Consider the following 576716-nt stretch of genomic DNA (forward strand, 5'->3'; position numbering starts at 1 on the left):
TTCATCAAATTTGACCGAATGAATAGGACACCATCCATGTACTGACATTTCCCTAGCTACCCATGTGACTTGTTTTGCCTGATGACACCTGCAACCTAGAGTTTAACAAAACAACTGCGGAATGACTAAATAGCTGCGGAATTGCTAAATGGCTGCGGAATTGCCAGACAGCTGCGGAATGTGCAGAGAGAGATGTGAAATGGAGTGGTTTGAAACAGAGTGTAGTAATTACAACAAAAACCTCAGATCATATCAGGGGATCATATGACAAAAAGTCCATAGCAAAATTATTTTGATCCTTTGGAGTCCAAATCTTAATGTTTTTTTATTTTTTTTATTTTTTTTTAATTTTTTTTTATTGTGACATGAATTTCTTGTATGGGAGCAACAGCAGAGTATATCCATGCAGCACTCGCAGGTTTTGTAACAGCAAAATCAGCAGCACATGGTGAAGAGGCAGGCATACAAACAACCTTTCTCCTCATGGTGCTTCTGAACATGTTCATAGTAAGTCATTTCCTGAGCACTTGGTGGAGCATACATTTTCACCCCTAAATCACAATAAATGCAGAATGCAATAAAAAAAATTGACGCAAGTGGTGTATACTGATCCGGATTCTATTTTCTTGCTTCCCATAATCAAGATTAGTGAGTCAAAAGTTAGGCTACTAAATTTTGAAACAGGTATGTGGTTTCACTAAGTATTCGAATATGTTGATATGCAAAATTTCGTACTAAAAGAAACACTTACCTGTTTGAAAGTAAATCAAGATCTTGAGCAAATTGTAACTGAGGAACCCTATCTCTGTACCCTTTTATCAGTCATGCCAGTGTGTAATTAGGCTTTCGCATTGAGTGTTTGTTGTTCTGTTGATAGGAAAGGGACGCGTATTTTTTTTTTCTGGAAATCACAACAACCGTCAATTATCTCTAGAGTAGATTTTTAGGACGAGTAATCTGAAATGTGAGGGAATCCTTCATTTCCCTGAGTTCTTCAAACATGATTTTTTTTCCCAACATTTAACCGACAGCGTCTTCATGAGATTTAATGGCAGAGAGTCGTGTTCAATTGGAACACGTCTCTAAACAGGTTCGAATTGAATAAGATGGAAGGCGTGTAAAGGTGTATAATTGGTTTTAGATGCCAGCATATGATTGATCCCAATTAGAATTCCTTTCCTCAGACACGCGGAGTCGAATCACACATTTAAACTATCAGTTAATCAATTCAACTTCAGTTTTTTTTCACGCGGCAGCAAGAAAGAGGCTCCAAAGAACCGAAGATTTCTCCCATACCGCCACGAATTTTCCCAAACGGTTTCTGGGTTATCTAATTAACCCACCTGGCAAAACAACCCATGTTTTAATTTTTTTAAATTCGTCTCTGTTTGGGATAATCGAAGGTGTGAAGTTTGACGTTTTTTCTGTTGTTACGTTTTTTCCTGAGTTAACAATTTTTACTGCTCTGTCTTTCATGAATTTGCATTCGGCCTGTATGGAGTCACAGAAGGCTTCCCTGAATACCCACAGCTCAAAAGATAGGATTACGCTCAAGTATCACATCAACAACTTCTCTTGTCACAGTTTCATCCATCACAGTATTTCCCAGATGCGAAGTATTCACAATACAATTTCAGGCAGCGGGAATTTTTGCAATTGCACTGTCTTGATTTCTTTGGAGTTCCTTCCTTTGAATTAGTTAGTGGTCCTGAGAACGACCCTCTTGGAGATCCTTGCTTTATAGACTAACGCTGTTGCGGTGTACGCAGGGCTGTGTCCGGATGGATTTCCTTGAAGGGAGGTATATCCTCTAGGCGTTGTGCAGCATCATAGGTAGGAATTTCGATGTCCAAAAGGAAGATATTTTCACAGGGGAATCCACCTACAGTTTTGTTCCAGAGAAGGGCAACAAATCTTATGTATTTGTGAAGGGGATTGAGATTGTATCTATTCTTGACTTGATCAACATGACGTAGCCAATGCTTGCTGGACTGAATGTACCATACAATATTGACTCAAGCATCACATTGAAGACCATGATTAGATTGAATGTAGGAGGACAATCAGTTGAAGATTCAGATCTCAGTAGAACTTGGTATGATGATACACCATGGTGGAGACACTTAATACCCCTTTGAAGCATGACACTAGATTTTCCTAAAAAAAAAAAAAGTCCTTGCTTCAATCTAATTTTTTTTCATATATACAGTGCATTTTTTTTTTTTTTTATTTTTTTTTTTATTTTTTATTTTTTATTTTTTTTTATGTTGCATGTTTATTTCAGGCCAAAGCTTGATCAAGGAGGCAGTTTTTTTTTTTTTGAAGCCACAATGAAAACTAGGAATGGAGATAGCCATAGATTGTTTTTCTTTTTCTTTTCTGAAATTGTAAAATTTTATAAAAATGATTAATGATTTTCAATTTCAGGCAGCAAATACTTCAAGAAAAACATGCTAAAAACATGACTTTGACTGAGGTCCTAGGCTGGTTTTTCATCGATCTGAGCTGGGTGACTAGGATAGGATCCATGTCGGGACAATTCTGGAGATGCCCATGTGGTCGGTTTTTTCATTAGATGCCTATAACCTGCTAAACCTTGAAACAGCTGCGGGATTGTTAAACAGCTGCGGAATTGTCAGCTAGCTGCGGAATCAGACAATTTCTGCAGCTAAGTTGCAAAACCTTATTTGAACAGGATACAGTGTTTTGAAGACCACTACAAAGCATAACTAGACAATTTTGGACAAATTGAACCTATCAAAGCACTTGAGTTTCATTTTTTTATCATCATTTTTTTTATTGCATCAATTGAAATGTTTGAAGTTATTTTGTCTCCTATTTTTTTTTTTTTTTTAACAATTCTTTTTCTGATCCTCCAGATTACACAGAGTGCAGGAGGAGAGCATACTCAAGAATTATTATTTTGTCTTTTTTTACTTAACAATCCTTTTTCTGATCCTCTAGATCACACAAAGTGCAGGAGGAGAGCATACTCAAGGATTATTAATTTTTTTTTCAGATGTAAGAAATAAGGTCTCCTAATTACACTTCCCCGGCAACGGCGCCAAAATGTTTAGTCAATTTAACGTCTTAAATTGCTCTACATAAATTATCAATCCGGGTATCGTAAACTGATGAAGTGTGGTGCACTATATGTGCTTAGTTAACCTCTTTCTTACTTCGTTGTTTTGTAAAGTTATAATGTTCAACTCTTCCTAACCCTCTGCGTTCAACATATAGTACTATGTTAAGCACGATTAAGAAGTAGTCAGAAATAAGTCCAAAAAGTAATCAAGCTCTAAGGTGACAAGTAAGAAAAACCACTTTAAAGACCAGTTATAATGTTCACTCTTCCTAACTCCCTGCTTCAACATATAGTACTATGTTAAACACGATTAAGAAGTAGTTAGAAATAAGTCTAGAAAGTAATCAAACTTTAAACTTGCAAAGAAAGAGCTTGAAAGAAATAACTTGAAATGAAACTGAAAGAAAAGAACTTGAAATGACTTGAAAGTAAATGACCACATTCTAATGGCATTAGTCACTACTCATATTGCTGCAAATAAAAGAAATAAGAAAATCACTTCAAGGACTGATGATAATGGTTATCTCTTCCTAACTCCCTGCTTCTATCACATAGTACTGTGTAAAACACGATTAGGAAGTAGCTAAAGACAAATCCAAGAAATGATAAAAACTCTAAATGAAAAATTATAACACTACTATGCCTTTTCCATCATACTGCTTCCTACATACATGATTATGTGTAACAAGTGGAAAAAGAATTAGTGCTACAAGCCAAGACTACTTCAAAACAAGCTGCAATTCATTAGTATTCGGTTCTCTTAAAGATAAATAATTCATGATAAAGAGACCATAAATTAGTTAGCATACAACTTGTAAAACTAAACTAAAAGCTAATCTAGAAAACAGAGTAAAAAGGGCAGCACTATGAATAAGACAACTGCAACTACCATTAGATATTAAAGCAAATACAACACACACAATCCCGGGAAAAAAATAAAATGCAGTAATTCAAACTGTACAAGGCAGGGGCCCCCTTCTACCTATGAAATCAAAGCAAAATTAAACACACTTGCATAAATTAAAATTGCATGAATGAAAATCTAATCTACCTTACATTCTACAAAGCAATATTTACAAAATGAAATCTAATCTACTTACATCCTAATATGCTCCATGACATCTACTTCACATCTCCTTCCATGTTGAGAACATCAAAGATTTATTCAATTTCTTCAAAAGTACAAAGTACAAAAGCTTTCAAAAGCCATGGGACTAACAAGCTAAAAGGACTAAGAAAAGACTAAAGGAAAGACTAAAAAGAGACTAACTAATGAAGGAGAGAGACCTCCTATTTATACAAAAAGATGAGAGCCATCTCATTAATGATAATCCATGAATCTCTCCCTCTACCTCTAGAGTCCTAATCAAAATAGGAACTGATAAGACACATGTCTTTTAGAGTTACAATACAATTAGGAGATGTGACACATATCCTCATGATCCCATGATTCTTTCCAACCAAATTCGAATTTGGCCTTAGAGTGCCACATAAGGGTCTTCTAGAAGTCTCCTTTCAACCTACACATGTCAACAAACTCAACCCATTTGTTAGGTATAAGCATATGCACATTATTTTCTAATGTTTAACCACAAATTCACTTAAAAGGCTTAGAAATAATAAATATTGGAAAAACATAAAGGTAGCCCAATGATAATGAAAGTGGGATGAATGTGGTGACATAGCAGTGAAATGTAGGTGAAATGGAGGTGATATAATGGACATAATAGTGAAAGTGTAATGGAAATGAATGACATTTTCAAGACTCAACATTCGCCACCCCAAAAAATGTCTACAACACAGTTGATTTTTAAATCAGCAATATCTCCCTCATCCGGACTTCGACTGGGCCAACTTTTTTTTTTTTTCAAATTGAGTATTTTTTCGCAAAAAACCCAGATCTGTAATTAGGTTCTACAAATTTTGCACTAAAATGTATAGATCTGATCTGCAAACTCACCGCCCTAAAAATTTCCTGCAAAAATAAAAATAAAAATCTCCGCTTTGCCCAAGAAAGTGCTCTGATACCACTTGTTATAACACTGATACCACTTGTTATAGATCTGATATGAAAATATAAGATAATAGAAATATACCTAAAAAATAACAAGATCTGAATAGATAGAAATGCTTCTTTATTGATCAAACCCTTAAGGTAGGGCAACACCATACATTCACTCCTTAAGGAAGGAGAACACTCCGCAAGCCATATGCTTGTTCATACAATATTCCTTGACATCTCCCAATGGGGAGTCTCTAGCCTCTATATAGGCCTCATGCATATAATACCATGGGCCATTACCATGGTTCCCTCAATACCATCTATATAATACCATGGGCTTATTACATTATTGCTAACTACTTGTGGTCTCTTACATGATACAGGTTAACCACCTTATTTATTACTATGGCCCATCCCATTATTACATTATTCCCTTGGATACCTCCCTCTGTACCCCCTACCATCCCCCCTAGGTATACTACACTTTAGGGGTTTCTTTTGTTGCCAATGAATTCCCACTTTCCTCTTTTGATTTTGCCACATGTACATTTCTTTGGCTTGTTGGATTATTTTATGGACATTCCCAAGACATATGTCCCAACTTTCCACATTTGTAACACCTAGGTTGGTAGTCTCTACCTTTGCCTCTTCCTTTTGAGAAAGATCTTATTTCTCTGGAATCACCTCCTCTTGGTGGTTGACTAATTGAACTTCCTCTTTCCTCCCTTGAGGGTTGGAATCCTCCTCTACCACTCTATTTTCCTTTTCCTCTTGCAAGACTTCTTCCTCTACTCTTCTAACTCTATTTTCTGGTGATCTTCTCTTCTTCTTTCAAAGTAGTTTGATATGCATCCTCAACTGTACGAAGGGATAAGATAATAATATCATCTTAAATTTCATACCTAAAATTATTAATGTACCTAGCAACCTTTTCATCATCCACTTCAACATGATCAACTCTAATGTTTAGTTCATAAAACTATTCTATATATTCCCCTTCTCACATTGAATTTTATCTAAGTATCTGCAATTGCTTGAAAAGGTTTAACTAGTAATATTTAGGCATGGATTTACTTTGAATATTGTAACCATTATGTCCCAAATCTTGATCTCGGACTTGTATTTCATTTTTTTGTCTTCTTGCACTTCATCCCACCATCAAACAACATAACCTTTCAACCTTGTCATCACATAATTCGACACTTTTTTCTCTTTGTCAACATCTTCATAATCAAAATACTTATCCATAGAATTGATCCAATCCATCAATTCATTAACATTTAAATTAACTTCATATAAAAGCATCCCCATATTTGGTCTTGCACTCCTTGGTTATCATATTCAACATTTTCTCCTCTATTGATTCTTCACCTTCTTCACTAGAATATTCTTCTTCTACTTTAATGACATCTGCCATGTCAGTTCCTCTTTTTGGAGTAGTCTCCATTTCCTCTAATCCCATCTGAATACGTCTCATGTCTACTTCCAGGGATGAATTCACTACAAGCCTCCCTTGACTTGTGTCTCTAACTGCTTCTCTACGTATTTTTTTATCGATCAATTCTCTTCATACCTTCGTGAGAGATCTATTATCCCTCTTCTTCGAGTGAAAATCCTACTTGTGGGTGTGGTGGTGATGATTCAACCTAGAATTAATACACTTAATCACACTTGGTTCTAGTTTGAAACCTTAATTTTCTTTAGGAAGAATCTATTACACATATCCACATATTTTATTAGCTAACTAATGATCCATATACCTTACAATCAAATATACCTACTTACTTCATATACCTTTTCACTTGAATCAAAAGTCCAAATATTTAGTGATATCAGTCATCACTATGTTGGACATTTTGCAAGGCCCATATATATTTTGGCCCAAATATCTCTTTGGGCACAAACTTCAAAATATGGTTCTTGTTATGGCTTGTAGCGGGGTCCACCCCATATGACTTATGGTTCAAATATGAATTTTGATCTAGATCTATTTCTCCCTTATAAAACTATTGCTGGGCTCTCACCTAGATACCTTCCTATCTAGCTCATAAAATTGTATCTGAAAATTCTGGAATTTGGCTAAATTGAAATGTGCACACTTTGGGCGAGGCCTAGATAGGATCTAACCCATATACTTTTTAGTGCATCAATCCTAATATCCAAATATTCATTAAACTTTGTTGTGGGCCAGCTCCTTATGAGTTGAATTTTATTTATGATTTCAGTCTAGATATGGGTAAAAACTACACTGCCAATACTTGTGCAACGTAGATGATCCTTGTAGAAATTAGGTTGTAGAATCGAAACTACAAATGAAATTTAATAAAACACAAGATTCAAATGTACTCTACTGCTTTGCAGAATTCATTTCATGATTTAGAACACAAATCATAGTCATGCAAGAAGAAACATCACACATGCATAAAGATTTATCTAGGGGAAAACAACTAATCAAAACCCATTCCTATTTGTATTGCATTAATCAAAGAATAGAGATGAATACATGTGCTTGCTCAAGCCTAAGCACAACCTACAAGTGTATAGTCTATCTATCTACCTAACTGACTGACTTTGTCCAACACTTCACCAATTTTCAAGCCCTCCAAGCTCCTATTTACTTGCATTGTTCCTTGAGGTAATTAGCCCCTATTATTTAGGAAATTCCCTCAATTGAATTGCGCAATTTCTCTAGGATCATCCTCTAACTACATACACCACCTGTACACATTGGAATAGTCTACAACTAATAGTACACTACCTTAGAATCCCCATCTCAACTGGGTAACTTGAATTCTCTGCATGCAACAATTATTTTGGGTTGATTGATCAGTTAATTGGATAATCACTGAGTGTGACTGAAGTCACATTGCACAACTTGACCTTCTATTAGTTCCATTAACAATTAGAACTATTTTAACTGAAAATAACTCAATTTAACTGAAATAGATTGCTACAAACTAGCAATCAATAATACTGAAATGATCTCAATCTCCCCTAACTCAAATTAACTAAGTTAATTGAGTGACAAGTGCCAGGTCACCTCAGTTAACTAACTCCAAGATTTCTATTGATGTGGAAATTCAAATTTCTCTAGTTTGACCAAGGCAAGGTTAAACTGAGATTTTCTTGTTGCATTTTCAACAATCACTGGCCTAGATAACTTGATACATGATTGGTTATGATGATGGATTTCATTGATGGGTTATTTTTTGTTTCTATCATTTGATAGATATTTCTGGATTATTGTAGCCATATGTTTGGGCTAAAAAGTTAATCTTTAAGTTATAAATTTCAATATTGAACTTGTATTAGTTCTTTTGCAACCCTCAAATCTTCTTGCAATAAATAAATAAAACATTTTTTTCTACATTTAAACAACTCAAATTCCATTATATAGATATACACATGATGAGGTACATGCAGAGATATAAATTATATGATAGGGGAAGGATTACAAATCTGTGGGGCTATATACAATCTTCCTCTTTTCCCACATACACTCACTCTTTCACACTCAGAGAACTCTCGCCCCCTCTCTTTAACATTTAATTACATGGAAAATTCAATTACATAGATTTCACATGCAAATTAACAACCTGAATTTATTCTACTAAATTATCTAACATACTCTTAATTTGGATAAATTTATCCCTTTACATTATAGTTAAATGACACACATCTAATTTCCTAACAACATAGAAGGCTTCTAGATTACAAGTATGAAAATATTATAAATTAAAAAAGGAAGCCAAATTCTTTTCTTAAACGGGTTTAAACCTAAGAAGGTCAAAAATTATTTTGACTGGAAGATGCTTCTGCATCAAGGAACTTGAAAGCCACTCTAGCAAGCTCCCTTATTGCATGGAGATTTAAATCCTTGAATTGAGTGAGAGTCTAAACTAGGTCAAGTTAGGAGGAACCTAGGATGAAGTGATGATGTTACAAATAACACAAACATGTATTCAATATTTTTTCTGAACTTCCAAGTTTTATAATATGGATCTCTCTTCTCCACCCCAAAATTTTGAGTTAAACTTGTATTTGATTTTTAATCCATATTGTTTATAAGTTTGAATTGACAAATATGCTTCTTTTTATAATATGTTAATTTCATTTGAATAAATCTTTATGATTTTATATATCCTCAAAAGAAAGATAAAATTAATCTTGAGTTTGAGTGAGTGTAGGGTTTCAAATAATCCAAGTCTAAAGGATTCAAGCTATCAATCAATATTTGAAGACAAATAACCAATGATTGAGAGGTATTCTATTTTCCCACCATTATTCTTCATTTATAGTAATCTAATTTAAGAAAAAAAGAATTACTCTATCATATTCAGTCAACAAGAATACAACCTCATGCAAGGGATAAACCAATGGCCCTAACTATTTTTCCTATGGCATCTTAAAGATAAAAATGAGCCATATAACTCATATTCTTCTCCACATTTCAACCTCCAACAACACATATTCTTCTCAACATTTATTTAAAGTGGACATCAATCCCTATCAAGGTGAGAATGATGCTATGAATTTGAACCATTGGTTGTAACAATTTGAAGACTATTTAAAAGTCTAATTCAATTTGTGTAACATAAGAGAAGTGCATAGGATCTCATTTAATTGACTTATCTTTGAGGGCCACATCCAAATTTGTTGGAAGAGCTATATATAAATACTTAAAATTAAAGGGTGATCCATTAATAACTATGTGGGAGGTGTTTAAAGATATTTTCAAGTGCCCATTTTCACCCTATTGAGTATAGGTAGGGAGAGAGGATTTTTTGGCACTCATACTATAGAATAAAGGGAAAACTTTACAATATCACACTTCAGAATTATGAAAACAAACCATTCAATTGGAAACACTACTCCATTTTAAGGCCATGTTGTCAAAATTCCCATCCCCTATTAGAGTCACCTCTATTTTTTTATTCAAGTGTTCATGATGCAACACATGAAGCTTTTAAAGGAATTCTACTTTGTGTCATTTCAACATCAATATACATCCTCTCTTTCATCATTGTTATTTATGCAATAGGGAAATGTGGTCCATTAGCATTTCTTTAGTGTCATGTGTATGATTATTTCATTGCTATAGAGCATCTTTCTTAGCATTGAGTTAGAGTCATATTTATGACATGCATCCAATTATTAATCACTATTATTTAATTTTAGTTATCATTATTATAATAATAAATATCAATAAATAAATATTGCTAACTAATACTAGTAATCAACCCCCCGTGTGTAGCTCAGTTGGCGATGACCATGAAAATGAAGTGTTATGTACGATGGGGTTCAAGTTTCAAATCCCCCCATTTTACTTGTGTCTATGAAAGGGGCATATGTAGGGACCTAGGGGTTATAGTGGTAGTGGTCTGAATCAACATCATGTCATGCAAGTACAAACCGACCAAGTTTTGGATTCCTCTAGTAAAAAAAAATAATGGTAGTAATCAAAATAATTAATTAATTAACAATGTGAATTTGTGTTTACTAATTATATTTTAATAAAAAAATAAGAATGATTAATCATAATGAAATTTGTTATTATTAGTTCCCCCACACACACATAAATTGCACACCTAGTTTATACATTGATGTTCAAACAATGTCACATAATGATAAGTAAAATCCCATGTATAGAGACAATTATGAAATCTCAATATCAAAAGGGAAAATGCACATGTGGTTTTTTTTCTCCTTCTAAGTGATCTATTGTCACCTAATGGGAATATCAATCTTGCATGCAACAATCCATGAATAAATATATACAAGTATAACCAAATGAATATTAATCAAAGTTTATTGACAACAAGTTTATTGATATGGTGTCAGTTCCCTCCTCATACTCACTCTATAAGATCATAATAAAATAACATAGGTTAAATTAATTAAATAATTTTAATATTTATATGTAATATAGTGCACACAAATTAAAAATGGTCAATATTAGTTGACTCCTCTGAATGCTTCTCATCATTAATTTCGAAGAACGTACTAGAATATCAATTACATTAATTAAATTATTCTAAATAGTAATACATAAATAAAAATTCATGGAGGAGTTCTAAATCTCCTACCATTTGTTTTGGTGCCTTAAGATCCACCCTTCCCACTACCTTGTCACTTGCAATTTTCCATTCTATTTTAATTATTTGAATATTCCTTTCTATACCTCTTTACGCACTTCTATTGGTCTTCCATTCTTTGTTTTCTTTGTTTTTTTTATTAGAGAGATTTTTGAATATTTAACTAAATTTACTTAGCACCATAGGAAATGAAGAAAATTATAAAAGACAATGAAATAAAAAAGATAAAGGACCGTAAATGTGAGGGAAGAAAAGGAGGAGTAGTTTGAGTTCACCTAATGTGCATATCCTCCTCACAATATTTTACACTCTTTATTCTCCATATTTCACTTTCATTATGTGGTTGAGTACCTTTAATGAAGACACTGCATTGCATTTTTCTTACCGTCAGTACTAATGTATCATACTGTTTGTGATATAATTTATAGAACTTCTAATATGTAAATTATAATGGATATTGCATTGGAACAATGTCTGACAACATTATTGAAATCATTATTGTGAATGTTAATTTTTTTTAGATCTTATATTTTTTTCTTTACTATTTTTTATGGTTAAATAAATTAGATGAAATGTGAGAAAAATAGAATATAAAGTAGCGTACATTTATAATAGACACAATTTTTTCCCTCGCAAACCTTTATAGGAGAAAACCCAGCTAGAAGGTGAGGCTACTTTTCCCTCTTTTTCTCTAGTGGAAAAATGTAAGTAGAAAGAAAGAGGTACTATCTATGGAGTTACCTAAGACCTGTGGCCTTTGAGTCTACTACATAAGTTTAACTCCCTCTATGTTTCTTTTAACTTCCTACTCCTAGTTTCTCTTCTCAACTATATAATAAAACACAATAACATAGAATGGAACCCCTACTCCTCCTAGTAGTTGTAGTTCTAACTTTCTACAATTAATGGTTGCAAACAAATTCTTAATAATAATAAAAAATATGCAATAGAAGAAACACATAAACATAGATATTTTATCATGGAAAGCTAAAAACCAGGATAATCGAGGGTTAGCTCAATTTTTCGAGTCCACGTTGTTAAAGCACTTTTTCTATTGATAGGTCATTGGTTTGATTCTCTCAACACTCTCAGGGTTAGGTTTTGAGGTTGAGCCTATAGGAAGTGATCTCTTTGGGTGGATCTGCCTGGTACAAATATTCCGTGGACGTAGTGGTCCTTGATCTTCGATGTCCATGAACCACATCATATATCTATATATATATATATATATATATATATATATATATATATATATATATATATATATAGATATATCACACGACATCCACAAACTACCAACTCATTTACCCTAGATTAGAATACAATCATAGTTCCTTAATTGAAACTACAAAACCATGAGAAAAACCACCATGTGCCATAAAACCACTTTTAGCAAAACCATGTAAAGAAAAAAGCTAAAAATAGATGCAAAAATCACCTCCATTTTTTTGATGCTACCCGTAAAACCCGCATAGGGGGATTTCACCCCTCTGTAGTACCTAAAAACAATGGGGGTTTCCACCTCCCCTGTGACACCCTCTGTGCTACGCATCACACATTATATGACATGTGGGGATAATCATGCAAATAATATAAAACATACCCAACATTATCCCACTTGTTGTTTTCTTTTCATACAAGGGGTCACAAGCTCACATGATCAACAATATAGGGTAATAATTCCCAATTCTTCTCCACATCATGACAATTTCTTAACCCTCATAGATTTTGTTAATGAATCTGAAATATTCTTCAAAGTGTCCACTTTTTCCAACAACATTTTCGTGTCTTCAATCTTATCTCTCATGAAGTGACACTAAACATCAACATGATTTGTCTTCAAATGATAAGATAGATTGTTTAATAGGAATATTTCACTTTGATTGCCATAATCTACCCTAACACTTGTTGTACCAATCCAATAGCTAATAACAATCTCTATAACCATACTGATTTCTTGCTTGCATGAGTAGTTACCATGTATTAAACTTTCGTAGTTGAGAATGCCTCTACAGATTGTCTTTTTCTCACCCAATTGATAATTTGTTTCTCCAAATAGGTTAAACACACCCACTTGTAGATCTTATATGATACATATCTCCATCTCACAGTGCATCAACAAAGCCATGTATGTCCAACACTCCATCTAATCCTAGTCATTGTTGGTAGCAAAATCCATAGCTAGTAGTGCCACACAAATACTTGAAAACCCTCTTTATTTTTGTCCAATGCTCCTTCATTTCTCTTGACATGTACCTACTCAGTACTCTCATTGCATGTGAAATGTCTAGTCTAGTATGTACCACTACATACATCAGGCTTCCAATCACACTAGAATATGGAACACAAGACATGTGCTCTTCCTCTTCTTGTGTCTTGGGACACTGAATCTCTACATATAACTTTACACCTACAAGAATAGGCACCTTTACTAGTTTACATTCCTGCATATTAATCCTCTGTAATATTGTCTCTACATACTTCCCCTCACTTAACCAAGGTTTCCTATTTTCTTGATCCCTTTTAATTTCCATGCCTAAGATGAAATTTGCAGTAACAAGATCTTTCATGTCAAATTTAGGGGACAACTTATTTTTCACTTCTTGGATGATTTCCCTATCATTTCCAATTAGCAACACATCATCCACACATAAGGCCAAATAAATAATATAATAACCAACTAATATGAAATATACATAATGATCTACATTGCTCCTGGTGAAGCCAAGTCCTAATATATAAGTATCAAATTTTTGATACCACATCCTTGGTGATTTTTTTAACCCATATAGGGACTTTCAAAGCCTGCATACTATCTCTTTATATCATTTTAGAACAAATCCCTTTGGCTTCTTCATGTATATTTCTTCTTGTAGATCCCCATGTAGGAATGTTTTCTTCACATCCATCTATTATACTGCAGCATTAAAAGCAGAAACAACAGATAAAATAAATATATTAGAAGTTACGTAAGCGGTGAGAGAAAAAAAGTCACCAAATTCAATTCCCACTACATAGGAATAACCATTTACCACTAACTGAGCTTTGTATTTCTCCACTTTGCCTTTTCCATTCAACTTATTTATAAATACCCATTTTATTCCAATGGGATTTCTTCTAGCCAACAACTCTACTAGGTCCCAATCCTCATTGTTGTCCAAGGATGCCATTTCTTCAACCATGGTATTTTTCTAGATTTTTCCATCCTATGGATCCATTTCCTCCCCAACAATTCTAGGATCATCATCCATAACATAAAAATAAATATTTTAACATAAATCAAGTGGACTATATCTTTATGGCTTCCTTTTCTCCTAAATAAATCTCCTTAGTGCTAAAGTTTATGGTTCTCCTTCTTCTAAATGCTATTCTCCTGTAGAGTTTGATTCATCATACTTCAATTCAAACTCTATCTTTTCTGGTTCTTTCTCCCTTGGTAGGAATTCCAGTTTGACAAAATCTATGACTTCTCTAAATGCCACATCTTGCCTATACACGTCCTTCTTAATTTATGGGTTCCAAAACTTATGAATTTTCATACCATTTACATCCAATAAAGATATACATTTCAACTTTCTTATCCAACTTATATTATCCTTTGGAACCTGTACATAAGCATGACATCAAAATACCCTAAGATTATTAAGAAAAGGTTTCTTACTAGTCCATACCTCATGTGGAGTTTGTCATCTAATGTTGATGAGGGTGATCTATTTATTAGATAACATATAGTGTTTACTGCCTATGCCTAGAATTCCTATCCTAACTTAGCACCATTGAGCATGATCCTTTCTTTCTCCATCATCACCCCATTCATTCTTTTTGGAACTCCACTTTACTGAGGTGTGTATGGAGTATTCTTATACCTTGATATAACACACTTATAAAATTATTCAAATTCATTCACAATAAATTCTCCACTAGTATCTGTCCTCAACACCTTAATTTTATTTTACGCAAGAGCATTAAACTCTTTGAACTTTTCAAAGACTCTAATTTTCTTCTCGATGAAATAAATCCATGTAGTCCTTCAAAATTCATCTACAAATGAGATATAGTGCATATATTTGCCTAATGATAGAACTGACATGGGTCCAAACACATCACTATGCACCAAATGTAATATTCATTGTGACCTCATAGAACTAGAAGAGAATATTACTAGATTATGCTACCCATATAAACAATAATAAAGAAATCAAAATCCAGGGAGTAATTAAAGATACCTTCTACCATACCCTAATTGTGTAGTAATCAAAGGCCCTTCATTATGATATGTCCCAGTATCTTATGTCACAACATAATATTGTCTCCAAAATCTACAAGAGTCTTTTTTTCTTCTACTCCACTCTCAGTAATAATAAAACTATTACATCTATTACTAAAAATGCTTCCCAATAGCTTATATAGAGTTCCAATCCAAACTTCACTCATCAATACCATTGATCCTCAAACCATCGTGTAGGTATCCTTTTCAAACATTGTTTTTACACCCGCATCATTCATCTTGCTTATAGAAATCAAATTTCTACCTAATATTGGGATGTATAGAACACTAGGGAGTGTTCTAATCCTTCCACCCATGAAATTCAACTTGATTTTTCTCATCCTATGATTTTGGTTGTCAATTCATCTCCTAAGTATCACCTCTATGCAATATTTCATACTCGCAAAAACACTCCCTTTAAAGACTCATATGAAATGATGCACCTGATTCGACCAACCATGCCTCATGATCTACATGTGTACTTGAAGAATCCAAGTACAAATCCCCTCCTTCATCTAAGGAGGTATTTTCTTCTACAAAAGGAGCATCTTCAGATCCCTTCCCTTTCTTAACAATTTTGGTTCTAGAGTATTTCTTATAATTCCCTTCTTTTCCACATCTCCAACTTACCTTTATAAACTTTCCTGGAGATTTATATCTTCATCTAGATTTAGATCTACCACTCGAGCACTTATTTATATTTCTATTCTAAGATAATCCTCTTACAGACAAGGCATCTCCATTCTGTCTTTCCATGTTTTTCCATCTCATATCCTCTGATAACAAGGACGAGACTATTTCATCAAGCCTTAAAGTAGTTGCATTACTACTAATGGCAATAACCAAAATATTCCACAAGTTTGGTAGAGAATATAATAAATTGATGAACTTATCTTCATCTAAAATTTTAATATAAATAAATGTAGTTGACTTATCATGATATTGAAGGCATTCAAATGCTCTATCACTCATTCTCCATCCTTCATCCTAATTTTATACAACTTTTTATATAGGAACAATTTGTTCACTAGGGAATTAGACTGATACAAAACACCTAACTTTTCCCACAAATCCTTTGTTGTAGATTCTTCTAAAAAATTAGAAATATTGGATTTGAGAGATGCAATCTTATTGTTTTATTTTTCTTTCAATTCAACTTAGTTCGATATTCTATTGACCTTCTTGTTGGTGCAATATCCAGATCCATAACAATCCATTAATATGTGTCCACTAACAAATCTTCCATTTTAAGATTCCACAACTCAAAAATATTCCCATTAAAGTTATCAAAATCTATCTTTGAAATACTCATCATTTCCTTTTCACCACAATAATCACTTCCATATATCTCCCACTATAACAGGGTCTACCACAGGCTCAAGCCAAAACCCTTAGCCACAAATGCATCCCCTTGAAGCCAAAATTGCTCTGATACCAAATGTAAGTTTTAACCCTGTATAATTAATTGTTTCAAATTTATTCTTAGTAAAATAGAAAAACATCCAAAGGAAAACCCACACATAAGAATTGAGATTTTATCCCAGAAACTCAAAAACCAGGAAAAACGACAAGATTTTTCTATATATATATATATATATCCTTTTGTACAATGTTAGAATACAACATATATATCACGCATCTTAACTTGGATTATAATATAATCATAGTTGCTTAATAAAAACTACAAAACCATGGTCAAGACCACCATGTTCCAGAAAACAAGTTTTAGAAAAATCGTGTCCCCAAAATTGCCAAAAATAGACCCAAAATGCTACCCAACTTTTTGTTTTTCCAGGGGAGCTACCCCCAAGGCCCCATGCATGAGGGATTCCACTTCCCTAAAAACCCCTCGAATAGGTGGGGTTGTTTCTCCCCTGTTGGACATTGCACATTGTACAAAACTTAGGGATAGTTGTGAAAATAATATGACACATACCCAATAATGACCCAATATTTAACATAGCTTGATAGCCAACTAGGGGTATGGTTCAACTCCCTCAAGCATCAACTAGAGCTATGGGTTTTAACCATATAAAGTAAAAGTCCACATGTGGATATGTCCATATTCATGAGTAAGAAGGTCTAACATGGCATGCACTCGTACACTGGTGCTCAACATGGTATGTCAACTTGCAAGAGGAATAACTTTTGTATACAAACTTTGTTTGATGTGATTATTGCATTGCTAGAAATATCTTTGAGTCTTTATCAACTTGATAGGGTTTGGCACTAGAGCAAGGAATTTTTGAACCCAAAAAATTCCATTTGATGCCTCAAAATGGCTTTAGAAGGTTTTATACCCCAATTCTCCAAACTAGGACTTCTCATTAATAATGACCGTACAAGCTTATTCCTTAATTTTGTCCACTTTGAAAGCATGAGCTAGATTAAGAATAACATAATTACAAATTTAGATCATACCTCCCCATTTAAATAGGATTTTGGTCCCCAAAATATTTATTGAATGAGGTGATGAAACTTTTCCTCTACCTTCTCCCCAGAGTATCATTTTTCTCTTCCTAGAAGTTTTCCTTTCAACTCAATATACCAAAGGTCATGCTACTTTTTTCTTATAGTGTTGGACCTATTTAAAAAAATTGTGTCCTCTATTAACTCTACCTAGGCATTGACTCCTAAGTTCTTTATGGAAGGTAGTACCTACCTCTCCTCCTTATGAAATATTGAAGGCTCTTAGAGTTTGAGATTTTCCACATTTATTATTGAGTAAGTTCACATGTATGGGGATATCATGAGTTTGCAGACATTACCTTCCACCTTTCCAAATATCTTGAAAGGACCATAGTGAAGAGCCTTGATCTTGTTACAATGAACCTATAGTCTTTCCCTCGTCAATTGCAGCCATAATCTATCTCCTACTTTGAACAAATTCTCTTTTCTAAGTTGATCTTACTCAACCTTGTGTTTTTCCTATGAATTATTTAACATTTATTATACTTGCAAATGGATCTATATAATATTATCAATGAATTTTTCTTCTCTTAATGCATCTCCTTGGAGGTCCTTCCTCACTCCTTATTTCCCATATACAATATACAATGGTGTATATGGAAAATATCCAAAACAAGTTCCAAAAGGGGACTTACCAATAGAAATGTGCACTACCATGTTATAAGAGTGCTATATGTAAATGGGATTTTCATCCCAGCCCTTTAAATGACTTTAATTGTAATACCTTAGAAGTTGCACCAAAGTCCTATTAACTACTTATGTTTTCCCATATATATGTGGATGTAATGGTATTGACCTCTTCAACTTTGATTCCATATTCTCCCATAATGTAGTGAAAAATTCACCGAGAAATCTAGTGTCCTTGTCTAAAATTATGCTCATAGGTATCCAAAGTGCACCTCGGCCTGTTCAAATAATAAGTTTGTTTCTTCTTTCCCTTTGGTGATATTTTTATAGGGAATGAGAATACACATCTTACTAAACCCGCCAACTACCATAAACAAGTAGTGATGTACCTTGAACTTGGTTGTTGGTTAACCTCCTACATAGTCCATGGAAATTGCTTCCCAAGGACAATTAGATACAGGGAAGGGATGGTATATATCTTGCTTCCTATTTCTGGGCTTGCTAATACAATAAAGTATACATCATTAAGGTACCTTTCTACATCTAGAATTATGGGCCAATACACATACCTCTATAATTTAACAACTATCTTCCCAACAACCTTGGAGCTGCGAGCCTCTTTGATAAGCTACAAACACTCACCTTTAGGAACAAAAAGCTTATCTAGGGTATCGAGTAGCCAATTTTGGAGATGATAGTTAGGTTTTCTTTATCCATTTTCTAATCTCGACTTATAACTATTGAAACACCTCCTTGAAGTCATCATATTCTATGTATGCCTCTTTGTATGCATGATGGATGAAAGGCTCCATGTGCATTAGAGTTCCAAAAGCTATAATTTTTTATGTGGGTGGCCTTGAAAGCATGTTTTCCAACCTATTTGTGATTCCATTATTGTACTTGATGACTAACTGAGAATACTATAAGAATCCCATCCAATTGTACTATCTAGTTTATTATAGCTTACTCTAGGCTTGCATATATTGTAGTAGCTACTTATCTGTGTGGATGATGGTCTCCTTCCCCATCAAATAATGTTTCCACATTTTGAAACTTGTACTAGGACATAGATATCATTATTGCATGTAATAGTTTAGAATGATAACGTAGAGGCCTTGTTGGGAACAACCCATCTTGGCCTAGATTTTGCTGAAGACTCTGCATTTTGTGGAGCGGAGTGTGAAGTAAAGAATGCAACAGAGCACCAATTGGACCACACAGTAGATATACCACATGGTGTGGGGCCTTCGAGGTGGGTTGAAGCCCCTCCTTTTTGTAAAAAGCAAGTAATATTGTGGAATATCAATGGTTTTTGGACCATAGTAGCTTGTATTAGGGGAATCGATGGTGTTGGCATTATGAGACAAGTGTTGTCCTTGATCGCAAATCACACTAATGACAAATCCTAGTGCAGAAGGATAGCAGCAAGGAATTTTTGATCAGACTACAAGTATGAAGAGAATATATATATATATATATATATATATATATATATACGCAGGTTCACTATATACCAAGTAGGGTATACACGCAGGTTCACTATATACCAAGTCGCGTATACGCAGGTTTGCTATATACCAAGTAGGGTATACAAGTAGGTTCACTATATACCAAGTCACGTATACGTAGGTTCGCTATATACCAAGTAGGGTATACACGCAGTTTCATGCACGGAAAAGCGCGTACGTGTCGGAAAGCTTACTTTTGGTCCGTGGTAGTTAGTCCTCGGTATTTGAACCTATGGTTTCAGACCATGGTATCTTGACAAGTGTGTTGATCCAAAGTATTGGGCTCATGGTATTGATTTATTATGGTTTTGGACTGTGGTATTAAGCAAGGCCTAAGACTATAAAAGGAGAAGAAGATCATTAGGCAAGTGCATCCGAAAAGTCTTGAATATCTGATGAAGTATGAGATCCAGTATGCAGGTTATGGGTTGATGATACATTGCTTGATCTGAGCGAAGGAGGGATCTCACCGGTTGATGGAGAACAAGATCTAAGGAGAGATCGGGATCAAATGGTTTGAAATGAACTATCTTTATATGGATGATTATGATTATTCTAGATCTACATACTGACGCATGTAATGTTCTATAAATAAGTATTACTGATGTCTGATACAGCTGCAAAGTTAAAAGAAAATATTTTGAGATCTGTACGCGGGTTGACCTTGGAAAAAGCGCGTATGTACGCGGGTTTGATTCATCGTAGTAGCGTATACATTTTGAAGTTTGATGTTGAAGTTGCAGTTGGGTCTAATTGATTTTGCAGAGTTCTGTGTCTGCTCTGTGTTCTGGTGACTGTGTTGTTGACAGGGTTTCAGTGATTCAGAGATTGATGATGTTAGTAGTGATTGTTTTGAGCTTCAATGATAGTTATGGGTCCAGTATGAAAATTGGATGAAACGTGGCCTTTCAGATTATGTGTTGTGCTTCAGGAGTATCCAGTCTGAAAATTTATGAAATGTGGTACCTGGAGGAGAGAAGATTGTAGGTCGGCACCTACGTACTAGTATCTTAGCTAGTACAAGAGCAAAGGGGGTTGGAGCTCCCTTCCAGGAGAGTCTGGAGAACGAGAGAAGGTTGTAGCCTTCTGCAGGTTGTAGCCTGCGTGCTGGTAAAGGACTACACCAGTACATTGTAAAAGAAGTTTCTTAATAAAGGAAGATAGAAACGAATTGCAGCAGGTGGTTTTCACCCACATTGGGTTTCCACCTTATATCATGGTGTTCATGTGTGCTTCTTGTGTGTGATGATCTATTCTGTTTTTACTGCACCCGCTTACTGTTCATATGGTTAATGAAGTTCTGATACACTAACTAAAGATCAACATTTAATGGATTAACTGAATCATAAGTATTTTGGATATACGCTAGTTGCTTTAGACACAGTTGCGTATACACGTGGGTTCCCTTGAATGAAGTAGCGTATATGTATCTAAGTATAGAAATGAAAAAGTATTATTGATCTGATAATACTGATTCACCCCCCCCCCCTCTCAGTATTATTTCCAACAATTGGTATCAGAGCAGGTCCTTTGGTAGAAGCTTGATCGCTTGAAGGATATCCGTGGAACTATGGGAAAGAAGCTTAAGAAGAAAGCACCTAAGAAGAAGAAGACATCTCAGAAGAACTATGACAGTGGGAGAATCGATTGGGGATTAGGTATAAGAAGCTCTTTAGGTTCAGAATCATTTCAGAATGAAGATGAACTATCAGGTATGAATTTGCTATCCTCTGATGTTCCAGCTATTTATACATTTGGAAAAGATGAAAGTGATAGTGAAGCAACTGAATTTGCTTTTATGGGTGAGCAAGAAAAGTATCAAATAGAGGCAGTATTTAGAAGGCTTACAGACAAAATTAAAGATAAACAAGATCTATTGAACAAAAGGGAATGTGCTTTCAAAGAAGAAGTTACCAAACTAAAAGCTCAATCAGAGGAAGGAAACAAGGTAAGAAAGTTACTCAAGGACAAGGAAAATCAATGTCAAAAGTTGCAGGGTGAAGTGACAACATTAAGGGATGAAGTCAATGAAAGAAGCACAACCATCAAGAAACTCAGAGATAGATCCAGTTACTATGAAAGTCTTGAAGCCACGATCCGCTCACTAAAGGAAGATCTTGAAGAATCAAAGAAGCAGAATAAAGATCTACTCCAAGCTATTGAAAAACAGGTAAACGAAGATATCAGCTTAAAATCTCAACTGGAATTTACCTTTAGAATTCGTCAAATGCAGCAAGATTTGAATGAAGAACAAGAAAAGGAGATCCTCAAACTAAGGCATCAGTTGGAAGAAGGAAGGAAAGCTGAAGAAGACATGAAGAAGCAATGTCTAGAAAAGGAGGAACAACTTCAAGTTGAGGTAAATATCTTGAAAGGTAAATTAGAAGAAAAGGATAAACTGTTGAGATTTCAAGATAGTACTAAAGCCTTAGATGATATTCTTAGTAGTCAAAGGTCTCCTGCTATCAAGACTGGTCTTGGTTTTCATGAATCTGTTGAAGGTGAATCTAGTTCACAAGGTGAGGCAAGGAACTCTAAAGAGAAATCTAAAATGATCAACAAGGAGATGAAAGGTCAATCCCATCAACAATCAAGGAAAGAGACTCCTCAAAGAAAATCTTTTACTCCTCCCATGAATAATGTTGAATGTTATGTATGTCATAATCTTGGACATGTTGCAGCTAGATGTGGAAGAAGAAGGGTTCAAGACCATCATGTAGAAATATCATCACATTCAAGGTACTTTAATGGATATTGCTTTGCTTGCAATATGTTTGGTCACAAAGCTGCTGATTGCTATAGGAGGAATATGAAACATGTAAGATGTTATGCATGTAACAAAATTGGACATATAGCAAAGGAATGCAGGAACAAAGGACGGACATCACACCAAAAGGAGAAAACATCATCACACTTGAAGATATGGAAGAAGAAGGAAGTACAGTCAGAAAGATGTGGCACAACACAATGTACTCAGATACAACACAGCACAGACATAACAGACTCAGAGGGAGCTGAAAGTATAAAGCTTCAGTGTCTTGAATCTCATATGCAAGTTCCATAAAGGGAAGTCGCGTATATACGCGAGTTGGATACTGCACAGTCGCGTATATGTTTATCTGAAGAAATGCAGTAGGGACAGGTTCAGGAAAAGGATTTGTTATGTTTCAGTCCATTATTTTCTCTATTTTACAGACTGATGAGGATGTATGGAAATGTCTTGATACCTGTAAGATGTTTAGAAGGGTTTGATCCTAACTTGATGATGATGTCTTGATGCTTATTGTTGATATATGCAGATCTAACAGATGGCACAGGTTGAGGGGGAGCATATGCCTTTAATAATTCATTGTTGGCATTATGGTTAATAGTCCTTGGTGATGATGCCTATATGGCTAAATGATATAGCTTGCTATGATATGGTTATGAGTTGTCCATCTCATATGATTCTTGGAGTTACATAGTTGATGTTCAGATCAGATTTGTGGAGGATGCATATATGGTGATTACATGGTGATCTTCTTTACTTGGTGATGAGCCACTCATATGCTGTTGTCATCATATACATAAAGATCATACAATTATGATTGTTCTTGGCACATATATGGATGAGGATTGTTGGCTGGATACATGGATGATTATTCAAGTTGCATTATTGGAGACATGATGATGATGAGTTCCTACCTATATGATGATAGGTTGTTTCGTACATATGTTGATTGATGCAAATGTTCCCAAAATATGATATTTGGATCATGTAGATCTTGATGTTGATGAAATGGCTATGGTGGTTTCACACATGATATAATGTGAATGACTCTGAATTTTGTTCAAAGGGATGAATTGATGCAGACATACCTTGTTATACGTTGATGGCTTATACTCTACAAGACATTTACAGGTTGCTGATCTGGAATTGGTTGTACGCGAGTTTCACAAGGAGTATCTGCGTATATACGCTAGTTTCTGTGGATACAGTCGCGGATATGTTGGTTTGAATAAAATCAGTGGGCCAGACTCTAGGTAAGAAGAGTCTGATATGGGTCTGACAGAGACCATCTGGCACAGGTTCAGAGGGAGCAGATTAACTTCTAATAATGCATTGTTGGCATTACCTTAGAAGCTTTTGGTTCTAGTTCACAGCTGTTGTTGGTTTCAGGTGAAACAAAGGCAGAAGGATCACTTGGTTGCTGATCTGTATGGTGATCGACAGATGCTGGCGATATCAGTTATTGGTGACTTTCATAAAGTTTTACTCTAGATATTTCGGTCATATATCTCTTTTGTGATATCTCTTTCATGATGTCAAGGTCATGTAATGGCCTATATTGGTTTCCCCACTATGCCTGGGATGAAAATGTAATGCTCTTGCTTTATCATGTGTAAACTTTTGATGTATCCCCACTTGGTTGGGTGGATGAGTCAATTCTAGTATGTCCCCACGTGGTTGGGAAATGGATGTATGTATTGAGTCTTTTGGTGATAGGAAGGTCTCTTATGATGTATAAGTCATGGTTCTTCTTGAAGAAAATCTTTTTGCAGAACTTTCTTATAGTCAGGGGGAGCATGAACAGCTAACTTCAGCAGTACAGAGACTTGGCATGTACTCAGAGGGAGCATGGACAGATTGGTACACTTTGGCATATACAAAGGGGGAGCACATTTGGAGATTTCAGCAGGTACTCAGGGGGAGTATGGACAGCAGAATGTTTATCAAGGAAAGAGAATATGTTGGTCGACCCTTTGCCCTTGATGTCAAAGGGGGAGAGTGATTTGGTGTTGTTGCCATCAAGTCCAAAGGGGGAGATTGTTGGCATTATGATGCATGTGTTGTACTTGATGGCAACCCTCTCATAGAAGAACAACTCACTTACATATAACTAGATCAATCTACAGATGTGACTAAATGCATGGGATGCACGACAACTCAAAGGAATAAGAAGATCAAGTTCTAAGTGTGAGAAGTTAGCTTTGCCATCAAGTCCAAAGGGGGAGATTGTTGGCATTATGAGACAAGTGTTGTCCTTGATGGCAAATCACACTGATGACAAATCATAGTGCAGAAGGATAGCAACAAGGAATTGATGATCAGACTACAAGTATGAAGAGAAAATATATATACGCAGGTTCCCTATATACCAAGTAGGGTATACACGCAGGTTCACTATATACCAAGTCGCGTATACGCAGGTTCGATATATACCAAGTAGGGTATACAAGCAGGTTCACGATATACCAAGTCGCGTATACGTAGGTTCGCTATATACCAAGTAGGGTATACACGTAGTTTCATGCACGGAAAAGCGCGTACATGTCGAAAAGCTTACTTTTGGTCCGTGGTAGTTAGTCCTCGGTATTTGAACCTATGGTTTCGGACCATGGTATCTTGACAAGTGTGTTGATCCAAAGTATTGGGCTCATGGTATTGATTTATTATGGTTTTGGACTGTGGTATTGAGCAAGGCCTAAGACTATAAAAGGAGAAGAAGATCATTAGGCAAGTGCATCCGAAAAGTCTTGAATATCTGATGAAGTATGAGATCTAGTATGCAGGTTATGGGTTGATGATACATTGCTTGATCTAAGCTAAGGAGGGATCTCACCGGTTGATGGAGAACAAGATCTAAGGAGAGATCGGGATCAAATGGTTTGAAATGAACTATCTTTATATGGATGATTATGCTTATTCTAGATCTACATACTGACGCATGTAATGTTCTATAAATAAGTATGACTGATGTCTGATACAGCTACAAAGTTAAAAGAAAATATTTTGAGATCTGTATGTGGGTTAACCTTGGAAAAAGCGCGTATGTACGCGGGTTTGATTCATCATAGTAGCGTATACATTTTGAAGTTTGATGTTGAAGTTGCCGTTGGGTCTAATTGATTTTGCAGAGTTCTGTGTCTGCTCTGTGTTCTGGTGACTGTGTTGTTGACAGGGTTTCAGTGATTCAGAGATTGATGATGTTAGTAGTGATTGTTTTGAGCTTCAATGATAGTTATGGGTCCATTATGAAAATTGGATGAAACGTGGCCTTTCAGATTATGTGTTGTGCTTCAGGAGTATCCAGTCTGAAAATTTATGAAACGTGGTACCTGGAGGAGAGAAGATTGTAGGTCGGAACCTACGTACTAGTATCTTAGCTAGTACAAGAGCAAAGGGGGTTGGAGCTCCCTTCCAGGAGAGTCTGGAGAACGAGAGAAGGTTGTAGCCTTCTGCAGGTTGTAGCCTGTGTGCTGGTAAAGGACTGCACCAGTACATTGTAAAAGAAGTTTCTTAATAAAGGAAGATAGAAACGAATTGCAGCAGGTGGTTTTCACCCACATTGGGTTTCCACCTTATATCATGGTGTTCATGTGTGCTTCTTGTGTGTGATGATCTGTTCTATTTTTACTGCACCTGCTTACTGTTCATATGGTTAATGAAGTTCTGATACACTAACTAAAGATCAACATTTAATGGATTAACTGAATCATAAGTATTTTGGATATACGCTAGTTGCTTTAGACACAGTTGCGTATACACGCGAGTTTCCTTGAATGAAGTAGCGTATATGTATCTAAGTATAGAAATGAAAAAGTATTATTGATCTGATAATACTGATTCACCCCCCCCCCCCCTCTCAGTATTATTTCCAACAGATGGTATATGGACCATGGTATTTTGATAATATATCCCTCGATGTAATAGTATATAGGGATCAATAATAAAGGAGAGAATCATCTTTATGGTTGAATTATTGTGATCTAGTTGAGTGTGCATAGGCCCGAGTCTGCAGCTAAGTGCATAGAGGCCTATAGCTTAGTGCGCAAGTAAAGAACTATTTGTTGTACAAGATTCATTATTATAAGAAACTGTTCTTGTGGACATAGTACCACATTGGGATGAACCATAGTAAAATATGTGTCTTCATGTGTATCTTTGCTTATTATCTGTTGTAGCGCAACAATTTATTACAGTTGCATTTTATTACAGCACAGTGATGATTATGGATTTATATGATATGTTTATGTGAATAAATGAATGCAGCGAAGTGATTTATGAATATTAAGTGTAAGAAAATAGAATAATACCACATTGCATCATCCCTTAAGGTTGCATAAACCTGGTTCTGCAACTTCCCATATTCACTTCGATGAGACTGCGATATTGTTGTAGGTTGTTACCGAAAGGGCCAGTGATTAAGGGTGTTTTTGGTGAGTAGTTTAGATCAAACCTAGGTCAACCCAATCATAACCAAAAAGTGGTTCTGTTGTCGGGACCAGGATCTGTTTGAGGGATATATTTATGTGGCACCCGTCGAAGAAGGAGATTCAAGATTGGCTAGAATCGAAGGAATGATAATTTGCAGATAAAGAGAACAAAAACCCTCATATGAAATCTGAAGATTAGTTACAGAGATATATTTTCATAGATCAATACGAAATTTTCTTTACATCATTTCCTATTGAACTTTACGAGTGGTTACCAAGGTTGACAGAAAGAAAGACCTGTTTTAAAGGTGGCAAACCTAGGACATGGACTCCTAAATTGATACAACGATTCAAGATCATTGACAACGGGATTTTAAGGGATGTTAATTTCTAGATTGATAGCATCTTGGGAGGATTATTACTGAGTTTGCAGTAGACTAGACCATGTCCTACAATGAAGTAGAATGACGATTCTTCAAAGGACTACGAGGTAAGTATTTGAAATCTTTGAAACTTTGGATTAAGATGCTTCTATGTGAAAAATGAGTTTTATGGATGCAACCAGATTTCTATTTTACTTATGCTTGGAATAAAAAATAATAAATCTGAGCAAGAGGTTGGAACAACGGGAAGTGGAAACAAATATAGAATAGATACCAGAAAAAGAGCTCATGGACAAGACCCGAAGACCTTTGTAGAAACTAAGTATAGTCCTCTTTTGATCCAGGTGGATGTTGGTGGCCACCCACCTATTTGACTTGGAACCTCACCACTGTCTCTTTCAGTATTTCAGTTTCCTTAATTATATCACAATTGACTACTTTTGGTCGTTTTTTAGGTCCTCAACTTATGGATCCATTTTGAGGCCCTAAATGGCTTTTTTTTTTTGGGAAAATCAAGGCCAACATGGGTCTTAGACCCATGTTTTCCACTTTAAAGTTGTATCCGTCAGATAGATCTTTCTACTGAGGTATTGTCATCATCAAACAAAGCTCGTATGCCAAAGTTACGGTCCCGAGAAGTTGATGTACCAATTTAACCAAATTGGGCCCATAGTTTTGGCGCTTCACCTCCTAGGGTTAGATTTTTGGATGTTTAAGGTTTTCCATTGTTTCTCAATAATAAATAGGCCTTAGAGCCTAATTGTAACAAAGTTCAGAGGCATGTAGCCGCCACATATCTTATCAGAGTTAAGATACCATTGCCCGAGCTAGTTTATTTCCATTCTATATGTAAGCATATTTCAGTTCTTTGATATTAATGAAATGGTTTTATTTCTGCTACATCTCTGTGTTTATGTTTATATCTGTATTTTGTTACATTCTTGCATCAGTTCAGATCAGTGCTATTGGAGAAGTATGCTCTTTCTCTATTTTTATTTTCATGTTCCCAATGAGGTCAGGGTATAAAGAGTTAGGGCTCGAACTGGTTGAACCTTTGCAAGGCAAACCTCGCAAACCCCAACAACCTCCCATGGCGGAAGAAAAGAAAGATGAGGCAGTAGGAGATCCCTTCAAAATGTTGCTCAAAGAAGCCCTCTAGCAGCAGAGATGCAATGATGGAAAACTTTGCCCAAATCCTTCGGTAGATGCCCACATGCAACACATATTCATTCGGTAGCCACTCTAGAGGCACCACTCCCTTTAAGGTAGAAGTCAACTGTCGTATTCCCATATTTGAAGGCCAGATATAGGCAAACATAGTAGATAGATGGTTAAATATATTGGAAGGGTATTTTTCGGTTCATGATTTTTCCAATAGGGAAAAGATTACTTTTCAACTCCTCAAAGCTGCTCCCCATGTCAAGGACTGGTGGGAAACAAACTGTGAGTAGAAGGATGAGAGGTAACCCTCACTATTTTTAGCCTCACCCACTTGGAACTCTTTCCGAGACACCATCAAGGAGTAGTATTACCCCGTAAGGAGTTATGAAGATAAGTACATAAAGTGCACCACACTATAGCAGGGAAGGGACCAAGATGTGCCAGAGTTCAAAAATATTTTTCATACCCTTCGTATGAAGTTGGGTATCAAGGATTCTAAGCGAAATCTAGTACTAAAGTATCGCGGTTGTTTGCACAAATACATCCAGGATGAGATGGAGTTCCTGGACATCTCCTCGCTCAACACCGCCTACATATACACTATCAAGATTGAGCAGAAGTTTAAACAGAAGAAGCTATATTTTAGATTTGCAAATCCAAAGCAAGGGAAAGGTGCCCCCAAACCATAGAACAAAGGACAAAGCCAAGGCGGGGTGACCCGAGGCAACCCGTTGAAGTTGCAAGCAAATAACAACACCACGAAGTCAAAGAAGGACACATAAAAGTGGTGTAAGTTCCATAAGAGCCCTACTCATAACACAAGTGAGTGTCGGGCCAAGCAGTCGCTAGTGATCAAGCTAAAGACTTCAAAATCAAATGCATGTTCCAACTCTGCTTGAGAACCTAACAAGGGGAATGACAAAGGGAAGTAGATTATTGATGCAGAGCCCAATGCCACTATTGCCACCAATAAGATCGAGAAGAATGAGCCCGAAGATCCACTCACAGATGTGGGTGAAGGGTTCGCCGCTGCAATTCATTGTCGACGGTGGGAGCCAAAAGAACCTCATTTCGGAAAAGGTCATGAAGCAGATGGGCCTACCAAGTAAAGCACATTCGTAGCCATACACCATCGGGTGGCTTCACCAAGGATGAGATCTCTGCGTCAGCCAACATTGTTTCCTTCCCTACAACATAAAACCCTTCACGGATGAGGTATTGTGTGAGGTTGCTCCTCTTGAAGTTTGTGATGTATTATTAGGAAAACCATAGTTTTGGAAGCCACATGTTGTATATGACTCTAGACCTTGCTATGTTTTTATTTGTTTGGGTAATAAGTTATATAGGATACCTGAGGTAGCCCTGCATACCGCCATCTCTTTGATCTCTGCTAAGCAATGCAGTAAGGTCATCTCCTAGACTAGGAAATTTGTTTTCTTTTTTATTCGCTCTCAAAGTAAGGGGAAGATCATAGCCACAACCATGGCCCTCGAGAAGGGTTCCTCCATGCAACATAAGCATGTGGATAAGGTTGTGGAAGAATATAGGGGTACCCTTGCATTGTCAGATCAAGAATTCGATCGATCTGACTCTCAAAGCACCTCTACCCAACATGCCAATATATCGTCACTCCATTCTAGAAAAGGAGGAGATGAAGAAAAAAATCTACGAGTTTCTACAAAATGGGCACATCTGACTAAGTTCCTTGCCTTGTGGGAGCCCAATTGTACTTGTATAGAAGAAGGATGGGACCTAGAGGCTCTGCATGGATTATCGGGCACTAAACAAAATTATTGTCAGGAACAGGTATCCGATCCCATAGATTGGTGACCTTCTAGACCAACTCAAGGGGGTCAGGTATTTCAGCAAGGTCAATTTGAAGTCTAGCTATCACCAGGTTCTGATAGAGCCCACAGATGTATGAAAGACCACCTTCAAATCCAAGGAAGGCCTTTTTGAATGGTTGGTTGTGCCCTTCGAGTTGCAAATGGCCCTGGATATTTTATGAGGCTAATGGATAACATATTGTGGCCCTTCACCAACTTATTTGTGGTTGTTTATCTAGACGACATCCTCATCTTCAACAAGAGTTGGGAAGAACACTTACAACATATTCGACAGGTCCTTCAAACCCTTTGGTAGCACAAACTGTGTGCCAACTTGGAGAAATTCACCTTTGACATGAGCTAGGTCCAATATATGGGTTACATCATAGATGAGCATTGCATGCATGTGGATCCGACTAAGATCCAAGTCATTTGGGATTGGACAACCCCGACCACTCTAATAAATCTTCGCAACTTTTCGGGCCTTGAAAATTTTTATCAGAGTTCTCGTGTTGGGATTCTCCCATATCACTTGGCCTTTGAGTGAAATTACTAAGGGTGGAGTGAAAGAATTTTTTTCCTGGTCTGAGTCCCAACATAAGGCATTCGTTGAGTTGAAGCACCAGCTCTGCTATGCACTTGTACTCACACTGCCAAACCTGCAACAACCATTTGAAATTGAGATAGATGCCTTAGACTATGCTATTGGTGCAATCCTCACCTAGCACGAGCATCCAATGGCCTGTCATAGTGAGAAACTTCCTAATACAATTCGGATGTACCCCACCTATGATAAACATATGTATTCCATCGTGCGGGCTTGCTAACAATGGAAGCATTATATTCCGGGGAAGGAGATGGTCATCCACACCAATCACCGACCTCTTCAGTTTATACTAACATAAGGGAAGTTGCAGAACGATCGAAATTAGAATTAGTCTACATATCTACAACAATTTTGTTTGAACATTAAATACAAAAAGGGCAGCACCAATCATTTTGCAGATTGCCTCAGCTGGCCCCCAGTTGTAGCACTGACTATTGTTCTCAACTCTTGTGTCCACGAGACCTATGAATGGCCGCAACTATACAAAATTGATCTAGAGTTCGCCTCCACATACCAGATTCTAGTATATGGAAAGAAAGTTCATGATTTCCACCTCTAGCATGCATTATTATGTTACCTCGGCCACCTTTGTGTTCCTTCAAGAGAGCGTGCCAAGATGATTTGGGAAGCACATTATAGTCAGTTCGCAGGACACTTTGGCATGGAGAAAATTGTGGTTGTACTAAAAAAGTACTTTTATTGGCCAAAAATATGACTGGATGTTGGGAAATATATTAGATCCTGCACTGCCTGCGCCGTCGCCAAGTCAACCATCAAGAAGCAATGTCTGTACACTCCTCTACCTAATCCGAGCCAGCCATGGGAATTCATCTCCATGGAATATATGTTTATCCTCCCTTCTACCAAGCATGGTAATGGCTGTGTATTTGTGGTCGTGGATAAATTTTCTAAGATTGCTATATTGGCAGCCTACAAGAAGAGTATCACAACAGAGGACATTGCCAAACTCTTCTTTGAACAAGTGTGGGTACATTTTGGGATCCCGCAGACCATTATATTAGATCAGGATAACATGTTCTTAAGCACATTCAGGTAAAGCCTCTGGACACTATTGGACATGAATCTCACCAAGTTGACTGCCTTCCATCCCCAGATAGATGGCTAGATAGAGGTCATCAATATGATGATAGTGCACATACTCTGCATGTACAACTCCAAGCATCCACAAACTTGGGATGAGAGTCTTCCCTATATGTAGCATAGTTATAATAGAGCTATCCATAGCTCGACCAGTCGCAGTCCCTTTCAAGTGGGTCTAGGATTTCAACTATTGTGTCTGATTGATGTGGTCATGCCTCATACGACTACACAGAAAAAATCCACACATCTATTGTCCGAGGGTGATAAAGTGACCAAATTGATTGAACACATCCAACACATCTGTCATTAGGTTCATGAAACCTTGGAGAAATCAAATGCCAAGTACAATCAATGACATGATCAACATTGGGTGCCACACAAGTTTTAGGTGGATGACAAAGTTTGGTTGAATTTGCAGAAAGATCGCCTTACCGGAGTCCATCAAAAGCTCAAAACACTCCAATATGGTCCTTACACGATTACCAAGGCTATGAGAGACAATTATTTTGAGCTCAGCATTCCCCCATTCCTTGGATTGCACCCAATGTTCAATGTGGACTGCCTTCGACCATACTTCCCACCATTACTAGACACATCAAACATTGCATAACAACTCACACCAATAGAGTCAAACCTATACTACTCGGAACATGCCAAAACTGATCAGATTATTGACACACAGGTAAAGAACACTCGCCAACAGAAGATCCAACTATATCAGTTTGTCAAAGCTGGCCAATTCCTGCACCAGGAAAGTGGCTCACCATGGACTAAGTTTAGCAAAAGTTTCCCCATCTCATGGAGGCACTGATCCGGATTCAAGCAGGAACGCAAAAAATTACAGATATAACCATACATATAGAGATTCATCAGAAATAATACTTCGTTTCATTACTGTAAAATACTGAAATATGCTTATAAACAGAAATGGAAATAACTAGCTAAGGTGATGGTAGCTTATCTTTGAGAAGCGATGTGGCGGCTACATCCTTTGAACTATGTTATAATGAGGCTTGAAGGCCTATTTATTGTTGAGAAACAATGGAAAACCATAAACATCTAAAAACCTAACCCTAGAAGATGAAACACCAAACTGTGGGCCCCGTTTGGATAAATTGGTACATCAACTTCCCGGGGTCGTAACTTTGGCATACAATCTCCGTTTGATGCGCACAATATCTCATTAGAAATATCTATATGAGAACTAGAACTTTGGGAAGATCAACATCGGTCCATGGACCAATTTTGCTTCTATTTCCCCAAAAAAAATCGTTTAGGGCCTCAAAACGGCTTCGGAAGTTCAGGACCCAAAAAATTGCTAAAAATAGTAAACTGTGCTACAATTAAGGAAACTGAAATGTTGAAAGAAACAATGGTGGAGGTCCAAGTATACTTGGTGGGTGGCCACCAAAATCCACTTGGATCATTCCTCCCCCCTTAGGAAGCAATGGTTCCCATTGCGTTGAGTTCCTCCATGAGATGAGGAAACTTCTGCTGACCTTGGTCCTTGGTGAGCCACTTGCCCTGGTGAAGGAGTTGGCTTGCTTCAACAACTCGATACAGTTGGATATTCTACTGGCGAGTGTGCTTGATCTATGCATCCATGATCCAATTAGTTGTAGCTTGTTCCATGCAATCTGGATTTAACTTTATGGGTGTGAGTTGTTCTGCAATGTCATATGTGTCTATTAATGGTGGAAAGTATGGCCGAAGGCAGTACACATTGAACACTGGGTGCAAGAAGGAATGGGGGAATGCTGAGCTCAAATGCATTATCTCCCATAGCCTTGGTAATGGTGTAAGAACCATATTGGAGTGGTCAGAGTTTCTGATAGGCTTCGGTAAGGTGTTCCTTTTGCAAATGCAACCAAACTTTTTCACTCGCCTGAAACTTGTGTGGCACCCCATGTTGATCATGTTGCTGCTTGTACTTGGCATTTGATTTCTCCAGAATGTCATGGACCTGCTGGTGAATATGTTGGATGTGCTCAATGAATCTATTTGCCTTATCTATTTTGAACTAGACATGAGTCGAATCTGCGTGAGTAGCTGCAAATGGCATGGCCACATCGATGGGACATAGTGGCTAGAATCCTAAGCCCACCTGAAAAGGGTTGTGGCCAGTCGAGCTGTGGAGAGCCCAGTTGTAGTTGTGTTGAACATAGGGGAGGCTCTCATCCCATGTGCGTCGATGCTTTGAGTTGTACATGTGAAAAATGTGTACGATCATCCTATTGACAACCTTTGTTTGGCCATCAGTTTGAGGATGGAAGGCTGTAGACTTAGTGAGTTTGGTGTCCAGCATCGACCAGAGACTAGACCAAAATGTACTGAGGAACCTGCTGTCCCAATCTATGATGACAGACTTTGGGATCCCAAAGTGTATCCACACTCGTTCAAAGAAGAGTTTAGCAGTGGCTTCTACTATGATATTCTTCTTGCACGCCGCCATAATTGCCATCTTTGAGAACTTGTGGATGACCAAAAAAACACAGTCGTTTCCATGCTTAGTGGAAGGAAGGCCTGACATGTAATCTATGGAGATTGATTCCCAAGGTTGACTAGGGGTAGGCAATGTGGTATAGAGGCCTTGCTTCTTGATGGTCGGTTTGGCAATGGTGTAGTCAGTGCATGATCTGATGTACTTCCTGACATCCTGTCGAAGATTCGGCCAATATAAATACTTCTGCAGTATTGCCACCATTTTCTCGACCCTGAAATGCTCAGCATCCTGACTGTAGTGTGCTTCCCAAATCATATTGGGAGGCTTGCTTGAAGGAACACAAAGGTGACCCAGGTGGCATAATAGGGCATCCTAGAGGTGAAAATCTGGAACATGCTAACCCTCCAAGAGTGTTTGGTATGTGTGGCCGAATTCTGGGTCACTTTTGTAGAGAAGTGGCCAATAATAAGTCTCGTGCCCACAAGAGTTGAGCACAGTGGTTAACGCCATGTTCGGTGGTCGACTGAGGCAATCTGCAACATTATTGGTGCTACCCTTCTTATACTTGATATTCAAATGGAATTGTTGCAGGTATGTGGACCACTTCTGATGGCGATCATTCTGCAATTTCCCTTGGGTCTGTATGAACTGCAGGGGTTGGTGGTCTATGTGGATGAATGTTTCCTTCCCTAAAATGTAATGCTTCCATTGTTGGAAAGCCTACACAATGGAATACATCTCTTTGTCATAAGTGGGATACTTCTAAACTGTGTCGAAAAGTGTCTCGTTGTGATATGCCACTAGATGCCCATGTTGAGTAAGGACTGCCAGAATAGAATAGTTAGAGGCATCTGTCTCAACCTCAAAAGGTTGTTGCAAGTCTGGTATTGCGAGCATTGGTGCCAAGCAAAGGCGATCTTTCAACTTTGTGAATGCCTTCTATTGAGATTCAGACCAAAATAATTTTTCTTTCGCTCCTCCCTTGGTGACTTGACTCAAGGGCCAAGTGATATGAGAAAATCCCAGCACGAACCTGCGGTAGAAGTTGGTAAGACCTAGAAAGTTGCAGAGCTCTGTCAGAGTGGTTGGAGATGGCCAGTCCCGAATGACTTGGATCTTCGGTGTGTTATAGACACTTTTGGGCACTACAACCCCAAGCATGAAATGTCCATAAATCAAGGGCTCCTAAGTCCCTAAAAGTGTTGTTCTAATCCCTAAAGGAACAAGGTTAACTGATTACAACTTCTGCCAGAAGTTCTCCATGAAAAACTGCTCAGAACTCGTCAAAACAGGATCATTTCAGCTGCTCCATAGGCAAAGTGCGTTGCATCTCACCTAAACACACTGTGTGGGTGTGTTGCATTTCAAAAAGCCCTTCTATGGGGTGCGATGGGTGAGAAGTGACAAATGGCAGTGTCATTCCGTGAGGTGGAGAGGCATGGAAACTTCCAGAAACTTCTCCTGTGACACTTGCCTCTCTGAATTCGACCAAGGATGAGTAAGAGATCATTAATCTCCAAGTGGAAGCAAGAACTATCAGAGGGAAGACACTAATCAAATCACAAGCTAACTCATCTCCCTTACAGATATCTATATATGGATCCCTCATCCCAGAGATCCAGAGGCTGGAATTTTGCATATTGTAAGGAATTGCTGTTGGTTTCTTGAGACAACATCAGATTGTTGGGTGATCTAAGCTTTGTATGAGGTGAAGAGGGGCTTCCTTGCTGAGAGGAAGATGCTGGGTCAGAACAACTGGTTGTAACTCCCTTGTCTCTTTCTTGTTTTATCAATAAAAGCTATTCAAGTTTTCCTCCATACTCTTGTGTCATTTATGTTTGCTGCATTTGTATCGTCAATTTACATCTGATCCTAGATTGTTTATGATTATAGATCCATTTTCTTGTATAGTGCTATGCTACTGTGATCTTATAGGTACTCTGTGAAGCTGGGCGTGCAAGGGAACAAGTAGCGAAAGACTATCAAGAGAGAGAGGAATCGAACCAGGAGATTAGCGCAAGACAGAGGTTGGTCTTCTTTGTTCTTCTCTCATCTATACTCCATAAAGGAAAAATGAAAGTAGCTTTACTTTGTTTGTTTCTAAGGTAGCTATCACACCTTAGTGGGATAAGCAGTTCTGTGTAGAAACTTTTCCCTATAACAAAATGGCGACTCCGTTGGGGACGAATTAGTTTGTTTGTTTTTCTTCCTTATTATCTATTTTATAAACTTATAGACGGAGCCTGAAGTCGAGCCAGGTAGCTTTCGAACTGCATTTGCTATGCAAATGCAAAGTAGATAAATGCCGCTTCAGTCAATCTCTGGGATTTGCTTATAAATTAAACAACTGATTTACAAACTCTCTGATTTCCCTTTGTGATAGCTCTTAGATCCTCCTTAGATCTACCCATGATTGTGGCATTACTGATTACCATTTGCTCGGCCAAAACCCATGAACTGAACTGCAAACTGTGACCCGGAACCCAAGCAAAGTCTCGTCTCTGGCCCACCGCAGGTACTGTTCTATGAATCTGAAATTCAGCGCACTTCCCGAGTGTAGTAGGTGCCCTGCATTTCAAATTCCCTGTGTTACAGGTGCGCTGATCAGACTAGGCATTGTTCAGTTTTGGTTTTTGTAATTCATTCTTTCCAGTTCTATTCATGAATTTTGCTGTCTGTGATCAGTATATCTCTGTTTGAAACCCCTTTTCCTTGCTGTTATTCCGCCTCCTTTGTACAAAAGAATTGTAAATGTTTTTGTGTGTTTGTTGAGTCATTTTCAGTTCTCCTTTGCAAAAGTAACATAATCGTACTGTCGTCCTTCGATTTGAAAGTGTCACAAGTGTCGTTTTCAGGCATAGGAAAGAGTTTGATTGTTGTAGATAGTTGATTATCCTGTTACTAGTGTATTTGGTCTGAATTTGTAATTTTTCTAGTGCCGAAAGCAAGTATTCATTTCCAAATCATAAAGTGTTGTGATTGCCTCCATTTTTTATTTCGAAAAGAAACTTGTTGATAATTGTCCCTTGAAAAGTAATTCAGATTTGTGCATTAGCTTTCTTATCTCCATTCACATACGAAGAAAGCCGAAAACAAATACATGCATGTGCATTTGCATTTAGACTGTTTGATTGGTTTGATTTAGGAAAGTGCATTTAGAGTGTGCTCTTTGCTCTTTGTGAAAGAATGTTGTCTCTCTTTCCTTAGTAGCTAGGATTTTCATTGCACAAAGAAGATAAAAGACTGTTTATCATCTTAGATTGCATTTTAGGAATTACACATCTACATCTCGCGGTGAACCTGAAAGGAAAACTTCATAAACAAGATCAACTATAAAATAAATTCAATGAATCTAACAACGCTTTGGAACCTAACGCACAACATTTAGAAGTCTAGGCTAGAGACGTATTTCGGCGTCGTAAAGCCTAGTAACTGTTGTTCTCACTGATGGTTGGGTGATTCCTCCACTTTGAGACGATAAGTGCCAGTACGGACTTGTGCTCCCACGTACCGTCGAGTATATTTTGGGAGACCACAATAGGCTTAATCCTTTATCCATAGGAAGCCGTGTCTGCCGCCCTATCGATCACAATGCACTGAACACAGCATTAGGGAAGATTGACTGTCGTACCGTAAAAAGTATTTTGCAGTTTTGCGATTGGTTTGGTAATCCCTCTACATATATTTCCAAAGTAGTCCCTTTCGTTCCTTTTCAGACTCCTTAACGGAAAAGGTCCATCTGAGCACTTGTCACTTCAGGCTCATTAAAAATCGAAGGCGACTAGAGTCATCTTTTGTTTTTTCTCGACTCTTAAAAATTGAAAAAACAAGTTGTGTCAAAGCGTCTAAAATTTATTTTAAGCGGAATAATCATCACCTTTCCCTACGTTGATCTCAGGTTGAGAAAATGGAACCCACCAACCAAGGAATTCCCCTTGGAGGAAATCCTAGTCCTTTCTCCTCTTGGCGAGATGTTGGTACACCCCATATGGCCACATTGTCGCTTCTAGGATTGACAATCGGCTTGCCCGTATGGCTCTTCTCAACCTCTGTCGTTCAGAACACCGCAATTCCTGAACAATCGAGTCAGCAACTAGACGAATCCAGAGTTACCCACCAACCTTCTACTTCCTCCAATTCTTCCTCTCCTCCTCCTTCTTCGCTTGATGGGGTTGGTAAAGCCAAAAATCAAGTACCTGAGAAGAAGAAGGAAAAGAAGAAGAAAGAGAAGAAGAAGAAGGAGCCAAAAGTGAAAGGGGCAACCAAGCGTCGTCTAGCGAAAATCCCCACACTGCACTGACCAAGCCTAAATCACCATGTGTCATTTGCAAAGGAGACCACTATCATAGAGATTGTCCTTGCATCCCTCAGATCTTAAGGGACTGGTCTCCTCATTTGCACAACCCAGTGTTGTCAACCTCTGATGATCATGTTGAAAACACACCATCGACTAGTGAAAGTGAAGCCCCAGGACAAAGAGGAAAATATAGTTTTCCTTGTAAACTGTGCGAAGGCGATCATGCCGTCCACCGTTGTCCCTTCTTAGATGAGGCTAAAATAGTTTTGGACGATCGTCCGGTTTCACCGTTACGACTTCCTCCTGGATATAAAAACTCTTGCCGAGTCCGTTGCTAGTTGAAAATCCGGCTGATCCGCCCAGATGGTCGGCCGAAGCATCTATCATTGAAGAAAAAGCATCTGAACCCATACCAGATGAAAGTCAAAAGGTCGAGAAGGCAGTTGACCCGGTCTTGACTTCAAAGGTTCCATCTTCAGATGATACAATCACAGAAGAGAATAAGGATGACACCGTCCAAATTCTTTTCGTAAGCACAAAATCCGATGAACATGGGGGCAATTTACCCATTCCTTTACCGTAGGAGGGAAGTTCGTCAGAGTCGTACCCGATCGTCTATTTGGTCCCACCTCCAAGCAACCTAGTTGTCTCCTTCGACTGGAATCAACTAGGCAGACCCCGTTTACCAGCTAGTGTACCATTCCGAATTATTGCTCAAATATATAGAATGGTTATGGATGGTACCATCATAGATGAAGGGGCTTCTGTGAGTATCCTTTCCTCGACTGCTTGGAAAGCGCTTGGTTCGCCATCACTTTTGCCTGAGATGAGAAATCTAACAGGCTTTGATAAAGGAACCAGTCGACCGTTAGGGATCCTTCCTAATGTGCCCATAACACTGAGAGGGAAAACTGTTCACATGAATGTAATGGTAGTTCAAGGACCCCTGGATTATAATCTACTCCTTGGACGAGACTATATTTATTGCATGGGAGCAATTGTCTCATCACTCTTTATGTAATGTGTTTTCTGCACGAAGGAAGAGTGGTCAAGCTCGTAGACCAGCTTTCATTTCCTAGATCACGCATAACAAATAGTCATATACCATCCCTAAATGGTCTTTTCACACAAGGAATGTCTCATCAATCTCCAGTCCGTCCACCAGATGAGCGTGAGTGATTCGGGGGACATGATTGAAACCCAGGGCGCATGCACCCTGGTCTGCTTCGGCAGGAAAAATTCGGGTATAAGGTAGGTTTCCACGAGAGATATATGACTGGTCTGTACTCCCGTCCGTGATTGGAAGAGGGAGTTATTCTGGAATAAGATTCTCTTGTCAAAGTTATGTGAGTGGATTGTCTCACCTTTGTCTATTTCGGTAGACATTGCCGAAGAAGTGTTTTGTTTGCGCTGTGAATAGAACAATCTTTGGTAACCTGAAAGAGGTAGACCTTTCCTGATGAAACAAATGTTTTGTTGGTGATTTGAAAGGTGACCTTGAAACTCTGTTTTATACCTCTGGGCATGCAAACCTTTTGGCGTGCAAGCAAAGAGCGATCATTTATCTGTTTTTTGGATTGGTCGTTTCCTAACTTGCAGAAAGAAAGGATGTGGGGCAAAACTCTAAAAATTGCCGTTTTAAATGGGACATTCTTATTATACAACTGGATTAAACGAGCAATGTTATCGCAAGGTTCAAGCTCATTAAAAAATAAACCCGCATCGAGCAGTTTTAACGCATAGTTCAAGCTCGTTAAAAAATAAACATAAGCCATGAGCAAATGTTTCCCCCCGCGTTTAAGTTCATTAAAAAATCAACTATTTCCCGGTAAATAACCATCGTGAATGTAGTACTCCAGCCTTTAAAAGCCTTGGTCGTGTTCTCATCATCACCTCCACTCTGTATTGGCTGATCATTCTCCTCCATTTGATTTTTTACCCCTTTTGAGGAACAGCTGCGAAGAGTGATCTCACTAGCCATCCTTGTAACACTGCCATGATTGGAACATTCCAAACCTTACCTGGAATCAGCTGCTACCCAATCTTATCACTCGTTCCTCAAAATATGAGTCTCCTTTAAGCTCTTTTCAACTGAATCGTAAAATATGAAAAGATTGCCGAGCCATTGGCCTCTCCAGCTCGTTAAAGGGACTGGAAGTGCTATGCCTCCTCTATATTTTAATCTTTTTGGAACTGAGGGATTATTACATAAAAAGATCGAGCGCTTGTTTTGTTCGGCTCATTAAAAGTATTGAAGATTCATCCCTTCTGTATTGTTTTATAATTTTTCAGACTTAAGGGATTAGATGACGAAAAAGGAATTTTGGAGTTTCCTTTTCATTCCTTTTCAGACTCTCTAAAATTGAAAAGGACCGAGTTATCTTTGTCGTTAAACTCGTTAAAACTTAATAGCGACAAACTTGTCCATAGAAGACAAGAATGAGTTTCACTATCGCTAGGCTTGTTAAAACATAGCGATGGGTTTGCCTGAAGGGAAAATTATAGAAAAAGCATATGTTATCCTCCTCAAGCTTGACAAAAATAAAGAGGTACTGGTCAGCATTGACTGGGGAAAATTGGGAAGAAAAGTTGAAGAAACTTTGTTGGTAGCAAGTCGCTCTTGAACATGACACTTTCACTCCACATCCAGGTCGGTTTGGGTTGTTTCATTCACCGGTCACATCGCCATGGTCCCATCACACCATCCACATTTGGGGTAATGCTACCAATCCATCATGTCAGTGTCGCCGATATGTTCAAGAGAAGTCATTCAGAGAATTCACCCGTGTCTCACCCGCTACAATACATTCATACTCCATTCTTTCATGACCGCCACCCTGAACTATATGTCATCAAATCGTTTTCACCTCCATTAAAATCATTTGCTCCATTCTGTGCCATTGATGTGGGATTCATTAAGGCCCTCCTGTGACGGATCACTTCTTGTCGACATCAGCTCATTATCCAAGAAGTCGATCTAGGAACACCCCGTTCAGGACTTTGAAGCTTGCATGCCTCAATGGCAAGTTTCTCACTTTCGGTGACAGGTTTACGTCAATGGCCTTCGACCGAAAGATTTTGCGTGGTGTTCGACGCCAAGTCCTTTATTCACACAACATGAATTGTACTGCAGTACCTTGAGGGTCATTATCATTATCGGTGATTCCTCTCACGCCTATTAACAACTTACATCATTGGCTGGTAATCAGGCGATGTCTTTCCATGTTCGACTCCAGAACATCTCTCACATGGATAGACTTGTACTTAGAGTGAAGATCGAACGAGATTGAAGACCCCGGATCTAGTTTCATCCATCCGGGCTGCGATATATTCAGGGAAATAAAGACATCAAATGTACATCATTGCTGCATAGATAATCATCCAATCAAAGGGATGATGGCTCTACCAGAATCATCAGTCTACACTCAGACGATTGTCTGTCCTATGTACATGAAAATGAATTTATAAAGTTGAGCATGGGAATGCCCGCCTCAGCTAGATCATGAAAATATTATGAAGATAATGTATTGTATTGTATCTTATTACAGGTCTCCTCCCAGCTTGAAAGAACTTCGGATCCTCATAATAAAGCATTTCACCCGACATCAAAAGATTAATGACCTCATGCTTTAGGGGGCAACTGTTATAAACATTTTTGGGCACTACAACCCCAAGCATGAAATGTCCATAAATCAAGGGCTCCTAAGTCCCTAAAAGTGTTTTTCTAACCCCTAAAGGAACAATGTCAACTGATTATAACTTCTCCCAGAAGTTCTCCATGAAAAACTGCTCAGAACTGGTCAAAACAGGATCATTTCAGCTGCTCCATAGGCAAAGTGCGTTGCATCTCACCTAAACACACTGTGTGGGTGCGTTGCATTTCAAAAAGCCCTTCTATGGGGTGCGATGGGCGAGAAGTGACAAATGGCAGTGTCATTCCGCTGAGGTGGAGAGGCATGGAAACTTCCAGAAACTTTTCCTGTGACACTTGCCTCTCTGAATTCGACCAAGGATGAGTAAGAGATCATCAATCTCCAAGTGGAAGCAAGAACTATCAGAGGGAAGACACTAATCAAATCACAAGCTGAATCATCTCCCTTACAGATATCTATATATGGATCCCTCATCCCAGAGATCCAGAGGCTGGAATTTTGCATATTGTAAGGAATTGTTGTTGGTTTCTTGAGACAACATCAGATTGTTTGGTGATCTAAGCTTTGTATGAGGTGAAGAGGGGCTTCCTTGCTGAGAGGATGATGCTGGGTCAGAACAACTGGTTGTAGCTCCCTTGGCTCTTTCTTTTTTATCAATAAAAGCTATTCAAGTTTTCCTCCATACTCTTGTGTCATTTATGTTTGCTGCATTTGTATGGTCAATTTACATCTGATCCTAGATTGTTTATGATTATAGATCCATGTTCTTGTATAGTTCTATGCTACTGTGATCTTACAGGTACTCTGTGAAGCTGGGCGTGCAAGGGAACAAGTAGCGAAAGACTATCAAGAGAGAGAGGAATCGAACCAGGAGATTAGCGCAAGACAAAGGTTGGTCTTCTTTGTTCTTCTCTTGTCTATACTCCATAAAGGAAAAACGAAAGTAGCTTTACTTTGTTTGTTTCTAAGGTAGCTATCACACCTTAGTGGGACAAGCAGTTCTGTGTAGACACTTTTCCCTGTAACAGGGTGGATCCACATGCACCCCCCGTTCATCAATAATGTATCCTAGATACTGAACCTGGGTCATGCCAAAAGTGCATTTCTCCAAATTGGCACATAACTTGTGTTGCCGTAGTGTTTGGAGAACCTGTCAGATGTGGTCAAGGTGCTCTTCCCAACTCTGGCTGAAGATCAGGATGTCATCCAAGTATACCACTACAAATGAGTTGGTGAATGGCCACAAGATGTCATCCATTAGCCTCATGAAGGTTGCAGGAGCATTTGTCAATCCAAAAGGCATAACCAACCATTCGAAAAGGCCATCCTTGGCTTTGAAGGTAGTCTTCCACACATCGGAGGGTTCGATCGGTAACTGGTGATACCCTAACTTTAAATCAATCTTGTTGAAATATTTTTCCCTCTTCAGTTAGTCCAGGAGGTCATCAATCCATGGGATTAGATACCTATTACGGATAGTGATCTTGTTAAGTGCCCGATAGTCAATACAGAGTCTCCAAGTCCCGTCCTTCTTCTGTACTAACATGATTGGGCTCCCACAGGGTGATGAACTCAGGCGAATGTGACCTTTTTGTAGCAGCTCTTGAATCTACCTCTTGATTTCATCGTTCTCCAGAACTGAGCACCAATAGATTGGTCCATTGGGTAGCGGTGCACCTAGGGTCAGAGCGATGGAGTGCTTGACCTGATAATGCAGAGGAACCCCTGCAGAGGAGGTGAATATGTCCTCATACTCCTCCACAACCTTGTCCATTTGAAGTTGTCGTGCGGAGGGTCCCTATCTGGAGGTCATGGCCATCGTCTTCCTCTTTCCTTGAGGGTGTATCATCAGGAAAACAAATTTCTCGGTTTTGAAAATGAGCTTACTGCATTGTTTTGCAGTAACCAAAGAGATGGAAGTAGGCGGTTCTACCTCTAGTATTATGTACAACTTATTTCCCAAAGTAACAATAATAGCATGCATCCTTGATTCATACACAACATGTTGCTTCCACAAGTATGGTTGTCCTAATAATACACAAAAACATCAAGGGGAGAAATGTCACACAATACCTCATCCGTGAAGGGCTTGATGTTGTATCGAAAGGGACACTGCTGGCTCACGTGAAGATCCCATCCTTGGTGAAGCCACCCGATGGTGTATGGTTGTGGATGGGCTGTGGTCGGTAAGCCCAGTTGCTCCACGACCTCTACTGAAATGAGGTTCTGTTGGCTCCCGCTGTCGACAATGAACTGTAGCAGGGAGCCCTTTACCCACATTTGGGAGTGGAAGAGATGCTCCTCCTCCTCTAGATCTTCAGGTTCCTCCTTCTGGATCTTCATGGTAGCAACGGTGGCGTCGGGCTCAACATCAATAATCTGCTTCCCTTTGTCATTCCCCTTGTCAGGTTCTGACTCAGAGTCGGAACATGCATCTAATTCTGAAACCTTTAGCTCGGCCACCAATGACTGCTTGGCTTGACACTCACTTGTGTTGTGAGTGGAGCTCTTATGGAACTCACACCACTTTTCCGTGTCCTTTTTCGGCTTTGCGGCGCTATTCTTTGCTTGCAGCATTGGAGGGTTGTCTTGGGCCACCCTGCCTTAGCTTTGTCCTTCGTTTTGCGATTTGGGGGCACCTTTCCCTTGCTTCGGATTCATAGATCCAAAGTCTCTCTTCTTTTGTTTAAACTTTTGCTCGATCTTGACGGCATATCGGTATGTTGTGCCAAGCAAGGAGATGTTCAGGAATTCTATTTCTTCCTGGATGTACTTATGCAGGCAGCTGTGATATTTTAGTACCAAATGCTACTCCAAATCCTTGACACCTAACTTCGTGCAAAGGGTATGGAAAATATTGATAAACTCTGGCACGTCTTGGTCCCTTCCTTGCCATAGTGTGGTCCACTTTATGTATTGATCCTCATAGCTTTTGACAGGCTAGTACTACTCCTTGATGGCAGCTCGGAATGAATTCCAAGTGGGTGTAGCTGAAAACAGTGAGGCCGTACTTTTAGCCTTCATCTCGCAGTAGGTTTCCCACCAATCCTTGCCGTGGGGGGCGGCTTTGAGAAGAGCAAAAGTAATCTTTTCCTGGCTGGAAAAATCATGAACAAAAAAATACCCTTCTAGTATATTTAACTAATTATCTATGATGTCTACATCTATCTAACCCTCAAATATGGGAATGTAAAAGTTAACTTGTACCTTAAAGGGTGTGGTGCTTTCAGAGTAGCTGCTGGAAGTATATGTGTTGCCCTTGGGTAGCCGCTGAAGGATCTGGGAAAAGTTGTCCATCATCGTGTTCCTTTGTCGCTTGAGGGCCTCTTCGAGCAAGATTTTTATAAGATCTCCTACCCCCTCGTCTTTCTTTTCATTCACCATGGAAGGCCATTGGGATCTGTGAGGCTGGTCTTGCAAATATTTGACCAGTTCAAGACCTAACTCCTTATATCCCGACCTTGTTGGGAAGATGCAAAGAAAGATAGATAAAGAGCAGACTGCTCTGATACCAGTGATCTGGATTTAAGTAGGAACACAAAAAATTACAGATATAACCATACATATAGAGATTCAATAGAAATAATACTTTGTTTCATTACTATAAAATACTGAAATATGGTTACAAAAAAAAAATGGAAATAACTAGCTAGGGCGATGGTAACTTATCTCTGAGAAGACATGTGGAAGCTACATCCTCTGAACTGTGTTACAATGAGGCTTGAAGGCCTATTTATTATTGAGAAACAATAGGAAAACCTAAACATCTAAAAACCTAACCCTAGAATATGAAACGCCAAACTGTGGGCCATGTTTGGGTAAATTGGTACATCAACTTCCCGAGGTCGTAACTTTGGCATATGATCTCTGTTTGGCACACACAATATCTCGTTAGAAATATATATCCGAGAAATACAACTTTTGGAAGGTAATCATTCATTCATGGACCCATGTTTCTCCCAGTTTTCCCGAAAAACGTTGTTTAAGGCCTCAAAACGGCTCCAGAAGTTCAGGACCTAAAAAACTACTAAAAATAGTAAATTGTGCTACAATTAAGGAAACTGAAAAGTTGAAAGAAACAATGGTGGCGGTCCAAGTGGGGAACATTTCTTCCTAAGGGGGGAGGATTGATCCATGTGGATGTTGGTGGCCACCCAACTATTCCACTTGGACCCCCACCACTGTCTCTTTCAGTATTTCAGTTTCCTTAATTATAACACAATTTACTATTTTTGGAAGTTTTTCAGGTCTTGAACTTCCAGAGCCGTTTTAAGGTCCTAAATAACGTTTTTTTGGGAAAAATAGGGCTAACATGGAACTATGATCAATGTTGGCCACACGAAAGTTGTATCCATCAGATAGATATTTCTAACGAGGTATTATGAGCATCAAACAAAGATCGTATGCCAAAGTTACGACTCAGGGAAGTTAATGTACCAATTTACCCAAACGGGGCCGATAGTTTTGGCGCTTCATCTCATAGGGTTAGGTTTTTTGATGTTTAAGGTTTTCCATTGTTTCTTAATAATAAATAGGCCTTCGAGCCTCATTGTAACACAATTTAGGGGCATGTAGCTGCCACATCTCTTCTCAGAGATAAGCTATCATCGCCTGCGCTAGTTTATTTCCATTCTGTATGTAAGAATATTTCAGTTCTTTGATATTAATGAAATGAAGTTTTATTTCTGCTACATCTTCGTGTTGATGTTTATATCCATATTTTTTTGTGTTCCTGCATAATTCCAGATCATCTTTTGAGTGAGTCTGAAAGTGAAAGAGAAGATAGCCACCCTGATAACCCTCGAGTAACTCCACAATATTCACCTTCCAAGCTTGAGATCTCGCAGAAGCCAAAATATAATAATAACCAGGGTGTTTTTAGCTCTGCCCCTCCCCCATATCCACCTACTCTCGCTATCCCTGATCCCCCTCCACTTACTTCTCCCCCTCCCCCTCCCCCTCCCCCTCCATAAAGAAATATGGTTGATGATATTAAGATGCCTATTTTCAAAGGAACTGGATCACAAGATCTAAAGAAGTTTTGGTTTTTATGTGAAGCTGTATGGACGATGAAGCAAATCAATGATGAAAATGTAAAGAAGGCACAACTCATTAAATTGCTCCGAGATAGAGAATTGATATGGTATATGAAGTATTCAAATAATCAGATTAAAACATTTGCAAATATCAAAGCAATGATGATAAGAGAATTTAAGAAGCCAAAGTCTGAGTCGCAATGAATCACTGAGTTAAAATAAATTAAATAGAAACTTACTAAGTCTGTTTGGGAATTTGATCAGAGATTTAAGGAATTGTTAGATCAAGTGAGCTTCGAAATAGCTCCACAACAACATCAAGAATGGTTTATAGCTGTGTTGTTACCGCATATCAGATTACCATTGATGCAACAAAAGATAACAAGTCAAGTCGAAGCTCTGCAAATTGCGATGAAGTTGGAAGCTTCACCTATAGGAGATACTAATGTAGGTATGCAACAGATTTAGAGTCAGCTGGCGAACCTAACCCTACAGATACAAGATATCAAGAAAAGAAAAGAAGTCAGAGAAGAAGTATGGTGTACAAAGTGCAGATCAGAGGGCCATTTTAAAGAATAACATCCTACCTTTAAGGATTACATGGCTAGTGGAGAAAAAAATCCTTTAAAGGTAGGATCTAGCCTATGGTGCGAGATATGAAAGACTAGCGGCCAACATCACTCAAAAGATTGTTACCTATTACAAAAATATGTGCAGACTCCAAGGAACCTATATTGCAATTTCTATAAATAAGTAGGACATGATGAGAATAACTGTCGAGCTTATGAACTGATGATGGAGTGGAGTGCTAACACTTATAGAATGCAAGTAGAAGAACGTGAACATGAAGGCAGTGGACAACGTGGTGGTCGAGGAGGCTACCAAGGAAGAGGTCGAGGTGCTAGAGCTGGTCGAGGACATAGACAAATTATTTGATATAACTATGGCCAAGCAGGTCATTTTGCGAGATATTTTCCAAACCCTAATATGACATGTAAGTACTGCAAATATTTTGACCATGTAATTGAAGAATGTCATGTACTTATGAAAAAATGCAAGAAAAAGGAATTAGCAGCTGACAGAGAATACTCAAATGATGACTTCTGAAAGAAGGAATGATGAACCACGAATTAGTATTGTTACTAGGAGTGGAGCTGTGACCGAAAGTGATAAAGAAGATGAGAAGAGAGAATCTTAAAGTACATGGGTTAGAAAAAATGTTGAGAAAGCTATTTCTTTTATATTCAGAAGGAAAAATAAGTGTTTATGGAAGAAAAGTGAAACATTATGGATGATGGAGTTTCGACCTCCAGTGTGTAGCCAAAGACCAATCAGAAAAGTAACTGCGATGTAGCATTAGCTTCGACACAAAATCAAGTTTCAATTCAGAACTGAGCTCCGACACAAAACCTATCTTCGACATAGGATCGAGCTTCAACACAAGACTGAGATTCACCAAATCAAGGAGGTACTTTAAAGTCTTTTCTGCAAACTTGTATGAAATTATTAGGAGATCAAAATGCTGTAGAAGGACTTCAACAAATGATAGATTCTTGTGCATCAAAATAAAAACCGCAAGGTGAGATGCATGCAGTGAATAATTTGCATCGACAAAAGAGAACTGGAAGAGAAATGAGGCTTAGTGCACAGATAGGAGAATATGAGATGGATCAAGTTATTCTAGATCTAAGATCTGATGCTAATGTTTTGACAAAGAAGACATGGGAGTTAATGGGTAAGCCAAAGCTACAATGGTCACCTATTCAGTTAAGGATGGAAAATCAACAAAATATCTTCCCCTTAGGAAGACTACTAGGTGTAACAATGAATATTGAAGGAGTTCACACTACTGTTGACTTTGAAGTAATAGAAATCGTTGATGATAGTAACCCTTATCCTGCATTGCTTGGACTTGACTGGGCATTTGATAATATGGCTATAATTAATCTAAAGAAGAGACATATGATATTTGAAGGAAGAAATATGAGAGTAATTATTCCCTTGGATCCATCAGAAGGAGTAAGATACATAGAACCAGTCAAAGAAGAGTACCATGCAGCTGATATAGATAATATCTATCAAATGACAACAAAGGAACAACATTGGGTTAACCCTACTGCAGAAGGCAAGTTGAATTGGGAGCGTTATAGTTATTATGCATCACACTTAGAAGAAGAATTGGTGAATTGGTAGAATAGGCTACATGAAGTATCTACAAGGTGTTGTGCAAGAATTTCCAAATTAGTTCGTTGCATGACATCTGAGGTATGTAATCTTCCTTCTTATGATGGTTTATTTGATGTAAATACTTTTATTAATGATTATGAAGAATAGGTTCCATAGAATCAAAGGTTTTTAGTCTTGGATGTAGCCCTAAAAGATACCCCTGCTAGATGGTGGGATGCACACAAGAAGAATATAGAATCCTGGAAAGAATGTCGAAGATTGATGTGGATAAGGTTTGAACAAATAGATACAAAAATAGAGATAAAATATGACGGAGAGACTAATCCTAGGAAGCATATTCAACTATGCACTACAACGTGAAAGGATATTCCACAACACAAATGGTGCTTAGAAATAGACTTGGAGTTTCATTCATACATTAGAGACAATCCATAAGAAATGGTGCTTAGAAACAGAGATTCAGCATGGTATAATAAATTGGGTAGACATGGTTGATGGCTTCACATTAAAATTTAGCTTTGAGGATGATTTTCCATACATAGATTTAACTCTTCAGATAGTCAAGAAGAGGATCTTTGAGAATGTACTCCATTGAAATGACAACAACTTGATTGGGCTGCACAGATAGAAAATGCACTAGAATTATATAACCCTACTACAGAATAAGCATAAGATCCTCACAACATCAACATTACAGAATCAAAAGGATACCATGAAGTAAATGGATCTCAATTAGAGATACCATATATAATGAAGCCACTAAAGACTAAGAAGGTGAACATAGGATCAGAGAAGGAGCCCAAATTTGCAACAATAGGAGATTATTAGGATGAAGAGACAATCAGTAAGTTACAGAGTTACTTCATGAATATCAAGAAATGTTTCCTACCAAGTTTTCAGAGATGAAGGGTATACTAAGAGATCTAGGAGTTATGAAGATTCCCCTTAAGCCTGATGCAGAACTAGTCAAGCAAAGACCTTACAGATTGAACCCATATTATAAGGAGGAATTAAAGATAGAACTAGATAAGATGATAACAACAAGAATTATTGAACCAATAGAAGAATCAGAATGGGTGAGTCCTATGGTGGTGCAAGAAAATAAACGCAAGGAGAAATTAGGATTTGTGCTGATTTGAGAAAGTTGAATGATGCATGTTTACATGACCCATTCCCTACACCTTTAACAGATGAAGTGTTAGAGAATGTAGGAGGTCAAGACACTTATTAATTTATATATGGATTCTTAGATTATCATCAGATTAGAATTTCACATGAAGATTGACATAAGGCCACATTTGCTACAGAATGGGGCTCATATCAATACACAATGATGCCTTTTGGGTTGAAAAATTCCCTTGCTATATTTTCTAGGGTGGTGGTTGCAGCTTTTAAAGAATATATCCACCATTTTTTTGGAGGTACAATTTGATGATTGGACAATATTTGGGTTGTTAAGAAAACATATTGGAAGCTTAGGACTTATACTTGACACATGTAGACAATATAATCAGATCTCCTTGAATTTAAAGAAGTGCATATTTTGTGTACCTTTTGTTATACTGTTGGGACATATTGTTTGCAAGCAAGGATTAATGGTGGAACTTGCTAAGATTTCTATTATTGTGAACTTACCTCCACCTAAGACAGTAAGACAACTTTGCACTACATTGGGATGTAGAGGGTATTACAGGAAGTTTATTAAGGGGTATGCTCATATTACTGTTCCTATAGAGAAATTATTGAAGAAGGAAGTAACTTTTTTGTGGGATGAAGAATTTCAAAAGATCCTTGACACATTGAAAGAAAAATTGCTAGCTACACCTATATTAGTGTTCCGTGATTCGAATAAGGAATTCCATGTCCATGTGGATGCATTTTGTATAGCTTTGGGATTAGTATTGGCACAGCCTGGTGCAAGAGAAATTGAACACCCTATTGCTTATGCAAGAAGGAAGTTATCTAAAGAAGAAAATAATTACACCACTAAAAAAGCGAAGGATTGGCTATGGTGTATGCTTTATAGAAATTTAGAAATTATTTGTTGGGAGCACACTTTAAAATGTCCACAGATCATTCTACACTGAAGTATTTGGTTAATAAACTTGTCTTAGGAGGAAATATTTGTAGATGGCTACTATTATTTAAAGAATATGACTTTGAGAACATTGTTAAACTAGGAAGACTGAATGTAGGACTTGATCATTTATCAAGGTTGGAAACAAGGTAAGAACCAACCAACATAGAAATAATCTCCCTGTTGAGTTACGAAATGGGTATGTATTTACTCTTAATTCCATCACCTTTTTCCTCTTTTCATATATCTTTCATATCTTGATATGCTAATATTGATGGATTATGATAAGAAACGGATGAACTACTCTTAGTTAAGATTTAGCCACCATAACTAACTTTTACTCCTTTTTATGCAGAGAAACGATGAAAGGAACAATTGTTGTTCCCTAGCGACGGAACAACATAAACCAACAAAGGATGAATGGGGCACATCGGTTGCGGTTAGATTGGAGGATGAATCTAGAGGATCAATGCCAAATATGAAGGGTGTCTGAAGATAACATTCAATTGCGAATCCCTCAATATCGGGAGATCCTAAGGGATCGTAGTTATATTTTAAATCTTTTTGACTATAAAAGCAAAAGATTGTAGGAGGAAAGGGGATCAATATTTGTTATTTCAAATTGTAATTTTAATTTACAGACCCGTGCTGTTGGAGAACACTACCGTATTGTAATGATACCTGAGTTCAATGATTAATATATAATTGACGTTGTTGTTCATTCGTATTCTATGAAGTAGCTTAGCAGTATTCCTTGGTGGCTAAGGGCCCGACCTCTGGTGGATTAAACTGCTCCCTTGTGTTATATATTTTTGATTCTCACAAGTTTGATTGGTTTGATAGTTTTCCCATTTTCTGTGAGTTTATATTATTTTCTATTTACCGCTTTCCTATGTTGAAGTCAATACATTTTCTTTACATGTTTTACAACACTATCATTTGATTCTCCTTACACTTATTGTAGATTAAATTATTTACCCATTAAGACAATGAATCTTATTGATTTAATCAATGGTAAGAGTTTGGTTATCACTATTGAAGTCTCGATTGACATATTTTCCTTTTGGATTCCTTAGTTGATATTGAGTGTGATTTAGATTGAATTAGCTAAGAAGAGATTGGTTATTTCTACTATGCTCTTGGCTGATGCTATTGTTAATTGAATTTCTTGTGTGAGATTTGATTACGATTTTAGTAGAGGATTAAGTCTTGATGCTTAGATGCAATATTTCCTTTAGCAGTTGCAATTTGAGTTTTATAAATGCATTCGTTTACTCTTGTATCAAAGGTTTATACTTCATTTTAAGAAACATTACTCTTTGGATTCATAACATGCACATATTGTGTACACTCTTGGAATAAAAGGACTTGCCCGACTTGATGATTAATGTGGGGTAATTAGGAGTTTTAAAAGACACCTTTTATCAGCCAACACTCCCTGATGCACAATAATTTGCAATCAGAGTTGTAGATGACCATTTTGTAGATATCATTTAGTTTTTGACCACATGGATGGCTCCTTCAGAATATACTATGCAACAAAAAAAATAATTAGTGGTCAAGGCAGTTGATTTCTCATTGATAGCAGGATGGTTATATAAGATGTGACCAAATGATATACTGCATAGGTTTCTCTCTGAACATGAAAGATATATGATTCTAGCATAGTCTCATGAAGGCGCATCTGATGGACATTATGTAGGGAAAGCGACTGCGCAAAATATTTTGAGAGAAAGGTTGTGGTGGCCTACACTACATAAATATGAAAAGGAATACTGCCGAGCATGTGATGTATGTCAAAGAATAGGGAAGCCTTCAATAAGAGATGAGATGCCATTGGTACCACAAGTTACATTGTAGGATTTTGATAAATGGGCTATTGATTTTGTTGGACCTATCAACCCACCTAGAAAGAGGAATAAAACGAGGTACATAATTACTGCAACTAATTACTTGACAAGATGGGCCAAAGCATGACTAGTAAAGGATTCGAGTGCAAAGACTACTGTGAGGGTTATTTTTGAATACATATTTTTGAGATTTGGATGTACAAATATCTTGATGAGTGACCAAGGTTTGCATTTCCTGAATAAAACTATTGAAGCATTTCCCGAGGAATTCCAAGTCTATCATTAGAAGAGTACCCATTATCACCCTCAAGCCAATGGAATAGTCAAAGAATTTAATAATATTTTTGAGAATGCAGTGACTAAGGTATGAAATATGAAAAAAGATGACTAGGACCTTAGAATTCCAACAATTTTATGGGCTTATAGGACCAAATGTAAAAAGTCGACAGGTTGGACACCATTTAGGTTAGTTTACGGGAAAGAAACTGTGATGCCTATGGAATACATCATCCATAGCTTGAGGATTACAACTTTTACAAATATGGCAGACCTTGACATAAAGGAGGAAAGAATGTCGCTGTTGATTTCTTTAGAGGAAGATAGATTTATAGCAGGTTTCCATCAACAAGTAAAACAACCAAGAGAAAAGGCTTGGCATGATAGACATATTAAGCAGAAGAAGTTTTAGGTAGGAGACTTGGTTATCCTCTATGACAGTAAGTTTGTGAAATTTCCATGGAAATTCAAGATGCATTGGTTGGACCCCTACATTATCAAGCATATTACTGATGGAGGTGCAGTTCAATTAGCAAAGTTAAATAGAGAATTGATTTAGGGAAGAGTAAATGGTAGTAGGTTGAAGCTATACAAGGAAAAACCTACCCCTATAGCTTCTCTCTGAGGAAGAAAGGAGAAGATTCTTAGTGCCACCTGTAGTTGAAATTCAGCACTAGACTATAAACTATGCTACAAAGAGCTTTGACGTGAGGAAGTTACTTCACCACAATATGGATTATGTCGAAGTACCTAGGAGCTGCAATGCAAAATCATATGTTCATTAGACTATGGGATGTGTCAAAGTTCTCTAGAAAAATATGACCGTTAAAAGGGAAAGTTAACGTTAAAATACATGGAAAATTTCATTTATGAGGATAGACTGGAAATATATATGGATAGATATGAAATTAAAGAACACAAAGTGAATGCAATCTGGACAAAATCTGATCTAATGATGGGGTTCAAATTTCAGACTTGTTATAAAAATCTGCCTCCCACCCAGATTGAATAGTTTGTTGAATTAAGAATTTAAGTCTTGACAGTGCAAAGAAATCGTAGAGGTTTTAGCTGTCGTATGTCGTCTAAGAATTCTTAGGAAGAAATTGTGTGCACTTTTCATGAGCAAGGCTTATCTGGAATCATGGAAGCTGCTGGTATGACCAAAACATCAACTGAGATGCCAGCAGTAGCATCAACACAAAAAAAAATGAATATCTCCGAGGAAGAAACCAACTAAGGAAGGGAGAACCAAGAAGAAACATGATAAGAAACCTATCAAGCCTCAACCATAACCTGAGCAAGCCAAAGACAATAAAGAAGAAGTGGAGGAGGTGCAGATGGAAACAGGTGGTGAAGAATTTCCATCGCCTCTACCACCATACATTCCACTGAGGAAACCAAATTATAAACCAATGAAAGACTTGAAGGATGCAAAGTTCAACACCTTCACACCCCTACTGCCATAGAAAGTACCATTTACTAGGGAATTACCTAGAAAAATACCACAACTGAAGTTCGTGGATTATGACTTTAATGACAGGAATAAGTACCCTCAGTTCACATCATATTAGTATTTGAAACAGTTGCACTACCCAGACATTAGATTGACATGGATAGAACCAAAACATTGGGAAAATGGGTTGGCACAGTTGGGATTATTGAATATGTTAATGTTGGCATTTTGGCTCAGGTATGGCGCTATGATACAGGTGTTGTCCTTGATGGCAACTCTCTTTGATGACAGATCTCCGTTCAGTCTACAGAATGAAGAGAAATCTCATATACGCAGGTTAATTAAGTCCAAGTTGCGTATACACGCTGGTGATATGCATACTAAGTCGCGAATACACAGGAGAGCTATATAATAAGGCGCGTATACACGCAGATGCATGAACAGAAAAGTGCGTATATGTCGGGAAGTTTCCTTTTGGTCCATGGTAGTTAGTCCTCGGTACTTGTGCCCATGTCTTTGGACCAAAGTACCTCGACAGTCGTGTAGATCTCTAGTTTCGCAGTTGATGGTTTTGGATTTCTATGGTTTTGGCTCTTGGTATTGAGCAAGGCCTAAGGCTATATAAGGAGAAGAAGATCATTAGGCAAGATCATCTTTCGAAAAGGCTTGAATATCTGAAAAGGAAAGAGATCTGATATGCAGGTTCTGGGTTGCTTGATCTAAGCCAAGGAGAGATCACATCGGTTGATGGAAGACTAGATCTAAGGATAGATCGGGATCTAATGGTTTGAAATGCACTATCATGATATGGTTGATTATGCGTATTTCTAGATCTGCATACTGTCGCAATGTTATGTTCTGGGTCTAACTGATGTCTGGTACAGCTGCAAATTGAGAAAGTTTATTTTTAGATCTGTACGCAGGTTGGCTTCGGTAAAAGCGCGTGTATACGCGGGTTTTACTCATTGAAGTAGCGTATATCTTTTGAAGCTTGATTTTGGGTTTACAGTTGGGTCTGACTGTTATTGCAGAGTTCTGTAGTCTGCTCTGTGTTCTGGTAACTGGTGATTGACAGGGTTTAGTGGTTCAGTGATTCAAAGTTTGGTTGTTTTATGCTTCAATGATCTGTTGTGAAAGGTGAATGAATTGTGGCCTTCAGATTGTAATGTTGTGCTTCAGGAATATCCAGTCTGAAAATGTATGAAAGGTGGTACCTGAAGGAAAGAAGATTGTAGGTCAGCACCTACGTACTAGTATCTTGGCTAGTACAAGAGCAAAGGGGGTTGGAGCTCCCTTCCAAGGAAGTTTGGAGAACGAGAGAAGGTTGTAGCCTTCTGCAGGTTGTAGCCTGCGTACTGGTATAAGGCTGCACCAGTACAAAAGATTGTAAACTGAAGTTTCATATTAAAGAAAGATAGAGACAACTTGCAGCAGGTGGTTTTCACCCACATTGGGTTTCCACCTTATATCTTGGTGTTCATGTGTGTGGCTTTTGATCTGTTCTGTTATACTGCACCTGTTTACTGTTAATGTGGTGAATAATGTCCTGATGAACTTAAATGAAGAATAAGCTAACTAAATTATGAGTTTTCTTCTTATACGCTGTTTTATTTAGTCACAGTGGCGTGTACACGCTGGTTCACTTAACTGAAGTAGCGTATATGTTTCTGAGCATTGAAAAAGTTTGATTGATCTGATAATACTGATTCACCCCCCCTCTCAGTATTATTTCCAACAATTGGTATCAGAGCAGGTCCTTCAGAGAAGTTGATCGCTTGAAGGTAGATCATTCATCATGAGCAACTACGAGAAAGAAGCATCAATCAGGCCACCGATTTTTGATGGGACAAATTTCAATTATTGGAAGGTAAGAGTTACTGCATATCTTCAATCTCTTGGTACAGAAGTTTGGAACATTGTAGAAACAGGCTATGCTTTTCCTTCAGCTACTCCTACAGATCCAGCTGAGAAAAAGCAGTATGAAACAAATGCAAAAGCAGTCAGTACTCTATTAGGAAGTATATCCCAAACAGAATTCATGAAGGTCATGCACTTCAAATCAGCAAAAGAGATATGGGACAAAATGATCACTAGCTATGAAGGAGATGAACAGGTAAAGCAAGCTAAACTTCAAACTCTCAAGATTCAATATGAGACTCTCAAGATGTATAATGATGAAAGTGTGGCTAATTATTTTCTTCGGGTAGATGAGATTGTTAATTGTATGAAAAATTTGGGTGAAGAAATAAAAGAGACTATAGTAGTTCAAAAGATTCTAAGATCATTATCCCCCAAGTTTGAATCTAAAGTATCTGCAATAGAAGAAAAAGAAAATCTCCGTGTTCTCACTATGTCTCAGCTACATGGAATTCTAACTGCTTATGAAATGAGAAAGGGAGGTCCATCAGACAAAAGGGAAGCTGCTTTTAAGGCATCAGGAAAAGAAGATTACTATGAAGCAAGCCATGTTCCAGAAGAAGAGGAAGAAGAATCAAATTTTGTCAGAAATCTTCAAAGGGGTTCTGGAAGGTTCAGAGGTAAGCTACCTTTCAAATGCTTTGCTTGTGGAAGAGTAGGTCATTATGCTGCAAAATGTCCTTATAAGGATAAAGGAAAAGAACCTGCTAGATGGAACAAGAAACAAAGTGCAAATAAGAAAAGCTACTACACCCATGAAGATAGTGATGGCTTATCAAACAGTGATGAAGATGAACAAGGTAATAAATATAAGCTGTTAATGGCATTTGAAGATGATGATTATGAGGATGCTGTAGATGTGGATAATCTCTATAATGAAATTACTAGACTCAAGAGATGCATAGAAGAAAAGAATGTGATCATTGATACTTTGCAATTTCAAATTGATGAAAAGGAAAAACATCTTGAAAAACTAGAAGGTGAAATTGTTGGTCTCAGAAAAGAAATTGAGAAAACAAAAGCTATTAATCTTAAGTTTGTCAAAGGATCTGAAACTTTGGATGAGATTATCAATGTGCAGCGGTCTCCTCTAAACAAGACAGGTTTGGGCTATAATGGAGAAACCTCTCAAGCATCCACCTCAAAAAGTTATCTTGATGCAGCAAGAAGAAATGAGCAGAAGAACAATGAAGATAATCAGGTAAAGCAGGGACGAATTACAAACAGAAACTATCAGGGACAATCCTTCTTAAGGGTGAACAAAAGCTACAACCAACCACAGGTAAAATCTTCTCAGTTTGGCTCAAGAATAGATGAAAATAGAAATTACAATCAGTTGGCTGGTAGATTCAATAACCGCAGAAGCTTCTTCAATGGACAATGCTTTTCTTGCCATAACTTTGGTCACAAAGCAGCTCAATGTGTTGCATATAAAACAATCATGACTAGGGAAGCTCAAAAACAAAGAAGTATGACAGGGATTACAAAAAGGACCTATAACAACTTTTCGGTTCTTGAAAATGAAGTTGAATGTTCTATTTGCAATAATTTTGGTCATAAAGACTCTGAATGCAGGAGCAGGTTTCAGGAGAAAAAGGAACAAGCCACGAGCACCAAAACATGGAGAATAAAGGAACCTCAAACAGAAAGATGTGGGATAGCATTTTATGCAGAAGGACAGGAAAATCTATGGTACATTGACAGTGGATGTTCGAAACATATGACAGGTGATAAAGAAAAACTTGAATCTTATTCTACTTTAGAAAAGGGAAAGAAAGTTTCTTTTGGAAATGATACTCCTGCAACTATAAAAGGAAAAGGTATTGCTCCTTTGAAAGAAAAGGTCAAGGCTGGAAATGTTTTATATGTTGATGGATTGAAGCATAATCTACTAAGTGTCAGCCAGATGTGTGATAAAAAAACCGAGGTTATTTTTAGATCGAATGGATGTCTTGTTCGTGATCTTGATACAGGTAAAACAGTTCTCAAAGGCAAAAGAACTCCAAATAATCTGTACATATTTGAAGAAGGACAACAACAATGCTATCTTAGCAAGGATGAAGAGCACTGGTTATGGCATCGAAGGTTGGGACATCTAAGCTTCTCACAAATAAGGAAAGCATGCAAATATCAGGCAGTTCGCGATCTTCCAGATATCAAAATTCCAGACAACACCATATGCAAATCTTGTCAGTTTGGAAAGCAAACCAGAACTAACTTTCCAGAGAAGGAAGGATCAGCTAGCTTGCCTCTTGAGCTAGTCCATACAGATGTATGTGGTCCATTTAGGAAAAGGACACCTCGAGGAGAAGAATATCTGATATTATTCATTGATGATTTCTCAAGGTTTGTTTGGTTAGGGCTTATGAAGCACAAAGATGAAGCATTCGAAAAATTCAAATCCTTCAAAGCATTGGTTGAAAATGAATCAGGACACAAAATTAAGTGCCTCAGATCTGACAGAGGTGGGGAGTTCACCTCAAATGAATTTTTCGATTTCTGTGACGAACATGGGATAAGAAGAGAATTCTCTACAGCTAGAACTCCTCAGCAAAATGGGGTTGTGGAAAGAATGAACAGAACTATCCAACAAATGGCTCGTGCTATGCTCGATGAATCAGGTACTCCTGCAACCTTCTGGGGTGAAGCTGCACATGCTGCTGTTATTATTCTTAACAAAACAAATGTCCGAGTAAACAGCACTCAAACACCTCATGAGCTTTGGAGTGGTAAAACTCCTTCCGTGAAGCACTTCAAAATCTTTGGGAGCAAATGTTATATTAAGAATACTGATGAGCAACTTGGCAAACTTGAACCAAGAGCAGATGAGGGCATTCTTCTTGGTTATTCTCCACATAGCAAAGCATACAAGTGCTACAATAAAAGACTTGGCAGAATTGTTGACAGTATTGATATAGTGGTTGATGAGAAGGGATATATTCCTAGGCAAGTTCATCATGAAGACATTGAAGAAGATGAAGGTTACTCTCAAAGGCGAAATGATGAAGAAGAAGAACCTCAAGAAGAAGAAGAATCTCAAGAAGAACCAGAGGAGCAGACAAGAATAGAAGAGAAGACTCCATCCAGATATGTTCAAAAGAATCATCCAGAAACTCAGATTGTGGGGCAGAAAGAAGCAGGAGTACAAACAAGAAGGACACTTGCAGAAGCTTCAAGCTACTTGGCATTACTCTCCTCCACTGAACCACAAAATGTGAAAGAGGCATGCAAAGATGAATGTTGGGTCAAAGCAATGGATGAAGAACTTGAGCAAATCGAAAAGAACAACACTTGGGAATTAGTTCCTAGACCAAAAGATAAGAATGTAATAGGAACAAAATGGGTCTTCAAGAATAAATTAAATGAAAATGGAGAAGTAATTAGAAACAAGGCCAGACTTGTTTGTAAAGGGTATGCACAGCAAGAAGGAATAGATTTTGAAGAGACCTTTGCTCCTGTGGCAAGACTTGAGGCCATCCGAATGTTCCTTGCTCTCTCAAGCTTTCAAAACTTCAAGGTATTTCAAATGGACGTGAAATCAGCCTTCCTGAATGGAGACTTAGAAGAAGAAGTATATATTGAGCAGCCAGATGGCTTCATTCTTGGGAATGATCCAAACCTTGTATGCAGATTGAAAAAGGCACTCTATGGACTCAAACAAGCTCCAAGGGCTTGGTACTATCGGTTGGACAAATATCTTCACCAACAAGGCTTTTCAAAAGGATCAGCAGATAGCAATCTCTATATAAAAGTTGAAAATAACAAATTGCTAATTCTTGTTGTTTATGTAGATGATATTATTTTTGGCAGCAATGAAGAGACTATGAGTCAAAACTTTGCCTTGGTTATGCAGAAAGAATTCGAAATGTCACTTCTTGGAGAATTGACATATTTTCTTGGATTGCAAATCCAACAAAATGAAGGAGGTATCTTCTTGTCTCAAACCAAATACCTCAAGCAGATCTTGAAGAAGTATGGCATGGAAGAGTCAAAGCCAGTATGTACACCCATGGTTACAGGATGCAGCCTCAGTGCAAATGATGAATCAACAGCAGTTCACCAACCCACTTATAGATCCATGATTGGGAGTTTGCTTTATTTGACAGGTACTCGACCAGATATTACACATGCAGTAGGAATGGTTGGAAGATTTCAAGCCAACCCAAAGGAAACTCATCTTCAGGCAGTCAAAAGAATCTTCAAATATCTTCAAGGGACCCAAAACTATGGCTTATGGTATCCTAGAAATACAGATCTCACTCTTCATGCTTACACAGATGCAGATTGGGCTGGAAGTGTGGATGATAGGAAAAGCACAAGTGGTGGTGCTTTCTTCATGGGTTCCAGATTAGTATCTTGGTTCAGCAAGAAACAGAGTTCGATTGCCTTATCTACAGCTGAAGCAGAATATGTGGCTGCAGCATCTTGTTGCACACAACTTCTTTGGATGATGCAGACCTTGCAGGACTTTCAAATCACTTGCACTCCACCCGTCTCTATCTTATGTGATAATACAAGTGCAATCAGCATTTCAAAGAATCCAGTCATGCACTCAAAGACCAAGCACATACCAATCAAGTACCATTTTCTTCGGGAACAAGTGCTTGAGCAGAAGGTCAAGTTGGAGTATGTTCCTTCTAAGGAACAAGTTGCTGATATTCTCACAAAACCACTGCCCAGGGAAACTTTTGAATATCTCAGACAAAAGCTGCGAGTAGTTGATGCTTCATCCTGCTGTTGAAGTTTGTTTATTCTACAGAAAAGTTGGTATACGCAGGTTACGGAAGGGCTATCCGCGTATATACGCAGGTTACGGAAAAGGAAGTCGCGTGTATGTTGGACGCTTGTTGCAGAAAGTATATCCGCGTACATACGCAGTTTCATGCAGGAGAAAACGCGTATATGAAGTTCTGAACAGCAAGGGCAATCTCTGGAGTTCTGAACAGCAATGGGTATGTCAGAATTCTTCAGGCACAGTTTCAGGGGGTGCAGCAGGCACAGGTTCAGGGGGAGCAGCTTAAAAGTCTCATAAAGCATTGTTGGCATTCAGATGTTTTGGTTGTTGGGTTCAGGAGAAGGAGCTCAGAAAGAAATCCTGGTTGCTGATCTAAAAAGATGTTTCTCAGATGCTGCTGGTGACTTTCATAAGTCTTGGTCTAGATCTGTTGTCTCTATGTCATATCTCTTTTATGATGTCAAGGTCATGTAACGGCCTATGTTGGTTTCCCCACTATGCCTGGGATGAATGATGTAATATAATTGATTGTCTCTGATGTGTCCCCTCTTGGTAGGGAGTATGGATGTATGTATTGAGTCTTTTGGTGATAGGAAGGTCCCTTATGGTGTATAAGTCTTGGTTCTTGTTGAAGAACATCTTTTGCAGATCTTGCCTACAGTCAGGGGGAGCATGTTTTAGCACAGCCAAGCAGAGGTATCAGCATGTTCTCAGGGGGAGCACAGCCCTTTGCCCTTGATGACAAAGGGGGAGAATGATTCTAAGGATCTGAAGGTTGCCATCAAGTCCAAAGGGGGAGATTGTTGGCATTTTGGCTCAGGTATGGCGCTATGATACAGGTGTTGTCCTTGATGGCAACTCTCTTTGATGACAGATCTCCATTCAGTCTACAGAATGAAGAGAAATCTCATATACGCAGGTTAATTAAGTCCAAGTTGCGTATACACGCTGGTGATATGCATACTAAGTCGCGTATACGCAGGAGAGCTATATAATAAGGCGCGTATACACGCAAATGCATGAACATAAAAGTGCGTATATGTCGGGAAGTTTCCTTTTGGTCCATGGTAGTTAGTCCTCGGTACTTGTGCCCATGTCTTTGGACCAAAGTACCTCGACAGTCGTGTAGATCTCTAGTTTCGCAGTTGATGGTTTTGGATTTCTATGGTTTTGGCTCTTGGTATTGAGCAAGGCCTAAGGCTATATAAGGAGAAGAAGATCATTAGGCAAGATCATCTTTCGAAAAGGCTTGAATATCTGAAAAGGAAAGAGATCTGATATGCAGGTTCTGGGTTGCTTGATCTAAGCCAAGGAGAGATCACATCGGTTGATGGAAGACTAGATCTAAGGATAGATCGGGATCTAATGGTTTGAAATGCACTATCATGATATGGTTGATTATGCATATTTCTAGATCTGCATACTGTCGCAATGTTATGTTCTGGGTCTAACTGATGTCTGGTACAGCTGCAAATTGAGAAAGTTTATTTTTAGATCTGTACGCAGGTTGGCTTCGGTAAAAGCGCGTGTATACGCGGGTTTTACTCATTGAAGTAGCGTATATCTTTTGAAGCTTGATTTTGGGTTTACAGTTGGGTCTGACTGTTATTGCAGAGTTCTGTAGTCTGCTCTGTGTTCTGGTAACTGGTGATTGACAGGGTTTAGTGGTTCAGTGATTCAAAGTTTGGTTGTTTTATGCTTCAATGATCTGTTGTGAAAGGTGAATGAATTGTGGCCTTCAGATTGTAATGTTGTGCTTCAGGAATATCCAGTCTGAAAATGTATGAAAGGTGGTACCTGAAGGAAAGAAGATTGTAGGTCAGCACCTACGTACTAGTATCTTGGCTAGTACAAGAGCAAAGGGGGTTGGAGCTCCCTTCCAAGGAAGTTTGGAGAACGAGAGAAGGTTGTAGCCTTCTGCAGGTTGTAGCCTGCGTACTGGTATAAGGCTGCACCAGTACAAAAGATTGTAAACTGAAGTTTCATATTAAAGAAAGATAGAGACAACTTGCAGCAGGTGGTTTTCACCCACATTGGGTTTCCACCTTATATCTTGGTGTTCATGTGTGTGGCTTTTGATCTGTTCTGTTATACTGCACCTGTTTACTGTTAATGTGGTGAATAATGTCCTGATGAACTTAAATGAAGAATAAGCTAACTAAATTATGAGTTTTCTTCTTATACGCTGTTTTATTTAGTCACAGTGGCGTGTACACGCTGGTTCACTTAACTGAAGTAGCGTATATGTTTCTGAGCATTGAAAAAGTTTGATTGATCTGATAATACTGATTCACCCCCCCTCTCAGTATTATTTCCAACAGTTAAATGTGCCGCACTACAAAAAAAGTCTGAGGAACACGGCGTGTGTGCATTAGTTTCTCGTACGGGTGCTCTATGGGGGCTTATGGATGGGAAATAAGATCCTTATAGACCCAATGTTGATCTATAGGATCACAAGACTACAATACCAAGGGCAGAACCCCATAGAATAATTGTTAGAAAGGATCAAGATCATGCCATAGCGGACAATATGAAGAAGTGTGGGCTAGAAAAAGGAAAAAGAGGTTACGACATAAATTCCATCAGTGACCAGGTAGTTCACTTTGCATCACACATATTGGCTGGGAAGATCATGAGAAAATGATGGGCGAATGAAGTTCTTGCATTGATGGTTTCATTAGTCGTGCAATGCGCCAATGGGGTTCACTACAACTAGGTTGAATACCTATGCAAGGAATTTTTGGATGATTGTCGCAAAGTCTAGGAGAAATGTACAACAATCCATTATGCATGGTTACTTTTGATAACTGCAATGTTAGCATGGAGAGAGCTAGAGGATTCACAATCCCCCTCGATAGCATCAGATGTCTGTGAAGCCACGTGATATGCCTCACTATGGTTTACCACTCAACCGTCGTGAGAAATGGAGAAAAAGATGTTCTTCGTATTGTATCATATGGATTTTCATATGGTAGTGAACCAACACCCTTGCCCGTCATCGAGCCTATACGAACAATATATCGCCGTTGCAAAGTTCAAGGCAAATTTTGATAAAGTGTACATACAGGCACATAGGGATACAAAGAAGGAATGGAAAACCCTGCCATACTTAGTCACATAAGATGATTTGTTAGCACTAGTACAGAAGTGGCATGTAGAATGGATGACTGTGCTGGCAGTAGAAGTAAGAGACAATGTGATAGAAGAAGACGAGGACACTTTAGAGCATGGTGAAGCAAGTGTAAGAGATAAAGACAATGATGAGAAAGACTTAGAAGAAGAAGAGCTACATGATGAGGTTCACTGAGATCCCCTACAGGAGCAGAACATAGAATTAGAAAAGACAGAGGCAGACCTCGCTATCTAATGCAGGAGCATGTGACTTAGAGGGAAAAAAATCTTCAAACATATTCCAAAAATCCAAAAAATTTACAGGCAAGGGAGTGGAGTCCTTTAGCTAGCAAGGTTCATGCTTTTCTAGCTTAAGATAATGATAAAATTAAGAATAAAGATCAAGTTGTAATAAGTCACTTTATGATAAGCTGTAGTAGCTTTATTGCTTTAAATAACTTATGTAAAAGCCATGCTTTTGTACAAGATAAAGGCCGAGAAGGCTTATCTATTAATTATAAATAATAAACAGCAGGACTCTCAGAAGAGAGAGCCTAGAAGCATTATCATTTGAGAAGAAAAATCTCTCTCTATTCATCGGAATTAATGACTCCCTGTTAACTGGTACTTTATGCATGTATCAGTTCTGATCCTATTGTTTTCCACGTGTGTTAATGGAGATTCAATTGTTATTTTTCGATTAACTCTTAATATTAGACTTGTTGGGAGTTTTCCCTTCATATCGATGAGCGCAGGCTTCTTAATTGCATTGTTAAGTCTAACAGACAAAACTCTATTTTACACAGAGAAATCGTGATATTTCCTTTGGCAGAACATAGTTCCGGACCTGAAACTTTATTGGATTTGGTTAATACCTATATCAGGTCCCAACTGATATCGCAATATCGCAAGTGGACCGTGGAGAGGACCTTGGAACCGCCGAGTGCCGAAACCCCGATAGTCCAGACCCGAATCATTATAGAGTAGGGTAGAAAGGGTGTCGAGTTCGCAAAGTGTATCACGTCGCAAGTTTGGAGCGGGGGAAGCCAAGAATTTGGGACAACAGGATTGTTGATTGCGATCTCTGATATATACATATATATTATTGCATCGGAGGAAGGATGGAGGAAGGACCATAAAAGTGCCAATAGTGTATATTGCGTATACCACAATACTTTGAATATAAAAGAGCCGATAGTGTTAATTCTTCCGAATTAAAACAAGACTGTTTATAAGCCACGACAGTGTTATAAAGCGTCGATATTGTATTTTGTTCCTTTGGAACCAAAATCTCTGCTGATCGTGGATATTGCGTTATAAATGCATTTCCACTTGTTTAAAAGCAATGATAGTGTATTATTTTCATTCCTTTGGAATTACAGTCCTCGTAAAGGATAAGAGCTCCGTGTGAAAACTACCGCCGATAACAATTGTTGGAATGATCAGAGGAGAACCCATGAGGCTGTTAGTTAACAGTAAATGACTAATATTCCAATACAAACAAAGGGAGAAATTTGGCTTGATATTGATGAAATTGTAGCTATATTTGAGAGGTTGTCCATATCGCTTGCACGCAGGCCACCATTAGTGGTATCGAAGTCCCCTTTTGATACTGAATTGAATCTCAGAAGTAGGAGAAGAAAAGTTAATATGGATTTCAGAGTTGGATGAGGACCTAGATGTGGTGGAAGAGGATAGCCTGTTGCAAACGCTGAAGTAATGGAAGCTGTGCAACAGATGCAAGCTAGGTTAGATGCATTTACAACATGTAGAAATATAGATGATGGAGATGTTAGTGAACCTGAGATTGAAGCTGTAGAGGAGGAAGCTGTAGCAGTTACTCTTGAAATGAGATTCTTTCAGTCAGTGTTGAGATCTACGGCTAGACTAAAGATCGAGGTTCCAATATATGAAGGAGGACTGAATCCTGAAGAATTGATGGATTGGATTAATAGTATGGAGAAATTCTTCAATTATGAAGAAACAGAAGATGAAAAGAAAGTCAAGTTTGTTGTCACCAAGTTAAAAGGCCATGCAGCGCTTTGGTGGGATGGTGTGTAGGCAAAAAGGAAGATACTTGGCAAGCAACCATTCAAGAATTGGAGCAGGATGGTAGCAAAGCTAAGAGGTAAGTTTCTACCAAGTAATTATTAGCAAACTTTTTTTAGACAAATGCAAAATCGTAGGGAGAGATCTTTGGCAATGAAAGAATACATAGAGGAGTTCCACAAGGTAAGCATAAGAGTTGGAGAAGCCCAGGATATAGATGAGAAGGTGGCTAGATATATGAATGGTCTCAGGATGGACATTCAAGATGAGATAAGTCTACTGTCTCCTAAAATAGTAGAGGAAGCTTATCAGGTAGCACTGAAAGCTAAATAAAAACTCATGAGGAAGCAATCTGCTAGAGGGAGAGGTACTTTCTGAGGAAGGGGAAGTCAAGGTGGTAGAGGAAGACCTACATCACCTAAAGATGGAGCTAGCAGTAGCTCAACCCAACATGCACCCACAGGAGGTGATGCAAGAGGCAGAGGGAGTTTTTCTAGAGGAAGAGAAGGCAGAGGAAGAGGCAGAGAAATAAGATGTTACAAATGTAACAAATTGGGTCATAGAGCTTTTGAGTGCCTATAGAATACAGAAAAAAAATCAAAGGAATGCAATTGTTGTTCTAGTTGAGGGAGAAGCACCAGTAGTAGTAGTGACAGATGAAGAAAATATACCAGAGAGAGGAGAATCTCTGGTAATTAATAAAGTTTTTCTCAAGCCAGCAAAGGAGGTGGTTGAACCATCATAAAGAAAGACTTTATTCAGGATAGTGTGTAAAGTCCAAGGGAAATGTTGCCAGATGATCATTGATAGTGGCAACACTGATAATTTGGTCTCTACAGAAGTGGTGGGGAAATTGAATCTGAAGACAATGAAACATCCAACACCTTACAAGGTGTCATGGTTGCAAAAGGGACATCAACTGTTAGTAAATGAATAGTGTGAAGTGGAATTTTAGGTGGGCAAGTACAAAGATAAAATTGTTTGTGATGTGATGCCAATGGATGTGTGTCACATATTGCTTGGAAGACCTTGGCAATATGACAGAGGAGCCATGCATGATGGAAAAATAAACACCTACAAGTTTGGAAAGGATGGTGTAAATCATACGTTGCTACCTCTGAAAGAAGAATATGTACCAGGAAAGAAGACTGACCCAAAAACTTTGTTACTTGGAGGAAAGGAATACTTGAAACAAATTGAAGAGAATGAGGTAAATTTTGCTGTAATTTGCAAGCCCAAGATAATAATGGCTTCTACTAAAGTTTCTGATTTACCCATTGAAATTCAAGAAATGTTGGAGAAATATTGTGATATTATTGTTGATGATTTTCCTAATGAATTACCACCCATTAGAAGAATTAGCCATCATATAGATTTGATACCTAGAGCAAGTCTACCTAACAAAGAAGCTTACAGAGTGACTCCTATAGAAAATGAAGAATTTAGGAACAAGGTGAAAGAATTGCTTGACAAAGCACTGATTAGGGAGAGTTTGAGTCCTTGTGCAATACCAACAATGCTGAGTCCAAAGAAAGATGGAGGCTAGAGAATGTATACAGATTCAAGATCCATCAATAAAATCACAATCAGGTAAAAATTTCCATTACCTAGAATTGACGATTTAATGGATTGCTTGAGTGGAGCAAAGTATTTTTCAAAACTAGATCTTAAAAGTGGGTATCATCAGATAAGAATAAGAGATGGGGATGAGTGGAAAACTGCTTTTAAGATAGATTAGGGACTGTATGAGTGGAGAGTAATGCCTTTTGGGTTTTCAAATGCACCAAGTACATTTATGAGACTCATGAATGAAGTTTTTAAAGATTTCATTGGTAAATTTGTAATAGTATATTTCGACGATATATTAGTTTACAGCAGGTCTAAGGAAGAGCATATGAGGCATTTGAATTATGTCTTACAAAGGTTGCAGCAGGAGAAATTATTACTGAATTTGAAGAAGTGTTCATTCATGAAAGAGGAGCTAGTATACTTGGGTTTTTTTATTTCTGCTGAAGGGCTGAAAATGGATCCAGAGAAGATCAAGGAAATCATAGAATGGCCTTCACCCAAGAGTGTTTTTGAGGTAAGAAGTTTTCATGGACTTGTTAGTTTTATAGAAAATTCATCAAGAATTTTAGTAAGACCAATGCACCAATTATTGAGACCATAAATAAGGACAAACAACCATTTAGATGGACTGCTGAAGCAGAGAAGAATTTTCAGCTATTAAAGAAGAAAATCACTGAAAAGCCTATTTTGGTTTTGCCTGATTTTAACAAACCTTTTCAAGTAAAGTGTGATGCCAGCGGAGAAGTAATTGGAGGTGTTTTAAGTTACGAAGACCGACCAATAACTTATTTTAGTGAAAAGCTAAATGATTCCAAAAAGAAATACTCTTCTTATGATAAGGAGTTCTATGCAGTTGTGCAGTCATTGAAGAAATGGAGGCATTATCTAATGTCAAGGGAATTCATTCTTTATTCGGATAACCATGCATTAGAGTTTATAATGCAGCAGCGAAAGCTCAGCCAGACACATGCCAAATGGGTAGAGTATCTTCAAGGATTCCATTTTGTTTTGGAGCATATAAATGGGCAGTCAAACAAAGTTGCAGATGCCTTAAGTAGGAGGAATGTATTATTTCAAGAGAGTCAAATCCAAGTGTTGGGAATTGATTCTCTTAAAGAATTGTATGAGACTAATTTAGATTTTAAAGAGGCATTTAAGGCTTGTAAAAATCCCGTTTTGATGTATAGAAGTATATGGTTGGATTACTTCTTATAAGATGGACTATTGTTTAAGAAAAATCAGCTGTGCATACCAAACTATTGAATAAGGGAGAATTTAATCAAAGAAAAACATAGTGACTTGTAGGACATTTTGGCATAGAGAAGACTTTTGAATAGCTAAACAGATTTTATTTCAAGCAAAAAATGAAATATGAAGTGGAGAAGTATGTGAAAACTTGCAAAATGTGTCAATATGCAAAAGGAAGGAGCCAAAACACAGGTTTGTATATTCCATTACCAATTCCAAAAAGGCCTTGAGATATGGTAAGTATGGATTTTGTTTTGGGCTTACCAAAGGCTCAAAGAGGTAACGGTTCAATTTTTGTTGTAGTGGACATATTTTCAAAAATGGCACACTTTATTCCATGTTATAAAATTAGTGATGCTTCTCACATTGCTAATTTGTTTTTTAAGGAGGTTGTAAGATTGCATGGGTTGCCCAAAAGTATTTTCTCAAACAGGGATTCCAAATTTGTTGGACATTTCTAGAGAACACTGTGGAAGAAGTTGGGAACTAAATTAAGTTTTAGTTCTGCCTATCATCCACAAACTTATGGCCAGACTGAAGTCGTGAATAAGAGTTTAAGCAATCTTTTAAGGAGCCTTACTGCAGAAAATCCAAAGCAATCAGATCAAGTATTGGCACAAGTTTAATATGCATATAATGACTCACCTAATAGGAGCATGGGACAGAGTCCATTCCATATTGTTCATGGAATGCATCCAAGAGGAGTAGTTGAGTTAAGAAATTTGGCAAAAGAAGAGGTGAGAAGTGCAGAGGGTGAAGACTTTGCTTTAGAAATGCAGGCAATACATGAACAAGTGAAGCAACAACTGTAGGATAGCAACATCAAATACAAAACCAGAGTAGACATGAGAAGAAGAGAGGTGAACTTTGAAGTTGGGGATTTGGTTTTAGCACATCTCATAAAGGAGAGATTTCCAAAGATGGAGTATAATAGATTGAAGTTCAAGAAAATTGGACCATGCAAAGTATTGAGAAAATTATCTGGAAATGAATATGATATTGAGTTACCCCCGGATGTTGGGATATCACCAATTTTTAATGTTGCAGACCTTTACAATTATGAAAGTGGAACTACAAATGATACAACACAAGATTAAGAGATCCAAGAGATTGACTGGGTAAAACAGTTACCCACAACAAAGGAGTTGCAGCGAGAAAGAATTCTGGACAAGAAGGTGTTTAAGAAGAAAAGGGGATGAGAGTACTTCCAATATTTGGTGAAATGGAAGGGACAGCCGACCACTGAAGCTACTTGGGTTATAGAATATATGCTACAAAAACTGGGCAGTTTTGTAGATGAACTCATGGACAAGATCCCATGAAGAATTTTGTGCTCAGGAGTCTAATGCAGGAGCATGTGACTTAGAGGGAAAAAAATCTTCAAACATATTCCAAAATCCAAAAAATCTACAGGCAAGGGAGTGGGGTCCTTTAGCTAGCAAGGTTCATGCTTTTCTAGCTTAGGATAATGATTAAATTAAGAATAAAGATCAAGTTGTAATAAGTCGCTTTATGATAAGTTGTAGTAGCTTTATTGCTTTAAATCACTTATGTAATAGCCATGATTTTGTACAAGATAAAGGCCGAGAAGGCTTATCTATTAATTATAAATAAGAAATAGCGGGACTCTCAGAAGAGAGAGCCTGGAAGCATTATCATTTGAGAAGAAAAATCTCTCTCTGTTCATCGGAATTAATGACTCCCTGTTAACTGGTATTTTATGCATGTATCAGTTCTGATCCTGTTGTTTTCCACGTGTATTAATGGAGATTCAATTGTTTTTTTTCGATTAACTCTTAATATTAGTCTTGTTGGGAGTTTTCCCTTCATATCGGCGAGTGCAGGCTTCTTAATTGCATTGTTAAGTCCCGTAGGCAAAACTCTATTTTACACAGAGAAATTGTGATATTTCCTTAGGTGGAACATAGTTCCGGACCTGAAACTTTATTGGATTTCATTCATATCCATATTGGGTCTGAACCGATACCGTAATATCGCAAGTGGAGCATGGAGGGGTCCTTTGGAACCGCCGAGTGCCGAAACCCCGATAGTCTGGACCCGAATCATTATAGAGCATGGTAGAAATGGTGTCAGGTCTGCAAAGTGTATCGCCTTGCAAGTTCGGAGTGGGGGAAGCCAAGTCTTTGGGACAGCGGGATCACTGATTGTGATCTCCGATATATACATATATATTATCGCATTAGAGGAAGGATTGAGGAAGGACCATAAAAGCGTCGATAGTGTATATTGCGTATACCGCAATACTTTGAATATAAAAGCGCCGATAGTGTTAATTCTTTAAAATTAACAAAAGACTATTTATAAGCTGTGATAGTGATATAAAGCGCTGATATTGTATTTTGTTCCTTTGGAACAAAATCTCTGCCGATCGTGTATATTGCGTTATAAACACATTTCCACTTGTTTAAAAGCAACAATAGTGTATTATTGTCATTACTTTTGAATTACAGTCTCGGTAAAGGATAAGAGCTCTGTGTGAGAAATACCGCTGATAACAATTGTTGGAGTGATCAAAGGAGAAACCATGAGGCTGTCAGTTGACAGTAAATGACTGATACGCCAATACAATCAGAGGGAGAAATTTGGCTTGTTATTGATGAAATTGTAGCCAGATTTGAGAGACTGTCTATATCGCTTGCACCCAGGCCACCACTATTATAGAAAAAAGGACGACAGAGAGTGAAGCTGCCTCAAAGAGAAAGAAGAAGCAGAAGGTAGATAAAATGAAGGATATCATGGTCCTTACTGACGGAGACCTGGAGTAGATCGGAGATAGGATTCACGAGGCGAAAAATGAATCCTAGAATAGAGTAGAAGATCACTATGATGCACTTTTGACCAATGTCACAGGCCAGATCCCAGAATTGAAGATACCGGCGCAAAAAATTAGACAACCAATGCAGATAGAGGAAAGGGTTGGAGTAGAAAGGTATATAGAGCCTATTCTTGCAGTGAGGTTAGAACAGATACCTGCAGGAGCCATACAGTTTGACTCCACCGAACTACAACAGCAAGCTAAGGAATGGAAGCATGTCAATATGAAGATCGTAGCAGTACCATTGCCAAGACTACACAAGATGCACATGGATATAATTGAAGAGTTGAACATGTGCGAACAATACACTTCATAGCTAAATATTCAAGTAGAAAAAGAGCGAGTTGCGCTTTGGCAGAAGCTTGAGCGCATGATGCAAGAAAGGGATCAAGTAGCAAACTAACAACAAAAGATCAAGGAGGTGGTCAAAGCCACATGTAAAGAGATTCAAGACCTTGATGTCCATGAAGAAGAATCAATGGAGGACAAAGTCATGAAGCTCGAACTTGTAGTGAAAATATACAAGTACAAAATTACAGATGTGCAATTTAAGTATGAAATGTATATCAGTGAGTTACAAATGAAGTTACAGTTAACTACACCATAGGAAGTAAGATATTAGAGGGAGACTGACCTAAAGACTGCAATGGCCAACATCTCCATAGCAATGGAAGAGTGTGGAAATCTTGGATGAAGGTATACAAATTTGGACTTCACTATAGGAAGATCCAAATGTACAGAAATTGCAGGAGGAAATGTAGCAGAAGCAGCAATAGTTGGAAGAGATTCAAGCATCTGTGAAGACCTTACCAATCTCGCAAAAGCTCATGAAGATCGATGAGTTGAAGGCCCTCCAGAAGAAAATTGAGGAGCTGAAGAAAGAAGAACATATTTTGATAGAGAAGACTCAACCTTGGAAATATGAGGCCCTCCAGCTATCACAGGAAATAGATGATTATCTCCAACAACTTCGACAAAGGGAGATAATGTTGGTGCAAAACATTGTAGAACATGTGACAGAAGCACTATTGGAGGAAGTGTGTAGCGAGGAAAAGTAGATAATATAGACTTTGTAGCAGTTCAACCAAACCTACAACAACATCGCATAAAAAATTAGAGGCAAAGCAGTTGAGTGACTTGCGACGAGTCACATGTGAGTTTTGGGGGCTTGTTGGGCGTAGCCAAACTTGGCCTAGATTTTAGTGAAGACTTTTCATTTTTTGGAGTGGAGTGCGATGTAAAGAATGCAGCGGAGTGCGAAGTGAAACACGTAGTGGAGGAACAAAGCGCAAAGTGGATTGTGCAATAGATATACCATGCAGTGTCGGGGCTTCGAGGTAGGTTGAAGCCCCTCCTTTTTGTAAAAAGAAAGTAGTATTATAAAATCTCAATGGTTTTCAGACCATAGTAGCTTGTATTTGGGGAATTCATGGTATATGGACCATGGTATTTTGATGATATATCCCTCAATGTAATAGTATATATAAGGATCAATAATAAAGAAGAGAATCATATTTATGGTCTAGATCTATGTTTATGGTCAAATTATTGTGATTTGTAGTTTGGGGTGAAGGAAAGGCTCTACAGCTGAGTGTGCAGAGGCCTAAATCTATAGCTAAGTACACAGACGACCCGCAACTTAGTGTGTAGGTCAAGAACTGTTTGTCATACAAGATTCATTATTATAAGCAACATTTCTTGTTGACGTAGTCCCACTTTGGGATGAACCACGGTAAAATCTGTGTCTTCATGTGTATCTTTTCTTATTATCTATTGTAGCATAATAGTTTATTATGGTTACATTTTATTACAACACAGTGATGATTATGGGTTTATATGATATGTTTATGTGATTAAATGAATGCAGTGAAGTGATTTATGAATATTAAGTGTAAGAAAAAAAATAATACCAAATCACATCATCACTCAAGGATGCAAAAACCTGGTTCTCCAACCTCCCATATTCACTTTGGGTGAGACTGCGATCTACTTGCAGGTCATTGCCAAAAGGACCGATGATTAAAGGTTTTTTTGGTGCGCAGTATAGATGGGTCAGCCTAATCATAACCAACAAGCAATATTCTACAATGGCATATCCACTTGCATCCATCTTCGCCTTGAAGGGTTTTTGCAATTTTTCTACTCCAAGAATTGGTGCTTGACTAATTTTATTTTCATCTCATTAAAATCCTTTCATTAAGTCTCCCCCCATTTGAAATTGTTGTGATCATTGTTATGGCATGGAGTGGTGAAACTATTACTAAAAATGAAGCTATGAACATTCATAGGTATTATGTTTCCTCAAGAAAACTCCTAACTTCAGAATCATTTGTAAGAGTTATCCACTTCTTGATGGATTCCATATTCACGAGATATATTTTAGCCTCTCCTCCATCAATCCAATACCCCAAATATAAAAAATATTGCTAGGAAAACTCACATTTATTGAGGTTTTGTAGCATTCGGTGCTTCTTTAAAGTCTATATCACTTTCATCAAGTGCGAAATGTTCTCCTTCCAAATAGAATTATAAGAAAACATATCATCCAAATAAGCTATAACAAATGAATCTAGAAATGGAAGCATTACATCATTCAATAGTATCATAAATGTAACCAATTTATTTCATAATCCAAATTGCATGACCAACCATTCATATAAACTTATCTAGCTTGAAAGTGGTCTTCCAAGTGTCTATATATTTTACTTGAACCTGGTGGTATCCTAATTTTCAACCCAGCTTCATGAGGTATTTTGCATGGTACAACTGATCTAAAGATAATCAACCTTGGGCATAAGGTATTAGTTCTCGAGTGTAATATTGTTTAATTCTATGTATTTGATGAACATTTTCCATGTCCCATTCTTATTTGGTACAATTATGATGGGTGACCCATAAGGTGAGGTACTTGGTCAAATCACACCTGACTCCAATAGATGTTGCAAGTGCTTCTTCACTTCATTTTCTTCTAGAAAGAAAATCTAAACTACCCAATCTTTAGAAATGGAGGTTTGGTTATATTTCATGCTCCACTCCATCTTGGGTGGTATCCCTTTAGGCTCCAAGAAAAATCCTATCTTTTCTTGTAGGAAACCTTCTATTTTATTTTTTTGTTATTTTATTTTTTTGTTCTTTAGTACACACCTATGGGGATGCCTCATTCTTATTGACTCGTCATCAAGCTAGTTTTTCCATATGAAGATTGCACCCATAATATACACGTAAGGAATATCAAACACATCTCCACATACATCAACTAGTACTACATCCAATTCTACTCTATTAATATAATAAACACTCATATAGAAAAAATAATTATCCATCATTTTGTTACCTTGATATTTGCATCCTTATTTAGCTATCCCAATGTATATGGACTAGGATCATCATGTACCTCCAATCCAAGTTTGCTGATCATATTTGTTGCTATGATATGAACCTATGAACTTGAGTTGAACAGAGAATCTATCTTGGTCTTTTTGACTTGGATCTTAATATGGAAGAGTTTGTCCATCTCCTTCTCTTCCTTATGAAGGAGTATACTCAAAGTCACCTGGTTTTCCACTAATGTACAAACAATATTCTCATTAAAATTAGAGTTCCTTTTGGCTTGATTTCTTGAATCTACGGCTAGATGATTCTTTTTCTTTGTGTCCTTCTTATAGTTCTTCAAGTTCATATTTGGATGTAGTTTCCGACACTTTTCCTCAATGTGATGATCAATGTTTCAATGGTTATGATGGTTTCTAGGATCCTTACATTGATGTGTAGTTGTTATTGTCTTCTTGGAATTTCCTTTATGCATGTTGATGATGAAGGATTTCCCATTCTTGATGAGGTGGTATTGGTTAGCTCTCCACATCAAGATTGCAACCATCATATACATGTAAGGAATAACAAATACAACTCCACATACATAAAGTGGCACTACATCCAATTCCAATTCATTAATATAATTAAGACTTACAACAAATTTAATCTTGTATCATTTTGTTACCTTTATCTCTACATCCTTGTTTATGCATACTAACAGATATTTATTAAGATGATCATGAACCTCCAATCCAAGTTTGTTGACCATATCTGATGCTATGATATTAGCTTGTGAAGTTGAATTAGATAGAGCATCTATCTTGGTCTTCATCACTTGGATCTTAATGTGGAAGATTTTGGCCATGTCCTTCTCTTCCTAGAGATGAATAATACTTAGATTCACCTTCTTCTATATTGATGTAAATAAAATATTCTCATCCAAATTATATTTCATTTTGAATTGATTGTTTGAATATACGGCTAGAAGATTATTTTTCTTTCCATCCTTCTTGTGGTTCTTCATATTCATCTTTGGATGTAGTTTCCAACACTTTTTCTCAAAGTGAAAATGAATTTTGTAATGGTTATAATGGTTTCTAGGATACTTGTACTAATGTGTAGTGGTTGTTGTTTTTTTATCCTCCCCCTTTCCACTTCTTCTTCTCCTTCTTGAAATATTCTTGGTGTTGCTTTTGCTTCAAAACAATTGGTTGCCCTTTATTTTGGCCTATTATTTTTAGACACTATGCTTATATACATCCCTCATTCACTTTTCATGGCTTGGAAGGCATCAATTTCTTTGAAATACGAATATATAGGCCACTGAGATACTTGCGGATTACATCCAACTTCTTGGGAGAGATACCAATCATGATGACTATTTTTTTTTAACTCAATGATGTACTCCTATACACTTTTCCCTCACTCTTCCTGAAGTAGTGCCACTAGATGCATTGGTCCTCTACATACCTAATATAGTAAAATGGGGACTTGATGAGGGTTTTGACATCCTATCACCTAGTTATTGGTGGATCACCCTTTAGCCTAAGTGTTTTTGTATGGCTAGGTAAAAGCATGGCCCTCTAATTTCATTTTAGAAAATGTTTGCTATTAATATGTATGGGGAATGATAAAATAAACATCTAATTGTTTCAACCAATGATTCAATTTTAAAAAATTAATCTCACATTGGTATGGCTTTGTTTCCACTTTTACTTCCATATTGAATTATATTGTGAATGGTTTAATGACACTCAAACTTGATTACTCTTTCTCGGGCTCTTTTTGGGACTCTTCTTTTTGGTCTTCATGATCTCATAATTTCCCCTACAATTTGATCTCTATGTTAGAGCCTCCACCCTCTTTGAATGGTCCAAGATTTCCTACTAAAGAAACCATGAGGAAATTCATTTTCTGACTAATGTTTGCATCTTGTTATTTCAGGTTTGAAAATAACTCTTATGTTAGATCACAAGGGCTATTGTGAACATACTCATCGACCATGAATAAGGTTTTACAATTTTCTCCTTAAGATTATTTGTTGATCCCTGTAACTTCTCGCAAAACACCCAAAATAAACCTACTCTGATGCCACTATTATTTTTAAGCTACTATGGATATTCCACTGGAACAATTTGTCATAGAGGAATGGATAAAATTATTGAAATTCTTACTGTGAATGTTGATTCATTTTTAGACATCAGATTATTTTTTTACTAATTTTTATGCTTTAAACAAATTAGCTGAAAATTGAGAAACATATAACAAAAAACCACACACACTACATATAATAGACACAAATGTTTTCCTGGGAAACCCTTATTGGAGAAAATCAAACTAGAATGTTAGACCACTTTGCTCTTTTTTTCTCTGGTATTGAAAAATCTAAGCACAGAAGGAAGAGAAACTCTCTATGGAGTTACATGAAACCTATGGCTTGTGAGACTACTTGTTGATAAGCATTCACCGGTTAATCCTATTTGATGTATCAAACCCTATACTATTTCTATCTCCCACCTTTTTGTGATAATTAGCCAATTTCACATTTGTGGGTTTTTAAACACTTTATTATTCTTTCCCTCTCACATTACTCACAAGCTACAAAATACAACACAATTATTTTATTTTTTCATATATAGGTTGAAAATCCTTTTTTTCTTCAAGTCATCCCACCCTCACATCCTACATTATACAATTTTCACCCACACTTCTGTAGCTTGCAAGTTGTACCTTTATCCTATACTTAACCATTTTTCACCTCAATGTGGGTTGTGGGTGTTCATTAGGGAGCCTGATTATCTTCCTAATTTAAAGGTCTTGTTTTTAGCCCCATTGAGACCCTACTTCCTATTGTAGGGTATATGGGAGCTCCCCCTTGCTATTGTTTCCAGGCCTTGGGGTCTAAGGGAGGCAATGAAGAATCTTTGGAACCCCCCTTTGGCATGGGTTTAGGGGAAGAACCCTTGAAGAGATTTTTTTGGAAAATTTTCCTTGTAAAATACTGTAATTTCATTGTCAATCTGGACTTTTCATCATTATGTCATATATCTAATGATAGATTCTATGTTATGGTTTTTTCCCCTAGAAGGTAACCCTCTTTTAATGAGTGAATTATATTTCCACTATGTATTATTGAGGTAACATTGCAATTGAGAGAGAGGATATTATTTGAGATAGAAGAGGAGGTTGTAATAGATGTGTTGTAGGTTGTAATCCCTTAGTTTTTCTAGATAGAATAAAAGGAAAGATTGCATATTTATCCGTGAATGTAGCCCAAACTGGGTGAACCATGTATATTGGTATCTACTTTGTATTGTTTCATTCTATGTTTGATCTCTGTATTCATTTTGATTTTATTTATTTGCGATTTTATTCCTAACAAATGGTATTAGAACCAAATGTTTATTTAGGTGATAAAACTCACAAGAAAGGATGGCTCCTAGTTTAAGTGGGAGAAATGGTGAAAGAATGTTTTAGGGATAAGAAGTTTAATGGCCAAAAATATTAACTATGGAAGACTCAAATGGAATATTATCTATACTATAAAAATATTTTCTACCATTGGGAAGAATAGGAAATAAGGCAACAACTATAAAGGATGAAGAATGGGAGATTCTTAATAGAAAAACATTTGGAAAAATATAAATGTGCCTGGAAGCATCAATGAATTTCAAAATTTTAAAAGAAAAGAAAATGGAGGGTTTGAGGATGACATTGGCTAAAATGTAGAAAAAATCCTTAGCTTCCAATACAATTTTTCTTATGAAAACCTATCTAATATCACGATGTCAAAAGGCAAGCCCATTGCTAATCATTTAAATGAATTTAACATGGTCAATAGTAAATTAAGTTTTGTAAGATTATTTCTTGATGATGATGTTAGGGCTATTTTGATTTTGTGCTCATTGAAAAACAACTGGAAAGGCTTGGTCATGGTTTTGAGTAATTCTATATCTAGTTCAAACATTTTAAAGTTTGATAATGTTGTTGGTGTTATCCTTAACAAGGAAATGTGATGGAAAAGCGCAAGTGAAATGCCATGTAATGATTTGGTTGTAGATAATAGGGGAAGAAAAAGGGAGAGAGGAAAGATCCATGTGAAGTATGGAAACTCTAAAAAGGGTAGATCCAAATCTATATGGAGGATGTAATGCTGATATTTTGGGAACAGAAAACAAAAGAAGAAAGATTAATGGTCTCTAAAAGAAAAAGCGGAGATGGATAATATGAGAATAATAAGGAAGGAAATATAGGAGGTGATGTGTTACAATATGATATAATCCTCTCAATAATAACATTATTTATTCTTGGTTGATAAATTTAAGGGCTTCATTTTATGCCACACCCCATAGGAAATAGTTTCAAGATTATGTTCAAGGCGATTTTGGTTGGGTTTATTTGGGTGATGATGAACCATGTAAAATTGTGGGAAAGGGTAGTATGGATAAAATCACATAATGGAAACCAATTGTTATTTAAATAGGTAAGGCACGTTTATGATTTAAGAAGAAATCTAATTTCAATAGGGAAATTGGGAAGTGAAGGTTGTGCAATCACATTTACAAGAAATTCATAGAAGGTCACTAGAGGATCTTTGATAATAGCAAAAGGAGAGAAGGTAGGTACATTGTATTTATGTACTAGTAATGATGATCTTTCTATTGCTTTAGCTTATACAAGAATGGATACAACATTACGACATCATAGGCTTGATCATATGAGTGAGAAGGGGATGCAAATTCTCCACTCAAGGAAATTAGTTCCATATTTGAATAAGGTTGATTTGGACTTCTATGAGCATTGTGTTTATGGAAACAAAATTTCTTAGAGTTGGGAAGGAAAATAAGAGTGAAAAGTTAGAGGTTGTGCATATAGATTTATGGGGACTGGGTCATGTATCATCTGTTGGTGGATCTTATTATTATGCTACTTTTATTGATGATGCGACTATGAAAACTTGGATTTATTGCATTAGAAACAAATTTGATGTCTTTGATACTTTTAAGAAATGGAGAGATTTGGTTGAGAATGACATAGTTAATAAATTGAAGTGTCCCAAATTCGATAATGGATGTGAATATTGTAGTAAGGAGTTTTTTAGTTAATATTCATACCATGGATACATAGAGAGCAGATAGTTCCAAGAACACCTCAAGAAAATGGTGTGTGAGAAAGGATGAACATGAAAATCATGGAGCATACGAGGTGTATGAGATTTCATGTAGGATTACCATTTTTTTTGGAAGATGTTGTTGATATTGTTTTTTATTTAATAGATATAGGGCCTTCTAGTTCCTTGGATGGTGGCATTATAGAGGAGGCATGAATAGGATAAAAAGTAAACTACTCATTTATGAAGAATTTTGGTTGTGATGAATTTGTCCATATTGATACAAAAAATAGAAGAAAAGTTGAGGCAAAATCCAAAAAGTGAATTGTTATTAGATATGGAGTTAATGATTTTGGATATTATGTATGGGATAATGAAAATCACAAAATCATTAGAAGTAGAGATATAGAATTCAATCAAAGAAGGTCATGTACTAAGATCATTTGCAAAGAATAAAGAAGGAAAAGGAAAACATAGAATACACAATGCTTGATGAAATCACATAAAAAATAATTCCAAAGGTGTTGATAAAATCAAAATGTTCATAACAACAACAACAACAATATGTATCTCAAACTCCTACAAGTATTATTAAAATATCAACTAGATCAAGTGAAATCCCTGAACAATACTCTCCTTTATTGTCATTAGAGAAATTTTGAGGTCTAAAATGGGCCTCCTAAGGAATATTATAAAATAATAATGGAAATAATAAAATAAGCTTAGATTAAATCATCAAATTTTAGAAGGAAAAAAGAAAAAACTGCTTGTTCAATTTGTATTTTCAACTTATCTCCCTATGGGTTTACTCAAATTTCGAGAGGGATCACTCATTGGATGTGGAATTTAATTCTTGATCTAAGGAGTACCCATGTTGCATACTTTCGATGAACCCTACTACACGAAAAAAGAGAAATGCATGAAAAATGTGATTGCAATCACATTTTTCATGTATTTCTCAATTTTCATGTAGTAGGGTCCATCGAAAGTATGAAACATGGGTACCTATGGATGAGAAATTAATTTTTACATCCAACAAGTGCTCCCACTTGAAATTTGAGTAAAATCATAAGGAAATAAGTTGAAAATATGAGTTGAAAAAGTAGTTTTTTATTTTTTAATCTTTTTACTTTTTTACTCCAAAAATGGTAAATCATCCCCCATTGTTAGGTCCCTATACTACTAGTGTAGCCCCTTATTGTTATTATTGCAACCCCTTATTGTATTGTTATGCCCATGTAGTCACCATATTGTTATTATTGTTCCCCATAGAAGTCCACTATTGTTATTGTTGTTCCCTTACAATATTATTGTTATGTAGGCTCTGATTATATTATGACCCCTTAGAATCCTATATATAGGAAGGAGGTATTGCATTTGTATCATCCAAGAATTGTTCACTTGTGTAATGTAAAGGAGGTAGCCCCCTCAAAGAGGCTAATTTTGATATCATTGATATATTTCTTCTTTTATTTTGTGAGTTGGTTGCATAACATTTGGTATCAGAGCTTTAGATTGTAGGGTTTTGTTGCTACAAACATGTCATCATGGAATTTTCACTATAATTTTTTTCTATGAAGCTTCAAAAGCTAAACTTAAAACCCATTGGAGCCTAAATATTGCTACACCTTTATGAATTTTAGATCTTGGTTTGCTATATTTTTGGAGATATGATCCAAAGAAGTTATGGTTTTTGCAAGCTCTTGAATTCCATCTCAAACATGTGACCTTGGGAAAATTGTCATAAATTTCTCTGTGAGCATCGAATTCAAATTTCATGAAAATTTATAGAAATGGGACGGAATGTAGTTTGTTGGGTATAATTTTCAAAGCCTAATGTCAAAATAGTGACACATAGCACGTCATACAAGTTCGCTTTACTTAACTAGTCTATAATCAGGTTATCTTGGGAGATTGGGAATAACTCTTTTTTGGAGAATCCAATCTTGATCAGACTTGTGGGGTTGTAAATAAGACTCAAAGGGATATCATAGGATATGATTAAGACATTGGAGATCATAAATTATAGAGATACAATAAATTCAATATCAAGCTACTACAAAGCGAAAAAAAGGGTGTGTAGTTTTTAAAATTTGCATAAGTTTTATTTGAAAAGATAGTTTGAAGTGATTCAAATGGAATAGTGAAGCATAATTATCATTAATTAATGCCCCAAAGAAAGAAAATGGAAAAAACTAGTAAGAAACCCGCAAGCTCTACTATGACACATGAAGAAGGGGAAGAAATGCAACATGATATATCAAAATTGCGAGAACAAGTGCAACAAATTTCGCTTTTGAAAAAAGTAACAAAAAATGAATTGGAAGCCATGATGAATGTTAAGATAGATGGTATAAAAATGGAAATGGGAGTTTGAATGATGGTTTAAAAGCAAAAATGTAATCAATGATGAATGTAAAGATAAAGGGGTTGAAGGAAGGTTTGGCAAAATTTCTAGAAGAAAGGCATCCCAATGGTGACAAGGCAATCAATGAAAATCACGATCAAGACAAAAGATTTTAAAGACTCCAATGTGGGGTGTAAGAACAACCACATTCCAAATATAGATATGAGGAAGTTTTATGGCAAAGATCTAGTAACTTGGATACTACAGATGGAGCAATATTTTGATCTACATGATGTGCAACCCTCAAAAAAGGTACGTATTGCATCTTTATATTTATAACCCAATCAATTTATATGGTATAGATGGATTTGTTCTCATAAACCACTTATCACATGGTCAATTTTTATAGAGGAAATGATAGCACATTATGAAGATACAAAGAGCAACAAATTCTTTAACCAATTGATAAATTTCAAAAAAAAGGGTTCAATGGTGAAGCACATTAAAGGGTTCCAAAAATTGAATATTAGGGTAACCGATATTCCAAAAGAGCATAGGATTGATTTCTCCATAAGGACTTTAAAAGATAACATCCAACATGAGGCTCTCCTTTGAGAACCTGATTCATTGGGGAAGGCATTCAGGGTGGCAAGAAAAGCTGAAAGAAAAATCATGGCACAAGGAAGTCTACCACTCACAACTATAAAGATGGAAGTGTTGCTGGTCCTAGTATTCCACAACCTACAAGGCTTACACCACAACAATTGGAGGAAAAAATTACAAAATGGATTTGTTACAGTTGTGATAGCAAATAAACTAAAGGTCATAAGTGTGCTGAGAAGAAGTCATTTTACATAGGTTATGAAGAGGAGGAAGAAAAGGATTAAGAAATTTCAAAAGAAGAGGATATACACCAGGAACCAACCCTAGAGAAAGAAGAAATGAATCTGACCATATCTTGTAATGCATTGTAACTTTATGGATATCATCCACCAACCATCACATCATCCTTAAGAGAAAACTCTAAGGTTCAAGCAATGGAAGATCACATCGAGCATCAACAACAAGTTCAAACAACTCTTAAAGGATAACCTCACTTTGGTGCAGAATCGAATGAAACAACATGTAGATCAACATCGTAACGAAAGAAGTTTTGATGTAGGCGACTGGGTATTTTTACGGATACAACCATACAAAAAAATGTCCCTCAAGCAATCTAAGAAGGATAATAAATTATCACCAATGTAATATGGTCCTTACAAAGTGTTGCAAAATATTGGTACTATGGCATACAAGTTGTAGCTTCCTGCATCTTCCCGAGTGCACCCAGTTTTCCATGTTTCATGCTTAAAGAAGGTTATAGGTGACAAGTTCCCAATTCAAACAATATTTTTGGAACTTGGCAAGGAAGGAAAAATCATATTGGGACCTGAAGCAGTCAGAAAATCAAGAACCTGACAACTACGAAATCAATCGATTTCAGAGTATCTCATCAAGTGGAAGAACTTACCCGCTTAAGATTCCACATGGGAGGATGAGAATTTTATATAGAAGCATCTAGAAATACTCAAGCATTGAGGACACCAATTATTTTGGAGGATAGGGACATGTTAGGTCCCTATGTTACTACGGTAGCCCCTTATTATTATTAGTGCAACCCCCTTATTATATTGTTGTGCCCATGTAGTCCCCATATTTTTATTATTGTGCCCTATAGAAGCTCACTATTATTATTGTTGTGCCCTTACAATATTATTTTTATGTAGGCTCTAATTATATTGTGACCCCTTAGAATCCTATATGTATAAAGGAGGTCTTGTCATTTGTATCATCCAATAATTGTCCATTTGTGTAATGTAAAGGAGGTTCCCCCCTAGAAGAGTTATTTTTGAAGTCGTTGATCTATTTCTTCTTCTATTTTGTGAGCTGGTTGCATAACACCCATGGTTGACATCATCATATTGAATCCTATTGGTTCTTATAGAGTTGATTTTGGTTGTACATTTTTATTTTAAGGCCCATTTTTGGTGAGCCAGAAAGATATGAAGAAGCAATGCACATAGAAGCTAGAATGAAATGGGAGCAAGGCATGAAATGAGTGGTGGAATATTTGGTACATAACCAAAATCAGGACTTGATCCCATTGCCTATAGGTAAAAAGGCATTGTAAAATAAATGGTATTATAGGTTGAAGGAAGAAGATTTAGGTAAAAAGAAGTACAAGTATAGACTTGTTGGAAAGGGGTTTGCACATAAGAAAGGTATTTATTTTAATGCAATGTTTTCTCCCATTGTCAAAATGACTTCAATTAGGATGATTTTAAGTTTAGTGGCAGTAAAAGGCTTGCATCTTGAGAACTTAGAAGTAAAGACAAATTTTCTCCATGGGGACTTGGAGGAAGAGATTTTTATGCAACAACCATATGTTTATAAGGTAAAAGGTTAGGATAAATTTGTGTGAAAAATGAGGAAGAGGTTGTATGGTTTAAAGAAAGCTCAAACGCAATGGTTTTTGAAGTTTGATAGGTTTACAATGATATGGTAGATGTCAATATAACGATTGTGTTTATGATAAGAGACTAGATACTAATGTCTATATTATACTATTCTTATATGTAGATGAAATACTTGTTTGAGGGTCTAACATACAAGATATAAATGTGCTCAAAATAAAATTGGATAATTCATTTTATATGAAGGATTTGGAAGCCACAAAAAAATTCCTTGGTATGAAAAGAACAAGAGACAGGAAAAATTAAAATCAACATTGTTTCAGAGTTAGTACATAGAAAAGGTGTTGGAAATGTTTAAAATGAAAGATGCAAAATAATTTAGTACACCTTTTTCCAACCATTTCAAATTGACTAAGGAGATGTGTCCCAAAAAAGAGGAGGAGATAAAATACATGTCCAAGGTTTCATATTCATTAGTAGTTGGAAACTTGATGTATGCGATGATGTACGCAAGGCTAGATATTGCACATGCAATGGGAGTTATGAGTAGGTATATAAAAAATATAGGTAAATATCATTGGAAGGAAGTAAAGAGGATTCTTAGGTATTTGTGAGGTACTACTACTTAGGGATTATGTTTTGGAGTTTCAAACATTGTTCTACAAGAATATGTTGACTTAGATATGACACGGGATACAAATCACAGGAGGAGTACCATGGGGTATGTTTTTATTGTAGGTGAAAGAGAATAAGTTGGATTTTGAAATTGCAAAGGATTTTTGTACTTTCAATAATAGAAGTAGATTATGTTATTGCTACAAAGGCTAGTAAACAAATGATTTTATTATAGAGGTTCATGGAGGAATGAGGAAAGTAGGAGTTAATAGGTTGTATAATAATAGTGAGAATGTGATTAATCTTACAAAGGGACAAAAATTTCATTCTAAGAATAAACATAAGAAACTCAAGTACCATTTCATACCATCAATTTTGGAGGGACATTTGAAGCTAGAAAAGATACATACTAGCCAAAATCTTGTATACATGTTAACGAAGGAAATAGTTAAGGAAAAACTGAGTTTATGCTGAATTTGATTTGTTCTTCAAGCGTGATGATGAATATGAGAAAATAGACAAGTCCAAGGTTGAAGAATAGTCTAGTAGGTGCAGTAGAAATAGAGTTATTGTAATTAGTCTCCAAATGGGGGATTATTTATCTTTTAGTTTGATTATCTTCCTAATTTAGAGGTCTTATTTCTAGCTTATTTTTAATATTAGTTCCTAAATGGGGGGAATAGGGGGGAATGCCATCCTACTATTGTTTCCAAGTGGTACAAGGGAGAAGGAAACACTTCTTTGGAGCCCCTACTAGTCGGGGTTCAGGGGATGCACTGCCGAAGAGAAAATTTTGGAAAGATTGCCTTGTAAAATATTGTAATTTCATAGTTGATATGGACCATTTTTCATTAGTTCACAAATTTTATAGTAGATGTTATGTTAGCATTTTTTTTTTTCCTAAAAGGTAGCCCACCTTTAGGAGGGAATTGTGTTGCACCTATGCGTTATTGAGATAACATTGTAATTTAGAGAGAGGAGAATCTGAAAGTGAGAAGATGAGGTTGTAGCTGATGTGTTATGAGATTTAATCACTTCATTTTTTTGGATGGAATAAAAGGAAGGACTAGCTATTTCTTTATGGAAATAGATCAAATTGGGTGAACCTCATATATTTATATCTCAAACCTTTGTATTGTTTCATTTTATATTTTATTTCCACATTTATTTTAATTTTGTTGCTCTTTGATTTTATTTATAATAGTGGGAATACATTTCTTCACCTTCCTCCTACATGACTCTTTCCCACATATCAACACTTAACCATTTTTCACATCAACATGGGTTGACATCCTCCTATATCACTTTAGCTCCTCAAATCAATTCTTCATACATGAATTTGTACTTAGCCATTTATACTAATCTAGATTTGATCATTATATTACTTTTTCATTCATATTGATGCTTTTAAAGTGGAAGAAGTGTAGGAACTAGTTCACAGGACCATTTTACCAATGGGTCCTAGTTTGGCAATTTGGGGTCTGAAACATTTTGGAAGAAATTTGAGGCATCAAACATCATTTTGGGAGCTAAAAATTTTCCACTTAAGCGTGACACCTCTTATTGGGTGGTAGGAGGGGGAGGGATTCTCATTAATCCTGAAGGAATAATTGAATATAGGTATGCCTGGGGTTTGGGAAAATGACAAATAACTAAGTGGAGGCCTATGATTGTATCTTGGTCTTACCTTAGCTCAACAAAAAAGAATCAAGGAAATAAATATCCTGGGGGGATTCCCTCTTGGTCATAAAACACTTGAACTACAACTCTGCAACCCAGAATAACAAACTGAATCAGATTATCAAGAGAGCCCTTGGCATGCTTCCCCTCTTTGGGAATCTATTTTTTTTTCACATCCTAAGAGGCCTAAACAAGGATGAAAATATGCAAGCCAACGTGACCTACCAAATGAAATAAGGGTGCAACAACGCCAATGGAATAGACAGTTACTTTCCTATTCGCTAATTATTTTCATGAAAGTCTTAAAGTTGAAGATAATTATCTCTTTGTACTCCAAAAAATGGGCACAAATATAAAAAATCATGGATTTAAATGTCTTACTAAACTCTATTTCCCCTCCCCTTCCCTTGTGGGTTTTCATACTTTCTTACATGGTTCCCTCCTCCTATCTCCCCCTCCCCCACCTCATTCTCCACATCATCCCCTCTCCAACCCCTCTCTCCCGATCACCTCTCCCACCATCACAACTTCCCCTCCCTCACCCCTCCTCTCGATCACCTTACCCCCATTACATCCTTCCTCTCCATATGTTCCCCCTCTCCCCTCCCATTTGGCGTCATTTGAGCATATCTGTTCTTACACACTTGACCCATGGTTGCAAAACTCAGTAGGTCAAAACATTTGGTGCATTGGAGAGGATAAGTGTGGGAAATCTTCAATTCACTCCTCATATCCAAATTCATAGCAAGAACATTCAATCCGTCACTATGTGAAATCCCTTAGAGCGAGAGCTGCATTTACTCCATTTGGTTTGGAATAGATGGTTCACACGAGGGAAGGAGAATTTTCATAAGGCTAAAGTCATTTCATATATCAAGGCAATCATGGTGGAGCATTGAGATCCTAGAGGTAAGCCCACTGTCTTTCAATTACACATGAGGCTTCTTCTTAGCAAATTCTATAAATGGTGGCATAACGGTCTTAACTTCTACAATATGAAAGTGTCTGACTATGTCCTAAAGATCGTTGGAGAAATGAATCTTTGGTAGAGATGGGGTAGTCAGGGGATAATTATGGCTGTACAAGGTAGCCCCTTCACATAGTCTAGAGAGTGTCATATTATGGTGAGAGTGTTAATTACTGGTGAGGTTGTCTATTTCTATTTGGTTGAGTAGGGAGAGAAAATTGCTGGTGAGTGGGATTAGCTATGTTATTGTGTGTTCATTCTCAGTGTTACTGGGTTCTTTACTCTTGGTAAATTGAGTCACTGGGATAAATCCCAAAGAATATCTGTGAATCGTCGCTCTGAGTTAATTCCCACGATGAATCATATTCTCTCAGATGATTTAGACTCTGGCTTATGGGTCTGTCGATGCCCGTGCTTGGGTAGGTTGGTGGGTAATTCAGAAAGGAAGTGGGAGAAGTGCCCACCTACGGTCACTTTCTCCCCACTTGCCTGTGGGTCTTGTGTTCATGAGAACTCCACTCTACAGGCGATCTTGGCTTATCTATAGAGAAGTCTTCATTAGCAACGTGAGGAAGCGTATGAAATTCAAGAGAGGAAAATTGAGAAGAATGAAAAGCTCCATTAGCTATAAGATGAGATAAATGCTCTGCGTAATCAAATCGAGGATCTCCAAATTAAATTGGAAATGAAGAACTTTCATATTGCTGAAGAAAAAACTCGAATTGACCTCAACCGATCAGTTGCCTTGGATGACTAGCCTGTTTTTTATGTTTGTTTCTTGATGTTGAACTTTAAATGCATTTTCTACTATGGAAGTTCTGTAAGGTCTATCCTAATAGTCATGTAATAACTTAGTTGTTTTTTGTAATTTTGGAAGGAAATTGGGCTTGGACAACCAACCTACAAACAACGATGCCCATGGATGTCATTGTACATGAAATGTAAATCTCCCATCATTTTTTCCATAACGGGAGTGAATTAATACCAATATAGTACTCTCTACTGTTAAGAAATAAAAGAATGACACCTCTTATCACTATTTTACACACATATACCTTTCCAATGACACACAAATTTCCTCAGTTAGAGTCTATATGCAAAAGTTATGCCACCCAAATGTTGATCTTCCTATTTTTGACCACCATCATTCAAGTGGATGCCATGTTATCTCATATTATTCATAGAAAAGGGTCTAGCCTCGTGATCATGATGAATAAGAATATAGAAGAATCGACATTATAACTCTAGTTATGTGTCAAAGGAGTCAAACTTAACCACTAGTAGGCTATTAGGTTATGTTAACTAGGACACTAGGAGGAAAACAGATTAAATTCTATTCGAGTGCATTTTGTTCCATACATGAGAAGAGTTGTAGAGAGTGGATAGAGAGAGGGAGAGAAAAAATAGATAGATTTTGTGTATTGTAGAAACCCACGAGCCATAAAGTCTCACTTATTTGTACTTACATCTATAGAAAATCCTTGAAACCTTGTAACTGCTAATGAGAGAAAACTGATATACAAAAGACGCAAATTTCTCAACCAAAATTCTATGGAAAGAAAACAATGAATATAAACAAAATAACACATAGAACACAATAATTTATTTGGGAATCCAACTGGGAAAAATCCCTCTTGTTTGTATTAAATCAACTGAGAAATCTAATATATTACAAAGAATATGCTTCAATCCTGAAGCTTCTTGCAATACTAATTAACTTTCTTCAAGACTTGAATAACGCTTAGGAAAATATGTCATGCTAGGAGCTCCTATTTCCTAGTACAATTTTTCCCCTAAAAATAGGATTTTCCTCACATTTTCTTGCACAATCCAAAATATAAATTTATCTGCTTGATTCTCAATCCTCTCTCTCTCTTCTTGCTTCTCAAGCTTCACACCAAATATTGTGTACAATGAATAAATAGATATGTTCCTTCATCCAGTCTCAATAGGAAATTCAGATTGCATGACCTATTAGGGCTAAATTTAGTAGCTGCAACTAGTTAACTGAGAGTTAGTTGAGTTAACAAAAGTCAAACCACTCAAATAAACTCAAGACTATCTCTATTCTATAACTAGAGACTAGTTAACTAACAAATACTAGAGTTAACTCCAGTAGATAGCTAATTTTTAGCTATCAACTAGTAAACAACTCATTGAAAGCCATCTAACTCGAATTAACTGACATTAAACTAGTGATAGGCCACATCACACATGTTAACTGACAACTAAATCAAGTATTTATGAGACTAAGTTCGAATTAGCATCTTTGAATATGTCACAATTCAAAGAAGCCATTCCTTGCAACAATTTCAACACTCCCTCTTCATGAGGAAGGGCTTCTTGGAAGAATCTTGTCCACCTAGATTTGTCTTCACCTCTCCCAAGTTCTTTGTTGCTACAGTTGGTCCCTTTGAACTAGAAAGTTCCATGTACCCTGTGTAGTTGGGCGTTTTCTTCTTGATTCTAGGAGACTAAAATCTCTTCTGATATCCCTTAACCAAATCCTCTGCCCACTTGGCTCAAACTATCCTGATACTAGAAGTCTCTGAGTGATCCTCATCATCATCTTGTTGGTCATCCCAACTAATAACTAGGTTAGACTAAAATTGAGATATTGGATGAGGTTCCATCTTGAGAGCTCTATCCTGTTGTCGCTCAACCACCACATCTATACTCTGAGAAATCTTCTCCTTGCTCCTCAAGGCTACACATGCATCAAGCTCCAATTTGTAGAGGTTCTTGATCCTAATACCAATATGCTTGACTTGGCCTGAAGTAGAATGCTTGAGGTAGGCCTTCCCTTTACTGAAAACTACATGATACCCTTTATCTTCAATCCTCAATTTATTCATCAAAAAAAGTTTTCTAGCATCACTACTGCTCTCAAACAGATCAGTAACATTTTTCCACATATGGAATGGTGTATCCCTTCCATGCAAATTTGGAACAATGTGGTCTCTAACTCCTTCTAGGATCATCCTCCTAGCTTTGGAAATATCCTTCTTCCATTGAGTTAGCTGTTGTGCATCTAAAGAAATAGGTTTAGGAATATGTATATTGTTGTATTCCAAAACCCCATTATCATCTAACACAACCTCCATTCTATCCTTCCATGCACAAAAAATTGAAGTCCCTTCTAGTGCATGCTCTATCCTCAAGCCATAGGATGACATGATTCTTGCACATATATAATTCTTGCACCAACTAATATTCTCTCCAATGTGCTTTGAATCTAATAAGGGAACTTAGTTTTTATCTTGTTTTAAACTCTAATACCATGTAGAATATCCTTGAAACCTTGCAAGTGCTAATGAGAGAAAACTAATTTGCAAAATACACAAGATTTCTCTACCAAAATTCTACAGAAAGAAAACAATGAATAAAATCACAATCACACAAAACACAATCATTTATCTTGGGAAACCAACTAGGAAAAACCCCTCTTGTTTGCATTAAATCAACTGAGAAATATGATCTATTACAAAGAATCTACATCAAGCTTGAAGATTCCTACAATACTCATCAAATATCTACAAGAATTGTCCAACACTTAGGCAAGTAAGGCCTACTAGGACGTCCTATTTCCTTGCACAATTCCCAAGATAAATTTCTTTGCTTTATCCTCAAGCCTCTCTTACTCTAATTTCTTCTCAAGCTCCACACAAAATCCTTTGTACAATGAATAAATATATATATGCCTTCATCTAGTCTCAGTAGGAAATTAAAATTGCATGACCTACTAGGGCTACATTTAGTAGCTACAACTAGTTAAATCAGAGTTAGTTAAGTTAACAAAATTCAAACTACTCAAATAAAATTAAGACTATCTCTATTCTAGAACTAGAGATAAATTAACTGACAGACACTATAGTTAACTCCACTAGATAGCTAATTTTTACTTAACAATTAGTATACAACTCACTAAAAGTCATCTAACTCCAATTAACTAACAATAAACTAGTGATAGGCCACATCACGCATGTTACCAGACAACTAACTCAAGTACCTACGAGACTAAATTCGAATTAGCATCTTTGACGAAGGCATGAGTCAAAGAAGCCATTCCTAACTACAATTTCAACAACATCCAATTCCATTTAGAGAAAGAGGGACCGGAGCAATCTCACACTATAGCTAGATTTTCTCCTAAAAGGGTTTCCTAGGTCATATCTTGTGTTATTGTGGTCTGAGAGTGGTTAATAGATTTTTTCTCTATTTTTTACACGATTACAATTTAAATGCATACATAAATAACAATAATTAACAAATCTAGAAATCTAAGGAGAAATTAACCCTTATAGTGTAGATTTAAGATTTTCAAATATATATTTTTGTATATCTATTGTGAAAAACTATCCAGTGGAATATGATCCACGAAAAAATAATATTTGTATCATATAAGGTTTCTTTGAGTATATTATGGGGAGTTGTAGGGGATCCAAATAGGTTAAGACATAAGTCATAAAACCCTAGTCATGGTTGGCAAATCTATTAATGACCCTTAGGATCCTCGAATGGAGATTTTTGAATGGTTGGAAGCACAAGTCATAGATATAAAATCTAATGTGAGCGTCTACATGGAAACCTTGACCAATAATCTCAATATATTTAGAGAATATGGAGGTTCTAATGCACAGGTTAGATCAAATACGAGATCAAGGGATCCGAAAGAACCATAGAGAGGGTCTAAAAAATAACCCAAAAATGATCAAACTAGTTCATGTGCTATGGACCATTCACAATCCATGTTCAATATGGATGAAACGGTTGAAATCAAGCCATATGAAGGTGATATTGATGATTTAAAGTCAAATCACTTGTTACAATGGCTATAATTTTATTTAGTGTTCATTATATAAAGGAAGAACATAAAATTTTGTTTGTTTTTTCTGAAACTAGAAGGTTGTGCCTTGAACTGTTGGGAAATCCACATGAAAATCTTGAGTTTGGAGGGAGATACCCCAGTGAATAAGTGGGAGGATTTTAAAAATATCATAAAGTTGTAGTTCTACCCTATGGCATACATACAAAACATTAGATCTAATAACATTACTTCAAGCAAAGACAGGGGCAAATTGTATAGAAGTACATAATAGAATTTAGAAAGATGACCATAATGTTGCATATCTCCCCAAATAAATCTGACATGCTCCTCAAGCATGATGGGGGTTTACATAGCCATCTGCAAAAATAGGTCATGTTGTTAAAACCTAGAATGGTGGACAAGGCTTGTGAGAATATAGACTAGAAGAAAGTGAAATAAAGTGGGTCAAAGAAGAGGGAGCATTGGGAAGCTTGCAAGGAGGGGAAGAAGAGTGGAGAGGGGGAAATAGAAAAATAAATAACCACAACACACCAGCGTAAAGATCCCAACCAGAAGAATTGAAAGAAATATGCCAAGAAGAAATATATCATGGCCATTGATTCTAGCAACCAGGTGGAAAGAAATTCAAACAAGGACGAGAATATTTGTTGTACATCATTGCAAAAGAGGGTGAATATAAGTGGGCTTAAGCAACATGAATAGAACAAAATGACTAGACTCTTCCATATAAAGATACAATTCAAGAATTAAAAAGTTGATGGTTTATTTGACTTAGGATTGCAGGCGATTCACGTAGCGATAAATATGGTGAAGAAACTAGGACTATATACTCATGGCCATCCTAGTTCATATCCATTCGGATGGGTCAACAAGGATGAAAATATAAAGGTAACCAAATAATACAAAATCAAATTTTCTATTAGTGTTGATTTTATTGATGAAGTGGAGTTGGATGTAGTTCCACTTGATGTATGTGGAGTTGTAATTGGCATTCCCTATATGTACTTGAAAGATGTGATATTCATACAAATATCCAATCAATACTACCTCATCAAGGATGGAAAATCCTTCATCATCAACAAACAGAAGGGAAAGTCAAATATCTCACTAGTAAGTGCCAACTAGGCCAAAAAGTTGATCAATTTTAACAAGAAATATGTTTTGTTACTTTTAAAAGAAAACCAGTTTGTAGAAGATTCCATGAAAGCTATATCATTCCTGGAGGGGTGTACTAAGTAACACAAACAACAATTGGAAGAGTTTCTACAAGCATACAAGGGTGTGTTCCAGGAGCCTTAAGGGCTATGACCTAAGAGAGAAGTAGAGCACAAGATCCAACTATTGCAAAATATCCCATTGCCAAACATCAGGATGTATAAGCAACCCATAGAATGAGGTGAAGAATTAGTTGCAACAACTACTAGAACAATGTGTCATTAAATCAAGCACCTCACCATGGAGGTTGCCCATCATCATTGTGTAAACTAAGGACTAGACTTGGTGGATGTGCATTGATTATAGAGGGTTAAAAAAAATTACACTCAAGAACAAGTACCCCTTTGTAAGATAGATGATCCGCTAGATTAGCTACAACAATCCAAATACTTTACTAATATAGACTTAAAGTTAGGGTATCACTAGGTTCAAATCAGGGAAGAAGATACCTAGAATATTGCCTTCAAAGCCAGACAAGGTTTGTTTGAGTGGCTAGTCATATTGTTTATCATATTAATGCACCAAGTACATTTATGGGGTTAATGAATATATACTGCACACCTTTGTAGATTCATTTTTTATTGTTTATTTGGATTATATATTAATATAGAGTGAACGTGGGAGGAACACACCTCACATTTGATGCAGGTGCTAGAGACATTAAAAAATCAACAACTACAACAAAATATCAAGAAGTGTCAATTTGCACAATGATATTTGGTGTATTTAGGATATGTGATAGGTGCAGGAGATATGTAGATAGATGTTATTAATATGGAGGCCATCATGAAGTGGAAAATGCCTACTTGTATTTCCAAGGTTAGGAGTTTTGTTGGGGTCGAACAATACTTGCAAAATTTGATAGCCTCGTCTTCAGTAGTAGTAGCACCACACCATTCTATAACAAGTGGAAAGATTCTTTAGTGGGGAAAGGGTCATTATAGGGTCTTTGAGGGGTTAAATAAGAATATCATTCAAGCATCAGTTCTAGCATTACCAAAACTGTAGCATATGGGAGTGGTCTTGATGTAGGGAGGAAGGCTTATATGCTACCATTATGAAGTATTTCATGGGGTGGTTCTTCAGTACATGTTGAGGCCTCAAAACTCCCCTTAATTTTTAATAATAATTGAGGGGCCTTCTTACCAAATTTGTATTTCGATGCCTAGTCCTCTTAATTTACTATGTAAATATTTCACTATTTTGGTTCGTAGGATCAAATCTTTGATTTCCATTTTCTTTTGAATTTGTTTTTTTTTTTTTTTCTCAGTAAAACTATGCTAAGTAATTATATTATGTACAAAAGATCATTACAGGCAGTAAAACAGGTTTCCCATGGCCATCTGTGGCACTGTGGGTTGGCAGCTGGCTTTAGCAGAGAGATGTGTCCAAGCTGCCTCAAAACTTATCAAGATTTTCCTTTTAACATTAACCTTGCCCACGCAGGGGCTGTGACACAAGAAACCACCCTCGCAGGGGCGACCGTGGACATGTGCAATCGCCCAGAAAAGACTTACTAACTGAAACAAAGTCACAAAAAGACCTGCAGACGAACTAAAAGACCCATACAAAAACATTTGATTTATCCCAAACATAGAAAGCGACCGAGACAGAAGACCTTAGAACTGGACCTGGACAAAAAGATGGATGACGGAGCCAATGTCTGCTACTCCTCCGGTTCCTCCTCAATGATCGGGACCCAACCATATTCTTCCGGGAGTCCTGCCCGTTCTTCTCCTGCCTTGGACGTCGACGCCTCCTGCGTCTGAGGTTGGGCGGGTGCCTTCTCAGGTGCTCCCTTTGTCTTTTCCTCAGCCCTTCCCGATTGGTCATCGGAGGGCGCTTCTCTGCTGCTTGATCCGTCGTCATCCTCCTCTGTGTCCCTAACGAAGAGGACTGAAATGTGTGCACTGAGGTGTCCCAAGTTAAACACTGCGGTGCCAAACGCTGGAAGCGCTGGTGGTCCTTCAATTGGGTTGCCCGTATCCAAGAACTGTGATGCCTGCAGGTGGGGAGTTCCAGCCCGTCTATAACAGTAGCAGCAACAACAATGGTGGTGGGCATCCGCTGCTGGAGGGCGTGAGGAGCCCCCACGACCAGTTCCGCGTCTGCACGGCTGTCTTTCTCTTGGCCTAGCCATGTTGACAATGGAACTGGCTGAGTGAAACAGAGCTGCCAATGCAGGGCTTCTCTTCTCGGCACCTGAAGATAGTGCTTTGATGCCCCTTCCTTGAATAGCAGAGAATTCAGAGTCCTCAGCGTCTGCCAGAAGGCAGAGAATGTCCAGGCTCGACTGCGCAGCGTGCCTATCTTGCTGAGAATGGTGTGACCCCATACCTTCATCCAACTTAAATCCATTAACATTCCCTTGAACCTTGAGCGCCATGAATGCGCCCTGCCCTCACAACAATCCGCCTTTAATTTCATTAAGAGTTCTGAGCGGGGGCCTTCACATTTATGTCTTCGGCGGCATCCCTGGTGTCCTCCCGCTGGCTGGCTCGTGTCATCACCTGCTGGCCATGTGGCCTGGCACTCTCTCCTGTGCTAACACCCGCATCCAGGTATTCTTTTGAATTTGTTAGGTGATAAACTAATATGTAATTAAATTATAATTCACTAAGTAAATTATAAAATTTAGTTTTTTTAGTTTGTTAATTTCTCAATTTTGAGGCCACCATCATCTTCTACTTGTGAAAAGCTTTTGAGTGATATAATTTTTTTCTTAATTTACATTTGAGACACAATTATTGCCCGCAAAAGTTTTTGTATTATCACCCTATTTTAATAATGTTACAAATGATGTGTCACTTTCATCCCCATGGAAAATAATTAGGCTAAATGCATTGACATGTTAGTTGGACGAAATCCAATGCCCAATGGCTAGAATCCAACGACCATAATTTCAAAATTTTAGGCTTAGTTTCCTTGACATATTTTTCAAATATTTCAAGATATGATGGCTAAAATCCGGTGGACAAAATTCGGTGATGGAATATTTTAGTTTAATATTCATCATTTTTATTTTATTTTTATTATTATGTTGTTTGGTTTTAATATCATTTTAATCCATCGGGATCGAGATCTTGGGACTTCATCATTTACCCGCTAATGAATGTTTTGATTCAACATTGGGGTTCCGATATGATGAGGAATCTTCTAATCACTAACTATATATATATATATAATTATTATTTTTACTTTTACCTCATTGTCTCTTGAACCGATAAGAGGGAGGTTCACTTGTTATTTATTTATTAGATATCCCAGGTGTTTGAATTTGTGCTTTATTATTTAAGGGTATGCGTGCATGGTCAAAACATTTAACATAGGTTCTTCTCTCTATACCTAAACCATTATAATTTCCTAATACATTATAAACTTTCAAAAGTGTAATTCCATGGTACGTGTGAGATATTGATTTTAGAATTTAAGTCAATGGCTAAGATTAATCGATGGGATAGAGCAATGATGGTTAAGCATTAGTTTGAGTTATTAGAGAATGGTTGGGGAAAGTCATTCTTTCCAAATTATTGATGAAAATGAAAGAAAAAAAAAAAAACAAACTAGAAATTATGACAGTATAATATTTTTTTTTATTTTTATAAAATTTATTAGTGATATTTATTAATAATTTTAATTTTGATGTACAAGTATGGATTTCAATGTTATAAGCGTAGATTTCACAGGAAAATACGAAGGAATCAAAGTGTCAAATGAAGAAAAGAAATTAATTAAAATCAAGAGAAAATAAGGACATAATTAATAACACAATAATGAGATCTTTCACTTTTCTATAATAGACTTATCTTGATCAATAGATTGGCTATTTGCAGATTCAGTTTAGGAAATCGCTGAGAGATATTATGTTTTTGTTGATTCAATTTATTTTATAAATATAATTCTTCTTGTAAAAAGGGGAGTATTTTAATTTTTGGAGGAGTAACATGAAGTTGAACTATAGGCAAGAAAAGCTTCTACCATTATAATTTTTTTTTGTAACTATATTGTATTTTGGTTTTGAAATGAGTAATGAGAGCTTGTGCACTATTGTCAAGTTTGGGGGAATTGTTGACAAATCCAAGAGGTCTATCAATTGCAATTGGTTTTGATACTATTGTCATTATCAAGAGTAATGAAAGACTTGTTTTATTTTTCCCAAGTTTTTTTTAGATAAATATAATTTTATATGATGTATTTATATGATGTGCCTTGTTACTGATATATGCAAAGTTATATTTGTTTAAAACCATTGATAAATTATCATCATGATTGGTCTAAATTTGAAAAAATGAATTACTAAAAGTGAGTATGCATATGAGTGAATTCTTGGTACTTATTTACTAATATGTATTTTCTTTATTAGTTGTCTGATATGTGAACTATTTCTGTAGTTTAACAACTTGTAGCATTTTCATTTTCAATCCATATTAATCCTCCATATTGAGTGTGAGTATACACATTTATGCTTTTCTTACTATTTATTGAGTTAAGGAAGTTGTGCATTTTATTTAACAGTTACTAGGTTATATGAAATGTTTATATAATTTGGTAGCTCGCTCTAATCTCATAATCAATTTCTATTATTTTTCTTTCTCCTAACTGAGATACTATGAACTACTTATATATCTCAATTACGATAATTTAGGCTCAAAATAGAGATAGACTAATTCTTTCTTTTTTTGTATAAAGTAGATTAAACTGCATTTAAATTTAGGAGAGCTTCAATTAAAGTATCCTTTCAAGGATAAATACATTCAGTCGAAATTAGGCCCACAAACTAGTTGACCTCACCATACCAAATGAATAAAAGCCTAATTAGGGCCTTGATTGGGTGACAATCCCTTGTTACGGGTAGGACGTTTCTTCCGTTCAAAGCTATCCCACCTACAACAAGGAGCTCTATGCCTCAGTGCATGGTGTGAAAATGTGGAAACACCATCTAATAAGAAAGGAAACAATTGTCCACACAGGTCACCAACCACTATAGTACTTGTATGTCTAGAGTAAGCTATAATAGACCATGCATTACATGTGGATGGGGTTTCTACAATAGTTTCATTTAATGATAAACACAACAAAGTTAGCCGACATTTTTTGATGTCAACCACATCAAATATCACAACTTTGAGAAATTTTATGCACATGGATCCTTTCATCCATGATGCATACATAGATGCATATATAGAGGACGAATACTTCAAGGAGGTGTTTCGACAATTGCAAAGCGAGAGTCATGTGCATGATGGTGACATAATAGTTAACTACTATGTTAGATAAGTTATGCATTCTTAAAAGTAAATGATTGTAACTGATAAGAGAAGCTCCCACCTCCAAGGTTAGAGAGCACTTTGGTGTAAGGAATACAATGGCCAACTTGTAGAGATGCCCAAGATTTAAAAAGAGGTAAGTTCATAAGAGGATGCATGCTTTGTTGTAAAAACAAGCCTAGTAACACAAAATGTGGTCTATATCATCCCTTTCCTATACTCATTTGTTCTTGGGAAATCATTTCCATGGAATTTGTGGGAGGTTTACCAATAACTAGGAAGGGACATGATTACTCATTCATGGTAGTTAACATGTTCAACAAGATGTTTGTTCTAATAACCTCTAAATAGACCATTAGTGGGAAAGAAGAAGTTATCTTGTTCTTTGAACAAGTCTGGTGCAGTTTGGGATATCAAGGAGCATCATTTCAAACAAGGACACAATAATTATGAACGCATTTTGGACTACATTATGGGAGAATATAGGCACAAAGTTGAAGAGGTTTAAAACATCTAATACATAAACAATGGGAAAAGAAAGTAGTTAACATGACTTTGTCAACTACTATCTATCAAAAATGCACCAATAGTGGTACTCAATATAGTTATTGTCCCCTAATATTATTATTATTATCCAATTTTAAGGTCACAACCCTCCAAAGGCATACATACTCTACCCCTCTAGTTTTTGATCTTGTCAATTTTTAGGAGTAAACACATGCTCTTAACCATTATACCCACTTAAGCTATATAGAAAGTTTTTTAAGATGATGACCATATCATAAAAAGTTGTTACTATGATGGATGAGTGAGTATTCTAACTTTGATGAGAAAGAAGATAGTGGAAAATTAGACAGGTCAGCTTTGAGGCAGGCCTTTCAAGCATTTCAAAATTTAGGAGTGAAACATTTGTAATATCCCCAAGACCGAACCTCTGACTTTATCCGAATTTTCACATATTGGGCTTTGGTGCAAAGATATTAAGTTACTGTAGTCTTCGGCTCTCTCTGAATCCAGTGGCCACACGTTTAGGTAGAGCGTTCTTGCAATGCCGAGTGCAAGAAGCCAGTCATACTCATCCACATTAATAAAATGTGGGTTCTGCTGCTCAACATAAATTTTTATCATTTCATGGATGTAGTACAGCAGATTCATGTCAATAGCGAAAGCCAATGCTGGCTGTTGAAGCAATAATTGGTCGCTATTGACGAGCTGATCGATGAGAAAGAGAGGCACATGGAGAGCCTCACATACGTGCCCTACAATGCCTATGCGGTCCTGGTTCTTGAACAGACCAAGAACATAAATAAAAATCTGCACAAGCCCTCGAACAAGTCCTGTGTTCATTTCGACAAGCAACGGGATATCGCCAGCCATAATGTTGGTGGAATAGAAGGTCTGCACAATAACAGCTATATTTTTCAGATCGGTTGAAGAAAAAACTATGGGGTTTGCCATTTTAAAGTATTCAAGAACCAGAAGAACGTCCTGGGATTTTAAATGGCTGGATACGATGGAGAGAATGCTGAGGATTATTGAATGAAACCCTTCTTCGGCCACCTGCAAATTTCGAAGCAAAAACCCTAGAAATCGAACGCACTCTGAAGCGTCGTCGGGTTTTAACTGATAACGTACTTGGTCTTCACTCATGTCGAGCACGCGTATTGTTCTGAGAATTTCTCTGTGAAATAATTCGGACCCTTCAGTTTTTACATTGCGAGAGTAGGATCTGTACATTATTTCTCCTAAACATACGATTAAGTAATCGTCGGAGATGAAGTGTTGGCGATTTCTAGGGTTCATCTGGAGATTGAGGCGCAGATAATTGAGCCTCTTCCATGCCTTGGACCAATTCTCCTCGATCATTTTTCCCAGCTCTGCCTCCTCTTTGGGAAAAACTTTATGAACTTGAAAGAGAAAATTTCGAATCTCAGGCATAGAGAGCAACTGAGGATAGTCAGGAATGACTTCCCAACCCGTGTAATCGGTGCCCATAAAATCTTGAAAATATTGTCTCATTTCTGCTCTGAGAGCAATGTTGGGAGTTATATCGCCCACAGAAAAGGGCTGGCGAGTGTGAGGGATGGTTGAGTTTCGTGGATTTTTCTCCAGCCATGTCTCTGCAGTGTTTCGATCGTAGAGAAAAGTAGTTGGAGTTATATTCACTGGATCGAAAGCAGTACTCAGACTCACAGCACATTGATATTCCTCCTTGTCACACTCGACCTCTTTCATCTTACAATGCCTTATACTTCTACTGTAATAGATACTTCTGTATGAGGATCCCTAGTTTTTGCTTCTGTTCTACTCTTTTGTATCGACATCATATATAGATTGTATATATCCTCTTCAAACACAATTGGCACCCGTGGCCTTCGTGTCTCTTCACTTTAACCAATCTAGTGTTCAAGATGGGAGGTTTGATTAATTTAGTCTCCCAAGACAAGTTTAGTTTGAGTGATCAAGAAGTCTTATATCACATTAATGTTGAAAATTATAAAGATTAATAACATTAAGTTTGGATGTATGATAAATTATTAAATATTTAAATTAAAAATTGATATTTTCTAAATATTTAGGGTTTCGAAAAAATATAAAATTCAAATTCCGAAAATATAAAATATGATAATGTAAAGGGAGAAGATATTTCTTTTTTTTGGGTTATATTACAAGTTATTATAATGATAGATGTGGTATAAAAATGAGAAGGATAGATAAGTTAGTTAAATTGGAAAGAATATTTTAATGATAGATGTGGTATAAAAAGTGAGAAGGATAAATAAGTTAGTTAACTAGTAATGCAGGTAGTTTAGTTTGATAGATGTGGTATAAAAAGTGATAAGGATAGATACGTTAGTTAAATTGGAAAGAATATTATAATGATAGATGTGGTATAAAAAGTGATAAGGATAAATAAGTTAGTTAACTAGCTTTAGTTTTGATATTATGTTTTAGGATTAAGCAAAAGGTTGTTTGAATGCTTTTTTTTAGAGACTCATAACTTGATAATTGAAGTATGAGTTATTTTTGAAGATTTTAATATTGGGTGGTTTTCTAGTGAGTTAATAATAAAAGATCACTAGATAAATATGTGAAAATCATGGTATGAATATTGTAATTGCATCCATAAATTATGACAACAAATATGTGAGATGGTTATTTTTGAAGATTTTAATATTGGGTGGTTTTCTAGTGAGTTAATAATAAAAGATCACTAGATAAATATGTGAAAATCATGGTATGAATATTGTAATTGCATCCATAAATTATGACAACAAATATGTGAGATGGTTATCCACATGGCATTGTATTGTGCAAAGACTACAACAAGACCTTAAAGTTATAGATACAATTTTTTTTAATATAAATAAAATAAAAACTAAAAAATAATGGAAAGAATTAAGAAGGAGTTAATTAGTTTAGTTGAAAACTTTAACCATCAAAAAGGTTGGAAAAGGGATTAGAAGGAAAAACATAACAACTAGGTTAATGGATAGATGAGAGAGAAAAAGGATAAATGTATTAGAAAATTATTAAAAATTTTATTAAATTAATTTCTATAAAAGATTTTAATTTCAAAATAAATATGGAATAAAATTAAGTACATTGATAGTATGAATAGGGATGTGAGAATAAAGAAAAATAAGAGGAACTTGGAGGAAGGGGAACATGGAGAAAAGAAAGGGGCTAATGGTTTAGGTAGTGAATAAGGGGTTTATAAGAATGGCTCAATTTATAGTTAGCTTGATGATCGAAGTTATTTTGGTGCTTCTAAATTCAATTTGTTTCGCCAATAATGTGGGAAGTGTAGTGGGGGGTTGAGGCTAATATTTTTGTTTTGTTGAAACGAATAAGATGCTTAGTATCAAAAGAATGCTGAAAATTGACAAATTTTGAAGTACGATTGTGAGTAGTTTCAATAACACATTCTTTGAGACTCGATGCTTAGTATCAAAGAATGCTAAAAATGACAAATTTTGAAGTACGATTATGAGTAGTGTCAGCAACACATTCTTTTAGACTAGATTCTTAGTATCAAAAGAATGCTAAAAATGACAAATTTTAAAATATGATGATGAGTAGTGTCATCAACACATTCTTTGAGACAATCTTTAAATGAGTTCCCAATTTGACCAATGTAAGAACTATCATAAGAACAAGGAATTTGACACACACTTGATATCAATATATAGTCATGTGATTCTTTAGAGATATGGTATAATCTCTTTGATCTCTTATGTTTAATATTCTACTATTGCTTCGAGAACAAGATGGAAACTGGCTTGGGCTCTGTGTTGAGATTTTGGCGGGAACATATTTGAACCTACTACCTTCAATATAGCGTCTGCGAAGGGGGCCTTCCCCTCTCCCCCTCTGGATGTTGAAGCTGCCTTCCATTCTATGGTGACCTCCCTCCGAAGCGTCCTCGTCCTACATCATCCGCGTCGACCAAATTCATCAACAAGAACACAAAGGTCACAAAAGTCTCTTTACCGGATGGTGCTAGGTGGCCTTCTCTGGTGTATTCTGAAATAGCTCTTATTGGGTAATTTACTGGTTTGTGGCCTTCTCCCAAACATATGGAGACTTGGATAAAGAAAATCTAGGCTTCTATGATGACAAGTGAGATCGCTCTCTCTTCTGTTGGTAATGGACTTTTTATCTTTCTATTTGAAGTCCAAATGGATAAAGAGGTCTTCTTTCACAATGGACCATATTTCTTTGGTTCCAAAGGGATGTATCTTAATAAATGGACTCTAGATTTCAATCTCGAGGAGGACATTCTCACTGCCATTCATGTCTAGGTTAATCTCCCTCATCTTCCCATCTCCTGCTGGAGCGATGATTGCCTTAGGGCTATAGGTAATGGAGTTGGGAAATACTTAGACAAGGCTAAACCAAAAGGCTCTCAGTTTGCATCTACTAAAATTCGTGTGGAAGTAGACTTGGAGAAAGGGCTTCCGGTTGAAATCAATCTAAATTTGGGAGAATGGAAGCAAAGACCGGTATTCGACTACGAAAAAATACCATTCTAATGCAGGCACTATCATGACTATGGTCACTTTTCTAGAGATTTCACTAAAAGTGTAAGTGAAAAACGTCTAGAAGCTCAGGCAGTTTAGAAGGAGCAGTGGCAACAACCCAAGAAAGCTCCAAAAGGAAAAGGAGTGTCATTAAAAGCTTAGAACTTGCCAATGCCCAACACAGTTCCTTCCTCTTCGAACCCGTTCAAATTTCTAAGTGATGGGGAAATGGAAACAAAAGTGAATCCCCCAGAATATCGCGGTCGAGCCTCAAGAAAGAGAAGGAGAAGTAGCCAAAAATAGTCAGAAAGAGGTAGGAGGTGAAGTTTCCCCTCCATAGTCAACCCCTATCCTTGAATCTCCTCTGAGTAGTTTTCACAAAGGTCTAGATTAGGTGGTAACAAAAAACTTATCTCAAACTCTAACTTGGGCTGATGAGTGCAACAACTAGGAAACTGAATTCAACAAGAAAGCTGAAATACCAAACAAAAGGACTCAAAGAGAAAGGGAAGCATAAGTAAATAAAAATCCGGGGAATCAAACAGTGATTTTAGATTTGCTAACAAGGAAAAAATTGAACAAGGATGGTAAGGATGTGGTCGCTCTTCCCCCACACTTAAATAATGAAAGTTATATCCTGGAACATAAAGGGACTAGCAACCCCTGCAAAAGACCTAACAGTAAAGGACTTAATTAGACAAGAATCTCCTACAGTAGTATTTCTTCAGGAAACCAAGTTAGAAGAAGCAGAAACTTCGAAAGCAGTAAGAAAATTTTGGAGAGATAGTGTGAGGTCATCACAACCTTCAAGGGGAGCTTCAGGAGGATTATGAATATTTTGGTTGAATAACAAATTTACCCTGATAGAGGAAATTAAGACAAAATCGTGGATAATGGCTCTGTTGGAAGAAAAGGAGACAAGGAATATAATCCCCTTCATAAACATTTATGACCGAATTCTTCACAGCGACAAGGCATACTTTTGGGAATCTTTAGAGGGTTTAAAGGGAAGAAACCTGCATATTAATAGTGTAATGGTAGGGGACTTTAATACGGTCCTGAATGCTTAAAAAACAGAGGTTGATCTTTAGTCAGGGATTACTTCTGAGATAGAATGGAGGAAATATTGGTTTGTTGGCATCTACTCGTTACCAAAATAAAGTCTAGGAATTAAAATTGGTCGAATAGAAGGGTTAGTGATAATTTCATTACTGCTCGTTTAGATAGATTCTTGCTGCACAACAATTGGTTCCTTAATGGCCTAGAATGCTCCTTGTCTATAAAATCTCTTGGAGACTTAGATCACCACCCCATTATGATCTCCATGGAAAAGGTAGAAAACCTCAGGCCATTGCCATTTAAATTTAATGAATATTGGTGCCTAAATGAAAAAGTTAGGAATATGATAAAGCAACCTTGGACTCGAGAAATAAAAGGATCCCCCAACTTTGTTTGGGAATCCAAGCTAAAACATGTAAAGACTGATCTAAGGAAATGACTCAAAGAAAACTATCAGCCCTCAGGTGAAAAAGGAAAGAAAAAGTCCAAGAATTAGAAGAACACTATAATATGATGGAGAAAATTCACATTGAAGAGTCACATATTGAAAAGGAAAAAGACCTCTCCTCTCAGATTTTCAGTCTAAGTAGGCAGGAGGAAAATATGTGGAGGCTCAAGTCTCGTAGTCTATGGTTAAAAGTTGGAGACTCAAATACTTATTATTTCCACAAATAAGAAATGGCTCATGAGGACATGAATCGTATCAAGGAAATAAAGGTGGAAGGTGGGTGGATAATCAACACCTCATAAAAAATTAAACAAGAGACATTCAATCATTTCAATTCTCTCCTCAATTCGGTGTTCACCCGTTCGGTTGGGGCCTCTAAATTCCTTTAGGCCATTCCCCAGGTTGTCCCTCCGCTCTCTAATGTGTCTCTTTCTTATGTAGTTCTAGAAGAAGAAGTACACAATGCTATTTGGAATATGGAACCTGAGAAGGCTCCAGGACTAGATGGGTTTCTATCATCCTTTATCATTTATTCTGGAATGTTATTAAAAAATATCTAATTAGAATGCTGAACTACACCAGGGTTAAAAAGAAGTTGGGGGTAGCACCAATTCTACCTTTCTTGCTCTAATTCCAAAAGAAGTCAATCCTACCACCTTCTCCAGATTTCGTCCTATCTCTCTCTGCAACTCCTCCTATAAAATATTGATGAAAATCATTGCCAATAGGATTAAACCCTTACTTCCCTCCATAATTTCTGAGAACCAGGATGGGTTTATGCAACATCGAAATATTCTGGACAATATCTTCCTAGTACAAGAAGCTATCCACTAAAGCAATGAAGAGGGAGAAGCTGGAATGGTTATCAAACTAGACTTGGAAAATGCATTTGATCGCGTAAACCACTCATTCCTCTTCGTTTTCATGGGGAAATTAGGATTTAATACTGATTTTATCTCTTGGATAAAATCTTGTATTGGATATCCTTGGATTTATCCTCTTGTCAATGGGTGCCCTAGGCCCTTATTTGCTGCTTCAAGTGGGTTGCATCAAGGATGTCCCCTTTACCCCCTACTTTATATAATCATGGATGAATCTCTCAGTTGAAACCTTGAGGTTGGGCAGCTGGATGGATCCCTTCCAGGGCTCAGTATTGCAAGAAATGTTAGAGGAATCAATCACTACCAGATTAAAAATGATACCCTCCTAATTGGTGCAGCTTTCGTAGTGATTGCATCAAGGTTCCAAAAAAACTTAGATGGGTTCCTTCTTCACTCTGGGGATATGATAAAAAATTTGAAATGTCAGATAATTGGTTGGAATTGTCAAGGGGACTCGCTAAATGCAATTGGATGGTTCCTTCAAATTCTGTTGGATCTCCACTGCTCTTCATTTAACTATATTGTGGTTCCAATCTCCCTAAAAAAATCACCTGTGGAAGAATGGGGGAATGTTCTTCAAATAATTAGGAATAGATTGTCATCTTGAGGTGTTAGATGACTCAACTTGGTAGGGTGGGCTACTCTCATTAAATTAGTGCTTTCATTCCTTCTAGTTTAGCTGGGAGTGGGTCTCTTAATACCAGGCTACATCAATCAACAAATAAGAAAGATTATCAGGAAATTCTTATGGTAGGGAGGAAAGGGTAACGAGCATAAATTCCATCTGGTAAATTGGAATTTGGTCAAACAACCTAAGAAATTGTGAGAACTAAAAATAAAGGATCCTGAACTAATGAACCTGGTGTTGGGGGAAAAACTAGTCTGGAGGCTCCTTTCGGACTTTCATGAGTGGTGGAAAAAAACCTTTATTAGAAAATATTTCCATAAAAACCATATCACTAGACTAGAGGATGAATCCTGAGAAAATAAAGAATAAAAAATATGGTGATTATGCAAAGCCTCATCCCCTCTCATCTTGAATCACCTTGGTTGGTATCCTGGAAACGAGAAACACATTCAAATTGGAACTAACTATGTGAAAGGTATAGACCCAACTCTCTCTGGATGGCTAGTTGAGTATGGGATTTCTAATCTAGCGGACATCTCTTGCTGGGACAACCATAGAATCTAGAGTGGGTGGCACTCTTTGGAATTTCCTGATCATCTCCAATTTCAGTGGAATCTTCTTATCGAAAGCCTCTATGGGCTTGCTCATATAATCACGAGTAAACTGGACATACATGTTTGGTTGGGTGGGAAACCAAAAAAGTATTGTGTCAAGGATGACCCATGAGAAAATTCTGATAGTTTGAGAATTAAAAAAGAAGAAAATTAGTGGTCCATCCTGGTGTGTTTTGTGTGGCAAAGTAGAGGAATCAATTAAGCATTTGTTTTGTTCTTGCCCCTTCTTTGCTAGAAGTTTGGAACTATGGTCTTGCTCCAGTGGCCCTTGTGCCCCAAATTGTAGATGACTGTAGTGACATGTTTTTTCATTAGGGAAATAAATGCCTTTCTCTCCAAATCCTTTGCTATGGCGATGCTGGATCGCATTCCTTAAATACAGATGTTAGTCGATATGGTTGTGTCATAATCAAGCTCTATTTAAAAATCAACGTCAAATTTCGGAAATAGTTGCAATTAAAGGTGTGACGCTACTTTTTGAGGTCACCTCTTCTCAAGGATTCAATGACTCAGACATGAAGACTTGTCCAGTTCCAAAAAAAGTTGGCTCAAGCTCGCCTTATCCACCCTAAAATCCACCTGTTTAAGATCGAATGAAATCCCAAATTTCTGTATTAGATTGAAAGGCGATGATTTCATTGAATGCTAAAGGGAAGTTGGGAATGACCAATTGTACTTTGATGGTGCGTCAAAAGGTAACCTTGGGGAGGCTTGAGTGGGAGGGGTAATAATCAACCTCAAAGAAAAACAAAAGTAAAATATGCATGGGGACTCAGGGTCACATCTAACAAATAGGCGGAGGCTCTAGCAATCTAGCAAGGAGTTAAAATATGATTGGATATTGGTGTCAAAATTTTGAATATAGTGGGTGAATCTAAGCTAATCATTTAAAAATGTATTAGTCTTCTCGGGAATGTCACTTAGCTAAAAGAAGAAACTTCCTCAATCATAGTAAGAATAATATATCTATTAATTGTTTTTGATAAAGTTACAATGTTCCACGTGCTGCAAGCTAACAACTGGCTGACAGGCATTTAGGCTGAGGGTTATATTAGGACTTGTTAGAATATGCATAAATATTCACACTTCATTATGTCCCATCCCCTGATCAAAGGCTTCAAGATGATGTTGTATGTTGGGGGTATAGGTCATCAGAGCATTAAGGAAGTAGTTATGGAGGCCAACTCCCCTAGGCGTCTCTGCACGGAGGTAGTTAAGATGGATGACTCCCCGAGGCATGTTAATATCGTCTTGGATATAGGGTTGGTAGGTGGTGAATTAATTCACAGTTGTGATTCTATTGGATGGTAGGTCATGTGCGACGATAGGTGTGTGATGAGGCATCGAACTCTCGACAAAATCTGCAATATAATAGTTTCAATTGGGGATGATGGAAACATTTCTCTTCAATTCTAGTTTCATATGGTGGAAATATGGATGGCATAGGAATTGATAAGACCTTGCACTATTTCGCATTTATGAAATACATGCAAGGGAGGAATGTCGGGATGGCTAAGGTCGTTATGTACCTTAGGTGGCTCTAGTCAGTCAATCACAAGATATTTATAGTGAAGAAGTGTCTTGCTACAAAAATGTCATCATAAAGGAATGACAGTGGGAACCATATTGGTTAGGGTGACATCTACTATAACCTTTTTCAGTCATAAACATAAGAAATTTCAAGTACTACTATCTTGAATCTTTTTCTAGGCACACAAACTCCTCTTAACATGTGTACTAATTTTTCATTCCCTTTCACCTCATACCCATGGACTGATTAATTGTCCTTTTAATTTAGAAAAAAAATCTAACTCACACATAAATTGTCAATCTAGTTAGGATTTTTGCTTCAAGGCTATCACACAAAGTATATGCAGGAACAAATGGCAACTAGAACTAATAAAATTTCAAAACCAATTGTTAAAATGTCACTCTTAGCATTCAAAACACACTTTTTTTTACACTCATACTGTTGCTGAAACTTTTATAAAGAAAAAACATATGTTTTAGAAACAAATCACTCTATTACACAATCACTCTAATTCAAAAGAAACAAACTGCTAGAAACCATTAACACTCAAGTAATTGCTGAAACACCCATTCAATGAAGTAAACAAACCAAATAAACATCACATTAATGAAGGGAATGGTCTGTTACCTATGTTGTTACATAATAATAGAATTCCAAAATAGGGAAAATTTTAGGGGTTAAAATTTACAAGTGAGCTAATTTTCCATGCTTTTTCCAGAAAAAAGATTTGCCAATTTCAAATTTTTTTCCAAACTTATTCGCCCAAATTTTATAGTGCACTATTGTTTTACCTTAAAAATTGCCAAAACATTATATCAACTAATATAAAATCATTGGAAATCTAAATATTTCTATAAAAATATCACCAATTTTTTTACAAGTTGCATATTAGGGACTAGTAAGATTCGTCAAGGTTTTTAAACTTCAAAACAAACTTCCATCCTTAAAAATGTCCTTGTTCCAAACTACCTAATGCATGAAAAAGATAGTAACACTAACAATAATTAACATATGAATCATACTAAGAAGAAATAAACACACCACTACAATACCTCTCTAACTAGTGATCCATGCTCAGAAGGAGGGCCCTTCCTTCCTAGCAGGGGCTAGTAAATTACGTAACACATATGCTACTCAAAGGAAATGTATGAAGCCATGAATGGTAGAGATTTACAATAATCAAAATTTATAGTACAAGATTATAAAGTTGGTACTCCTTCCTCTGATCTCTTTTTATGCATGCCTCACGGGGAGAGAGCACAATCTTTTATAGTTCCAAAATGCATTCCTATTTTTGAAAGACAAGATCATTAAGAGAATCTCTGAATTCTCATGTGATTCAAATCAAGAATAGTCTTTTAACAATTAATCCTAGTTGAAATAAGGATGTAACAACTTATCTATTATTACAATGATTTGTCAATTGATAATCCAATTTGTTTCAATTGGGCCAGTTGCACTGTCCATAAATGTCTCCCTCGATGGTTAAGCTAGATATGGCTAGGTGTCTATCCAAATCAATATTCATTACTAAACATAGGAGGAAAATGAGTACAAAATGAGTTCATTTTGTATCAACAACATCAACAAAGTCTTCGATCCATTCTTTGTGAGGAAAAACTAGGAGATATAGTTCTGTAACAACACCTCAACAAGCCACACACCCTGTAATGACCCTTTGTTAATTTATTAATAAAATTGTCTAAAGCAATTAACTTCTAAGTCAAATTACAAGAAAAACTAGATAATGAGGACGACATAAAAAAAGGGAACATGACTTAGTTAATTATGGCTATCAGAGTGATAAGGTATGGATTTGAGAGTCAAAATTATAAGAAAGGGTAGGGAAAGCAAGTGCAAAAAGGTGGCAATTCTGCGTCCCAACATCCTCCCCCAACTTAAACATTTGCATGTCCTCATGCAGGCCTTTGTAGTAGGTTTTTAATAGGATGTGAATGGATATTTGAAAAATCAATATGTTATGAATAGAGCTTTGAAAAATAATAAGACCTTATTGTATCTTCAGTAGGATATTTATACCCTCGAGAAATAACTAACTCCATTTCCTACAATTTATCATTTACCTCATGTGGATGTTGATGCTTGTAGATAGGGAGCTAGATAAATGGGAATCTGAACCTAAGCCCATACCAACCATGCGTACTTATCTTGATGCATTATACATATTAATGTACCCTGGATAGTGCATCTACAATGTTTTGAAGATAGAAGGGGTCCCCGTTCCTCAATTCCTCCCCAGAGGCTTCCCATATTTCCTTACTTCCTTTTAACGCACTTTGTCTCAACCTTATGATACTCTTTAGGAAATGTTACAGAACCCTATTTGTGGCTGATCCAGGTGGATATTGGTGGCCACCTGCCAAGTCCACCTGGACCCCCACCATTGTCTTTCTCAGCATTTTCAGTTTCCTTAATTGTAGCATAACTTACTATTTTTAGCAGTTTTTCGGGTCCTGAACTTTCGGAGCCGTTTTGAGGCCCTAAACGACGTTTTTTGGGGAATCCGGGAGCAACATGGGTCCATGGAATGGATCGATGTTGCCCATTCCAACAATGATAGTGCTCGGATAGATCTTTCTAATGAGCTATTGTACGCGTCAAACAAAGATCATATGCCAAAGTTACGACCCCGGGAAGTTGATGTACCAATTTACCCCAAACGGGGCCCACAGTTTGGCGTTTCATCTCCTAGGGTTAGGTTTTCGAATGTTAAGGGTTTTCCATTATTTCTCAACAATAAATAGGCCTTCGAGCCTCATTGTAACACAATTCAGAGGCATGTAGCCATCACATCTCTTCTCAGAGATAAGCTACCATCGCCCTAGCTGGTTTATTTCCATTTCTGGTTGTAAGCATATTTCAGTATTTTCCATTAATGAAATGAAGTATTATTTCCGCTGCATCTTTGTGTATATGGTTATCTCTGTAATTTTTTGCGTTCCTGTTTAAATCCGGATCAGTGGTATCAGAGTGGTCTACTTTTTCTCTGATTTTCTTTGCATGTCTCCAACAAGGTGGGATATAAGGAGTTAGGGCTTGAACTGGTTGAACCTTTGCAAGACCAGCCTCGCAAATCCCGATGGCCTCCCATGGCAGACGAGAAGAAAGACGAGGGGGCAGGAGATCCCATCAAAATCTTGCTCGAAGAAGCCCTCGAGCGACAACGGAACGCGATGATGGACAGCTTTGCCCAGATCCTTCAGCGGCTACCCAGAAGCAACGCATCGGCTTCCAGCAGCTACTCTGGAAACGTCACACCCTTTAAGGTACAAGTTAATTTTGAAATCCCCATATTCGAGGGTCAGATAGACGCAGATGCCGTAGATAAATGGTTAAATCTGCTAGAGGGTTATTTTTCTGTTCATGAATTTTCGAGTCGGGAAAAGATTGTTTTTTCTCTTCTCATAGCAGCCCCCCACATCAAGGACTGGTGGGAAACCTACTGCGAGCAGAAGGATGAAAGTACTGGCTCACTATTTTCAGCCGCACCCACCTGGGATTCGTTCCGGGATGCCATGAAGGAGCAGTACTACCCTGTCAGAAGCTATGAGGATGAAAACATAAAGTGGACCACGCTGCGGCAGGGAAGGGACCAAGAAATGTTGGAGTTCACCAATCTTTTCCATACCCTTCGCACAAAGTTGGGTATCAAGGATTCAGAGCAACATTTGATACTCAAATACCGTGGCTGCCTGCACAAGTACATCCAGGAAGAAATACAATTCCTAAACATCCCCTCGCTCGGCGTAGCATACCGATATGCCATCAAGGTCGAGCAGAAGTTTAAGCAAAAGAAGCGAGACTTTGGATCTGCAAATCCAAAGAAGGGGAAAGGTGCCCCTAAACCACAAAACAAAGGACAAAGCCAAGGCGGGACAGCCCAAGACAACCAGCCGAAGCTGCAAGCAAAGAACAGCGCCGCGAAGCCGAGAAAGGACACTGGAAAATTGTGCGAGTTCCATAAGAGCTCCACTCACAACACAAGTGAGTGTCGGGCCAAGCAGTCACTGGTGGCTGAGCTAAAGGTTTCAGAATCAGATGCATGTTCCGACTCTGAGTCAGAACCTGATAAGGGGTATGAAAAAGGGAAGCAGATAATTGATGCGGATCCCAGCGCCACTGTTGCTACCGCAAAGATCCAGAAAAATGAACCCAAAGATCCAGAGGAGGAGGAGCGTCTCTTCCACTCCCAGATGTGGGTAAAGGGCTCCCCAATACAGTTCATTGTTGATAGCGGGAGTCAAAAGAACCTCATTTCGGCAGAGGTCGTGAAGCGGTTGGGCTTATCGACCACAGCACATCCACAACCATACGCCATTGAGTGGCTTCACCAAGGACGAGATCTTTGCGTGAGCCAGCAGTGTCGCCTTCCATACAACATCAATCCCTTCACAGATGAGGTATTGTGTGACATTGCTCCCATTGAGGTTTGTGATGTATTACTAGGACAACCATACTTGTGGAAGCGACATGCTGTGTATGAATCAAGGCCCCGTGTTGTTATTATTACATTGGGAAATAAGTTGTTCAGGATACCAGAGGTAGCACCACCTACCGCCATCTCTTTGATTACTACAAAACAATGCAGTAAGATCATTTCCAAAACCAGGAAATTTGTTTTCCTGATGATACGCCCTCAAGGAAAGAAGAAGACAGTGGCCGCGGCCTCCAAACGGGGTCCCTCTGCACGACAACTACAGATGGACAAGATTGTGGAGGAGTACGAGGACATATTCACCTCCCCGGCAGGGGTTCCTCTGCACTGTCAAGTCAAGCACTCCATCGATCTGACCCCAGGTGCGCCGCTACCCAATGGACCAATTTATCGGCACTCCGTTCTGGAGAACAATGAAATCAAGAGGCAGATTCAGGAGCTCCTGTAGAAAGGTCACATCCGTCCGAGTTCATCGCCCTGTGGGAGCCCGATCATGTTGGTACAGAAGAAGGATGGGACGTGGAGACTCTGTATTGACTATCGGGCGCTGAACAAGATCACTGTCCGTAATAGGTACCCGATCCCGCGGATTGATGACCTCCTAGACCAACTAGAGGGGGCGAAATATTTTAGCAAGATCGATCTGAAGTCAGGATATCACCAGGTACCAATCGAACCCTCCGATGTGTGGAAGACTGCCTTCAAATCCAAGGAGGGCCTCTTCGAATGGTTGGTCATGCCTTTCGGATTGACGAATGCTCCTGCAACCTTTATGAGGCTAATGGATGACATCTTGTGGCCATTCACCAACTCCTTTGTATTAGTATACTTGGATGACATTCTGATCTTCAGCCAGAGTTGGGAAGAGCACCTCCACCACATCCGACAGGTTCTCCAAACAATGCGGCAACACAAGCTATGTGCCAATTTGGAGAAATGCACTTTTGGCATGACCCAGGTTCAGTATCTGGGATACATCATTGATGAACAGGGGGTGCATTTCGATCCAGACAAGGTCCAAGTCATTCGGGATTGGCCCTCTCCAACCACTCTAACAGAGCTCCGCAGCTTTCTAGGTCTGGCCAACTTCTACCGCAGGTTTGTGTTGGGGTTTTCTCATATTTCTTTGCCCTTGAGTCAAGTCACCAAGGGAGGGGCGAAAGAAAAATTCTTCTGGTCTGAATCTCAGTAGAAGGCATTCAGGGAGTTGAAGGATCGCCTCTGCATGGCACCAGTGCTCGCGTTACCAGATTTACAACAACCATTTGAGGTCGAGACAGATGCCTCTGACTATGCTATTGGGGCAATTCTTACTCAACATGGACATCCAGTGGCATATCACAGTGAAACACTTTCAGACACAGTCCGGAAGTACCCCACTTATGATAAAGAGATGTATTCCATTGTACAGGCCTGCCGACAATGGAAGCATTACATTCTGGGGAAGGAAACGGTCATCCACACAGACCACCGACCCCTTCAGTTCATACAGACCCAAGGGAAATTGCAGAATGATTGCCATCAGAAGTGGTCTACATACCTGCAACAGTTTCACTTGAATATCAAGTATAAAAAGGGCAGCACCAATAATTTTGCAGATTGCCTCAGTCGACCACCGATCATGGCACTAACCACCGTGCTCAACTCTTGTGGGCACGAGACTTCTGATTGGCCACTTCTCTACAAAAGCGACCCAGAATTCGGCCACACATACCAGACACTCTTGGAGGGTCTGCATGTTGCATATTTTCACCTCCAAGATGCCCTATTATGCCACCTCGGTCACCTTTTTGTTCCTTCAAGTGAGCGTGCCAAGGTGATTTGGGAAGCACACTACAGTCGGGCTGCTGGGCATTTCGGGGTCGAGAAAACAGTGGCAATACTGCAAAATTATTTCTATTGGTTGAATCTTCAATATGATGTTGGGAAGTACATCCGATCATGTACTGCCTGTGCCATTGCCAAACCGACCATTAAGAAGCACGGCCTCTATACCCCGTTGCCTACCCCTAGCCGACCTTGGGAATCCATATCCATGGATTACATGTCAGGCCTTCCTTCCACTAAGCATGGAAATGACTGTGTTTTTGTGGTCGTCGACAGGTTCTCGAAGATGGCCATTATGGTGGCCTACAAGAAGAATATCACAGCAGAAGCCACTGCTAAACTCTTCTTTGAACGAGTGTGGGTGCACTTTGGGATCCCACAGTCTATCATCTCAGATCGGGACAGTCGGTTTCTCAGCACATTTTGGTACAATCTTTGGTCAATGCTGGACACCAAACTCACGAAGTCCACAGCCTTCCATCCTCAAACTGATGGCCAGACAGAGGTTGTCAATAGGATGATTGTGCACATTCTACGCATGTATAACTCAAAGCATCCATGCACATGGGACGAGAGCCTCTCCTATGTTCAGCACAGCTACAACCGAGCGCTTCACAGCTCCACTGGCCATAGCCCTTTCCAGGTGGGTTTGGGATTCCAGCCACTATGCCCCATTGATGTGGCCATGCCACTTGCAGCTATTCACATGAATTCAGCTCATGTCCAGTCCGAAACAGATAAGGCCACCAGCTTCATTGAGCGCATCCAACATATTCGCCAGCAGGTCCATGAAATTCTTGAGAAATCAAATGCCAAGTACAAGCAGCGACATGATCAACATCGGGTGCCACACAAGTTTCAGGTGGGCGACAAAGTCTGGTTGCATTTGCAAAAGGAACGCCTTACTGGAGCCTATCGGAAATTGAGACCACTCCGATATGGTCCTTACACCATTACTAAGGCTATGGGAGACAATGCATTTGAGCTCAGCATTCCCCCATTCCTTGGCCTGCACCCAGTGTTCAATGTGGACCGCCTTCGGCCATACTTTCCACCATTGCTAGACACATCCGACATTGCAGAACAGCTCAAACCCACAGAATTAAATCCAGATTGCATGGAACAAGCTGCAACTGATCGGATCATGGACACACAGATCAAGAACACTCGCCAACAGAATATCCAACTGTATCGAGTTGTCAAAGCAGGCCAACTCCTTCAGCAGGGCAAGTGGCTCACCAAGGAACAAGTTCAGCAGAAGTTTCCTCATCTCATGGAGGAGCTCAATGCAATGGGGACCATTGCTTCCTAAGGGGGGAGGAATGATCCAGGTGGATATTGGTGACCACCTACCAAGTCCACCTGGACCCCCACCATTTTCTTTCTCATCATTTTCAGTTTCCTTAATTGTAGCACAACTTACTATTTTTAGCCGTTTTTCGGGTCCTGAACTTCCGGAGCCGTTTTGAGGCCCTAAACGACGTCTTTTGGGGAATCCGGGGGAAACATGGGTCCATGAAATGGACCGATGTTGCCCGTTCCAACAATAATAGTGCTCGGATAGATCTTTCTAATGAGCTATTGTACGCGTCGAACGGAGATCATATGCCAATGTTACGACCCTGGGAAGTTGATGTACCAATTTACCCCAAACGGGGCCCACAATTTGGCGTTTCATCTCCTAGGGTTAGGTTTTGGAATGTTAAGGGTTTTCCATTGTTTCTCAACAATAAATAGGCCTTCGAGCCTCATTGTAACACAGTTCAGAGGCATGTAGCCATCACATCTCTTCTCAGAGATAAGCTACCATCGCCCTAGCTGGTTTATTTCCATTTCTGGTTGTAAGCATATTTCAGTATTTTCCATTAATGAAATGAAGTATTATTTCCGCTGCATCTTTGTGTATATGGTTATCTCTGTAATTTGTTGCGTTCCTGTTTAAATCCAGATCAGTGGCTTCCATCAACATTTTTTTAGTGGATAGATATTGCCACATCCTACTATAAGCCACATAAATTATTTGAGTAGGCCCTAGCTCATTCCTAATAAGAAGTTCTCAACTCTCTCATTCACTATTACAATATCACAGACAACCTTCCAACTAACTTGATTCTAAATGAATGAAGTAAAATCTCTTAGTTGAACATCTCCATCATAGGGTGTGATATCAAAGGTACCTAGACCAAAACAAGCATGATCATGTAGAGACAACTCACGTAGTATATGTTGCTCAAAATAGTTGTCCTTCTAAAATGTTTCTAAGAAGGATTGATTTTCCTTTACTATATATTTCCATTTTTCCTTAATTGTTGTTAATTGAAAGAGAAAAAAGCTTTTTTTTGTAGATACAAGGGGTAGGAAGGAGAAGGAGTTTTGCAACTTAATGCGTTTTCTAGAAGCTCATACATTTTTCATTTTCTTGTTGTAATAATTTTACTTCCTCCTACAATCCTCCTACCCACAAGATCACTTTCCTCCTTTCTTCTTTAATCTTCACTAGGTTTTGAACTAGAAAATGTTTTGCCCATGTCCTCTTAAGGTTGTAAACAATATAATTATGTTTAGCTAGAGGGAAAACCTCACTTTTCAATGAAAATTCCAACCTCTTCCAACAAAAGTGTTGATTTCAACGGCTCTTTAGATTCTAATTAAGATGTATATGTTGTTGTTATAGTAGTAGACACAACAAATTCCTACAATATTTCTTCATTTCCTTCCCCCTTCTGCTGCACTATCTCAACTGCTGGTTCTTGTGGAGCAATAACATCCTTGATAGGTTCTTGTGGGGCATCAAACTAATTTTATCCATTCTTCTCTTCTTCAGCTGTTGGTTCCTATGTAGCAGCAACAATGCCAGCGTGTTATAGTGGAGTAGTGGTCTAGAATTCCTCATATTGTTCTTCCACTCGCATTCCAACCGAAGTAGTGGTTGTATGCTCACAATTTTCCTCCTTAAGTATTTTTCTGCAACCCATGCATAGTTTTTTAGTTGTACCAGCAAGTGACACCATTCTCGCCCCCTCTGCTAGGATTTCAAATCATGTTTGTTTCTTAAATTTAAATTGTTCCTTAAGCAATTGTTCCAGAACTACCAAATGAAGGAATTCTCTCCTCTTCCAGCGTAGGTTTTTTCTTATTTACCTCACTTTTTTGTTCCTCTGGTTCCTTGGATTTCCTTGATTATGCTATTACAATATGGAATTTTGGAATTAAGGCAATTGATCATGTAGTAGTTACTTTCACTCTCTTCTTACAATTCCCCCCCCCCATTTCCTTCTTCAACCTCTTCTTTATGATCATTTTTAGAAGAATTTATTTCTCAGGGACTTCTTCAGATGTCTTTTTCTTAGGTACCTCTTCCTGAGGTGCCTTTATTTTAAGTGCTTCTTCTTCAATACAAAATCTATACTTAACACTTTCAGACTCTACCACTACATATGCCCACCGATCCTTCAAAACGAGCCTTCTTCACAGAGTGCCTAATTCGAATAACCCTATGATAAGGCATAGGAGGTGGAATTTCCCTTACTTCTGGCATTTTTTCAACACTTTTTAGTGTTATTTCAACAATTTCTAGCATTCTTTCAATACTTCACTCTCGTGCTATGACTTCGCTCTTTTCCTCGTTAGGAGCTAGTTTATGCGACCTTGCAATAACATAGTCCATGTGCTTCCTTTCTATTGCAATGTTTCAATTATGATCAATTTGATCATACCAAGGTTGTTTAGGCAACTTTTTGGATGATTTTCCACTCATATAACTTCTACCATATGTTGTAATGATTTTAACATGTTGTAGGGCATATTGATTAATTGTCCATTGCATAAATGAGCTAATAGCCGAAAATGGTAATGAAATGATAAATATATGGATGAAATAAGTTACCTCATCCCAAGGATGAGGAAGGCATGTTCTATTAATCCCTCTTACCCATGCCTTACCTCCTTACCTCACTGTAAAATTATAGCTTTGGTTTTTGAGATTCCTAGTTTCCTACAAAACTAGTGCATTCTTATCTGAGGCAAACCCATCACCCTAGAAATTACTTCCTTTGTAATAAAAATCCTGACTCGTCTAACCATTCAACCATACTCATTCAAGGCTTGTGCACACTACAAGGAAAATGCCTTCTAGCAGAAGTTATAATGAAGGTTTTTAGTGTTATAAAATTTGCAAAAATTGTCAAAAAAGCCTCCACTACAACATCCATTTGTGGTAGTAGATATTTTAGGAGAGATGGTAACATAAATTAATCACAACTAAAATAATTTGGCTGAGCATCGATTTTAGCAAATGCTTTTTTAGCGGTGCACTTCATGAAAAAACAAAACATCGGTGCGCTACCACTTAAAAATAAAAGCATCAGTGCTGTAAATTTAAATAAAATCATTGAGAATGGAAACAAATGTTTGGAGTACTAGTGCGTTATATTTATAAAATCACCAATGCTTTAATAATAAAAATGCACTAATTTAGACAATCTATGATACCATGCACCAGGGCATGGAATGCAAACAACACTAGTGCCTGAATAGTATTCCACCCCAATAGTTATGTCTTCAATAAATGTGTTGGGTCATATTTTTTAGGAACAACACCGGGGTAAGAAAAAAATTCTTGTAGAACTCGTTCTTTCTTTAAATTTATAGAATTGATTACGAGTTGTACAAAAGCATTGGTGCATTACTAATATAAAAGAACCAATGCTTTTAATTTGAATAATGCACTAGGGCATTGGTTCTATGAAAGGACTGCTTATTTACGAATTACAATGCATTAAGACATACAATCAATGATACCATGCACCAGGGTGTTAAATGCAAATAATACCGGTGCTTGAAAAGTATAACACCCTGGCGTTGTGCTTTTCAGAAAAGGCACTGGGTCATGCAAACAAATATCGTCATACCAATGATTTTTGGTAATATAATGCACATGTGGGTATTTATTTTATAGACACACCAATATTTTGTATGGGATACTATTTTTTATTATTATAAATATCATTTCTAAAGGAAATGTATTCAGAGAGGTGCACATTAATGTACAATGTCCTAGTACCCATTTTCTCTTCTTTAGAAACATTGACGTATGATAGTGCAATTATTGTGATTTTTTAAATCCATTATTTATAAAAAATTGACATATATCTTATAACAATATTCATATCAATTAAATTTTCATTAGTGCATTTGTATATAATGTTTAGATTAATTTTTTATATCATCGGATTTTGCATCTCTTTATTATAATATTTAAACATCCATATATTTAATCAGTGGTGTAACATTTCACAATGATATTTGATAATGCAATAGAATAAATTAAAATTTATTTTATTATATATGAGTAAGAGACTTTTTTCATAAAAAATGGGACACTTATTGGTAACCCCTTGTCTTTCAATTGGGACACTATGTCCACTACATTAAAAAAAAAAATTTGTTTGATTTTCACAAACAATTTTAAAAAAAATATAACAACTTGCATTGGTAGGCAAATAGATCATGATGCTTAGTTGGAACTACTGTTAGTGCTCAATCTACTTCCATGACTTGGGTTATCTGGATGAATATTTTGTTGATCGCATCGATTTTTTTTGTTTTCTTCAAGTTCCATTTACAAATAGAAAAATAAAGTGTAATGAGTGTATCTACATTGGTGAGAATAATGAAAATTGAAGTAAATAACATACATCAATAGAAGTTGAAAAAAATTTACCATAGCAAGAATTTAGTCCTGAAATATACAGTCTTTCAAAACCAAATCTCATGCCTTCTTTCAACAACTCTTTTGTTGGTGTAATTCCGTACTTTGTTTCCTGTAAGTTATATAACTCATAATCAATCATATATTTAATATAAAATATCTTTTTATTCTATTAATTATAAACTCAAAAAAGTAAAACAAGATAGATACTTACAAGTTCCATGATTAATTTTTGATATGCCAACATATACTCACAACCCATATTTAACCCAATGTCAATCAATTATTCCAATGACTCTTCTTTGTATGTTAGTACCTATTTGAAGACATTAGAGGATGGTTGCTATAAAACAACTTAAAATATACAAAAATGAAATATTAAGTTGTTATAAGGAAATATTAACAATTACTAACAAATATTGATATCAACCCTTTTCTTCCTTGTTGTCCTATTTTATGTGTTGAATGGGTTCCATTTTGTTTTCTTTTCTCCAAGAAAATATTTGAAATAAATATTTAATGCTAAATTATTTGTTTATATGTACGTAATAGAAAAATTCAATGATTATATACATTTAATTTAGTAAACGCAATGGGCATTTAATTATTGAGTAGCAACAACAACAATTTTTTTTTTTAATTACTTAAAATTATGATGGTGCAATAGGTAACGATAAAGTCACCACCATCACAATAAATAATGAAAACATAAAAAATTAAACACAAGTTTTTTAATTTAATGGTGCTATTTGTCATAGGCACACTAATGGGTTATATAAAACATGAGTTATATAAAACATGGCACGCACCCATAAAAGAAAGGTTGTTTTAGAAAAAATGGGCAATGCTGTCAGGGCTTGGATTCAACTCAACAAGTGGTCCTCATGCTTTACATGATAAACACTTTATATATAGTAATATATATTAATTAAATCTAAACTGCCGAAATGAAAGGCCCTAATTATGAAGTGGTAGATGGAGTTAAACCCTAAGGTAAAATTTTGTGGTAACATAAGAAAAAAGAAGTAAGGGGTTTAAAGTAAGTATTGATTTTTTTAAACTTTTTTTTCCTGAATTTTAATTAAATAAAAGTAGAAACAAAGATTGCAAATTTTTTTATTTGTAAAATCAATAGTAAAATTTATACTATGATGGATTTTTATTTTTATTTTCTTTTGAATTTTAATTAAATTTAGTAGAAATTGTAAAAATTTGTATTAGTAAATCAACAGTAAAATTTGAAATTTTTGCTATGTAGGGTTTTGAGTGAATCACCATACCTTCAAATTCTGATCTTTTGAATAGTTCTATTGTTTCGAAGTATTCTGGGTGCTCCACAGTGATCTAAATATGCCTCTCTTTCAAATATCTCTTTTAATTAAATCTAATAAAATTTGTAAAAAAATTGTTAGTAAAATCAATAGTAAAATTTGAATTTTACTATGCAAGGTTTTGAGTGAATCACCATACCTTTCAAATTCTGATCTTCTGAATAGTTCTGTTGTTCCAAAGTATTATGGTGCTCCATAGTGCTCCTAGTATGTCTCTCTTGCAAATCTCTCCTTTCAACACCTTTCAAATTCTAATCTTTTGAATAGTTTTGTTGTTCCAAAGTATTATGGTGCTCCATAGTGCTCCTAGTATGTCTCTCTTGCAAATCTCTCCCTTCAACTTTTGGGAAAAATAATGAAATAGTGAATAAATTCTTACTATTTAAAAAACTTCATGAAATTAGATTTCGAAAAACTCAATTATCGCTCATTTTTCAATTTGAAAAAAATAAATGCGTTGTTTCTTTTCTTTGAACATTGGTGTGTTTCATAGTAACACATTGGTGCATAACACATATATGATAGTTTTAATTTTTTTATTTTTTCCGAAATCTTGGAAATTGGTGTGGTTATTGTTTTAATGCATATATGCAGTTATTACTTTAAACACATCAGTGCGATGAGTTTTAGAAGAGCACCGATATGATAGAATTTTTTTATTTATTTTTATTTTAAAAATCCTAGAATTTGGTGCACTTATTATGTTAACACATTGGTGTTGGTATTACTTAAACACATCGATGCCATTAGTTTTAGAAGAGCATCAACATGACATAATCCTTTTTCTTTTATTTTTTGGAATCTCAAAAACTGGTGGGGCTATTATTTTAAAGCATTAATGCAGTTATTACTTGAACACATAAGTGCAATTACTTTTAGAAAAAACTGTTATGATAGAATTGTTTTTTTATTTTAAAAATCTCGTGTGGTTACTATTTCTGAAAGATATATACAAGAAACTATAGTCCATCCTCTTTCTGTACCTTCTTACGAAATTTCAATCCGATGCTCAAAGAGAAAGTTATGACGATTTTCCCCAAGTCACCTGTTTGGAATGTAGTTCAGGAGTTTGCAAAAAGACCAACTTCCTCAGATCATATCTCCACAAATATAGTGCGAAAAGCTTTGAAATTTGGACTCGAGGTTTAGTGTGATTTCTTCTCAAATGGGTTTTTATTTTTAGCTTCTAAAACGTCATAGAAAAAATGTATAGCGAAAATTCCACAATGACCTATTTGGAGCAGCGAAACCCTAGAATCTAGAGCTCTGATACCAAATGTTATGAAACCAACTCACAAAAAAATAGAAAAGATAGATCAATGCCTTAGAATTCAACCTATTCGAGGGGGCAACCTCCTTTATATTACATAAATGAACAATTCTTGGATGATTCAAATGACAAAACCTCATTTCTATATATAGGAGTCTAAGGAGTCACAATATAACCCAACTGAACTAACAATAATAATATAAAGCCACAAAAATAACAATGGAGGGATTCTATGGGGCACAGTAATAACAATATGGGTACAATAGGGGCACAACAATATTAATAAGGGATACAACTACAATAGTAATGGGGTAATCACTAGCATTATAGGGACCTAACACATTAGTGCTATTATTATTTAAACACATCGGTGAAGTTACTTTTACAAGTGCACCGATATACTTTAAAATTTATCTGAATTTTTACTTTTACATAAATGACATATTCATCTCAAATTATCTTTTAGGATGCATGCACACGAGTTACAATAGTTCATAGTATATATTTTCCAATTAAATTCTCCTTATTCTTGAAAAATGGTTTGAAAGTATATTGAATTTCATATTGTGGTTATATGGTTCTCCAAATTAATTTTAGGTATGTACACAAAAATTTATTGTTGATTTTTCTCAAATGTATGGACAAAATATCATAATATCAAATGCCCAAATATTTAATTTCTAGCTCATTCCATATTGCTCAAAGTCCTTTGTAGAGTAATTCTCCCTTTCCATCTCCACTAAGTTGAAATTTTATTTATATTTCGATTATCTAATTGAATTTTTTTTATCCATGTTAATTTGAATAAGAATGTATTCAAATTTGCAGGATCCTGATTCAGAATCGAGTTCAGATGCATAAAATATTCCACTATATCAAAAACGTCGAACCTCTCATCATGAGAAACATACCACAAGTAGTTGGTAGTTGAAAATGGATAGTTGCTTCACCTGCCAATTGGAGTATGGCATATTCCAGCCGCAATCCTAAGATATTAATGGTAATAATTGTTTGGTATAATGTAATTTCAACAAACCAATTACATTGTGCTTACTAATATAATTGATGTACTAATGTTCAATATTTTTTCAAATTAGGATTCTAGTGGTGATGAGTGACCAACCTACGATCTTCTATAGCACCCCACTACAATGTCAAATCGAGAGAAGGCTAAATTAAGAGAAAAAAATGGAGTGGAAGCATACAAAGAATGGTAGAATCAACCACGTATTTAATTCCCACTATGTCTAGATTCACGAATTAGGAATGAGTACCTCAATAGTAGTTCTTCATCACAAGTTGGTAATGGAGGCAATCAAATGGAGGTTGGTATGGATGATTACTTACGAGATACAACTTCCATGGAGGAAATGTTGTTAAATGCATTCCAAAATGATGAGCTAGGGGATGATGCCCATATCACTAAGACTTTATTTTATTAGGAAGCCTAGAATATTCTTCCACTATCCCTCTCTTTGGACATAGTGGCTAGTCAAATTCTACCGAGTAGAGGACAACAATGTTACTATACAACTTGAAACTAAAGTTTGTATGTCGAATGCATATTTCTCAACAATATTGAAGTAATTGACCATGATCAAGTCCATTATATTTTGAGAAATATTGTCACATAATCAACATTAAAAATAGTCGATTTTATGAATGTTAATATTAGCAATGTACATTTATATTACCCACCAACTACAATTTATTCAAAGATAAGTTTCTTCTGAGTGATAATGTCTTTCCGAGTAGCTAAAAAGAGGTGAAGAAATTATTGAAAATGTTGGGTGTCGAGTACATATCATGCATGTTCGAATGATTGTATTCTATATAGAGGAGAATAGGTAGACAAAGAGGTATGTCTAAAATGTGGGCATGGCAGGCACCATAAATAAAAAAAAGTGTAAAAAAATGGTCATCCTCATAAGATATTGGGGAACATGCCTATAATCCTAAGGATTCAAAAGCTCCTTCATTGCAAAGAATTAGCTATGTTGCAGGGATAACATGCCTCAAACATAAGTGAGTCAAGAGTTATGAAAATCCCAACAAATTCAATAGCCATGAAGCATATAGAGGATACATGTACCAAAAAATTCAAGGATGATATATGAATTCTATGACTCAAGATATCCATGGATGGCATCAAACTGTATTCACTCCAAAAGACCAACTATTTTGTTTGGACTATAGTAGTGATCAATAACAATATCCCCTCATGGTTTTCTGTGAAGAATGAAAATATTATGTTGGCTCTCATAGTGACTGGAGAAGACAAGTGAATAATATGGATGTTTAATTACAACCATTGGTAGATGAATTGAAGGAATTATGGGAAGGGATACATGTATACAATGTATAAAGACCCATGACAATAGAAAGGAGTTTTACATTATATTGCATATGTGCTTACACCACACATGATTATCTAGGTTTAGGAGTTTTCCCTAGTAAATTGCATGTTTATTGATTTGTTTATACATGAAACAATATTGTTTCACATATTAATTTAACTCGTTGCAATTTTTCTGATCTTCATGATCACTAATGTTCCCTGTATTATACAATAATTTTGCAGGTCTTGTAACAAAAGGGTATCATGGATGTAAATTTTGTGGACCTTCTCTAAAGGCTAGGTGGTCCAAGCACTTATGAAAGCTAGTGTATGATTATTCCAGAGTATTCCTCCCATAAGAATACCCTTACAGAAGACAAAGATCTACTTTCAATGGTAAACCAGAGAGAACCAAAAGGTCTGCAATAATGACACTGACTGAATGGCTTAGAGAATATGAGAGAGATATGGAGATGGAGATGACATAAATTTTCGATTCAAATGGGGAGCCTATTTTCAATGATATATATTTAATCAACACCTATGTTGAGAAATTTCCCATTGGGATGAAAAGGAAATTTGTCTTTTATGAGCTCCCGTATTGGGAGCATCTTAATATTGCCCACTTACTAGATCCCATGCATATATTCAAAAATGTTTCATATTCTTTATGGAGACACATATCATCAAAAGAAAATGAAAAAATGTTTTTTAGGAGAGATCTTATTTCTTCAAAAACAAAAAAGAAACGTTGTCTAATATAAGAAAGTAGAAGAAAGGTTGGTCCGTCTTGGTCTTTCAAAGAATGTGATGTCTTATGGATTTTAAAGAAATATTATCTTTCTTTGGCAAAGGAAGTTATAATGGGTGTTAGGGCACCTTCTTTATATGGGTATTCACTACGACACTGCTTCACTGTGGAATACCATTTGTTGAGGTTGAAATCACATGACCATTTGAACCTTCTAAGAGTACATATGTCAAAAACAATATTTTATTATTTATTATTATTTTAAAAATACAATTAATTTTTTTATGTGTTTACTTTGTAGTTTCATTATGCTTTTCTTGTGTGTGGGTGTGTGAACCATGAATTCCCCCAAGGCCTATGTGTTATGAAACCAGCTCAAGAAAAGATAGAAAAGATAGATCAACACCTTAGAATTCAGCCTCTTCGAGGGGGCAACCTCCTTTACATTACATAAATGAACAATTCTTGGATGATACAAATGACAAAACCTCCTATCTATATATAGGAGTCTAAGGAGTCACAATATAATCCAGCTGACCTAACAATAATAATATAAAGCCACAAAAGTAACAATAGAGGGATTCTATGGGGCACAGAAATAACAATATGGGGGTAATAGGGGCACAACAATATAAATAAGGGGTATAACTACAATAGTAGTAGGGTAATCACTAGTATTATAGGGACCCAACATGCCCCTCTCCTTCAAAAAAGTGTTGTCCTCAACGCTTGAGTAGTTCTGGATACTTCTGCATAAAATTCTCATCCTCCCATGTGGAATCTTTAGGGGTTAAGTTCTTCCACTTGATAAGATACTCTGAAATTGATCAATTTCGTAGCTATCGAGTTCTTGTTTCTGTGACTGCTTCGGGTTCCAATATAATTTTTCCTTCCTCGTCAAGTTCTGGCAATATTGTTTGAATTGGGAGCTTGTCGCCTATAACCTTCTTTAAACATGAAACATGGAAAACTGGGTGCAATTGAGAAGTTGCAGGAAGCTCCAATTTGTATGCCATAGTACCAATCTTTTGCAACGCCTTGTACGGACCATAATACTTTGGTGATAATTTATTATCCTTCTTAGCTTACTTTAGGACATTTTCTTATATGGTTGTAGCTGTAGGAATACCCAATCACCTACATCAAAACTTCTTTCACTGCGATGTTGATCTACCTGTTGTTTCATTCTATTTTGTGCCAACACGAGGTTATCCTTTAAGAGTTGGAGGACTTGTTGTTGATGTTCGATGTGATGTTCCACTACCTGAACCTTAGAATTTTCTCTTAAATATGATGTGATGGATGGTGGTTGATACCCATAAAGTGCCATAAATGGGGTCATTTTTGTTGTTGTATGGAAGGAAGTGTTATACCACCATTCAGCCAGAGGCAACCATTTGACCCATTGTGTCTGTTTATCAGATACAAAGCAACGAAGATATCCTTCCGAACATTTGTTTACTATCTCGGTTTGCCCATAAGATTGAGGATGATAAGATGAGCTATGAGCTAACTGAGTACCAAGACAAGAAAATAATTCTGTCCAAAAATTTCCAGTGAAAATGGGATCTCTGTCACTTACAATAATCTTTGGGTTTCCATGTAGCTTTTGAACTGTTTCCATAAATGCAGTAGAAACTGTACTCGCTTTAAATGGATGTGATAATGCACAAAAGTGTGCATACTTGGTAAGTCTATCAACTACCACCATGATGACACTCTTTCCCTCAGACTTGGGTAAACCTGTGATAAAATCCATTGAAACCTCCTCCCAATGTTGGCTTGGAATGGATAAAGGTTGTAATAGACCCGGTGTCTTAATTGTTTCAACTTTATTTTGTTGGCAAACCAAACATTCCGCCACAAAATTTTGAATATCTAATTTAAGGCCATCCCAAAAAAATTCCTTCTTAACCCTGTGGTAAGTTTTTAAAAATCCTGAGTGCCCTCCTAAGGGAGAAGTGTGCAATTCCATAAGAATCTTTTGTTTTAGCTGGGAATTCTTACAGAGGAATAAGCGATCTTTGTACCATAACGAATCATTTTTCCAGCTAAATGTATCAGAAGTACTGGAATCTTGTTGTAGCTTTCGAATAAGTTCCCACACTTCTTCGTCATTCTTCCATTCCTCCCTTGCTTCATTTATCCAATCTGGTTGGATAATAGAAATGGAACGCAACAATGCTTCCACATCCTCATCCTTTCTTGAGAGTGCATCTGCCACCACATTTTGCTTCCCTTTTTTGTAGATGATTTCAAAGTCATAACCCAACATCTTTGTGACCCACTTCTGTTGCTCTTCAAAGGATAATCTTTGTTCTAAAAGGTATTTAAGGCTATCATGATCCGTTTTTACCTTGAAGTGTCTTCCCATTAGGTAGGGTCGCCATTTCTTAAGTGCATGGAGTATTTCCAACATTTCCTTCTCATAAATAGCTTTGCTTAAAAACTTTCCCTTGATTGGATGACTTTCAAAAGCAATGGGTCTTTCATCTTGCATTAGAATAGCACCAATTCCATTTCCTGAAGCATCACATTCCACAATAAAGGTTTTTGTGAAGTCCAGTGTAGCTAAGACCGGTGCTTGGCACATTGCCTCTTTAAGATGTTCAAAGGCCTTTTTTGCTTCCAGAGTCCATGAAAATGAATCTTTCTTCAATAATGTTGTTAGAGGTGCTGCTATTCTCCCATAATTCTTAACAAACTTGCGATAATACCCTGTCAACCCAAGAAATCCTCGCAGATGCTTTATGGATGTGGGGATTTTCCATTCCTTAATGGATTTAATTTTGCTAGGGTCTACCTTAACTCCTTCATGAGATACAATATGACCCAAATATTCCACCTCCTGGACTCCAAAGAAACATTTGGATCTTTTTCATATAATTGTTTCTCCTCCAATAGTTGTAGCACCCTGTCAACATGTTCAACATGATCCTTCCAAGACTTGTTGTAGATTAGTATATCATCAAAAAATACTAACACAAATTTTCTAAGGAATGGTTTGAAAATTGAATTCATCAAACCTTGAAATGTTGAAGGTGCATTGGTAAGGCCGAAAGGCATGACCAAAAATTCATAATGACCCTCATGAGTTCTAAATGCTGTTTTCGGAATGTCTTCAATCTTCATTCTGATTTGATGATATCCCGAACGAAGATCCAACTTGGTGAAGTAAATTGATCCATGCAATTCATCCAGTAATTCATCAATGACAGGAATGGGGAACTTATCTTTAATAGTGAGCTTGTTGAGCTCCCTATAATCTAGACACATGCGCCATGATCCATCCTTCTTGTGCACCAATACTACTGGAGCTGAGAAAGAACTTTGACTCAGTTGAATTATACCAGCCTCTAGCATTTTTGCAACCATACGTTCAATTTCACTTTTTTGGACATAGGGATATCTGTACGACTTGATGTTTGGAGGAACACTTCCTGGAATCATATGAATAGCATGATCATGATCATGCATAGGTGGGAGACCCTTGGGAGTCTCAAATACCTTGGAATGATTGTCCAGGACTTTTTGGAGATCTGGAAAAATAGATGATTCCAATGTGGAAACATCTAGCGAACATAATTGTGCAATTACACCTCTTTGCTCCTTTTTTAGAAGCTTTGTCATGCCATTAGAGTTGATTATCTTTCTTGGTTTCCCTGCAATACCCCTTAATTCAACTTCCTTTCCTTCTGTAGAAAATTTGATGAAAAGTTCTTGAAAATTAAAAGCTATTGTACCCAAGGATTGTAGCCATTGGACTCCTAGTACAACATCAGCACCTCCCATTGGAATGGAAAGCATTGGGCTAGTCAATACATATTCTCCCATGGATAGCTTGATATTATGGCACTTTCCAGAGCAATTTATTGTTCCTCCATTTGCAATCATCACTTGACACTCTGATGCTGGATATAGGAAGCAATTCAATTCTTTTGCTACCCTACAATGAATAAAATTGTGGGTGCTTCCTGAATCAATCAACACTATTACCTTTTTCTTCTTGATTTGTCCTTCTATCTTGATGGTTTGAGGAGTGGTAATTCCCGCCAATGCATTACAAGATATGGTCGGATTTATTTGTTCTTCATCTAGGCTTTCTTCCTGGAGTATATCCTCTTCTTTTGAACTTTCTTGCTCCTTTTCTTCTTCCTCCTCATAATCTATGTAGAATAATTTCTTCTCAGCACACTTATGACCTTTTGTGTATTTGCTATCCCAATTGTAACAAAGCCCTTTTGCTATTTTTTCTTCCAATTGTTGTGGTGTCAACCTTGTAGGTTGTGGAAGACTAGGGGCAACAACATTTCCGTCTTTATAGTTGTGAGTGGTATGCTTCCTAGTTGCCATAATTTTGCTTTCCATTTTTCTTGCTAACCTGAATGCCTTCTCTAATGAATTAGGTTCCCAAAGGCGAACATCATGTTGGATATTATCCTTTAAAGACCCTATGAACACATCAATCCTATTCTCCTCTGGAATATCTTTTACCCTTATGTTCAATTTTTGGAACTCCTCAATGTGCTCCATTATTGAACCCTTTTGTTTGAGACTTATCAATTGGCTAAAAAAAGTGTTGCTTTTTGTATCCTCATAATGTGCTATCAATTCTTCCGTAAAAATTGCCCAAGTGATAAATTGTTTACAAGAACAAAGCCATTGATACCATAAAAACTGATTTGGTTCCAAATATAAAGTTGCCATACGTACCTTTTGTGCATTTTGCACATTATTGAGATCGAAGAATTGCTCCATTTGTAATATCCATGTGGAGGGATCCTTGCCATCAAACTTCCTCATATCGATTTTTGGAATATGGTGAGTCTTCGATCCAACATTAGCATCTATGGAATCATGATTAACATTTCTTTTGTTCTCATCATGAGTTTCCTTTAGTACCCTTTCACCCTTAGGGACCATTTCTTGTAGCAACTTATTCATATTTATCTTCAATTCGTCCATGTCTGTCTTCAAATCTATCTTCAAATCATCCATCTTAGCTTCCACATCAATCATCTCAGCTTCTACGCCTTTCTTTAAACAGTCCATCTTAGATTCTACACCTTTCTTTAAACCATCCACCTTAGCTTCTACATCTTTCTTTAAACCATCCATCTTAGATTCTGTTTCTTTTTGTGCAAGGGACAATTGTTGCACTTGGTCTTGTAATTTTGATATATCATGTTGCATTTCTTCCTCTTCTTCATGAGTCATGCTAGAGCTTTCAGGTTCCTTACTAGGTGTTTGCATTTTCTTTCCTCGGGGCATCAGTTACCGATAATAATGCTCTACTATGCCCTTTGAATTCCTTCAAAATAAATTTTCAAACCAAGTTTAAACAAAAATTTAAGAAAATCTACACACCTTTTTTCACTTTATAGGAGCTCGATATTTCCTCTGATGTATCTCTGTACTTTCCAATCATCTAGTTCTGAATTTGTGAGCTATAGTAGCCCTCTGTGTCCTCTTTCCAATGCCACAAGTCAGACCCAAATTAGATTCTCCAAGGAAGAGTTATGTGAAATATCCCGCAGTGACTTGCTTATAGACTAGTTCAGTAGAGCGAACTTGTACGGCATGCCACGAGCCACTGTTTTGACCTTTAGATCTAAAACACGTACACAAGAAACTACAGTCCATCCTCTTTCTGTACCTTCTTACGAAATTTCAATCCGATCCCCAGAGAAAACATTATGATGATTTTCCCCAGGTCACCTGTTTTGAATGTAATTCAAGAGTCTGCAAAAAGACCAACTTCCTCAGATCATATCTCCGCAAATATCGCATGAAAAGCTCTGAAATTTGGACCCAAGATTCAGTGCGATTTCTTCGCAAATGGGTTTTTTTGCAACTTCTGAAACGTCATAGAAAAAAAGTTATAGTGAAAATTCCACGATGACCTGTTTGGAGCAGCAAAACCCTAGAATCTAAAGCTCTGATACCAAATGTTATGAAACCAGCTCAAGAAAAGATAGAAAAGATAGATCAACGCCTTAGAATTCAGCCTCTTCGAGGGGGCAACCTCCTTTACATTACATAAATGAACAATTCTTGGATGATACAAATGACAAAACCTCCTGTCTATATATAGGAGTCTAAGGAGTCACAATATAATCCAGCCGACCTAACAACAATAATATAAAGCCACAAAAGCCCACGGGGATTTGGATTGACGGTGAATGGGTGCGCTGTTAAGGCACTCCTTGCGATAGGTCACCGGTTCAATTCCCCGTGGGTGCTTAGTTTAGTCTTAACATAGAAAAAAAAAAATATAAAGCCACAAAAATAACAATAGAGGGATTCTATGGGGCACAGAAATAACAATATGGGGGTAATAGGGGCACAACAATATAAATAAGGGGTATAACTACAATAGTAATGAGGTAATCACTAGTATTATAGGGACCCAACACTATGATGTGCCATATCAAAATTATCTGTATTTCTTTGTTATATTACATCAAATGGAAATTCATATGGCTAGCATTTCACAATGGCATCAAGGGATAACTAAGATTGTTTGTATTTTTTAGAAGGAATTGTCGATGAGCTTCATAGACTTGTAGGTTCATCTTCTAATTCACCTAGTAGATGAGGTTGTATTAGTTGGGGTGGTTTCTTTTCATTGGTTGTTCTTATTAGAGAGATACATGAATAAATTGAAAGGTTTTGTTCGATAAAGGGAAAAACCTGAGGGGTCTATGGAAGAGCGATACATATCATATGCATATTTCTATTATGCTAGTTAGTACATCAAGTAGATTAATAACACACTAGGTGTGGTGATTTGGGACGACAAAATGGGTGAAGACAAAAGAGAAGGGGAGCTTTCCCAAACAAATGGAAACATGTGTCTGATAAAGAGTAAGTGACTTGTCTTTTGTAAAATTTCTACACAATAAATATTTAGACTAAAATTTATAATGCATATTTTGATCTCATACATACTATATATGTTGGTTTGATTTCATCAACAATTTCAAAAGTCGAAGCCATAAAAAATTAATTCTTTATTGTCTTGAAGCATCATAGTCGTGGGTCACATTGTATGAACAAAATAGGAGGAAATGGGACAATGACAGGAAATAATTTAGATGGTTGAATGGTAGAAGTGTGCCTCATATTGATCATTTAAAAGAGAATATGCCAATGATATGCCCCAACAGTTGGGTTTTCGATCAAGTCAGAGAGAAATATGGTGCATCTAGTCATTACCCACATGTTGAAGAGGATGCGCTAAACATAGGGATTGGGTGCAACAACTTGGTAATAATCTCTTTCTGTACATTTATTTTAACTTTATACTGCACCTTTTAATTGTAATATATATATTTTATATTTTAATTATGTTTTCATTATAAGACACATGGCACTGTGATTTTTTCACTTTTTTAATAGGTGTATTTGTTCCCATCTATGTGGGCATATGGACATCATTTTTGCATGGAGGATGTTGATGATGGATGCATGACACAAAAATGTGGAGTGGAAGTTGAGTTCGATCAATCTAGTCATGCTAGCCACCATAATCAAAACCTAATACAAGGGATGCTAGGTTACATTAGAAAGATACAAGAAATCATTGAAGTGGGCTTCTCTTTTGTTAGGTCCCTATAATACTAGTGATTCCCCCATTACTATTGTCATTGTAGCCCTTATTGTTGTTGTTGTGTCCCTATTGTCCCCATATTGTTATTATTGTGCCCCATAGAAGCCCACTATTGTTATTTTTGTGCCCTTATATTATTACTGTTATGTCGACTTTGATTATATTGTGACCCCTTAGACTCCTATATATAGAAAGGAGGTTTTTTCATTTGTATCATCCAAGAATTGTTCATTTGTGTAATGTAAAGGAGGTTTCCCCCTCGAAGAGGCTGATTTCTAATTCGTTGATCTATCTTTTGTATCTTTTTGTGAGCTGGTTTCAAAACATTTTGTACCAGAGCTTTGGATTCTAGGGTTTCACTGCTCCAAAATAGGTGATCATGGCATTTTTGCCATAAATTTTTTTTGCGATGTTTTAGACGCTAGAAAAAAACCCATTTGAGCGAAAATCTCGATGACTCTCCGGTCCTATTTTCAGATATTGTCTTGCTATATTTTCAGGTATATGATCCAAGGAAGTTAGGGTTTTTGTAGGCTCCTGCATTACATCCCAAACAAGTGAACTTGAAAACATCGTCATAGCTTTCTCTCTAAGTATCAGATTGAATTTTCATAAGACATCACAGAAAGATGATATATTATAGTTTTATGTACATCATTTTTAGGTTCGAAGGTTGAAACAGTGACACGTGGCACTTTGTACAAGTTTTCTCTACTGAAAAAGTGTATAATCAGGTCATCTTGGGAGATTCGGAATAACACTTTCTTGGAGAATCCAATTTCGATTAGACTAGTGGAATTAGAAAGAGGAATCATAGGGCTACCACAATTCGTAATTTCAAATCTTGGAGATTTGAAATTTCAGAGATACATCAAATACAATATCGAGCTCCTACAAAGTGAAAAAATGTGTGTAGTTTTTTTAAAATTTTTCATAAGTTGGGTTTGAAAAATTAGTTTGAAGGAATTCAAAGGGCATAGTGAAGCATAATTATTATTAATTGATGCCTAGAAAAGAGAAAATGGAAACAACTAGTAATCAACCTGAAATCTCTAGATTGACTCATGAAGAAGAGAAAGAAATGCAACATGATATATCAAAAATACGAGACCAAGTGCAACAAAATTCACTCTCACAAAAAGTAATGAAAGCTAAGATAGATGGTTTAAAGAAAGGTGTATAAGCTAAGATGAATGATGTGGAAGCTAATATGGATGGCGTGGAAGCTAATATGGATGGTATAAAGAAAGGCGTGAAAGCTAAGATGGATGGTTTAAATAAAGACGTAGAAGCTAATATGAATGACGCGGAAGCTAAGATGAATGGAGTGGAAGCTAATATGGATGGTGTAGAAGCTAATATGGATGGTTTAAAGAAAGGAATGGAAGCTAAGATGGATGGTTTAGAAGAAAAACTTAAAGGAAACATGGAAGAATTGAAGACAGATTTGACAAAGTTTCTACAAGAAATGCTTACTAATGGCGAAAGGGTAGTAAAGGAAAATCATGATGAAAACAAAATAAATGTTAATCATGATTTCATAGACTCTAACATTGGATTGAAGACCCACCATGTTCCAAAGATCGATATGAGGAAGTTTGAAGGCAAGGATCCCGTAACATGGATACTACAGATGGAGCAATATTTCGATCTCCATAATGTGAAAAACACACAAAAGGTACACATTTCAACTTTATATTTGGAACCAAATCAGTTTGTATCATATCAATGGCTTTGCTCTCGTAAACAAATTTTCACTTGGGCAATTTTTAGGGATGAAATGGTAGCACATTATGAGGATACAAAATCAACACTTTTTTTAACCAATTTATAATTCTCAAGAAAAAGGGGTCAATGATGTATCACATTTAGATCTTCCAAAAATTGAATATAAGGGTAATATATATTCCATAGGAGCATAGGATTGATGTGTTCATAGGGGCTTTAAAGGATACCATCCAACATGAGGTTCGCCTTTGGGAACCAGATTCATTGGAGAAGGAATTTAGGTTGGCAAGAAAAATGGAAAGAAAAATTATGATAACAAGGAAGCCTACCACTCACAATTATAAAGATGGAAGTGTTGTTGCCCCTAGCCTTCCACAACCTACAAGGTTGACACCACAACAATTGGAAGAAAAAAGAGCAAAAGGGCTTTGTTTTAGTTGTGATAGAAATTACACTAAAGGTCATAAGTGTGTTGAGAAGAAATTATTTTACATAGATTGTACAGAGCAGGAAAAAAAGGAACTAGAAATGTCAAAAGAAGAGGATATACACGAGGAAAAAACCCTAGAGAAAGAAGAAATGAATCTAGCCATATTTTATAATGCATTGGCTAGAATTACTACTCCTTAAATTATCAAGATAGAAGGACATATCAAGAAGAAAAAGGTAATAGTGTTGATTTATTTAGGCAGAACCCATAATTTTATTCATTGTAAGATAGCCAAAAAATTGAATTGCTTCCTATATCCAGCACCAGAGTGTCAAGTGATGGTTGCAAGTGGAGGAATCATAAACTGCTCTGGAAAGTTCAATATTATAAAGTTATCCATGGAAGAATATGTATTGAATAGCCCAATGCTTTCCATTCCAATGGGTGGTGCTAATGTTGTATTAGGAGTCCAATGGCTACAATCCTTGGGTACAATAGCTTTTAGTTTTCAAGAACTTTTCATGTAATTTTCTTTAGAAGGAAAGGAAGTTGAATTAAGGGGTATCGTAGGGAAACCAAGAAAGATAATAAGCTCTAATGGAATAACAAAGCATCTAAAGAAATAACAATGAGGCATAATTGCAAAATTATGTTCACTAGAGGTTCCCACATCGAAATCATCTATTTCTCCAGATCTCCAAAAACTCTTCGGACAATCATTCTAAGGTATTTAAGACTCCCAAAGGCATCCCACCTATTCATGATCATGGTCATGCTATTCATTTGATTCCAGGAAGTTTTCCTCCAAACATCAGGCCTTACAAATATCCTTATGGCCAAAAGAGTAAAATTGAACGTATGGTTGCAGAAATGCTAGAGGCTAGTATAATTCAACCTAGCCAAAGTTCTTTCTCTTCTCTAGTAGTATTGGTTCACAAGAAAGAGGGATCATGGTGCATGTGCTTAGATTATAGGGAGCTCAACAAGCTCACTATTAAATATAAATTTCCCATTCTTATCATTGAATAATTATTGGATGAATTTCATGGATCAATTTACTTCACCAAGTTGGATCTTCATTCACGATATCATCAAATAAAAATGAAGACTAAATACATTCTGAAAACATCATTTATATCTCATGAGGGTCATTATTAATTTTTGGTCATGCTTTTTGGACTTACCAATGCACCTTCCACATTTCAAGGTTTGATGGATTCCATTTTCAAACCCTTAGAAAATTTGTGTTAGTATTTTGATGATATACTAATCTACGACAAGTTTGGGAAGGATCATGTTCAACATGTTGATAGGGTGCTCAAACTATTGGAGGAGAAACAATTAGATGAAAAGAGATCCAAATGTTTCTTTGGAGTACAAGAGGTCGAATATCTGGGTCATATTGTATCTCATAAAGGTGTTAAGGTAGGCCCTAGCAAAATTAAAACCATTAAGGAATGGAAAATCCCCACATCCATAAAACTTATGTGAGGATTTCTCAGGTTGACAAGGTATTATTGCAAGTTTGTTAAGAACTATGGGAGAATAGAGGAACCTATAACAACAATATTGAAGAAAGATTCATTTTCATGGACTCCAGAAGCAATGAAGGTCTTTGAACATATAAAAGAGGCAATGTGCCAAGAACTAGTCTTAGCTACGCCGAACTTCACAAAAACCTTTATTGTGGAATGTGATGCCTTAGGAAATGGAATTGGTTCTATTTTAATGGAAGAAGAAAGATCCATTGCTTTCAAAAGTCATCCAATCAAAGGAAAGTATTTACAAAAAGCTATTTATGAGAAGGAAATGTTGGCAATACTACATTCACTTAAGAAATGACAACCCTACCTAATGGGAAGGCACTTCAAGGTAAAAACGGATCACGATAGTCTTAAATAATTTTTAGAAAAAATATTATCTTTAGAAGAGAAACAAAAATGGGTCACAAAGATGTCGGGTTATGACTTTGAAATAATATACAAAAAAGGGAAGCAAAATGTTGTGGTAGATGCACTCTCAAGAAAGGATGAGGATGTGGAAGCATTTCTTTGCTCCATTTCTATTATCCAACCAGATTGGATAAACAAACCAAGCGATGAATGGAATAATGATGAAGAAGTGTGGGAACTCATTCAAAAGTTACAACAAGATCACAGTACATCCGATACATTTAGTTGGAAAAATGATTGATTATGGTACAAAGATCGCTTATACCTATGTAAGAATTCCCAACTCAAACAAAAGATTCTTATGGAATTTCACACCTCTCCCTTAGGAGGGCACTCAAGATTTCTAAGAACTTACCACAAGGTTAAGAATGAATATTTTTGGGATGGCCTTAAATCAGGTATTCAAAAGTTTGTGGCAGAATTTTTGGTTTTCCAACAAAATAAAGCTGAAACAATTAAGACTCTAGGTCTATTACAACCTTTATCCATTCCAAGCCAACGCTGGGAGGAAGTTTTAATGGATTTTATCACAAGTTTACCCAAGTTCAAAGGAAATAGTGTTATACAAACTTACCAAGTATACACACTTTTGTGCATTATATCATCCATTTAAAGTGAGTACAGTTTGTACTGCATTTATGGAAATAATTCAAAATCTACATGGAAACACAAAGATTATTATAAGTGAAAGAGATCCCATCTTCATTGGAAATTTTTGGACAAAGTTATTTTCTTGTCTTGGTACTCAATTAGCTCATAGCTCATCTTATCATCCTCAATCTGATGGGAAAAGTGAGATAATAAACAAATTTTTGGAAGGATATCTTCGTTGCTTTGTATCTGATAAACAAACACATGGGTCAAATGGTTGCCTTTGGTTGAATGGTGGTATAACACTTCCTTCCATACTGCAGAAAAAATGAACCCATTTATGGAACTTTATGGATATCATCCACCATCCATCACATCATATTTAAGAGTAAATTCTAAGGTTCAAGCAGTGGAAGATCACATCAAGCATAAAAAAAGGTTCTCCTACTCTTAAAGGATAACATAACCTTTGGCCCATAATAGAATGAACCAACAGGCATATCAACATCACAGCGAAAGAAGTTTTCATGTAGGTGACTGGGTATTCCTACGAATACAATCATATAAACAAATGTCCCTCAAGCAAGCTAAGAAGGATAATAAATTATCACCAAATTATTATGCTCAGTATAAGGTGTTGCAAAAGATAGGTACTATTTCATACACATTGGAGCTTCCCACAACTTCCCAAGTGCACCCAGTTTTCCATGTTTCATGCTTAAAGAAGGTTATAGGTGACAACCTCCCAGTTCAAACAATATTGCTAGAACTTGATGAGGAAGGAAAAATCATATTGGAACCTGAAGAAGTCACAAAAAAAAGAACTCGATAGCTACGAAATCGATCAATTTCAGAGTATCTCATTAAGTGGAAGAACTTAGCCGCTGAAGATTGCAAATGGGAGGATGATAATTTTCTGTAGAAGCATCCAGAACTACTCAATCATTGAGGAAAACACTTTTTTGAAGGAGAGGGGCATGATAGGTCCCTATAATACTAGTGATTCCCCCATCACTATTGTCATTGCAGCCCTTATTGTTATTTTTGTGCCCTTATTGTCCCCATATTGTTATTATTGTGCCCCATAGAATCCTACTATTGTTGTTTTTGTGCCCTTATATTATTGTTGTTATATCGGCTTTGATTATATTGTGACCCATTAGACTCCTATATATAGAAAGGAGATTTTTTCATTTGTATTGGTGAGTGATAGTATTGCAGCAAGAATGCTGCAACTCCTGGGCTGCCAACTTTACTTTTATCAACCCGGTAGTTCGTAACAAACTTGGAAGCATCGGTGCTATATGCACAAGTACTAGTTCTCGTTGCAGGTTGTCACTTGGCTAGCTGGTGTGAGATCACTAGGAGCTCAAGCCAACTTATATATATTTTAGAAGAAGCTCTATGTGTGATGAAAGGAAAGAAAGATTACTCTATAGATTCTATTCTAACTGTTGAAAGGAGAAAGAATGGAATGTAAAGAAAAACATAGTAAACCCTAATTAACAAGCTAATTCTACTTTTGCCAAAAACACTATGAAAACCATGAAAGAAATGTCATTACCTACTAAAGGAAGTAAACAACATCTAACCATGCTATTTCTAGAAGTAAATAAGCAAAAACATATTTTTGGATTTTTATGTGAATTTAACATGCATCTAATTTATTGTGTGTGAGTGTGGCAGTGAACAGGTGGCATTAAAGGACGGCTTTGGAGCTTGGGAGGATGTAGAATGGTGTGGATGGGTCCTAGGAGGTCTTAGGTGGCATTATGGAGGCTTTTTCCACACCCAGACTTCAAAAGAAAGCCTGTAGGAAAAACTGTAAGAGGACACAGGAAAACTACAGGAGGAAAACAGGGAAACTACATGAGGAGGCCGAGGGAAATTTTCGCTGTTTTGACGGTGTAAGAGTGGGTGGAAAAGGTGGATGAAGGTTGGAATGAGGTGTTAGGGTGCCTAAGGTCTACCATGAATCACCAGGAGAGAGAAAGATGATTGGGTTTTCTCAAGGAGAGAGGAAGAAGTTCTATGAAAAATGAAGGAAACTAGGGCAGAATTGAGGTGAGGTTTGGGAGACCTATAGGGCATGGATCATATGGAGGGTGTGATTATTGGTAATCTTGCCTACTACTAGAAGAGATCTTCTTCATAGAAACTGATATTCAACCAAGAAAATCAAGCAACCAATGAAATGAGTGCATCCTAGGAAAAACAGAGTTTTGCATTAAAATGGCCTAAACTATGATGTATAGAAGGAAATGCTGGGAAATGATGTAAAAAAGGAAAGCATGAAAGAGGAATATTTCAAATCAGGAAGTGAACATGATAAAGAAGAGCTACAACAAAAAAAGAATGGACTATCAACCTATTAGAGAGTTGCAAACACTAAAAGTCCTAGGAATGAAGAAAATATATGTTTTTTGGGCAGCAAGAGAGTCTTTGCCTCAAATCATGGTCCTAGAAGGAGGAAGAGAGGCCATGGAACTATTGCTATTCTTTTGAAGCTTCTATGATCACTACTTAACTTGCTATTGAAAGCAAAAATGAAAGTAAGCTACTAAATCATCAAAAGCAACATATTCTTAACCATAAGAAATACATCTAACAAAAAACTAATCTACAAATTGAAGTAAAACATAAAAATACAAGTAAAGAGAAGCTTGGCTACTTGGATTGGGCCCTAACCTAAGAGATTCAGCCCTTTTAGGTAACTCAGTGCTAGCTCAAAAAGGATTCCATCTTCATTATCAAAAAATAGCAAGATTACATAAAACTGTCATAAAATAGTAGGCTTGAAATTTGAGCAGAGTTTACACAAGCAAAAAAAAAGTCGACCTTAGTGAGGCCCTAGAACCTCTACTTATACATCTAAAGCTACCAAAAACTTCCTTAAAATCATGGAGGCTTGGCTCCCAAAACTCAAGATAACTATCAATCATCTTCCACTTGCTCGACAGCCTTCTAGTGCATGATTCGGCTGCTTGTACTCTGAGTTGAATGAAGGGGAATTCGAAGTGAGGAGAAATAAATGAGGGTGATTCCTTCGTGTAATTCCTCTCCTCTATGTACTTCAAGTTATTGCTACAGTTTGACCACTAGATCCTTGACTTTGACATCGAAATCCATTAATAATCTATATTAAATACATGTTAGACCACATGGAATAATAACTAACTCAACTCACCCTATAAGCATAAATATAATCAAAAAATCATACAATAAGCTAAGAGAATGGTTGATTTGACTAGGTTAGGAGGTAAAATTAGCCCATATAATTACCTATTTATGAGGCTCGTCATCACCCCCCTACTGAAGGTGCTGCTCATCCTTTGAGCAACCTAGTCAATCTCTTGGTCTTTCATGGCCCTGGTGGCCTCCCTAGCATTCCAGGATTTTGATGTGGTCTTCTCATGTTCTCCATAAAATCATTCCTTTCTATCTATGTCCTTCCACTGCTCCTTCTCTTCTTCTTCTCTTCTATCTTCCAACATGCCTAATATGAGTGGAGGACTAGTTTGAGGCCAATCCAATTGACCTTCGGCCTTTGCATGGAGCACTTGTACATTGGCACCCTTTTCAATGCCTCCTTCAGCCTCATGGGGGAATGGTATTCTCTGATTTGCAAGCTGTGGGGTAGGGTGTTCCATCTTCTCATGCATGCATGCACACAGTCATCCCCAAGTAGCCTAAGCATATCTTCAAAGTGTGCAATGGATTTTTCCTGATTGGCTAGATATTTAGGGGCAATCTGAGGGTCATTGGAAAGCAGTTTGTGTGTGCTGATGAGTGCCATAGGATCTGATGGCTCAACTCTTATCATCAATCGTTCATTCTACTCTTTTATTAACAATCTTTTCATTTTTGCTGCCCTCAATTCTTCATGGTTCATCCATGACACCATGGCCATTAATTGTAGATACCCTAGCTTGGCATTGGGGTCCCACACATTCAGGTCTGTGAGGGCCATGTTTTGTAGATATAAATCTACCATCTTTGCTTTGTCCTTGGAGGTGCTTTGGTCACACAAATCCATGAACTGCCTGTAGTCTTGGAAATGCATTATGCCTCTTTGTGCCAAAGTTTTTGTTTGGAATTGAAGCCATTGATCCTTTAGATAGAGGCTATAAGATTTGGCTGGTGTTCTACATTGTAATGATTCTATGGATAAGCTAGCTATATATGCCAAATGAGTCTCTTTCTCCTACAACTGCCTCCTTAGTAATTCATTCTCATTCTTAAGGTGGCTTCTTGTAATGGCTTCTCTGTCTCTGAGAGCACTCAATTCCCTACCCATTTCCCTGAGTTTGTCTTCCATGTGGCAAATATCCTCAATTCTTTGGAATTGGCTATCTACATCTACCTACATGTTCTCACTCTCTCTTTTTCCAATTCAAAAAACAGTGGAATTGCAAATTTCCGTGGGATTATCTTGCCTCCCTGAAGTAGTCTGTAATAGGAGTCAAGATTAGGCTAGGGGTCAAGTTCTTGTAGCTCTTGTGCTTCCTCCTTCACCTCTGGCTATCCTCCTATCTTTTCCTCAAGTTTTTGTGTCTCCTGTAGTTTCGACAGTGTCTCCCGTAGGACTGTTTTAGACTCTTGTAGGTCTAGTTTGGGGTCCTGTAGAATTGCCTTTCCCTTTCATAGGTTATGGGTGTCTTGGAAGGAGATTCTTTCACCTTGGCAGATGGTGAATCTTCAATGTTAATGGGAGCCTTTGATGAGGGCCGAGGTTTTCCTGTTTTAATTCTGGTACTCTTCCTTGCCCTGAAATACATGGAGGTTTTTCTTTTCCTCTTCTGCTTCTGCTTGACTAGTGTACTAAGGGCAGTGAGGGTAGCTACTGCTTCTCTTTCTAAATTTTCATGGGACTCTTCTCTTTTCTCTGCCATCTCTGCCTCCTTTTCTCCCTCTTCTATTTCTTTTTCCTCCTCCTGCTCTGTCTCTTTTTCTACCTCCTGTTTTGTCTCTTCAACTCTCCCCTCCTCTATTTATTTTCTTTCCTCCTTCCTCTCTTGCTCTGCTATGTCACTACTAGCTTCATCTTCTCCTCCTTATTGTTCTCCCTCCTCACTAACAGAAATACTGACATCATAGGTTAATGCCTTGATGTCATCCTCAACTGTCATATTTCTAAAAACTTCCCATGCTATTGGGATTGTAAGGGTATGGAGGGCTTCTTCTACTAGGATCTTGATTAGGCCATGGTGAGCTAGCTGTTGTGAATTTCCTTCATGTACCTTGGTGCTGGAGTTAATGAGGGACTGAAGGAGAAAGTAAGGGATACTAAGCTTTTGATGTGCTGGGGTATCCATGCCATATCTCAATTCTTGGAGGATTCTGAAATGATATCCATAAACAATGTTGTGCCTCCCCTCACAAGAAATGTATTTGATCACTTGGTAGCTAACCTCATCCCAGGGATATGGTACACTAGCCCTCCTAATTCCATTTTTGTCTTCAACAGGGGTTTCATTATCTTGGAAAAATTTCCTCTTGGCAGCCTGGCCAATTATTTTCTCATCTTTACTCCAAGGCAGCCCAAGAGGAATGGTAGTGAACCTACTGATGAATTTAGGGTCTATTTCAATGGAGAGGCCTCTAATGGTTATAGTAGCATGATTTCTTGTGTGAGGAACCAGAGAGAGCAAATTCATGGGCAATTTCATCATCAAACCCTCTAAACTTCTCAAAGAAAGTCATCCATTTTGCCCTTGTAAATATTTCCACCACTTGAGGATGTGCATGGATTCTAGTGGAGTTAGTGGGATATTTTCTCATAAAACCCCCTGTCATATTGCCTGTACCTTTTTTGAAAAACTAGATATATAGGTGGAGACAAATATTTTGATTGAAATAGAAAAATAGAGGGGACTATTTTTTTTTTTTTTAAGTAGAATTTTTTTATATGTATTTCTACTCTCTTAAAGTCTCATTTTATCTTCAATTTGAGACCAAAATTTTCAGATTTTGATATTCAACAGAGGGCATTCATGAACCCTACCTCTTCACACTAAAATTCGTGCCAAAAATCATGTTTCCTCCCTTCAAAATAACTCACTTCCCCTCTTGTAGAAGCCCGTTGTCCCTCCTATAGATTTCCTGTAGGTAGTCCTGTAGAAGATGCTGAGAGAAAAAATATGTAGGAAATCGATGGAGGATGATGGATACGAGGCTATGGGGGCATAAGAAGACTGCTATGTGGCTGAGTTACGAGGAGAAACTGAAGAAAGTGTGGTGAGAATGCACGGGGAGGAGTGCTCATTACCTTTTATAGTTGTTTTCGGTTATGAGTGCTGAGTTGGCAAGGTGTACGTTGCCCAGATTAGGACCATTGGTCCCCACCTACTTGGTCATCATGACCCCCCTCATAATCATCCCCTCATTACTACATCGGAGTTAGCTCTTACTCCCACTACTTGTCCTTAGCATATTTTTCTTGAGTTGACTGTGCACATGTGTGGGTGATATCTCAGTTAAGTGGAGTCAACTAAATGAAGGTGGCCAAGTTAATTGGACACCTTTCCCTCTTTCAATTTCAACCATCTCGGTTCCTTCATATGATTCCTAATTACACAAATGAAGATTGAGGAGTGACTTAACTACTTACCTGTAATCCAAGTGTATTTGATGTCATCGACTGTGAGGTGCTATGGCTTTCTCTGTTGCATGCCTTCATTTTCCCTCATGCATGTTGTCTTTGCTTACGGATGTGTTGTTGTGTGTTTTTGTAGGTTCTTATTTTGCTAAAGTTGATCTGCATGTGTCTTTTCAACCTTCAGATGTGTTTCCCCTTGCTGCTAGTGCTGGACTTCTATGGGATCAGCTACTATAGGAATTCCTACAAGAGCTCTTGTAGCTGCTTCTCCCCTTGAAACTTCAGTTATTTTCTTGTGCTTGGAGCTTGAGAATGATGCCAGAGGTGGAGATGAATGATGGAGGGATAATAGGTAAGATTCAGGTAAAGTTAATGGTGCCTTTTCCTCTTATTTTTGTTATTTTTTTCAAAACTGAAAAGTTATTTTTTGTGTTTTTTCTTGGAAAGGAAAAAAAATAATAATGATGCTTGGAGTGTGATGTAGGCTTGGAAATGATGGCAAGCAGGTTTGAGGATGGTAAGAGGGATTATAGGTTCCTCATGAAGATTTTCTTGTCCCTCAAACTGCCTCTTATAGACACTTTGGCTCTCTGTAATTCCTACAGGAGCCTATTGTAGAAAAAACAGATCCTCCTATAGAAAACACAATTTTGGAAGAAGAGGTACAATGTGGTGAAAGAGATGAAAAAAATGATGGAGGAAGGTGTGGAGAAGATGAGATGGATGCTGGTATGAATGTCAGGGTCCCCTTGGCACCTTCTTTTGCTCCCTGTAGTCCTCTTGCAAACCTTCAATGCAATAAAAATTCAATTTTTTTTTTTAAAACAACTGGGGTGTCTTAGAGAGGTTTTCACCTTAATTGCCTGCCCTGGGCGACTCCAAGGGAGGTTTTCACCCAGGGATCTTATTATTTTCTCTTTTTTTTTTACATCACTTGGCCGCCTCAAAAGAGGTTTTCAACCCAATGATGGGACTCAAGCGCCTCATGGAGGTTTTCACTTGAGTCCTTATTTTTTCGCTTTTTCTTCAGTGAGCGGGTGAAGTGGAAGCTAAGACATGCTCCACTACCATCACTATTTTATTCAAATATTCAATAAAATCTCGCTTGGAGAGGGGTTTCTTATATACTTTCAATCAATGTCCATTAAAAAGAATGGGGATGGCTTCATCATCAATGGTTCTGATCTGAACTAAACCATTGTCATTGCATTTCTCCATAATGTAGGGTCCCAACCATCTTGTCCTGAGCTTGCCTTTGAAATCCTTATATCTTGAATTGTAGAGTAGTGCCCAATCTCCCTCTTGGAATTGCTTCTCCTTGATAATTCTGTCATGCCATATCTTTCTATGAAGCTGAAATACCTCTGTATGGAGAAGGGCTTGCAATCAGTATTCATCCAATCCATTGAGCTAAAGTAATCTCTCCTTCTATGCATGACTGAGGTCTAGGTCTAGCTGACCTGCCATCCTTAGGGTATTGAATTCAAACTCTATTGACAACAAAGCCTTCTTCCCATAGACAAGTTCATAAGGTGTGAACCCGGTGGTGGTCTTCCATGTTGTGTTGTAGGCCCAAGTGGTGATTTTATTGCCAGGCAATCCCATGAACCAATGCAGTGCTGTGTCCTTGAGAGTAGAAGGGAATAGTTTCAACTTTTGCTTGTCTTCTGCATAGTCATAAGTTCGACAGATGACAACAAAATTGAACAAGAAGGTGTCATGATCTTCTGTAGTTAGACCATGGAAGTGATGTAGGGATGAAGGACTTATATTCTTCATTTTGGTGTCCCCATTGGTCTCTCGAATGGGGAAGGTACCCTCTATTCTCTCTCCATTTCCCCTAACATTTCTGTTTTTAGCCATTGGCTCCAGAGGAATGTTTTCTTCTTCTTCTTCCCCTATAGGTTCTTCAAATATGTTTGGATGTTCACCTAAGGGTTCTTCTTGATTACAGCCACCGAAGAAGAGAGAAGGTTGGCTGTGTGAAGCAGTGGGGGTGTTGGGCAAAAATTTTCCTAAGTTATCTCTACTCCTACGAGGCATGAAAGGAAATATTTTTGGTTGGTTTTTTGTTTCTTTTTTCCCTCACTAAAAGTACCTGCAAAAATTGAAATTGTGATTGAACAAAACAAATTGCAACCAGCTAAAATGAACTTGCTGAATGGAAATTTGTAGAATTGAAAAGGAAAGCAAGGAAATGCAGAATTGAAAGAAAATAAATGACTAGTCTACTTTTTCCGAAATAAACTATTAATATAATTTTGCAATAGGAAATAGAAGAAAGCAGTAATCACAGAATAATTTGACGTTTCCCCAACAACAGTGCCAAAAAGTGGTGAGCACCAATATTTCAGCAAGAATGCTACAACTCCTGGGCTACCAACTTTACTTTTATCAACCCGGTAGTTCATAACAAACTTGGAAGCGTCGGTGCTATATGCACAAGTACTAGTTCTCACTGCAGGTTGTCACTTGGTCAGTCGACGCGAGATCACTAGGAGCTCAAGCCAACTTTTATAGATTTCAGAAGAAGCTCTATGTGTGATGAAAGGAAAGAAAGATTACTCTGCAGATGCTATTCTAACTAGAGAAAGGAGAAAGACTGGAATGTAAAGCAAAACCTAGTAAACCCTAATTAACAAGCTAATTGTACTTTTGCCAAAAACACTATGAGAGCCATGAAAGAAATTCCATTACCTACTCAAGGAAGTAAAAAAAATCTAACCATGCTATTTTTGGAATTAAATAAGCAAGAAACATATTTTTGGATTTAAATGTGTTTTTTTGTGAATTTAATATGCATCTAATTATTTTGTGTGAGTGTGGTAGCGAACAGGTGGCATTAGAGGGTGGTTTTGGAGCTTGGGAGGATGTAGGATGGTGTGGATGGGTCCTAGGAGGCCTTAGGTGGCCTTCTGAAGGCTTTTCCCACATTTGGCCTTCAAAAGAAACACTGCAAGAAAAACTGCAGGAGGACACACGAAAACTACAAGAGGAAAACAAGGAAACTACAGGAGGTCTATAGGAGAAGGCCGAGAGAAATTTTCGTTGTTTTGAGGGTATGAGAGTGGGTGGAGAAGGTGGATGAAGGTTGCAATGAGGTGTTAGGGCACCTAAGGTATACCATGAATCACCAGGAGAGAGAAAGATGATTTGGTTTGATCAAGGAGAGAGGAAGAAGTTCTATGAAAAATGAAGGAAACTAGGGCAGAATTGAGGTGAGGTTTGGGAGACCTATAGGGCATGGATCATATGGAGAGTGTGATTTCTGGTAAGTTTTTCCACTGTTGGAAGAGATCTGCTGCATAGAAACTGACAGTCAACCAAAAAAATCAAGCACCCAATGAAATGAGTGCATCCTAGGAAAAATAGAGTTTTGTATTAAAATGGCCTAAACTATGATGTATAGAAGAAAATTATATAAGAAAGGAAAGCATGCAAAAGGACTATTGCAAATCAAGAAGTAAACATGATAAATAAGATCTAAAGCAGAAAAAAACTAGACTATCAACCTACTAGAGAGCTGCAAACACTAGAAGTCCTAGGAATGAGGAAAATTTGTGTTTTTGGGGCAGCAAGAGAGTCTTTTCCTCAAATCATGGTCCTAGAGGGAAGAAGAAAGTCCAAGGCATTGTTGCTAGCCTTTTGAATCTTCTCTAATCACTGCTTAACCCACTACAGAAAGCACAAATGGAATCAAGTTGCTAAATCATCAAAAGCAACCTATTCTTAACCATAAGAGAAATACATCTAACAACAAACTAATCTACAAACTGAAGTAAAGCATACAAATACAAGTAAAGAGAAGCTTGGCTGCTTGGATTGGTCCCTAACCCAAGAGCTTCAACCCTCTGAGGTAACTCAGTGCTAGCTCAAAAAGGAGTCCATCTTCATTATCAAAAAATAGCAAGATTACGTAAAACTGTCATAAAATAGTAAGCTTGAAATTTGAGTAGAGTTTACACAAGAAAGAAAAAGGTCGACCCTAGTGAGGCCCTAGGCCTCTCTACTTATACATCTGAATCTACCATCAACTTCCTTAAAATTAGGGAGGCTTGACTCCCAAAACTCGAGACAACTATTAATCATCTTCCACTTGCTCGGCTGCCTTCTAGTGCATGATTCGGCTACTTGTACTCCGAGTTGAATGATGGGGAATTCGAAGTGAGGAGAAATGAATGAGGGGGATTCCCTCCTATAAGTCCTCTCCTCTGTCTACTTCAAGTTATTGCTACAGTATGACCACTAGATCCTTGACTTTGACCTCGAAATCCATCAATAATCTGCATTAAATACATGTTAGACCACATGGCATAATAACTAACTCAACTCACCCTATAAGCATAAATATAATCAGAAAATCATACAATAAGCTAAGAGAATGGTTTATTTGACTAGGTTAGGAGGTAAAATGAGGCCATATAATTACCCATTTATGAGGCTCATCCTGTATCATCCAAGAACTATTCATTTGTGTAATGTAAAGGAGGTTTCCCCCTTGAAGAGGTTGAATTCTAAGGCATTGATCTATCTTTTCTATCTTTCTGTGAGCTAGTTTCATAACATATTCCTTCCTACGTGTTATTTTTAGGTGAAAATGGTGGGACACCTTTGATCAGAATAATGTAAAGGAAGATCATGATAGTGGGCTGGTATCTATCAACTCTAGAAATATGTGGCATGAATCTAGGGAGCCTTATGTTTTCCCTAAACACTGAAACTAGGTATTTTTTAACCCATATGTGTTGCATAGGGGTTGTTGGTTAGTACTAAGGAATGACCCTAGATCAAAACATATTTTTTAGAACAACATTCTCATCATGCCAAGCGAGGAAGATAATTAGGGTGATGACAACGAAGAGTGATATGTACTTCTGTTATTTCATCATTTATACTGTTGTTTTATGTTTTAGTTTTCTTTATTTTGCTAATTATATTTTTTTTTATTCATCTTTTCGGAATTTTATATAATTGGTAAGATTCAAAACTGTTTTTACACATTTTTGTCCAGTGGAAACATTTTTACACTTAAAACTAAGTATTTCCAATTGTGTAACTTATAATTTAAGAATTAAAATTTTAACGTATTTTTTAATTCTAATTTATAGTATACTTCTTCTGTAAGCTTTGGATAGACACTAGGGTGGATCAAAAGATTGTAATTCTAAGCATGAGTTATCAATTTTGTACTCTTTTGTTGTACTTTTGTGACCCGAAACATATATTTCTAATTTAAAATGTTTTCTACTCTATATAATATAAAAGTACATTTTGAATCCTAAAGGTGAGCACTCCATTAAGAATGCTTAATTATAACTATATTTTTTTAAGATATTAATCTAAATATACTCATTATCTCCTTTATCAAATGATATTGTGAGTATCAATCTAAAATAACTCACAAAGTGCTACAAAATGGAGAAGGAAAATCATATATGTGTACTAAAAGGCTTACTACAACCATCATCAAAGTATTTCAATATAGTAAAATAACCTCCCTTATTTTCACTATGCAACATATCTCCATAAATATAATTGTTTAAAACATGTTGTACAATATCTATGATAATAAGGATTCAAGGTGAAAATCCTTCTCAAATAGGAAAATGAGAAGAATATCCTAAAAATGAGAAAATAGGGAATTTGGAGATGACATTGAAGATTTATTCTAGAAAGGTTCACAAGAGCACTTCATGATTTCGATAAAATTATTTGATTCTTTTGTACTTGACCTAAAATGGTTGATATGAAAGAATTAAAGAGAAGGAATGTATAATTATATATTAGATACTTATTGGTTTATTAATTATTTCACATGTTTTTTCTTCGGGTTTATATCAAAATAAATATAAATGATATAGTGATAAATCTATGAGGACTTTAACAATGAAAAAATTGTCTATTAATATGTAAGATTAAATTCTTGAAATGAGAGGTAAACTCATGTTTACTATATTTAAATTCTAGTTCTTACAACATTATGTAAAATAAAAGGAGGTCTTATGTGCATGTGTAAAATGTTGATTACATCTTTTTATGGACCATAAGAGAAACAAATGGGCTTACATAGATGCATGAGAGGTTTTAATTTTTTCTTCATGGATAATGGAAGAGTTTTGACTTTTTTTTTTCAATGATAGTTATAAATAAAAATTGAATTAATAAATATTTTATGGCTACGAATTAAATGATAAATAGTGTGATGGTGATGAAGAGGTATTTGTTTGACTTTCTAATAGACTTGGTGATGCATTTTTTTTCCTATCTAGATTATGTAAAATAAATATCTATTTTATGTATTTATAAGTAAATTATTTAAAGTAGACATGTCTTTATTTAAGTGAATATTTCGTGATAGTATGTGGAGAAATAATATTTCTTGAGTTTTTCATTAAGAAATAATCAAATATATTATTTATCAAAAAGTTAAGTCTAATATAGTATGAATTTTGTATTACTTAATTCATATTTATTAGTGAATATATATATATATATATATATATATATAAACCACAATAGCAAATAAAGAACTAAAATAGCACCAAAATGTTAGAAATAAGCTCACTTGCCTCTTTAAGGGAGAACTTCCAATAGCGAAAATCTCCAACTACAAGTAACTTCACAAGCCTTATTTTTCATTTATTTCCCCTCTTTAGAGAGAGAAATTTCTAATTTAAATTGGTAAGAGTTGCTATAAATATTAAATTTAAATTGCTTGAAACTCTCATAACTTTAATGATAAATTAAATTTTATTAAGATATATATATTTTTAAATTATATTAAATCTAAATTAATTGTAAAAAATTCTGACATAAGCTTTTTAAATATAACAATAGACTGAATTTTATAAAACTATATAGATCCATCTTAACAACGAATCTACCAAGAACCGAGAGTGATCAAATCTCATTATATAAAAATCTATCTTTAGAACGCAAAACTTGAAAAATGATGTACATGTCAAAAGGTTTAATCTCTTTTATAGTGCTTCATAAATTTGTGATTAAGATGGATCTATAGTGGTTTTCTATCTCTATATATAGACCATGTGTAATTTTTCATTGTTTAAATTGTATTTTTGAATAATTTATTATTATTAATATTTTATATTAAAAATTGAATGAGTTACACATTTTCATCTTATTAAGAACTAACTAAATTATTTTACCTTTACTTATTCTTTCCCTGTGAGTATTTAAATATTTTATTAATTAGGTTAGAATGAATATGTATGAATTATCTGAGCAATAGAAAAATATTTATGGTAATTTAAAATTATAGTTTCAATCATATTAAAGTTTGTAATTTATAAAATATCTTTGCATTTTTTTCGTAAGTCGTTTTTCATGTAATTTCATATATAAAATTGTGATATAATTTGACCAATACATAATCTATAATAAATATAGTTTCATAAAATTAAACATAATGATTATAACAAGATAACAAACATAAACATAATCTAGAATACACATTCAAAATTTCTAACATCATCTAATTATATACATCTCTAGCACATATAAACTTCATTAGCTAGCACAAAAATCTAATAATCTAATAGGGCATCATCATTGTGATTACATCTAGAAAAACACAAGCATTGTAATCTTACTTCATCACCATACACATCCGGAAATATACATCTTATGTCAAATAACTACAATCACATACATATCTATCTACAAGCACATTAAATGAACATATCTAACATGACCTAACAATATACACATCGACGCCAACACATAAATTAAGTACATCAACATGAAAAAAATGCACCACATACATACATACATACGTACACACATATACAAACAAGTCAAATCACTGCATCAAGTCAAATATATGATACAAAAATAGTAGTGGTAGATTGGTCTATGGAAAAAGACAATAGATGGTCAACTACCTCAATAATGCAACTATGAGGTGGAGGAGAAGGTGGTTGGTCTAATCTTTAAGAAGAAAAAAGAGAGGTCAATGATGAGGATGTGGAGTGCTACCAGAAGGATCACTCACACCCTCATTATGATCCGATGGGGTAGTACATCCCAATGAAGATTGTGCATATGAAGGATCACTAGAAGGATCACCACCCTGATCACCTTAAGGATCATTGCCTTGATCATCATGATCCGATGGGGTAGTATTGTGTTATGAAACCAACCCACAAAAAGATAGAAAAGAAAGATCAACGCCTTAGAAATCAACCTCTTCAAGGGGGAAACCTCCTTTACATTACACAAATGAACAATTCTTGGATGATACAAATGACAAGGCCTCCTTTCTATATATAGGAGTCTAAGGGGTCATAATATAATCAGACTTGACATAACAATAATAATGTAGGGGCACAACAATAACAATCGTGGGCTTTTATGGGGCACAATAATAACAATATGGGGACTACATGGGCACAAAAATATAATAAGGGGGTTACACTAATAACAATAAGGGGTTACACTAGTAGTAGTGACCTAACATGCCCCTCTCCTTCAAAAAGTGTTTTCCTCAATGCTTGAGTAGTTCTGGATGCTTTTGTATAAAATTCTTGTCCTCCCATGTGAAATATTCAGTGGGTAAGTTCTTCCACTTGATGAAATACTCTAAATTGATCGAATTTGTAGCTCTCAGGTTCTTGTTTCTATGACTGCTTCAGGTTCTAATATGATTTTTCCTTCCTCTTTAAGTTCTAGAAATATTGTTTGAACTAGGATATTTTCACTATGTAAGGTTGCCATTTCTTAAGTGCATGTAGTCTTGCCAACCTTTCCTTCTCATAAATAAATTTCTATAAATACTTTCCTTTGATTGGACGTCTTTCAAAAGAAATGGGTATTTCTTCTTTCTTTGAAACATCACCAATTCTATTTCCGGAGGCATCACATTCTAGAATAAAGGTTTTTCTGACGTCTGACGTAGCTAAGACTGGTGCTTGGCACATTTCCTCTTTAATATGTTCAAAGGCCTTCATTGCTTCTGGAGTCCATGAAAATGCATCTTTCTTTAATAACGTTGTTTTCAGAATGCCTTTAGTCTTCATTCTGATTTTATGATCTCCTAAACGAAGATCCAACTTGGTGAAGTAAATGAATCCACGCAATTCATCCAATAATTCATCAATGAGAGGAATGGGAAATTTATCTTTAATAGTGAGCTTGTTGAGCTCCCTACAATTTGGACACATGCCCCATGACCCATCCTTCTTGTGCACCAATATTACTGGAGCAGAGAAATAACTTTGACTAGGTTGAATTATACCAGCTTCTAGTATTTCTGCAACCATATGTTCAATTTCACTCTTTTGGGAATAGAGATATTTGTAAGGCCTGATGTTTGGAGGAATACTTCCTGAAATCAAAGGAATAGCATGATCATGATCACGAATAGGTGGGAGGCCTTTGGGAGTATCAAATACAATGGAATGATTGTCCAAAACGTTTTAGAGATATGGAGAAATAGATGATTTCTATGTGGGAACCTCTAGTGAACATAATTGTGTAATTACATCTCGTTGTTATTTCTTTAGAAGATTTTTCATGCTGTTAGAGATGATTATATTTCTCGGTTTCCCTTTGATACCCCTTAATTCAACTTCCCTTCCTTCCAAAAAATATTTCAAGAAACGTTCTTGAAAATTAAAAGCTATCGTACCCAAATATTGTAGCCATTGGTCTCCTAGTACATCTGCACCACCCATTGGAATGGAAAGAATTGGACTATTCAAGACATATTCTCCCATGGATAGCTTGATATTATGACACTTTCCAGAGAAATTTATGGTTCCTCCATTTGCAACCATTACTTGACAGTTTGGTGCTGGATATAGGAAGTAATTCAATTCCTTGGATATCTTACAATGAATAAAATTATGGGTACTACCTGAATCAATCAACACTATTACCCTTTTGTTCTTGATATGCCCTTCTATCTTGAGAGTTTGAGGAGTGGTAATTCCTACCAATGAATTACAAGATATGGTAGGATTCATTTCTTCTTTCTCTCAGGTTGGTTCCGGGTGTAATCCTCTTCTTTTGACGTTTCTTGATCCTTTTCTTCCTCCTCTTCACAATCAATGTAAAATGATTTCTTCTCAACACACTTATGACCTTTAGTGTATTTCCTATCACAATTATAACAAAGGTCATTTTCTCCCTTTTCTTCCAATTGTTGTGGTGTCAACCTTGTAGGTTGTGGAAGGCTAGGAGCAACAACACTTCCATCTTTATAATTGTGGGTTGTAGGATTTCTTGTTGCCATAATTTTGCTTTCAATTTTTCTTGCCAACCTGAATGCCTTCTCCAATGAATTAGCTTCCCAAAGATGTACCTCATGTTGAATGTTATCCTTTAACGTCCCTATCAAGACATCAATCCTCTGCTTATCTGAATTATCATTTACCATTATATTCAATTTTTGGAAGTCCTCAATGTGTTGTTGGCTTAAGGCGGCCTGACCTAGGTTCAATGTTAGCTAGCCAAACAAATCCCTACACTACTGGCCCTTTCGGCATCAGCCCACGGTGCAGACTAAAGTCTCACCCAAAGCAGTATGGAGGGATGCTGGAACCAAGTTTCCACACCCTTGAGATGGTTGTTATGTCAGTTTGTCCCAGCTATACCTGCCTGCACATAGGTTGCTTAGCCCTTTATTCCACCCTTCAGTGCCTTCGCAAAAGGATACAATCGGCTTTCGCGCAACCCTAACTAGGGGCTGATATACTTTTGCGCTGCTAGGGAAATGAGCTATGATATCTCCCAAACTACGCTAAGTATCTTACTTGTCTTATTAAAAGATCTTAGTTATATTCACATAAATAGATGTTCTTACTTGCTTTTCTTAACCAACACAATCACATATATTCACGCATCATATAAGAATTATAAGTGAAATTCATACCCAACATAACTAAATGCATAAATAGGAAATAAAGATGTATAAATTGTAGAATACTTCTCTTTATTGATAATTTTGAACAATTACAGACTTGACCCGTCCTGTGCACTCAACTGCAAGGGTCCACGCACTCAGCTGTAGACTTCTAGGCCTCTGCACACTCAGCTGCAGAGCCTCTACCTACGCTACGACCCAAAACTCAGATTTATGCTTAGAGTTATCACTTTCTTACATGTTCGATCTTCTTCTTCTTTAAACTACTTAGAGCTTAGCTCTATTTATACAATTCCATGGTTTATGGACCACGGGTATATCTTCTATAGCCAACATTACATTTCAAAAATAAGGGTGGACAACCCTATGACTCTTTAACATCTACATGCTCCGCGACCACAAAATGTGGAGTCTTTACACTTGGATTGCAAAATTTTACCAAAATATGGGCTTTAAGCCCCAAAACTGCCCTTGGGGAATCTCGCGCCCAACAGGCCCCCAACACAAACATCATGACTTTCCCTCGAGTCACTCTATAGGTGCAGAGATCTTAGCGCAAAGACCTCCCAGCTCCGTTTGGATCACCACAAACTCGGTAGCACACTGAGTGGCCGCCTCTTTGACTTCTTCCACTCGCTCCTTAGTGACTACTGCTAAACTGCTGCCCTGAATCTTCGGCTGAGCTGCCTGTAGTTGTGCGAGCTTTCCTTCAATGAAGGCTGTGACAATATATGCCTCGTCTATCCATGGCTGTAGGCATGCTTTTAAGACGGCTTCTTTATGCCGAGCGACATCGATATGTTCCTTGAGCGCCTTTTCCTCCTGCATCCGTGTAAGGGTAACTGTATATGCGGTCCCTTTGACCTCGTCATATTTTTTTTGTGGATTGTGCGCCTATATCTCTAGGAATTATACATTTGGGTCCTCCTATAGGGTGGTTAGGATCTTGAACGATTGATCAAAAAGTTGCATGTAGTCTGCCACTACATTATCAACCTCCACTATTGCTGTTGTAACAATGGTGGTATGATGTTCCCTGACGTTCGGTGGAGTTGAAGACTGAGCCCTCAACTGCAATTCTATGATTTGTAGGTTCAGCTCCAACTGAACCCAGGCCATCTTTGCTCGAGCGTCACGCACCCCTGTGGCCAACTTGTGGACACACACCTCTACTGGTTCTTTTGCCTAAATGTCCAACTCCGGGACCATTCAAGAAGCTTCCTCCACTACCTGCATTATTTTCTTATTTTGCTCCACTGCCTCGTTGCATAGCAGGCCCAACTTCTTGATGTTGATGCATTGCTCGCTCATCACCTGTAAAGTGTGACTCTCCCAAGACCTGAGTTCTATGGTGATTCCATCCTGCAAGAGGTAGAGCGTCTCTCGAGGGAGCATGAACATATTGAATTCTACCCCTTTCAAGCTACTAACTGTGGGCCTATTAACCTCATTCTTTGTAGTAAGTACCCCATTTGGTAGCACTATTGTGTTGGTCACCCTTGTGCACAACATCTCCTTGGTAGTTGAAGTGTCGATCGCTAGGCTGGTGGACATCATGCTAGCCAATGGAGTGGGAACTGCAACTCCGGTAGCTCTGTCTAGAGAGCCCCCAATACCAACTGCTACTGCTCTTCAAACTATTGGAGGGCCTCCATGGTGACATCCCTCACTGTTTCTCCGATATCATGCAAATCCCCCTGAGTGAGGGTGATTGGGTCGAAGGATGTTTTTGATGCGTTGGTTTTCTTTCGTGGCACTTCTTTCTCTCGCAGTCACAGATGCTTGAGTTGGATGGATGTTTTTTGCGGGTCCGCACCACCTTGTTTTGCCTCTCTTTCTACCCTAGTTCCAGGCGAAGGTGACTTTTTTCCTTCGTGCTCTCCTCCTCCTATTTTATGTTGTTCCACCAATTTCGCGACATCACACACTGCCTGGTCCTTAGACTCTGCTTCCTCTTTTCTGTGCTTCTCCACTAGCTGTGCCATTCAGAGCTTTTCTTCTTCCTTCTTGTGCTACGTGGCAAACTTGTATGTTCCCACTGTGGAGTCAACTGGAGCGTGCAACTCTGGTGGCCAAGACTCGAGGAATACGAAAATTACATCATCAATCACAAGATATGGTAGGTTATGCCATGTCTTCGTAGGGTCCTTCCGTGCCCTAATAAAGACATGGTAGAAATCCACTTTGAACTCCACAAATCTCAACAAACTAATGTATACTATTGGTGAAAACCACGGCTTGTGATTGATCCCCATCCAGATACTCATCTCCATCAAGATCCAAAATATCTTGATTTCGTTTATTTGTTGCATGTCCTTGGTTGCCCATAGCGAAGCGTACTTCGCTACCTCTGGAAGGTCCGGAACTGCCAAAGGGAATTAGCTATCTTTGGGAAACTCCCATGCCACCAGTATGATTGATAGCAGGAGCCACACATATTGAAATGTCTTTCCCTGCTCCTGTGTAAGGAACTCGCCATATAGATAATTCACCTAGTTGAACTGGAGTCCCTCAATGCATTGGGCCGCCAATGCGATCACGGGCGTGGACACCTCATCCATGTGGCACTTCCGCATCACTTTCCCTGCTAGTATTTGTGTTGCAACCATGACTACAGGGTTGTTAATGCTGGAGGTGGCATATCCTCGCTTCTTCTTCTCCAACTTGAACTTCTTCTTCATCGCTTCTGTGAGGGCCAGCTCGCCACCTTTTCCTTCTGACATATTGGCTGGATCCTCCCCTGAGTAAGGCAACCGTGTAATTCGATGGATCAAGTGGCCTATGATGGGACTGGGCTCCTCCAGCCACAAACACCCATCATGCACTAAGAAGAGCAGTTGCCGGATGACGAAGACAATCACTGGGGCGATGGCAATGCGACACCCAGAGTAGGTTTAGCAACCTAACTTTCTCTACACCCTTGAGTCATGCGCATGGCTCCAATTCAATCGTTCAAGTCGTCACATCAATCCGCCAGTGCATTAGCTGCTCAGTTGCTAAATGCGAGAATTTCTCATGATTTGTGAGGTCCCAATATTCAAACTTTAGGACAGGAACCCACTCTAAGTGCAGCCCCTAAAAAAAAAATCGTCTAGGAGCAACGAAGTTTGTAAGGAGTTCTTTCTCTTATCTATGTCGTTTGACACCTTGGCTTTTCCCTTGTGCGGAGGAATATATTCTGGTAACTGGGTAATAGGGTCTGCACCTTGGGTTTCAACTTCCATTTCCACATCCTCCTCATCCACCAGGATTTCTTCAGATTCTTCCTTGTTGGTCTCCAGATTAATGGCCTTCCCATTTTCCTGCAAGGTGATCCTGGTACTCTGTGGGTTTCTTGGTGAGATGCACATCAGGATCATAGTATGCTTATCCTTCTTAGGTCTTGGTGTTTTGGGTGATTAAGGGACCTCAATTACCAGTCTGGCACTCTTTGGGGCTTCTACTACCACAATTTTCTACGCGACTTCCTCGAGTGTTGACATCATTCTGGTCAGGAGGTCCTGCGTCTCCTTCGGTAATATCTCAAACACTGAACTTGCCCTCAAAGCCTCAAAATTTGAAAGGTCCATACACATCTGATAATGCAACAAATGAATTTTTAAAATTCCAAGTGTTTTTCGTTGGACAACCACTTGTAATTTATAGGTCCTTTTGAATTAAAATCTAACCGTTCCCCCCACATTCGGCCCATTAATGCTAGATTAGCGACATATTTTCAAGAATCTAACCCATAAATATTGCCTTAAATGCCTACCACCCACTCCATTTGGCCTCAAACCAGCCATCAAATTGTGAATAGTAACTTTAACGTTCACTTTTTGGCAGACCTACGTGCTAGTGCAGCTATTTTCATGCTATCGCGGACCCTGTGACACTTCGCTGCTTTGCGCAGTCCTGACATCGTGCAGCTCCCCAACTTGGGTAGTGTAGTTTATATTCTTGCCCCTCCTTTCATATGTCTAGAGCACTAAGACTATGCTACTTTCATATAGTCACATGGCTGGATCGCCGGTGTATGGCTTCAAGCGACTACCATTCACCTTTCCTGAGAAGGGTTCTCCATTTAACTTGACCAGTTGTATTGTGCCTCCGTTGGTAATCTCCTTAAAAAAATATGACCCTAACCAGTGCATCCTGAATTTTCCGGGGAATTGATCAAACTTACTATCATACAACAAAACTAGATCGTTTACCTTGAACGTGTGTAGCTTGTTGTGTCGATCGTGCCATGCCTTTTCACGCTGCTTTTGGACCTTCTAGTGAAATCTAGCCAAAAATCATTCTTCTTTGAGCTCATCCAGCTACACGAGCCTCTCTTCTGGGCCTCCACGATCAGTCATACCTATGAGCGCTGCTATGCGCAGACTAGGAACGATGTATTTCATAGGCATCATGGATTCCACACCATAGAAAATCCTAAAAGGAGTTTGTCTCGTCATCTTTTTGCAAGTCGTTTGATAAGCCCATAATATTTTGCGGTATGCGTAGGTCCCAATCACTTCACTGAGAATTTCAAACCTTGGTCAACGCATTTTCAAGCACTTTCTTGAATGCCTCCACTATCCCGTTAGCCTGTGGGTGATAAGGTGTTCTCTTTTGGCAATACACCTGAAATTCCTCTGTTAGTGCGCTGATACTCTCATTCAGGAAGTGCATACCATGATCGTTCATCAAGATCCTTGGACATCCAAATAGTGTCAGTACATGCTCAAATAGGAACTTCACAGTAGTCGCACCCATGCAATCCTTCATTGGCTACACTTCTTCCCAATGAGTCAAATACTCTGTCGTGGTGATAATGTACCTTGTACCTGTCTTCTCTTGAGCCTGAATGGGTCCTACAAAATCTATTGCCCACTTTTCTAAAGGTTGCAATGTCATTTGTGGATTAAAAGGCATTTCATCCCTCCATGATGGCTTTCCTGTTCTTTGACATACATCAAACACCTTACAATATGCTTTTGAATCCTGATGAAGGGTTGGCCACCTCAACCCTGTGCATTGAATCTTCTACATTGTTGATCTCCCTACATAATGTCCTCCCGTAGCTCCCCCATGAGCATCCACAAGGATGTTTCTTCATTCAAAATTAGGTACATATCTTCACAATATCTTATCATTCCCCATCTTGTATAGATGCCTAGCAATGATAGAGAAATCTATCACGTGCACCACTAATCCCTTCTTTTGCTGGACAGAGTATCCTTCTAGCGCAGTTCTTGTTATTAGTAAGTGTATTATATCCTCAAAATTTCCATCTACGATGTGCGAAGCAAAGAGCTTCACATCAGGTAATCATTTCTCCAAATTAGTAGGTTCCTCCCCTATTTCAATGCGCGACAGATGGTTTAGTCCCGTGTTCAATCGTCCAGGCTTCACAAAAACTTCAAAATTGTACTCTTGGAAAATTAAGAGCATCTACAGATTTTCCCCCACAACACAGGCTTATTGACAAGGTACTTCAATGCGGAGTGATCTGTATACATCTTAAAGTGGCCTCCTAGCTAGTAGTGTTGGTACTTCCAGAGTGCATACACCATAGCTAGCCCTTCGCATTCAGTGGTAGAATATCTTTTCTCTGCTTTGGCCAACTATGGGCGTGGATCATATTGCTCATCATACTCGTCTTTAAATCACATCTTAAGCTTCCCAAATCATGTTCTCATCATCCTCCTACATTCGCGCCAATCATCAGAGCTTCCTTTGTGTGTACCCCACCATCTTGTGGGCGTAGCGCTTAGTACCCAGTCCAAGGCCTGGAAGCGTTGCTTTTCTGGCACCTCCCTTTCAAATGCATCTGAAAAGGGATCTCCCTCATTTAGTCCATCATAAGTAGGCATATTTCTTACTTATGACGACACACAACACAAGGACTGGGTCATCATGTTGTAATTCGGCGTGGTTACTTCATGTAAATGATTCTTCCAGCGTTCTATTTCTTCGTCAAAATCCGAAGTGCAGGAACTCTTGTGATCCCACATAATCCATCCATCTGTGTTGCAAATCACCTAGTCTTGGTCTTGCATTGTTATCTTACAGATGCAGTCCAAATCATCATCACTTTCATAATTGCGGATTGGTTCCATATAGCACGATCCTTCAGTAGGATCCAGGGGTATTATTACGCACAATGATTTCTTCTTAAAGATCATCTTTCACTTCTTCAAATTGATTACCCCATTCATATTAGTAGCCCAGTCAATTCCTAGCAGCACAAGGTAGGGATAGCTATCATCAACAATCTCTATTACATGAAAATCTACTAGCACGCTCACTCCCTCAATATCCATGGTCACTCCCTGCAGCCACCCCATGGGTATGATTTTCTACTGATTTTCCATCCTTAGCTGAATCAGAGACCATTGTAGCGTAGTTCACCCCATTTGCTCCCAATTCTGCTTCGGGAGAACATTTGCATTTGATCCAAAATCTAGAATGACTTGATCCATTTCGTATTCTGCGATTTGCGCAGTGAGTCTCATTTGATGCCCTGTCCTTGTCTTATGCTTTCTGATCTTTCAGACTACGCACGGTCTGTCGCACAATAACTTCATACAGGTTTCTAGGAAAGTTATGAGCATAGAGGGGTCCATCTCCATCTCAGGCTTATCTTTGTTTCCCAAAGTGGAGACCTCAGTGAAGCTCTTCTTAGCTTCCGTGAATGCTTCTCGAGCGCACTCCAAATGAAAAGCCACCTCTTCCTCTGGGGCCTTGCGAACCCATGTACTGTCTTCTGGCTAGTTCCCCTCATCATCTCTTGTCGTGATTCCACTCTAAAGCACTATATTTACGTTCAAAACTTCCTCGCGCAGCTCAGACCTCATCATCTACGGGTTCTTAGTCAAGGGAGGCAATAGTGCTGCTTTGTCACATATCCTAGCTATCAACGTAGGACAATATTTTATTTCATGATCAAACAATGTGAAATACTTGCACAATGGGTGCATTGGATTAATGCAATCACAGGCATAGTGTCCCGGTCCTCCGCAATTGTAGCAAATAAACTGTCTGCGACATCTACTAGGTCCTCCTCCGCCTCGGCCTTGTCCGCGCCCCTGAAATCTTGTCTGCGCCATCCTTGCATTCTGGTCAAGGGGCCGCGTTTCGACCTGAACCCTGTAGGTGGGAGTACTTTCCATCATCAATTCTTAGCTCCTGCAAGTATGCTCATCATGTCCTACCGACCTACAAAAGTTACAAAACAACTGTTGCGGTGATTGCACATACTTCTGTAGCAAGTGACAATTATCCATGGTATGTTTTTGGCTACCTGATAGATAGCACACCATAAAGCATGCACCACGCTAGGTCCTGCTTGAGATTCCAGCCTTAAAGGCATCAGTCCTCCTCCTGCAAGGTAATTTGTAAAGACCAGGTAGTGGTCTTTTTCATGACCCTGACTCTTGCATTTCAAACACCATACCTCTTCGCGTACCTTTGGTCGAACTATCTTTTCCTGCTTCAAACATTGCATCTCAAGGCACATATTTTTCAGCTGTGCATAGATCTGTTGGACTCCCAGATTAGGATCCTACATTGGAGTCTCATGTAATCTCATGGAAATCTCCAAGGCCTCTGCCTGAGTGGTTATCTTTTGCTGTGACAACGCGTTCCTTAAGTGTGGTAGTAGCGAAGCCACAAACCACTCGCGATGTTGTCCATCTGTCAAATTCATGTTGGCTTCACGAATTGTACATTTCAGCCTCTAATCCAGTTCCTAGGGCATCTCGCCTGGTTGCATTGTGATCTCTTTGAATCCCACAATCGACTGCACTTCAGATTTATGCCTGCTAAATTCCATAATTAGTGTTTCTTGGATGTCCACTACCCTAACATTCGGGTTATCGTTGGAGTACTTAATATACAACGTCAGTAGATGATCCTGCAAAGTGCTAACCAGTGTCACTTTCTGTATATGGTCATCTGTAACACCTTGAGATTCCCATACAGCCCTCACAACGAGCTATAATTGGCCAGGGTCCTCATTTCCCAAGCCTTTGAACAAAGGAAACTTCGCTGTGTTTTCCATACTAAATCGCAGTGGAGGTGGAGGTTGTACAGGTGAAGTTGGAGGTGGAGGTGGTATTTGGGGGAATCCTTGTTTTATCAACTGAATATCACTTCGTGGAGAGACCTTCACAATCCCTTCCTCGTCCCCTAATGGAGGTGAAATCAAGGGGCTATGCTCTAGGACCTTATTTCCTTCGTTTCTGTAAAATCTTCCTCTTCACATAGTTTCGAACATCAAGGTAGCTGCATAACTCATTTTTCGCACAACAACATTTTAATCCAAGTATTCAAATATTTTACGTACTTACCTCGTGGTCCTTTGAAAATGCATCGCTCTACGTCACTATAACTGAGGTGTCAACTGTGAATTCAGTCACAAATAATTGTATGATGTAATCGAGCCAATGATAGATAGCGCGAGCAATATTATCCTTTAATGCTTCCAAGATTCCCACTAGCTTTGGGGTCCACACAATTGGATTGCCAAGTTTCCACCTTCCTTGGCTATCTTCTATCTTTTCGATCCACTTGTATAGCTCAGTAGGAAACGAGGTGAAAAATATTTCGTGGATCTATGTATACAGGTACCTAGGTTCAACATTAGTTATCCAAACAAATCCCTACACTACTGGCCCTTTCGACATCAGCTCGTGGAGTGCAGACTACCCAAATTAGTATGGGGGGATGTTGGAACCAAGTTTTGACACCCTTGAGATGGTTGTGATGTCGGCTTATCCCGACTATACCTGCCTGCGTGCAAGTTGCTTATCCCTCTATTCCACGCTTCAGTACCTTTGCGAAAGGATACAATCGGCTTTCACACAACCCTAACCAAGGGCTGATATACTTTCACGTTGCTAGGGCAACGAGCTGTGATATCTCCCAAACTACGCTAAGTATCTTACTTGTCTTATTAACAGATCTTAGTTAGCTTCACGTAAATAGATGTTCTTACTTGCGTTTCTTAACCAACACAATCACATATATTCACGCATCATATAAGCATTATAAGTGAAAGTCATACCCAACATAACTAGATGCATAAACAAGAAATGAAAATGCACAAATTGTAGAATACTTCTCTTTATTGATAATTCTAAACAAATACATATTCGACCCGCCCTGCACACTCAGCTGCAGGGGTCCGTGCACTCAAATGAGGACTTCTAGGCCTCTGTGCACTCAGCTGCAGAGCCTCTACCTATGCTATGCACCAAAAACTTAGACTTATGCTTAGAGTTATCACTTTCTTACATGTTTGATCTTCTACTTATTTAAACTACTTAGAGCTTAGCTCTCCGTGTTCAGTAGAGCCAAACTGTACAATGTGCCACGTGTCACTGTTTTGACCTTAGGTTCTGAAAATGATACCAACAAATGAAAACCAGTATTTTTTCTGTCACTTTTTCTGAAATTTGAATAAGATGCTCGTAGCGAGATTTATGATGATTTTCCCAAGGTCACATGTTTGGAATGTAATTCTGGAGTTTTCAAAAACCCTAACGTCCTCAAATCATATCTCCGAAAATATAGCGTGGAAAGATGTGAAATTCAGACGTAAGGTTCAAAACGATTTCTACTAAAATGGGTTTTTGTTTTTGCTTCTGAAACACCGTAGAAAACAAGTTATAGAGAATGTTCCATGATGACCTATTTGGAGCAGCAAAACCCTAGAATCCAAAGCTTTGATACCAAATGTTATAAAACCAGCTCACAGAAAGATAGAAAAGAAAGATCAATGCCTTATAAATTAGCCTATTCGAGGGGGAAACCTACTTTACATTACACAAATGAACAATTCTTGGATGATACAAATGACAAGACCTCCTTTCTATATATAGGAGTCTAAGGGGTTATAATATAATCAGAGCCGACATAACAATAATAATGTAAGGGCAACAATCTTGGGCTTCTATGAGGCACAATAATAACAATATGGGGACTACATGGGCACAATAATATAATAAGGGGGTTTAAATAATAACAATAAGGGGTTACACTAGTAGTATAGGGACCTAACAACTATGTGAAGACTCATGTGTATCTACTGCATGCCTGTCCCTCCTTGCTACCAATTGCCTGGTAGCTTTGACGATATGACACATAAGACTGATAATATCATGTGGAATGTCCCTCAAAAGCTCCAGGAGCCTAGGATATTCCATGATTTCTCAAGCCGTTGTAGGGTGGACTCCCTCCTCAACCAAAATTCTAGAGAATCGGTCACAATACTCGATCCTGAATATGACAGAAGTTGTGCATAGCCACATGCCCACACCCATTTGCATCTGAGGATGTGCCTCACCCGTCACGACCTTGACCATATCTTCATATGCATCTGGTGGGGGAGGATGCATTTCCCCAAGGAATGTGCCAATATATACAAAATATATAGTTAAAAAAAATAATTAGACAATTTCATTAAAATTTTTAATAAAACAAGTTAAAGAATGTGCTAGAATAAATTTTATTATAATGAATTAAGACAATAAAACTAAATGATATTAGTTTAAGGAAAACACTAATATTACCTCTATCATCTGCAACCTCATTTGGTGTGAAGAATGTTGGGAAACTATCACCAATCCATCCCCTCATAAGGACATGATACCATGATAAACATGTGGTCATCCTCAATGTCCAGTAGCCCTGTACCTCGACGGAAATCCTAGCCAGATAATCTGGCTAGCCCCTCTTGAGCATCATCTCGCCCTACATGTACATATTCACCTCAATCATTGACCTAGGAGGGAGATGATCAAAGTAGACCTCATCTCTGGAAACCTCTCAAAAAATAAATAAAAAGTCTCTGAAGAAAAAGGGAAGTTTCCCCTCCCATGTATCATAGAACATAATCTATCTAAATCCATACAAAAATGTCGCAAAAAAATGGCATACCATATGATATCATGGCCTTTACACCAAAGAATCGACATAAAACAAAAGAGGGAAACTGATGTTCTACTGATCACTAGTGTAGTGTGCAATGGTACTCATAATAGTGAGAGGCATCTAACCTCCTCTATAACAAAAGATGCAATCCGTAAATATCCACCAGACACATGAAAATAGGTTGGATGCACTACATGATCCCCAACATATCTCCAAGAGTAGGCAAGCTAAACCTCTACTGCAACCTCGTGTGGGACATCAAGGAACTAGGGAAAATCCTCCCCTCCTAGATAGGTCAGTGATAAAATAAATGTCCTCCTTAGTGAGGTGATACAACTGATTAGGACCAACACAAAAATATTTATGGTGGAAATCCCACTCGTAGATGAGCTATGCTAACAACCCAGAGTGCCCGTTGAGGGATGTAGCCTCGTTATAGTACTTAAGGAGGCCTACATTCCTCAATAGGACTTGGGTCATTGTAGTAATAGGGGGAGGGTATAAATCTCTCTCCCTCTCTCATGCTTCCCAAAGTGATACAATATTATAATGGTCCACCCTTTGCTCTTGTTTTTGTTTCTCCTCCCTCTATTGACATCTATATATGATTGACATATAAAATACATCAGTCTCATATATAAAACATAATAAATTTTTTATTAAATGTAAAATGTGTTTATAAATATGGAAAAAAAATTCAATTAAAAAAAAATTTATCCTTGGTGTGCCAAAAAAACAGGAATGCACTAAACATAGTGCACCACAAAAAAAGGAAATCACTACCCATGGTGTGTACATTGACTTGATGCAATGATTTTAGTACACATACATAAAAACAAATTAGCTATTTTTTTTTTCAACTCAGTGCATCAACATAACATTTCATACTCATGTGTATAATAACCTTTTCACACCAAAATATAATGTTCAAGCTAACAAAAGAACTGAGCTATAATTTTTTTATATTTTGTAAGCGGTGCATTTGGTAAAAATAAATGCACTGAGAAATAAATTTTACCAAATGCACATACATAAAAATTATGAATCTTCTTGGTGCATTTAAATTTACCAAATGCACCAAAAAAATCATAGTTCCTTAACCTAATGCACCAATTTGTGGTGCACCCTGTAAAATTTTAAGGCGCAGCATAACCCGTGCAAGTTGAACCTATTGAATGCACTGCACAGGAAAAAAAATTTTAAAAATGGATTTTTTAACCTAATTTTCATTTCGACCACCAAAAAATTAAATTAGATAGAAACATAAGAATTACTTGGAAATTTTCTCATCGAGGAGGCATGGTTTCCTCATAAATGAAAAAATTCCCTTTGTCCATTGTTTGAGAAAATTCAAAAGCCATGTAGTGAGTAACGAACGTAAGGATGACAAACAAGGGATGAACCTACGATAGGGAGATTTAAAGAGGTAAGAGTAACACCGATGCTTGAGAGCTCTACAACATTGCAAATGGTAAAAATGAATTTAATGGACGGTAGATTTTTTTTAATTTAACCTTGTTTCGACGTGCTTGAGTAACCGCACCAGTGCGTAACATTTCCAAAGCATACCACTAATTTTTTAAATTAAGAAATCTATAGTGCTTCACCTTGTTCTTTACTCACTAGGGTGTTTTAATACAAAAATAATATGAGTACTTCTTGAGAGTGTAGAAAGTCCTTGTAGATTCAAACTGATTATGCAATTTTCTAAAACAAAAGACTTGAATATACTCTACTCATCAGCGAGAAAAATTAATCGATCGTGAAATCATGAAGCATACAAGAGAAATAATTCAATCAACACATTACATAATGATTTCTCAGGGAAAGCCACAACTAAAAACCCCTGCTACCTATATATTACATTAGTCAGAAAATTGGAGAAGATTACAATGCTTTGCTCAAGCCTGAGCAACCTATGCACTATCTCTATCTGTCTCACAACTTCCTAGATAAGCCTCGGCCAATAATTAACCAATTTTATGCTTGTCATAGTCCCCATTTCCTTCTGTTGTTTCCTTGGAAATTAGACCCTAGGGAAATTACTCATTTAGAAATGCACAATCCTCATATGCCTTCCTCTGAATGCATGCACCACTTGTACAATTTGGATGATTATAAAAATGATATTACACTTCTCTTGAACTCCAATGTCAACTGGGTAACTCTCATAGCTGACATGCATGAGTTATTTATGAGAGAATCATCAGTTAATTGTTTGAACACATGAAGCAACACCCCACTATTTGACCTCCTACTAGTTCCTCAATCAGTTGGAACTAGTTTAACTAACTTTAACTCAATTAAACTGAATTAATTAATTACAACTCAAAATAAACTCAACCAAGGATCCTATAAAGTAGGAGACACTCAACATGACTCTAGTTAGACCCTAAACTCAAATTAATTGAGCCAACTAAGTCAAATTAAATTTGTTAACTCATACAAGTTGTCTTGTGGTGTGAAATTACAATTTTATTCCTAATTTAATTCAAGGAAAAATTAAATCAGGATTTTCTTGTTGCATTATTAACACCCCTCTCAACAAGAAAGGGATTATTAGGTACCCCAATCCTATCTCTATGTAACTCAAATTTTCGTCTTGAAAGTGCCTTAGTTAAGATGTATGCATCCTATTCCTCTACAGGAATGTACTCCAACAACATGATTCTCATCTACACACAATCTCTGAGATGGTGATACTAGATTTCGATATGCTTGGACTGATCATGAAAAACTGCATTCTCAGATATTTTGATACAACTTTGATTATCACAATAAATCACTGTAGGATCCATCCGGTGACCAAATAAAACAACAAGGATCTTCCTCATCTAGATATCCTCACAAGTTACTTGACTAGTAGCCATGCACTCTGCGTTTTTTGAAATCAGTGCAACAGATCTCTACTTCCTGCTGTACCAAGAAATTATTGTTGACCCAATGCTAAAGATTCCCCCTGATGTTCTCTTCCTGTTTGATGGAATCCCTGCCCAATTTTCATCTATGAAGCCTTGAAGCTTCACTCCCTCTATCCATATGTACCAAATACCAACAAATATTTAGCTGCCCTCCAATAAAACTTGGTTGTCTTAACCATTGCTTAACTAAGTTGGTTAATTGCAAAACACATGGTTGGTCGTGTGTTAACCAAGTACGTAAGTGAACCCACAAGTTTCTTGTAAATAGTAGCCTCCACTACTTCACCTGAGATAGCATCTTCCTTCCTCCAATTCCATTCTATAGGAGTATCCATGGGTTTTCTCCTCTCCATGTGGAACTTCTTTAGTATCATGTTGGCACACTTTCCATGAGAGACAAATAGTTCAACATCTCCTTACCATACTTCCATACCAAGGATATAATGCATGAGCTCCAGGTCCTTCATCTTAAATTCTATTTCAAGATCCTCTTTAGAAGACTTGACCAGCTTCTCATCACCTATTAGAATCAAATCATTGAAATATAATACTATAATACTATAATCAATAATTTACCTTAAACCACAATATGGTAAAGGTTTTCATCTACTTCACATTTGTTGAAGCCTAACCTAGTGAAATAGTTGTTGATCCTGGTGTACCAAGCACAGGGTGCTTGTTTCAATGGATACAACACTTGCTTGAGTCTGCACATATGCAAATCTCTATTGAAGGCCTCAAATCCTTCAAGTTGCTCAATGTACACCTTTTTTTCAATCACTCCATTGAGGAATGTTGTCTTCACATCCATTCGATGTATCTTCCATCTCATCTATGTTGAAAGTGCTAGAATATATGTAATTGAAGATTACCTTGCTACTGGAGCAAAGGTCTCCTCATAATCAATTCCCTTGACTAGAGAGAACCCCTTGGCCATAAATGTAGCTTTGTGTTTCTCGACGCTCCCATCTGTGACTTGCTTCACCATTTATATCCACCTAGAACCTACCACTGACTTGTCCTCTGGCCTTGAGACAACTTCCCAAGCACTATTACTGATAATGGAGTCATACTCCTCTACCATGGCATGAACCCATACTAGTTGTTTCACTTATTCCTCGAATGAGGATGGATCAATCTCTACACTCGTTCGTTAGAGCCATGTAGCCAATGTACCGATCTGGTGACCTCCTTTACCTATGTTGTGATGTGGGTGCCCCCAAATTCTCTCTAGCATCAAGTATCAATTTTTCAACTTATCTGGTGTGCTTCTTTCCATCTTTGAATGTCTCTACATGAGTGGGTGCTTCTAATCTTTGCTCCTTTGCATGTGGCTTCTCTACATCATCCTAAGGTTCTTCCGTTGGAGCTAAAATATCCTTATCTTCATGTAACTAAAAATCCCTTGAGTGGTTCTCTTCATCGAACTTCACATCTCTACGAACCACTATCATCCTATGATATGGCAGGTACACTCGATAGTTGTGAGCTGTATCAATGTACCTAATCTAAAATCACTCGTGAATGATCTCAGTTAATTAATGAAGGTATTACAAACTCATGTGCTAGGGTGTGTCTATGTTATTTTAAGCAACAGATCGATAATATTGTGAAATACACAGACACTTGAAATAGTAAGAGAAACACAGTAAGCACATATAAAAGCATAATAATTTAATAAGGAGTTCACCCAATCCTCCTGGGCTATGTCTCCCTGTCCAGCCTTCAGTGGTGGCCTTTTCTATTGTGTCTTAAAGCAGAAATTTTACAATAAGGAGCTCAATTTGAGTCTCACTTAACAGATGATGATCAGTAGGGTGGTACTTGGATCCCCCAAGCCTCTAGAATACACAGACTTCCCCTTACTGGATCTCGACCTCAACTGGTCTCAATGGTATGAGTCTAATTTGGTACTCAATACCCGACAGGTATACATAGAGGAGTTGCTCTCTAGAGTTCACAAGCTCTTGGACTCTCTCTGTCTTTGTTTGCTCGATGCTACCTTTGCTCTGCAGATCAACTCGGCTTCTCTGTTCTCAGAAATTTGCTTATTTCTCTACTTTTGTTCCCCTCTCTCTTTATCTGTTCGTGGCTTAAAGCCAATTTGCTCCCTGACTGTTTGTTTCCTATTCTCAGCTCTCTGGATCGCCTGCCTCGATCCGCTAGAATTCCCCTGCTCTACATTGTCGTCATTGTGTAATGCTACAAAAAGAGGTGGCCACTTTTTGCCTTACGGACTAAGTGTCAGCTTTCTTTTGAACGAATTTTTTTTCGTTAATCTAGGATTTTCCCGCAAAACTGATCCTTCTGCTAGCTCATCGATCATGCCGGACCTCAAATATTTATGTGCCTCAATATATTTTCCTGTCAAATCTGGTCATCCATCGGGTTAATTCTCCACCGTTAATTTGGAGCCTCCAGATCCTACGGTCTTCGTCTATATCACGCGGGTAAGTTGCTCGACCATTACTAACGCGATGTAAGTGGTTTTCTCTCTCATCTGCTGGACATGTGTCACCAAGTGTATGGCATTGTGTTGAACTCAGCTAAACCCGCTTACTGCTCGAAGTGCACATGATATCCTACCGGTTTTTGGTGCGGGACCCGCCCTTCTGACGTTTTCCGCACGGTTTCCTGTTTTCCTTGTGACCGAGTGCTCGGGGCTTTCCTTCTCTGAGGGTTTTGTCCTGCGATAGCACTAATCATGTATCAAAAACTTCCTTTTTTTCTAGATTCGGGCTTCTGATTGCCAATTTTCATCCATGCATAGTCTCCATGGGCCAACAGTCAGCGCGCTTTGACCGAGGGTCCTCGTTGTTCTGTGCAGGCCACAATTGCCATTGTCCAGAGGTCATTTCTGATACTTGTTATTCATAAGATTTGATCTGACATAATTTTGAAACAGTCATGAGAAATGTTTAAGGATCCAATTTGGATCACAGCCTTCCCACTGAAAAAGATTTTGGACCACCAAAAGTTGGTTTTCAAGCATTGACTAAGTGAGGATATAACTGTCTCACTTGTCCAATCTCTATCCATTTTTCACTGCTTGGCTTTGAACCCTTGAGTCCAATCCTGAGGTACTCAACATCTCCCCTATGCATCGTCCTCACCTCCCTATCCAGAGCAGTGTCTTCCTACAAATCATTGAGATATTCAGGTAACAGACCATCAATGAAAGGTAATTGACTTTGCTCTTTGGGTTCTTCAATCAATGAAGGTTCAAATAGTCTCAAGCTATTGGCATTAACAGCTGAGTAGATGTGCATGTACGCTGGTAAATCAAGGTGAAAAGCATTCTCAGCAATTTTCTTAAGTATCTTGAAAGGTCCATACCTTATTGGATTTAGCCTTTTACCTTCACCTTGCATTCTGTCCTTGCTGATATACAACTAGACTTGATCACCAACTTGGAAACTATGCTCCATCCGATGCTTTTCATGCCTTGTCTTGTATTTGGCTTGGCTCTTTTCCAGCTGTTCCTATACTGCCTGGTGAATCTCTTGGATTTGTTCAATGAACTTGGTTGCCTTGTCCACATCACTATGTCCATCAACTACTATGTCTTTACGAAAGACAAATCCAAGGGAGACCTCGATGTGAAACCAAAACAGGTCTCAAAAGGAGATCTCTGTGTAGAAGAATGTTTTTCTCAATTGTAAGCACGCTGCACATAACACAAATGTTCATCCCAAAGTTTGGGATGCTTTTTGCAATAACCTCTGAGCAACTGGATCACTGTCCTATTGACCACTTTTGTCTGGCCATATGTCTGTGGATGAAAGGTTGTGCTTTTCTTCAGTCTGGTGTCCATCAGTTCCCACAGACTCGACCAAAACTTCCCAACAAATCAGGTGTCTCGATCAGATACAATGGAAGTGGGTAATCCAAAATGAACGCATACATGGTGAAAGAACAACTTTGCAGTTTTTTCAGCTGTAATCTGTTTATTACAAAGTATCAAAATACACATTTTGTTGAACCTATCCACAACAACATGTAAATAGTCATGACCTTTCCTAGATTTAGGTATTCCTCCAACAAAGTCCATCGAAATACTTTCCCAAGGATGAGAAGGAACTGGTAGTGGAGTGCACAAGCCTAGTTTTCTATTGTTGGGCTTGTTTTTAGCACACATGGTACACCCTCTTACATATCTAGAAACTATCTCATTCATTTTTGGCCAATAACAAAATCTTTGTAGCTATGCAACAGTTTTACTTACACCAAAGTGACCTGATATTAGCGAAGTGCGTGCCTCCCGAATTACCTTTACTCTTTTAGTTTACGGAATGCATAGCTTCCCACAATGATACAAGAGTTAGTCCTTAATGTGATAATCCAATTCTTCTACTCATTTGCCTTGACCTAAAGTTTCATATACATCTTTGAAATCTATATCTTGAGCATATTGTTCAATGTAACTCTCATGCAGTATTGAATTATGCTTAAGTATAGTGGATGCATTTATAATAGGTCTAGACAACATATCTGCAACTTTTCTGTATGCCCTTTTTATATCTGTTGACTAAATGAAACTGTTGTAGAAAACCCATCCACCTATAGTGTCTTGATTGCTGCAACTTAGTTTGTGAGTGTAGTTATTGAAGTGGTTGATGATCAATATGTATGATTGTCTCTTTTCCCATTAAGTAATGTTTCCACTTTTTCACACTCTGTACTAATGCATACAATTCTTTATCATATGTTGGATAGTTAACTACTACAGAATTAAATGTCTTAGAATGATAACATATGGGTTTACCATGTTGTATCAACACTGCTACCATGGCATACTCACTGGCATATGTTTGGATCTCAAATGGTCTTTGAAGATTTGACAGTGCTAGTACTGGTGTTGTACTAATCATTTCTTTCAAGGTGTTGAAGGCTTTCTGCTGTTTGCCTCCCCACTGAAACACCTTGTTCAATCCTATCAAAGCATGTAAGGGAGCTAAAATTAAGGAAAAGTTAGAAATGAACTTCCTCCAATATTGTGCTACTCCTAAGAAGATTCTCACTTCTGTAGTAGATTTGGGTTTAGGTCAGTTTATAATGACTGCAACTTTAGAGGGGTCTATCTTCAATTCACCACCCTCTACTATATGTCCCAAATAATTCAAATATGTTTTGCCAAATTCACATTTTGAGAGTTTAACATAAAGTTTTTCTCTTTTCGAAACATCTAGTGTCTGATTAACATGATTTAAATGTTCTTCCCACGTTTTGATAAATATAAGAATGTCATCCAAATATACAATAACAAAATCATTAAGAAAAGGTCTGAGTACATCATTCATTATTCTCATGAAAGCAGTAGGAGCATTAGTTAAGCCAAAAGTCATAACCATCCACTCATACAATCCTTGCTTTGTTTTGAAAGTAGTCTTTCATGCATCTTGTTCTGCAACTCTAACCTGATGATATCCACTATGCAAGTCTAACTTGGAAAAATAAACAGCTTCCTTTAACTGATCTAGTAGATCATTTATGCGAGGAAGGAGATAACAATTTTTTATCATTATCTTATTCAGTGCTTGGTAATCAATGCACATTCTCCACGAGCCATCTTTCTTTCTCACCAAAACGATTGGTGACCCACATGACAATGTGCTAGGTCTAATGAACTCCTTCTCGAGCAACTCCTGCACCTGCTTCTTGATTTCTGCATTCTCTAAAGAATACAACATGTACATCCCAATGTTAGGCAATGGAGCATCTTGCAGCAAATTAATATCATGCACTATTTCCTTTTTGGGTGGTAGACCTTTAGTTTCTTGAAACAAGACATCATACTCTAAAACAATTTTTTCTAAATTAGCTTGCTGTTTAGCATCACAACCCTCAAATACATTGATTTTATCAGGTTTCTTTTCCTTTACAACCATCAGTAAACATTGTTTGCATGAATTTACAATTCGTTTCATCTGCCCTGAGTTTATGAGAGTATAATTATTCTTGAGCTTGTGAGCTTTTACAAAGTATTTGATTCCATCTTTAACAAGTAGATACTTGTTCTCAGCTCTATAGAAAGAAACTTTTCTATCATACAAGTAAGTACTTCCTAAAACAATTCCACATATATCTAGAGGAACTATATCTAACTCAACCTCATCTACAAATGTTGACCCAAAAGAAAACTTAAGTTTACATTGTCTAGTCACTTGTAGTTGTGCTTTATCACTTAACCAACCTAATGGCTATGGTTTCTTGTGAGGTGTAGTCAGTAATCCCAACATATTTACATTTGCTTCAGAAGTTAAATTTAATTGTGAACCACTATCGAACAAAGTGTCAATCTTTTGATGTTTGGAAACAACTTGAATATGGAAAAGCTCATGTCTTTTTCTCTCATTTTCTTCATCATTAATAGATTATGCAGAATTACTAGTAGATGCTTTATAATTTTTACCTCTTATACCTGTGGCTGCAATGGTTGTTTCATCTCCTGAGTCTGACCCCAAATATTTTTGAATAGTTGCAGAAGTCTTCTTCTTCTTTCCCTTGAACTTCTTAGGTCTCAGCTCCGGATGTAGAATCCAATAGTGCTCATCATCATGCCCATCCTTTTTACAGTGAGTGCATGAAGACTTTGTCTTCTGTGCAATATTGGCCTTCCTTTCTTTCCATTTCTATTTTCTTTTCTCCTTATTCTTGCTTGCAATGCGTTTGGATGGTCCCCCAACTTCTGGGTTTTCATTCTTTCCTCTAGCTTCTAGATGCGTAGCTTGAACAAATACCTCATCTATACTAGTGGGATTAAACATGAGGATAGTGTGCCTCATGTCACTGTATAGACCCCCTATGTACTTCAACAGAGTCGTAGGTGAGTCTAATGAAATTCCTAGAATCAAAGCTCTCTTCCTAAATTCTTGGGTGTAACCCTGTACACTTTTCCCTTTCAATTGGTGAAGAGTTTTCTAGCTCATCATGGCTTGCTGAATGTAAGCTAGTGGATAGAACTGTTTTTTATTGCGGAAACAAATTCACTCCAGACAGAAAGAATCTTACCATGTTTCTTCATGTCAGTTAGTGTCTTGCCTTCCCACTATTAGTGTCAGCCTTTACAACCTTCCTCTAGTGACCAAACATGCTCTTACAAAGTGATTTTAATGTGTCAAGGTCAAATTTTGTCATTTCAGTGTGTCTTCAAGCAAAATTTGGTCACTAGGCATTGGGTCTAGGGTTTGATTTTACCCTTGTCAAAGTTGTCCAAATGTCGGTCCATGTCACAGTTCAGCTGAGTGTACCATCATTTAGAGAGTTTTCATTATCATGTCAAGTCCCACTGGGTCATTTTACACCTTGTTCATGCCTCAGTTGCGCTTAGGTAAGGTCATTTCCCTCTCCTAGGGTTTTGAAGGAAATTTATCTTGGACAACCAAATCATCGGCAAAACTTGTATCCGAATGTTCATACACATTCCCCTATCCTTAAAGTACCTTATAAAATACTTCCCATCACTGAGATCCCCCAAATTCCTCATTTTCGCACAAACCCTAGTTTCTTGCTACAACTTGGCAATTTTCTAGGTTGGACCTATGTTTTGCCTTTTTTGACCCCTTCACCTTACTAAAATTTTAGAGATTCCACTTTCCCCTACTTCCTAACATCCCTCCATACTTCCCAAAATTTCCTGAAGAATTTAGAAGCTCCCTATCCCCTTCATTTCACATCATTTCGACAAATCCCTTGTTCCACACATCGGGGTAGGTTTCAATCATATGATGTTTCTAAGAAATAAAATATGAATTTATGAAAAATGAGAGAGGTTTTTGTCCAAAACAGGCAACTTAAGAAAAACCTCCTTCACTTTTTGCACAGGTATCATGGTTTTAGAGAAATTTCAAAAATACAATTGCCTCAGGAGAATTCATGCACCTCTGAAGTGACCTTGGGAAAATCAATTTTTCTCCTAGCTAAGTTGGCCAAATGACTTCCTTGATGAATCAAATTATAACTAGACACAAATATATTTCCAATGAGCTATCATGATCTCAATTTGGAGTTAAGGAAGGCATTCAAAAGTTGACTATAACATCACTCTGCCTTGAGGTAGCCTCACTGGGCACATTTTGACCAGTCTTGGGAGATTTTACTTTTGATAGAATAAATGAACTCCAAATTAAAAAATTCTATTTTTGTTGGAAGGTAGACTCAAATACCTTTCCAACAAGCTATTGTGCACCCAATTTGGACACTAGGAAGGCCTCCAAAAGTCAACAGGAAAAGAGCATGACGCACAGAGGGAGCGCGGCGCACTGGGAGAGGTTTTCTAGTGTAAAATTTACACTGGCACGGCGCACACAGAGAGCGTGGCGCACATGGAAAAAAGGGCCTGAAATTGTTCCAAATTGCCTCAAATTTCTTGATGAAAGCTATCAAGTTGAGAGGTAGGCCTTATGATACCTCTTGTCCATCAATTTTGTCAATGATATGGTGTTTATAAGATGTTTAAATGGTACCCCGAATGCACGAGGTCAACCATGAAAAAATCATCAAGAAAAACGATAGATGGGGTTGCAAGATTGTGATGATGCCACCAAGGTTCCACTTCACTCCCCTTGGCCCCTCACCCCTCATCTTTCTCATCTCCCCTTCAACATTTTCCTAAGAAACCCACCCTAAATCCACCACTAAAACCCTCCCCCTATCCTTCCAAGCAAAACTGGGTGATTTTTGTAGCGCGCGGCGCACACATGAAGAGGCGCGGCACACTCAGGGCGCGCGGCGCACTGGGAGCCCGACCTCAGTGAAAAATTGCCACTAGCGTGGCACACAGATCTATAAGCTCAAAAAAACACTAAATCGCCCAAAATTTTTGTGAATGCCTATCAAACTTGGAAGGTGGGGCAAGTACCTTCACTCTTGGCCTTAAAATTGATAAGAATATCATGATTTTGATGAGTATAAATCCAATGCCAATTTTTTTTTATGAACAAAGGAATACACAAAGAAAATAAAAAACTAGGGTTTTGCTACAGTGACATTATTGCTGAAGTATTCTTTTACCCCACCCCTATAAACTAATTTCCTTGTAGCATTTTCCCCTTACCTTCACCCTAGCACCACTGTAATCATATCCATTTGTTCCCTTTATTTCTATGGATCAAAATATCCAAACCCTACCTCAATAAAATTAAACCCTACCCCATCACACACTATACCCAAACTACTCCCACATCCCTGACAAATCTCTCCCTTTAACCCCTATTCCCATTACATCATTCCCTTCCTAATATTCCCTGTTTGATTGTCCCCTTGGTGACAGACATCACAAAGGCACCCAACGTCACACCATCATCAAAGGGAACCCTAAGTATAGTATACATAGCAGTCATGGCTTCACCACATTCATCGAAGTATGAGATGGAGACACATAGTGATTGGTGAAAGCAAACAAGGACAGGGACATGCTCAGGAACATGACAAACCACTATCGGGCAAGGAAAAAGGTTTGCAAGGAACGAATAAGGAATTTGAAGGCAAACCTAAGGAAGGCATCAAAAAGGGAAAAATGGGTAAAGGAGTAAGATAGACATAGAATCTTGGCTGAGGCTTCCTTGGCTCAGCATTGCACCCCATAAGGAGCCTCTAGCCAAAATTTCACCAAATTTAGGGAAGTTTTGGTCAAATTTAGAATTTTTTTTGGACAAAAAACAGGAAATTACTCCCTATGCGCCGCACCACTTGTGTGACGCTAAAATTATAGGGCTCCAATGGAGAAACGACTTGCATATTTAGATTCAGCATCGAAAAATACTACTACTGGTGTCCGGGCAAGAAATTTTGACAAGTTTTGGATCTCCTAAAGGTCAAAAAACACCCAAAAATGGCCTCTCTGCCACTTTTTTGACACACAGAAATAAATCTTTGGAAAATGAAGATTTGGAGGAGCAAATGAGCACCAAATTGAGAAATTCTAGTGGGGTTAGAAAGTAGACAGGACAGGATTTCCAACAAGCCCACTTGGGCACATTTTGGACACCTGCAAGTGCCCCAAAACAGGCTCCAAAGTGGCGCGACACACAGAGAATTTGGCGCGGCGCACAAGGGAAAAAACGACCAATTTACTCCCGTTTCACGAAATTTCGGGTCGCGACTTCTCCAAGTGGGCCAGGTCATCTACACTTCGGTTTTTTGGCACCAAAAGTAGCATTTAAAGAGTTTTCTCTCCAGATGGCCATCTATCCAAGTGGAAAAAGAATGCAAAGGGTCACCCCAGCCAAATGTCATGCTTGAGAGCGCTGCGCCTGTAGCTGATGGTTGGCTCTCCATCTCCTCTTTGAAATGATTTGAGTAACTTCCCAACCCCTGGGCATTCCATCTCTTCTCTACACTTTATATATATTGTATGCAAGTTATTTGCAAAGGGTTGGCTGGCTTGTAACTTCTGAGAGACTATGGGAGAGAAACTCTATTTCTGCACTGTGTAATTTTGACAGAGGATTAATGAAAGGCAGCGGCTCTGTTTCATGAGATTCTTGTGGTTGTGAGTGTAGAAAATGTGTTCTTATGTTCCATATGTATCTTGTTATGTTTCATATTTCATTTCAGTGAAATTTTCTAAGTGAGATTAGGTAGAATTCAATTTATATTGTTCAGCCTGTTGGAAAATTTCATGTGTAGTGCTATTCTTCTGTTGAAAAGGATTCATGCGACCATGCCCTTTTCACTTTCTTCAGTAATATTTCCATTCCACATTACCTTAAAGCGAAATTGTTGCTCTTTCGGCCTACCTTACCTTAGGGAATAATCTGTGCCTTCATATTCAATTCTCTGTTCTTTGTTGAGCGCCAGTCTCATATACATCCCAGAAGCTTGGTCATTCATAAAATTGTTTTCAAAATCCCTTTTCATTTACTAGCCTAAGGTAATCTTTGCATTGTAAGTTTTCTTATCCATTCACTGAGCGTGACTCGGAGAGAGCCCTCTCCTGCTCTGGTAGGGCTAGCTACCAGACTGAGCCTGGTTTGTGGTTACCCTAATTTTTGCCTTCCTTTAGCCTAAGGTAGATTTAGGTGCTAACATAGTGGCGACCATACTGGGGACGAAGTGGCTTACTTGTAGATTGTTTTGCCCTAGTACATATCTCAAGTTCAGAGCTGATTGTTGATGGTGAACAACGATCAAACATAAGAAGACAGCTGAAATCATTCACCTAGCGACTCCACTCACTGAAGAATCCATGCAATCAATCCTTCATGGTGACTCCACTGCACAGGGATCAATAGCTTTGATATTCCTTCAGATGGATCGGATTGCAAGAAGATACGCTCCCATGAGCCGAGATCACATCCCAGGTTTTCCAAATAAAATGCCCAAGGTAGATTGGTCAAAGAATTTTCCTGTGTTCATAAATGTGGAAGGTAATGACGCTGCTCTTCATCTGGTGAAATTTCGCATTCACGTGCATAAATTAAAGATCGATTTTCCTGAAGACTGTTTGATGAAAATGTTTATGGCTACTCTGGAAGACGAAGCCCGATCTTGGTATGAAAGTTTGCCACCTGCTTCCATTTATCGTCTAAAGGATTTTCATTCAATATTCTTTGAGAAGTATAAAGAATCTTATCCATCATTAAATCTAGTTCATGACTGTTTCAAACATGCTTCTACTTTTATTGAAATCCTTGAAAAATATTATGAAGATGATAGTTTCATGGATGATGAGATCATGGAAGCCCTGTATGAAAATCCCTTTCAGCAGTGTAAAGACGATCATGAAAATTTGCAGCATGATCAAGATTTTAGTACGGTGGAAGATGTAAGAATTCTGCATCTTGACGCTCAACACGAATTATATGAAATAGATCAGAAGGATGAAGAGTTCCATATGGCTGAAGTTGATGAAAGAAAAAGTGTCAGTTCAGATCTGTCAATAGAAGAAGATGACATGCAAGTAAGTTCAGTTCTAATTTCAGAATGTGATAATGTCAGGACAACTATTTCAGTTCCAGAGTCATACTGCGATGACCAAGAATGCCTAGTACGAAATCCTATGAAAGAGAACTCTGCTACTGAAATCATCTGGGATGAAGAAGACAAAGTTTTGGATCCAAATGTTCTCAGTTCATTAGAATACAGCCTTCATGAGGAGGTAATCCAGTCAGTGTATGAAAAATAAGATCAGACCTTCATTCAACACATTCACACCACAGAATATCAAAACCTTCAGGATTTCCATTCAGATTCCTCTTCATATGTTTCATGTTTTGAAATGTTTTTCCAAGAAGATATCTTCTCATCTACATGTTCAGAGTTTTTTGAAGCCCAGGAGCATAGTTTTACTGAAGCACATGATGAAGGAAGATTAGAATTCGAAGCAAAGGACACCTTGTTCCTTCAGCAGGAAGAAAATCTTCATGTTCTTTAGGATCCAATGGAAGATTTACTAAAGTCAGCCGTGAAGGTGATTATTGCAGTATTCGGTGATGAAGGAGATCAGGGTCAATTAGTTTTTTGGATGCCCAGTTACAAGTATCTATTGTTGACCAGAAGATATGATCAGAAGAATCAATCAAGGAGGCATCTACTTGATTGGTTACATTGGAAGACACATTACACATGATTGTACATATTGCATTCGTACGCAGGTGGCTGTCATCTTGATTTGAAACCCTCGAATCTTGATGGGCTGCTACCATTGAACAAGCTTTGTAAATACTTGTTTTAGTTAAGTCAGTCACGAGTCATTTCCTTTTGCATAGAGTCAAGTTTTTCAGTCATTTGAGTTTGCAATTGAGTCAGTTTGAGTCAAGTTTCAGTCAATAAATTGAGTCATGTTGGTTTGTCGGAATAATGGACTCCATAGCCCAATGGACGAAGGAACTGTCTGCTCACCCAAAGATCTGCAGTTCTTGGCACCTCCAAGGAGTTGCCATCCCTATTGGAGCCAATGTTAGTGTCAGTCTTTAAGCCTTCCTCCAGTGATCAAACATCCTCTTACAAAGTGATTTTAATGTGTCAAGGTCAAATTTTGTCATTTCAGTGAGTCTTCAAGCAAAATTTGGTCACTAGGCATTGGGTCTAGGGTTTGATTTTACCCTTGTCAAAGTTGTCCAAATGTCGGTCCATGTCACATTTCAGCTAAGTGTACCATCATTCAGAGAGTTTTCATTATCATGTCAAGTCTCACTGGGTCATTTTACACCTTGTTCATGCTTCAGTTGCGCCTAGGTAAGGTCATTTCCCTCTCCTAGGGTTTTGAAGGCAATTTCTCTTGGACAACCAAATCATATGCAAAACTTGTATCCGGATGTTCATACACATTCCCCTATCCTTAAAGTACCTTATCAAACACTTCCCATCACTAAGATCCCCCAAATTCCTCATTTTCGCACAAACCCTAGTTTCTTGCTACAACCTGGCAATTTTCTAGGTTGGACCTGTGTTTTGCCTTTTTTTACCCCTTCCCCTCACTCAATTTCGGAGATTCTACTTTCCCCTACTTCCTAAAATCTCTCCATACTTCGCAAAATTTCCTGAAGAATTTAGAAGCTCCCTATCCCCTGCATTTTGCTTCATTTCGACAAATCCCTTGTTCCACACATCGGGGTAGGTTTCACTCAGATGATGTTTCTGAGAAATCAAAGATGAATTTATGACAACTGAGAGAGATTTTTGTCAACAACAGGCCATGGAGGAAAAAACTCCTTCACGTTTTTCACAGGTTTCATGGTTTTAGAGAAATGTCAAAAATACAATTGCCTCAGGAGAATTGATGCACCTCTGAAGTGACCTTGGAAAAATCAAATTTTCTCCTAGCTAGGTTGGACAAATAACTTTCTTGATGAGTCCAATTATAACTGGACGAAAATATATTTCCAATTAGATATCATGAGCTCAATTTGGAGTTGAGGAAGGCATTCAAAAGTTGACTGTAACAGTAATCTACCTTGAGGCAGCCTCACTGGGCACATTTTGACTAGTATTGGGATATTTGATTTTTGACAGGTTAAATGAACTCCAAATTGAAAAATTCTGGTTGGGTTGGAATGTAAACTCAAGTTTCTTTCCAACGAGATATCATGCACCAAATTGGGACACTGGTAAGGCCTCCAAAACTCACCTGAAAATTAGCGCGACGCACAGAGGGAGCGCGGCACACTGGGAGAGGTTTTCCAGTGTAAAATTTACACTGGCGTGACGCACAGGGAAAAAGGGCCTGAAATTGTTCCAAATTGCCTCAAATTTCTTGGTGAAAGCTATCAAGTTGAGAGGTAGGCCTTATGATACCTCTTTTCCATCAATTTTTTCAATGATATGGTGTTTATAAGATGTTTAAATGGTACCCTGAATGCACGAGGTCAACCATGAGAAAATCATCAACAAAAAATGATAGATGGGGTTGCAAGATTGTGATGATGCCACCAAGGTTCCACTTAACTCCCCTTTTCCCCTCACCCCTCATCTTTCTCATCTCCCCTTCAACATTTTCCTAAGAAACCCACCCTAAATCCACCACTAAAACCCTCCCCCTATCCTTCCAAGCAAATCTGGGCAATTTTTGTAGCGCGCGGTGCACACATGAAGAGGTGCGACGCACTGGGAGCCCGACCTCAGTGCCAAATTGCCACTGGCGCGGCGCACTCAGAGAGTGCAACGCACAGAACTATAAGCTCAAAAAAGCTCTAAATCACCCAAAATTTTTGTGAATGCTTATCAAACTTGGAAGGTGGGGCAAGTACCTTCACTCTTGGCATTAAAATTGATAAGAATATCATGATTTTGATGAGTATAAATCCAATGCCAATTTTTTTTTTATAAACAAAGGAATACACAAAGAAAATAAAAAAACTAGGGTTTTTCTATAGTGACATTGTTGCTGAAGTATTCTTTTACCCCACCCCTACCAACTAAATTCCTTGTAGCATTTTCCCCTTACCTTCACCCTAGCACCACTGTAATCATATCCATTTGTTCCCTTTATTTCTATGGATAAAAATATCCAAACTCTACCTCAATAAAAGTAAACCCTACCCCATCACACACTATACCCAAACTACTCCCAAATCCCTAACAAATCTCTCCCTTTAACCCCTATTCCCATTACATCATTCCCTTCCTAATATTCCCTGTTTGATTGTCCCCTTGGTGAAAGACATCACAAAGGCACCCAACCTCAAACCATCATCAAAGGGCAGCCTAGGTACAGTATACACAGCAGTCATGGCTTCACCACATTCATCGGAGTATGAGATGGAGACACAGTGATTGGCGAAAGCAAACAAGGACAGGGACATGCTCAGGAACATGAAAAAACACTATCGGGCACGGAACAAGGCTTGCAGGGAATGAATAAGGAATTTGAAGGCAAACCTAAGGAAGGCATCAAAAAGGGAAAAACGGGAAAAGGAACAAGATAGACTTAGAATCTTGGCTGAGGCTTCCTTGGATCAGCATGGCAACCCATAAGGAACCTCTAGCCCAAATTTCAACAAATTTGGGGAAGTTTTGGTCAAATTTTGATTTTTTTGGAGAAAAAACAGGAAATTTCTCCCTGTGCGCCACGCCACTGGCGCGATGCTAAAATTCTAGGGATCCAATGGAGAAACAGCTTGCATATTTAGATTCAGCATCGAAAAATACTACTACTGGTGTCCGGGCAAGAAATTTTGACAATATTTGGACCTAAAGGTCAAAAAACACCCAAAAATGGCCTCTCTGCCACTTTTTTGACACACAAAAAGCAATCTTGGGGGAATGAAGATTTCGAGTGGAAAATTAGCACCAAATTGAGAAATTCCAGTGGGGTTAGAAAGTAGACAAGATAGGATATCCAACAAGCCTACGTGGGCACATTTTTGACACCTGTAAGTGCTCCAAAACAGGCTCCAAATTGGCGCGACACACAGAGAATTTGGTGCAACGCACAGGGGAAAAAACGACCAATTTGCTCCCGTTTCGTGAAATTTCGGGTCGCGACTTATCCAAGTGGGCCCAGTCATCTACACTTCAGTTTTTTGGCACCAAAGGTAGCATTTAAAGAGTTTTCTCTCCAGATGGGCATCTATCCAAGTGGAAAAATAATGCAAAGGGTCACCCCAGCCAAATGTCATGCTTGAGAGCGCTACACCTATAGCTGATGGTTGGCTCTCCATATCCTTTTTGAAATGATTTGAGTAACTTCCCAACCCCTGGGCGTTCCATCTCTTCTCTACACTTTCTATATATTGTATGCAAGTTATTTGCAAAGGGTTGGCTGACTTGTAACTTCTGAGAGACTATGGGAAAGAAACTCTTTTTCTGCAGTGTGTATTTTTGACAGAGGATTAATGAAAGTCAATGGCTCTGTTTCATGAGATTCTTGTGGTCGTGAGTGTAGAAAATGTGTTCTTATGTTCCATATGTATCTTGTTATGTTTCATATTTCATTTCATGCTTCATTTCAGTGAAATTTTCTATGTGAGATTAGGTAGAATTCAATTTACATTGCTCAGCCTGTGGGAAAATTTCATGTGCAGTGTTATTCTTCTGTTGAAAAGGATTCATGTGACCATGCCCTTTTCACTTTCTTCAGCAATCTTTCCATTCTACGTTACCTTAAACCAAAATTGCTGCTCTTTCCGCCAATCTTCCCTCACGGAATAATATGTGCCTTCGTATTCAATTCTCTGTTCTTTGTTGAGCGCCAGTCCCATATACATCCCAGAAGCTCGGTCATTCATAAAATTGTTTTCAAAATCCATTTTCACTTACTAGCCTAAGGTAAATATTGCATTTTAAGTCATCTCAGACCATTTTTTTATCCATTCACTGAGCGTGACTCAGAGAGAGCCCTCTCCTGCTCTGGTAGGGCTAGCTACCATACTGAGCGTGGTTTGTGGTTACCCTAATTTTTTCCTTCCTTCAGCCTAAGGTAGATTTAGGATCTAACATAGTGGCGACCATACTAGGGACGAAATGGCTTACTTGTATATTGTTTTTCCCTAGTACATATCTCAAGTTCAGAGCTGATTGTTGATGGTGAAAAACGATCAGACATAAGAAGACGGCTGAAATCATTCACCTAGAGACTCCATTCACTGAAGAATCCATGCAATCAGTCCTTCATGGTGACTCCACTATAGAGGGATCAGTAGCTTTGAGATTTCTTAAGATGGATTGGATTGCAAGAAGATACGCTCCCGTGAGCTGAGATCACATCCCAGGTTTTCCAAATAAAATTCCCAAGGTAGATTGGTCAAAGAATTTTCCTATGTTCAGAAATGTGGAAGGTAATGACGCTGCTCTTCATCTGGTGAAATTTCACATTCACTTGCATAAATTAAAGATCGATTTTCCTGAAGACTGTTTGATGAAAATGTTTATGGCTACTCTGGAAGATGAAGCCCGATCTTGGTATGAAAGTTTGGCACCTGCTTCCATTTATTGTCTAGAGGATTTTCATTCAATATTCTTTTGAGAAGTATAAAGAATCTTATCCATCATTAAATCTAGTTCATGACTGTTGCAAACATGCTTGTACTTTTATTGAAAGCCTTGAAAAATATTATGAAGATTATAGTTTCATGGATGATGAGATCATGGAAGCCCTGTATGAAAATCCCTTTCAGCAGCATAAAGACAATCATGAAAATTTGCAGCATGATCAAGATTGTAGTACGATGGAAGATGTAAGAATTCTCCATCTTGACAGTCAACATGAATTATATGAAATAGATCAGTAGGTTGAAGATTTCCCTATGGCTGAAGTTGATGAAAGAAAAAGTGTCAGTTCAGATCTTTCAATAGAAGAAGATGGCATGCAAGTAAGTTCAATTCTAATTTCAGAATGTGATAATGTCAGGACAACTATTTCAGTTCTAGAGTCAGACTGTGATGACCAAGAATGTCTAGTACGGAATCCTATGAAAGAGAACTCTGTTGCTGAAATCATATGGGATGAAGAAGACAAAGTTTTGGATCCAAATGTTCTCAGTTCATTAGAATACAGCCTTCATGAGGAGGTAATCCAGTCAGTGTATGAAAAATAAGATCAGACCTTCATTCAATACATTCACACTACAGAATATCAAAACCTTCAGGATTTCCATTTAGATTCCTCTTCATATGTTTCATGTGTTGAAATGTTTTTCCAAGAAGATATCTGCTCATCTACCTATTCAGAGTTTTTTGAAGCCCAGGAGCATTGCTTTACTGAAACACATGATGAAGGAAGATCAGAATTCGAAGCAAAGGGCATCTTGTTCCTTCAACAGGAAGAAAATCTTCATGTTCTTTAGGATCGAATGGCAGATTTACTGCAATCAGCCGTGAAGGTGATTATTGGAGTATTCAGTGATGAAGGAGATCAGGGTCAATTAGTTTTTTGGATGCCCAGTTACAAGTATCTATTGTTGACCAGAAGATCTGATTAGAAGAATCAATCAAGGAGGCATATACTTGATTGGTTACATTGGAAGACACATTACACATGATTGTACATATTGCAATAGTACGCAGGTGGCTGTCATCTTGATTTGAAACCCTCGGATCTTGATGGGTTGCTGCCATTGAACAAGCTTTGTAAATACTTGTTTTAGTTATTTAGTCACGAGTCATTTCCTTTTGCATAGAGTCAAGTTTTTCGGTCATTTCAATTCGCAATTGAGTCAGTTTGAGTCAAGTTTCAGTCAATAAATTGAGTCATGTTGGTTTGTCGGAATAATGGACTCCATAGCCCAATGGACGAAGGCACTGTCTGCTCACCCAAAGATCTGCAGTTCTTGGCACCTCCAAGGAGCTGCCATTCCTATTGGAGCCAATGTTAGTGTCAGTCTTTACATCCTTCCTCCAATGATCAAACATTCTCTTACAAAGTGATTTTAATGTGTCAAAGTAAAATTTTGTTATTTCAGTGAGTCTTCAAGCAAAATTTGGTCACTAGGCATTGGGTCTAGGGTTTGATTTTACCCTTGTCAAAGTTATCCAAATGTCGGTCCATGTCACAGTTCAGCTGAGTGTACCATCATTCAGAGAGTTTTCATTATCATGTCAAGTCCCACTGGGTCATTTTACACCTTGTTCATGCTTCAGTTGCGCCTCGGTAAGGTCATTTCCCTCTCCTAGGGTTTTGAAGGCAATTTCTCTTGTACAACCAAATCATCGGCAAAACTTGTATCCGGATGTTCATACACCTTCTCATATCCTTAGGTTACCTTATCAAACACTTCCCATCACTGAGATCCCTCAAATTCCTCATTTTCACACAAACCCTAGTTTCTTGCTACAACTTGGCAATTTTCTGGGTTGGACCTGTGTTTTTCCTTTTTTGACCCCTTCCCCTCACTCAATTTCAGATATTCCAATTTCCCCTACTTCCTAACATCCCTCAATACTTCACAAAATTTCCTGAAGAATTTAGAAGCTCCCTATCCCCTTCATTTCGCTTCATTTCGACAAATCCCTTGTTCCACACATCGGGGTAGGTTTCACTCAGATGATGTTTCTAAGCAAGAAAAGATGAATTTATGAAACCTGAGAGGTTTTTGTCCAAAACAAGCTAAGGAAGAAAAAATTCCTTCACTTTTTGCATAGGTTTCATGGTTTTAGAGAAATATCAAAACTACAGTTGCCTTAGGAGAATTGATGCACCTCTGAAGTGACCTTGGGAAAATCAATTTTTCTCCTATCTACGTTGGCCAAATGACTTGCTTGATGAATCCAATTATAACTAGACAAAAAGATATTTCCAGTGAGCTATCATGGGCTCAATTTGGAGTTGAGGAAGGCATTCAAAAGTTGACTATAACAGCACTCTGCCTTGAGGCAGCCTCACTGGGAACATTTTCACTAGTCTTGGGATATTTGACTTTTGACAGGTTAAATGTACTCCAAATTGAAAAATTCTGGTTGGGTTGGAAAGTATACTCAAGTGCATTTCCAATGAGCTATCCTACACCAAATTTGGACATTGGGAAGGCCTCCAAAAGTCACCTGGAAAAGAGCGCGATGCACAGAGGGAGCGCGGCGCACTAGGAAAGGTTTTCCAGTGCAAAATTTACACTGGCGCGTCTCACAGGGAAAAACGGGCCTGAAATTGTTCCAAATTGCCTCAAATTTCTTGGTGAAAACTATCAAGTTGAGAGGTAGGCCTTATGATACCTATTGTCCATCAATTTTGTCAATGATATGGTGTTTATAAGATGTTTAAATGGTACCCCGAATGCACGAGGTCAACCATGAAAAAATCATAAAGAAAAAACGACAGATGGGGTTGCAAGATTGTGATGATGCCACCAAGGTTCCACTTCACTCCCCTTGGCCCCTCACCCCTCATCTTTCTCATCTCCCATTCAACATTCTCCTAGGAAACCCACCCTAAATCCACCACTAAAACCCTCCCCCTATCCTTCCAAGCAAAACTGGGTGATTTTTGTAGCGCGCGACACACACATGAAGAGGCGCGGTGCACTCAGGGCGCGGGGGCACTGGGAGCCCAACCTTAGTGCAAAATTTCCACTGGCGCGGCGCACTTAGAGCGAATAGCGCACAGACCTATAAGCTCAAAAAATCACTAAATCGCCCAAATTTTTTGTGAATGCCTATCAAACTTGAAAGGTGGGGCAAGTACCTTCACTCTTAGCATTAAAATTGATAAGAATATCATGATTTTGATGAGTATAAATCCAATGCAGAATTTTTTTTATGAGCAAAGGAATACAAAAAGAAAATAAAAAAAACTAGGGTTTTGCTACAGTGACATTGTTGCTGAAGTATTCTTTTACCCCACCCCTATAAACTAATTTCCTTGTAGCATTTTCCCCTTACCTTCACCCTAGCACCACTGTAATCATATCCATTTGTTCCCTTTATTTCTATGGATAAAAATATCCAAACCCTACCTCAATAAAATTAAACCCTACCCCATCACACACTATACCCAAACTACTCCCACATCCCTGACAAATCTCTCCCTTTAACCCCTATTCCCATTACATCATTCCCTTCCTAATATTCCCTGTTTGATTGTCCCCTTGGTGACAGACATCACAAAGGCACCCAGCGTCACACCATCATCAAAGGGTAGCCTAAGTATAGTATACATAGCAGTCATGGCTTCACCACATTCATCGGAGTATGAGATGGAGACACACAGTGATTGGTGAAAGAAAACAAGGACAAGGACATGCTCAGGAACATGAAAAACCACTATCGGGCGCAGAACAAGGTTTGCAAGGAACGAATAAGGAATTTGAAGGCAAACCTAAGGAAGGCATCAAAAAGGAAAAAATAGGAAAAGGAGCAAGATAGACTTAGAATCTTGGCTGAGGCTTCCTTGGCTTAGCATGGCACCCCATAAGGAACCTCTAGCCAAAATTTAAGCAAATTTGGGGAAGTTTTGGTAAAATTTTGATTTTTTTGGACAAAAAACAGGAAATTTCTCCCTATGCGCCGCGCCACTAGCGTGACGCTAAAATTCTAGGGCTCCAATGGAGAAACGGCTTGCATATTTGGATTCACCATCGAAAAATAATACTACTGGTGTCCGGGAAAGAAATTTTGACAAGTTTTGGATCTCCTAAAGGTCAAAAAACACCCAAAAATGGCCTCTCTGCGACTTTTTTGACACACAGAAAGCAGTCTTGGGAGAATGAATATTTGGAGGGGCAAATGAGAACCAAATTGAGAAATTCGAGTGGAGTTAGAAAGTAGACAGGACAGTATTTCCAACAAGCCCACTTCGGCACATTTTGACACCTGCAAGTGCCCCAAAGCAGGCTCCAAAGTGGTGCGACGCACAGAGAAATTGGCGCGGCGCACAGGGGAAAAAACGACCAATTTGCTTCCCGTTTCGCGAAATTTCGGGTCACAACTTCTCCAAGTGGGCCCAGTCATCTACACTTCGGTTTTTTGGCACCAAAGTCAACATTTAAAGAGATTTCTCTCCAAATGGGCATCTATCCAAGTGGCAAAAGAATGCAAAGGGTCACCCCAGCCAAATTTCATGCTTGAGAGAACTGCACCTGTAGCTGATGGTTGGCTCTCCATCTCCTTTTCGAAATGATTTGAGTAACTTACCAACCCCTGGGCATTCCATCTCTTCTCTATACTTTCTATATATTGTATGCAAGTTATTTGCAAAGGGTTGGCTGGCTTGTAACTTCTAGGAGACTGTGGGAAAGAAACTCTGTTTCTGCAGTGTGTATTTTTGACAGAGGATTAATGAGAGGCAGCGGCTCTGTTTCATGAGATTCTTGTGGTCGTGAGTGTAGAAAATGTGTTCTTATGTTCCATATGTATCTTGTTATGTTTCATATTTCATTTCATTCTTCATTTCAGTGAAATTTTCTAAGTGAGATTAGGTAGAATTCAATTTATATTGCTCTGCCTGTGGGAAAATTTCATGTGCAGTGTTATTCTTCTGTTGAAAAGGATTCATGCGACCAGCCCTTTTCACTTTCTTCAGCAATATTTCCATTCCGCATTACCTTAAACCAAAATTGCTGCTCTTTCTGACTACCTTGCCTCACGGAATAATCTGTGCCTTCATATTCAATTCTTTGTTCTTTGCTAAGCGCCAGCCCCATATACACCCTAGAAGCTCGGTCATTCATAAAATTGTTTTCAAAATCCCTTTTCACTTACTATCCTAAGGTAAATATTGCATTTTAAGTCATCTCATACCATTTTTCTTATCCATTCACTGAGCGTGACTCGGAGAGAGCCCTCTCCTGCTCTGGTAGGGCTAGCTACCAGACTGAGCGTGGTTTGTGGTTACCCTAATTTTTGCCTTCCTTCAGCCTATGGAAGATTTAGGTGCTAACATAGTGGCGATCATGCTGGGGACGAAATGGCTTACTTGTAGATTGTTTTGCCCTAGTACATATCTCAAGTTCAGAGCTGATTGTTGATGGTGAACAACGATCAGACATAAGAAGACGGTTGAAATCATTCACCTGGCGACTCCATTCACTAAAGAATCCATGCAATCATTCCTTCATGGTGACTCCACTACAGAGGGATCAGTAGCTTTGAGATTTCTTAATATGGATTGGATTGCAAGAAGATACGCTCCCATGAGCCGAGATCACATCCCAGGTTTTCCAGATAAAATGCCCAAGGTAGATTGGTCAAAGAATATGCCTGTGTTCAGAAATGTGGAAGGTAATGACGCTGCTCTTCATCTAGTGAAATTTCACATTCACGTTCATAAATTAAAGATCGATTTTCCTGAAGACTGTTTGATGAAAATGTTTATGGCTACTCTGGAAGACAAAGCCCGATCTTGGTATGAAAGTTTGGCACCTTCTTCCATTTATTGTCTAAAGGATTTTCATTCAATATTCTTTGAGAAGTATAAAGAATCTTATCCATCTTTAAATCTAGTTCATAACTGTTGCAAACATGCTTCTGCTTTTATTGAAAGCCTTGAAAAATATTATGAAGATGATAGTTTCATGGATGATGAGATCATGGAAGCCCTGTATGAAAATCCCTTTCATCAGCGTAAAGATGATCATGAAAATTTGCAGCATGATCAATATTGTAGTACGGTGGAAGATGTAAGAATTCTGCATCTTGACACTCAACATGAATTATATGAAATAGATCAGAATGTTTAAGAGTTCCATATGGCTGAAGTTGATGAAAGGAAAAGTGCCAGTTCAGATCTGTCAATAGAAGAAGACGACATGCAAGTAAGTTCAGTTCTAATTTCAGAATGTGATAATGTCAGGACAGCTATTTCAGTTCCAGAGTCAGACTGTGATAACCAAGAATACCTAGTACGGAATCCTATGAAAGAGAACTCTGCTGCTTAAATCGTTTGGGATGAAGAAGACAAAGTTTTGGATCCAAATGTTCTCAGTTCATTAGAATACAGCTTTCATGAGGAGGTAATCCAGTCAGTGTATGAAAAATAAGATCAGACCTTCATTCAATACATTCACACCACAGAAGATCAAAACCTTCAGTATTTCCATTCAGATTCCTCTTCATATGTTTCATGTGTTGAAATGTTTTTCCAAGAAGATATCTGCTCATCTACCTGTTCAGAGTTTTTTGAAGCCCAAGAGCATAGTTTTACTAAAGCACATGATGAAGGAAGATCAGAATTTGAAGCAAAGGACATCTTGTTCCTTCAGTAGGAAGAAAATATTCATGTTCTTCAGGATCCAATGGAAGATTTACTGCAGTCAGCCGTGAAGGTGATTATTGCAGTATTCGGTGATGAAAGAGATCAGGGTCAATTAATTTTTTGGATGCCCAGTTACAAGTATCTATTTTTGACTAGAAGATCTGATCAGGAGAATCAATCAAGGAGGCATCTACTTGGTTGGTTACATTGGAAGACACATTACACATGATTGTACATATTGCATTAGTACGCAGGTGGCTGTAATCTTGATTTGAAACCCTCGAATCTTGGTGGGCTACTGCCATTGAACAAGCTTTGTAAACACTTGTCTTTGTTAAGTCAGTCACGAGTCATTTCCTTTTGCATAGATTCAAGTTTTTCGGTCATTTCAGTTCGCAATTGAGTCAGTTTGAGTCAAGTTTGAGTCAATAAATTGAGTCATGTTGGTTTGTCGGAATAATGGACTCCATAACCCAATGGACGAAGGTATTGTCTTCTCACCCAAAGATCTGCAATTCTTGGCACCTCCTAGGAGCTGCCATCCCTATTGGAGCCATTGTTAGTGTCAGTTTTTACAGCCTTTCTCCAGTGATCAAACATGCTCTTACAAAGTGAGTTTAAAGTGTCAAGGTCAAATTTTGTCATTTCAGTGAGTCTTCAAGCAAAATTTGGTCACTAGGCATTGGGTCTAGGGTTTGATTTTACCCTTGTCAAATTTGTCCAAATGTTAGTCCATGTCACAGTTAAGTTGAGTGTACCATAATTCAAAGAGTTGTCATTATCATGTCAAGTCCCACTCGGTCATTTTACACCTTGTTCATGCTTCAGTTGCGCCGAGGTGAGGTCATTTTCCTCTCCTAGGGTTTTGAAGGCAATTTCTATTGGACATCCAAATCATCAGGAAAACTTGTATCCAGATGTTCACACACCTTCCCCTATCCTTAAAGTACCTTATCAAACACTTCCCAACACTGAGATCCCCCAAATTCCTCATTTTCGCACAAACCCTAGTTTCTTGCTACAACCTGGCAAGTTTCTAGGTTGGACCTGTGTTTTGCCTTTTTTGATCCCTTCCCCTCACTCAATTTTAGAGATTCCACTTTACCCTTCTTCCTAACATCCCTCCATACTTCCAAAAATTTCCTGAATAATTTATATGCTCCCTATCCCCTTCATTTCACTTCATTTCGACAAATCCCTTGTTCCACACATCGGGGTAGGTTTCACTCAGATGATGTTTCTTAGAAATAAAAGATGAATTTATGAAACTTGAGAGAGGTTTTTGTCGCAAACATGCCAAGGAAGAAAAACCTCCTTCACTTTTTGTACAGGTTTCATGGTTTTAGAGAAATGTCAAAAATACAATTGCCTCAGGAGAATTGATGCACCTCTGAAGTGACCTTGGGAAAATCAATTTTTCTCCTAGCTAAGTTGGCCAAATGACTTGCTTGATGAGTCCAATTATAAATAGACAAAAAGATATTTCCAATGAGCTTTCATGAGCTCAATTTGGAGTTGAGGAAGGAATTAAAAAGTTTACTGTAACAGCACTCTACCTTGAGGCAGCCTCACTGGGCACATTTTGACTAGTCTTGGCATATTTGATTTTTGTCAGATTAAATGAACTCCAAATTGACAAATTCCAGTTGGGTTGGAATGTATACTCAAGTGCCTTTCCAACGAGATATCCTGAACCCAATTGAGGCATTGGGAAGGCCTCCAAAAGTCACCTGGAAAAGAGCGTGACGCACAGAGGGAGTGCGGCGCACTGGGAGAGGTTTTCCTGTGTAAAATTTAAACTGGTGCGGCGCACAGGGAAAAAAGGGCCTGAAATTGTTCCAAATTGCCTCAAATTTCTTGGTGAAAGCTATCAAGTTGAGAGGTAGGCCTTATGATACCTCTTGTCCATCAATTTTGTCAATGATATGGTGTTTATAAGATGTTTAAATGGTACCCCGAATGCACGAGGTCAACCATGAAAAAATCATCAAGAAAAAATGATAGATGGGGTTGCAAGATTGTGATGATGCCACCAAGGTTCCACTTCACTCCCCTTGGCCCCTCGCCCCTCATCTTTCTCATCTCCCCTTCAAAATTTTCCTAAGAAACCCACCCTAAATCAACCACTAAAACCCTCCCCCTATCCTTCTAAGCAAAACTGGGCGATTTTTGTAGTGCGCGGTGCACACATGAAGAGGCGCGGTGCACTGGGAGCCCAACCTCAGTGCAAAATTGCCACTGGCACCACACACAGACCTATAAGCTCAAAAAACCACTAAATCGCCCAAAATTTTTGTGAATTTATATCAAAATTGAAAGGTGGGGCAAGTACCTTCACTCTTGGCATTAAAATTGATAAGAATATCGTGATTTTGATGAGTATAAATCCAATGCCAAATTTTTTTTATGAACAAAGGAATACACAAAGAAAATAAAAAAACTAGGGTTTTGCTACAATGACATTGTTGCTGAAGTATTCTTTTACCCCACCCCTATCAACTAATTTCCCTGTAGCATTTTCCCCTTACCTTCACCCTAGCACCACTGTAATCATATCCATTTGTTCCCTTTATTTCTATGGATAAAAATATCCAAACCCTACCTCAATAAAATTAAACCCTACCCCATCACACACTATACCCAAACTACTCCCAAGTCCTTGATAAATCTCTCCCTTTAACCCCTATTCCCATTACATCATTCCCTTCCTAATATTCCTTGTTTGATTGTCCCCTTGGTGACAGACATCATAAAGGCACCCAGCCTCACACCATCATCAAAGGGCAGCCTAGGCACAGTATACGCAACAATCATGGCTTCACCACATTCATCGGAGTATGAGATGGAGAAACACTAATCCAGGTGGATATTGGTGGCCACCTGCCAAGTCCACCTGGACCCCCACCATTGTTTCTCTCAGCGTTTTCATTTTCCTCAATTGTAGCACAGGTTACTATTTTTAGCAGTTTTTCGGGTCCTAAACTTCCGGAGCCGTTTTGAGGCCCTAAACGACGTTTTTTGGGAAATCCACCGCCAGCGATTTTTCTACTAAAAATCATCTTTTCTGTTGTATTCCTCGGAGAGATCTTTCGAACGGGCTATCATACGCGTCAAACCATCATCAAAGGGCAGCCAGCCTCACACCATCATCAAAGGGCAGCCTAGGCACAGTATACGCAGCAGTCATGGCTTCACCACATTCATCGGAGTATGAGATGGAGACACACTGATCCAGGTGGATATTGGTGGCCACCTGCCAAGTCCACCTGGACCCCCACCATTGTTTCTCTCGGCGTTTTCAGTTTCCTTAATTGTACCAAAATTTACTATTTTTAGCAGTTTTTCGGGTCCTAAACTTCCGGAGCCGTTTTGAGGCCCTAAACGACGTTTTTTGGGAAATCCACCGCCAACGATTTTCTGATAAAAATCGTCTTTTCTGTCGTAGTCCTTGGAGATATCTTTCCAATGGGCTATCATGCGCATCAAACGGAGATAATACGACCAATTCGCGACCTCGGGAAGTTGATGTACCAACTTACCCAAAAACGGGGCCCACAATTTGGCGTTTCATCTTCTAGGGTTAGGTTTTGGAATGTGAAGGGTTTTCCATTGTTTCTCAACAATAAATAGGCCTTCGAGCCTCATTGTAGGAGAGTTTAGAGGCATGTAGACGACACATCTCTTCTCAGAGATAAGCTACCGTTGCCCTAGCTGGGTTATTTCTATCTCTATTTGTAAGCATATTCCAGTATTTTACAGTAACGAAATGAAGTATTATTTTCGCTGCATATCTGTCTTTATGGTTATCTCTGTATTTTATTGTGTTCTTGTTTAAATCCAGATCAGTGGTATCAGAGCAGTTTGTTTTTTCTATGTTTTTCTTTTCATGTCCCCAACGAGGTCGGGATATAAGGAGTTAGGGCTTGAACTGGTCGAACCTTTGCGAGACCAGCCTCGCAAATCCCGACGACCTCCCATGGCGGATGAGAAGAAAGATGAGGGGGCATGAGATCCTATCAAAATCTTGCTCGAAGAAGCCCTCGAGCGACAACGGAACGCGATGGTGGATAGTTTTTCCCAGATCCTTCAGCGGCTACCTAGAGGCGACGCATCGGCTTCCAGCAGCTACTCTAGAAATGCCACGCCCTTTAAGGTACAAGTTAATTTTGAAATCCCCATATTCGAGGGTCAGATAGACGCAGATGCCGTAGATAAATTGTTAAATCTGCTAGAAGGTTATTTTTCTGTTCATGAATTTTCGAATCGGGAAAAGATTGTTTTTGCTCTTCTCAAAGCAGCCCCCCATATCAAAGACTGGTGGGAAACCTACTGCGAGCAGAAGGATGAAAATACCGGCTCACTATTTTCAGCCGCACCCACCTGGAATTTGTTCCAGGATGCCATCAAGGAGCAGTACTACCCTGTCAGAAGCTATGAGGATGAATACATAAAGTGGACCACGCTGTGGCAGGGAAGGGACCAAGACGTGCCGGAGTTCACCAATCTTTTCCATACCCTTCGCACAAAGTTGGGAATCAAGGATACGGAGCAGCATTTGATACTCAAATACTACGGCTGCCTGCATAAATACATCGAGGAAGAAATAAAATTTCTGAACATCTCCTCGCTTGGCACAGCATATCGATATTCCGTCAAGGTCGAGCAGAATTTTAAACAAAGGAAGCGAGACTTTGGATCTGCGAATCAGAAGCAAGGGAAAGGTGCCCCTAAACCACAGAACAAAGGACAAAGCCAAGGTGGGGTAGCCCAAGACAACCCGCCAAAGCTGCAAGCAAAGAACAGTGCCGCGAAGCTGAAAAAGGCCACGGGAAAATGGTGTGAGTTCCATAAGAGCTCCACTCACAACACAAGTGAGTGTCGGGCCAAGCAGTGACTGGTGGTTGAGCTAAAGGTTTCAGAATCAGATGCATGTTCCGACTGTGAGTCAAAACCCGACAAGGGGAATGAAAAAGGGAAGCAGATCATTGATGTAGATCCCAACGCCACTGTTGCTACCACCAAGGTCCAGAAAAATGAACCCGAAGATCCAGAGGAGGAGGAGCGTCTCTTCCACTCCCAGATGTGGGTAAAGGGCTCCCCGCTACAGTTCATTGTCGATAGCGGGAGCCAAAATATGCTCATTTCGGCAGAGGTCGTGAAGCGGTTGGGCTTACCAACCACAACACATCCACAACCGTACACCATCGGGTGGCTTCACCAAGGATGGGATCTTCGTGTGAGACAGCAATGTCGCCTTCCATACAACATCAAGCCCTTCACAGATGAGGTATTGTGTGACATTGCTCCCCTTGAAGTTTGTGATGTATTATTAGGGCAACACTACTTGTGGAAGCAACATGCTGTGTATGAATCAAGGCCCCGTGCTGCTATTATTACATCGGGAAACAAGTTGTACAAGATACCAGAGGTAGCACCATCTCCCGCCATCTCTTTGATTACTGCAAAACAATGCAGTAAGCTCATTTCCAAAACCAGGAAATTTGTTTTCCTGATGATACGCCCTCAAGGAAAGAAGAAGACGGTGGCCACAGCCTCTAGACAGGGCCCTTCTGCACGACAACTACAGATGGACAAGATCGTGGAGGAATACGAGGACAACTTCACCTCCTCCGTAGGGGTCCCTCTGCACTGTCAGGTCAAGAACTCCATCGATTTGACCCCAGGTGCGCCGCTACCCAATGGACAAATTTATCGGCGCTCCGTTCTAGAGAACGATGAATTCAAGAGGCAGATTCAGGAGCTGCTTTAGAAATGTCACATCCGTCCGAGTTCATCTCCTTGTGGGAGCCCAATTGTGTTGGTACAGAAAAAGGATGGGACTTGGAGACTCTGTATTGACTTATCGGGCGCTGAACAAGATCACTGTCCGTAATAGGTACCCGATCCCACGGATTGATGACCTCCTGGACCAACTAAAGGGGGCAAAATATTTTAGCAAGATCGATCTAAAGTCAGGATATCACCGGGTACCGATAGAACCCTCTGATGTTTGGAAGACTGCCTTTAAAGCCAAGGAGGGCCTTTTCGAATGGTTGGTTATGCCTTTTGGATTGACGAATTCTCCTGCAACCTTCATGAGGCTAATGGATGACATCTTGCGGCCATTCACCAACTCATTTGTAGTGGTATACTTGGATGACATTCTGATCTTTAGCCAAAGTTGGGAAGAGCACCTCCACCACATCCGACAGGTTCTCCAAACATTGCGGCAACACAAGCTATGTGCCAATTTGGAGAAGTGCACTTTTGGCATGACCCAGGTTCAGTATCTAGGATACATTATTGATGAACAGGGGGTGCATGTGGATCTAGCCAATATCCAAGTCATTCGAGATTGGCCATCTCCAACCACTCTGACAGAGCTCCGCAGCTTTCTAGGTCTTGCCAACTTCTACCGCAGATTCGTGTTGGGGTTCTCTCATATCACTTAGCCCTTGAGTCAAGTCACCAAGGGAGGAGCGAAAGCAAAGTTTTTTTGGTTTGAATCTCAATAGAAGGCATTCATAGAGTTGAAATATCGCCTCTGCACGGCACCAGTGCTCGCGTTACCAGATTTACAATAACCATTTGAGGTCGAGACAGATGCCTCTGACTATGCTATTGGGGCAGTCCTTACTCAACATGGACATCCAGTGGCATATCACAGTGAAACACTTTCAGACACAGTCCGGAAGTATCCGACTTATGATAAAGAGATGTATTCCATTGTGCAAGCCTGCCGACAATGGAAGCATTACATTTTGGGGAAGGAAATGGTCATCCACACAGACCACCGACCCCTCTAGTTCATACAGACCCATGGGAAATTGCAGAATGATCGCCATCAGAAGTGGTCTACATACCTGCAGCAGTTTCATTTGAATATCAAATATAAGAAGGGTAGCACCAATAATGTTGCAGATTGCCTCAGTCGACCACCAATCATGGCGTTAACCACTGTGCTCAACTCTTGTGGGCACGAGACTTCTGATTGGCCACTTCTCTACGAAAGCGACCCAGAATTTGGCCACACATACCAGAAACCCTTGGAGGGTCAGCATGTTCCAGATTTTCACCTCTAGGATGCCTTGTTATGCCACCTGGGTCACCTTTGTGTTCCTTCAAGCAAGCGTGCCAAGATGATTTTGGAAGCACACTATAGTCGAACTGCTGGGCATTTTGGGGTCGAGAAAATGGTGGCAGTAATGCAAACGTATTTCTATTGGCCGAATCTTCGACAAGATGTCGGGAAGTATATCAGATCATGTATTGCTTGTGCCATTGCCAAACCGACCATCAAGAAGCAAGGCCTCTATAACCCGCTGCCTACCCCTAGTCGACCTTGGTAATCCATCTCCATGGATTACATGTCAGGCCTTCCTTCCACTAAGCATGGAAATGACTGTTTTTTTGTGGTCGTCGACAAGTTCTCGAAGATGGCCATTATGGCAGCCTGCAAGAAGAATATCACAGCAGAAGCCACTGCTAAACTCTTCTTTGAACGAGTATGGGTGCACCTTGGGATCCCACAGTCTATCATCTCAGATCGGGACAGTCGGTTCCTCTGTACATTTTGGTCCAGTCTCTGGTCAATGCTAGACACCAAAGTCACTAAGTCCACAGCCTTCCATCCTCAAACTAATGGCCAGACATAGGTTGTCATTAGGATTATTGTACACATTCTACGCATGTACAACTCAAAGCATCCACGCACATGGGACGAGAGCCTCCCCTATGTTCAACAGAGCTACAACCGAGTTCTTCATAGCTCGACTGGCCACAGCCATTTTTAGGTGGGCTTGGGATTCCAGCCACTATGCCCCATTGATGTGGCCATGCCACTTGCAGCTACTCACACAGATTCAACTCATGTCCAATCCGAAACAGACAAGGCAACTAGCTTCATTGAACACATCCAACATATTTTCCAAGAGTTCCATGACATTCTGGAGAATTCAAATGCCAAGTACAAGCAGCGACATGATCAACATCGGGTGCCACACAAGTTTAAGGTGGGCGACAAAGTCTGGTTGCATTTGCAAAAGGAACGCCTTACTGGATCCTATCGGAAACTGAGACCACTCCGATATGGTCCTTACACCATTACTAAGGCTATGGGAGACAATGCATTTGAGCTCAGCATTCCCCCCTTCCTTGGCCTGCACCCAGTGTTCAATGTGGACCACCTTTGGCCATACTTTCCACCATTGCTAGACACATCCAACATTGCAGAACAACTCACACCCACAGAATTAAATCCAGATTGCATGGAACAAGCTGCAACTGATCAGATCGTGGACACACAGATCAAGAGCACTCGCCAATAGAATATCCAATTGTATCGAGTTTTCAAAGTAGGCCAACTCCTTCACTAGGGCAAGTGGCTCACCAGGGACCAAGTTCAGCAAAAGTTTCCTCATCTCATGGAGGAAATCAACGCAATGGGGACCATTGCTTCCTAAGGGGGGAGGAATGATCCAGGTGGATATTGGTGGCCACCTGCCAAGTCCACCTAGACCCCCACCATTGCTTCTCTCAGTGTTTTTAGTTTCCTTAATTGTACCACAGTTTACTATTTTTATCAGTTTTTCGGGTCCTAAACTTCCGGAGCCGTTTTGAGGCCCTAAACGACGTTTTTTGGGAAATCCACTGCCAACAATTTTTTGATAAAAATTGTCTTTTCCTTCGTAGTCCTTGGAGAGATCTTTCCAACGGGCTATCATGCGCGTCAAACGGATATAATACGACCAATTCGCGACCCTAGGAAGTTGATGTACCAACTTACCCAAAAACGAGGCCCACAATTTGGCGTTTCATCTTCTAGGGTTAGGTTCTGGAATGTGAAGGGGTTTCCATTGTTTCTCAACAATAAATAGGCCTTCGAGCCTCATTGTAGGACAGTTCAGAGGCATGTAGCCGACACATCTCCTCTCAGAGATAAGCTACCATTGCCCTAGCTGGGTTATTTCTATCTCTATTTGTAAGCATATTCCAGTATTTTACAGTAATGAAATGAAGTATTATTTCCGCTGCATATCTGTCTTTATGGTTATCTCTATATTTTATTGTGTTCTTGTTTAAATCCAGATCACACACAGTGATTGGCAAAAGCAAACAAGGACAGGGACGTGCTTAGGAACATGAAAAACCAGTATCAGGTGCGGAACAAGGTTTGCAAGGAACGAATAAGGAATTTGAAGGCAAACCTAAGGAAGGCATCAAAAAGGGAAAAACGGGTAAAGGAGCAAGATAGACTTAGAATCTTGGCTAAGGATTCCTTAGCTCAGTATGGCACCCCATAAGGAACCTCTAGCCCAAATTTCAGCAAATTTGGGGAAGTTTTGGTCAAATTTTGATTTTTTTGGACAAAAAACAGGAAATTTCTCCCTGTGCTCTGTGCCACTGGCGTGACGCTAAAATTCTAGGGCTCCAATGGAGAAACGGCTTGCATATTTGGATTCAGCATCGAAAAATACTACTACTAGTTTCCGGGCAAGAAACTTTGACAATCTTTGGATCTCCTAAAGCTCAAAAAACACCCAAAAAGGGCCTCTCTGCCACTTTTTTGACACACAGAAAGCAGTCTTGGGAGAATGAATATTTGGAGGGGAAAATTAGCACAAAATTGAGAAATTATAGTGGGGTTAGAAAGTAGACAGGACAGGCTTTCCAACAAGCCCACTTGGGCACATTTTGGACACCTACAAGTGCCCCAAAACAGGCTCCAAAGTGCCTCGACACACAGAGAATTTGGCTTGGCGCACAGGGGAAAAAACGACCAATTTGCTCCCGTTTCGTGAAATTTCGGGTCACGACTTGTCCAAGTGGGCCTGGTCATCTACACTTCGGTTTTTTGGCACCAAAGGCAGCATTTAAATAGTTTTCTCTCCAGATGGGCATCTATCCAAGTGGCAAAAGAATGCAAAGGGTCACCCCAGCCAAATGTCATGCTTGAGAGCGCTGCACCTGTAGCTGATGGTTGGCTTTCCATCTCCTTTTCGATATGATTTGAGTAACTTCCCAACCCCTGGGAATTCCATCTCTTCTCTACACTTTCTATATATTGTATGCAAGTTATTTGCAAAGGGTTGGTTGGCTTGTAACTTATGGGAGACTGTGGGAAAGAAACTCTGTTTCTGCACTGTGTATTTTTGACAAAGGATTAATGAAAGGCAGTGGCTCTGTTTCATGAGATTCTTGTGGTCGTGAGTGTAGCAAATGTGTTCTTATGTTCCATATGTATCTTTTTATGTTTCATATTTCATTTCATGCTTCATTTCAGTGAAATTTTCTAAGTGAGATTAGGTAGAATTCAATTTATATTGCTTTGCCCGTGGGAAAATTTCATGTGCAGTGTTATTCTTCTATTGAAAATGATTCATGCGACCATGCCCTTTTCACTTTCTTCAGCAATATTTCCATTCCACATTACCTTAAACTGAAATTGCTGCTCTTTTTGCCTACATTGCCTCACGGAATAATTTGTGCCTTCATATTCAATTCTCTGTTCTTTGCTGAGCGCCAATCCCATATACATCCCAGAAGCTTGGTCATTCATAAAATTGTTTTCAAAATCCCTTTTCACTTACTAGCCTAAGGTAAATATTGCATTGTAAGTTATCTCAGACCATTTTGATTATCCATTCACTGAGCGTGACTCGGAGAGAGCCCTCTCCTGCTCTGGTATGGCTAGCTACTAGACTGAGCGTGGTTTGTGGTTACCCTAATTTTTGCCTTCCTTCAGCCTAAGGCAGATTTAGGTGCTAACACCCACCATACCAGGGCAGTGCCTCTGAGGCGTAGGTTGGCCAACTGAATCTTACTCTTATCTGGGTTCATACTCTGCACTCTGAAATACACATCAATTTGTCTGGTCCAATTATCCAGCTTCTCTGCATTCAACTCTCCATCATAGATTTGAAAATCAAATTTAACATCTAATTTAATCAAAGATGCATTATTTTTATGTTCAGGGCTATTAGGAGGTGTGAGAAAGCTTTCTTCTTTCCCTTTTCCTTTTGAGTGGTCATGTAGGAGATATTCTTCTTCTCCTTTATCTCGTTTGGAGCCTGTTGAATCCTCATCTTTATGTTTCCTAAAGTCCTTATACATTTCCTCTACCATGGACCTCATGGCCAAGAAACTATCTATAAATTGAGGGTCTGGCCCTAAGGGACTTTCTTCTGACATTTTCTTCCGAGGATAGACTCTTCCAATCTCCGGGTTAGTTTTGACTAGCTCTCCTTCTCCTAATTTAAGCTTTGATCTAGTTAGCATTCAACAGTAAAAATCCAGCATAAGCTTGTCTAACCTTAAACAACCTAGGAGCTCTAATACCACTTGATCTGAAATCACTCGTGAATGATCTCAATTAATTAATGAGGGTATTACAGACTCATGTGCTAGGGTGATCAAGGTGGATGTTGGTGGCCACCCATCAGCTTTTTCAGTTTCCCAAAATTGTAGCACAGTTTACTATTTTTAGCAGTTTTTCGGGTCCTGAACTTCCGGAGCCGTTTTGAGGCACTAAACGACGTTTTTTGGGAAATCTGAGGCAACATTGGTCCAGTACTCGGATAGATATTTCTAACGAGCTATCGTACACGTCAAACGGAGATCGTATTCCAAAGTTACTAGCCCGGGAAATTGGTGTACCAATTTACCCAAACGGGGCCCACAATTTGGCGTTTCATCTTCTAGTGTTAGGTTTTGGGATGTGAAGGGTTTTCCATTGTTTCTCAACAATAAATAGGCCTTTAAGCCTCATTGTAACACAGTTTTAGAACAGTTCAGAGGCATGTAGCCGCCACATCTCTTCTCAGAGATAAGCTACCATCGCCCTAACTGATTTATTTCTATTTCTGTTTGTAAGCACATTTCAGTATTTGACAGTAATGAAATGAAGTATTGTTTCCACTACATCTCAGTATTTATGGTTATCTCATCTCTGTATTTATGGTTATCTCTGTAATTTGTTGCGTTGCTATTTAAGTCCGGATCAGTGGTATCAGAGCGGTCTACTTTTTCTCTGTTTTGCTTTGCATGTCCCCAACGAGGTCGGGATATAAGGAGTTAGGGCTTGAACTGGTCGAACCTTTGTAAGACCAGCCTCACAAATCCCAATGACCTCCCATGGCGGATGAGAAGAAAGACAAGGGGGCAGGATATCCTATCAAAATATTGCTTGAAGAAGCACTCGAGCGGCAAAGGAACGCGATGATGGATAGCTTTGCGCAAATCCTTCAGCGGCTACCTAGAGGCGACACATCGGCTTCCAACAGCGACTCTGGAAATGCCACACCGTTTAAGGTACAAGTTAATTTTGAAATCCCCATCTTCGAGGGTCAAATAGACGTAGATGTCGTAGATAAATGGTTAAATATGCTAGAGGGGTATTTTTCTGTTCACGAATTTTCAAGTCGGGAAAAGATTGTTTTCGCTCTTCTCAAAGCAGCCCCCCACGTCAAGGACTGGTGGGAAACCTACTGCGAGCAGAAGGATGAAAGTACAGGCTCACTATTTTCAACCGCACCCACTTGGAATGACTTCCGGGATGCCATCAAGGAGCAGTACTACCCTGTCGGAAGCTATGAGGACAAATACATCAAATGGACCACACTGCGGTAGGGACGAGACCAAGATGTGCCGGAGTTCACAAACATTTTTCATACCCTTTGCACACAGTTGGGTATCAAAGATTCTGAGCTACATTTGGTACTCAAATACTGCGGCTGCCTACACAGATACATCTACGAAAAGATGGGGTTCTTAAACATCTCCTCACTCGGCACAGCATACTGATACACTGTCAAAATCGAGCAAAAGTTCAAACACAAGAAGCGAGACTTTGGATTTGCAAATCCGAAGCCCAAAGGACAAAGCCAAGGCAGGGTGACCCAAGACCACCCGTCGAAGCCGTAAGAAAAGAACAATACCACGAAGCCGAAGAAGGACACAGAAAAGTGGTGTGAGTTCCACAAGGGTCCCACTCATAACACAAGTGAGTGTCAGACCAAGCAGTTGCTGGTGGCCGAGTTGAAGGCTTTCGAATCAGATGCATGTTCTGACCCTGAGCCAGAACTTGACAAGGGGAATGGCAAAGGGAAGCAGATCATTGATGCAGATCCCAGTGCCAATGTTGCCACTGCCAAGATCCAAAAGAATGAACGTACAGATACAGAAGAGGGGGAGCGCCTTTTCCACTCACAGATGTGGGTGAAGGGTTCACCGCAACAATTCATTGTCGACAGTGGTAGCCAAAAGAACCTCATTTCAGCAGAGGTCGTGAAGCGGTTGGGCCTACCGACTACACCACACCCACAGCCGTACAGTATTGGGTGGCTTCACGAAGGACGAGATATGAAAGTTCGCCAGCAGTGCCGCCTTCCATACAGCATCAAACCCTTCACAGATGAGGTATTGTGTGATGTTACACCTCTGGATGTTTGTGATGTATTATTAGGCCAGCCATACTTGTGGAGGCGACATGCTGTGTATGAGTCCAGGCCTCGTGCTGTCATTATTTCTTTGAATAATTCATTACACAGGATACCGGAGGTAGCCCCACCTACTGCCACATCTTTGATCACTACCAAGAAATGCAACAAGCTCATATCACAGACCAGGAAATTCATCTGTCTAGTTCACTCCCAAAGTAAGGGGAAGATCGTTGCTACATCCATGACCCCAAAGGGTTCCTCCATGCAGCAGCAACAACAAAGGGATACAGTCATGACAAGACACAGGAACAACTTCTCCTCACCCATAGGGGTACCACACCAGTTTCAGGTGGGCGACAAAGTTTGGTTATATCTGCAGAGAGAACGCCTTACCAGAACCCATCAAAAACTCAGGCGACTCTGACATGGTCCTTACACCAATACCAAGGCTACGGGAAACAATGCTTTGAAGCACAACATTCCTCCATTCCTTGACTTTCACCGAATTTTCAATGTGGACTGTCGTCGACCATGCTTCCCACGATTTCTGGACACATCAGAGATTGCAGAACAACTCACCAGAGACCCAGCTCAGCAAAAGCTTCCTCATCTCAAGTAGAACTCAATGCAATGGGTACCATTGCTTCCTAAGGGGGAAGGAATGATCCAGGTGGATGCTGGTGGCCACCCACCTATACCATTTAGACCCCCACAACTATCTCTTTCAGCTTTTTCAGTTTCCTAAATTGTAGCATAGTTTACTATTTTTAGCAGTTTTTCGGGTCCTGAACTTCCAGAGCCGTTTTGAGGCCCTAAACGACGTTTTTTGGGAAATCTACGGCAACATGGGTCCATGGACTCGGATAGATCTTTCTAACGAGCTATTGTACGTGTCAAACAAAGATCATATGCAAAAGTTACGACCCCGGGAAATTGATGTACCAATTTACCCAAACGGGGCCCACAATTTGGAGTTTCATCTTCTAGGGTTAGGTTTTGGGATGTGAAGGGTTTTCCATTGTTTCTCAACAATAAATAGGCCTTCGAGCCTCATGGTAACACAATTTTAGAATAGTTCAGAGGCATGTAGCCGCCACATCTCTTCTCAGAGATAAGCTACCATCGCCCTAACTGATTTATTTCTATTTCTGTTTGTAAGCACATTTCAGTATTTGACAGTAATGAAATGAAGTATTATTTCTGCTGCATCTCAGTATTTATGGTTATCTCTATAATTTTTTGTGTTCCTGTTTAAGTCCGGATCATAGGGTGTCTATGTTATTTTAAGAAACGGATTGATAAGATTGCGAAATAAACAGACACTTGAAACAGTAAGAGAAACACAGTAAGCAAATATGAAAACACAACAAATTTAATAAGGAGTTCACCCAATCCTCTTGGGCTACATCTCTTGGTCTAGCCTTCAGCGGTGGCCTTTTCTATTGTGTCTTAAAGCAGAGATTTTACAATAAGGAGCTCAATTTGAGTCTCACTTAACAAATGATGATTAGTAGGGTGGTACTTGGATCCCCCAAGCCTCTAGTGTACACAAACTCCGCCTTACTGGATCTCGACCTTAATAATGCTATGAGTCCAATTTGGTACTCAATACTTAACAGGTATACATAGAGGAGTTACTTGAACCTCTCAAGCCCTCTCTAGAGTTCACAGACTCTCTGACTCTATTTGCTCAATGCTACCTTTGCTCTATAGGTCAGCTCGGCTTCTCTGTTCTTTGCAATTCGCTTCTTTCTCTACTTCTACTCCCCTATCTTCTTTGTCTGTTCGTGGCTTAAAGCCAATCTGCATCCTGACTGTTTGTTTCCTCTTCTCGGCTCTCTGGATGGCCATCCTCGATCTGTTGGAATTCCCCTGCTCTGCATCATCATCATTGTGTAATGCTACATAGAGAGGTGGCCACCTGTCACCTTACGGGCTGCGTGTCAGTTTTCTTTTGAACAGTTGTTATTTCTGTTACTCCCAAATTTGCCCACGAAACTGATGCTTCTGCCAACTCATCGGTCATGCCGAACCTCAAATCTTTCTGTGCCTCAGTCTATTTTCCCATCGAATCTGGTCATCCATCAGGTTAATACTTCACAGTTGATTTGGAGCCTCCAGATCCTACGGTCTCCGTCTATATTGCACGGGTAAGTTGCTCGACTGTTACTCACACGATGTAAGTGGTTTTCTCTCTCATCTTCTAGACACACGTCGCCCGATGTATGGCATCACGCTGAACTCGGCCAAACCCACTTACCACTCGAAGTGCATGTGATATCCTACCGGTTTTGGGTGCGGGACCCGCCTTCTGATGTTTTCCGCATGGTTTCCTGTTTTCCTTATGACCGAGCACTCGGGGCTTTCCTTCTATGAGGGTTTTGTCCTGCAATATGCGATTAGCGCTAATTGCGTATTAGAAATTGCCTTTGTTTCTGGATCTGAGCTTCCAATTGCTAGTTTGCATCTATGCGCAGTCTCCATGAGCCAATGGTCAGTGTGCTTTGACCAAGGGTCCTTGTTGTTCCGTGCAAGCCACAATTTCCATTGTCCAAAGGTCATTTCTGATACTTGTTATTCATAAGATTTGATCTGAAATAATTTTGAAACAGTCATGAGAAATGTTTAAGGATCCAATTCAGATCAGTACCCTAGAAATATGCCCAACTCAGTTGTCGGCTCTATATTTTTCCTTGCATCCTTGGTAACATGAAAGTAAACTGATGAACCAAATATCCTGAAGTGTGCCACATATTGTTTCTTACCTAAAAAATTCTTCTAGTATGCTCATCCTCATAATATGATGAGGACTCCTATCTTCACATATACAACTCTGTTGCATGCTTGAACCCACAAGTGGAACGGTAGGCCCTGATCATGTAACATCACTCATGCAACTAGCACAATACTTTTGTTCTTCCTTTCAGCCACCCCATTATGTTGTGGATTATTGGGTGCTATTAAATCCCGTCTAATTCCTTCTGATGCACAAAATTTCTTAAACTCATTTAACACATTATCCACCATTATCGCTCCTAAGAGCATTCATTTTCCTGCTAATGTCTTTGTCAAAAAATTCTTTAAATTCACAAAATTTAGAGAAGGTTTGATCTTTCTTCTACATGAAGAAAATCTAGCACTTATGTGAGAAGTCATCTACAAATATTACGCAATAGTTGTTCCTGGCTGTCGAGGCTGTCAATAATGATCCAGACACATCTGAGTGAACTCTTTCAAGGATCGCTTGCACTCCACTGTCTTTGTCATGAAATATGGATTTGGTGTACTTCCCTAATGTATACCCTTTGTATGTATCTTACTGCTCTAGTGCACCCTTGGGAAGTCCTGTAGAAATTTGTTGCATGATCTTCAAGGCTCCATGGTGCAAGTGGCCCAACCTTCTATGCCATAATTCACCATTGTCTCAGCTCAGAACCTTCTCTGCTTTTGTGCTAAATGCTACACAATCTTTTGCATCCAATTTGTAGAGGTTCTTCACCCGAACCTTCATCTGCTTCACTTTTCCTATGGCTATGTGACAAAGGAAATCCTTTCCTTCGGTAAATATCACATCGTATCCATGGTCTTCCAAAATTGCAACTGAAACTAAATTCTTCTTTATACCTGGAACATATGTGTCATCTTTTGTTGTGAGAGGAGAACAAAAATCCGTCTAAAAAGTAATAGTACCAATGTCGATTGCGTTATAGCTTCCATCATCCCCCATCTTGATGTGCATCTGGAGGTCCTTATCCTCCAAGTCACTAAAAAATTCTTTGTTTCCAATCATATGGAATGAGGCTTCACTATTCAAATACCACACACTACCCATCATCGATGTCACCATGCATGCAATGAGGGTGAAATCCAACTCAAATTGTGAAGCAAGAGCTTCACTTTCCGCTCCTCCTAAGGGTTTCTTTCCGACCTTCTTGTGTAGATACTTCATGGCATAGTGTCCTAGCTCATGACAATGAAAACATTTAATCTTCTACAAGTCCTTCTTCTTGCCACCCTGATTAAAATCCCCTTTGGATTGAGATTTCTTCCCTTTCCCTTTCTTTTCATTTCCAGCCAAGGCACAATTCTCCTCATCATCATGCTTGGATGAGGTTCCATCTCTGGCACTTGTCCTTATCTCTTCTTACACCAAGTCAGACCACAAATGCTCCCACTTTGGTAGATTCTCTCTCCCATTTACCTAATCTTGGTAGTTGTGCCAGATCTTGGAAATGCCTATAAGTGCTATGCTAACCATATCATCTTAAACAACTATAATATGAAAACTCCCAAGCTCATCCTGAAATTGGGAGAACTTGCTCAAGTACTGTGGTATTATGTCTCCCTTCACCAACTTGATCTTCTGAATCTTGTCCTTCAGTGCCATCTTCTTGTGGTCACTGCTATTTTGAAACAAGTTGTTCATGGCTTGCCAAATTACATATGGTTTATCCTTCCCATGGAGATTTGAGACAATATGATCTTGAGTTCCTTCTAGTATGATTCTACGCACCTTTGCAACACATTTCTTCCACTTTTCCAGATCTTGAACATCAATTGTTGGAGGCTTAGGAATATTATTGTCTATGAATTCCTTCAACTTGTAGTCTTCTAACACTACCTCCATCTTGTCCTTCTAAGCAATCTAATTTGAACTACCCTCTGGGGAATATTCGAGCCTTAATATGTAGAATGACATCCTCTTGGCTTTGAAGAATGATCCTGCAAATTCGATTTCACCTACAAAGAAAAACTCATATTCTTCTCTTTTAGTGTGATTTATGCTTTGATACCATGTAGAAATTCCTTGTAGATTCAATATGATTATGTAATTCTCTAAAACAAAATACTTGAATCTACTCTACTCAATGGAAACAATTAGTTGATTAAGAAGTCATGAAGCATATAAGAGAAAGAATTCAATCAAAAAATTACACAATGATTTCCTAGGGAAAGCCACAGCTAAAAACCCCTGCTATATTTATATTGCATTGGTCGGAAAATATGAGAATATTACAATGCTTTGCTTAAGCCTAAGAAACCTATGCACCATCTCTATCTATCTATCTCACAACTTCATAGACAATCCTCGGCCAATACTTAACCAATTTTCTTCTTGCCCAAGTCCCTATTTCCTTGTGTTGTTTCCTTGGGAATTAGCCCCTATCAATTAGGGAAATTCCTCAATTGGAATTGTGCAATACTCATAGGTCTTCCTCTGACTACATGCACTACCTGTACAATTTGGATGTTTATATAAATAATAGTACACTGCCCTTGAACTCCAATCTCAACTGGGTAACTCTCATATCTAACATGTGTTATAACCCTATTTTCCACTCCATTATAGTGATACAAACCCAAGTTCAACTTACCTCAGTTGTTTGGCTAAAATTCATCCCTTTTCACCTTTTCTTTACTTATGTGAGATTTATCCCATGATAAAAGGGTGAAATTACATGATTGATCAATTTCTCATAATTATTTTTCCAAAATATTATAATTATGAGATAATAATTATTTCATAATTGAGAGAAAGCTCATAGTTGGGAAAAAGGTTTCTAGAGTTTTCCATGCCCAAGGAGATAAATTTGACCCACTTGTGTATGTGTTGGCTAGGGGTCCATTATTGTAGAAGTTTCCTAACTTCTCAAGCCCCTAGGTGTCTAGATACATTCTCCTAGAGGATAGGAGAGGAGACCATACTACAAGTTTGGAGGAGACGATATCCTTTCCTAGAAGATATACATTTGATGTACTTTCATTTATATGGTTAATACAAATCTATGTTCCTTCACCTTATATGAGTTTTGCAGCAATTTATATGAGTGATTTCTAGATGTTTTGAGCTAACTATCTTCTGCAGAATATCACTTGTCATCTCTGTTTTGTTTTTTTTTGTGTGTATGATTTGGATCGGGAGTGGATGAAAGGGATCGCTTGATTGGAGCACAAGGGTTTTTCATCAGGCCCAAAACCGTTCACCAACCTATGAGGAGGTAAGGTACTTGCTCATACTTTATAACATCAGAAATTGAAACGAAACTATATGCATGGCCATATTAATTGGGGATCATTATTAGATTCTCTTATTAATTCTATTTTTTTGTCTTGTGATCTTAATCAGGCATGATATTGCAAAGCAATATCTCCTTGCATAATTAAATGTAACAAAATTGGTGCTTTCAATGAGAGCATTTTTTTTTGTCCATCCTTGTCTTTAGATCTCTTTTCTTTTTCTTTGGATCTAGTTTTTTTGGTCTCCCATTGAGTTCTCTGTATTTTTTTGGATTCATTTTAATCTCCATTAGTTGTATGTTCTTCAAATCTGAGCTGATCTTAGATTTGGAGTTTTGTTTTTATTTTTTGTATGAGAGAAGAATAAATTTGGGGATTAAAATTGAACTTTGGAATTTTATGTATAGAATTTGATTAAAATAACCACCAATATGTATTCCTCTAAATTTCCACCCGAAAACAAAAATAAAATCACTGAAAACAGACTCCGTATGAGGAAGTTATGGCCAATTGAAAATTGGGCAATTTGTTTTTCTTCTACCCTAACGCGCGATTGTTTTTTCTGTTCGTTTCTATTCTTTTCTTTACATGATTCAGTAAAAATAACTACAGATATACAATTATCGTGATTTTTTACCTCAAAAAAAAACCCACCTAAAATGGAGTCTGTATGAGGAAGATATGGCTAATTAAAAAATCATCTTATTTTCTATTCATTTTTCCCAATTTTTAGGTTTCCTTTCAGCTCATTTGCTTGATTTTTCAGGTGTTTCCTTCAAAACTTGCTACTATTTGTTGGATCTATTTGTTTTTGTTGTTGATAACTACCAATCTCTATCAGATATGAGCCATTTCTTTTTTATTGGTTGCAATCATCCATTGCTTGTGTTCTTCAAGGTTTCTCTTGAAGAATTCTTTGTGTGCTTTGGATGAGGACTAGTGTTCTCATCTCTAGATATCTGTTTTAGATCTTTTTGGCTACCTTTGGTGACTATTTAGATATCTTTGATATGAAACTTTGGTCTTTTGTTTCTTTTTTGTTTTTTGGTTGTTTGTTTTTAAGTTACCTATTCTCTCTCTTGTTTGTTTTCATCACAATTGGTGGTGTTGTGATTGGTTGTGCAATGGTCATCTAGGAAATTTCTTTTGAGTGTTTTTTCATTTCTTTGTATCACTCTCATTTGATCTTGTTTAGGCCTTCCTACCTATAGGGTCTTATTTTGACCTTTGTAGAACATTTTCCTTTGTTGAGTCAATGTACTACAACCCTAGCTTGTTTTTATTTCCTTCCTTCTTTCTCTTTTGGCTTTCAAATTGATCACTTTGAGTGTGTTTCTTTGATTGGGCTTTGTTTTCCTATCTATGATGCTTTTGGAGTGCTTTGTGTTCTTGCTTGGGAAATTTTCTTTAGTCTTTCCTCGGTTACTTTCATTTTCCTTTTGGTTTATTTTTGGGTCATTAATTCACAAACTATTGGGATAATTTTCATTTAAGAAGATTTAGTGAAGAGGTGCATCATAATAGGCATTGGTGTGTTAGAAGGCTCTTACCCTCCTGTAGTTAGCATTCATCAAATTGAAAATAAAAAATTTCATGGAGCTGCATTAGGGTGACTAACTAAGATTCATTCACACCATCTTAGTTTCACGTCACATCCCACTTGTGTAAACAACAACTGCTAAAATCAACACAATAATAAAATTAACTAGATTCATCTTTTACTTTCACTAGTAGTACACCAACACTAGCTTAGGCTAGAGTCTTAGAGATAGGATTGTGAGTTAGTTGCTCCAAGACTTCAAAATCAACTTAGTATCTTGCTGTATGGAGTTAAATCCATTTACAGTAGTGCAGTCTAGGAATCCATTCTTACAAGAGGGTCAAGCATGAGGTCACACTTGGGCTAGGCGGGGTGACATGACCCATTTCGCTTAGTTTCGAGTGGTGTGATATAGTGGAATATCCATGCATATAAATGATGTCATTATCACTTGGGGACAACTTGGGAGGCAACTCTCAAGGGGGTTTTGGTGTTGGCTCCTTTTTGGAGTTAAGTTTCCTACCCTTGCATGTGGATTTGTCCTACGACTGTCCCCCCAAGCTGTGTTATTGTACATGGTGACCATAGTGGCCTATTTTCTTAGGGCTCATACAGAGGTGCAGGGTTGGGGTCGTCTTCTATTTAGCTAGGATATATATTAGTCATACTTTTTGAGTCCTCTCGGGGGGTGTTCCACATCTTGTGAGGTCACTTGTGTCGAGTTCACAACTAAAAGGGTTGGGGAGCATGTCACTAGTATACCCGTTCCACTGCGAGATTCTTTAAATTTTAGTTTGCATGTGCTATCTTCTAGGACATTTCTAGTGTGTGTTGTTTGAATCGATTCAGTTATTTTGGTCTTATGGTGTTTACAATAACATAATTTTGTTTAAATTATACTTTGGCACCCTGGCTGAAATTTTTCATCGATGGTCACATTGTCTTCACTGTTTACCTCCTGAACGAGGTGAACTACTTACTCCTACATAGAGAGTGCCTTTCGGTGCTCAAGATGTAGACCAACATGTTGTCTTAGAGTCTATACCTGGTCCTTCTCATAGTGACCTGATTTCTATCAAAAATTTGGCAGACGAATCTGACGCTCCTGCCAATCCACAGTTCATTGGTCCATTAGGACTAGAGTTATTACTGCTAAACCCTGACAACCAGCCTACACTTACATTCCTTTGTCTATGATTTACCCTATGGTGGAGTCTAAGACTTCCTTACCTTCTTCCTCGACAGTATCAACTTCCATGTCATCATTTCCACCTCTTAGTGTGGCTAACCCACTTCTCCTTCCACACCTCTCACTTCTTCTTGGGGAATTCTGCTAGTTTCTTCTATACCTCTTGCAAATTTCTCAAATGTTTCCATGCCCACATCATCTCCTATGCTGACCATGCCACCTCAACCTAGTCAACAAATAGGTTAAGGAATCGTTGCACCACATTTTTCCTAACCAACCATTCATGTTCCGTAGTTAGGCATGGTTACCTCTAGTAATATGTGGGAGGGATCACTAGTTGCTCCTGGTCAGCCTGGGGAAATACTGCTTCTAGTATGTCACAAGACTCGTACAGTTTTATTTTTGGAGGGGAGACACCTACCAATACTTGTACTAGAGGGGCTAGTTTACCTAGGGGAAACCCCTCTACCAGTACTGTTTCTTACACAGGTTATTCACCTTATGTTGTTCCTGTTAACACTCAGGTTGTTCCCTAAAAGTAGTGAGAAAAGGGAATATAGCCGAGGTAAACACTAACAAATCTTTTGGATGCAGATTCTAGCCAATCCACAGCCAGAGAGGGCTCTCTCTTTATGATTTAGCTTTGTTTTACTATATGTTAGGCTAGTTATGAAATGTAGGTAGCTGTTAGATTTTTGGATGGTGACATTCGATAGAACAGGGCTGCAAAGTATGATAAGTTCAGACCATTGGGTTAATGGAGTCAATGAGAATAAATTTTTTGGGTATGGTTTCTTTGGCAAAAGGAGGAACTACAAAGCAAGATAATTAGTCATGGAACAATTTTCAAGCTGGAATCAGGTGAAATGGAGACAGGAAATGAAAGGCAATTAAGGATATTTCATCATGCTAACCGAGGAAAAGTGGGTAAATATTACCAAGAAGTAGTTAAGAGTTCCTTAATTATATTCAGGGTGTAAGGACCAGGGAAACAGGAGCAGTTAAGAATTCCTGCCTATACTAGTCCTGTAGAAAACATAAAAAATGACAGGAATTAAACACAGAGTACAACAAAGTAAATTCTGGGCTATTTTCTTTTCCTGCAATTTAGAACATGATACTTAGGTGATATATAAAACACAGAAATAGTAAAACAAGAGTTAAAAGACTTATTGATCCAGGAGATGATTCAAGAATTCTGCAACATATTCTTCTGCCATTAATTCCATAACCAGAGAGTTCATCAGCAAAGCATTCCAACAATCTTTATTCAGAAGAGTTCTCAAATTTACAGCGCAATTCCAAAATGATATTCACCAACCCCTAATACTTAGATTGGGGAGGTATTTGTACAAAATGTTTGCAAAATATCTCAAAGAGATAATATCTTGCAATAACGTCTTTCACCTACTCTATAGAAGGAGTAAATGCTCTTGGGAACAGAGAGAAATGAATGCAGAAATAAGAAATGTTGTGCAGGCCGTTTTCTTGGTGAGATGCATTAGTTGTTTGCCCATTAAGTCGTCCGTTGGCTATTCAGTGAAATCCGCACTGCTGGTGCTGCTTTCCTGGGTGATTTTTCTTGCCCTTCAATTAACTGCTGCCCAGCGTGATTTTATCTGCTCTTTCCTTCACTTTATAACATCTGTAGTGTTTTAGGAATATGAACAAAATTTTCATATCTGCCTACAAAATCTCCAGCATACTCTGCCACCATTCATTATCTGGTAATTGGTGCTTGTGCATTTTAATTAGAGTTTCATTTGCATCTGTGTACCTGGAAAAAGTGGGCTGGACTGTGAAAAGATGCCTGACTTCATGTTCAATAAAAAACAACGTCTCCAAATTGTCATATAGGCTCTGTCTAGATGGGAGTGCCTTCCCTCCTGTAGAACTTGATGATGTTGTGGCCTGAGTATCCACACATGTATTTAATCTGTGTACATAGGCTGCATGTGACATTAGTCTGTAGTCATCAGTTAACAAATTGGGTAGACCCTTTTCCTCGAAAACTCTGAATTTCTGTGTAAAAGCATTTCCTGGCATTTCCTTTACAGATTTTGTATGAAATCCTCATGGTCAGGACCCTTTTAATTATTAAAATAGTACTTGTCCTATCCCTGATATCTAGTTTTGCCAGATCTTCTTTGGTGTGGGTGTTCATGAAATATATTAGCCTATTGGCCTATTCGGGCATGTTTCCCAATGCATCCCTGGCCTTTTGCATTTCCTCTTGCGCTGCTGCTACCAAATCAATCTGTTCATGAATTATTTGTATTGATTTCCACATACCAGTGATGGATTGGCTAATGTTGGCCCACAGAATGCTTCTGATTTCTACCAGAGGTTTGTCTAATAAGAGGTCCTTTTCCAATGCCTTTACTTTGTTTTCCAATGCTTTCACCTCCCTTGTTTTTTCTGCTACAGTCATCTTGGATTTATCATAACTTACTTCCAATTTTGCCAATTGCTCTTTGGCACCTTTTAACTCTGACACCTGGAGTCTTAGATCCTCCATGGCCTTTATCAGTTCTTCAGTAGACATGGTAGTGCTGCTGCTTGCTGCTGTTGTTGATGAATTGCTTGGTGTTGTTGATGTCGGGACAACTGGGGGAACTGTTGTTGTGACTGTAGAAGGAGCAGCTGTAACTGTTGGAGCTGTTTGGGATGGTTAAGAGGCCAACTCTCCCTGTTTTCCTTGTAGTGATTCCTCTAATGCTTTCTCTGTTTCTGCCAATCTCTCATTCAATTTCATCAGTAGTTCCATTGCATCTTCCAGTGATTTTTGTTCCACAATCTCTGTAGTTTTGGGATGCATGGTAACGGGCAGCCTGAGTTGCTTCCTGAGAGCTGCAATGTCTTCTTCTTTCTTTCTTATTAATGCTTGGATGCCTTTTGGATCCTTGGGATCATGTCCCATCTCTATGATAATTTCTTCTAAGGATTTAATTCTGTTATCCTTAGCCAAAGAGGAAGCCTTTTCCAATTCCAATTGGGCAGAAGTGTTATTTAAAGAGTTCTGCAATTTGTGGGCCAGCAGTGCCTTATTTGCCAATGTGGAGTATACCATTTCACCTGTTTTCTTATGTAGATCAATTTGGTCCATTGGCTGGATTTCCTTGGCTAATACTTCTAGATTGGTCCTGATGTAATCAACAACCGACTGTGGTTGCAGCATTTTGGGCTTGAAGTGACTCATGATCATCTTTCCTTCTTGGATGTCATATGCTGACATCAACCTTTGTTGATTTGTGGGTGCCATCTTCAGCAAGTGATTGTAAAGTTGAATCCTTATTGGCTCATTTTTTGCTTTTATTTCAGTGAATGTTTTCTTAATGTCTGAGCCTTGCTTACTTTGCTGCCTGGCAGAAGAGAATTCCACACTATGTTGTCTTCCAATCTCCTGTCTATGTGAACTGGCTGATGTTTCTATGACTGGAGATGTATCCTGGCTGACTGCTCTCTCTTCCCTCGAACTGTCTGTGATCTCCTAAATGAATTCCCCCTCTGAATGGGGGTTCAATCTCTCCCTTTTCTCCCCTGGTTGGTCTTCAGGACCGCTGATCGGTGTGTCTTCTTTCTTGTCCCTTTTCTTTCCTTTCTCCTCATTTAGAGGAGTTTGTAGTATAGGGATTTCTGGGGCCTTTTTTTGTGCTGGGGGGACCTGCCCTTGGCCTTGCTCCTTTGATGTAGCTGACTGGTCTGTCATTGTCTCCTATTCTGCACCTATTACCTCTTTTCCCTTTGCTGACCCGGTGCTGGATTTTTGTGTGGGCTGCTAAGAAGTCCCTGCAAAAGATGTATCACCTCATGTGTACTGGGGCAATTCGAAGGATACCTGTCCAAAAGAGTCCAGGTCAAGCGTTTTTTCAAGCTCTTTCGTGGCTTTTTCCAATTTTTCTTCTTTATTAATCTCTTCAACTAATGTGCCTTCTACCCATTCTTGTTGGTTAGCATATTGTTGAATTTCAGGGATTTTGTGATGAACATATGCTGTAAGCTTGTTTTTCACTTTCCTCTAGCTTATGAAATGTTCAGGGTGATATGGTGCTCAATAAAAGCTTTGTTTCAACAAAAGTTGATCCCTTAAAATCTTATCTGCCTCCTCCCAGGCTTCCCTTTTGTTGAAGATAAAAGGGCCCAATTGATTTCTTATCTTGAGCTGTGCCTTTTTCCTAGCACCATAGAAATGAGTCAAATCTGAACTAATAAATTGCCTGAAGTACTCTAGGGCAAACAGTCTCATAGGGACATACTTTGACAACTTGTAGGGGGATAATTCACAACCATAAATCCTGATCATTGTGTGATTCTGGTAAAAGTACTAGTCACCTATACTGTAGTCCTTTGAGAGATGTAAAATTTTCTGCATTTCAGCAGAAAACCTGGCAGGAGGAGTTATTAATAATAAAGAATTAGCTAGATATGTGAACAGGTCAGTGAACTCAAAATCTGTATAAGGAGAGTTATGGGCTGTTACGAATTGATCCAATGTATGGGATTTCTCCAAATAATATCGAACTACCTGTTCCAAAGTTTTATCCGCTGCCTGAATTTCATTCACTTGATAATGATCCACATGCGCAAAAATGACGTTGCAATCGGAGACTATGGATGCTCTATCCACAAAGTTTTTTATGGAATACTGAGGTCTAGAAAATTACAGACCTTCTTTCTCCTTTGAGGTCCAACTTTCTAAGAGGAATTTTGAAACTATTAGGTTGATTGTATAGTATCAAATGATATATGTAGGATGTGTATTTGAACACTCTTTCTCTGTCTAGGCTCATGAATTGCTCATGGATTTTATTGGCTATGAAGGTGGCATAATCATATTGGACAGCAGGGGGTTGTCCTGGAGTGAATATGGACATCAACACTAAGACAGTTCATCAATATGCGCACTGGTTTTGAATCCCAATATATAGGAAATCATATCAGTAATGAATATACCAGCTTCATTGAACCAGACCTGATTAAAAGGAGGTGGCTACCTGGGTTGGCTTTCTGGTCTCATGAATAATTGAGCTATTCTGGTTATCTCTAAACTGGGCAGTTTGGCACCTTGGTCAATCAAGAATTCCATAGTGAGAGGAGCCAGAGGCTGAGTTGGTTTAAAGTGTAGCATCTCATTTATGGATTGAGGAGTAATATAGAAGAGGACTGTCCTAGATGGATCCATAACTACTCTTTGTGTGGGGTCATAATTTTCACAGCACAAATGGATGAGATCAGGAAGCACATTTACTGAAGGGAGGTAGTAAATGGGAATGTTGGACTCCCAAATTCCAAAGACATCAGTATTTCTTCTGTAGCTATTCCTAATTTCAAAAAAAGCTTGAAGGTGAGGCTTGTCACCCATCATATCCTTAATTTGGAAATCCCTGTCAACAAGGGGCAGCCATTCCAATTCCTTATGTGGTGCATTTAAGGGGGCAAAATTCAGGGCCACTGGAGCCTCCATTTTTCAAATTATCTTATGACTTTTCAACTTGGAGTTAGGGATTTTGTAGCAAAAGTATGTAAAATGACAGTTTGTGGGCTTTTCTACAGAAATTGTAGGCCGAAACGAGCTTGAATTTAGCTTAATGGGAAATTTTGCAGAGGGAAACAGAGTTCACGGGATCTTTGGAAAAAATGGGTAAAACAGTGGCGTATGATGCAAAGGTTTGAAGGCAACACCGCGTTTTAATTAGAATTTTAGTTTTTCGGGCGATTTTTATAGAGAAAGCTAGAAAAACAGGGTTTACGAGCAGGATTCAGGTAAATACCTGTTTAATGGACGCATGGTGCGAAATGTGGGTGGTAGACCGAGCTGAGGGGCCAAGATGCGGAGTCAATTTCTCTGGGTGGCGCTATGTGTAGCAAAAATGAATTTTGAACGTGAACACCATGCAAAAATCACGCAGAAGAAACAAAAGAGAAATGTATGAAATTGACGTTTTAACAGCTTTTAAAAAAAAAATTTATTTTGGCGGGTTTTTGGCACGCTTTAGTCGAGTGACGTTAGCATAACGTCATCTTTATCGGGTAGCGGGGGTACGGAAGCTGACCTGGCGGTGACGTGGCAGACAGGCGGGTGATACAGTGGTGAGGTGGCAGTTGACGTGGGTGCTGACGTGGGCAATGATGTCAGCGGTGGGGAGCGGGGGCGGTTTATGGTTTCATCGCACCGCTTATTTGACAACGGCGGTTTTGGGCGGAGCAGACGTGATAAAACATGGTGGCAACGCGTGGATTGTGTACGGCAGTGAAACCGCCGATTTGCCGGAGCCTATCGTTCGGTCATCGGGGGGCTTCCAATATCAACGTGGATCGTCCGATGGGAAAGCCCGGATCAGACGGTTGACAGATGGGTGGAGTTGGTGGAGGCATATGGTGTGGTGGCCCGCACGATATATTTATCGTTTTTTAATTTTTTTGCGGGGTTTGCAATGTATTGAAGCTTTGGGTTTGCGGGCTGGTTATTCATTTAACCGGTGTTAAATGAAATCCACTATTATATACACGTGGTGATAGTTGTCCACGAAGTTTTGGGCAAACCTTGGACCCCCTAAAACACTAACATATGGCTTTAATAAGCCCGGGGCAGGATATTATAAACCAAACATAAGTTTTATATAATAGGGGCGGGGAAATATTATATAGGAGTTATAATATAAAGTTAGTAGGTCAATATGAGCGGTAGGCTTAAACAAAGCGCTAAGTTTTGGAAAGTGACTTAGGCTTTTAGGGAAATAAAAAAGGATTTAAGTCATGAATTTTTAGAGACTTAGCCCAAATGGAAGAAAAGGAGTTTTACACAAGAAATGTGGCTTGCCTTACCTAAGTAAACACAAAATTTTACTTAGTCTTTCTTCTAAAATGAAGTGAACTAGGACCACTGAGCAGATCCCAATGTCCTTGGGGGGAATTAGTAAATGTTCTTGGAGAAATAAGAGGGGAAATTAGTCATGCTTCAGTTGTTTTGCAGCCACTTTTCTATGGCATTTGTGATAGCCATGAGATGCAGTATCTTAAAAAAGACAGAACTGATCACAAACTTGCTTATGCAACATCCAACTGCCTACCCAGCCTAATACACCTAACATTTTTTCTTCTTTCTTCCTTGGGTGCATTTGAACTAGCAAACCCTTTCTTTCTTGTTTTCTTTTCACTGCCCTCCTATCTAAGTCTGCCCTTATCTCTTCTAGGGGCTCAGATTTAGCTGTTGAGCACCCTTGCTTCTCTACCTAACTACCGATCTGCCAAGCCTAAACTGTTTGAACAAACCTTATTCTCTAGTTTTAAAACAAGAAATTTAAACATGGGGAGGCCAAGATTGAGCTGTTGGGCCATCCATCAAGTGTGACAGAAATCTCTGATTGCATATTTCAACTTTTTTGCAAAAAACAGGATAGTAGTGGCATTTTGACTAGCCCACTCTCTTGGTCTTTCTTTGGGGTTCATTTTCTTTTTTTTTTAACCAATTCATTCTTTTTTCCCTTTGATTTTTCTTTTAGGGCATACCCTCTTTTCAATTTTCAATTTTTTGATTTTTGGAAAATATGGAACCTTTGCAGCATCAAAAGGATGATCATATTTGGCATTTCAATAGTCAATCATGAAATATGACACCTATTTGTATAGGAGCCTAACAGTGGCTCCACTTGGGGATGGATTTTCTAGATGAAAAGCCAAGAACAACGAGTCAGATGGCCTTATATTTAATTCTTGCTGCAACCTGAAATTTGCCTTTGTTGTAGACAAACAAACTGTATCTCTGTAACATATATGCATTTCCCATAAGCTAGTTTGAACAATTATAGCTCTGTCTTTTATAGTTTGTCTGAGTGTTTTCCATCAGTTTTTTAGCTCCCAAGTATTTTTCTTCAAGTATTCTAATAAACTCAAAATGTAATACAAAAAGGTGGTACAATTCTTTTCTTTTTTCTCAAAATTTGCTGCACCTTATTCCCTATCCTATTGTTGTAATAAATTGCAGAAAATAAACACTATTATGTACAAAATACAGTCCTAACACCTTAACAAAGTGGATCAAAATAATGCTTGAGCATCTGACCATTGACTGGCCCATCCTCTGCTTCTGTACCATCCAGGTTTCTTAAAAAGTAGGTGTTATTTCCTTGTACAGCCTGAATAGAAAAAGGTCCCTTCCATAGAAAATCAAATTTGCCATGTTTTCCTTTATCTTCCCTTCTGGAATCTCATTTCATCACTTTGTCTCCGATGAAAAAATCTTTAGCATTTGTCCTTTTTTCAAAAATCTTCTTAAGTTTCTCTTGTAGAATCTGAGACCTTTGATACACTTCTTCTCTAGTCTGTTGTAAGTGAATTGTTTGATTGATTCTTCTATGAATGTCATTGGGTTCTGCTTGTAATTCTTGCAGAAATTTTATCACAGGGATTCCCAAAGATGAAGGGAATGCAACCTCCATGCCATAAACCAACTCATAGGGGCTTGTTCCAATAGATCTTTTTGTAGTTAACCTGTCTGCCCACAGTGCATTAATAAGCTTTTTGTGCCAGTTTTTCTTGTTTTCCTCCAATGCTTTCTTTATGATATTGATCAAGCTTTTATTGGATGATTCAACTAAAACATTACCTTGAGGGTAATAGGCTGTGGAATGGCCTAAGGTAATATGGTATTTGTGGCAAAAACTGATCAGTCTTTTTGATTTAAATGCAGTACCATTGTCAGTTATTATCTTTTCCAGACAACCAAATCTAGATAGGATATTGGTTTCTAAGAATTGCATGATGACTGAGTCATTGGCTTGCCTACACGGGATGGCTTCTATCCACTTGGTGAAATAATCTGTGGCAGTCAAAATCCACTTACGTTGGCCAGAGGAGGGAGGGTGAATCTCTCCAATGAAATCTAAACCCCATTGTTGAAATGGTCTCTTAGTGGAAATGGGTTTTAGGGGTAAAGGTAAAAGCTTTCTCTTGCCTTCAAAGATTTCACATTTATGACAAGGAACTACAAATTTCTTTACATCAGCAAACAGGGAGGGCTAATAAAAACCAGCTCTTAGGATTTTATCAGCTGTTGACTTCCGATACAAATGTCCACCATAGCCCGCTACATGAAATTCCTTTAGCAATTTGTAAGTTTCATCTTTTGTTAAGCAGATTAGTAAAATTCCTTCATGATTTTTCCGAAATAAAACATTGTCAACAATACAGAACTTTGAAGCTTTCATTTTCAAGAATCCCTTTTTAGTTTTGTATAACCCTGGAGGAGCCTGCAGGTTTATCAATACATAGACTATATTAGAATACCAAGGTGATTGTAAGAAGGGTTGATTGATCTGTCGGGTCACCATCTCCTGCTCGTTATCCAGTTCATTGATTTCAAGGGCTTGAAAATTGGTTTCAATCATCAACTTAGCTAATCCTTGTCCTTTTATCAGCTTTGTTGGTTTGATTTCAATGTCATATTCCAAGATGTTAGCTATCAATTTGCCTCTTTTACCTTCAATTCCTTCTTGGGTTAGAATGTCTTTGACCACGACATTTGGGACATAAGCTATCACATGAGAGTACAAGATATAAACTATGAAATCCTTGATAGCCTTTACAAGGGCATAAGCCTGTTTCTCCATGATTTGATATTTTAAAGGTGTGTCTCTAAGTGCTTTGCTGAAAACAACAATGGGCTTCTCACACCCTTGATCATCTTTTTGTAATAGGATAACAACAATAGTATGTTATGATGCAAAGGAAAATATTATAAAATCTCTATCAAATTTTGGGTTTGTAAGGACCGGTGTTTTGGTTAAAGCTATTTTGATTTCCTCAAAGGCTTGCTTAGCTTCTATTGTCCACTTTACTTTGGAATCTTTCTTTAGCATGTTGTTCAACAATCTTATTAGTTGAGCCAGGTTGGGTATGAATCTCCTTAGAAAATTGATCTTTCCTAGGAAGGATTGTAGTTCTTTGATATTCCTTGACTGAGGCACTTGGAGAATCGCTTGTATTCTGTCCGGGTCAATTCTGATGCCATCTTTTGAGATTATGTGACCTAGGAGTTTGCCTTCTTCTAGGCCAAACAATGAATTTTTTGGGTTCAATGATATGCCATATTTCCTGCAAATTAAGAACACCTGTCTGAGATGTTCTAAATGTTCTTGGTCTGATTTGGAAAAAGCAGCGAGATCATCAAGATATATGACTAGAAAATCATGGATTTCTTTTGCAAAGGCGATGTACATTGCTCGTTGAAATGTTGCTCCTGCATTCTTAAGTCCGAAAGGCATTTTAACATACTTGAAAGTACCCCAAGGTGTTGTAAAGGTAGTTTTATCTTGATCATCCGGGTGAACTAGGATCTGATTAAATCTTTAGAATCCATCTAACAGTGAAATTCTAGAAGCTCCCACTACCCTTTGTAAAATGTGATCCATCTTGGGTAAGGGGTAGTGATCTTTGAGAGAAAATTTATTCAGATTTCTTAAGTCAACACATAGTCTTATCTCTCCCGTTTTCTTCCTAGTAGGCACTAGATTTGAAATCAATTCTGAGAACCTGATGGGTGCAATTATTCCAGCTTGGTACATTCTTTTAACTTCTTTTTCAATAAGGGGAAGGAGGGCAGGATTCACCCTTCTAAGCTTTTGTTTAAAAGGCTTTTGATTTTCTTTTAAAGGTATTGTATGCTGGATTACTGAAGTATCATAGGACTTGAGGTCTTCATAGCTCCATGCAAATATGTCTTGAAATTATTTAAACAACTCAATATATTTCAGTTTCTGATTGGGAGGCAAGGCTTTCGACAATTTTACCATCTTAGGGTCCTCTGCAGTTCCTATATTGCAGTCCTCTATTTCTGCATTTAATGGCTGCATTTTTTGGATTTCTTGGAATATCCTTTGAGTCAAAAATATCTTCCAGAGGAGTCAATCCTGTAGGTAAAAAATTATCTTTCAAATCAATTACTTTAGATTCTCCCTCATCAATTTTATCAACGTCCATTTGTCTCAGCTCTTGTAAATTTTTGCTGGTAAAGATTGTTGGATGCAAAATCTGATTTGTTGTTTCAGCTGATATATTACTTTCTATTTTGTCTATTTTCTGTTCTTCACAAATGGTGCTTGTGTCTATGTTTTTTCTTCAGAATTCTTCTTTCAAAGTTAGAAAATTGTTGAGTTGTGTGTCATTGTCAAACACCTGCCAATTTTTGACATTGTCTGGAACAACAGGTCTGTGTTTAATCTCAGCAATAAAATCATGGTTGGCCTCAAATGGCAGCTTACAAGTGCTGGCAAATGTTGCCAAACTATGAGCATGTAAATTGTGGTTCCTTGAGATTTTGGTGAGCTGTGATTCTAGAAAGGTATTAAGTATTTCGATTGCTATCCCTCTATAAGCTCTTAGCCTGAGATCGTTTGTAACAAAGTTACCTTTCATCTGTTGGATAATTAAATCTGAGTCCCCTAGAATTGAAATCCTAGTTGCCCCTAGACTTTTAATCAGTTTGAGTCCTAGCAGAAGGGCTTCATATTCAGCCATATTGTTTGTACATCTAAAATCCAGTCTATATGCATGTCCTTCAGCATGATCATTTTGCATATTGTGTACCCAAATCCCTGCCCCTGCTCCTAATTTATTCACTGATCCATCAAACTCAAAGTACCATAATATCTCTTGATTACAACTAGCATTAGGAGTTTTGAAAACTTGCTCAGTGGGCAGACCTGGATTTTGTAACTCATATGGTTAGCATTGTGTGTGTGTTACATCAATCACTTCAACAATTTCTAGATCTTGAGTAGAAGATTCTTCATTTATGCTTCTTACTTGTGCTGATTCTACGAATTTGTCATCAATTTTGGGACATATTTCAGCATTGTATAAGATGAAAGAATCCATATCAAAATGCATAAAATAAATGGGAAAGTTTTGGGGCTTTTCTTGACCGCTGACCACATATTTCATCAATGTTTCCCGGTACAATCTCTTTGGCTGGCCAATGACTGAAATGGTGGCATAAGACATGTCTAGCTGCAAAGATCCTTGGAGTTTTGCACCCCAAGATCTGGACAAAAGCATCCCATACTTTGGTGGGATATCGGCTACCACTACATCCATCAAAATTGTCTTAGCAGGATATTATACTAGAGATATACACAAATCTTTGATTAGGCCTAGACACCTGACCGGGCTAGAATCAAATGAAAACAAGTCTTTATATGGCCTTGTGATATCAAGGTCCAATTTCTCCATCATAGACTTAGGCATTAGATTATGAGAAGCTCCTGAATCAAAAATTGCATTATGTAGTACTTTGTCATGAATGTTTAGGCTTACATAGAATGGAGGAACTCCTCCATCTACTAATTTACCATTTACTTCAGGGCCAAAGATTAACTCTGGCTGGTCATCTAAGACATTCACTGCATCTCTATTCTCTGATATTTGAAGTGAGTTGCTGATTTTTTCTCTATAAACCTCATGTTTAGCCAATTTAGATAGTGGAAGGGCTATTTTTAACTTGCCTATTTCAGTTTCTAGGTTGAAAGGTTTTTCCACTTGAATTTTTACATTCCGGGCAGCAAGGTTTTCCTTTTCAGCTCTGTTTTCAATGGATTTTTCTCTATCAGGAGTGCTGTTATAAACTAAAGCTACTTTGAAGTTACTTTCAGGAGAGCTGTTTACATTTTCTTTTGGAGGAAAGGAGGTGGATGGCTGATTATTTGATGGCTGTAAGTCTGATATGTCCTCAACTGTGGGTTCTTTTGGGTTGAGGTCTGTTTTGGCAGGGAGTTCTGTAGGGGAAATTTTATCCTTTGCTTTTTTAGGCTGCTTGGTGTCTTTCTGTTTGTTGGGTTCAGGAATATCTATTGTTCTACTTCTTAATTTATATTGTTTGTGAACCTCATAGATAGCTGCATCATATCCCTCTCTGAAATCAAATGATTCTCTAGATTTGGTTTGAAATTGGTTGAAAGTATGAGCCTCTTGGTCATATTGGGTTAAAAAGATTTAGTATTAAGTGTTTAGACCCATTAGGTTGATTTGAGTATCCTCTGTTAGCTCATTAGAGGTGGAAGCTTCAGCATAGTTTTCTTGAAATGGAGGTCTGATATTCTGGTCAGGACCAACCTTCCCGGTGTTAGGATTTTGATTTTTCCTAAAGTTTGGATTTCTTGTGGTGTTACTTGGTTGACCTTCCCAGGAAGATTTCCTTTCAATGGTTTCCACTCTATCACCTAATCTATCCATTCCTTTGATGATTGCATCTAGTTTTTTCTCAAATGCAGAAGGCTCTTCTTTGAAGGGAGTCCTTCTTTTAGCTCTAGCTCGAGCTCTTTTAGAGATCAGATTGGCCTCTACACTAACAGCTATTCTCTGCATGTCTTCTAAACTTGGAGGAGCTCTTTCCCTTAGCTGATATTCCATGTCAGAATCAAATCCATCAGAGAATTTGATCAATGCCAAGTCTAGTGGAGGTCTAGGGTTTTGAGGAATAGCATTGTACACATTATTGAATCTGGCACAGTAGTCCTGGACAACTTCTTATGGGCCTCTTTTCAAGCTTTCATATTTAGATAGGATATGCAATGGGTCCTTCATATTTTCCCACCTGTTCAAAAAGGTTTGGTAAAGGGCATCCAGATCAGCAATTGTATTTACAGCAAGTGCCCTAAACCATGTCCTTACATCACCGGTTAAGCTTTGAACAAAATTTTTCATTCTGACATCATTATCATCAATTTCATAGTTCTCAAAATAGTCCATCATTTTCTTAGTACGTTGTTGTGCTGTGTAGGTGCTAGTACCATCAAAATATGTAATCTCGCTTTGATAATCTTGAGGCATAGCCCCGGGATTTGCAGGTAACTGCAAAGGAGCATATCGATTTGCCATATTGGCAGGTATAAATGGAACAGCTGGAAGCATAGGGATTACAACTGAGACAATTGGAGTAGATGGAGGAGTGGAAAAGATGCTTTGAAGTGATGATGGTGAACTAGAAGAAGCTGGAGAAACAGTGGAAAGGACTGCTGCTTTTCCGGGAGTAAGCTCAGATTTTGTAAGGTTTTGTTGAAGTATATCAAGGTTTATATCAACAGAATTTTCTAGACTTTCTTGTCAACTAAGGTTCATAGAGATCAAGTTAGGATTTTTAAAAATAGTTGGAGGATACGGATCTGGGTTTGATCTAGTGTAACGAGTTTTCTTCTTTGGAGCCAGCTTCTAAATCTATTTTTAGTATTTTTTGGAAGTGTTTGAAGAAGACTGGTTTTAACAATATCTTTCTAGGAAACTATGAATTAATAGAACCTTGAAATTTCGTGAAGATCTTTTGAAAGCAAGAGGAAACTGATCAATTTTTTGGGACAACTGTTTAAAGCCTAAAACTAGACTGGAGATAGACTGAAGCAACTTTTATTTACTCCTGCAATTGCATAGAAAAAACAGATTCAAAGGCTACCTGGCTAACTTCAGGCTCCATCTGTAGCTTTAGAAAATAGACAGAAGTAACAAACACAGTCATTCAGTTCCCCAGTGGAGTCGCCAATGATGTTAACACTCAGGTTGTTCCCTAAAAGCAGTGAGAAAAGGGAATACGGTCAAGGTAACCACTAACCAATCTTTTGGATGTAGATTCTAGCCAATCTGCAGCCAGAGAGGGCTCTCTCTTTATGATTTAGCTTTGTATTAGTTAGGCTAGTTATGAAGTGCAGTAGCTGTTGGATTTTTGGATGGTGATATTCGATAGAACAGGGCTGCAAAGTATGAGAAGTTCAAACCATTGGGTTAATGGAGTCAACGAGAATAAATTTTCTGGGTATGGTTTCTTTGGCAAAAGGAGGAACTACAGAGCAAGATAATTAGTCATGGAACAATTTTCAAGCTGAAATCAGGTGAAATGGAGTCAGGGAATGAAAGGAAATTAAGGATCTTTCATCATGGTAACCGAGGGAAAGTGGGTAAATATTACCAAGAAGCAGTTAAGAGTTCCTTAATTATATTCAGGGTGTAAGGACCAGGGAAACAAGAGAAGTTAAGAATTCCTGCCTATGCTAGTCCTGTAGAAAACATAAAAAATGACAGGAATTCAACACAGAGTACAACAAAGTAAATTATGGGCTATTCTTTTTTCCTCCAATTTAGAACATGATACTTAGGTAATATATAAAACACAGAAATAGTAAAACAAGAGTTAAAAGAATTATTGATCCAGGAGATAATTCAAGAATTCTGCAACATATTCTTCTGCCATTAATTCCATAACCAGAGAGTTCATCAGCAAAGCATTCCAACAATCTTTATTCAGAAGAGTTCTCAAATTTACAACGCAGTTCCAGAATGATATTCACCAACCCCTAATACTTATATTGGGAGGTATTTGTACAAAATGTTTACAAAATATCTCAAAGAGATAATATCTTGCAATAACTTCTTTCACCTACTCTATAGAAGGAGTAAATGCTCTTGGGAACAGAGAGAAATGAATGCAGAAATAAGAAATGTTGTGTTGGCCGTTTTCTTGGTGAGATGCATTGATTGTTTTCCCATTAAGTTGGCCATTGGATATTTAGTGAAATCCGCACTGCTGGTGCTGCTTTCCTGGGTGCTTTTTCCTGCGCTTCAATTAACTGCTGCCCAACATGATTTTATCTGCTCTTTCCTTCACTTTATAACATCTGTAGTGTTCTGGGAATATGAACAAAACTTTCATATCTGCCTACAAAATCTCCAGCATACTCTGCCACCATTCATTATCTGGTAATTGGTGCCTACGCATTTTAATTAGAGTTTCATCTGCATCTGTGTACCTGAAAAAAGTGGGCTGGACTGTGAAAAGATGCCTGACTTCATGTTCAATAAAAAACAAAGTCTCCAAATTGTCATATAGGCTCTGTCCAGATGGGAGTGCCTTCTCTCCTGTAGAACTTGATGATGTTGTGGCCTGAGTATCCACACATGTATTTAATCTGTGTACATAGGCTGCATGTGACATTAGTCTGTAGTCATCAGTTAACAAACTGGGCAGACCCTTTTCCTCCAAAACTCTGAATTTCTGTGTAAAAGAATTTATCTCCATCTGCATTTCCTGGCATTTCCTTTCCAGATTTTTTATGAAATTCCTCATGGTCAGGACCCTTTTAATTATTAAAATAGTACTTGTCCTGTCCCTGATATCCAGTTTTTCCAGATCTTCTTTGGTGTGGGTGTTCATGAAATATATTAGCCTATTGGCATGTTCGGGTATATTTCCCAATGCATCCCTGTCCTTTTGCATTTCCTCTTGCACTGCTGCTACCGAATCAATCTGCTCATGAATTATCTGTATTGATTTCCACATATCAGTGATGGATTGGATAATGCTGGCCAACAAAATGCTTCTAATTTCTGCCAGAGGTTTGTCTAATAAGAGGTCCTTTTCCAATGCCTTTACATTGTTTTCCAATGCTTTCACCTCCCTTGTTTTTTCTGCTACAGTCATCTTGGATTTATCATAACTTACTTCCAATTTTGCCAATTTTTCTTTGGCACCTTTTAACTCTGACACCTGGAGTCTTAGATCCTCCATGGCCTTTATCAGTTCTTTAGTAGACATGGTAGTGCTGCTGCTGCTTGTTGTTGTTGATGAAGTGCTTGGTGTTGTTGATGCCGGGACTGCTGGGGGAATTGGTGTTCTGATTGTAGAAGGAGCAGTTGTAACTATTGGAGCTATTTGGGATGGCTGAGAGGCCAAATCTCCCTGTTTTCCTTGTAGTCTTTCCTCCAATGCTTTCTCTGTTTCTGCCAATCTCTCATTCAATTTCATCAGCAGTTCCATTGCATCTTCCTGTGATTTTTGTTCCACAATCTCTGTAGTTTTGGGATGCATGGTAATGGGCAGCCTAAGCTACTTCTTGAGAGTTGTAATGTCTTCTTCTTTCTTTCTTATTAATGCTTGGATGTCTTTGGGATCCTTGGGATCATGTCCCAGCTCTATGATAATTTCTTCTAAGGATTTAATTATGTTATCCTTAGCCAAAGAGGAAGCCTTTTCTGATTCCAATTGGGCAGAAGTGTTATTTAAAGAGTTCTGTAATTTGTGGGCCAACAATGACTTATTTTCCAATGTGGAGTATACCATTTCACCTGTTTGCTTATGTAGTTCAATTTGGTCCATTGGCTCGATGTCCTTGGCTAATACTTCTAGATTGGTCCTGATGTAATCAGTAGCTGACTGTGGCTGCAACATTTTGGGCTTGAAGTGACTCAGGATCATCTTCCCTTCTTGGATGTCATATGCTGAAATCAACTGTCGTTGATTTGTGGGTGCCATCTTCAGCAAGTGATTGTAAAGTTGAATCCTTATTGGCTCATTTTTTGCTTTTATTTCAGTGAACGTTTTCTTAATGTCTGAGCCTTGCTTACTTTGCTGCTTGGCAGAAGACAATTCCACACTATGTTGTCTTCCAATCTCCTGTCTATGTGAACTGGCTGATGTTTTTGTGACTGGAGATGTATCATGGCTGACTGCTTTCTCTTCCCTCGGACTGTCTGTGATTTCCTAAATGAATTCCTCCTCTGAATGGGGGTTCAATCTCTGCCTTTTCTCCCCTGGTTTGTCTTCAGGACCGCTGATCGGTGTGTCTTCTTGCCTGTCCCTTTTGTTTCCTTTCTCCTCATTTAGAGGAGTTTGTAGTATAGGGATTTATGGGGCCTTTGTTTGTGCTAGGGGGACCTGCCCTTGGCCTTGCTCCTCTGATGTAGCTGGTTGGTCTGTCATTGTCTCCTGTTCTGGACCTATTACCTCTTTGCCCTTTGCTGACCCTGTGCTGGCTTTTTGTGTGGGCTGCTCAGAAGTGCCTGCAAAAAGATGTATCACCTCCTATGTGTTGTGGCAGTTTGAAGGATACCTGTCCGAAAGAGTCCAGGTCAAGAATTTTTTCAAGCTCTTTCATGGATTTTTCCAATTTTTCTTCTTCAGTAATCTCTTCAACTAATGTGCCTTCTACCCATTCTTGTTGGTTAGCATATTGTTGAATTTCAGGGATTTTTTGATGAACATATGTTGTAAGCTTGTTTTTCACTTTCCTATAGCTTATGAAATTTTCAGGGTGATATGGTGCCCAATAAAAGCTTTGTTTCGGCAAAAATTGATCCCTTAAAATCTTATATGCCTCCTCCCAGGTTTCCCTTTTGTTGAAGATAAAAGGGCCCAATTGATTTCTTATCTTGAGCTGTGCCTTTTTCCTAGCACCATAGAAATGAGTCAAATTTGAACTAATAAATTGCCTGAAGTGCTCCATGGCAAACAGTCTCATAGGGACATACTTTGGTAGCTTGTGGGGGGATAATTCACAACCATAAATCCTGATCACTGTGTGATTCTGGTAAAAGTATCAGTCACCTATACTCTAGTCCTTTGAGAGATGTAAAATTTTCTGCATTTCAGCAGAGAGCCTGGAAGGAGGAGTTATTAATAATAAAGAAGTAGCTAGATATATGAACAAGTCAATGAACTCACAATATGTATAAGGAGAGTTATTGACTTCATGGAATACTGAGGTCCAGAAAATTAATGACCTTCTTTCTCCTTTGAGGTCCAACTTTCTAAGAGGAATTTGGAAACTATCAGGTTGATTTTACAGCAGCAAATGATATATGTAGGTTGTGTGTTTGAACACTCTTTGTCTGTCCAGGCTCATGAATTGCTCATGGATTTTATTGGCTATGAAGGTGGCATAATCATATTGGATAGTAGGGGGCTGTCCCAGAGTGAATATGGACATCAACACTAAGACAGTTTCATCAATATGCTCACTGGTTTTGAATCCCAAGATATAGGAAATCATATTAGTAATGAATATACGAGCTTCATTGAACCAGACCTAATTAAAAGGAGGTGGCTACCTGGGCTGGATTTCTGATCTGATGAATAATTTAGCTATTCTGGTTATCTCTGAACTGGGCAGTTTGGCACCTTGGTCAAGCAAGAATTCCATAGCGAGAGGAGCCAGAGGCTGAGTTGGTTTAAAGTGTAGAATTTCATTTATGGATTGAGAAGTAATATAGAAGAGGACAGTCCCAGATGGAGGCATAACTGCTCTTCGTGTGGGGTCATAATTTGGACAACAAAAATGGATGAGATAAGGAAGCACATTTACTGAAGGGAGGTAGTAAATGGGCATTTTGGACTCCCAAATTCCAAAGACATCAGTATTGCTTTTGTAGCTATTCCTAATTTCACAAAAAGCTTGAAGGTGAGGCTTGTCACCCATCATATCCTTAATTTGGAAATCCTTGTGAGCAAGGGGCAGCCATTCCAATTCCTTATGTGGTGCATTCAAGGGGGCAACATTCAGGGCCACTGGAGCCTCCATTTTTCAAATTATCTTATGACTTTTCAACTTGGAGTTAGGGCTTTTGCAGCGACAGTATGTAAAATGACAGTTTTTGGGCTTTTCTGCAGAAATTGTTGGCCGAAACGAGCTTGAATTTAGCTTAATGGGAAATTTTGCAGAGGGAAACAGAGTTCACGGAATTTATTTGGAAAAAATGGGTAAAACAGTGGCTTATGATGCAGAGGTTTGAAGGCAGCACCGCGTTTTAATTCGAATTTTAGTTTTTCGGGTGATTTTTACAAAGAAAGCTAGAAAAATAGGGTTTACGAGCAGGATTCGGGAAATGCCTGTTTAATGGACACCTGGTGAGAAATGTGGGTGGCAGACCGAGCTGAGGGGCCGAGCTGTGGAGTCAATTTCCCTGGGTGGCGGTCTGTGTAGCGGAAATGCGTTTTGAATGTAAAAACCATGCAAAAATCGCGTAGAAGAAATAGAAGAGAAATGGACGAAAACGATGTTTTAACGAATTTTTAAGAAAAAATTAATTTTGGTGGGTTTTTGGCGCGCTTTGGTCGGGTGACATTAGCATGACGTCATCTTTGTCGGGTAGCGGGGGTATGGAAGCTGACCTGGAGGTGACGTGATGGACAGGCGGGTGATACAGTGGTGAGGTGGTAGCCAACGTGGGTGCTGACGTGGGCAATGACGTCAGCGGCGGGGAGCGGGGGCAGTTTATGGTTTCATCACACCGCTTACTGGACAACAGTGGTTTTGGGCGGAGCGGACATGATAAAACCTGGTGGCGACGCGTGGATTGTGTATGGTAGCAAAACCGCCGATTTCCCAGAGCCTATCGTTCGGTCATCGGGGGGCTTCCGATATCGACGTGGATCGTCCAATGTGAAAGCTCGGATCGGACGGTTAACGGATGGGTGGAGTTAGGGGAGGCGTATGGTGTGGTGGCCCGCGCGATATATTTATCGTTTTATAATGTTTTTGCGGGGTTTGCAATGTATTGAAGCTTTGGGTTTGCGGGCTGGTTATTCATTTACCCAGTGTTAAATGAAATCCACTATTATATGCGCACAGGGAGGGTTGTCCACAAAGTTTCGGGCAAACATTGGACCCCCTAAAACACTAACATATGGCTTTAATAAGCCAGGGGCAGGATATTATAAACTTTGGGGTTTTACATAAGTTTTATATAATAGGGGCGGGGAAATATTATATAGGAGTTATAATATAAAGTTAGTAGGTCAATATGAGCGGTAGGCTTAAACAAAGCCCTAAGTTTTGGAAAGTGACTTAGGCTTTTAGGGAAGTAGAAAAGGATTGAAGTCATGAATTTTTAGAGACTTATCCCAAATGGAAAAAAAGAAGTTTTACACAAGAAATGTGGCTTCCCTTACCTAAGTAAACACAAAATTTTACTTAGTCTTTCTCGTAAAATGAAGTGAACTAGGACCACTGAGCAAATCCCAATGTCCTTGGGGGGAAATTAGTAAATGTTCTTGGAGAAATAAGAGGGGAAGTTAGTCATGCTTCATTTGTTTTGCAGCCACTTTTCTATGGAATTTGTGATAGCCATGAGATGCAGTATCTTAAAAAAGACAGAACTGATCACAAACTTGCTTCTGCAACATCCAACTGCCTACCTAGCCTAATACACCTAACATTTTTTCTTCTTTTTCCTTGGGTGCAATTGAACTAGCAAACCCTTCCTTTCTTGTTTTCTTTTCACTGTCCTCTTATCTAAGTCTGCCCTTATCTTTTTTAGGGGCTCAGATTTAGCTGTTGAGCACCCTTGCTTCTCTACCTAACTACTGATCTGCCAAGCCTAAACTGTTTGAACAAACCTTATTCTCTAGTTTTAAAACAAGAAATTTAAACACGATGAGGCCAAGATTGAGCTGTTGGGCCATCCATCAAGTGTGACAGAAATCTCTGATTGCATATTTGAACTTTTTTGCAAAAAATAGGATAGTAGTGGCATTTTGACTAGCCCACTCTCATGGTCTTTTATTTGGGGTTCATTTTCTTTGTTTTTTGACCAATTCATTCTTTTTGCCCTTTGATTTTTCTTTTAGGGCATACCCTCTTTTCATTTTTTTATTTTTTGGAAAATATGGAACCTTTGCAGCATGGGAAGGATGATCATATTTGCCATTTCAACAGTCAATCATGAAATATGACACCTATTGGTATAGGAACCTAATAGTGGCTCCACTTGGGGATGGATTTTCCAGATGAAGAGCCAAGAACAACAAGTCAGATGGCCTTATATTCAATTCTTGCTGCAACCTGAAATTTACCTTTGCTGTAGACAAACAAACTATATCTCTATAACATATATACATTTCCCATAAGCTGGTATGAAAAATTATAACTCTGTCTTTAACAGTTTGTCTGAGTGTTTGCCATCAGATTTTTAGCTCCCAATTCTTTTTCTTCAAGTATTCTAATAAACTCAAAATGTAATACAAAAAGGTTGTACAATTCTTTGCTTTTTTCTCAAAATTTGCTGCATCTTATTCCCTATCTTATTGCTGTAATAAATTACAGAAAATAAACACTATTATGTACAAAATACAGTCCTAACACCTTAACAAAGTGGATCAAAATAATTCTTGAGAATCCGACCATTGACTAGCCGATCCTCTGCTTCTGTACCATCCAGGCTTCTTAAAAAGTAGGTGTTATTTCCTTGTAGAGCTTGAATAGCAAAAGGTCCCTTCCATAGGAAATCAAATTTGCCATGTTTTCCTTTATCTTCCCTTCGTGAATCCCATTTCAGCACTTTGTCTCCTATGGAATCTTCAGCCTTTGTCCTTTTGTCAAAAATCTTCTTAAGTTTCTCTTGTAGAATCTGAGACCTTTGATACACTTCTTCTCTAGTCTGTTGTAAGTGAATTGTTTGATTGATTCTTCTCTGAATGTCATTGGGTTCTTCTTGTATTTCTTGCAGCAATTTTATCATAGGGATTCCCGAAGATGAGCGAAATACAACCTCCATTCCATAAACCAACTCATAGGGGCTTGTTCCAATAGATCTTTTTGTAGTTAACATGTCTGCCCACAGTGCATTAATAAGCTTTTTGTGCCAATTTTTCTTGTTTTCCTCCAATACTTTATTTATGATATTGATCAAGCTTTTATTGGATGATTCAGCTAAACCATTACCTTGAGGGTAATAGGTTGTGGAATGGCCTAAGGTAATATGGTATTTGTGGCAAAAAATGATCATTCTTTTGGATTTAAATGCAGCAACATTGTCAGTTATTATCTTTTCCAGACAGCCAAATCTAGATAAGATATTAGTTTCTAAGAATTGCATGATGACTAAATCATTGGCTTGCCTACAAGGGATGGCTTCTATCCACTTGGTGAAATAATCTGTGGCAGTCAAAACCCACTTATGTTGGCAAGAGGAGGGAGGATGAATCTCTCCAATGAAATCTAAACCCCATTGTTGAAATGGTCTCTCAATGGAAATGGGTTTTAGGGGTAAAGGTAAAAGCTTTCTCTTGCCTTCAAATATTTCACATTTATTGCAAGAAACTACAAATTTATTTACATCAGCAAACAGGGAGGGCCAATAAAAACCAGCTCTTAGGATTTTATCAGCTGTTGACTTCCAATACAAATGTCCACCACAGTCCCCTACATGAAATTCCTTCAGCACTTTGTCAGTTTCATCTTTTTTTAAGCCGCTTAGTAAAATGTGTTCATGATTTTTCCAAATAAAACATTGTCAACAATACAAAACTTTGAAGCTTTCATTTTCAAGAATCTGTTTTTAGTTCTGGATAACCCTGGAGGAGCCTGCAGGTTTATCAATACATAGACTATATCAACATACCAAGGTGATTGTAAGAAGGCTTCATTGATCTGTGGAGTCGCCATCTCCTGCTTGTTATCGAGTTCATTGATTTCAAGGGCTTGAAAATTGGTTTCAATCATCAATTTAGCTAATCCTTATCCTTTTATCAGCTTTGATGGTTTGATTTCAATGTCATATTCCAAGATGTTAGTTTTCCATTTGCCTCTTTTACCTTCAATTCCTTCTTGGTTTAGAATGTCTCTGACCACGGAATTTGGGACATAAGCTATCACATTTGAGTACAAGATAAAAACTTTGAAATCCTTGATAGCCTTTACAAGGGCATAAGCCTGTTTCTCCATGATTTGATATTTTAAGGGTGCATCTCTAAGTGCTTTGCTGAAAAAAGCAATGGGCTTCTCACACCCTTGATCATCTTTTTGTAATAGGACAACAACAATAGTATGTTCTGATGCAAAGGAAAAGATTATAAAATCTCTATCAAATTTTGGGCTTGTGAGGACTGATGTTTTGGTTAAAGCTATTTTGATTTCCTCAAAGTCTTGCTTAGCTTCTATTGTCCACCTTACTTTGGAATCTTTATTTAGCATGTTGTTCGGAAATCTTATTAGTTCAGCCAAGTTGGATATGAATCTCCTTAGAAAATTGATCTTTCCTAGGAAGGCTTGCAGTTCTTTGATATTCCTTGGGTGAGGCAGTTGGAGAATAGCTTGTATTCTGTTCGGGTCTATTCTGATGCCATCTTTTGAGATTATGTGACCTAGAAGTTTGCCTTCTTCTAGGCCAAAGAATGACTTTTTTGGGTTCAATGATATGCCATATTTTCTGCAAATTAAGAACACCTGTCTGAGATGTTCTAAATGTTCTTGGTCTGATTTAGAAAAAGCAGTGAGATCATCAAGATATATGACTAGAAAATCATGGATTTATTTTGCAAAGGCGACGTCCATTGCTTGTTGAAATGTTTCTCCTGCATTCTTAAGTCCGAAAGGCATTTTAACATACTTGAAAGTACCCCAAGGTGTTGTAAAGGCAGTTTTATCTTGATCATCCGGGTGAACTAGGATCTGATTAAATCTTGAGAATCCATCTAACAGTGAAATTCTAGAAGCTCCCACTACCCTTTGTAAAATGTGATCCATATTGGGTAAGGGGTAGTGATCTTTGAGAGAAACTTTATTTAGATTTCTTAAGTCAACACACAATCTTATCTCTCCCGTTTTCTTCCTAGTAGGCACTAGATTTGAAATCCATTATGAGAACCTGATGGATGCAATTATTCCAGCTTGGTACATTCTTTTAACTTCTTTTTCAATAAGGGGAAGGAGGACAGGATTCACCCTTCTAAGCTTTTGTTTAAAAGGCTTTTGATTTTCTTTTAAAGGTATTGTATGCTGGATTACTGAAGTATCATAGGACTTGAGGTCTTCATAGCTCCATGCAAAGACATCTTGAAGTTCTTTAAACAAATCAATATATTTCAGTTTCTGATCGGGAGGCAAGGCTTTGGACAATTTTATCATCTTAGGGTCCTCTGTAGTTCTTATATTATAGTCCTCAATTTCTGCGTTTAATGGCTGCATTTTTGGCTTTCTTGGAATATCATTTTAGTCAAAAATATCTTCCAGAGGAGTCAAGCCTGTAGGTAAAAATTATCTTTCAAATCAATTACTTCAAATTCTCCCTGAGAAATTTCATCAAGGTCCATTTGTCTCAGCTCTTGTAAATTTTTGCTGGTAAACATTGTTGGATGCAAAATCTGATTTGTTGTTTCAGTTGATATATTAGTTTCTATTTTGTCTGTTTGTTGTTCTTCACAAATGGTGCTTGTGTCTATGTTTGTGCTTGAGAATTCTTCTTTCAAAGTCAGGAAATTGTTGAGTTGTGTGTCATTGTCAAACACCTACCAATTTTTGACATTGTCTGGAACAGCAGGTCTATGTTTAATCTCAGCAATAAAGTGATGGTTGGGCTCAAATGGCAGCTTACAAGTGCTGGAAAATGTTTCCAAATTGTGAGCATGTAAATTGTGGTTCCTTGAGATTTTGGTGAGCTGTGATTCTAGAATGGTATTAAGTATTTCGATTGTTTCCCCTCTATAAGCTCTTAGCCTGAGATCGTTTGTAACAAAGTTACCTTTCATCTGTTGGATAATTAAATCTGAGTCCCCTAGAATTGAAATCCTAGTTGCCCCTAGACTTTTAATCAGTTTTATTCCTAGCAGAAGGGCTCCATATTTAGCCATATTGTTTGTACATCTAAAATCCAGTCTATATGCATGTCCTTCAACATGATCATTTTGCATATTGTGTACCCAAATCCATGCCCCCGCTCCTAATTTATTCACTGATCCATCAAACTCTAAGTACCATAAGATCTCTTGATTACAACTAGCATTAGGAGTTTTGAAAAATTGCTCAGTGGGCAGACCTGGATTTTGTAACTCATATGGTTTGCCTTTTGTGTGTGTTACATCAATCACTTCAACAATTTCTAGATCTTGAGTAGAAGATTATTCATTTATGCTTCTTGCTTGTGCTGATTCTAGGAATTTGTCATCAGTTTTGGGACATATTTCAACGTTTTATAAGATGAAAGAATCCATATTAGAATGCATAGAATAAATGGGAAAGTTTTGGGGCTTTTCTTGACTGCTGACCACATATTTCATCAATGTTTTGCGGTACAATCTCTTTAGCTAGCCAAAGATTGAAATGGTGGCATACGCCATGTCTAGCTACAAAGATCCTTGGAGTTTTGCACCCCAAGATCTTGAGAAAAGCATCCCATACTTTGGTGGGATATTGGCTACCACTACATCCATCAAAATTGTCTTAGCAGGATATTGTACTAGAGATACACACAAATCTTTGATTAGGCATAGACACTTGACCTGGCTAGAGTCAAATGAAAACAAGTTTTTATATGGCCTTGTGATATCTAGGTCCAATTTTTCCATCACAGACTTAGGCATTAGATTATGAGAAGCTCCTGAATCAAACATTGCATTATGTAGTACTTTGTCATGAATTTTTAGGCTTACATAGAATGGAGGAACTCCTCCATCTACTGATTTACCATTTACTTCAAGGCCAGATATTAACTCTGGCTGGTCATCTAAGACATTCACTGCATCTCTATTCTCTGATATTTGAAGTGACTTGCTGATTTGTTCTCTATAAACCTCATGTTTAGCCAATTCAGACAGTGGAATGGCTATTTTTAACTTGCCTATTTCGGTTTCTAGGTTGAAAGGTTTTTCCACTTGAATTTTTACATTCCGGACAGCAAGGTTTTCCTTTTCAGCTGTGTTTTCAATGGTTTTTTCTCTATCAGGAGTGCTGTTATAAGCTAAATCTGATTTGAAGTTACTTTCAGGAGAGCTGTTTACATTTTCTTTTGGAGGAAAGGAGGTGGATGGCTGATTATTTGATGGCTGTAAGTCTGATATGTCCTCAACCGTGGGTTCTTTTGGGTTGAGGTCTGTTTTGGCAGGGAGTTCTGTAGGGGAAATTTTATCCTTTGCTTTTTTAGGCTGCTTGGTGTCTTTCTGTTTGTTGGGTTCAGGAACATCTATTGTTCTACTTCTAAATTTGTATTGTTTGTGAACCTCATAGACAACTGCATCATATCCCTCTTTGAAATCAAATGATTCTCTGGATTTGGTTTGAAATTGGTTGAAAGTATGAGCCTCTTGGTCATCTTGGGTTAAAAAGATTTGCTATTCAGTGTTTAAACCCATTAGGTTGATTTGAGTATCCTCTGTTGGCTCACTAGAGGTGGAAGCTTCAACATAGTTTTCTTGAAATGGAGGTCTAATATTCTAGTCAGGACCAGCCTTCCCAGTGTTAGGATTTTGATTTTTCCTAAAGTTTGGATTTCTTGTGGTGTTACTTGGTTGACCTTCCCAGGAAGATTTCCTTTCAATGGTTTCCACTCTATCACCTAATCTATCCATTCCTTTTATGGTTGCATCTAGGTTTTGCTCAAATGTAAAAGGCTCTTCTTTGAAGGGAGTCATTCTTTTAGCTCTAGCTCGAGCTCTTTTAGAGATCAGAATGTCCCCTACACTAACAACTATGCTCTGCATGTCTTCTAAACTTGGAGGAGCTCTTTCCCTTATCTGATATGCCATGTCAGAATCAAATCCATCAGGGAATTTGATCAAGGCCAAGTCTGGTGGAGGTCTAAGGTTTTGAGGAATAGAATTGTACACATTATTGAATCTGGCACAGTAGTCCTGGACAGTTTCTTGTGGGCCTCTTTTCAAGCTTTCATATTCAAATAAGATATGCAATGGGTCCTTATTTTCCCACCTGTTCAAAAAGGTTTGGTAAAGGGCATCCGGTTCAACAATTGTATTTACAGCAAGTACCCTAAACCAGGTCCTTACATTACCAGTTAAGCTTTGAACAAAAAATTTTATTCTGACATCATTATCATCAATTTCATAGTTCTCAAAATATTCCATCATTTTCTTAGTATTTTGTTGTGTTGTGTAGGTGCCAATACCATCAAAATATATAATCTCGCTTTGATAATCTTGAGGCATAGCCCCCAGATTTGCAGGAAACTGCAGAGGATCATATCAATTTGCCATATTTGCAGGTATAAATGGAACAGCTGGAAGCACAGAAATAACAACTGAGATAACCGGAGTAGATGGAGGAGTGGAAAATATGCTTTGAAGTGATGATGGTGAACAAGAAGAAGTTGCAACAACAGTAGAAAGGACTGCTGCTTTTTCGGGAGTAAGCTTAGATTTTGTAAGGTTTTACTGAAGTATATCAAGGTTTATATCAGCAGAATTTTCTAGACTTTCTTGTCTTCTAAGGTTCTTAGAGATCAAGTGAGGATTTTCAAAAATAACTGGAGGATTCGGATCTAGATTTGATCTAGTGTAACGGGTTTTCTTCTGTGGAGCCAGCTTCTAAATCTGTTTTTAGTATTTTCTGGAAGTATTTGAAGGAGACTTCTTTAAACAATATCTTTCTAGGAAAGTTTGAATTAATAGAACCTTGAAATTTCCTGAAGATCTTTTGAAAGCAAGAGGAAACTGATCAAATTTTTGGGACAACTGTTTAAAGCCTAAAACTAGATTGGAGATATACTGAAGCAGCTTTTATTTACTCCTCCAATTGCATGGCAAAAACAGTTTCAAAGGCTACTTGGCTAACTTCAGGCTCCATCTGTAGCTTTAGAAAATAGACATCAGTAACAAACACAGTCATTCAGTTCCCCAGTGGAGTCGCCAATGATGTTAACACTCAGGTTGTTCCCTAAAAGCAGTGAGAAAAGGGAATACGGCCAAGGTAACCACTAACCAATCTTTTGGATGCAGATTCTAGCCAATATGCAACCAGAGAGAGCTCTCTCTTTATGATTTAGCTTTTTTTTACTATATGTTAGGCTAGTTATGAAGTGCAGGTAGCTGTTGGATTTTTGGATGGTGACATTCGATAGAATAGGGCTGCAAAGTATGAGAAGTTCAAACCATTGGGTTAATGGAGTTAATGAGAATAATTTTTTTGGGTATGGTTTCTTTGGCAAAACGAGGAACTTCAGAGCAAGATAATTAGTCATGGAACAATTTTCAAGATGGAATCAGGTGAAATGGAGTCAGGGAATGAAAGGCAATTAAGGATCTTTCATCATGCTAACCGAGGGAAGTGGGTAAATATTACCAAGAAGAAGTTAAGAGTTCCTTAACTATATTCCGGGTGTAAGGACCAGGGAAACAGGAGCAGTTAAGAATTCCCGCCTATGCTAGTCCTGTAGAAAACATAAAAAATGACAGGAATTGAATACAAAGTACAACAAAGTAACTTCTGGGCTATTCTTTTTTCCTGCAATTTAGAACATGATACTTAGGTGATATATAAAACATAGAAATAGTAAAACAAGAGTTAAAAGACTTATTGATCCAGGAGATAATTCAAGAATTCTGCAACATATTCTTCTGCCATTAATTCCATAACCAGAGAGTTCATCAGCAAAGCATTCCAGCAATCTTTATTCAGAAGAGTTCTCAAATTTACAGTGCAGTTCCAGGATGATATTCACCAACCCCTAATACTTAGATTGGGGAGGTATTTGTATAAAATGTTTTCAAAATATCTCAAAGAGATAATATCTTGCAATAACTTCTTTCACCTACTCTATAGGAGTAAATGTTCTTGGGAATAGAGAGAAATGAATGCAGAAATAAGAAATGTTGTGCTGGCCATTTTCTTGGTGAGATGTGTTGATTGTTTTCCCATTAAGTCAGTCGTTGAATATTTAGTGAAATCCGCACTGCTGGTGCTACTTTCCTGGGTGCTCTTTCTTGCACTTCAATTAACTGCTGCCCATCGCGATTTTATCTTCTCTTTCCTTCACTTTATAACATCTGTAGCGTTATGGGAATATGAACAAAACTTTCATATCTGCCTACAAATTCTCCAGCATACTCTGCCACCATTCATTATCTGGTAATTGGTCCCTGCGCATTTTAATTATAGTTTCATCTGCATCTGTGTACCTAAAAAAAGTGGACTGGATTGTGAAAAGATGCCTGACTTCATGTTCAATAAAAAACAAAGTCTCCAAATTCTCATATAGGATCTGTCCAGAAGGGAGTGCCTTCTCTCCTGTAGAACTTGATGATGTTGTGGCCTGAGTATCCACACATGTATTTAACCTGTGTACATAGGCTGCATGTGACATTAGTTTGTAGTCATTAGTTAACAAACTAGGCAGACCCTTTTCCTCCGAAACTCTGAATTTCTATGTAAAAGCATTTATCTCCATCTGCATTTCCTGGCATTTCCTATCCATATTTTGTATGAAATTCCTCATGGTCAGGACCCTTTTAATTATTAAAATAGTACTTTTCCCGTCCCTGATATCCAATTTTGCCAGATCTTCTTTGGTGTGGGTGTTCATGAAATATATTAGCCTATTGGCCTGTTCGGGCATGTTTCCCAATGCATCCCTGGCCTTTGCATTTCCTCTTGCGCTGCTGCTACCAAATCAATCTGTTCATGAATTATCTGTATTGATTTCTACATATCAGTGATGGATTAGCTAATATTGGCCCACAAAATGCTTCTGATTTCTGCCAGAGGTTTGTCTAATAAGAGGTAATTTCCAATGCCTTTACATTGCTTTCCAATGCTTTCACCTCCCTCATTTTTTCTGCTACAGTCATCTTGGATTTATCATAACTTACTTCCAATTTTGCCAATTGCTCTTTGGCACCTTTTGACTCTGACACCTAGTGTCTTAGATCCTCCATGGCCTTTATCAGTTCTTCAGTAGACATGGTAGTGCTGATGCTTGCTGCTGTTGTTAATGAAGTTCTTGGTGTTGTTAATGCCGGGAGAGTTGGGGGGACTACTGTTGTGACTGTAGAAGGAGCAGCTGTAACTATTGGAGATGTTTGGGATGGTTGAGAGGCCAACTTTCCCTTTTTTCCTTGTAGTGCTTCCTCCAATGATTTCTCTGTTTCTGCCAATCTCCCATTCAATTTCATCAGCAGTTCCATTGCATCTTCCTATGATTTTTGTTCCACAATCTCTGTAGTTTTGGGATGCATGGTAATGGGCAGCCTGAGCTGCTTCCTGAGAGTTGCAATGTCTTCTTATTTCTTTCTTATTAATGCTTGGATGCCTTTGGGATCCTTGGGATCATGTCCCATCTCTATATTAATTTCTTCTAAGGATTTAATTATGTTATCCTTAGCAATAGAGGAAGCCTTTTCCAATTCCAATTAGGCAGAAGTGTTATTTAAAGAGTTATGCAATTTGTGGGCCAGCAATGCCTTATTTGCCAATGTGGAGTATACCATTTCACCTGTTTTCTTATGTAGTTCAATTTGGTCCATTGGCTGGATGTCCTTGGCTAATACTTCTAGATTAGTCCTGATGTAATCAGTAGCTGACTATGGCTGCAGCATTTTGGGCTTGAAGTGATTTAGGATCATCTTCAGCAAGTGATTGTAAAGTTGAATCCTTATTGGCTCATTTTTTGCTTTTATTTCAGTGAATGTTTTCTTAGTGTCTGAGCCTTGCTTACTTTGCTTCCTGGAAGAAGAGAATTCCACACTATGTTGGCTTCCAATCTCCTGTCTATGTGAGCTGGCTGATGTTTCTGTGACTGGAGATGTATCCTCGCTGATTGCTCTCTCTTCCCTCAGACTGTCTGTGATCTCCTGAATGAATTCCTCCTCTGAATGGGGGTTCAATCTCTGCCTTTTCTCCCCTAGTTGGTCTTCAGGACTGCTGATCGGTGTGTCTTCTTGCCTGTCCCTTTTCTTGCCTTTCTCCTCATTTAGAGGAGTTTGTAGTATAGGGATTTATGGGGCCATTGTTTGTGCTAGGGGGACCTTCCCTTGGCCTTGCTCCTTTGATGTAGCTGGCTGGTCTGTCATTGTCTCCTGTTCTGCACCTATTACCTCTTTGCCCTTTGCTGACCCTCTGCTGGCTTTTTGTGTGGGCTGCTGAGAAGTCCCTGCAAAAGATGTATCACCTCCTGTGCGCTGGGGCAGTTTGAAGAATACTTGTCCAAAAGGGTCTAGGTCAAGCTTTTTTTCAATCTCTTTCATGGCTTTTTCCAATTTTTCTTCTTCAGTAATCTCTTCAACTAATGTGCCTTCTACCATTCTCGTTGGTTAGCATATTGTTGAATTTCAGGGATTTTGTGATGAACATATGTTGTAAGCTTGTTTTTCACTTTCCTATAGCTTATGAAATGTTCAGGGTGATATGGTGCCCAATAAAAGCTTTGTTTTAGCAAAAGTTGATCCCTTAAAATCTTATCTGCCTCCTCCCAGGCTTCCCTTTTGTTGAAGATAAAAGGGCCCAATTGATTTCTTATCTTGCGCTGTGCCTTTTTCCTAGCACCATAGAAATGAGTCAAATATGAACTAATAAATTTCCTGAAGTACTCCAGGGCAAACAGTCTCATAGGGACATACTTTGGCAGCTTGTAGGGGGATTATTCACAACCATAAATCCTGATCACTGTGTGATTGTGGTAAAAGTACCAGTCACCTATACTGTAGTCCTTTGAGAGACGTAAAATTTTCTGCATTTCAGCAAAGAGCCTGGTAGGAGGAGTTATTAATAATAAAGAAGTAGCTAGATATATGAACAAGTCAATGAACTCACAATATGTATAAGGAGAGTTATGGACTTCATGGTATACTGAGGTCCAGAAAATTACAGACCTTCTTTCTCCTTTGAGGTCCAACTTTCTAAGAGGAATCTGGAAACTATCAGGTTGATTGTACAGTAGCAAATGATATATGTAGGATGTGTACTTGAACACTATTCCTCTATCCAGGCTCATGAATTGCTCATGGATTTTATTGGCTATGAAGGTGGCATAATCATATTGGATGCAGGGGGTTGTCCCGGAGTGAATATGGACATCAACACTAAGACAGTTTCATCAATATGCTCACTAGTTTTGAATCCCAAGATATAGGAAATCATATCAGTAATGAATATACCAGCTTCATTGAACCAGACCTGATTAAAAGGAGGTGGCTGCCTGGGATGGCTTTCTGGGATTATGAATAATTGAGCTATTCTAGTTATCTCTGAACTGGGCAGTTTGGCACCTTGGTCAAGCAAGAATTCCATAGTGAGAGGAGCCAGAGGCTGAGTTGGTTTATAGTGCAGCATCTCATTTATGGATTGAGGAGTAATATAGAAGAGAATAGTCCCAGATGGAGCCATAACTGCTCTTTGTGTGGGGTCATAATTTGCACAACATAAATGGATGAGATCAGGAAGCACATTTACTGAAGGGAGGTAGTAAATGGGCATGTTGGACTCCCAAATTCCAAAGACATTGGTATTGCTTCTGTAGCTATTCCTAATTTCACAAAAAGCTTGAAGGTGAGGCTTGTCACCCATCATATCCTTAATTTGGAAATCCCCGTCAGCAAGGGGCAGCCATTCCAATTCCTTATGTGGTGCATTCAAGGGGGCAACATTCAGGGCCACTGGAGCCTCCATTTTTCAAATTATCTTATTACTTTTCAACTTGGAGTTAGGGATTTTGCAGCAACAGTATGTAAAATGACATTTTGTGGGCTTTTCTGTGGAAATTGTAGGTCAAAACGAGCTTGAATTTAGCTTAATGGGAAATTTTGCGGAGGGAAACAGAGTTCACGGGATTTCTTTGGAAAAAATGGGTAAAACAGTGGCTTATGATGTAGAGGTTTGAAGGCAGCACCACATTTTAATTCGAATTTTAGTTTTCCAGGCGATTTTTATAGAGAAAGCTAGAAAAACAGGGTTTACGAGCAGGATTCGGGTAAAAACATGTTTAATGAACACCTGGTGCGAAATGTGGGTGGTAAACTGAGCTGAGGGGCTAAGCTGCAAAGTCAATTTCCCTCGGTGGCAGTCTGTGCAGTAGAAATGCATTTTGAACGTAAAAACCTTGCAAAAATCGCACAGAAGAAACAAAAGAGAAATGGACAAAAATGATGTTTTAACAGCCTTTTAACAAAAATTTGATTTTGGCGGGTTTTTGGCATGCTTTGGTCGGGTGACGTCAGCATGATGTCATCTTTGTTGGGTAGCGGGGGTACGGAAGCTGACCTGGCGGTGACGTGGCAGACGGGCGAGTGATACAGTGGTGAGGTGGTAGCCGGCGTGGGTGCTGATGTGGGCAATGACGTCAGCAGCGGGGAGCGGGGGAGGTTTATGGTTTCATCGCACCGCTTATTGGAAAATGGCGGTTTTGGGCGGAGCGGACGCAATAAAACCTAGTGGTGACACGTAGATTGTGTACGGCAACAAAACTGCCAATTTCTTGGAGCCTATCATTCGGTGATCGGGGGGCTTCTGATATCGACGTGGATCGTCCGATGGGAAAGCCTAGATCGGACGGTTGACGGATGGGTGGAGTTGGGAGAGGCGTATGGTGTGGTGGACCACCCGATATATTTATCATTTTGTAATGTTTTTTCAGGGGTTTCAATGTATTGAAGCTTTGGGTTTGTGGGTTGGTTATTCATTTAACCAGTGTTAAATGAAATCCATTGTTATATGTGCGCGGAGAGGGTTGTTCAAAAAGTTTCGGGCAAACCTTCGACCCCCTAAAACACTAACATATGGCTTTAATAAGCTCGGGGCGGGATATTATAAACTTTGGGGTTTTACATAATTTTTATATAATAGGGGCGGGGAAATGTTATATAGGAGTTATAATATAAAGTTTGTAGGTCAACATGAGTGGTAGGCTTAAACAAAGCACAAAGTTTTGGAAAGTGACTTAGGCTTTTAGGGAAGTAAAAAAGGATTGAAGTCATGAATTTTTAGAGACTTAGCCCAAATGGAAGAAAAGGAGTTTTACACAAGAAATGTGGCTTCCCTTACCTAGGTAAACACAAAATTTTACTTAGTCTTTCTTGTAAAATGAAGTGAACTAGGACCACTGAGCAAATCCCAATGTCCTTGGGGGGAAATTAGTAAATGTTCTTGGAGAAATAAGAGGGGAAATTAGTCATGCTTCAGTTGTTTTGCAGCCACTTTTCTATGGAATTTTTGATAGCTATGAGATGTAGTATCTTAAAAAAGACAGAACTGATCACAAACTTGCTTCTGCAACATCCAACTGCCTACCTAGCCTAATACACCTAACATTTTTTCTTCTTTTTCCTTGGGTGCATTTGAACTAGCAAACCCTTTCTTTCTTGTTTTCTTTTCACTTTCCTTCTATCTAAGTCTGCCCTTATCTCTTCCAGGGGCTCAGATTTAGCTGTTCAGCACCCTTGCTTCTCTACCTAACTACTGATCTACCAAGCCTAAACTGTTTGAACAGACCTTATTCTCTAGTTTTAAAACAAGAAATTTAAACTTGGGGAGGCCAAGATTGAGCTGTTGGGCCATCCATCAAGTGTGACAGAAATCTCTGATTGCATATTTGAACTTTTTTGCAAAACAATAGGATAGTAGTGGCATTTTGACTAGCCCACTCTCTTGGTCTTTTCTTTGGGGTTCATTTTCTTTGTTTTTTGACCAATTCATTCTTTTTTCCCTTTGAATTTTCTTTTAGGGCATACACTCTTTTCATTTTTTTAATTTTTTAATTTTATATTTTTGGAAAATATGGAACCTTTGCAGCATGAAAAGGATGATCATATTTTGCATTTCAACAGTTAATCATGAAATATGACACCTATTGGTATAGGAACCTAACAGGTCCTACTGTGCAGAGTGGTCCTTCTTCTATCACTGCGTACAATCCCATCAATAGCCATGATTTTGAGGGTCCTTTACTCTTTGGCAGTACTCACCCTGGGGAGAACATCCATTTACTAGCCTTCCTGGCCCGCAATAGTCTTATGCTAGGGTGAACCCTTTTCTCCACCAGCAAGTGCATCATTCTACTCCTTATATGGGGGTACCACACAGTTGGTCGGGGGTTTATCCTACCTTTGATCCATTTAGTCAACTTCAAGATCCATTTTTATCTTCTCTTGATTTATCGGATTTGGGAAAATTGACTAATGACCCCATCCATCATGATGCGTGGAGGACACCCATTCCTGCTAAATTACCATCTGATGTTCCCAAGTTCAAAGGAAAGCCCGGGGAAAATCCATCCACATACATTACCACATACATTGACCAGGGACACTGCTAAGTGGTACATTGAGTTAGATACTGCATCCTACAGTGACCTTTCCTCCACAGCTCAAATTTTTTTGACACACTTCTAGTTACCTACTTCATATGATATCGACTTTGACCTCTTATATAATTTCAAGCAAGAAAATGGCATGCTAATTTATGATCATATTCATGAGCGGCGCCATCGTAAGTTGTTGGTAGAACCAAGTTACCTAATGAGATATTAATTAAATGGTTCATCCCATCTCTCCAACCTTAGATTTCTAAGGATGTCTCCGTGTTTCGAGTCATTACCAAAGAAAAATCCATTTTAGCTACCCAACAGTTGGATCTTATCTATTCACAATCAAGTACGCTCTACGAAGTATTGCTTAATGCCATTAGGCCTTTTGTTAACCCTACCAAACTTGTTTGTGGCCACATCCCAATGGTGTGATTGAGTCTATTTCTAATTCCATGAGCCAACTTGCCACCCAAATTTGGCAACTGATTGTTACATCTCAAGCCCCAGAAAATGTGTATGGCCCTGCTAAAGCAACCCCTCCTAAGCAGTCCACCGATGTTCTCACAGTGAAGTCCACTCAATAGAATAATACCCAAAAATCAGGTGGTAAAAAGAATAATAAGAGAAATAAACTAAAGACTCAAAATGCTTAGGAGTCTAAACCCAAACCTCAGAGTTAGGGAGGGGGCGCCAGTGAACGTTGTCATAAAATTAAGTTCCGTTATAAATTTGTCAAGATGACCACTTTACTCACAAATGCCCTCGAATGGATGAAATCCACAGGCTTCTTTTGCCACCATGTAGTCAACAAACTGCCATTTTGAATCATCTATTCCCTACACAATCCCAACAACAGATGGTTTCTCAACCTACTCAACCTCCACAAGGGGGAAATGAGGGGTCATTTTCCCATACTCCTCATAGTTCATCTGGCTTCATGTGAAAGGAAGATGTTAATGTGACTATGCAAGCCAAATATTACAATGTCCATGAGTCGAGTTCACCCTCTAAGGACTCATCAACTCCATTACCTTCCACTACACCTCTCAGTTTGGATAAGTTTGTGGAACTGATTTATCTCCCTCCCAAAGGTGTTCTCCAGAAGACAACACACAATCCTTCTGCTAGGGCTACTCAACATTACAATATTGTTGAAGATCTTACCTAGGCTTCTTGTGCCATGTCTGCCTTGGAGGTCTTGCAAAGTTGTCATCAACAGTGCAAAGGCTTGTTGTATGCCATTGGTGGAGTTGACCAATCTCAATCTAATCTCATTTCTTTTAACACTGAAAAATATGGTCCTCACCTTTCCCATCATATTTCTTTCTAGATCATTGTGGGTATTTTCCATACGAATATTCATCTCACTTTGGTGGATGAGAGTTCTTCCACATGTTTTATGTTTGTATCCTATTGGAAGGGTCTTGACTATACTATACTCACCACATGCAACATGACTCTCCAAGCTTTTGATGGACACAACTTTGTAGCAAAGGAGGTTCTTCCAAAATTTCCCATTAAGTTAGGAGGGAAAACTGTCCTTGTTGATTTCAAATTTGTTGATGCCACGTTAGATTACAGCCTACTCCTTGGCCGCAATTGGTTTTATATGATGATCACAATCATCTTTTCTGATTTCTATTTACTTTTCTTTCCTAATGAAGGATAGATTGTCACCATCAATCAACTTGACTTCTATGTGTTGTTTTCCCAGATTTCCACTGCTAAGAACACTGTACCACTCGTGGGGGATCATCTCGATCAATTCTAGAGTGTTGGAGTCAATCTTTTCAAAAGTTCCACTCTTATGGGGGTATTTCCTCAACTCCCTCCACCCAACACTCCTTAAACTCCTACCACTTCCTGTTTTCATATGATCTCTTCGCACACCAATGGGCCCTAGCTTCTTCAAGATCCTTGGCTGGTGCTTGCTGAATCTGAGCTTAATTAATATGGAACATTTATGTCAATGTGTCCAATGGAACTAGCTTGTCAGGCTATCCAACTGGTCTCCTCATCTGGTCAGTCTTGTGATGCCATCTCAATACCACCTGACGATCTGTTCTTTCCTTCTTGGGCTATTGACCGTCCTACCTCTTGTGACTTTCTCAACTTCTCGTTACCATGTGATGAAGCTATTCGAGAAGTCATGTCAATTGATGACCGTCCTTGGGGGGATCTCGATCATCCTTCTCCTTTTCACCCCCATGTAGAGAATTTGGATGGGTTCCATCAAAACCTAGCTTCCTCTAGAAATGCCAATATCTCCCTGAATTTCCAATGGGTTTTTACCATTTGTTCAGAAGTGAATTTGGGCAATATTTTTGCTACTATTCCTATTAATATTTCCATGAAACTAGGTGTCATGGAAAATATCTTGATTGGGGCTGATTGTTTTCCTTCCAAGATTGATACTTACACTGCCCTTTTTAAATAATTCTATGACGTTTTTGCATGGTATTACAATGAAATGTCTGGAATTGATCCACGTATTATCTAACACGAAATTAAGACATATCTTGGAGCTAGAATTTTTTGGAAAAGGCTTCGTCGAGTTAACGCACCTAAAGGAACAACTATCAAAGATGAAGTTAAAAAAATCCTTGATGCTGGTTTTATTTTTCCTGTATCTTTAACGTAATGGGTTTCGAATCCCATCTCCGTCAATAAGAAACAAGGAACTATTTGAGTCTGTGTTGATTACTATGACCTGAGCTTAGCCTTCCCTAAGGATAATTACCCTACACCTTTTACTAACTAGATTCTCGATGTGTGTGCCAGTAACGTTATCGTTTCCTTTATGGATGGCTTTACTCGCTATAACCAGATTGAAATTAAACCTGAAGACCAACACAAGAATGCTTTTATATGTCCCTTGGGTACATTTGCCTATTGTAAACTGCCTTTTGGTCTTAAAAATGTTGGTTCCACTTTCCAACAGGACATGTCTTATGCATTTCACGATATAAAACACATCGTTGATGTGTATCTCGATGATCTTACCATTCGTTCTTTGCTTTGTGGGGACAATCCTTCCCACCTTTGAGAAGTATTCCTCTGATGTCGTTTTTAAAAAATCTGGCTGAAACCACATAAATGCATTTTTTGTGTACGATCTGGATGATTGTTAGGTTTCATCATTTCACAATATAGGACTTGCATTGATCCCTCTAAGGTCAAGGAAATTCTTAATCTGTATCCTCCTTGCACTATTTTCCAACTTCAAAAACTTCAGGGAAAAGCTGAATTTTTATGACATTTCATTTCCAATTATGCCCATATTACCCAAGGCTTCATGTGCTTTTTGAAGAAAGGAGTTCCTTTCATTTGGGATGACCAAGACCAATGTTCATTTGACACTCTTAAACATGATTTTTTTTTTTCGTACCTTTACTAAAACCTCCTGATTTCAACCATTATTTCATGTTTTATCTCACCACCTTAGAGTCTTATTTAGGAATGGTTCTCATCCAAGAGGACAATATCAAGAATGAACACCCTAACTATTACCTTAGTAAGGGCCTCATTGGTCCTGAGCTTCGCTATTCCCATGAAGAGAAGTTGGCTCTCACAGTTGTTATTGATGTGCAACACTTGAGGCATTACATTTTAATACGAAAGACTATGGTCATTGTTGGCTCCAACCCCATGACGCATATCCTTAGCCATCAAATTATAGGGGGAAATTACTCCAAATGGGTTTTTATCCTTCAAGAGTTTGATTTGGAGTTTGTTGTTGCTAAATCTAAAAAATCCCTAGCTATTGTTGAGATTCTTGCAGAGTTGTCTCCAAATGATGAGGAAAGTGTGGCCATGGGTCCTTGTCCTGATGAATCTTTTTTCCTAATTAACACTTATGACCCTTGGTATGGCAACATTTTTATATAACTCTAGACACAAAATTTTCATCCTAAACTATCTCCTGATGGTAGTTGACATATATGCTGTCAGTCTCGACACTCTCTCCTTATTGATGATACTCTTTACCATCGGGGTGCTGACATTGTTTTATGTCGATGTCTTACTCCTATCGAAGCCGAACACATATTGAATGATTTCCACGTAGGGACGTGTGGTGGTAATCAAGGATTGCCACTGCTCAGAAAATATTGCACGCTGGTTAATTTTGGTCTACACTCTTTAAAGATTGTATTACGATAGTCCACAAATTCCATCCATATCAAATATTTTCTGTAAGATGTATGATCACCCTGCCCTGTTACATCCAGTAATTGTTTTTGGACCTTTTTCCCAGTGGGGAATTTATTTTATGCAATGTAACCCACCCTCTACCCATGGTCATAGATATATCATTATCATCATTAACTATTTTACCAAATGGGCCGATATTATGCTTAGAAGTCTTAATGATGGTGATATTGTTGCCATATTCTTCTTCAACCATGTTATCACTAGGTTTGGTGTGCACAAACACATCATGAATGATAATGAAAAACATTTTCAAAATCATATGATGGAAGAATTAGCTTCCAAGTTGGGTTTCCAGCATGAACATTCCTCCCCTTATTATCAAGTAGAGGTTGTTACACGAAATTTGAAAACCATGTTACAACAGATGGTAGGAAAACATAAATCCAACTAGCACCTTATGTTATTCTCTACTTTATGGTCATATCGAACCTTGGTGAAATAGACTACCCACTTTACTCCATTCCAATTGGTGTATGGGGTTGAGTTAGTTCCTCCTATCCAGTCCAAAGTCTCTTCCCTTGAACTAGTTTTCAAGTGATTCCCTGACACCTCAGTCGAGGATGTGCATCTTGTAGAACTTAACCAACTTGATGAACAACGCATTCTCTCCCTAGTCAATAAAAAAATTCATAAGAATATAGTTAAGGCCAAATACGATAAATCCATTTGGCCTTGCATTTTTTTTAGGGTGATCTCGTTTTAGTTTATGACCAATACCATGATAAGTTAGGTGTTGGTAAACTTGAACCTCTATGGCATGGTCCTTATATTGTCAAACATGTTATTAGGAAAGGGGCCTATGAGTTAGTCGAATATGAAGGTAATCCATTGTTGGAGTCATGTAATGATATCTACTTGAAACACTACTATGCTTAGTTTATCTGTGTGGTCACTTGTATGTATTGTACATTGGAGTGTGATTCCCTATCTCTTTTTTGATTTGGTGTGTGATGCGAGTTTTTTACATTCCTTATTTATGCCAAAAATCCAAAAAATTAAAATATATGGTGTTTTTTTTAGCTCATCCATGTTTATTTCTTTCATTATGTGATTTAACCACTGGTCTATTCTTTCTAGGTCATGTTTACAGGATAGGGTGGTGTTTCTATTGTGACATCCATTGAACCTTACATGCATTTATCTTGAACCTAGGATATAGGGGTAGGTCATTTTCGCCATCGCTATTGCATTTTGACCACCAATGCCATATTTATGCCTTAGATCTGACCCTATCAAGTTGTGACTTTCACCACTTCCTTTATGCATGTCATAGTTTGGAGGTAGATCTTACCCTCTCATGGATACCCTAGTTAGCACATTTTTTCCAAGTTGGTGTTCATACATTCAATTTTTATTCTCTTCTTGGAATTCTTCCTTTTAACCCACCATGACCTAGAATCTGAGCCACATGTCCTCTTCTTCATCTCTTTTTTGGCCATACCCAAGGAGGATTCCACACATTATAACTTGTGATTTCCACCTTTTTATTTTCCTATTTTTGCATGATGAGCCTTGATTTCTACATTCCATCGTCATCACCTTCTTGGCCTATAATTCAATTTCACTTGGTGTTATACCCTTTCTTGGAGGAACCGTTGTGATGAGTGGTCCTTTTAGCTAGCCTCTTGTCTTCATTATGTCATGAGTAGTTCCATCATTACTGGAACCAAATGCTATTGTTTATACCACTCGTTCCTTCAAGATGAGTTTTTTTAAGCTCTTTTCAGACTCCTTATTTTAGAAAATATTGTTGAGTGAACTTGTATACTTCTAGCTCATTAAAGTACCTAAAGTGTCATCTACCTAGTATAAGTTTAACCCTTTTCTAGACTGGGATAGACTAGTTACAAAAAAGGAATACCCTAGTCTACTTTGGCTAGGAGGTTCCCCCTTATATACTTTTATCTCTTTTTCGGGCTTGGGGGACAACTTTACGAAAAATGAACTTATAAAAAAGAGAAAGGAGGGAAAATATTTTTCCATTAGTCATTGAAATGGAAGCATCAATTGTGTCACTCTTGAACATGGCATGTGTCTATTTCATTGATATATGACAATTGGGATTTAGCTTGCCCAGGAGCCATACCATCCATATGAATCTCTTTACTCCTCTGTCTAGTTACTCTTCCAGTCATATGGATCATGCCTCGATGCCTCCTATATCATTGTATGATATTGCATGGTGCTCATTAGTCATGCTACCAAGTCACTCTTGTGTCGTGCCACTATGTGTTCAAGGGAAGTCTCAGCCGGTGTCGACCATCTCCAGTATCCTGTTGACTTTTTTGAGTTGGCCATCACCATGTCATTTATACTTCATCACTTCATGAATTCATCCATACATCACATCATCCTGGTTTGTTCTGTGTTGATTAATGGGGGATACATCAAGGCCCTCCTTCGATGAATCTTCTCTTGTAAAATTTAGCTCATTATGTAGGAGCTTGATCTAGGAATAAGTAGTACCTTGGAGCTTACATACCTTAGTGGTAGGCTTCCTCACAATTGATAGTGGTTTTACATCATTGACTCATGATTGATCGAGTTCACTGGTGTTTTACATCAGCTCATCTATTCATACTTAGTAGACTATACTAGGTACCATGGGGTCCATTCTCCTCATTGGTGGATTCGCTTGCGTCTGTTATTGGTTTACCTAATTGGATGGAAATCAAGCGGTTTCTACCATGTTCAAGTGCAGCTCATATATTCACATGATGTAGATTCGTAACATCATGGTTATCTCGAATACCTTGGGTTACATACATCTCACTCTTACATGGCATCCTTCCTAGGCTACGTGGGAGTTATGTATCATTTATATACTTTGAGGGCTATTTGGGACACTGTTACACTAAAAAATGTCACCATGGCTATTTACAGTTAGTATGGCTCTATCAACGGTCATGCTATCCTCCTGGGCAAGTCTTATGCCTCTGCTCTCCATGTCAAACTCCAAAAAGAGAGAAAGTCTTTGTAAATGTGTTTATCTCTAGGTACGCAGATTCTCTCGGCCTTACCTGCGTATACACACCTGATGTTCACAAAAACTGCGTACTTGTACGCTCTGTATGTAAAGGGGCAGGTGTGTACCCCTGTAAAGGTCAAAAGGCGCAAGTTTCACTCCAAAAAAGTTACTTGTGGTCATTTCTAGAGGCTTCTAGAAGTATGTTTGACGTGTATGAAGCGCCTCCCGATGGTTCATGTATCCCTACCAAAGAGGAACTTATCCCATCAATAAGGGAGCTATCCCATCCAAAGAGGGGATTATCCCATTGATGGTGGACCTGATTAACTTCCTCTTGAGCACTATAAATACAGGCATTGGGCTAGAAGGAGGAGAGGTTGAAAGCTAAACATTTCTAAGGGTAGATGCTGCTAGAATTAGGACTCCCATTTAGAAGCTTGTGAGGAGAGATTACCATCTTTGCTTGTTCTATTTGGAAGTGGGTGAGCTTTGTCAAAGTAAAGGAGAACTCTTGATTGACCCTGGGAGGGACTTGCACAACACCAAGGCTCAGGTTGTAATTGTTCCTTTTGTTTCCTATTAATGAAAATGAGTCCATTCTTCTCAATAACTTGTTATTTATGAGTTGTTTCATGTACTCCTTGGTCTATGTGTTAAATATGTTTTATTTTATGAGATTATCAAGTTCTATTTAATCGTTTGATTGTTAGTGAATGCAGGTTTCGAAGTGAAGGAGGAGCTCATCCGGATCAGCGAGGCTGGACTGCTACAACAGCGTTGGACTACAGGTAGGATCTAAACACTTGATTTCTCGTATAGTAAATGCATGTTTAGAGAAGGATTGCTCTTGTTTGTCTTGTTTGTCACTAGAGAGTCTTAGGCTCCTAGGGAGGTTGGTTGTGTCCGCACTATCGACTCTTTCCGCCTGACAAAATGGCGACTCCACTGGGGAATCCATTGATGTGAAAGTTTTTTCCTTTGTATGCAACTTTGATCTGAGAAAAGTCATTTATTTTCTGGTTTTTGGCTCTGTGACTTTGTATTTGGGTGGGTTAGCTTAGGGTTAGATTGAATTTAGTTTTTCTTGGTTTTTTCAGTAGTACGCACCCTCTGAGTATTGCACAGTGCGTACCTGTACGCACTGTTGCTGTGTGCACAGAGCGGGCCCGCACCTGTCTTAACAGGTTGCCTGCGTACCCTGCTAAAAATTAAGAAATTTCCATTTTTTACATTTTTCCTCTTAGATTTTGCTTTTTCTTAGTTTTTACTACCCAGATCCTCTAGTCTCTTGTCAAAGATCTTCACCTGAACTTGTTTCGATAGCATTGAGTGTTTTAGTGGATTTCATAGAAGTTTAAGCCCTAGGGTTTGATTTTTGAGTAGGTCCTGTAGTGACTTTAGCGGTAGAAGTTGTCAAGCCTTAGATCTCTCTGGTTTTGTCAGCCTTCTTAGGAGTCGGACCTGTCATAAAGTCTACCTGTGAGAGCAACTTACCTTTGAGTTGTCTCTTTGGCGAATTTCGAAGTGCTTGTTGATTGAGTATTGAATTCCATTTTACAAAAAGAACAAAAAGATTTGAGTTTTGTTTTGACTGGTCTTTTGATTCTGCATTAGCTGGTCCTTGGCTTGATTATGGTCAAGAAAAACAACCTAGAATCATCCTTGTAGGCTTTTGTCTCGTTAGGTTTTCTTTAGAGTAGATTTCTTTTTGATTTGCTTGTGCGTCAATTTTTCATAGCTTTTATAGATTTTGAGATTGATTTTCGTTAAAATAGATTTATATGCTTTATTAAATAAGAAAAATAGAAAAACATCTCCTTTGAAAAGTTTTGTTTCAAGTAGCTTTGGGGTATTTTGAAAGAAAAAGAATTTTTCGTGCACATAAGGAGTGGTCATGTTTGTATGCTTGGAAAGATAAAGAGAATTGTTTCTTTGATTGTCTTTACTAAGAAAGTTGTTTTCTATAAAATTTGCATTTTCCAACTCTCTTAGTTAGGAGTTTCATTGAAAGAGAAAAGTAGCGTAAATCATTAAGCAGGTCTATACATTAAGCAGGTTGCCGGGGTAACTGTTCCACCCGCCACTTCTGTACTGAATCCGGCGATGTTGGGTTTCATCTCCAACTAGCGTTTTCGGTCTGGAAGGCTACTGTTTGTGCTTGGTTTGACGCCCTAGATTCTTTAGGCGTGTGATTCAAATTTGTTTGGTTCTTTAGCGACTTTAGGTGGTTTGATTTGAGATTTTACTTTGTTTTCGTGTGTAGTAGTTAAAAGTTTTTAGCTGTGGCGGAATTACCGAGATAGTCCCGTAGACTTCGGGGCAAGTCACCTGAGATTATTACCGGAACAGATTTGTTGAGGAAACTCCGTAGATCGCGGGGTGGATCTCCTGAAGACGTCCCGGGTCAGTACGAAGGATTGAAGGTCCTTGTAACTCCTCCTAGTGGCAGTAGAGTAGGTTCACCTGAAGAAGGAGAATCTTCCTTGGTAGTCCATCCAGATTACCAAAGTCTAGAGACAGGTTATAATCCCGAAGCTGTTACAGTTTCCGAGCTTGCTGGTAGTTTTTCATCTACTAGTGATATAGGCGAAGAACCTGAAATATCTGAACCTGTTACTCCAACTTCTAGTGTTCCAGATTCACCAAGAATAGAACGAGTTATCACCGAAAATCTTCCTACTGGTTTGATTGCTATTGAAGAACTTGCTCCAGAGGAAGAAATAGGCGTCTCTAACCTTGAAGATCAACTTACTATTGAGCTCAGGGAGCGTGAATCTATCTTTTACAGTCCTCCTAGAAGTACTACTTGGTACCTTTCGTTAACCAATTATTTAGACAACTCAGGGATAGGTTTTTCTACACCTCGTACTCCTTTTCCACCTGGAGGTATTTATACTCCTGTAAATATGTCTGGTCAGTCGTCTGTGTTCACTAAATCTCCTGAATCTTTCTTACACGGCGGTCCTTCTGTTCCCACTGGGTATCAGTCACTTTCTGGTATCTTTGCGGGGGCATCTCCTCAACCCGTCGATCATGGGTTATTAGCTGGAAACAATGGTAATAAACCATTGGGTGTAGGGGACATTTACATGATGTCAGGTTCAGTTCCCGTTTCTCAAACTCAAGGTGGTCAATTACCGCCTGGGGGGCAGCCTCAGTTAACGCCTGGGGGGCAACCTCAAGGTACACAAATTGTGTCTGGGGGGAAGCCTCAAGGTCAGTATGTACCTATGGTGCAATACATGCCTCAAGGTCAACCCCAGCCTCAATATGTACCCCAGGGTCAACCTCAGTATCAATATTTACCTCAAGGGTATCAACCCCAAGGGTATCAACCTCAAGGGTATCAACCTCAAGGTCAAGGTCAACCCCAGTATCAGTATTTACCCCAAGGTTATAAATCTCAAGGTCACTACTCGAGTCAAGGTTATCAACCACCTCAAGGTCAGTCATATGTTCAAGGTATGGGAACTGTGCCTTTCAGTTATCAATCCTATCCTCAATCCGATTATGGATCCCAGTATCCTCAACCTGTTACGGGTCAATACCCTGGAATGATAGTGTGGGATCCATCACAGGGTCAACAGGTGTTGCAACCAAGTATACAGTTGGTACCTCAAACTGGACAACCCATAGTTTCTCGTCCACCCTAGCAACCGCAACCTGTCCAGTCAAATGTTCAAACTTCTGTAACTTCGGTAGTTACTCAGCCGCCAATTGCTCCTAGTACTCCATCTCAAACGGCTGCTGCAACTACCGCAACATCTGCCGCACTTAATTCTGGAGTATCGACAGCTCCAGTTTCTACTGTCTCTGCAACCACTCCTCAGACATCTTTACTGTTGTCTGGATCTACGATTCAAACCACAGTCCAGATGCTTATAGGTCAGCCTGGTATAAGTACGGTTGTCACTACTCAATCTCAATTTGTTCATCAACCGTACCAGGGACAGTACCAATATGGGCAAGCTGTCCAGCAGCCGGTTTACCAGTATCAACCGTATCCTGGGTACACTTATCAACAACCTCAACAACCCCAGTACGATCCGGTTAATCCTGGTTTTCCAGGAGGATATAATATCCCTAATGCGATTCCTGTTCCTAGTTATCCTGGATATCCTCCTCCTAGGACTGGTCTTGTGACCCAGAGTTTTAGAGATACTAACCGGCAATTACCGTTTATTGCAACTTTGGATTTACCAGAATTGACGCGCCTAACAAACGAACCAATTCAGTATCTTCCGTTTTGGCCGCCAATGCCAAATAAGTTTCCCAGTGATATACCCAAGTTCGAAGGTAAGTCTGGAGAGGATCCGTCCAATCATGTGATGACTTACCACCTCTGGTGTGCTTCAAATTCTATCTTGGATGATTCGATCCGCCTACGTCTTTTCCAGCGTACACTCATTGGTCTCGCGGCCAAGTGGTACATTGAGTTACCACGGGCCTCTTTTTACAATTTTAGCCAGTTAGCTACCTCGTTCTTAACTCACTTTCAGTTGCCGGTCAGATACGATAACGGCACAGAGTTATTAACTTCACTAAAACAGTCGACGTCCACGTATATTTCTGATCACATTCATGAGTGGAGACGTCGAAGAAGGTTAGTGAAAGTTTTTATTCCGGACCAAATCTTAGCTGAATGGTTTGTTAAATCATTATTACTGAAGATTACTGAAGATGTAGCTAAGGCCGGAGTAGTTACTGAGGAGCAAGTCATTGCTCAGGCGCAGTACCTTGACTTAGTTTATACTCAGTCAGGTACGTTACACGAGAAGATCCCAGATCTTCCAAAATCGAATCAAATCGCTGCTGCTCCTTCGGGATCTCATGCCGCTGATGGTATGATTGGTACGGTGAACACAAAGAGAAAGAAGAAGTCTTCCAAGAATTCTACTACTCCTATAATCACCTTGCCTGATTCCCCGACAGGAGATTCTTCTCCTGAACTTCCCGCCGATATTCATGCTGTAGAGTCATCTACGGCCAAATCAAAAAACGGAGGAAAGAAGAAAGGAAAGAAGAAGGCTAAAGCAGACAAGGCTCCGAAGGAGAAAATAGAAAAGTCGGAAACAAATGACGAAAAGCGCAAACCTCGATATCCTTGTCTTATTTGTGAAGAGGATCATTTTACAAGAGATTGCCCTCATCGGGCCTAGGTTGTGAAAATAGTCAAAGGTTCTCCCACTCCTGCTGTGTTGAAAGATCCATTTCCAAAGCAGGAGAGTAAGATGATAGGTTCTTCCTCGACTGCCAGTGACGAACCCATTTTGATGATGTCTCATGTGAGGATTGTGACTCGGTCGCAAGATTATGGTAGTAAGAATCTTGTTGATGGTAAGGAAGCAAAATCTTCTCATTCTAATCCATCAACCTCAGCTCCTGGTTCCGATCCACTACAGATCGAAAAACCTAACCCGGACTTAGTAATCAAACCACCCGCTAAGGGTGTACTTCAAAGGTCTGCTTTTAATCCACATGCGAGAGCGGCCCAGAGTTACAACATTGTTGAGGACTTAGCTGTTTCACCCTCAGCAATGTCGGCTTTAGAAGTGCTGCAATCATGCCCAGCACAACCAAAATTACTTTTGTCGGCTATCGGAGCTGTTGATGTTCAGGACCCGAATCTGATAATCTTCGATCTAGAAAATAGTACACCGTGCCTTCCCCATCAAATGGCTTTCCAGATTCCAGTGATAGTCAAAAACAGACCTATTCATCGGACTGTAATTGATGAGGGAGCTTCTACGTGTATTATGTCGATCAGTGTTGGAGATCGCTTGGTTCTCCTTTGCTGAACCAATCCCCGACCATCCTTAAGGACTTTGATGGCCGTGGGTTCCGTCCGTTTGGTATTCTACAGGAATTGCCTATAGGGGTAGAAGGGAAAACCATTAGTCTGGATGTGGAGGTGGTTGATGCCCCTCTAGACTACAACCTTCTTTTGGGTTGAAGTTGGTCATATGCTATGACAGCGGTCGTTTCATTGGTCTTCAGAGTAATAAAGTTTCCACATAACGGCAAGATCGTGACAATTGATCAGCTGACATACTTTTCATCCGACCCAGCCTCTTCAGAGAGTATCCAGCATGTCGGTAAGACGACAATCCCTTATAAGGACATTGGCGTAGGTTTAGTTAAAGATTCCGGTTTACTGGGAACTTTTCCTTTCCCTCCAATCAACGCAGACCCTTCATTTGCGTCAATTCATATGATTACATCAGACACCATTATTTACGACGATCCTTGGGTTGTCCCACCTGAATCTAAGATAGACTCATTCGACGATGTTATGCCTTTGAGCCCATATGAAATTGCTTATGAAGTCGTCATGTCTTTTACCGACTCGCGTTCGACCCAAATCGACCAAATGAATGTGGTCAGTGAGGAATCACTTTTCACATCAACCTCAGAATGGATAGTGTTTCCCGAAGTCGTGTCATCTGACGAGCAACTTCGCGAAATCCTAAGTGTAGATGATCTACCATGGGAAGATCTCCATCATAGATCTTGTTTTTACCTGAGGATGACGCTTTTGAAAACGATTTTTCATCTATTTTTACCGTTGAATATGTCAAAGATGCTCAGAATCCAACGAAACATTCTGATTCAGAGTTGAATTTAGGGAACATTTCTCGCACTATTCCCATTGACATTTCAGTGAAGCCCGGAATTGAGGAAAATATTCATATAGGTGCCTCATGTACAGAAGATGAAATTCAAACTTACAAGGCCCTATTCCAAGAATTTTGCGATGTGTTTTCCTGGTCTTACGAGGAAATGCCAAGAATCGATCCTGCCATTATTGTTCATGAAATAAAGACCTACCCAGACGCTAAAGTCGTCCGGCAACGGTTGCGTCAGATTCACCCTAGAAAAGCAACTGCGATTAAAGTAGAAGTCGAGAAGCTGTTGAAAGTAGGTTTCATTTATCCAATCCCGTTAACGGATTGGGTGTCGAATATTGTTCCGGTTAACAAGAAACAAGGAACAATAAGAATCTGTATCGACTATAGGGATATAAATCGAGCTTGTCCAAAAGACAACTATCCTACGCCTTATATCGATCAAATCATTGATGATTGTGCCGGAAGTGAAATGTTTTCCTTTATGGATGGTTTTTCGGGCTATAATCAAATCAATATTCTACCTGTCGATCAACCAAAAACGACATTCATTTGTCCATGGGGGACATTTGCTTACTGCAAATTACCTTTTGGGCTTAAGAATGCCGGAGCCACTTTTTAACGGGTGATGTCTTACGCATTTCATGACATCAAGCACATTGTGCAACCGTACCTCGATGATTTGCCTGCTCATTCTTTACATCGAGCTGATCACCTTGTCCACTTACGAGCAATCTTTATGAGGTGTAGGCATTATCGTATTCGGTTGAATCCCCACAACTGTGTCTTCTGTATAGAAATGGGTCGATTACTGGGATTTGTTGTTTCAAAAGCCGGCATTCGCGTCGATCCCTCGAAGGTCGAAGCTATCATCAAATTGCCTCCTCCTTCGAGTTTGCGCCAACTCCAAAGTTTGCAAGGGAAAGCAAACTTTTTACGCCGATTCATTCCAAACTACGCCGAGGTCACTAAAGGTTTTACACGGTTGTTGAAACAGAACGCTCAATTCTTTTGGGACGAGATTGCCCAACAATCTTTTGATGCACTTAAGCACGCGTTGACCCATGCACCGTTGTTGCATCCTCCCAACTACTACCAGGACTACTTCTTATACCTCGCAGCTTCGCATTCCACTATTGGAATGGTGTTAGTCAAGAAGATGAATTCGGAACGGAACATGTGATATATTATCTTAGTAGGACATTAAACCCCACTGAGCTAAAATATTCGCATGTGGAGAAATTGGCCCTGGCAGCCGTTCAAGCTGTCCAGCGTTTTCGTCACTACATTCTTCTTCGTAGAACTACAGTTATTTCAGATTGCAACCCTATGATTTATATTTTGACTAAACAAATGCTAGGGGGCAAGTACTCTAAATGGATCGTTATCCTACAAGAGTTCGACTTGGAGTTCGAGAAGTCCAAGTCTAAGAAATCCTTAGTTTTTGCGGAATTGATGTGTGATTTCCCGCATGCTGACACAGAAACTGTGGCAGAGGAGTCCATTGCGGACGAATCTTTGTTTCTTATCAGTACTTTAGATCTGTGGTACGGGGATATAATCATCTATCTCCAAACACAAACCTTTCGGCCTGAAGCTTCAAAGTTGGAACGTCGAAAAATTCGGTTTCAATCCTAGCAATACAGAATTATTGGAGATACACTTTATCGCCAGGGGGCAGACTTAGTTTTTCGACGTTGTTTAACTCACGAAGAGGCTGAGAGGGTTTTGAATGATTGTCACTTTGGAGCATGTGGCGGTCATATGTCTGGTATGCCACAGCTTAGAAGGTGTTGCGCGCTGGCTATTTCTGGCCGTCCATGTTTAAAGATTGTATCATTGCGGTCCGAAAGTGCCACAACTGTCAAGTGTTTGATCGCAAGATGCGCGCACCACCTGCTCCTCTCCATCCTATAATTGCCGTTGGTCCTTTCGCCAAATGGGGTATCGATTTTATTACTTGTAACCCTCACTCAGCCGGGGGGGCATGCGTATATCATCCTCGCGGTTGATTATTTTACTAAATGGGCCGAGGCGATGCCTACATTCGACGCAAGCGGCAAAACAACTGCAATTTTCGTATTCAATCACATTATAACTAGGTTTGGTGTCCCGCAAGCAATCATCACTAACCATGGGAGCCATTTTCGAAACATCATGATGACTGAGCTTACAAGCCAGCTTGGTTTACGCCACGATAGCTCTACTCCTTATTATCCGCAAGCCAATGGTTTGGTTGAGTCTATCAACAAAGTTCTGGTTATCATGATCCGACGAATCATTGGTATTCATCGGTCGAATTGGCACAACATGTTATTTTCAGCGCTATGGGCATATCGAACTTCAGTGAAAACTTCAACAGGGTTCACTCCTTTCCAGCTAGTTTATGGCTTGGAAGCTGTGTTACCCATTGAATGCGAAATCCGATCACTTCAAATGGCTGTCGAATTACTCCCAGCTACTTCCGAAGAGGAGAAACATTTATTATACTTAGCTCAATTAGTTGAGACTCGACGTGACGTTGCATTGGCAATCGAGACTCACACGAAGCGAATGAAAGCTCAGTATGATAGAAATGTGACCCCTCAGAGTTTTTCGGAGGGAGACCTAGTGCTATTATATGATCAAGCTAATGATAAGCTAGGTGCTGGAAAATTCGTTCCTATGTGGCATGGACCCTACATTGTAAAACGAAAGCTAGCAAAAGGGACCTATGAGCTGGTAGATTTTGATGGGGACTCTTTGGGTAAACCCAGAAATGGACTTTACCTAAAGAGGTATTATGCTTAAATGGTGGGTATGGAGAATTTTAGTTAGGTTAGGTTTTCTTTCTAGCTAGTATGTTTGTTAGTTTAGATAGTGTGCTTAGCTTAGAAAGTGTGTTTTTCGTCGTTATTCTGGCTTATCTTGGTTTTACTCTTGATATTGCAGATGTCGACGCCTCTCCAAACGTACATTGGATTTGCCGATGGTGCTTTTCGTAGTACACTGAATATCTCTTCCGCAGCTTGGGTTATCTATTCGCCCTCTGACGAGTTAGTTTCTATGCATGGGGTGAGCCTTGGTCAAACGACGAACAACATTGCAGAATACAGTGCAGTGGTTGAATTATTGTCTGAATCTATTTCATTTGGAATTCGACGTTTGATAGTGAGGTTAGATTCTAAACTCGTTGTATTACAACTTAATAGAGTATATGCCATTAGAAATCCTGTGTTATTAACGTTGTTTTTGAGAGTGCGCCTCTTGGAACGTGAATTTGATTACATTGAATATCAGCATATTCCAAGGTCTTTAAATACATTAGCAGATGCAATTGCTTCTCGAATGTTGGACAGACATTTACGATAATCATGCAAGTAATTTTAAAAACATTTCATCACATATGTTAAACAAGATAAGCTGGTAATAATGATATATATCTATATATAGATAGGAGTGTGTCAAAAATATACATCGTCTTCGATCATAGGTTGAAAAACACCTTATGATCGGCAAAAATGATAAGTACAAAAAACCAAAAATGTCATATGTGTCTACAAAAGTGACTAGCCAATCACTGGTGGTGCTCTCTATATGAGACCACTGCCCGCGCTACCCTACACAGGAACCTCCTAAAAGGTCCTGGGACTGCGACCACATAGCGCTGAAGTCGAATAGGAATGTCATCTATGGTGGTCTCTGGTATACCCGCCGTCAGACGCTCTAGATCCTGTTCCAGCTCGGCTAAGGTCTCTGCGGCCGCATCCTATGGGGCTGGTGCTGGTACAGCTGGTACTCTCCTCTCAAAAGCCCGGAGGTTGGTCGGACGCCGTGGACCTAGATATGCATTTTGAAAATTTGTGCGGTCAGTTTTGAGGTGATATATAAAAACAAAAAAAAAATATACATAATTTAAAAACTTGTGAAAAATGAAATACCTCTGTCGTCCCACTGTTGTCACTGTGGAAGAACCATGTCCGGATAATTCCGAAAATCCATTCCGGCATAAGGAAAATCCTGAATAGCAAAGACCTGGCTCTCTAGCCAGTGAAAGTAACCATCAGGAAATCGAACAACTGTCGCGCCCTCATCAGGATGTCGGGCCATTACCGCAACCCATCTCGTCAACTTAGGCTCCCGAGGAGCCCCAACTGGAACAGTAAGATGCTGGGGGATCAGCATTGGAACTCTCTCTAAGGCAAAGCTTACAACTAAAGGCCCATATCCAAAAGTCTTCAGTTGTCCATTCTTTGCCCTGGTTAGTTGGCCCTTCATATTGGTCAACACAGCATCGCACTAGTTGAAAATGGTGCCTCGGTAGCAATCTATCGCCATCCGCATTTGGGACCCGGTGGCAATGTGTAAAGCGGCTGCGCCGCAGAGTCTGGTAACAGTAAAGGCTATCACCATAAGTTCGGGCAGGGATATGTACTTGATTTCTATCCCTTTCTCATGGTTCTGATTGTTGCACCACTCTAGCCGGAGGCTAGCAAGGGATTGGCCACCTGGCCTAGTCCCAGACAGAGTCAGTTGCTCGCCCCTATTTGGCAAGCCAGAGAGAAAATATATGTCGGAGGGCTCTATGTCGAGCTGGTTCTCTCCGATGTAGAAGCATTGATCCCGAATGTTCCACCTTTCAACCAGCCACTCAAGGAATGGCACCTAGCCCCTCATGCCAGGTATGGCCCAGTATTTGTACAAACCGCATGCTTTTAACGCATCAATAGAAGGTTGATGACCAATTGCGGCCAAATCAACGTCCTCGTGTTCTCTTTCTCTCCAATCTAGCATGGTGAATGCCCTACACACCAAAAAACAATAGTTAGAATTCATTTGAAAAAATTTGGTTGGTTGAATTTGGAGTTTGGGGTTTCAAAATGTGTGTTTCACGGGGCACGCACCCCGCGTTCAGAACACAGAGCGGCGGTACGCAGCTGGTCTAAAGGCAGGCTGCGTACCCCGACCTTTTTCCTATATACAAAAAAGGTCGGGGTACGCAGGTCGCCCATGGGGCACCTGCGTACCCCGAGAAACATATCCTAAAACCCTAAACCCCCTAAAAAATCAAACTAAAACCTAAAAATGAATTTCAAACAGATGAAATTGAAGAGGAGGATGTTGTGGAATACCTGAAAGAGACGGCACTCGATTCTGACGGTCGGATTCTCCGCAATGACCACAACAAGTTTTCTTGTCAAAAGCCCTTTTCTCAACCTCAATAGTAAAATGGTAAAAATGACATGGTAAAAAGTCTTTTTATAGGTTTTTTGGATGAATGAATACTAAGTTTGTTTATTTTTCACCATGAAAGGACATTTTTCAATGTATTTTTACCCATCTTAAACAGGTATGAGTAATGTGTCGTTTTTGTGCACGACAAAAGGACTTTAGAGTAAAATCATCATTTTTCACGAACCAAAACATCAGAGTCATCTTTTAAGCTCTTTTCTGACTCCTAAAACATGAAAAGATTGTCGAGCGCTTCTTTTACACTCGTTAAAATGGAATTAAAAGACGGTCCCCTTATAGCTCTTTTCTGACCGTAAAAACAGGAAAAGATTGCCGGGTTTTTGTCGTTTCAAACTCGATATTTCAAACTCGATATGGAAATAAAACGACGTGTCCTTGATCGCTTTTTACTTTTCAGGTCAGAGACACTAATCATGAAAGTACTCCTTGGTCGCAAGATCAAGCGGTTCTCCCAGGTATTATTTTATACTTTTTCGGGCTTGGGGGACACAAATTTACGAAAAAGTTCAACCTGGAGTCTTCTTAAGTTTTTCATACTCTCTAAAATTGAAAAACGCCAAGTTTCTCCTATACTGGGCTCGTTAAAATTTCATAGTAAAGGACCTGTTCAATTACAAACAGGAACGAACCACTCCTTCCTAGGGTTTGAATCAAAACTAGGTTGGACTCATCCGAAGGATGAGCTTATAATCAAGCATATGTTATCCTCCTCAAGCTTGTTAAAAATAAAGAGGTACTTGCCAGAAATGGTGGGGGAAAAGAGAGAAGAATGAACCTATTTTTTATCCTTTGTTACAGAAGAACCTTATCACCGCTCTTGAACACGACACTTTCCGTTCACCTGGGTTGGGAAATCCTTTGCCTTAAAAGTTGATCAAACCACTTTGAAGGTCTTCAACCGTTTCCGGGTTTTAACTTTGGGTCAATCGTAACCAAACCATCTGTTGTGTCGTTATGTGTTCAAGAGGTCTCTGCAAATAAACTTTCATCTGCAAAATACTTGTCATCCATTTGACCATCCCTGAGTCAGTCCTTACAGCAACATTTCTTCAACTTGAACAATGATTTCATGTTGTGGGCTTGCCTGCAACAGGTCGCTTTCTATCGACATCAGCACATTATCTAGAGAGATGACTTAGAAATCGTCAGTACCTTGAAGTCTGCATGCATCAATGGCAGGTTTCTCGCCTTTGATGTCAGTTTACATCATTGACTTTCGATCAAAGGATTCCGTGAAATTTTCGACATCAACTCATTTATTCACATCTCATGGATTGTACTGGGTACTTTGAGAACCATTGACATTACTGGTGGTCTCTCTCACACTTGTTAACGGTTTACATCATCGACTGGTAATCAAGTGGTTTCTACCATGTTCGACATCAACTCATTTATTCGCATGGCTAGAATCGTACCAATTCGGGGAGTAGAGATGAAGACCCTGTATCTAGTTTCCACCATCCAGGCTGCGAGGAATTTTGTATTCATTATATAGTAGACCAATTATAAACAGATGGTTGCGTCCATACTGTGTCTACGCAAGTCTATGATTATGATGTACTGCAAGATCATTCCTGTATCAGAGTAGTTAGTCTGTTAGTTAAAGTTTTGATCTGAGTATGGGAATGCCTACCTCAACAATGATATAATCTTATACATGTATTTTGTGTTGAAAATTGCAGGTTCTGACCAGGCTCTCCACGAGATAATCCTTGAAATGATAAAGCGCTTCACCCTTCCTAGATAATACAAAACCCTAATCTACTACAGGCTTCGCACTTTAGGGGGCAATCTGTTACACTAAAAAATGTCACCATGGCTATTTACAGTTAGTATTGCTCTATCAACGGTCATGCTATCCTCCTGGGCAAGTCTTATGCCTCTGCTCTCCATGTCAAACTCCAAAAAGAGAGAAAGTCTTTGTAAATGTGTTTATCTCTGGGTACGCAGATTCTCTCGGCCTTACCTGTGTATATGCACCTGATGTTCACAAAAACTGCGTACTTGTATGCTCTGTATGTAAAGGGGCAGGTGCGTACCCCTGTAAAGGTCAAAAGGCACAAGTTTCACTCCAAAAACGTTACTTGTGGTTATTTCTAGAGGCTTCTAGAAGTATGTTTGACGTGTATGAAGCGCCTCTAGATGGTTCATGTATCCCTACCAAAGAGGAACTTATCCCATCAATAAGGGAGCTATCCCATCCAAAGAGGGGATTATCCCATTGATGGTGGACTTGATTAACTTCCTCTTGAGCACTATAAATACAGGCATTGGGCCAGAAGGAGGAGAGGTTGAAAGCTAAACATTTCTAAGGGTAGATGCTGCTGGAATTAGGACTCCCATTTAGAAGCTTGTGAGGAAAGATTACCATCTTTGCTTGTTCTATTTGGAAGTGGGTGAGCTTTGTCAAAGTAAAGGAGAACTCTTGATGGACCCTGGGAGGGATTTGCACAACACCAAGGCTCAGGTTGTAATTGTTCCTTTTGTTTCCTATTAATGCAAATGAGTCCATTCTTCTCAATAACTTGTTATTTATGAGTTGTTTCATGTACTCCTTGGTCTATGTGTTAAATATGTTTTATTTTATGAGATTATCAAGTGCTATTTAATCGTTTGATTGTTAGTGAATGCAGGTTTCAAAGTGAAGGAGGAGCTCATCCGGATCAGCGAGGCTGGACTGCTACAACAGCGTTGGACTACAGGTAGGATCTAAACACTTGATTTCTCGTATAGTAAATGCATGTTTAGAGAAGGATTGCTCTTGTTTGTCTTGTTTGTCACTAGAGAGTCTTAGGCTCCTAGGGAGGTTGGTTGTATCCGCACTATCGACTCTTTCCGCTTGATAGACACTTCTCTGTCTGTTATGTGTCCATGGTCTTATTGATGTATACTATGACATAGATCCACACATGTATTTGTTAGTCGCTATGCTTCATTTATTGAGACACATGGATTCACTGTGTATGTATTTAGTGGCCATGTTTTAGAATTTCATGTCATGGATCCGCATTGTATTTTTTGGCAGCCATGCTCAGTATTTCTTTATGACTGACCATGGGTATGCCCACCTCGGGGATATTACCAAAATAAATGAGACTTGAACACTTGATTTCCTCCAATCTAGATTTTTGGTCTTGGCTCGTTCCTCCCGTTTTGAGCTTTGAGTATTATTGTAATGCATTTCAGTCAATAATTTCTCTTCTAACCTCATGCATTAGGGGGGCATCTGTTATAACCCTATTTACCACTCCATTATAGTGAGACAAACGCAAGTTCAACTTACCACATTTGTCTGGATAAAATGCATCCCTTTTCACATTTTCTTTACTTATGTGAGATTTATCCCATGATAAAAGGGTGAAATTACATAATTGAGCAATTTATCATAATTATTTTTCCAAAATATTATAATTACGAGATAATAATTGTTACACAAAATATTATCACCATGACTATTTGCAATCAGTATGGGTCTATCATCATTCATACTGTCCTCCTTAGCAAGTCTCAAACCTCAGCTCTTCATGTCAAGCTTTGAAAATGAGAGAAAGTCCTTAAAAATCAATAAAGCTCTGATTCCGCACTTTCTCTTACTGTTACCTACGGTCCCGCACCCCATGGTCATGTTACCTGCGGACCTGCCCGCTCTGTCTCTAAAGGAGTGGGTGAAGACCCCTGTGAAAGTGAAAAAGGAGCAAGTTTATTCTTAAAAACTCACTTGTGGTTAATTCTGGATGATTCTAGAAGGAATCTTAACGTGGATGGTTTGCTCTTAGGTGGTTCATGCATCCCAAAACTAAAGGAGCTAATCCCTTGATGAGAGGAGCTTATCCCTTTGAAGGAGGGCTTTATCCCTTTGAAGGAGGGCTTTATCCCTTTGAAGATGGACCTAGTAACTTGCCTCCATTGCACTATAAATTAAGGCATTGGGCTGGTTGCTAGAGAGGTTAGAAGCTGAACATTGTTTTAGGGTAAATGCTGTTGGAATTGAGACTTCCTAGTTAAGCTTGAAAGGAGAGATTACATACCTTTTGGCTTCATTGCGAAGAGAGTGAAACTTGTCAAAGTAGAGGAGATTCTTGCTGGAGCCTAGGAGGATCTTGTATAGCATCAAGGCACCAAGGTTGTAAAGTTCTTCTTTGATTAAAGTTAATACAATCAGATTCATTTTTCTCAACAAATTGTCTTGTGTGATTTGTTTCATGAATTCCTTGATCATCATGATAAATATGCTTTATTATATTGGCTTTGCAGGTGCTATTTAATGTGTGTGCTTGTTTTTGTTTGCAGATTCTTTACAAGGGAGCTCATTTGGATCAACGAAGCATGGCTTCCACAAACTTGCACTGGACCCAAGGTAGGCCTAAAACACTTGTTTTCCTTTATCTATAAATTGCATATTTAGAGAAAGATAGAATTTGTTTGGTTTTCTTGTCGCTAGATATCATTAGATACTAGGGAGGTCGGTCTTGTCCGCAAGAACGACTTATCCGGCCAACAAAATGGCGACTCTGCTGGGGACTTGAATTTTTTATTTTTACTTTGCTTTTACTTTGACTTGAGAAACTGTATCTTTGTTTCTATTTTTGGCTTGATGTGTGTGGGATTGGCTAGGTTTAGTAGATCTTTAATTATTTACTGCTTTTCATACTTTTGGGAGAGGACCACACCCTCTGCTTGTAACACAGTGCGGACATACCCGCACTTTTGCTTTACACACAAAGCGGTACCACACCTTGGTGAACTGGGGGCCTGCGGACCTTGTCAAAATTTTGAAAAACTTAAGATTTTCTCTTTCAGTCAGCTTAGGATTTGTTTATATGTTTTTAGCCTCTACCCAGATCTACACGTGAATTGTCAGGAACTTTTCTTAGGTTAATTCCATTAGCATTAGGGTTTTAGGTGAAATTCCTAGAACTTTTGTGTGTCGGGCTTGATTTTTGTTTGGTCTTGTAGTAACTCAGAGCTTAGAAGCTTTAGAAGCCTCAGATCACCTTGGTTTTTACTAGCCTTCTTATGAGCCTGACCGTTTTGTAAAATCTTCCTTCGTTGAGGAATCCATCTTGTTTTTCTCTTTGTGAAACTTCGAAAGGACTTGTTGTTATAGACATTTTTGTGCCTTACAACATTGAGCATGAAATGTCCATAATATAAGGGATCCAAAGTCCCTAAACATTTTGTTCCTACCCCTAGAGGAACAAGTCTAACAAACCACAGCAATTCACAGAAGTTCTCCACCAGAAACTGCTCAAAAACAAGTCAATTCAGGATCAATTCAGTGGCTCCACTAGCTTTCTGCGCTGAATGTCAAAGCCAACACTGGCTACCTACGCTGAATGTCAAAGCCAACACTGGCTACTTGCGCTGAATGTCAAAGCCAACACTGGCTACCTGTGTTGAATGTCAAAGCCAACACTGGCTACCTACGCTGAGCGAGAGTTGACATGTGGCAAGCTCATTCCACGAGGTGTCAAAACCCAGGAAGCTTCCAAAATCTTCCCCAATGACACTTGCCTCAGGGAATTCGACTGGTGATGAGTAAGAGGTTCCAAATCTCCAAGTGGAAGAAAGAACCTCCAAGTGGAATCAAGAATTGACAGAGGGAGAGGACACTAGTCAGATCTCAAGCTGACTCATCCTCTCTCCATACATCTATATATGGATCTCTCCTCCATGAGATCTGGAGGCTGGAATTTTGTTATTGCAAAGAATTGTTGTTGGTTTGAGATTGGAATGATTGGGTGCTTAATGCTTTGAAGGGGGTGAAGATAGGAATTCCATTTGCTGGGAAAGAGATGCTGGATTGGAGCCCTCTGGGTTGTATCTCTTCCTAAACCTTGTTATTCATCAATAAAGCTATATTGGTTTCTCCTATATACTGATGTATCTTTGATGTATGATTGCATTAGTATGTTTAGTTTATTTATAATCCTGAACTAGTTATGAATCTGAATCCATGTCTTGTGTAGTGTTCTCTTCTTGTGATCTTGCAGAAACCTCTTGAAGCTGGGCGAGCGAGAAGGCAAGTAGCTGGGAACTCTCCAAGAGAAGAGAAACTGGATCGAGGGACAAACGGAAGACACTGGTTAGTCCATCCATCTCTCTTCATTCTTAATTCATAAAGGAAGAATACTAGAATAGCCATCTCTGTTTGTTGCTAAGGCACTGTCACACCTTAGGTGGATAGGATCGTCCTGCATAGGCATTTTTCCCCACAAAAAATTGGCGACTTCACTAGGGAGATCTGTTTAGTCATTTTATTTGTGTTTCCATCATTGTTTGTTTCATAGACTCGACAACAACAATCGAACTGCATCTGCTATTCCCAGATGCAAAGTAGATAGTTGCTGCTTTGATCCAATCACTGAATTTGTCTATGATCTGAAAAATGGACTCACAAATGATTTGATGATCCTTTGTGATAGATATTAGTACTCCCTCAAAGCATCCCTTTGATTTCACCTTGCTTTTTGCTTTTATTTGGCCTAAAACAATAGATTAAATAGCAATCTGTGACCCAGGACCCAGTGAGAAACGAGAGTTTCTCCTTCAGCGCAGACCCTATGAAGGGATTCTGCATTTCAACGCAGGTCCCTTGAAGGCTACCAGCGCTGAATGTCAAAACCCCTGTGTTGAGGTTGCGCTGAACCAATTTGGCCTTGTGCAGCTGGGGTTCTCTGCTCTGTTTTGCCTTGTTTTGATCTCTGATTTTTGCAGCCTGTAACCAACATAGGTACCAATCTGATAACTCCTTTTCTCTGCTTAAATTCCGCCTCCTTTTGTACAAAAAGACTGTGAGCGTTTTTATGTGTTTGTGGAGTCATTTACAGTTTTCCTTTGCATGAGTAAAATAGTCATCCTGTAGCCCTTGATTCAGATCTGTTGATTGTGATCTTAGAAGAGAGTTCATTGGCTGTTTGCAGTTGATTATACATTTACTTTTGCATTTGGTTTGAGTTTGTCTCTTTTAAGTGTCAAAACAAGTATTCATTTTGAAAATTGTTAAGTGTTGTAATCTCTTCTACCCTCTCTGATTTCGAAAAAGTAAACTTGTTTGTATTTTTCATTTAAAAGCAAATTCAAAGTTGTACAAAAAGCTTTCTGTGTAGCATCAATACTAAGAAAGCGGAAAACAAACACCTGCATTGTGCATTTGCATCTTGATAGTTTGCATGTTTGATTTTGGAAAAGTGCATTAGAGTGTGCTGATTGCTCTTTGAGAAAAGATGGTGTCTTTCTTTTCCCTTAGTAGCTAGGATTTTCAAAGTTGAAAAGATATAAAGCTTGCTTATCATCTTTAGACTGCATTTAGGAATTGTATCATACATCTCGTGGTGATCCAGAAAGGCAAACTTTAAAAAAAAGATCAACCTAAAATAAATTGAATGAACTTAACAACGCTTTGCAACATAACGCACAACATAGAGGTCTAGGCTAGAGACGTGTTCCGACGTCGTAAAGCCTGGTGACTGTCGATCTCGTGGATGGTGGGTGATTCCTCCTGAGGGACGATAGCGCCAGTACGGATTGTGCTCCCACGTATCGTCGCGTATATATTGGGAGACCCCTATAGGCATAAAACCTTTATCCTTAGGAAGCCGTGTCGGCCGCCCTACTGATCGCAATGCACTGAACACAACATTCAGGAAGATCGACCGCCCGTACCTTAAAAAGTATTCTTTGGTTTTGTGAAAAGTTTGGCACACCCTCTGCCTTGAACTCCAGAGCAGTTTCTTTTGGCCTTTTTCAGACTCTATAACAGAAAAAGTCCATCCGAGCATTTGTCACTTCGGGCTCGTTAAAACATCGAAGGAGACTAGAGTCATCTTTTTCTTTTTCTCGACTCTTTAAAATTGAAAAAGCAAGCTATGTCTAAGCGACGTTAAAAATTTATTTTAAACGGAACAATCACCCTTTATTCCTGCGTTGATATTTAGGTTGAAAAAATGGAGCACACCAACCAAGGAATTCCCCTTGGTGGAAATCCTAGTCCCTTCTCCTCTTGGGGAGATGTTGGTGTGCCCCATATGGCCACATTGTCGCTTCCAGGACTGACAATTGGCCTGCCGGTCTGGCTCTTTTCAACCAATGTCGTTCAAACCACCACTATTCCTGAACAGTCGAGTCAACAATTAGACCAGACCAGAGTTGCCCACCAGCCTTCTACTTCATCTAATTCTTCCTCTCCTCCTTCCTCTTCACTTGACGGAACTGGTAAAACAAAAAACAAAGTTCCTAAGGAGAAGAAGGAAAGGAAGAAGAAAGAGAAGAAGAATAAGGAGCCAAAAGCGACTGGGGGAAAACAAGTGGCGTCTGACAAAAATCCACACACAACACTGACTAGGCCTAAATCGCCATGTGTCATATGCAAGGGAGACCACTTCCACAGAGATTGTCCCTGCATCCCTCGGATACTAAGGGACTGGTCTCCCCGTCTGCACAATTCGGTAGCGTCAACCTCTGATAGCCATGTTGACTGCTCACCGTCAACTAGTGAAAGTGAAGTCACAGGACAGAGAGGGAAAGCTAGATTTCCCTGCAAACTGTGTGAAGGCGACCATGCCATCCACCGTTGTCCCTTCTTAGACGAGGCTAAAAGAGTTCTGGAAGATCGCCCGATTTTACGAGCGCAACTTCCTCCTGGATATCAAAAACTCCTGCCAAGTCCTTCACTAGTTGAGAACCTGGCTGGCCCGCCCAGGTGGTCAGCCAAAGCACCTATCATTGAAGATGAACCGTCTGGATCCATGCCTGACAAAATTCAAAAGGTTGAGGCGACAGTTGAACCGATTTTGCCTTCAGAGGCTCTATCTTCGAATGATACCATCACAGAGGAGAATAAAGACGACACCGTCCAAATTCTCTTCATCAACACAGACTCCGACGAACAAGGGGGCAATTTGCCCATTCCTTTATCGCAGGAAGGAACTTCGTCAGAGTCATACCCGACCGTCTATTCGGTCCCACCACCAAGAAACCTGGTTGTGTCCTCCGATTGGAACCAACTAGGCAGACCCCGGTTGCCGGTAAGCATACCATTCAGAATTATCGTCCAAATATACAGAATGGTAATGGCTGGCACTATCATTGATGAGGGGGCATCTGTGAGTATCCTTTCCTCTATTGCTTGGAAAGCGCTTGGTTCGCCAGCGCGTTTGCCTGAAATGAGAAATCTATCAGGCTTTGATAAAGGAACCAATTGACCTTTAGGGATCCTCCCCAATGTGCCCGTAACACTGAAAGGGAAGACCGTTCAAATGAACGTGATGGTCGTTCAAGGACCCTTGGATTATAACCTACTCCTTGGATGAGACTATATATATTGCATGGGAGCCATCGTCTCCTCACTCTTTAAAGTAATGTGTTTTCCGCATGAAGGAAGAGTGGTCAAGCTCGTGGACCAACTTTCGTTTCCCGGATCACGCATCGCAAATAGTCATATACCATCCCTAAATGGTCTCTTCATGCAAGAAATGTCTCAACCCATGGTCCGTTCTCCTGATGAGCGCGAGTAATCCGGGAGGATATGACTGGAACCCAGGGGGCATGCGTCCTGGTCTACTTCGGCAGGAAAACTTTGGGTATAGGGTAGGTTTCCGCGGGAGAATATGACTAGTTTGTACCCCGCCCATGCTGGAAGAGGGTTATTCTAGAATAAGATTCTTTTGTCAAAGTTATGTGAGTTGGCGGGCATCGTCGCTCACCTTTGTCTATTTCGGTAGACATTGCCGAGGAAGTGTTTTGTTTGAAAGATTAACGAGACAATCTTTGGGTAACCTGAAAGAGGTAGGCCTCTCTCGGTAAAACAATTGTTTTGCCGGACTAAAGTAGGGGTAACCTTGAAATCGTACTTTATGCCTGGGGGCATGCAAACCTTTTGGAGTGCAAGCAAGGGGCGGCTATTTATTTTTTAAATTTTTAGGTCCTTCCCTTTAAACCTGTAGGTCTAACCCTTTAAACTCGTAGGATTAGTCGTTTCCGAACTTGCATAACGAAAGGATGCGGGGCATAGCTTTATAAGATGAAGCTCCATAAAAAATAGAATCTTAATGAGACATTCTTATCATATGACTGGGTATTCGAGCAGTTTTAGCACACAGTTCATGCTCGTTAAAAAATAAATGCAAGATCCGAGCAGTTTTAGCACATAGTTCATGCTCGTTAAAAAATAAACATAAGATCGAGCAAATGTTTCCACCCACGTTTAAGCTCGTTAAAAAATGAACTATCCTGGTAAATAACCACAGTGAATGTAATATCATCAGCCATTAAAGCCTTGGTTGTGTTTGTACCGTCACCTCCACTTTTCCATTGGCCGATCGTTCACCTCCATATGATTGTTTACCCATTTTGAGGAACAGCTGCGAAGAGTGATTTCACTAGCCATCCTTGTGACACTGCCGTGATTGGAAAATTCCAACCTGTACCTGGAATCAGCTGCTAACCTGTTTCATCACTCGTTCCTCAAAAGACGAGTCTTCTTTAAGCTCTTTTCATTGGACTCCTAAAATATGAAAAGATTGTCGAGTCCTTGGCCTTCCAGCTCGTTAAAGGGACAGGAAGTGCTATCCCTCCTCTAGATTTTAATCTTTTTGGACCTGAGGGATTATTGCACAAAAAGATCGAGCGCTTGTTTTATTTGGCTCGTTAAAACTATCGAAAACTCATCCCTTCTGTATTGTTTTATACTTTTTCGGACGTAAGGGATTAGATGACGAAAAATGACTTTTGGAGTTAACTTTATGTACCTTTTCAGACTCTCTAAAAATGAAAAGGACCGAGTTATCCTTGTCGTTAGACTCGTTAAATTCATTAAATAGCGACAAACTTGTCTTTAGACGAGAACGAGTTTCACTATCGCTAGGCTCGTTAAAACATAGCGATGGGCTTGCCCAAAGGGCAGGTTATAGAACAAGCATATGTTATCCTCCTCAAGCTTGACAAAAATAAAGAGGTACTGGTCAGCAATGACTAGGGAAAATTTGGGAGAAACTCAAGAAAACTTTGATGGTAGCAAGTTGCTCTTGAACATGACACTTTTCCTCCGTACCACAATCGGGTTGGGTTGTTTCATTCACCGGTCACATCACCATGGTCTCGCCATACCATCAAAATTTGGGGTAATGCTACCGATCCATCGCATCAGTGTCGCCATATGTTCAAGAGAAGTCATTCAGAGAAGTCAACCGTGTCCCATCCACTACCATACATTATCCTTCATCCTTTCATGACCGCCACCCTGAATCATATGTCACAGATCGTTTTCACCTCCATCAAAATCATTAGCTCCGTTCCGTGTCATTGATGTGGGATTCATTAAGGCCCTCCTTTGACGGATCGCTTCTTGTCGACATCAGCTCATTATCCAAGAAGTTCATCTAGGAACAACCCCTTCAGTAATTTGAAGCTTGCATGCCTCAATGGCAAGTTTCTCACTTCCGGCGACAGTTATACATCAATGACCTTCGACCGAAAGATTTTGCGTGGTGTTCGACGCCAAGCCCTTTATTCACACCACGTGAATTGTACTGCAGTACCTTGAGGGTCATTATCATTATCGGTGATTCCTCTCGCGCTTGTTAAGGGTTTACCTCATTGACCGGTAATCAAGCGATGTCTTTCCATGTTCGACTTCAGAACATTTCTCACATGGATCGACTTGTACTTAGAGTGAAGATCGAACAAGTTTGAAGACCCCGGATCTAGTTTCATCCATCCGGGCTGCGATATATACTCAGGAAAGATAAAGACATGGACATGTACATCATTGCAGTAGATAATCATCCTACTCAAAGGATGATAATTTCATCAAAATTATCAGTCTACCATCAGACGATTGTCTGTTCTATGTATAGAAAAATGAATTTATAAAGCTGAGCATGGGAATGCCCGCCTCAGCTAGATCATGAAAGCAGTATGAAAAATAATGTATTGTATTGTATCTTATTACAGGTCTCCTCCCATTATTGGATGAACTTCGGATCCCCCTGATAAAGCATTTCACCTGATAAACGACCTCATACTTTAGGGGGCAACTGTTATAGACATTTTTGTGCCTTATAGCATTGAGCATGAAATGTCCATAATCTAAGGGATCCAAAGTCCCTAAACATGTTGTTCCTACCCCTAGAGGAACAAGGCTAACAAACCACAACAATTCACAGAAGTTCTCCACCAGAAACTCCTCAAAAACAAGTCAATTCAGGATCAATTCAGTGGCTCCACTAGCTTTCTGCGCTAAATGTCAAAGCCAACACTGGCTACCTGTGCTGAATGTCAAAGCCAACACTGGCTACCTGCGCTAAGCAAGAGTTGACATGTGGCAAGCTCATTCCACGAGGTGTCAAAACCTAGGAAGCTTCCAAAATCTTCCTCAATGACACTTGCCTCAGGGAATTCGACTGGTGATGAGTAAGAGGTTCCAAATCTCCAAGTGGAAGCAAGAACCTCCAAGTGGAATCAAGAACTGGCAGAGGGAGAGGACACTAGTCAGATCTCAAGCTGACTCATCCTCTCTCCAAACATCTATATATGGATCTCTCCTCCATGAGATCTGGAGGCTGGAATTTTGTTATTGCAAAGAATTGCTGTTGATTTGAGATTGGAATCATTGGGTGCTTAATGCTTTGAAGGGGGTGAAGATAGGAATTCCATTTGCTGGGAAAGAGATGCTGGATTGGAGCCCTCTGGGTTGTATCTCTTCCTGAACCTTGTTATTCATCAATAAATCTATCTTGGTTTCTCCTATATACTGATGTATCTTTGATGTATGATTGCATTAGTATGTTTAGTTTATTTCTAATCCTGAACTAGTTATGAATATGAATCCATGTCTTGTGTAGTGTTCTCTTCTTGTGATCTTGCAGAAACCTCTTGAAGCTGGACGAGCGAGAAGGCAAGTAGCTGGGAACTCTCCAAGAGAAGAGAAACCGGATCGAGGGACAAACGAAAGACACCGGTTAGTCCATCCATCTCTCTTCATTCTTAATTCATAAAGGAAGAATACTAGAATAGCTGTCTCTGTTTTTTGCTAAGGCACTGTCACACCTTAGGTGGATAGGATCATCCTACATAGGAATTTTTCCCCACAACACTTGTGTCAAAAGTTTTGGATTTCATTTTTCGAAAAGAAAACGAAAATTGGTTGTTTTTTGACTATTTGTGATTCTAGACAAATTAGTCCTTGGTTTGCTCATAACTAAGTAAAACATCCTTGAAAAGAAATCTTGTAAGCTTTTACTTCAATTAGTTTTTTAGAATTTATAGATCTCAAGATTAGATTTTGCAATAGTTTTGAGTGTTTTATTAAAATGAAAAAATCTCTTTTGAAAAATTTTGTTTTGTAGTGTTCGAGTGTTTGAAAGAAAAGGGAAATTTTCGTGAGCATAACTAGTTGTCTCGTTTTTGAGTGTATTGGAAAAGACAAAATGTTCTTCTTTTGATTTAATTGTTAAGGAAAGATTTGTTTTTACAAGCATTTGCATTCTCAACTCTTTCTTTAGCTAGAAATTCATTGAAGGGAAAAGATTGCTTATCATCTTAAGTGCATTTTTAGTGATTTGGAGTCGAGTCTTCACACCATAAGTTTCATCTCCGCACCTTTTGACTTAAGAAAAAACCAATAAAAATAACTCTTAAAGTAAAATCTATCTATTAATATTTTTATTTCTAGGGCTCTTTATCACCAACATAGCTTACGTTAGTATCTTGGAGTAGGGAGTAATTAACTCTCCAAGATAGTAAAAAAAACAAGTAGCTGTATCTTGCGGTAGGAGATAAAATCCAATTGTTACATCTATGCTCTGGGAAGCTCCTCTTATAGGAGTCAAGCACGAGATCGTGTCCGAACCAGTGGGGTAATCAATCCTTCCTCATTGGGAACGATACTAGATATACACGTATTAAAAATGGTAAACCTTGGATTAACCATTTTCAAGGAGCCTGGGGTCACTTGTTGGTAAACCTTGGATTATGTCAAGGAGCCTTCAAGGGGATTGAGCTTGCTACTCTGCCCTTGCGTGTGTATCGGATCACAGACTGTTCCCCTAGGTATATTTGCTTCCATTTGTAACCATAGTGACCATATTCTATAGGATTCTTTCATAAGGTGACGGTGGAGGGAAGATCCCACTGTACCTGGAGCAGACGTTGACTAGACTCACTTGGATTTTCTGGTGGGTTCTCTTCACTCGAGACGGTTTAGTGGAGAAACTTGTGCCAATATATTCATTAAGTAGGTTGCCAGGGTAACTGTTCCAACCACCATTTCTGTATTGAATTCTGCGATGTTGGATTTCATCACCAACTACCCAATTACTGCCTGGGGGGCAACCTCAAGGACAATACATACCTACGGGAGAGTACATTCCTCAAGGTCAACCCCAGACTCAATATGTACCTCAAGATCAACCCCAGTATCAATATGTACCTCAAGGTCAACCCCAGTATCAGTACGTGCCTCAAGGTTATCAACCTCAAGATCAGTACCCAACCCAAGGTTTCCAACCACCTTCTGGTCAGTCATTTTTCCAAGGAGCTGGAAATGTACCTTTGAATTATCAACCCTACCCTCAACCCGATTATGGTCCTAAATATTCTCAACCTGTTATGGGTCCGTATCCTGGAATGAACTTAGTGTGGGATCCATATCAATCTCAATAGATCTTGCAACCGAATGTGTAGTTGTCATCTCAAACTGGACAACCTTTGGTTTCTGGTTCAACCCAGCAACCTGTCCAGTCTACTATTCAAACTTCTGCACCTTCTGTAGTTTCTCAGCCTGGGCCTAGTACACCTTGTACTCCGCCTCAAACGACTGCTGCAACTGCTGCAACATCCGTTCAATCTACCCCACCTACTTCTGGAGTATCGACAACTCTGGTTTCTACGGTTCCTGTATCAACGCCTCAAGCATCTTTACCTCAGTCTGGATCCACAATTCAGACTTCGGTTCAAATTCCTGTAGGACAACCTGGTCCAAGTACGGTTGTCACAAGTCAACCCCAATTTACCTATCAACTGTACTAGGGACACTACCAATTCGGTCCTGCTGTACAACAGCCAGTCTATCAGTATCAACCATACCCTTGATATACATATCAACAACCTCAACAACCCCAGTACAGTTCAGTTAATCCTGGTTTTCCAGGAGGATATAATATCCCAAATGCAATTCCAATTCCTAGTTATCCTGGATATCCTCCTCTTGGGTCTAGTCTCGTGACCCAGGGTTTCAGGGACCCTAATCGTCAGTTACTGTTCATTGCAACTTTGGAATTGCTTGACTTGTCGCGCCTTATGAACAATCTAATTAACTATCTTCTGTTTTGGCCACCAATGCCGAATAAGTTGCCTAGTGATATTCCTAAGTTTGAAGGAAAATCAGGAGAGGACCCGTCGAACCATGTGATGACTTATCACCTCTTGTGTGCATCTAACTCCATTTTAGATGATTCAATCTGTTTAAGGCTTTTCCAACACACTCTAATCGGTCTTGTGGCCAAGTGGTACATTGAGTTACCGCGAGCCACTTTTTATAACTTTAGTCAGTTAACTACTTCGTTTTTAACTTATTTTCAGTTGCCAGTCAGATATGACAATGGCACGGAATTATTAACTACATTAAAGCATTCAACGTCCACTTACATTTCATATCACATTCATAAATGGAGACGTTGACAGTGTTTAGTGAAAGTTTTTATTCCGGATCAGATCTTAGCAGAATGGTTTGTCAAATCTTTATTACTGAAAATCACTGAGGATGTAGCTAAGGCAGGAGTCGTTACTGAAGAGCAAGTAATTGCTCAAGCTCAGTACCTTGACTTAGTTTATACGTAGTCAGGTACATTACACGAGAAAATCCTCGACCTTCCTAAACAAAATCAAATAACTGCAGCTCCTTCAGGGTCTCATGCCGCTGATGGTATGATTGGTATGGTTAATACCAAAAGTAAGAAGAAATCTTCCAAGAATTCTTCTCCTATCATAACTTTACCAGATTCCCCGACAGGAGATTCTTCCGTGGAAATTTCTACCGATATTCATGTTGTAGAGTCATCTACAGCCAAATAAAAATCTGGCGGTAAAAAGAAAGGGAAGAATAAAATAAAACAGATACAAATTCGAAAGAGAAACCAAAAAAAACGGAATCAACTGATGAGAAACAAAAACCTCGCTATCCTTGTCTCATTTGTGATGAAGAGAATTTTACAAGAGACTGCCCTCATTGCGCTGAGGTTGTGAAAATCGTCAAAGGTTCCCAAACGCCTGCTATTTTGAAGGATCCTTTTCCTAGTCAAGACAGTAAGATGATAGGTTCTTCCTCAAATGCCTTAGAAGAACCCATAATGATGATGTCCCATGTTAGGATTGCGACTTGATTGCAAGATTATGGAAGTAAAAGTCATGTTGGTGGTAAGGAAGCAGAATCTTCTCATTCGAACCCATCAGCTTCAACTCCCAGTTCTGATCCACTACAAATCGAGAAACCTAACCCAGACTTAGTAATCAAACCGCCCGCCAAGGGTATACATCGAAAGTCAGCTTTCAATCCACATGTGAGAATGGCTCAGAACTATAACATTGTTGAAGATTTGGCTATTTCACCTTCAGCAATGTCGGCTTTGGAGGTGCTGGAATCATGTCCAACACAACGTAAATTGCTATTGTCGGCTATAGGAGCTGTTGACATTTAGGACTCGAACCTTATAATTTTTTAACTAGAAAATAGTACAACTCGCTTACCTCATCAAATGGATTTCCAAATTACAGTGTTAGTCAAAAATAGACCTTGTTATAGGACTGTAATTGATGAGGGAGCCTCAACGTGTATTATGTCGATCCAGTGTTGGAGATCGCTTGATTCTCCTACACTTAATCAATCCTTGATGATTCTAAAGGCCTTTGATGGCCGTGGGTTCCATCCTTTTGGCATTCTATAGGATTTACCTATAGGGGTTGAAGGAAAAACTGTTAATCTAGATGTGGAGGTGGTTGATGCCCCTCTAGATTACAACCTTCTCTTGGGTCGTAGTTGGTCTTACGTTATGACATCTGTTGTTTCATCGGTATTTCGGCTTATAAAGTTCCCTCATAATGGAAAGATCATAACTATAGACCAGCTAACTTACTTTTCATCCGACCCAGCCTCTTCTAAAAGTATTCAGCATGTCGACAAAACAACTATCCCTTATAAGGATGTTGGAGTAGGACTAGTTAAAGATTCTGGTTTACTAGGAGCTTTTCCTTTTCGTCCTATCAACCCATCGTCTTCTATTGCAACCATTCATATGATTTCATCAGACACTATTGTTTACGATGATCCTTGGATCGTACCTTCCGAATCTGAGATAGATTCATTTGGTGATGTTATGCCTTTGAGTCCATATGAAATTGTGTATCAGGCTGTGCAGTCGTTTTCCGACCCTTCTTCAACCAAAATTGACTTAATGAATGTGGTCCATGAAGAATCACTTTCAACATCAAACTAAGATTCAACAACGTTTTCCAAACTTGTTCACACTGATGAGAAAATTCGTGAAATCCTGTGTGTTGATGATTTACCATGGAAGATCTTCATCATAGATCTTCATTTTTACCTGAGATTGATCACTTTGAAAATGATTTTTCATCTATTTTTACGACTGATTATGTCAAGGAACCTCAGAATCCAATGAAAAATCCTGATTTTGAGTTAAATTTGGGAAACATTTCTCGAACTATTTCTATTGATATTTTGGTTAAGCCTGGAATTGTCGAAAACATTCATATAGGTGCCTCTTGTAAGGAAGATGAAATTCAAATATATAAGGCCCTATTTCAAGAATTCTGCGATGTGTTTGCCTGGTCATATGAGGAAATTCCAGGAATTGACCCAGCAATGGTTGTTCATGAAATCAAAACTTACTCGGATGCTAAACCCGTCCGGAAACGTTTGCGTCAGATCCACCCGTGAAAAGATGTTGCTATTAAAGCAGAGGTTGAAAAATTACTTTAAGTAGGTTTCGTTTATCCAATTCCATTAATGGATTGGGTATCGAATATTGTTCCTGTTAACAAAAAGCAAGGAACAATAAGAAGATGTGTCGATTATAGGGATATTAATCGAGCCTGTCCAAAAGACAATTACCCAACTCCCTATATCGATCAAATCATTGATGATTGTGCCAGCAGTGAAATATTCTCCTTCATGGATGGTTTTTCCCGATACAATCAAATAAATGTTCTGCCTGCTGATCAACAATAAACAACTTTCATTTGTCCATGGGGCACATTTTCTTATTGAAAATTACCTTTTGGGCTCAAGAACGCCGAGGCAACTTTTCAAAGAGCCATGTCTTACGCGTTTCATAACATCAAGCACATTGTGCAACCCTATCTCGATGATTTAACTGCTCATTCATTACATCTAGCTGATCATCTCATCCATTTACGAGCAATATTTATGAGGTGTAGGCATTATCGAATTAGGTTGAATCCACACAAGTGTGTTTTCTGTATAGAAACAGGTCGGTTATTGGGGTTTGTTGTTTCGAAAGCCAGCATTCACGTCAATCCCTCGAAGGTTGAAGCTATTGTCAAATTGCCTCCTCCTTCGAGTCTTCACCAACTCCAAAGTTTGCAAGGGAAAGCAAACTTTTTACGTCGATTCATTCCTAACTACGCCGAGATCACAAAGGGTTTTACCTGGTTGTTGAAACATAATACTCCATTCTTTTGGGATGAGATAGCTGACAAATATTTTGATGCACTAAAACACGCGTTGACCCATGCACCGTTATTGCATCCTCCCAACTACAACCAGGACTACTTCTTATATCTCACCACCTCCCATTCCACCATTGGAATGGTGTTAGTTCAGGAAGATGAATTCGATAGTGAACATGTGATATATTACCTTAGTCGAACCTTAAATCTAACTGAGCTAAAATATTCACATGTGGAGAAATTGGCATTGGCAGCTGTTCAAGTTGTCCAACATTTTTGTCATTACATTTTACTACGCAAAACTACAGTAATTTCCAATTGCAACCCTATGATCTATATTTTGACCAAACAATTGCTAGGGGGCAAGTACTCCAAATGGATTGTGATCCTGCAGGAGTTTGACTTAGAATTTGAAAAGTCTAAGTCAAAGAAATCTTTAGTTTTTGCGGAGTTGATGTGTGACTTCCCACGTTCTGATACGGAAACTGTGGCGGAGGAGCCCATTATGGACGAATCCTTGTTTCTAATCAGAATTTTAGATCCATGGTATGGGATATCATCATTTATCTCCAAACCCAATCCTTTCGGCCAAAAATTTCAAGATTAGAACATTGAAAAATACGATTCCAGTCCCAATAGTTCAAGATCATTGGAGATACACTTTATCGTCATGGGGCAGACTCTGTTTTCTAACGTTGTTTAAGTCATGAGGAAGCTGAAAGGTTTCTAAATGACTGTCACTCTGGAGCATGTGGCGGTCATATGTCTAATTTTGTCACAACCCAAAAGATATTGCGCGCTGGCTATTTCTGGCCGTCTTTGTTTAAAGATTGTATTAACACGGTCCGAAAATGCCACAACTGCCAAATTTTTGATTGAAAGATGCGCACTCCACCTGCTCCTCTCCACCCTATAATTTCCGTCGACCCTTTTGCGAAATGGAGTATCGATTTTATTACATGTAACCCTCACTCAGCCGGGGGGCATGTGTATATCATCCTTGCGGTAGATTATTTTACCAAGTGGGCCGAGGCGATGCCTACATTTGAGGCAGATGGAAAAACTGCTGCGATTTTCGTGTTCAATCATATAATTGCTAGGTTTGGTATTCCACAAGATATTATCACTGACCATGGGCGTCATTTTCAAATTATTATGATGACTGAAATTACATACCAACTTGGCTTGCGTCACGATAGTTCAACTCCATATTATCCACAAGCTAATGGTCTGGTTGAAGCCATCAACAAAGTTCTAGTCATCATGATCCGACGAATCATTGGGATTCATAGGTTGAATTCGCATAACATGCTATGTTCAGCGCTTTGGGCATATCGAACCTCAGTAAAAACATCAACCGGTTTCACTCCTTTCCAACTAGTTTATGGTCTGGAAGCTGTGCTACGCATTGAATGTCAAATCCTGTCATTGCAAATGGCCATCGAATTACTTCCAGCCACTTCCAAAGAGAAAAAACGTTTGTTGTACTTGGCTCAGCTAGATGAGAATCAATGTGATGTTGCATTAGCAATCAAAACTCATGCCAAACGTATTAAAGCTCAGTATGATCGAAATGTTACCCCTCGTAATTTTTCGGAAGGAGACCTAGTCTTATTGTATGATCAAGCAAATGATAAATTAGGCGTTGGAAAATTCGTACCCATGTGGCATGGTCCTTATGTTGTTAAGCGAAAGTTGGCAAAAGGGGCCTATGAATTTGTAGACTTTGACAGGGTCTCTTTAGGTAAACCGAGAAATGGTCTTTACCTGAAGAGGTATTATGCTTAAATCTAGGTGTGGATATTTTTAGTTAGGTTAGTTTTCTTTCTAGCTGGTGTGTTTTAGATTAAAAAGTGTGCTTAGCTTAGAGAGTATTTTTGTCATTATTCCTGCTTATCTTGATTTTACTCTTGATATTGCAGATGTCGACACCTCTCCAAGCATACATTGGTTTTGCTGATGGTGCTTGCCGTAATACATTGAACATTTCTTCCACAGCTTGGGTTATCTATTCGCCCTCTGACGAGTTGGTATCTATGCATGGGGTAAGCCTCGGTAAAACAACGAACAACATTGCCTAGTATAGTGCAGTGATTGAGTTATTATCTGAATCCATCTCATTTGGGATTCGGAGTTTGATAGTGAGGTTAGATTCTGAACTCGTTTTATTACAGCTTAATAGAGTATATGCCATTAGAAATCCACTGTTATTGAGATTATTTTTGAGATTTTGTCTCTTGGAACGTGAATTTGACTATATTGAATATCAGCATATTCTAAGATATTTAAATACATTAGCAGATGCAATTGCTTCTCGAATGGTAAGTAGAAATTTGCAATAATCAAACAAGTAAATTTAAAAACATTCCATAACATGTTTTACAAGATAGGCCAGTAATAGTAATATAGTATAGCATAGAAGTGTGTCAAATATACATCATCTTCGATCATAGGTTGAAAAACTCCTTATGATCGACAAAAATGATAGTACAAAAAGCAAAAAATGTCATATGTGTCTACAACAGGTGATCATCCTATCACTGGTGATGATCACGATAAGAAACCACTGTATGGGCCACCCTACAAAAGAACCTCTTGAAAGGTCCTGGGACACCAATCACATAGCGCTGTAGCCAAAGAGGAATGTCATCTATGCTGGTCTCCGGAATGTCTGCTCTCAAATGCTCTAGATGACTCTCCAATTCAGGCAAGGTCTCTGCAGATTCGTCTTGTGGGGTTGGTGCTGCTGCAGTTGGCTGTTTCCTCTCATAGGGCCAAAGAGTGGCTGGTCACCGTGGACCTACATCTGCATTTGAAACTTCTACTATCAATTTTGGGACAAAATAAAAAACAAAAAAAAATTAAATTAAATGTTGAAAATGATTTTAGCTGAGTCATCCCATTGCTCTCCTAGTGGAAGAGCCATGTCTGGGTCACCACGATAATCTACCCCAGCATAAGGAAAACCTGAATAGCAAAAACTTGGTTCTCCAACCAATGAAAATACTCAAGAGTGAATCGAACGACTTTTCTTCCCTCCTCAGGATGGTGGGCCATAACTGCAACCCAACGCATCAGTTTGGGCTCTCGGGGAAGTCCAGCTCCAACGGTAAGATGTTGTGGGACCAACATTGGGACCCTCTCCAGACCAAAGCTCACAACTAAAGCACCATATCTAAAGGCCTTCAGTTGTCCGTTCTTTGCTCTAGTCAGTTGGCCTTATATATTAGCCAACACAGCCTCGCACCAGTTGAAGATGGTGCCTCAAAAGCAGTCTACTGCCATCCGCATTTGGGATCCAGTGGCTACATGTAGTTCTACACTTCCACAGAGCCTGGTAACAGTAAACGCAATCACTTTGAGCTCAGGACGGGATATGGTTTTGATATCTATACCTTTGTCTCCAGTTTGGTCGTTACAAAAATCTAGCCAGAGGCTATCGACAAACCGACCACCTGGCCTAGTCCCAAATAGAGTCAAATGTTCACCTCTCTTACGAAAAACAATCAAAAAGTAAATGTCTTCCGGCTCCATTTTGAGCTGGTGGCCACCAATAAAGAAGTACTAGCCCTGTATGTTCCACCTATCTACCAACCACTACAAAAAGTCCACCTGGCCCTCATGTCAGGTAAGGCCCAGAATTTGTATAAATTGCATGTCTTCAATGCATCAATCGAAGGTTGATAATTAATCGTAGTGAGATCCACATCCTCATGCTCCCGTTCCCACCAATCAAGCATGATTTATACCCTAAATTCAATAAAAAGGTGGATTAGAATATTTAAAATCAAAATTTTTGGGTGGAATTTGAAAAATTTAGGTTTAAAAACCTTTGTTGCGGGGACCGCACCCTCTCTATTAGAGACAGTGCGTAGGTCCGCACTCTGCCTTCACGGCAGGTGCGGACCCCTGAATTTTTTCCTTTTACGAAAAAGTCGGGGTCCGCAGGTTTCCTATGTTATACCTGTGGACCCCCGCGCGCGGGTTTTTAACCTAGAAATTTCATAAAAAACAAAATAAAACCCTAAAAACAATTTTCAAATAGATGAAATGAAAGAGTAAGATGATGTGGATTACCCGGAGGAGACAGCTTCCAACGGGCGGATTTTCCACAATCTTCACGGGAAGTTTCTGACCAAAAGCTCACTTTTCTCACTTTGAAGTCAAACAGTAAAAATGAATTTACAAAAGCCCTTTTTATAAGCTTTTTTGAATAAATGAGTTTTTAATTTGTTTATTTTTCACTTTAAATAGGTAACTTTTGAAGCATTTTTATCTATTTTAAATAGGTATGAGTAATGTTTGAGTTTTTGTGCAGGATAACGGATTTTTCAGGCAAAATTGGTCATTTTCGACAAAAAACATTAGAGTCACTTTTAAGCTCTTTTCTAACTCCTAAAACATGAAAATATTGCCGAGTTTTTATTTTTAAGCTCGTTAAAATGGAACTAAAAAGACGGTCCACTTACAGCTCTTTTCTGACTATAAAAAACATGAAAAGATTGCCAGATTTTTGTCGTTTCAAATTCGATATTGGGTATAAAACGACGTGTCATTGATCAATTTTTTACTTTTTCGGATCAGAGGCACTCACTATGAAAAGTACTCCTTGGTCATAATGATCAAGTGGTTCTCTCAAGTATTATTTTATACTTTTTCGGGCTTGGGAGACACAAATTTACGAAAAAGGACAACCATGGAGTTTTCTTAAGTTTTTTTAGACTCTTTAAAATTGAAAAACGCCAAGTTTCTCCTATACTGGACTCGTTAAAATGTAATAGTAAAGGACTTGTTCAAATAAAAACAGGAACGAACCACTCCTTCTTACGGTTCGAATTTAAACTAAGTTGGACTCATCCGAAGGATGAGCTTATAATCAAACAAATGTTATCCTCCTCAAGCTTGTCAAAAAATAAAGAGGTACTTGCCAGAAATCGTGGGGGAAAAGAGAGAAAAATGAGTCTGTTTGTCATACTTTGTAACCACTCTTGAACACGACACTTTTTATTCACCTAGGTTGGGAAAATTCTTTGCCTAACAGTTGATCAAACCATATTGAAAGTCTTCAGCCGGTTTCTAGGTATTAAATTTGGGTCAATTGTCACCAAACCATCTGCTGTGTCGTTATGTGTTCAAGAGGCAGTGCAAATAAACCATTCATCTGCAAAATATCTGTCATCCATCTTGACCATCCCTGAGTCAGTCCTTGCAACTAAATTTCTTCAAACTTGATCTATGATTTCGTGTTGTGGGCTTGCCTACGATGGATTGCTTTCTATTGACTTTAGCTCCTTATCTAGAAAGATGATATAGAAATCGTCAGTACCTTGGGATCTACATGCTTCAATGGCAGGTTTCTTGCCTTCGATGATAGGTTGCATCATTGACCTTCGATCAAAGGATTGCATGACATGTTCGACATCAACACATCTATTCACATCTCATGGATTGTACTGAGTACTTTGAGAGCCATTGACATTACTGGTGGTTTCTCTCACACTTGTTAACAGTTTACATCATTGACTGGTACTCAAGTGGTTTCTACCATGTTTGACTTCGACACATTCATTCACATGGATAGAATCGTACTATTTCCGGAAGTAGAAATCAAGACCCTGGATCTAGTTTCCACCATCCAAGCTACGAGGAATTTTGTATTCATTATACAGTGGACTATTCATAAACAGATGGTTGCGTCCATACTGTGTCTACATGTGTCTATACCTGTGATGTATTACAAGATCATTCCTATATTAGAGCAGTAGTTAGTTTTCTAGTCAGTTTTGATCTGAGTATGGGAATGCCTACCTCAATGATGATATGATCTCATATATATATTTTGCATTGAATGTTTTTACAGGTTCCAACCGGGATCTCCACAAGATGATCCTCGAAATGATAAAGTACTTCACTCTTCTTAGATGATAAATGAAATCCTCATCTACTACAGACTTCGCACTTTAGGGGGCAATCTGTTACACAAAATATTGTCACCATGACTATTTGTAGTTAGCATGGGTCTATCATCATTCACACGGTCCTCCTTAGTAAGTCTCAAACCTCAGCTCTTCATGTGAAGCTTTGAAAATGAGAAAAAGTCCTTAAAAATCAATAAAGCTCTTGTTTTGAACTTTCTCTTACTGTTACCTGCAGTCCCGCACCCCATGGTCATGTTACCTGCGGACCTGCCCGCTCTGTCTCTAAAGGAGTGGGTGTGGACCCCTATGAACATCAAAAAGGCGCAAATTTATTTTTAAAAACTCACTTGTGGTTAATTCTGGATGATTCTAGAAGAAATCTTGACGTGGATGGTTCACTCCTAGGTGGTTCATGCATTCCAAAACTAAAGGAGCTAATCCCTTGATGAGAGGAGCTTATCGCTTTGAAGGAGGGCTTTATCCCTTTGAAGGTGGACCTAATAACTTCCCTCCATTGCACTATAAATTAAGGCATTGGGCTGGTTGCTAGAGAGGTTAGAAGCTGAACATTTTTTAGGGTAAATGCTGTTGGAATTGAGACTTCCTAGTTAAGCTTGAGGGGAGAGATTACATACCTTTTGGCTTCATTGGGAAGAGAGTGAAACATGTCAAAGTAGAGGAGATTCTTGCTGGACCTTGGGAGGAGCTTGTACAACATCAAGGCACCAAGGTTCTAAAGTTCTTCTTTGATTAAAGTTAATACAATCAGATTCATTTTTCTCAACAAATTGTCTTGTGTGATTTGTTTCATGAATTCCTTGATCATCATGATAAATATGGTTTATTATATTGGCTTTGCAGGTGCTATTTAATGTGTGTGCTTGTTTGTGTTTGTAGATTCTTTACAAGGGAGCTCATTTGGATCAACGGAGCGTGGCTTCCACAAACTTGCACTGGACCCAAGGTAGGCCTAAAACACTTGTTTGCCTTTATCTATAAATTGCATATTTAGAGAAATATAGAATTTGTTTGGTTTTCTTGTCGCTAGATATCATTAGATACTAGGGAGGTTAGTCTTGTCCGCAAGAACGACTTATCCGACTGACAATAATTATTTCATAATTGAGATAATTGAGAAAAATCTCATAATTGTGAAAAACGTTTCTAGAGTTTTCCATTCCCAAGGAGATTAAGTTGACCCAATTGTGTATGAGTTGGATAGGGGGTCCATTATTGTAGAAGCTTCCTAAATTATCAAGCCCCTAGATGTCTAGATACATTCTCCTGGAAGATAGAATGAGCCTTTATAATCTCAGCAAGAGGAAAGGGGGTTGGAAAGTATCCAAACTATAACATGAGAGCTATGATGTATTGGGAGAGGATACCATACTACAAGCTGGAGGATAGGATCTGATTTTCTAGAAGGTATACATTTGATGTAATTTCATTTATATGGTTAATAAAAATCTATGTTCCCTCCCCTTATATAATTTTTTCAGTAATTTATATGTGTGATTTCTAGATGTTTTGAGCTAACAATCTTATGTGGAAGATCACTTGTCATCTCTGTTTGGTTGTGTTTGTATGACAGATTTGGATCAGGAGTGGATGAAAGATATCACTTGATTGGAGTGCAAGGATTCTGCAACAAGCCCAAAAATCTTCACCAACCTACGAGGAGGCAAGGTACTTGCTCATACTTTGTAGAATTATAAATTGCATAGAAACTGTGTGCATGACCATCTTAATTGGGGATCATTATTATATTGTTTTAGTCATTCTATTTTGTTGTCTGGTGATCTTAATCAGGCATGAGATCATAGAGAAATAGATCCTTGCGTAATTAAATGCAACAACAGGCATGATTTATTTATGAGTGAATCATCGGTTAATTGGTCGAACACATGAAGCATCACCCCACTATCTGAACTCCTACTAGTTCGTCCATTAGTTGGAACTAGTCTAACTGACTTTAACTTAGTTAAATTGAATTAATTAATTACAACTCAAAATAAACTCAACCAGGGCTCCTATAAAGTAGGAGACACTCTACATGACTCTAGTTAGACCCTCAACTCAAATTAACCGAATCAACTAAGTCAAATTAACTTAGTTAACTCGTACAAGTTGTCTTGTGATGTGGAATTACAATTTTATTCCTAATTTAATTCAAGGAAAAATTATATTAGGATTTTCTTGTTGCATTTGCAACAGGGAGTATAGCACCAAAATAGTGAAAATTAATTTTACGACTGACATTTTTTAAATTTAACCTTTGTCGAGTGCTATCAAGTAGTATATGCGCTAGTACTTCTGTTTCACCTAGCGCACCGCTATTTTTTAAATTAAAATCCATAGAGTGTTTCCCCTCTTTATTTTCGCATCGGGGTGTTTTAATACAGGAATACCATTGATTCCTCGTGGGAGTATATCACAAAAAAGGTGAAAATTAATTTTATGACCAAATATTTTTAAATTTAACCTTTGCCCAATGCTATCGAGTAGTATATGAACGAGTCTTCCAGTTTCACCTAGGCCACTACTATGTTTAAAAATTTGAAATCCTTTATTGGCGCACCTTGTTATTTATGCACTGGGGATTTTCAATATAGGAATAACACCGATGCGTCATGGGTGTATAACACTGAAATGGTGAAAATGAATTTTATGACGAACATTTTTTAAATTTGAACTTTGTTTGGAGCTATTAAGTAGTATACACACTAGTGCGCCTGATATCAATGGTGGACTTTTGTTTTTATTTGTATATAAAAGAATCCTATAATGGTGCACCACTTTCTATTAAGCATCAAGTTCTTCCAAGGATAATTTTAGGGGCGAATGTTCGCCCTTTGGCGAAATTAAGGGGTTTTAAATTTTTAGTGGGCGAATATTTTGTATCATAGTACATTTTTACAAATCACCTCAAATAGGCCACCTTATTTTAAGGGAGAGGGTAAAAAAGGTAAATTTAGCCCTTGAAATTAGGAGTTACAACCTTCCATTCGCCCATTTTCAAGAATAGGTTTTATTTAAGTGAATCCATTCGCCCATTTTCAAGAATAGGTTTTATTTAAGTGAATCCTATGGGCCAAATACCATATTTATAAAAGAGGAATGGTAAATTAATAAAAATATAAATAAATGAGAGGTATGGTAAATAAATAAAACATGTTTTATATTTACTCCATAAGTCACCTGGTGTAAACAAATAAAAATATAAGTAAAGTGGAGGTATGGTAAATAAATAAAACGTCTTTTTATACTTACTCAAAAGGTATGGTAAATAAATAAAACGTCTTTTTATACTTACTCAAAAGGTATGGTAAATAAATAAAACATCTTTGTATACTTACTCAAAAGGTATGGTAAATAAATAAAAATATAAATAAACTAGAAGTATCGTAAATAAATAAAACCTCTTTTTATATTTAGTCCATAACCCTCGTTCTATTTATGAAGGCTCAAGAAAGAGGTTTTATTTAAGTGAATCCTATGGGCCAAATACCATATTTGTAATAGAGGTATGGTAAATTAATAAAAATATAAATAAACGAGAGGTATGGTAAACAAATAAAACATTTTTTTATATTTACTCCATAAGTCACCTTATATTTACGAACACTCAAAAAATGGGTTATATTTAGGTGAAACCTATGGGCAAAATACTATGGTCCAAATACCATGGAATAGATTGTTATTAATACCATGCAAAAAACCATTATTAACCCTCATATTAGAATTAATAAAAATAAAAATGGCACATGGTATTGACCCATGGTATTCACCAAAATGGCACATGGTATTGACCCATGGTATTCACTTGGAATGTAGCCTATTTAAATGGGGGAATTAAACCAGCATAGATCCATCTTTACTCTGGATCTACTAACCCCGAGAGGTATCAAATATCGTGATATGCAAACTAGATAGGGTGAAAAAATATTTGATCCTCTTGGGGCTTGGCCAAGAGTAAAAATGGATGTTGTAATTTAATGTAGGTTAAACATTTTAGCTTGGTTAAAATAATTTTTATAAATTACTAATAGTAATTTTTAAGCTCCAGGTTTATGATAACCCATGGTATTGACCCATGGTAATAGCATGGTATTCATGTGAGCATAGACTATTTAAAGGGGAAATTCTATCGTCTTAGATCCATACAAAGTTTTATTATTTAGTGAAAGACTTGCCAAGATATTACAAGATTTTATAATTGAGTAAAATATTCGCCATGTCTGCTGAGAGATTCACCAATAAATTATATATACATATTATATTATTGATAAAATCGCCTTCCATTTTTCCTATTTACCATGGAGATTCGCCAATTTATTATATTTATAAATTTAGGGGGGGTTCTTAAAATTTTCCCTGAGTTCTTCAGTTCAACGAAAAACATCGATGCATATAGTATTATAAGAACACTACTATTTTTAAGTTAAAAAATCCACAACAGTGTGTCATATTGTTTATGTACTAGGGAATTCATATATGGGTTTAACACTGAGGCTTTGTGAGAGTATAGCACCAAACTAGAAAAAATGAATTTTACGACCAATTTTGTTTAAAATTTAACTTTTTTCCATTGCTATCAAGTAGTATACACATCGATGTGCATTGTGTATCTAGCACACCATTATGTTTTTATTTTTATAAAAAATTAACTCTATCACAGTGCACCATATGATATTAAGCACCAGTGCATATAATTGTATATCATACGAGTGTATTAATGTACTATAGATTCACTTTAAAAAAATCATCTGCTTTCCCAACTCTGCTAAAAACATATTTTTTGGATATTTTTATAGGGGCTTCTGCAAAAACCTCTACTAGAGGGTATCTTCCTTCTAGTGGTGCAAACTCCAAAATAATGTGTTCATCAAATCCTTGTAGCTTGTTAAAATAAGATAACCAAAACACATTTTTAAATATGTATGGGGATTTCATATGGTGTAATAGGGATTCGTAGAATTGGGTTCATGGCAGAATGCTGCTCCTCCCACGGTTGCTCAAAAACTATTATAGGGTTAATAATTTGCTCATGCAACCATTCTCTAGAGTAGAGAGTATCATTCATCTAGAATTGGCTTACCATTTTAATAGTTTTAGGCTTTATTCCATATTCGACGGTTATTAAGAATAATTTCAGGTGGTCACATCAAGTTTCAAAAATACTGGCAAGAGTAATGATGACTTATTACTATAAATACTAGGTCTAATCAGTAAGCACTAAATTGGGTGGAAGGTATAGTGTTTTGTATGGAAACTAATTACTATATTAGGGTAATGATATGGTGTATTGTGCCATGAATACAATCCACCACTCTTGCCTAATTTTATGGTAACGAACATCCTCAACATGTGTGACAAGGGGTCATGCCATCCTTAAATACATAAATACAAGTAAATGACAGGGAACATACTTGTCGTTGGCTTACCATAATGATGATGTGGACAATGTACAAGTGTGAGGACTTGATCAATGTTGTAAAACATTCCATTCGTGGCACATGTCTATTGGTAAAATACTTCATTGGAATGATGTGGTGAGTGAAAAACTTGTGTGCCAGTAGAATAAAGTGTATAAACATGAATTTATGGCTAAGAATTATGAATATAAGATAGAAAATATACAACTTATGATGGTAAACAAATGAAGATGTACTTTTTCTATATCAACAAAACTATATGAAGTTGTTGAAGTGACTTGCAGATATGCACAATTGTATCAAAAAATATTTGGAGAACTGTAGTAATTAAAGCTATTACATGAAATCTTGTGATAAGTGTAGTAGCTTATGAATATTGATTTAGAAACAACAAAAGAGTTAAACAATGAAGCATTTACAAAAAAAATAAATATTAGAATATTATTATAGAAGGGGAAATTACATGTTGACTACCAACAAGCTAGTTTTCAATCACCATAGTCATCCAATGGAGCTTAAGAGGGGTTTTCACCATTATAATTTTATTTCTTTTGGTTTTTTCTCTTGTTTCTTCCTCTCTTTTTTTTTGAAAGAAATAATGGAAAATCTAAGTGGCTTGCATCGCAAGAACAAATCCCATTGCCCCAATGAATTCAAGATTTGAATATGCATTTGAGACAATGTTGATAGATGAATCCTTGAGAGTAGGCTTGTGATACAACCATAGATGATGTCCATTAGCAAGAAAATATGTATGAGAGTCATCTACGGTTTTCAATTTCACATTCCCATTTTGAAACATTTCTTCTACTTCATGAGGACCTAGCCACCTAGTGAACAACTTCCCTTTCAAATATTTGAATATGGAGTCATATAACAGATCCTAATCACCCTTCTGAAACACCTTCTTAATAAATCTATCATGCCACTTGGCACAATTTTGCATGATGATATATGTTCATTACACAATAGCCAAGTGCTTCTCATCTAGTTCATTTGGTTGTTCCAGTTGATGTATTTGAGCCAAATTTAAATCTAAATGCACCTCCAAAGAAGTTTTGAGTGTATTAATTTCAAACTCAATGGGAAATATAAGACTCTTACCAAATACCGACTCATAAGGAGAGGATCCTGTAGTATTATTTCAAGTGGTTCTATAATCCCATAATACTTTAGGAAGTACCTCAACTGAATCCCTTTGGTGGCCTGCTATAGTCTTTGTGAGAATAACTTCAAGCACCTTATTTTCACTTTCCACTTGCTCATTCACCTACTGGTGGTAAGGTGAAGTGACTTTGTGATGAATTCTATACTTTTTGACAAGGTCTTATATCAACCAAGAAGTAAATTGTGCTTCTCCTATGTAATTATTTCCTTTCGAACCCCATATAGAATAATACTCAAATAAATAGTTTGTATTAGCACATTCAGTTTCCCTAGTGAGTACTCTAGCTTCCACCCACTTTGTGACATAATATTTGCACAACAAAATATAGGTCTTATGTTGATATGGGGGACTAACTGGTCCTACAAAATCTCAAGCCCATATCTTGAATGGCTCCATCACCAATTGAGGCTATAACGACATTTCATTTGATTGAGTAGGCTAACCCATCCTCTAACAACTATCACAACCTTGCACATATTTCCATGCATATAAAAACATATTAGGCTAAAAATAACCCATTTGTAGCACCTTATGACCTATTCTCCTATCTGCAAAATTCCCTCCACAAGGCCCATCATGACAGGGCTTGAGTATATCATAAATCTCATCCTCCCTTACACACCTAATCTTCTTATCAAAACCATTTTGAATAGGTAGTCATCCAACCAAAAATACCAGGCACTTTCCTAAACAATTTTTCTCTTTTCTTTGGGAGAAAGATTATAAGGAAGCTTTCCTGTAGCATGGTAATTGGCAATGTCTTCATACCAAGGTGAATAAGTGGATACTGCAAAAGGTACTCATCTAGGAAATAATATTCAATAGGAAAATCATAAGTAACATTAGTCAATATAAAAAGAAAATCTATAACAACATTATCCTTCCCAAGGTTATCTCTAATGGTGATATAAAATTATCGAAGAAACAACAACCACCTAGTAACCATTGCATTAGACATTGACTAATTCATTAAAAATCAAATAGCGGAGTGGTAAGTATGAAAAAAAGTTTGGTAAAAGCTAATGTAATGCTTAAATTTGTTATTAGGATGAATAATAAGAAGAAATTATTTTTCTATCACTGTGTAATTTACCTCTATAGTGGTCAAGTTCTTGTTGATGTAGTAGATTGTGTGCGATTTATGTTTCTCCTTTGTCCAAGCATAACTACAATGGATGTATAAAAAATGTCAATAGATATTTGAAATGACAAACTCCAGTTGAGTCATCATAAAATGGGAGTTTCTGTTACACACCTTTTCTATTATGTAAAAGTGTTATTACACTTGTGAGTCCATGCAAAATATTTATCTCGTGTTAACAAAATAAACAATAGGAATGTGATCTTGGAATTTTTTTCTATAAATCGTCTACAATACCTCGCCCTTCCCAAGAAGCTACACACCTCCTTCTGGGTCTTAGTAGTGGGAATTCTTAGAATTACCTCAACTTTTCCTGGATTCACTTGTATTGCTGCAATAGAGAGATAGTAACCTAAACGGATACCTTCAATCATCATCATATGGCACTTGTTAGTACTAAGACAAAGGTGGGTTTGTATGCAACACTCAATTAATTTTACAATGTTGTGCAAGGCTTCATCAAACTCATCCCCATAGGGTGTAAAATCATCCATAAATATTTTTAGACATTCATTGACCATATCAACAAAAAGTCCTAACACTACTCACTGAAAGGTTGCAGGTCCGCTATAAAGAGCATAGGGTAAGACCTTATAGGAAAATGTACCCTAGTCGCGAGTGAAGATAATTTGTTTCTATTCCTAAGGAGAAATATGAATTTGATTATAGACACTAAATCCATCCAGAAAAGAGAAAAAACTTTTACCAGGCAAAGTATTTAAGACTTGATCAATTAAGGGTAATGGAAAATTGTGCTTTGTTCAACTCCCTATAGACTACAAAAACTCCACTTTAAATTTTACTTAGGGACAATAACAGGTGATGATACCCATTGAATCTCACAAATTGGATAAATGAAATTTACATCTACAAGATTTTGATGTTCCTCCTTGACAACATTTTTCAATGCTAGATTCTTTCTACGTTGAGGTTTCCGAATAGGCTAAGATCCTTCCTTTAATTAGGTGTGATATGTACACAGATTAGTATGGATACCCTTCATGTCCTTTTAATCCTAAACAAAGGTCTCTTTATTATTTCTCATGAACTACATTAATCTCTCTTTCTATTAAGCAGATAAATTAGGGTTAGTATCTAAGGCCTTCCCATGCTCTATATCAACTAGAATTCCCTTGAGACTAGGGGTCATAGGTATTTCCTCTGTAACATGATCATCAAGAGTCTCTTCCTCACTAGATTTTTTATCATAGAACTCAACAATTAAGATTGTTACAAGTCTTTTTGTCGCATCCAAACAAATGGTTGTGGACCCAGATCTATCATCATCCATTGAAACTTTGCAATCATCCCCTATGTTATCACTCCTCTAGATCTCCAAGGTTGAGGAAGAGTCCAGCTGAGGTAACCACAAACCAATGTTTTAACTTGGTAGCTAGCCCTACCAAGCCAGAGAGGGCTCTCTCCAAGGGATCACAGCCAAGAGGGCTGGATAGATTAGGGTTTTAGGCTAGATGTAAAGTGCAGAGAGTTGCTTGATTTGATTTTAGTTAGGTTGTTGGAAGAGGATTAGATAAAATGATTAGGTTAGGGTAAATGAGGTTATGATTGCAAACATGTGATGGAGCAAGGTAGGTAGGCACTCGAACACTTTAATATTATGAAGTGAGATGGATAAGACTGGTGAGGTGCTAGAAAGAGAAAGACAAGCATGTATTCTTTCTAAGCTGAAGAAACTGTACAAACTATGTAGATTTCCCCAAAACAAAGCATATAAAATGTATTCTGCTTATCAACTTGAAAGTCAACATATCATAGAAGTGAAGTGAAATATGGGAGTACAAAACATTCAAACATATGCAACATAAGAAGAAACAAAGTCAAAATTCCGTACCACAGATATTCCACCAAAATAGCTACAAGTGATTCATTAAATTCTACCAAATACTGATTACTCTAGTGTCTTTGATCAATAGCCAAACATCCAACTGATTCCTACCCTTTCTTACTTCAAATGATGAAGTATTTATACAAATTCTATACTAAAATATCTTGATAAAAATCTCAAGATCTTTTTACAAATATCCTAAATTGTTTTGCAGAAATAGAAATTAAATTTAGGACATTCAAAAATAATGTATCTACTTGGCACTATAGTTATGGATTTTTGTTGACAAGGAAGAGAAATTTGAATTTTATTGCAACTCTTAGTTGATGAAGTGGCTAACTGTCTTTGAACATTTTCCTCACGAAATCCTGCAAAATAGGGTCCAATTATCCCTTCGTATATCTCAATCCAAGATATATATGTAAAATGTTAGAGAGGTTATTGTCGATAAATATATTATTGAGATAAACCTCTCTCAGTTTCCCAAAATTCATCTCCCGTTATTCCCAATATACTATGCAAACAGGTGACTGAAACATGACTTTACACAGTCTGAACAATAGGTTATAAAGATATACACGTATCTATCATTTTATAATATTTGTGTAAAGTTTGAAGTAGTTTATTGTACCCTAGCATATTAGGAACACAAAACTACTCTAGTTTCTCAAGATTCATCTTTTATTGGCCACAATATGTTCTAAAAAAGTATGACTAAATAAGAAAATTTAGGAAAATATGTCTGCAAAGCTTCATTTGTATATCCCAAACCATAATAGCTGTTAGAAAATGGAGAGAGGTTTTTGTACATGAGGATGCTAGAAGAAACAACCTCTTTTAGTTTCTGAAAATTCATCCCCGTTGGTTTGGAAACATGCTTTAAAAAAATGTGGCGTGTAGGAAAAATGATAGTTTCAACTAATCATGAGACATATAAATGACGTGGATGTGGGAGGTGACATGGCAATTAGGGAATGGAGGGTAACGTAACTAGTAGTGCATGAGAAAAGGTCAAGGGAGGTAGATGGAGTGTAGGTGAGTGAGGTTTTTTACTAGGGCTACCATCAGTGAGTAAATTTATGAATGAGGACCTAGGTGGAATGACAAAAAATTCTGAGCGAGACCCTAATATGAATATAAAAAGAGGGGTTTTGATCACTGATGGAAATATGCAAATACTGACTCTAACACACTAGAAAGCCAAAAGCATTCCCTTTCCATAAGTTAAAAGAATAATGGATTACATTGGCTAACAAGCCTAAATTTGTGGATTATTGCACTTATCCTTAAGACAAATTGGGTTGATGCAGGTTTCAAACATGGAAATTGTGCTGGCCAGTGCATGCTGCTTTCCAAAAAAGTTTGATGAACACCTGTAAATGAGGAAAAATAAAAAATAATTTTGAAGTTTTTCTCTCTCGAACCTTCGAAATTGGTTTTGACTTTTACTATTGAATCAAATCTCAAATTCCTACTATTTATGTCTTATCTCTTGTCTCCTAAAACTTACCTCCCTCTAATGTGGATCTAAGCCCTAGAATGGTAAATCCAAAACCACCTCATTTACCATATAAATGCAACCTATACCATAGAGTCTGGGTTGCCTTTTGGAGACTTTGATTATTCCTTTATGTTTTCCATTTGTGTCTAGAGGTCCATGATCCATCCATGTGCTTTAAGTGTGATTGAAGGCTTACCATTATGGAAAAGGAAGGACAAAATATCTAGGAGAGATTCACAACGTCAAGGCCTACAAGGGTTGTAATATTTTCCTACTATTATTAATACAAATTTCATTGTTTGTGCTATACATTATGTCATGATTATGCATATATAGAACATGAATGCTTGACTTCTTGCTTAGATTTGTTTGTATATGTTATCTTGCATATTTTTTTCTTTTTCTTGTTTTTGATGATTTGCAGGTTCTACTTTTAGAAATTGGAGTCGGAGTTGGAGCTACAGATAACAATTAAGGAGAAGGAAGCTTGCATTGGATTCCAAGCATGTTTTCCTTTCATATTTTAAACATCTATAAGGAAAATATTGTAGTTTATTTTGTTTGTTTCTAGACTAAGCCACTAGTTCTAGGGACATTATATCCGTAGAAGGAATTTATCCACAAATAAACTTAACAAATAAATCCCTTGTTCATTAGGATATGACGTAACAAGAAGAAATTGAGAAACATGAACTTCACTCTTAGAGGGGAGAGTATGATTGATGGAAGATGGAATTAAATCAACCACTTTCTCAACCAATGGTTGGTTGGAAAATGACTCATGGGATTCACGCTCAGGGAGAGTGGGATTCACTGAAGACAAAATTAGGTCATCAGTTCATCAACTAATGGGGGATTGGGAGAAAAATTACGGTAACTAGTTGGAAGTTGTTGCTGAGAAACATTAAGGTTTTCTAAAAATTTGGAGGCTTCATCCATATGAGGTCAAAGGTGAGTTTTATGACTCCCTTCACATAAACTACAGGGAAGCTTAACTTTACCTTTTTTTCCGCGAACCTTATTATCACTAGTTGATGGTTTATCACTAGCATGATCACTATAGGTTGATAAAAAGGGTTGATGTGGGCCTGTGGACGAAAATTCCAATTCCTCGGGAATTACAGGGAAATATCTAAGAAGGTGGTCACCCTTACAAATGTTGCAAGGAAAATTATTTTTATAGGGATTGTTGGAAGGTTTTTGGACATTAGCTACATTCATAGAATGATTGCTCAGTTTACCCCCTCCTTATTTTTCTTATTCTTCGTCTTCTTCCTTTTATTCTTCTTCTTAGCCTCCTAGTTACTAGCATCAAGAATTTCACGAGGTGAAGAAGAAGAAAGGGAAGAAGAAACAATGAGAGAAGAAGGAAAAGGGTCAAATAGAGATTGCTGTTGTTCAAGTGGAGGACTTGGTTGTGAAGTAGTTGGAAAATTTGGAACCAACGAGGTTGAAGAAAACCATACCGGTAAACTTACTGTGAATACGGGAAGGGACAACGTAGCCATATAAGGAGCACCAATATTTCCAAAAGAAGGAAAAGGACTAGGACTCCCGCCAAATGGGTTTCCTTGACTGGTAGACTTTGAAACTGTTGTCATCAGACCTAATGTATAATTAGAAGTAAAATGGGAAATAAATTAATTTATTTTGAAAATTAAAAATAAAGAGGGGTATTTAGGCATATTAGGATTACAAATCCATCGTGAAATGCAATATCTGGTTAAGTATATGTAGGAAATATTCTTGAATGTTGTGTTTGGTGTATCACAGTTAACAAGTGTTAGATGATCCAAAATACAAAATTCATAGTTCACAAAGTTAGGATAGAATATTTATTTATTTAGAATATATAATTAAATTTTGGAGACACTTAGAAATAGAATATTGTTGTAAAAGGTATGACATCTAGAATAATGTCGTATCTTAGGCTCCAATTTAGGAGTAGAGTTAGTAGATTGGTTAGAATGGAATTTATTGTAAATGGACACTTGTTAATTTAATAAGTAGTCCATAACTAGAATAGGTTAGGAAATTAAGCTTATATGTAGCTCATTCTCCTGATTGCAATTGAGTTGGTGTGTGTGTAAACTCTTGCAAAATTATTATGTAATTTCTTTTCTGATTAATAAAATTGTGTGTCTGAGGACACTTCTACCATTATTGTGGTATCAGAGCTACAGTAATGCAGCTGATGTGAAGAGGAGATTCCAGCTCTACAAGTTCTTGGAAAACTCCATTGAAATGATCAAAAAATGTTTGGTATGGAAATCTGTCCAGATTTTGGTTAAAAGGAAAATAAAATTTTATTATTGATTTTAGATTTTTTAAATCTGAAAATCATTTTTGTATTATTATAAAAATTTGCCATTGTTTTCAATCGGTCATTGTTTTTTCTTCTGAACAAGGCATCCTCTGCGCACCTAGACGGTTGCACATGCTTAATTCGTACATGAACTCTCTTCTTGATAATCTTATTACGAACCTCTTTGTTTATTTCGATGCCAATGGCTCCCTTGGTGACGTTCCATAAAATGCCTATGTGGCCATGGTAGAACTTGTGAGGCATCCTTTGTGAATCAGACCATTGACCTTAATGTCCACCTTTTTGGTGCGATGAGCATGGACCGAATCTCTCTGCATTGAAAAGCATAAGAGCCTTGTGAAGTGCCCTGGTATAACTATCAGGAGGCAGAGCAAAATGTTCATGTCTGAGCACCAATTTGACAATAAGAGTCACCCGTTCAATATAACAATCCTCTTGAAAATAGTCCTGCTGCAAACAATGCATCCCAAATTGTTAAAATTGGCAACCAGGGCAAAACTTCATGTGGGTCATCTTATTCATGGCTAATAATATTTTTATTAGATTCCTCTTGTCGAGAGGTGTAGGATTGATATAAAGATCATCCAATTCTGATAAGTATTCATAGAGATATGAATTTATTTTGATTATGGAATTATTATCAAGCCGACCTACAACTCATGTAGGCTCAGAAGCCCAACAGTCACATCTATTCACCCACCAACGTTGTGTATAAATATAAGAGGACTTTTCCTCATTTAGACTCACTCATCTCATCATCTCTCTCTCCCTCTACTGCGCAGATATGAGTCTCTTCTCTACTGCGCTGAAATGGGTCTCTCTCTCTCACATGTGAAGTCGGAAGTTGTTGAAACTGAAGCTGCAATTGCAGAAGTAAAGATTGACTTGCGTGGCCTAGAAGATCTCCTCTTTGGAACTGCACTGTAGGTTCATCCGAACCTCCTTTGAAAGCCACAACTTTTGGTGGTGGAATGAAGTCAATCCGACGAACGGTTTGCAGGATATCGACTGCCCTAGTTTGAAGCCGGAAACTGCTGAAACTGAAGCTGCAACTGCAGAAGTAAAGATTGACTTGCGTGGCCTAGAAGATATCCTCATCTGAACTACACTGTAGGTTCATCTGAACTTCCTCTGGAAGCCGAAACTTTTGGTAGTGGAATGAAGTCAATCCGACTGTCGGTTTGTGAGATATGGTCTGCCCTAGTTTGATAATGAAGCCGCTAATGTTGATGCTACTAATATAGGGTTTGCTACTGTTGATATGAATCAGATTTATTGTACTATTTCTCTCTGCTGAATTATTGAAGATAAAAGAAGATTTGATCAAAGGGTTTCCCCACACATTGTGGGGTTTGTCCCTGGCTAGCCGCCACATCTTGTGTCTCTTGTCTTGGCCTGTTTTCTGTCGATCGTTTAATGTTCTATCTGCACTTTACTTTATGTACATGTGATTGCTAATCGGTGGAATATAATAAGAAAAATAAGTAAACTGTTGTAAGCATAGAACATACCATAACTTAACATGGTATCGGAGCTGAGGTGAAGACAAAGCCCGAGCAAGAGCAAGAGCAATCATTGAAGAGAAGATTGGCAAGGCTATCCTAAAAGAACTATGGGGTCCTCAACACTCTTTCCTGCCGAAAGACAAGCTCCGTGAGAAAGCTGACTATCACGGATGGAAGATGTCTATCGATCTAACCCTTGAAGATCAAGGAGTGCTGGACCATGTAAGAGGCAATATTGTTGAGCCTTCATCAAATGCATCTGCTGCTGCCTGGAACAAATGGAAAAATGGAGAAGTCAAAACAAAGAAGATCATCCGGGACTCTATCGACAAGCGCTTGGTGGCCTACATCTCTGATCTAGACACCTCCAAGGAAATCTACGATAGATTGGTGAGTTTATTTAAAGTTAATGATGCAAATCAAGTTTTGTTTCTTAGAAATATGTTGAGGGAAATCAAGAAGGGTAAAGATGAAAGTATGCAAGCATACTTCTTAAGAATCACCGAGATCGAGAATGATCTCCTATCTATTGGGGAAACCATTACTGACAGAGAAATGGCACTCACAACTCTCGGAGGATTACCATCTGAATGGTATGTGTTCAGGACTACTCTTTTGAACAATAATGTAATTCCTCGTTTCGAGGAATTAATGGCTAGATGCATTCAAGAACAAACAAGGGTAGAAGAGCAGGAAATGCCCTTGCCTAAAGGTCCTCCTGCTATTTTTTCTTCTCATGCTAAGAAAAGAAATAATTATGGGTCTAAATCGAAAAGAAAGGTTGGATTTAAGGGTGGAAGAAAAGGACGATATTTCATTTGCAATAAAACATATCACTATGCAAGGGAATGCCCTGATAGAAAGGACTCTCACCGTGACGATGATCAAAATCCCTCTCATGGTAATCGAAGGAATGGAAAATTCAACAACAAAGGAAAAAGGAATGCGGGAAATCAAGGAAGAGGGCAACCATTCAAGATGGCTAGAAATTCCAGGTATGAATCTAACACTGTTGACGATAAGCAGGCTGAATATTATCTACCAGCTGCTCTACCTTCCTCCGCTCCTTCGGACTCAATGGGAATTTGGCTCATTGATAGTGGTGCCTCAAGACACTTCACTGGTTACAAAGAAGTACTCTATAATCTGGTAGAGAAAGAAACTAACTTGGAAATTTTCCTTGGAGATGACATGAAATACCCAGTGAAAGGTGTAGGCAATGTTTCTCTTAAACTGAATCAAGGTAATACGATTCACTTACAAGATGTATTATATGTACCAGATCTCAAAAAGAACCTGGTATCCATCTCGGCAATGGAAAACAAAGGCTATAAGGTAATCTTCAATGATGGTAAGGTACGCATATGTAAAAATAATGTTAAAGATGCTTTCACTCTTGGGTTTCGAGTTGATTCTTTATATCAAGTCGGTGGAAGTCTGCTAGGTGTCATGTCTTGTGACACAACGCTTCAGTCCGAACTTTGGCATCGGAGGTTTGCCCACCTTCATTACAAATCTCTACCCGATGTAAGACAAATGGTATTAGGGATGCCTGAATTCCAAGTAGAGAAAGAAGGTGTATGTCCGGGATGTGCCGAAGGAAAGCTCAAAAGGGGACCATTCCCTTCAAGTCAAAGCAAGACCTCTGATATATTACAACTAGTTCACTCAGACATATCAGGTATGATGCCTGGGAGGATACTCATATTATCTCACTTTTACATATGACCATTCTCGAAAGACCTGGATATACTTCTTGAAAAAGAAGGATGAAGGGTTCCCTTGGTTCCGACACTTCAAAGCCCTAATCGAGAATCAAACCGAAAAGAAGATCAAGATCTTAAGAACTAACAATGGGACTGAATATGAATCTAATGAGTTCCATGATTTTTGTAAAGAGGCTGGTATCAAGAGGGAGACTACTACACCATATACTCCTAAACAAAATGGTGTGGCAGAAAGGAAGAACCGCACAATTACGGAAGCTGTCCGGGCCATGCTACATGATCAAAGTCTTCCTAAGTTTCTATGGGCTGAAGCTGCAAACACTGCCGTATATGTACAAAATCGATGCCCTCATCAAGCATTGGGTTCCAAGACTCCTGAAGAAAAAGTCACCGGTAAGAAACCTGATGTTTCTCATTTTAAAATTTCTGGAAGCCCTATATACTTTCATGTGCTGAAAGAGAAAAGAAATAAATTGGGAGCATCTGGAAAGAAGGGAATTTTCGTGGGCTATGGTGAAAATACTAAAGGCTATAGAATCTATGTAGCCGGTCAAAGGGAAGTCATGATTAGTCATGATGTCACCTTTGTCAAAGATATGGCTCTCAGCAAGGTGGACAATCTACTGACTTTGAGTAGCTCTCAAGAAACCAACACCAGGGAACCGAAAGAAAAGGATGATGAATCAATGCCTGATGTAGAAGAACCCATGGATCTGATTTATCCTCATCCACATGAGCCTTCCTCTTCTAGGAAGAGGCCTTCATGGCTTAGGGGGATACTTGATGATGCTGAAGGACATGCTGCACCCTGAGGAACCTTCCATCAAAGAAAGAAACTTAACGGGTATCAGGGACACCTGACCATCATGAGCACGATCATACAAAATGAACCTTCATCATTCTCAGATGTCATCAAGCATTAACTATGGAAGGATGCTATGAACATAGAATATGAGTCTATTATGGAGAATGATGTCTGGGAAGTAGTTCCCAGACCCTGGACAAGACAATTGTTACTTCAAAATGGCTTTACAAGATAAAGCATGCAGTAGATGGAAGCACGGAAAAGTATAAGTGTTAGGCCCCTATAATATTAGTGTAACCCCTTATTGTTATTAGTAAAACCCACTTATTATATTGATGTACCCATGTAGTGCCCATATTGTTACTAATGTGCCCCATAGAATCCCTCTATTGTTATTTTTGTGGCTTTATATTATTATTGTTAGGTTGGCTGGGTTATATTGTGACTCCTTAGACTCCTATATATAGAAAGGAGGTTTTGTCATTTGTATCATCCAGGAATTTTCATTTATGTAATGTAAAGGAGGTTTCCCCCTCGAAGAGGCTGAATTCTAAGGCGTTGATCTTTCTTTTCTATCTTTTCTTGAGCTGGTTTCATAACATTTGGTATCAGAGCTTTAGATTCTAGGGTTTCGCTGCTCCAAACAGGTCATCGTGGCATTTTCGCTATAACGTTTTTCTGTGACGTTTCAGAAGTCGCAAAACAAAACCCATTTGAGAAGAAATCACGCTAAACCTTGGGTCCAAATTTCAGATCTCTTCGCACGATATTTGCGGAGATATGCTCCGAGGAAGTTGGTCTTTTTGCAGACTCCTGAATTACATTCAAAACAGGTGACCTAGGGAAAATCATCATAACTTTCTCTCTAGGGATCGGATTAAAATTTCGTAAGAAGGTACAGAAAGAGGACGGACTGTAGTTTTTTGGTATATCCTTTTTAGATCCAAAGGACAAAAAATGGACACGTGGCACTTCATAAAATTTCGCTCTTCTGGAAAGGTCTATAATCAGGTCATCTTGGGAGATTGTGCATAACTCTTTCTTAGAGAATCCAATTTGGATCAGACTAGTTTCATTGGAAAGAGGAAATAGAGGGCCACTACAGGTCACAATTTCAGAACTTAGAGATCTGAAAGTACAGAGTTATAGTCGTTTCAAGGTCGAGCTCCTAAAATAAATAAAAAAGCAAGATGAGGAAGTTTGATTGCAAGGATCCGGTAAATTGGATACTTCAGATGGAGAAATATTTTGATCTACATGGTGTACAACTATTACCAAAGGTATGTATTCCATCTTCATATTTAGAACCAGATAATTTTTTTATGGTACAAAAGGCTTTGTTCTCGTAAACAACTTGTTACGTGGTCAATTTTCACGGAGGAAATGATAGCACATTATGAGGATACAAAGAGAAACACCTTCTTTAGAGAAGCATCACAACAATTGGAAAGAGTAAAATGGATTTGTGACAAAGTGGAAAGAAAAATTATGGAAACTAGGAAACATACCCCTCACAACTATAAAGATGGAAGTGTTGTTTCTCCTAGCCTTCCACAACCTACAAGGGTTACACCACAACAATTGGAAGAAAAAAGAGAAAAAGGGCTTTGTTACAATGGTGATAGAAAATGCACTAAAGGTCATAAGTGTGCTGAGAAGAAATTATTTTTCATAGAATATGAAGAGGAGGAAGAAAAAGATCAAGAAACATCAAAAGAAGAAGATATACGCCAGGACCCCACCCCAGAGAAAGAAGAAATGAATCAGAACATATCTTGTAAACTATTGGCAAGAATGACCACTCCTCAAACTCTCAAGATAGAAGGACATATCAAGAAGAAAAAGGTACAAGAAGTGAAATATCACATCAAGAAAGAAGAAATGAATCCAGCCCTATCTTGTAATTCACTGGTCGGAATTAGCACTCCTCAAACTATCAAGATAGAAGGACATATCAAGAAGAAAAATGTTCAAGAAGTGAAAGATCACATCGAGCGTCAAGAAATGAATCCAACCATATATTGTAAAGGATTGGAAGAAATTACCACTCCTCAAACTCTAAAGATAGAAGGACATATCAAGAAGAAAAAGGTTCAAGTAGTGAAAGATCACATCGAGCATCAACAACAAGTTCTCCAACTTTTAAAGGATAATTCCACTTCGGTGCAAAATCAAATGAAACAACAAGTATATCAACATCATAGTGAAAAATGTTTTGATGTAGGCGATTGGGTATTTTTACTGCTACATCTAAAGCAAGCTATTTATCAGAAGGAAATGTTGGCAATACTACATGCACTTAAAAAAAGGCGACCTTACCGAATGGGAAGACTCTTCAAGGATGAGGATGTGGAAGCATTGTTTTGTGCTATTTCTATTATCCAACCAAATTGGATAAACGAAGCAAGGGATGAATGGAAGAAGGACAAGGAAGTATGGCCACTTATTCAAAAGTTGCAAAATATCCCAATTCAAACAATATTGCCAGATATTGAAAAGGAAGGAAAAATCATATTAGAACCTGGAGCAGTCACAGAAACAAGAACTCGATAGCTACGAAATCGATCAATTTCAGAGTATCTCATCAAGTGGAAGAACTTACCCGCTGAAGGTTACACATGGGAGGACAAGAATTTTATACCGAAGCATCAAGAACTACTCAAGCGTTGAGGACAATGCTTTTTGAAGGAGAGGGACATGTTAGGCCCCTATACTATTAGTGTAACCCCTTATTGTTATTAGTAAAACCCACTTATTATATTAATGTACCCATGTAGTGCCCATATTGTTACTAATGTGCCCCATAGAATCCCTCTATTGTTATTTTTGTGGCTTTATATTATTATTGTTAGGTTGGCTGGGTTATATTGTGACTCCTTAGACTCCTATATATAGAAAGGAGGTTTTGTCATTTGTATCATCCAAGAATTGTTCATTTATGTAATGTAAAGGAGGTTGCCCCCTCGAAGAGGCTGAATTCTAAGGCGTTGATCTTTCTTTTCTATCTTTTCTTGAGCTGGTTTCATAACAATAAGGCTCGTTTTGTTGCTCGAGGTTTCTCCCAAAAGGAAGGTATAGACTATGATGAGATATTTGCACATGTTGCCAGATATACGACCATCCGCTCGATCATAGCCCTTGCCACTTCACAAGGATGGAACCTACATCAGATGGATGTCAAGACTGCGTTCTTGCATGGCTCGATCAAAGAAGAGGTCTACATGGAGCAACCCGAAGGATTTGAGATTTATGATCGAAAATCTCATGTATGGTGGTTGAAGAAAGATCTCTATGGGTTGAGGCAAGCACCCCGAGCATGGTATGAGAGGATCGATAGCTACTTGATGAAGCTGGGATTCACTAGGAGTGAAGCTGATCCTAACCTTTACTTTAAGGTTGAAGATGACAAGCCTCTCATACTGGTATTGTATGTGGATGACCTCTTTCTAACACGTGCAGATCCTCTCATTCACAAATGTAAGAGGGAGCTGGCCTCTGAATTTGAAATGAAAGACCTAGGACTAATGCACTACTTCCTAGGACTTGAAGTGTGGAAAAATCCAGGGAAATTTTCCTATCTCAAGGAAAATATGTGGTAAATATATTGGAAAGATTCAGTATGATGGACTGCAAGCTTGTAACTACCTCGAGGATCTTAAATTTTAGAAGTTATATGGTAGTGATGTCGGACCAGACTTGGGAAATTCCTCTGAGTTTCAAAAACTCATTCACATTGATGTTCTTAGTGAACCTCCGTCCGAACATATGTTTTGCAGTTAGCATTGTGAGCTCATATTTGGTTGAGCCTCACTGGATTGATGCCAGGAATCTTCTGAGATGTCTTCAGGACACAATCTCTCATGGATTAAGATACACTGCCGGAGATGTGAGACTACTTAGATATACTGATGTTGATTGGGCAGGTAGTGTGGTGGACCGTAAGAGCACTCCCGGGTAGTATTTCACCTTGGGATCTGCTTCGATATCCTGGATGAGCAGGAAGCAGAAGTCAGTGGCTTTGAGCACCGCCGAAGCAGGATATATTGTTGCTAGCATAACCTTGTATGAGGTAGTCTGGTTGCGAAAGCTCTTCAGTGAACTGTTTGGATTTACATTGGATACCACTGTGATTCTCTGTAACAACCAGAGGTGGGATTTGATTATTGAGGAATCCTGTATTCGTCAATTGCTCTAGCAGATAGACATCATCTGGGATATGGTAAGTTGATGAGCAAGGAAGCTCCATCACATTAAGATGATGTACAGGTTGATACACCTTGTCAAAGCCCCGAGGAAAGATCTAATCTGTGATTTTCCCAAACGACTTGGAGTCGGAAAGAAACCCTTGTACAAGGGTCCTGCATGTTGCATACATTGAGCTCTGGGAGCTCCGAGGGCTTGCGGTTCCTACTGGAGCAACATATGACCACAAGGTGACTCACCCTCCCCTGGTGGTGCACACTGGAACAAGATGATTCGCTCTCTTGTGGGACAAGATGATTCGCTCTCTTGTGGAACACGATGATTCGCTCTCCTGTGTAGCAGGATGATTAGTTCTCCTGTGAGGCCTTGATTGATGTGTTCTCCATGGCAGCCTGGATTGATGTATTCTCCACGACGATTGTAGCAGGATTGATGTGTTCTCCTGTGAGGCCTGGATTGATGTGTTCTCCATGGAAATTGTAGCAGGATTAATGTGTTCTCCTGTGAGGACAGGATTGATTAGTTCTCTTGTCGAGGTATCCTACCCATGCAGTCTGGGACTCATGGGAAGTACCTCTCATCTGATCAATGAGTAGGGAAATGAAGTTAGGGACCATAGTAGTACCGATGGATGCATCGTTGTAACTACCATACTCCCTATGCTAGGATGACCTCCATTGATCTGGGATCAATGATACTGGTTTGGGACCAGTGGTAGGAGTTGTACCATATTATGACGCTGACTTTGGGTCGGTTGAGACTGGTCTGGGATCAGTGGTACATACTCTGAGACTGACTTTGAGTCAGTGGAGGATGATATCGGTCTGGGACCATTGGAGTTGTACTCACTATGACGCTGAATTTGGATTGGTTGAGACTGGTATGGGACCAGTGGTACATACTCTGAGACTGACTTTGAGTCAGTATGATACATCCTCGATTATTTCTTCTTCATAATTCGGATAAAAGCAGAGTAGAACAAAACAATGCAAGAGCAGAGCAGAACAGAACAAAATAGTACAGATTAGTGCAGGGCTGAACAAGACAAAGCAGAATAGGAAAAATAGAGCAGAGCAGGGCAAGGGTCAGGCTGTACAAGGCAGTGCTTTTGATGGATGAATAGTAACGACCGATAGACAGATTGCAGATGAAGTTCTCCATGGTTGAGAGGGAGTGTTAAAATTGGCAACCAGGGCAAAACTTCATGTGGGTCATCTTATTCATGGCTAATAATATTTTTATTAGATTCCTCTCGTTGAGAGGTGTAGAATTAATATAAAGATCATCCAATTCCGATTAGTATTCATGGAGATATGAATTTATTTTGAATATGGAATTATTATCAAGCCGACCTACAACTCATGTAGGCTCAAAAGCCCAACAGTCGCATCTATTCACCCACCAACGTTGTGTATAAATATAAGAGGACTTTTCCTCATTTAGACTCACTCATCTCATCACATCTCTCTCTCTCTACTGCGCAGATGTGAGTCTCTTCTCTACTGCGCTAAAATGGGTCTCTCTCTCTCACATGTGAAGCCGGAAGCTGTTGAAACTGAAGCTGCAATTGCAGAAGTAAATATTGACTTGTGTGGCCTAGAAGATCTCCTCTTTGGAACTATGTTGTAGGTTCTTCTGAACCTTCTTTGAAAGCCACAACTTTTGGTGGTGGAATGAAGTCAATCCGACGAATGGTTTGCAAGATATCGACTGCCCTAGTTTGAAGCCGGAAACTGCTGAAACTGAAGCTGCAACTGCAGAAGTAAAGATTGACTTGCGTGGCCTAGAAGATATCCTCATCTCAACTGCGTTGTAGGTTCATATGAACCTCCTCTGGAAGCCGAAATTTTTGGTGGTGGAATGAAGTCAATCCGACTGTCGGTTTGTGAGATATGGTCTGCCCTAGTTTGATAATGAAGCCGCTAATGTTGATGGTACTAATCTAGGGTTTGCTACTGCTGATATGAATCAGATTTATTGTACTATTTCTCTCTGCTGAATTATTGAAGATAAAAGAAGATTTGGTCAAAGGGTTTCCCCACACATTGTGGGGTTTGTCCCTGGCTAGCCGCCACATCTTGTGTCTCTTGTCTTGACTTGTTTTCTGTCGATCGTTTAATGTTCTATCTGCACTTTACTTTATGTACATGTGATTGCTAATCGGTGGAATATAATAAGAAAAATAAGTAAACTATTATAAGCATAGAACATACCATAACTTAACATTTTTGTATTATTATCAAAATTTGCCATTGTTTTCAATCGGCCATTGTTTTTTCTTCTGAACAAGGCATCCTCTGCGCACCTAGACGATTGCACATGCTTAATTCGTACATGAAATCTCTTCTTGATAATATTATTACGACCCTCTTTGTTTATTTCAATGCCAATGGCTCGCTTGGTGACGTTCCAGACAATGCCTATGTGGCCATGGTAGAACTTGTGAGGCATCCTTTGTGAATCAAACCATTGACCTTAATGTCCACCTTTTTGGTGCGGTGAGCATGGAATGAATCTCTGTGCATTGAAAAGCATTAGAGCCTTGTGAAGTGCCTTGGTATAACTATCAGGAGGCGGAGCAAAATGTTTATGTCTGAGCACCAATTTGACAATAAGAGTCACCCGTTCAATATAACAATCCTCTTGAAAATAGTCCTGCTGCAAACAATGCATCCCAAATCCACACACTTCTTCTTCTGCTCTCCAGGCCCCAACAACTAGCTCTGTTGAGTCTCATCTAGCTACCTGGAAAGAGCGGATCTATCAAAGTCCTGCAGGTTCCTGCTCCTGTCATCATCTATGGCTGAATTGGCATTGATCTCTAGGGCTCCTCCCCACGGATCTCGCCCATAGATCGACATGATGGAACAAAGTCCCACAAAGCCAAAGTCCCAAAAATCTCGGCACAGCCACTAAAACCAACTGGTTTGTTTCAGGTGGGTACTTGAGACTTTTCATAAAAGATAGCCACTGAAATCGGGATTTTCTCAGATGGATGCCTCAGATTTTTCAAAGATATGTGTTGATTGGTGGTTACAAAGAACAAATTCATGGCACTAGCATCAAATGGATCATAACTTGCACAATGGGAAACATCAACATCGAATGGATCATAACTCACACAATGGGCATCATTTTTTTTCTTTCTAGTGTTGATGTGGGCAAATTTCGTCTTCCTGAAGGGCCTGGCAAATAGATCCCTCATCTGAGTGCACACTCTATGTCTTGCAGGCATTGTCTCTTCTCCCTATAGATCCTTCTTGCGTAAGGTTTAGATGTCTTCTTCTTGCTTTGCATAAGGTTTTTTAGTAAAAACCCATAATGTCCAGCGTTAGAGTTCTGTGAATTTTAAGCTAAATGTTGAGGAAATAATGTTGAGATGATCGTACCTATTTTTTTATTATTAATTCGATTTTTTGGCACTCCATTTTTATCCCGCGCAATATCCAACACCCCAACAAAAGAAGCTAGCTTGAGCTAGCTAGTAGCTAGCATGGAGGACAGCTAGTAAACAAAGAAAAAATTAACCTCTTAAAGAGTTTTTATTTGGAAGTTTAAAGTTGAATATAAGAAGTGAAGAAGTCTTTGCTGGAGAGATAAGGTATACTTTTTTAGCTTTGTAATTTTTTTGGAGAGATAAGGAGTAATTTATTTTGGAGAGATATTTGAGTTTATGTATTATGGGATTTTATTTTTTTTAATTTGTGGAGTAATAAGGAGATTTTATCTGTAATTTTTTTGTTTGGAGAGATAAGTGAGATATTGTAACTCAAAGTATTTTTTTACTTTGAGGGGGGGTTAGAGTACATTTTCCATCAAACATTGCAAGGATTGTAAATTAGTCAAATTTGGAAAGATTTCATTGTAAAATTTTAAGATATATTGACTAGAGCCAAGTGCAAAGCTCAATCAATTTGCTCCTCCAATGACTAAATGAGGGTTAAGGCCAAGCCTCGATAGATCATTTTTTGCGTGGTGTGTTTCATGTGATGTGTTTCTCATATTTTCCTTGTGATTGATTCTTTTTGGTACAAAACTTCAAAACTACAATGTCAAAGCTAATTAATCTGTTCTCTGATTCTGATAAGCTTAAGGGGCTAAAATCATACAAAACATGGAAACGTCTGATTGAAAGCACTCTCATATATAATGAATTGTGGCAAGACATATGTGATGGAGACATTAAGCCTAATAAACCCACATATGTAGCTTCACTTGCAAAATGGGAAGTTAAAAATGTCAAGGCACTAGCTCTTATAAAGTCTTCAGTTAGTCATGAGATGTATACTCATATTGAAAACACTTCAGATGCATGGACTAATTTGCGTACTTTGAAAGATCTATTTGATACACAAACTGAATCTAAAAAGGTTGATCTACAACTTAAGTTGCTTCAATGAAAACTAATTGAAGGAGGAGATGTCCTTGAGTATATCTCCAGGCTTAAAAATATTAAGAAAATAATATTAAAAGGAGGATTTCCTCCAGTAGATGAAAGTTTCATGACCACAATTCTAATTTTTGGATTTCCTTCTTCTTACATGAATTTTTTAGAAACTCTACAAGTGATCGGAAAGTTAGATAAACTAAATTTTGATGAGCTAAGCAAGATGTTAGCTCAACACGATAAAACTTTTGGGAAGAAGAAACAAGGGGAAGATTTCTTCTTCACAGAGGCTAGCACAAGTAAACCATCAAATTCTAGAGGAAGAGGACATTTCAATCAACATACAACAACACATAGTGGACAAGGTCGTGGAAGAAGCCAAAATAGAGGAAACTATTAAGGAAGAGGAACTAGTCAAGGGAAAGGAAACTTTCAAAACAGAGGCAAATTTCAAGGCAAAGGAAACTTTCAAGGAAGAGGTCAAAATCAAGGCAGAGGGCCAACTCAAAGAATAGGTCAAAGTAAAGGCAGAGGGCAGTATCAAGGAAGAGGCAGAGACTTGAATCAAATTGTCTGCAGAAGATGTAACAAAGAGGGCCAGTTTACAGAAGATTGTAGAACTTCCATTGATAAAATTCGAAAGTTCCATCAAAACATAGCTCAATTTTCCACCGATCAAGATATTGATGGTTCAGAATATGTCTTCACATCAAGTCAAATCTCAGAATCAGCAACATTAGTTTCCGCCTTTTTTCAAAGTGATTATGAAGATGCATGGATTTTAGATACAAGATAAACTCAACATATGAATTTTTGACAATACTTCTTTTGGAACATCTTGTTATGGCCTAAATCTACCTCAGGCTGAGAAAGGTAGGTCTAGGGTAACATCAAACCAAACTTAACCTGGTAGCTATCCCTACTAGGTTGGGAGAGGGCTCTCTCCTTATCAATCTCAAGAAAATATAACAAGTGAGGCTTGAGATGACTAATGTAACGACTAATTTTAGGCTAGGTATATGCTCAGAGGAGTTTGATTGAGTTTATGGTTTATTGCTGGATCAAATGTGAAAGGCAGTTTTGGGTTTGGGGAATGAACTCAGTCTTGTAGAGGTTTCTGTGGGACGAGGTAGGAAAATGGTTTATTACTTTGAATTAAGTGAAATGGAGAGTCTTAAGACTGATGAGGAGTTGGAGAGGGCATGGGAATGTCATGAGTCCTCTTCAAAAAATAGAAAACATGTAAAGCTAAACAAACCCTAAGGTAGAGCACTGCAACGTCAATGATTTCCACCTTTATACTTGATTCATTTAGTTAAGCTGAAAAGAGAGAGATGATGGCACACATAAACACATGTAAACTTGAATCACAGAAGGAAAAACAATACTAAATCATCTTGCGACAAGAATCCCACAAAATGTTGCAAACCCTAGACTATTTCCTTGCCAAACTGCAGAGATGAATGTACAATAATGCTCAAAGCATTCACAAGAGTCCAACCTTGACAAATGACTGAAAAAACACATGATATAGACCTCCAAACCACCTGTGCTATCCATCAAGGGTCGAATCCATGAGAAGAGGGGTGGTTTCAACCATATCTAAATTAGAAACACAAAAATAGGTAGTGGAACAACTTGCCTCTTAAACCCAGGAAACTGATTCATTCAACTCCAAACCACCTACAAATGATGTATCTAACTTATCAAGTAACTTTTTATCATTTTTAAATCAATTTACATTATGTCACATCATTAATTTGACCATAAGAGAGAAAAAGTCAAACTAGAAGAAAACTAGGCAAAAAACATAGTTTTTTGAGCAAAATTGGCACTTTTTCATCCTGTGCGTAGCGCCACTTTTCTGTGTGTAGCACCTTTTCCCAGCTGAATTTAGAGACCTTCCCCTTCACCAAATTTTCTCCAAGTTAGCTTTTTGGAAATATATGTCTATCTACTTTCTAGGACAAGTAGAATTTTTGAATTTGGTGTCCATTTGCCCTTCCAAAAATCATTTCTCCCAACACTGTTTCCTATGTGGCCAAAAAGTGGCAGAGAGGGCATTTTTGAGGCCCAAAACTTGTCAAAGTTTCCTATTAATTTTCTAGCATGCATAAATTTTCATAAGGAATCCAAAAATGCAAAGTTTTCCTTCAAAGGAGGTCCCTATCAAACGCAAGTGCCAGGTCTACACACCTGCTGGAAAAACCTGTTTTTTCCTTGAAAAATTCAAAATTGCCAAAATGTTTGCCAAATTTCTTGGCATGAGTGATCTGCATCAAGTACTATGTTGGGCCAATGAAGCTTCAACCAAGATCTTGAGCTTATCTTTCTCTTTCTTGCTCCTCAAAGTCTTCCTCAACTTAGATTTTAGGCACCTTATCCTTGCTTTGCAAATCTTGTTTTGTGCCAAATAGTGATAGGCCATGTGCTGCAACATCTTTTTCTCCTTGTTGGATTTCTAAAGCAGCCTCTCCAACTCCATATTTTCCCTCTCCAACAAAGATTCACGGTCAGCACCAATCTCTTTCTCAAGCAGTGTTAATTTGACTTTCCTCCTTTTTGTTGCTTGCTTGTTTTCCCTTATGGTTTGCAGCTCCATAATTGTCTATTTATCGTCCAACTGCTTGTTTCATTTCTCAAGGTAATTAATGATCTACTTAGCCCTTTCAAGGTTAAGAGATGAGGAATGGATGTCAGTTTCTTGTTCTTTGATGATCTCCTTGAGTCTTGAGCTTTGGGAGCCCAAATCGGTATCCTCCTCCTGAATCAAAATAAAATCTCTCTCATGACCTTCAGAAGGCCCTTCATCATGCAATGGATATTTCCCTTTATCCTATACCTGCTTTGCTGAAGAAGAAGGAAAATCCCATTTCACCCTGGGTGAAGATAGCATTTGCCTATGGTCTGATGAAGGAAACGAGACCCCTTCCACCTCAGGTGGACATAGTACTCGTTTGGCAGTTGAAAATAATCTCCTTATGCCTTTTTCATAATTGACAAATACTCGCACACCTGTAGTTTGAGTCTCATGAACCTCTAGTTGATTTGAAGGCCTTCCTTCCTCTTGAAATACTAATGGGGTCACTTGAGGGCTTGTGGAAACCTCATGTGAAATGAAAGCATCCCATGAAATATTCAACAAGCTCAGCTGATGCAAAACAACGATCTTGATCAATGAAAAGTGATAAATGCTATTGAACTGTTGATGAAGAGGTTTTATTTGCACCAATGTAGCCATTTTCTCAATATTTATGCATATGAAATAGGGGAGGTTCATCATCCTCACTCTAGTGAAATGGATCAATAATCTAACATGATAAGTATACAAGCGAGAAAATCTCCCTTCACAGGTGAAGTATTTGATAATGAGCTTCATGAGTGGAGCATAAGTGTCTTGTAGGTATCTGAAAGGAAAGACCCTACTGATTTGCTTTTGATAGCTAGCCTTGATATAAGGCTCATAATTCTCTTTGCCCACAAGCTGCCCTTTGTTCCACTGTTCACCTATATTTGGAATACTTGTTGCTGAAGCTATAGTTTTAGGTGTCAAAGTGAAGGAAACACTTGCTAAGTTCACCTAGCCATTGTGAAGATGAAGGAAAAATAGTCTAGCAAGATCATGGTGGTATTTCACCCTCTCCATCATCTCACAATACTGGTAGCAACACTGATGTTTGAAACATGTTACTGCAAGGGGACAAGCCAATAACTTTGTGAGTGTGGTGGGCTACTCCTAGATGTGTTTTCCCCCTTTATGTGGTTTTCTTGGTGCATGAATCTCTTGGGAGGAATCACTCATAGTTTCCTTATCCCTTTCATAAGTTGAATCTGTTTCCATATTTGCCACTATATGGTGTAAAATGATGAGTATGAAGAGATTTTATTTCAAGAATAGGTGACTACTATTTTCTTCTTTGGGATTTTATGAGTGGGATTTGATGTTGGCTGTAGGGTTGTTAGGGAGTGATAGGGTTTTGTGAATGAAGATTAGGTTTGGGGAATAGTGGGAATTAGGTGTTAGGGTTTTAAGGTTTGGGAATAGAGGGTAGGATAAGTGTCAATGAGAGAGGGAAAGGGGAAGAAAATTAAGGAAATGTAGTGAAGAGGGATGTGATATGGGCAAATTATGCAAAGGAGTAAACAAATAGCAAGAATGACAAAAACTGCAAAACCCTAGACAGTTTTGCAATACAACTGTGCAACAATTTAGGGTTTGAATTTTCACATTTCAAAACACCATCAAGGATGACTAAATCTCTTTTTATGGCAAATGGATGGGTTTACTTACTTGAAGGGATGGTATTTGCAAAATTTAGAGCTTTAGAAAGTCGATTGAAAGAGTTTTTGGCTTGGCAGACTGGTGCGCTGCGCCAACACCCAAGTGCTTGGAAAGTGAACTGCGCCCATTCAAAACTATATGTAAATCCTAAGCTTGGTGTGCCATGCCAGGTAGGTGTGTCACACCTATGTCCAAGTGCGCTGCGCCAAGAGAAATCTCGAAACTTGCTGCAATTTCCCTCTTTTCACCTCAAAACATGATTTTGTTTCTTGTTCTCTCTTACTTTTAGCACAAATGAAGTCTTCAACAAAAATGATCTCTTTATATACCTTTGAATGTAATTTTTCATTTAGAAAACCCACTTTCTAAAGTTTTCCTTTTCACTTTGTTCTTTAAAAACTCTGTTTTGCAATTTGGCTCTCTTTTTGTCATTTGATGGAATAATGCTTGGATTTTCTTGTCTCTTTTGTAGGATCTGGAGTGCAGGTGTTTGGAAAGGTGACCTAGGGCTAAAGATGATGCTTTATTACATATGAAAACAATAAAATTACATAAAATTTGTACAAGAAATGGAAAAAACCCTGTTTTCACCTCAAAACCCTTTATGAAGTAAATTATCAGTGAAATTTTTTATTTTATAAACTTATTAAACATCCTCATGTGGCTGCTGATCTCTTATTGAGTTTTTGAAGACCATGGTGACAAAACCTAGACCTAATGAGACCTAAAAACCCTAAAATGAATTTTGCAAATGGAATGAAATAAAAATGACAGCGAATGATTTGTACATGTGAAAATAGGCCAGCAGATTAAAAGCATGAGGGAAATTGACAAAGAATCACTACCATCAGATGATCCATGACCTACTAGAGTGTAGCTGATTGGATGAGACACCTAATATGCATGCAAAAATAGAAATTTGATCACTGATGGAGGGATAAGGATACTGACACTAACACTTCCAACCATGCCACCTTAGTTCAATCTTTCTTGCTGATAATACAAAACATACTCCTTATGGAAAAGGTGTCTTTAACGTTTATCTTCCTAACATTGGAGAAAGATTGATTTCAAAGGTATGGTATGTACCCACCTTTAAAAATAATTTGTTGTCTTTAGTCTCGATCTGACAAGCTAGACATGAGGTGGTTTTGGAGGATATCCTAGTTAAAATTAATTCAATCAAACAGAACATGTAAGTAGTGATGACAGGATAACGAAGATGGAAAACTGTTAAGGATGAAAGGAACAGTTATTCCAAGGAATTATGACTTTGCAGGAGCAACAAGCACAAACATTTCACCTATCAGATTATGGCATGTGAGATATGAACATCTAAACTTGGACAATCTCTCTCAACTGCAAAAACAAGAAATGGTTAAGGGGCTTCCTACCTTCAAGAAAGAAAATGCAAGATGTGAAGCTTGCATTTATGGAAAACAAAGTTAAGAACCTTTCCTGACAAGATCATGGTGAGAAAACAAGTGTTCGCAATTAGTACACAATGACATTTATGGACCCTTGCAAGCTTCTCTAGGAGGTTGTAAATATTTCTTACTCTTTATTGGTGATTTTAGCAGAATGACATGGGTTTACTTCTTGAAGCATAAGTCAGAGGCATTTGAAAAGTTTAAAATTTTTTGCCAACTTGTTGAAAATGAAGTCAAGGAAAAGATTAGCACTCTTAGAACTGACAATGGAGGAGAATTCACTTCAAATGTATTTCAAATTTATTGTAGAGATAATGGGATCAAACGACATCTTACAAATGTCTATACTCCACAACAAAATGGAGTAGTAGAAAGAATGAATCACACTTTTTTAGGAATGGCGAGATCTATGTTAACTTTTAAAAAGTTAAGTCCTATTTATTGGGCAGAAGTAATCCATACAACTGTTTATTTAAGGAACATGTCTCCCACTGCTTCTTTGGATGGCATCACACCTTATGAAGAATGGTTTGGTTTCAAACCTTAGAGTTTTTGGTTCCGTGTGTTATTCCTTAGCTCCAAAAGAAAAACGAACTAAGCTTGACTCACGAAGTTTGAAATGCATAATTATTTGATATTTGGATGAGAAGAAAGGGTACAAGCTTCTGTCAAATGGGAAATTTATTGTCAGCAGAGATGTAATTTTTGATGAAACTGAAAGTAAGAGTGCTGAAGAAATAGAACATCTTCTTCAGAAATTGGAAAGAAAAGGAGATAAAAGGAAAGGAAACAATCCAAGTCAACCAAATTCACAAAATTGGTATGAACTTGATTTTCCTTCCTCTAGAGATGATTTATCCAATCCATCTACTTCACCAACGTAGTCTGGGTCTTCTGGCAGTTCAACATAATCTCCTAGTAGCAGTAGTTCTTCTGACAATGATTCTCCACCCCCAAAATCTGCAACTGATCAACGTACCTCAGTTTACATTAATCCTCTTTATAATGATGGTGAATTGTCAGAATCTCAAACAAGTGAACATCAATTGCCAAAATGATTTGTTCAACTTTTGAAATATGTAAGGCCTAATGAGAAAAATAAAATGGGAACAAGGGGGTCTACCAGGAATGAAGGAAATTTTTCCTTAATCACGAATGATTTTACTGAACCCTCCATGTACAAAGATGCAATAGAATATAAAGAATGGCAACAAGCTATGATTGAAGAATATAAGGCAGTTCAAGACAACAACACTTGGAAGCTTATTGATTGTCCTCAAAACGTTAAACCCATTGGATACAAATGGGTTTACAAAATTAAGTACAACCAAAATGGAGAAATCGACAAGTACAAAGCTATACTTGTGGCTAAAGGTTTTGCATAGTAGGAAGGCATTGATTATGAGGAGACTTTTTCTCCTACAGAAAAATGGAACACCATCCACTTAACGCTCACATTAGCAGCACAAAAAGGATGGAAAGTTCATCATATGGATGTAAAGAGTGCTTTCCTCAACAGATATTTACAGGAAGATGTATATATGACACAACCTTTAGGTTTTGAAATCGAAGGTCAAGAACATAAAGTATGTAAACTGATTAAGGCTTTATATGGGTTAAAACAAGCTCCACGAGCTTGGTATGCCAAAATGGATGAATACCTTTGGAAAGTTGGTTTTCAACGAAGTGAATCTAATGATAATTTGTATGTACATCAACAGGGTAAAAATCTAGTTATTCTTGTTATGTATGTAGATGATTTGATCATTATTGGAAACAATGATCATCATATTGTACCGGTGAAAAAATAGTTACATGCAGGTTTTAAGATGACAGACTTGGGCCTACTTCACTACTATCTTGGAGTTGAAGTATTCCAATGTCCACATCATATATTCATTTCTGAGAGTAAGTATGCAACAGAAGTTCTTCAGTGCTTCAGAATGCAGGATTGAAAACCTGTTCTTACCCCCATGGAACAAAACTTGAAACTTTTAAATTTTGAAGGGGGGGTAAGGTGGACAACTGTTGTGGGGAAAAATGCCTATGCAGGACGATCCTATCCACCTAAGGTGTGATAGTGCCTTAGCAACAAATAGACACAGCTATTTTAGTATTCTTCCTTTATGAATTAAGAATGAAGAGATATGGATGGACTAATCGGTGTCTTCTGTTTGTCCTTCGATCCGGTTTCTCTTCTCTTTGAGAGTTCCCAGCCACTTGCCTTCTCGCTCGCCCAGCTTCAACAGGTTCCTGCAAGATCACAAGAAGGGAACACTACACAAAGACATAGATTCATATTCATAAATAGTTCAGGATTAGAAATAAACCAAATACACTAATGCAATCATACATCAAAGACACATCAGCATATAGGAGAAACCAAGATAGCTTTATTGATGAATAAAAAGGTTCAGGAGGAGATACAACCAAGAGAGTTCCAATCCAGCATCTCCTTCCCAACAAATGAAATTCCTATCTTCACCTCCCTTCAAAGCATTAAGAACCCAATGATTCCAATCTCAAACCAACAACAATTCTTTGCAATAACAACATTTCAGCCTCCCGGATCTCATGGAGGAGAGATCCATATATAGATGTTTGGAGAGAGGATGAGTCAGCTTGAGATCTGACTAGTGTCCTCTCCCTCTGTCAGTTCTTGCTTCCACTTGGAGACTAAGAGCCTCTTACTCATCACTAGTCGAATTCATTGAGGCAAGTGTCATTGGAGAAGATTCTGGAAGCTTCCAGGGTCTTTCCACCTCGTTGAATGAACTTGCCATTTGTCACTTCCTGCTCAGCGCACCCTAGTAGTGCTTCTACCTGCGTTGTAGTGCACCTAGCCAGTGTAATCTTTGCATTTCAGCGCAGACAGCTAGTGGAGCCTCTGAATTGATCCTGAATTGACTTGTTTTTGAGCAGTTTCTGGTGGAGAACTTCTGTGAATTGTTGTGGTTTGTTAGCCTTGTTCCTCTAGGGGTAGGAACAACATGTTTAGGGAATTTGGATCCCTTAGATTATGGACATTTCATGCTTATAGCTGTAAGGCACAAAAATGTCTATAATAGTTGCCCCCTAAAGTATGAGGCCGTTTATCGGGTGAAATGCTTTATTAGGAGGATCCGAAGTTCATCCAATGCTGGGAGGAGACCTTTAATAAGATACAATACAATACATTATTATTCATACTGCTTTCATGATCTAGCTGAGGCGGGCATTCCCATGCTCAGCTTTATAAATTCATTTTTCTGTACATAGAACAGACAATCGTCTGATGGTAGACTGATAATTTTGATGAAATTATCATCCTTTGGGTAGGATGATTATCTGCTGCAATGATGTACATGTCAATGTCTTTATCTTTCCTGAATATATATCACAGCTCGGATGGATGAAACTAGATCCGGGGTCTTCAAACTCATTCGATCTTCACTCTAAGTACAAGTCGATCCATGTGAGAAATGTTCTGAAGTCGAACATGGAAAGACATCGTTTGATTACCTGTCAATGAGGTAAACCGTTAACAAGCGCAAGAGGAATCACCGATAATGATAATGACCCTCAAGGTACTGCAGTACAATTCACATGGTGTGAATAAAGGACTTGGCGTCGAACACCACGCAAAATCTTTCGGTCGAAGGTCATTGATGTATACCTGTTGCCGGAAGTGAGAAACTTTCCATTGAGGCATGCAAGCTTCAAAGTACTGAAGGGGTTGTTCCTAGATCAACTTCTTGGATAATGAGCTGATGTCGACAAGAAGCGATCCGTCAAAGGAGGGCCTCAATGCATCCCACCTCAGTGACACGGAACAGAGCAAATGATTTTGATGGAGGTGAAAACGATCTGATGACATATGATTCAGGGTGGCGGTCATGAAAGGATGAAGGATAATGTATGGCAGTGGATGGGACACGGTTGACTTCTCTGAACGACTTCTCTTGAACATATGGTGACACTTATGCGATGGATCAGTAGCATTACCCCAAATATGTATGGTATGGCGAGACCATGGTGATGTGGCCGGTGAATTAAACAACCCAACCCGACTGTGGTACGGAGGAAAAGTGTCATGTTCAAGAGCGACTTGCTACCATCAAAGTTTTCTTGAGTTTCTCCCAATTTTTCCCCAGTCATTGCTGACCAGTACCTCTTTATTTTTGTCAAGCTTGAGGAGGATAACATATGCTTGTTCTATAACTTTCCCTTCAGGCAAGCCCATCGCTATGTTTTAACGAGCCTAGCGATAGTGAAACTCGTTCTCGTCTAAAGACAAGTTTGTCACTATTTAATGTTTTTAACGAGTCTAATGACAAAGATAACTCGGTCCTTTTCATTTTTAGAGAGTCTGAAAAGGTACGTAAAGTCAACTCCGAAAGTCCTTTTTCGTCATCTAATCCCTTAAGTCCGAAAAAGTATAAAACAATACAGAAGGGATGAGTTTTCGATAGTTTTAACGAGCCGAACAAAACAAGCGCTCAATCTTTTTGTGCAATAATCCCTCATGTCCAAAAAGATTAAAATCTAGAGGAGGGATAGCACTTCCAGTCGCTTTAATGAGCTGGAAGGCCAAAACTCGGCAATATTTTCATATTTTACGAGTCAGATGAAAAGAGCTTAAAGAAGACTCGTCTTTTGAGGAACGAGTGATAAAACGGGTTAGCATTTGATTCCAGGTACGAGTTGGAATTTTCCAATCACGGCAGTGTCACAAGGATGGCTAGTGAAATCACTCTTCGCAGCTGTTCCTCAAAATGGGTAAACAATCATATGGAGGTGAACGATCGGCCAATGGAAAAGTGGAGGTGACGATGCAAACACGACCAAGGCTTTAATGGCTGATAATGTTACATTCACGGTGGTTATTTACCGGAAGATAGTTCATTTTTTAACGAGCTTAAACGCAGGAAAACACTGCTCAGTCTTATGTTTATTCTTTAACGAGCATGAACTATGTGCTAAAACTGCTCGGATCTTGCGTTTATTTTTTAACGAGCATGAACTGTGTGCTAAAACTGCTCGATTAATCCAGTCATATGATAAGAATGTCTCATTGAAGATGCTATTTTTTATGGAGCTTAGATCTTACAAAGCTTTGCTCCAGATCCTTTCGTTATGCAAGTTTGGAAACGACTAATCCTACGAGTTTAAAGGGTTAGACCTACAGGTTTAAAGGGAGGACCTAAAAATTTAAAAAAATAAATAGCCGCCCCTCGCTTGCACTCAAAAAGGTTTGCATGCCCCCAGGCATAAAGTACGATTTCAAGGTTACCCCTTCTTAGTCCAATAAAACATTTGTTTTACCGGGAGAGGCCTACCTCTTTCAGGTTACCCAAAGATTGTCTCGTTAATCTTTCAAACAAAACACTTCTTCGGCGATATCTACCGAAATAGACAAAGGTGAGAGACTATGTCTATCAACTCACATAACTTTGACAAAAGAATCTTATTCCAGAACAACCCCACTTCCAACCACGGACGGGGTATGGACTAGTCATATTCTCCCGCGGAAACCTACCTTATACCCAAAGTTTTCCTGCCGAAGCAGACCAGGATGTATGCCCCGTGGGTTCCAGTCATATCCCTCCGAATTACTCGCGCTCATCGGGAGGACGGACCGTGGGTTGAGACATTTCTTGCGTGAAGAGACCATTTAGGGATGGTATATGACTATTTGTGATGCGTGATTCGGGAAATGAAAGCTGCTCTACGAGCTTGACCACTCTTCCTTCGTGCGGAAAACACATTACTCTAAAGAGTGAGGAGACGATGGCTCCCATGCAATATATATAGTCTTTTCCAAGGAGTAGGTTATAATACAAGGGTCCTTGAACGACCATCACGTTCATTTGAACGGTCTTCCCTTTCAATGTTATAGGCACATTGCGGAGGATCCCTAAAGGTCGACTGGTTCCTTTATCAAAGCCTGTCAGATTTCTCATTTCAGGCAAAAGCGTTGGCGAACCAAGCGCTTTCCAAGCAATAGAGGAAAGGATACTCACAGATGCCCCCTCATCAATGATGGTGCCAGCCATGACCATTCTGTATATTTGGACGATAATTCTGAATGGTATGCTTGCTGGCAACCGGGGTCTGCCTAGTTGGTTCCAGTCGAAGGATACAACTAGGTTGCTTGGTGGTGGGACCGAATAGACGGCTGGGTATGACTCTAACGAAGTTCCTTCCTGCGATAAAGGAATGGGAAAATTTCCCCCTTGTTCGTCGGAGTCTGTGTTGATGAATAGAATTTGGACGGTGTCGTCTTTATTCTCCTCTGTGATGGTATCATTCGAAGATAGAGCCTCTGAAGGCAAAACCGGGTCAACTGCTGCCTCAACCTTTTGACTTTCGTCAGGTATGGATTCAGACGGTTCATCCTCAATGATAGGTGCTTCGTCTGACCACCTGAGAGAGCCAGCCGGGTTCTCAACTGGTGAAGGACTTGGCAGGAGTTTTTGATATCCAGGAGGAATTCATGCTGGTAAAACTGGGCGATCTTCCAAAACTCTTCTAGCCTCGTCTAATAAGGGACAACGGTGGATGGTGTGGTCGCCTTCACACAGTTTGCAGGGAAATCTAGCTTTCCCTCTCTGTCCTGTGGCTTCACTTTCACTAGTTGACGGTGTGATGTCAACATGGCTATCAGAGGTTGACGCCACCGAATTGTGCAAACGGGGAGACCAGTCCCTTAATATCCGAGGGATGCAGGGACAATCTCTGTGGAAGTGGTCTCCCTTTCATATGACACATGGAGATTTAGGCCTAGTCAGTGCTGTGTGTGGATTTTTGTCAGACGACACTTGTTTGCCCCCAGTCGCTTTTGGCTCCTTCTTCTTCTTCTCTTTCTTCTTCTTTTCCTTCTTCTCCTTAGGAACTTGGTTTTTTGTTTTACCAGTTCCGTCAAGCGAAGAGGAAGGAGGAGAGGAAGAATTAGATGAAGTAGAAGGCTGGTGGGTAACTCTGGTCTGGTCTAATTGTTGATTCGACTGTTCAGGAATAGTGGTGTTCTGAACGACATTGGTTGAGAAGAGCCAGACCGGCAAGCCAATTGTCAGTCCTGGAAGCGACAATGTGGCCATATGGGGCGCACCAACATCTCCCCAAGAGGAGAAGGGACTAGGATTTCCACCAAGGGGAATTCCTTGGTTGGAGGGCTCCATTTTCTCAACTGAAAGATCAACGCGGGAATAGGGGTGATTGTTCCGTTTAAAATAAATTTTAACGACGCTTTAGACACAACTTGCTTTTTCAATTTTAAAGAGTCGAGAAAAAGCTAAAGATGACTCTAGTCTCCTTCGATGTTTTAACGAGCCCGAAGTGACAAATGCTCGGATGGACTTTTTCCGTTATAGAGTCTGAAAAAGGCCAAAAGGAACTGCTCTGGAGTTCTAGGTAGAGGGTGTGCCAAACTTTTCGCAAAACCACAGAATACTTTTTAAGGTACGGGCGGTCAATCTTCCTGAATGCTGTGTTCAGTGCATTGTGATCAGTAGGGCGGCCGACACGACTTCCTAAGGATAAAGGTTTTATGCCTATAGGGGTCTCCCAATATATACTCGACGGTACGTGGGAGCACAATCCGTACTGGCGCTATCGTCCCTGAGGAGGAATCACCCACCATCAGCGAGATCGACAATCACCAGGCTTTACGATGTCGGAACACGTCTCTAGCCTAGACCTCTATGTTGTGCGTTAAGTTACAAAGCATTGTTAAGTTCATTCAATTTATTTTAGGTTGATCTTTCTTAGAAGTTTGCCTTTTTGGATCACCACGAGATGTATGATACAATTCCTAAATGCAGTCTAAAAGATGATAAGCAAATTTTATCTCTTTTTCAACAATGAAAATCCTAGCTACAAAGGGAAAAGGAAGACACCATCTTTTCTCAAAGAGCAATCAGCACACTCTAAATGCACTTTTCCTAAATCAAGCATGCAAACTATCAAGATGCAAATGCACAATGCAGGTGTTTGTTTTCCGCTCTCTTAATATTGATGCCTAAAACGAAAGCTTTTTGTACAACTTTGAATTTTCTTTTAAATGACAAATACAAACAACTTTACTTTTTCGAAATCAGAAAGGGTAGAAGAGATTACAACACTTAATGATTTTCAAAATGAATACTTGTTTCTACACTCAAAAGAGACAAACTCAAACCAAAAGCAAAAATGAATGTATAACCAATTGTAAACAGCCAATGAACTCTCTCCTAAGATCACAATCAACAGATCTGAATCAAGGGCTACAGGATGATTATTTCACTCTTGCAAAGGAAAACTGTAAATGACGCCACAAACACATAAAAACACTCACAGTCTTTTTGTACAAAAGGAGGCGGAATTTAAGCAGAGAAAAGGAGTTATCAGACAGGTACCTATGCTGGTTACAAGCTGCAAAAATCAGAGATCAAAACAAGGCAAAACAGAGCAGAGAACCCTAGCTGCACAAGGCCTAACTGGATCAACGCACCCTCAACACAGAGGTTTTGACATTCAGCGCAGGTAGCCTTCACGGGACCTGCGTTGAAATGCAGAACCTCTTCACAGAGTCTGCGCTGAAGGAGAAACGAGAGTTCCTCACTGGGTTCTGGGTCACGGTTTGCTATTTAATCTACAGTTTCAGGCCAAATAAAAGCAACAAGCAAGGTACAATCAAAGGGATGATTTGAGGGAGGACTAAGATCTATCACAAAGGATCATCAAATCATTTGTGAGTCCATTGTTCAGATCATAGACAAATTCAGTGATTGGATCAAAGCAACAGCTGTCTACTTTGCATCTGAGAATAGCAGATGTAGTTCGATTGTTGCTGTTGAGTCTATGAAACAAACAATGATAGAGACACAAATAAAATGACTAAACAGATCTCCCCAGCGGAGTCACCAATTTGTTGTGGGGAAAAATACCTATGCAGGACGATCCTATCCACCTAAGGTGTGACAGTGCCTTAGCAACAAACAGACACAGCTATTCTAGTATTCTTCCTTTATGAATTAAGAATGAAGAGAGATGGATGGACTAACCAGTGTCTTCTGTTTTTCCTTCAATCCGGTTTCTCTTCTCTTCGAGAGTTCCTAGCCACTTGCCTTCTCGCTCGCCTAGCTTCAACAGGTTCCTGCAAGATCACAAGAAGGGAACACTACACAAAGACATAGATTCATATTCATAACTAGTTCAGGATTAGAAATAAACCAAATACACTAATGCAATCATACATCAAAGACACATCAGCATATAGGAGAAACCAAGATAGCTTTATTGATGAATAACAAGGTTCAGGAGGAGATACAACCAAGAGAGTTCCAATCCAGCATCTCCTTCCTAGCAAATGAAATTCCTATCTTCACCTCCCTTCAAAGCATTAAGCACCCAATGATTCCAATCTCAAACCAACAGCAATTCTTTGCAATAACAACATTCCAGCCTCCCGGATCTCATGGAGGAGAGATCCATATATATATGTTTGGAGAGAGGATGAGTCAGCTTGAGATCTGACTAGTGTCCTCTCCCTCTGTCAGTTCTTGCTTCCACTTGGAGACTAAGAGCCTCTTACTCATCACTAGTCGAATTCATTGAGGCAAGTGTCATTGGAGAAGATTCTGGAAGCTTCCAGGGTCTTTCCACCTCGTTGAATGAACTTGCCATTTGTCACTTCCTACTCAGCGCACCCTGGTAGTGCTTCTACCTGCGTTGCAGTGCACCTAGCCAGTGTAATCTCTGCATTTCAGTGTAGACAACTAGTGGAGCCTCTGAATTGATCCTAAATTGACTTGTTTTTGAGCAGTTTCTGGTGGAGAACTTCTGTGAATTGTTGTGGTTTGTTAGCCTTGTTCCTCTAGGGGTAGGAACAACATGTTTAGGGACTTTGGATCCCTTAGATTATGGAAATTTCATGCTTATAGCTGTAAGGCACAAAAATGTCTATAACAACAACACTACTTATAGACAGTTGATTGGTAGCCTGATTTATTTGATGACGACTCGGCTAGAGCTATCTTATGCAATTAGTATTCTTTCATGTTTTATGCAAGAACCATGAGACAACCACTGGAATGCAGCCAATATGATATGTCCAAGGAACAAAATATTCCTATCTTCTTTACAACAAGACTAAAAAATTTGTACTTGGCATATTTGTAGATGCCGACTTTGCTGGTTCTATTGATGATCGAGCATCAACCTCTGGTTATTTAATGAACATGGGGTCAGCTGTAGTATCTTGGAGTTGTAGGGAACAAGCTACAGTTGCCACTTCTTTAGCAGAAACAGAATACATATCAGCATGGGAAGCAACATGTGAAATTGTTTGGTTGTGCGGAGTTTTGCAGGACTTGGGCATTCCTCAAGCAGACGCTACATCATTATTCATCGACAGCCAATCAGCCATAAATCTTGCAAAGAATCCAGTTTTTCATTCCAAAACCAAACATGTGGACACCAAGTATCATCGCATTAGATCGCTTATTTCCAAGGATGTCACCAAGCTAGTTTATTGTCCTTCAGAAGATCAAGTCTCCGATATTTTCACAAAACCACTTGGCAGGATCAAATTTACTAAGTTCAGAGATGAACTTGGTATTTATTTTAATGTATCTTTGGATCATAGGGGGGAATGTTAGATGATCCAAAATACAAAATTCATAGTTCACAAAGTTAGGATAGAATATTTATTTATTTAGAATATTTAATTAAATATTGGAGACACTTAGAAATATAATATTGTTGTAAAAGATATGACATCTAGAATAATGTCGTATCTTAGGCTCCAATTTAGGAGTAGAGTTAGTAGATTGGTTAGAATGGAATTTATTGTAAATGGACACTTGTTAATTTAATAAGTAGTCCATAACTAGAATAGGTTAGGAAATTAAGCTTATATGTAGCTCATTCTCCTGATTGCAATTGAGTTGGTGTGTGTGTGTAAACTCTTGCAAAATTATTATGTAATTTCTTTTCTGAATAATAAAATTATGTGTCAGAGGACACTTCTGCCATTAACAAAGCAGTCAATTTGTATGCCAGGTTTGCAACCTATTGGGGACTTCCAAAATATACCCGGAGGTACATGGATGCATGGTCCATAGTACTCTAATGAGTAATCGTGCGATGAGGGAATTATGCCATAATTGTTGTACGTGGAGTTCCATCCTATATACTAAAAGGTACGTGGAAGAATGTTTTGATATACTTTGATGTACGTGGAAAACCAACCATTCGTAGGATGTAACTCTAATAAGTAATGAAAGTTCTTATGTTTAGAGATGTTAGAACACATCATCTAGTCTAGACCACTACATGTGCCTTTAATGTTACAAATGCTCCTCATATTAAGTACTAAATTTTAATGTTGGTCTTGATTAAGGTTTCAGTTTCAAGGATTGAAACGAATTCACATGAACTTCCTAAAGTGAAACTTACATGATAAAATACTCTTTTTATTCGATGAATATCTAGCAAAACAAGGGAAGGAGTCGCAAACAATGACGAGAAAAACAATATCTCCAAATATACTATTCCAATTCAAATATCGAAAGCCCTAATGCATGAGAAATTGATTTTCTTTTCTTTCAATTTTCTAATCAAAGAAAAATGGAAATATGAAAAGATTATCGAATAAAAACAATTCAACCAAATGACTAATGTAATATGAAAATTTCTTTCAACACATGAATAACCAAGTCAAATAATTAAAAACCCTAATTGACAAGAAGAAACAAAAAGAAAAAAAGTCTCATCAAAAGAAAATCACACTAAATTACACAAAATTTTTTGACTTTAGAAAGACCTTAGATAGACTAGAGACTTAGGGAGACACTCCAAACAAAACATAACTCAAAGCAAGGCAGGGAAAATGAATTTTTTTTCACTTACAATGGTCATCAGAGGTAGTATATGGGAACCAATGAAAGTCATCAGACTTACAAAGTGAGAAAGTTCTTTGGGTTTCTCTATCTCCAAAGAAAAAGTGCGATGGGGCTAATTCCACTCAAAATATGAAAATCAAACCCCTAACCAAGATCATAATTAAGCTTTACTAAGTCCAATAATTGTCTAAGCGTTATAAATAGAGTCAATTTCAGAGGTCATAAAAGGGTAGACAAGTAAAACCACTAAAGGACATCGTGTTCCCTAGTGGAGTCCCCAAGTTGTTTTATGGATAAATTCCTTCTGCGGACATAACTAATCTCCCTAAACCTAGTGGCTTAGTATAGAAAGAACTAAGAAAAAAATAAATTTTTTTCCTTAGAGATGTTTGAAATATCAAAGAAAAACATACTGGGAATTGAATGTAAGCTTCCTTATTCTCCTTACTTGTTACCTCCAACTCCAACTCCAATATCTTAAAGTGGAACCTGCAAACCATCCAAAAAGAAAGATAAAAAAATATACAAGATAACATATACAAAAAAAATCAAGGATCAATGTTCTACATATGCATAATGAAGACATAGTTTATAGGAGAAATAATTCACTTTTGTATTAATAATGGCAAGAAAAGATTAGAACCCTTGTAGGCCTTAACTTTGTGAATCTCTCCTAGTTATTTTTTCCTTCCTCTTCCATCATGATAATCCTTCAATCACACCTAAATCACATGGATGGATCATGGACCTCTAGACACAAATGGATAGCATAAACGCATAATCAAAGTCTCCAAAATGCAATTGTACTTTATGGTAGAGGTTTCATTTATAAGGTAAATAATGTGGATTTGGATTTACCATTCTAGGGCTTAGATCTAAATTAGAGGAAGGTAAGTTCGAGGAGATAAGAGATAAGACCTCAATAGTAGGAGTTGGAGATCTGATGTAATAGTAAATAGTTAAAACCACTTTTTAAGCTTCTAGAGAGAGAAATTTAGAAATTAATTTTTATTTTTCCTCATTTCCAGGTGTTTATCACACTTTTGGGAAATAAACATGCTCTAGTGAACAAATTTCTCATGTGTGCAACTTGCATAAGCACAGTCTGTCTTAAGGACAAGTGCGATCAACAGAAATTTTATGGTTTTTAGTGAATGTTATCCAAGATTCTTGTGACTTTTTGAAAGGGAATGATTTTGGCTTTGTAGGGTATGATTGAAAAGTTTCAATGGATGATGATAGATCTAGATCCAGGGCCATTTGTTTGGATGCGAGAAAATGACCTGTGATAGATTGCCCCATAATGTACAAAGTCAGAAGTTGTGGCTAAGGACTGAAGTGCTTTAGCATGTGAAAAGTCTAGATCAAGAATTGACTGGTTGAGATCATTAATTGATTGTTACTATACATTATCATCATGATATCACTATTGAGGTAGGAATACCCATACTCAATTTATAAGCCAATTTACATGTACAATGATCAAATTCATGTCCATTAATGATGTATAGTGGACCCATGCTTCAATGACTTTCTATATGACCATAGCCATCACAATTTGTAGATATTGTATGAATCCTGAAGTCCCAAATGGATGAAACTAGATCCAGGGTCTTCGACCTCATCACTCGATAGTACGAGTCTAACCATGTGAATAGATGTGTTAGAGTCGAACATGGTAGACACCATATGATTACTGACCAGTGATGAAAACAATTAATAGATGTGAGGAACCAGTGATAATGACAATGGCCCTCAAGGAAATAAGCATAATATATGAGGTGTGAATATGTGAGTTGAAGTCGAACACCTCACATAATGTTCTGATCAAAGGCCAATGATGAGAACTGGGTGCCAAAAGCAAGGAAACTTGTCATTGAGGCATGCAATTTCAAAGGCACTAAAAGGAGTTTCTAAGTCAACTTCCTAGATAATATGTTGATGTCAATAGGTAGCGACTTGTCATAGGAGGGCCTTAATGTATCCCTCATCAATGACATGAAACAAGTATCAAGATTTGAGATAGAATGTGACAAATCAGGGCTAGCTCAGGGGCGACAGATATGAAGTAATGTTAAAGGTATTGTAATATATGTCAACTGAGGGTGGAATTCTCTTGAACATATTGATGACACTTATATGGAATTAACACCTTTGACTCAAAGACCCATTATGAATAATTTCAATAAGATATGATCAATAGAGAGGCAAGTGGATTCCCCAACCCAAAACAATGATGAAGGTGAAAGAGAGTCATGTTCAAGAGTGACTCACTACCATAAACAAGATTCATGCATTTTTTCCCCAATTTCCCCACGATTTCTGGAAAGTACCTCTCTATTTTTTTACAAGATTGAGGAGAATAAAATATGCTTCACCTATAAGTTCATCCTTTAGATGAGTCCTTCTAAGTATTTTTAATGAAGCCTAAGAAGGAATGATTTGGTTGTAGGGTGTGGAGCCAAATTATCTTATTTATTCATAGGTATTGCCATATTGGACCCCAGTTCGTAATGGGGTGATAACAACATCCATTTAATTATCATCAAGGGGGTCTAAGGGGGGCGAAAAAGGTTTATGAGTCCCCCCCTAGCGGGGGTTCGACGGTAGTGCCCTCGAAGCTAAAAATAGATGTAAAATTTCCTTGTAAAATATTGTAATTTCATAGTCAATCTGAGTCGTTCATTAGGCAAACGATCTGACGATCGAAGTTATGTTTAATTTAGGGCTTTTTTTGCTAGAAGGCAACCCCTCTCTATATATGAGGGAATTGTATTGCGGCTATGTATATGTGTGTATTCTGAGCGAGGAAGAGAGAGGAGACTATGTGAGAGCAAAGAGGAAATTACAACAGATTTGTTGTAGGTTGTATCTCTTCATTTTGCTGGATAATATAAATGGAAGGCCTTGTTGTTTCTCCATGGACATAACCTAAAATGGGTGAACACCGTATATCTATGTCTCTCTTGTTTTTTTTTTGTGTTTGCCTTTCTACAATATTTTATGTGTTCCATTTCTCTATAATATATAATTTTATAACAACTAGTATCAGAGTCAAAGGACTATTTGACTGACAAACTCGTAGGAGAGAAGGGTTCCTAGTTCGAGTGGGAGTAATGGAAAAATATGGTAGGTTTAGGGTAGAAAAATTTAATGGCTAAAACTATTGGTGGTGGAGGATGCAGATGGAAGATTATCTGTATCAGAAATATCTGTACCTAACAATGAGTGGAAAGACAAAGAAGCTGACAAGTATGAAAAAGAAAGAATGGTATATTATCGACAAAAAGGTGCTTGGAACAATATGACTATGCCTAGGAGCATTGGTAGCATTTAATATTTCAAAGGAAATGACAACAGATGGTTTAACGTTGGCATTGGCCAAACTATATGAAAAAACCTCAGACTGAAATAAGGTATTTCCTATGAAGCGTTCATTTAATATAATGATGTTTGAAGGTGGATCTGTTGTTAATCATTTAAATGAATTTAATACGATTACCAATCAGTTATGTTTTGTAGGGGTAAATTTTGATGATGAAGTTGGGGTTTTATTATTTCTGTGCTCATTTCCAGAAATTTGGAATGGTTAAGTTATGGCCATTAGTAACTCTGTCTCTAGATCTAGTACTTTAAAGTTTGATGATGTTGTCAATGATCTCCTTAGTGAGAAAATGCAATGGAAAAGCTATGGTGAGAAATCAAGTAATGTTTTGACTGTAGAGACTAGGGGAAGAAAAATCGAAAGAGGAAAAAGCCTAAGATATTGCAGTAAGTAAAGGAAAGGTGGATCCAAGTCTAGATCAGGGATAGTGTGCTGGAATGTGGGAATAAAGGACACCTGAAGAAATACTATAAGTCTCGGATGGGAAAATAAGGAGATGCACAACCAGAAAACAATCATGAATCGAATGTGACAGGTGATGTGTTGTAATATGATTTGATTCTTTCATTAGAAAATATCATTAATGCCTGGGTGGTAGATTGAGGGGCCTCATATCATGCCACACCTAATAGGAAACATTTTCACGATTATTTTCAAGGATATTTTGGACAGGTTCTTTTGGGTGATGGTAAACCCTGTAAAATCAATGGAATGGGTAAATATTTTATAAAATAGCAGAATGGAAAGCAATGGCTATTGAAGGAGGCAAGTCATGTTCCAAATATGAAGAAAAATCTAATTTCAACAAGCCAGTTGGGAGGTGAAGGTTGTGTAACTATTTTTACAAATAAAACCCACAAGGTCACTAAAGGAGCCCTAGTCATAACAAAAGGAGAAAAGGTTGGTACATTGTATTTATGCAATGGTATTTCTACTTTTGTTAATTCTTTAATGTCCACAAGAGCAGATACACCATTGTGGAATCATAGGCTCGAGCACATGAGTGATAAGAGGATGCATATTCTTCACTCAAGAAATTTGTTGCCAAGTTTGAAGCATGTTGATTTGGAATTTTGTGAGAATTGTGTTTATGGAAAACATAGGAGATTCATATATGTCAGTTGGGAAAGAAAAGAAGAATGAAAAATTAGAGTTTGTGCATAAAAATGTATGGGAACCTGCTCAGGTATTATCTCTTGGTGGCTCTCACTATTATGTTACTTTTATTGATGATGCAACCAAGAAAACCTGTATTTATAGTATTTGAAATACATACGATTTATTTGATACTTTCAAGAAATGGAAAGATTTGGTTGAGAATGAGACTAAAAATAAGTTGAAGTGTCTTAGATCAGACAATAGAGGTGAATATTTCACCAACGAGTTTGATAAGTACTATTTAAAGCACGAAATTCACAGAGAGAAGACAGTTACGGGAACACCACAAGAAAATGGTGTGTCATAAAGGATGAACAAGACAATCATGGAGCATGCAAGGTGCACGAGATTGCATTCAAGATTGCCCTTATAGTTTTGGACAGATGTTGTAAATACCGTTGTTTACCTAATAAACAGAGGGCCTTCAATTTCCTTGGATGGTGGTATTCTAGAGGAGGCATGGACAGGTAAAAAGGTAAACTATTCTTTTTAAAGGCTTTCGGTTGTGAAGCCTTTGTCCACATTAATAAAGAAAATAGATCAAAGCTTGAGGAAAAATAAAAGAAATGTACCTTTATTGGATATTGTGTTGATGATTTTTGTTATCACTTTTATGATTATGAAAATTACAAAATCATTAGGAGTAGAGATGTCATAGTCAATGAAAGGGTCTTGTATAAGGATAAAATGTTGGAAAAGAAACAAGATAAATAAAATAGAGAATACACAGTGCTTGATGAGATCACAGAAAAGGTAAAGGTGTTTGAAAATCATAATGGTCATGTTGTATTGTTCAACAAACCCCATTTTAATATATTATACATTTCCTATGAAATTTATTATATTAAAATAGATACCCTTAAATTTTAGAAAAGTCTTTGGTTATCCAAAAAAACAAACTAAATAGCCCGGGAGACACAAACTATACTTAGGCTTAAGTATTAAACATTATGGGTTATTTAATGAAAAAATGAAATAAAATGGAGTTTTTATCCTGGAAGGTTGAAATACTTATAAAACTCTAAATACCCTGCATCGCACATAAGAAATAAACATAAGGCAAGACCAGACCTCAATGGGTTATTAATTGTTTCCAAAATTAACCCCGTGTCCATCGAAATCACATGATTCGCTATAAGTCCATGCCTCCTACCTTAACCGATTGAAATATACGACTTCAATCTAGACTTGACCATAGATTTAAATCCGCCAAGTTAAAATATTGCATCTGAGACATCGCAAAGACCCAAAAAACTTAAGTCCAACCCCCTTCTGAACTGTCAATTGTGATATGCAATAAGGCCCAAACCCGACAGGAAAATACATGCAAATACATATTAATCTCGCATCCATGGGCTATATTGAATAACAAAAAATAAGTCCATACCCTTCTCCCTTTTCCGATTGTGATATGCGATAGTCCTGGACCCGCTAGGATTATACAATGCGATTTATAATAATATCACATCCGAGGCCTATACCGCAATTGCAAAATTCTAAAAAGTCATGCCTCATCCCAACGTTGATTGTGACATGGAATTGGAAGTGATGTCAGATCCACAATATCACCACATCACCTTCGACGTCACATGTCAATTGTCATGTCATTTGCCACGTCACCATTCTACATCATCCTTTCTGTGATTGTGACGTCACTATGATGACATCCTTGACCTCACCCTGGGAGCCCACAATCGCGAGTTCCATAGGGACAAAACTTATAATAAATGCTTCACCCCTACCGATTTTTGATATGCGATATAAACGGACCTGATGGGATTATAAAATCTATTCCATAAATCCCCGCATCCAGAACTATCGCAATTTCCAAAGACCCGTGCCTATTGCAACAACGATTAGTCTAGACCTAATATAATTATGTGCTACAATTAATTTAAATCCTTGCGTCTATGGCTATCACAAATAACAAAAGAACATAATTTCTTTGACTCCTACTGATTCCGATTGCAAGTGTGATTTTATTTGAGAAATCCCCCTTTTGGATTTTCTATGAAATACTATCGGTCTAAACCAATTGCAAATGTTTTGAAGTTTTTCCCCTGATTCCATTTCGACTACAACTATTTTATGATTTTCCCCAAAACTTTGATTTCTGATTGCGATAAGACGTAAAGCTCCACCTCCTCACTTTGCATTCCTCTCCATGATGTCAATATTGGATTTATTGCGCTCTACGTTTTCTTGATTTCCTGCAAAAGTGATTTGTTTCAAATAAAATTCGTTCATCGTCTCATTTATGTTTATCTTATTTATTATTGTTTTCCATATTCAGGTTCATGACATAGAAAGACAGTTGTTCTGATAGTGGCTGATCAAAACAAATAGGAAGATAAACATCCAGAGAATTCAATGGAACAAACAAAGCTGATGAAGAAAACAAATCACTTTCAAAAACTTCTACCAAAAAATTATTTTCCTTTAAGCATTGTTGAATGGATCTATTTAAATGCCCTCAATTCTTTGCATAATAGATTAATTTGTTTCATGCTATTTAAGCTTACTTGTTGGATCAAATATTGAGCCTAAATTTTATGAAGAAAGGCTTAGGAAAGCTCGAACTACTATACTTTCATGTTTTTCTCAATAGAACGATTGGAACATTGTTTAGTATTTTTAAAGAATTTTGAGAAGGTGCACTTTTGTACTCCTGAAATCATTTTTGTGAGAAGGAATAAATTGTTGTTATTTCTTTTATGAGTTGAAAAACGTGCATCTGGTATTTCTATCTTTGCGCCTCTATTTTTTTCATAAATAAATAGTGAAATTATCTTTTTAGATTGCTTATTACATGGTATTTCTACTCTTCTCTACAATTCATGAATTCTTGAAGGCAGTATTGTATACATTATTCAGAGTTGTAGGTTAGAAGAGAAAACTCAGATCTGAAGGATTATTGAGGATTTTTATTTTGCACTTTGAATTATGTTTTTATGGGCAAAGTTCGTACTATTACAACTCTAGTTTTAAAAGCAGAAGTTCAAGCATTGTAAAACTCTATTGGAGGCCAAAGCTAGAGAAATGCATTTAACTAATGGGTTTTTTTAATATTATTGTTTTAAATAAAAATTTCATTTTATAATGGCAGGAATGTGTCATTTTATTCATATTTGTGCACTTTTTTTGGTATGAGTAATTTGCCTCAATCATATGTTATTATTTGTCTCTGCTCTTATGTGTTGAATTTAGATGTTTGAATAACTATTTACTCAAAAATATGTCTTTTAATATCGATTTAACAAATAATGATATGCTATGAACTATTTCCTCATATTCTTGTTTAATTATTCGAATTATTGATTTAACAACCAATATTATTTTGTGAACTACTTCCTAAATGTTATTGATTGATTATTTCAATTAAGAGGTCTCTTAATATAATATGTTTTGGTATTCATAATGTCAGTTAAGTTTACTATTTCATTACCTTGATATTCATTATAAGCCAAACATATTTAAATCCCAAATCATTTAAATATCTTGTTCTCAGTTGGGTTGGAACTATATCTCCTTAATTGAGATAGGATTAGGATTTAGTTCCTTTTTCTTGCATTTAGAATTAGTTTTCATTTAGATTAACTATACATTTCTAGAAGTCCTCCTTCGAGGTAAGAGTCTAGATTGGTTTGGTTGTTCCACAAAAGCAACTTAAGGATCATTCTTCTTGCCTGATCAGCTCAAAGAATTGATCTGATGGCCCTAGCTATTAGCAATTAGAGATATATTTAAAGTTGGTAGCAGTTGGGAGAAGGTAACTGGACCTAATTGAACTAGTTGGAGCCACTATGCCAAATGGGAAAGGAGTTGTTTTAAGGTCTAGATTGGGTGGTTATCCCCAATGTTGTGGCAATGATTTTCAAAGCCTCAATAGGTCAACATCCACAACAACAACAACAACCACAACAACAACAGGCACCTCAAACACCTGAAAGTGGTGTTAGAAGATATATCAAGATAAGTAGATCCCTTGAGCGATAGTCTTCTTTATTATATTATGCATTAGAGGAAATTTTAGCCTAAAAGTGCCCATGAAAATTTCACGCAATTTCCATGTCATAATATGTAAACCAATCAAAATCCTTTAAATTTGAAAAGAGGTACATGTAATTTTTTGGAGGGAAAAGAAGAAAAAAATACCTTTTTTACTTGTATTAGCTTATCTCCGGTTTACCCAAATTTCAAGAGTAGAAAATCGATGGATGCAAAATTAAATTCTACATTCAACGAGTACCATTATGTGTACTTTTGAGAATACCCACATTGATAAAAATTGAAGATACATTAAAAAACATGTTGAACACATTTTTTTAATGTATCTTGAATTATTATCAATGTGTGTCTTCTAAAAGGTATTGCTAATGGGTACTTGATGGGTGTGGAATTTAATTCCACATCCAACGAGTGTCTACACTTGAAATTATGTTAAACCTATAAGGTGATAAGCCATAAATTCAAGTAAAAGAAGTAGTTTTGTTCTTTTCCCTCCAAAATTCACAACTCTTATTTTATTATTTTTCCTTAGGAGGCTTCTTTTAGGCTGAAATTTCCTCTAATGTATTGTTGACCAATTCTGGTGAACCAGAATGCTATGAAGAAGTAATGCATGTAGAAATTAATAGGAAGAAGTGATAGCTAGCCATGAAAGAAGATATTGTTGGGTGTGGAGCCTGATTATGTTGTTTATTCATAGGTATCACTGCATTGGAGCCTAGTTCGTAATGTGGCGGCAACGCCACCCATAGTATTTGCGCTGCAAGGGGGGCAGCTATGATCTTTGGGAGCACCCCACCCGGCGTAGGGGATTGGGGGCAGCGCCCCCGTAGCTAAAAATAGATGTAAAATTGCCATGTAAAATGTTGTAATTTCGTAGTCAATATGGGCTATTAATTAGGCGGAGATCTGATGGTAGAAGTTATGTTTAATTTAGGGTTTTTCCCCTAGAAGGCAACCCCTCGCTATATATGACAGAATTTTATTGCGTCTATGTAGATCTATATTTTGACTGAGAAAGAGAGAGGAGATTGTGTGAGAGCGAAGAGGGAATTACAACGGATCTATTATAGGTTGTATCTCTTCAGTTTACTAGCTAATATAAAAGGAAGGACTGGCTATTTCTCCGTGGACATAGCCCAAATTGGGTGAACCATGTATATCTGTGTCTATCTTGTTTTATGTGTTTTTTTGTGTTTATATTTCTGCAATATATTTTATGTGTTCCATTTCTCTATAATATATAATTTACTAATATAGATGGACTCCTTGGTACATAACTAGACTTGGAACTTAGTTAGATTTCCTGCAGGTAAAACAACATTGTAGAATAAATTGGTTTATAGGTTGAAGGAAGAAGATGGACATAGAAAAATATATAAAACTAGACTTGTGGTGAAGGGGTTTGCACAAAAGAAAGGTATAGAATTTGATGAAATATTTTCTCATGTTGTTAAAATGAATTCAATTAGAACTATTTTATGTCTAGTAGCAATACAAGATTTTCATATTGAGTAGTTATATGTAAAGGCGATCTTTCTCCATGGGGATTTGAAGGAACAGATCTATATTTAGCAGCCACAAGTGTATGAGGTCAAAGGGAAGTAGAAACTAGTGTGCAAGTCGAAGAAGAGCTTGTATACAGGCTCCAAGGCAGTGGTAGCTAAAATTTGACAGCTTTATGTCTGAACAAGGTTATACTAGATGTCACTCTGATCATTGTATTTATCTCAGAAGGGAAAATGATCGCATCTATATTATATTGTTATTGTATGTAGATGTCATGCTTTTTGCAGGGTCTAAAATGCAGGAAATAAATAAGCTCAAAGGAAAATTGGAAAATTCATTTGCAATGAAGGATTTGGGTGTGGCAAAATAAATCCTTGGTATGAGAATAACTAGAGATAGGAAAAATCAATAATTAACATTGTCTTGGAGTGAGTACATACAAAAGGTGTTGGAAATATTTAATATCCAGAATGCAAAACTAGTTACTACACCTTTGTCTAGCCATTTCAAACTAAGTAAGGAGATGTTTCCCAAGACTTAGGAAGAGATGGATTATATGTTTAAAGTTCCATATGCATCAGTAGATGGAAGCTTAATGTATGCAATGGTTTGCACAAGGCCTGATATTGCACATGCAGTGGGATTTGTAAGTAGGTACATGAACAATCCAGGAAAAGAATATTGGATGGCAGTGAAATGGATTCTCAGGTATTTGAGAGGTACCAAATATCAAGCATTATGCTTTGGTGGTTCAAACATTACTTTATAGGGATATGTTGATGCAGATATGGTAGGTGATAGAGATAATAAGAGAAGCACTATAGGGTATGTGTTTAGTGTAGGTGGAACAATTGTCAGTTTTGTTTCAAAAATGTAGAGTCTTGTTGCACTTTCAACGATGGAAGCAGAGTATGTTGCTGCTACAAAGGCTTATAAAGAAATGACTTGGCTACAAAGGTTTCTGGATGAATTGGGTAACGAGAAGGATTTGGGTAGGTTATACAATGGCAGATAGAGTGCCATTCATCTTGCAAATAAATTTTCATTTCATTCCAAGACTAAACATATACAACTCAAGTACCATTTCATATAGTCAGTGTTGGAAGATGGATAGTTGGAGCTAGAAAAGATACATACTAGCCATAATTCTGCAGATATGTTAACAAAAGTTGTAACTAGGGCGAAATTGAGATTCTGCTTGGTTTCAATTTGTCTTCAAGTGTCATGATGAAGATGAGAAGCAATCATGTCCAAAGTGGAGTCATTGTCCAACAAAGGAAGCATCAGTGGAGTTGCTATAATCAGTCTCCAAGTTGGAGATTAAAGATTGTGGAGCTTGATTATCTTCTTTATTCAGAGGTATCACCGCGTTGGACCCTAGTTTGTAACGGGGAAACAACACCACTAGTTTAATCACCATCAAGGGGTATGGGGCGGCGATGATGATGTAAAATTACCTTGTAAAATATTGTGATTTCGTAGTCAATCTGAGGTGTTGATTAGGCGGATGATACGATGGTAGAAGTTATGTTTAAGTTAGGGTTTTTTTTCCCTATAAGGAAACCCCTCGATATATATGATGGAATTGTATTGTGGCTATGTATATGTGTGTATTTTGAGAAAGAAATAGAGAGGGTACTATGTGAGAGCAAAGAGGAAATTACAACAGATCTGTTGTAGGTTGTTTTCCTTCATTTTGTTGGATAATATAAAAGGAAGGACTAGATTTTTCTTTGAGGATGTATCCCAAACTGGGTGAACCACGTATATCTGCGTCTCTCTTGTTTTATGTCTTTTCTATGTTTGTCTTTTTGCAATATTTTATGTGTTCCATTTTGTTGTAACATATAATTTTATAACATCGGTATCATCATGTTTGATGAGTCCTATGTTGTTTATGGTTTTACGAGTCTAGTGAAGGTATAGCTCGACTTGTCTTTCATGTTTAGCGAATTTTAAAAAGAGGTGAAAGAGAAAAAACCAAGAAGTTCCTTTTCATAAATTTAATCTCTTGGGACTGAAAAGGAATAAAAAAAATTACCCATGAGAATATTTTAGCCATGTTTGACTAAAGTTTTCCTTTTTTCGTAAATATACCATCTAGTCCAGAAAAGGGTTAAACTTATACTGGAAAGACACCCTTTCATTTACTTTAACAAGCTTGAAAAAGACAAGTGCTCAACAATATTTTCATATTTTGGGAGCCTGCAAAGATCTTAAAGAGAAATTCTCTTAGAGGAATGAGTGGTATAAAGGACAACAACTGGTTTCATTCATTATGGAACTGATCAAAACTTGTATAGGTCAAGAATCAGTCTAATAAGACCACTCAATGTAGAAATTCCTTAGGAGAGGGTAAAACACCAAGTGAAAGTGAATGATCAGCTAAGTAGATGGTGATGTTGGAATGAGAAAACCAAGGCTCCTCTTACAAAAATAGGATGATAAAAGCAGTAATAATGAGGGATAAAGTGTGGAATCATTCCAAGGTAAATCCAAAAACATGACAAAGAAGAGGACAAGGGCTCAGATTCTAGGTTGTGGCGGGTCAGAAGGAGGGATTCTGAAAAGATAATAAAAAAGACCGCATGGATACCAAGACTAAGCTCATAATAGGTTTCATTTTTTATGCAATCTTGAAACAGAGAAAAACCATGCTTGAGAGTAGTTTCATTTTTATACAAGATTGAAATAGAGAAAAACTATGCTTGAGATAAATAGATTGCCCCCAACATAACGGTAAAGGTATGCTCCCTCAGCTTTGTTTCATCTGCTAACTCTTCTCATGGACTCACACAGATTACTAGTTACAAATATAAATGTGTTTATTAGGAAGGAAGGAAGAGGATCATGTGATATGGGCGATGAAATGAAGGTTCATTTACAAGATTATATGAAATAATTGACTAAACATTGACGAGATCTAGTCAAAGGCTCGAATCAATTAGAGGGGGATCAATTTCATTTTTTAATGATCCTGACACAAGAAAAAATCCATGCTGAAAGGTTTGTTTCATTTTTATGCGAGATTGAAACATAATATAAACTATGCTCATGGTGACCTGCTTCATTTTTTAGCGAGCTTGACATAGTAAAATAACTATGCTCATGCACTATTTAAATTTATCATGGCTCCCAAGAGGCCAAGACATTGGAAGAAATACATATCAAGGGCTTTATCATGACTTCAAAGAGGTTTTCATCAGATAGAAAAATAATGCCCTAGAAGGAATATATCAAGTGATCTAATAGGGGTAGGAATATTAGGCTTCAATGCCCCCAGTAAATAATTTACCATATAAACTACTAGATCTAGGTTAAAATAAGTCGAGAAAATAGTGAGAGGTTCTTCTTCATTGGTAGGTGCAGACATAGAAAACATTTCCACATAATTAACTTGTGGCGAAGGGGATACCACCTACATATTAGGAACATTTAGGGAACTTGCATGGTTGGTAGTCAAATTAGGACCAGCGAATTAAAGCTAGTCAATAGTCACAATTTTTCCATCATGTGGGAAAGACATCACTAAAAAGAGAGTGGACATGATGAAATTAAAAGCATCAACATAGTCTCTCCCAAGGATAAAATTAAAATCCAAGAGGCCTTGGAATAACATAACATCAATACATATAGTTTTTCCTTCCAAGGTAATAGGCAACTGAAGGATGACTCGTAAAGGTTCATTGGTTCTTTTGTTGAAGTCCAAAGGAATTTGAGTAATAGACACAAGTTGTAGGGAACCTAAAGTTTTCCATGCAGTCAATGATAAAATGCTAACAAAAGTACCTTTGTATATAATAGTGCAATATATGTTCTTATTTTTAGCACTCCCTAAATTTGCCTAGGTTGAAGAAAGAAATTCCAGAGGTAACCAAAAACCACTCCTAGGCAAAAATCTAACCCTTCTAGCCTTGGAGAGGGTTCTCTCACTTAGGTTTCTGAATTGATCTAATATTAGGCTAGGTATAATGTTAAATAAAGGTTTGCTTTCAAAGGTTTGTTGATGAAAAAAGAAACAGATACATTGGGCATGGAGTCATGTCAAAATTATTTTTTTCCAGTGAGATGATGAAAAGAGAAAGGGTTATCTCCAAAGGGGCAAGGTAGGCAGCGTTGATGATGAAATAGAGTTAAATTGTTGTAGGATGGTGAGTGTAAGAAAGGTGGAAGACAACACATAAAGCCTCAAAAACTACAAATCAATTTCAAATGTTTCTTTAAGAGGAAAACCATTTATCACTTGGAAAAACTAAATCAGAGCACCATTGAGATGAATTTTGAATTAAAAATTTGGTTTTTCCAAGAAAGAAGGCATATATTCAAGGGATTTAAACACATAAGATAAACTTGCAAGAATAAATAAGAACACATCATCAAGATCTGACAAAGGAATCGCTACAAATCACCTTCTGTCTTTCATTCATTCACTAGCAAAATTTTTAGAAAATACAGTGTACAAAATTTTGTTTCTCTCTAATTTGACCAATCGAACAATTTCCCATGTTTCTCATTCCCTGCAAATCACCTTATGTTTTTCATTCATTCACTAGAAAAAATTTCAGAAAATACAATGCAAAAAAGTATGTTTCTCTCTAATCTCACTAACCGAACCATTTTCCATGTTTTTCATCTCTATATACATAATGTGGTTCGATCTCCCACTCTAGGTGGTTGAAATTATTGACCAAAACAAACTTCTAACTAGATACATCAAATTTTTAGTGCATATACTGAAAAATATGAGTGGTTTTCCTTACAACCAATCTAAGCCTAAAACATCACCAACTTGGAATATTTGCAAATAAACATTAAATACACCACCTAAGACAATATGCCATCTATCCACATGATCTAAACTACTAGAAGCCAAAAATTCAAAATTTGAAATGAAATGATGTTGACTGTCCAGTTTTGCAGTGCATCAGCTAGTTCCACAGCAAAATGAAGCAACCCCCCATGTTATGTATGGTTACAACCCTCCTCTATCAAAATGGAGAAAATGGGTATGCTTGAAATACCTATGTGATGGTAATGAACCTCTTAGGTAAGATTCAAAGTACTTGCAAACCTCATTATGGAATATTCCCCACTTTCGCAACAAACTATTACCTTTCACAGTGCCTTTAAAAATCATAACATATGATGAATTTATTCTGATATAAAGTGTTGGAAGAATCAATGTAAATGTTGTAACCTTCATATAGATCCCCTCATGACAATAAAAAAATTCAAAACTTCACTATGTCATCAGTACCAAAGATTAAATAAAAAGTGCAGTAAGCCCCTTGCTGTGTTTTTGCAAGTTTCATCAAAACTAACTTGTTTTTGTTTTTTTAGAAAAATGACAAAAATTTAGAGTTGATTGGTATCCTCTTGGTGAATATTTACATTTGTACTGGCCTCTGCTAGTATATCCAACTTATCCCTCTTCCTCTTCCTTCCAGATTCCTTTAACTCAATGAGCTTCTTCTTCACCAATCTGTGTCTTCTTTTTAATACCAAGTTCTATGTATATAAATTTCTCACCTTCCTATGCAAAGGTAGGGTCCACTTTAACTTATATTTGGATTTCTCAAGGAAAGGTTCAAAAACTTGTACTTTATTAAACAAACTAAATTTATCCCTTTGATCCTTTTTTGCAAGTTGAAAAATCTCCTTTACTTTCATTTGCACCTTGGTAGTAGACCTAGTTCTAGGTCTCCTTTCCCGCTTAACATTCTCCTTTAGCTCTTCAACATCAATGACCATTTTTCCCTTGCCTTGAGCAGCAGGTTCCAATGTTTCGTTTTATGGTTCTCTTGCATTGGGTTGAACAATTTCTTTTGATACTTCATGCCTAAGTTCCCTATCTCTTTCTACAAATATGTTATTGTCAAATGAACCTTTTCCAACTGATCTTGTAAGTCTTTAATGCTTTGGTCCCTTTCATCAATTTCCACTTCCTTCTATGTACTTTTTGATTCCACAATTTGAATAGGTGTAGATGGAGGATCTACAGGAAATATCTTGGCTAAAGATCTTGTTCTTGGTACCCTTTCCATTATTTCTACTTCAGGTGAGAAGTGAAGCTTCTTAGCACTTCTTTTATCAATTGATTTAATTTTAGTCAAATGATTTTTTCCTGAGCTTGTTGTTGCAGGTGAAGCTTCTCTGATTACAACTGATGGGGTATCTTTCATGGTATTATGTATGCTTAAAGATTGCGCTATCCACCCTGAAGAAACCAAAAATTCCTTCCATGGTTGCTCCTTCTTTTTAAGTTCCTTTATCACTGATAATTTAGTTAATGAAAAATGAAACAAACTGTCTTCAATCTGAATTCCTTTTGTTTGAACTCTATCCACCATCTTTCATAGACTTCTAAAAAAATAATAAGGAATATTCAAAGTTTTCTTGCCAGTAAAATGAATTAGAAGCCTAATATGATAGTGATACACCTTATTGAACCTCCCTACACATGTGAAATACCTTTGAACCACTTCCAACAGTTTACTATGGTGGTCTTCTAGATAACTTCTTGGAACAACATAACCATATCATTTCTAGTGTTTTTGTTTGAGAAATTATTTGAAATCATCCAAATCAAACTCCATACCTTCGAACCATTCTGTTATGAAACCAACTCAAGAAAAGATAGAAAAGATAGATTAACGCCTTAGAATTCAGCCTCTTCTAGGGGGAAGCCTCATTTACATTACATAAATGAACAATTCTTCGATGATACAAATGAAAAGACTTCCTTTCTATATATATGAGTCCAAGGGGTCATAACATAATCAAAGCCGACATAACAGTAATAATGTAAGGGCACAATAATAACAATAGTGGGCTTCTATGGGGCACAATAGTAACAATAGGGGCACTACATGGGTACATCAATATAATAAGTGGGTTGTACTAATAACAATAAGGGGTTACGCTATTAGTATAGGGGCCTAACACATTCTCTCCATTCAAAGGAATCTCAGTGGCCTCAACTATTGATTGAGCTATCACTAGAAAAGTTAGTGTTCCCACCTAAACTCTTTTGTCAAATGTAGATGATACCCCTCACAAACCTTCATACACCCTACTTGTTCAAAAACCATTATGATGGTTGGGTCTGCATTGATGGTTGTGACATTTTGTGGCCCAAATCAAACAATGGTGCCTCCCTTGTGCCTCTTGTCTTCTCGAGTTGACATGATTTTTATTTTTCAACAGTTAATGGTTATAAGAAATTTTGTTTTGTGAACGGTGGAGGAGTTATGATATTTTAACCTCTGATAATGACTTAAGATATAACAAGAAATTACACAAAAAAATTAAACAATGTAGACTTCCTTAGGAAAACCCTACAGAACTTGTAATTTCACAACTTTTGGTAGAGATTTTGAAATGGAAATTTGCAATGCAAAAGCAACAAATGCAATGATGAAGGTGTTTAAATCTTTAAACACTTTCAAGAATAAGAACTTAAGGGAAGAAACTTTGATTTAGTTTTAAACCCAAGGCACCTATTGCATGTAGAGGCTTACACAAAGAAAATGTGAATTGGCAGTGACAAATGAGGAATATAACACATTGTGTGGAATCACAACGAATTAGGATAAAACACAACGCAAAGGAAAAAACATAGCAATTTCAGAAGAGTAACGATGGTGAATTTATCATTCTTGCAGGATTTTTATGGTTTTTCCTAGCTTCTACATGCAATTTGAGAGTTCATTCAAAATTGAGGAATAAAGATAGACCTGTATTTTCACCTGTGATGGAAGTTTGGCCACTGGCATGCGAGAATTGCAGCATTGTGTGAATTCGCAGTGCCCATGCCTCCCTTGTGCAACAAACAAAACGAGGATACCAGAGATTTTGATGAAAATGTTGAAGAACTGAATGTTGTAGAATGCAGATGAAATTTCGAAGAGACATGTAGAATGGCCTGGAGCAGAAATGAGAGTGCTAATGATGATAGGAAAAGGAAATTATGAATGTGCAACACCTCTTGAAAATGCATCTTTGACTATACTTCTTATTGTTATTTCCCACTGAGATCATCAGTTGTCCTTGAAATGACATTCAAACTCACTCCAAAGACCCTCCAAATTTGTGCCTAAATCATCTTATGATCGCGTTTATGTAGACATAGACCCTAGACTTAGGTGACCCACTCGTAATGAATAAGGATGGTGAGTAACTCTTAATAACAAAGGATTTGTATAACATCATTTGTGTACTCTTTCCAAGGTGACCAAAGACTTCCTTTGATTACCCTTTAGTAAGGAAAACACGCGCCTTTAGACATTTCACTCAACAAAATAGAAAACTTTACATGACACTTAATCTAAACCTAGACCTATTTAAACAATAATAGTCAAGTCATCATTACTAATATTTATATATTGACCTTAGATAAATAAACTAACATGACCAAGATTCATAAACATAGGACCCTAACACTTATCACAAGAATTCACAATGATTTGGAAGGCCATGTAAGAAGGAAGACGTGGCTTTATTAATTGATTCCAATAAAAGACAACCCCATTACTTGGAGGGGGTTTCGTAAGAATGAGAGAAATTCCCCCTTGTTTAGTAAGATCTAACGTAACAAGAAGAAATTGAGTCATATGAACGTCACTCTCAAAGGGGAGAATAGAATCGACAAAATATGGAATCGAGTCGACCACTTTCTCAACCAATGATTGGTTGGAAAATGACTCATGGGACTCACGCTCAGAGAGAGTAGAATTGAGTAAATACGAAATTGGGCCAATCACTTAGTAAACTAATGGAGGATTGGGTTATGGTAATCAGTTGGAAGTTTGTACTGAGAAATAATAAGGTTTTCCAACAATTTGGAGGCTTCATCCATATGAGGGAAAAGGTGAGTTTAATGAATCCCCTCACATAACCTATAGGAAAACCTAACTTTACCTTTTTTCTCGTGAACCTTATTATCACTAGTTGATGTTTTATCACCAACATGACCTCTAGAGGCCGATGACAAGGGTCATTGTGGGCCTGTGGAGCACACTTCTAATACCCAGGGAATGCTAAGGAAATATCTAAGAAGGTGCTCACCCTTACAAAACTTACAATGGAATTTGATTTTACGGGGCTTATTGGAAGGTTTTTCAACATTATCTACATTCACAACAATGAGTCTTGGTTTCCCCCTTGCTTATTTTTCTTCTTCTTCATCTTTTTCTTCTTCTTCTCAGCCTCCTAGTTACCAGCATCAATACTTTCACTAGGTGAAGAAGAAATAATGAGCAAAGAAGGAAAAGGGTTAATTTTAAGATTGGTGTTGTTCAAGTGGAGGAATTTTTTGTGAAGTAGTTGGGACATTTGGAACAAAGGAAGTTGAAGACAACCATACCAGTAACCCTATCATGAATTCTAGAAGGGACAATGTATCCATATAATGAGCACCAATGTTTCCAAAAGAAGGAAAAGGACCAAGACTCCCATCAAAGGGCTTTCCTTGACCACAAAAGCTAGAATTGTTGTCATGAGACTCAACCTAAGGTCTACTAAGGAGTAAAAAGTGAATTAATTAATTGATTATGAAAAGTAAAAAAAAAAAAGGGTAGCTAGGCATATAAGGATTACCAAGCCAATGTAAAATGAAATATATGGTTAAGTACATGTAGGGAATCTCCCCTAATTTTTTGTTTGGTGTATAACAGTTAACAAGGCAGAGCACTCATCCACCTAAGGCAAGTTTTCAACTTAGTGGGGACTTCTAAAATATGCTTAGGGGCACATGGAAGCACAGTTCATAGTAGTGTTATCTAATGTGTAATCGTACAATGGGGTTGTTCTGATATACCTGTTGTATCTGGAATTTTGTCCTTTATACCAAAAGGTACATGGAAAAATATTCTGATATACTTCGATGTACATGGAAAATCAACCATCCCCGAGATGTAACACTGACAAGTAATGAAAACTCCTATGTTTAGAGATGTCAGAACATGTCTTTTATCCTAGACCACTAAATGTTTCTTTATGGTTTAGAATTCTCCTTAGGTTAATTGATAAATCTTGATGTTGATCTTGATTAAGGTTTCAGTTTCAAGGATCAAAATGAATTCACCTGAACTTGTTGAAGTGCAACTAGGATGAGAAAAGACAATTCTCATTTGATGACTATTTAATTAAATAAGGGAAGGTGTTTCAAACAATAATGCAGAAAACAAAAACTTCCAAACAAGATCTCTTAATATAATCTTCCAATTAAAAAATTCAAAGCCCTAATGCATGAGAAAATGATATTTTTTCTTTCAATTTTCAAAACAATGAAAAATGAAAATATGACAAGATTATTGAATAAAAAACAATGCAACCAAATTACTACTATAATATGAAAAGTTCTTTCAAAATATCAATAACCAAGTCAAATAATTAAAAAACCATAATTGACAAGAAGAAACAAAAAGAGGTAAACTCTCATAAAAAGGTAATCACACAATTACGCATGTTTTTGATTTTACAGAGACCTTGGATAGACTTGAGACTTAATGAGGCATTGAAAACAAAATAAAATTCAAAGCAAGGCAGGAAAAATGAAACGTTTTTCACTTATAGGAGTCATCATATGTAGTAAATGGGAACCAATGTGAGTCATTGCACATACAGAGTCAGATAAGTGCATTTGTTCACTCTATCTCAAAAGAAAATGTGTGATGGGGCTAATTCTACTCAAAATACATAAATCAAACCCTAACTAAGATCGATATCAAGATTTCCTAAGTCTAATAATAGTTTGAATAAGATAATTAGATTCAATTCCAAAGGTCCTAAAAGGCTAGACAAATAAAACCACTAAATAACATCTTGTTCCCTAGTGGAGTCACATATTTGTTCTGTGGATAAATTCCTTTTTGTAGGAATTTACAGGGTAAGTTCCACAGAAAGAATACCAAAAGGACACCGCTCACAACCAGATCTCAAATCAATACACCAGTATTTTTGACGTGGTTAAAACCCTCAGAGTGCAAGGAGGGAAACAGTCCACGGCCTGTCCCAACGTGGGTACTACAGGCAATTTATTAATCAAAGAATGAAAATTTACATAAGCTTCTCTCATGCACGGATTACCCGAACAATGACCCTCCATGCGCTTTAAATAGAACTCATGGACCAATCGGGTGTCAAGCCACGGATCAAGTGTCGGTAATACCGAGGTGAGAGTGAACCGTCGGATCACTACATATCGTGACCGTCGGATTGTAAGTTACAAAATGTACAACGGTAAAGAAACACACTTTACCTAACTCTAACCTAACTCTATGCTAGACCAAGTTGAACTTAACTATATCCTATGTGTCGGAATATCCTAACATCCCCCCTTAAGAACAACTTGGGATAGGATTGAAGGATTTACAAATATGACACAATAGGAGAAGGAAGGAGGCACTAGAGCCTATCCCCCCTTAGTGACAACTTCCTGAACTGCAAGCATATATCGAAGTTTAGTGAACTTCGCCTCTGTGAGAGCCTTTATGAAGATGTCTGCAACCTGATCATCTGTTGGACAATATTGCACTTCAAGAACATGGTCATGAATGAGCTTTCTGATGAAGTGCATGTGTAGTTCAATGTGTTTGCTGCGCTGATGCTGGACTGGATCTTTGCATAGCTGAATGGCACTTTGATTATCACACCAAAGTGTGGTTGGATGTTGCTGCTCAAAGCCAAACTCTGATAGGATCTGACGAAGCCACAAGGCTTCCTTACTAGCTTCCACGGCACCACGATACTCTGCTTCTGCTGACGAAAGAGAAATGACAGCCTGTTTCTTACAAGCCCATGTAATAGGTCCTGAACCAAGAGTGAAGACATAACCGGCAGTAGACTTCCGATCATCAAGGTCACCAGCCCAATCAGAATCAGTGAAACCAACTAACAGAGGAGCTGCTTTGGCACTGTAATGAATCCCAAACTGTACTGTACCTCGAACATAATGAAGTATTCTTTTAGCTGCTTTCCAATGACTTTCACGGGGGTTTTGCATAAAACGAGCAACAAGGCCAACAGCAAAGGAAAGATCAGGACGAGTATGGGTTAAATACAAGAGTTTTCCGACAAGTTGACGGTATAAGGTAGCATCAACTTCAGGAGAAGTGCAAGAGACTGAAAGTTTGACTCCAGACTGAAAGGGAGAAGGGGCTGGCTTACAGTCTTCCATGTGAAAATGACGAAGAATATCACAAGCATACTTGGACTGGGAAAGGAAAATACCCTCTTGGGATTGCAAGACTTGAAGACCGAGAAAATAGTGTAAGTGTCCTAAGTCTGTCATTTCAAATTTCTTTTTAAGGCTGGACTTCACATGGTTTATAAGGTTGGGATCACTACCAGTAAGAATAAGATCATCAACATAAAGAACAAGGATGATAAGAGAGTTGCCCACTTTCTTGGTGTAGACAGTATTGTCAGAATGACACCTAGAAAAGCCAGATTCTAAAAGAAAGCTATCCATTTTGGCATACCAAGCCCGAGGAGCTTGCTTGAGGCCATAAAGGGATTTCTTAAGTCGAAAAACGAGGCTCGAGTCTGTTTGTATGAAGCCAATGGGTTGTTCCATATAGATTTCTTCCTGCAAGTCCCCATGCAAGAAGGCAGATTTAACATCCATTTGATGGACTTCCCATTTTAAAGAGGCAGCAAGGGAAAGAACAAGGCGGATAGAGTTCATTTTGGCAACTGGAGAGAAGGTTTCAGTGTAGTCAATGCCTTCAACCTGTGAAAAGCCCTTAGCAACTAGACGAGCTTTATGTTTATCAACTTTCCCATCTGGTCCATACTTGGTTCTGTAAACCCATTTGCATCTAACAAGTTTGCGTCCCTTTGGTAGAGGAACAAGATCCCATGTATCATTTGTCATCAATGAATGATATTCTTCATTCATAGCTGCTTCCCAATGTGGATGGCCTGAAGCTTCTGCAAAAGTGTCAGGATCATGATTTACTGGAGCTTGAGCCAGTAAAGAAGAGGCTCTTTCAAACTGAGAACGTGTACGTCGCTGATCTGTAGGATCACCGGCAAGATCACCTGCTGCATCCCGAGTAGCACGGACCCATCTTGGAAGTTGAGGATCCTGAGAAGGTGGGGGAGGATTATCATCCTCGCTTTCATCATCAGAAGAAGAAATGTTTTCAAAGATAGAAGAGATAGGAAGAGGTGGCACATCCGCCGGACTAGGCTCGCAGGCCGATTTATTTTCATCAAATTTTACATCTCTTCTAATGATAACATTTTTGGACTTAAATGGAATAAGTCTATAACCTTTTACATCTTCAGAATATCCAACAAAAGTACATTTCTCACTCTTAGGTTCTAAAGCTTTATGCTTTTCATCTGGAATATGGGCCCATGCTTCACTTCCAAACACACGAAAGTGACTTACATCTGGTTTAATGGAACTCCAAGCTTCTTCTGGAGTGATATTCTCTAGAACCTTAGTAGGAGTGCGATTGATTATATAATTTGCACAATTAATTGCTTCGGCCCAAAAACTAAGACTGAGTCCTTTAGATTGCAGCATACAATTAGCCATTTCCTTTAAGGTGCGATTTTTCCTTTCAGCTACACCATTTTGTTGTGGAGTGTATGGAACAGTATGTTGCATTTGAATTCCATTTTCGGTGCAAAAGTTGATGAATGCGTTTTTAACATATTCTCCACCATTATCAGTTCTTAGCTTAAGAATTTGATGTCCAGATTGTTTTTCAACAAATGCTTTGAAGGCCAAAAAAGTGGTAAATACTTCGCTCTTGAGTTTTAAGAAGTATACCCAAGTGCGTCTGGAGAAATCATCAATGAAAGTTAAGAAGTACTTGCAGCCAGAGAATGAAGCAACAGGAAGAGGACCACATAAATCACTGTGCACAAGCTGTAAAGGGGCTGAGGCGTGCCAAGAGGCACGTTTGTCAAAACTGTCCCGATGATGTTTTCCGAGTACACATCCGGAACAAACACCATCTTTGCAAGATACCATAGGAAGACCTGTCACCATATTTTCTTTACATAGATGCTGAAGGGAGCGATAGTTTAAGTGACCAAACCGCTCATGCCAAAGTTTGCTCACTTCATCATTATGAGCAACAAATACTGAGGGAAGATGGGATGACCCAAAGTTGTGAAACTTATACAACCTTTTGGAATCATCAGCAAGACCAGTAGCTAGAATCTGTTTAGGATCTTTTAGATCCTTGATTACAACATCATGAGGTGAAAATTCAACAATTTTACCTTCACCTGAATGAGTTATCTGATAGACAGATAGAAGGTTGCAGGATAAGTTTGGAACACATAATACATCATTGAACTGACCATTGTCTAGATGAACAGTTCCAGTCCCTACAACATTAAGAGATCTATCATCACCAATATATATATTTTTGGTGTTACAATCATTTAAAGAAGAAAACATGGCTTGGTTTTTGGCCATGTGACAAGAGGCTCCAGAATCAATGAGCCACTCATGAGAATGAGAAGAAGAAGAAGATACATTTAATGCATAACCAGACTGAGATGATTGACGATGACATGCAGAAAGTGCCGTTCCAGAAGTTGAAGTTGAAGTAGGCTCCAGATGGATGTTATGTTTCTTCATTGCGGCTTCCAAGGCTTCCATCTTCTTAAAGCATTTAGATTCTAAGTGGCCATCTCGATTACAAAAGTTACAATGTCTATCAGTCTTCTTCCATTTGTTTTTATTGGTCTTATCATTTTGCTGAAATGATCTTTCATTTTGAGGCTGAGATGGTTTAGGACCATTCTTTTGAGGATATGACTTCTTAGGATTCTTTGAATTTGGGTGCTGCTGGGCGGCTAACGCTTTCGTGGAAGAGTTTCCAAGATTAAGAAGACCAAGGTGTAAGAGTTTTTCTTGTTCTCTTATTAAGGAATCACAAAAGGAGTCAAAGGAAGGGGCCTTGTAGTCTTGTCCTTGACAAATGAAAGCTTCCCTTGTAGAATGGAAAGTGGAAACAAATACAGAGTAGGCTGGTCCTAACTTAGTAAGGATGGAATAAATAAGGTTACCATCATCTTTCTTAACTTTAACACCTTCCAAGAGATATCTAAGGGTCTTGAATTTGGACAAGAAATCTTCAATGCAAGAAAAATTATTAGGATCCAAAGTAAGCAGCTCATTTTCAAGTTGATGGGATCTAATTTCATTTTTAATCCCAAAAACTTTAGCAAGTTTTTCTAATGCTTCATGAGGAGTCTCAAGTCCTGCAATGTGGAATCTAAGATCAGGAGAAATAGACATCCCTATCAAACCACATGCTTGATCTTGTCTATTTTCCCATTTTGCCGCCTTGTCTTCATCTGTTGGTTTCTTCTCTTGGTTTGTGGCTATTCTGAAGAGACCTTTACTTCTAAGTAAATCTTCCATGTATTCTACCCATTGGAAGTAGTTAGTGCTGTCAAGAATGACTTGGCATGGACTTTCCATTTTTTTTAAAAAACTGAAGCTGAAGATGCTGAAAGTAAGTGTACCAACGGATAGATCTCGAAAAAATAGGCGGTTTTTAAAAAAAACGGCTCTGAAAAGGCTTCCGGATGAAGAAGTTATGGCTTTTTGAAAAAAAACTTGTTGACGTTGCCGGCAAAGTGCGCGAATGTGCGGGAATGAAAAAATCCGCCCCCACAAAATGGAGACTTGAACCCAAGACCTCTACTCTCTAAAAATAGCTTTGAACCAATTGATCTATACAAAAAATTTGAGAGAGAGAGAGAGAGAGAGAGAGAGAGAGGGGGGGGGGGGCCTCAGTTTGCGTGCTTACCTTGAGAAAGCTCTTTTTCCCTACAAAACACAAAACACGAAACCCAACACGAATATGCAAAGAAAAACGAACCTTGCGGCTCGAAGTTAGCTTTAGCCAAAAAACTAGAAATTTAAAAAAAAAATCTCAAGGTTAGCTTTAGCCGAAAAACTAAATATTTTTCTCAATGTTTCTGATTTTCCGAGATCACACTAAGGTGCAGGGAAAAGAGCATACGCATGAGAAAAATCCTTCCTTTCTGTTTCTGATTTGCCCATATCGCACAGAGTCGCAGGGCAAAGAGCATACGCAGAAATGAAAGGTATAGATCCGGTTAAAAAAAAGGCTAAATAAACTGAGACCGAAATAAGCAGAGAGAAATTAACAGTAAACTGCAAAAGAAAACTGTATACCTCCCGATCTGAAAAATGACGCAGCTAGGGCTACCGGAAACCTTTTCGCATGAAACGAAAGGGGTTCCTCACTGGAACAGATGCTCCGAACGCAACAGAGTAGTCCTCTCGGCCCGAAAGCAGTCAGAAACAACAGATCTAGGAAACGACAGCCGCATGCAGTTCTACCGGCTTCAGATTTGGATCACCAACGGACGCGGCCCTCAAATAGCTCTGATACCATGTAGGAATTTACAGGGTAAGTTCCACAGAAAGAATACCAAAAGGACACCGCTCACAACCAGATCTCAAATCAATACACCAGTATTTTTGACGTGGTTAAAACCCTTAGAGTGCAAGGAGGGAAACAGTCCACGGCCTGTCCCAACGTGGGTACTACAGGCAATTTATTAATCAAAGAATGAAAATTTACATAAGATTCTCTCATGCACGGATTACCCGAACAATGACCCTCCATGCGCTTTAAATAGAACTCATGGACCAATCGGGTGTCAAGCCACGGATCAAGTGTCGGTAATACCGAGGTGAGAGTGAACCGTTGGATCACTACATATCGTGACCGTCGGATTGTAAGTTACAAAATGTACAACGGTAAAGAAACACACTTTACCTAACTCTAACCTAACTCTATGCTAGACCAAGTTGAACTTAACTATATCCTATGTGTCGGAATATCCTAACACTTTTGTGGATAGAAGTAATTTCCCTAGACCTAGAGGTTTAATATAAAAACAAATAAGAAAAAACTAAATTATTTTCCTTAGATATGTGTGAAATATGAAATGAAAACCTACTTGGAATCCAATGCAAGCTTCCTTCTTCTCCTTACCTATTAGTAAGATGGTCGTGCATCTAGATCTACATCCAATAAAGGCATCTATAGTGGCTAGCCATGACCTGCTTAAGGTCAAAGGATGTCCCCCAAGGTGTGTCTTTGGCTATAACACTATAAAATTTACTGTGTATTGCCAAGGGTCTACTGAAATAATAACATCCTCCAATATTCCTTCAAGTATGATCCTAGACATATCTGCTAATTCTGAAATAGTGTGAGTTGGTCTCAAGTTGCTAATCCCAAGTAGTTCAATAGTTTCCTTGATTTTTATGTTTGCTGCTCCTAAATCGATCGGGTTGTTTGGAAGATATGTTCCTCCAATATGAACAACTACTATTATATTCTTAGGATCTTCATATTTACCAAGTGTACTATCCCCTAACATCAATTCTAATAACTTTCCAATTACATGTACAATAGGGGGATCCTGTTGTTTCCTACTTAGATTTTTGACACATAATTCCTCAACTATTTTAGCATAAATGGGAATATCTTAGATTGCATGAAGTAAAGGAATCTTGATATCTAATTTTTTTAACCCTTTCAGAAATAGAACTCAGTTTGAGGAGTATTATTGACTTCAGTTAATATTTATAGACAAGGGGGATGCAAAGAAGTCTTATTACTAATAGATATTATAGGTTTCATAACCGTGCTAGCATCAACTATTATAGTTACAATTGGGGTATTACTAGCTATTACACTGATGTTAGAAATATCACCATTTGTTACTACTTCATGGGTATTATCAATTGTTTCAGTACTAATGGTAACATTGACTGCTACAACTTGTTGCTTCTTTAGAGGTCCTTGAACTGATTTTTCTTTTCTTGATTAATTTTCTTCCTCACTATCTATGATAATAGGAGAAATAATGGGGTTTATCATTCTTCCTTATTGTAATTGGATTTCATTACATTCCACAACTGAGATACAATAAGTAGGGAGAGTTTTTGTTTCAACTTGTTGCATTGCCTTATTATTGGGTTTAGGGTGTTGAAAAGTGTAACTAGGTTCAGTATACATAATTACATGTAATTGTGATTTTTGTAAATCCTGAAAATAAGAAAATAAAATTATTTTTTTAATTCTTGCTTCATGGGTTTCATGAGCAAGAGATTTTATTTTGGATGGCTTCCATATAGAGCCTTTAGGATTTTTCATAAAAATCATATAGAGTATATGCCATGTATGAAGAATGTATGTGTTTATAAAAGTGTCTAGAAGCCCTCCAATGACAAGCACATCCTCCTCTTCCTCTATCAACCTCAAGATGAAGAAGGACTCATGTCGTCTCACCTTATGAAAGAGACACCTGTTCGAAAATATAGGTCAACTTATTTATGAGACATACTACTATAAATATGTGTGAAGGGTCCTCACATTAGGACAATCAATAGTTCACATATCTCTGACATTTTTGGATGAAAAGCATTGAAGACAAGTTTAGATCACACTCTGATTTCGGGTGAACCATTTGGTGAAAAAGATCGAAGAAGGTACAAGATTGTAGTGGTATGTTTTCTAAAGGATCTCAAATAAGGAAGGGATAACAAGGGCTGATCACAGTCAATAGAAGTTCAGATATTTCTCTAAATTGAGATGGATGCATTACAATGACAAGAAAAGAAACAAGTTCAGATCATAGTGACAAGGGTTTCTTATATTTGGTGTCATACAGAAGGAAGGTCACAAGTGTGTGAAAATATCTCATTGTTTTTACAAGGAATAAGGTCTTAATCGTATCTCGTAAGGACAATGACTATGGTTCAATAGTATTTCTTTAGGATTTGATGTTACTGCTGAAGGAGAAGTTCGGTATCCTTGGAAAACATAGTGATCACAATTCTGTGTCATCACATATGATGTGAAATATGAAGTAGAAGGAACCAAGAGAGAGTAAATGAAAAGGTGGAAGAGAACTTGTGTCTTGGTCTTGGAGTGGCAAATAGGTCAAAGATATTGGTCTTGATTTTTGTCAATTGGAATCTCTATAAGAGGAAATTGTGTGGGTTTTCCTCTCAAATATTGAGCGGTTTTGGCCGTGGTTGATAGCCTACATTCTTCATCTCTTGTCTATTTATGTGCATACATTGGTAGTTGTTTGATGAAGATGAACACTAATAATCTAACTAAGAGAAGATCCTAATCTAAAGAAGTAAAAAGAACTAACAACGAGTTACTAATGAAAACGAAATCACCTAATTAACGATGCCCTAGATTTTTCAACATGGTATCAAAGCTAAGGTGAAATTTAAGAAAGGGCATATAATCAAAGAGACACTCAAGGATCTGGTTTCAAGGAAGAAATCAAATCAAGTTGAAGGATATAAAAGTAAAGTCTACATTGAAGAATAAGTGTACTCCAGCAAAAGTTTTGAATATTCTAGTCATCATTAAAATAACACCAAAACCCTAATCAATTTGAAGATATGTACAATGAAAGGCAACCCAAAGTATAGACATCCAAGAGAAGCACTTCAAGAACTAAGATCACATCATCTTTGAAAAAGTAGAAACCCTAGAAGTATTTATGATTTTCACTCATTGACCATCGTGGAAGTCGAAGTGTCTTTAAGGCTGGTTATCCAAAGAAGGATAAAGTAAATTTTATCATCTTAAGAAGGTTATAAGGCAAGTTCCCTCTCATTGAAGCAAGGATATCATCCTTATTATTGAATAAGATCATTTGAGGAAGCATCAATATGTCCTCATTAATCACCATCATCATAGAGAGCTAGATCAAAATGCATTGTCATCATAAAAGAAGAAATCTCATTTTTATTGAAGAATGGATTTCATTTGAAAGAAGATCATCCAAAAGGGGAACTAATACATCTTCATAAACAACCATCAAAGGGATCAGGTTGAATATTTCATCTTGACTGGTCATGTAAGTATCTTTTATTCTATAATTTAAATCTAAATGACTTCATTTTGTAAGGAGATCTAAAAGCTAGTTGGGTCATCGAACTTCCTTGCATAGAAAAGGAGGATTGATATAGTCCTCGAATAAAGTGAAGTCATTGATCATATCAATGGAAAGGTCTCCAATCCCTCTGAAGATTAAGAATTATTTGAATACATCGAATGAGATCTAGGGGCTCAAGGGATTCTTATGAAATCAATCAAAGATCCCCGCATTCCCCATATAGTAGGATTGGAAACATCAAAATAGATATATGCTAATTATGGGAGAACTATTCTCTGAAAACGTGATAAGAAAGGTCATACCACTTAGATCTGATCTACACAAATTAAAGGTCTCAAAGGATGAAGGGATATCTTCATAGAGATATAAATTGAAACATATGGTATGAGATATTCTTCATTGTTATAAATAAACTAATTGATGAACAAAGTAACAAATTTTTCTGAGGATAAGAAAGTTATTCCATTCAAAAACTTGTGATTTCTATGCAAGAAAGACAAGTTGAGGGAAACAAGAATTCAGACAGTTGTCGAAGGGAAAGAGGAACATAGCTACGATTCAATGTTATGAGCATGTCAAGAATATTTTCCTAAGATCAAGAAGGGTAATAACAAGGAAGATAGGGAAGAAGTCCATTTCATCGAAGAAGTGGAGGAAGATGAATGAGGAAAAGGGTTAGAAGCAAGAGCTCATGATATTACTATCAGGAAACATTAAGAACAACTGGAAAAAAATATATGATAGAAAACTTTGAAGGTTATAGCTCTTGGGAACCTCATTAGAATCTTAAGAAAGGGAAGAATTCATCGAGGACAAGTCTCATCATATCAAAAGGAAACATTTCTTGGAAAGGGCTATGCAATATCCTCAAGCTCCTCTAATGGAATCCTAATTAGAGGATTCACCGACCTAGAGAGGAAGCAAGTGTTTCATCAGGAACTCCAACTTGTGGAATTCATGGGATTATGTTATGATGACATAAGAGATTAATAATATCAAGGGATTGAACCTCTTTCAATCGAGGAAGTTGCTGAAAGAAGCCGAGATGACCTAAAAGTAAATGAGGTATGTATTCTTATATTCAATATTATAAATTCATGTTTTATGGTTGTAGGTAACATAGATCACTGCTTTATTTTGAGAAGAATGATCAAAGGAAAGGAATCTCCTCCTATGAAAGGATTCTAGAAGAAATGGGCCACATTACATAAAGTCAACATAATATGTCCTCATATGAAGTATGAGGTGGCTGACTACAATTGAGAAACTATGATTGGAAGCTCCTGGGAATGTCTTGTGCGAAAAAAGGAAGGAAGATATCATAGACTATGTAAGCATGGAAGAAGGCATTCAACATCCGAGACCAAGCAGATTTTACTAGGAGATCTCCTGGAAAGATATAAATACTAATGGAAGTCTGAAAAAGATGGAGACCCTTGACAATGGATATCTTTGGGAGATATGTCAACATATATGCAGGATGTTGATGCAAACTAGAAGATGTCATGATGAAAGGTAATTTTTATTTAAGTGTTCATTTCTTATTTTTGAACAAATATTTGGATGGGATTATGCAAGACTGCCAAAGGGAAGAACTGTGAATTTCTTCCAAGAGGACCATGTAGAGGGATGTAAGATGCTTCAGAAGAAGAGAACACAAAGAAGGCAACATGAAATGAAGGAAGACTAGATTTAGAATGATGGATCACTTTTTGATGAAAGGAATTATGACATGACTGACTCATGAATGAAAGTGATGGATGGTTTGTGCCCTATGAAAAATTCCAAAAAGATGAAGATTTTGTGACAAAGAAATTCATGACATCAAAGGAAGGATTTCTTCGAGAATATGGTTATGAAGAACTATTGTAGGTCCCTAATTAAGAGGGAGCCTGGAAACGAGTTTCTTAATTGGAAGAAACTTGGAAATTCCAAAGCTAGGAAGGAGCTTAGGTACATTCCTTCTGTAGGAATGAGTACATTCCTTTATTAGAAATTGATATGTGTTGGCTTGATGGGCCTTGACCTAGGATCAATGTTAATTAGCCAAGAAAATCCCTACACTATTGGCCCTTTTGGCATCAATCTGCGGAGTGCAAACTAATGTCTCACCCGAAGAGTATGGGGGGATGTAGGAACCATGTTTCTGCACCTTGAGATAGTTGTGATGTCATTTTATACCCTAGCCCTTCCTTCATGCAGACCTATAAGTCCTTTAGGGCTTATCAATGTACTTCTATTATCCAGCTTTGAAACCTTCATGAAGGTCTCTGAACATCCTTCACAGACCCTAAATATTCAATTCAAACAATTATACGCCTATGTAATTACTCTTACTTCTGTTTCTACCCCGATTAGCTTAACTAGTTTTTAAATTCAACATGCATTATGATTATCTTCGTGTAAACAAACATTATTACTTGTGTTTATGTGACAAAGTAAAATACATAGATTCACACACCAATATAGCATTAAATCATAAATCCAATATTCAGCATAACATAATCACAAACATTCATAACAGAGGTAAAATAGCTCATACATATATTTCTCCAAAATAATTCTCTTTATTGATGGTTCAGATCTCTAGTACAAACTCTAACTACCCTACGCACATAGCTGTACGGGTCTGTGCACTCAGTTGCGGACTTCTACCCTAGGCCTCTGTGCACTCAGCTACAGAGCCTCTTCCTATGTTAAGACTCTTCACTCTTAGCTCTCACAGACCCATTAAATTGATCAATTACCCAAAAACATACAAAGAATTTTTCCAAAAACTACCTTAGACTCTTCTAAGACTCCCTTTTTATACATTCCCATGGCCGTGGACCAAGGGCAGATCTCATCAAGCCAAAACAAGCTACCTAAACTAAGGGCGGAAACCCTTTTCGACTGTTTACACCTTCGCCTTTCGCGACCACAAAATGTGGAGACTTTACATTCTTTATACAAAACATGGGCCTTTAGCCCCAAAACTTAGGCTTTTCACCCCAAAATTGACCCTAGGGGACCCGTTCCCAACAGGCCCCCAACAAAAATCTGGTGACTCGCCCCAAGTCATTGGGTCAGTGTGGAAATCTTGTCGTGAAGACCTCCCAACTCCACATGTATGACTACAACCTCGATGGTACACTGCGTTGTCGCCTGCTTAACCTGCTCAACTAGCTGCTATGTCACTCGTTTTGACTCGTCTACTTGTATTTTCTGCTGTGTTGCCTATAGACTGGCCGATTTCCTTTCAATGGAGGTAGTGAGTACATAGGATTCCTCTAGCCAAGGCCCCAATTTGGCCTTCAGTACTACCTCCTTGTGCTAAGCTGCATCCACCTATTCCTTTAGTTCGTTCGCTTCTTCCAGCTTTCCCAATCTCCACATGATGGTGATGATGTGCATTGTTGCTTTGACCTCGTTGTACCTATGTTGTGGCTCCTATGCCTCAGTTTCTAGTCTTTGCAGGTTGGGATCTCCCTGTAGATTGGTCACTACTTCAAGTGCCTGCTCGAAGAGCGTAGTGCAATCCTTCACTGCAGTGTCGATAGCTGCAACGACATCTTTGACAACAGTCATGCACTACTCTATGACTTCTGGTAGAGTCGAAGGCTAGGCCCTCAACTCAAGTTCCGTGATCTTAAGGTTTAGTTTAAACTAAACCTTAGCCAGCTCTGTTCATGCCTCGTGCACACCTGTAGTGAGCTTCCAGATCCTTGCTTCGACTGGTGCATCTTCAGAGATGTTTAGCTCTAAAACAGTCCGACATGCCTCAGCCACCACAACTGTTGTGCACTCATTCTTTTCTATGATATTCTTAAGAAGATCAATCACGGACAATTTTTTGGCAAAATCTGTGCATTGTTCAGCTTCTACTCATTGATAACGTTCAAGGCACACTATTATAGAGCTTGTATTTCCATGATCACACCATATAGTAGGGTGTGAAGGGCTCCACTTAGAAGTGTAGCAAAGTTTAACCTGACTTGTTTGATGGTACTGACAGTGGCCCTGTCAGCCTCTGCTTTTGCAGTCAATGCTCCATCCAGCAACACGACAGCCCAGGGATCCATTGTACAGGCCATCTCTATTGTATCTGAGGTTACCGGTGCCAAACTGCTCGATGTTGCACTGCCCCGCACCTGAGTAGCCTAGATGTGCAGCTCACACAGACCCATTTGAATGGTGACTAAGGCATGTTTATGCTACTGCTCAAACTACTGCAGAAGTTTCGCGGCCACATCCTTCACTGTATCACCGATATCATTCAGATCACCCTCTGTCAAGGTGATTAGGTCTAGGGATGATTTACTGTCCTTGGAATTCTTCTATGGCCCTACTTTCTCCTACTCCCTTGTACGCTTAACTCCGAATGGAGTAGTCCCTGAGTCCACTCCTCCTTGCTTGGGGTGCTGCTCCTTCTCATCTGTCTATGGAGAAGGCAAATTCTGACTCCTATCCAAGTTGTGATCATCCTCTTCCTCCTCCCCTTCTGCCTATGTTTTGGCCGTGCGCTCTACCTTGGCTTTGTCCTCGACTTCCTTCCTCGATTTTCCGGCCAATTGCTCCATATTTAACCTAAAATATTCCTTCTTCTGCTTCATGATAGACTTACTAGACCCAACTGATAAGTCTAAGGCCTTGCGCCACTTTCTGGGCCAACTCTCCAAAACCATGGCAATTACATCATCTGTCACCAGGTATGGAAGATCATACCATTTGTGTGTAGGTTCCTTCAATGCTATAATGGAAGCATAGTGGAAGTTCGCCTTGAACTCCACATATTCAGGCAACTGCTCAAAGACATTTTTTAAGAGTTGTGGCTTGCAGTTGATGGTGGTGTGGATGCTTGATTCCATGAGAATCCATAATATCTTGTTGTCCTTGATCCTTTTGGGGTCCTTCATGGCACAGAGTGAGGTGAACTTCACTACTTTTGGCATCTCCAGTGCAATCAGGGGAAACTGACTGTCCTCCGGCAAGTCCCACACAACGAGTACAATCGACAATAGCAACCATGCATAGTGGAAAGTCTTGCTTTAATCGTATTGTTCTCTGGAGTTTACAAGGAACTCACTGCAGAGGTAGCACGCCGAGTTAAATTGTATGTGCTCCACACAGTGGGTTGCTAAAGATACCACTAGTGCCGATACTTCATATCTACGAATGTTCCTCATAATTGTCCCTGCCAAAATCTGAGTGGCTACTTTAACCACAGGTTCAGTTATGCTGGAGATGGAGTAGCCACACAACTTCTTGGAAAGCTTGAACTTGTCCTTCATTTGCTCAGCGAGGTCATGCTCACCTAACTTTCTGCCAAATTCCATGGCCAAATTCAAGCCTGAGTGTGGGAGCAAGATGATCCTATGGATTAGCATGTCAGTGATTAGTATCAGATCTCCTAACCACAGGAACCCATCATTCACCAAGAATAACAGTTTCTCGATCACTATCAATTTTATGGGTACGCGGTTGTAATGTGGCACCCATAGCAGGTTCAATAGTCCTACCTTGTCCACCCCTCTAATCCACTTCCTCATCTCCAGTGTGGTCACACCAGAGTCTTTATAGAAGATGCGATGCATGAATGTATCAATTGCCAAGTGGGGAAAGTGCTTTGTATCTACTAAATCCCAGTCCTCCAACTTCAAATGGAGGATACACGCCAAGTGTTGTCCTTCGAATGTGATTTTGTCTGGTAGCCATAGGGTGAAAAGTGTGATTTTGTTCTCGTCGATGTCCTTTGGTACCTTCACCTTGCCTCAATGTGGAGGGACATATGGTGGCAGCTTGAAGATAGGGTCTGTCCCCTCAACATCAATGTCTTCAGCCCCCATGTCAACATCTTCTACACCCACACCGATGTCCTCTATGTCCTCATGAGGTTCCATGTCTACCACCTTGCCCTTCTCCTATGCAGTAGGCAACGTAGGCCTCAGCCTAGCCAACGTTGGCGATGTGGGTACTTCTGCAAGTACCTCTACACTCGCTACCTTGAGGGCAACTCCCTCAGCTTCCATTGCTTCTCCAATACTTATAGTTGGTGGGCTCCAGTATTGCAACAATAATGTTGCAACTCCTGCGACTCCCTTCTTTACTTTTATCAACCTGGTAGTTCGTAACAAACTTGGAAGCGACGGTGTTCTATGCACAAGTACTAGCTCTTGTTGCAGCCGTCACTTGGTCAGCTAGCACAAGTCCGCTAGGAGCTTAAGCCAACTTCTATGAGCTCTGAGATAACTCAAAGAAAGTTGATCTACTCGTAGAAAGAAACTGGGAAGCTGAAAGGAAACATAAACCCTAGCAAACCCTAATTTTACTAACTAGCCCTACTGATGCAAGAAAGAGGATGCAAGCTACTGAAAGAGATGCCATTGACTTCTAGGAAGGGAGAATGCATGTGTCTAAGCTACTTCCACAGTAGCATCTGAAAAAAACATCTTTTTGTATTTTTGAATAAGTTGTTAGAATTATCATGAATGCGATTTAACTGTTTTTGACTGTGCAGAGGTGGATTGGCAAGAGGAAATGCTTGGAGGAGGTTGGGGAGGTTTAGGGAGGGCCTAAGGGGTCCCTAACACCCTTCCAAAGAGTTTCATAGAGTTTGGCTATCAAGAAACCTCATTCGTGAGCTTCTACAGGAAGTCTTTAGGGGTTCTACAGGATGTTCTAGAATTTCTACAGGATGTCTGTAATTTTCTACAGGATGCTCAGAAATGGGATTTTGGAGGATGAATGGAGAGAGAAAGGTGAAGGAGTGAGTATGGGGGTAGGACAGGGGTGTGAGGAGGTCCAGGACTTGGTGGATGGAGCCGAGGAGAGATGTAGATGGATGGATTTGTTCAAAGAGGAGTGAAGCAATGTTGCACAAAAATTAGGGTTATGTGAGCAAATGTGGCAAACGTGAGGAAAGAATCCACGTTAGGGGATGGAGCAGATGGAACTGATGGAGTATGGGTAGATAGATAAGTGGTACGGGTGCTCTACAAGTTGTTTTTCCAACTGAACCAAAGAAGACTTGTAAAATCAGAGAGCTAGTTACGTTGACCTAATCTGATCTAGCTAACAGTAAAGTGAATGAACAGAAGTTTATTTGCACTGAAAGCATGTATACCAACTATGCAGCGAAGCAATCAAGACTCTGAACATGTAACCAACTTATGCAAATAAAGATCGAACACTAATGATTGCATGGCGAAGCAAAGACTATGTTTTTGTTGGCAGCAAGGTCACCTTGATCCCAGCTCCTGATCCCACTGAGGGAGAGGTGAAATCAGAGGTGCTTGATGGCCTTTCTCTAAAGCTTGTCCCTGTTAATAACCTATCAACTCAATCTGAACATCAAAAGTATTTCTAATCATCAACAGTGACCTAGGTAATCAAAAAGATTTTAATCTACTTAACATAAATTATTTTGCAAAGACATAAAAAGCAAATAACAGTACATAAGGAAGCCCTGGCACTTGGGTTGGGCCAGACCCCAAGAGCTACAGGCTCCTATAAAGAACTTAGAGCTGATGCCAAATAGAGCTGCCTTTTATTACCCAAAAATAATCACGTCACAAGAAAGTTATACAACAATAGCTACAAAAACGAGCTGAGATAATGATAGCACTATAGTGCAAAACCCAATAGTTCCAAAAGTAAACTACAAAGGTTGAGGCCTTCCTATTTATACACTACGAGGGGCCAAGCAACCCCCCTTAATTCAAGGGACTCGACTGTTTAAACTGCCAGTAAACAGTCACTCTTCCCAAAGCTGCTCGGCTGCCTTTAGAATTCGTTTTGGTGGCCTGTTGAGCTTCAAGTTTAGGGTGGAGATTTCGAGGAAGGGCCATTTAATGCAAGAGACAACCTCCCTAGGAATCCTCACCCTTTCTTCCTCAAGCTTGGCTATCACCTGGATCATAATTTCTTGGCTTTGCTCCAAAATTTGTCCAAAAAACTTGAAATAACCACGTATTAGCCTCCTTGGTAAAGTGACCACCCTTATTCGTTCAAATAACATAAACATACTAAAAAAACATGCATAATCTATGAAACATGGTCGATTGATCAAGGATAATTAGGAAAAATGAGCCCAATAAGTTACCCAATTCGGGGCTCATCATCACCCCCCTGCTAAATGGGTTTCTCATCCTCTGAGAAACTAGTCCAGCTCATCATCCTTTATGGCTTTGACTGCCTCCCTCATGTCCGAAGCCTCCGCGGTGATATCTTCTTCCCGGTCGTGGAATCCTGCTTTCCTTTCCAGTTTCTCCCACTGTCTGTCTTCCTCCTCTTCCTTAACTCCTTCTAGCAATCCCAAAAGCAAAGGAGGACTGAATTTCAGGCCAATCCAATTGGCCTACAGATTTTGCATGAACTGTTTGTAGAAGGGTACACTTGCGAAGGCCTCTCTCATCCTGATGGGGGAATGGTATTCTCTTATCTTCAAGCTGTGAGGCAGGGTGTTCCACCGCCTTGTGCAGGCATGCAAGAAGTTTCCCCCCAACAGTCTCTGCATGTCCTCAAAGTGGGCAATAGCTTGAGCCTGTTGCTCAACGTATTCTGCTAAATCCTGAGGGTTGTTGGCCAAGTGCTGGTGGGCGCTTATCACTACTGAGGGGTCATTTGGCTTCACTTTGATCATTAGTGGCTCACTGAGTTCTCTGCTCATAATACTACGGACCTCTGCTGCCCTATTTTCCTCATGATTCATCCAAGAGGCCATGGCCATAATTTGGACATCTCCTATCACAGTGTTTGGATCCCATGCATTCATGTTTGGAAGGGCTAAGTTGTGCAAGTGAAACTCTGATAATTTGGCCCTGTCCTCTGATGAAATACTGCCACATAGAGCTGCAAATTGATGATTATTTTGAAATGGAGTGATGCCACTTTGGGCCAAGGTGTTGATCTAAAACTGCAACCACTGATCCCTAAGTTATAGGGTGTACGATTTGGCAGGCTGCCTACACTGCAGAGCTTCCATCACCTAGCTAGCCATGCAGGCTAGTTGGGCCTTCTTTTCTTGTACCTGTTGTTTCAAAGACTGTATCTCTTGGCCTACTTGCAATTTCTTCTCATGTAGTTGTCTATTCAGTGTCACAATTTCAGCCTGCAACCCATCTCTCTTCTGTTGTTCATCAAGGGTTTCTTTGTATGTTGTGGGCTCCTCCTGTTGCTTTTGTTCCCCCAAGATGTGAGGCTTGTCTTCCTTCTTCTGTCCTTGTAGCTGTAGCTGCTGTTTAAGCAACTCATTTTCTTCCTGTAGCTTGACCCGCTGGCTACTCTCCACATGTCGTACCATAGCCAATTCCATTCTCACCTCTTTGAGTTGTTCCTCCAGAGGATCTATATCTGCCACACCCTTGGACTTAGCGATCTTCATCCAAGTGTGGGTCCTCACTCTCTCTTCTTCTAGTACAAGGAAAAGTGGCACTGTGAATTTTTGGGGAATGATCTTTCCGGCCTCTAAGAAGTGATAGTAGGAGCCCAGGTTGGGCTGGGAGCTAGGTTCCACAACTTTCTCCACTTTTTCTTCCTCCTATGGTGATTTAGCTGCCTTTCCTTCCATTTCTTCAGTCTCCTTTAGCCTAGCTAGTGTTTCCTGTAGAATAGTCTCAGCATCCTGTAGAGAGGCCTTTGTGTCCAACATTTTCATTCTTTCTCTCCAGGTGGATGTCTTCGGGCTTCCCCATTCATAGGTGATGGATGCCTTTGAGGGAGACCTCTCCTTTTGTGTAGCTGGGGTGTCTAAAATCGTGATTGGCTCTTTTGACGGTGGTTGGGGTCTGCCAGTCTTTATTCTCATGCTCCTTCTTGCCTTAAAATACATGGAAGGCGCCCTCTTTCACTTCCCTTTTTGCTTTGGAGATGTGCTTAGGGTAGCCAACACAGCTGCTGCCTCCCTAGCTAAAATCTTAGGCGATTTTTCCTTTTTTTGCCCTGTCTCCATGCTTCCTATAGAAAGTCCTGTGGTGACTGTTTTCTGGCTTCCTGTAGAAATTGTTTTCTGGCTTCTTGTAGACACTATTTTCTGGCTTCCTGTAGAAGCTATTTTCATTGTTTTGGTTTGCTTAGCTGGGGTTGATTTCCCTTTTAATTTTTTTGTGGTTGTCTTGGTTGTGTCCTCACTTGCTTCGACTTTTTTAGTCCTCTCTGCCCCTCTCCGATGTCCCTTCCTTCAATTTTGTGCCACACTCAATTAATGATTGTAGGAGGAAATAGGGGATGCTTAACTTCTGTTCTGGGGGTAAATCCATCCTATGTCTGAGTTCACTTAGCAACCGGAAGTGATAATCGTAGATAATACTGAACCGCCCCTCACATGTAATTCATTTCATGATCTGAAGGCTAACCTCGCTCCAAAAAGGATGTAGGCTAGCTCTCTAGACCCCATTCTTATTTTCTGAAAATTGTTCCTCTGGTAGGAAGAATTATTTCTTGGATTTTTGGCCCAATGCCCTCTCCTCTTTTCTCCAGGGTATCCCTAATGGCAGATCAGTAACCCGACTAATGAGTTGTGGGGTAAGCTTTAGGGTCAACCCTCTGAAATTCACAGTGGCCAGTGTCTTTGATTTAGGTTGCAAGGACATTAAGAATTCTTCTGTTACCTCATTGTCATGACCTTGAATTCTGTCACAAAAGGTCAGCCAATTGGCACGGGTGAATAGGTTCACCACCTCGGGAGTTTCATGCAATTTTCTGGAATTCGAGGGTTCCTTCCTGATAAACCCTCCTGGCATGGTGAGAGTGCCCTGTTTCAATGCTCTGAGCATAAAGGGACTGTTTTTTTATGGTTTCTTCTTTCGATCCTCAGGACAGGATTTATCAGGTGTTTGTATTTCAACTTTGCACCAATTCCCTGGTTCTAATGCTTTTGTTGCCCAAAACTCGACTGTCACCAGGGAATTAGGCTGCCATAGACAAAGTACAGAGCTTAATTTTCATCCCCAGCATGCATACAACCACATAAAATTCACATTCTTCACGTACAGGTTAACCCTCACAGTGGTTTATCATTTCTAGTGGAGGAATTTCTTAACAGGAACTGTGGAGGAGAATTTGACACAGAACCAACTGAAACATTCCATGTAACACACAGGCAAACTACTATTCTTGACCCAAAGGCAGACTTTCCTCTAATTCTCCTACTCCAGACAGTTCAATTCACCACCTTTCAATATATACCATGCAGGGAAGAGTGGTTTTCGAGCCTACCTCTTTCGGGACTCCGAATTTGTTGAAGAAAAATCCATTTGCTTTACTCCAGAAGGCTATGCTGTATTTCCTGTAGAGCCTCTTCCTATAGAATGCTTTGCCAGCTTCTGGAGGATCTCATGACGCTTCTGAACGAGCCTGGGATGCGGGAGGATTTTGAAATAGGCCGAGAAGCTCGAGCTAACAGATTATGGAGGAGGAGGACGCGTACTTCACTGAGAACGGTTGCAAGTGTAAATGACAGGGGTTAATGTGAGTTCTTCAGCCGACAATTTTTGAATTACGGCACAATTCATGGTGAGGGGGTGAGGTGGCCAGGTTGATCTATTAGCCAACGTCACGGCCATCATTCCTCTGTGTGTCTCTAACCGCAGTTACCTTTCCTCTGCCATTAACCACTGCCACCACAGCCAATCCCGCTGATTCTCCCTGACTCGACACTTCCCATGTGTCGGCTGCACATCTCTTTGGCGAATTTGAATGTAACTGAGCTCATTTGTATCCCACGAGGCCATTCGACTGATTGTGAGTGATCAGTTGACTGGCCACCTATTTTTTTCAATCCGAACCATTCACAAACATGCAATTTTCAGAATATAGTCTATGCAATTTGACAAATAAGGTTAGACACTTACCTGTGTGGCTGTGGACGTGTTCTATAGGTTTCGGGACTTGGAACGAAGAATTTGCTCGCTGCTGCTTCATGCAAAGGTGCTGGAACTCCTTCTTTCATTGGTTGATGTTGTATGCATGGCTTTGGAACCTGATCCTCTAGTTGTAAACACTGCATGCATAGGCTTTGTTTGATTTCAGATGTCGAGGAGGTGTTCACGTCCAAGAGGAGGATTTTTTTATGTCCCCTATGTCGATTTTAGCTACTACTGACTCCAGGGTATGTGCTCCAGACGGATCAGCTGCTACAGGATTCCTGTAGGATATCCTATAGCTGCTTCTCCTCCTGGGATGCATGCTTAAACGAGCATGATTTTATTCGCTGATGAAGAGTCCTGATGGAGCTTTGACAGGTAGAGTGTGCAAGCCTTTGTGTGCTTGATTTGTCACTTGGGAAAAAAAATTCCAATCTGAGAAAAACAGTATTTCTTGCATGACTGCAAGAACACATAACCAGATTGTTGCAATGGCGGTGGGAAGAGATGAAATAGGTGATGGATGGAAGAGAGGGGTGGCTGCAGGCCTAATCAACAGACTTCAAGCTTCAAATCCCTTTACAAAATCGAATTTGGCTTGCCCGAAGGATCTATAGGATGTTTCCTATACAAATGCAGAACTTCTTGTAGAAAGCCCCAAAACTTCCTGTAGAAAGCTCAGAACTTCCTGTAGGAGGTTGAATCTTGACCCGAATGTGTTCAAATCCTGGGAAAAGTGAGTGGCTATGGAGGGAGTATTTGTAAGGATTTCCTGTAGCCTGGTATGGACCCCAGTCCTTGTTTTGCGTGACTTTCTTTATCTGCAATGTATTCCATGCACCCTGCAATAATTTTCCAAAGATTAGACCTATTTATTTTTCTTTTTCTCTTTTTTCTTTTTTCTCTTTTTTCTTCTTTTTTTCTTTTTTCTTTTTTTTTGAGAGACAACAAGGGCGCGTCCATGAGGTTTTCACCCCCACTATCTGCCCTGGGCACCTAAGAGAGGTTTTCACCCAATGATATTTTTTTTTATTTCATTTCTTTATTTTCTAAGAGACAGCTGGGGCGCCTACATGAGGTTTTCACGCTCACTGTCTGCCCTAGGTGCCTCAGAGAGGTTTTCACCCTGGGATCTTTTTTATTCGTTCTTTTTTTTTTTTTTATGATCAAGGTGTGGGCAGAATAGAGGAAGAATCCTGATCCACTACCAACATTGATTTTTCCAAAGTTTCAATGAACTCCTGCCTCAAAAGTGGTTTCCTGTATATTTTCAATCGATGCCAATTGACAAGCATGGGGATGGCTTCTTCATCAATGGTCCTGATAAGGACTGAACCATTGTCATTGCATTTCTCCATTGTATATTTTCCTAACCATCTTGTCCTCAGCTTTCCTTTGAAATCCTTGTATCTTGAGTCATATAGCAGCGCCCAATCTCCCGGTTGGAATTGCTTTTCATTAAGGTGTCGGTCATGCCATATCTTCCTCTGGAGTTGAACTACTTTTGAGTGGAAGAGGGCCTGCATTCGTTGTTCATCTAATCCATTCAACTGCAGTAATCTTTCATGTTGAGCATGGCTGAGGTCTAAGTCCAGCTGAGCTGCCATCCTAAATGTATTGTACTCGAACTCTATGTACAACAAAGCTTTTTTCCCGTAGACCAGCTCATAAGATGTGAAACCTGTTGTAGTCTTCCAAGTGGTGTTGTAGGCCCAGGTGGCCTCAACCAGGCGATCTGCCAAATCCTTTCTGCTGCTGCTCACCACCTTAGTCAAAATCCCTTCCAATTCTCTATTAGTGAATTCCACCTACCCATTTGCTTGTGGATGATATGGGGTGTAAGTATTATGCTTGAACTTGTGATGAGCGAGCAAGTCTTCAATTAGGTTGGAGGTGAACTGGCTTCCTTGATCGGTGACTAACTCTCTTGGGTAGCCAAATTTGTAGAAGATGTTTTCCCTTAAAAACTCAGCCACCTTTTCTTCTGTTGCTGCTTTGATTGCCTTTGTTTCTGCCCACCTTGTCAAATAATCAGAGCACACAATGATGTAAGACCTTTGCTTTGAAGGAGGGTTGATAGGACCCACAAAATCCATGCCCCACTTCTCAAATGGCTCGAAGGTCACTTGAGGTTGGAGAGGCATTTCATCCCTTGGAGTTGGTTTCCCCATCCTCTAACATCGGTCACACTTGCTGATGTATCTTTTGACATCTTGGTGAAGAGTAGGCCAATAGTAGCCTGCATGTAGAATTTTGAAGGTAGTCCTTTTTGCTGCAAAGTGGCCTCCACAAGGTCCGTCATGACAGGTTAGGAGGATGTCAAAGACTTCCTCCTCCCTAACAAAATGCCTCAATACCTGATCTGGGCCAAGTTTAAACAGGTTGCCCCCGATCCAAGTGAACGTGGCACTCTTCCTCACAATTCTACTCTTCTCCTTCGAGGATAGATGCGGAGGGAACTGTGCTGAGACCAAGTAATTTGCTATATCAGCAAACCATGGAGAGAGTACTGAGATAGAAAACAAGTGTTCATCTAGCATCTGGTCATCCACTGTCCCTTCTTCACCTGCAAGCAAATCCAATCTAGACAAGAAGTCAGCAACAAAATTTTTCTTACCTGGCTTGTCGATAATAGTCAAATTAAATTGCTGCAACAAAAGTAATCATCTAATGATACGAGCTTTTACATCAGGCTTATTCATTAAGTATCTAATCACAACATGATCAGTGTGTACGAATGTTTGATAACCAGTGATGTAGTGTTTGAACTTGTTTAGGGAATGGACTATAGCTAGGAACTCTTTCTCGGTTACAGTATAGTTCATTTCTGCCTTGAACATGTTTTTGCTGAAAAAGTATATGGCATATGGTAGTTTCTCCTCAACTTGTCCTAAGGCTGCCCCTATGGCTTTTTTCGATGCATCAGTGTGGATGTGGAAAGGTAGGGCCCAGTTTGGACTTCTTAAGATCGGGGCAGACACCAGTTTATCTTTCAACTAATCCAGAGCCCCTTGACAGTCGTCAGTCCATTTAAACTCAACATATTTCCCTAAGAAACCAAACAATGGCGAGGCTAGATTACTAAAATCTTTAATGAATCTTCTATAATATCCTGCTAAGCCTAGGAAACTCTGAACATCTCTCACCTTTTGAGGAGGTGTGACCTTCTGGATGATAGCAATCTTGTTAGGATCCACCTATAATCCTTGTCGAGAAATGGTATGACCTAGTATGGTCCCTTCAGTCATCAGGAATCCACATTTTTCGGGACTAAGGGACAGGTTCATCTCAATGCACTTGGTTAGAACTTTTCCCAGATTAGTCAATGCTTCTTGGAAGTTAGACCCATAAGGAGTAAAGTCATCCATATATATTTCTACTGAATCATGCACCAACTCAAAAAATATGCTCAATACTACTCTAAGGAAAGTGGTAGGAGCATTGCATAGCCCAAAGGGAAGGACTCGGTAGGCAAAGGTACCCCATGGACAAGTGAATGTGGTTCTATCTTGGTCCTCTGGGCTTATTTGGATCTGGTTATACCCGCTGAACCCATCTGGGAAAGAGAAGAACTTCTTCCCTGCCCGTCCGTCCAACACTTGATCTATCAAAGGCAAAGGGAAATGGTCTTTATTGGTGGCTTTGTTAAGTTCTCGGTAATCTACACAGATTCTCCACTTCTCGTTCTTCTTGGCCACAAGCACTAGAGGTGAGACCCACTCACTATCGGAGATGGGGTAGATGAATCCTGCATCCAAAAATTTTTGCAATTCTTCTTTGACAATGTCTTTAAGGGCTGAATTCATTCTCCTTTGAGGCTGCCTGACTGGTTTACAGTCTTCTTTAATGTAAATGTGATGGGTATAGACCGAAGGGTGGACTCCTTTCATCTCCTTATAGCTCCAAGCGAAAGCATCCAGATGATTGTTCAATAAGCTACACAACTCCTCTTGGGAGGGAGATAGGGAGGAGCTCATCTTTAAAGTTCTTTTGGGGCCAAACTCCACATTCTTAACTCTGGGAGAGGTCGGATCAGTCACACAGAGGTCCACTAAAGTGCTGGCTTGGGTACCCTCCACCAACTCTTCTAAGGACTGTGCACTGGGAGGTGGATTTCGAATCAAATTCTCAATCAACTCATCCTCGGTTTGAGGACCTCCCCTGGTGGTTTCTACTGTGCATAATGGTGCAGAGTAGACCTCATCCTCATCTCCCTCTTCCAACCAGAGTGGTAAGTCATGTTCTAGTAGAGGTTGGGCAGGAGGGTATAGGACTAGCTGCTTGGACATATGCCCATTCTTGATGGTCATGCTTCCAACTCGACAATTGATGTAAGCATCCACAGTGGCTAACCAAGGCCTTCCCAAATGAGGGGGTATCCAGTGAACTTTACCTTTGGCTGAAGGACCAAGAAGTCTGCAGGGTACTCCCAAGAGTCAACAGAGACCAATACATCTTCCACAATCCCTTCGGGAGTCATGGTGGAGCGATCTGTTAACTGCAAGACTGTCGAGGTCTTCCTTAAGGAACTCTGAAGGTTGAGTTTAAGCATGGTGTCCCTGGTCATCACATTAATGTAAGCCCCTAGATCAATCAAGGTATGGGGGATTATGGTGCCATTGATGTGGACATCAACTACAAGACTCCCAGGGTCCAGATACTTTGGACAGATGACTTGCCCCAACATTAGATCAGACAGTTGTCCTATGACATTGATAGTCGAGGCATCTATCTTTCGCCTACCTGGGTGCCTGAAACACTTCTCCTTAATCAATTTGTTGTATATTGGTACATCTTTTATGGCCTGGAGAAGTGGTATTTTCACACACAACTATTTAAGTTCTCCAAGAAGTTCAGTCTCTTCTAGGTTCGGTTGCGTGGTTACTGTTAGTATCTCAGGAAAGGGTGGAATGGCTTCGGGTTCACTTTCTTGTTTCTCTTCCTCATCCTCTGGGGGAGGAGGTTGGTGATCTGGAAGGGTCTTCCCAGATCTTAGGTTGATCTCCTGGATCTCCACAACATAGGTAGGGCATGTTGTCTCCCCAGTGTATACCTACTGGGCCTGTCAATTGTTGGGGTTCGGGTTCGGTTGAGCAAGCATCTGGGGTTGTCTTTGAGGAATAGGAGGTAATGGTTGCAACTGAGCCGGTGGTGGAGGTAGAATGGCGGGAGGAGAGTTATATTGGGGCCTCCACCCTGGTTGAGGTGATTTCCACTGAGGTTGTGGCTAGACATGTGAGTGAAACGAATGAGCAGTGGGTTGAGTATGGTATTTAGATGGATAAGACGACGGAGGAGGTGCAGACCAGGAAGGATGAGCAGGGGGCCCCCAAGAAGGTATGTGAGTAGATTGGTTGGGGCTATAATAAGCTTGGGATGTCCCTTGCATCCCCTACTGGTAAGGTATGGGCCCATGCGGCCTCCTTTGGTTGAGGAAGTACAGAGGTTCAGTGGTTGCCTCAGTCCCTTGATACATGGCTTTAAATCCGAGCAAGGTTGGGCATTGGTTTGTGGGGTGGTTTTCCTCACAAACAAAACATACGTCTACTAAGTGCAATGGACACTTGTTCTTAGGGTGCTTCCCCGTACATCTAGAACAAAAAATGGCCAAAGCCCTCGCAACTTCCTCTTTCTTTTGTTGGATTCGGAAAGTATCAAGTTTCATGGCAATGTTCTGTCTCATCTCACTTTTGAGGTCTTCCATCTGATTAGAAAACTCATTCTTGGAGAAGGTGGTACTAGCTGAAAGTGGATTCCCCCTACCTCTTTTCCGGGCTGCCCTAGAGTGGTTTCTAAACACAGTCTTTATGTCCTCATAAGGTAGTTGGTAGATGTCTCCTCTAGCTAGCATGTGAAGGGTATCTAGAAGGTCTTTAGGGACTCCTCAAAGAGGAACCAACTTTAGAGATTCAGGATCAAGTGTGCACCTGGCCCGCTTATAGCTGAGTTCGAACCCTTCCTCGTAGTCTTCTAAAGACTCATCGTTTCCCATGGTCATCCGAAAGATTTCTCCCTTTGTTTCCTTTGACCTATAGTAATTCCGGTATTTGTTGTTAAAGTCTTGCTGCATCTGAGCCCAAGTGGTGATACTGTTTCGAGGTAACCCCATGAACCAGCATAATGCTGCATCCTTGAGGGTAGAGGGAAAGAGTTTCAACTTTTGCTCGTCTTCTGCATAGTCATAAGTTCGACAAAGGACAACAAACTCAAACATGAAGGTATCAGGGTCTTCAGTGGTCAATCCATGGAAATGACGTAAGGCTGAGGGACTTATGTTCTTCATCTTCATGTCCCCATTGGTCTCTCGAATAGGGAAGGTACCTTCAATTCTCTCATCATCTTCTCTACCGTTTCTATTTTCAGCCATGGTCTCAAAAGGAATGTTTTCTTGCTCTCCTTCTGTTATAGGATCTTCGTATATCTCAGGAGGTTCAACTATAGGTTCTTCTAGGTCACTGCCACCAAAGAAGAGAGAAGGGTGACTCAGTGAAGTGGTGGGGGTGTTGGGTAGGAATTTTCTGGTATTATCTCCGTTCCTACGAGGCATGAAAAGATTTTTGGTTGCTTTTTCTTTTTTCTTCTTGTACCTGCAAAACTGAAACAGATGGAATTGCAACTAACTAAAATCTATTTTGCGGAAATGAAAATGCGGAATTGAAATGAAAGCAGGAAAGGACTAAGCTATTTTGCTGAAATAAAATTGCAGGAATGAAATTCTAGACTACGCTTGCAGAATTGAAATTCTATTCTACGCTTACAGAATTGAAATTGGGGAATTGAAAGGCTAATCTATGAAAGCAGGAAATGTCTAATTTACTTTTGTAGAATGGAATTGAAATAAACTACTTAGCAGAAGGTTGGAGTAGAAAAAATAGAAGAAAAGCAGCAATCACAAATACTCTGACGCTTCCCCAGCAATGGCGCCAAAAAGAATGGTGGGCTCCAGTATTGCAGCAATAATTCTGCAACTCTTGGGACTCCCTTCTTTACTTTTATCAACCCGGTAGTTCGTAACAAACTTGGAAGCGACAGTGCTGTATGCACAAGTACCAGCTCTTGCCGTAGTTGTCACTTGGTTAGCTAGCACAAGTCCGCTAGGAGCTTAAGCCAACTTCTATGAGCTCTGAGAAGAAGCTTTTTAATTGATGGACGAAAGCTAACTCAAAGAATGCTGATCTACTCACAGAAAGAAACTGGGAAGCTGAAAGGAAACGTAAACCCTAGTAAACCCTAATTTTACCCTCTAGCCCTACTGATGCAAGAAAGAGGATGCAAGCTACTAAAAGAGACTCCATTGACTTCTAGGAAGGTAGAATGCATGTAGCATCTGAAAAAAACATCTTTTTGTATTTTTGAATAAGTTGCCAAAATTATCATGCATGCGATTTAATTGTTTTTGTCTATGCAGAGGTGGATTGGCGAGAGGAAATGCTTGGAGGAGGTCGGGAATGTTCAAAGAGGGCCTAAGGGGTCCCTAACACCCTTCTAGAGAGTTTCACAGAGTTTGGCTATCAAGAAACCTCATTCATGAGCTTCTACAGGAAGTCTGTAGGGGTTCTACAGGATGTTCTAGAATTTCTACAGGATGTCTGTAATTTTCTACAGGATGCTTAGAAATGGGATTTTGGAGGATGGATGGAGAGAGAAAAGTGAAGGAGTGAGTATGGGGGTAGGATAGGGGTGTGAGGAGGTCCAGGACTTGGTGTATGGAGCTGAGGAGAGATGAAGATGGCTGGATTTTTGCAAAGAGGAGTGAAGCAATGTTGCACAAAAATTAGGGTTATGTGAGAAAATGTGGCAAACATGAGGCAAGAATCCGCGTTAGGGGATGGAGCAGATGGGACTAATGGAGTATGGGCAGATAGAGAAGTGGTACGGGTGTTCTGCAAGTTGTTTTTCCAACTGAACCAATGAAGACTTGTAAAATCAGAGACCTAGTTACGTTGACCTAATATGATCTAGCTAATAGTAAAGAGAATGAAGAGAAGTTTATTTGCACTGAAACCATGTATGCCAACTATGCAGCGAAGCAATCAAGACTCTGAAAATGTAACCAACTTCTGCAAATAAAGATCGAACACTAATGATTGCATGGCAAAGAAAAGACTGCGTTTTTGTTGGCAGCAAGGTCACCTTGATCCCAGCTCCTGATACCACTGAGGGAGAGGTGAAATCAAAGGTGCTTGATGGCCTTTTTCTGAAGCTTGTCCCTATTAATAACCTATCAAATCAATCTGAACATCAAAAGTATTTCTAATAACCAACAGTGACCTAGATAATCAGCAAGATTTTAATCTACTTAATAGAAATTATTTTGCAAAGACATAAAAAGCAAATAACAGTACATAAGGAAGCCTAGACACTTGGGTTGGGCCCAACCCCAAGAGCTACAGGCTCCTATAAAGAACTCAAAGCTGATGCCAAATAGATCTGCCTTTCATTACCCAAAAATAATCATGTGACAAGAAAGTTATACAACAGTAGCTACAAAAACGAGCTGAGATAATGATAGCACTATAGTGAAAAACCCAACAGTTCCAAAAGTAAACTACGAAGACTGATGCCTTCCTATTTATACACTACGAGGGGCCTAGCATCCCTCCTTAATTCAAGGGACTCGACTGTTCAAACTGCAAGTAAACAGTCACTCTTCCTAAAGCTGCTCAGCTGCCTTTAAGATTCATTTTGGTGGCCTGTTGAGCTCCGAGTTGAGGGTGGAGATTTCGAGGAAGGGTCATTTAATTCAAGAGAAAACCTCCCTACAAATCCTCACCTTTTCTTCCTCAATCTTGGCTATCACCTGGCTCATAATTGCTTGGATTTGCTCCAAAATTTGTCCAAAAAACCTGAAATAACCACGTATTAGCCTCCTTGGTAAAGTGACCACCCTTAGTCGTTTAAATAACATAAAGATACTCAAAAATCATGCATAATATATGAAAAATGGTGGATTGATCAAGGAAAATTAGGAAAAATGAGCCCAATAAGTTACCCAATTCGGGGCTCATCAATAGTCTCCACAGGTGTCAACATAATGCTAGTTAAAACCTTTTGAGTTTCCTTCAGTAATTTCTCAAACACTGAACTCGCTACCAAAACCTTGAAATAATCAAGGTTCATGAACGCCTAATAGCTCAACACTTCAATTCTCAAGATTCCAAATGTTATTCGTTGGTAAGCTATCTATAGTTTATAGGTAATTTCGAATTTGAATCCAATCGTTCCCCCCAAAATCAGGGCATAAATGCTAGAGTGGCGGCAAATTTTCAACGATCTTGCTCTTAAATTCTAACTTAATTTTTGTTCCCACTTCATTTAGCTATTTTCCCACTGTCAAGTCATGAAAGGTGACCATAACGGTCAATTTCGAGCTACCATGCGTGGTATCACATTTGATAGCGTAGCTCGCCTCGTGCTTCTGCTGGCACTATGACAATCCTCCTTTCCGCGCAGTACCACAATCGCACAGCTCTGCAACCCGAGTAGTGTAGTTTATAGTTCTACGCCTCCTTTCAGCTACCTAGAGTGCCAGACTATGCTTCCACCATATAGTCATTTGGTCGGATCCTTAGTGTATGGCTTCAATTGGCTACCATTCACCCTTCATGGAATGGATCTCCATTCAACTTTACCAACTGAGCTACTCCACCATCGGTAATCTTGTTGATGACATAGGGCCCTAGCCAATGCATTCAAAAATTTCCTACAAATTTATCAAAATTGTTGTCATATAATAACACTAAATCATTTACCCTGAAGATGTGTAGTCTGACGTATCGATCGTGCCATTCCTTTTCATGTTCCTTTTGAAGTTGCTGATGGAATCCATCCAGAAACTTATCTTCTTCCAGTTCTACCAACTGTGCGAGCTTTTCCTCCATGGCTCTAGAATCTGCCATTCCTGTGAATTTCACTATGTGTAGACTAGGTACAATGCATTCCATTGGCATCATGGCTTCAACGCTATAAACTAGCCTGAAAGGAATTTGTCCAGTCAGCTTCTTACAAGTTGTTCTATAAGCCCATAGCACTGCGGATACATGCACATCCCAATCGTTTCTTTGTGTATTGCAAACTTTTGTCAGCGCGCTCTCCAGAATCTTATTAAATGCTTCTACCATTCCATTAGCTTGCAGGTGATATGGCGTTCTATTATGATGGTAAACCTAAAATTCCTCTGTCATCGTAATGATCTTCTCATTAAGAAAATGCGTACCACAATAGTTCATTAAAATTTTGGGACAACCAAACCTTGTCAGCACATACTCAAAGATTCATTTGGCTGTTTTCGCACTTGTATAGTCCTTCACAGGCTATGCCTCCACCCATTTGGTTAAATACTTAGTTGTGGTGATGATGTACCACGCACCTGTCTTCTTTCCTGGAGGTTGAATTGGTCCTACAAAGTCAATTTCCCATTTCTCGAAGGGCTGTAACGATATTTGTAGATTTAGCGACAACTCATCCCTCCACGATGGTCTCCTAGTCCTTTGGCATGCATCGCATGCCTACAATACACTATTGAATCCTTATGCAATGTCGACCACCACAACCAAGCGCGTAGAATCTTCTGCATTGTTGCTTTGCCCACATAATGTCCTCCTACGGCTCCTCCATGAGCCTCAGTGAGGATGTTGTTTCGTTCAAATTTTGGCACATAACGTTGCAGTATTTCATCTGATCCCATTTTATACAAGTGTCCTTCAATGATAGAAAATTCTATCACGCGCACCACCAAGTTCTTATTTTGTTGGCTAGTATATCATTCTAGTGTCATTCTCATTGTCAGGAAGTGTATAATATCTTCAAATTGACTATCCACAATGTTCACATCGAAGAGCTGCACGTCCAGTAGTCCTTCCTCTAAATTAGTAGGCTCCTCTCCTATTTCAATGCCCAATAGATGATTCTGTGCAACATTCAATCGTCCTAGTTTCACAATAACTTCAAAATCATATTTTTGAAACAACAACAACCATCTACATACTCCCCCCCCAACATAGGCTTGTTCACCAAGTACTTTAATGCAAAATGGTCTTTATACATCTTAAAGTGTTGGCCTAGCAAGTAGTTCCTAAATGTTTGGAGTGCGTATAGCATAGCCAGACCTTCACGCTCTGTCGTTGAATAGTTCTTCTTAGCTTTAGATAGATTCCTACTTGTGAACACTATGGGATGATCCAATTCTCCCTCACCATCCTATGTCAATATTGCTCCCGGCACAATACATGATGCATCCACATGCACATGAAATTCCTTCTTCCAATATGGGAAGACTAGGATCGACGCAGTGACCATTTTCTCTTTGAGCACATTCAAGCTCTTCTGACATTCCTCATTCCAGCAAAATGTAGCATCCTTTTTTAACAATTTATCTATCAGTGTGATGATCTGGGCGTAGCTTTGGATAAACTTTCTATAGTACCCTGTATGTCCCAACGTTACGCGTAGCTTTTTCACACTTCTTGGTGCCTCCAAATTAACTATAACCACAATCTTCGTAGGGTCTACCATCAAGCCTTGTCTGCATACCACATGATCCAGCAAGATCCCAAAAGGGACGCAGAACAAACATTTGTTTAGATTAAGTGTGATCTGATACCTCTGGCATATATCTAGCATCAAGCGCAGACTTGCTACATGGCACTTTACCAGTCCAAACACTGTCCAATTGTCAAAGTATACCTCCAGAAATTTGTGAATGAAATCTTTGAACACTACAATGACTATGCACGAGAAGATCATTGATGCATTCTTCAGCCTAAAAGGCATCACAATATACTGGAAGCATCCCCATTCAGTCGCAAAGGTCATCTTACTCCTATCTTCTGGTGCGATCTTAATTTGATGGTACCCTAAGAAGCCATCAATAAATGAATATGCTTCTTGGCTACCAACATTATCCAACACCTCATGGGTGAATGGAGTTGGGAATGGATCATGCACATAGGTGTCATTCAACTTCCTGAGATCTATGCATATCCGTATCTCATCCTTCTATTTTTTGTCCTGAACTACCATTGGGCTTACCCAATCAGAATCTTCTACCAGTTCAATGATTCTTGCTACAAGCATTTTATCCAACTACAAAAAAACCATTTCTTTATACATCAGATTAAGGTGGTAAGGTCTTTTCTTAACTGGCTTCATGTTCGGTTTTAGAGTGATATTCATGACACCCAAGTCTCTTATTATCCCTTTTAGATTAGAAAACTTCGTCAGGAACATATCCTGATATTCGTGGAGTAAATCAGCAACCTTTTCTACTTTCATGTCATCCCATTAGTCCCCAATCTTTGCAAACTTTGTCTCTGCCTTCGTGCCAATGTTCACATGTCTAGTTTTGAGCAGTTTGGTGATGTCAGGATTCTTTAGTTGCAGTCCTTCAACTTCGTGGCACCCTTCAGTCTCTAGAATACTAATCTTTCTTGGGTCTTCGTCTTCTTCTTTCGTTGTTACATTGTAGCACTCCAGTGCATGGCTCAGCTCGGTAGTCCAATCAGATTGTATCAAATCTAGAGGGTCTTGCAGTATCCTGAAGATCACTACCTTAACCTCCTGAAATGCTTCGTCGATACATTCATACACATCCTCGAAGCTAAACATCATCAAAAATCCTTGGCACAAAACATCCCATTCTTCATTGCCATGGCGGAGTTCTATCTCCAAGTACCAATTCATCGGTATAACATCCAATGTATGACAAAACAGATGTACCCACTTCGGCTGAGGCTTATCTTCATACACTTAGGTCCATTTGGCCAAATGGTTGCGTGGATAATTCCTCCCATCATAATTTTCTATTAGTTGCACTTGTGGGTGCTCAAACTACACTCTCATAATTTTTTTGTATACATGTCAATCATCAAAATTGTCCTTATGTGTGCCCCACAACTTCGCAAGGATAGCATGCAGTGCCTAGTCAAGGTCCTGGAAGTGATGTTTCTCTGGTACTTCTCTCTCAAATGCACCTAAAAAGTGATCAACATCAGTTAAACCATCATAGTAAGGCAGATTTCTTACCTATAATGATAGACAACGCAATGACTTGGCCACCATGTTACAGCGCAACATAGATACTTCATGCAGTCGATTCTGCTAGTGCTCCAGTTCTTCGTCTAAATCTGATGTGCAAGAAATTTTGTGGTCCCATGCAATACGTCTGTCTATTGTTGGATTCACCCAATCCTGATCTCACGCCATTATCTTGTAAACCTGGTCCAAATTGCCATCACTTTCATAATCAAAAACTGGTCCAATGTAGTGTGGTCATTCTCTAGGGTCTATGGTCACTACTACATAGAGCGATTTCTTCTCAAATATCATATTTCGCTTCTTCAAATTAATTACCCCATTCATGTCAGTGGCCCAGTTGATCCCAAGGAGGGCAGGGTAGGGATTGTTGTCATCCACAATCTCTATCACTTCAAAATTAGCTAGTGCTCTCGCACCTTCAATATCAACTGTTACCCCCTCCAACCTCCCCATTGTGATGATTTTCTACTGATTCGCCATCCTTAACTGAATTTGAGACCACTGTAGCATAGGTCTCCCCATTCTCTCCCATTTCTATTTCGGAAAAACATTTGCGTTCAACCACAAATCTAAAATAACTTGATCCATCGCATATTGTCCTATCTGTGCAGTAAGCCTCATCTCACGTCCTGTTCTTGTCTTATGCCTGCCAATCTTTCTGACTATGCATGGTCGATCAATAGTGTTTTCCTTCCCAGCGCACCTATTGATCAACTCCTGTAGTCCCTTAATAACCTTACTATTGCGTAGCAGTTTCATGCAGGTCTCCAAGAACGTGGTAATCATGGATGAGTCCATTTCTTCAACCAGATTTGGCTGACTCCCTGAGGTAGAGGCCTCAACGAAGCTTTTCTCTGCTTCCATAAATGTTTCTTTTGTGCATTCTGGATCAAACCTGGTCTCCTTTTCTAGCGCTTTGTGGATCCACTCACCTTCTTCAGGCTACTTCCCCTTATCTTCACTAGTCATCGCTCCACTCTGTAGCACAATATTTACCTTAGGATCTTCCTCGTGAGGCTCAGCCCTCATCATCTACAAGTTTTGAGTTGGATGCTGAGGCTGCGCCCCCTTTTTGCATATCTTAGCTAACAATATAGGGCAATTCTCTGTCACATGGTCAAACTGAGTACAATAGAAGCATGACAAACGCATCAAATTCAGGCAGTGTCATGCGTAGTGGAATGATCCCCCACAGTTGTAAGAAATGACATGCCTATTGGGAACGAGATCCCCCAAGGACATTTTTGGAGCTAAAAGCCCATGTTTTGGGTCAAATTTTGTAAAAACTTGTAAAGACTCTACATTTTGTGGTCACGGAGCATGAAGGTGTCATGAGCCATAAAGTGTTGTCCACCCTTAGTTTTGTAAAGTAAAGTTAGATGTAAAAGGCCTACACATGCTCTGCGGACCATGGGATTGTATAAAAAGAGCTAAGTAAGCTCTAGGTAATTCAGTAGTCGCTAAGAGAGTCATAGCTCCAAAGTAAGAAGTCTAAGTTTTCGGTGGTAGCATAGGTAGAGGCTCTGCAGCTGAGTGCGCAGAGGCCTATGGTCGAAGTCCGTAGCTGAGTGTGCAGACCCCTGCAGCTGTGTGCGCAAGGAAGATAGAGTCTGTAATCGCTTGAAGACATCAATATAGAGAAGTATTCTACAATTTCAATGTCTTTGTTCTGATTAATGCATCTTGTCATTTTATGTATGATTTTCATTTATAATGCTTATATAGTGTGCGAATGAATGTAATTACGTTGGATAATTGAATACAAATAAGGGTAGCTGTTTATGCGGGCCTAACTCTGATTATAAAATAAGATAAAAAGACACTTAGACTAGTTTGGGAATTTGCACGGTACACTGCCCTAGCAATGCAAAAGTACCTGAGCCACAGACTAGGGCTGCACAAAGGTCGATTGTACCCTTTCGTGGAGGTACTGAAGGCTAGAGTATAGGGCTAGTAAGATGAGCCCTAGAACTAAGTGACCTACACAAAAGAAGGAATAAAAGGAATAAAACGACATCATGACCATCTTAGGGTGTGGAAACTTGGTTCCAACATCCCCCCATACTGCTTCGGGTAAGAATTTGGTCCGTGCTCCGTAGGCTGATGCCAAAAGGGCCAGTAATGTAGGGATTTGTTTGGCTAATTAACGCTGAACCTGGGTCAGGCTCCAACAAACCAACAAATGGTTCTGTTGTCTAGACCAGAATCTACATAAGAGATGTGTGATGTCGTATCACTGGAATCCAAATAAGAAAGAGATTGGAGACTGGTTGGATAGGAAGATCCACAAATTCGCAGCGCTCGAAAATTGAAGTTTGCAAGTAACAAAGGAAGAGTGGCTGGAAAAGTATGTATATAAAAATATCCACAAGATATTTTTATGTTCCTTTCCGGCCGAGCTATACGAGTGGATCACGAAGCTAGAAAATAGCCAAGGAAGGTGGAAACTTGATAGTCCAATTGTTTGGACCCTAGAACTAGTGTGGAGATTGGAAGCATCTAAGGATAAGATCCCCTATGCTATCAATCATTGGCTCGATCGCGTCATAGGAGGATTTGTAAGTGAATTCATGGTAGACACCCAATCAGCTACAACGAGGCAGAGTGACATTTTTTCAAAGGTCCGCGAGCTAAGTACGTGAAATCTTTGAATACCTAGATTAAAATGTTATTGTGCGAAAAACAGGTTATGCAGCTACCTTGATATTTGGAGCTATACAAAGTAGAAAAAATTATAGGAACGAAGGAAGAAAGGGTCCTAAATATAGTCCATTGATTTCACCTCTGCGAGGTGACGAAGAGGGAACATTGCAGGTTTCTCTATGAAGTGCTATTCAGTTAATAAGATGAGGATTCCCATGACTGCGACATCCAACTTCACCTCCATCACCTCCAACTTCACCCGTACCACATCCAACTTCACCTCCATCACCTACAACATCACCCGTACCACCTTCGCCTCCACCATAGTTCAATATGGAAAATTTCAAGAAGTTTCCTTTGTTCAAAGGCTTGGGAAATGAGGACCTGGACCAGTTCTAGTTCGTGGTGAAAGTTGTATGGGAAACTCAGGGCATGATAACAAGAAGAAGGAGACCCTAGTTAGTGCTCTGCAGGATCACTTGCTATCCTGGTACATCAAGTACTCTAATGATAACCTGAATGCTGGAGTGGCATACATCCAGACTGCACTGAACAAAGAATTCAGTAGGCCTAAATATGAAGCACAGTCTATTGCGGGGTTCAAAGAAATCACGATGCAACTAGGCGAGACTCTTTGGGAATTAGATTATTGGTTGAAATGTAAAATCCGCAAAGCTAACATAAACTTAAAAGATGGACAACATCATGAATGGTTTGTGGCTTCGTTCCTGCCTCACATGAGGGTTGCGCTATCACAACAAAAGATAACGACTTAGGCAGAGGCCTTGGAGATTGCAATTAGACTGCATGAAACACCGATGCAAGATCCAAATCTGGGGGTTCAGCAGATCCATGCGTAGTTGAAAAATCTTTGCCTTAAGATGCAAAGTTTGAAGCAGGACAGAACAGTTCGACCAGAGGTGTGCGATGAGGTGTGGTGTTTGAAATGCAAGAGTCAGGGGCATGACAAGGACCACTTCCCAATCTTTGTGAACTATATTGCAGGAGGAGGACCAATGCCTTTAAGGCCGGAATCTCAAGCAGGAATGAGCGCATGGCCTACATTGTTGTACGTTATATGTCAGGTGGCAGAAAAGCATGCCACGTATAATTTTCATTTGTTGCAAAAGTTTGTACAGACACCGCAGCAACTATTCTACAACTTTTGTAGGTTGGTAGGGCATGATGAGTGTAATTGTAGAAGTTATGAATTGATGATGGATAGAACTCCTGCCTATAGGGTTCAAGCAGAAATGTGGCCTCTGACCAGGGTGCAGGGATGTCGTGGATAGGCTTTCATGGGCGCGAACTAGGCTGAGGTGGAGGAGGACCTATCAGAGGTCGGGGACAATTGATCTGCTACAATTGCAGAGGACCAGGAAACTATGCCCACGATTACACTATCCCTACACGTCTAGAGTGCAAGTATTGCACTCTGTTTGATTACGAAACAGAAGACTGTCCTACGCTGATAGCAAGGATACGTGAAAAAGGGGCACTACCACCTCAGCCAACTTAGAATCTACATATGGTGAGGTATGAGCCATGAAAAGAGGATTCAAATGTAAATATAGTGCTTCAAATTTGAATCACAATAGGAGATGACAAGGGGAAATAACTCGAAGACAATACCTGGGTTCACAAAGCTCCAGTGAAGGAGACTGAGTTCGATTTGGAGCGCGCACATGAAACATTCATGGAGGCAAAGAAGAGCTTCACTGATGCCTCCACCTCAAGGAGCAAGGATAAGATTGATCAGGAGATGGACCCTTCTATGCTTACTAACTTCTTGGAAACCTCCATGAAGCTATTTTGAGATAGCAAGGATGTGAAGGGGTTGTAGGAGCTCATAAAAAGATGTGCTGGAAACACTTCTACTGAGCCGCGTGTATTACAGAAGATTGGTAAGCATAAGACAAGGACATGTCGGGAGATGAGACTAACCGCACAAATAGGAGAGTATGAGATGGATCAGGTTATCTTGGACCTAGGATTAGATGCAAACGTCCTACCAAAACAAACTTGGGAATGGATGGAAAGACCCACACTAAAGTGGTCTCTAATTCAGCTAAGGATGGTGAATCAGTAGAAGATCATCCCCATGGGGTGGCTGCAAGGGGTGACTGTAGATATTGAAAGTGTGAGCGTGTTGGATGACTTTGAAGTAATATAAATTGTGGATGAAGCAACCCCTACCCTACGCTTCTTGGAATTGATTGGGGTACTGATATGAACAGGGTAATCAACCTAAAGAAGTGAAAAATTGATATTTGAGAAGAAATTACTACACGTGATAGTACCCCTAGATCCTGCTGAAGGATCATGCTATACGAAACTAGTTCGTGATTATGAGAGCAATGACGATCTAGACTATATCTGTAAGATAACAACACTAGATCAAGACTGGGTGAATCCAACAGTGGATGGATGAGTTACATGGGATCACGAGAGTTCATGCACCTCAAACTCTGATGAAGAATTAGAGCGCTGGAAGAATCGGTTACATGATGTAACTAAGCTGAGCTGTAACATGATGACCTGGTCGCTGCGTTGTGTGTCATCAGAGGTAAGAAATCTGCCCACTTATGATGGCCTAAATGATGTAGATATCTTTTTGGACACATTTGAAAGGGAGGTAGCAGAGAAGAAACACTTTCAGGCATTGGACTAGGCACTATGCATTATGCCCGCAAGATGGTGGGGTATGCACAAGGGAAGTTTTGATGATTAGATTGAATGTAGGAGGATGATGAGAACACACCTTAGGAAGCCGAAGGCGCAAATAACAAACAAATATGATAGGAAGGATGATCTGCATGCACACTTGGCCAAATGGGCTTAGGCTTATGGAGAGAAGCCCAAAATTGAATGGGTGCACTTTTTTTGTCACACCCTAGATGTCGTCTTGATGAACTGGTACGTAGAAACAGAGCTTCACCATGGTACAGGTGAATGGGATATTCTATGCGAAGGATTCATAATGACATTCAACTTTGAGGATGGGTTTGGCTGTATTCACGAGGCACTACAAGAGGTGAAAGCATCAATCTTTAGGATATCATAGGATCCTTTAGACCTGATTCAACATGAGTGGGCTACTCAGCTGAGTCACACGCTAGAATGCTATAACATAGGCACTGAAGAAGAGGATGAGGATCCACAAAAGGTTAACATCTCGAAAGAAGAGGGTCACTGCGAGGTTGAAGGACAACAGGTTGAGAATCCTGATATAACCGCGCCACTGAAAACGAAACAGGTAAACATTGGTATGGAGGTAGAGCCCAATTTTGAGAAAATTGGAGATTACTGGGACAACATGATGGTGGATAAGGTCGCTGAATTGCTCCACGAATTCCAGGATTTATTCCCTATCAATCTTACAGATCTAAAAGGGATAATCAAGGACCTAGGTGTTATGAAGATCACATTGAAGCCTGACGCAAAGCTAGTTAAGCAAAGACCTTACCATCTCAATCTGAAGTATAAGGAAAAGGTCTGCTTAAAGCTAAAAAAGATGCTCGCAGTAGGCATCATTTAGCCTATTGAAGAATCTGATTGGGTAAGCCCAATGGTGGTACAAGAGAAGAAGCAAAAGGATGAAATAAGGATATGCGTGGATCTCAGGAAGCTGAATGATGCTTGCGTACATGATCCTTTACCGACTCCATTTATTGGTGAAGTGTTGGACAATGTAGGTGGCCAGGAAGCATATTCCTTCACTGATGGGTTCTCAGGGTACCACTAGACCAAAATCGTGCCGAAGGATAGGAGCAAGACAACCTTCGCGACTGAGTGGGGTTGTTTCCAGTACATTGTAATTCCATTTGGGTTGAATAATTCACCTACAATCTTCTCGCACGTAGTCATTGCTGTGTTCAAGGAATTTATTCATAAGTTCCTGGAAGTATACTTTGATGATTGGACTGTGTTTGGGGTAGTGAAACACTATGTAGCAAGCTTGCGCCTGATGCTAGATACCTGTCAAAGATACCAGATAGCTCTGAATCTGAAGAAGTTCTTGTTTTGTGTTCCTTTTGGGACCCTACTGGGTCATGTGGTTTGCAGACAGGGACTGATGGTAGACCTCGTAAAGATCATAATGATACTGAATTTAGAAGCATCGAGGAGTGTGAAACAACTACGTGCTACTCTAGGACACACACGATATTAAGAAAAGTTCATCAAAGGCTATGCCCAGATCACCGCACGTATGGAGAAGTTCTTAAAGAAGCATGTCACTTTCTGCTGGAATGAGGACTGTAAGAAGAGCCTGGAAGTATTGAAAGAAAAGATGGTCACTACACTAATCCTAGTCTTCCCAGATCAGAAGAAGGAGTTTCATGTACATGTCGATGTGTCGTGTATGGGACTGGGAGCAGTACTAATGTATGCTAGTCAAGAATACTTGGAATATCATATCACATTTGCAAGCAGAAGGTTATCCAAAGTGAAGAAGAACTATTCCACCACCAAGCGTGAAGGGTTAGCTATGGTATACGTGCTCCAGAAGTTTAGACACTACCCGCTAGGAGGCCATTTTAAGATGTATACAGATCACTCTGCACTAAAGTACCTGATCAATAAGCCTATGTTGTGGGGGAGAATCTACAGGTGGCTGTTACTATTCCAGGAGTATAATTTTGAAGTTATTGTGAATCCTGGACGACTGAACGCGGGACCAGACCATATGTCGCATATCAAAACAAGGGAAGAGCCCACTAATTTGGAGGAGGGATTACCTAACACACAGCTATTTGTAGTGCGCATCACAAATGATCATTTTGAGGATATAATACACTTCCTAATGACAAGAACTGCCCCAGAGGGATACACCATCCAGCAAAAGGAGTTAGTGGTGCGCGCGGCAGATTTTTCTGTCATTGCTAGGAATTTGTACAAAATGGGGTCTCATGAGATATTGCGACGATATGTACCCATTTTTGAGAGGAGCAGCATCCTTAGGGATTCTCATGGGGGCATTGCGGGAAGAAATTATGCAAGGAGAGCGACTGCGTAGTAGATTCTATGTGTAGGGTTGTAGTGGCCAGCCCTCCATCAGGATTCAAAAGTGTATTGCAAGGCATGCAATGTATGTCAAAGGATTGGTAGGTGATCATGGAAGGATGAGACGCCTCTGAATCCACATATTATGTTACAACCCTTTGAGAAATGGGTGATAGACTTTGTGGGACCCATCCAGTCCCAAGGAAAGACGAGAGTGAGGTACATTATCACCATGACATAGTTTCTGATTTGATGGGTGGAGGTACAACCTATGAAGGATTGCACAAGTGCAACTGCTGTGAAGTTTCTCTTTGAGTATGTACTAACGCGATTTGGTTGTTCGAAGATTTTGATGAGCAATTGTGGTACGCACTTTATAAATGAGACGATTAGTGCGCTAACAAAGGAATTTTAGGCATATCACCAGAAGAGCACACCTTATCACCCGCAGGCTAATGGGATGGTGGAAGCATTCAATAAAGTGCTAGAAAACGTGCTGACCAAGGTTTGCAATGCTTAGCGAAGTGATTGGGACCTACACATACCTGCTGTACTATGGGCTTATCAGATGACATGCAAGAAGTTCACTAGATAGACTCCCTTTAGGCTTGTGAATGGTGTTGAAGTAGTAATGCCTATGTAATATATTGTGCCTAGTCTATGCATAGCGGCACTCACAGGTATGATGGATCGCAGAGCCATTGAGGAGAGGCTTGCACAGTTGGATGAGCTTGAGGAAGAGAGATTTCTAGCATTATTTTACCAACAGGTCCAAAAGAAATGCAAAAACGCATGACATGATCGACACATTAAGCTGTGCACGTTTAAGGTAAATGACCTAGTCTTGTTATATGACAGTAAATTTGATAAGTTCCTAGGGAAGTTCAGGATGCACTCGTTAGGACCCTATGTCATTAAGGGGATTACCGAAGGAGGAGCGATATAGCTAGTCAAATTTAATGGAGATCCCTTCCCAGGAAAGGTGAATGGCAGTCGATTGAGGCCATACACTGGCAGTCTGGCCATGTGACTAGATGAAGGTAGCACAGTCTTAATGCTCCAAGAAGCTGAAAGGAGGCACTGGACTATAAACTAAACTGCTCGGGTTGGGGATCTGTGCAATTGGAGAATTGTGCGAAGCAAGGAAGTATCACAAGGTTCGCGGCAGCGCGAAGGGAGCTGCGCTACCCTGGGAGAAATCATGCAGGTTGACTGGAAAGTGACTGTTAAAGTCACTTTTCATGATTTGATGGTAGAAATGTGGCCAAATGGAGTGGGTGGCTGGCATTTAAGATGAAATTTATGGCTCAAATATTTGAAAATATGCCACCAATCTGGCATTAATGGATTGAATTTGGGGGGAACAGTCGGATTTGAATTCAAAATGCCCTATAAATTACAAGTGGCTATCCAATGAAAAACACTTGGCATTTTGAGAATTGAGTTGTTGAGCTCTCAGGCACACATGAAACGAGAATTATTCGAGGCTTTGAAAGAGACTTCAACATTTGCGAACTTACTAGAGACATTGCAAGCACTATTGGAAAGCATTATGTCAGCACCCACAGAATCTGTAGATGCAAAAGTAGAGGAGTCAGTGCCAAAAGTTGAGATGGAGGTAGAGGAAGCTGCTCCAGCAGTGGCCGAAGTATTAGCAGAAATACCTAAATCACTGAGGACACCAAGACCCAAGCTGACTCCAACCAAGGAGACCATGAAGGATTAAAATGGCAAGCCGCTTGCAATACCGGTGCACACATCAACACGGAGAAACCCACCAAAGCCCATTGCATAGGAGAAAGGCAAGGCCATAAATTTGGAGCCAGAGGAAGAAGACATTGAATAAATCCCGATGGATGATGAGGATGTGGGAGTCGAAATAGAGGAGGTTGAAGCCCAGGGTGCGGACCCAAGACCAAGGTGCTGAAAGACATCGACGAAAGCAAGACCCCCTTGTAAACCCCTCTGCTATCAAATGAGATTGTTTTCGAGGGACCGTGTTTGGCACAAGTGCTGCTACTGAAACTTGAAGACTGGGACTTGGACGACCACGAGAAGTTCGCACACCTGGTGATCGAGCAGCTAATGTGCCAGATCATTGATACAAATACTGGAATGACTACATTGGAGCCACAGAGGTGGCTTAGAGGAGTGGACAAGGCAGGGTTGCTCAACCAGCTTTTGGTGCCACACTACAACCACACCCCAGTGATAGTATTGGTCATCAAGCAGCTGTTGTGCTTGGTGCATGATGGGTGTCTATGGCTGGAGGAGCCAATACCCATCACAGATAGGTTGATTCATAGGATAACACAATTTTCATATACAGGAGAGAATCTGGCCATGATATTTGGTAAAAAAGGCGGTGAGCAGGCCCTCACAAAATCCATGAAAGAAAAGTTTAAGCTTGTGAAGAAGTCGCACAGATATGCTATATCTAGCATCTATGACCCTGTTGTGAAGGTAGCCACACAAATCTTAGCAGGGAAGTGATGAGGAAGTTTTGCATCGATGAGCTGTCGGTACCTGTCATCGCGCTAGCTGTCCAGTGTGCCGAAGGAGTCTTGTTCAACTGGTCGGACTACCTTTCTGGAGAGTTTTTAGCAAACTACCGTGAAGCATAGGAGCTCAGCAAGACATTCCACTACGCGTGGCTCTTGCTGTCAATTATGTTGGTAGCATGGGAGCTTCTAGAGGATAGCTAGTTCCCTTCAGTCGTGCCAGACCTCCCAGAAGAATCGAAGTACACTTCGTTGTGGGTGACCAAGGATGCGCAGTGAGTGAAGGACATCAAGATCTTTTGGTTCTTGATGGAGATGAACATATGCATGGCCATCAATCACAAACCATGATTTTTCCTATGGTGTATGCCAACCAGTAGGACTACGCAGAAATGGTACAACTTGCCTTACCTAGAAACGGATGACACCATTGATGCGGTACTTGATCAATGGCTGGCAAAGTGGTGCGCTACAACAAACTTGGCAATGGGAGGGAGTAAGTCTGCCACGCAGAGGAAGAAGGAGGAGATTAAGCTTAAGATGACACAACTGGTTGAAAAGAGGAAAAAGGAGGCCATTGAAAAGGCCTAGGCAAAGCGCGAGGCCGTGTAGACAGCAAAGCAGACAAGTGGGATAGAGTGGGGCTCTAACAAAGGTGCAAGATCACCTTCACGTGAGACAGAGGAGGAGACAGACAAGAAGCACAGTATGGACCCTTAGGAGACATCCGCTCATATCAAGTGCCTAAGAGAGTTGGAGAAAGGAGGGTCCAGGAAGAAATCAAAAGCTAACAAGACATCACTAGACCCTGTCATGCTAATAGAGGGTGATTTGCATGATATCAGTGACACGGTGAGGGATATCACCATGGAGGCCCTGCAACAGTTTTAGCAGCAGCAACAAATAATATTGGGGGCCATCCAGATAGGTTTACAAGAGCTGCAGACCCGTGCGCTGCAACTTGGCACGATGTCTACCAGCCTGGCTATTGGCACTTCAGAGGCTACTAAGATGCTGTGCGCGAAGGCCTCCAATGCGATTGTGTTTCTTGATGGAGCACTGACCACTGAGAACGAAGCTGACATGCCCACTGTCAATGCCCTAAAGGGAGTAAGGTTGAATATGGTAGCGCTCCCTCGTGAAATTCTCCACCTCTTGTAGGATGGAATGATTGTAGAGTTGAGGGCTCATGGGCACTGTGCCCTACAAGTGATCAGTGAACAATGGTTCAACAACGAGCAGATGGCACTATAGCAAGACTCTGCCATCATCATTATGCTCGCAGAGACCAATCAGAAAAAGAAAAATATGCAGGTCATCAAGGAGGCTTGCAAAATGGTCCCAAAATTGGCCATTTTGGAGGAGAAGCCAGTCGAGGTGTGCATTCGCAAGTTGGCTATGGCAGTGCATGACACTGACACTGAAATGGCGAAGGTTCATTTGGAGTTGAACCTGCAAATCACAGAGTTTTAGTTGAAGGCCTAGCCTTCAACTCCACCAGAAGTCAAGGAGCGATGGGTGATTGCTGTCACAGAAGCAGTAGCAGTGGTGGATAGTGTAGTAGTAGACTACACGCAATTGTTTGAGTAATCATTTTAACTCCTAAAAAACTTGCAGGAGGACCCCAATGTACAAAAAATAGAGATAGAAGTGCACGAGCGACATCAGTGCTATGATGAGGTTAAGGGCACAACGTGAACCGTCGTGCTGACACAAAGACTAGCCAATCTGTAGGAGGCCAAGAAACTGAAGGAACAGGTGGATGCAACACTGCACAAGGAAGAAATGCTAAAGGAAACACTGAAGCCCTGGTTGGATGAGGCCTACACAATGACAGGATCTATTCAAGGAAATATTCTAACTCTGCAAGTGATGCAACAAAACCTTCAGGATGATAGTTCAGGAGTAGTGACCGAGCAGATGGTTGAAGATGCAAAGAAGGGGGCCGCATAGTGCACAGTTGAGGTTACGGTCATATGGGTTAAGCTGGAAGGTCTTTGCGCAAATATCTCCATGCTTGTTGAGTGACTTGAGGGTGATTCATGATGTTTGTGTTGGGGGCCTATTGGGAATGGGATCCCCCAAGGACAGTTTTGGGGCTAAAAGCCCATGTTTTGGGTCAAATTTTGTAAGAAACTCGTAAAGACTCCGCATTTTGTGGTCACAGAGCGTGAAGGTGTCATGCATCATAAAGGGTTATCCACACTTATTTTTGCAAAGTAAAGTTGGTTGTAAAATACCTACCCATGGGCTACGGAACAATGGATTGTATAAAAAGAGCTAAGTAAGCAAGCTCTAGGTAGTTCACTAGTCGCTAAGAGAGTCATAGCTCTAAAGTAATAAGTCTAATTTTCAGGTCGTAGCATAGGTAGAGGCTCTGCAACTGAGTGCGCAGAGGCCTAGGGTTGAAGTCCGGAATTGAGTGCACGAACCCCTGCAACTATGTGTGTAGGGCGGATAGAGTCTATAATCGCTTGAAGATATCAATAAAGAGAAGTATTCTGCAATTTCTATGTCTTTGTTCTGATTAATGCATCTTGTTATTTTATGTATGAATTTCCTTTATAATGCTTATATTGTGTGTGAATGAACGTAATTACGATGGATAACTAAACTCAAATAAGGATATATGTTTATGTAGTGCTAACCGTGATTATCTAATAATATAAGTAAGACACTTAAACTAGTTTGGGAATCTGCATAGTACACTGCCTTAGCAACATGAAAGTACCTGAGTCACAGATTGGGGTTGCACGAAGGTCGATCATACCCTTTCGCGGAGGTACTTAAGGCCGGAGTATAGGGCTAGTCCAGTGAGCCCTAGAACTGAGTGACCTACGTGAAAGCAGGAATAGAAGGAATAAAATGACATCATGACCATCTCAGGGTGCGAAAGCTTGGTTCCAGCATCTCCCCATACTACTGTAGGTGAGACTTCAATCTGCGTTCCACGGGCTGATGCCAAAAGGGCAAGTAGTGTAGGGATTTGTTTGGCTAATTAACACTGAACTTGGATTAGGGCCCAACAAGCCAACACTGCCCTCGCCCTCTACCAAGTCCTCCTCCACCTCGCCTCATCCACGCCCCTGGTACTCACCTCGTGCTCCTCCAGCACCTTGGTCCAGAGGTCGAGTTTCTTCCCGCGCCTTGTATGCAGGTGTTCTATCCATCATTAACTTGTAACTACAACAATTTCACTCATCATGACCCACTGCTTGATAGAAGTTGTAGAAGAGATGTTGCGGTGTCTATACGAATTTCTACAGCAAATGGCAATTATCTGTCGCATGTTTTCCAATTACCTAATAGATAGCACACCATAGCATGGGCCTTATACTTGGTCCTGCTAGAGCTTCCAACCTCAGAGGCATGGGTGCCCCTACTACAACATAATTTGCAAAAACTAGACAGTGATCTTTGTCATGCCCCTCTATTTTACACTTCAGGCACCAAACTTCTTCACACGCCTCGGGCCAAGCTGTTCTATCTTTCTTCAAACTCTACATTTCTAGGCAAAGGTTATGGAAATACGCATGAATCTACTAAACCCCTAGATTAACATCTTGTATTGGTGTCTCATGCAATCTCATCCTGATTTACAGAGCTTCCACCTAGGTCCCAGTCTTCTGTTGTGATAATGCAACCCTTAGGTGAGGTAGGAGCAAAGCCACAAACCATTCGCGGTGCTTCCCATTAGTCAAATTCATGTTAGCCTCGTAGATCATACACTTCAATCTCTGATCTAGATCCCAGGGTATCTCACTAGGCTGCATCATGATCTTTTTGAATCTCACAATTGATTATGCTTCAAACTTAGGTCTACTGAATTCCTTATTCAACGCAGTCTGGATATATGCCAACGCGGACATCAGATTATCAATGCAGTACTTAATGTACCATGTTAGTGCACAATCTTGCAAAGCATTAACCAACATTTCTTTCTTCATTTGATCATCTGTGATACCTTGAGCTTCCCATACAGCCTTTGTGACGAAACAAAACTAGTTCAGATCTTTATTTCCCATGCCCTTGAACACAAGTAGCTTTACAAATTTCGCTATATTGAATGGTGGAAGAGGTGGCAGCAATTTAGGTGAAGGTGAAGATGGAGGCGGTGTGGGTGGATGGGGTATTCACAGGAACCTTTGATTTATCAACTGAACACTGCTCTGCAGAGACGCCTGTGCTGCTTCCTTATCATCACCCAGAGGGGGTTGAATTAGCGGGCTATATTCAGCTCATGTTCTTCCCTTGTTCCTGAACGTCCTTCCACTTCACGTAGCCCCAAACATCAAGGTAGCTGCATAACCCGCTTTTCACACAAGAGCATCTTAATCCAAGTATTTAACGATTTTAAGTACTTACCTCACGGCCCCTTGAAGGAGCGTTACTTTGCTTTGCTGTAACTGATCGAGGTATCGACTGCTAAATATATCACAGACCCTCCTATGATATGATCAAGCCAATGATTGATAGTGCGTGTGATCTAATATTCAGAGGCTTCTAATCTCTACAATAACTCTGGGGTCCAGACTATTGGAGCATCAAGCCCCCACCTTCCTTGGCCGTCTACCAATTTTGTGATCCACTCGTATAACTCAACCGCGAAGGAACAGAAGAAGGTATCGTGTATTTCTATGTAAAAGTATCTGTCCAACCACTGTTCTTTCGTTAATCGTGGATTCCTATTCTCTTGCGCTACAAATTCATGGATCTTTCTATCCAACCAATCTTCAATCTCCTTCTTAGTTGGATTCCAATGATGCGACATCACACATCTCATTATGCATATCCCTATCCCAGCAATGGAACCATTTGTTGGCTTGATGGGCCCTGACCTAGTTTCAACATTAATTAGTGAAGAAAATCCCTACACTACTGGCGCTTAGGGAATCAGTATGTGGAGCGTGAAATGAAGTCTCACTTGAAGCGGTATGGGGGGATGCAGGAACCAAGTTTCCGCACCCTGAGATAGTTGTGATGTCGTTTTTATACCCCAGCCCTTCCTTCACGCAGACCTATAAGCCCTTTAGGGCTTACCAATGTACTTCTATTACCTGGCTTTGAAACCTTCATGAAGTTCTCCAAACATCCTTTGCAAACCCTAAATAGTTAACTCAGACACTTACGCGCCTCTGTAATTACTCTTACTTCTGTGTCTACCCCGATTAGCTTAAGTAGTGGTTAACTTCAACATGTAGTATGATTATCTTTGTGTATATAGACATTCTACTTGCGTTCATATGACAAAGTAAAATACATATATTCGTGCATTAGAATAGCATTAAATCATAAATCTAGTATTTTACATAACATAATAAAAAAGATTCATAACAGAAGTAAAATAGCTCATACACAAATTTCTCTAGAATAATTCTCTTTATTGATGGTTCAGATCTCCAGTACCAACTCTAACTTCCTTGCGCACACAACTATAGGGGTCCACGCACATAGCTGTGGACTTCTGCAACAGACCTCTATGCACTTAGCTACAGAGCCTCTTCCTACGCTAAGACTCTTTGCTCTTAGCTCTCACAGACCCATTACATTGACCAATTACCCAAAATCTTACTAGGAATTTTTTCAAAAACTTCCTTAGAATCTTCTAAGACTCCATTTTTATACATTCCCATAGCCCGTAGACCAAGGGCACATCTCATCAAGCTAACACAAGCTACCTAAACTAAGGGTGGAAGCCGTTTTTTTACTATTTACACATTCATGCTCCAGGACCATAAAATGCTAAGACTCTACATTATTTATACAAAACTTGGGCCTTTAGCCCCAAAACTTGGGCTTTTAACCCAAAAATTGACCTTAGGGGACCCATTCCCAACAATATGTCCTCCCTAATTGAGAGGGTGATATAGACACATCATTATAGTATTCACCTAAGAAGAAAAAATGGAGTATTGGGTAATCATTTGGAATCCGATACTCTTTGAGGATGAAATAGGGAATCCAAGATAAGAGTAGTCGTGGACCAATATTATTTGAGGACTAGCTATCCAAGATAAGAATATTCCAAAGAAGGCCATACTTGGTGAACACCCGGGTGGAGTATGTACCTTGAGAGACAATATTATGGTGTCTATGAATCATTGGTCTCACCAGCATTGTTCTCTAATCATGTGGATACAGCTGTTAGTCAAGGAATTTCTATGTGACAATGTTGGTTGATGTGATGCTATACAGATGAGTTACAAATCTGACTCCTCTTATGAGAAATTCTTTAGATTGAGACTGACCAAGTACCATTATGAATACCTCCCTAGTTAAGAGGGAGTGTTGAAAAGTGTAACTATGTTTGGTCTTCATAATGACATGCAATTGTGATTTTTGTAAATGAAGGAAGAAAATAAAATTATTTTTGTAATGATTTCTTCATGGGTTTCATGAGCAATAGATTTCATTTTAGATGGCTCCCATTTAGATCCTTTAAGATTTGTCATAAAATTCATATAGAGTCAATGCCATGTATGAATAATGTATGTGATATATAAAAGTGTATAGAAGCCCTCCAACGGAAATGACTAGTCCCCATCTTCCTCTATCGACCTCAAGATGAAGCATAACTCATGTCAAAACACCTTATGAAAGACACACCTATTCGAAAATATAGGTCAGGTTATTTACGAGACAAAATACTATAAATATGTGCAAAGGTTCCTCACGTTAGGACCGTCAATAGTTCATATGTCTCTGATATTTCCAGATGAAAAACACAGAAGGCAAGTTCAGATCACACTCTGATTTCAAGTGAACCATTTGGTGAGAAAGCTCAGAGAAGGTACAATATTGCAGTGGTATGTTTTCTAAAGGATATTGGATAAGGAAGGGACAACAAGGTTTTGTTTAGGGATTATCATAGTCAACAAAAGTTCAGATATCTCTTTGAATTCAGATGGATGCATTACAATGTCAAGAAAAGAAACAAGTTCAGATTATAGTGACAAGGGTTTCTTATATTTGGTGCCACATAGAAGGAAGGTCACAAGTGTGTGACAAGATCAAGTTGTTGTTACAAGGAAGAAGGTATCATTGGTATCTCAAAATGACAGTGACTATGGTTCAGTAGTATGTCTTCAGGATTCGATGTTACTCTTAAAGGATAAGTTTGGTATCCTTGACCAACACAATGATCACAGTTTGGTGTCATCACATATGGTGTGAAATCTAAAGTAGAAGGAATAGAGAGATAGTAAATGAGAAGGTGGAAGAGGACTTGTGTCTTGGTCTTGAATGAAAAATAGGTCAAGAATATTGATCTTGATATTCATCAATTATAATCTCTACAAGAAGAATTTGTGCGGGTTTTCCTCTCAAAGAGTGAGAGGTTTTAGCCCTCCCTGATAGTCTAGATATGTGTCTCTTGTCTATTTATGTTCACGCATTGGTATATGTTTGATGAAGATGAACACTAATAATCTAACTAAGAGAACATCCTAATCTAAATAAGTAAAAATCACTCACAAGTAGTTACTAACGTAAGATAAATCACCTAATTAATGATACCCTAGATTTATGAACATAAGGTTAGGTTATACATGTAGCTGGGGACGTAATGAAGGTTTGCTCTTGGGCACATTAGAGGGATGCTACAACTGTTGTTGTTGCATTAGGATCTAAATAGACAATTCGCTAGGAAGAGCAACCCATTTCCATTGATGACACCATGAAAGAGAAGGTCAATGAGGCTAGGGCAATGGGTATTGGACCAAAGGTGGATTAGGAGGCTTCCATTGAGCTATGGGGTATTGAATTTGCAGGGAAATTTTTTGAGGACCATAGATACCAAAGAAATAATTAAATTAAGAGAAGGTTTCTTGTAGCATACATGGTAGCCTAGGATGCCAAGGCTTCCTAGTGCCAATGAAATATCCTGCTTGAGTATCATCCCCTTCTTCTTTATAGTTTTCTTTTAGTCCAGGTAACAAGGGACACTCTTATCTAGAGTGACGCTTCTCACATATTTTGCAACTATCATGTGGGAATTCCATCAAAATATGTGTCTTTCTACACTGAGAGAAGAATATAACTAAATATAGTTCTACTTCAAGTTGTTTTTGCTTTTCTTGCAATACATCGAGATGATTATTTTCTCTTGTTTCCCCACTATTCGCTTAATTTAGAATTTTGATAGATGCATAATGTGTCATAGGCATACCTATTATTGATCATTTGGAACTCCTTTGACAAAGTTGAACAATGTTGTCATAAGGCTCCTTGGAGATGTCTACCTTCCCTAGAAGATTGAGTGTATCAAGGAAGTCATACCACATTTCTTTGATCAAAATTATGTTAACTCTTTCCTTGTCTAGATTTCTATGCTAATATCTATGAAAATTATATTGAAGGTTCTCAACATATTCTTCCATGTTTTCATCTAGTGTCTAAGTAATTTTGAATAGCTCATCCTTTTGACCATTAGGATAGAAATAATCTTGATACTTTTATAAAAATATCTTCTTCATTCCATACTAGGAGGTAATAGATGCCCCACTAAGCCCCATAAAACATCTTAACACAACCCCTTTTAATGTGGATGAGAGAAATTTTATTTATTTTTTGTCAGTGGCATAGTAATAACTCTTGCAAAAGACATCAAATTTGAAGAGAAATGTATCTGGATCTTCTGTAATTGTACCTTGAAAAGTAGGAAGTACATGCAAAGGAATGTTCTTCATTGGGACCTATCACTAAATGTTTTTAATTGTGAACTTGAAAGTGGTAACTAAGCTACCTACCACTAATTTCTACCTAAAATATTGAGAGTTTTTTTCAATTGTTATAGGTGGTTGTCATAGTGGAGTAGATTTCTCACTTCTCGATGACATGGATTTCTTAAGTTGTTCAAGCAATTTAGGTTTCTCTAGCTATTCAGGTTATTTAGGTAGTTCTAATGACTTTACAACACCTCTCCAATAGAATTCCCAATAGGATGTCTCACCACACTGCATAAATCCAAAATTTACTAATCATGTGGTTGTTCTTCAAGAATTGATTCTAAGGATAATTTATCTATATCCCCTTGTCCTTCTATCAAATCTTGATATCTGTCCCTTGCTGATATAGATGGAATAGAAAATATAGGGCTTGTCTCTAAGATTTAAGGTTCATAAAATTTCACTTCGTTAATGTGCGCTCCCATCATAGAGGACTCTAAAAATACTGGCCTCTATTGAGAAACTTTACTTCTACTTTTCTTCTTAGGTGTTTCTCCTTGAATAGATTATCTTTCTTCAACTTTCAAGATGATGTCTTGTATAAATGTTACTCTTCCCAAATCCTAGTTATTATTATTGCTTCCTCATCCTATCCTACCTATATGGTTAGTTTCTTTGGGGGCACTGGATTTTTCTTCTTAACTATTCATGTAATGAAATCCTATGTGCCCTGACTCCTCACAAGGTTGTTCCCATTTCGATATGTTTAATAAATGTGCATGTTCTTACCTCTTTTTTTAGTTTGTTTAGTGCATTTTGTATATCATAAAATTTATATTGAATTCATTATCATGCATTATTTTCTAGTTATTCATCTTCTTTTATAAATCCTAAGTTGTACATCAAAATGCATGTTTTTATGGGATTATATGACTAAATAAATGTGATAATTTTGTAGCTAGTGTACTTGAATATTGTTTCCACATACAAGGATATTATTTTTAACTCAAATAGTAGTACTAGGGCATGTGATAATCTAAAAACAATGGCCAAATTTTCACTAACTGTAGAGCATGTGTTTCTCTATCTCCTCCTCAATGTCATGCAACATGAAATTTGTGTAGCCATATAACCTAACTCCTCCATTTGAATTACAAAACCTTGGCTTGAGGAATTTTGGGTTCAGTAAGATGTGGGAAAAAATAACTAGATAGGACTCACCTAACTTACAATTTCATTGTTTTTCTCAATATTCAAGTTTTTTAATTTAAGGTGAGGATATTTGAACCTGGAAATGAAATCTTGAATAGTATCAAAATTATTAGGATTGAGACAAATTAATTCATTTTCCAATTGAGTACCACAAATTTCATTTGTTTTACCAAATAGTTGATCAAATTTCATCCACATTTCATGAGTATCTATGCTTTCAAGATGAAACATCTTGTGGAAGAGAAAGACATATTAACATAATGCTTAATCACAATGTTATGCCATTTAGTTTTTCAATAATTTTTGTGGCTTTTTGTTTTTATACTAATAGTAATTATGCATAGACCCTTACTCCATAATAAAACAACCATTGTATATTTTTAGGTGAAGTAGTTATGAGGTGTTAGAATAGGCAGAGACACCTTATTTTCCATAGCAAGAGAATGAAAGTGTTAAAGAAGAGACAAATAACCAAAAGAACAAGCACTAAATCAATGTTCTAAAAATGACTCCCATATTCAAAAAGCTTTATAAAAGAGGCACTTCATAATAGCGCAACCCATAAATCGAAAAAAACTTCATTTTACAAATATGTATTCACAACCCCAAAAATTATCTCCACAAAAAAAGAATTTATAGCCTTTATGTGATCAAAAGGTCATAAAAAATGTAGTATGGGGGGTGTATGGCCCAAAGTGGTTATCACCACAATGATATGTTATGGATTAGGCATTGAAAAGAACACTGAGAGGAAGCATTGAGATGCTCAGACACATGAAGAAAAGGTGGAAAGCCTGTAGCACGAGACAAAAGGAAAATATGCCCAAATCATAAAAGCCTAGAAATGTCAAAAAATCAAAGCCAATGCAACCAAGAAAGATGGAGGAAGTTGTTGCCTTGCAATTTTGGTACCATGAGAAACCAAAGCACATATAATAGGGTCATAACGGTCTTAAACAACAAGACTCATAAAAGTAACAAAGACTCAAAATCTATTGAAGGGACATAGAATCACTACATCTGTTAGATTTGTTTTGTTTGAAATATAAAGGGAGACTATTTTTAACAAATTGGGAGGAGTCCAATATTTCAAAAGGGTAGTTTGTAGGTAGACCAACTAAGAATTTAATGATATAAGTTAACTCACAATTATGTATGTACATTGTAAAACATGAATTAACACCTTAGAAATATTCATCCAATTGCATTATTACAATAATGTTGTTCATGTTTGATGTATTAATAGGACAGCAACTCAGAAAGTCCCAATCAATTCGATTATCACAACAATCATGCCCATTGGGCTTTCAACACGGGTCATCATTGTGGTGAATGTTCCAAGTTGCCACTAAACCACAACCTGATGGACTTGTCAATTCGTGATATTTGCTAAATGAAAAATTTAGGCATTTTATTTATTTTTATGCTATGTTGTAATTGGCAAGTCAATTAGGGCTATCTTAGGTGGTTGGGTAGAATGGTTGTTATCCTCCCCACCTAGGTTCAAGTCCCCACTAGTGACATGATGAGCCATAATCCCTTGGTATATATTGATGTAATTAGTTCATGCCTATGAATATTTTTGTATTGGATTTGAGCCTTCTGAAATTTTAAGTGAGAATACTTGTGTGCTAGCATGGTACCAACAACCTCACCCTAGCCCTCAGAAGGAGAGGGAGGCTGATTTTTCGTCAAATTTTTTATTGTAGTTGGGAATGTTGTTTGTATCACTTTCAAGCCAATGCTAATATGTTCAACCACTTGTGATATAATGTTTTCATTGACTACTAAGTATTGACATGGTATCATTATGCCATGTTATTTTTCATATGTACACTATCCTTTTTTAGTTGACTTTTTCTCTAATTATGCTTTCCAGGTATAGGATGGATTTTTTTTCCTTGTTAGCTTCTTTAAATGGGATTTATATGTTCATAAATTGATGATTGAATTATATTTTTGGAAGGTACCCCTTCCATTTCCCCACCCTCCCATGCTAAATATATATAGCCATTGTTATGGTATTGTTGAGAAAATGAAAAATGAAAATTTAATTCACAATGTTTTTTTAATCAAATTCATTTTATTGTAAACATGGGGTTAAGTTGTTGTGATATCAATGCATGGGAAATGATTGTGGAATGATATGTTGATAAGGTTATCGAAATAATACAAAAACATAGGTAGTTGTTGGTTTTATAAGAGTAGTGATAAAAATGATTTTTCCATAATGCTCTCCTCCTACCATGGAAGTATACTATTTTATTGAATTTTCTATAATTGTTTATTAGATCAAATATTATCTTCTTTGCATAATAATTTAACTCAATGTCCCTTTGAAGGGATGGAAATTGTAATTTGAAAGAATGATTTGGAGAGATAATTGCATTTCAATCTACTGGGGAAATGTTTCAAATTCCCTTTAAGTAAGACAATTATCAATTTTTCTTCTTCAAATATTGATGAAACATAAATAATGACATGCAAAATATTTGCACAAATCGTGGTGTATGGTACCAGTAATTATTCGTGTTGTATGGTACCAGTAATTATTCATTGCTGATAATATATTGTGATATGAAGAAACTTAGTCTTGAAATGTGTTATTGATCTAGGTAATTTGATTTTCTTATAATGTAAATTCATCATATTTTGATGGAATAATTGTATTGAATACATGAGGACATGTGTGTGGTGACATTGAGATTGAACATTGTGAAATTAATGATGATTTTAGTATTTTATGTCACTATATTAGCCCTTTTGTTAACTTTAAAAAATATTCCTTTATTGCAGTAAAAAGGCTCTGGTTTACACCGTGGCATCTAGAGCCTTTGGTTTTATTTGATTACTTTATTTCCTAATATAGATTAGGAATGCCAAAAAGTCATATTTAGATCTTATATCCAAGGTGTCTACATATTTCCAAAAAAAAAAAATCCTAACTATAAATTGATCTTTAATTTAGTACTAAAGGATAAATATTCCCCCCAATAGTCTCTATTGAATTCTTTAATTAACATCATTCTGCACCTTCTCTTCCTTGAAAAATGAATTCCAAAGAGTTATATGTTTCAAATTTATTTACCATGTACGCTAATCATCCAATTACCGCCTACAACTGTCAAGTTTCCACAGTACAGGGCCCATAAGCAGAACTCCACATTTTGATTCAACCTAATCCCAAAATACATGGGCTTCAATGAAAGGCAAAAATAGATGAATCAATTTCCTCTTCCTTCCAAGAAAATATAGAATGTGAATTCCTTTTAGTAATTTATGTCATCATATTAGTCCTTTTTTTCTAATTATAAAAATTCTTCCTTTATTGCAGAAAAAGGCTCTATTTTACACTATAATCTAGAGCCATTGGTTTTATTTGATGGATTCCTTGCCATCATAGATAAGGAACACCAATGAGCCATATATAGCTCCTACATACAAGGTGTCTACATCTTTCCCTAACATAATAATCCTGACTATGAACTGATACCTAATTTAGTAATAAAGGTTGAATATTTCCCCTAGTAGTCTCTATTGAATTCTTTAATGAACATGATTATCCACTTTCTCTTCCTTGAAAATAAATTCCAATGAGTTATATGTTCCAAATTTCTTTACCATGTATCCTAATCATCCAATTTCCTCCTAAGACAACTTTCAAGTTTCCATAGTAGAGGGCCCATAAGTAGACCCCCACATTTTGATTCAACCCAATCCAAAAATACCTAGGCTTCAAAGAAAGGCCAAAATAAATGCATCACTCTCCTCTTTCTTCCAAGAAAATATAGAATTTGAATTCCTCTTTCTTCTTCCAATTATATCGGGACATTTGAATACATGATTGTTATGTCACCAAATCCTCCTTTTGTTAATTTTTTCTAATATTTATTTTTTTTGGTTGAATAGATTCATAGATATTTGTGTGGTAATTTCTTGTGAATAAATTATCATCTTTCCAATGCTCATATTTCCAATAGGGCCTACATAATTAAATTGCATATAGAAAAATTTACATTCAGGGAATGTTTTGAAATTTTTTATAAAGTATTTAATTCTTGTTGACACCTTTGAAACTATGTTTCCATGTTTTTAAATCCTGACCATCATTAGCAGAAAAGGGATATTTTTCCTTCCAAAGTAAGTTTTGTATAATTCCCATCTTACCTTACCCTTCACTCCACCTAAACCTAGTTTGATTGAAAGCCCATCACTTACATCACTACATACATTGTATTTAGTGCAAAACTCATAACAATATCAAACTATTTTTTAAAATATTATGGTTTAGGAAGTTCAAAATAAATTTGACTTAGAGTTAAATTGAAAGCAAGATTTTACTTCTCTTTTACATTATAATTTTCCTATTGGTTCCTTTCCTTATTTTTCGGTTATACCAAGTTGTGACTCAAGATATTCACATTGGTAATGAGGTCCCCCACATGATGAACAAGTGATATGAGATATGTTGATGGGAGGGAAGTAGTTATAATTATATGACCAACTCCCTCGAATCTCACCATGCATGTGAGATAATGGAAAAGATTTCCCATTTCTTGATGCATTAAGGATTAGTGATTGCTTAGGTATAATTTACAAGTTTTTACAATATGAACAATGCTATTTACAGTAGAGATGACAATTGAAATATAAATAAATATGTATAGAAAGGTAGTAAAAGTTACAAAATGTTGTACAAAAAATAATGTATTTAATAATACCAACAATTAAAATAAAAATCAGACTTAATTAGTAGCAAACTAGTGAGCGATTCAAAGCCTTATGAATTTAAAACACTATAGAGATTAAGTTGCATTTTAATTTAAAGAATTAAGAGAACAAATGACTATTAAAAATATATAAAATCTGAGAGAAATATGCACAAAATATGAAGCGGGAAAAGGATCATTTTTATATAATAATATGTGAGTACAACAAATCAAACTGACGGCTTTCTCCAAAAACCATTGGTCATAGTTAATTCTAGAACATCTACAATGTAATTGAAATCATTTAAAAATATTCTAGGGATATCAACAAATGATATGGAAACTTCAAAACAACCTCCAAGTAATCGGATATAATTTTGGACAAATTTCTCTCTCTGTGAAATTGATGGCTATTAGCATTGGTAAAAATAAACTATATCTTATTTGTATTTGATTACCTCATCTGGGCTTGAAGCCAAGGGTCTCAAGAGAGACGTCATCATTAAGTTGGTAGTTTGAAAGTGTTATCAATTCGATGCAATTCTAAAATGACCAGGTCAATACAATAGTTACAAAATAGTGAATGGAGTTATTAGCATCAAAAACCTTGTTGAGAATAAAGTTGTAGGTTTAATATTTTTGTGTGGTAATGAATTTTCCTAAAGAGGAAATGAAATAATATTTCAGTGCTGAGTGAATACAAGAGAAGAGTACATAAAATGTGATTTTTCTTCACCTTGGAAGCAAGCACTATACATTATGACTAAACCTAATGAGAATTAAGAGCATATGTGTTCTGTAGAATTGGAAATGCAAATGGATAACGGAAATGAATCAGAGGAGCGGAGAAATGGACCAAGACTTCATAGCAGGTGTTTTTTTAAGTAAGGAAATGCACACAAAGTTCATTCTAAACAAGCTATAAGGGAAGTGAGTAAAGGATTCACCACATACATTTTCAAAGAAACTTAGTTAATAAATCTCTTTCTTACATCCTGATTTTAATGAAGGAAGATGGCATACCTTTTACCTTCAATATTATGCTAAGAAAATTATGTTGCTAGTAGTTCGGTTGCATGAATTATTGACACTATCTACCTCTAATCTTTAAAAAAACTCTCAGACCAAAAACTAATTGTAGTTTGACCAATTTCTAAGGGAAACCCTGAGAGTTATTGAACTAGTGGTGTCGATATCAAAGGAATGTCTCCATATAACAATCAATGAGACATACTCAAGTTAGTTAATTCCATGCCTTATGTTGAACAATTGGCACTATCTGGATGGATAGTGGCAACAAGTATGTTGGAATTGATGTCAACCATATGATCATTCCTATTGGCGGCAAAAAATGTGTTGGAATTGATGTTAACTAGGCTAGCATTGGTGTGCATGGTGTGTCATGTTCAAGGAGAGTCCTATGGTTACTGTAGGCTTAGGTAGATAACAATCATAGTAGTAGGTTATGAAATTAAGATATAAAACCTTATAATTATAATGGTTAGGGAGTCCCAGGACTTGAAGCCATTTCTGCCTTAGGAGATAAGCTCATATGCTCTTAGAAGTTGGATAGTTGGATAATGCTTGGAAAAATATTTGCAATGATATATTGAATTCAATAGATCACCTCCTGGATCACAACTTATTGCCAATCAAATATTAGGCTACCCAAAGCCAAAGGAGTAGTGTTAAAATGGTTGGAGGACCCCTTGGAGTGTGTTAGTTTGGTGTTTTGCCAAAAATTAGTAGAGAAATTTAGCAAAGATTTTTAGTAGAATTAGTGAAAAAGGATCGGGCAAATATGGCCTAACAATGTTACAACATGGAGCATTTTGATTGGATGACAGTGGACCCATTTAAAAACTCATCTCGGTGGATGTACCCCAGAAGCTTCAAAATGTGTGTAGGGGGGATGCCTAGGATGGAAGCAATGATCTTGCTTAGATGGTTCACAGAGTAGTGAAGCAAGCATCAAAAGTGTTTATTTGTGGAGGTCTTAAAGTAGGGATGCCCACTTGATAGCTAATCCCACGGGGATTACCCCAAGAGTTCTTAAATGGTCACAGAGGTGAAGGCCCGAGACAAATGCATAAGGAAACGTGGTAACAGTGTAGCAAGACATGGTGGCACAAGTTAAAAGAATTGGGCAGGACCCTTAAAAAATTAGCAAAGGAATTTTCCACAAAACATAAGGCTTGGGACCCTTTTCTCTCTCCTCATTTATGACACATGGAGACATTGTATTAGTGGGTGATGACATCAATATAGGGGACAGGTGGCATGCTAATTCAGGGTATTTAGCTACCCATGTGATTCATTTTTGGGTTACACATGGACCACTCCGAAAGTGACGCATGGCATGTGTGACATTAACATGAAGTCATCCCATTGATAGGACCCCAAAAGGTTTTGGAGCAAGGCACAAAGAAACTTGTGAGCTGGATGAGCATCGAGATGACAGGGAAACTATCAGAGCCAACTCAGCCTGATAAGCAGTTGATTGGCTCACATGGTTGCAACAGGGGACCCACAAGACACAACATCCTTGTGTGTTTACCTCGGAAGGTCTGATTAGTGGATAAAGAGAAGCGATGAGATGATTAGGCACTAGGATCACATGTAGCACAACTCATCATGTCTGATCATTAATTGGTTGATGCATGCATCAGGCATTCCTACTGGAAATGTGAGCCTGTGGGTCTTACCCCAAAGAAAAACAAAGGCATGATAAGGTTTCATTAGAGATAATAGAGTTGGGAGATAAAGGTTAGGCTGAAAATTAATGGTCCTATCAAATGATGAAAGGCACACCACAGTCTTGGTTTTTTGATGGTTTTTTGTGTTAATGGACCATGGGCCTTCTGGAAAAGAACAAAAAAAGGCATCAGGATGGAAATGAATTGCAGTGGTGTAACATGTCAAACCAACAAGCCTCTTATTGTATAGTGCACACAGTCAGTGACCCCCACACTACGTGTAATCATGGAGGGAAGGTTGGAGGCTAAGGTTGTGCCCAAGAATTGGTTCTTTCTAGTTGTGTTGCTGAGGGCGCATAAGGTTTATTGCATGGTGTTTAAGCCCACATGACTATAGTGCAAAGAAGCACTCGGGTCTCTATTTTGTAGCACTTTCACATGTTATTGTGACCAAGTGACTTCTAGCCAAAAGAAATAAAAAATGGTGCTGCGGGCTAAGGGTTTAGCACCTGTGGGTATGAACAGGTTGACAACTTTGGAGCTGACTCCGTCCATATTTTATCAGTTATGACAAATTGGTGATTTTCCATAATTGGGTTAGAAAGGAATTCAAAGGATGTATGGGGAAATAGTTATTGTGCATGCATGGTTTGAGTGCAAAGGCTGAGCTAATGAGGTCAATTGAAATGAAAATTATCGAGATCTATGATTCAAGAAAGTGAAGGACCACAACATGCAAGAGAAAATTAATGGAGATTGTCTTGAAATAGGATTGGCCAAACTTGATATTTCTGGCACACTATAAATAATTAAATAGAAAAGATGGTTGAGTGAAAAATTTGTCATACCTGAGTGGATCTCATGACAAGAAGAAAATATCTCAAGGATTTGACCATAGCCCAGAAATCCATGCCTAAATTACAAGATGAGCATTGTGTTCAAATTAAGAAGCATGGGAGCCTTGTTCTAGCCTATAGTTTTACTATGAATTAATCCTCAGTATGGAGAAAATATCAATAGGCCATTCCAATTATTTAATGTGGTTGAAGTGGCCAAGAAGTTTGATGTAACAACAACATGGAAAACCATGCATTCATGTACACTCTTAGGTAGTGTGGATGACATAATAACAGTGGAGACACCATCATTCCCTATGGTACAGAGGAACAAAACCCAGGATTACAATGGAGAAAATGGAGGAGTGTAGCATTATTAAGTGAGCTGAGTGGAGATCTCTAATTGTGTGAGGTTGCTACAAAGAGAGGTCGAGAATGTGCATGTGCCAAAATGGAGGCCAAGAGTGTTCTTATGTTGTTGTGAGAGGAAGAGAGATCATATGGAACAGAAGGGGCTGAGAGATGAGTGTATGTTGTTGAGAGAACAAGGAAGAGGGTTGTGTGTTTGTGTGATGCTAAAGTGTGAGAAAATCTAACGAGGACAAAGGGAAAATTGGAAGAAAACTGAGATGAAAATGGGTAGAGTGGTTTCCATTTATAGTGTAGTCATTTCCTTATTGAGTGTGGGTTAGAGCCTACATACAAGGAGTTGGTTCTTCCATCTGTGTTGATATCTTAAGATATCTTGGGGGTTGGTGCCTCCTGTAAGTTGGTTCTTGCATGAATCTAAGAGGCTGCAAGTTGGTTCTTGTAACAAATCCAAGAAGTTAGTGTTGCATTTGGCACTTCTAGTAAGCATATCAGGTGTCTACAAAACAAGGGACTTATTGGTTCCTACTAGTGGGTACTAGAAAACAATCTAAGGGAGTTGATGCTTTCTATGAGTTGTGGCTCACAAATTTTTTTATGTAATAGAGTAGGAGGTTATTTTTATATCAAATAACAAACAAGATTTGGTGGTTTTCTCCAATAAGGGTTTCCATGTAAAACCTTTGTGTCTCATGTGTTTTTTTCTCAGGTGTATGTGTTTATGTGTTGATTTGTATTATTGGTACATGATATATTGTTGGTGATCAAATGAATGATTGGTGAGTTTCAATGTGAATTTATAAAATAGAATAACAGTAAAATTAGACTTAATATTTATTCACCTCCCCCCGCCCCCACTCCCCCCTCAATATTAACATTATTTCCAACAATTGGTATCAGAGCCTAGTTACTTCAAGAAAAATCTTAACCGCTTGAAGGTATATCAAAAGGAAACAATGGCTAATCAGGTTTGGCTATCACTAGAGGGAGTTCCATTTTTTAGTGGAGCAAAGTATGAGCTTTAGAGGATTAGAATGAGAGCTTATTTAATGGCCATAATTGAAGATGTTTGGTTGTTTGTAGAGTATGGAGAGAAGAATGAATTCAATATAGAATCCAAGGAGATCATGATGAAAGGATTGTCGAAGTTTGATGTTGATAGAGTGAGACATTGTGAGACAACAAAAGGAATGTTGAACAAATTGCAATGTTTTTATGAGGTAGATAAAAACGTAGCTCAAGAGAAGGTCGAAGAACCTTGCTACTCAAGTATTGAACTAGAACATGTAAATGTTCTTGCTGGAAATGATAAACAAAAGAAGAGAAGGAAGAAGTTGAAGAAAGCATACAAGATAACAGATACTGAGAAGAATGAAGATCTTCCTCTTAATGCACAAGTTTCTACTCATCACTCTCGAAAGGATGATGAAGAATCATATGAGAGGCCATGTTGCTAAGAAGGTAAGATATTGTTTTGTGATAACTATAGAGATATAGGTCATTTAGCCACTAGATGGACATATTTATTTTCTAAAGATAAAGACAGTCATACATAGACTAGTTGTTGTGAAGGGAGACCTACATTTATAGAAATAGATAATGAGGGTACCTCAAAGGAAGAATAGATATCTTGGGTGTGCTCATCGATAGGAGAAAATGAGAGTACCCCTACTAGTGATGAAGAAGGCATACTCCTCAAACATATGGAAGATTCCATTGACATAGAGAGGAATTTGGATCTCTGTGGTGGCTCAGCTAGAACCTATGATAGTGAAGAAAAGGATTTATTTTAGGAGAAATTTTATCTCTGCTCTAAAAGAGATCAAGGAGCTATTAAAATAAAATCTCAAAAAAAAAGAGAAGATGCATGAGTATGAGCTTGAGAATGAGTATTTGAGAAAAATAATTGTATATTTAAATGCTCAACAAGAAAAGGATAGTAGATTGAATGGGTTGTTGAAAAATAAAATAAATGATAGAGAATCCATTTGTAAGAGATTACAAGTCGAATTTTTCTCATTGAGACATGACCTAGGAAGGGCAATCAAAGAGCTATTTCAATATCAAAAGCTTGATGAGAGAAGGAAGACACTGGATGAGATGCTTGTTAAGAACATATCCCCTTTCATTAAGGCTAGTTTGTGTTTCTATTGATGGTGATGGACCTGCCAACATTCAAGGGATATCCTCGATAAGAAGTCCCAACTAGGATAATCCCACCAGTGGGTGGTAGTGTAATGCCTTGAATGTGGTAGCGCACAAAGATAAGTAGGATAACTTTGGGTGAGAGCAATTGTGTGACCTTGCAATGAGTCAAGTATGATGCATGGGGGTTCTAACACACAAAGGGTAAAAGGAAGTGTTCCCCTTAGAAGCATGTAATAGTACACAACTTGAAGGGAACACATGATTGGAATGAGATCACAAGATAAAATGTGAAATATTCCACAAGTTAAAGTGATGGGTTATTCCAATAACACACATCCAACAAGATTCACACAATAGCATACAAAATAGTTCTTAACAAAATATGTAAGTTAAACAACATACATTGCTAAAGAAATCAGAATAGTCCAACTACAATAACAACATATGCATGAAAGTAGGTTGGCTCTGATATTATTATTATAAGTGAAAGTTCCATCCATACATAGACCATTGATGACCACTAGCCCCAATAGTGAAACATTGTAGTCAAGAACACGTGCTCCATTAAATAGGTATACTTGCTCTACGTTCTGGAGAATAAAAGACTCATCACAATACTCCCAAGCCTTTTCTAAGACTAAGCCTAGCCAAAACCTCGTTCTATGAGTTATGAGGTTCTATTTATAACAAAGGGTGGGATGACCCTTAACATTCCCCTTTGTGACTCTTTGACTACCCCCATGACTCTTCAAATTCTTTACAAATAACTAATTACATAACATTATGACTTTTCACAGTCCACTAATGACACTTGGAATTTCACTTACAACATATTTACAAATAATATAACATTTTCCACATGTACTTGTGTGAGACAAAATAGGCTAGAGACAGCCTAACAAATCAAAACACTATGACTCTGAAGTTTGGGGAAAGACCAACTAAGAAACCTCCACTTAATTCTTCTCAGTCACATTTTGATGTAAAGATTGGTACTGCATGATGATGTACCCAAATTGCTTGATGGTGTCTTTCTAATATCTAACTATTGCCTTCATAGCATCTAGGTATATGGTCTCAGAACTTGTGTCCAATGTTGGGTGTCGAGCCTAATTTTCTTTTGTATTCAAAGGTATCATCACATTGGACCCCAGTTCGAAATGGCATTGCCGCCCGAAAAATATTCGTTGCAGGGGGGTCCAGGGGGGGAAGCTGCGACCTTTAGGGACCCCCCCCTTGGCAGGAGGTTTCGGGCGCAACACCCCCGAAGCTAAGAATAGATGTAAAATTGCCTTATAAAAGTATAGTAATTTCTAGTCAATCTGGGTTGTTCATTAGGCGGAGATCTGACAATAGAAGTTATGTTTAATTTAGGATTTTTTTCCCTAGAAGGCAACCCCTCACTATATAGGAGGGACTTGTATTGCATCTATGTAGATTTGTATTCTAAGTGAGAAAGAGAGAGGAGATTGACAGCGAAGAGGGTGTTACAACAAATCTGTTGTAGGTTGTATCTCTTAAGTTTGTTGGATAATATAAAATGAAGGACTGGTTGTTTCTCTGTGGACGTAGCCCAAACTGGGTGAACCACGTATATCTGTGTCTCTCTTGTTTTATGTGTTTTCTATGTTTATATTTCTACAATATTTTATGTGTTCCATTGCTCCGTAAACCTTTGTAACCAAATCATTTCTTTACTAGCCTCTTTAGTGGCAACATACTCTGCTTCGGTTGTTGAAAGCGCAACAACACTTTGAATTTTTGAAACCCAATTGACAGCTATTCCACCTACAGTAAATACATATCTTATATTGCTCCTCTTGTTATCTCTTTTACCTGCCATATCTACATCAACATATCCCCGTAGAGAAATGTTTAAACCACCAAAGCATAATGCTTGATTTGTGGTACCTTTCAAATATCTTATAATCCATTTCACTGCCATCCAATGTTCCTTTCCTGGATTGTTCATGTACCTACTTAAAGCTCCCACTGCATGTGCAATATCAGGCCTTGTGCAGACCGTTGCATATGTTAACCTTCCAATTACTGATGCATATGGAACTTTAGACATATAATCCATGTCTTCTTGGGTCTTTGGGCACATTTCCTTACTAAATTTAAAATGGCTAGCAAAAAGTGTACTAACTAGTTTTGCATTGTGCATATTAAATCTTTTCAACAGCTTTTTATGTACTCATTTTGAGACAATGTTAGTTTGCAATTTTTCTTGTCTCTAGTTATTCTGATATCAAGGATTTGTTTTGTAGCTCCCAAATCCTTAATTGCAAATGAATTTGCCAATTTTCTTTTGAGAACATTTATTTCCTGCATGTTACACCCTGGAATAAGCATGTCATCCACATACAATAACAATATAATATAGCTGCCATCATTTTGCTTTTTCAGATAGACACAATGATCAGAGTGACATCTAGTATAACCTTGTTTAGACATAAACTTGTCAAATTTTAGATACCACTGCCTTGGAGCATGTTTTAAGCCATAAAAGCTCTTCTTCAACCAGCATGCAAGTTTCTCCTTTCCTTTTACCTCATATCCTTGTGGCTGCTGCATATATATCTCTTCCTCCAAATCCCCATGGAGAAAGGTTGTCTTTGCATCTAACTGCTCAAGATGCAAACCTTCAACTACTACTAGACTTAGAATAGTTTTGATTGAAGTCATTTTAACAAAAGGAGAAAATATTTCATCAAAATCAATACCTTTCTTCTATGAAAACCCCTTCACCACAAGTCTAGCTTTGTACCTCTGTTTTCCTCCATCTTCTTCCTTCAGCCTGTAAACCCATTTATTCTGCAATGTAGTTTTACCTGCAGGAAACCTGAATAAGTCCCAAGTCTGGTTATGCATTAAGGAGTCCATCTCTTCTTCCACGGCTAGCTCCCACTTCTTCCTACTTCCAACCTGCATTGCTTCTTCATAACATTCAGGTTCACCAGAATCAGTCAACAATAAATAATATAATGAAGGAGAGTATCATTCAAGGGGTCTACTTATCCTGTTAGACCTTCGAACACCAATTTCAAGTGTTTGGGGTGCCTGTGGCTATTGTGGTGGTTGTTGTTGTTGTGGTTGTTGATTATTATTATTTTCAGGTGCCTTTACTTTTTCAGTGATCTCATCAAGAACTGTGTATTCCTTGTTTTCTTTTTCATGTTTCTTTTCCTGCAATAGATTCTTATACAAAACCTTTTCATTGAATATTACATCTCTTCTCCTAATTATTTTGTGATTTTTATAATCATATAAGTGATAACCAAAATCATTAACACCATATCCAATAAAGGTACATTTCTTTGATTTTGCCTCAAGCTTTGTTCTATTTTCTTTATTAATATGGACAAAGGCCTTACAACCAAAAGGCTTTAAAAAAGAGTAGTTTACCTTTTTGCCTATCCATGCTTCCTTTGGAACACCACCATCTAGGTAACTTGAAGGACCTCTGTTTATTAGATAAACAACAATATCTACAGCATCTGCCCAAAATTGTAAAGGCAATCCTGCATGCAATCTCATGCACCTTGCACGCTCCATGATTGTTTTGTTCATCCTTTCTGACATACCATTTTCTTGTGGTTTTCTTGGAACTGTCTTCTCTCTGTGAATTCCATGCTCTGAACAGTACCTATCAAACTCGTTGCTACAATATTCACCTCCATTGTCTGATCTGAGACACTTCAATTTCTTTCTTGTCTCAATCTCAACAAAAGCTTTCCATTTCTTGAAAGTATCAAATACATCAAATTTATTCTTAATACAATAAATCCAAGTTTTTCTAGTTGCATCATCAATAAAAGTAACATAATAACGAGATCCACTGAGAGATGATACTTGAGTAGGTCCCCATACATCTGTATGCACAAGCTCTAATTTTTCACTCTTATTTTCTTTCCCAACTCTGAGAAATCTGACTCTCTTCTGTTTTCCATAAATGAAATTATCATAGAAGTCCAAATCAACATTCTTCAAACCCGGCAACGAATTCCTTGAGTGAAGGATCTTCATCCCCTTCTCACTCATGTGTCTGAGCCTATGATGCCATAATGCTGCATCTGCTCCTTTGGAAGTTAAAGCATTAACAGAGTTAGAAATACCATTGCATAAATACAATGTACCAACCTTTTTGCCTTTTTCTATTACCAGGGCTCCTTTGGTGACCTTCCAAGCTTTATCTGTGAAAGTTGTCACACAAACTTTACCACCTAACTGCCCTGTTGAAATCATATTTTTCTTTAGATCTGGAACATGCCTTACCTGCTTTAGTAGCCATTGGTTTCCATTTTGCTATTTTACAAGAACCTTACCCATTCCAACAATTTTACAGGGTTTATCATCACCCAAACGGACTTGTCCAAAATATCCTTGAACATAGTCATGAAAGTATTTCTTATTAGGTGTGGCATGGAATGAGGCCCCTAAATCTACCACCGAGGAATCAGTAATATTTTCAAGGGAAAGAATCAAAGCATCTTGTAACACCTTACCTGTCACATTTGCTTCATGATTTTTTTCTTGCCTTGGATCTCCTTCTTTTTCCTTCCGAGATCTACATTCTTTCTTTAGGTGTCCTTTCTTTCCGCATTTCCAGTAGACTATCCCCTACCTGGACTTGGATCTACCTTTCCTTGATTTATTGTGATGTCCTGAGCTCTTTCCTCTTTCCATTTTCCTTCCCCCAGACTCTGCACTCAAAGCATTACTCGATGTCTCACCGGAGCTTGTCCGTTGCATTTCCTCACTAAGGATAGCACCAAAAACATCATTAAACTTTAAAGTACTAGATCTAGAAACAAAGTTACTAATGGCCGTTACTAAACCATTCGAACTTTCTGGCAATGAGAAAAAGAATAACAGAGCTCTAACTTCATCATCGAAGTTTACCCCTATAGAACTTAACTGATTTGTAACAGTATTAAAATCATTTAAATGGTCTGCAACAGATCCACCTTCCGACATTTTCATATTAAATAAACGCTTCATAAGAAATACCTTATTTGAGGCTGAGGGTTTTTCATATAGTTCGGCCAACGCCTTAATCAAACCCTCTGTCGTTGTTTCCTTCTAAATGTTGAAGGCGACCAACATTATGAGGCACAACCGTACTATTCCGAGTGCCTTTCTATCCAGAAGGTTACATTCTTCATCTGTCATACCTGTTGGCATCTTTTTTTTTCTGCCCAATGGTAGGTACATATCTTTCTGATATAGATAGTATTCCATCTACATCTTCCACAGCAAGAAGTTTTAGCCATTAAATTTCTCGACCCTAAACTTACCATCTTCTACCATTTCTCCCACTTGAACCAGGAATCCTTCTCTCCTACGGGTTTTTTAGCCAAAAAAAGACCTTCAACTCTGATACCAATTGTTAATAAATTGACTGTATAACATAAATAATTACTGAAAGGAATAAATATAAAAATAACCAGCAACAACCTTAAAAACATAAGCACACATTTTTATCCAGGAAAACCCCAAATCTGGGGAAAAACCCAACCTAATGATATCTCACTGGCATTGTCCAAAAAACCCTAGCCAATCCGACCAAGTGATCCTTCACCGCTCACCTCCGGGCCTACATTACAATGAAGTTCTTCCAGCATACCAGTTGTTAAGAAATTGACTGTATAACATAAATAATTACCAAAAGGAATAAATATAAAAATAACCAGCAGCAACCATAAACACATAAAAACACATGTTTATTTAGGAAAACCTAAAATCTGGGGAAAAACCCAACCTAATGATACCTCACTAGCATTGGCCAAAAAACCCTGGCCAATCCCACCAAGTGAGCCTTCACCGCTCACCTCCAGTCGTAAATTACAATGAAGTCCTTCCAGCCTTTTATAAGCTCCATTACATATAATACAATGGGCAGAGTACTATGGGTGCACAATATCATGTGCCCCAAAACCATCACTATCTAACCTAGTCAACTTTGACTCTATCCCGAGTCAATTTTACCTAACATCCAACTCACTATGAAGCATGTGCAGCATGGTGTTGAACGTGGTAGGACCACCAATGTACTTTTGCATGTTATGTGTGCTCAACTTCAAGTCTTCCCTAATGACCTCCCGTCTTAGCTTCTCCATGTTCTCATCGATCTCTAGTTAGATTTTGTTGTTTGGCTTAGCCTCGATGAGGGAACTGATTGATGGGATCCTATGCGATTTCACCATGACATCCAGAGTATTGTACAACTGTGTATATGAGGCCTATATGTTGTTGATGAATGGGGCGAGCTGCTCATAGTTTTGAATCAACATTCAAACTTTAGCTTTCTCCAACTCTACCTGTGGCTTCATCTTCTTAGCTAAGTGAAGCGGGACCCCCTTGTACAACATTGTCCACCCTTGCACATGGGTGATGACAACATGGACATTCTTGAGAGTTTGAACAAACTCTTTGCTTCACCCTTGTATGCCATGGACACAGACAACTTCTTTATGCACAGTGTCAAATGCGTCATAGAGCTTCTGCATGGTAGTCTCAAGTGTTGACACTTCAACTAGTATCACTTTCCTCATCTCCCCCATTGTGAAAACTGCGCTCTATTCTCTGAGTTGTTCTATTGCTTGCCTGGAAGCCTGTAAGTTCTTTGCGAGTTTTTCATTCTTGGCCAAGAAGAACTTAACATTTGAGCTTGTGGCTCTTTCATAAGGCAAGTTGCCATTGGCAAGGGTAGTTGGATGCTTCCATGTGTCTGAGACTATCAACTTTTCCTTCATGAATGTAGGTGATGCGTGATCATCTGTAAAGTTCTTACTTCACACCTATGAAATCCTCTTCTGCAACTCATAAAATGATAGATTTTACACATCCATGACTAGATCATCATCAAGGAGAGCAACCTCTCCTTTCTCACTCAAGATTGGTTCTGACACTAAAGGTGGTGGAGACTAAGAGGTGACCTCATGTGCTCTTGTCATAAGGTTAGTATCTTCATTCTATGGCTCATGTTCCAACTCCATGTCTATGAATTCAATCAACTACCCAATCTGCTGAGCGAGCTCCTGATCCTAGATTTGTTCACCGTCTTCCTCAACAACTAGTTGTTTTGACTCCTCTACCAGTATGGAAGTTTTTTTATTTTTCATTATGCCTTTCCTTTCTTCTTCCTCCTATTTATGCTTCTCTTCTCTTTCTCTCCTCCTCATATCCTACACTTCCTTCAACTTCTTCTCCATCTCCTTCAAATTTAGTTTTTCTTCTTGCAGCCTTTTCTTTCTTCTCTTCCTTCACTCTGATCTCTTTATCCACTACTCACTCTTCTCTTCTACTTCAAAAGATTCTTTATCCAAGAGAAGACCTACCTTCATCTTTCATCTTTTCTCTACCTCTGGATCCCCCTCAACCTTCCTATTTCCCTTGTCCTGCACTGGGTTGTTACCCATTGCTGCTCTTGTTGTTGCTTCCTGAACTGCTGCTTCCTATAGAGTAGCCTTCCAAATTGTTTTTATACTGAGTGGCTCATGGAGTTTGGAGGCATTGTAGTAGTACCTCCAAGGGTCCTCCTCATGCTAATGAAATGTCCCATGGATCCATGGATAATACACCTTTTCACAATGGTTCTTGAAAATACTGTGGGGATCATACGGATTAAATTCTTTGGTGTCAAACTCAAATTTCAGTATCTCCTTAGCTTCGACATCTACATCCTTTAAGCTCTTAATCTCATACAATCTGATCTACAAAGGAAGAGAAGGCCATGACGCTTTCTTCTTCCTATGTAGTCCTGTTGAAAACCATGTGGAGAGGTGATATGAGACCTCTTGCATAGCCATCTTGTCCGCAACATACCTTGGTAGAATATGCGAAGGCTTCTCTCTGCCAAACACTTTGATGAAGGTGCCATAAGGTGAGGCATACTGATCTACAATGTTTAGTATCACCTCCATTTATTCTGAGGACATGAAAGGTAGATCCTACCCAAAGATAATCTTGTATAATGGGATGATGAAATGGTTATTTAGCCTTGCCATTACTCCTCAGTATTTGTAGTAAGGAAGAAACTTGTAATAAATGTTGATGGAAGTCTGTTTCGGTGTCCATGTCTAGCTCGTTCCAGGAAAGTGTTGTTGGGCACATATTGCATCAAGTAAGCATGAAGACATGTATTCTTGCTTTCTCATTCTTAGACAGGTTTTTTGCATTAGTCACATGGATCTTCAATTAATGAGCCAACAAATTTGACTAGTTGAATGACTTCCCATCACTCACCAACTAGTCTAGTAAGACTACCCAAACTTTAGGAAAGGTTTATGTTTTCTCTTGACCATATATTCGGCATGAAAAGATGAGAAAGAACTAATAAGCATTCTTGAGATACTTTGTATTGTAAACATGATTCGATATCTTCCTAAACTTTGAGGACTCTTTCACCTAGTACTTGACTATATCCCTCATGTTCACATGGCTATGGGTGACATAGAAACGTTTGCCCATGCACCTCACTAGCTTGGATAAATGATACATACGTTGAAATTTATCCACCCCAAAGATGGCAAGATCTATCCCATTGGCACTGCTCAATGTCAAAGTCTTTGGATATGTGTGTGAGACAACCCAGCTGATGGTGTCTACACATGGGAAGGCAGGGTTCCTACATGCAACCTTGTATAAGACTAACCGATGGATACTGATATATACTTTCTAGTCCTATAAGTCTTCCTTGATCTGATCTAAAAAGTATATTTTATTTGCTTCCATGTTAACTTTGTGCCCTTCTCAATGAACAACTGAGTGTCTGCATAAATTGATAGATCAACGAATATTTGTTCAACTTCTTCCCCAATACTTCTCTCAGTGGTTTCCTTTGATGTAGCTCTCCTAGATGCCATGTTTAACTGTAACTGATTGAGAGATTCTCAACAACTGTTGTACCTATGTGATAGATAGGACACTCATGGCAAGTGTTAGGGAAATTATATGTATTATAATTCCAACATTAAATAATCAATCCGAGATTTGTAAGCTTCGAGGCACAAGTGGACGTAATGCAGGATCAATGCATTTAATCTAAGCTAACATCATGAAATCTGAAATATATTCCTAAATTAACTATTGAATTCCTATTCCTAATTTGAAACTAATCCATTGATAAAAACATGCTCAAACAATACCAATCACTGTTCAAACGAAACTAACTCTAGTTAATCATAAACCAAGCAATACAAATTACGATTCAAATGATTTTAATCTAAAGGAAATATCAATCTAAATAATAATATCTATTTAATTGAAGTACAATAATCTTAAATCAATCAAGATTAATTTAAAATGATACCAAACTTATGCTAAATCTTAATTCCAATAAAATTCCCTCTCATTCAAATGATCTTAAACTAAGTCAATGGACAAACAAGGCTTCAACTAATATAATTCCCGGGATGCATAAAACAAATCAAATAAGAATTCAAACTAACCTCTATCGTCACTTTGAAATTGCTTCAAAGGAAACTAAGTAAACCAAGATTCTAATTGACATGATTTTAGATCTAAAAGACTGCAAAATAAGAAACTATTTTATCCTTAGATTACATTAATCAAACTCAAGAAATCATTCAAACATAAATGCATTGACTAATGGTTCTACCAATAACTAATTACAATTATATTGAATTTTAAAACTAAACTACAACTCCAAACAATGATTTAATGGTCTCGTTGCATTGTTTTCAAATACTTAATTGCCAAAACACAATATTACAAGAAATTCTAGTGAATCAGTAAGGTACGAAATCGATTTCAATTCATATCTAAAAGAAATAGAGTTATCAATATGTTGTTTAGCCAATTAAGAATCACCTTTGAGTATTCCAATCATAAACCCATAACAAGGGGATTATTTATGCAATACAACCATTGATCAAGACAATTTGTTAGTTTGCAACAAGTTGAAGATGAAGTATTTATTTAATTTCAAGAAAACAGATTACAGTCTTGAGTACATAATCGTAATTATGAGATCTAATTAAAAAATTCTTTCAAAAAAAAATCCCCACGCCTAGATCTATCCTATGATGTTTTACAAAATTTGCTTCCAGGCGATGGTGGACACTTGCCACTCCCAGAGAAAGTTTAAATTAATGCAATACTCTTTTAAAAATAAAATAAAACACATTAGTACTTACAACAGATTGAGTGTAGAATCAGAGTTGTGTGTTATGGTTCAACAATCATGCATTTAAACAAACTCCATCAAAGGTTCCATTGTATTCATAGCGTAAACAATATTACATACAATCCTTCTAATTGATACCTCTCCTAGTCCCTCCTAGCTACATGTAGAGCATCAGATTCTATAAGGTGCAGCTGATGAAAACAAAGAACAACCAAAAAATTAGAAAAAGAAAATACAACAACAAAGAAATCATATGCAATCTTCTAGAGAGTCTTCAAATGGATGATGGTTGGGTTCATCCTAATCATGTCACAACTGGAGGAATTAATTCCATTTTTAGCACAAAGAAAACATATCAAAGTTGTTGTCCTCCATGTGGAACCAAAACTATTCCGAACCAAATCCGAATCATTCAGACCCGAACCCGAGTCGTTCAATGAATCTATACTTACACAGCCACTGATTATGTACTTAAAATTGTTGTGATATAACTTCCTGTTGGTGATGATTTTTGAAAAACGATTTCTGGGTTACATCAATGAGGGTATTTTGAACAAGATCCAAATCTCAAAAGCTCAAGATTCTTTCCCATTTATCACAAATTGAGGTTTTAACTTGTAACAAATAGTTTAATTGACTCATGAAGAATTTTGGCAATGGAACCCTGCGAAAAATGAACTTACCAAAACCGTCATTAGTAAATCATGATAAAATCATCTCTAATCATAAAAAAATCTAATAAAATGAATGATAATCAACTACAAGTGTATGATATCAATTGGTAGCAAGCTGTCGAAATATGATATGAAATGAGTGTAGAAATATAGAAATTTAGGCTATGAATAATAGTGTTATACAATGGAAAAATGGGCATATTTGAGGCCCAACAGCAAGCAAATGTGAGATCAAAAACCAAAGAAACTTCAAGACAAGATCAAGCAACAAACCGAGCTCAAGATGTGAAATACTACGCAATTTTGGTTGGAAGGGGTCACAGGCTATCTATGGGATCTCCGCATTGCGTAGTACCAACAATCATTCGGGAAGCTTGTTGACTGCAACTTCATAATGCACAATTCAGTCAGGGGCCAAGGCTAGGAGATACTGTGCATTGCATAGTCTCAGTAGCCAGACTGGGAGGCTAGCTCTTGGAACTACGCAGTGTGTAGTTGGAGTGAGGCTGGAGTATCCTATGCATAATTCTAGAAGGCAAGACAGAGGCAATGAGCTCCGAGAATGCGTAGTGCATGCAAGGGAGTACAAGATCTATGAAAGGGAAGCCCATATCTGCTGAAGGTAATTGTGAAATTAAATGGATATGAAGGATGGTGTGATGTTGAGTGCAGATTTGATTGAGTGATGATGCATGCAAGTAAAACAAGTGAAGGAATCAATCAAACTAAAGGAAAACGAAGCATGAGAAGGGAGTCGCTGCAATGGCGACCGTTGGTGCAAAAAACGGGAAAATACATGTGACACTTGGGAAAGGAAATCTAAAAATTGAAACAAAACTTCTACAAGTTAAAACAAGTTAAAACGACAACAATATTTCAGAAAAACAAGTGAAACAACACTCTTACAAACTAAACAAGCAAACGCGATAGAAAAAGAGGCAAAAGACTATAAAAGCAAGGCTTACTGGAAGATTTGATGACAATCACACTAAAGGTTCCTTAATATCATTGGGAATGCCAAAGCTCCATGATCAAATGTGAAAATGATCTCTAGAAACATCGATGAAAGATATTTGGTCAAATTAGGGTTTATGACGCGAAGACCCAAAATCAAGGAAAAAGTGACACTTGGTGACAATTTCAAAAATAACTCAAGTTACTCCTTAAAATTGCTAAAAATAGATCCCTATTTTCTGAGGATGCATTTCTAATTTTTTATTTTTTTTGAGAAAATATGCCATTCATTTTGTCGAGAGGTTACACAGTTTTGGGGAGGATAGGGCAACTCTCTGGCTCATGCACTGAATAACTTCTGAGCATAAATGATTTTGTGCAATTTTTGGGTTGAGTAGCTCTGGGCTACCTCTCATGCTCTACGCAATTCCCTAGCTCAAGGTTGGTTTTCAACTAGCACTGCGCAATTCTTGAGCTCAAGACTCACTGTCAGCTTGGACTACACAATTCCCAAGAGTAAAGCTAGTTTCCCTCAATGACTGCACAGTTCTGTAAGGCAAGCCCAAAACTGGATGAAAACCAAGTCAAGAGACTGGCTTGTGGTTTAGATAGTAAACCAAGTAAGAAATAACAAGCCAAGATCCAAAGGATAAGACTCAATCAAAGAATAAGTACTTGGAATAGTGCAAGATGAGCTGCTCTGATTTAGAAGGGAGGCTCGAAAACGAAGCATAGGCAAAAGTTTGGAAGGTGGTTGTAGCCACTACAATAGTTTTAAAGAAGAATCAAGCCCTAAGAAGGAAAAGGTTGAAGGGTCAACCAACCGAGTAAGAGAAGTTGGAGATTCCAACAATAAGGGAAAATACGTTGTTGGGCAACAATAATAGTGAGGAAAGCAGAAGCAACAAGGAGAAAAGAAAAATGTTAAGCAACACAACCAGGGAAAGGAGAGGAATAGCCAAAAGAGGTAGCATCAAATAATTTCAAATTATAGAAATTCAAACAACCATTTAAGGTACATGAAGAACCAACAAAATACCTTTCTCCCTTAAGGGCAAATCCTTCAAAGAAAAGGTATCTTCTATTATCAAAATCCCTTTTATTGCTATTATTTTTCTTGCAATAGTTTTGGACATAAAGCCATGGATTGTATATGACATGCAAGAAAATAAAATGGGTTGGGTAGCAACAACCCAAGAATGCACAAATTGGCAAAGTAAATGCATGTTGGTAGTATTAGTAGCTTTTATAATAATTCTATAAGATATAGAAATTATTTTTCTCCATTCTTGAGCTATGTCAAATGCTATAATTGTAGGAATTTTGGGTACAAGATAGAAAGCTACAAATATGAGAAGATGAAGCATGACTCTCAACATATGCATGCAAATGGAGTAGCTCAGTCCAAGGGAATGAAAATAGATAATGGATTAGAGGAGTGTGAGGTTTCTCTTAGTGCTCTAAGTAAAGGTGGTTTGAAGGAGGGAGAAGGAAATCACCAGAGGTCTAACTCTTCATCCAAGAAAAATCCAAGGAGATTTAGGAACGACCCTCTTATGTCTAGTGTGAGCTTCTCTATTAGTTGTAACAACAATAAGAGTACACCTCAACCTAGTAAAGGAAGTGGAAGCCTTGGTATTTCTCCACTACACATAAAGAAAAAACTGAAGCCTCAAGTAAAGAAAAGAGGTAGGAAGAAGTCAAAGGTGAAAATTGAGGAGTCAAATGAGAAGTGAAGTTTAGCCATGTATGGTCAAGAAAAATATCAAGACAGGATAAATAAGTTAAAAGGAAATGTTATTGTTAGTACTTGACGAATGATAGAATGGGAGAAGGAGGAAAAAATTCTCAAGGGGACTATATCCTCTATTTCTCTTTAATTAAGGAAGAGAATGGCATCAGGGAAGGCCAAATAAATCAGATGCAAAGGTCACAAAGAATTAAGATAGAGAGATGAAACTGAATATTGGAGGTATGACCGACACCCTATGTTGATTACAGCGATCAAATTATTTATTTCAAATGGGTTGGGATTCCAAGAGAGAGGAGAGTGAAATAAATTTGGTTTCATGGGTTGTTCACAACACTTTATGCTATGAGAAAAGGAATGAGTTGTAGTAGAAGTGAGGAATGACAGGAGGCCCATATTTAAGTCAAGTCCACATGATTAGTCTCCATGTAGAAGAAAGGAAGTAGATGTATAAGATCAGAGATCGTTGGCTCAGGAGGAGCTTCTTTAGTAGTAGTAGCAGGAAACAATCAATAGCCTCAAGAAAAGTGATTGTTCAAGAAATGAAAGGTTTGCATCTTGAGTGAAATACCCTTATTTCATTTGAGTTGGGAATTTGATTATGCCTAGAAATATTGTATCCATGAACAAATGAATTTGCACAATATTTGCAGGTCCCTTAGTTGTCAATTGGTATTTATATGTCAATTGGTAGTCTTGGGTTCAAGTGGAGCAACATCTATGTGTAAATTTACATTTCTTTTTGAGGAGTCATAATAGTATGCACGATATAGTGTCCAATTTGTATCAACCTTTTGGTGTAATTGATATTATTTAAGAAACAATCCATATGTGTAATAGTATGATCTCAGGGGGATCAGTGTTGTCTATTAGGATTCTCAAGAGAAGTGAGCATAGTCTCAGCAACAAAAGCAATAGTAGAAGGATAAGCCCAAATGCATCACTAATGGTTAGTATTTGCAGCAACACTAATATCATATGAAATTTTCATTGGTATCAATCTCTTCTAATTGGTACATGAGATGAAGTTGTAGAGATATATTTTATCCAACATCCCTAAGGTGTTCATAAATGGAGAAATTCAAAGAAAAGGAAATACATGTTTAGGGTAGCTTATCATATATGTCCAATTCCTAGAGCAACAACAACAACTAAAAGGAGATACAAATACATGTTCTTACTAATGTTTGATTCCTGCATATGTGTTTGTAGCTGAGATTGGATGGAACACTTCAAGTGCCTCATCAAGGACATATTGACCCCTGAAGTGAAGTCAAAAAAGTAGAATGCACATTAGGAATCTGACCCTCAGTCATTGATTGTAAGAGGGAGAAGAAGTAGCTTGTATCCCTTTGCCATTGATGTAAACGGGGGAGAGTGAGTTGTGATAGCCCATGTAGAGGAGAGACAACAATTAGTGGCTCATGCAAGGAGAAGTGTGGAAGAAACATGAGGGTTGGCCATCATTATGGAGAAGTGATGAGGTGTTTCCATCAATGCCAAAGGGATAGATTGTTGGACAATTGGCACTGCCTCAATGGCTAGTGGCAACAAGTGTGTTGGCATTAATGTCAACTAGATGAGGATTGCTGTTGATGGTAGAAAATGTGTTGGAATTTGATTAGGTGCTCAAAAAATAGCTCAAATTTCAAAGCTGTCAGATTGGTGTGGAACCTGGATGACCACGTAATGATTTTCATCCTAAATTTGGTGCAACTCATTTTGTGCGAAATAGATTCTGTATGACTCCAGAAACTAGTTTGGTTCACTTTCCTAAACTGGAAAATTAAAAAAAAAGGACAACCCTGTTAGCAGTTTGTACTACTGACATGGTGCTGACTAGGCTGATGATGTGGATGTTGACTTGGTCAAAGCACTTCTCGGCTAATGAAATCGTGCCAAGTGGCATATCCTGACTAATCAAAATTTTTTGGTTTTTCATTGGTTGGAATGATGGACAACCATGGGCTGACACATGGCCCAGTTGGAGGCCACCACATGGCAGATCGGGAGGCCACGAAAAATATTTCTATAGTCTAGGGGGAGGCAACGGGGGTCAATATCGCAACCTCCAAACATTAACAAAATGGATTTACCAACATATTATGCACGTGGTTCTTAACATCATATGATGGTGAATTTTATTTAAACTTTAATGTTGCATTTTTTGGAGGTGGGTGTGGACTTAACCGCCTCATGTGAACACCATTTGTTAACCGCTAGCATTTTACGTGACCATTGGAGGAAAAGGGGCTAGCACTGAGGGATATCCCTTGGGCACATGGCCCCCCATATGAACCTAAATCTCCACATATTAGGCCTTGGTGGAAAAATTAACTGTTGAACAAATCCGCTCGGATTTCAAAAGATTTAATGGCTCATTAGTGGAAAACGCGGCGAAAACGACGATCAGTGCCGGATTATGGGAAAATTATCGAGTAAATAGTGGAAAAACTAGGAAAGGTCATAACTTCTCCAATTCTCAAGCAAATTGGATCCAGAAAGAGGCTAGGTAGCCCTTTTTTGGACATATGGACTAATTGGAGGAGGCTACATAAGCATTTGAGCATTGTAAACACGTCTTTTAACACATTTGAGCACAATAGAGAGGCTCAAGCCATTGGAAGCTAGAACAAGGATACGTAGCCTAGGAGGGGTGAACTTCTTCATCATGTTCCTATTGTGATGTGTTATTGGTGATGTTCTATACATTTTTATGTTGCTGTTCAATTTATTATTTATGTTAAAATTACTCATAAAATAAACATAAAAACTCATTTTCACTTGCAATAAAATCATGAATCCTTAAGCACATGAAAACTATTTTCTTTATATTCTAAAGAGGATCTTAGCACAACAAAACTAATATTCCTAATTAGATCATTATGGTATCAAAGCACTAGGTTTTCTTTGTGCAAGAAGGATTTAACTATTTGCAAGTTTATGTCATGCTTACAATGTTAAAACTCAAAAGAGGAGAAGGGAAGCTGGTTTGAAGCCCTGAAGTTGGGTCAAGGGGAAGGAGGGAAAAGTTTCCACAATATCCAACACCAGTGCATCCTCAAGTTGTACTTGAGACTCTAGTGAGTATGTCTCATAAAGGAGAACCTACAAACATGACATAAGATGATAAGGTCTCCAGGAAGGATTTCTTTGATATGACAAAGATGGTGAGGGTCCTCTATGAAGAGAGGAATACTAGGATGTAGGGTGAAAGCTCCAAAACTCCCAAAGGAGAAGTCTCTTCACAAGGAGGAAATGGAAATGGAGGTAAACCTCCACCCTCTGTGCCATCTTCTTCATCTTCCTCTGCACAGGAATCTTCACCCTCTTCCACTAACACAACCCTTGCTCATACTCATCAACATACCTCAAAAGGAATTGGTAAATCACCCTTACTAAAACTTGATGTTAAATTTGAGATGCCTATGTATAATGGTGAAGTGAATGCCGAAAATATTGATGATTGGATTCGTCAGTTGGAGGTCTATTATAGAATTCAAAATTTCAAGAGGATGACATTAAGATTCAGTTAGCTTCCTTGAGAATGGAGGGTGCAACACTAGTATGGTGGGAATAAAAGACACAAGAGGAGATAAAAAAACATGTAAGATCTTAATTTCCTGGTGTGATTACATTGCTACATTTAAAATAAAATTCTACTGTCTAGCTTATCTATAGAAATCCACCATGAATTGGTAGAACTTTTGACAACTTAAAGGTCAAAACGTGCAAGATTACACCCAAGAATTCAAAAAAAGGTCTCTAATGTTAGGTGTAGATTTGCAATGATAAGACACGTTGCTGAAGTACATAGGGGGTTTACACAGTTACCTTAGGCATACTATATTAATGTTTAATCCCAATAATCTAGATGATATGTGTGTGTGAGCCACTCATCTTGAGGAAAGAGGGAAAAACACTCTAGAAGAATGTAGTAAAAAGCCATTTAAGGGTAAAGGAGAATAAAAGGGTTTCAAAGGGAAGAGAAAGAAAGATGCATATATAAAGTAGGAAGGAGAGAATTTTTTTACATGTAAACATTGTTCCAAAGAGGGTCATGATGAATCTCATTGTTGGAAGCTTCATCCCGAAATAAAACCAACAAAAGTCAAAAAGAAGGGGAAAAAATAAGACAACTGCAACCACAAAATAGGATTTGGGATCTGATTCAAGTGATGAAACTAAAAATACAACCATGGGTATGAAAGGAAAATAATCCATTGCTAGCATCAGTACTTCAAACTCACAAAATGGATACACTTTTCGATAGTGGCTCTCAAATTAATCTTATCTCTAAAAACATTGTTAGCAATTTAAACTTGGAAACCATTCCACATCATAAACCATATCCACTTTGATGGGTGTGTGACAATGCACAATTGCAGGTTACTAGAAAGTGTAAACTGAAATTCGCCATTACTGCAAATTTCGTAGATGAAGTGGAGCTTGATTTTGTGCCATTAGACATATGTGTTATAGCTTTGAGTAGCCTGTACCTCTATGATAGAAAAACTATTTTCCATAGACATGAAAACAAACACCATTTTTTTAAAGATGGAGTGGACTATATTGTGAGAGCTCATAGCAAGAAACTAAATCTTTCACTTCTTAATGTGGGACAGAGGAAAATACTAGTGAATTCAAGTAAGAATTTTGTGCTTCTAATTATGAAACCCAAGAATGATGTTGATAATAAAGCTTTTAAAGGTTGTGATTCAAAATTGAAATCTGAATTGGTTGATGTAGTTAACCAATATTATGAGATGTTTCAAGAACCAAAAGGATTTCCTCCCAAAAGAACATGAGATATAGTTGCAGCATGATTGTCCTCTTCCTAACATTGGCATGTATAGGATGTCAATGATGGAAAGTACAGAAATTAAAAATCAAATTCAAGAGTTGTTGGATAAAGGGATCATCGGGCCATCTTCCTCTCCATGTGGTTCACCTATTGTCTTAGTGCCAAAGAAGGATGGAACATGGTGCATGTGTGTGGACTTTTGTGCATTGAAAAAGATTACAGTAAAAAACCACTACCCATTGCCTAGAATAGATGATTTAATTGATCAATTGAAAGATGCAAATTATTTTACTAAGTTGGACTTAAGGAGTGGCTACCATCAAATTAGAATTGCTAAAGGAGACATTTGGAAGACAACATTCAAAACAAAACAAGGTTTGTTTGAATGGCTAGTTATGCCTTTTGGTTTATGTAATACTCTTGCTACATTCATGCGTGTGATGAATGATGTGTTGAGGCCATTTCTTGATGAGTTTATTATAGTCTAAGATGAAATCTTAATTTTCAATAAATCTCATGATGAACATGTCATGCATGTGAGAAAAGTAATTGATATCTTAAATATAGAACAATTGTATTTAAATATGTCAAAGTGTGAGTTTGGAAAAAATTATTTAGATGACCTGGGCCATATTGTTGGAGGAGGTGAGTCGAAAATAGATCCCTCCAAGGTTGATGTCATTTTGAATTGGGAAAGGCCCAAGATAGTTACTGAGGTAGAAGTTTTTTGGTAGAAGCCCAATATTGGAGGAAATTCATTACTAACTTTTCTTCTATAGCAACTCCTTTGCATGCATTGACAAGTGTGAAAAAGTTTTTTTAGTGAGGAGGAAAACAACAAAAGGCCTTTGATTCATTAAAGGAAAATATCAGTTAATCTCTAGTACTTGCACTTCCAGACTTGAGACAGTCATTTGAGATTCAAACTGATGCTAGTGACTACACCATGGGTGCAGTCCTCATGCAACATGGTAAGCCTATCTACTTTCATTCAAAAACTTCCAATGGTGTAGTGATTAGCTATCCTATATATAACAAGGAATTGTATGCATTGGTGAAAAGTGTGAAAAAGTGGAAACACTACTTGATGGTTAAAGAAACAATCATTCTCACTGATTATCAACCATTGCAATACTTGCAATCTGAATAAAAGTTGCAACAATCAAGGCACTTCCAATGGACGGATTTTCTTGAACAATTCCGCTTGGTAATCAGGTATAAAAAGGTATCTACAATAAAGTTGTTGATATTCTTTCTAGGCCTATTGTTAGTGCAACTATAATCAAGAATAATTATGTTTTTTCATGAATTTTATATTGAGCAATATGCATTAGACAATGACTTTCAGGATGTTTATACAAGCTTGAGTAGAGTTAACCGAGTAGAGGAATTGGATTATCATTTGCATGATAACTTGTTGTACCATCTTGGCAAGATTTTTCTTCCACCAGGAGAAAGAGTGAACATCATAAGAGAGGCACATACTTCTCTTATTGCTGGTCATTTCAATGTAAGTAAGACAACGACAAATCTACAGAGGTATTGTTATTGGCCTCGTATGCTTGAAAGTATGTCACATTTTATTAAAAGATGTTCATTATGTGTAGTTAGTAAGCCTAGCAAAAGGAAGTTAGGATTGTACACACCACGTCTGGTTCCTTCACAACCATGGTAGAGTGTTTCTATGGATTTTGTAGGAGGTCTTCCATTGTCAAAAAGACGTCATGATTATTTGTATGAAGTTGTGGAGATGTTCAGCAAAATGTGTATTTTGATGCCATGAAAAAAGAAAGTTACAACTGAACAAACTTCTTAGTTATTCTTTCAGAATTTATGTGTGAATTTTAGATTTCCCACATCCATTATTAGTGATCGATATTCTTGCTTTATTGGGAATTTTTGGTCAAGCTTGTGGGGATTCATGAACACCAAATTGAAAAAGAGTACAATTTTTCATCCGCAAATAGATGGTCAAACAGAGGTGGTGAAAAAAATAGCGATACATCTTCTTCATGGGTATTGCAGCAAGCATCCTAATTTGTGGGTGTTGGTCACTTTAATTTCTTATTAATCTAAACAACCAGTGCTACATGAATTGTCAACCTAGGGAATGCTATTTATTTCAAAGGCAACTACAAACTATATATGCTAAATTCCATAAGAAGTAAAAAGTTGCATTATAATTTATTCTAATCACACCTTGCTTAAACAAATGAAGTTCTACTTTGAGTTATAGCAAAAGCAATCTCTCTATTGCAGACAATGATCAAAGGAATCCTGAATTACAATTAAAAAGAAAAATCTGGAAAGGAAATCATTCTGCAAAGGAAAAGACTAGTTGTGCTCTAACAGAGAACATGACCCTATTCCTCAAGCAGGAATCTTCAACACCTATTTCTGATTACTATGCTTCACAAAATCACTCTGGGAAACCAATTAAAATAATCATTGATTACCTATGAATGAATTTATGGAAACAATGCAATGACCAAGCAGAAACAGGGTTTCAGCAGTAAACACAAAGTTTCAATAATGCATAAGTAAATTCAAAAAACAGGAATTAACAAGGAATGAATGTAAAAATAATACTTAACACACTATAGGATTTAAGGGGGTGAATCTTGTGATGAAGGTGGGCCCTATCCTTCTCACAATATTCCCCAAGCAATGGAACTTAAGAGAAAATGCTCAAAACGATATTTTATTCATCTGTCAAAGTATCATATTACAAAAGATTAAAGTTCCTTGCTCCCAGCTAGACCTTCGGTAATCTCCCCCCCTTCTAATGTTGATGTCTCTTCTTTTTAAAGAGGAGACATCAATTACAATTAATTACATTGTCAATCCTGTTTTGAAATGCAGTTCTAAAATAGGATAACCGAGTCTTCCATTAACAAAATACTATTACAATGGTTATGATAATGCTTGATTTTGGAATACAGTTGTTATGGATCATGTAATATCTCCTTCGATTATCTTCTTCTATTGCCGCTAAATATAAAAATGCAAATCACAGCTGTTTCAACAACGTGATTTGCGCATTGCTCTTAACTATTTCAGCAACATGGTTCAAAATGACAAAACTGTTTTAGCAACGTAGTTCGCAATAATATCTGCATTCTTAAAAACTGTTTCAGCCACTATCCAATTAGTGATTAACCATGAAGGAAATGTAAAATTACATGTAAAATAAATCAAACATATAGTAATGAGAAGACATGCTACATACCTTGGAAAATAGAACAAAGTAATAACATGGGCTTTAGTTATATTTTGAAAGATGATGGAAGATAACAAAATGTGTAAACAAAAAGGGACAATATGGAGTCCTAACATTCGCCCCAACTAAAAGGGTTGCATGTCCTGATGCAACTTTTACTCTGAATCTGAATCGGGGTACTGGGCTTTCGAGTGCACATTACTTAGGCCGTAACTATAGAAGGTTTTGTCAGCGAAGTCTCTGAACCCATGGACCTTTTGTATCCTCTACCATGTCGCTACCTCTTCTTTCTTACTTAGCCTGTGATGTGCCTTATATTCCTATGCTGGCATCCATAAAAGAGGAAATTGAAAGTGATAGGCTATCCATTTTTCAGCAGATTGCTAAACACATCTGATATAGTCAGGTAGCCTTGCAATTTCTGTTTCAATATTAGTTGGGCTAAAAGGATTATATTCCTGCCTTTCTTTGGAGGATTGCTGCCAGAATAAGTTATTTGCTTTCAAGGTAGCAACTTGCTTAGTCTTGAAAAAATGTTGGCAATCCTTTATGACTTTTGCTTGTAGCTGCCTGACATGCTTAGCCATCTCTGGTTCTTTCAAGAATTAAGAATACTCCCAGATGAACATGGCAGGATTTTGTGGCTCTGATCGAATCCACAAGAGTTTGTTGTCCTCATTGTGTTTTGTTGCAAGGAAGGCAGTCTACCATGTGATCTGATTGGCCAGGAAAGAGACAAAGGCCCTAATCTGAACATCACCCACCAAAGGGTTAAGATTGATTTTCCTGTCTTCAGGGATAGCCTCATTATGTAGATACAATTCACAGAGCAAATGTTGATCAGTGATAGATGCTTCTGTGAAAGTTTCCACAAACTATTCAGGTGTAGAAACTTCATGAGGTTTCCCATTTTTGATTGCTTTTATCTAGAAGAACGCTAAGCGCTCTGCAAGAAAAAGCGAGTAGTTCAAGGATGGTTTTCTAGCAGCTAATAACTTCTGAACAAGATCAAATATAAGAAACAGTTTATTCCTTAGTTGTTTATTTTCTTTCTTCTGTGCACGAAACTGCTGGAGTATTTGCTCTAAGGCTTCCCAATTTGAATATATGTGATTTTGCCAAAGTGTTTTATGCTCCCACAAGATCTTATCCTGTGACATAACATATGCTTTCTTCCAACTATCGATTTGTTGTTCAGTACTGGGAGTCTGAGTAAAGACAGTTTTTGCAGGCCAAGGTTCAGTCTGGGTAAAGATTGTTTTTGTAGGCCGTGGTACCTGTTTTTCAACTTTGATTGACACAGTAGGCTGAGACACTTGTGGTTTGTTCTCCTTTTCAAAATTTTTCAAAGGCCCAACTGGTTCTTGTGTAACAGTAAGGCGTTCTTTCTTAATCTTCAGAGGCCCTACTGGTTCTTGTGTAACAATAGGGTATTCCTTTTTAATTTCTAAGGGTCGTACTAGTTCTTGTGTAATAGTAGGTTGTTCCTTTTTGGTCATTGAAGAGGTGGATGTAGGGGAGGCTCCAGGCAGTGGGATTTCAACTGCTTTATACCCTACTTGATGATAAATATTACCATGCTGGCTGCACATATATTCCCTGTACTGATCTGCCTCTGCCCTTTTCTCAGTTGTGGATGTTGCATGGGCTAGAGTATATAAATTAAGTTCTCTGTCATAGGCTTCCCTTGCCTTTACTAATTCCTGCTTATAAGCTTCAAGTTCTGACTTTAAAAACTCATTTTCCTGCAAAAGGGAAGCCAGAGTGACCGGGCTTTGTGTATCTGTCATGGTCTCAGTAGCTGGTTCTTGTGTGGCAGCTACTGGATGGGCAGCATTCTGAGTATCTAGATCTTGTGTATCAACAGCTGGTTCTTGTGTGGCAGCTGCTGAATGGGTAGCTGGTTCTTGTGGGACAGCTACGTCATGTACAACATTAAAAGCATCCAGGTTTTGCATCTCAGCAGCTGGTTCTTATGGAGTAACTACTGGATGAGTAGTTGGTTCTTGTGGAGCAGCTACCTGCTATGCAATATCTTGGGCATCTAGATTTTGTAAATCAGCAGCTAGTTCTTGTGTGGCAACTGCCGATTGAGAAATTTCCTAGGCATCTGGATTTTGTAAATCAACAGCTGGTTCTTGTGTGACAGTTGCGTGTTGTGCAATTTCCTAGGCATCTGGATTTTGTAAATCAGCAACTGGTTCTTGTGTGGCAACTGCTGATTGAGTAGCTGGTTCTTGTGTTTTAGCTACTGGCTCAGAAAGAGATGATGTCATAAAACCCTGGGCATCTGGTTCTTGTGTTTCAGTGCCCAAGGGTGAGACAGGCAAGGATTCAGGGTCTTGGGACTGTGATGGAGTATGGGGTTTTAGATGAATTGGTGGGGAATTTGGGATGGTGGCAGCAGTTGCTGCTTCAGTTGACGCCCTCCTTCGTCTTCGGGGTAAAAAGGCAGGGAGAGGAGTAAATTTCCTTTTACGAGTCAGTTTGTTCTGGGGGAGAGGACTATTAGAAATGGTAGCTTCTTTGGTCGAGGCCCTAGTTCGCCTTTTTGGTAGGAAAGTGGTCTTACTCTGCCTTTTTCTTTTTAGCATAGTGAGGGGAAGGTTATCTTCAGAGTCATCACTAGGAATATGAACAGTGGGATTAGATGATTCTACTAAATTGCGGGATGGAGTTGACGGAGTGGAAGGGTCAATTGGATTAACTGATTCTACTGGTGGAATTTCTGGGGGATCAGGAATGTTATCAGGTTGCTGCTCATGGGGATTTTCAGGGACTTCTTGAGGATTTTTAGCAGCCTGCTGAGGGTTCAGGGGTGGGTTATTAGGAGGGAGATCCTATTGAGAAAAGCCCTTCTGAATTAGTAGCTGAACAAGGCAATGATGGGTGAGGGAAAGGAGTGGATATTTTGCCTGTCTACAATAATGTGACATATTCTTTAGACACCCAAGTAAATAATATGGCATATTCAATAGTCTACCATGTCTCAAATGATTTAATAGGACAAAGTCATGCTGATAGACTACCTGATAGCGACCTTCACAAGTGAGATAATGCTTGATGAATTCAACAAGCCTCAGCCATGGAGGTGGTAATGAGTGAATACGGGTGCCCCGGCCTTTGGGCTCGGCCTATTCTCCTGGCAGAAGAAAATCTATTTGTGCATTCAGAATGATATGATTACGACTAAACCAGTGAATGCCAATGAGTGGAAGGCCTGAAACCTGTGCTATTTCATGCTTTGTAGATTGAATTCGAACTCCCTGAACCGTAGAATAACGATCACATGAATTACGTGAAAATTGAAGGACTTGTTGTGGATCGAATCCCTGAAGCCTCTGAAAATAATCTACCCAACCTGCCCGCTGAAAAATATGATATACTTCTGGATGTAGTTCAAGTAGAGCTATCGAGTCAGGCTCATGTCGAATAGCAGGTCCCCCCATAGTTACCCAGCTTCAGTAAAATGCACAGTCAAAAACCAAGTTACCGCTCTTCAGACAGAGTAACTTTTGCAAATAGGAACATGGAGTAACAATGCTAAGGTGAGGTGATGAAACATAATTCGTGTGCAAAAGCAATGATGGTAATTGGCTTGCCGTCAAATGATGGCGTATAAGTGAAATAATGGTGTATGATTTCGTTATCCCCCCAAACTACGGCTGAAATGATGGCTTTTAAATGTACGGGGATCGTGGTAATTATGACATGATCTTCTCATTTAACTATAGTTCAATCATATTCACACGTAATATTTACATACCTCATGTTTACCTTTAGTCCATATTTCGAAAAAAACATAATACTCGTTGCCAATAGGTCATCAACAATCATGGAAGAAATTATGAGGATAATTCTGTTATAGGTCTGTATAATTATAGGAGAAGGCAGTGAAGGGACAAAATTAGCATCATAAGTGATTTTTATGATGAAAAGTGTTGTATGATTATATTCCTTGAAATGATGTTTCAACAACAGGAAATATGAGTGAAGAATCGTGTTTCAGCAACGAAAAATGAGTAAAGGGTGGTGATTCAGCAAAAGGAAATGGATGAAGAATGGTGTTTCAGCAACACGGAAAATAAAAGAAATGTTGCTGAAGAATATTATTGCAAGGATGGAAGAAATAGGGAAATGTTGCTAAAAGATATTTTTTACTTGATGAGAAAAATGTTGCTAAAAAACGATGGGGGCATGAGAAATGATGGAAATGTTACTGGAGGGTGGGGAAATGAATTATGGATGGGTTGAAACGAGATGACAAAGTTCCAAAATGATCCTTGTATCTCCTTATAGTAGGATCATCCTTTTCAATCAACCTTTCCTAAATCTGGAATCTGCAAAAAGTCAATTGTAACATGCCAACCCTTGACAGGGATTATTAGTTAAGAAATCTAATCTAATACTTAAAAATATAATGCATAAATTAATAACAATGAGGGGCAGCAAGCTCCCCCAAGAAAAGATAATGTGAATCTACCATGCAAGTGGCCTTAAAGTCCTCTTTGGAAATGGGTCACTAGTACAGACGAATCCGATGACCATTTACCAATAATGGTGTCCTAGAATCATCAATTGTTAGGAGCCTTATTGTTCCATTGAGGAAAACATTATCTATTTCATAAGGTCCCAGCCATCTTGTACGTATTTTCCCTTGAAAATTTTCAAACCGAGAATCATACAATAAAGCCCAATTGCCATTTTGGAACTCCTTATGCTTGAAGGTTTTGTCATGCCACCTTGTTCTTTGTTATTGGATCATAGTTGTTTGATGAATGGCATCTAACCTCTTTTCATCCAATTCCTGAAGCTGCTGCAACCTTGCTGTCTGTGCATCAGTCAAATCAACGTTAACAGCTAAAGCAATTCTTAAAGTTTTAATCTCAAATTCCACAGGGAAAAAACACTTTTACCATAAACCAATTCATAGGGAGAAAATCCTGTAGTGTTCCTCCAAATAGTTCTATAAGCCCATAGTGCTTCAGGGAGCCTTTGAAACCAACCCTTCCTATTCTCCTTTACTGTTTTTGTTAGAATGGCTTCTATAACTTTGTTTGTACTCTCCACCTGCCCATTAGCTTGGAGGTGGTATGGTGTAGTCATTCTATGATGAATATGATATTTTTGAAGGGTGGCTTTAAAACCATGAGAATTGGAGGGAGGTCCTCCATTTGTAACTAGCTCTCTAGGTACTCTAAATCTAACAAAGATTTCTTCAAATAGAAAAGCTAGAATAGATTCTTCATTAGCTCTAATGAGTGCTTTAGCCTCCACCCATTTAGTCATATAATCTGTAAAAACTAATATGTAAACTCTTTGATTGGATGGAGGATTAATGGGCCCTACAAAATATAGAGTCCATATTTTAAAGGGTTCAAGTATTACCTGGGGATTCAATGGAATTTCATCTCTATGATTCGGTTGACCCATTCTCTGACATTTGTCGCAAGCCCAAACATACTTCTTTGCATCCTTGAAAAGTGAGGGCCAGTAATAACCCATCCTAAGAATTTTATGTGTCATTCTCTTACGAGAAAAATGCCCTCCACAAGGGCCATCATGACAAGCTTTCAATATATCATAAACCTCATCTTCTCTAATGCATCTCTGGATTTCATGATCATGTCCTATATAGAAAAGACCCCCCTTATCCAGCTATACCGAGCACTTTGTTGAATGATATTTCTTTTCTCTCGATGTGATTGGTGTGATGGTAACTTCCCTACATCCAAATAATTGGCAATGTCTGCATACCAACGTTAGTGAGCAGATACTGTAAATAAATACTCATGAGGAAAGGAATCATCTACTGGAGTATTATCATCAGCTTTTAACCGAGAAAGGAAATTAGCAACTACATTTTCTTTACCTGGTTGATATACAATTGTGATATCAAATTCTTGTAATAATAATAATCACCCAGTAACTCGGGCATTTGTGACAGATTTGTTTATTAAGTACTTAATAGCTGAGTGGTCAGTATGGACAAAAGTAGAGTAACCAGTAATGTAATGTCAAAACTTGTTAATAGCATAAAGAACTGCTAAGAATTACTTTTCATTAACTGTGTAATTAAGCTCAGTAGGAGTCATATTCTTACTAATAAAATAGATAGCATAAGGAAGATGGTTTTCCTCTTGCTCCAAGATAGCTCCAATTGTAGTATTTGAAGCATCATAGGATATATGAAAGGGAAGTGCCCAATTAGGTCCCCTTAAAATAGGAGCTGTGGATAGCTGATGCTTGAGTTCATCAAATGATTTCTGGCAAAGATCAGTCCACTTAAATTCAACATTTTTCATAAGTAACACAAACAAAGGAGAAGCTATTTTAGAAAAAAAATTAATAAATCTTCTATAGTATCCTGCATGTCCTAAAAAACTTCTTACATCAGTTTGTGTTCTAGGAATAGGAAGATTTTGAATTACCTGTATTTTGGATGGATCTACCTAGATTCCTTGAAATGAAATAAAATGTCCAAGTACAATTCCCTCATTCATCATCATATGACATTTTTCAATGCTTAAGGAAAGATGAGCTTGTACACAACGTTTAAGTACTTTTTCAAGGTTTTGCAATGCATCTTCAAAAGACACACCATAAGGTGTGAAATCATCCATAAATATCTCCATGGAGTCATTAATCATATCAGAAAAGATTCCTATCATTGCTCTTTGGAAAGTTGCTGGAGCATTACATAGTCCAAATGGGAGAACTCTATAGGAAAAATTTCCCCAGGGGTTAGTAAAAGTGGTCTTATCCTAGTCTTGGGGTGCAATTTTGATTTGATTATACCCACTAAAACCATCTAAAAAGGAGAAGAATCTCTTTCTTAACAAACTATCTAGCACCTAATCAATGAATGGCAAGGGAAAGTGATCCTTTTGAGTTGCTTTGTTTAAGGCTCTATAATCTACACACACTCTCCATTTCCCATTTTTCTTAGGTACTATAATCAATGGAGAAACCCATTCATTGTCAGATATGGGATATATAAACCCAGCATTAAATCATTTTTGAAGTTCTTCTTTGACAATTTCCCTTAAATTTGGATTCATTCGTCGTTGGGGTTGACAGATTAGTCGACAACCTTCCTTAATATAGATGTGATGAGTACATAATTCAGGAGAGATTCCCTTCATATCTATATAATCCCATGAAAATTCTTCCTTATTTTCACGAATTAGCTTCATTAATTGCTGTGTTTCAGCATCTGTTAAATTGGGGTTTATATTCAATGTTTTGCCAGGTTAGATTTCTACTGTTATGCTTTTAGAGGAGATGGTGGTTGCTGTTTGAGGTAGATCTTCTGTTTTAATATTTTCCTGGGTAGCAGATTTTAAAATTGCAGTCAAGTGGTTGTGTGTTTCAGCAATGACCAAGAAAGGTTGACAAATAAAATTATTAATTACTTCATCCTCAATGGTATCTTTAAGACTTAAAGCTTTTCCAATAGTAAAAATAGGTTGGGTAGCATCATCATCATAGTCCAACCATACAGAAGTATCATTATTAATCATAGGTGTGGCATGAGGATAGAGGGTAAGCTGTTCGGTTTCACACCCATTAGAAATTGTCATTGAACCAGATCTACAGCTGATAAAGGCATTGACTGTGGCTAAGCAGGGCCTTCCCAGAATTAGAGGGTGTCCCCCCAACTTTGTTTTAGTATGTAATACCACAAAGTATGCTGGCTAATTAAAGGACTCAAATGAAATGATTAGGTCTTCAATGACTTCTTCGGATTTGAGTGTAGAATAGTCAACTAATTCTACAATGGTTGGTGTCTCTCTGATCACATTTTTCAGCTGTAATAGTTGTGCAGTTTCCAGAGTCATAATGTTTATAGCAGCACCTAAATCTACTAGAACTCGTGAGATGATAGTTTTTCCAATTTGAGCTGTAATAGTAGGATGTCCAGGGTCACCATATTTAACAGGGGGAGCCTTTCCGGTCATTAGGCTGATAGATCTCCCATAACATGAACTGTAAGGGGATCTTTATCTTTCCTACCAGGTTTCTTATACAAATATCCGTAATTGTTTTGGCATAGATTGGTACATCACTTAATTCTTGTAAAAAAGGAATTTTAACATAAAGATTCTGTAATTCCCCCAAAAGGTTAAAAGCAGGTGGCTTAGGCATTTTAGTCAAGGCTAAATGCTCAGGGAATGGTGGTTCAGCAGTTTCAGCACCCTTCTTAGAGGGTGGTTGTTTGTCCTTACGAGAATTATTTTTCTCAGACTCTTCCTTATCAGAATTAGAAGAGGTAATGCCATCAATAATAGGTTCAACTATCTTCCCAGATCGTAAGTGGATATCATTGCACTGCATAGGGTGGTTCGAAATATCAATAACTTGTACGACTTTATTAATGGGGTTAGTGTTCGGTTGTACCGGTAGCTGGGGTATCATTGTTTGATTTTTAGGTGTAGCTCCTGATAGTAGGAGTGGTTGCTAAAACTGAGGAAATTGGTTTGGAAATGGGAGTTGTTGACCCCTCCAATTTGGATTCAATTGATTAAAATAAGATTGTTGTTGTGGGGGCCAAGACGTCCACATTGCTGGATCTACAAAGGGAGGGTTTGGTTGTTGCATGGGTGGGTAACTCATTTGATTGAAGGGTGGGTGTTGCATCTGGTTAAAGGGAGGGTAATTTTCTTGATTAAAAGAAGGGTAATTGTTCCAATGATTAGAAAATGGCATATTAGAATTCATACCTTGTCCTCATGGTTGCCATTGCCTTCTCTGTGTCAGCATATAAACTACTTCAGCATCTTCTTCAGTTGGTTGCAATGCTGCCTTTATTCCTGGTAAAGAAGGGAATTGTTGTGTTTCATGATCCCTCTCACAAATGGTACAAATTGTCACTTTGTCCAATGGGCATTCCCTTAGCGGATGTCTTTCTCTGCATTTAGAACAAAAAATGGCCAAAGTAGCTTCTGCTTCTGCCTGTTTCTTCTTAGCCTGCAAGGTGTCAACCTGTGAAGCAAAAGAACTTAAAATTTTAGTTTTAAATTCTTCAAGTAAATTACCTATTTCAGCGCTTGTTGCTCCTCCACTGGCTGATTTTTGAGCTCTTAATATGTATTATCCTTGCTATTTGATCTATTCCTTACAGATCCTCTTGAACATCTTTTGCAGAGGTTAACAATTTCATCATATGATTCCTTAGATATGTCCCCTTTACCAAGCATGTTTAACATGTCTAGACAATCATCCCTCACCCCTTTCAATAATATTGTTTTAAGAATATCTTTACTTACATCAGGGTGATTGGATCTTTGCAGGTTATATTGCAGCCTTTCCACAAAGTCCTCCAGATTCTCATCCTCCTTTTGCACCATCTTAAATAATTCCTCCCTTTTTTCTCTTGTCTGATAGTAGTCCTGATATTTGGTCAGAAACTTCTGTTTCATCTGTTCCCATGTTGTGATTACATGGCCTCCCAGACTCATGAACCATCTTAATGCATTTCCTTTTAGTGTTGCTGAAAACAGCTTTAGTTTTTGAGCATTAGTAACATAATCATAGCTTCTGCATAATATATCAAACTCAAAAAGAAACTCATCAGGATCTTCAGAAGATAACCCATGGAAGTTAGGTAAGGCCGAAAGTGGGATATTCTTCATAGGAGTTGCTCCTCTGGGAAACTCACCAATAGGAAATCCCAAGGTAGAGAGAGAATTATCACCTCTTCCTTCAGGTTCTACCTATATTCCATTGGTTTTTCTCTTGCTTCACTTGCTCTGTCTTCAATGTTTTCTATTAGCTCCTCAACGTCTTTAATTGGTTCCTCAATGTCCTCAATTGGCTCCTCAATGTCTTCAATTGGTTCCTCAATGTCCTCAACCAGCTCCTTAAAATCTTCTGCTGGTTTTTCAATTTCTTCTACTGTTTCCTCAACTTTTTCAGGACCCACAACTTCCTCTATTTCGTAGTTTGTTTGGAGGGAGAGCTGAGGCTTGGGCTTCCAAGAGCTCAGCCTCTAAGAAGTTTTAGCCTTTGATATGATATCATCAATAAAGGTCTTTCTTCCCCCTCCTTTACCTTTGCCACCTATATGGTTATTTTTCTTGCGTCCTCTCATGCATTCTACATATCTAAAAGAAAAATGTTAATGCTTTCGAAATCTACAATTGCCTTCTGATCTGAATTTGAAACTACTTGAAATTTGTTTGCAAGGTATTCAATTCAGAATTAAACATGTTTAAAAGATTTTCATGTCTTGCAGAAAGAAAACAAATGAAATTTTCAGCTGTTCATGACCCATTCAAGCATAGCAGAGTTATTTCCTTTTACTGTTTAACACATTAAAATGAATTTTTTCTGCAAAATAAATCGACCACAAATGCAAAAGAAGTTGATAAAGCAGTTCACCCCCTCCAGGGTTACGTCTGTTGGGTCCAAAGCTCCCAACTGGGCTTGTCCTTGTTTTAATTAAATGCTCAAATTGAAAATACAACTGAATAGAAGCATATACAGGTGAAATAGATGGCAAAAATGGATTCAGAACACTTGAATCCTTCAGTATTGACTATTGGATCACCTCCAATGGATACCTGCAACCCTATACAGTCTTCACAAAACTGGGCCCTAGTGGATCCTAGAACTTTCACGGCTCTAAAACCTCTGCAAATGACCTCATCTGGCTGTAAGACCTACACCAATGGCTTCAGAAGGTCGAACATACCCAAAATAAAAATAAAAATCGTCCAAAACCGACTTTCCTAGCCAAAGTTATGGCCATTTAAAGTTTCTCCCGTTTGCCCCTAGAAAAACTCCAGCTAACTTTAGTTAACTCCAGTTAGCTCCGCCAATTATGGAGGGTCCGCCAAATTTGGCGCTCCTACTGAAATTCCGCCAACTTAACTATAGTTATATTTAATGTTTGGTGGTTGCCTCGGATTCGTGCTGACAGTTTGGCTGGCGGTTGGGCTTAAGCACCTGGTTCCTGGGTCGTGGTCATATGAGAGGGGGGCTGGCCCCCTTTTGTTCCCGCTCCACGCAATTTTAAATTTTTTAAATAAATACTCCGCCAACTTAACCAACAAGTCACCACGTGGCATAATGGTAAAGCATAGGATTGTTGAACCATAGGTCATGGGTTCAAAACCTGAAACTTCCAAAAAAATTTGACATGTGCATTGAAGCTTGCTGACATCATCTGGGGGCCACATGGCGGCCTCCAGGCCTGCCATGTGGCAGCTTGTTATTGGCTACCGAAAAGGGAATATTTCCTGGAATATTCTAAGGAATATTCTACGGAATATTCCTTTTTTAATTTTTTTGAAAAATTAAAATTTCTAATGTTATGGACAAATTCTTCTTTTTGCCATAACTTCCTCATACGACAACCATTTTTCGAACTGTTTGCAGTGCCGGAATCGAGAAGACGAGCACTTTCCAGTCGTTCAACTTTGAAATAGTTCTGAGCACTTTAAATTTTTAGAATTTTATGACACTTAGGACATGAGCCTTGGACCCCAAAAGCCTTTGACTACCTGTTAAAGAGGTGAGGGTACAACTCCCTCACTCTGTCCACCTCCATCCACTTTGCCTTGTTCGGTTTGCTGCCTTTGAAACCAACTCGAACATAATCTACACTGCCCCTTCTTGAAGTGCGTGTCCTTCTGTCAAGGATTGTATCTTCTTTCATCTCATCTAAGAATTCTGGCGAGAAATCTTCTATAGATGGCAACTGAACAACATTTTCATGATCAGCAATCAAAGGAGGTTTATACAAACGTAAGTTCTCCACATTGACAATAGAATACATTTGCATGTAGGAAGGCAAATCTAATTGAAAATCATTATTTCCAACCTTCTTGAGGATTTTGAATGGACCATAACGAATAGGCTTCAACTTTTTACCTTCTCCTTGCATCCTTTCCTTACTAATGTACAGCCATACCTCATCCCCTTATTGAAACTTGTGATCGACTCTATGCTTCTCGTGTCTTTCCTTGTACTTTCCTTGACTCTTCTCAAGTTGTTCTTGAATTTTCTGATGTATTTGCTGAATCCTTTCAATGAATGAGCGAGCTTTGTCAATGTCACTATGTCCCTCAATGGCGACATCTTTCTCAAGAATGAAATCAAGAGGTGGTTTTGGCAAGTAACCAAAACAAGCTTCAAATGGTGAGGTGTTTGTGGAAGAGTGCTTGGCACGATTGTAAGCATGTTGTATGTAGTGCAAATGTTCATAACAAAGCTTGGGATGCTTTCTGCAATAACCTCTAAAGAGGTGCACAATGGTTCTGTTCACAACTTTGGTTTGTCCATCTGTTTGCAGATGGAAAGAAGTACTTTTCTTCAACTTTGTGTCCATCATCTCCCATAGGTTGGACCAAAAATTCCCCACAAATCTGGAATCCCTGTCACTAATAATGGAAGTAGGCAAACCAAAGTGAATCCATACATGATGAAAAAATAATTCAGCAGTTTGTTCAGAAGTTATAGTTTTCTTACAAGGCATAAGTATACACATTTTGCTGAAACGATCAACTACTACATATAAATAATCATGTTGCTTTCGAGATTTTGGCAAACCTCCTACAAAATCCATAGAGATGCTCTCCCATGGTCTAGAAGGTATCGGAAAAGGAGTATACAAACCAAGCTTCCTGTTGCTAGGCTTGCTTGTAGCACATAATGAACAACCTCTTATGAACCTTGAAACAGAATCTACCATGCGAGGCCAATAGCAATACCTCTGTAGATGTGCAACCGTTTTTCTCACACCAAAATGGCTAGCAATAAGAGAAGAATGAGCTTCTCTTATGACATTTATCCTCTCCCCCTGTGGTATACACAACTTGCCCAAATGAAACAGCAAATTGTTATGCATGTGATAGTCATTTTCCTCTACATGATTCCCTTTACTCAAGTTAGCATACACATCTTTAAAGTCTTCATCAGATGAATATTGTTCTATGTAACTATCATGTACAATGGAATCATTCTTAAGTAAAGTAACAACACCAATAATAGGCCTTGAAAGCATATCAGCAACCTTATTCAAAGTACCTTTCTTGTACCTTATTACCAAATGGAACTGTTGCAAGAAGCCCATCCATCTGAAATGTCGTGACTGTTGTAACTTGCTTTGTGATTGCAAGTACACTAAGGGTTGATGGTCGGTATGTATAACAGTTTCTTTGCCCATCAAATAGTGTTTCCACTTTTTGACGCTTTGTACCAACGCATACAACTCCTTATCATATGTAGGATAATTTACAACAACACCATTAAAAGTTTCAGAATGAAAAGCAATAGGCTTACCATGCTGTAGAAGAATTGCACCCATAGCATAATCACTAGCATCAGTTTGTATCTCAAATGGATGTCTCAAATCAGGTAATGCAAGGACTGGAGCTGAACTAATCTTCTCTTTCAAAGATTCGAAAGCTTTTTGCTGCTTGCCTCCCCATTGGAAAGCATGCTTCACACTTGTCACTGCATGCATAGGAGCTGCTATAGAAGAGAAGTTAGAGATAAACTTCCTCCAATATTGAGCTGCACCCAAAAAACTTCTTACCTCTGTTATGGATTTGGGAGTAGGCACTTCACAATAGCCTCAATCTTAGCAGGATCAATTCTCAAAGCACCTCCTCCTACTATGTGTCCCAAATAAACCAAAGAAGTCTTTCCAAATTCACATTTTGACATTTTAAGAAATAACTAATTCTTCTTCAAAACAGCAAGTACTTTTCTAACATGCATGACATGATCTCCTCTAGACTTGCTGAAAATTAAGATGTCATCTAAGTAGACAATAACGAAATCATCAAGAAAAGGACGCAAGACATCATCCATTACCCGCATGAAAGTTGCAGGTGCATTGCACAAACCAAACGGCATCACAAGCCACTCAAAGAGTCCTTGTTTGGTTTTAAAGGTTGTCTTCCAAATGTCACTTTCTTAAATTCTTACTTGATGATATCCACTGTGCAAGTCTAGCTTAGTGAAATATCGAGCATCTTTCAGCTTATCTAGCAAATCATATATCCTTGGGAGTGGGTAACGATTCTTTGCCGTTATCTTGTTCAAGACCTTGAAATCAACACACATACGCCAAGTGCCATCTTTCTTTGGAATCAATACAATCGGTGACCCACATGGCGAAGTACTTGGCCTTATGAAACCCTTGTCCAACAAGTCCTTGATTTGCTTCTTTATTTCATCATTCTCCATAATAGACATGCGGTACATGCCTATGTTTGGGAGAGGACAATCTGGATGCAAATGGATTTCATGTTGAATCTTCCTCTTAGGAGGCAAACCTGTAGGCTCCTGAAACATCTCATGATATGCATCAACTACATCATACAGATCTGATTTAAGTTTTGGATCACAATTGTCAAATGACTCATGATTCACATCAACCTTGGGCTTAATCATAAGAAGAACAAAATTCTTACTTGAATTGACTAGCCTTTTTTACCTGTCCTGCATTCACCATCGCTATATTTGTCTTCTTGCGATGAGCTCTAACAATGAACTACTTTCCATCTTTGAACAGATGATATTTGTTTTCATGGCGATGAAAGATAGGTTTCCTATCAAACAAGTAAGGACTTCCCAAAACAATTCCTACTATACCAAAAGGTACCACATCAAGTTCAACTGTGTCAATAAAATGTGCAGTAATTGTAAAGCGCAATGTGCACTTTCTTGAAACTTGTAAATTTGCATCCTTGCAAACCCATCCAAGTGGATATGGTTTCGGATGTGGAACGGTCTCAAGTTTAAGCTACTTGACCAAGTCCTCTAATATAAGGTTTTCTTGTGACCCACTATCAAAAAGTGTGTCAATTTTAGTATGTTTTGAAATCACCCTCACATGAAACAGTTCAATTCTTTCTTCCTCATTAGGAGCTTGTACATGGCAGTTTGAGGTACTAGTGCTGGCTTGAGTTTCAATTTCTTTTCCCTTCAATTTTTTCAAACCCATGGCTGTAATTTTGGTTTCATCACCTGAATCTTCCCCTAAATATTGTGGTGTAGATGTAGTAGCAGCAATTTTCTGTTTCCCTTTGGATTTGTTAAATTGAGGTATTTTTTCAGGATGTAATTTCCAACAGTTTTTCTCCTCATGGCCTGGTTTAGAACAATGTTTACAGATCACTTTCTCACTCTCCTGTTTGACATATGCATTCTTTTTGCCCTTTCCCTTGGAGGTTTTCTCTTTGTTTTTCCCCTTGGGGGGCTTGTTTCTACCCTCTTCAAATGTGTTTTTTCCCCTTGCCTCTAAATGGGTAGCTCGGACACAAACCTCGTCCAGGCTAGTAGGGTTAAACATCAAGATGGTGTGTCTAAGGTAGCTATGCAAGCCACCAATATATTTCAGCAAGGTTTCCTGGGTCTGCAAATCTACCCCTAACAAGAGAGCTCTTCTCCTGAATTCTTGGGTGTAGTCTTGGACACTCTGACCCTTAAGTTGTTTGAAATTTTGCCAATTCATAATGGCCTTCTGCATGTGAGCAAGAGGATAAAACTGTTTTTTAATGGCTAACATAAATTCAGGCCATGTTAAGGTAACCTTACCAAATTTCTTGATCTCCTCTTTAGTCTTGGCCTCCCACCAGATCAATGCTGCTCCATCCATTCTCAAAGAAGCCAACTGAATCTTTGTGGCATCATCATGCATATTCTGGATCCTCAAGTAAACTTCCAACTGCCTAATCCAGTTGTCAAGCTTTTCTGCATTCACTTCACCATTAAACATAGGTAATTCAAATTTTACATCAAGCTTCAAAAAATGACTTTTTCCAAAGGATCTATGCTTATGAACAAAAGAAGACGAGGATGAAGAGGAAGAAGGTGAAGATGGGGGTGGTGGATCACCATTTCATCCATGTCCTTTCTTGGAATGATCATCATCCTTCTTACCTCCTGAAGAGCCCTCTCCTTCATGTGGATGTTTGGACCCTTCTCCAGCCAATTTCTCATTTCTTTCTTGGTGCAATATCCTGACCATTTCAGTGAGGTCCAAGAAAGCCTTTCTAAAGACTCTTTCTTCTTCTCTTGGATCTGTCTCTATAGGAATTTCCCCTTCATGTTCAGACATCCTTGAAGCTTCTGCTAAGACTCTTGAGGATGAAATTGAAGGTGGAGGTGATGGCTCTCTAACCTTCCTTGACGAGGATTCTCTCGTTCTCTAGTCAACTGTCCTTCCCCTCTTTTGAGTTTCAACCTGGTAAGCATCAATACTTTGCAAGACAGTTAGAAGATCTTTGCACAAAACCCTGAGCTCTGATACCAACTTGATCTGAATTTGAAACTACTTGAAATTTGTTTGCAAGGTATTCAATTCAGAATTAAACATGTTTAAAAGATTTCCATGTCTTGCAGAAAGAAAACAAATAAAATTTTCAGCTGTTCATGACCCATTCAAGCATAGCAGAGTTATTTCCTTTTACTGTTTAACACATTAAAATGAATTTGTTCTGCAAAATAAATCAACCACAAATGCAAAAGAAGTTGATAAAGCAGTTCACCCCCTCCAGGGCTACGTCTGCTGGGTCCAAAGCTCCCAACCGGGCTTGTCCTTATTTTTATTAAATGCTCAAATTGAAAATACAGCTGAATAGAAGCATCTACAGGTGAAATATATGGAAAAAATGGATTCAGAACACTTGAATCCTTTAGGATTGACTATTGGATCACCTCCAATGGACACCTGCAACCCTATACAGTCTTCATAAAACTGGGCCCTAGTGGCTCCTAGAACTTTTACGGCTCTAAACCCTCTGCAAATGACCTCAGATGGCTGTAAGACCTACACCAATGGCTTCAGAAGGTCAAAAATACCCAAAAAAAAATAAAAAAAAATCGTCCAAAACCGACTTTCCTAGCCAAAGTTATGGCCATTTAAAGTTTCTCCCGTTTGCCCCTAGAAAAACTCCAGCTAACATTAGTTAACTCCAGTTAGCTCCGCCAATTATGGCGGGTCCGCCAAATTTGGCGCTCCTACCAAAATTCCGCCAACTTAACTGCAGTTACATTTAATGTTTGGTGGTTGCCTCGGATTTCGTGCTGGCAGTTTGGCTGGCGGTTGGGCTTAAGCCCCTGGTTCCTGGGTCGTGGTCATATGAGAGGGGGGCTGGCCCCCTTTTGTTCCCGCTCCATGCAATTTTAAATTTTTTAAATAAATATCCCGCCAACTTAACCAACAAGTCACCGTGTGGCATAATGGTAAAGCGTAGGATTGTTGAACCACAGGTCATGGGTTCAAAACCTGAAACTTCCAAAAAAATTTGACATGCACATTGAAGCTTGCTGACGTCATCTGGGGGCCACGTGGCGGCCTCCGGGATTGCCACATGGTGCTTGTTATTGGCTACCGAAAAGGGAATATTCCCTAGAATATTCCAAGGAATATCCTGTGGAATATTCCTTTTCTAGTTTTTTTTGAAAAATTAAAATTTCTAATGTTATGGACAAATTCTTCTTTTTGCCATAACTTCCTCCTACGGCGACCGTTTTTCGAACCGTTTGCGGTGCCGGAATCGGGAAGATGAGCACTTTCTATTTGTTCAACTTTGAACCAGTTCTGAGCACCTTAAATTTTGAGCATTTTACGAGACTTAGGACATGAGCATCTGATCACCTTCCCCAACAACGGCACCAAAATGTTGGTCACTTTAATTTCTTATTAATCTAAACAACCAGTGCTACATGAATTGTCAACCAAGGGAAGCATGTTTATGTCAAAGGCAATTACACACTATATATGCTCAATTCCAAAAGCAGTAAAAAGTTGCAGTATAATTTATTCTAATCACACCTTTCTTAAACAACTGAAGTTCTACTTTGAGTTATAGCAAAAGCAATCTCTCTATTGCAGACAATGATCAAAAGAATCCTGAGTTACAATTAAAAAGAACAATCTAGAAAGGAAATCATTTTGCAAAGGAAAAGACTAGCTGTGCTCTAACAGAGAACAGTACCTTATTCCTCAAGCAGGAACCTTCAACACCTGTTTCTAATTACTATGCTTCACAAACTCACTCTGGGAAACCAATTAAAATAATCATTGATTACCTATGAACGAATTTATGGAAACAATGTAATGACCAAGCAGAAACAAGGTTTCAGCAGTAAACACAAAGTTTCAATAACGTATAAGTAAATTCAGCAAACAGGAATTAACAAGGCATGAATGTAAAAATAATACTTAACACACTACAGAATTTAAGGGGTGAATATTGTGATGAAGGTGGGCCTTTTCCTTCTCACAAGATTCCCCAAGCAATGGAACTTAAGAGAAAATGCTCAAAACAGTATTTTATTCATCTGTCAAAGTATCATATTACAAAATATTAAAGTTCCTTACTCCTAGCTAGACCTTTTGTGATCTCCCCCTTCTAATGTTGATGTCTCCTCTTCTTAAAGAGGAGACATCAATTATAATTAATTATATTGTCAATCCTATTTTGACCTGTAGTGCTAAAATAAGATAACCGAGTCTTCCATTAACAAAATACTGTTACAATGGTTATGATAATCCCTGACTTTGGAATACAGTTGTTATGGCTCATGTAACAACTCCTTTGATGACATTCGTCTGTTGCTGCTAAATCTAAAAATGAAAATCACGGTTGTTTCAACAATGTGGTTCAAAATGACAAAACTGTTTCAGCAACGTAGTCTGCAATAATATCTGCATTCTTCAAAACTGTTTTAGCCACTATCCAATTAGCGATTAACCATGAAGGAAATGTAAAATTACATGTAAAACAAATCAAACATATTGTAATGAGAAGACATGCTATATACCTTGGAAAGTAGATCAAAGTAATAACATGGGCTTTAGTTATAGTTTGAAAGAGGATGGAAGATAACAAAATTTGTAAACAAAAAGGGACAATATGTAGTCCTAACAGTGGGATGAACATTTGCACTATATTCATCATGCTTACAACTGGGTCAAGCACTCTTCAACTCAAACATCGCCATTTGAGGCACGTTGGGATACTTACCTAAGTCTCATTTGGATTTAATTTTTTGCAAAGATTGTGCTATTGATCATCATAGTGACATAGACAAAGCAAGAAGGTTCACTAAACAAATCCAATTGGTACACCAAAGAGTTCAAGAAAAACTTGACAAGAGCCAAGTACAAAGCAAGGCATGACATGCATCATGTAGATCACAAGTTCCAAGTCAGTGATGAATTCGGCTTCACATTAGCAAAGAGAGGCTCCAAGGAGAAGGTAACGAGCTAAAACCAGTTAGATATGGTCCATCCATAATTTTGGAAAAGATTGGTAACAATTCCTTCAGGTTGGATTTGCCAAGATCAAGGAGAAAATGTCCAAATTCATTCCATACAGGAATTTTCTCATAAATACCTTGATGAATTACAGCAAGACACCATTCTTGACAGAAGAAGGAGGTCTTCAAAATGAGGGAATGTGGACTACCTTTGAGTGGGGCTCAAGGGAACAAATCCTTTAAATTCCAAATGGATTGAGATTGGAAAGGTGAGGGAACTCTACCGTCACTTACTGGACAACTGAAAGTGATATTTTGGGGTCAAAAAGGCTTCTAGTGGGGAGGAATAATCAGGTGCTAAAAAAATAGCTTAAATTTCAAAGTTGTCAGATTGGTGTGGAACCTGGACAACCACGTAGTGGTCCTCATCCTGAACCTAAAACAACTCTTTTTGCACGAAACAGACTCTATATGACTCAATAAACGAGTTATGTTCACTTTCCCAAACATGCGAATTTAAAAAAAAGGTAGCCTAGTCAGCAGTCTGTACTGCTGACATGACGTTGACTGGGTAGGTGATGTGGATGTTGACTTGGTCAAAGCACTTCTCAGCTAATGAAATCATGCCAAGTGACACATCGTGAGTGGTCAAAATTTTGTGGTTTCTCATTGGTTGGAATGATGGCCAACCAAAGTTGACACGTGGCCTAGCTGAAGGCCACATGGTAGCCCAGGAGGCCACCAAAAACATTTCCATTGTCTGGGTGGAGGCAACGGGGGTCGAAACTGCGACCTCCAAACACTAACACAATGAATTTACGAACATACCATGTGCCTGGTTCTTAACAACATATGATGGCATGTTTACTGTCGCATTGTTTGGAGGTGGGCACAAACTTAACTGTCCCATGTGAACACCACATCTTAACCGCCATCATTTTACGTGATCGTCAGCTGAAAAGGGGCCAACAATGGGCACTAGCTGTTGGGCACATGCCCCCCCCATATGACCCTAAATTTTTGTATTTTAGGCCTCGATGACCAAATTAATTGTCTGACAAATCCACCTAGATTTCGGCCGATTTGGTGGTACGTTAGCAGAAAATGGGGCGAAAATGAGGGTCGGTGCTGGATTTTGGGCAAATTTGTAGAGCGAATAGTGGAAAAACTAGGATAGGTCATAACTTCTCCAGTTTTTGACCAAATTGGGTGTAGAAAGAGGTTAGGTAGCCATTTTTTGGACATTCTAGACTCATGGGAGCACGTTACAGAAGCATTTGAGTGTTGTAAACACATCGTTTTACACAATTGAGCATAATATAGAGGCCCAAGCCATTGGAAGCTGGACCAAGGAGTCGTAGTCCAGGAAGGATGAACTCCTTCATCATGTTCCTGTTGTGATGTGTTATTGGTGATGTTATGTACATTTTTATGCTGCTGTTTAGTTTCTTATTTATGTTAAAATTTCTCATAAAATTAACATAAAAACTCATTTTCACTTGCAATAAAATCATGAATCCTTAAGCGCATGAATAACATTTTGTTTATATTTTGAGGAGGATCTTAACACAACAAAATATTCCTAATCAGATCAACATTCATGTTAACCAGATGAGGATTGTTGTTGGTGGTAGCAAATGTGTTGGCATTGATGCTAACCAGGATAAAATTGTTGTGCATGGTGTGTTAAGCTTAGGGAGAGTCCTATGGTTGTTGTGAAATATTAGGTAGAGAAGCATCATAGTAGAAGGATATGAAAATAAGCTATAAATACTTATAGCTATAATGGTTAGGGATTATCAGGCCTTGAAGGAATTTTTTCCCTAGGATATCAGCTCAAATGCTCCTATAATTGGTGTACTTGGATAGTGCTCATAAAGAAATTTGCAATGATATATTAAGTCAATAAATGGCCTCCTGTATCACAATTTATTTCCAGAGAAATATTAGGTTTCCCAAAGTCAAAGGTGTATTGTTAAAATACTTGGAGGACCCCTTGGAGCATGTTAATTTAGAATTTTTCCAAAAAGAGACAAATAAAGTTGGCCAATCCTTTTAGAAAAACCACTAAAGGAGGATCGAGTGGATGTGGCCTGATAAAATTTTGATGGGGAGCCATTACACAAGTACTCATCCCAGTGGATGTACCCCAAAAATTCATAACGTGTGCAGGGGGAAGGCCTAGGATGGAAGCGACATGTTTGCATGGATAAGCCATAGAGTAATGGAGCAGATAACAAGGGAGTTTATTGGTGGAGGTTTTAAAGTAGGGAGGTCCACTTGATAGATAAGTCTATGGAGCTTACCCTGAGAGATTTTAAAGGGTTGTAGAGGTGAAGGCACAAGATAGAAGCATCAGGAAATGTGGCAATAGTGTAGAAAGGTAGGGCAACACAAGTTAAAAGAATTGGATCAGACCCTTAAAAAATTAACAAAGGAATTCACTGCAAAACACAAGGGCCGAGACAATTTTCTCTCTCCTCATGGCAGGTACATGGCAACATTGTTTTGGATGGTGATTGCATCAACATGAAATGAATACAGGGGACATGTGGCATACATATTTGGGGTTTTTGGGTACCCAAGTGGGCCATTTTTAGGTGACATGTGGACCACTCCACAAGTGACACGTGACATGTGTGACATCAACATGATGTCATCCTACTGGTAGGAACGTGAAAGGTTCTAGAGCGGGTGCAAAGGAACCAACGGGTTGATTGGGCATGAGGATGGCAAGGTAGCTATCAGAGCCAACTCATCTTGGAAGGTAGTTTAAATTGGATCACATCATTGCAGTGGGGGACCCATATGCCACATCATCCCTTCCCAGAAGGTCTAAATTTTATGCAGTAGATGCAATAGGATGACTAAGCATCGAACTCACATGTAGTACAACTCATCCTCTCTAATCGTTAATTGGTTGATGCATTCACCTGGTGATCCCACTAGATATGTAAGCTTGTAAGGCTTGCCCTAGAGAAAAAAAAGGCATGTAATAGAGTTGAGATAAGTAGAATAGGCTGACAATTAACAATCCTCTCAAATGATGGAAGGTTGGCCTAGGTCTTGGTTTTGCGATTGTTTTGTGTGTTAAGAAATCACCGATCTTCGGGCCAAAAACAAAGAAAAGGCATCAAGATGGAAAGGAATTGCAGTGGTGTTACAAGTCAACCCGATAGGCCTTTGCTTGGCTAGTGCACACAGCAAGTGGAAAACACACTACACATAATCCCAGAGGGAATTATTGTGACTAATGTTGTGCCTAAGACTTGGTTTTGTCTAGTTGTGTAAATGAGGGCGAATAAGCTTTACTGCATGGTGTTTAAGCCCTCGGGGATATAATTCAAAGAAGCACCCTGGTCTATGTTTTTTATCGCTTTCATGTGCTACTGTGACCGAGGGACTTCTAGCCAAAAGAAATAAAAAGGGCGTTGTGGGTTAAGGGCTTATCACTTATGGATATGAACAGGTCGACAACTTTGGAGATGAGTCCATTCATATTTGGCAGTTATGCCAAATTGGATATTTTCCATTTGGGCCAGACAGGCATTCACGGGACGTATGGGTGGGTAGCTATTGTGCGTGCATGGTTTGAGTGCATAGTTTGAGCTACTGGGGTCGATGGCAATGAGAATTTTTGAGATCTTTCATTCAAGGCAGTGAAGGACCACAACACATAGGAAAAAATTTATGGAGCCTATCTTAAAACAACATTAACAATTATTAATCTTTATTACACGCTATAAAAATTAAATAGAAAAGATAGTTCAGTGTTGAATTCACCATACATAAGTGGATCTCATGGCAAGAAGAAAATGGCTCAATGATTTGACCATAGCTTACAAAGCCATGCCTAGAGTACAATCTAAGAACTATCACATCAAATTAATAAGCATGGAGAGCCTTGTTGTAGCTTCTAGTTTGACTCGGAATTAATCCTCAATATGGAGAAAGGCACATTATCCCATTCAAGTGTTTAATGTAGTTACAATGGCCAAGCCATTTGATGTAACAAAAACATGGACAACCATGCGTTCGAGTACACTCTTGGGTAGTGTGGATGACATAATGAGAACACAAATAACATCATTCCATGTGTTGCAGAGGAACAAAAGCCAAGATTGCAATTGAGAAAATGGGGGAATGAAACATTGTTTAGTGAGTTGAGTGGAGAGCTCTGCTTGTGTGAGGTTGATAGAGAGAGAGAGATCAAGAGCGTGTATGTGCATATATGGAGGCCAAGGGTGTGCCTATGTTATTGTGGGATGTTAAGAGAGCCTATGGAATAGAAGGGGCTTAGATATAAGTGTATTTTACTAAGAGAAGATGGATGAGAGTCGTGTGTTTGTGTGCTACTGCAATATGAGTGAAGCTAATGAGGACAAAGGGCCAAGTGGAAGAAAAATGAGCTGAAAACAGGTAGAGTGGATTCTATTTATAGTGTAGCGATTTCCTTATTGAGTGTGGGTTGGAGCCTAAATACAAGGATTTGGTGCTTCCATCTGAGTGGATATCTGAAGACAAATTGGGGGTTGGATTCTCCCACAAGTTGGTTCCTTCTTAAATCCAAGAAGTTGCAAGTTTGTACTTGTAAAAAAACCAGTAATTTTTTATTCAGCTCATGCTTCTGGTAAGTAAATCAGGTGTCTACAAAAGAAGGGATTTGGTTCTTCCTACTAGTGGGTGCTAGTAAACAATCTAAGGGAGTTAGTTCTTCTTGTGGGTGGTGGCTCACAAACAATTTCATGTAATCGAGTAGGAGCTTATTTTTACATCAAATAAAAAACAATCTTTGGTGGTTTTTCTCTCGAAAGGGTTCCCACAAAAAACCTTTATGTTTCATGTGTTTGTTCCTCACGATGTATGTGTTCATGTGTTTATTTGTATTGTTGGTACATGATACACTTTTGATGATCACATGAATGATTTCCAAGTTTCAATGTGAATTTATAAGTTGTCATAAAAGTAAAATTAGCCTTAATACTAATTCATCCCCTCCCCACCCCCAGTATTAACATTGTTTCCAACACCATATTGGGATTTAATTCATATTCTTTGGCAATGTGAATAGGTCATCATGGAGGGATACTTTGGCATGGTAACACATTTAACAATTTCTTAGTGTAACATTCAAACCGTACATGCCATCCAACAAACTTCACAAGATGGACTCCCTATATGTTTAAACTACCATCATATATTTAACCTTCAAATTGCTCAGATTGGCCATATGCTTATGATTCGATCAAGGACCAAGTTTGGTGGTGATGAATTGTCACAATAAATCAAATTATCGATTGAAATTATGTTGAATTTAAGTGTTGTATGAAATTCACCGAGATAACTTTAGAGTGTCATTATCGGATGAGGTAATACTCCACTTTGTAACCTGGTTTAATATAGCTTTGGCATTGAAACCATAAGACATATAATCGAACCATGTTGATAATTCCATATAATGTAAAAATTTTAATATAACACAAAATTTAATTTTGGACCATTTAATAAACAACAACATATACCTCCACATACAAATATATGATGACCCTTTTGAAAGAGTCCACGAACACCATGGTGTGGACACATTAGTTAAGTAATCCCCTTATGCACTATTTTGTATATGTCTTCAAGATATATTACCTTAAAATAATAGTGCTTATGTTAAGGATCTATGAATGCACTTTTATTTCTTTCTCTTTGGTCCTTCAAGGTGAAGTATATAATGGTCAACCATTTCAAAAAGTGGCACTTTTCGGAATTAAATTAATATTCATTAATCGATAGATGTAGAACATGCACAAGTCGAACAAATAGTCAGATGAAACCCATACCATAGCTAATGATTTATCCATCCTTATGGCATCTATTTGGGTAGGGCCACACATGCTAACATTTTAAGTTCATTTTTTGTGTTTTTTTTAAACTAAACCTTCATTTATTAAGGAGAGGAAATTAATTAGGGAGAATCACAATGGTTTGCGAAAGTTGGTAAATGAAGTGTGTCAATATTGGTGACTCCATAGGGTTGTTTTCAGGAGGCAAAGAATAACTCATAATTTCTAGTTAACAAAAAAATAACTTGAATTGTTAGTACGAAGGTAGCAAGTTCTCATTTTGGATAGGAAACACGGGGCGTAAGAGGCGGGACAAAGAAGACAAAACCTGAGATGGTTCAATGAAGAAAAGGATAAGGTTCAACAATGAATTTTGAAACCCATCTCTGTGCACAAAACAAGAAGGATTCTTACTTCATGTGCTAAAGATATTGTTTATTATAGGTTAAGTAAGTTAGTACAATTTTATTTTTAGATAAAATACACTTAAACTAATTATATCAGTGAGGGGTTCTAGTTGTCTTTTTATAAATATTTCTTGACGTACTCAAATAAATTGTATATCATCCCTGCTATCATACAAGAAATGTAAAGAAAGCAAGGAAGTAAAGTAAAAGGTGTAATTAAAAAACATAAAACTAAAGGAAATGAACTAAATCAACAAATAGAATTAATTAGTAAATTGACAAAAAGTTGCTAAGACTGAAAACCTAAAATTGAAAAAGTAAAGCATTGATTAGAAAAGAAATAAACTAAAAGAGTTTTGTGAAAATAGAAACAATAGAAAAAAAACATATGTACAAAGAGAAAGGAAATTACATATGCTCGATTTTAATCATGATGAAACTTAGCATAAATGAATATATCCTTATGATTACCTACAGTTTTCGGGACTTCCAAAATATAAGGATAAATATTCAAGAAAATAAATCCAGATAAAGCATGAGAGTGACCAACTAAAATCCAAAATAAATGATCATTGCCTTATAAAATATTCCATTGAGTGTGATTATTATGGGATTGAGTGCTAGTATCATTTCCATTCCCTATGAGTTCATATTTAGTTGGATCTGAGTAGAAATGGTTTAAAGGAGAACGATTCGTGTAGCCATCATGTACTTCTCTAAGATTTATGTTTTGAGGAGTAGATAAGGCTTTATCAATATCCTTAAAATTGTATTTTGTATTAGAGAGGAGAGGCATCAAATCCAGATCTATGGTTGCAATCATTTTCAAATAAGAATTAAAACATGTATCTCTTTTTGCATTGTGTGATAGGATTTTTCCTATTAGGTTTGAGGTGAATTCTTGTCTTATTTATTCTTGAATAAAAAATTTTCTCTCTTCATCTAATATCTCATCATAAATTGGTGTCAGAAAACCTCCCTTTTTAGCTTCATGTTCATTGATCGAGTATTTATCATGATTCAAAAACTGAGAGGAGTTTAAGGATTGATTTTCAAGAACCTTTGTAAAGCAAAGAACTAGGGTCTAAGAATTACATTATTTAACAAAATATGTGTCCTTGACTCAATATTCTTCATGTTAATTGGAAGAAATAATATTTTCAGGTTGGCATGAGCTAGCGAAAAGGTCTTCTATCATGTTCTCAAAACAAAAATCACATGAAGCCATGTCATTTCCTGAATCGCCTATTTTTCTTTCTACAAGTGATCATCATAAAGGGGAACATGAGGAGAAATGTGATGAGAAACAAGAATGTTCTTCTGATAGGATGTATATCCAATAAATAAAACATTATCTTGTTGTATATGCTTTAAAAAGAGAATCATTAAAATGGAAGGCATCCAACAAATCTTCATGATCAGAGACAACATGGGAATATCGATAATCTAATGATTCCTTATAGACCTTTTAAGATGAGTAACCATGAGCTATGTGATTATCCTTTTCTGTGGTTAGGAAGATGTGAGGATTTGGTTTACATTCAATATTAGATTTCAAAACATTTCACAAGAAATTTGCTCATGGGGACACCAAAAAAGTCACATTGAAGATCTTTAAGGAAAAACTCAAGGTTCTTAGGAGTAGGAATAAAATTAATAGTAAGTTTTATAAAAATATTCTCTCCTACAAATCTTGGATTTGGTGATACATGCTTATGCCAATATTTGGCTTTTCCATGAAGGGACTGGGGAAATAAGTGAGAATAAGTCAAGATGTCATAAATCCACATAGATTGATAGAAGAGAAAGAAGTCTTCAATGTGATCAAAAGAGGATTACCATGAATTTCCTTGGAAAATGGGACAATAGACCATATATACAACATCAATCAAATCAAGTTAAATTTATACATGATTAGAATAAGTGGGAAGCACATTTCTGCTCAAAGAAGAAAAGTTCAAAATGGGACTGATTTGCAAGTTCATGGATTTATCTCTCCAAGGCCTCTCTTTACTCTTGCAATTTGATATCTTGGGATATCAGAGACAAATTGCATTGAAATTCTTCACTGGTATTTGATTTTTCAATAATGAATCGGAATAAAGAATGAGTAATGTCTCTTCAGTTATCATATGAGCTCCAAGATCAGGCTAACGAGTAGATTTGATGGTCATTTGAAAAATAAGGATTTAATTAGAAACCAAGGATCACTAGTTTTTTACCTAGTATGGTTGCCGAAAAATGTTGATGAGAGGGAATTAGTTATACTTCTCTAACCAACTCCTTTGAATCTCACTAATCAAGTGAGATAATGAGATAGATTGTTCGTTGCTTAATTCCCTAGGGATTAATGATTCTTTGGGGAGAATTTACAAGTGCTTACAATATGAACAATTATGTTTACAGTAGAAATAAAACAACAATTAAAACATAAATAAATATGTATGGAAATGCAATGAAATTTACAAAATGTTGTACAACTAAACATTGTATTCAATAATATCAACAATTAAACTAAAATAAGACTTAATTAGCAACAAAGTAGTTAGTGATTCAAAGTCGTATGACTTTAAAACATTGTAAAGATTAAGCTATGTTTTAATTTAAATAAGAATTTCAAGATGTTGTTAAAAATATATAAAATATCTATGAAATATGCATATAATGTGAAACGGAAAAGGTTGACTTTTATTAATCATAAGTGACCACAACAAATTAAAAATGAAGATGACAGATTTCTGTGAAAAACTTGGGAAAACTTAATCCTAGAATATATACAATGTAATTGAAACGATATACAAATATTATAGGAAAGGAACAAATGATATGAAAACTTCAAAACACCCTCCATTGAATTTGATATTATTTTTGGATAACTTTCTTTCAAAATTTATGGCTATTAGCAAGGATAATTTTAGGGGCGAATGTTCGCCCTTTGGGGGAATTAAGGGGTTTTAAATTTTTAGTGGGCGAATATTTTGTATCATACTACATTTTTACAAATCACCTCAAATAGCCCACCTTATTTTAAGGGAGAGGGTAAAAAAGGTAAATTTAGCCCTTGAAATTAGGACTTACAACCTTCCATCACCCATTTTCAAGAATAGGTTTTATTTAAGTGAATCCTATGGGCCAAATACCATATTTATAAAAGAGGCATGGTAAATTAATAAAAATATAAATAAATGAGAGGTATGGTAAATAAATAAAACATTTTTTATATCTACTCCATAAGTCACCTTATATACATGTAAGGGTGTAAACAAATAAAAATATAAGTAAAGTGGAGGTATGGTAAATAAATAAAACGTCTTTTTATACTTACTCAAAAGGTATGGTAAATAAATAAAAATATAAATAAACTAGACGTATCGTAAATAAATAAAACCTCTTTTTATATTTAGTCCATAACCCTCGTTCTATTTATGAAGGCTCAAGAAAGAGGTTTTATTTAAGTGAATCCTATGGGCCAAATACCATATTTGTAAAAGAGGTATGGTAAATTAATAAAAATATAAATAAACGAGAGGTATCGTAAACAAATAAAACATTTTTTTATATTTACTCCATAAGTCACCTTATATTTACGAACACTCAAAAAATGGGTTATATTTAGGTGAAACCTATGGCCAAAATACTATGGGACAAATACCATGGACTAGATTGTTATTAATACCATGCAAAAAACCATTATTAACCCTAATATTAGAATAAATAAAAATAAAAATGGCACATGGTATTGACCCATGGTATTCACCAAAATGGCACATGGTATTGACCCATGGTATTCACCTGGATTGTAACCTATTTAAATGGGGGAATTAAACCAGCATGTAGCCTATGCTAAGATTCACTAGGACTTTACAAAGTTTTATTATTTAGTGAATGACTCGCCAAGATCTTACAAGATTTTATAATTGAGTAAAATATTCGCCATGCCTGGTGAGAGATTCGCCAAAAAATTATATATACATATTATATTATTGATAAAATCGCCTTCCATTTTTCCTATATACCATGGAGATTCGCCCATTTATTATATTTATAAATTTAGGGGGGTTCTTAAAATTTTCCCCGGCTATTAGCACTCGTCAAAATAAACTAGACCTTCTTTTTATGTGATTAGCTAGCTTGGGCTTGAAACTAGGGGTCTCGAGAGCCTAGGTGATACAAAGTCTTAGATAGTGGATAATTCAATTAAGAGAGGAAGCTGTTAGGTCAAGAGATATGATGTAATTGTAAAACAAACATGTCAATACAATAGCCACACAATAGTGAAAGGAGTTATTAGCATAAAAAAACTTGCGGTTAAAGTTGGAGGTTTCATATTTGTGTGTCGTATTAGGTTCTACCAAAGAGGGAACAAAATAACATTTCATGACTAAGTGGATCCGAGAGCAGAATACATAAAACATGAGCCTGTTGTGACCCAAAATTGAGCAGTATACATTATGAAAAGAGCTAACAAGCAACCAAAGCATATGCATCGTGCAGAAACATTCAAGGGCTATTGAAAATGTAAAGGGATAAAGGAAATGAATGGATGGAGTGAGCAACGGACCAAGACTTAATAACAGGTGATTTTTTAAGCCAAGAAATGCACATAGATTTCATTAACAAGCCATAAGGGAGGTGAGGGTAAAGGATTCACCACATACATTTTCAAAACAACTTAGTTAATTAATCTCTTGTTTACGTCCTGAGTTTACCAAAGGAAGAAATAATACCTTTCACATGTGATCTTATGCTGAGAAAAGTCAATTTCCAATAATTATGTCGTGTGAATTCTTGATGCAATTGTTAGAAAAACTATTATGCTAACAACCAATTCTAGTTTAGCCAAATGTTGAGGGAAAAACTGAGAGTTCTCAAAGTAGTGGCACAGATATTAGAGGCATGTCTCCGTCTAATGGTTTACCAGACATGCTTAGGCTAGTTAATACCAAGCCATATCAAGACTTAATTCATACACTTTAGCAATGTGAAGAGGGAATTGTGGAGATATACTATGGAATGGTTATACATTTAATAATTTCTTGGTGTAACATTTAAACCCTACAGGTCATCAAACATAGTTTACGACCTAGACTCCACATATGTTTAAATTATTGCTAGAGATTTAAGCTTTAAATGTTTGAGATTGGTCATATCTCTTATGCTTTGGCGAAGGCCTAGGTTCAACGGCAATGAATTGTCACAATAAATCCAATTATCATTTGATATTGTGCGGAAGTTAAAGTGTTCTATGAAATTCACCGAGATAACTTTAGAGTGCTATTATTGGATGAGGTAATCGGCCGCCTCATGACCTATTTTAATATAGCTTTGGCATTGAAACCATAAGACATATAATCCAATCATGTTGATAATTCCATGTAATGAAAAAAGCTTAATGTAACACTTAATCTCTTTGTTTTAAACCATTAAATAAACAATAACATATATCTTCACATACTAATATATGATGACCATTTTGAGAGCATTCAAGAATACGATGGTGTGGAAACTTTATATAAGTTATCCCCTTAAGTGCTCTTCGATATATGTGTTCAGGTATATTGCCTTACATTAATAGTGCTTGTGATAGGGATCTTCGAATGCACCTTTATGTCTTTATCATTGGTTCTTGAAGGTGAAGTATGTATCAACTATTTAAAAAAATGGAACTTGTCGAAATTAAATTAATTAAATTAGTTGATAGTGATATAGGTGTATAGATGGAGCACAAGAGTCGATGAAGATTGGACAGAAGCTTGCCAATGTGATGGGATGGTCGATGCTGGAAGAGATTTAAAACCTTTTTTTAGATATTTACATTAGGATGTGAGTGTTCTTTTAGAATAAGTTGGAGGAAATATTGGAGGAAATATTTCCTATTGTAAATGTAATTTCAGTTAACCTTATTTTTTGGAGAATGGGGAACGATTCATATTGTTACTCTTGGTTGTCCCATGTTATTTTTCCTTTTAAAGAAAAGATTGTTTCAAAGGAAGAGTGTGAAGTAGGAAGAGATGGGAAGCTCTAGAGCAAGGAGAAGAGACAAAGGTTGAAATAGGCATGGGCTACATATGCCCACATTATATATTTGGCCAGTTTTAATGTATGTTTGAAGTTGATTAATGAGAAACATGTTTATATGCCTCTGTATTTGTTAACTTCTATGTTTTTATATGGTTAATGAAGTTATTGGTCGTTGTGGAAAATCATTTTTTTTTATAAATTGTTGCCAATCACATTTTATTCCTATGTGTTGTTGTCTTTATAAGTCTTTAATTGTTCAGTGGATTTTTGTTAAGAATATGAGCATGGAAGCTTCCATCATTTTGTTTTGTCCATTTTTATTTTGATTCATGTTGCAAAGTTTGTAGAGGAATGGGTGGTGTAATTGGCAACCTATAATAGCTAAATGAACATTACCTATGAGATTGATAATGCAATAGATGGGTTTTGAGCACTAAGATTGGAATGTGATATGCTTTGTTTGGTTCCCCTAAGATTATTAATAGTGCACTTGAGAGTTAAGAAAATAATCATGTAGCTTACAGTTTCTATTAGAATTGTTGAGTCGTTGTAGTTGCAGAGAAAACGAGAGAACCTTGTTTTTTTTAAACGTTGTGTAAATCCTTTTAGATTTGTTTCTGATTGGTAAGTTCGAGTTAGCGTTAGAAAAGAGATTAAGGAAGGCGTATGAAATCACTCATTGTGTCAAAGACCCTTTCAGCACTGTGGAGAATTGATTGGGAAGGGAACAAAGTCATTTCAACTTCCAGAAATTTCAAAAACAAAGTTTTAAGGAGCGCCATTAAATTATTTCATAATCCCTACAAGATTTTTTTAACAATGCTATGAAATCATTTCACAATGCCCACAACCAGAAATTTCAGGGTTGCGTATTAGGTTCTGAATGCCTTTCTTTGCTTGCTTATTGTGTCATTTGATAAGTGAATCCCATGTGAATTGGATGAGGGGGGAATATATATTTGAAGGAGACAGAACGATATCTCATGGAGTTTATCAAAAACAAATCCATTTTCAAGAATTGTGTTTAAATATAGGGTTGTGCTTGTGGAGTGTCCTGGGTTATTGGTAGGCAGGGTAACCCGGTCATCATTAGATAGATGTAAAACGTGCGTAAGTTATACAATTACTCACATGAAACTTATTCCATATGCAATTATTTGGCTATCCTTACGACATCTATTTAGGTAGGGCCCCACTTACTAACATTTCAAGTCCATTTTTTGTGTTTTATTTTAGGTTAAATATTTATTTATTAAGGAGAGGAAATTCATTAGAGATAATTGCAATGTCTTGCGAAATATTGTAATTGAAGTATGTCAACAAGATGGATTTTGAATTGTGTTTTATGGATCCCTCTAGAATGAACTCGTTACCCTAAAACCTCTTCCTCTTCTTTTAAATATACACATTTATCCTAAACTTGTGTGAGTCCCTGAATTTATTAGCAAAGATGCACGGGTATCCATTCAAATCCATGCTACCGTTGTGATGATTATAACCCTATTTCCATATGATAGTGGCCTAGAAATTCCTCCCCTCGAGAATATTTGAAGGGCCTTCCCTGCAAACCTCAGTTCTTGTTGAAAGACAACCTTGTTTCCCCCTTACAATTCCAAGTGCTCTTGTACATAGCAATCATTCTCAATGGCTTTAGTAATTAAGGATAATTTCCACATTCTTACCATTTCCTTGATCTTAGGGTTCGATCCATAAACAAATCAATATGCCTAACACTGATATATGTCCATGTAAAAGACATACTTTACTAACTCCACGAACCTAATATCATGTTATTCTATTGTTTGGTTCGAATCACTAAACCAAACCATGGAAGGATCCTACTTGTTGTTCTTCGTAATATGTTGGAAGGTACTTTTCGTTGAACCTTTCTTCAAATGACTCCCAAGTGACAATGTTAGGAGTGAAGTATAACTATCACTCTAGGTTATCTAACCAATTCAGTTTTCTATCTCAGAGTTGGAATTTTTCTATATTAGCCTTTGAATTGGAAGTGTACTCCTTCAATGCGAAATATCTCACCATTCCTACCAACCAATTTTCCACATGTTCACTGGCATAGCTTCCAACAAACCATGGGAGCTTAATATTTTATAGCTCGTAGTGTATATTTAATTGGAGCTCCTCATTTAGAGTCATTTACTTCCTTATGGTTTCCCACCCTTAATAGAAGGAGATCTACTTCCAACTTAGCTACTTCGCACCCTCTTAAAGTTTCATTAATTACCTTAGTAATGCAAGATGAGAGCCAACTTCATTGATGGAAATGGTGGTCCTGATGGAGAAGGTCCTTATGATGACTCTCCATGGCCTCAATTTACTTGTACCTTGACCATATTTAATTAATTAAATATTTGCATGATATAGAAGGCTCATTAGTACAAATTATGACTTTCATAATTGTTATTTGACTTGCACATGCATACATAAGGATATGTGTAATTTTTTCTTTTAACTATGATAGTCACAGGGAGTTACTCTAAGGACTTTGGAAGAAATTAATTGTAATATAATAGTAAGTAAGGTTTTCATTTGTCCACTACACTCTCGATTAACAAGTGAAAAGATTGTTTGGAAAATGTACTCTATGTCAACCTAATTCTTAATAATATAATCATGATCCTTCTTCTTTACATGGATGATGCACTTCTTATAATAGGGAGTGCCCTATGATTTTGATGACCAACTAAGAATATTGAAGGACATTTTGTCTAGTATAAGTAGGACCTTGAACATTGATAAAATGAAAATTATAATAATTACATCCAAAAACATAATCTTTGAAATTTCTAACAACAATAATGGATTAAGTGACTTTAGACAAAGATCTCATAATCAATAATCATGTTAAACTCATTTAGATATATAACATTGAAAAAAAGATAAATATAAGTTTGGAAACTTATAATAGACTTAAAAATGATTATAAACTAGTCAAACTTGGACAATATAGTTAGAAAAACTCCTATTTACAACACTCATCATTCATATTATCTTATAATTGTTTATATTTTCTAATTATAAATTTTTATTATTTTTTGGTCATGTAAGAGTGGAGTCATCAATTAACCGAAAAAACAAGATTACATATGGTACACGTTTTTACAAGTGTAAATACTAGCAAAAGGTAGGCCCGTTGATGAAAAATAGACAACAGAGTAAAAAAAACCCAAAACATTACACACAAAAACTAATTTAGATGCTTCAAAACCATCTCGACATATCGCCCATTGCAGTATTCACAAGCCACCAACATTTTATTCTTGCGAAGTGTGAGAGTTAACCTCCTCTGTTCGATCAACCTTGTGATCTGATGGTCCAAAGTCCATCGCAGCATCGCTAACCTCAACACATCGCATGTTACAAAACTAGGTTTATCTCTGACCAGACTCATCTACCGAATGCAATTTGCGATTAAATCTCCACCGTCAATCTAGTTCTTGATCCGACAGTTAACACAACATTGCATCAGGACCTTTGTGCGCCCCATAACTGCTCCTTGGAGGTGATATAGAAAAGAACCATGATCTGTAAAAATTCAGGTCCGCAAGTCGCCAACACTTGATACCTGCGAAAATCTAGAGTTAACCACCACCGTTCGATCAACCCTTTGAGCAGGCAATCCAAAATTCATCACGACATTGCAACCTTGGCACATCCCACCTCGTAATATCACAATATCGCAATATTGAAATAACACAAAACTGGGTTTAACACTGACCCGACTCTTCTACCGAATGCAATTTGGGATTAAATCTCCACCGTTGATTTGGTTCTTGATCTGACAGTTGTTGCAACATCATATCAGGAACTTGCTCGCCACATAACTGCTTCCCGGAGCCGATAAATGTTATGCACCTTGGTCCATAAAACTTCGGGTCAGCACTTAGACTTAACCTCCAACAATTTTAGCATCCGATATCCAATCGACGGTGGAAGCACATAAAACCTTTGGTCTGTGGCCATTCAACTAGCATGCGAGTTACAAATAGTTGAACCCCTGTAGTTACATTTGACGTCATCATTTGAAAATAAGATCGATGGTCAGAATTTAATGCGGTGCTTCAACCAGGATCAAGGCCTTCTGCCTTCTCCTACTCCTGCTAATCTTTTCCACCATATCTTACATGATCTAACACTTGTTGTACATTGTTATCTCACTACTTAGTCCTTCTCTTCACTTCGGGTTTATGACATTCCTTCAACTCCTGCTAGTCTTCCTCCTGCTCATTATTCAAGGTCTGGAGATACACCATGTCTTTGGCTACTTGTTGTTGGCAATCGTCACGTAGTTTACCAGAGGGTAAAGACTCCTAGTCATATGGAATATAGCTTTCCTTACAATGCACCCCTTCATTTGCCAAACGATTAGCTAACATAATGGCTTTTCCTCACACATGGACGAAGCTAACGATTCTCAAGGTTCGCAAGTGGGAATGAATATGCTGAAAGACCTACGAGAGCCTCTAGTGTTTCAACACTTTTCCAGGGGTCGTTCAATACACGTTTTCTTGGCCGCATTAATAACCAATTCAGAGTCAGCTTCAACGATGGCGTTATGTAAATTTGACTCCTTCAACATTTCCAAGAACTACTCTAAGGCCATGAGATCCACCATGTTATTAGTGGAAGTCCCTAAATGACTATGAAAGATATCATTTATGCACCCCTGCTCATCTCTTATGACGCTGCCAAATCCAGCCATCCCTGGATTTCCCTTAGAGGCCGCATCTATATTGGTTTTCCAAAAACCATGAGGAGGAGGCTGCCAGATATCTTTACCAGCAGTTGTTTTGCTCACACCCTTGACAGTGCCTTGTGGAACCGTAGAATGGAGACCCAATAGCAGCAATATGTGAGAATCCTAAAGAATTTTCCACACAAGGGCTCCTACTGTATCTTTGAGTAGTAATAAAATCTGGACAATGATGTTCTGGGTCGAACCTGTTTTGTTCTTGAAAATATTGCCATTGTGTTCTTTCTAGATATCCCAGATGATAAAGGCTAGAACCAGAGTCCAAGCCTTGTTAATGATTTCATTACCTGAGAAGTCTTTCCTCCAATTCTTCAAAGTGTTGGTGATGCTGAGTCTGTCCCTGTCAGTTTACCTGAAGACTGAGGCCGCCCAATCCCATAGGGTAGGGGTGAAGGGGTAGAGGTTTAGTAAATGTTCCATTGTCTCCTCCTGTAGGCCACATAGATGGAATTTGGATGGGTCAACAAAGCCCCTTTTTAGAAGATTCTCCCATGTGAGAATTTTCCTTTGGTGAACTAACCACATAAACAGCTTGATTTTCATCCATTGTAAGTTCTGCCAAAGGTCATTCCAAACCTAATCAGGGTTTGCATAATCTAAACCTAGGGCCATGCTTTTAGCTTCTTTGAGGTTGAAGGTGCCTTCGGTGTTTCGACCCCATCTCAGTTGGTCAAACGAGGATGACACCAAAATATTCCTCTGCTCCAAGTCAAGAGCAAGAGACTCTGCCTGGGCCTTCAAAGGACTCTCTTCACTATAACCAAGATCCTTCCACATTCTCCATTTACCATTGTTCCTTGCCTAATCTTGGAAGTCACTTACCATAAGTAAACATTTGTTGTCAGTTTCATTTTTTAGAGTAGTTAGTCCTTCCCTAAACAAATTTGGTTCCTGCTTCCAGTTGTCCTCCCAAAACCATGCAAGGTTCCCATCTCGGATCTCCCAGAAACTATGCTTCTGGATAATGGCTCTATTCTCCCAAGCAAGGTTCCAAATGTGGGAGCCCTTGATGAGCCCAAACTTTCGGATATGATCCCTCTCCTGCCAATTATTTGCATATTTCTACTTCCAAAGCTTGGACCAAGGGGTGGCCGATTCCTTGAGTCAGCTCCACCAAAGTTTGGCTCCCGAAACTCTGTTGAGGGTTTCAGGGTCATGTAGCCCCAAACCACCATGGGCCTTAGGTTTACAGAGCTTGTCCCAAGCTACCAAAGCCCACATCACTTTCTCTTCCCCCTTGCCCTAAAGAAAATCTCATTCAATACTCCTGATTTGTTGCATAACTTCTTTAGGAGTAGGAAGAGTTGAAAACATGAAAATGGGTATAGCTTGCAGGACAACCTTTATAGCACAAGACACCCCACCATATTCAAAGACCTGTAGGTCCATTTCCTGACTTTGTCCTAAAGTTTGTTAGTTATCAGTTCCCACACTCCCTTGCTCAGAGTTTTGTTAGTAAGAGGCATTCCAAGGTACTTAGAAGGTAATTGATCCCTTTGAAACCTAAGAATTCTGGTAAGGTTCCTCTGGATAGCAACGTTAGTTTTAAAAAAGAACACCTTTGACTTGTCAAGGCTTACCTCTGTACTAGCGGCCAATGCAAATTTGTTCAAGATTTCTTTGAAGGCTCTTGCTTCCTTGACCGTAGGAATGCCCTATAGCATTGTATCATCCACAAATTTTTGATGAGTAGAAGCAGCATCATCCAGAGTAAGTTTCAGACCCTGGATTTTTCCTTAAGCACTCCCCCTATTGACCACTCTGCCTAGTCCTTCCGTCATGAGAATAAAGAGGAATGGGGAGAGTGGACCCCCTTGTCTTAGACCCCTAGAAGGCATAAATTTTATAAAGGGAGATCCATTAAGCAGAATGGAGAAGCTGGTCATGGATACAAGGGCCATAACCCATCTTATCTAGTTGTAGTGGAAGCCATAAGCTCTTAGCACTACCCTAATGTAAGACCAACTTAGCTTATCATAAGCTTTCACTAGGTCAAGCTGCATGATCATACCATCTCGCTTATTTCTCTTTAGAGAGTGTACCACCTCGTGAGCTTGTATGATGTTGATGAGAATCTGTCTTCCTTCCACAAATCTAGTTTTCTCCTCTGAGATGAGAGCAGGAAGAAGAGGTTTGAGTCTATTAGCGATCACTTTGGAAATAATTTTGTACACCATATTACATAAGGCTATGGGTCTAAATCTGTTTGGTGTCATAACTTTTTCCTTCTTTGGAATAAAAGCTATGAAAGAGGCATTAAGAGCTTTCAAAATAGTTTTAGATCTTCTAGAGTCTTCCACAACATCAAGGATATCTTGTTTGACAGTTTTCTAGCAAGCTTTGAAGAAGTCCATGTTAAAACCATCAGGGCCAGGAGCTTTCCCATTTTGTATCTTATTGATAACTTCACTAACCTCCTCTTCAGACATTGGCCTATTAAGATTGTGGTTGTCTTCCCTGGTTACAAGCTTAGGAATCAAATTGGTGAATTTGTTAATGAACCAAGATCTATCAATGAGAGGCTCCTCTGCTATGCTAAGGAAGTGTTGAACTAGGAAAGATTCCATTTATTTGTGAGAGATGAGCGCTTTCCCTTGGGAATATTTAAGTTTTGAAATTGTGTTATGAGATCTGTGATCTAAGGTTGATCTGTGAAAAAACTTCAAGTTTCTTTCTCCTTCTCTAATCCACTGCACCCTCAATTTCTGTCTCTAGAAAATCTCCTCTTGCTTGCACCGATTGTCCCATTCATTTTGAAGAGAGTTAGCCTGAATTTTCCGCTCCTTGGTAAAACTTTCTGAGATGATGATCTGATTAATCTCCTGGAGTTTTTACTCCACTTCCCTTTTGGCTTTAAAGATATTCCCAAACTCCTTTTTGTTCCAGTATTTAAGCCTAGATTTGATATGTTTAAGTCTCTACTACAACATGAACATTTTAGTGCCTTGAACGAGCATATCTTCCTCCCACCATTTGCCAATATTTTTGGTGAAGTCAGGGTGAGAGAGATAGACATTTTCAAACCTAAAAGGTTTGTTCTTCGGTATACCCATGAAAGTAGCTTCAAGTTGGACAGGCCAGTGGTCCGAGCCTTCGAAGGGAAGGATTGAAGCAGACATATCAAGGCCTTTGAGAAAGATGTCCTTTGAGATTATGAATCTATCTAGTTTAGAGGAAATTTGAAAAGCCCCTCCCCTCTTATTATTCCGACTAAAAGTTCCATTTACTATTTCGGTGTCTACTAGCCCCATGTTATTCATGAAGTTCTAGAAGGCAATGGAATCTCTCCCTAGTTTTTTGGTACCGCCATTTTTTTCTGTAAGAGATCTAATCATATTGAAATCCCCCGCCAGAATCTAAGGCATATTAGGATATCTCTCTCTCAGCTTCTCAAGTGAGGTGAGAAGCTTAAGTTTGTCTTCTAGTTTTTGAGGGCCATAGATGTTAGTGATCATGTAGATCTCCTTTTCACCCAAAGCTTGAATCACTAGCGATAGATAGTTCCTAGAAGCCTCAACATCTAGGATTCCAAGTTTTTTGGGATCCCATAGAGTAAGAATCCCCCACATCGAGTTATCCACTTTAAACTCTAGATACTCATACTTGATTAACCATTTGTTGTGTATCTCTCTGATCTTGTCCATCTAACATTTTGTTTCTTGAATAAAAACCATATCTGGTTTTTCTTCTTTTATTCTACTGCTAAGACTTATTGTTTCCTTTTACTTCCTAGACACCTAATGTTCCAGGTTGTAAGATTCATTAAGATAAGTTTGTAAAGGATTAACCAGTAAGATCCCTCATGTTACCTTAGTTAATCATCAGTTTTCCACATTCAGTCAACAACTCATTCTATTTTTTCTTCCTCTTTTCCTACCCGGGTTCTTGGAAGAATGCATCAGTGTATCTTCCATTGTTTTCACTCCCCTATTCTCCTGACTATCATGGTTTCTTTTGAGTCCAGGACACTTCGCTTGTGATCTCCAGAGGAAAATCTGTTGAACCCTATCAAATGCCTCTTTTGGTAGAGAGTCTACCCCTTTAGTGATTCTCTGCTCTAGAAACTTTTCTAGATCTAAATTCGCCCTCTCTAGAATCTCTTGCAGTTTATGGTATTCTATTCCAGCCTCACTTGAGGTCATCTCGTGGTCCCTACTAAACTCCATAATGCTCGACATATCATCCTTTTGTTTGCTATTTTATGGTATATCCTCCATATTAGCATCCCTTTCCTTCTTAGTGGGAATACTCTCCAATTCCTGGTTTGTCCCGTTGTTTTCGACTTCTTCTTCTAATATCTCGAAACTATTTTGGCTCGATTGTCCATCTTCATTAATTTTCTCTTAGTATCTCTTTCTTCCTTTTCCTTTACCCCCAAACTTAGTAAAACCTTCGGGATCCTTGCCTGTATTGGCTTTCGTGTTTCTCTCCAGCTTGTTCACTGGGTAGTCCCTGTAGAGGTGCCCGTGTTCATGGCACTTACATAACCTAAATGGGACGTGTTCATAGTCCACCACCTACACCCATTCCTCATCATACACTTTTAAAATGATTGCATCCAAAAGTTCCCCAGATAAGTCCATTTCCACACATATCTGGGTGAAGGAAGTGTATTTGCCTCTTAGAGTAGCATCTGAGATCTTTATAAAATGCCCTAGCTTGTTGCCGATAGCCATTAGAGACTCTGGTAGCCAATAATATTAAGGAAGGTAGTAGATTCTTATCCATACCAGAACCAAGGTGAAAGTTTCTTGTTCTAGGACAAAGTTCATTACCCATGGTATCATATGAAGGCCTGTAGAAGTGTAAAAATAGGGTCCTCCCTCAAACACTCTATCTTTATCCTCTAAGCTTGTGAACACCACTGAGAAGAAGCCCTTGGACCCAAGGTGAAGGTCAATTTTCCCCTTTGGTTTCCAGTGGTTCCTTATCCATGCTTGCAAAGCCTTCTCCGTCGGCCAAATCCCCATAAATTTATAGATAAAAACATATTCCTTCATGTGTTCTCTGTGCACCTATAGCGCTAGGTCACTTAAAATGACTTGAGGAATAGTGGTCGACTTGGGTTTATAGACGCCTAATGTACTCATAGGAGCAACTTTCCGACTACTAACCTCCATACTCTTCTCCTTAATAGCTTCCTCGTGATTCTCTTCCTATCCTTGAGGTATGATGGTTTCTGATTTTTCTGTCTTTGTAGCCTTTGTTACCACCTCCATTGGTTTCTTGAAGCGATGTGATCCATCTCCCTTTCTTCTGTCCACAATCACTTGATTGTAGGAGGGAGCATAACTCCCTCCTCCACGCCCTCCCATAGTGACCAACGTCAAAACCCTAAAGAAAAACCCTAGTTGAGATTGTAGAGCCCCCCGCAGGAACCCTAGTATTGTTCCCTAATTATAAAATAATTAATAACTATAAAATTTATCAAATAACAAATTAACTTTAATATTATGTATGAAATAGCATAAATATTTAAAATTTCAAGTGAAATGATAAACTAGCATTTGACCCAGATTTTGCAAAGGAAATGTCGTAAGGCATAAATTTAGGAACAATTGTCACATGGGAATAGGAAGCAACAAAGGATTTCCTTCATAATTAAATAGGGTTTCCAAGACTAAGCCAGTACCAATCCACAGAGATTCATTGAGTTCAACCAACTTATGTCACATGTACTTAACGAAATAAACCAGTTTCAAGATGAAACTGCCTCAAACTTTCTAATTCAGAAGTACACTGACACAGGCTTGGCTTTCATGCACAAGTTGTATTTAACCAAAAACTACATATCAAATCAAAGGGGCGTCAAATTTAGATTTGTAAATAGAGATTAGAGAGTAATTTTTAGTCAATAACCAACATACCTGAACATTAAGTACTGACATATTTTGCACGCTAAGAAATAGGGAATGGATTTTCAGAATATAAAGACTTAGACATGAAAATATTGTTATTGCGTCCTCTCGGCACTGGACATTTGTGTAATTATGTTCTAGTTGTTTGAAAATGGAAAAGGAGTATTCCTTTGAATAAGGGAGAAATTAAAATAAACTATTCTGTTCCTTTTTCTTTTTCTTGTACAGAAGGAAAAAGAATGCGATGGCCAGCCCATCACCATGATCATCATTTCTGTGACTCCAAACCTTGACGTCAACCTCTATTTCAAGAAGCAAGGAATAAAAAAAACTATTCCCTAAGCCAAACCCGTTTAGGGTAAGGTATAGGAACCCCTATATTTCAAGTCCCCAAGCTGTCAACTGCCTCTATTTCGTATCATTCTTGGATAGAATTTAGAGGGGGATGGTGTATTTTGTTTCGTCAAAGTCATCTCAAATGTTAGAGGTTTCCTTTAAAAAAGGTGAAAAAACTACAAGGGGATGGATATCTATAGTGAAATCAGGTTGGGCGGTTTCTTGGGAGTTCTTGAAGAGTTTGATGCCAAAACAACTCCAATACAATTGTTGGTTATAGCATGTCAGGCTTCTAATAGTCTTGAACAGGAAACAATTAAAAATCCTAAGACTTGTGGGGCATTCTTGTAAAGCAAGATCTCTTGAGAAAAGCGTTTGGAAGGACTATGATATCAAGGCTGTTGCATGTTCTCAATGCTCTAAAGAAAGGGAAGTCAATGATCTTTGTTGGCAAATACTAGGAGGGTGCTGGATAAAATATTTGCATTTGGATTCAAACCCACCACTTGCATTTGTCGAAAAAGCTTCAAGGCCTCATCATTGTGTCCATTCGGTATATACGCTCTCATCATTGTTGTCCATGATACAATATTTTTTTCAGGCATTCGGTTAAAACAACTTCATCATTTTTTATGCTGTCACATTTTGCATACACGTGAACAAGGGAACTATTAACAAAGACATCATACATAAATCCATTCTTAATTATCTTTGCATGGATCATCATGCCTTCGTCTATAGCTTTCAAGTTAGCAGAAGCAGATAAAACATTAGTGACGGTATTTATGTTTGGTTTCAAACCTACTAGCATTTGTTGAAACAAAACAATTTTAACCACATATGCATGAATGTTTTAGGTTTTTTTGGTGTGACTTGCCTCAGAAGGAATCTGTAAACCTCTTCATTGACCTCAATCCAGGGTTCTTTTTACCCTATTTCCTTTCATCTTCTTATGCATATTTCCAATTCCATACCACCTGCCCACTTATGAAGGTCTGGCATCATTGTGATCCAACTCAACAAGGCCTTCTGCCACTTACTCTCTTATGCAACAAACATTTTGGCAGAATAAAATTGAAGGATCTAGTTTTCACTGTAGTGGTAGAAGGTTTGCAACTATCATTCAACATCAATACAAAAGGCTTTTTCCTACCATCCAACATCATTTAGCACAAGCCTTATGTTTGGGAAAACCTTGTAGCCTTGGCTTGTCAACACAATTTAACCAACTTTGAATAAATGTTTTGGGTTTCTTTGCATGACTTGTCTCAGAAAGGAATGCATAAATCTCTTTATTGACTACAACCAGGGTTCTTTTCTACCTTATTCTCTTTCATCTTCTTCTGCACCTTGTCAATGTCATCCCACCTGTCAGTTTTTGCATACATATTTGGCAGTACAATGTAGGGTGCAACATCATTTGGGTCCAACTCAATAATGTGTTCTGATGTATACTCTCTTAACTCTATGTTGGTGTGGAGTCTACAAGCACTGAGAAGGGATCCCCATATAGTAGCATTTTGCTTTATTGAAATTTTGTTAATAAAGTCATGTGCCTCATCCAGGTGCCCAACTCAGCCAAGAAGGTTGGCCATGTAGCCATAGTGCTCCATTGTAGGTGTAATGTGATAATGTTGCCTCGAATTATCAAAGTATTGCCTACCTTCCTGCACTACGCCTGCATGGTTGCATGCAAATAAAACATAAATTAAAGTGAAATTATTAGGAACTATATTTGACTGTTTCATTTCTTCTAAGAGATCAAGGGACTGCTTGGAACAACCATGCACTGTATATCCTGAAATCATTGCATTCCATGACACCCCATCTCGTTGATGGATATTGTCAAACAAATATCGTGCATTCTTTATACTGTTTCATTTGTAAACATGTCTACAAGGGAATTTGAAATAAATACATCAGACTTAAATTTTCATTTTATTATTTCCACATGGATTTCCTTTCCCTGATCTAAAGTTGTCAAGTTGACACATACTGGGAGGATGTTGGAAAATGTATTTGTGTTTGGCTTCCAACCCACCAACTGTATTTGTTGAAGAAGCTTCAAGGTCTCATCATTGTGTCCATTTTGTATGTACAATCTCATCATTGTTGTCTAGGATATAATATTTCTTTGAGGCATTCAGCCAAAACAACTTCGTCATTTCTATGTTGTCACATTTTGCATACATTTCAACAAGGACACTATTATCAAAGACATTAGACAAAAATCCATTCTTGATTATCTTTGCATGGATCATCTTGCCTTAGTCTATAGCTGTCAAGTTAGCACAAGCAGATAAAACACTAGAGACGATATTTAAGTTTGGTTTCAAACTTGCTGCTTGCTTGAAACAAAACAATTTAAACCAAATCTGCATGAATGCTTTAGGTTTTCTGGTGTGACTTGTCTCAAAAAAGAATCAGTGAACCTCTTCATTGACCTCAATCCAGGGTTATTTTTACCCTATTTCATTTCATCTTCTTTTGCATCTTGTCAATTACATACCACCTGCCCACTTATGAAGGTGTGGCATCATTGCGATCCAACTCAATAAGGTCTTATGCCACTTACTCTCTTATGTTGCAGACATTTTGGTCGAATAAAATTGAAGGATCCAGTTTTCACTGTAGTGGCAGAAGGTTTGCAACCATCATTCAAAATCAATACAGAAGGTTTGTTACTCCCATCCAACATCATTCAACACAAGCCTTATCTCTAGGAAAACCTTGCAGCCTTGACTTGTCAACACAATTTAGCCAACTTTGAGTAAATTTTTTGTGTTACTTTGCATGACCTATATTAGAAAGGAATGCATAAAGATCTTTATTGACTACAACCATGGTTCTTTTCTACCTTATTCTCTTTCATCTTCTTCTGCACCTTGTCGATGTCATCCCATGTGTCAGTTTTTTCATACATATTTGGCAGTACAATGTAGGGTGTAGCATCATTTGGGTCCAACTCAATAATGCGTTCTGATGCATACTCTCTTAACTCTATGTTGGTGTGGAGTCTACAAGCACTAAGAAGGGATCCCCATATAGTAGCATTTTGCTTTATTGACATTATGTTAATAAAGTCATGTGCCTCATCCAGGTGCCCAACTCGGCCAAGAAGGTCGGCCATGCAGCCATAGTGCTCCATTGTAGGTGTAATGTGATAATGTTGCCTCAAATTATCAAAGTATTTCCTACCTTCCTCCACTAAGCCTGCATGGCAGCATGCAAATAAAACAAAAATTAAAGTGAAATGATCAAGAATTATATTTGATTATTACATTTCTTCTAAGAGAGAAAGGGACTCCTTGGAACAACCATGCATTGCATATCCTGAAATCATTGCATTCCATGAAACCACATCTCATTGATGGATATTGTCAAACAAAGATCATGCCTTCTTTATGTTGCCGCATTTGCAAACATGTCTACAAGGGAATTTGCAATAAATACATCAGACTAAAATTTTCATTTTATTATTTCCACATGGATTTCCTTGCCCTGATCCAAAGCTGCCAAGTTGGCACATGCTGGGAGGGTGCTGGAAAAAGTATTTGCATTTGGCTTCAAACCCACCACTTGCATTTGTCGAAAAAGCTTCAAGGCCTCATCACTGTGTCCATTATGTATGTACGCTCTCATCATTGTTGTCTAGGATACAATATTTCTTTCAAGCATTTGGTCAAAATAGCTTCATCATTTTCTATGTTGTCACATTTTGCATACATGTCAACAAGGGCACTATTAACAAAGACATCAGATAGAAATCCATTCTTAATTATCTTTGCATGGATCATCATGCCTTCGTCTATAGTTGTCAAGTTAGCACAAGTAGATAAAACACTGGAAATGGTATTTAAGTTTGGTTTCAAACCTGTTGCTTGCATTTGTTGAAACAAAGTGATGGCCTCCTCTAAACACCCATTATGAGCACATCCAGCTATTAACACTGTCCATGAAATCACATTTTTTTCAGACATTTCCTAAAACAACTTGAAAGCCTCATTAGGACATCCATCTAGGAAATAACATTTCACTGGCAGATTTTTCCAAACACATTATATGCATTCTCTATGGTACCACATTTTCCATACATTCTACAGGGTCATTCTCCACTAAGACATCAGAGTGAAGATGCCCACTCTTAGTGGCTTGTGCATGGATCTCCATGCAACACCAAAGCATATGCTTATATTCAAGATATGTTAAAATCCTGCCATCCAACCTAAATTTTGTACCTTTGCATTGCACCACTGCAATCTTACCAAGTTGTTGGATGATCGATGCGATCTGTTATCTCCTCTTTCCATCTCAGATATCTACAAAATTTCTCCAAAGATACTCTAATATTGACGATTTCGCTGATTTTTCTAGATTTTCACTCGTTTAAGATGAATATTCATCCAAATTCCACATAACTGTATTATTGTGCTCTAAAATTTAGCAAACCTTTCTGTATAACATACAAAATCCTTCAAGATTTAGAAGATTTAGAAGAACCCATATAGGTTTTTGTCAGGCCAGGAGTAACTCCTCAAATATAATTGTGTTATTCATTTACGTTGTTCATTATTATATACAAGAGGGAGTGACTGTTCAGTTCATCTCCCGATGACTCTCCATTTCCTCTATTATTTATTTACACTAATTACAGTTGTTCACCCAATCCCTATGATTAGGTGTCAACATTCCCCCCTTAATCTGAAGGGATGTTGGTGAGTCCAAGCATTGTTCTGAATCTTTCAAGCTTTTCTCTTCCAAACACTTTAGTGAAGATGTCTGCAATCTTCTCATTAGTGGAACAATGGCGAAGATGGATTATTTTGGCCTCAATATGATGTCAAATCGGATGATATTTTTTATTGATGTTCTTTGTTTGATCATGGAACTTTGGGTTCTTGGTCAACTTTATTGCCGAGGTATTTTCAATCATGAGTGGATTCAATTGTACTTGTTTTACCTGCAAATCTTCTAGAATTATCTGGAGTGACACAATTTCTTTTGTTGCCTCAGATGCTGCCACATATTCTACCTCTGTTGTGGAATATGCTAGAATTTATTATTTGTGTGATCTCTAAGAGATAGCTCCTAATCCAAGACTCATAGCATAACCTAAAGTATATACCCTAGTTTCTTTGTCTCGATCAAAGTCTGAATCACAGTATCCAATCAAGCTGAAGTCGCCCACCTGTGTATACTTGAGTCCAAAGTCTTGAGTTCCCTTCAAGTACTTTAGAACTCTTTTTGCAGTAGACCAATGTCCCTCACAAGGCTTTTGCATAAACCTGGAGAGGATTCCAATAGCAAACGAAATGTTTGGTCTGGTAGTAGTGAGGTAGTTGAGACTTCCTAAAAGCTGTCTATACTTTGTTGCATCCTCAAATTATTTTCCTTCAATGGATGTGAGCTTTAAGTTTTGTTCCATTGGAGTAGTCAGAGGATTTCATTCATTCATGCCAAACCTGTTCAAAAAATCTCCAATGTACTTCTTTTGGGAAATAAATATTGACTTCGAATGTTGAGTTACTTCAATACCAAGATAGCAGTGAACATAGCCCAAAACAGTCATTTCAAAACCTTTCCTCAGTTCCTTCTTTATGGATGAAATGTAGCTCTCATTTTTCCTTGTCATCAAAAGATCATCTACATACACCACAAGCTATACAGCTGTTTTTCCAACCTTCTTGACAAACAAAGTTGCATGATCAAGATCATAATGTTTGAAATTGAGTTTCAGAAGATGCTCAGTTAGTTTTTCATACTGGGCTCGCAATGCTTGTTTGAGCCCATACAAGGATTTCACAAGTTTGCATACTTTATTTTCATGTCCTTTCATAGGAAATCCTTCAGGCTGGGACATAAAAAGATTATCTTTTAGATCTTCATTCAAGAAAGTAGTTTTTACATCCATTTGATGGACTTTCCAATCGTTCTGAGCTACTAGGGCAAAGAGTGTCTGGATGGTATCATATTTTGATGTGGGGGAAAAGTATCCTCATAATTGACCCCTTCCTTCTGTGAAAAACCTTTTGCGACAATCCTGGATTTGTGCTCGTTATGTGAGCCATTAGCTTTATACTTGTTCTTGTAGACCCACTTGAAGCCAATTGGTTTGGTTCCCAATGCAGGATCAACCAGCCTCCAAGTGACATTCTTTATCAAGGCATCATACTCCTTTTGCATTGCTTCTCTCCATTCATCATGGGAAACAACTTCTTTGAAGGACGTTGGTTCAAAATCTGTAGATAAATTCAATTCACAATCATAAGAAACATCCATATCAACAGGTGAATCAGAGTCCTCTACATCACCTCCATTTTGTCAGGTTGAATTTCTAGTTCCTGTCTTTCCAACCTCATCAGGTGAACACTTTCTTGTGTCTTTGTCATCCACTTTGGGGGAGTTTTCTGAGATGTTCCATGCTGCTCTATTTATTGAGTTGGGACTGAATCAAGATTAAGTCTCCCAATTTTGTCATTCACATCACTCAAAGTGTCTTTTGTTGTTGGAGTTTCAGGCGAGGGATGGATTCCTTTAGAAGAAGATTCCAAAGGTTGATCTAGTATAGGAATCCCTCCTTCAAGATGTGGAATTTGATTATCAAATTCTTGAAATGATTTTGCATTTGCGAATCTGTCCAAGCGATCAAGTTGCTGCTCAACAACATTGTTAGTTTTAGATGATTCAAGAAAGATTACATCTCTAATTACAATAAAATTTTTATTGACTTCATCATAGAGATAGTATGATTTGGAGGTGTTTGAATCCCCCACAAAGATACAGTTACGACTTATTGCACCAAGTTTGTTTCTATGTACCTTTGGTATCAAGGCATAAAAGGTGGAATCAAAGAGCTTGAGATGCTTTACCGAAGGAATGTGCCCATACCACATTTCATAAGGAGTCTTGTTTCTAATAGCATTAGATGGACATCTATTATTTACATATACAACACATAGAATTGCATCAGCCGAAAACATCAATTTTACATTTTTGAAAATCATCATGGAGGACACCATAGTTAAGATTGTCCTATTCATTCTTTCATCTACTCCATTCTATTGCAAACTATAAGGCACAGTTGTTTGATGTTTGATCCCATGTTGGCGAATATAGTTTTCAAATTAATTTGAAGTGTATTCTTTTCCATTATCAATGCGAATAGAGCTAATATGAGAATTTGCATCATTTTCAATCCATGTATGAAAGTTCTTGAATGTTTGAAAAGCATCATATTTTTTCTTAAACAAATAAACCCAACACATTCTGGTGTAGTCATCAACAAATGTCATCATATATTTATTTCCATTTGTAGAAGGAACATGCATTGGACCACATAAATATGAATGAATGAGTTCAAGTTTTCTATGTACCCTGGAATGTGAATCATGAAGAGACTGTTTGTTATGCTTTCCTAGAATGCAAGCATCACATTGCTTAAGTTTCTTAGGAATTGTAGGCAAACCAGTAACACCATTTTCCTTCAACAAGCGGAGGCTGTCATAGTTTAAGTGTCCAAATATAGCATGCCATAATAAAATTGATGTAAATGTACCTTCTTCATAATGAGAATTGTATGAGAAATTTTGTGCACGAGTAGAGGTACCCTGCAGCTTGAGAAGCCTTTCTTCTTCTATTCCCGTCATGAAAAGTGAGAAGTCTGATGATTTTATCACCTCAATCTTGCCATCAAACATATGAATGGAGTGTCCTTGCTAGCGGATGTGGACTAAGGACAACAAGTTTCTCCTCAATCGGGGGAGATATAAAACCTGATGCAAAAGTCTAGAAGACCAGGCAATTTAAGCCTAATTGTACCCAGCCCTGATGGCTTGAGGTTTGTTTTTTCTGCAAAGTATACTACTCCATCAACATTGTCAGTAAATTCTTCAAAAAAACCTCTTCTAAAATTCATGTGGCAAGTTTCTTCTGAATCAAGAAACCAATTATTCTTTCAAGAAGCAAGTGAAGCATTAAATAAGTCTTCATTTACTCCAATATTATAGTGTGCCACAACATAGTGAACGGATTCAGGTGATTTACCTTTCTCTTTGTCATTATTTTTACCTTTGGGTTGGTTTCTTTCTTGCTCAATTTTGTCCCAAGGCAACTTCCATGTGGATGCATCATGTGATCCATCTCTTTTGCAGTGTATGCAGTGAAAATCCGACTTTTCTCCTTGAGATTGTTTCCCTCCCTTCCTCTAAAATTTCTTCCTCTTCCTCTTCGACCACCTCTTCCTCTAGAAGAATCTTGAGAAATATTATTCTCTTTAGGTGCAAGGCACACAACCTCTTTAGAAGAATGAGGAGTTGTCTTCTTCCCAAAAGCTTTCTCTCTTTCAGCAATTTTTTTTCACAAGGGAGTCAAAGGTAATATCTTTGAGGTTTCCATTTGCTTGGAATGACTCAAGAAAATTTCAGTAAGTGGGATAAAGTGCCTTGAGAAAAGCTATGAGATGAATTCCAATTCAAAATTAGTGACTTTGATATCATGCATAATAGATTTTAATTCTGATGCAAGAGCAAGAGGATCATCATTTTGTAATTCAAGGGTGAACAATTTAATCATCAGTTGAACAACTTCAAGTGTAGAGTGTGAGTCATAGAGTTCCTTCAGTTTTTGTAAGGCTTCGAAAGCATTTGAAAATGGCGAAATATGGCAACTCACCTCTTCATTTACTTATGTTGCAATCAATGCATAAGCCTTGCTATTCTTATTTTCCCAAATGATGAATTCCTTGTCTAAGGTAGGTTGTTCTAACTCTTTGTCTTTGTTTCTAGCACACACTCCTTTCCACAGCTCATTAAAAATGAAAGTGTGTTTGATTTTCCGCGACCATTTTGGATAGTTCTCCTTCTCGGTGAGAACCACTCCCACAATAGATATCAATGAATGCATTTTTATTTTTTTTGTTTAAAAAAAAAAAAAAAATCTGCCCTGCTACCAATATATAAAAAATAGACTTCTAGTGGTTAAAAATTGCACTCTGATATATTAAAAAACAGTGATATTATTTTGGGGAGATGGAAAGCGTGGAAGCCAAACAACATTGTATATATACCAATGTTATATATATATATATATATATATATATATATATATATATATATATATATATATATATATATATATATATATATATATATATATATGAACAACATATATATGGGACAGTGTATATATGGGACATGCGCTGCTCCCTCATGTATGTAAACACTGGCTCCTAAATACTATCAGCTTAGCGTATTTCATATATGGAACAATGTATATATATGTTGGGAGACAACACTTATATATACCAAAACAACACTTATATATATGAAAAAACGCATAGAGGTTATGACTCCAGAATGATCATTCAACGCAACACCATACACACAATCCAGGAAAACATTGGAATGAAACAACCATCAATCAACAAACAAGCCATGTCAGGGCTTCCAACAAAAGACAACAAACAAGCATTCATCGCTTGGGCTTATATTCCATCCCACACTTCCACAAAGACACCATAGGCGCAGCACCACCACATTAAGTAGCCAAGTCGAGTTCCCCAACCAGCATATATTGAAAGCTTCTATGGACCAACACAAAGAATGGACACATAGTTGACAATTAAACTCAGCTTTCACCACCACTGTGGGTAGCAAAGATCAGCATATTAAACCTAGGTGAGCAACATTCATTCTCAATGCGTATAAGACTCAACACTTGATTCAATGTGTTCAACAAATAGGAGTTATATGCAGAGCAACATTTTGAGGAGCAACCTTGTGAATGGAAGACCATGTATGGTATTTTTCCATGCCAAAAAACAAAGCAGAAAGAAATAGGAGTTATATGCAGAGCAGTGCTTTGAGGAGCAGCGCTGTGTATGGAAGACTGTGTATGGAATATGCGAGGCCAAAAAACAAAGCAACTATGTATGGAGTAAAATTTATGCAGCGTTGAGGAAAAAACACAGAGATAGTGTCAGGCGTTAGGAGGAGGGGAAGATGTGTCAATTCTAAAAAATAGGCAGGAAGGGAGTTACAAGGGTAGGAATACTAACAATAGAGCTGGCTCTGATACCATTTCAGGCCAGGAGGTAACTCCTCAAATGTAATTGTGTTATTCATTTAGGTTGTTCGTTATTATATACAAGAGAGAGTGATTGTTCAGTTCATCTCTCGATGACTCTCCATTTCCTCCATTATTTATTTACACTATTGCAGTTGTTCACCCAATCCCTATGATTAGGTGTCAACAATCTTTTATAGTTAGAATCTTGAGAACTGTAAATATTCACAAAGTTTGTCCACTTACAACAAAAAATAACCCAATTCCTTCAAATTTTACTAGATCAAACCATGGCACATTCCTGTGCTTAACATTAATTTCATTTTAACCACGTAGATTTAGTTATTGACAAGATTTTTTCCCAAAATTAGAATTCAAAAAAAATATATCGAAAAATAGTAGAGTCGTTTCCTTGAAAACGCTACATATCAAAAAATTAACATCCTTAAAACCAGATATCTAAAAAATCGTTGAATATTTGAAGTGAAATACACTGATACCCTAGAAATTTGGGGTTTTAAAGGCTTTAAAGCAGGGTTGAGAAACATGACAGCTACAACAAGTCCATCTCAGGGATTCAAATATGATGCTGGAAGCTATGCTCTGAACTTTGATGATGGGTGCTTACAGGAAGTGCATGAGCATTGCTTGGCCTGCAAATATCATGGAAATGCAGTGCACCCAATAGTACTTTACACATGCAAACCCAAGTCTTAGGTCTCATAGTTTGGCTAGATGTACTATGAAATAATAGTTGGTGGATGTCCGACCCCTGCAACTTCACCTTACCATCCTTCGATTGCTTGAAATCTCCTCCAGTTTTGACGTTATGCTCGACGCGGGCTGAATCGAAGTGAACCTCGACTCGTCCTACTTCCCCATATCATCCTTGAACAGCCCCAAGAGATTGAACCCTAGCCAGAGGTAAATTATGTCGAATGCGGAGTTCACATGCGAGTCTTTACCCGTGCGAATCGAATACCTGCAACAAATTCGTAACTACTTGCAAAAATGAATTGCTAACTATCTAGTGATCAAACGGTTCACCCTTTCTCAATCTTCTAACATAAAATATTAGGGCGAATAAGAATGACAGATAGACAAGAAAAAGAATTGATTTAAAAAAAAAATGCCTTATAACATAATAATAAAAAAATGAATAAAAATATAATAATATATAAATAAAATGTTTAAATCTTATACTTTTAAAAAATATTTTAACAAATAAATTTTATATATAAATAATTAATTTAAATTTTTAAAATATATTTTATTCATATCAACAAATTAATTCAATAAATTGAAAATATAATTCTATTATTTATTGCCATAAATAGCTTTACATTTAACCATAATAGTAGTTTGAGATATAATCATAAGAAGATATGATTCGAATGGATTGAAGAAAACAAAAGGCTATAATGAAAGCAAATGAAACTCATGTATTAAACCCAAAATAAATGTCTATACGTGTGTTGAGAAATCAATTCATTTTATTATCTTTTAAAATGGTTTATTTTCATGATCACTTGTAAATATCACTTTAAATATCATTTGAGTATCTAAGCTTTCAATGAGGGTTTATTCTTATAATAACAATTAACATTCTTAATAAATGAGTTTTCATTTCCATAATAACAATCGATTTATATTTATTTATATGTACGCTTTCAATGAGTGTTTATTCTTATAATAACAATTTACATTTTTAATAAATGAGTTTTTATTTATTTATATAGACATATATATTTATTGAGTTTAGAGTTTCAGTTTATAATTGAGTATAAAAGAATGTGTAAGTTTGAGTTTATTATTTTTAAAAATAATATACAATTTAAAATTATGTTTTAAATAAAAAATAATGTTATTTATAATAAAAAATGAATAGAATAGAAGTAAAAATATATAAGTAAGATGTTTAAATCTTATATTTTTAAAAAATATTTTAACGAAAGATTTAAATAAATTATTTGAAGATTTATGTGGGTATTAGTTTCATATCTATTTATCTATAGAAAAAAATTGTTAAAATAAAACATTTTAATATTGTATATAAAAAAATATTTAATGTGGGTTATTAATAAAATATTTTAATAAGAATTAATATTGGCATATACTTAAAATTATATTAATAGTAATAAATCATTTTAATTTGTGTGATAAAATGTCCTATGTACATGAAATAAAAATATTTTAATCTAAATTGTGTATATCTTATATATCATTAAAAAAATTGTGTATATATCATGAAAATTTTATGTTTTTATTGTTAAAACTTTTATTTGGTCATATATATATTTTATTTAGCATTTAAAATTCAATTTAAACAATGAAAAATAACACATTGTATTTTGCAGTCTAATGAAGTTTGCACATGCAGAAATCCATACTTAAAATGGATCTATGCTGATGTTTATTTTGAAATAAAGATTTTAGATTTTTAGTTTATTAGATGGACTATAAGAAAGGAATATTTTAGCATATTCATAATAGTATATACAAATAAAAGATTGAGATTTATCTATAAAGTAGTTATGCTCTTTTTACCCTTATAATTAAATTGATTAATGAAAAAAAACTCATAATAACAAGTGTTATAAGAAGTGACTATTAGCTTTCTGGAGAAAAAAATTTACAAATAAAAAATCTCCATTGTAAAGTCTAGATAAATAGTTAGTTTAGGGCTTATTATGGATTAATGTCTATTTATATTTACCAACCATTTTATAAGGTTATACAAACATAATAATAATAATTGATGATTATATATATATATATATATATATATACATCAAAACACTTAACATATGATATATATTCCAAATACTGAAAAAATAAATAAATAAATAAAATAAAATAAAATAAAAAATTAATTAAATTATAACTTTTTCATTGTGAAGTAAAAAATTAGATAAAATTCTAAGGTCTTTTCTAGAAAGGTAGACAAATAATTTTAGAATTAAAGTGATTTTATTTTCTTTAGCCAAAATACTACTACAAGTTGTTCAACTTCTTGGGCTTATTTTAAATTGAGACTAAAATACAATTAAAAGAATTATCTGAATCCATCACTTTTATTTAGATAGGCTCCTTATCACTTCCAATAAAGTAGCTTAGTTCAAGAGGGATGTTCATATATTTCTTTATATAACTTAACCTTTGATGAACTACTTATCACTTCCGATAGAGTAGCTTGGTTCAAGAGGAATGCTCGTATATTTCTCTATATAACCCCACCTTTGATCCATTACTACCAATTTCCACTGCATTTGATCCAAAGAAAGAAGAGTATCCTCCCTGCTTTCATTTTAGTCTATCACCATTCTACTAAAGACGAATTTGAAATGCCAATAAATATCCCTCGATTATGTTTTGTGTCTGGGATTCAATCAACCAGTTTTACTGGCATTTCATTGCTTTAAATGTGCAACTCTCATCAGCAAGCTTCCTTTCAACTAGATTTAATTCGTCTACCGCTGGATGTTAAGTGAGTTTTATAAATCGAGTTGCTGAATTTTCAGCGATCAATTGGGCTCAAATATGCCTATGTTCTCAAGAATATGCCGCCCCACTACAAACAACCATACACTGGCCCTGGTTGCTGGATGTTAAGTGAGTTTTGTGAATCGAGTTGTTGAACTTTCAGCGGTCAATTGGGCTCAAATCTGCCCATGTTCTCAATAATGTGCCGCCCCACTGCAAACACCCATACAATGACACAACATGATGCCCGCCCTTGAGTGATTTGGACATCAATTTGAAATCAGAATCTGAGAGTCCAGGAGCAAAATTCTAAGGAAGATTTAGACATTTGAGTAGAGTAGCATCTTCCACGGGAAGAGACTTTAAGACACCTTACGCTAAACAAATTGCCAGTGACTTTTGGAGAGCAAGAAGGCCCTGTCTCAAGACTAACCTAGATGCCCTCACTAAGTATTGAAATAGTAGACCACACTAAAACAGAAATAATGATAATTAAAGAAAGCCACCCAATGGAAATGAATGCAAACCTGCGCAACTAGTCTCTACCACCTTTCATGACTCACAAGCTAAGTAGGACTTGAAACGTCTAATGAGGCTTGATTGTTTCCTCCTCTAACCCAATCGAAGGGCTCGAAGGATTGCGAGGGGATTGGAGAAACGACGGATGACCAAAGGGGCAAGGGAAACAACATAAACAGGCTTGTTTTTTTCTGGCTCACAGATTAAGCACAAACCCAAAATAGTAACCCAGACACAAATTACATTAAGAAAAATACATTATCTTAGTTATTAATAGATTGGTCATGTTATTTATGTTGAAATCTAATTTCAACGCTGTTGTATATCACCACAAACCGTCCAGCAAACCCGCCGGAGAGCTCTCGGGTCACTTTCCGGCAAGGGTATCTTCCGTACACAAGGGCTCGAGAAAATCTGGAGCAGACGGGTGGCTCTCCCCTGACATCAGCCAACGTAATTTCTCGGGCGATAAAGTTCGGTGACAAACGACCTTCTGATATTGTTGTCCACCGTCCAATTTGATTGAATGTTCTCCGCCGTTGATCGTTTGAAACCAGCATTTGGGCCTACAGCAATTCAATGCATTGCGTGGAGTGAAAGACCTTGGGTTGACCGCGGTTAATGAAATTAAGTGTGTTCGTAGGATAGTTGGTAAACTTTTTATTTTTAATATATTTCTTTATGCACGAAGGTATGGAGAACTTAAAGATAGGTATGGTGCATTTAAAGAAAACTATGGACCTTGTGTTAATTTTTTTTACACAATGTAATATCCAAAAGAGGAAGGAGCTCATATTTTTTTTTTGTAATGTGTGTGAGAGCTTGTGGGTTGTAATGGTGGTGTTGGCCATGGTAAAACTGAGGAGTAGCGAAAAACCATGTGTGGTTTTGCACAGCAGTGCATAAAGAAAATGGTGGAGCGCATTTGTATGTATATGTAAATTTTTTTTATTACAGCAGTAAAGTGTCTTTCACAGCAGTGAATGTAAAAGGGGATTTACAACAGTAAACCCAGCTCAGTGAATTCTCAGGTGAAAACAGAGTAAATGTTTTTGTTGAATGTATTTTTTTTGTGTGTGGTGAATCCCTCTCAGCAAAGAGGATGAATATGTATCAGGCATATATTTTAATGAATGGAAATGTTTTTATGGTGGTGAAATACTCTGTTCCCCAGTAATTTTTTTTTTAAACTTCCCTGTGCACAAAAGATCCTGGAATGAAGGAAACAGAGCATTGCCTCTGTTGTGTTTTATATTGTTTGTTTTTGGTATTTTGCATCAAAAATACCCAACAGTGGTATCAGAGCAGGCTCAGGCTCTTTAAAGAAGTTAAAGAAGCTGAAGGGAGAAGGTTGTTGCTGCAGCAAAACTTCTCAGGCAGACAGAAGACTCAGACAACGAAGGATTCAGGTATTCTTCATAACTATCTTGTTTGTTACTAAAGAGACAGTCAGTTTTTAAAATACACAGTCAAGGAATGGCTAGCACAAGCACTGGTATGGGTATGTTTAATACCCAGCTCCCACAGTTTAATGGGAAGAACTATGACTACTGGTCAATAACTATGAAAGCCTTGCTTGCTTCCCAAGACTTATGGGAAATAGTTGAAGATGGTTTTGAAGAACCAGCAAATGAAACTGAGTTCAATGCATTAACTCAGGGAGAGAAGGATCTGCTGAAGAGCAATAGGAAGAAAGATTCAAAAGCCCGTGTGTTGTTGTATCTAGCAGTAGACCAGAGTATATTTCCAAGGTTAGTAGCAGCTAAGACAACGAATGAAGCATGGGAAACCCTTAAGACAGCCTATCAAGGCATGGAGAGAGTGAAGACAGCAAAACTACAATTGCTGAGAAAGGATTTTGAGAACTTGAACATGAAGGAGTCAGATAACATTGACTCATTCTTCACTCATGTGATTGGTGTAATCACACAAATGAGAACTCATGGAGAAACCATTGAAGATAGAAGGATTGTGGAGAAAATATTGAGGGTCTTACCCTCAAGGTTTGATGCCATAGTCACCACCATTGAAGAGACAAAGGATCTCTCAAACTATTCAGTTGATGAGCTACATGCATCACTGATAACACATGAGCAGAGGTTGAGTAGGAATGAAAACTCATCTCTTGAGAAAGCCTTCAAGACCCAGATGTCCTTTGGAAGAGGAAGAGGTCAAGGAAGAGGAAACCGAAGAGGAAGAGGCAGAAGCCAGAACAGAGGTGGAAGGAACAACCCATCAAATGCACAAGGAAGAGGCAGCAATCCAAATCAGAACCAAGGTCAAGGCAACAGCCAACAAAGAGATCAGTATCAGGCTCAAGGACAAAGGTATGATAAATCTAATGTTCAATGCTATTATTGCAAAAAGTATGGACATTATGCTAGTGATTGTAGAAAGAAACAACATGATAAGAACAGCAGACAAAATGCAAATGTTACAAGAGAAAACAACAGTCAAGAAAATGTCTTGTTAGCTTGTAACATGGCTGAAACACATAGTGAGGACATATGGTTTTTAGACTCAGGTTGCAGCAACCATATGACTGGAAACATAGCCTTCTTTTCTGCCCTAGATAAAAATGTGAAATCAGAATTCACACTAGGCACTGATAGTAAAGTGTCTGTTATGGGAAAAGGAGAAGTAAAAATATTTTCAAAGCAAGGAGAAAGGAAAACCATAGCAGATGTATACTATGTCCCCGGAATGAGATGTAATCTCTTGAGTATTGGACAGCTTGTCCATAATGGGTACAATGTTTTCTTTAAAAACGATGTATGCACCATCATGGATATACCACCCAGCAAAAGATGCATTGCTGAAGTGAAGATGACAAGGAATAGGATGTTCCCTCTCCGGATCAGGGCAGACATGAAGAACAAAAGGGAAATGGCAGCAGTCACCCAAGAGGCCTTCCAAAGCGTGCCAAAGGATGAGAACTGGTTATGGCACTTGAGATTCGGGCATCTAAATTTTGGAGGCCTAAACTTATTGAGCAGAAAAGGAATGGTAAAGGGATTACCATTGATAGAGAAACCAGACAGCCTATGTGAAGGCTGCATTTTGGGAAAACAACACAGAGAAAGTTTTCCATCAGGGAAGAGCATAAGGGCAAAGACACCCTTAGAGATTATCCACTCAGATTTGTGTGGACCAATGCAAGCTCCATCATTAGCTGGCAGCGTATATTTCTTGACATTCATTGATGATTTTACAAGAAAGACTTGGATATATTTCCTCAAGAACAAAAGTGAAGTCTTTGAGAAATTCCAAAATTTCAAAGCACTTGTGGAGAACCAAAGCGGGCTGCACATAAAAGTATTGAGAACTGATAGAGGAGGTGAGTATATCTCAAATGAATTCCTAAAGTTTTGTAGAGAAAATGGAATACATAAACAGTTCACAACTCGGTACACTCCGCAGCAAAATGGAGTTGATGAAAGGAAAAACAGAACCATCATGGAGATGGCAAGGAGCATGTTGAAGGCAAAGCATTTGCCAAATGAGTATTGGGCTGAAGCTGTACATTGTGCAGTTTATATATTGAACAGGTGTCCTACGAAAGCAGTCTTGAACAAAGTGCCAGAAGAGGCATGGAGTGGGAGAAAGCAAGGAGTCACCCACATGAGAGTTTTTGGGTGTGTGGCCTATGCACACATACCAGATCAGCTAAGGAGGAAGTTGGAAAGCAAAGGGGAGAAATGCATTTTCATTGGATACAGTGATGAATCCAAAGCCTACAGGCTGTACATCCCATCTACCAAGAAGTTCTTTGTAAGCAGGGATGTTCAATTCATTGAGGAAGAAGCTTGGGATGGAAGCATAGAGAAAACAGTGAATGTCAAGAACTGTTTGTCTCATGATGAAGATGAAGAGGAGGTGGCTGAAATGCATCCCCAAACAGCAGTGCCAACACAAGGACAGCAAGGGACACCATTGAGGATCAATGAGAGTTCTTCTCCAAGCACACCACAAGGAGGAAATTCATGTGCATCTTCAAGCACTTGCACACCAAGTGAAAGAGGTAAGAAATTTAGAAATCTAAGTGACATTTATGATGAAGGAATGAATTCTTTGTTTTCCTTGTATTGTCATGTTGATGATCCTATTCATTTCGAAGATGCAATTAAAGATAGGAAATGGATAGAAGCTATGGATGAGGAGATGAATGCCATAGAGAGAAACAAAACATGGGATTTGGTTGAGTTACCAAAAGGCAAAGAAGTCATTGGTGTGAAATGGGTCTATAAGACCAAGAGCAATGCTGAAGGCAAGATAAAAAGGCACAAAGCAAGGCTGGTTGTCAAAGGGTACAAGCAGCAGTATGGGAGAGATTATGAGGAGACTTTCGCACCGGTTGCAAGAATGGAAACCGTGAGATCAGTGTTGTCCATAGCAGCACAAAACAAATGGAAAGTCTACCAAATGGACGTGAAGTCAGCATTCCTAAATGGAGTGTTAAAGGAAGAGGTTTATGTTGAACAGCCTCTCGGCTATGAGAAGAAAGGTGAAGAGCACAAAGTGTGCAAATTGAAGAAAGCTCTTTATGGGCTGAAGCAAGCGCCAAGAGCATGGTACAACAGGATAGATTCATATCTATTGGATAATGAATTTGACAAGTGTGAAGGAGAACCCACAGTCTACATCAAAGAAAAAGATGGTAAAATTTTGATTGTTGTCTTATATGTTGATGATGTTATTTTCACAGGTAATGATTATCAGCTCATTAAGCATTTTAAATCAGTCATGAAAGAGGAATTTGAAATGACTGACATGGGTTTCTTGAGATACTTCTTAGGCATAGAAGTAGATCAAAATGAAAAAGGAATTTTTATCTCACAAGCAAGATATATAAATCAAGTATTGAACAGATTTAACATGCATGAATGCAAGGCAACGATCACTCCCACAGTAATGGGATTAAAACTCAGCAGAGAGGACAACAGCAAGGATTTTGATCCTAGTTTGTACAAAAGCATCGTGGGCAGCCTTATGTATTTAACAGCTACTAGGCCTGACATTATGTATGTTGTTAGTTTAATTTCCAGGTTCATGGAGAGGCCGAAGGAGGCACATTGGCAGGCAGCAAAGAGAATTTTGAGGTATGTCAAAGGTACCAAAATGTTTGGAATTCTATATCATGCCTCAGAACATTCAGATTTGGTTGGATACACTGACAGTGATTGGGCTGGAAGTGTAGATGATCGGAAGAGCACTTCCGGTTATGTATTTCATATGGGTTCAAGAGCCATTTCATGGGCTTCTAAAGAAGCAGTCTATTGTAGCATTGTCTACAGCAGAGGCTGAATATGTGGCAGCTACAGCAGCAACATGTCAAGCAGTGTGGATGAGAAGAATGTTGAGAAGCTTAGGCCAAGAGCAGGCAAAAGCGACAGTGATTTTTTGTGACAATAGCTCAGCTATTGCATTGTCAAAGAATTCAGTGTTTCATAAGAGAACGAAACACATTGATACAAGGTTTCATTACATCAGAGAATTGGTGAACAATGGAGAAATTGTCTTAGAACATTGCAGGACTCAAGAACAGGTAGCAGACATCTTGACAAAGCCACTGGATCAGAAGAGCTTTGAATTTTTGAGAAAGTGTCTGGGTATGACCAAATGCCCAGCTGTTGAAATTAAAGGGGAGTGTTGAAATCTAATTTCAACGCTGTTGTATATCACCAGAAACCGTCCAGCAAACCCGCCGGAGAGCTCTCGGGTCACTTTCCGGCAAGGGTATCTTCCGTACACAAGAGCCCAAGAAAATCTAGAGCAGACGCGTGGCTCTCCCCTGACATCAGCCAACGTAATTTCTCGGGCGATAAAGTTCGGTGACAAACGACCTTCCGATATTGTTGTCCACCGTCCGATTTGATTGAATGTTCTCCGCCGTTGATCGTTTGAAACCAGCATTCGGGCCTGTAGCAATTCAATGCATTGCGTGGAGTGAAAGATATTGGGTTGACCGCCGTTAATGAAATTAAGTGTGTTCGTAGGATAGTTGGTAAACATTTTATTTTTAATATATTTCTTTATGCAGGAACGTATGGAGAACTTAAAGATAGGTATGGTGCATTTAAAGAAAAGTATGGACCTTGTGTTAATTTTGTTTACGCAATGTAATATCCAAAAGAGGAAGGAGCTCATATTTTTATTTTTTTTTGTAATGTGTGTGAGAGCTTGTGGGTTGTAATGGTGGTGTTGGCCATCGTAAAACTGAGGAGTAGCGAAAAACCATGTGTGGTTTTGCACATCAGTGCATAAAGAAAATGGTGGAGCGCATTTGTATGTATATGTAAATTTTTATTACAGCAGTAAAGTGTCTTTCACAGCAGTGAATGTAAAAGGGGATTTACAGCAGTAAACCCAGCTCAGTGAATTCTCAGGTGAAAACAGAGTAAATGTTTTTGTTGAATGTATTTTTTTGTGTGTGGTGAATCCCTCTCAGCAAAGAGGATGAATATGTATCAGGCATATATTTTAATGAATGGAAATGTTTTTATGGTGGTGAAATACTCTGTTCCCCAGTAATTTTTTTTTTAAACTTCCCTGTGCACAAAAGATCCTGGAGTGAAGGAAACAGAGCATTGCCTCTGTTGTGTTTTATATTGTTTGTTTTTGATATTTTGCATCAAAAATACCCAACAATTTAATTAAAAAGATGCATGTTAAATTAAGGCATTATACTGACTTTCCTCATTTAAATGATAAATTTGAAGGTATAGAATTTATTCCACTTTATCAAATCAACTTTTTATAAAATTGAATAATATAACTAAATACGGTAAAATTTAAACTAGTTTCGTTTATTCCTCATCGATTACCTGGACGTCAACGAAGTCACGAAACATTTGCAATATTTTTCGCAGACATCTTTTTAGCAAATGATTAAAAGAAGATTCGCCGCGAATGGGAGCGTGGAGGAGCAACTGGTAGAGCTGAAACTCTTTTTCTGTCATTAGATAGGCGTTCCCCACATTTTTGTAAAATAATATTACGATCTTCAGTGCAGTCAGCCGGTGCTTGGCAGGTAGATTATTCCAGTGCACACACTGCCAACCAATTGTCATTGTGATCATTTCGTGGATGTGTGTCCATAGATTAATTTCGATGACATAAACCAGCAGAGGTTCTTGAGACTCCTGGGCGAACTGCAGGATTTCACGGAGCCAGAAAAGGGACAGTTCGACAGCTTCATAGGCGTCCTCCATGATGCGTATGCGATCATCCTCGTTCTTGAAATTTCTCATTGTATATATCAGAATTTGACCAAACGCTACCAACATGTTTTTCTTATTTCCTATAAACTGTGCGCTAGTTTTGTCTTCCATATGCGAAGAGCAACAGAAGCCATCCAGAATGCGAGCTGAATTTCTGAGATCTGTTGAACAAAGGGACGTGGGATGTCACTCGAACAATGTACGCAAAAATACGGTATACGTCTTCGTCAACAACAGCATCTGCTGCGAGCGCGAGAAGGTCTAGGATTATTGGGAGTAAACCCTCGTCTCTCAATAGGAAATTTCGAAGTAAAAATCCTCTAAACCGATCACAATCCGACTTATTTTTGAGGTTTTAAGTGATCGCGTAGTGGATGTGTAATCAAGTCAAGTGTGCGTATCGTTCTGAGAACTTCTCTGTGGAATAAGTCGGATTCTTCACTTTTTGCAGCGAGAGAATATGAAAGGACTATAATTTCAGCGAAACTCCTGACTGGTGCTTCGTCTGAGAGTAAGTGTTGGCGGTTCAGAGGGTTCATCTGGAGATTGAGGCGCAGATAATTAAGTCGCTTCCATGCATCGGACCAGCTCTCCGGTCTCATTTTCGGCAGCTTTGCCTCCTGCTGGGGAAAATATTGGTGAACTTCGGCGAGAAGTTCTGTAATGTCGGGCAAGGAGAGCAGTTGGGGATAGTCGGGCATGACTTCCCATCCCGTGTATTCGGTGGCCATGAGACCTTGGAAATATTGTCTCATTTCTGCTCTGAGAGCAACGTTGGGAGTTATATCACCCGCAACGACAGGCTGGCGCGTTTGAGGGATTGTTGAATTCCATGGGTTCTTCTCCACCCATGTCTCCGCCGAGTCGTTTCAACTTTCAGAAATTCAAAAACCATAGTTTTAAGGAGCGCCACAGAATTATTTTGTAGTGCGTACATAATTTTTTTAACAACAAAATCATTTCGCAACGCCTACAACCAGAAAATTTTCAGGGTATTTTTCACGGCCGTTTTGAATTCCTGTTTTGGCCTGGCTGTAGTGCCATTTGATAAGTGAATCCCATAATAGGCATTTTATAAGTGAATTTCATGTGAATTGGATGAGGTAAGAACAAAGATTTGAAGGAGATGTCTCTTATGGAGTTTCTCAAAAAGAATCTATATTCTCTTTTTGTAAGGACTCTGGACACCACATATCTCCACAATGGTATGATATTGTCCACTTTGGGCCTAAGCCCTCATGGATTTGTTTTTGGGCTTTACCCCAAAAGGCCTCATACTAATGGAGATATTTGTTCATCCTTATATACCCATGATCCTTCCCACTTCTAATCAATGTTGGACTTTGTTCGTATACCCAACAATCCTCCCCTCGAACATAGAACCATCGAGCCTCCCCTCAAACGATTATCCACCCGCAGGATTCTCCCCTCTCTACCAACCAGGATTCTCCGCTCCAATGCATTGGAAGCACACGCCTTACATGGTAGCACCACCTGTCTTGAGAGCTTGGTCTAACCGAGCTCATCCACGGGCTTACCAGGGCTCACCATCTTTGTTCGGCATTCCGAGGATTCTTGGCTAACTTTGAACCTTGGCTCTGATACCACATGTAGAATATGAAATGACTTATTTCCAGCGAAATGAGAAAACAGTGCTATGAAGAAAAAAACATATAAAAGATAAAACAATTAAAAAAACACAGTGACTGTGTGAGCTAAGAAATGGTGCAAATATCATATATTAAATTCAACTATAAACTACATTCTTAAATAGTAAAACTATTACTAAAATATTTGTCAATCAACTCTTCAATCAATCTACTGGCATTATAGCGAATTTCCAGCAACTTCAAGCACTAACCATCCTAACAATCTGCTGCTTTAATTTTACAGACAACAAAAAATCTGCTGCCTACTTTGTCAACAATTTACATAACTAATTAAGCATTATTCCCAACACTTTTGACTCCATATTTTATTTAGTTCTCGAAATATTTCCGAATTGGGTTTAAATAAATTTAGCTCTTGAAATATTTCAGAATTGGATTTAAATAAAGGGTTCTATTTGTGGAGTGTCCTGGGTTATTAATCGGTTAGATAGATGTAAAATGAAACCTATTCTATATGTAGTTATTTCACTATCCTTTGACATCTATTTAGGTAACACCCTACTTATTAACAATTCAAATCCAGTTTTTGTGTTTTTTTAAGTTAAATCTTCATTTCTTAAGGAGAGAGAAAATTAATTAGGGAGAGTCCTAATGGTTTTAGAAATTTTGTTAATAAAGTGTGTCAACAAAATGGATTATGAATTGTGTTTTATGGATCCCTCTAGAATGAATTCTTTATCTTATAACATTTTCCTTTGTTTGCAACTCTACACGTTTAATCTAAACTTATGAGTCCCTGAAGTTATTGGTAAAGTTGGACCGGTAGCCATTCAAATCCATTCTACAGTTGTTACGATTATAACCCTATTTCCGTATGATAGTGGCCTAGACCTTGGTTGTTGTTGAAAGACCATCTTATTTTCCCCTTACAATTCCAAGTGACCTTGTACATAGCGATCATTTTCAATGGCTTCCTTAATTAAGGATAATTTCCACATTCTTATAGTTTCCTTGATCTTAGGGTTCAATCCATAAACAAAGCAATATGCCTAGATATATGTATATGTAAGAGACATGCTTTACCAACTCCATGAACCTAATATCATGTTATTTTATTGTTTGGTTTCCCTAAACCAAACCATGGAAGAATACTACTTGTTGTACTTTGTAATATGTTGGGAGGTGCTTTTTACAGAGCCTTTCTTCAAATAATTCTTAGGTGATAGTGTCAGAAGTGAGGCGTAACTATCACTCTAGGTTATTGGGCCAAGAGGCCCATTCTACAACCCACTATGACCTCGATGTGTAAGTATGTCACGTCCTTAAAAAATAATAATAATAATTTTTACTAATGTCCACCGCAACATTAGTTTGAATCTTAAATTATATATAACTTGAATCTTTAGATTATATATAACTTTTTAATCTTATTCATGGACTACGATTAATTATTGAACCGAGAGGTGCTCTACAACCTAGTATGGTGGTAGATCTCATGTAAACAGGTAAACTTAGAAATAAACATTTAATATGTAATGCTTCACATTTAACATTGCTCTACAACCTAGTATGGTGATAGATATCATGTTATGGTGGTAGATATCATGTAAACAAGTAAACTTAGAAATAAACATTTAATATGTAATGCTTAACATTTAACATTTAACTTTTAAATCTAATGTTCGTCTTATTTAAAAATCAATCTAATTATTATTATATATAAACACACTATAAATTTAAAATATGAAGAGGTTTACCAACACTCAAAAAGATGTATGGTAAATAAATAAAAATATAAATAAACCAGAGATATGGTAAATAAATAAAACATCTTTTTATATTTACAAAAACTCAAAACTAAATACTATGGGACAAATTATTATTAATACCATGAGCCAAATACCATGGGCCAAATATCATATTTATAAAAGAGGTGTGGTAAATAAATAAATATAAAAAAGGTATAAAGAGGTATGGTAAATAGATAAAAATATATCAAATATGATTAGAAATCAACATCTAATTATATACCAAGCCTGTATGTCAAATACCATGAACCAAATTATTATTAATACCATGCAAAAATACATTATTAATCCTAATAATATCTTTTTGCATGGTATTAATAATAATTTGGTCCATGATATATACCAAGCCTACATGTCAAATATCATGAACCAAATTGTTATTAATACCATGCAAAAAAATACATTATTAACCCTAATATTAGCATTAAAAGATTAATATTAATATTCTTATTAAATTTGTATTTATATTAATGTATTATAATATTAATATTATTAAATTTAACAACTTTGGATTAATAATATATTAAAATTTATTATATTATAATATATCATAATATATGTATTATCTCTAGATATATATGGGAGGGAAGAACAAAGACATAGAGTGATAGAGGTGGAGAGATAGGGGGTGACAAGGGAGAGATGGAGATAAACTGAAGGAAAGAGGAGAGGACTAATGAAGAGAGAGAGAAGGAGAGGAGTGAGAGATGTAAATAAGGGTAAGAGAGGAAGAGGGAGACATCAAGATAGAGGTGGGAGAGAGAGAGGGATAGAGGGAGAGATAGTGAGAGGATTGGAGAGAGAGAGAGAGAGAGAGAGAGAGAGAGAGATGGGGGAAGAGAGAGGGAGGTAGGAGAGAAACGAGAGAGAGAAGGGGGAAGAGAGAGGAATGTAGGAGAGAGAGATGAGAGAAAGGAGGAGAGAGGGATGGATAGAGAGATGGAGTTGGAGGGGGAGAGAGGTTGGGAAGAAGAAAGATGTAGAGAGTGAGAAGTGGAGAGAGAGGGAGTGACAAGGGAGAGATGGACAGAGAATGTGTATATTTAGGGGTCAGATAAAAAGACAAAGAAAGAGATAAAGAGACAAGGTGGGGGATAAGAATAGAGAACGAGAATGGGAGGGATATAGTAACATAGTTAGAGAGAGAGAGAGAGAGAGAGAGAGAGAGAGAGAGAGAGAGTGACGGGGGAGAGAGAGGGAGGGATAGAGAGATGGAGTTGGAGGGGGAGAGAGGGAGGGAAGAAGAAAGACACAAAGAGTGAGAAGTGGAGAGAGAGAGAGTGAATGCCAAGGAAGAGATGGAGAGAGAGTGTGTATGTTTGGGGGTGAGATAATGAGACAAAGCAGGAGAGATAGAAAAAACGGGGGAGATAAGGAAAGAGAGGCATATAGTAATAGAGTTGGAGAGAGAGAGAGAGAGAGAGAGAGAGAGAGAGAGAGAGAGAGAGTGGAGAGAGGTTTGGAAAGAGAGATGGAGATGGAGGGGGAGAGAGATGGAGGTAAGAAGAAAGAAGTAGAGAGAGAAAGGTGGAGAGAGGGGGGGAGTGATAAGGAAGATAGAGAGAGGAAAATAAGAGGAAAGATAGATAGAAGCAGGGGAGAGGGAGAGAAGGGGAAGAGAGAGAGAGAGAGAGAGAGAGAGAGAGAGAGAGAGAGGAGGAAGTGATAGGTAGATAGATTGGAAAAAAGAGAGTGTTTTTTTTGGGGGTGATATAGAGAGACAGAGGGAGATAGAGGTATAGATGGAAGGCGAAGAGAGGGAAGAAGAGAGATATGGAGACAGGGAGGGAGGGATAGAGAGTTTGATAGATATCAAGTGAGAAAGCATGTGAGTTTTTGGGGCTAAGCTAGAGAGACAAAGAAGGAGAAATGGATGGAGATATAGATAAAGATGGAGGTGGGAGAGAGGGAATAAGGTCTCTTGCAATAGATGCATTGATTTGAGTGTAGATGGTGATTTATAATCATATTTTATTACCTTCACTAGATGCATTGATTCTAGTGTAGATGTTGATTTCTAATGACATTATATTACTTGAACTAGATGCATTGATTTAAATGTAGAGGATTTATAATCCTATTTGATTTCTCGCACTAAATGCATTGATTTTAGTGTAGATATTAGTTTCTAATTATATTTGATTTCTTGCACTAGATGCATTAATTTCAATGTAGATGTTGATTTCTAATTATATTTTATTGCTTGCACTAGATGAATTGATTTCAATGTAGATTATTTATAATGATATTTGATTGCTTGCACTAAATGCATTGCTTTTAGTGTAGATGGTGATTCCTAATCCTATTTGATTGCTTTCACTAGATGGATTGAATTGAATGTAGATGTTGTTTTCTAATCTTATTTTCTTACTTGCAATAGATGCATTGATTTGAGTGTAGGTGTTGATTTCTAATCCTATTTTTTATTTGCATTAGATGCATTGATTTGAGTGTAGATGTTGTTTTCTAATCTTATTTGATTGCTTGCATTAGATGCATTGATTTTAATGTAGATGTTGATTTCTGATTTGATGTAATTGGATGTATGATGATAGATTAATTTTAAAGTGATTGGATTAACAATGTGCATTGGTTTTGGTGTAAGCAAAAAAAAATATTGACAATATACATTGATTTTTGTGTTACAGTAGTTCAACCTATTAATATTGGAGAGTAAGAGAGACAAGGTATGATGTTTACTACAATAGTTCAAGCTAAAGATTTAAATGGTTTATGATTTCAACAAGGGTGACAATAAGAATAGTACAATAAAATAGTCTAAGATTGATTACAATGAAGACTATTTGTAATTGACTACATTCTTATTATTCATATTTTCTGTCATTAAATACTATTATATTGTCATGTTGCATTCAAAATTTTTATTTCATCATTAAATTTATTAACAATATTTATCATCCCAACAAACTAAGGTAACTAAGAAAATTTAAAATTAAAATGACGAGATAAATCTCAGACCTATTTAGTATATTTAAAATGATTATATTAATATTAGATGTAGTTACATATTAGTGATAAATTAATCATATTTTCGATAGATTTTCCTTGGCCGCACACAACTTAAACCAACCTAGATCCATCTTAACTCCATATCTATCAAGCGCTAAGAGGGATCAAATCTCTCAAGATGCAAACATTTTCTCAAGTTTTGCACTAAAAAAAAAGGTTTTCACCCCGAGAGATTTGATCCCTCTCAGTGCTTGATAGATACGAAGTTAGGATGGATCTAGGCTAGTCTAACCAATTTAATTTTCTATCTCTAAGTTGAAATTTTTCTATATTAGCCTTTGAATTGTAAGTGTACTCCTTCATTGTGAAATATCTCACCATTCCTTCCAACTGAGTTTCCACATGTTCATTGGCATGGCCTCCAACAAACTATGTGAGCTTAATATTCTAGAGCTCTGAATGTATATTTAGTTGGAGCACCCTCTTAAAGTTTCATTAATTACCTCTAAGTAATGCAAGATGAAAAATGGTGGTTCTAATGGAAGTGGTAGTTGTGATGACCCTCCATGTCCTCAATTTCCTTGCACCCTAATGATTTTGAATTAATCGAATATCTTACTGCGAGGTATTTGGAGAAATTAATTGTAATATAGGAGTCAAATAATGTTTTCCTGTGTCCAATATACTCTAGATTAACATCTTAAATGTTTATTTCGAAATTGTTGTCTATGTCAACCTAATTCCTAATAATATAATCATGATCCTTCTTTACATGTATGATGTTACTCTTATAATAGGGAGTGCCCTATAACTTTGATAACCAACTAAAAATCTTGAAAGATATTTTCTCCAGTATAAGTATGACTTTAAACATTCACAACATGAAAATTATAATAATTTTATCCAAAAACATCATCTTTAAAATATCTAACAATAATAAGAAATTAAATCACTTTAGACAAATATCTTATAATCAATATTCATATTAAATTCAATTAAATCTATATCATAAAAAAAAAAATTAATAAATATTCAGGTTAAACTCAATTAAATCTATATCATTAAAAATAATAAAATGAAATTCGAAAGCTTCAAACAAACCATTATAAACTAGTCAACCTATAAGAATAAAATTAAACAAACTCCTATCTTCAACACTTATCATTCATATTATCTCATAATATTTATATTTTCTAACTATAAAAGAAAAATTATCAAATAACTAATTAGCTTTAATATTATATATAAAATAACATTATTATTTAAAAATTCAAATAAAATGTTATACAGGTAAAATCTTATATATTATTTAAAACTTTAAAATATTTTTTTATTCATAATATAAAATTAATTCACTGACTTGAAAATATAATTTCATTGTTTATTAATAATAAATATAATAGCTTTCCATTTCCGTATCGTTCATAACCATAACGAGAACAATAATTTTAGACATAATAATTAGAAGTTATGATTCTAATGGTTTGAAGACGACAAAACCTATAATGAAAGCACATGAAACTCGTGTATTAAAACCAAAATAAATGTATAAATGTAAGTAGAGAAATCAATTCGTTTTATTATCATTTAAAATTTGTTTATTTTCATGAGGATTCTGTAAATATCGTTGGAGTATGTACGCTTTCAATGAGTTTGTATTCTTATAATAACAATTGACTTCCATAATAAATGAGTTCTTATTGGCAGGATAACAATGGACATTCATAATATCTTTTATTTTCAGTAATAGAATACCCTCTTAGTTTAAAAAAAAACAATGGACATTCATAATAAATTAAATAATCTTAATAATTTTAAGGATGGAAAATTTTAATTTATAAGTATTATATTTATTTAGGTGGATATGTTTTATTTAAGTTTATTATGAAATAAAGCGTTCAGTTTTTTAATTTAATTATTAATATTTATTAAGTGGATAATAGGGATTTAATTTCTAAGGAATATTTTAGCATATTTATAATAATAAATAAAAATCAAACATTAAGATTTATTTCCAAAATAGTAATTTTTTTTTTTTTTACCTTTATAATTAAATTGATCAATTAATAAAAAACTCATAATAACAAGTGTCATATGAAGTGATTAATGGTTTTTTGAAGATGTGATATTAATAGGTCATGGTATTGGCTCATGGAATTGTAAGAAAGAAAATCTAGAGATAAAGAATATACATTGTAAAGTCTAGATAAGTGTGTGTGGCTTATTGGCTTGATGTCTATCTACATTTACCAATATAATAATAGTAATGACAATATATATATATATATATATATATATATATATATATATATATATATATATATATATATATAAACCACATAAATTAAATGGTTAGTAAATATGAATAAACATCAAAACATTTACCTCATGATACTTTTCATATTGCAAAGATTAAAAAAGTAACAACTAATTAAAATATAGCTTTGTCTTTGTGAAGTAAAACATTTGTATTATTACATTTGAATTTCTAAAGACTCGTTTAGGAAGGCTTAACTAGAAGAAAAATAATTTCAGTCTCTTCATAAGTGCAAAAAATATAAGGTGACCCTATATTCTATAACCAATCATAATACAAGTTGTTCGGCCTCCTAGGCCTTTTTTAAACCAAGGCCTACAAACTAGAACATAAGACTAAAGACAATTAAGAAGAATTACCTGAATCAATCACTTCTATTTGGATGGGCTCGTGATCACTTCCAATAGAGTATCTTGGTTAAGGAGGGATGCCCCTGTGTTTCTCTATATGACCCAACCTTTGATCCATTACTACCAATTTTCACTGCATTAGATCCAAAGAGAGAATAATGTCCTCCCCACTTTCATTTCTATCTATCAACATTCTAGTGAGGAGGAATTTTAAGTTCAAGTAGATATCCATAGTGTACATGTATTGATTAAATCTTCCTCGAGTATGTTTTTTTTCTCAAATTCAATCAACCAGCTTTACTAGCGTTACATTGTCTTCAAGGGTGCAACTCTCATTAGCCAGCTCCGTTTAAACATGATTTAATTCCTCTAATCCTAGGTGTTAAGTGAGTTTTATGAATCAAGCAGTTGAACTTTTAGTCATCAATTGGACTCAAACATGCCTATGTTCTCAATAATATGCTACCTGACTACAAACACCCACATAATAACACAACATGATGTCCTTCCTTGGAGTGATTTTGGCCCCAATTTGAACTCAGGATCTCAAAGTCCAGGAGCAAAAATCTAAGGAATAATTAGACCTTTGAGGAGAGTAGCCATAAATAATGGTATTCTTCCACAAGAACAGGCTTAATACACCTTACAGTAAACAAATTTTCAGTGAATTTTGGAGAGAATGAAGGCCCTCTCTCAAGAGTAAGCTAGATTCCCCAACTAAGTCTTGAAATAGTAGACCACACTAAAACATAAATAATAATAATTAAATCAAATCACCCAATGGAAATGAATGCGAACCTGCAAAACTAATCTCGGCCACCTTTCATGACTCACAAGCTATGAAGGACTTGAAACATCTAGTGACACTTGATGGTTTCCTCCTCTAACCCAATTGAAGTGCTAAAAGGATTGTGAGGGGTTTGGAAAAAAGATGGATGACCTAAGGGGGAAAGGGAAACAATATCTATAAGTTTTTTTTTTTTTTTTCTACCTCATCCCTGTTAGAGTAAGAAAAAGCCCAAAATAACAACCCAGACACAAATTACATTAAAAAAATACATTATCTTAGTTATTAATATATTTTTCATGTTTTTTTTTTTAACAAAGTCGTCTACTTGTGTATTATAAAACAGCAGTTCAGAAATCTAGTACAAAGAAGGGAAGGTTTCGAGAGCTGAGGTTCAAAATTGGGTGCGCAGACCCATAGTCCTCAAAGCTTCTCTTGATTAAACATAAAACTAAAAGCCAACGGCTATATTGCCTGACGAACGAGCCTCCTAGCCAACTAAATTTGCAATGCATAGGTGTTATGGAGAGTGCTGTGTGACCGAGTCATCCGGGAGGTGTTCCCTCCTGCTTACTTTAGTTGAGGCTTCAGCCTGCTGGCTTTCGGTGAGGGAACGAAGATGGTCTATGGCAGCTTCCATATGAATGCAGCGATCCTTTAAATCTTCGATCTCTTTCTTCCTTTTCTCCAGCTTTTTGCGTTTGGAGTTTCTGTCGGCGTGGTAATCCTCAGTCAGCTCCTTCACTTGCTTGTTCAGGGCATTGATCATGACAACATGTGCTTTGCACATGTGACACTCCCTGTTGTTGAAGATATTGCTCATGGGGTTTCTAGGCTGGGGCTGATTAGCAGGCTGATTGTGCTGCTCAGCCATCTTGTTTGGAACAGATTCGACAGTGCCTCGAGAAGTATCAGGATTTATGGAAGGCGAAAGGCTGTTGCTGCCGGGCTGCTTGATCGGATCAATATGAGACTGAAGGCTCCGATGCTGTGTGTGGGCGCAGCTGAGGACATAAACCAGATTATTAGAAGTAGTAATATCACAGAAATAAGGAGAGTTGGTTACCCTGAACAGAAGAATGTCGACTGAATCCCAGAACAGATAGGGCGTCTTCGAACGATGCTTGATGTTAGAGAGAGCAGTGCCGACCGAGAGGAGCTCGGTGGATCCTTTAACCCCGATACTGGTTTTGCAGTCTTGAAAGAGGCCTTTTAACCGCTGACCCCGCCTCCAGAGAGCTTTTCGCCTCTGTCTCAGGTTGCAATGTTTTGTGGAAGCGCTGAGAGGCTTGCTGTGATTTATAGGAGCGAAGCGGGCTTGCTCACGTTTGTAATGGGGGGTGGTGAATCTGATCTTGGCTATCATGAGATCCTTTGAGTTGATTTTTGCCCGTCCTTGAGGTCTGAAGCCAGCATGGGCGTGATCACGTCCTCTGATTTTATCTGAGTTGTACAATGATGACTTCCTGCCTTTTCCTACATTCCTCGATTCCGGAGGCCGATACATTGTCCTATTTCCCCTAATTCGGCAGTCGAGAAGGATATGTATTGTAGAGGATCGAGTTTGAGCAGGCCAGCAGTATTGAAGCGGATGCCTGAGGTGACTAGTAATCTGGTGCAAGAGGATAGCATGTTGACTAAGGAATGTCTTTGTCATAGAACTCATTGTTTTCTTTAACCTTACCCGTGGGTCTTCCCGTGGCCTTGTTGGCCAGCCCGTCCGCTGCCGAATTGAAGCTTCTTAGGACGTGTTTGTAGGTCACTTTGCTAATGCCCCTGGTTTGATCCATTATTCTTTCTTTGATTCTGTTTAATGCAATTTGGTTGAAGTCTTTCCCAGTATTCATGGCTGCTATGAGAATTGCAGAGTCCCCTAACACTAAGAGATCATGAATGCTCAGCTTCAGGGCAATGGAGGTCCCCAATAGAAGGCTGTATGCTTCAGCCTTATTGTTCGACATGGTACCCAAACTCCACTCATAGGTGACGATTGTTTTCCCCTGAGGATCTCTTATTATTCCCCCTGCTCCAGCTTTGCCTGGGTTGTTTTTTGAGGCCCCGTCAAAGTGGAGCGTGAACCTCTTTTGCTTTTGAATCCAACTATTGACTTCCTCCTTTGTCCCTCTGAGTTTCCAATCCTTCTGCCCAGTTCCTTTTATTGGTTTGCTTTTCGTTTTTAGCTTGTAGTTGAATCTTCGGACCCATTCCTTCGCCCTCTCATCTGTGTAGTCCGGGTCAGCATGATGGATCCCATTAGATTCAATGGTCTCTGTTATGAGCGCAGTTGTTTTAGCCAGAATGCTTGTGACACTAGGTTTTTTGTCTTTGAAAATACTTTCGTTCCTGGCTAACCATAATTGCCAGCAGAGGTTTGAAGGGATGCTGGTCCATAATCTCTTGGCGAGGGTCATGTTCTTGCTTGCATAAGGGAAGAGTTTCCCCCATCCTTTCTGAAGTAGTGAGACCTGATTGGGTAGATCTCCTATATCTAGAGGGCTAGTTATGAGTTTCCAGCAGGACGATGCTACTGAACACTCAATGAAGAGATGATTGATGTTTTCTTCCGCCTTCCTGCACATAAAACAAATTGAAGGACCCTGAATACCCTTTTTCCTAAGGTTTTCTACTGTTAGGATTTTGCCATGTAGCAAGGTCCAATTAAAAAGTTTGATCTTCGGAAGACTTTCAATTTTCCAGGCTGCCTTGTAGGATTGCCAATTGTTGGGTGCTGTTAGGTTTTGTAGCGCCTTGTAACCTTCCTTGACTGTGTAATTGCCTCCAGTTGGATCCCAAGCATAACTGTCATCTCTCATTCTGCTTGAAGGGGCTGCCCCTGCAAGAGATAGCTTAAGATCGGTCCATAGGTCGTCTAATTCTTCAGGAAGGTGCATATTTTTCCAACCTTTCCAGCTGTTATGATCCCAAATTGAGATGTCGAAGAGGGTTTTAAGGTTGGCTTCAAACATCCACAGCTGCAGCGGCCTCAGATTAATGGACTTTTCCTTGGCTTCCGAACCCATTATTCTATCCCTCCATATACTGATATGTTTCCCATTACCTGGGACTTTAGAGATATGGGACTTGAGGAGAGGCAAGGTTTTTTTGATCAATTTCCAAACAGGGGTACATTGCCTTTCTGTGATTACATCAGAGAGGATGTTGCTATTGCTCCCACTCAGATATTTCTTTTTGAGAACCTCTGCCCACCAGGATCCCTTCTCTTTTAAGATTCTCCAGGTTAGTTTAAAGCCCATTGCCAAATTTGCCAGCCTGGGAACTCTAATTCCTAGTCCACCATTTTCTATGGGGAGGATGACCTTTTCCCATTTTACTAAACTGAATTTTTTCGTATCTTGCTTTCCTCCCTTCCAGAGGAAGCTTCTTAGGATCAGCTCCATATGCTTGTGAATGCTTGATGGGGCGAGGGTAATGGCAAATTGGTAGATAGGGAGGGCTGAAAGGATTGCTTTGATAAGGATTGTTCTGCCCGCCAGATTAAGCCAATGCATCCCCCAACCCTGAAGTTTCCCTCTCAGCTTCTCAATTAGCTTGACCCAAACTTCGCTTTTGATTGTCTCTTTGGCCAGAGGCAGTCCTAAATACATAAAGTGGGACCAGCTTGATTGAGCTGGGATTTCCATAATTATAGAGATCCTTTGGGTTATGTATCTAGGAACATTCCAGGTATATATCATGCATTTGTTGTTGTTTAATTTGCCCCCCGAGGCTTGGAGGAAGAGGTCCAGAATGGCTTTGAATCTCCTGGCCATGAGGCTTGAAGCACCGCCTATTAGAAGGGTGTCATCTGCAAATAAGGAGTGATTGATCCCTTTGGCTCCTCGAATGATGTCCACTCCTGTTATTTCTTTTAACCTTCGCTTGTTTTCCAAGTGCAAACTTAATGTCTCTGCCATGATGATGTAGAGGAAAGGGGAAAGAGGACAGCCTTGCCTCAAGCCTCTTGTGCTCTTGAAGGCTCTGCATGGCCTACCATTGATTAAAGGAGCTGTCCAATTTTGGGAAACACATTCCATAACCCTGCTGATGAAATGCTCTGATACCCCGAAGTTTGAAAGCACAGTCCTCAGAAATGTGTGGTTTACCCTGTCAAAGGCGTTCGCCATATCCAGCTTAATTATCATACCCTTCTCATTTCTAGCAACACTGCTGTGTATCGCCTCCTGAACCAGAATTACATTATCTGTTATGTGTCTCTTGGGGAGAAATCCTCCTTGGTTGTCCGAGATGAGTGAGGGAAGGATTTTTTTCAGCCTATGTGCCAGAATCTTTGAGATGATTTTGTATGAGACATTGCATAATGAAATAGGTCTGAACCTGTCAAAGGATTGAGGGTTGGGCTCTTTTGGAATTAGAGCAAGATGCGAAGATTTGATACTGCTGCCCATTTTACTTTTTGAGTGGAAATTTCTCACCATTCTAATGAAGTCTTTCTTGATGATATCCCAGTGTGTTTTGTAGAAGCTCACCGTGAAGCCATCCGGCCCGGGTGCTTTATCAAGAGGCATGCTATTGATTGACCACTCAACCTCCTCTATTGAGATTTCTTTGTCCAGTTCACAGTTTTGGGCTTCTGTGACCTTCCTCTCAATGATGTTGGCGAAATCTGTGTTTTCCTGATAGAGGGGATCAGCTGTGAGCAAAGATTGAAAGTGATTTGAGGCAGCTTCCTTGATTTCCTCTTTATCCGTTAGCTCTTTCCCTTCAAACATTATCCTTTCAATGTTATTTCCAGCTCTCCTTACTTTGAGACAATTATGGAAGAACGAGGTGTTTTTATCCCCAGAATTGAGCCAGAGACATCTTGACTTTTGTCTTAGCTCTTCCTCTTCTTTACGATGTTGATTGTACAGTGCTTTATACATCTCCCCTTCTTTCCTTTGGTCTTCTTCCGTTTCTTGGACTGCCTCTTTTTCCTGATTCCATTTCTCCAGTTTCATTTGCAGTTCGTTTTTTGCCTTCCTTTCCTCCTTCACATGATTCCTCGCCCAATTTTTTATGGCTACCCTTAGCAATTTGATCTTCGTTTCCCAAACGAAGTGCGGGGAGCCTGTTATCTCTGTCCTCCAGATTTCTTTTATCATGGCTTTGAAGTCCTCGCTGGCGTCCCAGGCTTTGTTGTATTTGAATGGCAGCGGACCCAAATCTTCGTCTTTGTCTAGATACAGCGCCACGGGTTTGTGATCAGAAATGAGTCCCTGGATGATTGTGCTGCGAATCCTCGGAAAGTTGGCAGCTGCTCGCTCCTGAACGAGGATTCTATCAAGTCTTTCTTTGATATTGTTCCTGCCTGTCCTTTTATTTGACCATGTATAACGGCCATTTTGGGGAGGAATGTCTATGAACTTGTGAGTTTGTATGATATCCTCCAGTTTTTCTCTATATGGGTCAATGTAAAACTTCCCTCCTAGCTTCTCCTCTGCATTCCTTATTAAATTCAGGTCTCCTCCTAGGAAGATATTCCTCCCTTGGGTAGTCTCAATATCTGCTGTCAAAGATTCCCAACAGGTAGCTTTGTCTCTGAAGTGTGGTGGAGCATACACGTTATAGATTGTGTATTCCTCCTTCAGATCTGTGCTCTGCATATCAATTCTAATCCACCATCTGTTTTGTTTGTTGTTTATGAGGTTCCAGTTACTTTTATTCCATATTACTCCTATACCTCCTGAGGCTCCTATTGCGCTCGTGGCTATTCCTTCATACTTTCTATTTCTTATCAAGCTGTTTTGGAATTCTTGGTCACTGATTTTGGTCTCCTGGAGTAGGAGGAAGTCTGGTTGTTCTGCTTTAATAAGGTCTCGGACTGCATTTGCTTTCAGGGAGGAGCCCATCCCCCTACAGTTCCAAGAGACCAAAATCATCATTTACCTGGTTTATTGTGGATCCCGCTTTTCTCCTTCATCTTCTCGCCACTTCCCTTGTTCCTGTCCAGGTATGTGTCTATTGGTTGCTGAGTCCCTGTAGTCATTTCTTTAGCTGCATTCTCATCTCTTATTTCCTTGTTTGATTTTCTTCCTACTTTTCTTGGTGGATCCGTGGCTGCTATGATTTCCTTTGTTTTATTTCTCGTTAGGATCCTTTCAACTGTTTGAGGTGGGGAGGCCTGGAGGGGAGAAGAGGGGGAGGTTCTGGGGCCCTTGGGGGATGGAGGGGGGGATGTGGGTTCCTCTGGAGCTAGGGATTCAAAGGGATTGGAGGATGTGGGGATAGGGTGGCCCGGGCTTGAAGGATGAGTGGAGAGGGTTGGAGTTTCAGAGGAGGGCACTGCTGATTCAGGGGGAGGGTTTGACTTCTTCTTTTTCCTGACTATTTCCCATGCTTCCTCAGGGGTTTCATTATTGCTATTATCATTTGATCTAGATTTAGTGCACCTATTAGCAAAATGACCGTACTCGTGACATACCTTACATTTGAAGGGGAGCTGCTCATAGTCCACCTGCTGAATGTGCATCCACTGATCCACTTTGAGTTTGATTGCCTCTGGTAAGCCTTTGCCCAAGTCTACTTCTACACAAATCCTTGCGCATGCATGCATATTCTCCTTTGGCTCCGATCTGTCCACGTATTTCCCTATTGCGTTTCCGATGGCCCGGACGGATTCATCAGCCCAACAGTGAAGCGGAAGATGCGGGAGGCGAACCCAGACAGGGACTGCATTTGGAACGTCCATTTCTGGGTCGAAGTCAGGGGTCCAGCGGTTGAGATAAAGGCCTCTGGTGTCCATGAAATATGGTCCATTCCTGAAGATGAGGTTACGATCCTCCACCGTTTCAAAAAGGAAGGTAAAGAAGCCCCTTCCACAAAACCTTATTGCGATTTTCCCCTGTACCATAGCATTCCAGTTTCTTTCAACCCAGCGCTGAACCGTTCGAGGGGAAGGCCATAACCCCGTGAACTGGCCAACCAGGCCGCGTTCCGCCAGGGCCACAGCAGATCTCCTTGGAAGAGCTGGGGGAAGAGGGACTTCCGGGATTTCATCAAGCTTCTTGACAAACTTTGAGGCTGAAGGCCGAATCCTTTCCGAGTTATTCTCTGGGATAAGAGATGCAAAAGCTTTCTCCAGTTCAGCCTGTTCTAGAGAGGGAGGATCCATCGAGCCACACAGGGGCACTCGACGACAGGCGAGAAAAAAGGAGGAGGAGAGGGCAGGAGGCCCTGAGAAAAGGTAAGCAGCAGGAGGCTGCCAACAGCTGCAGAGCTGCCAAGCGCGATCGGGAGGACAGGGCAGGAGGCCCGAAAGGGAGGGGGGCAGGAGGGCTCAGGCGGAGGGGGCCCGCAGCAGGCTGCTGCAGCCCGGCAGCAGAGCTGCCAAGCTCGGGCAAGGGAGGGAGTCAGGGCCGCGTCCTGGAGCGGGAGATCGCCATCGATCGCCTTCCTTATTTTTCATGTTATTTAATAAAAACAATACATATTAAATTAACCCACCTATGTTGAATTTCCTCATTAAAATGATAAACTTGAAGGTATACAATTTATTCCACTTTTTAAAATCAACTTTAGTAAAAAATTGAATGATATAACTAAACACTGTAAAATTTAAACTTTTTTTGTTTATTTCTCATCGATTACCTCAATGTCAACGAAGTCATGCAACATTTTCCATATTTTTCGCAAACATATTCTTTCTTCTTGAATAAAAATTTTGTGCTCTTCATCTGAGATCTCATCATAAATTGGTGTGAGAGAACCCCCATTTTTAACGTCACATTCATTTATCGAGTAGTTATCATAATTCGAATAATTATAGGAGTTTAAAAATTGATTTTCAAAAACCTTTGCGAAGTAAGGAACTAGGGTCTGAGAATAACATTTTTTAACAAAATATGTCTCCTTGACTCAATCTTCTTCATGATAATGGAAAGAAACAATATTTCTAGGTTGGCATGAGCTAGCAAAAAGGTCTTCTATCATGTTTTGAAAACAAAAATCACATTAGGCCACGTCATTCCCTGAATCATCTATTTTTGTTTCTACAAAATGATTATCATCAAGAGGAACATTGGGAGCAATGTGATGTGAAATAAGACTACACTTCCTATAGGATTCATCTCCAAGAAATAATGCATGATCTTGTTGTATATGCTTCAAAAATAGCACCATTAAAACGAAAGGCATACAACAAGGCTTTATGATCAAATATGACAGGGGAAGATTGATAAGATAACGATTCCTTATAGATCTTTGAAGATGAAGAATCATGAGCTATGTGATTATCCTTTTTGGTGGTCAAGAAGAGATGAGATTTGTTTGACATTCAAGCTCATATTTTAAAACATTTCACAAGAAATTTGCTCATGGGGCCAACGCAAAATTCACATTGAAGATCTTCTAGGAAAAACTCAAAGTTCTAAGGAGGAAGAAATTCAATAGTAAATTTTATAAAAATATTCTCTCCTTGGATTTGGTGATACATGCTTATCCCAATATCTATATTTTCCATGAAGGGACTAGGGAAATAAATTAGAATAAGTCAACATATCATAAACCCACATAGATTAATAAAAGAGAAAGAAGTCTTCAATGTGATCAAAAGAAGATTCCCATGAATTTCCTTGGAAAATGGAACAATCGACCATATATACAACATCAATCAGATCAAATAATTTTTAAACATGATTAGAATAATTGGGAATCACATTGCTTCTCAAAGAAGAAAAGTTCAAAATGGGACTCACTGGTGATAAACTAGTTATCTTTGAGTAGTATGTTCATCGATTTATCTCTCCAAGGCTTCTCTTTGTTCTTGTAATTCGATATCTTGGGATATCACAAACCAATTTAAATGAAATTATTCAATGGTATTTAATTTGTTAATAATGAATCTGAATAAAGAATGAGCAATGTCTCTTCGATTATCAATACGAGCTCCAAGATCAGGATAATGAGTAAAATGGATGGTCATTTGAAAAATAAGGATTTAGTTGGAAACTATGGATGACTTATTTGTTCCCTAGTATGGTCACTAAAAAATGTTGATGAGAGCGAATTATTTATACTTCTCTAACCAACTCCTTCAAATCTCACTAAGCAAGTGAGATAATGGGATAGATTTTTTGCTTCTTAATTCCTTAGTGATTAATGACTGTGTAGGGAGAATTTACAAATGTTTATAGTATGAACAATTATATTTAAAAAAAATATATATGTATAGAAATGCGTAAAAGTTACAAAATGTTGTACAAATAAACATTGTATTCAATAATATCAGCAATTAAACTAAAATCAGGCTTAATTAGCAACAAACTAGTCAGTGATTCAAATTAATATGACTTTAAAACATTGTAGAGCTTAAGCTATGTTTTAATTTAAATAAGAGAATAAGTTGTTAAAAATATATCAAATGTGGGAGAAATATGCACAAAATATGAAGAAGAAAAAGGTTTATTTTTAAATAATAATATGTGACCACAACAAATCAAATTGACAAGTTTTTGTCAAAAGCCTTGGCCAAACTTAATTCTAGAATATCTACAATGAAATTGAAATGATATACAAATATTATAGAAAAGAAACTATAACAACCTTGGTGAAAATTCCATGTAATAAATGTTAATAAAGGAAAAAATAATAACCATGGTCCATGGGACACTTATTCCAAGCTAAATGTTGGGCAAGACATCCTAGTGTGGGTGTTCATTTGATTGCTTATGGCTAAGGAAATTGGCAAAGGAATTGGCTAAGGCTTAGGAAAATCATAATGGCATCTTAGGCACATTTATTTATGAAAATAACGGAAATTAGGAGAAAAGGGAGGTGAAAGGTCATAGGTTGCATGTGAGGAGGAAAAAGAAGGAAAATAATGCAAAATGAAGAAAATAGAGGCCTCATTCATAAAAAGGTTTTTGAGGATCAATTGGTATCCTTTTGTCATTTTGGTTTTGGAGCTCTCTCTCTCTCTCTCTCTCTCTCTCTCTCTCTTCAACACTTAGATTTTTCTTGGAGCATTTTGGCATTGGATCAAGAAAAGAAAAGAAAGCAAGAGCAGAAAAAGACCAGCAGGGAAAGGTAGGATCAAGCAACTACAATTCTTTGCAGGTAACGATTTGCATGTGTATTTTATTTGTTAGATTTGGCATGCATGGTATTTCATGTGGTTCTTTCATTGTTATAGCATAGGTTTTTCCAGGTGTAATAGTGTTTTCAACTAGCCTTGCCATTTACAAATAGCCATGGTGTGATGGGGTTCTCATGTTTTGGTTGAGCTAGATTGGCAGATGGATTCGAAGCTAAGTCGGGTGGATCTACAAATGATAGAGCACATGGCTTATTGGTCCCTGCACCTGACTATGGCTCATGGTAAAGCCACTGGCCTAGTGACCCTTGGTTCAGATTGTGAGTTGTGGTAAAGCTAGGATTGTGTTACCTCGGTGGGCCTAGGAATCCTTGCTAGTGAATGGTAGGATATATGGTAAATCCAAGAGGCAATTTTCTCTCCATTGGGCGTAGTAATATTAGGTTTGGGATGTTCGGTAAAGCCTGGAGAGTGGTTCTCGGTTTAGGGCCTAGTGATCCGGGTTTGGATTGCGATAAAGCCTGAGAGACTAGGAAACAAGCAAATTCCTCATGGTGTAGGTAGATAATTTTGGTAGCATTCATGGTTGTTTGGCATACTGATTAGGTGGAGATCATGGTAAAGCATGTTATGATATGTTTATTATGTTGGTGTAGTGATCTAGGATGGATTACGGTAAAGCCAAGTTTCTATTTATGAGGGTGAGATGGTTTAGCCTTAGTATGATGTGGTTGGTTCTGTTGGTTTGAGTCCCACATTCATACTTGGAATATGGCATGCGGGTGATTGGCTGAAGAGGGACTTGGCTCAGCTAATATATGGTCAGGTGGAACATGGTAGTCCCATCTGTGGTTGATGTTTGTATTCATTAATGAGAAAATAATTATCTTGGTTTTCATGTGTAAATGTACTGGTTATATGTGGATTTTATGGGTGATATATTTATGATATTTCTATTGTTATCGTTGGCTATATGTATGTTTTATGACAACATCTACGTATGGCTCTCAGTATGTTTTTACTTGTATATGAATGGACAATGTATCTATTACCTTTATAGATGTTAATGTAGCAAATGACATGAGGGAACGATGTTTCTTAGAGATTCTTAGATAAGCATGAGATCCCTATGCTTAATTATACTATTTATGCCTATAGATTACATGTTTGTGATATTTTTGATGAAAATATTGTCATGGCTAGTAGGGGTCTAGGTGGGAACTTGATTAAGTATTTTCTCTAGAATCATTGTTTCCCTATTATTTTACTATTTAGGAGATGTCATGCAATTCTGGCCAGTGACCCGGGCTCTGGGCCTCAAAGTGTGGCTTAATTCCTAGGATGCTGACATAGAACTGGAAAAAATAGTCCCTAGACGCTGGCATGAAACCCTGTGAGAGAGTCCAGAGGTCCCTAGAAGCTTGCATGCCCATAAAATGAGAGCGTCCAGAGGTAAAGTGATGAGAAGTTTCAGTGGTACCCATGGGCAAGCTACCTGAAGTGTTGGCATGGTTCTTAGGGGTCCTCTAGCTGATGTGGAAGGTTTGTTTATTGTGTTTCCATCGATTCCATTTCGTTAAGGTTGCATAGGAGTTCTAATCCAACCGTAGTAGCCTATCGTCGCATGTTTACCCCGATTGGTTTGTTACTTGGGTAGATGTGGGAGGAGGGTGTTAAAGAGTGGTATCATAACATGGTTCACCCCTCAGACTAAATGGGATGTGTGTTGGTCATGCATGGATGTCAGTTGCACATGTGTCTCTTACACCTGTATTCCATGTGCTTCTTGCATTTGCATGATGTTGATCATGGTTCCAGTAATGTCGTCATATGGAACTTGATTTTGTTATTGTGGAGTGAATTTTCATGAGAATATGACTAGCTACATGTTGTTATATGTCGCTTACATGTATCATTTTGCATGTTTGGTTACATTCTTGTATTCTTGGTTACTGTATCATTATTGTAGTTTTGGTTATAAGTATTGATCACTTATGCTTGATTACATGCATCCATGCGTGTGTGTGGTTTCTTACACATTGCTTATGCACGCTGATGGTTGCATGTGGCAATGTGTAAAATGGAGTAATGGTTACTATCATGCATGAGGTCATAGCATGCATTGTTTATATGGCCTTGCATTGATGACTAGACCCTAGATTGAGTGATGTGTGTGTGTTGATGCACTTACTTTTAATATGTCTATATGCTATTATGATTATGTTATACATGTATCATGTTGATTTTCTAAGATTACAAACAATGTATCCTCACCGAGATATGCTAAGGTACGTTGATTTATTGTGATTTGGTTTAGCTGACATAGTATGCTTTGCAGGAAGGACATCAAATGAGTAGCAAGATGGTAGACTACAAAGATTCTCCCTATGAATTAGATGAGCAGCGTCGTGTTGAGTACTTTTCTGATTTGGAAGACACATTGAGAATCTTGCATGAATAAATAAGGAGTTGTAAGGCAGATAATGACAAGATCATACAGGCAGAAGAGAAACAAGCAGAGGTTAATGCTATAATTCTTCAGAGCTTGTCAGAATTGTAGTGACAAGAGCCACTTCAGATCAACCATGGACATGAGGATAGAACTAATGGAGCATATGGCAGTAGGTCTCATTGTGGTCACATTTAGATATGACACTATTAGAGACTACAGGTCGTTGGATACTCTAGATAGGAGAGGTGATGGATATACGAACTATTCTAGTTTTGATTATGATAGACATCATGATCGTCATAGTTATCATCCTTAGAAGAGGAGTGATAGGGGATAGTTTCCAGATGAGTTTAAGAAAGCGAAGCCAGCTATTTTTGATGGAGACTTGAAGAAGCCAGAAGATGCAGAGGCTTGGATACTTGGGATGAAAAATTTCTTTGATTTGCATAATTACATAGATAACATGAAGGACGAAGTAGTGATCTTCAGCTTGAAGGGTAAATAAAAAATTTGGTGGGAAGATGTGAAGCGGGTCAGAGACATCAAGACAGATGATTTGAGTTGGTGTGAGTTCAAGAGGATTTTTAGGAAGAAATACTTGTCAGAAATTTACTACGACAACAAGGCTAAAGAGTTCTATCAGTTAAATATGGGATCAATAACAAATCAAGAGTACATGACCAAGTTTCCAGAGCTGTTGAGGTATGTACTGTATCTTATATATGAGAAGGCTAAAGTTTAGTGATTTGTTAGTGGATTGTTGTTAGCATTTAGAGATCAGATTGAGTATGACGATCCTGAATCACTTGAGGAATTTATTGGGAAATTGAAGCATTTATATGAACAATCAAAGAGTAAGAATGAATCTCAACAAGTATGGAAGGGAAAATTCAAAGGTAAAGGTAAATGGAAGCCTAATAGGACAAGGGCTCAACATGCAGATGAGAAAGAAAACGTGGCACCGAAAAAGTGGTGTAATGAATATAGACAGGGACATGGGTCGCAACAACAACATATAGGTGATGGTATTGGTCGGTTGGAGTGTTGGACATGTGGAATGGAGCACCTTAAGAGAGATTGTCCACAAAATCAGGGTGGTAGTCCTTAGATATATAATGTGTAGGAGGCACAGACTATTGGGGATGTTGGTCAGAGCGTTCCTCGTATTTATGCAACATTGGATAAAAAATAGGCATACCATCAAGCATCTATCATTGAGATGGATGTAAGATTTTTGATCAAGTTATTTCTATTTTGATTGACCCTAGATCTAATTATAGCTATATTAGTCTTGAATTGGTGGATAAGTGTGGTTTGAGTAAGGAATCGCATGCAAAGCCTTGGTTAGTGTAGTTGGCTACAGGTAAAAAGAAGCAAGTTCATCAATGGGTAAGAGCTTGTGCATTTGATTTAAATGGTATGCCTACTGCAACACATTTGAATGTGTTATCGTTGGGATCATATGTTGTTGGGCATGGATTTTTTGTATCTTCATAGAACCAGGGTAGATTATTATGATAAATCCATTAACTGTCTTGATGACAATGCGGTACCAAGAGTATTGCAAGGTAAGAAAAAACCACATCAATTAGGATGGTGACAACTATTCAGGTGAAGCACAGTCACAGGACAGGGTGTATGTTATTTGCAATGCACATTTCTAGTGATAAGGGTAAGGAAGTGGAGGATGTAGATGTGTTGAGAAATTATCCAACTCTATAGTTGTGTTAAGATGTATTTCCTGAGGACATTATAGAGTTGCCACCACACAGGGAGGTAGAGTTTTTTATTGAGCTAGTGCCAGGGGAAACTCCAACATCAAAATCACCTTACAAGATGAGAACACCTAAGTTGGTAGAGTTAAAGTTGCAGTTGAACGAAATGTTGGACAAAGAATACATTATGCCAAGTGTATCACCATCACCAGTATTATTTTTGAAGAAGAAAGATGGTACTCTCATATTACGCATTGACTATAGGCAGTTGAATAATGTGACCATCAAGAAAAAGAATCCATTGTCGAGGATTGATAACTTGTTCGATAAGTTGAAGGGAGCAAAAATGTTCTCGAAGATTGATCTAAGATCTAAATATCATCAAGTACACATAAAATAGGAGGACATTTACAAGATAAACTTCCGTACCAGGTATGGGAATTATGAGTTTGTTACAGTTCCATCTGGCTTAACTAATGCTCCAACTACGTTTTTGTGCTTGATGATTAGTGTGTTGCGTATGTATTTGGATAAGTTTGTATTTTTTTCATTGATGACATATTGGTATATTCTAAAAATTAGGAAGAGAAAGCCAAACATTTAGTAGGAATATTGAGGTTGTTGAGGGAGCATCAGTTGTATGCTAAGCTCAACAAGTGTAGTTTCTTTCAGATTGAGGTACACTACTTGGGACATGTTGTCTCAAATGGGGGCATTACAGTAGATCTAGAGAAGATAATGGTCATCATGGAGTGGGTAGCTCCTAAGAATTTATATGATGAAAGATATTTCATGGGGTTGGCAGGGTATTATAGGAGGTTCATCAGGAAATTCTCACATATTACTTATCCTATTACATCATTGCAGCGGAAAAGTAAGAAGTTGAATGGACAAAGGAGTGTGAGGCTAGTTTTGAGTAGCTTAAGCACTTGTTGACACATGTCCCAGTCTATAGATTGTAGAACCAGACAAGAAATTTTAGTGTGCACAGATGCTTGGAAAAGAGGACTTGGTGGAGTCCTTATGCAGGATGGACAAGTAGCATGCTATGAGTAACAGAAACTAAACAAGCATGAGTAGAACTACCCAACACATGATCTTGACTTAGTAGTGATCATACATGCATTGAACATGCAAAGACACTATATTCTTGGTAAGAGGTTTGTAGTAATGAGTGATCATATTGGGTTTAGGTATTTTTTTGACCAGCCAAATCTGAATGCCTGACAAGCTAGATGGTAAGCATCTAGGTGGACTGCCACAGTAGATTGCGATTTCAGAATGGAAATGGGAGGTCATTTCCATGGACTTCATCCCAGGGTCGCCGATGACAGTGAGACAACATGATTCCATCATGGTTGGTGTGGAGAGGTTGACAAAGTTTGCACACTTCATTTTGGTGAAGTCTACATTACCGATGTGGCACAGGTATTCATCACAGATGTAGTTAGGTTGCATGGTGTTACAAAAAATATTGTGTCAAATAAGGATGCAAAGTTCACTTCCAAGTTTTGAAAGGATCCGTTTGCAGGTTTTGGTATAGTGTTGGCCTTTAGTACAACTTATCATCCGCAGACATATGGACAAAAAGAGAGGTTCAATAGGATATTGGAGGAAATTTTGAAGATGTTTGTGATGCATCAGCAACAGAAGTGGAAAGAGTATCTTCCCTTGGTTGAGTTTGCATCAATGGTTATCACGAATCCTTGAGGATGAGTCCTTTTAATGAAATGTATGGATGGAGTTGTAATTCTCTCATCAGCTGGAGTGATCCAGTGAACATGGTGTTGATTGGACTAGATATGTTCACGGAAATGGAATAGGAAATGCAGGTAATCAAGAAAAATATAAAGGCAACACATGATAGGTAGAAGAGCTATGAAGATCAGAACAGGTTGTTCAAAGAGTTCCAGGTTGGGGAAAATACATACTTGTGCATCAAACCAAAGAAGAGCTCCTTATGGATTGGATCATGTGCGAAGTCGGCACCACGATTTTGTGGACCCTTCAGTATCATTGAGAGGATTGGGCCAGTAGCCTATCGAATTGCACTGCCTCTGACAATGAAATTCCATGATGTTTTCCATGTATCATTGCTTAAGAAGTATGTTAAGAATGTTGATCATGTGATTGACTGGTTTGTATTACAGGTTGAACCAGATGGAGAATTCCAGTTGGAGCCTCAGTGTATATTACATGAAAAGTTGCCCATGCTCTAAAATCGAGCAATTGAGGAACAAGTTCAATGGAAGCACTTTGGGACCGACGAAGCTACATCGGAGATGGTAGATCAGATGTGGGCTACATATCCTTCCTTGTTTGTCGGTTGAAGAAAAGAAGTTTTGGTATGGTGTTTTGGTATATGTCTTGGTATATGTTTGGTATATGTTTTGGTGATGTTGCTATATGTACATATGTATATCGATGTAAATACCACCATGAGATAAGTATAAAGCTCTAATAAGTGGTATGGGTTTCATGTGATTATGTGGCCATGTTGTTATGTTGTCATGTTGGTTTTCTTTTCATTGGGGTGATCATTGTAAATATTCCATCGAGTTATGTTGTAAAGCTCCATGAGTAGCATGTTTTTGTTTCAGTGGGATTTCAATGGTTTTTCTAAGGTATAGGTGTGGTTGAATACCGAGGATGGTGTTTCCCAAGGGGAAGGGTTCTATAACAACCCTAGTGAAAATTCCATGTAATAAAAGTTAATAAAGGCAAAAATAATAGCCATGGTTGATGGGATAGTTATTCCAAGCTGAATGTTGGGCAAGACATCCTAGTGTGGGTGTTCATTTTGTTGTTTATGGCTAAGGAAATTGATAAAGGAAATGGCCAAGGCTTTGGAAAGGAAAAATGGAATTTTTGGCACATTTATTTATGAAAATAATGAAAATTATGAGAAAAGGGAGGTGAAAGGTCATAGGTTGCACATAAGGAGGAAAATGAAGGAAAATAATCGAAAAAGAAGAAAATAGAGGCCTCATTTATAAAAAGGCTTTTGAGGATCGGTTGGTAACCTTTTGTCAGTTTTGTTTTGGAGCTCTCTCATTATTCTATCTCTATCTCTCTTACTCTTGGACACTTAGATTTTTCTTGGAGCATTTTTGCATTGGATCAGGAAAGGCAAAGAAGACAAGAGGAGGCAAAGATCAAGCAGGGAAAGGTAGGATCAAGCAGCTACAATAGTATTCATTGTAGGTATTGATTTGCATGTGTATTTTCCTTGCTATATTTGGCATGCATGGTATTGCATATGGTTTTTTTTATTTTATGGCATGAGTTTTTCTAGGTGTAACAATGTTTTCAGTCTATCCTTGCCTTTTTCGAATAGCCATGGTGTGATGGGGTTCTCATGTTCTGGTTGAGCTGGGTTGGTGGATGGATTTGAAGCTGAGTAGGGTGGATCTATGAATGATTAAGCACATGGCCTAGTGGTCCATAAACCTGACTATGCATCACGGTAAAGCCATTGGCCTAGTGACCCCTGAGCAAGACTATGGGTTGTGGTAAAGCTAAGATTGTATTGCATCAGTGGGCCTCAGAATCCTTGCTGATGAATGATAGGATACACAGTAAAGCCAAGAGGCGGTTTTCTCTCTGTTGGGCCTAGTAATCCTGAGTTTAGGATATCTAATAAAGCTGGGAGAGTGGTTCTTGATTTAGGGCATAATGATCTAGGTTTGGATTGCGGTAAAGCTTGAGAGACTATGATATAGGGAAATTCCTCACGGTGTAGGTGGAGAAATCCAGTGGCATCCATGCTTGTTTGTCCTAGTGATCGGGTGAAGATAATGGTAAATATTATTATGATATGTTTATTGTGTTGGTGTAGTGATCTGGGATGGATTACGGTAAAGCCTAATTTCTATTGATGAGGGTGAGGTGGTTTAGCCTCAATATGCCCTAGTTGGTTCTATTGGTTTGAGTTCCACATTCATGATTGAATATGGAATGGGGGTGATTGCCTGAAGAAAGACTTGGCTCAGTTAATCTATGGTTGTGTGCAACATGGTAGTCCCATCTCTGGTTGGTGTTTTCATTCATTAATGAGAAATTCATTCCCTTGGTTTTCATGTGTTAATTTACTAGTTATATGTGGATTTTATGGCTGATATATTTATGGTATTTTTGTTGTTACTATGCTAGTTATATGTATGTTTTATGAAAACAACTATGTATGGATCTAAGTATGTTTTTACTTGTATATGAATAGACAATGTATTTGTTACCTAATAGATGATAATGTAGGAAATGACATGAGGGAAAAATGGTTCTTAGCGATTCTCATATAAGTATGAGATCCCTATGCTTAATTCTGTTATTTAAACATGTATATTACATGTTTGTGATATGTTTGACGAAATTCCCGTCATGGCTAGTAGGGCTTTGGTTGAGAATTTTTTTAAATATTTTCTCTAGCATCATTATTTCCCTGTTATTTTATTGTTCTGGAGATGTCATGCAATTCTGGTAGTGACCTAGGCTTTGGGCCTGAAAATGTGGCTTATTTCCTAGGGGCACTGGTAGAGAACTGACAAAAAGAGTCCCTCGACGTTGGCAGGTAGGCCTATGAGCATCTAGAGGGCAAGTGATCATAAGTTTCAGTGGGACATGGGGGAAAGTTTCCTGAAGTGTTGGCATGGTTCTTAAGGGTCCTGTAGTTGATGTGGAAGGTCTGTTTGCTTTGTTTCATTGATTCCATTACCTTAAGCTCACATAGGAGGTCGAATCCAACCATAGTAGCCTCTTGTCACATGTTTACCCCAGTTGGCCAGTTACTTTGGTAGATGTGGGAGGATGACGTTACAGAAATAAATGCCATGACAAACTCAAAAAACCCTACATGGAATCTAATATATTTTTGGACAACTTACTTTCTCTACAAAATTGATGACTATTAGCATTGGTCAAAATAAACTAGACCTTTGTATTTTATTACCTCACCTCGAATTGAAACTAGAATCTCAAGAGCCTAGGTGATACAAAATCTTAAATAGTGAAGAATTCAATTAAGAGAGAGGTGTTATCATTAAGCTGGCAGGTTGAAAGTGTTATCAATATGATGTAATTGTAAAATGCACAGGTCAATAAAATAACCACAATAGTGAAAGGAGTTATTAGCATAAAAAACCTTATTGCAATTAAAGTTGGAGGTTTCATATTTGTGTGTCATATTGGGTTTTCCCTAAGACGAAACATAATAATGCTTCATGATTAAGTGGATCCGAAAGCATAATACATAAAACATGATCATGCTATGAAACAAAAGTGAGAACTATATATTATGACAAGAGCTAATAAGCAGCCAAAGAATATACATTGTGCAAAAGCATTCAAAGGCTCTTAAAAATGTAAAGGGATAAAGGAAATGAATGGATGGAGTAGAGAAATGGACCAAGACTTAATAAAAAGTGATTTTTTAAGCAAATTAATGCACACAAAGTTCATTCGAAACAAGCCATAAGGGGGATGAGGGTAAGGGATTCACCACATACATTTTCAAAACAACTTAGTTAATCAATCTCTTATCTACATCTTGTGTTTACCAAAGGAGGAAGGCACACCTTTCACTTGTGATTTTATGCTGAGAAGATTCAATTCCCAGTAGTTCAATCATGTGAATTCTTGACGTTATCCCCATCCAACTCTTACAAAAACTATTATACTAACAACAAAATGCAGTTTGATCAAATGATGAGGGAAAACCCGAGAGTTCTCAAAGGCCTGTCTCCATCTAATCAAACATGCTCAGGCTAGTTAATTCCAAGCCATATCAGAACTTAGTTCATACACATTAGAAATATGAAGAGGCCATTGCGGAGGGATACTATGGCATGGCTATACATTTATCAATATCTTGGTGAACATTTGAACCCTGCATGTCATCAAAGAGACTTTACGAACTGTTAGGTTGTGTTATATTATTTCCATGACTAACCTATGTAGTGAACCAGGGGGTTAGAGGGGGGGTGGAGTCCCCCCTTTGTTGTGTCGATTGCCCAGCAAGGGGGTTTGAGAGGGGCAGGTAGCCCCCCTTTACGGGGTCTCGAGCAGCGCCCTAGGAAATTTTTTTTTGGACCCTATATTAGGTGGGGCGAACCTACCTATGGTTTTCAGTCCATGGTTTTGGACGCGATGGTGTTTGTTACATGGTATTGGATGCTTCAAAATGTATAAATATGTATTGTAACATTGAAAGGAATATAATGAAAAATCAAGCTAGTAGTCCTGATTTTAGGATCCAGGGGAAAATATCTGTGTATATGTGTTTTATGTGTTATTCTCTCACATTTTTTATTTTTTGTTTTAGAATTCATATGCAAGTAATTTCTGTATGAACTTAAAACCTACATTTGGTATCATAGCTGTTTTGGCTTCAAGGGGAAGCCTTTGTTGCTCATGGGTTTTGCTCGGGCCTATGGTAGACCCTATTCAGTGGGAGATCTGCGAGATTGATTCTAGTGGTGAAGGAAGATGGTGAGTAGTGGAAGGATAGAGATCGAGAAATTTAATGGTCAGAGTTTTGAGTTGTGGAAACTCAAGACGGAGGATATTTTGGTCGATAAAGATCAATGGACTGTAGTAGATCCGGGTACTAAACCAATGGGAGTGTCCGATGAAGAATGGAAGAAGTTGGATCGGAAGGAAAAGAACACAATACGATTTCATGTCTCATATTCAGTATTATTGAATGTATCAGGGGAAGCTACGGCAAAGGCTTTGTGGGACAAGTTAGGGACTTTATACCAATCTAAGTCTCTAGAGAATAAACTATTCCTGCGGAAAAGCTGTATAAACTGAGGATGAAAGATGGAGACTCAGTGACAGAGCATCTGAACGCATTTAATATTGTGGTAAATCAGTTAGAATCTGTTGATATTAAAATTTCAGATGAAGATAAGTGCGTAAATTTGTTGTGTTCTCTACTATATTTGTGGGATAGTCTGTTTCTTGCAATAGGTAGCAATGCATCTGCCTTGCAGTTTGATGAAATAGTCTCATCCTTACTGATGGAGGAGATGAGGCAGAAAAATATGGAGAGCCAGAATGGTGATGCCTTATCTGTATGAGGACGGTCCCAGAATAGAAACGAAAATAAGTCATCAAGTGGGAGATCTAAATCTAGAGGGAGATCTAAATCTCCAGAAGAACCTGTAGAGGTGGTGTGCTGGAAATGCTGGAAGGAAGGGCACTACAAAAGACATTGTAAATCTAAAGCTCCTGATAAAGGAAAGGGATCTGATGATGCTCCTTCTGTAGAGGTGAAAACCACCTCAGATGAAGGTGGGGATGTGTACTTGGCTTCTTCAAGTACACATGTAGATCGTGAGGCATGGTTGATTGACTCAAGTGCATCCTTACGCTTCACTCCCCATAAAGAGTGGTTCTGTGAGTATGAGAAATACAATGGCGGTGATGTCTTCTTGGGGGATGACAGGAAGGCTAGAATCATTGGTCACAGAAAAGTAAAGTTGAAGTTGTAGGATGGAAGGGTTAGAACACTTCCGGGTGTTTTGCATATTCCTGCATTGGCTAGAAATCTGATTTATGTAAGCAAGTTGGATGATGCAGGTTTAAAAATAGTGTTTGAGAAGGATGCCTATAACATGGTTTGAGGAGCACTGGTATTAATGCGAGGAGTTCGGATTGGAACTCTGTACAAGCTACAAGGTAGCATTGTTGTTGATGGGTGCAACAGTTCTATGGTTCCTGAAAGTGGAGCAGAAAATCTAGTGGTCTCTGGAGAGAAGACCATGTTGTGGCATCAAAGGCTTGCACATATTGGAGAGAAGGTCCTTCGAATACTTCATGGTAAAGGTTATGTAGAAGGTATGAGTAATAGCTCTCTGGATTTTGATTTCTGCAAAAATTGTGTATATGGGAAGCAGAATGAGGTGAGTTTCCCCTCTGGTGGTAAGAGGGCGAAACAGATATTAGAGCTTGGGCACAGTGATGCGTTTGGACTTGTGAAGGCTCCATCACTGGGTAAGTCTATGTACTATGTATCTTTTATATATGACTTCTCAAGGAATACATGGATATATTTCCTTAAGAAGAAACCTGAAGCCTTTGACAGGTTTAAAGAATTTAAGGCTCTAGTGGAAAACGAGACAGAGAAGAAGATAAAGGTGCTGAGGACAGATAATGGTGGAGAGTTTTGCAGTAAATAATTTGAAGAGTTCTGTAAGAAGTGTGGTATAGCACAACATAAGACTACTCCATATACACCTTAGCAAAATGGAGTTGCAGAAAGAATGAACAAGACGTTGAAGGAGAGGGAAAGAAGCATGCTCATTGTTGTCGGTTAGGATAGGAATTCTGGGTAGAGGCAATGGAGACAGCATGTTACCAATTCAATAGATCACCTTCATCAACGTTGGAGGATAAGACTCCACAAGAGGTATGGAATGGTAAGAAACGCTCTCTTTCACATCTGAGGGTATTTGGATGTGATGCATATGTACATGTTCCAAAAGGGAGAAATGAACCAAGTTGGATAGTAAATCTGAAAAGTGCATCTTTATTGGGTATAAGTACGGTTCAAAGGGTTATGAGCTTTGGAACCCAACAACAAGGAAGGTTGTGTACAGCCGAGATGTGGTGTTCAGAGAGGTGAAATATGTTATTAAACATGAAATCCAACCAAGGGAACCTGAGAAGATAGAGTTTAAGCTAAAGGAGGAAGAATCAGACTCTATAACAGAGGAGGAATTAGAAGATGAAGAGCCACAAACTCTGGGTGTAAGAAGATCAGTTCAAGAAAGAAGGCAACCAGAAAGGTATAGTCCATCTGCTTTCTATTTAAAATTTTGCTCTATCTATTACTGATGATGATCCAAAAACTGTGAAGGAAGTAGTAGATTCAAAGGATGGAAAACTCTAGAAAGAGGCCATGGTTGATGAAATGACATCTTTGCACAAAAATGAGGCTTGGGATCTGGTGGAGTTGACGGCTGGAAGGAAACCCATTGGCAGAAAATGGGTGTTCAAGAAGAAGACAAATGCAGAAGGAAAGGTGGAGAAATACAAAGCTCGGTTGGTAGCAAAAGATTATTCCCAGGTGTCGAGAATTGATTTTGGTGATATTTTTTCTCTTGTTGCCAAGGTAACTTCTATTATATTACTTTTATCTGTTGCTACTGCTTTTTATTTTGAGGTACAACAGATGGATGTGAAGACAAAATTTCTTCATGGGGATCTGGAAGAAGGGATCTACATGAAGCAACCTAAAGGCTTTGCGGTGAAGGGTAAGAAAGAACTGATATGCAAGTTAAAGAAGTCTCTGTATAGGTTAAACCAGTCACCAAGGATGTGGTATCAGAAATTTGATACATTTATATGGGGACTTGGCTTCACCAGAAGCAAAGCATATCACTGTGTGTATTTTAAATTAATTGGTGACTGTGTTATTTATTTGGTCTTCTATGTGGATGATATGTTGCTGGTTGGAAATGACAAAGGAATTATCTAGGATTTGAAGACCCAATTGCCCTCCAAATTCGACATGAAAGATCTTGGTGTTGCAAACTATATTTTGGGCATGGAAATTAAAAGAGATCAGGCAAAGAAGAAGCTCTGGTTAAACCAAAGGAAGTATGCCGAGACAATATTGCAGATATTTAATATGCAAGATAGTAAACTGGTGAAGGTTCTTATTCCTGTAGGTGTAAAGTTATTTGCTGAACAGTGTCCCAAGACACAAGAAGAGGAAGAGGACATGTCCCATGTTCCATATGTAAGTGTAGTCAGTAGCCTGATGTATGCAATGGTTTGTATTAGACCAGACATTGCACATGCAATGGGAGTATTGAGCATGTTTATGTCAAAACTAGGGAAGGAGCATTGGACAACAGTGAAGCAGGTTTTCAGGTATTTGTGTGGCACTAGCAATTATTGTTTGTGCTATCAAGGAAGACCAGGATTGGACAGAGTGTTGGATATTCATGGTTTTGTTGATGCAGACTGGGTTGGAGATCTAGATCAGAGAAGATCTACAAGTGGGTATGTCTTTAACCTATTTGGAGGTGCAGTCAGTTGGATGAGTAAGAAACAATCTATAGTGGAACTATCAACTACAGAGGCAAAATACATGGTAGCCACTCATGCAAGCAAGGAAGCAGTTTGGTTGTAGAGATTGTGTCCAATTATGGGGTTAGTACAAGGAGCTATAGGGATAGACTGTGACAGCCAAAGTGCAATTTTCTTGGCAAAGAACCCTGCTTACCATTCAAAGACAAAGCACATTGATGTTCAGTATCACTTTGTGAGGGATATGATAGAAGACAAAAAGGTGTTGCTGGTAAAGGTGGACACTTTGAAGAATATTGCAGATGCATTGACAAAATCTGTGAGCTCTGAGAATTTCTCTTGGTGTAGAGAAACAATGGGCATTTTAGGGCTGGAAAAATGACTAAGCTCTCTTGTGGCCCCCTGTGGAAAGAAAACAATAAGTGGGAGAATGTTGGGTTGTGTTATATTCTTTCCACGACTAACCTATGTAGTGAACCAGGGGGTTAGAGGGGGGGCGAAGCCCCCCATTCGTTGCACTGATTGCTTAGCGGGGGGGTCACAGGGGGGTTTGAGGGCGGACGATAGCCCCCCTCTACAAGGTCTAGGGCAGCGCCCCGGGAAAAACTTTTTTGGACCCTATATTAGGTTGGGCGAACCTACCTATGGTTTTCAGTCCATGGTTTTGGACACGATGGTTTTTGTTCCATGGTATTGGATGCTTCGGAATGTATACATATGTATCGTAACATTGAAAGGAATATAATGAAAAATCAAGCTGGTAGTCCCGATTTTGGGATCCAGGGGAAAATCTCTATGTATATGTGTTTTATGTGTTATGCTCTCACATTGTTTATTTTCTGTGTTTTAGAATTGAGGTAATTTCTATATGGGGTTAAAACCTACACGAACTAGACTTCACGTATTTTTAAAATATCGTTGGAGATTTAATCTTTAAATGTATGAGATTGGCCATATATCTTATGCTTTGATGAATGCCTGAGTTTGACGGCAGTGAATTGTCATAAAAAATCTAGTTATCAATTCATATTATGTTGAAGTTAAAGTGTTGTATGAAATTCGTTGAGATAACTTTAGAGTGACATTATTAGATGATGCAATACTTTTCCCCATAACCTATTTTAACATAGATTTGGCATTAAAACCATAAGATATAGAATCAAACCAAGTTGATAATGCCATGTAATGCATAAAGGTTAATGTAACACTTAATCTCTTTGTTTTGAACATTTTAATAAACAACAACATATACCTTCACATAATAATATATGATGACCGTTTTGAAAGAATTCAGTAAAACCATGGTGTGGATACTTTATATAAGTTATCCCCTTAAGTGCTCACTTATATATGTCTTCAAGGTATATTTCCTTACATTAATAGTGCTTATGTTAGGTATCTATGAATGCACCTTTATGTCTTTCTAATTGGTCTTTGAAGGCAAAGTTTGTAATGAACAACCATTTTGAAAATTGGCATGTGTTGAAATTAAATTAAAAATTTAGTTTATAGTGATGCAGGTGCATGGATGGAGCACAAGAGTCGATGAAGACTAGATAAAAGGTTTTTAGTGTGGTGGGATGGTCACATGATGATGCTGGAAGAGATTTTAAATGTTTTGGAGATATTTACATTAGGAGGTGAGTTTTGTTTTAGAATAAGTTGGAGGAAATATTTCCTAATGCAAATGGAGTTTCAGTTTCCCTTATTTTATAGAGAAGGGGAAATTATTCATCTTGTGACTCTTAGTTGTCCCATTCTTCATTTTTAAATAAACGAGTGTTTGAGAGGAAGAGTGTGAAGGAGGAAGAGAGGGGAAGCGCCATAACGTGGAGAAGAGACAAAGGTCTAAATAGGCCTAGGCTACATATGCTCACATTATATATCTGGCCAATTTTAATATATGTTTGAAGTTGATTAATGAGAAATATGTTTATATGCCTATGTATTTGTTAACCTCTTTGTCTATATATGGTTAATGAAGTTTTTGCTCTTTGTGGAAAATCAATTTCTATCTGTAAATTGTTTCCAATTGAATTTTATTCTTGTGTGTTGTTGTCTTTAGAAGCTTTCACTTGTTTAGTTTATTTTCATTAAGACTATGAGTGTGGAAGCTTCCGTCATTGTGTTTTTTCTATTTGTGTTTTCATTCCTATTGCAAAATCTGTAGAGTAATGGGTGGTGGATTGAGAACCTGCAATAGCTCAATGCACATGGCCTGTGGCAGTGATAACCTAATAGATGGATTTTGAACACTAAGATTGGAATGTGATATGCTTTTTGTGGTACCCTTAAGGTTAATAATAATATGGTTGAGAGTTAAGTAAACAATCCTATAACTTATATTTTATGCTAGCACTATTTAGTTACTATAGTTGTAGAGTGCCTATGCATGGAGAAAACCATAGCACCCTGTTTTATTTAAATCCCGATAAAACCATTTTAGATTTGTTTTTTATTGATAAGTTCGAGTTAGTCTTTGAAAAGAGGTGAGGGAAGGCATATGAAATCACTCAGTGTGTCAAGGACCCTTTAAATACTATGGAGAATTGACTGGGAAGGGAATTGATTCGTTTTAACTTCTAGAAATTCAAAAACCAAAGTTTTAAGGAGCACAACAAAATTATTTCGTAGCGCCTACAAGATTTTTTTAACAACGCTATGAAAACATTTCAAACAATCTACAACTATAAATTTCAGGGTCGCATATTACCTTTTGAATGCATGTTCTGGCTTTCCTGTTGTGCCATTTGATACGTGAATCCCAAGGGAATTGGATGAGGTGAGAAAAAAGATTTGAAGGAAACAGAAAGGTCTCTCATGGATTTTATCAAAAATAAATTCATATTGTCTTTTGACTGCATATTTTAATTAGTTCCCGAAATATTCCAGAATTGGAATTAAATATACAGTTGTGCTTGTGAAACATCCTAAATTACTAGCAGCCGGGGTAACTTGCTTATCAACAGAAAGATGTAAAATGAGCATATATTAGACAATTACCGAAATGAAACCTATTCCAGAAGAAATGATTTGACTATCCTTATGGAATTTATTTACGTAGGGCCATACTTATTTGAGGGGTCTTCCCAATTCAATTTTATATCTATGAGTTAAAATTTTGTTATATTAGCCTTTGAATTTTAAGTGTACTCTTTTAGATAAAAATATCTCACCATTCCTTCCAACCAAGTTTCTACATGTTCACTGGCATGGCCTCCAACAAACTGTGGGAGCTTAATATTATAGATCTCCTAGTGTATATTTAGTTGGAGCTCCTCATTTAGGGTCCTTTTATTCCTTAGGGTTTCCCACTCTTAATGGAGGGAGTTCTAATTCCAACTTAGCTTCTTAATACCCTCTTAAAGTTACATTAATTACCTCTATGTAATGCAAGATGAGAGCCATGTTCAATGATTGAAATGGTGGTTGTAATGGAAGTGATCCTTATGATGATCCTCCATTGCCTCAATCTCCTTACACCCTCACCATTTTGAATTAATCGAATATTTTCATGATATAAAAGGCTCATTAGTACAACTTACGACATTAATAATCCTTATTTGACTCACACATGCATACATAGCGGTATGTGTAAGTTTTTATTTTAACTACACTAGTCACATGGAGTTTTTGTGAGTTCTTTGGAAGAAATTAATTGTAATATAAGAGCCAAGTAAGGTTTTCCTTTGTCCACTACACTCTAGATTAACAAGTTAAATGATTGTATTCTATGTCAACCTAATTCTTGATAATATAATCATGATCCTTATTCTTTACATCGATGACAATATTCTTATAGTAGGGAATGCCCTATGACTTTGATAACCAACTAAGAATCTTAAAAGACATCTTATCTAGTATAAGTATAACTTTGAACATAGACAAAATGAAAATTATAATAATTATATCCAAAAAATATCATCTTTGAAATATCTAATAGCAAAACTGGATTAAGTTACTTTAGACAAATATCTCATAATCAACATTCATGTTAAATTCAATTAGATAAACATAAAATGAAGTTTGAAAGCTTATAATAAACTTAAAAACGATTATAAACTAATCAACCTTTGAAAATAAGATTAAAAAACTCCTATTTACAACACTTACCACTCATATTCTCTTATAACAATTTATATTTTCTAACTATAAAATAATTACTAATAATTTATAATTATAAAAATTATCAAAGGGCTAATTAACTATAATGTTATGTATAAAATAATATTCTTGTCTTAAAAAATCATATATATATATATATATATAGTTAATTAATTTAAATATTTAAAATATTTTTTTAATCATAATATAAATTTAATTCACTAACTTGAAAATATAATTTCATTATTTATTACCATAAATATAATAGTTTTAAACATAATTCTAGATCGTTTATAACCATAATAATAGTTTTATGATGATGATGATGATGATAGTGGTTAACGTTCACTGAGACCAAACTTTGGTCTATCAGACCTAAAGAAACAAATTATTTAGTTTGATTTAAGATTTTATTTCTATGCTCAAAAAGCTTGGAGAGAAGCCTCCCAAGCTCACTATAATTTTGACATTGTAAAAGGCAAGGAAGGTCAGTATTGCAACAAAGATTATGAAACTCAGATCGAGTGTGGTTGTAACGGGGCGCTCTAAGAGGAAGTGGTTTTCATCCTCAATGTTTATATTATCACAGAGATCACAGATTCTTTCCATCCATGGTGTTTTAGGAACTGCCCAACGGCCTGTTTCACTATGGAGCTCATGAGAGTTTGTTAGGCCCCTATACTACTAGTGTAACCCCTTATTGTTATTAATACAACCCCCTTATTATATATTTGTACCTAATTAGTCCCCATAATTTTACTATTGTGCTCCATAGAAGCCCACTATTGTTATTATTGTGCCCTTACTTTATAATTGTTATGCCAGCTCTGATCATATTATGACTCCATGGACTCCTATATATAGAAAGGGGTTCTTGTCATTTGTATCATCAAAGAATCATTCATTTGTGTAATGTAAAGGAGATTGCCCCCTTGAAGAGGCTAAATTCTAAGGCATTGATCTACCTTTTCTATATTTTTGTGAGTTGGTTTCATAACATTTGGTATCAGAGCTTTGGATTCTAGGGTTTCGCTGCTCCAAACAGGTCATCGTGGCATTTGCGCTATAGTTTTTTTTTGCGACGTTTCAGATGCTAATAAGAAAACCCATTTGGGTTGAAATTGGTTTGAAGCTTGCGTTCGAATTTCAGAGCTTTAGGTGCTATATTTACAGAGATATGATCTAAGGAAGTTGGCCATTTTGCAGACTCTTGAATTACATTCCAAATAGGTGACTTGGGGAAAATAGTCATAACTTTTGTTTTGAGCATCAAATTGAATTTTCGTAAGTTGCAGAACAAGGACATAGTGTAGTTTCTTGTATACATTTTTCATATCCAAAGGTCAAAACAGTGACACGTGGCACATTGCATTAGTTCGCTCTAACTAGTCTATAATCAGGTTACCGTGGGAGATTTGACATAACTCTTCCTTGGAGAATCCAATTTGGATCAGACTCGTGGCATTGGAAAGAGGACATAGAGGGCTACTGCAGGTCGCAATTTCAGAACTGGAAGAGCCGAAATTACAAAGTTATAGTCGTTTCAAGATCGAGCTCCTAAAATCAAGAAAAGGTGATATGAGGAAGTTTGATGGCAAGGATCTAGTAAATTGGATACTTCAGATGGAGAAATATTTTGATATAATTGGTGTACCACTGTTACAAAAGGTATGTATTACATCTTCATATTTAGAACCGGATCAATTTTTATGCTATAAAGGGTTTTATTCTCGTAAACAGCTTTTTATGTGGTCAATTTTCACAGAAGAAATGATAGCACATTATGAGGATAGAAAGAGCAACACCTTCTTTAGAGCAACACCACAACAATTGGGAAGAGTAAAAGAGCTTTGTTACATAGTGGAAAGTAAAATTATGGCAATAAAGAAGTCTACCCCTCAAAACTATAATAATGGAAGTGTTGTTTCTCCTAGCCTTCCACAACCTACAAGGGTTACACCATAACAATTGGAAGAGAAAAGAGAAAAAGGGCTTTGTTACAATTGTGATAGCAAATGCACTAAAGGTCATAAGTGTGCCAAGAAGAAATTATTTTACATAGATTATGAAGAGGAGGAAGAAAAGGATCATGAAACATCAGAAGAAGAGTATATACACTAGGAACCAACCCCAGAGAAAGAAGAAATAAATCCAACCATATCTTGTAAAGCATTGGAAAGAATTACCACTCCTCAAACTCTCAAGATAGAAGGACACATTAAGAAGAAAAATGTTCAAAAAGTGAAATATCACATCGAGAAAGAAAAAGTGAATCCAACCATATCTTGTAGTGCATTGGCCAGAATTACCACTCTTCAAATTATCAAGATAGAAGGACATATCAAGAAGTGAAAGATCACATCGAGCATCAAGAAATGAATCTGACCATATCTTGTAAAGCATTGGAAGAAATTACCACTCCTTAAACTCTCAAGATAGAAGGACATGTCAAGAAGAAAAAGGTTCAAGCAGTGAAAGATCACATCGAGCATCAACAACAAGTTCTCCAACTTTTAAAGGATAATGCCACTTTGGTGCAAAATCGAATGAAACAACAGGTAGATCAACATTGTAGTGAAAAATGTTTTGATGTAGGTGATTGGGTATTTTTACTGCTACATCTCAAGCAAGCTATTTATGAGAAGAAAATGTTGGAAATACTATATGCACTTAAGAAATGACAACCTTACCGAATGGAAAGACACTTCAAGGTAAAAATGGATCATGATAGTCTTAAATACTTTCTAGAACAAATATTACCTATAGAAGAACAAAAAAAATGGGTCACAAATATATTGGGTTATGAGTTTGACATCATCTATAGAAAAAGGAAGCAAAATTTTGTTGTAGATACACTCTCAAGAAAGGATGAAGATGTGGAAGAATTGTTTTGTGCTATTTCTATTCTCTAACCAGATTGGATAAACAAAGCAAGGGATAAATGGAAGAAGGACGAAGAAGTGTGGTCACTCAATCAAAATTTGCAGAAGGTCCCAATTCAAACAATATTGTCAGAACTTGAAGAGGAAGGAAAAATCATATTGGAACCTAGAGCAGTCGCAGAAGCAAGAACCCGACAACTACAAAATCAATCAATTTCAGAGTATCTCATCAAGTGGAAGAACTTACCCGCTGAAGATTCCACATGGGAGGACAAGAATATTCTACAAAAGCATCAAGAACTACTCAAATGTTGAGGACAACATTTTTTGGAGAGGGGCATGTTAAGCCCCTATACTACTAGTGTAACCCCTTATTGTTATTAGTACAGCGCCCTTATTATATTTTTGTACCCATGTAGTCCCCATATTGTTACTATTGTGCCCCATAGAAGCCCACTATTGTTATTATTGTGCTTGTTATGTCAGCTCTGATTATATTATGACTCCATAAGCTCCTATATATAGAAAGGAGGTATTTCACTAAATCTTTCTCACACCACATTTTTTCTTTCAACTTAGAAGTAACAATATTTTTAATGTTACTAATGTTTTGCAATGCATCATTCTCGTTGATCTCCCAATGGTTTAACCAAGCCCTTGTGTCTTTATACCACCGTTGTTTGAGCTTTAATTGGTTTTGGCTGGAATTTAAAGCTAGCTTGGGAAGTCTATGATCTCCTATGTTATTGAGCCTGTGCTTGTACAACAGAAGCCTAGTCATAGCTAGGCTTTCAATAGGGGAAGTTATGAGTTGGTAGACAACAAAAGGATATAATGAAATCACATGAAACCCATGTATGAAACCCAAAATAAATGTATAAATGTATGTTGAGAAATAAACTCATTTTATTATCTATAAAATTTGTTTATTTTCATGATAAATCTCTAAATATCATTTGAGTATGTACGCTTTCAATTGAATTTTTATTTTTATAATAATAATTGAATTTCCTAATAAATTAAATAATTTTAAGCTCAAGATTTTAATTTATAATTATTATATTTATTTATGTGGATATGTATATTTATGTTTATTTTGAAATAAAGTTTTAGATTTTTAATTTGATAATCAATATTTATTATTTACAAGTGGATAGTAAAAGTTTAATTTTAAGGGAATAGTCTAATATATTTATAATAGTATATATAGATTAAAGATTGATATTTATTTCGAAAGTAGTTACATTTTTTTTGCTTTGATAATTAAAATAACTAATTAAAAAAACCTATAATGATAAGTGTTATGATATGAAGTGAGTAAAAGTTTTTTAGAGATGTGATATTAATAAGCTATGGTATTGGCGCATGGAATTGTAACAAAGAGTATCTAGAGATAAAGAATATTTATTGTCATGTCTAAGTAACTATTTTGAAGCTTATTATAGATTGATGTCTATCTATATTTTCCAACCATTTAATTTATAAAGGTACTAATTTTATAATAGTAATAATAATAATAAAAGATAATTTTAAGATATATATCACAACCATATAAATAATAATAATAGATAATTTTAATATATATATCACAATCATATAAATTAAATAATTAATAAATATAAGTAGAAATCAAAACACTAACTTTTCATAATATATATTATATTACAAAAATTTAAAAAAAATTATTAATTAAATTATAATTTTTTCTTTATATTTTATATTACAAAAATTTAAAAAAAAAATATTAATTAAATTATAATTTTTTCTTTATAGAGTAAAAGTATTGTATCATTACATTTGAAGTTTTAGAATTTGGTTTAGAAAGTCCTAAGTAGACGTATAATTTCAATCTCCTAAAAGGTGATTGAAAACATAAAAATCATATTTTACTAATACAATTTGTTTGGCCTCATCTGCGTATTTCAAATGACTCTTACAAAACTAGAACATAAGAGTAAAGACAAGAAATAAAAATAAAAATAAAAAAATTAAGATGAACTACTTGAATCGATTGTTTTTATTTAGATGGGTTTCTAATCACTTCTAATAAAGTATTTTGGTTTAGGAGGGATGCCTGTATGTTTAAAGTTTTAAGTCATTTTGATTTAAAGAGAAGGAAAAATTTGAAGTGTTATTAAATATTTATAGTATACATGTATTAAGTATATTTTCCTTGAATATATTTTGTGCCAAAAATTCAATCATACCAAATTTGCATTGTCTTAAAAAGTGCAACCCTCATGAGCAAGCTCTTTTTCAACTTGATTTAATTCCTTTTACACTAGATGACACAACATCATGTCCTTCCTTGGAATGATTTGGGTTCCAATTTGAACTCAAAATCTCGAAATCGAGGGGCAAAAATCTAAGGAAAAAGTGGACCTTTGAGAATAGTAGCCACTGAAAATGCCATCTTCCACCAGAAAATGCTTAAGACAACTGAGGCTAAACAAATTGCCAGTGACTTTTGAAGAGCAAGAAGGCCCGCTCTCAAGAGTAAGCTAGATACCCTCACTAAGTCTTGAAATAGTAGACCACACTAAAACAGAAATAATGATAATTAAAGAAAACCACCCAATGGAAATGAATGCAAACCTGCGCAACTAGTCTCGACCACATTTCCCGACTCACAAGCTACGTAGGAGGTTTGCAACTAGTCAAGACCACCTTTTATGACTCACAAGCTACGTAGGACTTGAAACATCTAATGACGCTTGACTGTTTCCTCCTCTAATCCAATCGAAGCGCTCGAAGGATTGCGAGGGGATTATAAAACGACGGATGACCTAAGGGGCAAGATAAACAACATATACAGGCTTGTTACTTTCTGGCTCACCCCTGCTCGAGTAAGCAGAAACCCAGAATAGTAACCCAGACAAGAATTACATTAACAAAACTACATTATCTTAGTTATTAATGGATTGATCATGTTATTTAATTAAAAAGATGCATATTAAATTAAGGCATTATGCTGACTTTCCTCATTTAAATGATAAATTTGGAGGTATAGAATTTAATCCACTTTATTAAATCAACTTTCATAAAATTGAATAATATAAATAAATACGGTAAAATTTAAACTAGTTTCGTTTATTCCTCATCGACTACGTGGACGTCAACGAAGTCACGAAACATTTGCAATATTTTTCGCAGACATCTTTTTAGCAAATGATTAGAAGAAGATTCGCCAGGAATGGGAGCGTGGAGGAGCAGCTGGTAGAGCCGAAACTCTTTTTCTGTCATTAGATAGGCGTTCCCCACATTTTTGTAGAATAGTTTTACGATCTTCAGTGCAGTCAGCAAGTGCTTGGCAGGTAGATTATTCCAGTGCACACTCTGCCGACCAATTGTCATTGTGATCATTTCTTGGATGTGTGTCCATAGATTAATTTCGATGACATAAGCCAGCAGAGCTTCTTGAGACTCTTGGGCGAACTGCAGGATTTCACGAAGCCAGAAAAGGGACATTTCGACAGCTTCATAGGCGTCCTCCACAATGCCTATGCGATCATCCTCGTTCTTGAAATTGCTCATTGTAAATATCAGAATTTGACCAAACGCTGCCAACATTTTTTTCTTGATTCCTATAAACTGTGCGCCAGTTTTGTCTTCAATATGCGAAGAGCGACAGAAGCCATCGAGAACGCGAGCTAAATTTCTGAGATCTGTTGAAGAAAGGGGCGTGGGATGTGGCTCGAAAATGTACGCAAAAATACGGTATACATCTTCGTCAACAACAGTGTCTGCTGCGAGCGCGAGAAGGGCTAGGATTATTGGGAGTAAACCTTCGTCTCTCAATAGGAAATTTCGAAGTAAAAATCCTCTAAACCGAACACACTCCGACGCATTTTGAGGCTTTAACTGAACGCGTAGTGGATGTCTAATCAAATCGAGTGCCTGTATTGTTCTCAGAACTTCTCTGTGGAATAAGTCGGTTTCGTCACTTTTTGCAGCGAGAGAATAGGAAAGGACTATAATTTCAGCGAAACGCTGGATTGGCTCTTCGTCTGAGAAGAAGTGTTGGCGGTTCAGAGGGTTTATCTGGAGATTGAGACGCAGATAATTAAGTCGCTTCCATGCATCAGACCAACTCTCTGGTCTCATTTCGCGCAGGTTTACCTCCTCCTGGGGAAAATATTGGCGAACTTGGGCGAGATGCTCTGTAATGTCAGGCAAGGAGAGCTGTTGAGGATAGTCGGGAATGACTTCCCATCCCGTGTATTCGGTGCCCATGAGATCTTGGAAATATTGTCTCATTTCTGCTCTGAGAGCAACGTTGGGAGTTATATCACCCGCAACGAAAGGCCGGCGCGTTTGAGGGATCGTTGACTTCCGTGGGTTCTTCTCCACCCATGTCTCCGCCGCGTTTCGATCGTACAGGAATGTTGTTGGAGTTATATTCACCGGATCGTAGGCAGTGCAGAAGCTCACGCTGCATCGATATTCGTCCTTGTCACACTCCATTTATTTCTTCAATCGAGAAAATATCTGGTTGAACTGAGTAGATCCTCTGTCACTTGTATCTGTGATTGCTTTATTTTTGCCATCGTAACCTTTTATATTCGGGTGGCGTCGCTTCACGCCTTTAACCCTAACCCTAAAGACCCTTTCGCTCTGCAATTGGTAACGATAAACCCTAACCCAGAGCATAATTACACTCACACCAATGACGTATATCAATGGCTCAACACATTCTAATTATAATTTAATTAACATCAACACCTTTTATCATAATTCTCGCCTTCCTTTGTATGTTTGATTGGGTTATGTTGATTTTGTAAATTAATTAGTAATGGTTTTTATTCTCAATTTTTCTTATTAAGATTCTTTAAAATTGGCTTTCATTTTCAATATTTCTCTATAAGGTTTTAACTTATAATGTGATAAGGACAAGCTAATTAGTTTATATTTTATTGGTAAATTAGCCATCTAAATATAAAGAATGTATCGTGAAAAAAAAACCACATAACTTATGACATATATTACCTTAAAAAAATCACAAATTCCAATTACTTTCTCTTTTATATATACATATTCTATAGCCATCGAAATGTAAAGAATGTACCATGAGAGAGAACTTCATAGTTCATGATTTAGAGAGTATATGATTAGCAAAACGAGGAATACAATGTCACTTTAGTTATTATTAGTTTATATTATATGAAAAATAAAGTGTATTACATCTCATCAATTGTTGTCGGACAATCACAACTAAATATTGTTGGACAATCACAACTAAATAAGACCGATAACAACGATTTACTGCCTTAATATTATATACCAAAAAGAGTATTAATGGACTATTTCTAACACAAGTTAAATTACAGTAACTTAGTGTTTAATTTCCAAAATTTTACCATATCTAAAAAACCTAGTCATAGCTGAAAGCAACATAACGAAACAATTATCTATCGACCATGCCAATTAGACAGGGAGTCCACATGTATAAGAGGATACAAATCAATATCTTCTTCTGACTAAGTAACCAGAAGATAAACTACAGTTTTACCGGAGTTAACACTTTCTCCTCTAGGTTTTTTCACCTTTGGCAAAGCTTCATCAATTCATAGCAATAGTTCCCTTTGAGTATTGAGCGCTCCATAAGAACCCATCCGAAGAGGTTTTCGATGTGCTAGTGTAGGTTAATTATTTGCATATAGTAGATCTGCTGAGACTTGGTGTTTCCAATATTAAGAATTCAATTATGAGTTTCCATCTTTACATGATGATCTAGGGTGAAACATGCATTTAAGTTCATTTTATCCTCCAAATTTAATATAATACTACAAATTTTCACTAGAATAGTCTTATAAAATCATGTTTTGGATCATTGATCCTCAACTTGTTCTTGAAGTTGCGAGAGGGATAAACCTCTCCTCGCCCCACTAGTTCTCGTGGAAGCCCTTTGCCAAGCCATTAAAAGGAAGCGACACAAAGAAGTACCTAAATGTAGAGGCCATGCTACGATAGAGAACCACACAGAGTAAAAGGAAATCCAACCAAGTACCATGTACCAATTGAACCAAGAAAAACTACAACTTCCACCCTTCTAAAGAAACCAGAGAGCCCATGGATGAGAAGATACCAACAGGAGGATTTTGAGGTGCTATAGAGAATTGAAATTGCCATACTCCCTTGGATATTTGTGGTAAAAAAGTAATATCCAATATATAAATTGAGGACCAAAATTCGAAGAGAATCAATCCTAAGACAACCAAGCATCTAGAAGCTAAGCTAGGATATATCTAGCCAAAGAGCCAATTGGTAGTGATAAATGTTTTATTTTTCTACAATAAACACAATCGAAATCAATTTTCTGATCTAAAAATTACTTCTAATTATCTTTAATTAATTTATCATGTGCCACATATATCATTAAGAAATTATACACAGAAAATGTCAACAATAATGCAACAAAAATAATAGAAACAAATAATATCATTAAGAGACAACCATGCACAATAAGGACAACAAATTCCCTCCTCGAAACCCAAACTTGGGAGAAAACCAATCAAACCTTCTTTTAGGAGAAATAATTTTTCAGCGAAGTTTACAATAAAATATCTAGAAATCTATGCCAAAAACCAAGTCAAAACTTTAGCCATTTTATCAGTTTTATGCTCTTATGAGTGTGTTCCATTTGAGAGATATGATGAGTAAGTGAGACAAATGAATTGTCATATCATGTGTATATATACAAGTCAAATAGGTGCATTTACCCCAAGAGACACACCCTTTCATGTTGGGGCTGACTTGTCCCTTTTGAGTCTACAAGTAACCCAAAAATAAAATTTATTTTTAGTTGAATTGAGGCTTCTGTGATCCATAATAGTTGAAAGAATAACTTCGGCGTAAATCACATGTAGACAGACATTTGTCGACGCGTTTCGAACCAACAAGTGTGGTTCATCATCAGGACAAGTTGAAGAAACAGATCTAGCTTAGCATGTTAAATAGTCTGAGCAGAGACTCCAACGGCTAATTTTGACCTTAGGACCTAGGTCAAATTATTATTCATTAATTTAATATTATTATTATTTTTAATAATAATACATAAAATATTTTTAATGGTTAGTTTTAAAAAGTAATTTATTTATTTATTAATAATTACATATATATTAAAGTTATAATAAAAGTTAGGATTAAAAAATAAATAAAATACTTTTAATGGTTAGTTTTAAAAACTTTAATTTAATTTATTTATTTAAATTATATATATATATATCTATATCTATATCTATATCTATATATATATATATATATATATATATATATATATTATAACTTTAATATATATATATACATATATATATATGTATATATATATATTAAAGTTATAATATTAGGTTATTTATTTAAAATATATATATATATATATATATATATATATATATATATATATATATATATATATATATATTAAAGTTATAATATTAGGTTATTAAGATAAAAGTTAGGATTAAAAAATAATAAATAAAATACTTTTAGTGGTTAGTTTAAAAAGATAATTTACTTATTTATTTAAATTGTTTAATAATTATTGTTAATATTATATATATATATATATATATATATATATATATATATATATTAAAATTATAATAATAGGTTGTTAGGTACGAGAATAAAAGTAATTTATTTATTTATTTATTAATAATATCATATATATATATATATATATATATATATATATATATATATATATATTAATTAAAATCATAAAATTAGGGTTAAAAATATATAAATAAATAAAATAATTTAAATGGTTAGGTAGAGAAGGTAATTTATTTAATTTAATTAAATTGTTTATTATTATATATTAATAATATAGCCTTGATATTAATATATTAATAATATTAGTAATATATTATATATATTAATAGAAATGAGTCTTAAATATATATATACATACATAAATAAATAAATAATAAAATAAAAATTATATATATATATATATATATATATATATATGTATGTATGTATGTATATCTATCTATATATATATTATAAAATAAGAGTTCAAAAGCAAGGAGGAGGCAGAAAAAACCGACTAAAAAGAAAGTGCTGGAATCCAGCACCTACTGATTTTCCAGCCATCATCTCTATTGAGATTTCTCGGCCTCTCTTCAATCTCAATAGCTTTCCTAAATTTACGATGATGGAACTGAGCAACTTTGGCAACAACCTTGGCCTCCTCAATACACACCTGATGCTTGGTCTTTTCCACATGCTCTGCCAATGCTGAAGACTTGGATCTCCTATGTCTTAGGTCGAACGCATGTTCGCAGACCTTTTGATGGATGGAGCGTCCTGTTTCCCCAATATAGGGGGTCCCACATGAACAAGGGATCAAGTAGACACCCTTCATGTCCTTAGGGTTAACAGGATCCTTCACCGATCAGAGGGAATTGTGAATGGTGCTGAGGGGCCTAAAGGTTGAGGGAATATCATACCTTTTAAGGATCCGAGCAATCTTGTCCGTGGTTCCTTGTACATAGGGAATATGTACACCTAGACGGCGCTCTTTTGGCTCTTTCTTAATTAACACATTTTTAGAGGCTTTACGGAAAGCCTATTGACCTACGCCTACTATATCCATTCTCCACAAAGACATTAAGGAGATGGGATCTCTCCTTATCAAAGCTCTCACAATCAGAGATCCTAAGGACACAAGTAGCGATGGTGTTAAGAACACCCAACTTCTGAGCAGGGAAATGATGGGAATCGGCATGAAGATAAATATGTGTGTGTGTGATTATTAATAAATAAATAAATAAATTACTTTTTAAGCTAATCATTGAAATTATTCTCATCCTTAACAACCTATTATTATTATTATTATTATTATATATATTAATTATATTAACAATAATTATTAAATAATTTAAATAAATAAGTAAATTATCTTCTTTTTCCAAGGAAAAAAAGCGGTAACCTTTTATTAAAGAATTAATGAAAAGTTACACTAGCAGATGCAGTGAAGCATTCAGTAATTGCCACATGGGCCCAAGTGCTTTCGCACCCTACGCAACGTTAGGAAAATAAAGTGCACAAAGAATAAGAGGAGAAAAGAGAAAAAAAAGGGGATGAAAAACTGAAATCCGGCTGAGTAAAACTCACGCTTCAAGTTTTTCTCCCCTTTTTCTTTTCGACCTTGCGCCACTCTCCTTGAGTGGGCTCAGTCGAAGCAATGACTAACTGTGTTGATGCATTTGGAGGCCCTGTTTCTTTGTCTGAGTCTGAAGTATCTGAGTGATGCTGCCGTTTGATGCCTCCGATGCTTTGATCCACGCTTATCATCTCTGCCTGATTTTTCTGTGTTTTTGCATGATTTGAGTGGGACTGTGAAGCCTTGTTGTCTGCTATATTTTCCTTCTGATTTTCTATTTCAACTTCCTCTATGGTGGTATCATCTTCTTCTGCTTCTGTTTCTTCGTCTTCTGTTACCGAAGAGACTCTCTTCTTTATAACATCATCTATGTTCTGCCATCCTTTGGGCTTCCTTTGTTGGGACTTGCTCTTGTTGTGGCTTTTGCATGCATTGAATAGGTGACCTGTTTGTTGACATCCCCTGCATCTGAATGCTGTATTCTCATAGTCCAAAGGCTGTTTCCACTGAGAATTGTTGAAATTCAGAATGATGCTTTCCGGTAAGCCTTGGCTAAGGTCTACCTCGACACATATCCTAGCAAAAGTAAAGATTCCTTTTAAGTGTCTCTCTGAATCAATCTTTAACATTCTTCCTAGGGTATTCCCTATGGCTGATAAGGTCTTGTAGTGCCAAAAATGTATCGGGAGGTTATGCAACCTTACCCATACTGGCATCCTTGATACCACCATAGTATTTGCATCAAAACCCGGGAACCATGGGGTCACAAACAATCCCGCACTTCCCCAAAACCATGGTCCTTCATTGAGAATTTTTTCCCTTTCTCCTTCTTCTAGGAAAACTACTATGAAAAAACCCTTCGAGCATAGGTGGATCTGGCAGTTTTTTGTCCAGACCGTGTGAATCCATTGGTACAGTGCATCCGTTCTAGGCCAGAAACCGTTAAATCTACAAATAACAGCATTTTTTTGTAGATCTGAAAATATACACTTTACCTCTAGAGTATCGAGCAAGATGGAGGGACTCTCTGGCATTTGATCCATGATGTACTGCCCTGGAGGTGTACTGACAGCTGTGGATTCTTTCCCCTTTGGAAATTCTTTCCCTTTGGCTGCTTCGCGATAGTTGCCTGTAGATTGGTTCTGGGGTGCTGATTTCCCCTTGACTCCCCCTGAAGAACTTGGTTGTCCCTGAGGCAGAGCCCCTCCTCTCAGCCTCAGGTTTAGAACAATAATTGTTCCTGGGCTGATCTCATAGCTTTTCATGGTTCTACAGTCCTGGAGGGACCACCTACCACTGACCAGATGTTGGATCTGGACTGGATATCCCATCTCTGCCCATATCTGCTGTTTTAACTGCAGGATGGTGCCTCCTGCATGAACCCACACTAATCTGGTTTTCCCCTCAGGGGTTTTAATAAATATCTGAAAAAGGGTGGATCTTACTTGCTCTGGCTTTAAACAGTCTTCCAGATCTGGCATCGTATTGGATTGCATGCCTCGTTCTACAACCCCTCTGTTCGATCTGTGCTTTCTGCCATCGATCTGCTGCCTGGGATCTCGAATGTTGACACGATCAGGTAGATCTGGGCCGGATCTGCAAGGTTTTGACCACTGCATTGAGTGAGGGGGGAGATCTGCAGCATGCAGACCCCCCCTGCCAATAATCTGTTCGATCTGGGAAATGCGCGCGAAAACCTCCTCATTTAACCATGCACGGAGGTGGTCTACCCTTGAGAGCTTCTCTGCTTGATCCCGTTGGAGTCCATGCCGTAAGGAGCGTTCACGCAAATCAATACCCTCGGCATCTTCAGCTAGCCCTTTGTTCGGAAAAGAACCCAGATCATGGATCTGGCCGGATTTTTTGAGCCGATCTCTGTTTTCGTAGGTCCTGGGGATTTCCTGTTGTTTCCAGTTCAAGAAAACGTATATCCTTGAGGCAGACAAACCCACAGATATGGTGCCGTAGTTCTCTGGAAGGATTTGGGATCCTTGTCTGCGCCATTCCACGGCGAGGACCCTTTCAGCACCCTGAAGAAGGACGCCCACCGTATCTCCAAACCCTGTAACGCCTGCCGCCTTTGCCGCAGTCTTTGGCCCGGCCGCGTCCACCATCAAATCTCTGCAATCGCATACCCTAGCACTCGCCATCTCAATCTCCTTTTTCAATATATCAGACATATAAGTAAATTATCTTCTTAAACTAACCACTAAAAGTATTGTATTTATTTTTTAATCCTAACTTTTATTATAACTTATATATATATATATATATATATATATATATATATATATATATATATATATATTTATATATATATAGATATATTAATTAATTAATTAATTTTTAAAACTAACCATTAAAAATATTTTATGTATTAATATTAAAAATAATAATAATATTAAATTAATGAATAATAATTTGATCTGGGTCCTAAGGTCAAAATTAGTCGTTGGTCGATTTAGCAGTTGGAGTCTCTGCTCAGACTATTTAACATGCTAAGCTGGATCTGTTTCTTCAACTTGTCTTGATGATGAACAACACTTGTTGGTTCGAAACGCGTCGACAAATGTCTGTCTACATGTGATTTACGCCGAAGTTATTCTTTCAACAAAATTTATTTTATTTTAATTTCTGTAATTCTTCTAGATCAGCCTCTTCGCATGTAGGAATACCTCCCGATGCTCCAAATAAATAAACGCTCCATCTTAGCAAGGGAGGTATTCATCTTGGCTACAACAAATTCCCCTTTAGCTGAACTTTCTCCTTCCTAAAGAAACGTTATGATATTTCCATATTGATGCATGTGTATAGATAACACCATCCTGGAGAGAGCAATGTAACTCCTCATATATCCAGGGTTTACCAGAGTCCTTTATGGCTGCTTTAGGAAAATGTATCAATCTCCTCTAGTCATGTCCTAGCCTAGTCATCCAAATTTTTCTAGCTTCTCGGGAAAGAGTTTTCCTTTAGACCATAACCTTTTTGGTCAATCTCCTTTATGAACTATCCATGTATGTCTATCAGCTATATCATTCTATCTTAAAAAGTGAATTACATCTATCTCCTTCAGTTGACATAGCCAATTCCTTTTGGCTTCTAAGGACAAGATCTATCCAATCCTATAATTTCCCTAGGATATTCACCTCTAGTTGACCTAGGCAAGTCCTGTTAGTTTCAGAGGTGAATGTGTCCTATATTTTCTTTAGTAAATGCCTTGGTCCATTAACCTTTCTGGTCAAAGTCCTATATGACCTAGTCAAGTCCTTTCGATAGATAAGTCCTTCTAGATTCAAAGGTGAATCTATTCATCTCCTCTTGGTCAACATCCTTTATGACCTAGCCAAAGTCCTTTATGGCTTCAAGATATGGTCAGACCAATCCTTCAAAGATCTCATCATTCCCTTCTAATGAGGGATCCATTAAACATCATATTAATCTCGTCTTTGTCCATAATCTACTCATTCATGGATATGTATTGGAGCCCAACCATGTCCTTCTAGATTCTAAAGCCTCATTTATTCATGACTTGTGATATTCCAAATAATCACTTCACCTCATGAGAAATATCTCAAATCACATCCATTTTTACAACATAGGTACCATATGCTTTTCTACCATCCTTCGTATAGGCCTTAGCTTAACCATAAGCTAATTTAGGGGGTTTACTACGAAGAAATATATGGTCTAGTGTTAACCAAGTACATCATGACTCCAATCAACTGCCTTTATATCGTGGGATTCATCAAATATGAATCTCCAATCCCAAGAAATAGTGTATCTACCAAAATACTTCATTTCAATGTTTGAGGCTAAATTCTCTCTATCATGGAAGAAAATACTCGTGCCACTATTTCTCCTTCTATCACACAACTAAGTCCTTCAGTTGAAGCTATAAGAAATTCCTTATGCTATAAATACTTTCTCTTATTGGGAGAAACCTCTTGTCAACAACTTAGCTTCATTGTTCATTGCCTTGTCATGATGTACCTTCAACCCTGATTTAGGAGGCCATGGTTGAAACAATTATAACCAAGGAAAAATTAAAAATACAAGAGGCTCACCATAGAAACTTTAAGGGAGAAATATATTACATACTTATCTCTTGACTAAGGAAGAAATTGCAGAGGTTTGTACAAAATTTTCAAGTCCATCTAGATTCTATAATCTCATCAATCTTAGATTCTTTTGACCTCTTCATCTTATGGATTAGGCTTAGAAATCAATTCATTGAGTTATCTAGCCACACAAATTATGCATCACACCAAATCTACTTCTATTTGATAAAACTCCCTAATATCCACCATTTTAAGTTTTCCAACACTTTAAACCCTTGTTATTTTCCTCAATACCCCACAACATGCTATCTTAATATTTTTATTGTTTTTGCCACTACGCCAACCTCTACCAAATTTTCACAACACAATATACTTATATCCTCAAGGTTCATGGAAAAACCTTGAGGAAATGAAACCTTCATTACTTTTTCACGATACAAATCTAACATCTGGAGATAAAAGAATATAAAACTCAAATATAATACTGATATAACTTAAATGGTAGTATGGCTAAAGGACACTCATATACCCCCAATAATTTCTTATTTTTCAACTTCGTCACAACTTGGTAATTATTGGATTCCACAATTCCATATCTTCAACTTTGTCAACTATATAGTTTAATTGAATCCACTAGTTGTAATTTGTGGCAATCATGAAGCCACAATTTCTTTAAATTTGTTAGGCATCCCAGAGAAGGTAGAAACACTTCCTAAAAAGGGCCTCCTAATCACTTCCTACAAAGGGATTCCTAATCTAAGGACTTCTAAATTTCTCTAGAATGCATGATGATGAGGCAACTCTTTTAAATTTGTACCCAACAAATTTAACCTTTCCAAGGATAATAGATGACCAATTTTGGGAAGCAATAATTTCTTCTCAAGATAACATGAGAGATCTAATCATTTAAGCTTGGTCATATTTCCAAGTTTGCTAGATATCGTCAAATTAGATAAACCCTTCAAATGTCTTTAAAACTAATAAGTTTTGAGAATTAATATTCCCTACCATTGGTGATGGATTCATATTCTTTTGGATCTTATTGATGATAGTGATGTTTTTCTTCCTCTTGAGATACGTCATGATACAACTATGATGAGAAGAGACCTATGACGGAGGTGAAATTCCCCCCTATCTAAGAGGGAGTGTTGAAATTTGGAAGCTTCAAGACTAATTTCCCCTTAGGGAAACCCTAAGCCTCCAAAAGCAACCACTTTAGACCCATAATATATTATATTAGTCAAAAGAATTATTTGAACAAATATTTATAAGGGAATTTAAATAATATATATATCAATGGGGAATTCAAATTTAATTTTTCCTCCATGTTTTAATGTCAGCCTCATATAAGGGACCTTATCATATACTATATAAATAACATATTTTTGATTCACTAAAATGAAGATAGGTAGAAAAAGGCATCATATCTCTGTAGTAAATGGGCATCCCATCTCTTGACTAGGCATCACATCTCTTAACTCGGCATCACATCTCTATTTTGACTAGGAATTGTATCTCTATTCTCACTAAGGATTTCACTCTTGGTGAAAGTGTTCATTGTTATGGCTCATTGTGATATAGGTTCTGACAGATCGCTGACTCAATTTCTCAGTGGCACCATCTTTCAATAGCATAACCCCTCTTGGAACAAGTTTCGCTTGGCATGGCACATGTATTTCATATGGGACTAATCCTCCACTCTTTCTCACAATAATCATATGACACTCTCACATTAATCACAACAATATCAATTATATGACATCATAGGTATATGTATGGTCTAAGCTACATCAACATCTTAGTTCAGTTTTGTACTCAACAATCTTGTCATTCAAAATTTTCCATGCATATTACAATCATCAGCCTTGGAGTCATCACATATGTGTTATATGTCACATATAGACTTGGCATACATATTGCAGTCATCACATATTTTTTACGCACCACAGAGTCTTAACATTGTATTTAAATTACATTTCCGACATTGCATATATATTAAGGTCCTAGAACTGCATATATATTATAGTCATGACTTTGCATCATATACCATGTGACATCATTTTTGGGTCATCGTGTTGTTATATGTATTGGATTTTTTTCGATTACACATTGGCATCTTTGCAGCATTTCATATTAGTATTCCTACAATTATGGTTGGTTCATATGTTTGTCTCCCACCGAAGTATGGCTTGATTGGTGTTGTAGTCTCTCATAGTGGTATGGCTAGGCTCTTCATGGCAGACCCGATATGGCTAGGATTTTCATGGCAGACAAGATATGGCTAGGCTCATCATGGAAGACATGATATGTTTCGTATATCTAGGTTGTTGATGGTAGATAAGATATGTATGGTATGGTTGTATATGACATGGAACACATAATTTATATGTCAAGGCAGGAACTCTTAGGATCAATACAACAGATAGACATGGTTATGTACATCCCTTAATGTGTCTATAATTGGCATGGTAAAATAAGGCTTGGTCTATGGAAGTTATGATATGGCACTTGATGAACATTGACATGACTTTGATACAACAGTGATGGATGGATCATCTCCTAACATCATGATCTACTTGATATAGCCCAATAAAATTGATAATTCTTGATGATGATTTTCTTTCTTACAACATTGGTACAATAGAAGCTTTCTTGGTTTCTCAAATGTCAGTTCACAAATATAGTTGTAAACTAACTTAGGTTGGCCATAGGAGGTCTGTTAATGTAACGCATTGTACTTTGTATCTCAACTAGACAATTGATGAAATCTAATAGAAGAAGAAGAATTGAATTCTGGGTTTTCCCCTTTGTGGGTATTTTCCCTAGTGTCCGACCAATCCAAGTGTCTCTATGTGTGTGTGTCATTTATTATGATGTTCCTTTTATTTCCACTGCATTGTTAAGCATGTTATTTTTCTACACAATTGCATATGTCTATTTTTTTTGGGTGAATGAATATGTAAATGATAACAGTTCAATTATCAAAGCAAAGAAAAATACCACCGTAAGAAAAATTAACAATATTAAAAACTAACCCAATCACACGAGTAGAAAACTAGCCTACTTGTCGATTCCTCTAGTCATAACATATTTAATTAATTATTAAACAAATAAAACAATGAATTCAATTAAACTTGAAAAAAAACACAATCATAGATGTTTTAGAAAACATAATATATGGTCGTGATGGTTCCCTATCTCTCAAGCAACTTTTAAATATTTAGTACATATTTAAGATTACATGATGCTCCTTCCACATAAGTAGATAATATTATCTTGCGTTCTTGAGGAAATAGTTGACAAAAGATTATGATTCTCCATGCCAAACCCATGCCTCTTATGCTACATATGTCGATATACAACTCAAACTTTCAATGATCTATCAAAGCATGAGAAACACATCCTACATTAGAAACATTCCTAATTTACAAGGTCATCTAGCAACTACCAAATAATCACCAAACTTGGAAAATTTACTTAGTTTTGAAAGACTGTGCTTGTTTTGAAGGCAAGTACATACCATGTTTTGAGTGCACATCGAGTCCTCTTCCAGTGTAATCAACTAAGATTAATATGCATAGTGTGCATTCTAAATGCTTTATATGAAATATGTACACTGTAATAAAATATATAATTAGAGAATGGATCAACCATTCCGTAATTCAAAAACATAAACATTCCATCAAAATGGTAACGAGTGTAAATGGTATAATCAGACTTCAAACATTGTGAAATATTTGAAACATGATTTTTTCAAAACTTCATTTTCAAATTGTTCAATCCAATTGAATCATGTACTAATTCTAATAAATATTCAATTGGAAAATCAAAGTTTAATACCAGGTGGGAATCCTCTTCCCAAAACTTTGTGGTGGGAAAGTGGAGCACTAAAGTAATTATCCATGACAACTAAGAGTAAATTACAATTGAAGAGTAATTTAGATATAAATGTATATCCACTAGTCAATACATCTACACCAAAGACAAAATTTGATGGTATAGATGACATCTATGTGAAGATGAAACCGACTCTTAAAAGAAAATGTTCCTCTCTTCCCCCGTGGACTATCTCTATTGTACATATTACACTAAAAGGTATGGTTTCATCCAAGATGAAATGAAGCTATCAAATATAATGTGCAAGAAGAGATATAACTGCGAGGGATGCTTACCCCATGTGTCCCCAACAAAATAGGGGAAACTAAAAGTACCATTGAAAATGTAGTTTGTTTTTATATAAATAAGAAATATTTCGACTCTCCTTGGTTGTGGTGGCTAATTTTTTCCTCTCTACATTACCATATGGAAATATTTATCAACCCTTTCCCTATACTTCCACATTTGCAGATATCAAATAGCGCCTTGAATCTTAGAAAAAATTATTCATAATAGGTCTCATTTCATGCCAAGAAATCACAAAGTTGTTTTCTCTTGTGCAAAACAAGAATTCACTCAATCACAATATGATGAAGAAGCATTCATATACATTCCCCATGGAATCTAGAGGATTAAATGCATTAGGCTAGACAAGTTAACAAAATTTTTTAAAATGATAAGAATAATTAAATATATGGCTTGTCAATATGGAAATTGACAAGAAAGATAGGAAAAATGTTATATTTACCTTTAATAAAATATATGAAGGTAACTTAATAGGGGAATTACAAAATTTCTTCGAAAGAAGTTCCAAAGAAAAGAAAATGTTTGTTATTTTCTAATTAGCTATTTGAGCATACTATTTCAATTAAGGTTCATCCAAAAGTTTTAATTATATTGGAAAGAATTGCAAACCTCAATTTCAAAAAGAGATGAGACATTTCACCACCTCACAAGTTATTTACTAATTAGATATTTGAGCACATTGTTCCAATTAAATTTCATCTAAGTTTTTTTGAATTGATAATAATTGTGGACATGGACCTCTATTTATAAGAGGAAGATCCATGATGTCACCTCACAACATGTCTCATTAGTATGTTTTCACATCAAAGAGTGGAAAATACAAATGAAATTGGATGAAATCTAGACAAAATTAATGATAGGTGTCCTCCTCCCAAGAAAAACCACTAGGAGCTTGCAAGAAACCCATGGGAGGGGGTAGTGAGGTTATGAGGGAGGACCAAACAACACAACACAAAGAGGGCTAACACATACAAGGAGGTTCTTTGTAGGCATGTGAAGGGGAGATAATGAAGCTAGAGAAGGGAAATATTCTATTCCCCTCATGTTGGAAGAGTTCACAGACTCAAGGAATGACAAGAGAACAAGAAAATGTATCACATGAAGGAAATATTAGGTATTGGATAGTCTATCTTTGGGGAGAATTAAGAGAAATATTTGGAAGGACTATGCAAGACCCTAGGAGTTAAGGCCAATGTGGAATATACATGTTCTAGTAAATTCATAAAAAAAAAAGTCCCTTAAGCACTTACCAAAAATGGGGAAGGACAACAAGATAGGGACCAATTGCTATTAGAAAATGCATGGAGAACATGCTAAAGAGCCTTAGCATCCATAGATGGGGCACTGGAAGAGTTTGATTCAGAGAAAGAGGATAACCAAAGCTTTATGGACACTATCAAGGATGAATCACAAGATACAATAATCAATTGGATAACAATGTTTGATCTCAAGGAAATATAATTGATGATTACCAATAAACTAATCATAGTGCACACTGAACACTATGCACAGTTGATATATGCTAAAAAAGACATCACAACATTAGAGTAATATGCCAAGTATCTCTAAATAAGATTCATGTTGATTTTTGTGATTGATTTTGCACATTGTATATGGGACCTCTATTTGTTTTTACAGTTTTGTTTCAATTGGTTAGAAGGCCAGTCATAAGTTTCACATATTATTATCAAAGGCATAATATAAAGATAAGGAGAAGGGTTTTTTGGAAATATTATTATCAAATTTATAAGATATGGATTTCTCTGGTCTATCAACCCAATTTTTGGTTTCAATATGACAAAAGATCTTTGACACAGGACAATAATAGAAATGTTGCCCCCTTTAAAAAAGAAATATATAAAACACAAACAAATAAAAGATGATCAAACAACAAATGATGATAAGCACAAATAAATGCAAAGAACCATTCATTTTCACAATTTTTAATGCATAATCATGTGTTTCTCATAACGAATCAAAATTTGAATAGATACAACATCATGTAACATGGTTAGAAGACAATTTTATTTTGTACTTTGTAGTGTGTAATTTTGGATACATGAAGAAAACATTAAAAAAGAGGAGGAATAGGCTAGTAAGACTTAAGTACCACATGCTCAATCCCGAGTTCACATGTAGTGCCACTATTATTTTGTAACATCAACACCAATGCCACCACCATTTTTTTCAAACTCTTTTGGATCATGAAAGATATTGAATGTCATCGCAACAAGACTTACTACAACTATACACCATCACTTCTATTAGAGTGGCCTCTTCACCATCCTCATTGCCTATGAAAATGGCCTCTTCTGGATCAATATCCTATCATATTCTTCATCCCTTTAAATACTCTATATATTGTAGACATAAGAAATTAACAATAAAACTAACTTATTTGCTCTCCTAAGCAGAAAGATTGTTCCGTGTGATAAAGTGTATGAAACGTTTAGGTGCTGACAACAAAGGAGTCATTGGGATGGAGCTCAAAATCTCTTAGGACATGCTATAAGTGCTCAAATATCTAAAATATATGAGCCCAAGTGATCTATCCCCATGCACCCTCCACCATCCAATCAAACTCTGATACTAGAACCTATAAATAGCTCATATGCATGCTCCCCCATCGAATCAATTTTTCCTAAGCTAGAACTAGTTGATCCTCCCAAGGCTCCAATTTATTTACAAAGTGAATAGATATGGAAATGACAGAAACTGGTATAGGGATTGCTCAACAAAGCTCTTAAAACATCCTATATGGAAATCTACATTTAACTACATTCTCTACTATCTTGTGGTTCTCTTGAAAAATTATATGAAGCTCTAAGTGGTTGACAAGCTCCTCTTGACAAATGAATCAAAATCTAAAATAATAGGGTTGTAGTAGATTATAAGAGCTTTGGATCTCCATCCCAATGCATCCTCCATCCAATCAAAATATCTCGTGCTCCAATTATTTGATCCTACCAAACATCCAATGTATTTAAGGGGTGAATAAGTTCTTGAAATGGAAATGATACTAAAATACCCAGATCCATAGAGCCTCTTGCCAATGAATCTTCCACCATCAAATCTAAATCTCCATGGGTACAATAAATTGATACTTGAACATGAAAAGTGATAGGTTTAGGATTAGGACATCAAAGTTGTACATTGTTCTTTAAAATGTACGAAGATTGGTGACACTAAGCATAGACGACCAAGAAAGTTGTGATGGAAGTGGATCACAGGGTTGTGGCTTCTAAGAGCAATAATCTCACCATGCTGGAAATTTTGTTGATACGATAGTAATAGTGTGAGAATTATTTATTGTATGTAAGGATTTGTTACTATATATAAAATACATAGCACATGGGTGATTCAATAAGTTAAGTGACAATTCAACAATTCAAGAATTCAAAAAAGAACAATTCCAAAGATGGACAAAGAGAATCATAACATAGATAAATGCTCAATAATATATCTATCAGAATACAAAAATATTCAGCTACATCCCATAAGAATGGCACACATCAAAGCAAATAATATTCCATATTTTTATTACTCAAAATGTGACAACAATTGTATAGAGAATGCTACATGTCAAGGGAAAATGCAATATTGCTATGACTGAAGTTGTGAGAATGACTAAAAAAGCTCCAAAATATCACAATAATAACTCAAAAAATCAAAACTATGCACAAAATTATTGTCTACTATCAATAGATGCTTGTCTTTTTCACTTTAATTCATACAAAAGCACAATAGTAAAAGCAAAAGTTGAGCTTTTGTTGGATGTTCCAACGACTTTCAAAACTCCTACAAGTTGATTGTCTGAAGAACATAGATTGAATTATTGAAGCCGGGCTATTTAAAAAATATCCTAACCTAAAATCACCATTATTATTATTTTCATAGTTGTACCTGCTATTAAGTGCCACCAAATATTTACTTGTCAAATATATCAATCGATGTTTCTCCAAAAGCTCTCCACTTTCAAGCACCAAAATTTTGATTTGTTTCTATATAATATTATTACAATTTTCATTTTATACAGTCCTATAATATCCCTATCGATATATTTACTTGCCCACAATAATCAATATGCACCTCAACTATGAAACCTATGGAAAAAAATGCTTCACACTATGTCAAACAATACAAGAATGTTATGCTCCCTAGATGTAGCAGTATGCATGCATAAATTTCATATGAATAACGATAATGTGAAACCATCCCATTCATTGAAAATATGAACCCATAAGCAAAAAACAAAATAATAATAATTTACATGAAACCATTATATATCGTGCAATAAAAATGAAACATACAGCATGATATCTTTGTAAATTATTTGAGGCAAGAGTGCGAATGGACTCCTGTCTACCCAATACAATCTAACTTCCCAACATGTGGAATTTATTTTGAGATAAGAGTTCAACTTGGATTTTATGAACTAATATATTATCACGTTAAAGTCCAGATCCTAAATAGTACAAAGGAAAATGTGCCATTTTATCTCCAATGCTCACTACCAATAAGTTAACAACAACAAAGATAATTCCAACCATAAACTCTGCATAATGGAAGTATGTAGTAATGGTTATTACAGGTGGAAAAAATTTCACTGTGTTAAAGGATTTGTAGGGGCTTAAGGTTGGATCCTGGACACAAATTTATGATCAAGATATGGAGACAGAGCCACCCAAATCTATGTAAAAATGCCACATATACAAATCCTATGCCACCAAAACAGATCATGTGCCACCTAGATGTCACATGCTAAATCAAAAGAAAATAACATTACTATTTCAAGTTTTATTTTTAAATTTATTCAAGGATGTTTATCACCTTTTTAAACTCTAAAAAACATATATTCTATTTATACCCGTAGTTATATTACTTATAATTTATTATTAGTCCCTGCCCTCAGGCATGGACTATAGTAATCGTTCGCCGCTGATATAGCATTAGTTGACCTGCTATTACCCAAAGTTTTATTCCCGAGCCTGCGTTTTGATCTTATTTAGCCTCTTTCCAAAAAACCCAAGCTACATGCCGAAAACCAAAGCTGATGTGAGGCAAAAAGCATAGGTTATAGGAGGAGTACAGGTAATTACAACAAGCTGCTATTCACTCGTGCATGAAGTAATGCTAGCATTAATCCTCTAGCATTTAATGTTAGAGATTAATACCACTGCTATTGTATGTACCCTGCTACAGCACGCTGTATGCTTGCCACCTCATCTAGCACCGCCGTACACCTGCAAGCTCATGCGCCATCGTTACATGTACGCCTGCCACGGTATTTTGCTCATTGTGGCTTCTATAGTACCTAAGCTCATCGGCCCTGCGCTCCAGGCATAAATAAATGAAAGGGTAAGACTCGTTCCCTCCGATCAACCTGGGGCTGGCTATTAATGTAAGCATTCTTCCTTCGTGACAACCTGTCGCCTGCGCAGGGAAGCTTTGACGTACAGTTCTCAGGCGGCATAGCTCCACCATAGGTCAGTTAGTACCAACAGTGTGCTTCCTTCTGTCTATGGAATGCTTTTGTATCAGATGACAAGCTGCACATGAATCAGCAGTAAATTTATGAATTAACAGTAAATTTATATCTTTATTTTGATGCTAGATTTTAGAAATATATAATCTCACACTGTGATTGCAGAATTTTTGATTGCAGATTCTAGAAAGATCGAATCCATGACAAACTGTAA

Source organism: Pinus tabuliformis, chromosome 6, assembly GCF_031772625.1.
Source record: "Pinus tabuliformis cultivar Carrire ecotype Pingquan chromosome 6, CPIR1, whole genome shotgun sequence".
In the NCBI taxonomy this organism is placed as follows: domain Eukaryota; kingdom Viridiplantae; phylum Streptophyta; class Pinopsida; order Pinales; family Pinaceae; genus Pinus; species Pinus tabuliformis.